This window comes from Odocoileus virginianus, chromosome 1 (genome assembly GCF_023699985.2).
Source record: "Odocoileus virginianus isolate 20LAN1187 ecotype Illinois chromosome 1, Ovbor_1.2, whole genome shotgun sequence".
Taxonomy (NCBI): domain Eukaryota; kingdom Metazoa; phylum Chordata; class Mammalia; order Artiodactyla; family Cervidae; genus Odocoileus; species Odocoileus virginianus.
In genome coordinates this window covers 77,036,604-77,570,228 of record NC_069674.1, presented here as the reverse complement: position 1 = coordinate 77,570,228, position 533,625 = coordinate 77,036,604, and the positions used below count along the sequence as shown (strand labels likewise).

The 533,625-nt window shown below is 35.7% G+C and overlaps 1 protein-coding gene and 1 pseudogene across 5 annotated transcripts; both read left to right on the top strand.

The window, feature by feature from the left end:
* Positions 1 to 160,205: 160,205 nt before the first annotated feature.
* PCLO (piccolo presynaptic cytomatrix protein) lies at positions 160,206 to 531,068 on the top strand. Of its 5 annotated transcripts, none has more exons than XM_070470006.1 (26): positions 160,207 to 160,769; positions 167,021 to 168,704; positions 184,964 to 186,358; positions 352,039 to 352,776; positions 361,772 to 366,851; positions 367,213 to 368,753; positions 390,646 to 392,833; positions 398,736 to 398,872; positions 405,089 to 405,179; positions 422,295 to 422,420; positions 449,031 to 449,139; positions 449,672 to 449,739; positions 450,773 to 450,987; positions 457,077 to 457,127; positions 460,856 to 460,980; positions 463,679 to 463,705; positions 472,652 to 472,745; positions 473,982 to 474,053; positions 475,612 to 475,792; positions 477,393 to 477,587; positions 478,889 to 478,963; positions 493,495 to 493,636; positions 497,713 to 497,786; positions 523,792 to 523,926; positions 524,361 to 524,506; positions 526,399 to 531,068. In XM_070470006.1, exons 1-26 carry the CDS (start codon positions 160,516 to 160,518, stop codon positions 526,537 to 526,539), a joined length of 15,084 nt encoding a protein of 5,027 aa, XP_070326107.1. In that variant the 5' UTR covers positions 160,207 to 160,515; the 3' UTR covers positions 526,540 to 531,068. The 5 variants fall into 5 exon arrangements, with proteins under 5 accessions (XP_070326113.1, XP_070326107.1, XP_070326094.1 ...); XM_070469993.1 differs by having other exon boundaries at positions 367,213 to 369,227; XM_070469997.1 differs by lacking the exon at positions 463,679 to 463,705 and having other exon boundaries at positions 367,213 to 369,227.
* On the top strand, positions 421,584 to 421,656 carry LOC139036660 (U2 spliceosomal RNA; annotated as a pseudogene).
* Positions 531,069 to 533,625: the final 2,557 nt, after the last annotated feature.

Below are 533,625 nucleotides of genomic sequence, written 5' to 3'. Positions count from 1 at the left end.
AGCTCAAGAGTACAAGTACCCTCCTTGTCTGCCTTGGAGCCATAATTGGCTTGTACTGGGAGATGGAAGATTGAAATAGCGGAAAGTAAAACATATCTCTTAATTAAAAAAAAATTCCGATTGCAGCTATTCTTTTATGTCTTAAGATGTTGAAACTTGCATTTTTCAAAGCTGCTTTAAAGACATGTATTCTCCATAAAACTCTCTCAGAATTAGTCTAAATCGTAAGTGTACATTAACATTTAGGGTATGAATAATAAAAATAAATGCTTAATGACATGCCTAAAGCCCACTCATTTTTATTTCATGTTGATGACTCCCCTACCTTCATGAAGGAAGCTCTAATGAAGTCAACATCCTGCAGGTTCAGATCTGCCTCCGTCTATGAACAGATTCTCACAGAAGTAGGAATTTTGTTAGCACTCTCTGTCCCAGTTTCTTAAAACCAGGTCAATTCCCCCATATGGGATCTGTGGCCCAGATGCAGCCTATACACCATGTTGTATGTGTGTGTATGTAAATATTTATGTATATATATTCATTAATTCATATGTAGAGTCCATCAAAATTATAAAATTCACATTTCATAACTCTTACATACATACACATTTTATCCTTAGCAAAGCAGTGGGAATACTGCATCAAAAACTCATGTGTGTTTTTCTTAAAGGAACCAAAGCAAAACTGCTTTCTAAGCATATGTATAAACATATATATGCATGTAATATACAAAGTCAAAATTTTAATATGATTTGAAACTTCTGTCTGTATACACACATTGCTGAGAGGTTTTATCATAAATAAATGTTGAATTTCATCAGATTCTTTTTCTGCATCTATTGAGCTGATCACAGGACTTTTATTCTTCATTTTGTTAGTGTTGTGTATTGCATTGGCTAGTTTGCAAATGTTAGACCTTCCTTGTATTCCCAAAATAAATTCCAGTTGATCATGATCTATGATCCTTTTAAAATGATGATTGAATTCAGGTTTCTCATATTTTGTTGGAAAATTCTTGAATCTATGTTTATCAGAAATTTTTTGGCCTGTGATTTTCTTTTCTTTTGATGTTCTTGTCTAATTTTGTTATTATAGTAATACAGGCCTCTCTGAAAGAGACACGTGCACCCCAATGTTCATCGCAGCACTGTTTATAATAGCCAGGACATGGAAGCAACCTAGATGCCCATCAGCAGACGAATGGATGAGGAAGCTGTGGTACATATACACCATGGAATATTACTCAGCCATTAAAAAGAATTCATTTGAATCAGTTCTAATGAGATGGATGAAACTGGAGCCCATTATACAGAGTGAAGTAAGCCAGAAAGATAAAGACCATTACAGTATACTAACACATATATATGGAATTTAGAAAGATAGTAACGATAACCCTATATGCAAAACAGAAAAAGAGACTCAGATGTATAGAACAGACTTGTGGACTCTGGGAGAAGGCGAGGGTGGGATGTTTCAGGAGAACAGCATTGAAACATGTATATTATCTAGGGTGAAACAGATCACCAGCCCAGGTTGGGTGCATGAGACAAGTGCTCGGGCCTGGTGCACTGGGAAGACCCAGAGGGATCGGGTGGAGAGGGAAGTGGGAGAGGGGACCGGGATGGGGAATACATGTAAATCCATGGCTAATTCATTTCAATGTATGACAAAAACCACTGCAATGATGTAAAGTAATTAGCCTCCAACTAATAAAAATAAATGGAAAAAAAAATACAGGCCTCATAAATTGAATTTGAAAGAGTTCCTACTAATTTTTGGAATAATTTGAGAAAGATTGCTATTAATTCTGTTTGGTAGAATTCAGTAGTGACGTCTTCTGGTCTTGAATTTTGTTGGAATTTTTTTTAAAGTATCATTGATTTACAGTATTGTGCTGATTTCAGGTATACAGCAGAGTGGTTTGGAGATATATATGTGTGTGTGTGTATATATATATATATTCTTCCTTTTGACTCTCTTCCATTATCAGTTATTTCAAGATATTGAATATATCAGTATTTCCCTGTGCTATTCAGTAAATCCTTGTTGTTATGTCTTGTAGATATGGTAGTATGTATCTCTTAATATCATATTCCTAAAATATCCCTCCTCCCTTCCCTGTTGTTTTCTACACCTGTGAGTCTGTTTCTGTTCTGTTAATATGTTCATTTTACTATTTTTTTGAATTCCAAATATAAATGATATCATATAATTTTTATCTTTCTGTGTCCAGCTTCACTTAGTATGATCTCTAGGTCCATCCATGCTACTATAAATGACATTATTTCATTCTTTTATATGACTGAGTAATATTGCATCATGGGCTTTCCTGGTGGCTCAGTGATAAAGAATCCATCTGCATTGCAGGAGATGCAAGAGACATGGGTTTAATCCCTGATTTGGAAAGATCCCCTGGAGTAGGAAAGGCCAACCCCCTCTAGTATTCTTGCCTGGAAGATTCCATAAACAAAGGAGCCTTGCAGGCTACACCGTCCATTGAATTGAAGAGTCAGACATGACTGAGTGTGTATATACACATATCACATCTTATTTATCAATCCACTTTTTGATTACTGATCGAGACTCCTGCTAGTAATCAGCCTGTTCACATTTTCTATTTCATCATGATTCAGTCTTTGTAGGTTATATGTTTCCAGAAACTTACCCATTTTTTCTAGGTTGTCCAATTTGTTGGTGTATACTTATTCATAATAGTGTCTTATGATCTTTTGTATCAGTTGTAATATCATGTGTTTAATTTCTGATTTTATTTATTTTAATCATATCTTTTTCCTGGTGAGTCTAGATTAAGATTTGTCAATTTTCTTCACAGAACTAGCTCTTACTTTATTGATCTTTTCTATAGTCTTTTTAGTTTCTGTTACATTTATTTCTGCTCCAGTTGTTATTCCCTTCCTTCTAATTTGTGCATTGTTCTTTTTCTAGTTCCTTGGGATATAAAGTTTGTTTGAGACCTGTTTCCTGGGGTAGGCATTTATTGCCATGAACTTGTGTTGTAAAACTGCTCTTGCTGTATCCCACAAATTTTGGTGTGTTTCCATTTTTGTTTGTCTCAAGTTTTATTGATTTCTCTTCGGTTTCTTCTTTGACCCATTGGTTGTTCAGTAACATTTTGGTTAATCTCCTTCCATTTCTGAATTTTCCAGTTTCCTTCATATACTTGATTTCTAGTTTCATGCCATTCTGATCAGAAAAGACAGTTGCTATGATTTCAGTTCTCTTAAATTTATTGACTTGTTTTGTGGCCTAAAATAACTTGTCCTGGAAAATGTTCCATGTGCAATTGAAAAGAATTTATTTTCTGTTGCTTTGGGGTGGGATAGTATATACATGTTATGTACATTTGTCTAACGTGTCATTTAAAGTCAGTGATTTTACTTACTGATTTTCTGTCTGGATAATATATCCATTGATATAAGTGGGATAATAAAATCCCCTACTATTATTACATTGCTATCTATTTTTCCCTTTAGGTCTGTTAATATTTGGTTTATATATTTAGGTGCTCCTATATTGGATACCTAAATATTTGCAAATGTTATACCCTCTTGTTGAAATGACCCTTTTATATCTGTGTAACACCCATATTTGTCTTTTATTACAGTCTTGTTTTAAAGTCTGTTTTGTCTGATATAATCCTAGCTACTCTAGCTTTCTTTTGGTTTCCATTTGAATGGAATCCCTTCACTTTCAGTCTGTGTCTCCTTATTTCTAAAGTGAGTCTCTTGTAGGCAGCATAGACATGGGTCTTGTTTTTTTTTAATCTCTTTAGCCATTCTGTGTGTTTTGACTATAGAATTTAGTTTGTTGAGATTTAAAGTAATCACTGATAACTATGTACTTATTACCATTCTATTCATTGTTTACTGGCTATTTTTGTAGCTCCTCTCTTTTGCTCTCTTCTTGTGTGGTTTATTGAGTTTCTTTACTTTTAATAACTTTATTAATTTATTTCTATTTTTGGCTGTGCCATGTCTTCGTTGCTGTGTAGGCTTTTCTCTAGCTGCAGAGTAGAGTCTTTCGCTGTGGTGCATGAGCCTCTTATTGCACGGGCTTCTCTTATGGCAGAGCATGGGCTCCAGGGTGTGTGGGCTTTAGTAGTTGTGGTTCCCCGGCTCGACAGCACAGGCTTAACAGTGATGGTGCATGGGCTTGGTTGTTCTGCAGCACATGGGTTCTAACTGGACCAGAGATCAAACCCATGTCTCCTTCATTGGCAGGCAGATTCTTTACCACTTAGCCATCAGGGAAACCCTGCTGGCTTTCTTTACTGATATACTTCTTTCTTGTCATCTTTTGTTTCTTTACTGTAGATTTTTGGTTTGTAGTTATCATGAGGCTTACATATAATACCTTATTATCTATAATAGTCTATTTTAAGTTAATAGCAAATTTAATTTGATCCCATTTTATATCTTAACATCTTTGATGTTTCATTTTACATGTGTCTCCCTTAACTATTTATTATAATCATAGTTACTTTTATCACTTTTGCCTTTTAATCCTTATACTAGCTTTATGCATACTTAAACTACTACTTTTACTATAGATTTACCTTTCCAGTGAGATTTATTCTTTCATGTTTCCTAGTTAGCCATTAGTGCCCTTTCTTTTTGTTAAAGAAATCCTTTTACATTTCTTGTAAGGCAGATTTAGTGGTGATCAGCTCCTTTAGATTTACTTTTCTGTAAAACTGCCTCTTCGATTCTGGATGATAAGTTTGCCAGGTAAAGTATTATTGGATGGAATTTTTTTAGCATTCTGAATATGTTGTATCATTCTTTTCTGGCCTACAAAGTTTCTGCTGAAAAACCTAATAATCTTACGGGGTTTCCCTTGTACATAACACCTTGTTTCTCTCTCACACTCCCTCCCTTTCTCTCCCCCCCCCCACTCTCTCTCTCTCTCACCATTTCCCCCTCTGAACCTTTTTTACTTTCAGTCATACCAAAAATTCTTTTACTTATGGTAAAGTGCTAGTTTTCTGTATAGCCAGTGTAGAAAAATCGTTCAGAACACTATGGCATAAATTTATATTTGAAAAATACTGAATGTAAGAAAGTTAAAAAGGAATGTTCTACCTCAGGGACAAAGGGATGGCGATTTGTAGCCTTTAGCAAGTGAAGTCAGCCTGAATCAACTGCTCTTAAGAATAATCAGACAAAAATGTTTCTGAAAAATTGTTGTCCTCTGAAAAGGGAAAAGTGATTCCTTTTGTGAGTTAGTAGTCATTGACATAGAGAGAAAGATCTAGGGAATAAGGTCATAGGCAAGAGAAGATTAGAGGACCAGCTCTGGAGTCCAAGGACATAAAAGGGACTCAGAAAATTCTGAGTTCTTCTGGTCCTTTACACCTTGAAGTTTATGTCTTTCTCCAATTCCCTGTGTGTCCATATCCCTGGAATGCTGCTCTACTTCCTATAGCCCAATTTCTGCTCATTTATCATGCCTCATGCTTCAGCTAGTTACTGGAACTTTCTAACCTGGTGTAGGCATCTGAGGTCCATTTTATCCCAGTGTTAGACCCTTTACCCTTTGGCCCTTATAATCTATCAGGGTTTACCCTTTAAAAAAAATTCTTATTATGCTACTGAACACACTGCTTTACTTTTGCAGGGGTGCTTTTTTCTCTTTCTAAAAACCTTTTATTTTGTATTGGGGTACAGCCAATTAGCAATGGTGAACAGTGAAGAGGTGAACAGTGAAGGGACTCAGCCATACCTACAGGTGAGCCATTCTCCCCCAAACTCTGCTCATAACATTGAGCAGAGTTCCCTGTGCTATACAGTAGGTCTTTGTTGGTTATGCATTTTAAAATAGCAACACTGCCTTACTTTTTAATTGGACACCAGTCACAGTGTTGAACTCTCTTATAGCTGTATCCTACTAGTACAGATGATCTGGAGCTTTATGTAACCAGTTGCATTATCTGCCTGCCCTCATGGTGGTAACGTCTTTGCTCCAGTAAGCAGGTCTCCTTTTGGCTTGCTATTCTTTCGTACTGGTTCCATTATGCTAACCCCCTGGGTTATTTCACACCTGTGTAAACCTTACCAAGACTTAAAAACAGATAGAATTTTGAGAGAGAAATGATACAGGAAAAAAGATAGCAAAATGCAAAGGACAAAAAGCAACTGCAAATAACTCATTGTAACTATTGTAGCTAGCGTGGTTTATGGAGAGTTTATTTAGCAAAGCAGGTATGGAGGCAATAGAAACTAAAGTGTTACCTTTTTGGAGGGAAAGTTGCCAGTGCTAGAGACTGCTGATGATCCACTCTTACCATTTTCTTTCTTCCTCTTTATAATACAATCCTTTCTGTTATAACTGGACACATAGCCACTAACCTAAACTCCCTTGCAGCTAGGTAGAGACTTGTGACTACACTAAAACCAAATGAATTGTGTCTGCAATTAGTGGGGAAAATCCCTTACAAAGGAAGTGTTTGTCCTTTCTCTTTTCTTTTTGTGCTGGCAAAAAATAGCGAGCTTTGGATCTGCTACCTTAGAATTCATGTCTAGAAGAGCAGGGGCATCCTGTCAGTCCTGGATCTTTGAGTTTTTATGTAAGTAAGAATAAACTTTTATGTAGGTCTCTGCTTTGAGGTTTTATTTTTATACCTACCCATGTCCTTATTAACAAAAAGCTTTTGAAGACTTCGGAGTGAATTGTGAATTAAAAAAAAAACACTTAATATTGCTATGCCAAAAATAATAGCACCAGTCAAATGAAGGTTATCGTGAAACACAGTCAAGCCCTAACCTACACTGATGCCAGGATGACTCTCCCAGTATTAGTTGCAGTGCTTTTATTGGCCAATGTCATAGGAACATAAATCAGAGATATCTCCTCCTCTCTCTCACTGAAATTGATTGATAGTATCTTAACTGGCTTTGGAATGGTAATGTTGCCTTTCACTGTCCTGTTCCGTGATAGGGCAAGTAGACAGCCATGTTTTTGAAATGATATTTGGCCTGAAACAAAGCAACTCTTTTATATTCCCACCAGAGCAATTTAGCTCTTCTTCTAAGCATTTTAATTCAAACATTGCTAATGTTCGTATGACCTCCAGAAGAGAGAGAAGAGTCTTCTAATATTTTAATCTTTTGTCCAGGTAAGCTGTTTCTTCCAGAGTTGTGAGAAAGTGTCAGAAAATTATACAAAGGAATTCAATTTTCCTAGGAGCTTTGGTAACTGAGATCTTGTTCCCAGCAAAGGAGGTTGCATGAACAGTACTGTCAGAATGAATACACTAAAAATGGACAAAGCCCTGTACAAGCATTCTCTCCTCTTATATTTCCAGCATTCCTAAGAGGAAAGACTCTTTACTACCATTCTACAGATGTGGACTCTGGCGTAGCAAGCTTCAGGGATTTGCCTAGGGTCATGGCAAGTGGTAAAGCTGGTATTCACACCCAGTAAATCTGACTTCATAGCCCTGGTTTAACCTGCCCAGTGCCCCCTTATGGTTCATCTGAGGAGCTGTGTACAACCACCCTTTACCTCTCAGTGTTGCATGTAATCAGTCTTGAAGCCACTGGGTGTTAATCCACCATCTGTGAACAGTTGACTTGGTATGGCCGAGCAATAGTGCAATTTTAGTCAGCGTGCTACTATTCCTGACCCTGGAAAGGCAATGATGAGAAAATACCTGCACAGTATAATCAAAGTTTGATAGATGTTTCTGAAGTTAAATCTATGGGCAGCTTCTAAAAATCCAAGCCTAACCTATCATTTCATTAGTTTTAAACCAGGGTGGTGTTTCTTAATAAAACTCATGCCAAATCTAGTTTTAGGATCATTTTCCTTTCCTTTGAAAATTTACTCTTCTAAAGTTTTCAAATAGAAAGTTTCATACATCACTTCTAAATATATTATGCCACTTTTTTTCCCATTTAGAGATCATAAATTTGAAATAGAAAGAAAACCTGGAATGACCTGAGCACAGGAACAAGAGCAGCCGGCATTTCAATGTGATTTAATCAGTGGGTCTGGCTGTGAATTTTTCTAGTGAGTAGGCTCTGTAATGAGCTGCTTATTTTCCCAGTTATCATAATAGAAAGGGCATGAACCAGAAACTGGTTCCAGAAGAGTGCCTCGTGACTGTCAGACTAGAGGAGGAGTTGCTTTGCAGAACTTGCCTCTGACTCAGCTCTGTGAAATTCACCAACATCCTTCTCCCAGATAAAGACTTGAGTGGCAACATGAGAAACCTGTTAAAGTCTCTTAGTAGAGAAGAACGATTCTGAGAGCTGAACTTGCTACTTTACTGAAGGGATGCTGACTGCTGATCTAGATAAGAATGGGCTGAAGTGCTCTGTTTTTTATGAAACTGAGAGTAACACAATTTTTGGTCCTGTAGACCTATGGGATAAAAAGCTTCCCTGGCTTCACATGTGGCTCCTAGCCTATGTGATCTTTCTTTGAGCTGTAGGAACTGGTTGTGCTTTCTTAATGAGACTAACCATATTATACAATAATATGCCTCAAAATAGGGCTCCTCAGGTGGCACAATGGTTAAGAATGCAGGAGGCACAAGAGACAAGGATTCCATCCTGAGAGGTCAGGAAGATTCCTTGGAGAAGAAATGGCAACCCACTTTAATATTCTTGCCTAGAAAATTGTATGGACAGAAGAGTCTGGTGGGCTACAAGTCCAAGGGGTCACACAGAGTCAGACACAACTGAGCACACATACATATCTCAAAATAATTTTCATGTTCTATATTGAATTCACTTTCTCAGAGTTTTCTGTCATACTTGTTATTTCACTGAGATTAGTGTTCTGCACATAGATGTAAATATACTTATTGAATAATAAGGGAGAATGATTCTTCTCTTTCAGTTATTCTAAAGAATGTTCCCTTTAGTTGTCCAGTGTTATTTTTTTTTTTTGCTTCCTAGTCACAGACTGCTTAATAAAATTAATGAAATTGTATTTAGTAGTTTATGACCTATAAGAGCAACAATAGATATATTGTTCAACTTAAATTTTCCACAATTCAGAATAGTCTTAAATGATTAAATGAAAGTTATATTAATAAACTTAGTGTCATGTGAACTATATATTACATTTAAAATCCCATATTTGAATTTCTGTGATTTGAGCTTCAGAACATAGGGCCCTAGATGTAATTTCTCAGTATTTTGGAGTCTAAACACATAAACTCTCTTTTTCTGTAAGAAATCTTTCTTTTTTCTTATTTATGTTCCACAGTTTATATTCCAACCAGTTCCACTGGTTGCTACCTAGACTTATTTATGTGTTATTCTGTGAAATTTATAAAACATATCTAGCTTGATTTCAAGTTATGATGGTAAGGAAGACTTATTTTACTTTTGGTTAGTAGATTACATAAATATTAAAATCATAACTCTATTGCATTATAAAATATAAAATATTTACCCATGCACTTAACAAGCATTGCCTGAATGTCCAACATGGTGGAAGTGTGGGGGCAGAGAGCAGAGAAAACTGTGAGGCTACAGACAGGATGAGATGCTCTGTATCCTGTCGAGGAATTTATAAAAAGATGAACAACATTCACTGTTCATATACCTTTGTCCCTTATTTTCTGTTTTTATATTATGTATTTGGCTGCGTGGGTTCTTAGTTGCGGCCTGCGGGAGTTTTCTTTGCAGGGCGGCTCTTTGCGACACTCTAGCTGACACACAGGCTCCAGAGTGCACAGGCTCCAGAGTGCGCAGGCTCAGTAGCTGCATTGAGGGTTTAGCTGCCGGGAGGCATATGGGTTCTTAGTTCCTCGACCAGAGAACTGGCGTCCCCTGCATTGGAAGGTGGACCCTTAACCACTGGACTACTGGGAAAGCCCCCGTTATTTCTTGTCATGTAATGAATCATTCTTTAATTAAGCTCCAATTTGTTGGATAAAAGAGCATCCTTTCGTCTTTTATCATAAATTACCCTGTAAGTAATCGTGACATAAACTGTGTGTACATTACTCTAAGACTGAGGTTGCATCATTAGGTCCAAAGTTTTTACTTCTAAGACTAGGCTAAATGAGGGAAATTCTTCAGGAACCAAATGCTGCTTTTAACTATAAGGGACTAGTTCACAGAGAAAAACTAATTAATGCTAACTCTCTCTTACTGCTTCCTCTTCAAAGCTATTAAAGAGCTATGAAATAAAGCTGTGAACATCCCCATTTGAAAGTAATAGAGGTGGAGGGCTCACTACAACAGGCCTGAGATATTTGCATGGCTGGCAGGTGAGCCGGTCAGCAGACAGAAGGAAGTTTATTACAACTGCTGGTGGTGCGGTAGGCTGCTTCTACATGGCTCCCCATGATCCCTGCCTCCTGGAATTGACACCCTTGTGCAATCCCCTCCTTTAGTGACTTGCTTCTAAAGAAGAGAATAGAAAAGTGATGTCACTTCCAAGAGCAGGTTAAAAAACACTGTGGTGTTCCCTCTCAATCTCTCCCCCGCATCCTCTGCTGAAACCAGCGGCTGCAGTGAGCTCCCCTTTGGAGATGAGCAAGTAGTTAGGGACTTGAGGACAGCTTGAAGACTGTAGTCAGTGCACCATCCCACGGGGAGCCATGTGTCTGAGCTTGGGAGTAGATCCTGTTCCAGTTCAGCCTTGAGATGACTGTGACCTGTGATAGACCCTGAGTCAGAGGAACCAGCCAAGCTGCCCTGGATCCTTCACCCAAACCGTGAGTTCACAAATATGGGTTATTTAAAATTACTATGTTTCAGGGTGATTTATTACAAAGTCAGAGACAACTGATATAAACTCCTGTTTACTAGGGTTGTGAAAGTAAAAGTTTTAGCTATGAAGTGAGATGGTGAAGAGAAATAGGAAAGAGAAAGAAAATTAGGATGGCTGAGTCAAAGGAGGGCAGACTAGACTCATGACCATAGGCATCTTTTTTTTTTTTTTCTCAACCAAGCTTTTAAGAGTGAAGGGGGAAAAGTGAGGAAAATAAAAGTAAATAAAGGCTTTATAGCAATTGAATCAGAAAAACTCCAGAGATGAGGTTAATCAGTGAGAAATCCATTTTATTGTGGCATCAACACAGTATGTATGAACGTGATCAATTACAATGGCAATTATAATTAACTTTTTTAGATATTCAAAGACTAATAAAAATTATAAACATAACACAGATACACACACATCTTGGTGACTCTCACTAGATAGGGGGACTTCGGGAAATTATTTTACTCCCCTAAGCCCTCTTACTGTATGTGTAATTAGAGACTATACTACTCACACCCTGCTGCTGCTGCTGCTAAGTCGCTTCAGTTGTGTCCGACTCTGTGTGACCCCATAGACGGCAGCCCACCAGGCTCCTCCGCCCCTGGGATTCTTCAGGCAAGAACACTGGAGTGGGTTGCCATTTCCTTCTCCAAGGCAGGAAAGTGAAAAGTGAAAGTGAAGTCGCTCAGTCGTGTCCGACTCTTAGCAACCCCATGGACTGCAGCCCACCAGGCTCCTCCGTCCATGAGATTTTCCAGGCAAGAGTACTGGAGTGGGGTGCCATTGCCTTCTCCGACTCACACCCTAGGATCATAGAAAGGAGAACATGCACACAGATCATTCAGTGCAGTACCTGGCACAAGAGAGTTGGCTCCTGCTAATTTTCCTCTTCTATACTTGGAGTGTAAGAGTCCCATTCGGTGGTTGTGACTACTCAGTGTTTAACTTGAATAAGTGCTTGCAGAAGTTTTGACAGAGGTTTATGAGAGCTGCAGGTCTGTCTTGAGTACTGAGGCTTTTACCCTCACCCATTCTGTACAGAGAGATTTTCTAATCAAATTAGAGTTCTTATTTGCCTTTCAAGTATGGGATTTGGAGCTCACATTCCAGAAATGAAATCCATTTTAACACCCACTTTTCAACACATATATAGATCTAAGTCTGACATGCTCTCTTGGTTGGATTCTGCTGAATTTCTGTTTGGGGCTGCCTGACACAAGATGGTGTGTCTGTGTGTGTGCGCGTGCTTAGTCATGCCTGACTTTGCGAGTGTGCATGCGTGCACATGCTCAGTCATGTCTGACTCTTTGTGACCCCGTAGACTGTAACCTGCTATGCTCCTCTGTCCATGGGATTTTCCAGGCAAGAATACTGGAATGGGTTGCTGTTTCCTACTCCAGAGGATCTTCCCGACTCAGGGATTGAACCTGTGTCTCCTGCATCGGCAGGCTGATTCTTTACCACTGCAGCTCCTGGGAAACCCTGAAACAGAATTTTTTTTTTTTTTTCCAAATAATCATGGAGGTGCACTTTCCCTCTTTCTTTCCCTCCCTCTCTCCCTCTTTCTTCTAAGATTAGTGTCTGAAATATCAGTTAATAAATATTTTACATTTTTTCCACATTAGTTTTTTCCCCTCTATTCTGGCATCATATTTTGACATAGATTATTCATCTTTCAAAACAGCCATGTGTTTTGTGGCAGCTGATGCCAAGAATCCAAGTAAGGGAGGACAAAGTTATTAGCAAATGAATAACACTTCTTCCTGCAAAAACGGCAGTCCTAGAATTACTAATTATTCTCTACCTGACACATATAAATAAAACAGCTGGAAAGCAACAAAACCCAACTCTGTGTAATTTAAGTTGGAAGAGGATCGATTAGAAGGATATGAAAGCACTTAGGACTGAAGGGAGGTGGGAAAACAAGCTTGAAAGGAACGACACTTTTCACCTAGAGAAGGTCTTCAAAGCAAGAACCACTGGATAGTCTGATTCAGACACCACTCCTTAAATGAGTAAATAAATGAACAGACTTTGAGGGTGGGGGTTGGTTTTCTCTTCCATTTTGTGGCTTTTTACTTAAATTTCAAAGTCCTAAGAGAGAATCTGGTTGGGGGGCACATAGGTCAGCTAGGCACACCTATTTATACAAATAAAGCAAAATAGATGATAATGAAATAGATTCCCAGTCCCCTTAAGCTTCTGAAGGGGAGGGCAGAGAATCCTAAGCCTAACCCACTTTCCTTCTGAGGCTGCGCATGTTGTGAAAGACATAACTTCCCAGGAAAATCTCGGGGTGCTAGTGGGAAGTAGAAATGGATGCTGGATGGCTCAAAAATGTATCACATGTGTGACACAAATTTATCACTTGTGTTTTCTAAACACTCAGCTGACAGAAAGCAACCCACCTGAACTGCATTAAGATCCAGTCTGTAAAACTCTATGGGGTCATCTTCAGGTCAGATGAAAGGCCTTATTTCTTGGTGGTTTGGAACATAGATTCTATAGCCAAACTGAATGGACTAAAAGACCAGTTTGTTAGCCTGGTAACCATCAGACTTTAGCAAATTGTCTAACCTTTCTGTACCTTAATTTCCTTATCTTCAAAAAGGAATAGTAACAATGCCTACCTGAAAAGTATGGCATAATGATTACACTTATGTTATTCTGTACTCAACAGTTATTAACTTTCAGTTAGTGTTATTATTAAAATGAACAAAGTAGGATTAACAATCTAGAGTCATGAGATCCAAGATGAGTCTCAGTGTTTTAAAATATAATTAATATACAAAGATATTGCATATAATTAACATATGCAAATGAGTGAATTTGGACATCGGTGTAAATTTGTATTACTATCACCACAATCCAGGTAATTAACATCTATCACCTTCAAAAACTTCCTTGTGTGTCCTTTTGCTTTTTGTTTCTCTTTTTTCTTTGTGATATAAGGACACTGCATGAGACCTGCTCTCTTAACGAACTTTGAAGTACACAACTCCTTATTGTTAGCTGTAGGCACGTGTTGTACACCAGGTCTTTTTAACTCCTCTCGTGTGAAGGCTTCCCTGGCGGCTCAGCAGAAAAGAACCCATCTGCCGATGCAGGAGACGCAAGAGACGCAGGTTCAGTTCCTGGGTGCGCAAGATCTCCTGGAGAAGGAAATGGTACTAAACAACAACCTTTTGTGTAACTAACTTCATGTGCTTAGTCACTCAGTCATGGCTTACCCTTTGCGACCCCATGGACTATAGCCCGCCAGGCTCCTCTGTCCATGGAATTTTCCAGGCAAGAATACTGGAGTGGGTTGTCATTTCCTTCTCCAAACTGTAACTTCATACCATTGGACAATGTCTCCCCTCACCTCCTTCCCCCCATCATCTGGTGACCATCATTCTACTGTCATTTCTATACTTTTGCCTCTTTTATATTCTTTAAAGTTTAAGTATCTGTAAACACAAAGATACTTTAAATTGGGGGAAAATGAGGTATTTGATAGCATTTCATTTCAAAAGACATAAGATAATTGCATTTTTTGTGTCTATCTGAACAATGGGTAAATATTTTCATGTTTGAATTTATATTTTTTTGAGATATATATAGTTTAGCCCTTGATCTATGTATTACAAAATCCTTACTGTTTTTGTTGTTGGTACTCAAGATTTTCATTTCTTCTGCCTTTTCATGGCCATTGAACAAACCTAATAGATACATTCATATTCTTGGAGGGTATAATTAAGAAAAATATCTGGCAAAAGTTACATCCATTAAGTTGTTTGATTTTTTTATGGTAGAATTTCACTGAAAATACTAATTTTTAGATTAAATTCTTTAAGTGTCACTAGATTATATCAACTAATTAATAGACTGCTTAAATTTTATGGACTGGTACTTAAATGGCAGTACAGATTAGGCATGATTCAGGTACTTGTTGAAGAATATAAAAGGTGATAAGAAAAAAAAATTCTTCATAAATAACTGCCTGAAGAACCTTCAGTGTCTATCTAGATGGTCTGTCATATGCTCCTATATTAATCTAAAGCAGCATAACTTAACTTTTGAGGTTTATCCATTGAACATCATGTTGAACTATAGTAACTGGATTATCTGAGACATCATGGCTTTGACTTATGCTGAGGTCCCATATGAAGATTTGTGTTAGGAAGCACCTTTATAAAATTTCTCATTTTACTCTAAGGGTATTATTTAGGACATATGCTGTTCAACAGGATCCTCCTTGTGAGAACTGACAGAAGAAGTTAGGTTTTATTTTTAGTTTCTGAGGTTGCTGAGCATTTCCTGAATAGTTGATTTATCTTAAGGTTTCCATGAATTATGTAACTGAGAAAACTCCAAATTAAGATGACAATGACCAAGGAAAATTTTCTAAGTGCACAATCCTAGGCCTTTCCCCAGATCTGTTGAGCCAGAATATGGAGGCTACAGGTCCTAAGAATTTGTGGTTTAGTGAAGCTCTCCAGGCGACTGCCTGTGATCAGATGTTGAAAATCATTGAAGTAAATAATCAAGTTTTCCATTTCTCATTGCCAGTTAGAAAACTTGAGGTCAAGTTGTAATCTACACTTAATGAGCCCATGTGATTTCATGTTAAGCAAGTATTTTTTAAATTTGCTTATTTAAAATGTATCCTACTTTGATTTCTCTTTGCCTTAATTTTAGCATTATTTTCTACTTTATATTCTATCTCATTTTCTATCTGTCAATCCAGATATAGTGGAAGATCAGAGTATAACTTTACTACAAGCCCCCCATCCCCAGTTCTGCATCCTGGGATTCAACCAACCTGTGTGTATGTGTGGTGCATAAGTGCTCAGTCATCTCTGACTCTTTGTGACCCCATGGACTATAGCGCACCAGGCTCCTCTGTTCATGGGATTTTCCAGGCAAGAGTACTGGAGTAGGTTGCCATTTCCTTCTCCAGGTATCTTCCTGACCCAGGGATCAAACCCATGTCTCTTCCCTTTCCTGCATTGACAGGTGAATTCTTTACTTCTGTGCCACCTGGGACAACCAACCAACCTGGGATGTTGATAAATACAATTGACCCTTGTGAACATGGGTTTGAATTGTGTGGTCCATTTGTACATAGATTTTCTTTTTTAAGTAAAAACAGTACTATAGAATTGGTAGTTGGCTGAATTCATGGATGAGGAATTGCACATACCAAAGGCCCACTCTGGAACTTGAGCACCCTGAGATTTTGGTATTGACAGCAGGTCCTGGAACCAGTTTGCTGTGGATACTGAGGGATGACTGTAGTTCACTCCTTTTTAAAAGCCAAATAGTAATCTATTTTCAAAAATATATCAAAAGTTTCTTATTCATTTATCTGTTGATGGACATTTGGGTTCTTTCTAGTTTGTGTATTTTGAAGGAATGGTCTTGTAGACATCTTCTCCGACCAGTATTTTGATTTTTCTTAGGTAATATCCTAGGAGAAGAATTATTGGGTCACAGAGTAGCTCTCTATTTAACATTTTTAAAACTGCTTTTGCAAAGTGGTAGTATCATTTTACACCCTCACCTGCACAATATGAAAATTCCATCTGCTCAATGGCCTTGCCAATGATTGAAATTTGTTAGAATTTTACAAATCAGGAGATACAATAATATTTCATTGTGGTTTGAATTTTCATTTCCTCATGTTTTAAGGATGCTGAGAACCTTTTCATGCACTTGGTCATCTGTATGTCCTCCTCAGTAAAGTGTCTTTTCAAGTCTTTGTCAATCTTTATTAGCTTGTTTTTATTTTATTACATTAAATGAGTTTTTTCCTTTAATATATTCTGGATACAAGTCTTTCTTCACATATGCCTTGTAAAGTATTTCTTCCAGCCTATGACTTGACTTTTGATTTTTCAATGTCATTTGATGAGCAGAAGTAACTAATTTTAATGAAGCCCAGTTTTATCTTTTTTTAAAATTTTATTCTTAGTGTTTTTGTGTCCAAAGAAATTTTTTGTGGATTTCATGTCTAAAAATATATTCCCCTATATTTTTCACAGAAGCTTTATGGTTGTAATTTTTACATTTAAGTTTATAATCTATCTCAAGATAATTTTTTCATAGGTGTGGTGTTTTATTTTGAGCTCTACAGATATCCACTTGTTTAAACACCATTGCTGAAAAGATGATCTCTCTCTTATTAAGTTACCTTGACATTTTCATTGAACACTATTAAGTATATATGTTTAGGTCTAGTCATGACCTATTTCCTGTCCCATTGATTGATTTCTTTATTTTATGACAGTTACACAGCAACTCAATGACTGTAGCTGTATAAGGAAGATTAAAGTCAAAGAGAATAAGTAATATTAGCCAATGTAAATATAGTAATCTTTTCAAGATTATTTTAGCTAAATCCTTGATATTTCCACATTGATTTTAGAATTAGACAAATTCTCCTAATAAGGTGTTATTTTGTTGAACCCATAAGCCAAATTGGGGAGAAGTGACATCTCAATAATACTGACTCTTTAAGTCCATGAACAAGGCCTATTTTTCCAATTATTTGGATCAAATATTCTTCTTCAACTATTGGGTTTGTCTTACAGAATTTCCTGTTTAATTTGCTAGTGTGGTAAGTGATAATAATTCTTTTTAAAATGTTGAGCCTAACTTGTATTTTTTTCATTTTTATTGAAGTTATAATGGACATATTAGTTTCAGGTGATGACATAATGATTCAGTATTTGTATATATACAAAATGATCACCATAAAAATCCTGCATTCTTGAGATAAATCCTACTTTCTCATGACGTATTGTCATTTGGTTTATTTTGGATAGACTTTTAAAAATATTTTATTACAGATTTTTCAGTATATTCATGAGTGGTATTTGTAATTTTCCTTTCTTTTTGATGTTATTTACAGGTTTTGCTATGAGATCTACTCTCTATTTTACTATACTCTGCAGATTCTCATTAGTACTCAAAAGAGATAAAAAGCTGAATATCTCCTGTTTCTGTCTTGCCAGGGTATATTAATTCCTAGGCTAATGTAAAAAAAAAAAAAAGCTACAAACTTGAATTTGATGGCTTAAAATAACAATATTTATTCTGTCGCAGTTCTCTAGGTCACACGTCTAAACAAGGCATCAGTGGGGCTGTACTTCCTCCAAAGTCTCTAGGGGAGAATCCTTCCTTGCCTCTTCTGGCTTCTGGTAGATCCAAATGTTCTCAAACTTCTGGCTATGTAACTCCAGTTTCTGCCTCTGTCTTCACATGCCTTTGCATCTGTGTCTATGTCCTGTCTTCTATCTCTTAAAAGGGATTAAATTTAGAGCCCACCCTGATAGTTATGATCTTATTTCAGGATCCTTAATGTAATTATATCTGGAAGAGAAAAAAAAAAGTTCTGCAATAGAAAGCCACAATCACAGGTTCTGGTAATTAGGGTAAACATACCTTTTTTGGGGGACCACCATGGGACCCATCATACATGTGTTTAGAAAGGAATGCTGTTTATGTGTATTCAGTTTTAAGCCCAAAGACTAGAGAATGTGTATATTCTTTACTGGAAGAAATGTAGTTAATACAAAAGATCTCAGTGAGGCAGGGATAAAGTCACTTAATGCATTAGATCAGATCCTCTGAGAAAAGGAAGTTGAGAGAGAATTAAGTGCAAGAGTTTTATTAGGAAAACACCTATGAAGGAAATGGCAAGAGAAACAGAATAGATGAGAAAGTGCTGACCAGTGGAGAAAAAAGATAAGGAAGGAGGAGTGAGTCAGCAGCATCTCAGATTGCAAATAGTTGTCAGAAAGTTTCATTCAAGTTGACTGGAGAATCTTTGAGCCAAAATTACTTCAAAACCAGTTTACATATGAGAGGACTGGGTGTTTCTTAGCATCAGCTGAGAGCAGCCCATTGGAAGTGAGAGGATAGGGAAGACACTCCACTTGGAGTGAAATGTATTTTGGCTTTCCAGAGGTGGGTAGTCAAATACGACTACAGGGAAGGAGGTATCCCATATAAAGCTCCACTGCATTAGAGGGAGAGGAACAGACGGGGATATTTACAATAATGTTCTAATTTTTTAAAAGTCTGTTTTGCATTTCATTTAAAGAATATTTAAATGGCTCAGTGGTATCTCACCTGTAGTGAATTTAGACTCTTTATGAAGTATACATTATGGTGTATGTATGAAGTATTATTAGATGGTACTTCTTGGAATCTTTTTTAAGGTCTCCTTATCTCTCAGTAGTGGCTTTCCAGAATTTTCTCAACATCTCCCCTCCCCTGCCCACCTGCTCAGGAACTTCACTTGACTTACTAGTCTTACTAGCTATTTATTGATTGTTATTCATGCCATTGTGCACATGGAAAGTCAGTAGGCACACTCTTCCCCAAAGACCCAAGGCATTTGGCCCTGACAGATTATGATAGCATATTATAGCAGATACCTATTTCTGACAAGTATTTAAAAATAAATTTACACTTCAGTCAAAGCTCACAGTCATGCTGACAAAATTGTTCATCCTGAGAAGTGAAATGTTTGTCTCTCTCTCTATTGACATATTGATTTAATCTGTACTCAGGACATAGGGAAAACAAAAGGGTGAGGTGGGTGCCTCTTGGGAGAGCTATTTCTAGCACAGACAGCAACTTTGGTATTGAAAATCGAGTATCATAATGGCTAGGACAGCTTTTTGCTCCCTGAGTAACCAGCCCTCTCCAAGTATTCTATAACACTTAGATCTCTTTTGTGCATTTGTACCTCTCTTGCATTGTTGCACTCAAAAAGCTTGTATTTACAGATTGAAAGGAGAGAAAGAAATTAGTCATTGTGTTTTTTCAGTAGATAAGTTATAGTGAATGAAATGTGGAAAATTATTCCAACTTTTTGAACAATAAAATTAATTTATAAAATATGTGCCTTAGAAATCTGTTACCTGGTAAACTTAAACATAGAGAAACAATTAAAGATGTAAAAATGTATTTAGTATTTTAATCATGAAAACTTTATCAATCTAATCAACAAACAGGTCATGCCGAACCATTTGTTGTCTTCTACTATAAGCAAGGGGGTCACCATTTATAGCACAGTCACTTGATACAATATCTCTGTTATGTTTGCTATATGATACTAATTTTTAATTTAAGAAAGACTTGAGTTCTCAAGGTTTTTTTGTGTTGTCACTACCAGGCTATTTGTATAGTTTACCATATATAAAAATATTGCTAAAAAATGAAAATCATACTTGAAGGACCTTGCTTATTCTCTTATCTTGTTTGCCATTATGATGACTTTTTTATGTTCACCATGGATCTTTAATTTAAAAAAATACAGCTGGGCCATGTAAGACTTCAAAGTGGTTATACTTTAAATTTCTCTTTGATAGGGAGAAGAGTTAAGTTGTGCCTACCTTTCTTACCGTCTGCACACTGACACCAGAGAAGGTAATGGCACCCCACTCCAGTACTCTTGCCTGGAAAATCCCATGGATGGAGGAGCCTGGTAGGCTGCAGTCCATGGGGTCACTAAGAGTCAGACATGACTGGGCAACTTCACTTTCAGTTTTCACTTTCATGCATTGGAGAAGGAAATGGCAACCCACTCCAGTGTTCTTGCCTGGAGAATCCCAGGGATGGGGGAGCCTGGTGGGCTGCGTCTATGGGGTCACATAGAGTCAGACATGACTGAAGCGACTTAGCAGCAGCAGCAGCACACTGAACGGAGGCTCCTTTCTCCTTTCTGGCTTCCAGCTGGGTTCAGACAATGGTAAGCAGCAAAAACAGCCAGAGGATTAGAGTTATGGGATTGAGAGCACTTTGCTTCCTTGTGCCCATCTGGCTGTAATATGCTGTCCTGTCCTTTGGTCCTTCTTCCAGAGCTCAGCTCTTCTTGCTCTCATGACACATCAGGCCTAGGAATGATAATGGGTTCTTGCTTCCCAATAGGTCTTTAATCCTCCATACATTTGTGGAAAATAGTCCCTTAAGATCGGGTGGAGAGGGAGGTGGGAGGGGGGACCGGGATGGGGAATACATGTAAATCCATGGCTAATTCATTTCAATGTATGACAAAAACCACTGCAATGATGTAAAGTAATTAGCCTCCAACTAATAAAAATAAATGAAAAAAAAAAAAAGAAAATAGTCCCTTAATTGAATTCAGTCCAGTTAAACAGTTTTGGGTCTTTCACTTTCTAACCATGGTACTGCTTAATATAGTATCAAGAGTGGCCCCAGGAAACAAGCCTCATACTTGAGAATATGATATTGGTTGGATCATATATTTAATGAATCCCCAGAAGAAATATGCATTATCTACAGGATGTCATGAGCATCACAATTAATTAAGGATCAGAGTGCTGAACCACAAGGTACTGTAAGATCAAGAGGTTTCAGCACTTGGCTGCCATGTCAAAGGTGATTGCAAAATTAAGGAAGCTGGATAACTTTTATTATACTGAGAATGTTACAAAAAAAAAAAAGATATGATTAGAAACTTGGCCTTCCAATTCAAAGCGCAGGTAAAAAATCAGAACTCTATGGTGACTAAGAATTGTATAATCTGTATGACTCCAGGACAAACAAGTTTGAAGATCCTGTCCTCAAACCTGATTGTATGGATTACAGAGTTGTAATGCCAGTTAAATATGCAATTTTACCATGTCTCTTGTGCAAAAACAACACTTCTCAAAATTTGGTCTTGGAACTACTGGAGATCCTTAAAATATACAGGGGGACTTTGAGGTCTAAACTATTTTCATAATAAAACAAAGATAGTATTTGCAGTATAATTCCAAGTCTCTAAGTTTTCAGTGGAACCTGGTAAAAGTTACATAAGTGAGATAAAATCACCACTCAAATGGAAAATGTTTTGATATATTGTACTAAGTTGTTTCAGTCATGTTTGACTGTTTGCAAGTCTGTGGACGGTAGCCCACCAGGCTCCTCTATCAATGGGATTCTCTAGGCAAGAATATTAGAGTGGATTGCTATTTCCTTCTTCAGGGAATCTTCCCAACCCAGGGATTGAACTCACGTCTCTTATGTCTCCTGCATTGGCAGGTGTGTTCTTTACCACTGAGCTACCTTAAAGAGCAATTTTGTTTGAATTTGAAATGTTAAATATAAAAAAATGTATTCTATGTACTAAACTGTCATTGGATATACCAATAACTTGTCCAAGAGTAAAGGGACCTTGAGACAAAAAGTTTGAGAACCATTGGCACTAACATGGGCACTTGTTTCCCTTGTGTTAGGCACTAGTTAAGGACTGAGTTCCTGAGGCATGTGATGAGAACATTTAGATGGATTTAGATGCTGCTGGTAATTAAAAGGTTCAAATTTGCTTGAAGCTTCTTTGCCAGTGAAAACTGCCCCTCCCCCAGTATCTGAGGAAACTAAGCTTCCAATGCAAAAATACCTTTTCATTACTATTCAAAGAAGTTACCTGCATAAGTCAAAGACAAATACTGTGTGTTTTCACTTATATGTGGAATCTAAAAAATAGAACAGAACAGAAATAGACTCACAGAGAGAGAGTACAAACTAAGGTTTAACAGAAGGGAGAAGGGTAAGGGGATGGGCAAAATAGGTGAAGGGGTTTAACAGGTACAAACTCCTAGGTACAAAATAAATAATTTACAAGGATATAATGTATAACACAGAAAATATAGTCAATGTTTTTTTTTTTCCCCTTCTCGATACAAATTTATTTATTTTTTATTTTATTTTTTTTTCCATTTATTTTTATTAGTTGGAGGCTAATTACTTTACATCATTACAGTAGTTTTTGTCATACATTGAAATGAATTAGCCATGGATTTACATGTATTCCCCATCCCGGTCCCCCCTCCCACCTCCCTCTCCACCCGATCCCTCTGGGTCTTCCCAGTGCACCAGGCCCAAGCACTCATCTCAGGCACCCAACCTGGGCTGGTGATAGTCAATGTTTTATAACAACTTTGGAGTGTATGCCATAAAAATAATAAATTACTATGTTGTATATCTGAAACAATACTGTTAAGCCAAATATACTTCAATAAAATATAATTAGAAATTTTTAAGAGAAACCAAAACACAAATTGTCTGCAGAGAATGACTCTTCTCAGCAACAGCCTCCCCCTTGCCTGACACACACATATTCAGATACTTCTTATTCTCTTGAGACTTATTCCAAGGGTTGTATTTCAGCATAGTTCAGAAAGGTAAGAATGAGGTTTCTTTCAGGATGAGACAGTGGATACACTAAAGATGCAGCATCTCACCAACATGCATCAGTATAGAGGAATGGGGAGCATGGACAGGATGGTATCCTAAGGATGTAACAGTAAGGAGAATGAAGTATTAGGTGGATCAGGCTAAATTTATCAATATGAATATGTCAATCCAGAATTCAACATTGAACTAAAGGCCACCTAATAGTGACCTTAAATGTCTTTGTACTTTAAACTTGAACATAGTCTTGGCTACAGTAAAATTAGGATGGAACATCCTAGATACAGTAGAAGTAGTATAACCCTCAGAGTGATAGGACTGATGGAGTGGATCCATTGCTATAGCTTGTTCAGCCACACCCTGTTTCCAATGAGAGGACTCAGAACCCTCCCTTTACCAAGGCATTTGAGAGTTCAGATAACGAAAGGTACATCAGCGTCCAGAACAGCTCTCAGTACTACCTGACCTTTGTAACTGGAGATGAAGGACGGGTTGTCACCACCCAGCTGGTCTCCCTGGCATCAAAGAGAATAATGGCCATGGAAGTAGCACTGAAGACCTTGCTTGAGCTGAGTGGCGAAGGACATGCTCCCTCCCCAAGGCTCTTCTGGCCACCACTACTGATTATCCAATTTCCTTTGAGTAAAACTAGTTCTTGGGTCCCTGATAAAGCACATTTCCCAAGTGGCCCACAGCTACCCACTGTCAGGTTGATTACACCATTTTCATCAAATTTAGTGTCACAGAAATTTTTTTGTTGTTTGGTCACTCAGTTGTATCCAACTCTTTGTGACCCCATGGACCTCAACTTATATTTCTTTAAATTACTTTAAATTTAGTAGGGGTATCAGACTATGGAATCTTTACTTTTACCATGAGCTCCATTACCTTAAGACATCTGAGCCAGTGCTCGTGTTTAGTTGCTTCCATTGTGTCCAGCTCTTTGTGACCCTGTGGACCATAGCCTTCTAGGCTCTTCTATCCATGGGATTCTCCAGGCAAGTATATTTGAGTGGGTTGTTATGCTCTCCAGGGCATCTTTCCCAACCAGTGATCAAACCCACGTCTCTTACATCTCCTGCATTGGCAGATGGGTTCTTTATCACCGTCACCACCTGGGAAGCCCATCTGAGCCATAGAACCATGAAATTTCCTACTGGAGTCTCAGTAATGGCCCTAGCCATGGAATATCACCCTGTGAATTATTGATGGTAGGATGTAGTTAAACTGACAGCAAATTATCATGCTTCCCCATTAAAATGAATTCTTGGGTCTGGAAACTAATTAATAGTACCCTTGATATCTTATTGGTTGAGTTTTCCTCTCAAGGAGACAATGAAGACAACAGCAAAATAACAGAGGTTAGAGGGAATGATTTTGGTCCATTATTACTCTTCTTTCTCTCACTGCCTCATGAGGTTTTTGGCACTGGCTGTTGTTCCTATAGGTGTTGTTTAGTTGCTAAGTCATGTCCAACTCTTTTGTGACCCCATGGACTATAGTCTGCCAGGCTCCTCTGTCCATGGGATTTCCCAGCAAGAAGACTGGAGTGGGTTGCCAAGTGCTGATCTTCCAGATCCAGGAACTGAACCTGGATCTCCTGCATTGCAAACAGATTGGTAACTGTCTGAGCCACCATGAAATTAAATCAGGTGGCTCTTGCTTTATAGTTCCAGTTCTCACCGGGCTCTGGCAACTCCATGCTATTTCTTTCCATTTTCCAATAATGGCAACAGCTTCCCCAATTCCTGCCTGCAAGCAGTCCTTGATACTTAACCTTTGTTAGTTTATCTCAGAACTCTGCCTACACCTCTGTAGATAATTCCTGAAATGAATCTTTACTTAGAACCTTCAAGTGCTCCATCTGTTTCCTCCCCTGGCTTTAAGTAATAGAATAAGAAACGATGTTAGGTACACTATGTTTATAGTTTGGAATCACATACATAACCCATCTTGAATGAAATTAAATGTAAAAGAAATAAAGCTTACACATAAAGCTATAATAAAATACTTAAAAGTAACTCTAACAGATACGAGTATTTAGATGTGGCAGAAAGTATTTACACTTTTTAAAACAACAGACTTCAGACATTTGAATAGGACATAGAAATACTGTTCTGATTTACACTTGTGGTGAGTAGGTGTAGGGGTGAGGAATCATCCAGATGGAGCACCTGTGTGAGCAAATGCTTGGAGAAGAGCTAGTGTGATTCAAAGCGTAGTTGAGTTGTCTAGACCACAACTGGGAGATAAAAGATTAGTGTGGAATATATTAGTATTTAAATAGCATGGATTTAACATATGTTAAGGAAAAAAGACTTTTCCAAGATAATGGAAAGAATGATATATGATTTTCTTTCATTTTTATTTTAATTTCAGAAAAGGAGAATGATAATTATCCTTTGGAGTTCATTTTGTGAAACACTGTTAGGAAAAATATGTACAGCTTTCTTTCATCTGTTTGCAAAGCATGTTAGAACCTATCTCCTCAAACAGCACCATTTCAAGTCATGTGTTTTTACTCACAAAAGTGCTAAGGACAATGGAAATAATGTTGGTTTATCCATTCGTATAAAAAATGAGAAAATATTTTCATGGATCTTTTTGTAATCCTTTTTTTATGGTACACTGTGAAAGGTATTTAAGTTCTCTTCCTTTGTAGCTCAAGGCATCATGATATGAAATAGAGAGTTATCATGTAATACATGAAGATGATTTTTTTCCTAAATAAGGAAGAAAAGCATAAAATAGAGAACCATGTTGCCCATAACAATCAAATGGTAAATTATTGTTGCTGGGTGATTTTTTGAGAATTTAATAAGAGAGATAATGAAGAAATTGCCTTGAACTGTGCTTTTAACATTTTCGTGAACTCCTTAGTTGGTAATACAAAGTATTTCTCCCAACTGTTTACTGTCAAAAGATAGCCAGGTCTTTTTGCTCCTAAGGGTCACATATTCTTTATTCAGGGAATGGATTTTGATGCTTCCAGGGCTTGTGTTTGTCTGTGTGGGCCATTTACATCTTCATCTTTCAGAGTCAGCGTGTACTATAATTGTGTTAAGAGGCTCAGGGAGCAAATTACAGTAACCTAAGAATTATTGGAGGAAGGCATGGCAAACCCACTCCAGTATTCTTGCCTGGAGAATCCCATGGACAAAGGTGCATGGGCAGGCTACAGTCCATAGGATCACAAAGAATCGGACATGATTGAAATGACTTAGCACTCACAGATGAACTGTACATGTTTGTAAGACCTAGGGGAGAGATGGGAAGTGTTGATACTTCTGCTTCAGTCTCATTTAGTGCTCACAAAATGAGAGGACCACAGAGGCAAGAGCAGGGCAGTAAAAACAAAGACCTCCTGAGCCTAGATCACCAGTCTCAAGGCTGACAGGAGAGTAAGGGTGGCTGAACCATCTTATGTGTCTGTCTCATACAAATTTCAAATATTCAGCTAGTGGGTTGTGTGTCCCCTTGACCACAGCTTTTTTATCTGGCAATCCAGACAAGTTTTCAACATGAAACACCAAGAATGATGGGAAAGCAAAAGGAGAAAATATTCTCATGTCCACATCAGACATTATACATTTATAATATTTTTCTTAATTATTTAAGAGCTCCATCCTAAGTATTTATCAGAATTATGCTGATTTATAGTTATTCTCAGGCAGTAAGTAATGCATCAAATATTTTTTAAAAACTCAAGTTTTACAAATAATGGAAAAGCCCTGTAACAGTTGAAAAGTAAAACTGTAGAATAACAAATCTAATTCCATGCATGACAGCAAGAAGCAAAAAGGCAATGAACTTTTACAGACTGTATGCATATTACAGCTTCTTAAAGAAGTAAACAAATCTAGAGGAATATGTATGAGTCAGTAGATGAAGCCCCAAACAAAAGATGTCTCCTGTACTTAAAGGAAAATGAGCCAAACAACTTCACTTTCAAGGTTAAATGGTAAAAGATTAAAAAAAAAAAGAAAAACCTCCATTTTGCAACATGTGGTGAATCAAATCTCTAGAGCAGCACTTCTCAAACTTCAGTGTTCCTGTGAATCACCTGGGGATTTTTTAAGATGAGCTTCTGACTCAGCAGTTCTGGAATGGGATCTGAGATTCTGCGTATGTAATAATTTCCTAGATGCTGCCAATGTGATAGTCTATGGAATAACTAGATTCAGTGTCGATTACCTGTGACTGTAACAGGAGCAGGCTATAGTCATACTAGATTTCAAGCACACTGGCATGAGCTAGAGGTGTTCTACTATTGAAAATGTCATCTCGTAAATTTGTAGTCTGCCTTAACTTTTTTGCCCTCAGAAAATGAAGATAAGAATAATGACAGTTAACTTTTATTTAGCTTTTGGTATATGTCATGCTTTACATTTGAATTGAATGCTCTACTTTTATTTCATTTAATCTTTGTAACAACCTTTAACAAGATCCAAAATTTGACTTCTACAGACTACTAATAAACAAGAGAATAGGAAAGTAGCTTAAATAAACACGTTCCCATGTATGTGGAGATGGAGTTCTGCACTAGTATCAGGTCGAAGCAATCTTACTACCAGAAATTCAGGTAAAAAAAGACATGGTCCCAGTAATAAATCAAATATTTACCCTGAGCTTATAGTATGAGTTCCTTGTGAAACCAAAGTGAAACAGCTGTATTACGTGTATTATGGGATGTTAGATATAGCATAGAACAGGAATAGGAAAAATGTAATGTTTATATCAAAGGCATGATGTTTCCACTGTGCTCTGTTCTAGTTAGAACATATTTATTATAATTTATTGTTAAGTCGGACAGCCAAATATTAGAATCATGAACAAAAGAGAGAGAGTAAAGTAAATTTTAAAGTGACTGAAAAACAGAAAAGTCTTAAATGTGTTACAGTCACTCAGCCTTGAGGATAATCCTTTGGCAAAATATTAATAATAAACTGGTTCAAGTTTTGATTCTAGAAAGTGAAGTAAATCCACCAAACTTTCAGAGATTTTGAGTCTTCCTGAGGGGTTTTTTGTTTCCCTGATTATCCCTTACTCCAATTTGCATTTTTTCCTGGTTTATAAGTTCCCATTTCTGATTCTGTTTTATGAGACTCTTACCCTATTTCTGTAATACTTTGCCCGTAACTGGCCGCCATGCCTTCCCTTTAATTTCCTAAAGTACCATGAACACAAGGCTGTTGTATAGAACAACTTCTCATTCTGAGGGACTGAGGATTATTTCACCATTCAAAAATGTATGCTGTGCTCTCCTTCTAGGCATTTTAACATAAGGGGAAAAATAAAATGTATAAATGATTTCAAATTTAATTCATTTTGGTTTTGAATAGATAGACCAAGTGTAGGTACATAATTTAAAGATGGACAAAGATAAAATATGAAGAATAACTCTTCCCACTCCATTTCCCAGATTACAAGCCTGTTGCCCAGATGTGATCCCCATTATCTTTTTCTTGTATATTTTTCCAGAAGTAATATAACTTGAAGATTTTGAAAAATGGCATACTTATTTCTTTAAGATTATGTTCTTTGAATAACTATTTCTTTAAAGATTGCTTTAAGCACATCCTTAGCCTGCCTTTTGATAGTAAGACACTGGTCAGAGCCCAGCCTTGAAACAACCTAGAACTCATGTTTGACCTAACTATTCAAGTCATTTTGCCATTCTAAAGAAGAAATATGTCATTGGGCATTTCTGTCTTTCTCCTTGATATCTGTACCTTCCCTTGGGGTTTTGCTTTTCCAACTCATTCAGAATCCCCTCTTTTCAAGAGAGCCACCCTTCGCTATCAAATCCTTTGTCTCTCAGTCTGCCAGTTTAAATTTCCAAATATGTTATTATACAGAGCAATTTAACTACTCTTGTCTAATATGTTTCTTCCTGTTGGCTCTTCCCAAGGAGGACTGACCTTGCATAAACAAGAACACCACAGTTCTCTTCCTAAGAGGATTGTTTATTGCCTCTTCCGTAACCTCTCAAAAAGCAGCCATCTTTTAAAGTAACCCTCCATTCCCCACCTCTTAGCAACTCTGTTATTTTCCTTTCTTGGTAAAAACTGTAAAGTCACTGGATAGCCTCAGGAACACAAATTCTTTCCCCAGTGACACAAGGGAGGGGAGGACAACATATTTAATAGGAGCCTCAGGACGCTAGGCTTTTAACTAAGGGTTGGGATCTTCCTTAGGCAATAAATGTGCAAGCCCGTGGGCGTGGCCTGTGCTCAGTGCAGTGAGAAGAGAAGGGAGCCCAACATTAGAACAAACTTCTTCCCTATCTCTGGGTCCACACCTCAGCCCTCCTGTTCAAATACTTCAGGACAATAATTAAAGAAAAGGAGTTCTAAGTCAAAGAAAATATCTTGCCGAGCTCGTGTACCAGGAACTGGGCAGCTCTCTTCTGCTCAAAGGTTAATAGCATATGTTTGTTGTCATCGTTCAGTCACCAAGTCATGTCTGACTCCTTATGATCCCATGGACTGTAGCCCGCCAGGCTCCTCTGTCCTTGGGATTTCCCAGGCAAGGATGCTACAGTGGGTTGCCATTTCCTCCTGCAGGGGACATTCCCAACCCAGGGATTGAACCTGCGTCTCTCTTGGGCCTCCTGCATTGACAGGCAGGTTCTCCACCCCTAGCGCCACCTGGAAGCCCCTTTCTCCCAGAGTTTGCTCAAATTGATGTCCTTTGTGTCGGTGAGGCTCTCTATCCATCTCATCTCTGCTGCCCCCGTCTTTTGCCTTCAAAAGGCAAAGGTTTAGATGTAGCACAGGTTAGATGTGGCCAAAGAAGGTGAGTGGATTCCTCACATTTGTCAGCACGTTTCTTCTACCCTTCATCCACTTGCCACCTAAGTGAGGAGAAATCACCAACAGAAATTAAGCTGCCCTCATTCTAAGATACCAGTAAATCAAATCTGACAGGCTATAAAAAATAATTTTAAATGGTAAATAATATTTTATCCCAAAATGAAGATAATGTCTCATTGAATAAATATTAAACAATAAGAATTCTATTAATGTAATATATGACATTAATAGCTTAAAAGAGAAAAACTATATCACCTTAAAGATGACTGAATTAATCAAATTTAGCACTCATTTCTTTTTTAAAATATTTATTTTTAAAATAATAATAAACTCATTAAACAGATTATGTTTATAGAAATAGCTATTTTCCAAAGCAAATAATAGAAGAGTGGGATGCCTTTGTATTTTTGCAAATCTTTTTAAAGCCTGGCTTATGGGATACAATTAAATTGTTTTATCTGCTTCAGCATTCAATCTTTTGCAAGATGTTACTTCAAACAAAATATATGAAAAAAATGTGGCCTCACACAGGTATATAGTTAGAGAAGAAGGGGAGTTATAAGACCCCTGAAAGGGCTTGTGAGTTTGTCACTTTAGTCGTGTCTAACTCTTTGTGACCCTTAGACTGTAGCCCGCCAGGCTCCTCTGTCCTTGGGATTCTCCAGGCAAGAATACTGGAGTTGGTTGCTATGCCCTCCTCCAGAAAAAGGAATTTGTGAGACCCTCACATTCCCCCAAATCTTATTTGAGAATTAATGCCCTAGAGAGTCTGTATTTAAATCTTATTAAAATTAATTTAGCAACATTAATTCTGTATTAAATGAATCAAAAAGTATAGGTCAGGAACTGAAAAAATTTTGCCAGAGTTCTGATGAATAGCAAACTGTTTTTAACCTAAACTTATAGTCAAACTAGTAAGTAAGTGCTATAAAACTTGGAGATGCCTTTAAATAGTTATTAGTAGATAATAAAATAATTTGTGTTAATGAGCTGCTCTAGGCTTTTGGTGCACCAGCTGTAAACTGAAACCTTCTTTATTGATATAATGTATGTATCCATCTGTGTGTGTGTGTGTTTTTTAGATACATTTGAGGCTCTATTTGTGGGAAAATTTCCTATTAAATCTTAATCTCTGTCACTTAATGTTTTTAATTTAAATGATCTCATAGTTTTTCTTTTCATAAAAATGCACGAAGAAGGTTTAGTTAACAGGATAAAGACTTTAAAACAATATAGAATATTGGATTGACTGAAAAGTCTTTTGGGTTTTTCCCTAATATATTACAAACATTTTGGCCAACTGTATATATTGTGTATGTGTCATTGTTGTTCAGTCGCTCAGTCTGACTCTTTGTGACCCCATGGACTGCAGCATACCAGGCTTTTCTGTCCTTCACCATCTCCTGGAGCTTGCTCAAACTCATGTCCATTGAGTCAGTTATGCCATCCAACCATCTCATCTTCTGTCATCCCCTTCTCCTCCTGTCTTCAGTCTTCCCCAGCATCAGGGTCTTTTCCAATGAGTCGATTCTTTGCATCAGGTGGCCAAAGAATTCGAGCTTTAGTTGCAGCATCAGTCCTTCTAATGAATATTCAGGATAATTTCCTTCAGGATTGACTAGTTTGATCTTGCAGTCCAAGGGACTCTCAAGAGTCTTCTCCAGCACCGTAATTCAAATCATCAATTATTCGGTACTCAGTTTTCTTTATGGTCTAACTCTCACATCCATACATGACTACTCAAAAAACCATAACTGACTAGATGGACATTTGTCAGCAAAGTAATGTATCTGCTTTTTAATACACTACCTAGGTTTGTCATAGCTTTTCTTTCAAGGAGCAAGTGTCTTTTAATTTCATGGCTTCAGTCACCATCTGCAGTGATTTTGGAACCCAAGAAAATAAAATCTGTCACTGTTTCCATTGTTTCCCCATCTATTTGCCATGAAGTAATGGGACCAGATGTCATGATCTTAGTTTCTTAAATGCTGAGTTTTAAGGTAGCATTTTCACTCTCTTCTTTCACTTTCATCAAGAGGCTCTTTAGTTCCTCTTCACTTTCTGCCATAAGGGTGGTGTCATCTGCATATCTGAGGTTATTGATATTTCTCCCAGAAATCTTGATTCTAGCTTATGCTTCTTCCAGTCCAGCATTTTTCATGATGTACTCTGCATATAAGTTAAATAAGCAGGGTGACAATATATAGCCTTGATGTACTCCTTTTCCAATTTGGAACCATCCATTGTTCTATGTCCAGTTCTAACTGTTGCTTCTGGAATGCATACAGATTTCTCAGATGACAGGTAAGATGATCTCTTATCCCCATCTCTCGAAGTTTGTTATTCCCGTCTCTTGAAGTCCACAGTTTGTTGTGATCCATACAGTCAAAGGATTTAGCATAGTCAATAATGCAGAAGTAGATGTTTTTCTGGAATTCACTTGCATTTTCCATGATCCAATGGATGCTGGCAATTTAATATCTGGTTCCTCTGCCTTTTTAAATCCAGCTTGAATATCTGGAAGCTCACAGTTCACATACTGTTGAAGCTTGGCTTGGAGAATTTTGAGCGTTACTTTGCTAGCATGTGAAATGAGTTCAGTTGTGCAGTAGTTTGAACATTCTTTGACATTGCTTTTCTTTGGGATTGGAATGAAAGCTGATCTTTTCCAGTCCTGTGGCCACTGCTGAGTTTTCCAGATATGCTGGCGTTTGAGTGCAGCATTTTCACAGCATCATCTTTTATGATTTGAAATAGTTCAGCTGGAATTCTATCACCTTCACTTGCTTTGTTGGTTGTGATGCTTCGTAAGGCCCTCTTGACCTCACACTCTAAGATGTCTGGCTCTAGGTGTGTGATCATACCATTGTGGTTATCTGGGTCGTGATCTTTTTTGTATAGTTCTTCTGTGTATTCTTGCCACCTCTTCTTAATATCTTCTGCTCTTGTTAGGTCCATACCATTTCTGTCCTTTATTTTGCCCATCTTTGCATGTATATGTGTGTATGTAAGTATATAATATATGTGTGTGTGTGTGTGTATAGATAGATAGATAGATATTAAGGGGGCAGTATAAAGTTGAAAAAGTATATTATGATTACTTTTTTAAAATGAATTTACTATATATACCCACTAATGTCAAGAGAAGTCTCCAGTGACTAGGCAGATATTCCTCCACACATGTCTAGCCCATGAGCTGGAAGTTTTCTGGAGCAAGAAGGTGCTCTGGATTTGAAAGGAGGTTGACCATTTGAGACTTTTGTTTATAACAGACCATAAATTCAGAGAGAATAGCAAAAGGTTTGAAAAACTGGATATCCATGGGTCTTGAATCAGATAGAGGGTACATAGAGCACAAGGGATAAAAGCTTGGGCCTTGACTTGTGGGTAGTGAATGACTTAAACAGAGGTGGACTCAGTGGAATTTTCGCAATCGTCTCTTTAAAGAGTATGAAGGATAGGTTCTAATTACAGCTTCCTTGTCAAATTGCAACTTTTCTCTCAAGAAATTTCTAGTGATGAAGCAAGTAATATGGACCAAGGGAGTTGTGCCAGGAGCATTTCGAGGTTCATGGACCCTCACAAGTGGTGAACAAGGTTCAGCTAGCAGAGGGACAGCTATCCTGATGGAGATGGATTTAGAAAAACATGTTCCAGCATAAATGATCAGATTTTTATCATTTCAATAGAAATATATTCAGTTTATTATTTTCTTTCCTCTCTACAATCCACAGTTTCATATTTGAAGATAATGTAAATCTCATTGGAGGCATTAATCATTTGACCTGTTATTATAGTTTCTTCCCACCACATTTACTTTTGTTATCTTATTTTAGGCCTTTTTAATCTTTTTTGTATCATACAGTTCTGCAAACTGCTATCAAGTCAGCAGAGCCTGATTACAACTTGTTGAAATCAAAATTTCAGATTTTCATATATGAGATGAATATTATGACTAATTCTGATTCATTTGAGATGCTTCTGAATTTTAATTTAATGTAAATTAAAATAATTTAAATCAAATCAGCTGTTAGGTTTTAAATTTAATTTAATTTTAAATTCCTTACTTAGATAGTTTTCCATTTCAATTCAGAATTTTGATTTATCACAAGCAAAATTAAATTAATTTTAAAATTTAGATTTCTTTAAGAGTCAGTCTGAGTAAAAAGCATTTATTTTGATCTGTGATTTCAACTCAAAGAGTAGACTAATTAAAATTACTATTTTTTTTTATTATATCTTTCTTTCTCACCCTTCCATGTCTTACCAGATGCTAAAATAGGAGAGTAGTTTGCCTAGGTCCAATAAGGAGGGTATGATTTTGGTTGTAAACCAAAATCAATAATAAACTAAACGTCAGTCTAACTTTTAATGTCACAGTGCACCAGAAATACTTAAAAAATTGATAGACTCTTAAAAAGTGATGTTATTCTTCTCTGATAAAAGCTCTAAACAATAGTATTGGTTTTCCATTTTAATAAGATAAATATAAAAACCCCAAATTAGCATATTTTATTACTCATCTTTTCAAAAACATTTTATATATCAGCTTATTTGGAGAATTGCCAGTTATATGTGATCTCAACAAACACTCATCTAGAGTCTAAGCTTATAATGGTTTAGAACCATTCAAGTTAGCTTTGGTTGTAAATCCTGTCTCCAACCCCAGTTGATAGTGTGTATTCCTAAATGTAAACTCCAAATTTAAAACAAATGATGGGAGTTACTGTAAAAATGAAAAAAAAATTTGAGTCACTTGAGTTAAGCCATTCTATGTGACCACTTGGTTATTTCTTATATATATAATTAAAACAATGAGAGAGAGCACAAGATGCAAGATGTAATATTTTTATTTGGTAAATATCAGTTTCAAAAATGTTTTACTATTTCAATAATAAAATATTTTATTAAATTTGAATAATGTCAAAATTAAAACTGCTTTTTAGAAAGTAAAATTGGAAGATTATTTTTGAACATGTGATGGGTATTTATATTTGCACACTAGACTTTGGGGTATCTCACTTAGGAAGTAGGTCCAGTTTTGAATAAAGTTTAGTAGAACTCTGAAAAATAAATAAATGTAACTACTTTTAAAAATCACTATTCTTTTTAATTATTAAACCATATGGTTATTATTCATCACTATAACAGATAAGTTTTCTCATTTTATTAAAGAAAACTCATTTGTGTAATTAAGAAGTATTAATCTAATACTTTGCTTTCCCTTTTTGTACTGTGATATTATTGTTTGTCTTATTATGGCATTGCTTTATATACACAAATCTATTTCAACAGAAGAAGATTTTTACTACCTGTCTTTTTTCAAGTCATTATTGTATTAATTTTGTGTCGTGATTGTTACTGAAAATAATTTTATTATAAAATGAGGGTTCTAAAAACTGATCTGCTCACCCCCAACCCTCCCACCCCCCACCCAGTGTTAAATACACTAGAAATACCATTTTGTTTATCCATCTCTTTCTCCTTCTTTCCCCAAACCCAGTATGTGAGGATTTGTGTCTACTTTGGTGACTCTCCTGAATCTAGAATATAGCATATCTTGGGTGCTCGGTGATCATTTATTATAGAGTAGCACCATATTATTCTAATTTTCTTGATTAAAAATAGATTATTTTATGAGGATGAAAGAACAATTAAATTCCTGTAATGCTTGTTACGGGTTATAATATTATTTAGGATTCAAATTTACTTAAAATGTAATTTTTACTTAAAATGTAATTATAAGAAAAATCTGTGTTCGCTTTGGAAGCACATGTACTGAAAAGAAAAATCTATAAAATTTTGTTTAAAGAATAGAGTTGCCTGAGTAGAAAAGATTGTAAAGGAAAAGCATTAGGAAAAAGAAATTACTGTTTTACTCTGTAAATTGGGGAGCTATAACAAATTTCTCAAATCTGTGACTATTCATACATTAAAGAAACAGTTGTTGGATTCACACTCTTAAGTTTAAGTTTTGTTGTTGCTGAGTCGAACAAATAGTTGGAGATTTCTCTGTACTCTAAAAACTAAGACCAGCTTTATGACTGCAGTACCATATCCATCACTGGAAATGAATCACATGGACAGAAGCCCCAGATACAAGTACCTTTAACACTGCTTGTACGGTGAACTCCATTTATCTGTATCCTCTACAAGCAAGGACTCGGGAGACAGCAACTTTGATCTGAATAGCATTTCTGCCACTTAGCAGTGTGATCTTGCAAGTTACTTAGCCTCTCATTGTGGGAAAAAAATATTATCCATATTAAGTGGATTAATATATATAAAGTACTCAGAGCACTTTAATATATGTAAAGTGCTTGGAACAACATATAAATGCTTACTATTGTTATTATTTCAACAAGTAAAATCACTAATGTATTGACTCTTTATATTGTCAATTCTTTATTTTAACCCTGTGAAATATGCCTAAGTGGATTGATCATACTAATTTCCTGAAATAGAACACTGAATCTTAGAAAAGTAAATGATTTCCTTCAAGTTGGTGAAACGGAGTTAGAAAAAATATTTTCACTCTTTCCAGTCATTTGTTAAAACCAGTGCATTTGGAGGGTTTGTTTTAATATTTAGAAGCATCTTATGGAGTTCCTCTTTTGCAAAACCATTTATATAACCTGTAGTTGTTAGTATTTTTCTTGTTACAGTCTTGTGACTCATGAGATGGACAAGTACTGCAATAAAATAAAGTGAACTGTTTTGTAACATGGTAATTGTTGAGATGATGATATTCCTAAGAAAATATCAACACTGATTCCAAAAAGATTTGGGCAAGGACAACAGAATATAACGTTTTTAGAAGAATATACCCAAGGCTACCTCCTAGGCACAAAATGACTAATCATCTTTTCTTCTGAGTAATTTCTGTCTTTTTACCAACGATATCTCCATTCCCTCTTCACACTCCCACATTATAAACATAAATAAGACACTGAATTGCTGAATTGTCACCAGCTCTTGATAGCATCCCATCCAAATCAGCCCTTATCCCTTCTTAGAATCATGTAGCACAAGTCTAAACCTTATCGGCGTCACTCTAATGCCTCATTCTTATGATAAGTATCTCATCCTGGCAATAAGTCAATAAACCTTGTTTTTTAAATTTTTTTTTAGAGCTATAGATGTGTTCCCTGTGATCTGTAGTCTGTGGGCCTTAAATTGTACTTTCTCTCAAAGAATATAAAAGGTTATAGCAGAGAATTTTTCACACGTATACACATACACACACACACATACTTTTAATCTCTCAGTTTCTTTCTACTAACTATACTGTGCTCTATAATTGACCATAACCAGTCATTAACTGACTATGAAGCAGGAAAGTTAGAAAAGACAGTATTTTGTCTGTACTAATGTGACTTCAATAGATCATAGTTTGTCTTTAAAAGTGTACTCTGTTAAATGCCTTAGAGAAAGAGAGAGCTTTTACTCTGATTGCGCTGCTCAGCAGCCTATAAATCATCTAGGAGATTAAATAAGAAATAACTTTTCTTTGTTTCTAGATTTATTTTTGCTTTACAAATTACTGCTGTAACAGCAACCATGGAAAAATGATAAACCAAGATTGTAAAATTTGTATATACTCAGTTATTGTTTAAGCAGACTATGAGCATGCATGGTATTATTTAGGAATGCACAGACTCACATTTTATGAAAATAGTTAATTTTAGAATTGATAGTCTGTCACACTAGGGAGGATGTTGCCAGCACCCCTACCTTCCTTCTTTTTCCTTTGTGGTTCTTCTTGACACAAGCATGCACAATGGTCAAGGAAAACTTTGGTTCATCCAAAAAAAAAAAAATTGTATACAAACAGCCTTTGCTGTATAGTTTAAATAATATATCTGATTAAGAGTACCATTTAATGATTCTTTTACTCTATCTTCTATTTCTCTCTTGAATTTCTGGTTTGTTTTGCTTTTATGTTTTATTTGGAATTTCCTCCGAAGTGCTTACATGTTTAAAGTAATCCATAGGCTGAGCTTATCCACATTCTTACTACCCAGTGAAAATCACACAGGTCTATAAAAATTCAAGAATAAAAGAAGTCATTTTGGCCACAACAGATTGAAGAATTCAAAATTGAGATGAATACCCCTAACCCACCACCACTTGTTCCAAACTCTCTCCATTTCCCCCATGTAACACTTTTATTTGCATTTTTGCTGTATTTGATGATTGAGGAGTGGTGTCAGGGTGGCGGGCTCACTACACTGTGAAATAAAACTCCAGAACATGATAATCCCTCCATTAGATAAGCCCTCTGAGGTAACAAGGCTTGTAATTCTATTATGAATACTGATCGGGTTATTACTTAGGTAGATGCACAACTTACTTGAGGTTTATTGAATTTTAATCTGCTTTTGCCCTTCCAGCTGTTAAACAAAGCTGTGCAGTAGGCCTGCATTTCTCTCTGAGAACTGCTATAAAACTAAGAAAAATATCCACTGGCAACAGGAAGAACAAGGACCCATTATTTTTAAGTGTTGGCATTAAAGCTGAACCTGAAAAATCTTCATCACTTTAATAAATCAGAAGCTGAGTGAGCAAGATTTTTGGACCTCAGTGATTTATTATCAGTCTAGATTCTAGAACTAGGACCAGATGACTCAGAAGCAATCACAAAGGATGCCTGGGAGCAGGGGGCTGAGAGAGGAACCCAGCCAACCTGGCATATAACTTTCTCACAGTGTACACAGTTACATAAATTGTAATACTAATTTTACTATTATTGGATCATATTTTAAGTTTTAAATAATGTCCCCTGTAAGCATTACATTTTTTTTTTAAATCAGGCAGACTGTAGTTCATTAAAAAAGGCACATTAGAAACTATTATGCCTTTTCTTTACCAGGGAATATTTGAAGTCTAGGGTTAAAACATAGAGGAATAGAATTCTTTTGAAAGAATAATAATAAAGTGGAGATAGGGCTAAGAGTCAACATGAAAACATAAATTAAAACAGTTCTATGAGAACATTATTTTAAGTAGTTTTAAATTTTAGATTTCAATTTTTCAGCTGAAATAGAGGTCATATTTTAAATTCTCTTTGTTTATTCATTATCTTTCCTTATTTGCAAAAGACTTAGTTGTGATGTGCCATGGAATTGATACTCAGGAATTTATGCAACATATATTAAGTATCTTCTGTGTGCCAGAAAGGGGCTAGAATAGTATCCAGTAGAAATATGTTCCAAATATATATGTGCTCTTGGTTGTGGCAAAACCACATTCTGCAAAGTCAGAATTCTTTTTAATGTTCTAGAGAGCTTCTTATTAATTAATGTGTCACCAACTACTTCAAGCCTCAGCTTAAAATAGCTCCCCCGAGAGGCCTTCTCTGCCTTAGCAACCTTTATGAATCACAACTTCTCTGTTATTAAATATGTCATTTCTCTGCTTCCTTCATGGGTTTTTGTGTTAATTGCTCAGTTGTGTCTGACTCTTAGCGACCCCATGGATTGTAGCCCACCAGGCTCCTCTGTCCATGGAATTCTCCAAGCGAGAATACTGGAGTGAGTTGCCATTCCCTTCTCCAGGGGATCTTCCCAACCCAGGAATCGAACCTGGCTCTCCCTCACTGCGAGCAGATTCTTTACCATTTGAGCCCCCAGGGAAGTGCCACCTGAGAAGCCCTCTTCCTTCATTGATGGTGCCGAGGTCTTGAAGCATTTATTTAGTTTCAATTTTTCATTTTACTTTCTATCTGCTCACTGTAGTGCAAGCTTCCTGAGATCAGGGACCAAATCTGTGTTACTTGACACTGTAACTCTTGCATTTAGACTCTGCCCCAAAGCAAGTTTAGTTCATCTTGACCTAAGGTTTTAACAAAATTTTAGTCTTGATCTTAACGTTATTTTCAATTTGTTAATACCATGATGGAATTTTAAATTTATTTCACTTGTGTTGAGTCATAACTAGAATAGAAAGTAAGGAAGAAAGATATATCTGTAAAATGTTTCTATATACTACTACTCCTCTTAAATAACAAAATTAATAAAACTTATTCATTACCAGAGAAATATTCACCATAGAAAATTCAAAGATCAGAAGTTTCACACTTTTTATTTTGAAATATTTATAGATTCTCAAGAAATTATGAATAGTACATGCTCAGGTACCCTTCACCTATTCTCCCTAATTTCATATTTTATATTAATACCTGTAGTGTAGTATCAAGCTGAGGAAGTGAACACTGGCACAATAAGTGCAAATTGTCCAATAGCACGTTATCACGTGTAGATTAATGTGAATTAACACCACGATCAAAATACAGAACCATTCCGTCACCACAGAGATCTCCTTCAGGTCACCCGTTAATAGTAGTCACATTCACCCTGCTCCCTATTGCAGTTCCTAACCACTGCTGTGTTTTCTGTCCCTATGTCATTTTTATTTTGTACAAATGGAATAATCTAATGCATAGAAATTTCAAGATTGGCTCTTTCACTCATTATAATGGCCTTGAGATGCATCCAGATAGCTGATACATCATTAAATTGTTTCTTTTTATTGCTGTGTAGTATCCACTGCATGGGTATAACATGGTTTGTTGTATCATTTACCTTGGAGGACATATAGATTGTTTCCAGCTTTTAACGTTTACAAACAAAGCTGATATGAACAAGTATGTATAGGCTACTATAATAAACAAAATTTTCATTTCCATTTTATATGAACATAAGTTTTCCTTTTTATCTCATTTTTATTTCTATTCATGAAATAAGTAAACATTATATGCAAGGATACTCACTATAGAAAACTTAAAACTACAAAGCATTTTTAAAGGGAGGAAAAGCAATCACCAATGTTCCTGCAAATGAAAGTCAATCACTATTATGATTCTGGTATTTTCCTCTCTAGTTTTCTTCTAGACACAAGATTTTAATTGCTGTTTACATCGTTATGATTATAATACATAAGTGAAGTTTTGTATCCTGATATTTTCCTTACTATTATAAAATAATTTTTACAAATAAAATATAGGAAAACATGCATATATATATATACATATATATATATATACATATATATATATATATAAAACATGTTTATGTGAAATACAACATAATAGGGGAAGAAATAAGGCTTCTCTCAAACCCACTACCCGGTGTAAGATATAGTATGCACTATTTCCACTGACACTCCCTTACGATCTTTTTGTGTTCTCTCTCTCTCTCTTTTTTTTTTTTGTATAGTAAACACATATTTATTTAGTGTATACCACATACCTGGGACTTTAATTATCATATGAAAGACAAAATTTCTTGTTTTCATAGATCCTCCCTTCTAGAACATCACAGTCCAATAGAACTCTCAGAGGTGGTGGAAATGTTCTCTATCTGCACTGTCTAATAGCCCCTAGCCTACTAGTATAAGTGTGGCCTGTAGCCCAGCAGGCTCTCCAGGCAAGATTCTCCAGGCAAGAATACTGGAGTGGGTTGCCATGCCCTTCTCCAGGGTCTCTTTTTTTTCTAAGGTGTGTTTTAGGACCTCTTGTCAACCATACTGTTGAAAACAAATGCCATATTTTTAAAGCAACACTTTAAATGAGGAGAGGTAAGAGGCCCTTTGATTTTCTTCTTAACTCACGGTGTCTAATAATAGGTCTGCTTTCAGTTCAGTTCAGCCACTCAGTCGTGTCTGACTCTTTCCAACCCCAAGAATCACAGCACACCAGGCCTCCCTGTCTATCACCAACTCCCGGAGTTTACTCAAACCCATGTCCATCGAGTTGGTGTTGCCATCCAACCATCTCATCCTCTGTCATCCCCTTCTCCTCCTGTCCCCAATCCCTCCCAGCATCAGGGCTTTTTCCAATGAGTCAGCTCTTCGCAGGAGGTGGCCAAAGTACTGGAGTTTCAGCTTCAGCATCAGTCCTTCCAGTGAACACCCAAGACTGGTCTCCTTTAGGATGGACTGGTTGGATCTCCTTGTAGTCCAAGAGACTCTCAAGAGTCTTCTCCAACACCACGGTTCAAAAGCATCAATTTTTCGGCACTCAGCTTTCTTTATAGTCCAACTCTCACATCCATACATGACCACTAGAAAAACCATAGCCTTGACCAGACGGACCTTTGTTGGCAAAGTAATGTCTCTGCTTTTTAATATGCTGTCTAGGTTGGTCATAACTTTCCTTCCAAGGAGTAAGCATCTTTTAATTTCATGGCTGCAGTCACCATCTGCAGTGATTTTGGAGCCCCCCAAAATAAAGTCTGACACTGTTTCCACTGTTTCCCCGTCTATTTGCCATGAAGTGATGGGACCAGATGCCATAATCTTAGTTTTCTGAATGTTGAGCTTTAAGCCAACTTTTTCACTCTCCTCTTTCACTTTCATCAAGAGGCTCTTTAGTTCCTCTTCACTTTCTGCCATAAGGGTGGTGTCATCTGCATATCTGAGGTTATTGATATTTCTCCCGGCAGTCTTGATTCCAGCTTGTGCTTCTTCCAGCCCAGAGTTTCTCATGATGTACTCTACATATAAATTAAATAAGCAGGGTGACAGTATATAGCCTTGATGTACTCCTTTTCCTATTTGGAACCAGTCTGTTGGTCTACGTCCAGTTCTAACTGTTGCTTCCTGACCTGCATACAGGTTTCTCAAGAGGCAGGTCAGGTGGTCTGGTATTCCCATCTCTTTCAGAATTTTCCACAGTTTATTGTGCTCCACACAGTTGAAGGCTTTGGCATAGTCAATAAAGCAGAAATAGATGTTATTCTGGAACTCTCTTGCTTTTTCGATGATCCAGCGGGTGTTGGCAATTTGATCTCTGGTTCCTCTGCCTTTTCTAAAACCAGCTTGAATATCTGGAAGTTCATGGTTCACGTATTGCTGAAGCCTGGCTTGGAGAATTTTGAGCATTACTTTACTTCCTCCCAAAAAAATCTCACTGGAAGCATCAAAACTTTGTTCCTTTGAGGTTTCTATAATTTAAATTTCTTCTAAGTAAAGGGCCCGTTAATCCTAGACTATAGTAGATCTTTATAAAACCAGGGAAAATTAAAACGTTATCTGTGAGTATTTTTCATAATTTGTTGTATAGTTAAGACTAGCTGTTCAGTTTTTTTTTTCTACATTATTATTGAGATAATGCTCTTGAGTTGTGAGTATGGATTTTTCTCAATAAGAATTAGTTTTATGCCATGTACTGCACCAGAAAGCTAATCTTTTGATCATAATTATGTATTGTGAGTACATGATGTTTGCTTAGTTCTATGTACTTTATGTTTTAGTCAACATCACAAAAGCTATGTATTTCAAACTTCAGTTATTCCAATTCTTGGGAACTTTGACATTGAGATTTATGCATATCCATCTTTTCTTCTGGGGAAGCCCTGGTGGCTCAGCGGTGAAGAACCCTCCTGCCAGTGCAGGAGATGCTGGTTTGATCCCTGGATCAGGAATATCCCCATGAAGAAGGAAATGGCAACCAATTCTGGTATTCTTGCCTGGAGAATTCCATGGACAGAGGAGCTTGGTAGGCTACAGTCCATGGGGTCTCAAAAGAGTGGGACACAGCTTAGCGACTAAACATTCACCTTTTTTCTTCTAACCCTGGTATCACTCTCAGGTTCTCAGTTACTCCTCAAAAAACCTGCCATCATGCTGTTTATTTAGAGCATAAAATTAAATTTAATAATAAAATATTATTAAGGATTCAAATCACTCTGGAAATAATCAGAAATACCACAAAATTAGTTTTAGGAGACTATATATAAAGATTCTAATGAGCTTTAACCTGTTATTGTCTGCTGGATATTCAGAAAATTTAATATGGGAAGATGCTTCTATGGAGATGTGTGCCAGGCCACAGCAGAAAGGCAGTGGTCTATAGGTAGAAGGGCAAGCTTCCTGACAGTTTTCAGTGAGGCATAGGCATATGTAACAAATTCTGCAGTTTAAGCAGTAATGCTTTCAACTGATCTTTGGCCTGCTGATAAAATATAATCCTTCCTAGAAAAGTGATGCTAAAACAGTGGCATATTGATCAAAGAAATTGATGGCACAACACACAAGAAAAAAATGGCAAAGAAAATGGTCAAGATGCTCCAAGGTGAAAAATCAATCCTCAGATGTAAGCCCCACCAGGGTACCCCAGATGGCCTAACTTTTCATTCTGAGACTTTTAGGTCACATTATAAATATGTATCTGAATATACACATAAATATTTAATATTAATGAATAAATTATGTCAACTTTTGGTGGCTCAGATGATAAAGAATCTGCCTGCAGTGCACAGACCCAGGTTCAGTCCCTGAGTTGAGAAGATTACCTGGAGAAGGAAGTGGCAACCCACTCAAGTATTCTTGCCTGGAAAATTCCATGGACAGAGGAATTTGGCAGGCTGTAGTCCATGGGGTTGCAAAGAGTCAGATGTGACTGAGTGACTGTCACTTCACTTTTAACCCTTACTAGTCTGATTGCTAGAAATTAGTTATTCTCAAAGCACCAGCCTATTGTTGCCAAGAGCTGTGTAAAGGGCTTCTCATATATATTCAGAATCAGTCTGTCAACTGTGATCACTCTGCAATATCCACACCAGCTTCCTTTTGTTTCCCCCATTCTGGGTCTCACTGGTCCTTTCATTTCCTGCACAGTCGCTGGATGATGCCCAGTTACTACTGGCTTTCCATGGCAGATTTCAGATGCTATCCAGACCTCAAGGTAAAGGGTTGTTGTTGTTGTTGTTTTTCCTCCACTCAAAACTACACTTTTGTCTCTAAGTACTGAACCAATTATTTTTAGTTCTAGATTAGTTCACATTTTTCCTGCTAAATCATGACTGCTACTTACCTGTATGTTTTCTAAGACAAAACCATCAAGAAAACAAGAGAACAACAACAACAACAAAACACCCTTTTTCTGGTTCTGCTTTAATTTCTGGACTTTTCTGTAGTAGCCACAGATCCTCAAGTTCAGTTCATGGGACCCAACAGAATAGAAACCAGAGCTATCACTTACTCCATTTGATTGTAAGTGACTCTCCTTCACATAGTCCCAGATATCATATATGCATTTGGTCTATGTGTTAGTTTATACAAGGAATTATACAAGGAATTATTTGGGAAGGAAGACTATGGCTTTATCTACACTCACAGCATCTAGGACCTGGATTAGCAATCTGCTGATTTATCAAGTATTTGTCAGAGCATAAGTGAGTGAGAAAACACATTTAAGAGTTGGAGGTTATGACAGGGGAAGAATATATCTTGGCAGATAACTGATGTAGAAGGTACACCTTATTCACATGAGATACTCAGATCTCAGAGAAAAGATCCTAAAGATAAGACCTTGGAAACAGCTGAAGAATGAACATTTTAAGGAGAGGGCAGAGTGCTCTAGAAGAAAGTCTTGGTGGTCTCAAGAACAGAAAAAAAGCAAGTGTGCTGGAGAAGTTTTACCTGGGTAAGGAGTGAAACCAGATTCAGACAAGAAGGTCAAGCACCAAGTTATGGTTTAAGGGAAAGAAAAAAAATTGAGTAACTGCCATCAATAGGCCTGTTCTTAAATTATTAAGAGAACGCTGACCAGTAGGAGGCAGGGAAAAGATAATGCACAAATTTATGAACATTTTTCTGCATGTGAATTTAAAGATGAAATTCTGAATAATGTACTTATTTTATTTCCATATCAAAATTATTTGTCCCTGCCTCCATTATGATGGGTGGTGATAACAGTTTTCCAAAATAATGAGTACTGATATGTTTGGGATATAAAAAGACACCTCACTTCTAAAAATGCCATTATTATTATTATTTTATTATCATTTTATTGGTCAAATTTGAATATATTTTTATATGCTTCAGCCTATCTAATTTATTTCTAATAGTTTTTGAAAACTGTCACCATAATAGAGGACTTATTTCACAGCTGTGATGTACTATATAAGTCCCTCCCTCTCTGATAATTTTCATATGGAAAATAGAATAAGTACATTATTCAAAATTTCATTTATAAATTCACAGAAGAATTTTCATAAATTTGAGTGCACCTATTAAAAATTGTCAGTGAATCAAAATATGTCAGGAAGAGGGATTATCACAATTTAAGAAATAAGGAATATCAATGAAATTAATTTTATGACAATATTTTTGTACATGTTGTCTTTTACTTATCAACCTTATAATGTGTGCTTGTTCTAGAATTGAATTACAGTTTTAAAATTCATTTAAGTATTGCTTATATTTGGCAGAAGAATGAGTTGATTTTAAAATGACATTTAGGATTCAGAACAGCATATATAACCTTTTGTGCAATAAAGAGGAAAAATACATATGTATGTTGTATTTATGTTTATGTATATAAGTAATAGAAACATGTAAAGGTATCTCTGGAAATATTTTTGAAATGTGTAAGTTGTTTCCTCTAGGAAGGGAAATTTAGTAACAGAGAGTGAGAGGAACATTTTCCCTCTTCCATTTTATACCTTTTTATTATTGACCCATTCAGAAGTAATACTAGAATATAAAAGTTTGGAAAGGAAAAAAGGACCTGAAAAAGAGAAAGGAAGGGAGGAGAGGGGCAGAGGAAAGGAGGGAGGATATGGAAATAATACATACTGATAAATAAGTACTTACTGCTTGTATAGCTCTATTTAAAACCTATGGGTTTTTAACCCATTTTAAGACTCTTCTAAGTTTGATGAACAAGGTATATGAACAAGCACTGGTGACTCTGAGATGTGTCATGTTTATGGGTGATTGATGAAGAAGTATAATGAGCAATATAAGTTAGATAGTAATTTATATTAATAGTAACAGTTTCAAATGTTTGAGTTGGCAATAGCTCTCCTGTTTCTTTTGTGCTCCGTGGTTATCTGCAAGGCCAAAAGACAGATATTTCCTTGCAATCACTCCTCTGGGAGAAAAAGAAAATCCCAGTCTCTTATGGACCACATGGCTCCAAGTTGCAACTGTTTTCCTCAGAGTCACAAAAGTCCCATGTCGTTGGAATTCCCAGTATTCAGGGCATAGACTTTCTCTTTTTTAGCGTCTCCTTTCCTGAACAATGCTATGTGCATACTAGTAGCCTCCAGATTTCTCTTTCCTTTAAGCTTCCTGAGGTTGTCTCTATTGAAAAAGTCTACCTTTCCTAGTATGAACAGCTCCCACCTTATTCACCATCTGGACACCCTCAGATTTTTAACATCAATTATCGGCTCTTTGTGCCATATACTCACACAGTCACAGCTGAGGAGAAACTGCCTACACCCTGGCTTGGGGACCATTGTCTCTTCTCAGACCACATTTTAGTAGCAAAGAAAATTTTTCAGTTATTTTAATATAACAGCTGAAAATGATTTTTTGAAGTAAAAGAGAAGAAAATATGGTTCCTGATCAAATACTCCAGTATATACCATATTAGAATATTATGATTACACACCCACATACTCACACCCACATTAGAATTTCGAAATGCACATTCACATGTTTTCAGCAAAATCCTGAGGTTTTGTAAAAAACAATCTTTAGTTTTTGCCTAACCAAAATGTATTTCACATGTTTGACAGATTAACTTTTTTTTTTTCAGTGTTGAACATTCTGTTAGTGGCCTGTAAAACACACTGGCAGATATTTGAAAAACTCTGACAGAGAATAACAGCATGCTCATAGCTGAGCAATACTTCAGTTTCTCGGATATCAGCCAAGAGGGAATATTAAATTTAAATATGAATATGATATTTACAAAATCTTTTGATGATAAATGCAAGACTCTCCAAAACTAAAAGTTCACTTGAACGTGACAGTTAGGGAGTTATTACTAAGTTAGCCTTAGGGACTTCGTTTGTAGACAGTTGATCAAATTGCATAATTCAGCAGTAAAATCAATCAGATGAAATTCAACTTTTTGTCTTCTTAATATTGGATTATTTCTGTAAAATGATATCTACTTCTTGGTATGAGTCAGAGCAGAGTTAGAAAGAGGTGAGGCAGTAATATTCATAATATGATGTCCTCTCAGCTATGAATTTTTTGCACTTTGGAAGAAAAGGTGGGAGGGAGTGGCTTGTTGAATGCCATTTGGGTGACAGGCAGTGTGTTATACATGGAGATGTCGAGGGGAAGGATGGTAATTGTTGTTCACTAGCAGCTGTCATAGGAGATGAGATCTAAAAGGAGCCTAGTGTTCAAAGCGCTCCTGTAGCAACTGGCATAGAACTATGCCAGTTATGCCTTTATTAGAATGCACATAAGCTCGTCTTTATGGGATTATATTATGAAATGAAATCAGATTTTCTTTGTGAGCATTTTTCTCTTTGGTAGGAGTGTGGGGTGTTATTTGTTTTTATTTCCATTTACAACCAGCTGAATAATAGGTGAATAGCATATGCAACCCATGATCAGAATTTGAGGTGACAAGACGTAAAGGGTAAAGCAGCTGACATTGATATAAAAACAATGGAGATAGTGTTGTGGGTAAGACGTGATACTGGAAAGAGATTGAACTTTTTATGGCATCTTTACCAAATTGCTTGGTAAGTCAGTGATACAATTTTATTTGGCTGTTGTGAGAAAATTGTATTTCTTTCAATATAAAAAACTGTTGGCTATGTTTCATGGATTATGCTGTTAAATAAAAAAGAATTGAGATATTAAGGCATCCTACATCAGGTAGAGTGGAGAGGGAAGAAAAAAAAACCTTGGCATTGGAAACAAAAACAGGAAATAATTTAGCAATATGGTGAATTAACTTGCCCAAGGAACAGGGTAATTTGATAAGCTGTGCTGTCATGGGGCATGCTGAGCATATGACTTCCTGACGACTGGGAGTTTTTAATTAATTAAAACTAGTGAGAGAGTGAAGCAGTGGACATTTTCTGTTGACAACAAGAGAGCATTAGATCAGAAGCTCCCAGGGGTCTGTGGCCAACTTCGGAGATTTAGCTGAATAAGGATGACTGAGTCTCTATGATAAGGCAGGTTAACTAGTTATGTATAAGGTCGAGCAGCAAGTGAAATCTACTTTAGAGGCTATTTCATAATTGCTACTGGGTTGGAATAAACATGATTCTGGAGATTTTCTGCCACTTGAGACACTGGCACACAAAAAAGTCAGGATTAAATATTTTGAGATTATTAATAGTCATCAGTGTAGAATATTTCGCAAAGTATAGGCTCAGGACAAATAACCATCTGGTTCTCATCCTTAACTGAGCTCAACTGTATACTAAGCCCAATCGTAGTATCTTTCAGGCTAGAGCATTTAACAAAGGCCCCATGTATTTGTTATTACGTGAAGTTCGAGAAGTATGTAGACAGAGACTCACATCACTGCATGTTTTCATTTGTTTAAATTTTGCTCCTTATTTTTACATCATGCAGAAAATTGTTTACTCAGTTCATGCAGTTTGACTACTGAAGATTTGTGTTTTGACAAAGGCTTATTGCTCCAGATTCTACCAGTTGTCTACTGAACACTATTTCTAACCACGTTAATTGGTTGTTGGCAGAGGTCACCCCACACCCTTATTAAAAGCTGAAAATGCCAAAGATTTATTCTCTACTTTCAGCCTGATCTGGATAAGGGGAACTGAGAGTTCTAGAGAGTTTCTTCTATAATACAAAGTAAAACTCCTTTTTCTTCCTCCTTTGAATATTTTATGTTAAGTTATGGGGCTTGGTGCTTTGGTCCACATTTTATGGACAGCAGATGAATGTTAAGAGAAGCCAGGGACCTGACCTGACTGAATCATATCTAGGACTATCTACTCTAGATTTCTGTTATGTCATATATTAAACTTCTAATGGCCATTTTTAATCAGAAATGTGGTAATTGCAACTGAAATCATCTTCAATGGTCCAACCTATACTCAGTTTATCTCAGATCACTATGGAGAGATTTAATTTTCCTGGTCGCATTCTGAGTTAACCTTTTTCTCTTCTCTCATGCCACTGTTTCAAATAACAAATAACACGCTCCAAAAAAACATGTATTACTTGAATACATTATTCCTATTTCACAGTGCTAATCAGTTACCATGACCATAGATGTGTAATGCAATTGAAAATAGAATTGTTTTTAAAACCTGCATAGTAGCAGAAAATGTATAAATTGAACTGTTTTGTAATAAAAGATATAAGTATTCCAGAGACTCTTCTGACTTGACAGTAATTCAAACTTAATTCTGACCCAATACAATTAACAGTTCTGTCTCCATTTATCATTTCCCCTGTCATCTTAACATACACTAGCATATTAAAAATGTCTTTAAGGGAAACTAACAGGCAAATATTAACACGCACAGATAAATTATGGTAGAGTTTATTTTTAAAACTAATTTATGATTCAAAAAAGAATTGGCTGTATCAAACTTTCTTACAAATATGAGTCTCATAATTCACATACCTAACTGCATGTTAAAACCTGAGGAGCTTTGGAAAAAAAATTACCACCCACAGAGATTCAGATTTAATTAGCCCAAGGCAGGACCAGTGGATATGTTCTCTAAGTTTCTCCATTTGATTTTAATGAACAGTAAAGGATGAGAATCCTTGTACTGACCCTTCTTCAAGGAAGCTATGAGTAGACTGGTCAGAATGGGTGGATATGTCTCAGAGGAACTTGGGAATGCCCTACTTCTAAGCTAAAGTTTTCAGCCAGGCCTGGGGATTTGGTTCACAGAATGGACACAACTGACTCCATCACAGAGGAAAGCAGTCAGGTTGGAGGAGTTCCAGGTTATTTTGATTATTTTTCTCAGAGAAATCTGGAGGTGAGGGGCAGGTGATATGAGATGTCATCTTGTTGAAGAAAACTCAATAGTCATCAAAGTACCCATGTTTCATATGTATGAGTTAACATGGAAAAGATATATAAGTAAAATTTTGTCAGCATCAGCAAGAGATCTAAAACTGAAGTAATTAATAATATTGCACAACTTGGGTGTATGCAGGATACCATGTATTTTCTTAATTATAATCCAAAGGGATGTGACATGAGCAACCCAAATCGAGCAATATCCATGGTGATGATAACAACACATTTATTTAGGCGAAAATGAAACAGATGCCAGGCAGGATCTTTTAAAATCATCTTGTTATAAAAACATATATATATATATAGAAAGCACTACCAAATAAATACAAAGATTAATAAATTATTATAAAGCAAACATCCTTGTAACTACCAACCAGGTCAAGAAATAAAATTTTTCCAGCAAGCCTGCCCTTGTGGTTCAACAGTCACAAGAAATTCATCTCCACAAAAGAAACAATCTCATTTTATAATAGCCACTTCTTTGCCCTCTTTTACAGTTTTATCACTCCAGTGTGCTTCCCTGGACATTATAGTTTAGTGTTATCTGTGTTGAAAATTTGAAATGCCTCTATAGTTTTTTCAATTTCAGTTCTCCTCTCCATTCCTTTTATTTCCTTACAATATATCTGCTGATGAAACTGAGCCAATTAATCTTAGAATTTCCCACAGACTAGATTTTACAAATTGAAACTCATCATCCAGTTTAACATATTGATGAGTCCTTTGTATTTCCTCATGATTGGCAGCTCGACCCAGAGACATGATTAGACTGAGATTTTGTTGCTTTGACAATGCTACAAGTGGTGTTATATTCTTTAATCAAGAACACAATGTCTGACTCTCTCTTTTCATGATTGCAGATGTTTATACTCAAAGCAAAGATCTGCTAAAAGAGTTAACAACTTGATGACATTCTAATGTTATCATTTCCTTAAAATCTATTAGCTGGGAAACCTCTTTAAAGGACTCCTTCCTTCTTCTCTTCTTAGAGTTCAAACATAGAGATGACATAAATGCTAAGTTTCTCTTTTCTTTACCAGTTTGTAAGATACAAATCTTCCATACGCAACCAGTTATTTTAAGTTATGGTGACCACATGTGTTTAAACTTTTATGCTGCATCCACTTCAGTTATTATTATATTTTTAAAGCTCAACTTGTGTTGTCTTTGTCCGGTGAGGTTTCTTGAAATTTACTAAGTTTTTTTGATGTGACCCTTGAGGTTCAATGGCTCCCTTACTCTTGAGTGTACCAGCATGTCCTGAGATTCAATGTTTTCTACTGCTGAGTAACAAATTACCATATATTTCAAGTCTTAAAATGTCTGTGTTTATTATCAAACACTTGTGTAGTTCCAAAGTCCATCACCGTGTGGTTCTCTGCTCAGAGTCTCACAAGGCTGAAATTAAAATGTTGGAGGAGCTGCATTATCAGGAGATTCCAGGAAAGAATCTGACTTCAGGCTTATTTAGCTTTTCCAAAGATCTGGTTCCTTCAAGCTGTAGGACTGAACTCCCATTTTCTTGCTGGCCTTTGAGTGGTGGTCACTCTTTGCTTCTAGAAGCCTCCTTCAGATCCTTTTACATGATCCTCTCTCCAACTTCAAGCTAGGAATGGCATAACAAATCTGCCTTGTGTTTTGTGGAGTTTTGGTTTGTTTGCTTGCTTTTTTCCACTTTATTGAGGTATTATTGACAAATGAAAGATATTTAAATTGTACAGTGTGATGACTTGGTACACATATCCCTTGTATTTTGATTCTCTGATTTCTTATGCAAGCAACAGAAAACTCTGTGTTTTTAAAGTACTCGTGATTAGGTCAACTACCAAGATGTTTTCCGTGACTTTTGGACTTTAATTACACCTGCAGATCCCTTCACAGGAATATCTAGATTAGTATTTGGTTGAATAGCCAAGATAAGGAATCTGGGGATATATATATACACGTATGTTGGTTCGATCCCTGGATCAGAAAGATCCCCTGGAGAAGGAAATGGCAACCCAATCCAGTATTCTTGCCTGGAGAATCCCATGGACAGAGGAGCCTGGCAGGCTATAGTCAACGGGATAGCAAAGAGTCAGACACTACTGAAGTGACTGAGCATGTACACATATGTGATATATAGTATTAAGGATAGTAAATCTCATGAGTTTATACTGATATTTCTAATTCAAATGAGGGACTCTAGGATTTTTACTTAATTTCATCTTACTTATGTCTCTATCTCCATTCTTTTAATCAGAATTCTGGTTCTGAAAGACACATGATGAGAAGAATTAAGAGTTTCCTATAATCACTCACTGCTTTATATTACACACACAACTATGTCAGCATGTATGTGGCAATGTACATACAACTATACACACAACATAGTACAACTATAGCAGTAACAATATACAACCACCAATAAGCTTATTGAAATGTTAATTTTTAAAAATTTAATAAAATATCTTATATATTTTCAGACCATCAAAAAGTCATATTATGTATATATTTTCAAATCATACGTCAATTGCTACACTCCTCCTCTTTTAGTACCTGTTTCATCTTGATGTTACCAGAAACTGTATGTTCAACACTCACCACCAGGTTTTATGTAGATGACACTCTGGTTCTTTTTACTGAAGATTTTTCTCTAGTAGATTTCTCAGGAGAATTCTTGAAAAAAAAATTTCTTGAGTTCTTGCATAATGATAAAAGTTTACTTGTGCCCTTTATAATCATAAGTCAGTTTTGCTAAGTATTAAGTCCTTTGTCCCCTCTTTCTCTTTCCTTTAGTCCTTCTCTTTCCTTTAGTATCTTCTGGCATAAAGAGTTGCAATTGAAAAGTCTGATGACAAGCTAATTTTATTTCCTTTATGAGTCACTTGCTCTTTTTGCAAGAGCAAAAGGCTCTTTTGACACCGAAAATAATTTTTTTATACCCAGTAATTTTATTGACTATGTCTTGGTGTTGACCAGTTAAATTAATATTCTTAGTTCTCCCTGGTGGCTTAGAGGGTAAAGTGTCTGCATGCGATGGTTCGACCCCTGGATCAGAGAGATCCCCTGGAGAAGGAAATGGCAACCCACTCCAGTATTCTTGCCTAGAAAATCCTATGGGCCGAATAGCCTGGGAGGCTGTTAAATTAATCAGTTAAATTAATATTCTTAAGTATGTAGTGTGTTCTTTCATTAAATAATTTCAAAAAAAACCTTTTTAATTCAGAAATGCTTCTTTGAATTACAGTTTTTAATATTAGCTTGATTTCCTTTGCTCTTATTTTTTACTTTCAAGGACTTCTATGTTTCCTAAGTTGGAATATATATATATGTATACTTATATAATATCTACATAAAATATACACATATATGTATATACCTACACAAAATACACATGTATATGTGTGTAATATATATACATTTATATGTGTGTATATATACCTACACATATATTATATATATATATACCTACAGAAAATACATACATATATATTACTTTTATCTCTTTTAATCTTTTCTTTCTTTTATAAAATAAACTTTTCCATCTCTCTGGAAGCATTATTTCTTGTGTTTGATCACTATTATTTTACTTATAGTTTTAGTTTTAATATTTGAACTTTTAAAATTTCTGTCTTCCCTGCATTTTATCATTTCTGAGCTTTTGAAATTATTTAAAATATTTTCCTCATATTTTTTAATAATTTTCCTAATATCTTCTAGTTCATTTGTTCTGTTTGTGGGCATGTCTTCTGATGTGTGTTTATTAACTGTAGAAATGTTATCCTGTTGTTTAATTCTACTTTTCCTATTATAACTATGTTTAGGATTAGGTATTTATACTTTGTTCTTATTAGTATTCCTAAACTTTTAAAAGGAGATTTGATTCAAGATAGCTTTTCTAACTTCATAGTACTCCTTCTTTTCAAGTATCCACATAGTGTTAAAAATATGACAGCTTGCTTTCTGGACTTCCCTGGTTCTGTTACCCTTCCCTATTTTTTATCTGGACTTTTTCAAACTCAGGTCTGGTGAATTCACAATAGCAAAATGACTCATGCACTTATTCTAAGAACAGGGGGTCTTTGTTCTGTTTAATGTTGTATACACTGCAGTTAACACAGTACCTGTCACATACATACTCAATAAATATCTGTGAAGATAAGAATAAATGAAAGTATACTATTGCATGGGCTTCCCAGGTAGCTCAGTTGGTGAAGAATCCGTCTGCAATGCAGGAGACCCCAGTTGGATTCTGGCATGGCAACCCACTCCAGTATTCTTGCCTGGAGAATCCCCATGGACAGAGGAGCCTGGGCAGGCTACAGTTCATGGGGTCACAGAGTCGGACATGACTGAATGACTAAGCACAGCATAGCATACTATTGCATAAGCTTGCCATCACATCTGCCTTAGTCTGGCATAACAGTTGAATTGAACTGATATTTAATCATCATCACGTAGATGAAGTTTTAGTTTCTCATCAGTGATGTAGCAACTTCAACCTATTATTACTTTTGGCATCTTTCAGAGATGGCATTAGATTAGGCGAGGTTGGCTACTTTAGTATTTACTCATTACTCTGATAGGTGCTGGTATTGAAGAGTAAAATTAGAGCCCTTCCCTTTTTTAAGTGTAATGAGAAATACAGGTGATGTGTGTTTTCCTAGAGTGAGTATACTCTCCTTAAGGATGTACATTAAAAGTATGCTCAAACTATTGATTGATTGATTGAAGGTGGCAAGAAAGTCATTTCTTTTTTTATGCTGATATCTCAATGCAGAACTTGATTTTACATTTCACAGCTGAAGGGAATAAAGAGACACTGAGAGGTGTTCTGGAGGAAAAGTCTTAAAGAAAGCCTTGGAGGTAAGAGACAGTGTGCTAAGTTTAAGGGAAACTAAGAATTTGTCTCGGTTTTTAAATCTCACAGTCTCACGGAATGAATAGATACATTCATTTAGCATGCTTATGACATTTGGTATAATTTAAGTTAGTGTTTTTGCTGTTGTCATGTTGTTTTTAGTGAAAACAGCTTGGTATTGTCTTTGATTGTTCAGACTGCTATAACAAATTGCCATAGAATGAGTGGCTTGTAAACAACATACAATTTATTTCTGACAGAGATGGAGTCCAGAAGTCTGGGATCAGGGTGCCAACACTGTCATGTTCTGGTGAGTACCCTCCTGGAAGGAAGTTGCCTTCTGCCAATTCTTGTGCTCTCTTATGGTGGAGAGCATACCAGAGAAGCAAGTTCTCTCCTGGTAGTGGCACTTCAGTGGGTGTTTTGGGGTCCATGCTTTGCTGTTCTTTAAAAATCACATGATATATGGATATATTAGTACAGAAAGGATTTTTCTGTTGCAAGCCTGTGTAGTTTTTTGTGTTGATTTGATACTTGTTCTTAGAAGCAATGGCTTTGGCAGTAGAGTTCAGTGGCCTAGTTGCAATTCCAGATATAATCTTCACGTTTCTTCTCCCCAGGAGCTAAGGCAGTGCCTTCAGTAATCCTGGGAATTATACCTAGGTCTCATTCTTGTGTCTACATTAGCTGATGCATTAAAATATAAGTTGTTTAAAGAAGAAATTGAGTATCCGTGCTTAACATTTTGAATTTTTATAGAAAATTTGAATGCAAGTAGTGAAACTAAGTACAGATTAAACACAGCTGTCCAGATGTCTGAGTTATCAAAAGACTTCATAAGTAAGCAGTTCTTTATAAAAATGAGCTCTTTTGTTCGATTCCTGTAGCAGAGTCCACATTTATTTGTATAGAAAAATTCCATTCCACAAATAGAGTGGGAGTAGAAATTAAGGAACATTTTAATACATGGATCGCTTTTTTCTGAGTGTAGAAAAAGTAAACAGAGTCCAAGTGACTTATGGAAATGACTGGGGTAGATCTACATTAATGTACATTTCTTTCTTGATGTTAAGGTTGGTTTAGCTGCTAAGTTGTGTCCAACTCTTTGCAACCCCATGGACTGCAGCCCACCTGACTCCTTTGTCCATGGGATTTTCAAGGCAAGAATACTGGAGTGGATTGTCATTTCCTTCTCCATGACGTTAAGGTTATTCAATATTAAATTATCTATTAAAAACCTAAATTCTCTTTTAAAAATCTATATTATTCCTGAAGTTTTCTCTGGTGTCTCTTTCAGAGTTTTAGCCTACTTAAGCATCTTTAGCAAAAATACATTTCTAAAATCATGACATTTGATTATTAGAATGCCAGCAGTTTAATTTACTCAGTCATGGATTTATTCTACTTCATTAGAAAATGGGGGAGAAAAGGAAAAATTCTCTGGTTATTCCAAGCCTTTTTGGTCTACATTTTGAATAAGCTGAAGTCTCTCTTCCTCCTTGAGTCTATTTACTAAACTGAGAGTGGATTTTATTCTTTCTAGTTCTTTGCAGGAGGCCACAGCAAGCTGAAGTCTTATATTAGCATTTGAGAAATTTGTAACTGAGAGAACAAAATTGTTTTACATAATGCATATATTCAACAATATTTAGCCAAAAAAAGTTTTTCATCATTTTAAAAGAAGCTATTTCTCTTCTATAGAATTCAGATATTTTCTGTACTTGTAGAATGTTTTCCAGATAAAAGTGTTAAGTGGGGCAAGGTGCATGATAATAATTAAATTGAAACTTAGTGTTCAAAAGCATATATGTAGGAATTGCCTTTACTCCATAAAGTAATATGTATATTTAGTTGAGAATAATTGTGTACTATTAATCATGTATTGAACATCTGGAAGGTAATTAATAGCTTGCTGATAGACGAGGGCTATTGGAAAAGTATCATCAACTCCACTCTTTCCAGCATAAGGTAATTTTCATTGAGTGTCTAGAAACTTTTACTCTGGGAAAATGCTAAATATGTAGGTCCATCATGGAATCTCTGGCTTTCCTTTGCATTGACCTAACGTAATTTTGAGTACAAACAGGATACCATTTCAAAGAAGTTTCTTAAAATTGACTAATCCAAGAATTTATTGTTTTGTTTTTAGCATGACATTTTCCTAGAAAAATTAGCATTACAGGATAACACCAAGATACCTATATCTGTTCTCACTGGCTGCTGACTTTATAAAACATCTGTCTTTTTGTGTGAATTATGTAGAGCATTAGATTGCAATGTGCAGATGCTCTATTCACTAAAAGAAATTACTTTCTTTGTCACGAGATGGCGCTGCATGCAGTTCTAAATGGGCTATTCTTCCCCCGGAAAGAAGTTTTACAGCATTCAAGAGAAAGCAGCCTAGCCCTTGAACACTCATACTTTGCTTCTGTGGTTCTGAAAAGTAAGATACAATGGCCAGACCGAAGGCAAAACCATTTTTCCAAACTCAAAATTTGTGTCAAAAGAAATAGAACTAAAATTCCTTATTGAGAATAATTTTAATGTAGAATAAACAAGAGAAAATATGTAATAACTATAATAGATTCTGCCCAAATATATCTTTTATTCACTCCACTTCTGGATAGGACAGCAACCATCAGGACAAAACTGAAAGAAAAAGATGAAAAAAAAATAGGTGTATTAAAGTGGCGATTTTGAGTACTGTGTACTGACTTTCAAACAATGTATGGGTGTATTGAAATGGGCAAAAGTTGAATCCCTTCCTCCCCTTTCCTTCCTCACTGAAACTAAGTATAGGCTCAGACCTGACAAGAGAATCAAGTAGCATTACATTATAGATACGCAAAGGTAAGCAGTGGACAGAAACACCCATCTCTGGTTTTCATCACAATTTGAATTTTTGCAGAATAACTATCACTTTTTTGCTTAAAGATCTTCAGTGACTTTCCATTTTCCTCAAAATTAAGTTCAGGCTCCTGGAGTTACTCATAGTACCAGATTATGAACTTTTTTGTTGTCATTTTGCTATGACATAATGTACTTAGGACAGATGGGGGAAAAATCAATCATGTTATTAAAAACACTGTTTATTCACACTGTTTATTGATAAGATAAGCTGACCTTATCTTATCACGACTTTCTCAATGAAGGAAGGAGTGTATTGATTAACTATCGGCCCAGAAGGACCATTTTCCAAGCCCTGCTCAGCCATTTCTTCCTCTTTGCTTTTTCTGACCCTCTTCCTTGCTTCATGTGCTCAATCCATTTCAGCACCTAAAATGAATGAGTCAAGTAATATTTCACCACTAGAGCCTCTGTACATACTGCCTGTATTGCTGACTGCTTCCTCTACATGACTTTTTTCATCCTTCATGTCACAATTCTCATCTCACAGTGGTATTACCAGGCCCCTTAGTCTTTAGTAAGTTAACCTATTTCACAGTCTCTTGTTTTGTTCTTTTTCTGTCTCATCATAAGTTGTAACTATATAATACATGATGTATAGGCTTTATGTTTCAAATAGGTTTGAGAAAGGCATTTAATGGACCTCTCTAGTGAGCCACATTGCATGTTAGGCTGCCTTAGATGATGGGAGGTCCTATTCTAAGAAACTTACAGAGTTTTAGTTAATTCAGAAATTCCTCAAAACACTTTTTAGCATTAATAGTCCAGGAAGCTATATGAAAACCTGTTAGAAAACATTATTCAAATTATCTAAGCTCTTCATTCCATGGAAGAGGAAACATGTTCATGTTAGCGATTGCCCATGCTATAAATTTAGCTAGTAACAGTTCAGGGCTCTTTTTGATAGACACAATCATATTGACAGTGAATTTATTTCCACAGAGTGATTGATCCACTCTTATCATTATTACCTCTGTCTTACTACATCTGGGCTATTTTTACCAATCTTTTTTCCAGTAACTCTCCCAGACTAAATTTTAGCAGAATATACAAAATATTTATTTGGATACAGGCATCTTACCTTTCTCTCCATACCTACCTACAAAAAACCTGTTATTCATTATTGTATTGCATATTTGGCAGGTCTCCATTTCAGCAGGGGTCAAATAGAATAACAAAATTTTATTTACATCTCTCTCCCAGCTTTCTAATTTGAGCTCTTTAAGGGAAGAGCACTGATGTTAGTCCTTTTTATATTTCAAATTTATTCAAGGCCCCCCAAGAAATAAATACTAGAGACTATAAATATGGAAACAATCTCTACGGATGTTTGATGTCTAAAGGGGAAGTTGACAAAAATACAAGCAATTATAGTATGTCAGGCTGTGATGTCTTCTGAGTCAGAGCAAAGTTCATTGTGATGGGGGGTTCTGGGGTCACTTTCCAAAAGTGATCATATTTAAGTTAGATGGAACAGTGTTTCAGCATGTGGAGGAAGAGAACAAAGACAGAGATAACACCATAGCACAGCTGGCTGTTTTTCCCATCTAGAATTCTTTACTCTGGATAAATGCTGCCAACCTTTAGGATTAGCTCTCAGTTCCACAGGGAAGACTTTCTGGGACCCTTATAAACCAAACCAGTGCCCAAAATGAGATCTTCAAACCCATAGTTTACTTCTGTTTCATAAATCCCAACTTAATATTAGGCATTAAATAATATAATAATTTTAATGGAAATATTTCTGCTTTATTGACTATGCCAAAGCCTTTGACTGTGTGGATCACAATAAACTGTGGAAAATTCTGAAAGAGATGGGAATACCAGACCACCTGACCTGCCTCTTGAGAAACCTGTATGCAGGTCAGGAAGCAACAGTTAGAATTGCACATGGAACAACAGACTGGTTACAAATAGGAAAAGGAGTACTTCAAGGCTGTATATTGTCACCCTGCTTATTTAACTTATATGCAGAGTACATCATGAGAAACACTGGGCTGGAAGAAGCACAAGCTGGAATCAAGATTGCTGGGAGAAATATCAGTCACCTCAGATATGCAAATGACACCACCCTTATGGCAGAAAGCGAAGGAGAACTAAAGAACCTCTTGATGAAAGTGAAAGAGGAGAGTGGAAAAGTTGGCTTAAAGCTCAACATTCAGAAAACTAAGATCATGGCATCTGGTCCCATCACTTCATGGGAAATAGATGGGGAGACAGTGGAAACAGTGTCAGACTTTATTTTTGGGGGCTCCAAACTCACTGCACATGGTGATTGCAGCCATGAAATTAAAAGATGCTTACTTGTTCTTGAAAGGAAAGTTACAACCAACCTAGACAGTATATGAAAAAAGCAGAGACATTACTTTCTCAACAAAGGTCCATCTAGTCAAGGCTATGGTTTTTCCAGTAGTCATGTATGGATGTGAGAGTTGGACTATAAAGAAAGCTGAGCACCAAAGAATTGATGGTTTTGCACTGTGGTGTTGGAGAAGACTCTTGAGAGTCCCTTGGACTGCAAGGAGATCCAATCAGTCCATCCTAAAGGAGATCAGTCCTGAATATATATTGGAAGGACTGATGCTGAAGCTGAACCTCCAATACTTTGGCCCTTTGGCCACCTGATGCAAAGAGCTGACTCATTTGAAAAGGCCCTGATGCTGGGAGGGATTGGGGGGCAGGAGGAGAAGGGGATGACAGAGGATGAGATGGCTGGATGTCATCACGGACTCAATGGACATGAGTTTGGGTAAACTCCAGGAGTTGATGATGGACAGGGAGGCCTGGCGTGCTGCAGTTCATGGGGTTGCAGAGTCGGACATGATTGAGCGACTGGACTGAACTGATGGATATTTCTTCCTGACATGTAGTCATTAGCAGAAGAAGACACTACATTTTCATTGGTGTACCTCTCAGGTTCCCAGGTGGTGCGGTGGTGAAGAATCCACTTGTCATGGTGCTGGGAAAACTGGTCAACCACTTGTAAAAGAATGAAACTAGAACTCTCTCTAACACCATACACAAAAATAAATTCAAAATGGATTAAAGATCTAAATGTAAGGCCAGAAACTATAAAACTCCTAGAGGAGAACATAGGCAAAACACTCTCCGGCATAAATCACAGCAAGATCCTCTATGACCCACCTCCCAGAATATTGGAAATAAAAGAAAAACAAATGGGACCTAATGAAACTTGCAAGCTTTTGCACAACAAAGGAAACTATAAGCAAGGTGAAAAGACAGCCCTTAGATTGGGAGAAAATAACAGCAAATGAAGCAACAGACAAAGGATTAATCTCAAAAATATACAAGCAACTCCTGCAGCTCAATTTCAGAAAAATAAATGACCCAATCAAAAAAGGGGCCAAAAATCTAAACAGACATTTCTCCAAAGAAAACATACAGATAGCTAACAAACACTTGAAAAGAGGCTCAGCATCACTCATTATCAGAGAAATGCAAATCAAAACCTCACTGAGGTACCATTACATGCCAGTCAGGATGGCTGCTATCCAAAAGTCTACAAGCAATAAATGCTGGAGAGGGTGTGGAGAAAAGGGAACCCTCTTACACTGTTGGTGGGAATGCAAACTAGTACAGCCGCTATGGAGAACAGTGTGGAGATTTCTTAAAAAACTGGAAATAGAACTGCCATATGACCCAGCAATCCCACTTCTGGGCATACACACCAAGGAAACCAGATCTGAAAGAGACACGTGCACCCCAATGTTCATCGCAGCACTGTTTATAATAGCCAGGACATGGAAGCAACCCAGATGCCCATCAGCAGACGAATGGATAAGGAAGCTATGGTACATATACACAATGGAATAATCCTCAGCCATTAAAAAGAATTCATTTGAATCAGTTCTAATGAGATGGATGAAACTGGAGCCCATTATACCGAGTGAAGTAAGCCAGAAAGATAAAGACCAATAGAGTATACTGATGCATATATATGGAATTTAGAAAGATGGTAACGATAACCCTATATACAAAACAGAAAAGGAGACACAGATGTACAGAACAAACTTTGGGACTCTGTGGGAGAAGGCGAGGGTGGGATGTTCTGAGAGAATAGCACTGAAACAAGTATACTATCAAGGGTGAAACAGATCACCAACCCCCAGGTTGGATGCATGAGACAAGTGCTCAGGGTTGGTGCACTGGGAAGACCGAGAGGGATGGGATGGAGAGGGAGGCAGGAGGGGGGATTGGGGTGGGGAACACATGTAAATCCATGGCTGATTCTTGTCAATGTATGGCAAAAACCACTACAATATTGTAAAGTAATTAGCCTCCAACTAATAAAAATAAATGGAAAAAAAAATGAGGTTGACTTTAAAAAAAAAAGAAAAAAGAATCCACTTTTCAGTGCAGGAGATGCAAGAGATACTTGGTAGAACATGTGAAAAACAGAAGTAGGTGAACTGCTTACTATGAGTTTTAGGAAGTGATAAGAGATGAAAAAATGGGAAAGAAGGAAGATTTTAAATTTATGCTGAAGCATTGAAATTTTATTCTATTGCTTGTAAGAAGTCATTGAAGGTGTCTGAGGAAAGAGTAAATTGACCAAGTAAAGTGTTACAGTTGAGACTTTGCATTAGTTTTCTGACTCCCTAATGAACCATTCCAGTGAAATCCATGAACTTGACAGAATATGCTATATAGAGAGATAAATAGACTGTGTGTGTATCAGTATACACATTCTCATAGTGAGAGTCAAGCTTACAGATATATTTTGTTAACAATATAGTTGTAAAATATAGTTATTAAGATAGTCATTAACAAGTTTCTTTTTAAATCTGAGACATTTTAAACATGATCTTTATTTTTAAGATAGCTTACCCTAGAGAACGCTGGAAAACTAGATCTCATTAATTCTCACATAGTCTAGACTAACCTGCTTATTAGGTTAGTGGTTGATTATTTGCAAGTGTTTAAAAACAGCCTTAGAAGGTAATAATTAATAAAACTATTTAATGTCCTAGAGCTATGTGGTCTGATGTGACAAGCCCTAGCAAGATGTGCCCATTTAAATGAAAATTAATTAAAACTAAATAGAACAATTCCTCACTTACACCACATTTCAGGTGCTCCTTTGATCACTGCCAAAGGTTCTTTTGAACAGTGTTAAAGCCTACAGGGCAATAGTTAAAACAGAAATACAAAACTTGATCATGCTAGCTTCCATTTTCCAGTACTATATGTTTTTCAGAATCCTTTTTTCTAGGAAGTCTTGCTTGACTCTGAAAATGAACTGTTGAGGTAGGGTATACATGAATCATAATTGCTGGGATGAAGGAATAGGGAGAGAGCAACCTATAAGACTCACCAAATTCACGTTGGTAGCAGCACCAAGGCTCAAATTGAATTTTGACTCAACTATGGATTTGTTTCCTGGGTGAGAGATTAAAAAAGAAAGAAACAAACAAAAAACCCACAAAACCTCTTGGTCATAGATTCTGAGAAAACTCCATTCTAAGAGAAAGCCAAATGAAATAAGGAAACTGTGAGATAAATTTTCATCCTTACTGAAATCATCCCTTCTGTGATTCTATGTGAGAATTTCTCAGCTACATACTGTAAAACCACATGACAGGAAAAGATGGTAGGGGAAATATATTCATTTTAATCAACTGCAGGAAATGCAGCTAGGAGAGTGATTGTCAGCAATAATGTGGAGTGAAGAGCTCCAAATCCCCTGAGTCATCCCATGCAGGGCTGTTGATCTGATTGGCCGTGAGGAGTGGCTATTTTATAGTGAGAGCAGCTTCCTAGCAACGTCCTTAGCGCCTAGCATCTCCCAGTCCCTCAGGCATCCAAGCAGCACTGATGGTTCATTGTTCTCTATCTTACTTTTGTTTATATAAAGCAAATGAGGGGAAATAAAATGAGAAGGATATAGTAGCAGCTCTAGTTATGAGAATGTTCTTCATAGTGTAGATTAACATGAGAAATTTGTTTAACAGATAAAAAAGATTGTAAAACCTTTGGCTTAAAATCCAAAGCTGTAAATCACATAAAATCCAAGCACGGAGTACCATGTGCTACTCATAAAATTTCAATTTGTAAGTGTGTGTTGTTCTTGGTCACACATAAAAGCACAAAGCTGCAGTACCATTTCCGTGGAGACTACTTGCACAACATCCATCTTCACTTTACATGTGGCCTATGAAAGTTTCGGTTGAGGTCTTCAGGATGTGCATTTGGGGATGCTAAGGACAGATCTGAGTCATGATACTAAAAGGAAAATCCACTTGCTGCTTACTAAGTTTGGTAAAGCAGGATAAATTTTAATAAAATTCGATAAGATTGCTAGGTGCTTTACAAGTGAATACAAATGCTTGTTGAATGAATAAACTTTTCTGGAGGATGTCTTCTTACTTTTGACTTAATTCTTGCATATTCATTATTTAAAAATTTTTTTTAATTGAAGGATAATTGCTTTACAGAATTCTGCTTTACAGAATTGTGTGGTTTTCTGTCATACGTCAACAAGAATCAGCCATGAGTACACCCCTGTCCCTCCCTCCCAGACCTCCTCCCCTCTCCCTCCTCACCCCACCTTTCAGCCTGTCTGGAGAGTCAAGCAGCAAATTCCCACTGGCTCTCTGTTTTGCACATGGTATTGTAAATTTCTGTGTTCCTATCTCCCTCCATCTCCTCTTCTCCCTCCTCTCCTCCCACCTTGTCCATAGGTCTGTTCTCTATGTCTGTTTCTCCATTGCTGCCCTGAAAATAAATTCATCAGTACCATCTCTTCAGATTCCATATGTATTTGTCAGTATACGATATTTATATTTCTCTTTCTGACTAATTTCACTCTGTATAATGGGCTCTAGTTTCATCTACCTCATTAGAAGATTTAAATGCGTTCCATTTTATGACAAGTAGTATTCATTTATTATTTATTATTAATCACAATAGAAAAAAGGTTTAACGTAATAATACAATCCATTGGATTATAAGCTGTTATTCATCTTTCTCTCCCTCCTTCCCTCAACCCCCTTCCTTCCTTCTCTTCTCCTGTCCTCCTTTCTGAAGTCCTAATCACTGCAATTATATTATTTGTACTATTGACTATTTGTACTATTGTACTGGTTCCAAATAGGAAAAGGAATACATCAAGGCTGTATATTGTCACCCTGCTTATTTAACTTACGTGCAGAGTACATCATGAGAAACAGTGGGCTGGAAGAAGCACAAGCTGGAATCAAGATTGCTTGGAGAAATTTCAGTAACCTCACATATGAAGATGACATCACCCTAATGGCAGAAAGTGAAGAACCAAAAACCTCTTAAAGAAAGTGAGAGAGGAGAATGAAAAAGCTGACTTAAAACTCAACATTCAGAAAGTTAAGATCATGGCATCTGGTCCCATCACTTCATAGCAAATAGATGGGGAAACAGTGGAAACAGTGACAGACTTTACTTTTGGGGGCTCCCAAATCATTGCAGATGGTGACTGAAGCCATGAAATTAAAAGATGCTTGCTCCTTGGAAGAAAATCTGTGATCAACCTAGACAGCATATTAAAAAGCTGAGACATTACTTTGCCAACAAAGGTCAATCTAGTCAAAGCTATGGTTTTTCCAGTAGTCATGTATGAATGTGAGATTTGGACTATAAAGAAAGCTGAGTGTCGAAGAACTGATGCTTTTGAACTGTGATGTTGAAGAAGACTATTGAGTCCCTTGGACTGCAAGGAGATCCAGCCAGTTCATCCTAAAGGAAATCAGTCCTGAATATTCGTTGGAAGGACTGATGCTGAAACTCCAATACTTTGGCCACCTGATGTGAAGAACTGACTCATTTCAAAAGATCCTGAAGCTGAGAGAGAATGAAGGCAGGAGGAGAATGGGATAACAGGGGATGAGATGGTTGGATGGATCACCAACTCAGTGGACATGAGTTTGAATTATCTCCAGGAGTTGGTGATGGACAGGGGGGCCTGGCATGCTGCAGTCCACAAATTTGCAAAGAAGGACACAACTGAGTGACTGAACTGAACTGTACTATTGACATGGTCAAGAACTAGTTGACTATTTTAACTCAGAAAATTTGTACTTTAACATATATTGGGAAAGAATACTTCTCTGGAGAAAAAATTGGAAAATAAAGTTTTTCAATTGCCAGTATACTCCCTAGTTCCATAATCTATTTGCAAACAAGTGGAAGATTACTTTTGCTATATGTATTAACAGAGTACTCATCTTTCCTCTTAGTAGCTATCCTTATATTTATACATGATTACTCATGCCTGTCAGTAAGGTGACCATATAACTTGTCTTCCAAGCCAGAAAATGTTTAAAAGTGAAAGGACAGTATTAATAATTAATAACATGGATGAAAGTATATACAGGAATAGTATCAGGCAAACTGTGATATATGTTTGCCCTACTCCTTGCCATGTAAGGTCATCGTCATCCAAAGCCCAGCATCTATATACTTGCTGACAAATGTAGAATATAATTGCTTGGTAATAAATATCATGGAGTATGAATGATACTTTTTTGCCTGCAGTTTCAAAGTCTTTCTCGATTATCTCTTGGTAAAATGCATCATGTTATTTATTTATAAAATCTGAGGAATGAGCTAGTTAGAAAGCAAATTTCCTTTAATAAATCTCAATAACCTTTGGCAGTGGTTTCTAGTTTGAGATTGTGGGGCTGTCTTCCTAAATGGCCATGGCCAATCCTGAACTGATACCACTTTTTGGTTCTACACCCCAAGTCTAGAAAACTTTAAGCATGGTCCTAGGTGTTTATTTCAAATATTCAACTTTCTCTGCTCAGCAGTACCTGACCTATGTTATTACATGGCTGTCTTTGTGACTCATGTTTTATATTCTCACTGACCAGCAAAAGATAGAAATATAGCATAAATGTTACTATTTGGTGATTTTTTTTTCTGATTCCATCTACAATATCCCTGAACTAGTTGGAAATTATAGAATGAGTTTCATAACTGCGTTTCAAATGAGTTTCAAATAGCACTTTGAGACTAGAACGTCATCAGGCTTAATAGGAAGGTAACATAATCTGACAGGGCATAAATTAAGAAATATTATAGAGGTGTCTTCATTATAATATAGGCATATACTTGAAATAAGGTAAAAAACTGAAGGCATTGGAACACCAGCATTGAGAGAAAACATATATATATATAGAGAGAGAGAGAGAGATAGATATAGATATAAATGTAGATATGGACTCAGAAACCTGGTATATAATCAGTTTGTTTAGAAACAGCTTTGTTTGTCCATAGGTATATAGATGCTGGGCTTTGGATGATGATGACCTTCATGACAAGGAGTAGGGCAAACACATATCACAGTTTGCCTGATACTATTCCTGTATATACTTTCATCTGTGTTATTAATTATTTGTGGTGTAAATGTCCTTTTCCAGGAAAAGTATACAGAGAAATTCAAGAGAATTCTAAATAAATGAATACAAGACCTAGACCAAATTTAATTTTCAGCTTTTCTGTCTACCACCCCCTTCTTCTCCCCCCGCCTCATTTATATCAGTGAGGATACTTCCAATTGATAGAAATAAAAAAAAACACGAACCAAACTTACTGATACATTAAGGGGGATTTTTTGTTGTTTTTATATACCTAAAAGTTCCAAAGGTAGTGTGATGAGCAGTCATGGTTCAAATAGGGCCATGGGGTCAGCTTGCTGTGATTCTCTTGAGATGTGCACCTCCATGTGCCATCTTCAACCACAGCGGGTATTTTTCATGGCAGTAACATGGCTGATTCAGTTCAGATCAGTTCATTCGCTCAGTCGTGTCTGACTCTTTTTGACCCCATGAATCGCAGCATGCCAGGCCTCCCTGTCCATCACCAACTCCCGGAGTTTACTCAAACTCATGTCCATCGAGTCGGTGATGCCATCCAGCCATCTCATCCTCTGTTGTCCCTTTCTCCTCCTGCCCCCAATCCCTCCCAGCATCAGGGTCTTTTCAAATGAGTCAACTCCTCTCATGAGGTGGCCAAAGTACTGGAGTTTAAGCTTCAGCATCAGTCCTTCCAGTGAACACCCAGGACTGATCTCCTTTAGGATGGACTGGTTGGATCTCCTTGCAGTCCAAGGGACTCTCAAGAGTCTTCTCCAACACCACAGTGCAAAACCATCAATTCTTTGGTGCTCAGCTTTCTTCACAGTCCAAATCTCACATCCATACATGACCACTGGAAAAACCATAGCCTTGACTAGACAGACATTTGTTGGCAAAGTAATGTCTCTGCTTTTTAATATGCTGTCTAGGTTGGTCATAACTTTCCTTCCAAGGAGCAAGTGTCTTTTAATTTCATGGCTGCAATCACCATCTGCAGTGATTTTGGAGCCCAAAAACATAAAGTCAGCCACTGTTTCCACTGTCTCCCCATCTATTTCCTATGAAGTGATGGGACCAGATGCCATGATCTTAGTTGTCTGAATGTTGAGCTTTAAGCTAACTTTTTCACTCTCCTCTTTCACTTTCATCAAGAGGCTTTTTAGTTTCTCTTCACTTTCTGCCATAAGGGTGGTGTCATCTGCATATCTGAGGTTATTGATATTTCTCCCGGCAGTCTTAATTCCAGCTTGTGCTCCTTCCAGCCCAGCGTTTCTCATGATGTACTCTGTATATAAGTTAAATAAGCAGGTTGACAATATACAGCCTTGACGTACTCCTTTTCCTATTTGGAACCAGTCTGTTGTTCCATGTCCAGTTCTAACTATTGATTCCTGACCTGCATACAGGTTTCTCAAGAGGCAGGTCAGGTGGTCTGCTATTCCCATCTCTTTCAGAATTTTCCACAGTTTATTGTGATCCACACTGTTTAGATGGAGGCAAACATTAATTATATGGTTTTCCTGGCCAGAGTCTCAAGTTCGTTACTAATTACTTGTGCTTCGGTAACCAAAACAATTTTTTTCAGTAAGTGAAATTTTCCTAGAGTCAAGGGTAAATTTTCCTAGAGTCAAGGGTGAATTCAGTCTTACCTCCAACTGAACGGCTGCCACACCATTAGGCAAATGTGGTGTAAATAACAAATGAGTGTCAGTGTCACTTCCCCAAAGGGGGCCTGGCTCCTAATGAGGAGGGACGAAGGGAGGAACAGACAGGCATGCAATAAATACATATTTAATTCCACCAGATGCCCCTCTTTCATACCTTGTCATCTGTCTTTTACCCATGGACTTCTATGTTCTTGTGTTCATTTTGCCTCAAGAGAGTTTGTTATCATAAAAATTTTACTTCAGTGGTGTGTGAATATATATATTTCAAGAGGGGATTTATATGGTAGACCAGCCCCCCATTATATTTGCTTTCTTTATAACATAGAGATTTGAGATCTTTTTCTGTTCAGCCCCTAACATTTGATCTGGCCTATTTTAGCATTGTACTGTTTTCTCTTCTGCCAGTTGATTTTTTTCCCCATTTATTTTGCAAGTGGATTGAATCCCATTCTTCTCCATACTCTACTTAAAGAGAAATGAAATATAGTTACTTAAAAAAAAAAAAATAAAGTGCAACCAACAAATCCAAACATATTTTCTAAAGTAACATTAGTAGGTTTAAATTTTATAGTCATGTTTTATTCCAACCAGATTAAAAAATGATGGAGGTAAAAATAGAATATTTTAGGTAATTACAAAAAAATACCACTAAAATACCCCAGCTCTTTACTTAGGATGATGTCAGTAGTCAGATATCAGCAGTGAAAAATAAACAGACAAAAATATGGTGCATCCATAAAAAGAAATCTTGTGCAGTTATAAAAATGAAGGAACTCTTTATACTGATACAGAAAGATGTCCACAGAGTTTTAAAGAAACTTAAAAATTCACAGAATATCAAGTATCTTATGTGTATTTTCTTTTTTCCACAACAGCCTAGGGAAGGATACATAAGAAACCAGGAACAGGGGTTCCCCATGTTGAATGTCAGAGGAACTATTCTATTAAGGGATGTTTTATGAAATCCAATTTTAAATTTTAATGTCAGTTTACAAAGAATCATATAAGTCTTTATGCTGTGACAATGCAAAGATGTAATAAACTTGGGAAAGAAGTCAGACTCAAAATAGTACCCTGATTTTGCCAACTATAACATATTTAATATAATGTGGCCTTATTTTTTAGATGTTTCAAAATCGTGAATTGCTTTCTATTTCTGAAGATCATTTCTTATCTTATGAATCTCTAGAACAAGATGTTGGAGGAAACTGTTATTCTTTTTCACAGTCACCTGACTGAATATTTCTTTCTATTCAGATTTCCTTTATTTTTCTCTTTGCTTTACTGAATGGAAATTGCATGAGTTAGGGGTGTTTGTCCATTTCATTCACTGCCATATCACAGCATATAAAACAGTGGTTGTTATTAATATATAGTAGTCAAATCATAAATATTCCTTAAATAATATTTTTAATATAACTCTGATTCTATGAAGGTAATCAGTCACTCATAATTTCAGAAAATTTTCTTTTGTGCCATGTAAAAATGGTCTTTATTAGTTCTTTTTATATTTAATAACTTTTTGTAAGCAAAAGTTTATTTATTTATTACATTTATGAATAATTATTGTAGCCTTTATTGAAGAAGCATTTAAGAAATCAAATCCAGAAAGACACAAACAAACTAGAATTTGGGCAGTGTTCATATTGATAGTGTGATTTACTGAGTAATCTATAGATTATTCTCCCAAAAATAAGCCCTTATTATCAAGACAGTAACTGAGTTGTTATGGATTATAGAACATGGTTTAAGAATGTCACTGATGAAAAAGGGACTATAAAAATATAACTGCTTGGAAACATAAGCTTACCCAATATTTTGAGAACTCTAAATATGAAAAATACATAAAATATCTGCTCTGTCCACATGCTTTAGATTGTTTGAAAATGCACTGAACTAACTAATGAATCTAAGTTTCTCTTGTAAACAAAGACTGTCTTATAATAATATTCTTCTATTAGTGGTTATCTATTTATCTCTTCAGGATCTTACAATGATATTCCAAGTCTTGTTTTACAGACTCCCTAAAGGGTCATGATCAGTCATAAACATCTTTAGTAATTACTATGCAGTAGAAAATTTTCTTGATTTTGGATGGAAAACTTTCAAACCATGCATTTCTGCAATTGGCAATTTGTAGCATCTGCTCAATCTCAAGCCACATGTATTGGTGCTGACAAAATAGACACGAATCATGACACCATGCTACATTGAATAGAAAACGTGATATTTATTTATGGCAAATGTCTTTGACAACCCATTTAAATTTAGCAACATTTTTTCATTGGTATATCTTAAGACCCCTCTTAACATCTATAAATGATGCAGAAAGAAATTCATTTGATCTCACCTAAATTGTTAACCATATTAATTTTATAATGACTTGGAAAAAAATCTGAGCTACTAACCACTTCTTTAATTACTTTCTCTGAGAGCCTGAATATATCACAAGTTGTATTGTATCTTGTATGTTATAGTAAGCTTCAAAGCTTCAATATGAGGCCTATTTAAATATTTCAAACCATGGACTTTCAAAAAGCTAACAGGGAAATAGAGGGGACGAATGTAAAGTTAACAAAAAATACTCTAACCATATGAAAAGCTATTCACCATCACTCATAAAGAAAAGCAAATAAAATTATCTATGAGCTATTTTTGAGCAGTGAACTGGCAAAAGATGAAATATTTAATGGTATAAAATAATGCTAAAGATGCTGGGGAGAGTAATATTTATCCACTGTACACAAAGATTCTGTAGGGCAAAAGCTTTTATTGCATCTTTTATTGTAATAATAAGAGACTATTAATAATTAAAACAATCATCAGTAGGGCACTAAATGTATAATACATGCATCCACTGGAATACTTTGCAGCTATTATGAGTAAGATAGATTTACATGTGATGATATGAAAACATTCCCAATGTTTACCATAAAATGAAAAATTAAAAATGAAGAATTATAAGTACAGTAACCTCTGGGCAGAGGAGCCTGGTGGGCAGTAGTCCATAGGGTCGCAACGAGTCAGACACGACTGAAGCAACTTGGCATGCACACACATACACACACACTCTTAAATAACTCTCAAGTGTTTCTGAAAGAATATATAAGAATATTAACACAGTGGTTTTCTTAAGGGAGTGCACTGAAGCACTGTGATACAAAGGAGAATTTTTTCACTTCATTTTTTCATGCTATTAAAAGTTTAAGCCAGGTGTGCATAATATCTTATTTTCCTCATAAGCAATTTATATTGTTTAAAAGTATAAAATCAGTGTTTTGTGAAGTTTATTACCTATTTCATAGCACACATAAGCCTAGCATCCTTTTTGATTCATCTCTCTGATTCATGGAAAATGAGTTGATGTTAAAAAAGTCTTAGTTGTTACCTTGCTTACAGGATGTTCTTTAAGTGATGGGGTGGGTTGTTAGTGTTTCAGCTTCTCTTTGTTTCAAAGGGAGTCAGAAGGCGAGATGCCTTGTGTGAATGTACAGGGCTGGCTCCCTACCGAACCATCTGGGGCAGGGTGCACAGTCTAATTTACGAAGAGAAGTACCGATGTATTGAGCTGCATATCCAATCCCACATTTTCTGATTGGATTCATTGTGAAAAATGAAAATGTTCATTTGAGTTCCAGTGGAATGGCCTTTATACTTACTTTTTTCTTTTCTTTCTTTTTTAACTTAAAAGGGAAAAGTGTTACTTTTTGCTGCCCATTCAGAAAAATTCCAACTTTTTTTTAACATGATGTAGTCACAGTTTGTCTGGTGATCAATTTGAAGGTCGACCGCTTTGTCCTCTATCATTGGCTCAGATAACCTCAAAGGCATTTTTGCTTTTGGCAACAAAAACTGCTAACCTAAACTGCTGTTTTTCTAATTTTGAGAATAAACTGTATTTGAGGAATCCTGTTTCCTTTTCAGTATTATGTTATTCTTAGTATCATATTTCATGACATATAATTGCATATAGATATTATGTAAAATAGATATTACAGTATATTGTATTTAGTATTGTAGAGCAAAATATGAAAGCTAGGCATATACTTCAGACTTAGTCATGGGAAAAATGCCCCTGATGTGTTGCTGCTGGGCCACTTTTAGAGAGACAAAACTGTTTTTATCTCCACTTTAATCTTTACTACTTCCTTCTTCCTGTTTTCTTTGACTTTGGTTTTCTCCTTTTTTTTTTTTTCTGCTTCCATAACACAGAGTTATTGATTTGAGATCTTTCTTTTCTAAAATAGACATTACTGCTATGTTTCCCTCCGACCACTGCTTTTGTAGCATAAGTTTTGGCATGCTGTGTTTTCTAATTCCTTATGACTACTTCTTTGATACATTAGTTGACTGATCTATGTGATTTTTTTATGTTTGAATTTTCCAGATTTCCTTCTATTATTGATTTTTCATTTCATGTGATTAGAGAAGATGTTTGAATGATTTGAATTTTTAAAAAACTGTATTGAGACTTTTTTGTGACCTGGCATTTGGTCTGTCCTATTCCATATGCACTTTGATGCAATCCAGTCAGTAGTTAAACTGAGTGGAGCTGTATTACTGCTATAGTTAATTTAATTTTACCTTCTGTTTCAAAGTCATTAAAAGCTATGTATCCTGTGTCTGTTGGAGAACCCTTTCTCCAGTAGGAATCTGAAGAATTGGACAAACCTGAGGTCTGTCTCTTCTTCTTAACCAAGACTTTACACTCTGTTGTAGCCGAATTACTTCAAACTCTGCAAGAGTCCCATCCAAGAAAATTAAAATAAGTGTGAAGAGATCTAGCTCTTCAGCTAGGACTCTTACTCAGGAAAATCCTTTACGGTGGCCATGTGGCTGCTAAAAGTTCCTCTGGATTCTCTTTAATCAAGCAGATTTCCTCTGCCTCAGCTGGTGCAATCCTCTACTCACTTGGACACAGTGACAGAATAATCACAGATCTTTACTAGCCCAAGTAGGACTTACCTATCACTAAGATTTAGTTTCTTTCTTTCTTTGTGCCTGGCAGGCCACAGTCCATGGGGTTGCAGAGTCGGATATGACTGAGTGACTGACACTTCCACTTCTTGTGCTTATTGCTCTTTGGTGCTTTTAATAAATACATGAGTTTTTGTTTGTTTACATGTATATTTTTGATTGCTCTGGCTGAAAGATATTTTGTTTAGACTGCTGCTCCTGCTAAGTTGCTTCAGTCGTGTCTGACTCTGTGCAACCACAGGCACGGCAGCCCACCAGGCTCCTCTGTTCCTGGGATTCTCCAGCCAAGAACAGTGGAGTGGATTGCCATTTCCTTCTCCATTGTTTAGACTATGTCATCTCATTTGGAAGTAGAACTTTCCAAAGATTACCTCTAGAATGCTTAATTTATTACTGCATTAATTCATTGTTGGAAATAAATTGAAAAATGCCAAAAATCTCAGGATATCATCTTCATTTTATCAAATTCTATTGAAGTACACAGACATTAAAAATATATAAGACTCTCTAGTGGCATTTTAACTCTTCATTTCTGTTTTTGAAAGGGAAAATTACTAGGACACTATCAAAGATAAAACATTGTGAACATGATATTACCATATGCTAACCTTTAGATCACTAAAGTTATTTTTATTATTTAATATAAAACTTACATAATATAAAGCTTATGCTACTTTTATTTTAGTTTAAGAAGTCACTGAATTTGAGAATTATGTAACTCCAGCATTCTGAAATCTACATATTTATTTTAGAGGCCATTTTCTTTTCCTGCTTTTACTTTCAAAATTTACTACTTATCTAGCTTAGCAAAGACATTTCTTTTTTTCTCTCCCTTTTGTTCTTTTTAAATTGCTTCTTCATGAATCATTCAAATTCGTTCTCTACATGAAAACAGCAGAAAATTTGTTTTGAACAGAATGGCTCAACCTTACCAACAAAATGTGTATTTAGTCCTTACTAAATTTCAAGAAAATTTTACCAACCTCAATTCAAACCATTTCCTGCTCAGTCAGCTTCCTTGTTGAACAATTTTCTTAGTTCTGTTAAGCATGCTGTCAGATCCTTTTCAGCTAATATAATTCAAACCTGGGATAGAAGGAAAAAATCTGTTTTACAATTTAATGTCTGTTGAATTTTCTCTTTGACTAAATTGATGATTCCTCCATCTTTGCCACCTGATAGACTCTTTCTTTACTTTCTGTAAGTTCATATTTGAAGATATTGGTCCCCTTCTTTTATCAGTGAACCTCGGTCAGGCCCATCACAAAATATCAAACAGCCCTAATAACTGATGAACTGCAAAGGGAATGTTTAAGGATCTTTAAGAGGTTCTTTAAACATCTTCCTTAGCCCCTGATAGAAATAGCTATAATTTATTCTGCTGCATGTTTTTCCTTTTAATCTTCAAAATAACCCTATTATGTAGGTACTATTATATCCCTATATTATAAATATGTGAACTGAGGGTCGAAGAATTAAGAAGAATTAAGAAAACTGCCCTGAGTAGTACATGTAGCTGATATTTGGTGGCATCCAAATTCAGGAGCAATCTGACTCCAAAGCTTGTTCTCTTGCTCACTGTACAATCCTACTTCACGCTTGCCCGTGTGCTATCTAAAATCTACTAAGCATATCAAAGAATATTGGCAACAGATGCTCTGTCAATAGGTTAAAAAGTTATTTCCCTTGTTATTGAATTTATATAATAAGGAGCACTTACATCTGATTTTATTACAGATAGAAAATTTCTTTTCCGGTTCTTTGCTTATTCTAGCCAGCAGCAAATAAAAAGGCTGCCAAATTTTAAATGACACACTTTTTTGTTAAAAAATTTACTTTTCCAGGCACCTTGTTATATGTCTCTGATTCTGGATTTCATCATCTGTGCATTCAGGACAGAAAGAGATCATTGAATAGATGAAACTTAAGCCAGAAGCAGTAACTTTATATAGGCAGCTGATTGTTGACAGTAAATACCAAATTACTAAAAATTGATGGATGTTTCCTGTCTTTTAAATTTAACAGATCAAGATATTTTTAAAAGTATTTTAAAAATTGTTTAGTCTAGCTCTGTGTCCTCATCTCTATGCACATGAGGGATTCTTAGTCACAGTGGTTTGGGAATTGTTGATTCTAATGGGGATGGTCTTTTATCTCCTTAGGAATGTCATGTTAGGGGAGATTTCTGACTGACTTAAGCACAGAGAAATTTATTGGAAGAGGTCTAAGGGAACAGACTCAAGATGGCCAGGAATTCAAGGACTCCTAGAAGGAAAGAGGCAGGACATTCTTGTTGCTGCTGCCACCAGGCTCACTATAATCAATAGTCTCAAGCATTCATTCCATCTCTGTGTCACCAGTTCAGCATTTAGAGTCTCAGGAGAGAATATGTGGTTGTCAGACCTTAGTCTTGGGCCTACCAGTGTATGAGAAGAATGGGGATCTGACTTCTATAAAGAGGACCAAGTACATGGAATCTTCCTCATGTCAAGAATAGACAAACCAGAAAAAATTTCCCAAAGACATACAGAGTCACTGGACAAACAAATGACTGCACAAGCTGCCTGGAAAAAAGAGAAAATCTGTTATACTTTAGTACATCACAGTTGTCGCTAATACTCTAGTTTCTGGTGGTCATCTACTTCCATGAAGGCAGGCAATTACACTACATTCTTCCCAGTGCCTAAAACTTGGCAGAAGTAGCGTGCTTAGGGCTTAGTGTTGAGCCTTCTGAGATCCCGTCACCACCCAGAGACCTTGCAAGGGAATTGGGTCAAACTAATCTCTGCTGCTTCCCAAGTGTGGGAAATGCACTTCCTCTCTCTCACCATGACACCCACCTTAACCCAAAAAAGGCACTTCAGTTTCAGCCCTTCCCTTTTAGATTAACTAATGCTGCAATTCTCAAACTTTTTTCCCTTAACTCTCTTAAAAGTCATTGAGGCTGTAAAAAAAAAAAACCTTGTGTGGGTTCTATCCTATTGATACTTACCCTGTGTGTGTGTGTGTGTGTGTGTGTGTGTGTGTATTTGTGTTAGTAGGTCAGTTATGTCCAACTCTTTGTGACCCCATGGACTGTGGCCTGCCAAGCTCCTATGTTCATGGAATTTTCCAGGCAGGAATACTGGAAATGATTGCCATTTCCTTCTCCAGGGGATCTTCCTGACCCAGGAATCAAACCCGGCTCTCCTGCTCTGAAGAGAATCTGCATTAAAGAATCTCTGGCAGATTCTTTACCATCTGAGCTACCAGTGAACTGAGAAAATTTTAGAGCATAACAATATGCAAGCTCACGTTCTAGTAGCTATTAACACGATATCACCTGCCATGTAAGTAGTAATAAGAAAAATTGCTAAAATCTGCAGAACCATACAAGAACCTCAGGGACCCAAGATCCCCAGGTACATATTAAGTACCAGTGAGTTAGTCTTTGAAGCTTTTTTGAGAGATGGAAGCTTTTTATGCAGATAGTGAGTTAAAGCTCTTATAAAAAGTTGTCTTCATAAGATTCTGTTTTCTGACTATCTTCATGGAATAGAGAAAGACAAAAATAAAATGAAACATAAATAATTAACATTTCTTAAATGTTTAAGGCAGTGAACATAGAATACAATTTAGTGTCACAATATCGTGCATTAAACTTCCTCTCCTGATAAAATCTCTGGCAGTGAAAGAAAAAACAAGTATCTGTTTTCAATTCATAGACTGATACTAGATGAGAAGCATTTTGCCTCTTTAGATATTGCTTCATAGCAAAATTTGAAATCATTTAATTACTTATGAATTGTGAACCAAATGTGATAAAGAGCATATTATTAGTTTAACAGTGTTTTAAATATATGAACTATTGTTGCCTCTAAATCTTTAGGAAAATAAGGATGTTGGTTTGATTCTTATTTTAAGAATTGATATACACAGGCAGCTTTTCTGTATGATACTGTTTACTTTGATATTTGAGAAATATATGGTCACACAGATGGTGATTATTACAGGCAAAGAGGAAACTTGTGTCAAAGACTACAAGATAGCTCATGCATATCTGGGAAGGAATACTTAGATATAGATATAAACAACTTGTAGATTTTTAATTAGGAAGAATTCCCTAATAAATTGTGACCCAATTTTGATTCTGGTATTAGAATAAAAAGAGGTAGATAATACAGAAAATATCCTTCTAAGACTTTTGTCAAAGTGTCAATTTGACTCAGAGATAATAGAAGATAATTATTCCTTTGGGGATTCTTTCCTGATCATTTTCATTCTCATAAGAAAGGCTGCAGATTAATTTTGCCATAGCATATACTCCCTAAACACAACAGGGAATTGCAACTTCTTGAGGTATTCATAGTCTGCTTTCCTCTAGGACATTTTTTGAAAAGCTGCTAATAGTGTACTTTCATGTCTATAGTCTCATTGTTTTGATTTATTAAAGGCTTTCTAAGTTCTTTTGAGAAACCATTTGGAAGTTTTAAAAAAAGCAGTGGGACCAGACTTTTATGTCTGAGGATTAACAATGAATGATTCATTAATCATGAAGTAGGGGTCAAGATAACTGCTATATTTTCCTGGGGGTAATGTGTGTGTGTGTGTGTGTATGTGTGTGTGTGTATAAATATATTAGCAAAACAGAATTAGACTTTTTGATAGTGTTTTTTAGTCTCTGTTCTCCTGTGACATAAATGGACACGTTGTTTAGTCATTAAGTTGTGTCCGACTCTTTGTGATTCCATGGACTGCAGCATGGAATCACCCTGTTCCCCCACTATCTCCAGGGTTTCCCCAAGTTCATGTCCATGGACATAGTATTTGGTTTAAAAAAGTCTAATAATAAAATATTAAAAGGTAACATATTTGCTCATGTTTATCTCACTACTTAAGAAAAGAAAAATAACCTGATGCTGCATTTAATGAATGTTGTTTTGGTGGTTTCCGTATGTTCAAATGGATTGTGTAATGCTTTTCATTGATAAAAGCAGAAAGATGTGGGTTAACAAAATTTCTGTGTCTCAATGCTTGAAATATTTTCAGTGGTCAATTTACCCATTACATATATCTTTTTCACTATCAGGATGGATGGATAGAGATACAGATATAGATATCCCCTCTAACCCTATTTTTATTTACATAATTTTTGAGGTTCAGTTCTTTCTCTCTGGCTACCAGCTTTATATTCTCTAGATAGCTTCTATAGATACTTTCCCTGTGTGGTTCTGACTTAGTTTTAATCAACAAATAATTCTTAGTGATTTGTTCTACACCAAGCGCTGTTCTCAGTGGGAAAAGATGAGGGAAGAAATATGATGATTAAAGTAAGTCATTTTATCTTTCCCTGGAAGAATTTATTTCCTTCTTGGAAGACAAACATGCACAGATAACAAATGCAGGAACTAAAATAAAATTGTTTTCTTCATGGGGTTGGTAGGAGCAGGCTTTTGGTAGTTTCCTCATTAGAGCCTACCAGCATAGAAAAGAAGTGTCATTTTCCCCTGGATGCTCATGGTAGATGACATACTCCCCTAGACAAACCAAGATTAGTATTTTCTTACAGATAAACTAGACTATAAGATACATGTGATTCACGCTGTATAATGGGCTCCAGTTTCATCCATCTCATTAGAATTGATTCAAGTGAATTCTTTTTAATGGCTGAGTAATATTCCATGGTGTATATGTACCACAGCTTCCTTATCCATTCGTCTGCTGATGGGCATCTAGGTTGCTTCCATGTCCATTATACAGAGTGAAGTAAGCCAGAAAGATAAAGACCATTACAGTATACTAACACATATATATGGAATTTAGAAAGATGGTAATGATAACCCTATATGCAAAACGGAAAAAGAGACACAGATGTACAGAACAGACTTTTGGACTCTGTGGGAGAAGGCGAGGGTGGGATGTTTCGAGAGATCAGTATTGAAACATGTATATTATCAAGGGTGAAACAGATCACCAGCCCAGGTTGGGTGCATGAGACAAGTGCTCGGGCCTGGTGCACTGGGAAGACCCAGAGGGATCGGGTGGAGAGGGAGGTGGGAGGGGGTATCGGGATGGGGAATACATGTAAATCCATGGCTGATTTATGTCAGTGTATGACAAAAACCACTACAATATTGTAAAGTAATTAGCCTCCAACTAATAAAAATAAATGAAAAAAAAAAGATACATGTGACTCACGGAGGAGCAGATTGGCAGTTCTCAAACTTTTTGGTCTTGGACACCTTTACACTCTAAAATTTATTTAAGGACTTGAAGGACATTTTGCTTGTGTATGTTGTACCCTTTGATATTTACCATATTAGAAATTACAACCTGTAATTTAAAAGCATGTTTGTGAACTTATTTTAAAATCACAATAATAAACTCATTATATGTTAAGTAAAATGACATATTTAGGTGAAAAAAATGTTTAAGAATGATTGTTTACCTGTGTGTAAACTTCTTTTAAGCCGACTTCTTAGAAGATAGTTGGGTGCTAATACCTGCTTCTGCATTCAGTATGTTGTAAAGTGTTGTTTATTTGTAGGATAATAAAGAAAATTCAGCCTCAAGCAGATACAAATTTAGAAAAGGAGAACCCTGGGGCCCTAAGAGTGCTAGGGAGTCACAAGGGTTTTTTAATCATATTTTGAGAGCCACTATTCCAACTCTGCTTCTTTCTTCCCCTCAAAGAAGCATGTAGAAATGTAAGAAAATGAAGGCAATGGTTTTAAAATCAGAGAAGGAAATGGCACCCCACTCCAGTGCTCTTGCCTGGAGAATCCCGTGGACGGAGGAGCCTGGTGGGCTACTGTCCATGGGGTCGCAAAGAGTCGGACACTGCTGATGTGACTTAGCAGCAGCAGCAGTTCTAAAATAGGAATTTTAATTTCTTAAAGTGAAAACTTTACAGTATTCCGTGACATCTTACCTCTGACACCCTTCACATCACGTGTCACTGGCTTGTCAAAATACTTATACTTGGTTGTTAATGTGGAACCCTGTTTAAATCTTTGTTGTAGGTAGAGTTCTGCAGGCCTCATTTGTGTTTTGCTTATTTATTTCTCTAAAGCCAGTCACTCCAACCCTGCCAGAAAAGGCAAGAGATAATTATAGAATTAAGGCTCAGTGCTAATATTTAAATATGGTTCTTTCCCACTTCCTGGTTCTCTTGTTGCTTAAATTATTTATTTCTCATAATCATATGCTACTGGGATAAAGTGAAATTCCAGGCTAAGATTCATCCTTGTATATAATTTACAATGGAGAAGATTCTTCATACAGAATTTCTTATTCAGAAACAAGTTTTTCCACCATCCATCCCTCCCAACTGTGTACCTTTTTCCTTTCTTCAGTCAATAAGTACCCTGGGTCCTTTAAGTTACGCAAGCCCATAACTGCAGCCAAGTATCATTCATGGGTCTGGCTTTATTTAAAGCCAAGATTCCAGGTTCTGAGTGTCTAGTTTGCCATAACCCCTTAAATCAACTATAGAGTTCTATTTTCACCACCTAGAAGTGATATGCTAATACTTTCTATAAAACAATTGCTAGTTTTATAGATTAGTTTACAGAAGTTCATGGAATAATGTTACTTGACCACTTCTCTCAGCATCATGTACTTTTTAACATTACTACCAAAAGAAAATTATCTTCATTACTGCTCAACAATCCTTTCAATTGTCTACTGTTCATTTTCTTTAGCATGCTCTTGAGTGTTTCTTCAAGACACCCTTCAGATTCCTAGCCTTACCTCCACCCTACAAGGTAAAAGTAAATCCACTAAAATCAGAGCCATTAAATGTAACAGCTATGTTTTTATCCATCTCGAAATCATTCTGTACCTTCAATCTCTCTCATATCTTTTATCTCAAGAAAGTCTTCCTGTGATACTGCTGTCTGTTTATGTTACCATCATATGTCTCTCCATTTGTTCATTCAACATGATTTGATGAATCAAGAAAATATTTTAAGCACTTTGAAGGATTCCTAGAGGGACATGTTTTCAAAGGCATATGTTTATTTGTAGAAATTAAAGTGACAAGGTATCCTGTGAATTAAAAATATGTAGTGATTACCGCCATTGGATAGGGGAGGAAAGAAAGAAAGAAGATATTGTGGAATAGGTGGCCTTTTACAGGATTGATAGAACTTGGAAATATTGAGATGGGGGAAAGCACATATATTATTTTGCTAGGGCATTCATAATAAAATAGTGCAGACTGGGTAGCTGAAACAATGAATTTATTTTCTCACTGTTGGAGACTAAAAGTACAAGATCAAGGTGTCAAAAACTAGTTTGGCTTCTCCTGAGGCCTCTGTCCTTGGCGTCCAGGTGACTGCCTTCTTGTGTTGTCACATGCTCTTTCCTCTGTATGAGCACATTCCTGGTGTTTCTTCCTTTTTTTAATAAGGGTAACATTCATACTTGATTAGGTCACCACCCTATTGGCCTTATTTTGCCTAAATTACCTCTTTACAAATCTTATCTTCTAATATAGTTACATTCTGAGTTACCACAGTAAAGACTTCAACATGGATTTTGGGTGCACAAAATGTAGCCTGTAATAGGTAGGTTAGGGCATTCCAGGTAGAAGGGGCAAGGTAAAGAGTTGAAAGAAAATAGAAAAAATCAACAAGGATTGGATATGTTCCTCGTTTATATATTAAAAAAAAATTTTTTTGTATTGCTTTGTGACCTATGCATTCTAGTAAGTGTTTTCTAATACTGATAATGATAAGTATGAATATGAATGAGCTGGAAGGGTTGTCAGTGTCAATAAAATGTTAAATTGTTTTAAAACTATTATGATATATTTTAAAATGATCTTATTCATATTGGCAAAATTAACTTAAATAGTTTTTCTTACCCTATTTTGACCTTCTATCTCTTTAGTCTCCTTCAGATGTTTGTGATGAATGCATCATAAGCAATTAAGAGGCAAAGATACAATGAAATATTATATTTATTGTAATTCAGTTTCCTGTCAAGAGTACAGACTATATATTAATCATAATACTAACCATGTCATCCTTCATTAAAATTTTAATATTAATATTTTTAAAATTTATTAATACAAAGTAATATAATATTTAACATTTTAAGAAAAAGATATGATAAATAATCATTTAGTTAGGAATTTTATAAGATTATACATACAAATTCTCATATGTTCATATGTCATATGTTTATATGTACATACATGTAAGTATAATACACCTCAAAATCAAACATGAACTTACATACTTGGTTGACTATTTTAAATGAATAATAACTTTAATATTTAGATTTATTAAATAGTAATGAATAGATTTGTATTATAGTTGTTTTAAAATTTACTATAAAATATATGTTCTCCTTAAGATAAAGGATTTGAAGTAGTACAAACCACAATTATCTTCCCATATTCCTTTAACTTGATGTAAGAAATCTTTTATAAGACGTGAAAAAGCAACTTATTGAATTAATAATATTTTATAGATAAGTTTTGCTAATTATGGTACAAATATACTTAAGCACCTAGTCAAGCCACTCTAAAGTCTACTAAACAGCTATTAGGTTCAAGTACCTGTTAGTCTCATGACTAGCCAGGGACTCTTTGGAAATATTAATTTGGAAGCAAATTAGATTTATCATCCTGTATTTGTAAAGTCAGTGTTTTAAAAATATTAGTAGAGCTCTCATATTAGCAGAACTACCATAAAATATACACAGTTGACCCTTGAACAATACAGGATTTAGGAGTGTTGACCCTCTGCATAATTGAAAATCCATGTATAATTTACAATCAGTCCTTTCAATCCAGAGTCAATCAACCACAGATCATGCAGTACTGTAGCATATGTATATTGACTAACAAAAAACAAAATGTTTGTAAGTGGACCCACTCTGTTCAAACCTGCATTGTTCACAGGTTTTGTATACATGCTATCAATGAATTATAAACCTTACTTTAAAATGTATGCTTTTCTTTTTTTTGCATCCTCTCCTTATTGTAAGTCCTAGTGGCTGTATTCAAGTATTCATCTTTTAAACAATAAGATTCATTAGAGACCATATTATAATAGATTTAACATGTTTCAGTTCATGTCAGATCTTACAGTTATTCACAAGAAAAATTGGTAAAAGAAAATGCATTTTGCATAATGAAATAAGGCATTCTATTTTCTCCATGGAATCACACCCATACCCTCACCTCACCCTAGAATCTCTTTCCATTAAGCTTTCATGCTATTGCCTTTACTTGGTAAGGAGTTTATGATGGCTGAGCATGAAGTGATACCTGTGATTCAGGGCATGACTTGGACTTGCCTCATTCTTCCAGTTTAAAAGAAAATTAAATTTTTATTTTAGGATTTTTGACTTCTTGGGTAATAAGCTTCAAAAACATTATTCCTTTGGAAAGGAATTCAGAGGAAGATTAAATCAAACCTTACTTAAATCAAAATTAAATCAAAATTACTATTTCAGGCTAGTACTTAGGGGATTAAAAAAAATTTTTTTTAAGTTATTTGAGCAGCTTCTTGCTGTGAACATGTCTTATTTCCTACTCCTACATCTTTTCTACTACAGTTTCACTATATATATGGAGCCATGGCAACTATGCAACAATTGCTGCCAAGCATGATCTTCTTTTCCTATTTTTTGATAACAAAATATATTTTGGAAATAGTGGATAATCATTTCCTGTAATTCGAGCATCACAGTAGAGTAGCAGTTGCCCGGCCAATTAGAATGCCTGATTTTGGTTGTCACAGTTAATAGTTCAGAGATTGGTAAATAAAACAGATCAGAAGAAATACATGGAAGAGTAAACTGAAATTGAGTACTAAAATGGACTATTTAAACATTAAAAATAAGACTATGGTGTGAAGACTGTTTTGTTCAGTTTTTAAAGTGTTTTTTAAATTTACCTTTGTAACCGGTAATAAACAGGCATGCTTCACAGGTGAAATGGTTCTCATGGACTGAATATTGGTTGAAGGTTGAGGGGAAGCATTAGAGAGGGAGACATTAAGGACATAGATACCTTGGAAAATATCCTAAGTGTTTTGCTATAGGCCCTCATGCCTCATGCACAGCTGTATCTAAGTCCCTGTGACCCCATGGAATGTGTTAGAGGGTTTTATAATAAATATTCTGAAGTTGAAGATAGATAGCAGATGCCTAGTAACCATAGATGAGAAGGATAGAAGATAGACCTCCTAGTAATAGTGCAACCAACAAGTTTAAGGCAGAATAGACTGTGTTCTATTGATGATAAAGTACTAATAGAAAGACTCTGTATCTTCATAGTGAGTGAACTGATAAAACCCATTCAATTAGAAATGGACATCAAGGGGTGAAGAGAGCATTTTTGAAATTTTATATATACATACCAGCACTTAAATTATTACTGCTAAATATAGCTTTTTGTTAATTGAGCTTCTCACTTTATCTCACATGTCAAGAATGTTTGCAAGATGATATAATAGAGTTAAGGGCCATTAGATTGAGCTATTAGAAGAAGATATTAATGACAGTTGGACTGTGATGGTTAATTCTAGCAGGATTGAAATTAGCCTGAGATCTACTGAATAAGAATGCATCAGGCACTGATGTATGGTCAAAACATAAATCATACTGGTTAATAGTTTTGCTCTATATCATGAGTCTTGGAAACTTGGTGACACTTTATATTGTTACTGAAAGGAGTTTGTGGGTTCAGCTGCTCGCCGCTCAAAAGCCAGTAAACAGGCCAGGTTTGGGGAAAGGAAAATTTGCATTTGTTCAGATGCCAGCAGCTGTGGGTGCATGGGTGGTGGACATCTGTCCAAAGGCTCATTCCCCATCCTCAACCTCAACAAGCAAGGGGTGAGAGCTTTTATAAACAGAGTTGGGCCAGTGCGGGGGGGAGGACGGTGTCCACGCAGAAACAGCATAGTCATCTCTAACAGTCATCTTCAAATTGATCATCAGTGGTCTGATCAGCATCATCTTGATTGTTTTAGGTACAGTTAATCTTCAGTTCCAGAGACCATTTGTTCACGTTTCTTTGCAGGCAGTTCTCGAAATTGTAGCAGCTCATGTCCTGGGTACAGTCTAGTCATCATGTAGTTAAACTTTTCCACCTGATGTTTGGTGTCTGTGAGACAGCTCACAGGATATGGCTCGGAGTATTATCTACAGCCTTGAGAAAGAACTAAATGTCCTTGACTATGCTTAATGACTGCATTATTCAGTCTCATTTGAATGTTTTCCTTTGTTTCAGCATTTCTCACTTCTCTGATTAAACTTACGTGTTGAACTTTTCCAAGGGCAAAAGGCAGGCAGAGGACATGGCAGGGGGGCAAGGACCATTGGGTCTTGCTCCATTTCAGTGTCAGCCTGTGAGTATTATTACTGATATCAGTGAGAATGGGGATTTGCAGCTTTTCTCAGCAACCTGGAGGGCTCTGTCTTCAAGACTGGCTGTATAATAGGAATATGCCCATGGGATATAAGAAAACCTAACTGAGACTCCGTTTGAGCTTCCTGGTTTTCAGGCGTTTGGTACACATACCAGTGATTCCTGATGTACGAGTGAAAGTGTATCCAGAATGACTTTTGTGAAGGAGGACAGTTGGAGCTTACACTTCTAAATTGGAGCTTGGCCTCTCTGGATTCATTGCTGTGAGACAGCCATTAATTACAATGCATATCCTTATTTTAATGATGTTATTGAATTATATCATTTTCTTGTGATAAACTGTAGACTTGTAAACATCACATCAGATCTTCTTTAGTGGTTGAGTATAGTCTTGTTAGCACGGCTAATTTCAAAAGTGATATTCATAAGACTACTAATTCACTGTTAACTAAAAACAGGATTAAGCTATAATTATTTAGAAATAAAAATGATGATTATGTAAAGGGATGGAAATGAACTATTGATGCTAAAGGTTTTAAAATCAGCTACTTATAATAAAACTTTTCATTAGAACCTGAACATGATAAACATGAACAATAGAAACTATCAAAATGGATTAAGAAAAACTTCAAACTGATAGCAAATTGGCTATCTGATTCCAGTCTATGGTTATTTCTTTCAGCACAATTCAAGGCAGAGGTAAGTTTAAATCTTTTAGTTGAGATTTGCCCTTTCAGGCAGGTGGAGCTCTAACCAAAAAATCTTGATAAGCTGCATTTTATAAATTAACTATGCCTATGAGACTAATTATAAATAAAATGGCAGTTAAAGTGAGGAAAGTTGATAAGAAAAGGGGGTGAAGGCATGAACAAGAGGAGCAATAGAGTGAAGCAATAAATCACCTTGTAGATCATTACAAGCAACTCTCTGATGAGCTCCGAACTGCCTGTGAGTGTTTGAGGGTCTCCTGTGGAGGCATGGATTGACAGTGGCTTGCCACGGGGATGGGGCGCTAGCAACAGCAGTCCTGGGAGGTGGAGGCACATGTTGGTATGAGTCTCTCGGAAGTTGCCAAAAGCCTTACCATACAGCCTTCAGACTCCAGGACTGGGTGGTCTCAAACCATACAACTCACAGGGAGGGAGCACAGCCCCACCCATCAGCATACAGTTGGATTAAAAATTTACTGAGCATGGCCCTGCTCGCCGTAGCAAGACCCAATTTTCCCCACCACCAGTCTCTCCTATCAGGAAGCTTGCACAAGCCTCTTCTCCTCATCCATCAGGGGACAGAGAGAAGAAACAAGAACTACAGTCCCAAGGTCTCCAGTTGAAAACCACAATCACAGAAAGCTAACCAACATGATCACATGGATCACAGTCTTGTGTAATTCAATGAAGCTATAAGCCATGACTTGCAGGGCCACCCAAGACATGGATCAGGGTGGAGAGTTCTGACAAGATGTGATTCCTAGCATAGAGCTTCTAAAACCCTTGGAATTTCCTAAGGGATGAGAACAAGCATTGTGTCTTTTGCTATGTTAATGAGGTGACTTTGGGAATGTTTACCAACGGGTGCTGGTTGCCAGGAACAGTATATAACTGAATGGTTAGGACCTTCAGTCCCACTCACCCTCACTGCAACCTCCAGGGAGAGGAAAGGAGCAGGAGATTGAGTTCAGTCACCAAAGGTTTAATCAAGTCACACTGATGTGATTAAGCCTCCATAAAAACCTGTCCTGGGAGTGTGTAATTTCCTCAATTCTGTCTCACAGCAAAGATTTGAAATGGGATCAGTGTTCCAGCTCCCTTATAGCTCAGTTTTATTTGGCAAGCAAAAGGTGGTACACTCTCAAGGCATGAGGGCAGGCTGACCCAAAAGGAGAGGCCCAATCTTGGCTCGTTTTTGTTTTTTATATGTTTTTCCTCCTCCCGCTGAGCCTGCCCTGTGTAAATTGGGCTAACCAGGAGACCTGTTTGTTTCACTTGAGGTTCTCACTCTGGCTCTCGGATTTTCTTTTGTTCCATTTTCACAGGCTTTTCCCTTTCTTTGTCTTTTAGCCACTGCCATTTTGAACTCCTTTTTCCTGTTCTAACTACCTAACATTCCCCCCCTCAAGAGATGGGAGGCCCAGTTATTTGGGAATAGGGGTGTTGAGGTCTCTCTGGCTACTTCTGCTGAGCTGAGACAGTGAGGGGCATTAGGCCTCCCCCTCTTGCTAGTATAAAGCTTCAGAGTTCTAATAGCAGAGTCCTAATAGTCCTAATCACTCTAAGGGTGAGTGTTATTTTCCATGGTCAGGTGTAGTTTTATATATCCTTGTTTAACTGGCACTGCATGTTGTAGCTTGTTGACCTGGGCAGAGACAAAATGGGTTAGACAATTGATGGAGCAATCATAAACAGCATCAGTATGGTGATAACAGGGATTAGCAGGGGCATTAGCCAACTCTAAATTCCCCTTTGCCAGGAGAAGGATCCCCCAAAGAGAGATAGTAGCCACCCTGAGGACTCTCCAGCTCATTCTTTGAGATCCTGTAGGATCTGAATGTTTTTCTTGAGGGCTGTGAGATTTTCTTTAACTTGGCTGGAGGTATTTACCCAGAAATGACACATCTCATTCAAGATGTCTCAAGTCTCTCCTTGTTCAGGGATCAGGAGATCTATCTCCTGTCTCTTTGGGAGTACAACCTCTGCCAAGCTGTGTTGGCTCTTTAGAGCTCTCCTGAGAAAGCTTATCCACAGAAACTTAATTTTGGGGGTGTTCACTAAAATGGCACACATTTGTAGTTCTGCATAGGTGTCTGAGGTCTCCCAGGGGCTCACAGGTGTGTTGAGTGTCCTCTTCTGTTTTCTTCCATGGCTTGACTCATGAGTAGTGACTCTAGCAGTTGTGTCCTGGAACCTTGACTGCAGTGAGAGTAAAAAGTATTACAGGGTAGGGGCCCTTCCATGTGGACTGGAGTTGAGCGTTTGGGGACCCATCTTTCCAAACTTTAATTAGGACTTGAGTCCCTGGAGCATGTAGTGGTGGCTGTTTAGAATCTTTTGGGTCTTGGTTGACACTCCATAAGCGTATATCTTGTTGGAATTGCCCAATGATCACAGTGTAAGACCAGAGGGTCTGAGAGCCTCTGGATCTAGGAAGGAGTCATTGACATAAATGAAAGGTCTCCCATATAGCATCTCATAAGGACTAAGACCAACCTGTTCCTTAGGGGCAATATGGGTGCAGAGGAGAGCTATTGGTAAAGCCTCCTTCCTTCTGAGAGAGGTCTCCTGGGTTATCTTTTTTTATCACTGATTTTAAGAATTGGTTAGCTCTTCCTACTTTTCCTGAAGACTGAGGCCCCAGGCATAATGAAGGTAATAAGTAATGCCCAATGCTTTAGAGACCCCTTGGGTGACCTTAGAAGTAAATGATGTCCCATTGTTACTTTGTAATGAGCTGGGCAAACCAAATCTTGGAATGATTTCATGGAGCAGTTTATTTCCTACCTCCTCAGCCTTCTCAATCTGGGTGGGAAAGCCTTCAATCCATCTTGTGAATGTATCTATCATGACTAATAGATATTTATACCCTTGAGAAACTGGCATCTGGGTGAAGTCCATCTGCCAGTCCTCTCCTGAGTAGGTCCCATGCCATTGGACAGGCTGGGCCAGCTAGGGTCTTCGAGCTCCTTGGGGTTGTTTAACTGGAAAGTGGGACAAGAGGAGACCACTTACCTTATAGTCATTTGGAGACCTCTTCCTCTGAAGGATCTGTCAAGTCATCTTTGGAGGACCTTTTCCCCTAAATGTGTGGTTGCATGTAAGGAGTTAACCAACTTCCATTGGAGTTCCCAGGCAGAAAAAGGAGTCCCTCCTTTTGGAACCACCCCATATGATCTTCTTGAAAGTCTTCACTCTTAGGTTTAAGAGTCTCACCTTCATTATATGAAGGCATTTCTGGCAATTAGTCTGTGGAACTAAAGTGGAATCCCTGTTAGGTCACAGTTCTGTAATGCTGCTCTCTTAGCTGTCTGATCAGCTGCTTGGATCCCTCGTGCCACTTCCCTGCTCCCTTTTTGGTGTCCTTTACAATGGGAGGCTGAAACCTCAGCAAGCAGATGGACTGCCTCCAAGAGCCTAAAGATTTAATCACCATACTTGATTGGGGACCCTCGGGTGATCAAGTGGCCTCTTTCTTTCCAAATAGCAGCATGTGCATGTAGCACCAGAAAGGCATACTTAGAGTCAGTGTAAATGGCTACTCTTTTTCCTTTTCCCAGCTCTAAAGCTCGAGTCAGAGCTATGAGCTCAGCCAATTGGGCTGAAGTACCTGGCAGCAAAGGCTTAGCCTCTATAGTCTTGAAATTGGAGACTACTGCATGTCTGGCTCTTTCTTTTCCATCTAAGACAAAGCTGCTTCCATCAATGTACCAGATTTTCTCAGGATTGGTCAGAGGATCTTCTAACAATCCTTTTCAGTGTTTTATCTGGTGGTCCAAAGTCTCTAGGCAAGAGTGAAAGGGGAGTGAGCCCTTGGAGGTAAGCAGGAGGGTGACTGTCTTAAGAACCTCACAAGGGGATATAGTCAGGCCTGGATTTTCCATCAGCACTACTTGATATCTGAGGATCCTTTGATAAGACATCCATAAATGGCCTCTCCCATTCAGGAGTTGTTTCACCTGGTGGCTGGTAAAAATAGTTTGCCCCCAAGAGAGAATTTTAAAGCATCTTCTGTCAGGACTGAAATAGCTGCAAGATTTTGAAGGCAGGGAGAGATCTCTTCCCAGTAAGGAAGTAGGACACTCAGGGACCACCAGAAACTGGTGGGAAAATATTCATCCATTTCAGCAACAAAAAAGTGCTCAGGTGAATCCTTCTGTAGTTGTTTTTCCTGTAGCACCCAAAATGGTACATGTTTGGGAGGAGAAGGCTCTGGAGTAGGTCAGGACAGAGTAGGTAGCCCCTGTGTCAACCAAGAAATTCTCGGACCTACCTGCTTGCCGCATCCAGTTGCATCCTTGGCTCCAGCCCTGTATGGTTATCTGTGACAGGCAGGCTAGGTGGAGCAGGCCACTTCAGTCCTGTTGAATGAGGGAAGGCTTGGCACTTCACCTTGAGGCTCTTGGGTCCCGAGGCCAGAGTGATGCCCACTGACCCAATTGATGGCATTTGTAGCAAGCCATTTTAGGCGACTGGTCATGGTTTGGACACTCTTTGGCCCAGTGTCCCGCCTGTCTACAGATTAAGTGTTTACCTCATGCCTTGTCCTTCAAGGACTCTGGGTGTGCCATAGGGCTTCCCTGGAGGGCGGCCAGCATCTGGGCATGCCTTGTCTCTTTCCTTCTCTCCCTTTCCTGAGCCTTGGCCTCGCTTTCCTGTTCTCTGTTATAAAAGGCATTGGTGGCTGTCTGGGCCATCTCAGTTAAAGAGGCAGCAAAGTCCTATTGCTGTAGCTATTTTAACTTTATCCTGATATCTGGTACACATTGGGACAGGAATTTGTCCTTTAAAGTCACCTGTCCCTTGTAAGAGTCTAAGTCCAGATTGGTAAACTTTTGGAGGGCCTCTTTTAGACTTTCCAGAAAGACAACGGTATTCTCATTGGACTCCTGAGTTTAGGGTATTTCCAATAGTGAACATTGCATTGTCATAGGCCCACTTTAGGTAATAATAGAAGTAATGATAAAGTAGTGGGTTATCTGGTCCTGTTAGGGGCTTTAAGAGTATTTTAATAATAAGCGGGGTGGAGTGATGTTGTGTACAAAGGGGCAGGGTCCTAGTTGTGTGAGTTAGTAAGTGGCTTAAGAACAAATTGATAAGAGGCAACAGACCAGATGTTCCATAAAAGTGGAATGGAGGTTTGATCCATGGGTATGTTTGTAACTTTAAGAGAAGAGTGGTAAGGGTTTGGGCCCAAACGGCCTGCAGGGCTAACTCAAAAAATGGCCAACATTACCCCTGGAAGCCCAACTGCCCTTGAAGGGATGCCACCAACAAACAGAGTTCTAACAGGCATGTATGCCTGTGACCCACCTTAGCGGGTTCTCTGAGAGATGTTGTTGCACGTGTTGTAGGAAACATGGAAGATGAAGGCCTGAATATCTAGAGGGATTGGGTATTATACAGTATTTCCCTCCCAAGGGCCAGCTATTTTCTGGTTGTCCCTCCAGAAGATTGTAGAGGCAAGATTGTGGGCCCAGATGGGGCTAAGGAAGAGGATGAAGCAGGAGGGAAGGGGGCAGGGCACAACTTTTGAAAGAGTGCATAGCCCAAGGGCACAGCACAAACTGATCGAAACCAAATGGGTCCAAGATGGCAGACAAGCCAGATCTAACCAAACCTTGATCCTCAATCTACAAGCCAAACAGCACAGTTCCAAGGCACTATCAAAAGACCAAGGAATGGGTGGTTCCCCAATTGTTGGAATGACCCTCCTGCTCATTAACATATGAAATCACCCAGCTCACAAAAACTAACCACACATTTCATGGCCGCCACATTCACCCTCTGTGATGGCACACACTCTGTGGACTGTGCTTCTCTCTGAATCTGAACAAATCTACCTCTTACCTATCTCTGTGTCTCTTGCTGAATTCTTTTTGCAATGAGACATCAAAAACCTGAGCTTCATTAGGTCCTGAAACCAGGCACCAAGTGTTTTGGCAGGGCTCAAGTCCCAGTTGGACACAACTGAGCGACTAAGCATAGAACAGAGTCCCTGCCACGTGGGTGTGAGTCCCAATCTTAGGTAAACAGTTTCAAACACAACTTTAAGAAATGGAAAGCTGATGACCTGCCCAGCCAATCAGTGGCATAGATGAAGAGAGGAGCTGAAGGACAGGAGGAAAAAGCAGTGGGAAAAACGTGTCAAGGAATCCCCTTCATAAGTGGATAGTGGAGCCTTTGGGACACACTGGGGAGTAGCTCCTGCCAGAGTCCCTCAGTTGCACCCACTGCCACTCGCCTGTTTGCAGAGGGTTTGAGGAAACAACAAGCGAGAGATTATAAAGGAATTAAGATTTTTTAGCCATATGTCTGTCCTTCCAGCCATAGGAGCGAGGACCTCCTACCTTAACCAGAGGTCTTCTGGAATCTGAGACTGAGCCTTGTGAGCTTTCTGCTGAGTTTGTTTCTGCTGTCCTGGCTTTTAGCACACTAGGCTTCTTGTCACTTTAGCTGTGCTGGGTTTCCTTCACCTTCAGCTTCCACCACATGAGCTTTCACTAAGTTGGGCTTCTGCAGTGCTTAGTCTCCGCCTCACTGGGGCCAAGCTGAGGCTGTTTCAGCCAGGTTAAATCTGAGACAAGGCGCGAGATATGTCAGGGGAGTGTGTAATTTCCTCAGTTCTGTCTTGCCACAGCAAAGATTTGAAATGGTGGACCAGTGTTACAGCTCTGTTACAGCTCAGTTTTACTTGGCAAACAAAAGATATTACCCTTCGAGGCATGAGGGCGGGCTGACCCAAAAGGAGAGGCCCGATCTTGGCTCCTCTTTTTATATGTTTGCTCCTCCTCCTGAGCCTGCCCTATGTAGATTGGGCTAACCAGAACGGCTGTTTGTTTCGCCTGAGGTTCTCACTTTGGTTCTTGGATTTTCTTTTGTTCCACTTTTGCAGGCTTTTTCTTTTCTTTGTCTTTTAGCCACCACCATTTTGGGCTCCTTTTCCCTAGTCTAACTACCTAACAAACCCAAAAGGGCAGGGTTTGGAGAACATCTGGATTGGTGAACACCTGGAGATTTGGAAAAAGTGGCAAGCTTTGAGAAAGCATTCTCTGTGTATTTTCTCCCTCCTTTGCCCTATGCATCTCTTCCATATCACTGTTCCTGAGTTATGTCCTTGTATAATAAATTGGTCTGGTAAGTAAAATGTTTCTCTGAGTTCTCTGATCTCCTCTAGCAAATTAATCAAACTCAAACCCAAACTTAGGGTCATGGAACCTCTGACCACAGGTGATGGCCTGAACTTACAATTGACACCTGAAGGTGGGGTTAGTGAGGAAAGACTTGTAGGACTAAACCTATGTAATCTGATGTTATCTTCTCATAGATAATGTCAGAATTGAGTTATAGGATAACCAGCTGGTATCAGAGAATTGCTTGATGGTATGGGGAAAAATCTTTACCTACTGAAAATCGGTGGTCGAAATTCTAATGGTCCTGGTTACATTACATTTCATTACAATTATAATGGTCACAGAGATGCTCCCAGTTTACTGGGATGGGTTAAGATAAGAGGGTGTCATTTATATCCAAAGAAGAGCAATTGTCCTGTCTCTCCCTTGTCGTGTAGATGAACATGGATCCTGTCTTCCTGTGAGAAGGCTTGAGAAGGAGAGCAAGGAAGTAAAGTATCCATATATTGCAACAAAGTAGAACCTCAAGCAAAATTATATCGTCCAGATTATCCTTCAGAATTTTGAAAAATAAGGACTCTCAGTGAAAGCCTCAGGCATTATTGTTCAGATAAATTGGTTTGTTTTGCTTTGCTTTTTTTCCCCCCCAAGTGAAGGCAAAAAGATATTGTCTAGCTTCATCAACTGGAATACTAAAGAATGCACTGCGTAAATCAATTACAATAATGAATTTGTTTCCTGTGGGAATGAATGTTAGTAACCTATGAGGGTTAGGGATGACAGAATGTTTAGGGATAATAATGCTGTTTATTGTTCAGAGGTCCTGGAGAGACCTCTATACTCTGTTTTCTCACCAATAAAATGGGAGTGCTTTTGAGGCTAGTATCAAGAATATGGTGCCTTGAGCCCTGTAATCTTCTATTATGGGCTTTATGCCTTGAAGGGTTTCTTTACTCATAGGATGTTGATTAATGCCAGGAATATGTTTTGAGGCATCTATGTGAATTTTAATGGGAGGTGTGCTGTGAATTTTGCCAACATCAGTTGGTGATTTTGCCCATAAGCAATGTGGTGACTGATGCAACAGAGACAAAATGATCACTGTTTTTAGAATCTGTTAGTACTATCCGAGACCAAATAAACATTATATAATATGTCAAAGGTTCATTTAATTCACCTGGTGAGTTACTTTGATGATTACTATCAATTTCTAAAATTATTTCCCCCTTTTGGGAGAAAGAAATTCTGTCATAGTTCTTCTCTAAGAACTCTCAGCTTAATAAATATGTAGGGGCAGAAAAAAATAAGGAGAAAAGAGATAGGGAGCTCTCAAAGGGTCTAAACAGAAGGGAATATATTCAGAGGCAGGAATCTCTTGAAGCTCATTAGAGATTCCCATTATTTGAACTGTTTTAGTACTCTAATACAGGGTAGGGGTGGGGTGTTTTCATAGTGGGGTTGAGAACCAAGAATGTGGCACTAATGCTAATTAGGACTGGAAGAGATTCACCCCCAAGCTGGAAAAATGTTTATCCAAGATGGTTAAAGGGGAAAATTGGGAAGAGCCCTATAGTTACTCAGAGCTCATCTTTAAGAATTGGGAAAATGTTGGAAAGATATGACTGAAAGTGTTGAAATCATTTAAATTTGTAACAATCTCATTTTCAACATCCTGGATATTTTTAATAACAGCAGTAAGTAGGTAGTTTTGGTTTTATTCAGGGATTTCCATTTGCTGGAGCTGAAAGCTAAAAATTTTGTCTGCCTTTCTTAAAGGTCACATCTAGAGTATGGATAACTTATTTGCCAGGTTAACTAAATTTGGAGTGAACAGTTCCTCATTCCATTTTGGTTTTTTCTTTTTCTTTCTTTCTTTCTTTCTTTTTTTTTTTTTTTTTTTTGCTCAATGGGAAAGGTCCTGGTTCAGTCTCTTTTTAAACATAGGGTTAAAAACTACCTAGGTTGACTCAACATCTGAAGCAAGACCAGAATTTTCTTTAAAAACAATCCGAGGTTGATATTCCTGAACAGGTTTGTCAGATTTTTGTGTGCAAGTCTGAATTTTATTTCAATAAGTCTTTAGAAAATCTCTAAGAATTTCGGGATAAAGTCTCATAGTGATTGCCTACACCTGATCATAAAAGTTAGACTGATTTCCTGGTTATAATTCTAGAGATCTTTCAGGACTTTCCCAATTAATGGTTTTTATCCATTGCTGGTTCTGACCTTGACCAACAAGTATATGAATTAGCTGATATAAGTCAGAGGAACTAGGTTATTAAGTTTGAATGTCTATATCGAATTCCTTAGTCAATCTGTGAACATCTTCAGTTACTTTGGAAACATCTTTGACCATTGCTAACAGTTGAGTTTTAATCCAGGGAGTATAAGAAAGTAAGCCTATAGGTTCTCAGAAGATTTAATTAAAAAGACGTAGGTTCTGACAAGCTCAAAAGAAAAGGGAGTGGGGAGAATTTCAGAGAAAAGGAAAAGTTTGGTGAGAGAATTAGTATGGGCGACTTGTGGATATAGAGGAGGAGGCATGGGTAGCATAGAAAAGAAGGAGGAAGATGGCGCAGGTGGTGGCATTGGGCCACAAGGAGCTGAGGGAGAGACAGGATGGCCCTTGAGACAGAGCCTGAGATAAAGAAGCCAAAGAAGAAGAACTTGAGGCTTTGGGGGCATTTTACATTTCTTTAATCATTTGTTTGCCTTAGCCTTAAAATCTTATTTTGCAGAGAGGCAACCTTACACTTCTGATAATGTTGGAAAGCCTCAAAATACCAATGAAAACAAGCTTCCACTCAGTTGTAGAAATTTTTGAGCTATTCTAATTTGACTTTAAGAGAAGGATTTCAAAAGTTTCCCATATTGGCCATTGACAGTCAAAGCTGCCTTTGGTCACGTAGTTGTGGTTCCATTTAGTTAGAAATGCACATAGTGGGGGTTCTCTGGTGACTCACTGGTAAAGAATCCGCCTGCCCATGCAGGAGACATGGGTTCCATCCCTGATCCGGGAAGATCCCACATGAAGTGAAGCACTCAAACCTGTGCAACACAACTACTGAGCCTGTGCTCTGGAGCCCAGAAGCCACAACTGCGAAGCCCTCTTGCCCTAGAGCCTGCGCCCCACAGCAAGAGAAACCACCACAGTGAGAAGCCCACGCACCACTTCTAGAGAGTAGGCCCCACTCACTGCACCTAGAGAAAAGCCCACATAGCAATGAAGACCTAGCACAGCGAAAAATTTTTTAAAAATTAATAAATTTGTAAAAAGTGCACATAGGGAAGGGCTGAAGTATTAAAACACAAAACCAGCCAGAGTCCCTCTGGTGGTCAACTAGGATCACCATTAAGATAGCTAGGATCTCATTTCTTAGAGTAAAAAACAATTTTTCCTCTAAAGAACAATTTTCAAACAGCTTAAACAACCTACAGCACAAATGGCATGATTCAAACAGCTTGCAAGCCTGTATACCAGCCAGTTGAAAGGAAACAGCTTCACCCCAGAAAAGCTGGGTCAAAGGGTTTTGTAGCCAGTTTCTAGAGACCAGCCCTTTCCAAACCAGTAGGCCAATGGCTAGATCAGCACACTTTCATTTGAAGCAGCCCTTCCCCAAAGAAATTGGGTTAAGGGCATTTTCAGCCAGCTTCCATTGAAATAATCTGATCTCAAGATTAGACCAAAGTACCAAATAAGTGTTCATCTACAGTACTTAACTAGAAGATGAAACCTTTAAATAGATCTCAAATAAAATCTGAAATGCAGTGAAGTGAAAGTTTCTCAGTTGTGTTTGACTCTTTGTGACCCCATGGACTATAGAGTCCATGGAATTCTCTAGACCAGAATACTGGAATGGGAAGCCTTTCCCTTCTCCAGGGGATCTTCCCAACCCAGGGGTCGAACCCAGGTCTCCCACATTGCAGGTGGATTCTTTACCAGCTGAGCCACAAGGGAAGATAAAACCTGGAGAGCTTCAAACACAAACAGGGCACAAACTCAGATCCAAGGGAAAGACTTACTTTCAGTCTCTAGGGTCAGCAAGGAAAGCAGTGAGTGACAATAGACTGAATTTGTGAGTTCTGCACATGTTCACTCACCAGCCTTGGAGCTGTAGGGAGTCTCTTCTGGTTCCATTATGGGCCACCAAAGTGTTGACCTGAAGTAAATAGACTGGCAGATATTTCTCCAGCAAAGATGGACATATTCAGGATCAGTAGAGAATAGCAATCGTGGTCTGCCACTTGGGCAAGCCACATGCAAGTCACTGCACAGCATGGGAAGGATATTTCTATAAAAGGGAGAAGGAAATTGGAAGAGCTATAGTGAATAAAGTAAAGAGTCTATGGCTTTTCATTGGCCAAGTCCTTGCCAGAAAAAATAGGCATGAGAGCGCCTCTCTTTGGTCTCTCAATTCCATTTAATTGGGGTTTCTGTTTATTAACTTTTTTGCAATATATTGCAAATGCTTCCATACAGATTAGCCACAATAATTCCTAGGTTCTGAGCTCTCCATTTGGTCTTTCACTATGTTCAGTTCTGTATGCAATTCCTCACCTAGAGATAATGTGTCAGCCTAACTCCAGCCCTTCTGTGCCCTTGCATAATTTCTGTCTGCTGCTTTACTTATCTCAAGGATGTTCCACTCCAAGTTCATTTAATGTCTTCCAATTCTATCATTTTTGAGCACACATTATGCTTTGAAAGCTCTGTATCTGCATGAAGTCCTTAACTACTCACTGGTAGGAACTGCCATTTTCAGAAAGCAAAAATACTGTAAGACTTCTTTCTCTGAAAATAGATTAGATATCTGGAGATAAACTCCTGGTATAGAACATCTAAATATGCTGGATAAATATCAAAAGGATAATTTTAGAAGCATGACTGAGAGAGAAGAAAAGTAAAGCATATAGTGAAAAGTGAGCAATGACAGAGTGCTAAGCCAGAAACTTAAAAGTGAAGAATACACACTGTCTTCTTTGAGAGAATGTGAGCATTCTTAGAGGCCAAGATAATGGATTTTAATGGAGTTGTTCATGAAACACAGGCCTGAAAACAAGGCCTATGCCTATGTTAGACCCACCACAATAAAGCCTTAGAAAAAGTCCTTCATAAAATTCACAAGAGAGAGTTCGAAAGTTGAGACCCATCAAGTCAGAGGGACTTGGACTTTTCACAGATTCAGTTTCAAAAAGTCATAAAACCAAGACTTCTCAAGTTCAAGTGATCCACTGTAAGTGAAATTCCTATTAATATTGCATCGGAGTCTTTACAGTGTGTTATCCACACTATCCAAATTTTTCAATCAGTTATCAGTGGACATATAAGGGAAAGAAGAACCAGTCAATAAAAACCGAATCCAAGATGGCACAGATGTTTGAGTTAGCAGGCAAACTTCAAATTTTCTCATCTCTTTGTCTTGGTGTATCACGTGAGTTTTGGATCCAAATCTCTTTTTTCCTATAAAGCCATTTTATTACTAGAATACCACTTTTATTAAAGGAAAAGTTCTGCACTCTCAAGAAGCAGAAATAAATGTGATTTGTTTGTGAAAGACTAGAGTACAGAGTATATGATCATACTGAGGAATGAGGATTTTGAAAGCCCAGTGGCAAAAAAAACCCCAAAAACATGAAGCAGAGTTTATCCCCCAAATATTTTGTGCACGGAAATAATCGGCTTAAGCAATATCCATTTTGTAAAATTGTTCAAGATGTTAAGTAAGTTTGTTGTTTGTTTAATTTATGAACCAGTCCTAATAGGAAACACGAGATCTATTGATCAGAAAGCATAACATGTACTCATAGAGCATCTTACCAGTGTCACACCCCCAGCTCCCCATACACAGTGCAATGCACATCTGATGGCATTTGTGCCTGCAGTGTGGTTTGCAGCACCTCAAATTTCTGAGACTTGGCCCTTTTGTAAGAAGACAGAGAGGCAGAGTGAGGGAGTAAGGGAGACAGACAGAAAGAGAAAAGGAAACAGGAAAGGAGGAGGGGAAGAGAGAGAGAGTAGAGAAGGTGAGAGAGGATTTTTCTCTCTATAAAGCAGCATCCCCCAACCTTTTAGGCACCAGGGACCAGTTTCACTGAAGACAATTTTTCCATAAATTGGGGGCACAGTGGGGATGGCTCAGGCAGTAATGTGAGTGATGGCAGATGAAGCTTTGCTCCTGACCTGCTGTTTACCTCCTACTATGAGGCCAAGACCAGCACTGGTCTGCGGAGGGAACTGGGGACCCCTGCTCTAAAGGTATAACATGACAAATCCTCTGCAGGGAATAGGAGGCCACAACTGCCCTGGAAGTGAGCAAAAACCTTTGAGGGAGAGGAAAAAGGCGTCTCAATGTAAGCAGACAGCTTTGCGAGATATGCCTTAACATCTTTCCGGAGCAATTCCTTATCTTTAACTTCCAAGACTTGTTTACTATTCAATTATCCTTTCACCCATGCTGTCAGTAGTCTGCTCAGAAAGCCCAGATTGTACAGAATATGGAAATTATTCATGGAGAACTGTTTTCCTAACAAAGACTGGTTGCAAGGGAGTCGACCAATAGGTATCTAGTTAGGAATGTGCTTAACATTTACATTTCTACAATATTATCTAGATACAGATCACTCTAATGGGAATGAAGAGGGTGAAGTAGATATTAGAAGCATATTTTACAGAAAACTTGCAAGACTTGGTTGAATAAATATTAAGGAAAATGCAAATGATGAGTTAAAATTAGTGTGTACTTTTGGATGAATGGTAGGAAAATTAATAGAAAACTTTTTTCAGTAGAGAGAATTAGGAATGGATTTGAATATAAGATGTTTGAAATGTTGGGAATAGAATTAGAGCAGCAAATCAGACTTCACTCTTTCAAGCACTGTTAGACTTAAGGAACTTCTGAAGTGGAACTGTATGGTATACATAGGTGGAGAAAAGGATCTAGAAGGCAGAGACTTGTCAGTGAAATAGAAGGAATAATAAAATGAAATCTGCTGAAACAATATAGGGTCATGTGTTACAAAGAAGAGGCCATCCTGAGAGGCAGATTGCACATGGCACAAATAATGCTGAGACAGATTATAAATAAAAGCTGTTTAACTTAGCAATAGGGAGGCCATCAGCGACTATGTGACAAAAATTTAACTAGAGTGACTAAGTCTGAAGCCAGTTACATGATTAGAGGAAGAGGTGAGTAGAAAAGAAATGAAAAGATAAATGCTTATAATTCCATTAAGCAGGGACCTCTCTCCAATTAGTATAAATGAACTAATTCCTCATGGTTCTGAAATTTTTGGCTTTGCTTCTCCCTTTCTCTCAAGGGAAAGGCTAGTCACTGCAGTATTCTGGCCTGGAGAATTCCATGGACTGCATAGTCCATGGGGTCGCAGAGTCCAGTCGGACACGACTGAGTGACTTTCACTTTCACTTTTCTTTTAGTGACTCTGTTCCTCCCTTCCTCTCAATGACTTTACTCTGTTTCCCCCTGTGGCCCCAAAATACAAGTGCATTCAGCAAATGTCTGTATTAAATCAAAAGACCAGCATTTTCTTTAAATAGACTTACTGTGTTTTAGGATGAGCACTTCTGAGATTGTATCTGGTCTCCAGGACTATTTTTTATTAATTGCATTTATTAAAACAGTTAAAAGGAGCCACACTCCAGGACATGGTAATAGCTCCAGCAAACAAAAAATATACATTTCACATGAATTAGTTTTAAATATAATTTTACCTGCAAAAATATAAATATGAAGATACACACTTTTTATACTTTTCCTGTGATTGTTGCAGGTAAATTTCTTAACTTTAAAATTTCTTAACTTTCACAAAAACCATTTCATGAGAATCTTCTGGTAACTTTTAGACAGGAAAACTGAAGATTATATATGAGTGTAATTATAAAAAATAACCCCTTATGTTGAAGCAGGGAATTACCATTCAGCTTGAAATTAAAAATCTAAACAGTTGATAAGTGGTAGCAGTGCCAGGCTAAAGTATTAAACAGCCATCTGGCCATCTCCTGGGGAGAGATGAACATTAAAGTCTGTCTTGGCTCCACGCTTGGTTCTGTTCTTTACATTAATAAGAACTCTATCTTGATTCCTGAGAAATCTAATGATAAAGATTTCTTGTCAAAAGCATTCAACTCCACTTACAGTTTGAAATTGTATTAAAATAACCAGCAAAACCTTTGTATTTCACTTAGATGCCAAAATAAGTATAATATTTGGGTTTTCTCTGCCAACTAACCCATTCTGTCCAGCAAGTTTTCAGGATGAAGTTCAAAAGTTTCCAGTGTTTCTAGATAGAAGCATGTTTGTCTATGGCTATGTAATGCAGCTAAGTGATTTCCACACAATTTTGCCCAGTTCTTTTGTCAAGACAAAAGAAAGGAGGAAAGGAACTGGCATCCATTATCATTAAAAAAAGAAATGTTTTCTGCTGAACACTGGCATGCGTTTTGTCTTCTAAATAGTGTCAGGCTATTGAAGATATGTTATACTTTAATTTAATTCACTAATATTGTTTCCATGAAGAATTTTGACAGTAAATCATAGATAATCTGAGTTTGTACAGAACACATTTAGCAAGTCACTATGCCATGACTTAGTGAAAGGCAAAAGAAAAAAGGAAAGACATATCCATCTGAATGCAGAGTTCCAAAGAATAGAAAGGAGGCATAAGAAAACTTCCTCAGTGATCAATGCAAAAAAATAGAGGAAAACAATAGAATGGGAAAGACTAGAGATCTCTTCAAGAAAATTAGAGATACCAAGAGAGCATTTCATGCAAAGATGAGCACAACAAAGGACAGAAATGGTATGGACCTAACAAGAGCAGAAGATATTAAGAAGAGGTGGCAAGAATACACAGAACTATACAAAAAAGATCTTAATGACCCAGATAGCCATGATGTTATGATCACTCAACTAGAGCCAGATATGCTGGATTGCAAAGTCAACTGGGCCTTAGGAAGTATCAGGAACAACAAAGCTAGTGGAGGTGATGGAATTCCAGCTAAGCTATTTCAAATCCTAAAAGATGATGCCGTGAAAATGGTGCACTCAATATGCCAGAAAATTTGGAAAACTCAGCAGTGGCCACAGGACTGGAAAACGTCAGTATTCATTCCAATCCCAAAGAAAGGTAATGCCAAAGAATGTTCAAACTACCTCACAATTGCACTCATCTCACATGCTAGTAAATTAATGCTCAAAATTCTCAAAGTGAGACTTCAACACTATGTGAATGGAGAACTTCCAGATGTTCAAGCTGGATTTAGAAAAGGCAGAGGAACCAGAGATCAAATTGCCAACGTCTGTTTGTCACAGAGTAAGCAAGAATTTCCCCTGAAAACATCTACTTCTGCTTCATTGACTATGCTAGATCCTTTGATTGTGTGGATCACAACAAACTGTGGACAATTCTTAAAGAGATGGGAATACCAGACCACCTTACCTGCCTCCTGAGAAACCTGTATGCAAGTCAAGAAGCAACAGTTAGAACCGGACATGGAACAACAGACTGGTTCCAAATTGGGAAAGGAGTATGTCAAGGCTGTATATTGTCACCCTGCTTATTTAACTTATATGCAGATTATATCATGCAAAATGCTAGACTGGATGAAGGACAAGCTGGAATCAAAATTGCTTGGAGAAATATCAATAACCTCAGAAATGAAAATGACACCACCCATATGACAGAAAGTGAAGAGGAACTAAAGAGCTTCTTGGTAAAAGTGAAGGAGAAGAGTGAAAAGCTGGCTTAAAACTCAATATTCAAAAAATGAAGATCATGGCAAACAGATGGAGAAACAATGGAAACAGTGACAGACTTTATTTTCTTGGGGTCCAAAATCACTGCAGATGGTGATTGCAGCCATGAAATTAAAAGACACTTGCTCCTTGGAAGAAAAGCTGCAAGAAGCCTAGACAGCAGTATTAAAAAGCAGAGATTACTTTGCCGACAAAGGCCCATCTAGTCAAAGCTGTGGTTTTTCCAGTAGTCATATATGGATGTGAGAGTGGCCTATAAAGAAAGCCGAGCACCGAAGAATTGATGCTTTTGAACTGTAGTGTTGGAGAAGACTCTTGAGAGTCCCTTGGACTGCAAGGAGATCCAACCAGTCCATCCTAAAGGAGATCACTCCTGAATATTCATTGGAAGGACTGATGCTGAAGCTGAAGCTCCAATACTTTGGCCACTTGATGCAAAGAACTGACGCATTGGGAAAGACCCTGGTGCTGGGAAAGGTTTAACGCAGGAGGATAAGGGGATGACAGAGGATGAGATGGTTGGATGGCATCACTGACTCAATGAACATGAGTTTGCGCAAGCTCTAGGAGCTGGTGATGGACAGGGAAGCCATGCTGCAGTCCATGGGATCTCAGAGTCAGACACAACAGAGCAACTGAAGTGAACTGACTGATGTCACGTTACCACTAAAGTGGAAATCTCCCAATTATACATCTGTATTGCCTGATGTCCCTCAGATGCTGTCAGAATCTTTCACAGTAGATTGTGACAGCAGTCTAATGCCCATGGCTAACCCTGGTTTCTTTTCAGGCTTGGGAGCACTGTCATTCCCTGATTGCTAACTGGTAAGAAGTTAACTGGTATTGAAGGCAGGAGGAGAAGGGGATGACAGAGGATGAGATGGAATGATGGCATCATTGACTCAATGGACATGAGTTTGAGTAAACTCTGGGGATTTGTGATGGACGGGGAGGCCTGAAGTGCTGCAGTCCATGGGGTCACAGAGAGTCAAACATGACTGAGTGACTGAACTGAACTGAAGAAGTACTGATAGTAAGAGCTTGTGCTGAAAAATTTTATTAATCAGGCTGCATTTTGTATGTTTTATACCTATTAATTCAGTTATTCTTAAACATCCTGACCTGTCCTTAACAATTTTTATAGGACAGTTGGGTACTTCTAAAACATGGAGATCATTTGCTCCATCTCCTCAAATCACTATCTCCCTGGGTTTTTCTTTTCTTTCTCATGATCTGGAAGCTCTCTTAAGGCAGTAAGCTAGGGAAGTCCATCCTAGGGATCTGTTTGTTTACCTCTTCTAAATGTTCTCTGTCTTTCACTGTCTAATGTCTAACATTTTGACACCTAGTGATTTGTATATTTTTTTCTGCTTTTTGGTTATTTAAGACAATAGCATCAACCTAGTCCCTATCCCTTCATCTTGGTCAGAAGTAGATTACCTCTTGAATTTTAAAAAATATTGTATTGTAATCTCTATTGTTACAGAATCAAAGACCACCACTCAGTATCTAAACAAACAAGACCACCACTCAATATCTAAAATAAAAATATTGTTTAATTTATTGATTGTTTTTATGAAGGACAAATATACTAGTCGGATGCAGTGTCTCTGATCAGAGCAGATGGTGATCTTATATGCAAAGTTTGGGGGGAAGTGTGGAATTTATAATCAACAAGTTTCAAACCATTTTTGGTGGTTATATGATCCCACTGCTATTGGACAGTCAATTGTTACCTGGGAGAGTGAGAACTTCTGTTTGTCATTGGATACACTTAAGTAGATAGCACTGAAATACAAAACAAAACAAAAAAAATTGAGAGCATGACTAGCTCCTCAGAAACTCCACCTGGTGCTCTCACCCAGTTTCTCTTCCTCTCTTAAAAAAAGCTACTATTCTGACTTCTAGCATTACAGATTAGCTTTGCCCACTTTTGTACTTTACATAAGTGGAATTAGTATATATATTTTCTGGTCTTTTTTTTTTTTTTTTTTTTGCAGAACATTAGGTTTGTCTGGTCCTGTTTCTCCCCACCCCCAGAACATTAGGTTTGTAATATTCATGTACATTTAATCTTAACTGAAATATGTACGAAAGTATAAATGCTTTTGAGTGGGATTGTCGAATCATAGGGTATGCATATATTCCACTTTAGTAGATGTTGCTAAACCTCTCTCTAATGTGGTTGTGTAAATTCATACTCCCATCAGTATTCATGAGAATTTCAGTTGTTTCTCATCCTCACCAACATATGCTATTATCTGATACATATGGTCATATCACATCATAATTTTAATTTTCTTTCCCCTGATGAGTAATGAAATTGAATAGCTTTCTTCTGCTGATCAGTTTACCAACTCTATCCATTTATTGGACCCCAGAGCCTCAGAAGCTAGGTTTTTACCCTCTCAACAGGAGATGTGAGAATTATTCTCAAAGAAGTATAACAGAAAATAGTTAAAGATACTGTTATTGTGGTATTCTCCAATATAATCCAGTTATTTTCTACAATGAAGCCATGTTTGACAAATCTGTCCATGCATACAAAGCTTCCACTCCATATTCTAAAGTACAACTCTTAATTATAAGTAGGCAGCCAAAAGTCATTAAACATTTTAGAAACTTACCTATGTGAATATACACCCAAATAAAAAATAATAATTTAGAAGCAATAACTTGTCAAATAAGAACATTTATTTTCATAATAATATAAATGCTAGATACACATTTAGCCAAAATTATGCTACAATACTTTTGGGAGGATGTGTGTGCTGGTTGTATATTTGCAGTGGGTAAGTGTGTACTGAGTATATGTAGTTCATGCAGGTGTGTGGTGGGTGTGGGGGCATTATGAAAATTATCTAAATTGTAAAAATTGTAAATATGATGAAAATGAAATATATATGTATATATATACTCATGTTTCCCCAGGAAGTTTAACTGTGCACCCAGTATTAAGAACCAAAATGTCAGCTGTGTTAAAAGATCATTTCATAGTGGGAGGTTTTCTTAAAGAAAAATGACTACCTCATAAAATGGATTACAGCAGAACTATAAGATCACCACATGTGCATGTAATACATGCAATATTTTCATATGATATAGTGGAAATAATGTCCCTTGCAGTTGTCAGGCAGGAATACTTAGGACTAGAAATTCAATTTTCTCTTAAAATGCTGCTTGGTTTTTGAAACTTAAAATAGTGAAATTTCAAAATGATCACACCAGATTTTGGCTTAATATGAACATCTCTGGACTAGATTCAGGAATCTGGCCATTTTCAATCATCCTGTTCATATGATGAATGTTGATGTAATATTTGGGGGTTTGTCTCTTTGTGATGTCTCACTGTCTTATCCAGAACATACAGTTCCCTTCCAACTGGTATTTCATTCTCTCCAGAACATTGGCTTTTAAAATGTGTTCTTATCTTGGGTGCTTACTGAGTGTGTGGCTCTTCACCATAATTAACCATATTTTTCACTGTAATTTACTTCATTTTTGTTAAATCTTATTTGTCAGCTGAAATTTGTCAGCTAAATTTCAGATATTTCATAACATAAAGTTGACAGTCCATTTTTTAACTGTTTTTCTGTCAATGATTATTTCTTGGTTTGACAGTTAACTGTTGTGAAAAAATCAAATACATAAAATAATGCAAATGAGTACATAAAACAATGTAAGCAATGCATTGATGCACCAACCTCTAAAATTAAGCTATTACTTTTTTTCAATGTTTTATTTATTATTTTCTTATTTAATTTCTTTTATGGAAGTGAAAGCTTGTTGCTGAACCACGAAAAGATGCTGGGATTCTTGGCCTCCAGAGGAGAAGAATTCAATCCGGGGCCAGAGATGAGGCTTGATTGCTCAGAGCTTTTGTGTAATAAAGTTTTATTAAAGTATAAAGGAGATAGAGAAAGCTTCTGACATAGACATCAGAAGGGGGCAGAAAGAATACCCGCCTGCTAGTTTTTAGCTCATGTTATATAGTTACTAGCAGTCTGTTAATGAAAGAAAGGAATGTCTTCAAACTCAGAGAATGGCACCAGGCCCCTCATCATTAAATGTATTTGGGGATAATCTTGGCATCAGACAAGTCATCCTGGGCCATAAAACAGCTGACTTGAGTCTTGTAGAAAGGCAGATCACCATACAAATAATTTCGTTTACATAAATTAGGGGACTGATGTCTGAGTATAACATACTGGTTTGTCAAGTAGGTTCTGAGCCATTAGGCGGAACCGACTTGAAGCAGAGTCTGGGGTAAATGCATAGTAGTGCATTAACACAGCTTAAGACAAACATTTCTGTAAGAAAAATGCATTGGTTAACTCAAGATTTGAGAAAAAGTTAAGTTCAGGTGGAACCAGGTATCTTTAAGGCAACACAGCATTTTAAGAGACACCTCTTTCTAAATTTGTATAGAAAAGTGAAAGTGAAGTCGCTCAGTCATGTCCAACTCTTTGCGACACCACAGGCTGTAGCCTACCAGGTTCCTCCATCCATGGGATTTTCCAGGCAAGAATACTGGAGTAGGTTGCCATTTCCTTCCCCAGGAGACCTTCCCTACCCAGGGATTGAACCCAGGTCTCCCACATTGTAGGCAGACGCTTTACCGTCTGAGCCACCAGGGAAATATAGAGAAGGGGAAAAAAATATAGCACTAGTTGGTTTCCTCCTGCCACTTAAGAGAGAGATTTAAAAAAAAAAAAAAGTTTGACACTTGCAGCCTATTTTATCCATTTGGAGACCCCTGGCCTTCCTGCCTGTTACCCTCTCAGAAGTAAGACAGTATCAGTCAGTTCAGTTCAGCGGCTCAGTCCTGTCCGACTCTTTGCAACCCCATGAATCGCAGCACGCCAGGCCTCTCTGTCCATCACCAACTCCCGGAGTTTATTCAAACTCATGCCCATCGAGTCGGTGATGCCATCCTATAGATGTAGCTAAAGTCTCTTCTCCCATCATTTTCCCTTTTTGCTTTCCCCAAAGTTTTTTCTATAATTCTAATATATATTTTTATATGCTACCACATGAGTGTAATCGTGCAACAGATATAGGATTTCAAGTAGTATACAAAATTTTGCCACTGGGTTTCCACCATTACCACCAGATATAATGTGTACATGTTGATACATGTAGAACTAGTTCAGTTATTATAATTGCCTTATAATAATCTATTGAATGAATAGTTTTTCCTGTTCTCCTGGAGAACAGTTCATTTTTTAAAGTACTTTTTACAGTTAGAAACAGTGCTTCTGGACTTCCCTGGTTGTCCAGTGATTGGGACTTTTTGTTCCCACTGCAGGGGTCCCAGGTTCCATCCCTGGTCAGGGAAATAGACCCTACATGCTGCAACTAAGAGTTCGCCTGCCACAGTTTAAAAAGATCCTACCTACATGACACAGCAAAGATCAAAGATCCCATGTGTTGCAACTTAGACCTGGCACAGCCCAATAAATAATTAAAAAAAACAAAAACAGTACTTCTATGAACATTGACATAAATGTTTCTATTCTAATTCAGCCACTCTGTTCAATGCTTGGTGGCTTCACACTGTGGCTTAGAGGGCTTCCCAGGTGGCTCAGTGGTGAAAAATCTACCTGCCAAGCAGGATATGTGGGTTCAATCCCTGGGTCAGGAAGATCCCCTGGAGAATGAAATGGCTACCCACTCCAATATTCTTGCCTGGAGAATTCCATGGACAGAGGAGCCTGGCAGGATACAGTCCATGAGTCCTAAAGAGTCAGGCACAACTTAGCAGCAACCAAACAAGAATACGTAGTAGTCTATGTGCTTATTGACCATTCAGAGAATTATCTTTTGTGAAGTGACTATTCATGTCTTTTAACTGTTTATTACTGTTGTTGATGGTAGGTTACTTATTTTCTCATTCATTTGTAGGAATTCTTTAAATCTGAATATGAACCCTTGTCAGGTAGAAGTATTTGGAAGGTCTTCATTCTCTTGATAATGCTTCTGGTAACAAAATTTCTTAATATTTGTGAGGTTCAGTTTATCAATCTTTTTATGGTTTGTGCTTTCTGTCTTCTCCTTGGGACATCTTTCTTTTCCCCCAAATCATGCACATATTCTCTGTTTTTTTCTTGAAATGGTTAATGTCTTTTCCCTCCACATGTAAGCTATGTGATTTATTTGCTTATTTTTTTTTTTTTGTTACTGTGTAAGGTAGGAGTCAAGATTGATTTTTTCCCCCCATTCAGATATCAGTTCCTTTTATTGAAAAGACCATCTTTTCACCAAGTGTTTCAATGGTAATGTTATAGATCAGAAGATAACATATGTATACATTTCTTTCTGAACTCCATTCTGTTTCATTGATGTATTTCTCCTTAGAGAAACTGCATTAAGTGTATACCTTGATCTCAGGTAGTAAAATTCCTTGACTTTGTTCTTACTGATGGCCTTCGATATTTATTCTAGATCCTATGTATTGTCATATAAGTTTATCTGTGTATGTGTATTTGTGTGTTTTCATCTGCTGAAAAATTTGGATCATATATATATAATTATATAACATTATATATAAATATAATTTATAAATAGCATCATAAAATATAAAATTATATAATAGTAAATATTTTATATATATTTATATTTTTAGTAGCTACTTGGAATGAATGCTATTGAAGTAGTTTCCTATTTGTTTGAATTCTGTTTTTCTGTACAGTAACATTTGGTCATCCTATGGGCAAGGGGTTGTGACAGACTTTGCAACTTACATAGTTTCTGGATTCATTTTCTTCTATTTTTATAGAATAGGACATTTTCTTTTAAATGGTGCATTTAATGTTTTTTTCTCTTCTGATTTTTTGGTATTATTTGTTTGAGAACTTTCTTTACATTCAACCTCTTTTTGCCCCTTCACCAATACACTTCCAAGAAATATGGTATCTTCCAAGGTGCTTTCTCTCCCAGAAGTGTCTGGGACTGTCTTCCTGGGACTGTTACATCAGATCTTGTGCACTTTCCAAGACACTTCCCTTAGGTCCTGGTATTCAAGGTATCATCTACCAGGTCTTGTAAATGATTTCAGTATTTTTTCTCATAGTCAGTCTTTTCCTTCTGGTAATAAAGCCTAACTGATATTATGTGTTCCACTGCTGCAGTCATCTGCTATATTTTCCTTCCCTTTGCCTAATCAGAATGCTAGGAGTATACCTTTCATTTTTAAACAGCTCACTCCAAAATAAAGTGACACATAGCATATCTATCTAGATGTCTTGTTTCACAATGACCCACTTCATACTCCTCCACAGAGATCAGCATAGGTTTATCTATTATTCAGGACTCCTATATAAATTAGGTCACTATGTCATTCTTTGGACTGATGGTGTTCATACATCAGAATACATAAGGATTACTCCAGCAGCTTTTAAAATTCCCTATCTGCCTCTAGTTTTTGGTCTGAAAATGGTACACAATAATCCACCTTTTTTAAGAAGCAAGTATTCTGAAACAGTTTGAATAAAAAAACAGTGTTTCTTGACATTTCTTATATACTATATGATGAGATTCTCTAAGCTAGTGTCTCCTCGGTAATAATCAAAACACTTCACATACTTTATAGTCTCTGAAATATCTTCAGGCATTGAAATCAGCCCCTGATTTAAGAGAGGGACATATAAAAATAATTCTTTAGGCTCAAAAAAAATTCAGAATTTCTGCCAGCTAAGTGCTCTCTGATCTCATTCCCAGAAATACTCTATGCTGAGAGTCTATTTTCTAAGGACTGATTTAAAAGAGATAAAGTATGATTCAGCAGGTTGTGCTCCATGTTCTGAATTATCTGATTTTTCAAAGTTAACAATAGCATGGAGTTATATGATAGCTCATTTGTAATTACTACCTGAAAAAAATTGCTCATATCATTTTTAGAAGTCCACCAAGAAGTTATGACTCAAAACAATCAAAAAAGGGCTTATATCTGAATGTCTTAGCTTAAAGATGCGGGTTATGTTATGATCATAAAATGTATCTCTTCCTTTAAAAAAAAAAAAAAGCTATTTTTTTTAAAGTAAACTTTTATTTTTTAACAAAAATTCTCTTAATCAGTTTTATGGTACAAATTTATTTTTGTACTCAAGAATGGAGTAACTTGCTTAAATTAAATACAAGCTTTAAAGGCAATTTGTCATTGATACAGAGTAAGTTTTTTTCATAGAGAAATATGGCTATGTATATGTGCTGTTTTACCTCAAGGGAAAGTGTAGTTGAAATCCAAAGTTAAAAATCTTTAAAAAGGACTTGCCTATGAATTTTGTTCAACTAACTGTATTTTTTCTTAAATTAAATTGAGTCTGTTTATCTTAGGTTGCACTGGATCTTTGTTGTTGCCTTTTTCCAGTTGTGGCAAGCAGGGGCTGCTTCAGTGCGGTGAGCCGGCTTTCTGTTGCGGTGCCTCTCTGGCTGCAGAGCTGGCTCTAGGGCTTGAGCTTCAGTAGTTACCCATGCAGGCTTAGTTGCCCTGAGGCATGTGCTGCTTTCCTGGGGCAGGGATCAACCATGTCCCCTGCATTGGCAGGTGGATTCACAATGACTGCACTGCATCAGGGATGTCCTCAACTAATTTTGAATATTTTGTTCATTTATAAGATGATGCCAGGTATAAGTTAATGCCACATTTTTCTAATTAGACAATCCCCAAAAATGTTATGTTATAAATTCTTGTGGATCTAGATAAAATTATTTTTCACTTTTACAAATACATTTAAAATCCTATTTATATATGTAATACTTTTCAAATGACATTATTTCCATTTCCATTCCTTATGAAACTAAAGTCTTCACACACAGCTTTGACATTGATACCTTTGATAATAACTAGAATCACTTTTGAACTCATCTAACAATTTCTGAAAAACTACTGCCTGTACTTCTGGCTGCCTAAATTGTTTAAACTGAGCACTTTTTCAATCTGCATAGAATTATAATTATTGGAAATTTTATACCAACCCAATTACTTATTCATATAACTTTAGGGTATCTTGGGTTTTGGTTTTAACATTGTTTCCTGTGAGTATGTATTGAAACTTCTAGAACATATTACTTAAGACATGGCTTTAGAAAGGATCTTTAAAAGGACTTTTTAATATCCATCACTTGTAATGTGAGATCATAATGCTTAAAATTACTTGATCTGTGATAAAACCTCTACTTGACTCTCTTTCTCTTAATCCACCAGATGTCCTCAATAAGCATTCAAAATACATCAGCTAAGGTCACTGCAGCTTCCCTGGTAGCTCAGCAGTAAAGAATTCAACTTCAATGTGGGAGACGTAGGTTCGATCCCTGGTTCTGAAAGATCCCCTAAGGAAGGTGACTGCGACCCACTCTGATATTCTTGCCTGGGAAATCCCATAGACAGAGGAGCCTAGCGGGCTACAGTCCGTGAGCACACAAAATAATTGGACATGACTTAGTGACTAAAAACAACAAAAAGTCATTGCAGGCTAATGTATCATTCTCAAGCAGTACTTTAAAGTAATATATATATATGAAAAATTCTTCTACAGTGAGAGGCTGTATAGGGCTTAAATATAAAGCAGTTTCTTTCTCAGAGATGATTTTGGAAATGAAGTTTCCCAGTCATGTAATCTACATATATTATTTGTACCACAATTCATTTCTTCTTAAGACGTTTGTAGTATAGCATCAAATATAGTTCAATATTTTAAGCTTCCTTAAATTAAAAATAAGAGATAATTTAGTGCCTTTCCTTAGTTTAGAAGTTAATATTATGCCTTTTGAGAAGAAATAAGAAGGATTTTATTATTATTATTATCAGCCATTCAATGTAATATGTGAGAGTTGCTTTAGCAATTTCCACTGCTGCTTATCTGGATGTCAGCCTGCAGTGTAGAAGGGGGCTTCTTGATAGCAGCCTGTAGAGGGACCACAAGTCATAAGGGTTAGGAAATCACCCTACTCTGGTTCTTCCTTGATCCATGCTGCCATCCCCAAAAGAAACTGCTTAAATTTTAGATTTTTTTTTTGGTAATACCAGTATCCAACTTGAACATTTGATTGAATATTTGATTGTCTTTTTCTGTTCTTACCTGTAATTTTTTAATAATAAGTGAAACATTTTGTATTTTTTTCCAAGTATTTCCTAGGGAGAATAATGACCATCTTGACCTTTGTTCTTAATCAAAATATCAAATTGAATCAATAAAGTTTTCATTAAGAACAACAAAGTTTTTCTAGTGTTCCTCTTAGGTAATGAAACATGACTTTGCTTTTACATGCATGTAGAGCTGTCTAAATGAAGTTGGCATGAAAACTATGCAGATTAGTATTGAATCCTTCAAAAGCACAGTATAAGAATGTTAGTACATTACCTAAAATTCCATAGAGAAATAAGTGATATGATAATAGTATCAACCCAGAAGCATATCTGTTACATAAAGAAAAGCTTCTCTTTCCATTTATCATTTTTTGACAGTGCCAATGAGTAATAACTTAGCAAGCCACTCTATATAGAGGATGCCATGGATGTAAATATAACCTATTCTAAACACATTTCTTGTTTGTTATTAAGTGTAAAAACACAGAATTTTTCTCTGAATGGCTGACAGCATTTTATGACCATGTGTATTAAGGTAGATAAATAGACCACTTATTTAAAGGCATCATGTTCAGCTCTTGGATGTACAGGCACAGTTAAAGCTTCAGAGTTTAAAGCACAAAAGTAGCCTATTGTAGTGAATTAAGTCCTTCACAGATTTCAATAGTACAATGATTATTTCAAGGATCATTTTAAATGTGTGTATTTAGTAATAATTTAACTACTCAAATCTATTCAACTAATTGAATTTAACTATTCAAGTAGCTAAAATATTACTAAATACACACTTCTACCTCTTTGGTGGGCTTCCCTGGTGGTTCAGATGGTAAAAAAAAAGTCTGTCTGCAATGTGGGAGACCTCAGTTCAATTCCTGGTTTGGGAAGATCCTCTGGAGGAGGGCATGGCAAACCACTCCAATATTCTTGCCTGGAGAATCCCCATGGACAAAGGAGCCTGGTGGGCTACAGTCCATGGGGTTGCAAAGAGCCAGACACGACTGAACAACTAAGTATACATATATATATACCTCTTTGGTATCTGTATTCTAGAAAAGCATGTCTGACTAAAATCCCAGAGAGAAAATGCTCCACTCAGATTTCCCTTTAGTGCAGCTGAGGAAGACTTGTCGTCCTTCCTGCTGTGAGTGTCAACAGGCACCTTTCAACTGTCAGCCCTTCTGGATTCTGGCCGCTGAACACCACGTCTCTCAGTCAGTGAATTGTGAATATGACGGTTCAAAGGGCCAGGCATCTTCCCCGAACTCAGTACATTGGGAGGCCCATTCCAGCAGCAACTCGCCTTCCCTGAGGGATCCACGACGGCTGTAGCCGCTGAGCCCTGCTTCTCTCCCCTTCCTTCAACAGATGTTGATCCCAACGTGACTAGCTGCTCAGTCGTGTCCGACTCTGCAACCCCATGGACTCTAGCCACCAGGCTCCTCTGTTCATGAGATTTCTCAGGCAAGAATACTGGAGTGGGTAGCCGCTCTCTTCTCCAGGGGATCTTCCCAACCCAGAGATCAAACCTGGGTCTCCTGCATTACAACAAATTCTTTACTGTCTGAGCCACCTGTGATAAACACCCAACATGCTCAGTTCTTTCTCAGAATTTGTTTTCTGGTGAACTCAACTTGCAAAAAATAAAAAACGTTGTGAGATGCATGATTATATAATTTATGAGAGAAAAATTCAGAGGAATAACCTACATGACTTATGTAGAGCAGTATAATGATATTTAAATAAATCTAAATTATATAAATGCAAAGACTGTAGCTCACTTATGAGAAATTGTGTTAGTATATATGCATATGTGTGCATGTGTGATGTAGTAGAAATGAATATTGTAGGTCTGTGGCAAAGTAAATTTTAAGAAATATTGTTGCTTCCTCTGTCTTGTTTACTTACTGAAGTATCATTTTGTTCAGATAAACACTATTTCTTATTCCAGGCAAAATACTTATTTTTCTTGCTTGTCTTTACTGTATAACATATTTCAGGTTTATGAGATGGAAGCAGCATCCTGCTCCCTTTCTTGTGAAATGGGAAAATAGGATTGGCGTGTCTCTTTTTATCGTTGTTTGTGCCTGGAGCCCCGATGTGCTATCCGGAGCTCAAGCATTCATCCATTGGCTATGAGGAGAAGGAAAAGAGAGCAAAGTTAGAGAGGCTTAGTATAGTGATCCTTACATCATTGAGTTGCTAAACCAGGCCTTGAATTAAATTTTAATCATAGGATGAATTTCTTGACTCTTAAGGAATATAGGAAAACCATGTTTTGTCATGAAATTTTAAAAATCAATAAATCCCTTTATCTCTGTTTTAATGTATTTAGAATACATTAGATCATGGCATCCGGTCCCATCACTTCATGGCAGATAGATGGCAAAACAGTGGACACAGTGGCTGACTTTATTTTTCTGGGCTCCAAAATCACTACAGATGGTGATTGCAGCCATGAAATGAAAAGACGCTTACTCCTTAGAAGGGAAGTTATGACCAACCTAGACAGCATATGAAAAAGCAGAGACATTACTTTCTCAACAAAGGTCCATCTAGTCAAGGCTATGGTTTTACCAGTAGTCATGTATGGATGTGACAGTTGGACTATAAAGAAAGCTGAGCCCAAATATTGATGCTTTTGAACTGTGGTGTTGGAGAAGACTCTTGAGAGTCCCTTGGACTGCATGGAGATCCAACCAGTCCATCCTAAAGGAGATCAGTCCTGGGTGTTCATTGGAAGGACTTATGCTGAAGCTGAACCTCCAATACTTTGGCCACCTGATGTGAAGAGCTGGCTCATTTGAAAAGACGCTGATGCTGGGAAAGATTGAGGGCAGGAGAAGAAGGGGACGACAGAGGATAAGACGGTTGGATGGCATCACTGACTCAATGGACATGGGTTTGGGTGGACTCCGGGAGTTGGTGATGGACAGGGAGGCCTGGCATGCTGTGGTTCATGGGGTTGCAAAGAGTTTGACATGACTGAGCGACTGAACTGAACTGAAAGCATCAATTTTTACATAAAGGATAAGGAGAGGAAAGTTGGTCTTAAGTTTTGGTGTGATATTGGGATTTAAAAGAGAGAATGAGTAAGGGCAAGGATATCAGAAGTCAAAGCTCCCATCCTTCCTCATCCTCTGCCTCCTATACACCTCCAGTTGGGTGGTGTAGAGGTGACCAAATTTAACTGAGGGAGCACAGTGTTAGGGAGTCATCGGTCCTTAGGAAATATCTACTCTTCACTTCAGCCACATCAAAATGCCCCATCAGTATGGACATGAAAGTGGCAGAAGAAAGTGGGTAACTAGATGAGCCTGAGGCTGTGGCAATTGTTCCTCAAAGCTTATTTGACATATTGAAAAGAATGGAGTTAAATCCTGGGATCCCTTTCTAGCCTTTAGGAATGGAGGCTGGGGATGCTCCTGGCAAAGAAAACAAGCAGGTACCTGGCCTAATCTTCTTGTAAACATACTAATAGTACACCTGCTAGAAAAAAAGCCAGTATTTACCAGGAGTAGAATTTTATCTATTGAATTCTATTAGCAGCTGTTCTTTGGTTTAGGATTGCTTATGGTAAACATATATAGAATCTATGGATTTTTGAAATATGACTTCAAATAGTGTCCTGTAGGCTGTGAAAATATCTGAGTTTAAAATGGAGCTGTTTGATAACCTATGATGCATATAAGGCCCATCATATGAGAGGTAGACATGTGCATCTTATTAAAGACCTCATGTGTTATTCTGGGCCACAGAGCGCAGTTGTGTGACTGATGTGTGATGAAGGCACCTGTGATCTAGTGTGTCCAGACTTCTCCCTTCTTCATCTGGTCTTGATTACTTGTATTCTTGACATTATTAGTAAAACTTGACAGTGGATAAAATATCTGACTCTTGTGTCAGCTGGATTTGACAACCTGGTCTTTGTATTAGCTCACATATACAGGGCCCTACATTGCCTTGGGGGGGGGGGGGGGCTTTCCAGGTGGCTCAGTGGTAAAGAATCTCCCTGCAATGCAGGAGACATGAGTTCAGTCCCTGGGTCAAGAAGATCCCCTGGAGAATGAAACAGCTACCCACTCTAGTATTCTTACATGGGAAGTCCCAAGGACAGAGGATCCTGGCAGGCTGCAGCCCACGGAGTTACAAAGAGTCAGATATGATTCAGTGATTGAGCATGCACACACACAAATTGTCCTTGAGACCTACAAAATGCACAAAAGTGCCGAGGGGGTCAGGAAACTACTAAAGACCTTACAATGGAAAAAAAAAATACTACCGTTCTCAGGGAAGATATGTTTGGTTTAATCCTGGCAAAGTTAGTGTGAACCAATAATTTCAGTAGAATGAAAGCTTTGTAAGAATGGAGAATTCCCACCCACCCCCCAGCTCAATCTATTTCTTATTTGGGCTTCCGTGGTAGCTCAGACAGTAAAGGATCTGCCTGCAGTGCAGGAGACCCGTGTTCCATTGCTGGGTCTAATATACTTACTGAATACACAGTAGGTTCCCAATCCATGTGTTAAATAAATGCATGATAATATATATTTAATAAGTTAAATGAACTTTTCAGGTAATTCATCCTCTACTTGAATTTCCCAGGTGTGTGCTCAGTATTTAAACTGTCCTGTGCTCCTTTCTAGATGATGCCAATGAATATATGGCAGGAGTTTATGTAACCATCTAATGAAGGGGAATGAAGGAGGTTACTGAATTAATGTTGGGGTCTTTTGAATCTACTGAGGTGTCTGCTGCAGTTAAAGTAGGAGCGATCTCAAGTTTCAGTGTCCTAGCATCAGATGTTGAGAGCTATAGTCCTAACTGTTTGCCTCCTTCCATAATGTCCTTAAATAAATTGGCTCCTTTGTTCAAAGTCCATTCAGGCCCATGCTTACCCATTGGTCCTCACAAATTTCTTCAGAGCTCCACGTTGGAACTCCTAGTTTCCTGTACACACCACAGAAGTCCAAAAGCACTGCCTCAATGTAATTATATTTGGCTTTTAAGGACTTTCTTTTGGCGGTTTCTCCCATGCCTTTTTGCACATGGCATGATTACTAAAGCTGAAAATATGCAGGAAGTCAGGGGCTGTGGTGGGGGTTCTGCAGACCTCTGACTCTTCTCTCAAAGAAACAAACCATTAATTATTATAGATGTGTCTAGGTTTTCTTGTGGTTAATTTGATCTCGACTTGAAAATCCCAATCTATAGTTCCTTATTTTTCCTACTCGACTCTTCTTCTTCATGAGCCCATCAAGAGGGAAGGAGGTGTTTTTTTTTTAATTTATTTTAATTTCCTTTATGTGATATCCTGCTAGTGTCCTAGAAGCTAGACCTCCTGGATCAGCCATCACATAAGTCATAGCCATCTTGCAGCACTATGGAATAAAACCCATAATCTGAATTCTCCAGGCTTGAATATAACATTTTTAATATTAAAGTAATTTAGAGACTTGTCTATAAGTATTTTTTTGGCATTGCTAGCCACTACCAAACTAAAGCTGTAGAGAAATTCAGCCTCAGAACTCAAAACTGACCAATGATCTTTTTGTTCTAGGTTGTCCCTATCTGTTCCTTTTTAAATAATACACTATCTGATTAGAACTTGCCTTTGGAAGGTTGAAAGGGAACATGCTTTAAGGGCAAAACAAAATCAGTGTTTTAATACTTGCAAATTATTGCCTCTGTTGCTGAGAATCAAAAAAAGTCCTCCCACCTTCTTTTGTTTCCCTTCTGCTCTTCTCCACAAATCTGCTGCCTACAATACACAGCAGCAGAAAATGGTGCTTGGCTCCCATTATAGATTGGAATTCAAAAAGATATTCAAGATGCAAACGAAGCTGATAGAGAAGCTAAGGAAAGTGGTGAATGAAGACATGGAGAAAAGTTTGTTGGAGGGATGTGAGGTGTATAAGAAATGGCTACTCAAGTAGGATACCCCAGGTTGTAGGTAGGTGATCCAAGGAAACAGATCCTCCATCTAGACCAGAGAACTGTTTACACACTTAACAGACAAGGTCTCTTCCTCCACCTTTGATCAATGGCAGATACTTGATTCATCATCACAGTAAACATAAAAACAAAGAGAGCAGACAGTGAAGGTTGGTAAGTGATCAGAGTTGATTAGTGCTGCTGGGTGAAATCTAACGTTTGAAGGACAAGAAAATCAGTTAGTTCAGAGAAACAGAATGTAGGTAGGCAATGAGTTCAGGAGAGTGGGTACAGACTGGTGAGCAAAGCATTGGGGGGAAATCGAGAAAATAAGAGGAAAAATGTAAGTGTTTATATTCTGATGACTATAAAATGAAGAGAGAGAAGAACATAGTGGGGATTTAATCAAGTAGTTAAGAGCTTTTTGTTTATAGCATTAGAAAGAGAAAGCATGTACAAATGAATTAGTCTTCACTGTACTTACAGATGGAGTCACACAGGAACTGGTTAGGCCTATCCTGGGAAATGTCCAGGGAGAATCTGGTAGGGTTTGTGCTGCACAGAAAGAGCAAAGTCTGAAAGTAACATATTTGAGTTTCGTTAGCCCTCCCACTGAGAAAGATGCTTTTATGTGAGACAGGAAGACTACACAATTGCAGGGGAACCTTTGCTGTCTATCTAATAGTATGTATAGGAAACCAAGGATCAGCACAATTTGGGAAATTAACAGCATGAAATAGAAAGACCAAATATAGACAATCAGAACAAATGACATGGAAGAGAACAGATAATTTAGGGAACAAAGGAAAGAAATTTTGATTAGTGTTCTCAGAGGGATTATAGAGGATGCTGATTCTGAAAACAAGACCAGGCTTCTGAAAAAAGGAACAACCAGAGAAGAAGCAAAAGTTTGGGAAATATTAAAAATAGATCAAAAAGTTTTTTAAAAATTCATTAATGGGCTAGCTATTAGAAGTTAAATGACTATAGACCAATTGAATAATCTGGTAGGTAGAGCCTACCTTTCTAAAGAGAATGAAACCTTTCCACACCTTCCTAAAGAGTTACAAATGGAAACAGAACAAAAGATAAAAGTAGGGAAAAATCAAAGAAATAGGAAAACTTTTCTTTCCTTGAAGAAAAGCATATGTTTTCAGATTGAAAGGATCTCTGAAATGAGCAACATAACTGAGAAAAGACTAGCACTTATATGGGCCCTTGGAAAGTGTTACAACCCCAAGAATATAGAAAGTCATCTACAATTTTTCTTTTTTATGGGGATAAAAGAATAAGTGGACTTTGGACAGTTCATCTTTAACAGTGGGTACAAGGAGAAAAATGAAGTCTGTTTTCAAAATCCTAAAAACAGGTGAGGGAGAAACTAGAATTTATTATCCATGCAAATTGTCATTAATATATGAGGAAAATAAGTATATTTTTAGATGTCTAAGGATGCTGATGTTGTGCCTACCATGTTCAGGTGGTAGTGGTGACGTGGTTTAGTCACTAAGTCATGTCCAACTCTTTGCAGCCCCACATACTATCACCTGCCAGGCTCCTCTGTCCATAGAATTTCCTAGGCAAGAATACCAGAGTGGGTGGCCATTTCCTTCTCCAAGGGATCTTCCCGACCCAGGGACTGAACCTGCATCTCCTACTTGGCTGGTGTTCTTTACCACTGAGCTACCTGGGAAGCCCACCATGTTCAGACCTTCTCAAATCTTAAAAATTTGCTCAAGTGGGTAGTACTGTATGTCAAACAATAAGTCCAACAATGGAGATAACGTAATTGTAAATAATCAGTGATTAGAAAAGAGAGTGATTATTAAGGAAACTTACCCTTTGCTCTGTCTAGAGAGTTTCAGTCAGTTCAGTTCAGTCGCTCAGTCATGTCCGACTCTTTGCGACCCCATGAATCGCAGCATGCCAGGCCTCCCTGTCCATCACAAACTCCCAGAGTTTACTCAAACTCATGTCCGTCGAGTCGGTGATGCCATCCAGCCATCTCATCCTGTCGTCCCCTTCTGCTCCTGCCTCCAATCCCTCCCAGCATCAGGGTCTTTTCAAATGAGTCAACTCTGCATGAGCTGGACAAAGTATTGGAGTTTCAGCTTCAGCATCAGTCCTTCCAATGAACACCGAGGACTGATCTCCTTTAGGATGGACTGCTTGGATCTCCTTGCAGTCCAAGGGACTCTCTCAAGAGCCTTCTCCAACACCACAGTTCAGAAGCATCAATTTTTCAGTGCTCAGCTTTCTTCACAGTCCAACTCTCACATCCATACATGAGTACTGGAAAAACCATAGCCTTGACTAGATGGATCTTTGTTGGCAAAATAATGTCTCTGCTTTTTAATATGCTATCTAGGTTGGTCATAACTTTCCTTCCAAGGAGTTAAGCATCTTTTAATATGGCTGCAGTCACCATCTGCAGTGATTTTGGAGCCCCCCAAAATAAAGTCTATCATTGTTTCCACTGTTTCCCCATCTATTTCCCATGAAGTGATGGGACCAGATGCCATGATCTTAGTTTTCTGAATGTTGAGCTTTAAGCCAACTTTTTCACTCTCCTCTTTCACTTTCATCAAGAGGCTTTTTAGTTCCTCTTCACTTTCTGCCATAAGGGTGGTGTCATCTGCATATCTAAAGAGTTTAGGAAGACACAACTTTCCAAAATGAAAGTGATCATGTTAACTGGGGAGGCTCACCTCTTTCATCTGTGATTATCAGAAAGTTAGATTGCTCAAGACATGAAAGGTAGATGAATTTCAATAGGTTTCCAGGCCTCTGAACAGAGGACATGGTTTGGAGTGTAACAAATGGAGTGGCCACACTTGAAGCAGAGTTGGACAACATTTGGAGATTAGAATGGAAATGTCCGTAAGAATTAGAGGATTCTGGACATTGAAATTAAAATGAACAAATAGTGAACAAATCAAATATTGATTTTATCAACATTGGGAAGTTTAGAAACTTCCTGAACTAAACCACATCACTACCACCACCTGAACATGGTAGGCACAACATCAGTATCCTTAGACATCTAAACATATACTTAGTTTCCTCATATATTAATGATAATTTCCATGGATAATAATGTTGATTTTATTTTGTTACTAAAAGGTGTTAAAATAATCTCAAAATTTTACCAAGTTACCAGTCTTCATGGATTTTGCTTTCTGGTCAGAAAAGAATACAATTACAATTAAGCTAATCAGTACTCTCTATATTAAATGTTTTTGTTCTGACATGCAATTATTTTATCTTTGTGGTGATCTGACTATAGTCTGAAAGTCACTCATACAATTAAGGTAGGTAGATAGTGGAATTTTCTTAATCAAACTAATGAATATCAAACACAAAGAGCAAATATTAAAAGCAGCAAGGGAAAAGCAACAAATAACATACAAGGGGACCCCCCTAAGGATAACAGCTGACCTTTCAATAGAAACTCCTCAGGCCAGAAGGGAATGGCAGGATATACTTAGAGTGATGAAAGAGGAAAACCTACAACCCAGCTTACTATACCCAGCAAGGATCTCATTCAAATATGCAAGAGAAATCAAAAGCTTTGCAGACAAGCAAAAGCTGAGAGAATTCAGCAACACCAAACCAGCTTTTCAACAAATGCTAAAGGATCTTCTCTAGACAGGAAACACAGAAAGGTTGTATAAACACGAACCCAAAACAACAAAGTAAATGGCAACAGGATCATAGTTATCAATAATTACCTTAAATGTGAATGGGTTGAATGCCCCAAGCAAAAGACAAAGATTGGCTGAGTGGATACACAAGTAAGATCCCTATATATGCTTTCTACAAGAGACCCACCTCAAACAAAGGGACACATACAGACTGAAGGCAAAAGGCTGGAAAAAAAAAATATTTCATGCAAATGGAGATAGAAACAAAACAGGAGTAGCAATACTCATATCAGATAAAATAGACTTTGAAATAAAGGCTGTGAAAAGAGACAAAGAAGGACATTACATAATGATCAAAGGGTCAATACAAGAGAAGATATAACAATTATAGATATATATGCACTGAACATAGGAGCACCTCAATATGTAAGGCAAATGCTAACAAGTATGAAAGGGGAAATTAACAACAACACAATAATAGTGGGAGACTTTAATACCCCACTCACACCTATGTACAGATCAACCAAACAGAAAATTAACAAGGAAACACAAACTTTAAAAGATACAATGGGCCAGTTATACCTAGTTTATATCTTTAGGACATTTCACCCCCAAACAATGAATTTCACTTTTTTCTCAAGTGCACACGGAACATTCTCCAGGATACATCCCATCTTGGGCCGTAAATCTAGCCTCGGTAAATTCAAAAAAATTGAAATCATTTCATCTTTTCTGATCACAGTATGATAAGAATAGATGTCAACTACAGGAAAAAGGCTATTAAAACACAAACACATGGAGGCTAAACAACACACTTCTGAATAACCAACGAATCATGCAAGAAATCACAAAGGAAACCAAAATATGCTTAGAAACAAATGAAAATGAAAACACAACAACCCAAAACCTATGGACTTCAGTAAAAACAGTGTTAAGGGGAAAGCTCATAGCAGTACAAGCTTACCTCAAGAAACAAGAGAAAAATCAAATAAATAACCTAATTTTACACCTCAAGCAACTAGAAAAAGAAGAAATGAAGAACCCCAGGGTTAGTAGAAGGAAATAAATCATAAAAATTAGGGCAGAAATAAATGAAAGGGAAACAAATAAGACTCTATAAAAATTCAACAAAACAAAAATCTGGTTCTTTGAGAAGATAAACAAAATAGACAAACATTAGCCAGACTCATCAAGAAAAAAAGGGAGAAGAATCAAATCAAGAACATTAGAAATGAAAATGGAGAAATCACAACAGACAACACAGAAATACAAAGGATCATAAGAGATTACTATCAGAAACTATACACCAATAAAATGGACAACTTGGAAGAAAGAGAGAAATTCTTAGAAAAGTATAACCTTCCAAAACTGAACCTGGAAGAAATAGAAAATCTTAACAGACCCATCACAAGCACAGAAATCAAAACTGTAATAAAAAATCTTCCAACAGGCAAAAGCCCAGGGACCAGATGGCTTCACAAGTTAATTCTACCAAAAATTTAGAGAAGAGCTAACACCTGTCCTACTCAAACTGTTCCAGAAAATTGCAGAGGAAGGGAAACCCCCAAACACATTGTATGAGGCCACCATCACTGTAATACCAAAACCAGAGAAAGATGCCAGAAAAAAAGAAAACTACAGGTCAATATCACTGATGAACATAGATGCAAAAATCCTCAACAAAATCCTAGCAAACAGAATCTGACAACATATTAAAAAGATCATATATCATGACCAAATGGGCTTTATCACAGGGATGCAAGGATTCTTCAATACTCACAAATCAATCAATGTGATACACTACACTAACAAATTGAAACATAAAAACCATATGATTATCTCAATAGATGCAGAGAAAGCCTTTGACAAAATTCAACACCCATTTATGATAAAAACTTCCCAGAAAGCAGGCATAGAAGGAACATACCTCAACATAATAAAAGCCATATATGATAAACTCACAGTAAACATTATCCTCTATGGTGAAAAATTGAAAGCATTTCCCCTAAAGTCAGGAACAAGACAAGGGTGCCCACTATCACTACTATTCAACATAGTTTTGGAAGTTTTAACCACAGTAATCAGAGAAAAAAAGAAAATAAGAGGAGTCCAGATTGGAAAAGAAGAAGTAAAACTCTCACTGTTTGCAGATGTCATGATCCTCTACATAGAAAACCCTAAAGACACCACCAGAAAATCTCTATAGCTAAACAATGACTATAGTAAGGTTGCAGAATATAAAATCAATACACAGAAATCCCTTGCATTCCTATACACTAACAATGAGAAAACAGAAAGAGAAATTAAGGAAACAATTCCATTCACCATTGCAATGAAAAGAATAAAATACTTATGTATAAGTCTACCTAAAGAAACAAAAGACTTATATATAGAAAACTACAAAATACTGATGAAAGAAATCAAAGATGACACAAATAGATGGAGAAATATACCATGTTCATGGATTGGCAGAATCAATATAGTGACTATGAGTATACTACCCAAGCAATCTATAGATTCAATGCAATCCCTATTGAGCTACCAACGGTATTTTTCACAGAACTAGAACAAACGACTGAAGCGACTTAGCAGCAGCAGCAGCAGTGGCAGGAGAACAAATAATTTCACAATTTGTATGGAAATACAAAAAAACCTCGAATAGCCAAAGCAATCTTGAGAAAGAAGAATGGAACTAGAGGAATCAACCTGCCTGGCTTCAGGCTCTACTACAAAGCCACAGTCATCAAGACAGTATGGTACTGGCACAAAGACAGAAATATAGATCATTGGAACAAAATTGAAAATCAAGAGATAAATCCATGCACCTATGGACACCTTATCTTTGACAAAGGAGGCAAAAATATACAATGGAGAAAAGACAATCTCTTTACCAACTGGTGCTGGGAGAACTGGTCTACCGCCTGTAAAAGAATGAAACTAGAACACTTTCTAACACCATTCACAAAAATAAACTCAAAATGAATTAAAGATCTAAACATAAGACCAGAAACTATAAAACTCCTAGAGAAAAACATAGGCAAAACACTCTTCGACATAAATCACAACAATATCCTCTATGACCCACCTCCAAGAATAATGGAAATGAAAGCAAAAATAAACAAATAGGACCGAATTAAACATAAAAGCTTTTGCACAATGAAGGAAACTGTAAGCAAGGTGAAAAGAGAGCCTTCAGAGTGGGAGAAAATAATAGCAAATGAAGCAACTGACAAAGAATTAGTCTCAAACAAAACAGCTCATGCAGCTCAATACTAGAAAAATAAATGACCCAATCAAAAAATGGGTCAAAGAACTAAACAGACATTTCTCCAAAGAAGACATACAGATGGCTAACAAACACTTGAAAAGATGCTCAACATCACTCATTACCAGAGAAATGCAAATCAAAACCACAATGAGGTATCATCTCATGCAGGTCAGAATGGCTGCTATCCAAAAGTCTACAAACAATAAATGCTGGAGAGGGTGTGGAGAAAAGGGAGCCCTGTTACACTGTTGGTGGGAATGCAAACTAGTGCAGCCACTATGGCGAACAGTGTGGAGATTCCTTAAAAAAACTGAAAATAGAATTGCCATAAGACCCAGCAATTCCACTACTGGGCATATATGCTGAGGAAACAAGAATTAAAAGAGACATGTGTACCCCAATGATCATTGCAGCCCTGTTTACAATAGCTGATTTCCCTGGTGGCTTAGAGGGTAAAGTGCCTGCCTGCAATGTGGGAGACTCAGGTTCCCCAGGAAGATCCCCTGGAGAAGGAAATGGCAACCCACTCCAGGACCCTTGCCTGGAAAATCCCATGGACGGAGGAGCCTGGTAGGCTACAGTCCATGGGGTCGCAAAGAGTCGGACATGACCGAGCGACTTCACTTTCACTTTACAATAGCTAGAACATGGAAGCAACCTAGATGTCAATCAGCAGACAAATGGATAAGAAAGCTATGGTGTATATACACAATGGAATATTACTCAGCTGTTAAAAGAATGCATTTGAATCAATTCTAATGAGGTGGATGAAACTGGAGCCTATTATACGGAGTGAAGAAAGTCAGAAAGAAAAATACCAATAGGGTATATTAACACATATATACAGAACTTAGAAAGATAGTAATGATGACCCTATACATGAGACAGCAAAAGAGACAAAGATATAAAGAACAGACTTTTGGACTGTGTGGGAGAATGTGAGGGTGAGATGATTTGAGAGAATAACACTGAAACATGTGTATTACCATATGTGAAATAGATGACCAATCCAAGTTCGATGCACAAAACAGGGCATTCAAAGCCAGTGCACTGGGACAACCCAGTGGAATGGGATGGAGAGGAAGGTGGGAGGGGAGTTTGGAATGGGGAACACATGTACACCCGTAGCTGGTTCATGTCAATGTATGGCAAAAAAACACCACAATATTATAAAGTACTTAGCCTTCAATTAAAATACAGAAATTAATTAATTTAAAAAAATCTTATCACTATGAGTGACATTACAAAGAACACTACAGAAAAGTATTTGCAAGTTTTAAAATCTACAATAAGGAGAATAAAATTTTTATATAAAATTTCCTTGCCAAGTTTTCCTTTTCAGTAGTTGTCTAAAAACTGAAAGAAAGGAAGGAGGGAAGGAGGGTGCAGGGAAGAAACACCTAAAAATTGTTCTTTAATTTATTCATTAAAGTAAAACATTTCTTCAAATTATAGATCTTGCTTGTTATCCTTAAGTGGCAAGGAGTAAAAATAGTTAAAGTAGATATTTATTTTTCTTCAAGGAAAAAACTGGATATTTTCTTTCATTGACCTTACTTTCTTTGTCACCTTTGGGCCTCTGAAAAGCAGATACCAATTTGGGTCTAGATATGCAAATGATTTATGGGAGAAATGAATGTAAAAGATGAAGAGGGGAGGGAGCAATGGAAGACCCCTCAGATGGATGTGTCACTGATGCCTGACACTGGACACTCATGACAGGAGGAAGAGAAGGACGAATTGGGAAGGAGGAGCTTTCTGCTGCGGTGGAGCCTAAGGAAGTATTGGTCGGGCCTGTCTTTGAGCACTGGTTGCCCAGTAGAGAAGTCCTGGGTACAGGTAGAAATGGGCCTGCTCTATACCAGTGTTGTTCCCAGTTAGTGTCCAGGAACCATCCAGTGTACATGTGGCCTTGGCAGTTTGAGCTGATGAAAGTGAGAAAATAGCTGCTGGAGGCTGTCCTGTCAGCAGGTAGCCACCTTGCAGCACATTCTTTTGAAGAGAGTTCTGAGTCATGTGACCATAACTACACATCTTTTTTTCTCACCTGCTCTTTTCATGTCTTTTTTCTCTCTTATACTTATTTTGTATAAGTACCAGTCAATAGGAAATATTTTCTCTTTGTATTTATCTGGCTGAATATTTATAACCTGTGACCTCTTTTGGTTCATTGCTGACAACATAATATACTGTAGCACCCAGCCAAAGGGGGGATTTAATGGAAGTGGTGTTTTAGACTTCTGACTCATTTAACTTTGGCAATTTGGTGGCTATTTTAATGTGAAAAATGTGATTGATTTTCAAACCTTTGTTTCCCATGCCTGGATAGAAATGCTTCTTCTTAATATGGGAATTTATTACCACACATAAGTAGGAAGTAAATGGGGACTGACTGTGGTTGAGTTCCCTTAGCCCCCATAATTACAGAAAAGCTGTTGAAAACAACCTCAGCCATGAAGTTGAAGTAATTCTTTTACCTTGATTAAGCCTTAAATTCTTTGGCTTAATAACACATGGTATAATTTGATAGACGATTGTAATGAGATTTATAATTGACAAACTTTATGAAGGACTATTAAGGAATATCTCTATGGTAGAATTGCTGAAGGTTGTTGTAGGGGTTTTAATTTTGTGTAAAAGAAACTATTCATTATAAAAGGATTTATCACATGCGAGCTCTCAACTAAGGACAATGAAAAATCTTGATGGACCTTAACAGAAAAGCCTATGAATGTTAAAATACTCATTTAAATAACTTGGGATGACTCTATTTTTAATCATGGAGAAAGAATCAACAGCTGTTTTTTGGTCCAATAAGAAGTTAGCTCTGAGATCTGAGAAAAGCTACATAAAAATATTGAAACACACAAATATTTTTACATGTACTTGGAGTATTTTAACTGTTAGACATAAAAATGAATTAGAAGTATAATCATTTCCGGACAAATGATTCAAAAACTTGTGCTATGCACATGTGAAAAGGATATCATCACAGAGGATATCTCTTTGCTTTCTTGGCAAATGGTGTGAATTTTTTGAGAAAAATATGTTCACTCATCTAGTATTTAGGTCTTAGGTCTTCATCAATACTATATCCAACAAGGTGTAGCCCATAATTCTCTCTCTGTTGCCCCGTTTTCCTCCTGCCCTTAATCTTTCCCAGCATCAGGGTCTTTTTCCAAATGATGGTGATAATACTCTAAAATTTGGGGCAGTTGCCATTTTATGGACAAATTAGTCAAAATGTTTACAGTATAACAAAATGCTCTACCCACTGCAGTATTCTTACTTAGAGAATTCCATGGACAGAGGAGCCTGATGGGCTACAGTTCACGGACTCGAAGAGTCAGACACAACTAAATGACTAAGACTTCAACTTTCATAACAAAATGTGCATGCTGATATGGGCAGTACCTTTACCACTAATGGTAATTTCTTAGGTAAACAGTTAACTTATTACTACAAGATCATTTCGAATGGCAGAATTCATGAATCTTATTTGTTAGACCATCATTTTATTTTGAGATAAACAAATTAACTTTGAGATTAACAAAAAAATTCTCTAAATATACCCCTACTACAGACTTCTTTCTTTATTTTGCTTCCTGGTCAGTCAGTCATTTACATGAAACTGTTAGAAGTAATTTTCATTTAGGGGCATGAAGAGATAAAAAGAGAATTGACTCTGCCATCTAACTTACAACAGTTTCCAGTAGGTTTTTCATCTATTTTATAATGTGAGTTAAAATATGATGTCCTTCTTGCTGTCTGGTTCACTAAACTGTAAGTTTTTTGAAGGCAGGGACTAAGTTTTATATTTAATCACAGAATAAACTTACTTAACTGATTTTCTTGGCATATGTATAACCTTAAAGGGTCTGTATTTTAATAATGTCAAACATATGAATTAATATTTATAAATATGAAATAACTAGGTAATTAAAATGGTCTAGGGAAATGTTTGTTTAGATGATTGCAATAGTTCACTAACTCTACTAAATCACAATTTAAAATATCTATTTGGAAAATGACCAAATATTTTTCAAAATGTGAATTAACTCCCTCAACAAGAGAAGTCATATTAATGTAAGCATTTATTTTGTTAGGAATATCATTCTTAAATTTTCTATAATTAAAAAAGAAAGATTTTGGTAAGACTATTTAAATCATTTTGGGTAAACAAATATTTGTCCAGTAGATTTAGGAATTCTTCTATAGCCAGTCCCTATTTTATATATATATATATATATCTTCACCTCCTGTAACCATTTCTGCTAACAGCTTGAAAGTATATCTTCTAAAATCTATTCACATTTAAAGTATTTTTTTAAATCCAACAATAAAAGGAGATGTTGCACAACATATTGCTTTGCAAATTGTTTAAAAAATTTCCTGATACATTGTGTCTTTTCTGACATTATTCATAACTCACTCTCATTCTCAGTTTTGCATGATATTGTGTTTAATGAGTTTTCATGATTTATTTTAATCAAATTCCTATTTAATGATATATTGTTTAAATCTCATTTGGTTGAATGGAACTGACATCTGCATGGGGTTGGTTAAGGTAAAAGAGAATTAATTAGACTGTTCCTGAGATATCACATCTAATCCCAGGAAGACCCGAAAGAGTCAAATCTAGGAAAATGAGAGGAGAGAACTACTAGCTTTGGTCAGGGTTGCAAAGCAGCAGTGTCATTTATAGCACCCAGTCTTCAATGGGCAGTTCTTCCAGAAAAGGGACTCACAAGACACCTAATAGGTGGTTTTTCACAGTATTTCAATTGATTGCAATTCTTTTACTAATCCAAGCAATATAATAATCACAGATGCAATGAATATCAGATCAATACCAGCTACCTAATTTGCATGGCGCAAGCAGAAAACATGAGGCATCTTGTTGAGATGTTAAAAGAATTTCAAGATGGATGGCAAGGAAGCATTGACTAAGCCAGTTTCTAAACACAGAGTCCTCTGTGACAGTACAGATACATGCGCATGAAACTAGCCCTGGATCTGAACTGTCTGCCATAATTACATAAGATATTTTTATAAATCTTATTAAAAATTGAAAGGTAAAGACAATAAGTAAAATTTACATGAGTTAGTATGCATTTATCTGTCCTCTTTCAAAATTATTTTTCTACACAAGCTTGAAACCGTTATACATAGGACACATTTTCTAGCTAGATAAGGCTTCACAATGGAAAGTTAATATGGTAAAATGAAAATATTTTTCTTTTTAAATTTAAAATTTTATTTTTCTCATGCAGGTCAAAGTATATTTCTTGCTAAGAGTAATTATCTCCCCAGTTGAATTCATATGTCTTTATAAATCAATGTTGTCATTTGATAGTAAGTATAGGAGCAATTTTATGGTTGGTTTGGCCGATGAAATATTTAATAGTAAATTATTCAAGGCATGTGGATGTTCTATTGTTAGTAGATAAACACACCTGAGAAAACTAGTTCAATAATCTAGTTACGTTAGCTATTGTGTCTTTAAAAATCAGCCTATTTGTTGATAATCAGAGCTGTTTATTTTACTTGAAAGTCTTATATATCTGTAAATTAAAAGCAAATGTTTATGTTAATCTAGATGTGCTTCTGTTTATTAAAGGCTGTTGTGGTGCCATAACTCAACCAACATCTGGCTTACCACACTCGAAAGAGCAGTAGCACTGACATAGTGGGGAGCTATTAAATAAATGAAGGGCAACAATCTGGAAACTGACTGAAAAAATGATTTCTAGTGAGTGAATAATTATCCTAATTATCTAGATTTGGAGGTATATGTGTGACTTTTTCTAAAGCATGGAAATTTTTTTAATAACTAATTTTTTTTCATAACCAAATTATTTTATTTGAATTTTCTTTAGAAAATCTTTGCCTCTTTGTTTTCTTTCCCATGAATTACTTTCAGGATTCTCACTGAAAGTAACAAGGTACTTGAAAGCAATAAATGAAATACTACTTGCTTAACAAATTATACTTTTAATCAAGTTCAAGGAAATTATATGTAGTATATCTGAATCCTATATGCAATTTAAGTTATGGCAGTCTTATATCATTTTTCAAAGCAGCTCTTGAGAGGCAAGCAAATTAATACAACTTGGAAAAGCTATATTTTCTCTTTGATTAGTGCAGTGTTTTCTAGATATGGCTGCTCTCTATGGAGATTATTCATATGCAAAGAAAATTTAGTATAAGTAACAGCAGTTTTACAAAGAAAGAGTGATTTGGGAAAGTAATGCGAAAATACAGAGAATTCACAAAGCTGCACAACATGGAAACATTGGTGTAAATATCTTAATCAAAGATCTGAAGATCATTCAATTCAGGTATCATTCAGTTCTAGATCTTGGACAACAAAATATCATCTGTTGATTTAAAAATATAATGTCATGAACAATCACTGTTTTTATACATAGAATCAGTTCATTGACACCTGGTTCATTGCTACTCCTTCCTTCCCCAGCTTCCCCTCACCACCTATATATGTGTGAGCTCCTTAGCAATGCATTAAGGACCCAAACCAAGGCTGCCTTGTGTAGTTCTTGGAATATCAAGATGCTAACAGCCTCTTTCTTTAAAGAAAACATTTTATACCTGTTAATATAGAGGTGCAGCAAGGGTTAGGGACTTATCCAAAGGTATGCAAACTATGTCTAACAAATAAATCTAGGATCACTGCCCTCTGTGTCTCACCAAGCTGTCCTCTAGTGTGGAAGTCTTGACAGTTAAACATTTGCCAATATTATATATGAGTCAAGAAGATAGGAGCTCAACAGCACTAGGGGACTACCAGGCTATCAACCACATAAATTCTGCTCTAGAACATTATTGTCAATGTGGATTGGAATCTAAAATTGTTTTTTTTTTTTAATTTGCTAATTTGAATGAATATTTTTTTGAAAACTTAATTGCATGCTAAGTATTCCTTAAGTTTTTTTTCAAAAGTTAAAATTCTTTGTATTACCAAATAGAGTTGATATTTCAAAATTAGTTCACTTACTTTCACATAGTCAAGGTCCTAGAAGGTATCTTCCCTTTCAAGAAGATGTCAGATTTGATTCAGAAATCTGAATTTAATTTAAAAAAAAAGATAATCTCTAAAACTTCATTTTATGATTCCAGACACTATACAGTAGCTACTCTGTCACCAGCTTAGCAAATGTCAACACTTACCTAAATTTATTATGTGAAAGGTTTTTGACATCCTTTGAACCATACTTGAATTTATTATGACAGTAGGCAGAGTGTACAGTATACTCAAACATAGCATCATTTTGTACAAGTGTAAACCGAGGAGAAGAAATGGCAATCCACTCTAGTATTCTTGCCTGGGAAATCCCATGGACAGAGCTGCCTGGAGGGCTACAGTCCATGGGATCACAAAACAACTGGACATGACTTAGTGACAAAACAACAAACTGAGGTTTAAAGGTATAGATTTGTGGTTAAGAGTGTGAGCTCTGGATGTGGATGACCTGAGATTAGTCTCTACTCAACTACTTGAGTGGACATGGAGAAGCAAAGTAACCTCAATTTCCTAATCCATAAAGTAAGTCTCTAGTGAAGTTTAAATGACATAGTGGTTCGAATGCGGGAATCCTACATTAGTGCCCTAGGTTGGTTGGCTATTTCTCCTCCTCAGTGATTTGCACAGGTTACAGAGCAGAACTAGGTTTTGAACCTTTGTGTTGAAGCCTGAGATTGATTGGGCTTCTCTGTTACTTCTATTGCCATCCCCCTTGTCCCAAGATTCCCAACAGAATTATGTATCCCCAGACATTTGAGGAGTGGGTTTCTGAGTACAGAATGAATCCTAGTTTCCTTATTAGAAGAACACAGGATCTTATGGTCACATAAAACTGTGACCCATCTATTTTTATTTTTTCACTTATATATTAACCATTTTTTTTCTTGAAATATATTTATTAACCACATTTTACTGAAGTATAGTTAATTTACAATGTTTGTTAGTTTCAGATATGCATTCTGTTATCCATGTATATACATATTCTTTTTCAGATTCTTTTTCCTTGTAGGTTGTTATGAAATATTAAGTAGAGTTCCTGTGCTATACAGTATATTCTTGTTATTTATTTTATATGTAAGTAGTGTGCATATGTCAATCCCAGACTCCTAATTTATCCCATCGCCCCCTTTCCCCTTTGGTAATCATTAGTTTGTTTTCTATGTCTGTGGGTGTATTTGTTTTGTATGTAGGTTCACTTTTCTTCTTTTAATTGTTTTATCTGCTTGTAAATAAATGTATGACATAAAAATATTGAAAATGCCTATAAATTCTGGGCAAGGGAAACAAGATGCAAATAGCACAGCAGTTACCAAAGTCCAAAAAATAAAGCACAGTCATTTAATCTAGAGCTATATTTAAACTGGTTTGAAATATGACTGTGAACAATCAGAAAATCAGGCTTCTAAATTTGATATTGCAAAATACAGTTCTAAAAAGAATGTATGCTATCTTCTTACAACCCATTAAAAAAAGGCAAGTGATCTGATGACATCCTTGGTCATTTTTCAGTCTACTATAACTACATTTCTATTATATACTTAAGTAAAAGGATAATGAATATTTCTGACATAGCTATGTTTAAGTAACCATATGCTTTTATAAAGAAATACATTTAACAGGTTAATTATACTGTATTGATACTGATTAAATGTGATATGATGGGATATGTATGAACTTTAATTATATGATTATTCATTGAGTGGATTTCTTTACAAATAATAACTGGAAGAGTAATCATGTATTCTAAGTTCATTTTATAAATTGTTGTAGAGAAATTTGATTTTAATAAAACAAACATGTATTTTACATTAAGGATTACTTATTTCACAATCCATATACCGTATTAAGAGAGAGAATGTATTAATTTGTTCCAGGGAGAATGTAGGGAGACTTGCTAGACTAATGTCTGTTTTACCTGCTTATACTGAGCGTATGCCATGAGAAGAATAATTATCCATCCAATCCTCTTTAAAAAGTTTCACTAAGGAAAATAAAACAGTTTTTAATGTGTGAAACCACAGGAATTAATCATATGACATTTTTTCAACTTGTTAAAATATCACATTTAAATAGAAAGACTTTTAAAAGGCAAGATTAGGAATCCCACATACCTAGTATTAAGAGACTTAGTAACTAAATCTTAGGTATAGAAAAATGCTACTGACATCACAAAAGCCTTTTTTAATTATGCTAATGGTTTTTCATGCTCTAAATGTAGGAGGAATTAGTAGGAAGTACAGTAACTTACTGTAAAAACAAGACCAGGAGCTGACTGTGGCTCAGATCATGAACTCCTTATTGCCAAATCAAGACTTAAATTGAAGAAAGTGGGGGAAACCACTAGACCATTCAGGTATGACCTAAGTATTAATCACTTATGATTATACAGTGGAAGTGAGAAATAGATTTAAGGGGCTAGATGTGATAGACAGAGTGCCTGATGAACTATGGACCAAGGTTCCTGACATTGTGCAGGAGACAGAAACAACACCTTCCCCAAGAAAAAGAAATGCAAAAAAGCAAAATGGCTGTCTGAAGAGACCTTACAGATAGCTGTGAAAAGAAGAGAAGAGAGAAGCAAGGGAGAAAAGGGAAAATATACCCATTTGAATGCAGAGTTCCAAAGAATAGCAAGGAGAGATAAGAAAGCCTTCCTCAGAGATCAGTGCAAAGAAATAGAGGAAAACAATAGAATGGGAGAGACTAGAGATCTCTTAAAGAAAATTTGAGATACCGAGGGAACATTTCATGCAAAGATAGGCTCAATAAAGGACAGAAATTGTATGGACCTAACAGAAGCAGAAGATATTAAGAAGAGGTGGCAAAAATACATAGAACTGTACAAAACAGATCTTCACGACCCAGATAATCACGATGCTGTGATCACTCACCTAGAGCCAGACATTCTGGAATGTGAAGTCAAGTGGGCCTTAGGAAGGATCACTACGAACAAAGCTAGTGGAGGTGATGGAATTCCAGTTGAGCTATTTCAAATCCTAAAAGATGATGCTATAAAAGTGCTTCACTCAATATGCCAGCAAATTTGGAAAACTCAGTGGCCACAGGACTGGAAAAGGTCAGTTTTCATTCCAATCCCAAACAATGCTCAACTTCCGCACAATTGCACTCATCTCACATGCTAGCAAAGTAATGCTCAAAATTCTCCAAGCCAGGCTTCAGCAATACATGAACTATGAACTTCCAGATGTTAAAGCTGGTTTTGGAAAAGGCAGAGGAACCAGAGATCAAATTGCCAACATCCCCTGAATCGTCAAAAAAGCAAAAGAGTTCCAGAAAGACATTTAGTTCTGCTTTATTGACTATGCCAAAGCCTTTGACAGTGTGGATCACAACAAACTGTGGAAAATTCTGAAAGAGATGTAAATACCAGACCACCTGACCTACCTCTTGAGAAATCTGTGTGCAAGTCAGGATGCAACAGTTAGAACTGGGCATGGAACAACAGACTGGTTCCAAGTAGGAAAAGGAGTACATCAAGGCTGTATATTGTCACCCTGCTTATTTAACTTATATGCAGAGTACATCATGAGAAATGTTGGGTTGGATGAAGTACAAGCTGGAATCAAGATTTCTGGGAGAAATATCAATAACTTGAGATATGCAGATAACACCACCCTCATGGGAGAAAGCAAAGAAGAACTAAGAGCCTCTTGATGAAAGTGAAAGAGGAGAGTGAAAAAGTTGGCTTAAAGCTCAACATTCAGAAAACTAAGATCATGGCATCCGGTCCCATCACTTCATAGCAAATAGCAGGGAAACAGCAGAAACAGTGGCAGACTTTACTTTTGGGGGGCTCCAAAATCACTCCAGATGGTGATTGCAGCCATGAAATTAAAAGACACTTGCTCCTTGGAGGAAAAGTTATGACCAACCTAGACAGCATATTAAAAAGCAGAGACATTACTTTGCCAAAAAAGGTCCATCTAGTTAAGGCTATGGTTTTTCCAGTGATCATGTATGGATGTGAGAGTTGGACTATAAAGAAAGCTGAGCGCTGAAGAATTGATACTTTTGAACTGTGGTGTTGGAGAAGACTCTTGAGAGACCTTTGGACTGCAAGATCTACCCAGTCCATCCTAAAGGAGATCAGTCCTGAGTGTTCATTGCAAAGACTGATGTTGAAGCTGAGACTCCAATGCTTTGACCACCTGATGCAAAAAGCTGACTCAGGAAAAGACCCTGATGCTGGAAAAGATTGAAGGCAGAAGGAGAAGGGGATGACAGATGATGAGATGGTTCGATGGCATCACCGACTCAATGGACATGTGTTTGGGTAAACTCTGGGTGTCAGTGATAGACAGGGAGGCATGGCGTGCTGAAGTCGATGAGGTCACAAAAACTCAGACACGACTGAGCCACTGAACTGAACTGAAGAGCTATGTGTTCCTAATGTAAAATTTCTACTCATATGTATTCAGAGAATTATAAAGCTTTTGTAATGGTTAGTCAATAATGAAAAAGTTACATTAAAAAATCACAATGAGTTCAAAATTTTCACTGAATCACTAATTTAGTTATTAACCAGTCAGAAAAGTTTTTATTATGGAAATTAAGAGTTGTTTAACTTATTTGTCTATTTTATTTGTTAATATTTGATTTCAGAGATAAATAATATCATATTTTGTTTTTTACTCTTAGCATAACCCTTGATGTTATTTTTAGCAATAAATTCTAACATGAGCAACCGAGCCATTGGCATACATTTTTTAATCAACCTTCAAAAACTGTCCTTTTTTCCTCAAGGTCTTTTCTAGAGTACTCTATGAATGTTGCTGGGCATAAAGAGGGTAAAAAACAGTTTCAATGACACGTGAGAAGGATGAGCAGATAAGCTTCCATTTCCTAAAACTCTTAAGAGTACAATGATTCAGCTGCTCTAAAGGAAGTGGTAGGGGACTATCCTAGAGTGTTACCAAAATCTCTCTATGATGGTTTCACTCACTTTGCTCTCCATAATTCTAATTTATTCTACTGCTCCCTGGATCACCATGTTTTCATGAGTCCTGGACATTCACTCCTCCTTATCCAATTTTTTCTTACATTTTCATCTATTCCTGGTATCTTTCTTCCCTTACAAACTTTATACTTATAATTGATTAATTAAAACTATTAATAACTGCTAATATATTGGGTTGGCCAAAGAATTCATTTGGGTTTTTCAATAAGATCTTTGGCTAACCTCATATAAGCATGCTTCTCCAGCTTAGTTGAGATTTAGACATTTTATTGGTAGCAGTTCACACACACACACACAAACAACTTGTATTAAGATGCAACTGAAATGAAAACTCTTGGGGAATAAAGTTTAGGTAGAAGGGGACCTTGAAAAATGTCCCTCAAATTGTCTGCATACACAGCCCCCTTCTTTCCTGTTGACTAGTAGGACTGGCTATGACTTATATAAAAAAATAGTCATAACGCTTCCCTATAATATAAGAAAAAAAGATGGAGGCAGGGTTCAACTGTAACATTTCATCAGATTTTCTTTAACGTTTAAACTCTGAAAGAATTTTCAAGTAAAAGAAGTCAAAAAGTTCTAAATCTCCCAACAGGGCAGCTTCTAAACCCTCCTAGGAAGGTATTCTTTGGTCCCTTGACTATAATTTTTTGAGGAAGATGACTCTCTAATTTCTCAGGGTAAAGAGTACAAGTCTCACAGCCATTAGTTTGAAAATATGCTTCCTAAAAAATGTTTGAAATTTAGCAATTTTCTAAAAGCTAATTCAAAACAAAAGAGTTGTCCCAGGTGAGGCTCAGGGAAGCAGGATATTTTGATGCAATCATTCCTATATAATCTTTATAAAAGGCAAACTGTACTTCCTGGTCAAAAGTCACTAAATTATTGATTGATTTATATTAAGAAATAAGACAGCAGATGCCCTGCATCCTTATTTCCTTCCCAGTTTCATTCTCATACCAGAGAAATTTGGTTTTCTACTGTGCTTTAAAATCTGAGCCCCATAGGGAAAGGTAAGAATGATGTCATCCTGTGGTTTATATTTTAAATGATGTTTGAGTAACACTATTAGGTACACACAAATCCAGACTGTTGCAGAATGCGCTTGAGAAGGTGAGAATTTCACGACTGCTTAAAGAAGAAATCTGCAGAAGGCATATTCTAGGATGAAAAAGTGAAAGTGTTAGTCACTCAGTCATGTCCGACTCTTCGCAACCCCATGGACTGCTGCCTGCCAGGCTCCTCTGTCATGGAATTCTCCAGGGAAGAATACTGAAGTGAGTAGCCACTGCCTTCGCCAGGGGATCTTCCCAACCCAGGGATCAGGCCCGGGTCTCCTGCATTGCAGGCCAATTCTTTACTGTCTGAACCACCAGGGAGCACATATTTTAGGATGGAGTCAGTAAGAAGAGATTCCAGACTTCCATGCATTTCAGAATTTTTCTATGGGACATGGTAGAAAACTGTTGCAGATTATTGAACACTAACTATTCATGGAAACTGTGTGTAGATACATACACCACTTCTTCCCACTGCTGTTTCCAAACTGGTCCATGCACCACAATGTTTTACCCAGGTTTTTGAACCAGCTTCTAATGGTCTCCCTGCTTCCGTTTTGCTCCCTGGAATTTATACACAGCAGGCAAAGTGATCTCGTTCAAATTTAAGTCAGATAATGTCACTCCTTTGCTCACAATCCTCCACTGGATTTCCATCTTGTCCAGAGTACTCTTCGCAATCCAGCAGCCCCTGTGTGTCTATGGCTCCCATTGATTTTCTCACTGCATCTCTCACTGCCTTTCCCGCCTGCTTCATCTGCCCTAACTGCTGTGGCCTCCGTGCTGCTCTGGAGCAAGCAAGGCAGCCTGCTGACACAGGATTTTTTAATTTGCTTTTCCTGAATCAGATTCTCTTTCTCCAGTTACATGCATGGCTTGCTCCTTGACTTCCTGCAGATCTTTGCTTAAATACCTTCTCCTCGGTGAAGTTCTCCCTGGCTATCCCTATTGGAATCCATCCTTTCCTGTGAAAGTGGGGATCCTTCTTTCATTCATTCATTTATTTAGGAAATGGATTGCTTACTATGTGCAAGAAACTAGGGATAAAGTAGACAAAAATTCCTGCATTCATAGAGCTAATATTCTAAAGCATGGAGATGAAGCGAAATGAAATTAATGAATAGGTATGTGTGTGTGCATTGAGTGTATTGAGTGTATTTCAGTTGAGTTTTAAGAGGAAAAAAAAGTGGGGAGAAAAGAGTGGAGGTAAAGGGTGCAATTTTACATAGTTAGATGTCTTTGAGCTAGACCTCTTATGCCAATATGCATTACTAGCATAATAAAAATAATAAATTATAAAGGTAAACATTTTTTTTTTAACCATTGAGTTAGACCCTGGGGTGGGAGGTTAAAATCTTCCCAAGTTATCATTATGTATCAGTGTATATCTATGTTACCGAGAGGTGGTATATAATAGTTTAAAGGTACATACTTTATAGTCCAGATAACTGGATTGCCATGTCATCTCTTAAACTTGCTAGCCACGTGAACTCAACATACTTTACTTCATTACCTTACCTTCATACCTTCATCCTCATATTTCATCCCTCATTGTGGTGGTATCTACTGGATTTTTTCTTTTCATCTTTTTTATTTTGAAATAATTTTAGACTTACAGATAAGTAAAAAATAGAGAATTCTTATATATTCTTCACTGAGTTTCTGATGTTTGTCTTACAAGACCACCGTATATACTGAAACTAAGATATTAACATTGGTACAATACTATTAAGTAGACTGTAGATTTTATACAGATTTACCAGTTTTTTCCAGTATTGTTCATTTTCTGGTTCAGTATCTAACTAGGATGCCTTGCTGCATTTGATTTTCACATTTCCTGAATTTCTTCCTATCTGTAACAGCTTTTCAGTCTTTCATTATCTTTTTTGACTTTGATACTTTTGAAGATCGTTGGTCAGATACTTTGCAGAATGTCAGTCAATGTGGATTGATATCTGGTGTTTTCTCATAACTGGTTTTGGGTAAGAGTGCCACAAGTGATTGTTCTCATCACTACAACATGTTAGGCAGTGCATGATGTTGATAGGCTATGACATGTTAACTTCGATCATGTAGTATCTGCTGGGTTTCTCCATTGTAAAGTCGCTGTTGTTCCTCCTTGTAGTTAATAAATATTGGGAGGGAAATATATTGAGACTAAGAAAATATCCTGTTTCTTCTCAAACTTTTATCCAAATTTAGCGTCCATTGATAGATCTTGCCTGCATCATTGCTGTAGTACTTAAATGGTAAATTTATAATTGATAGAGTTGTTCAGTGATTTAAATAGGTTAAATAATAAAGGCATAGTAGATTCAAAATAATGTTAACTATTTGTATTTTATCAACTAATATTGATATCACATACTATTTATTGATAGCTTACTCTATGTACTGTCATATATATTTTATAAATATCACCTGCTTAACCACCACAGTAACTATATATGGAAAGCATAGTTGGTATCCAGATTTTATAGAGAAAAAAAAAACTCATTAAGCAAGAAAAACAAAAAAAGTCTTTTAGCCACTAAAATGATAAGATATTTGTTGGGAATTTTCTATGCAGTCTGGATCTCAGAACAAAGGACATTGAAAGAATCACATCATTTCTATTACGTTTTTACCAAAAAATGTATAGCCTAAATGTGCTTATGAGAAAATGTCAAACTAAAATTGAGGAGAGTCTGCAAAATAACTGACCAGCACTCTTGAAAAGACACAGAAAACCATTTTTGCAACCCTACCTCCTGAAGGTTTGATATTTGTTCATGATCACACAAAGTCAACGTAATCAGGAAACCTGATAATGAGAGATATGTTTGCCTTTGAGTTTCCAATAAAAGAAAATCTTAATGCCATTAATAAGCATGCAACTCTATTTACAAATTGAAACTAGTAAAACCAGTTTTGAGAAAGAAGTGAAATCTGAAACATGGTTTATTTAATATAAAAAAGAACTTTGACAATTTGTGCCTTGCTTAAGAATGACCAACCTAGACAGCATATTAAAAAGCAGAGACATTAGTTTGCCAACAAAGGTCCATCTAGTCAAAGCTATGGTTTTTCCAGTAGTCATGTATAGATGTGAGAGTTGGGCCATAAAGAAATCTGTGTGCTGAAGAATTGATGCTTTTGAACTGTAATGTTGGAGAAGACTCTCGAGACTCCCTTGGACTGCAAGGAGATCCAACCAGTCAATCCTAAAGGAAATCACTCCTGAATATTCATTGGAAAGACTGATGCTGACTGAAGCTCCAATACTTTGGCCACCTGATGCAAAGAACTAACTCATTGGAAAAGATCCTGATGCTGGGAAAGATTGAGGGCAGGAGGAGAATGGGACAACAGAGGATGAGATGGTTGGATGGCATCACTGACTCAATGAATATGAGTTTGTGCAAGCTCTGGGAGTTGGTGATGGACAGGGAAGCCATGCTGTAGTCCATGGGATCTCAGAGTCAGACACAACAGAGCAACTGAAATGAACTGACTGATGTCTTGTTACCACTAAAGTGGAAATCTCCCCAATATACATCTATACTGCCTGATGTCCCTCAGATGCTGTCAGAATCTTTCACAGTAGATTGTGACAGCAGTCTAATGCCCATGGCTAACCCTGGTTTCTTTTCAGGCTTGGGAGCACTGTCATTCCCTGATTGCTAACTGGTAAGAAGTTAACTGGTATTGAAGGCAGGAGGAGAGGGGATGACAGAGGAGGAGATGGTTGAATGGCCTCACCAAAGCAATGGATATGAGTTTGAGTAGGCTCCAGGAGTTGATGATGAACAGGGAAGCCTGGCGTGCCGCAGTTCATGGGGTTGTAAAGAGCCGGACATGACTGAGTGACTGAACTGAACTGAACCTCATAAAGTGAATAATATTTCAACTTGGAACATGATATATACCAGATGATTGCTTCAGAAAGTAATACAGTAAGCAGGGTTGCTTTCATGAAGGCTATGCATTTGAGAAGGTCCATGAAATTTGGGTAGGATTTGGATAGACTTGCATGGGAATAAGAACACAAGATCAGGGCATGCCTGAGCATCAGTGAAGAAAAGAGGTAATATGAGACATCTTGGAAGGGAAAGGGTTCATGTAGGAGACAAGGCGAAAATAAATCAGTAAGAGTGTATTTGTTCTAGAGATTTTGCAGTATATAATTTAACAACCTTCAGGAAAGGAAGGTGTCTCAAGTGACTCACATATTTCTTACTTGGGTCAGATTTTTTTCTGAAATAAGTTAAAAATGTGTATGGGATTTAAAGGTTAACTAGAATTTTATTTTAATATCAATTTATGTCCAGGTATATGACATGTTAATTTTTCAAATTATCTATAAGAGATTTAAAATATTGCTAACTTCTCCCAAAGTTAGTAAGTCCTACAGAATTATGAACTCCAGAGACTAGGGTTCATAAAAGAAGACAGTCAGTGTTAAGTTTTCACCTCAAACAGAGTTTTAGAAATAAGATTTACATGGAAAGCAAATTCGTGTCTGACATTTATTATTTTTGGAGGGAAATGTTCTGTGTAGCAAAAGGAAGAGATTCATTACAAAAAAAAAAAAAAATACCTCCAGACACTAAGAGGCTGACATTTCTCTCTTATATTGCCATCACTGCTTTTCTACCTAAATGATCGTTAATTGCAAATCTGACACATGCAGGTATATGGGAAGTTCAATCTGTCACTACTTGTAATTCAAGCACACAAACAAACGTGGTCAAAGAAAAATCAATGGCGGAATCAGTGGAGATGCAAAGGACAAAATGTGGTTGAGGTCTATAATGTAATGCAGGTCTCGTTCCTTGTCTTTTAAAATTGTAGTTCACTTGACAGGTTTAAAATCAATTAGGAATTTCATAAGCCCCAGCTAGTTAACTCTAATTGGTGGAAAGCTGATGTCCTCTCTTGGTAAGAAGTAGAAACTGTGGAAAGGTCAAATACAGAATTTCTCTAAGAGGCAGGCATGGAATATCAACCAACAAGTCAGATGGGAGCAAGTCTAAAGGAGAAACTGCCTGCCCATCACAGTCGATTGTTGCCAAATAAGATTGGGTTCAGTGCTGTCAGTTTCATTTTTACCTGGAAGCAAGAAATCTGAAATTTTAAACAGGAAATCTCTCAATTTAAAAAAATGCATAAAAAATCACTGTGAAGAAGATAAAGCATCTGTGGGCTACACTCAGTCCTCTAGTAACTGGCTTGTCATCATAGCCACTATTGGTAGAGGAAATGGTGTGTGGTCACCATTTTATTCTGACCTATGTGTGGATAAGGCTTCCTGAAGCTTCCCAAAGGTTCTTGCCAAAAACCCAGTTCTCAAGATGAATGTAAGGATTTGTTCACTTCCTATTTTTTGTTTGCTTTCACTTAATTTGTTTTCATACTGGCTTTACCCTGACAGTAAATGTTTTATGAGCAAATTATAATAGTGTTGCCAAAGAAAGAATAGATGGTTTAAAAAAAATTGTGAAAGATTTTAATAGCACATCTTCATGCACAGGGGCTTCCTTGGTGGCGCAGACATTAAAGAATCCGCCTGCGGTGCAGGGGACCCGGGTTTGATCCCCGGACTGGGATAATCCCCTGGAGAAGGGAATGGCAACCCACTTCAGTATTCTTGCCTGGAGAATGCCATGGACAGAGGAGGCTGGCGGGCTACAGTCCATGTCATCACAAACAGTTGGACATGACTGAGTGACTAACACATACTTTATGCTTAACATTAGAGTTTATCAAGATAGTATAAAAGTTTCTGATCTTAAAAACATAGTTAAATTATTTTTTTGTTTTGTCATTTATTTTATGATCACAATCAACTACTGCAAACCATTCTTGGTACAAAGCAACAGAAAATAGGTTTAAAGATCAAGGTACTCCCATAGCAAGGCTGAAGATTTCAGGCTCTGACATCTGGAATTGAGGCTGAAGTCCTGGTTTTTGGATGAATTATGGTGTGCATGGCACAGTCCATGTTTTAAGGTAGATTTGAACAGGTGAATGGCCACTTGGCCCAGGGAGAAATAAAGTGTTTGATTTCATAACTACCAAAATTCCTCCTCAGTGCTAAGTAGGGTTGTACTACTTGTTAAACTCTCTGTGGGTCACAACGTCCTCTCTGCTGTGTTTCCTCAACAGCTGAGTAAAGAAATCTGACATATCTGCCCTTTTGATTATGGTTTTCAATCTTACATGGTTGCCATTGAACAGAGGCTGGCTGACCACAACAGTCTCTTGGGAATCTTTTTCATATTTAGCTTTGCTTGTCATGCCTTGAAGATTCTGTCCAACATTATGCTCAGTAGAATGGTTACTGGTTCTGGGCTCAAGATACTGAATTCCAGTTACACCCCTACTATAATCAAATAGATGTTCTGTCTAAACGCTCACATTCTCTAAGCCAAAGCATTAAGTGCGGGGGGAAAACGAACTTTTGTAATACAACTTCCTTGCCTGGATTAACTTTATGCCACAGGATTTGAAAACATGTTGAAACACCATCTTTCCAAGTGCTTATGTTAAAAACTACATGGGCTCTAAAATCAAAATATGTAGCATCCACATTCCCATCAATTTTCTTCTTTCTCTGATAGAGTTGTCACTTCATTATTTTTAATGTGCATACAAATCACCTAGGGACTTTGTTCAAGTACAGATCCTGATTCAGTAGCTCAGGAGTCAGGTTTGAGAGTCTGTCTTTCCACAGGCTTTTAGATGGTACTGATGTGGAAGGTCCAAGGACAACATGTTGACCAGAAATATCACAGACAGCTGTTACAATCTCTGTCTCAAGGATCAGTTGGGCATCTCTTACTACTCAGGTTTTGTTTTGTTTAGTTATACCCTTTTTAGTTTCCTTTCCCTTTCTTCTCATAAGCTACTCCAGTCTTGAGCTAGATTTCACCAGCTACCCTGAAACAATCTCAGAATCAGACTTCCTCTCTCCCAGGAAGAGTAGAAATTTTTAGAGGTCTAGGGTGAAAATCCCTTCCTCCAGATAAGACATTTATATGCTTTTGCCTTCCACATAATGATCCTTACAGACCATTTTAACAGGCTGAATTTTTCCTATGTAGCTTGGGGAATCAAAAGAGAGAAATGATCCCCTTCTAGTTCACACTTGCCCTAAAGACCTTTGGTGTTCCAGTTTATGATTGGGAGGCTCTTATGTCAGACCCTTCACCATATGTAAACTCTGGGCTTGTATTTCAATCCTCCTCACTGTACAAGGATGCTGAAAGGAAAGTTGAAATTTTTCTGAATCAGCAGATACTCTCAGCCCTAAAGCTGCTTGCAGGTTCCCCTGTCTCTTCAGTTTGAGCCTGGTAATACTTCACCATATTTTCACATCTGTAGTGCATTTTAATATTCTTCTAAATGCATTTTTGACCAACTTATTTTTTTTTAAAGAGGACCTATCTAGATAATCTAGTTTGCCATTTTTGAGAATAAAATAAGCACTCTTATAATCACTTTGAAAAATATCTGTCTCTCCCAACTACATGATACACTCTTTAGGCAGAGGAACTAGGGAACCTGCTTGAATCCTTTTTATCACACTGTATTTCTAGCATCAACACATAGTAGCTTATCAGACTGGTTGCTGAATAAAGGAAGTCTGCCCCACTGAGCAAAGCCAGGAGGTCATAAGGCAGGCAATCGGGACAGAAATGATTCCAAGCTGAACTTCTTGGCCATGTAAAGCGAATTGGTGGGTTGTGAGGGATGACCTTGTTTCTGGTGCCACATCATCTTTTTTCAGAATGCATTTGAGAATGAAATGAAACCTACAAAATGCTTAGAAAGAAACTATACTGTTCTCTTCAGAAGGAGCCTTTCTTTGTGGAAAATCTCTCTAGCGGCTTCTATTTGAGTCTACTATCTATGATTAAAAATAGACACCATTTCCTGCCAAGAATGGCAAAGAAATCAATAAAAGACCATGATTATCTATCTTGGAGTGTCATTTATTAGATTGATACAATTAGCTTTTGTCTTTGAAGAGATCAGATTTTGAATTTGTGATTGGTGTGTCTTTGGTCTTATGAGATGGATGCTGATAATAAAATGTGAAAAATTAAACTTCTCTAGTGGCATGTGTAAATAACTCAAGAGTTAAGCTGGAAACTGGCTCATTGATTCATTTCTGCAGTTTAACCACTTATAAAACAGACCTATGATGCTTATTGCAGTATGTATGGCTGTTAGATTTCAAAAGTTGGAGATCCCTGCAGTGAAGGCCATTAGGAAACATGAACTTACTACTATTACTGGCAGATTATGGACCATCTGCCAAAAGTAGACAGTGATTTTTAAAAATATATATATTAGTATGAAGTCAAATGGAGGAAGACATGGGAAGCCTCAGGCAGAACTGTATAAAATCCTTTCCACCCTCTGCTTGCTCATCAATAATTAACCTGGCCAATCTAGAGCTTGGTTGGAATAAAATTAAATGTTCCCTAAATGGCTCCTGAAATGGTGAACAATAAAGTTCTTACCATTATTTGTGGCAAAGACATCTAGCATTAAATACCAAATAAAACATGATAAATTGATAATGATAAAGACAAATTTTAAAATTAAATTACCCTAGAAAAGCATAATGAGAAAGTTTTATTATTTCTTTTAAATATATTTTTCCCTATCCTTGGCTATGGAATATGAGATATTTCTTTTACAATTAAAATTCTACATGTAATTTTTTAATTATTATACTTTTTGTTAAAGTATATGTATATTTCTAATATACTTAATGCATTAGCCAAGTTCCAAAAGTGGCCACAAGACACACCATATCATATAGACTCTTTAGCAGTGACTGGCTTTTCCGCGTAGAAATGGATGATATTTTAATTTAAGTGAAACAGTAGTTATAAGATTCAGATTGAGTTAGGTTTGAATTTTCTCGTTATTTATTGGTTAATTGACCTTAAGAAATTTAAATAACTTTCTTGAATTTCTAGTTTTCACTTATAAAATGGACAAAACTGTAGTTAAATGACAAGATTATGAAAAGAATGAACTGAGATAAAAATAGATAAAATACCTAAGAGAGTACCTCGGTAATATACTAAATATATTATTTATGGGTTAAAAACTGTACCATTACAGATGAGGATACCTTTATCTCAATGAAAGCATTTATTTACCCCCTGCCTTGTAGATATCCTCTGCAAAATAACCTATTGCAGTTTTTGAATTATTCACGTTTTTAACCTGAAGACTCCTTGCTAAGTAATGTATTTAATGTCTGTTGGTTTGAGCATTCACTGTGTGCACTTTACTGATAGGATTGTAAAAGAAACAAAAACATTGTTGCATCATTTGAAGACCTCAGTTCTGAAACAGTTAACCAAATAAAGGAAGAACTTATGCAAATAAATGTCAAACAGACAATAAGATTTTCAAATAATAATTGAGAACAATAGCAGCTTCACAATAGGAAAAGACCTTATCATGATAAATGACCCTTGAGCTTGGCCTTGAGAAATGCATTCATGTACAGAGGTGGGAGGACAATTTTGCCAGATTGAAAAAGAACAAAAACTGGAGAAGAGGCGAGCAGAGCGTTTTCCGGGGTCAGTGAGGCACCCAGATTTACCCGTCCTGCTGTTTCAAAAGAAAAATGGAACCATGATCGCTGATGTGGAATGGATAAGAGGGGGGTGTATTTTATTAATGTTAGTTTCTCCTGTATAGAATTACATCTTGCTATCGTGGTTTAGTTAAGATAATGCTGACTACTTTAAGACCCAAAATGAAAAATGTACTATGGCTTAAATATAATATATATATTGTCCCCTCATTTACAAAACTGTCCAAGGAAAGTGTAGTTAGTAGTGGAAGGCAAAATGCCACACATGGTCATCAGGAAACCCTTCTGGAGCCTACCTGATGGCTCCTTAATCTTCAACCCAAGAACCTGCTAGAGTAGACCTGTTGTCTCCATCCCCGCCAACCACAGGAGGGAGAAGCCCAGAATTGCTTTGGGCTAGGCCTGGGAGGAGCACATTTCATTAGGTGCAGCTGCAAGAGACTCTGGGAACTGTGGCTTAGCTACTCGCCCCAAAGGGGAAAAAACATGCATCATCCTAATTTGAGATGTAAATAAAACCCATAAATAAATTATATCCTGTTTTTTTTTTCCCCCCTTAAGCATGACTTTGCTGTGTATACAAGAAGCCTCTTAGTTTACCAGATTTTGGTGAATATTTCAAATTCGTATTCTTCAGTAAGAAGCTTCACTCTTACTAGATTCTCCCACTCAGACTTGTAGATTGAAGTGATTAATATTGCTTTTCCTTTAATTTGCTGTACCTTTCTAACTCTACTATGCATTTTGAAAAATGCAGTGGCCAGAACTGTATATCGCATCTATATTCCAGATGCAGATACTTTTTTGAACAGAGTAAAGCTGTGTCTTTTACCTTTTTCTTCAAAATTTATTTCTAACAATGGCAACTATGCTGTGGATGCCTTTGGCTGCAGCTTCAAAGGAAAGTCTACGTTGATCCCCAAGTGCCTCTTTCTTATCTTCAGTCTTGTAATTCTGATACTAAAACCTATTATCCTCTCAAAGCAGTAGTTCTCAACTCAGGTTGTATACTACAATCATCTGGGGAGCTTTAAGAAGTATGAATGCCACCCCCTTCCTCAACGTTCTGCTTTAATTTGTTTAAGATGAGGTCTAGCTATTGATCTTTCTCAAAATGTCTATGTAAGATCCTTTCAGGGCTGTGAACCAGTGTTGTAAAAGTAATTCTTCCAGTTAGACTTTACATATTGCTATTGAAATTTCCCTCTTCTTTTTCTGCTTGTATACCGACAAGGGCAAAACTTTCCAGTTTTCTTCCGTTAGTTTGGAATGATCACATGGGAAAATTATGGGACTCTACAAACCATCATAAACCTTGCACTTCAGCATGTATGATAATACTGACTGAAACACAGATATCAGATGTCCTTTGTCCTTCAACTCCTATGAATGCAAATGATATCTTATTGCAGATATATGTGTGTGTGTGTATATGTGTATATAGTTACAGACAGTAATGTTTTATTTAGAAGTTTTGGACAGTTTAGCAAAGCTTCACCAGAGTTGCATTACTCAGGTTTTACAAATGTATCCAAATCAGTAATGAATAATGTCCTTAAGTATGTAATAAAGAATATTCAACTTCCTTATTCTTGTTATATTTAGGCTAGGAGTTATTCCTGGAAAAATAATGAACCTTAGCGTGTGTACTAAATTGATTCACCTATTTATGTATCATATTCCACTAACTGAAAGACATTTCTAAATAAAAATGTCAAGTCACTCTACATGGATTTGAAAAAAATTACACAATAGCTGTGGTATAGTGCCTAAATTTTAGTGTTTATCAGCTTGGATATAAAGCTTTGCATCTTTTTCTGTGCCATCTCTCACCTCTCAAAGAATCCATGTGCAAATGCCTTAGAAACATGGACTTTTCTGGAATTGCACGTGAGAAACAAAGCTAGTACAGTGAGAACATTTCCATTTCTCCTTTCCATAAAATAAGTGGCATCAAGTCCCCTCCTTCCCTTACATGTTTCTCTACTTTTGTCTTCTAATCCATGCTCCTCAACCAATTCAAATTGCTCTCTCTTTATTCTGCAGAGTAATTCACATAAGACCTAGCTTGTCTTCCAAAATGTCTGAACTCTAGTAGGCTAGATAAAAAGAAGTATCCTCTAGTTGATGTGATCCCGACTCCTCTAGAAGTTAATGTGAATGTTAACAGGTCTTCCTGGATATATATTAAAGGTACAATTATATAATGGATAGTTTATGTATTATATTAACTCTATAAAATCCTAAAAATAACTCTGAACCTCTGATCCCAAGTGTTTAATTCAAGAATCTGGACTTCTGTAATCTAGCCACCATCCTGAATGGGACCTTGAGTGTCCTCCACTCCTGGCAATTTCTCAAATAAATACATTGACGTTCTTCCAGATATTCTCATGAATAGGTTTTCCATCTTTTCATATAACTTTACATTAAGGTAGCATTACCTAGTTAAAAAATCATCTTCCCACATATTTTCTTGCTTGAGCGTCTCACATTGCAAGCATGCAGGGCTGTTTTAGGGTTCATCAGGTGGCTCAGACAGTAAAGAATCTGCCTGCAGTGTGGGAGACCTGGGTTCGATCTCTGGGTTGGGACGCTCCCCTGGAGGAGGGCATGACAACCCACTCCAGTATTCTTGCCTGGAGAATCCCCATGGAACAGAGGAGCCTGGCAGGCTACAGTCCATGGGATTGCAAAGAGTTGGACATGACTGAGTGACTAAGTGCAGCATACAGCAGGGCTGTTTTATAGTTTAGAAGGGTGGAGTTTGGAAATTTTTAACAAACAACTCAAGTTCACTTGGACAGTTAAATGGCCTAACAGTCAGTAGCATTTAAAGACTGTAAAGGAAACTGAGACATTATACATAATGCTAATGTATAAAAACTAGATGATCAATTAAGTAGTTTAACTACAATCCCCAAAATTTAATGACTTAAGATAATAATGATTATAATAACTATCATTTTGTCTCATGATGCTTAGATTGATTGGGCAGTTCTTCCAGTTTCACTTGGTTCAACGGGGTGACTCTTGCTGGCAAAGTGCTCCTGAGGACTCCTAAAACTTTAGTTTAGATGGCTGGAGGCCTGAGCAGCTGGGCTTCTCCCTATTATGGAGTCTATACCTTCTGGGCCTATTCCAAGCATGGAGGTCTCCTGGTTATGATAAGGGCCAGACTGGAAGGCTAGTCTGGGAAGTTACATGCCACTCCTACTGCATTCTTTTCGTAAAATAAGGCAGGGGTTCATTTCTACTTAAGGGGTGAGGAAACACACCCTGCCTTTGATAGGACGTATGACAATCCCACTGTAAAGCTCTGTGGACACATGGAGATGTGATTGATTGAGGACTATATTCAGATGACACCACCCTTATGGCAGAAAGTGAAGATGAACTGAAAAGCCTCTTGATGAAAGTGAAAGAGGAGAGTGAAAAAGTTGGCTTAAAGCTCAACATTCAGAAAACTAAAATCATGGCATCTGGTCCTGTCACTTCATGGGAAATACATGGTGAGACAGTGGAAACAGTGACAGACTTTATTTTGGGGGGCTCCAAAATCACTGCAGATGGTGACTGCAGCCATGAAATTAAGAGACACTTACTCCTTGGAAGGAAAGTTATGACCAACCTAGAGAGCATATTAAAAAGCAGAGACATTACTTTGCCAACAAAGATCTGTCTAGTCAAGGCTATGGTTTTTCCTGTGGTCATGTATGGATGTGAGAGTTGGACTGTGAAGAAAGCTGAGTGCCAAAGAATTGATGCTTTTGAACTGTGGTGTTGGAGAAGACTCTCGAGAGTCCCTTGGACTGCAAGGAGATCCAACCAGTCCATCCTAAAGGAGATCAGTCCTGGGTGTTCATTGGAAGGACTGATGCTGAAGCTGAAACTCCAGTACTTTGGCCACCTCCTGGGAAGAGTTGACTCATTGAAAAAGACCCTGATGCTGGGAGGGATTGGGGGTGGGAGGAGAAGGGGATGACAGGGGATGAGATGGCTGGATGGCATCACTGACCTGATGAACATGAGTTTGAGTAAACTCCGGGAGTTGGTGATGGACAGGGAGGCCTGGTGTGCTGTAATTTATGGGGTTGCAAAGAGTCGGACACAACTAAGCGACTGAACTGAACTGAACTGAGCGTTGTAACAATCTACAATGGTTGTGCTAATGTGTTTCTTCATTTACAAGTGCATTCACGTCTTTTCTCATATCTCTTTTCACAAAGACCCTGAGAGGTAGAATATTATCTTCTCTATTTTTACAGTTGATGAGCCTCAAGCTCTGGAAAAAGTCAATGATTTACTAACCCCAAAGTAAGTGTAAGATAGCAGAACAAGGATTTAAAGTCATACATGGCTAATCCAAAAATCATAAAGTAAAGACATGTATACTCATCTGGATCTTTCAAAGAGTATGTTCTGAATTTCAAAGCATGTTTATTAAATTAGTGAATAAGTAATACTGAATAATCTGTTATAACCTCATGACTTATTACTAATTTTCAGTTTACAAAGTAATACTGTAAGGTGACATAGAAACTAATTTTATTCTTAGTATTTTACACGTTCTGTAAGAACATTTTTTTCAGAAAGATTTATTTTAAAAAATTTTTATTGGAATATAGTTAATTTATAATTTTGAGTTAGTTTAGGGTATCCAGCAAAGTGAATCTGTTATACAAATACATATATTCACTTTTTTAAAGATTGTTTTCCCATATGTCAGAGTATTGAGTAGAGTTCCCTGAACTATACATTCAGGCCTTATTAGTTATCTATTTTATATATAGCTGTGTGTATTTGTATATATATTTCCATTTTATATACAAGTTGTATATATTTCCAAATTGTATTTATTTGGAGATGTATATATTTCCAAATTGTATTTGTCAATACAGTTCCAATTTATTCTTCCTCTCCCATATACCACTCTGTAACCATAAGCTTGTTTTCTACATCTGAGGTCTATTTCCGTTTCATAGATAAGTTCATTTGTAGCCTTTTTTCAGATTCCACATATAAGCAATATCATATATTTGTCTTTCTCTTTCTGACTTATTTCACTCAGTATGACAATCTCTAGTCCATTCATGTTGCAATAAATGGCATTATTTCATTCTTTTTTATGGCTGAATAATATTCTATTTGTATATATATACCACATCTTCTTCATCCATTCCTCTGTTGATGGACATATAAGCTACTTCCATGTCTTGGCTTTTTGTAAGCAGTGCTTCAGTGAACACAGGTGCATATATCCTTTCAGATTATGGTTTTCTCTGGATATATGCCCAGGGATGGGATTGCTGGATCACATATTAGTTCTGTTTTGAGTTTTTAAGGAATTCCCATACTGGTTTCCATAGTGGTTACAACAATTTACATTTCCACCAACAGTGTTAGAGGATTCCCTTTCCCCCAAACCTACAGGAACATATATTAAATACAAGCAACCTTCTCATCTAAATTATGGATTTACTTTGGAAAGAAGTATAAAGGGAAGAAAACTGCCTGATATTCCAGATGTCAGAATTCAAAAATATATTTATCAAAATTTTCTCTAAAAGACTTCTCATTTTTTTTTCTCTCAAAATTGGGAAACCAAGTCATAATCAACTGTAATCTCACTTGAATTTCTATCACTCTAGCTACAAATCTGATTTTAAAGCAGAGCTCACAAAAATGACTGAGCACAGCAGTTGAGAAAGAACTCAACCATAACAAAAAATAAGGTGGTACCTTAAGCCAATACATGTTCCTCCTCCACTAAATTAACACAATCCTCTCTTGCCTTCTATTATAGAGGGAACATTAACATATGTGTGTGTGTGTGTGTGTGTGTGTGTATATAAAAATATGTCATATTTTCTATACTTACACAAACATAAATACATACATCCACACATACACTAGGAAGGCATAGACTTTAAAATACAGAAAGTAACAGAATTGAGTTTTAGTACTCATCATGTCACATGAAATCACAGTTAGGATTTATACCATATCATTTTTTTTCAGCTTCTTTGAGGCATTTGTTACAAAAGACATTCATATTTTGGTTCCCTAACTTAACAGGTTGTGCTATTTTTGTTTTAAAAAAGTGATTAGTAATAATTACCAGTGCTCTTATACCATAAAAACCCTATACATTCACTTTGGAAAATCTGGAAAATATAGAAAATTCTAAAGAAAAAGTAAGATTACCTGTGGTCTTGCCATTAAATGTATATGGGTTGTGTTCACTGGCTTGTTTCCTATTATTTCTATGCATTTTAATGGTTTCATTTTTTGCACATTTGAGTATGTAGCTTTATTAAAATTTAACCCATGTATACTTTGAGAAATTTTCCATGTTATACTGAGCTATTTAAAAGCATTATTTTAAGTAAATATCTTCATAAAATACTATCATCTAGCTGTACCAGACTTTACTTCTCTGTTTTTCTATATCAAGGAGTAATGACTGGTTTACTTTTCATTGTTGTTCAGTTGCTCAGTTGTGTCTGACTCTGCAACCCTATTGACTGCAGCATGCCAGGCTTCTCTGTCCTTCACTATTTCCCAGAATTTACTCAAACTCATGTCCATTGAATCGATGATGCCATTCAACCATCTCATCCTCTGTCACTTCCTTCTCCTCTCCAGTATTTCCCAGCATCAGGGTCTTTTCCATTGAGTCAGCTCTTCCTACACGTGGCCAGAGTATTGGAACTTCAGCTTCAGCATCAGTCCTTCCAATGAATATTCAGGGTTGACTTCCTTTAGGACTGATTGGTTTAATCTCCTTGCTGTCCAAGGGATTCTTCAAGAGTCTTCTCCAGCACCACAGTTTGAAGGCATCAGTTCTTTGACACTCAGCCTTCTTTATGTTCCAACTCTCACATCCATACATGACTACTGGAAAAAACATAGCTTTGACTATGCAGACCTTTGTTGGCAAAGTGATGTCTCTGCTTTTTACCTTATTGCTAGTGTAAATAATACTACAGTGAACCTTTTTTCACAAAATCATATTTATAATTCAAATGATCCCTTTAGGACTGGTTTCCAAAAGTGTATTACAGATTAAGAATCTTTTTTAAGGTTCTTGATAAGTACTGCCAAATTATTTTCCAGAAAGGTTGAATCTATTTTTACACTCAAATTTAGCTTACAAAACACTCACTAGCATTATTATAAAGGTCTTAGTAGGGAAATAATGGGCATATAATATATAATCCAATACTCAGATTATGCTTGCTAGAATTTAATAAACATGCACTTTTAAAATAGGTTTTGTTAAAATTATATGACTTAATTGTATAAGTTTTTATAAACTAGTGAGACTACATGTTCTACTATATTTGATGAAGATTATTCTAACTTCAATTCTTGAGTCTCTCAACTTATTTGAGTATTGCACATATAGATACAATGTAGATCTATTTTATTTCATCCCTGTTGAATGATATCTATAAGGACTTGGGTAGACTGGGCCACTCCGTTCCAAGGAATCATGACCTACTTATGTTCAGTTGTTAACTCCCACATGTAGATTGATTTTAATCTATTGAAATAGAAACTACCTGGGAAACTGAGACAAAAAATTAAAAAATATCTCACTTTCTGGAGCTGAGAAATCATTTTAGAAAGATATTATGGTGGTATATAACAATGGAAGTTTTCAGAAACTGATTCATTTCATGACCTACCTATCAGGTTGAGTAAATGGGTGCTGAACTATCACTTGTTAAGGTAAATTGAGATTTGAATAAATGATCATTAGAGTAACTCTATAATCAGTAGGATGCAATAAGCATTAGAGTAACCATATAATCAACAGGATGCAATAATCAACAGGAAGCTCCTCTGTGGACAGAGGAGCCTGGGGGGCTAGAGTTCATGGAATCACAAGAGTTGGACACAACTTAGCAACTACATGGCCAACCACCATTAGTTAGTTTGCAGAATGAAAGTAATTATGATAGTTTTCTGAGTCAACAAAGAGAAACTCCATAAAGTTACCCAACAGCCTTTTTTTTACTTGTCATCCTCACCCCCTTAGAATTCTGAGGATTCACACAACAGGAATGCATCTGGATTCTGCTCTAGCATTTCTCTTTAAATCAGAAACACCTCTCAAGTATTGATACAATCAACTCAGTCCAAATAAAAGACTGAAAAAAGAAATGTTATTTGAAACTCAACAGTTATAAAGGTTCCAAATGCAAAATCATTTGAAAAAGTCAATGGCCAAAAAGTTTCCCAGTGTCACCATCATATCTCTTATTTTCATAGTCCATTTACTGGTCTCACCATATGTTCCATTTTCACATTTTCTGATGATATTTGCTCCTGGGAGACAGAAGGGAAAGAGAAAATCAATGCATATATTTGCTCAATGGGTTATAACATTCCCATCTTACAAATTACTGCCTATCAACATTACCTTGTATATTGATTATCAATTTTGATTTATTACTTTATAAATTACATTTCATCTAAGTTGGCAGATAACATGAAGTTAACAATACATTTCCTTAGTTTAGATATTATTCTGAGGCTTCCCAGGTGGCTCAGTGGTAAAGAATCTGCCTGCCAATGCATAAGACACAGAAGACGCAGGTTACATCCCTGGGTCGGGAAGATCCCCTGGGGTAGGAATGAGAACCCACTCTAGTATTCTTGCCTACAAAATCCCATGGACAGAGGAGCCTGTAGTCCATGGGGTCAAAAAGAGTTGGTCACAACTGAGCATGCAGAGTTTGAAGGGGTATTTATCTTACCAGTTTAAGCCTGTGGTTTGTGAGTCTGAATACATTTTATTCACACAAAACTTGAGCATATTATGAGAAAATAGTCAGCATGTGAATCATCTCCTTCCTGACCTCCATCTAGAGTGTTACTGATTTCTAGGGCAGCCTGGGCTGTGAAGCAGTTACTCGGTTTGTCAAAGGAGGCATTAGGATTCAGTATTGTATACTTAATTATCTCCTTTATTGAAGCAAACTCCTTCCCAGGAGGTATGATAGGGTGTATTTGCCCCCAAATGTAGCCACTAGAATGTCAGGTTGGCTCAGCTTGATTTGTGAGCATTCTCTTCTTTACTTAAATGAATTATACTCTCTGAAGTTTTGACTTTAGAAGTCACTTCTTAGTATGTTAAGTTTTGGTAGGAACTCAACCAATAATATCTAATCTGATGACTAGTCATCTTTCAAAGCAGTACATTTAGTACAAGCAGTTACAACCGTGCCATTATTTAGTTTTAATATAAGTGGAATGAACAATAACAAACTATTATGATTATTACAAAACCTTGGAAACTCTCTGAGCAGCTTATTTGCTTGTTTGTACATTTATTTCCAGTTGTTATCTTTTGACTTTATTCTCAGCAACTGGGAAATTAAGTCCACTTTGTTAGGAAAGGTGGGTAGCAAAATTGGGGCTGCAGATCCAGGGCTGAACTCAAACAGTCCTGTCTAAAGAATGTATTAATAATAGCAAGAAAAAAAGAGTATGTTGGGGGTGGGTCTGAAAGAGTGTTAGTTATACCTCTGCTGCTGACCAGCTGTGTGACTTTATACAAATTATTTTTTCTATCTGGGCCTACAGTTATAGAAAAAAGGGACTAAACTCATGTCCCCAAAATTCACACTACTGTAACATTTTGATATTCGACAATGTGGTTCTTAACTACAGTATCCTAACCACAATTTCCCCAAATCTTTACTTCTGTGTAGTCCCTTTAGGTAACAACACAGTATTCTCAAAAACATTACCTTCTTACTAACACTGTATCTAAAATTCTAAAATAATTGTTCTGGGAAAGTTCTAAATGAAAAGGGCCAGTTTTAGCTCCATTGGGGAAATTTGCCCCAAAGGTATCAGAGGTTTCTCTAGTTAATCTCCAGCTACCTGAAAACATTTCTCCAGTTAATCTCCAGCTACCTGAAAACATTTCTAGGATCTTTTAAAACCTCGCTTAAAACACACACACACACACACACACACACACACACAAAACCCAAAACTACAAATCCCATGAGTCAAAGACGGATTAGAAATGGACACCTCCCCTCCAAACCCTTCCCGGTTCCCTAGAATGTAGTCTGCTAAAACTCAGGTTGAGGCATCCTGAAATATGCCTGAGAGAAACGCCTGCTGTTTCATCCCGGTTTTTAATCTGTGCTCTAGCTTGGCTCCTTTAAATCGGTGCTGAGAATGAGGAAGGAAAAGGAGCTACGTAGGGCGGGATGGGCGCGGGTGTGAGCATCACCTGTTCTGGAAGGGGCATGCGCACTGTGAGGGCGCGGACGAGGGGGCGGGGCGCGGTGGGAGGGGCCGACGGCGCCTGGCTGGCACCACTCAGATCTGCTTCTACCCGGCTTGGGGCGCTGAGGCGGCGTCGGGAGTTGCCTTCTGCAAAGGTTGCCTGGCGTTGTCCAACATGGAGGAGGCACTGGCCTCGGGCATCACCTGCAAGAGGGACTAATCTCCACCTGGCGTTCAGGGCAGCGGTGCCGGAGTTCCCGAGCCCAGGGACTCCGCCTGCACGCCCTGAGCCAGACGCTGCTCTGGTTGCTCCTCGGGCGGCGGGTTTCCCGGCGGGGACGCAGCGCAAGGAGGGAGCGCGGCGACTCCGGGTTTCCTTAAGCCATGGGCAACGAGGCGAGCTTGGAAGGGGAAGGGCTCCCCGAAGGGCTGGCGGCGGCGGCGGCGGCAGCAGCCGGAGGAGGGGCTGGCGGGGCGGGGAGCCCCTTGCACACCGTGATCCCGGCCGGCATGGAAGCGGATCTGAGCCAACTGAGCGAAGAGGAGAGGAGACAGATCGCTGCTGTCATGTCAAGGGCGCAGGGGCTGCCCAAAGGAAGCGTTACCCCGGCCGCTGCGGAGCCGCCTTCCATGCACAGGCACGCACAGCATGATGTATATGTTCGGGCATATATGTACAGCTTCTCGTGCACATATGTGCCAGCCCATATGTGCCATCACGGCAGTACATATATGTCGCTTCCGTTCATTTTATTCTTCCTAATGGGGTGGCTGTAAAGAGAACGTAAGCCTTCTGTTGGGTAGAATAAAAATGTTGCATTACAGAGTTTCTAGTGGGATAGTCAAGGGTTGCATTCTTGGAACTGTGATTTTAGGTTGTGATTTCTGGCCTTTTGGAACCTTTTCCCTCTAGGGTGGCGTGGAGAGACGCCCTCCAGTGTTTTACTAATCTGGAAGTCTTCCATTAATACAGAACGGACGTGTTAGGAAATGGATAGAGCTGGGTGTTTACCTGTCTCTGTTTAAACCTCCTCAGTCATTTTGGGGTCTTTTTCTCTTTGAATAATATTTAAATATCATTTTTGTAGTAATACCTTTAATTCCCTTAGAGGTGATTTGTCTTTCCTTCACACCCCACCCCCAGAGGAGAAGAGGAGCTGTTTAGGTAGAAGGCAGAGAATGAATACACCTTTTATATTCAGTGAGGAACCCTAAATTATGTTGTGGCGTTAAACAGATGATTTGGTCACAACAGTGCAGGTGCTGTACATGTATTTATGAATTGGCATATGCTATTTTCTAAACCACTGCTATTTTATGTGGAAAAGGATATTACAGTTTATAGGAGAATGTGTGAATTTGTGTTATCTTAAAATTAGTTTCCAGTACGTACTTTTAAACACAGAGCAAATAACATCTTGCATAGGAAATTAAGAGCTGATTTGTAATATTAATGTATGCATTTCCCCCACTAGCTCTCTATTTTCCTACATCCCAATAAACTGGTTGTTTTCTAATTAGAGTACTTAGAGGGTATAATCATTGTGCCTGCCCTGCCTTTATTCTGTAAACAAACCCTTTAACTTCACACCCTTCCCTACAGAACAGTTCTCTGACCGTGGTCCTGAAACCACTCCGGCTTTATGGTAACCTAACAATTTTCACTAAAGATACTGGAAATATAAAAAATCTTGATGTAGGTGTAGGCTCTTATCCTCTACTTCATAAAATAAATGCACTTTAACTTAGGAGCTATAAGTATATACATATAATTTTGTCAAGTAACTATATTTAATTTAGGATAACGGTCAAAGGTTTTATGGATGATAATATTTTTCACATAAAATCTTAAATGCATAAACTATATCAGGCAAAAACCCTATTTTCCTGAAGGGAAACCCAATACTACTGGTAAAAACTGGCTTTTTCTTATTGAATATGTTTTTCTGTGTTTTTTAAATTAGTGATATATTGGGCTATTCCTTTGGCATAAAGTCTTTCTTATACGTTCCCTTAAGAATACAGTTTATGATATGTACTGTTTTTCTCTACTAATTAAAACTTGACTTAGAAAAAAGTTTGAATGTTCATATAGTAGATTTTTTTTAGGAGAATAATGAGGTGCAGTACTTTTATTAACCTTTTAAAAAATGTATGCCAGCTCTGCTTCAATTTTTTCCTAAGAGCCACAAGCAACAGGTTTAGCATGCTGGTTACAGATACCAGGGAAAGTGAGAACTTTGATTTCTAAATTCCTTACTTCTATTTAGAGGGTGGCTAAAAAATAATATTTCAGCCTATGAAAGTGTAGTGTTTTATGTATTATTTGTATCAGGTAGCATAATTTTAAAGCTCTCTACTGATAGTTTTGTTATCATAGAATTCTTAGCAATTGATTTCTGTAGTCTAAACAGTTAATGACAAAAGCTTCATTCAAATATATAGACAATATGTGCATGATTTTGGCAAACTGTCTACATTTTACTGAAAGATTTCTATAAAAATATATAATTTTGGAAAGTTATTATTCCCATATGTGACTACCAAATAAATACTTGGCTTATGATTTTGATTTTTAGAAACATATTAATTCAAGTATATATAAGAAATTGTATCCAAATCATTTCACATTTTAGGTTACATGATTTGAATTAGACATGGTGGATTTTTACCTTTTTTTTTTTTTTTTTTAAGAAATAAAGATTGACAGCCCAAAGACCTTCTCTTGTTATTTTTAACTGACTCATAGCAAATTATATATGCTTCTCAGTCATATATGCCTAAGTTTCCTTGCCTCTAAATAAGATGATAATACTTATCTATCTTGTAGAGCCATTGTAAGGGTCAGTTAAAAATTGACAGGACCATTTCTGCTTGGATTTTAATTTGAAGTAACCCTATACATATAAAAAGTAGTAATATTGCTATCAGCAGTGAAAGGCACTGGCAGTGATGGCTGCAGACAAGTTGTTGGTTAAATTATTCATTGTTATGAGTTATTTTGATATATCTATAATATATCTATATTCTTTTACATACAGAGAAGTCAGTGCAGCGTGCTGGAAATCCTGTCCCCCATCCTAACCACTGGGACTTAGGACTCCAGATTTCTGTAACTAACTAGTTTTATAACCTTGAATTAATATCTTTGCCTCTTAAATCTGACTATTCTCTATCATGTAAAAATGAATAGAGATTCCTAAAGTAGCTTATATTTATATTATTATAAAATTTTATGACTCAACACTATCAAGTGTCATTGCTTTTTGTGTTACATTTCAACATCTTTTAGTATTTCAACTGCTTTTATAGTCTGACTCTTGAATGCATTTTTTTCTTATTTGTAGCTGAAACTTTTTTCTGTTAATATGTGAAAGAAAAATTCTAATATGAGGATGGCAATAGTAAAATGAAAAAGAGAGGTTGTATAAAACTTGAAAAGTTAAAAGCTAGAAGTTAGAGCTTACAAATGAAATAGTCCTGGATTTTTTAATTCATTGTTGATCCAGGGAAATGCAATTTTATTACTTCTTCTACTCATTCTATTTATACCTACAGATGTGTCACATAGACAAACTTTCCTGAAAAATACTTCCAATTAGTAGAACAGTGACAATTCTGACTGAATTGATTATTTTCCTTAGCATTCCTTGAGCCTCCCCTATTGGGTAGACACCTCCACAACTGTTTGTCTTCATGGAGCAGCAAACTAAAATGAAAATGGAATGTTTCCATTTTTATTTCAGAAGACCAGTAGAAAAATTTAAAGTGAAAAGGATTCAAGAAACAGTAATCAACAGGGAAACAAAAACCTGATATGTTCATTCATTTGTTCTTTCACTGTTATTCATTCATTGATTCATCAAACATTAATACTCATTGACTAGTTATGAGCTTTGGTTCTAGCGATGCAAAGATGAGTAAAACACTTTCTCTCCCTTGGAGCTCATGATCTAGTACACAAGAAACAGATTGCATTTTAATCATTCTTGTTTTTATTTTATTTTATTTTATTCTTGTTTTTAACATGACTATTATACCCAACAAAAATTCATCAAAAGACCATAGTTAGCTAAGACATCTTTTTTTTTTTGCTCAGTATTAAGCCTATATCTTCTCTTAATTATTATCTGTTTCTCACTTTCAGACATCCATGTTTTATATTTATTTATATTATTATAGCAACTAAAACTAAATTTAGTTTGTCTACCTATATAGATATCCTCTTACAGGGGGCTTCTATAACATAATACAACTTAATATTTATAGGACACACATGCAGTTATAATTTCTAATGCAGGCAGCTTGCTTTAACTTTTGGTGTTTATTGTTATCACAGATATTTGGTACTCAACAACATTTATATTTTGTTTTGTATAAATCAACTAAGTGAAGAAATATCACAGAAACAATGATTATGTTTAATAGTATTTTCAGGGCTTCCCTCATGGCTCAGATTGTAAAGTGTCTGCCTACAATGCGGGAGGCCTGCATTCGAACCCTTGGTTGGGAAGATCCCCTGGAGTAGGAAATGGCAACCCACTCTGCATAGTATAGTTAAGAATAGATTTTTAAGTACTCTGTTTAACTATGGATTTCTTCAATAAAAAGCCTAAATAATTCTTTATAGGATAATCTCTTAAGTTTGTGCCCTACAAGGGAGTGATAAACTTTATTAATTGAATAAGTCACTTTTCTAGAATAATGTGAAAGTATAAACTGTGGAACTTTTAAAATATAATCTATTTTGGATTGTTTACCATGGCTCTTCAGCCAAACCCACTCCACTGTTCTTGCCTGGAGAATCCCATGGACAGAGGAACCTGGCAGGCTACGGTCCATGGGGTCACAAGGAGTTGGACACAACTGAGAAGTTAGCACTCTGCCTTCATATGGAATGGAGCAAATGGATAATTTTAGTTCCTTTTTTAAGTACAGGCTTCAGAGACAAGTTTTTATAACTTTTTTCCCTGGAGGAAATTTCCAGAACTGAGAGTTCTGTTTATTAATCTTTTATTAGAAAATAACTTTGTGGCATACATTGCCATTTATAGTTTATTTTCTTCTGACTCGTTGCTATCTAGAAGTAATATGTCTGTGTTGCTTCCTACTGTGCCTTGCATTTTTGTTTTTGAACAGAGAAATTTTTATTACAGGGTCATGCAAAGAGATGGGTGGCTCATGCCTTAAGGACCCCAAAGTTACTAAAAGCTTTCTACAAAGCCCTTTTATAAGAAAGGTAGGGAAGGACATGGTTAGTTGCTGCAGACTTCTTGGTGTCAAATCCTTTGTTCTTGAAGTCATGATCAGTCAATGATGTTCCTATAAGTCACTACCAAATGAATGTTATTCTCTGTCATCCTGGTCGTAGCTAACAGGAGGCAGATCTCAGTTGTATGTCTTACATCTTGATCTATCATCAGATTTCTGTGCCATTAGGGGAAATTAAAAAATGTAATTCATATTAAGTACCAGATGACCTGAAATGAAAAAGTTATAGTCTGGTCTATTGGCAGGTAAATTTTTGACAAAACAAGTTAAAACCTATACAATATTGTGATCATCTCATATTTTAAGTGCTACTGAATCAGTCTGTTTATCTCATTTTCTTTTAATTAAAAAGAAATCTTTTTGAAAATTAGCAGTTTACATCTATCAAAATACAGCTTGATGTATCCCATAATTCTGATGCAGCATGTTCTTATTACTTGCAACTTTATCAGTAAATAGCTTATTTAGAGACTAATATACTTGATAAAAGTGTATATGAGAAACAAGTGTTTTAATTATTTAACCAGTCATTTAGAACTGATGTGTCCAAATTAAAAAAAAAAATCCATCTTGTATATTTGTCTATTAGTTAAAAGAATTTTTACAAATTACTTGTTAGTTTTTAAGTCATTGTCAATAATAGTACCTAAGAGTGGTAATAGTAAACGTTATAGAAGACATTAAGTAAAGAGATCTTTATTTCTTTTCTTCCTCTGAGTAAAGTAACAGTACTTTTCAAAAGTGGGATAACAACCAGCTTGTTGCTCTTTGTATATCAAGCTGTGTCTCAGGATGCTTTAAACATCTTATTGTTACATTAAGGGATCTCAGATTTAGAATGCTATTGGAAAAGTAATTGAGTGATGTCACGCTATTTTTCCACAAGAATTGTTTCTCAAAATTTTCTAATTAAAGTGGGAATACTTATTCTACAAGTTTAATATGGATAATATTTGATGGCTATTACATTTTTTACAAAATAGGGTAAAATTGAGTGGATGATCAAGTTTCCAAGAGCACCTAAAAACCTCCTTTACCAGATCCCTTGATGTCATATTGTATGTCTTATGTAGCTAATGTAAATTCTAATATTAAATGAAGAAAACAGTTGTTTTTAAAAATGAATGTTTTCACTTCTTGGTATGCTAGTGTTTGGGAGACTAACATTTTTTGACCATAACCTTTGCTTAAAAAGGTATCCTGTGAACATGAATGTGTGAATGTACTGGAACATGTCTTTGCATTGTTCTGTTGAGTTAATATATTAAACAGACTTTAAATATGACCAGATTCTATTCTTAACTATTAAGTGTAAATGTGAATTGTTTTTTGTTATAAGTAGTTTCTAACTAGATATTTTAATAGTTCCATCACTTATAGTGGCAAGTATTGGATCTTTCCCCCTTCGCTTCACCTCCATGTTGAAAATCTGAACCCATGTAAAGAAAATAACAGACATTAAAAATCTTATGTTACTTACAGGATGATGTAAAAATGGATTTTAGTTATATTTATATGATCAAAATTTTGAAGATGTAAGAAAGTAACAGCTTTTTCATATAATTTTGAGTTGGTCTAATTTCCACTATTTTTACTTCTGTTTGTTTCATTCTTCTAGGAAACAAGAGTTGGATAGTAGTCAACCTCCAAAGCAACCAGGAAAACCGCCAGACCCTGGGCGTCCAATTCAGCCTGGTCTCAGTAAGAGTAGAACTACAGACACTCTAAGGTCAGAGCAGAAATTGCCTGGAAGGAGTCCTTCCACTATTAGCTTGAAAGAATCGAAATCCAGAACTGATTTTAAGGACGAGCACAAGTCTAGTATGATGCCTGGCTTCCTCTCAGAGGTTAATCCTTTAAGTGCTGTCTCCTCTGTTGTAAATAAATTCAATCCTTTTGATTTGATATCAGACCCTGATGCCTCCCAGGAAGAAGCCTCCAAGAAACAAAAAATAGCTCAGAAGGAACAAGGAAGACCCGAGGGAGTCACAAAGCCTCCATCACAACAACAGTCTCCCAAGACAGTTCCTAAGCAGCCAGGACCTGTGAGGGCTCCACTTCAGCAGGAAGGTTCTCCAAAATCCGGATCCTCTCAGCCCCCAGAAAAAAGTAAATCACAACCTCCAGAAACAGGAAAGCCAGCTCAGGGCTTCCCCCAGCCTCCGCAGACAGACCAGGTAAAATTGCCACTTCAGAGAGATGCATCCAGGCCTCAGACTAAACAGACAGACCCAGGAAGGGGTGAGTCGGCTAAACCCTCACTGCAAAGCCCCTCTAAGCCACCTATTCAGCAAGGAAGTCCTGGAAAATCTCCAGCCCAGCAGCCTGGAGCTGAAAAACGTACCATACCACCGCCTGGGCCTGCAAAGCCCCTAGCTCAACAACTGGGAACAGCAAAGCCCCTGGCCCAAGCTCCAGGGCCCACAAAGCCTGGAGCTCAGCCTCCTGGGCCAGCAAAGCCCCTAGCCCAGCAGCCAGGGACAACAAAATCCCTGGCTCACCAACCCGGGCCACAGGCTCCAGCTCAGCCGCCTGGGCCAGCAAAGGCTCCAGCTCAGCAGGTTGGGACAACAAAGCCTCAGGTCCAGTCGTCCGGGCCAGGCAAGACTCCGCCTCAACAGGCTGGCCCAGCGAAGCCCCCTCCTCAACAGCCGGGCCCAGTGAAGCCCCCTCCTCAACAGCCAGGCCCAGTGAAGCCCTCTCCTCAACAGCCGGGCCCAGCAAAGCCCTCTCCTCAACAGCCTGGTCCAGCGAAGCCCCCTCCTCAACAGCCAGGCCCAACGAAGCCCCCTCCTCAACAGCCTGGTCCAGCGAAGCCCCCTCCTCAACAGCCAGGCCCAACGAAGCCCCCTCCTCAACAGCCAGGCCCAACGAAGCCCCCTCCTCAACAGCCGGGCCCAGCAAAGCCCCTTCCTCAACAGCCGGGCCCAGCGAAGCCCCCTCCTCAACAGCCAGGCCCAGCGAAGCCCCCTCCTCAACAGCCCGGCCCAGCGAAGCCCCCTCCTCAACAGCCAGGCCCAGCGAAGCCCCCTCCTCCACAGGCAGGACCTGCAAAGCCCTCAGCTCAGCAGTCTACAAAACCAGTAAGCCAAACAGGAGCTGGGAAACCTCAGCAGCCCCAAACGTTTCCATCTGCAGCACAGACTCCAGCACACGGCCTCCCTAAAACCATCTGCCCTCTTTGCAATACCACCGAACTTCTGTTGCATGTTCCAGAAAAGGCCAATTTTAACATGTGCACCGAGTGTCAGACCACGGTCTGTAGCCTCTGTGGTTTTAATCCCAATCCTCATTTAACTGAGGTAAGTTCAGTTTCTTCAAGACGTTCATGCTCTTAAAACATCACCGTCTTCCACAAACAGTGGTTAGTTTATCACTGTTATGATAGGATGGCATTGTTTTTCTATGTTTCTTTTCTTCTTTTGCTCCTGCTTTCCTCTTTTTCGTCTCTGCCAAATGTAAATTAGAGTTCTTTCAATGTTTCCTCCAGTAATAATATTTCTCTAAAACATTACTATAATTTCTGATAAATTTGACACATAAAGGAAGTATGAATTCATTGAAAAATGCAGAGTGTTTACTCATTGCATTCTGGGTGTAAAGTCCACACTATTATTATATTACATTAATATACTACATTAACTTTTAAATTCATGCTCCTACCAACCTATCATATAATACGCTTGATATGATATTTTTATACGGGATCCTGTTTGTGCTGGGGAAAAAAGCAGACAAGGTTTTCAGATTCTAAATACAATTTTAATATAAAACAATACATTTTTTCAAACTACACATCCCTTTTCCTGCCAGTGATTTTGCCATAATCAATGAGAACATGCTTCCTTCTTTAGTTAGAGTCATTCATAAACGTATAAATCACTTCATAAAATGAAGTCATTAAAGCAGCTTCAACACTGATGGGTATTTACATAGAAAGATCACAGTTTGTAATTCCAGGTCTTTTGGTAAGCTTTCCTGACAGACTGAGTCATGAATGGGCCAATTGTGACACAAATGAGTTTAAGATTGTTTAATCTGATTCAGGTTAGAAAAGTTATTCTCAGCAAGCCAGTTAATGTTAACTTAGCACTTAAAGGCCCTGGATAAAGTAGCATTTTAATAGGTAGAGATTTGGGGACCTTTTCGGGGAAGGGACAAAGAACGTAAAACTGCAGAAGAACTTGGAAATTCTCTGGAGTTAAGAAATAATACAGTGAAGATGATATAATAATATAAACTAAGTAAGAATAAGAGGGGTTAGGATCCCAAAGAAGATGTTTTAAAAGAAATGAAATAGTCCCTACCCAATGAGGAGGCACAGAAACCATTTAGTCCATCTAGAGAACAGCTGTTAGTGGGCTGTGTGTGCGTGATGTCTGCGAACAGCCCAAGAAGGGATGGAGGCAGCAGTCATTGAAGGATGGTGTGATTCAAATATCTCCAAGAGTGGAGACTCATGTACCCTCATTCTAACTGAAATCCCTTTTCTGCTAAAAACAACAGTGATGATTATTGGTAGCTGTTAAGTTCATTTGGATACTTACTGTGATGAAAGATGATAATGATGTCCATTTAAAGTATGTCAACCTGTGATTTTTTGCCAATGTATTTTTACTCTTTTTACCAGAAGTCATATTGAGTACTTTAACATTTTAGATAAGGGATTCTTTAATGGTAAAATTGGAAATAACAAGAACATTTATGTTGTGGAGGAGATCAGATTATAAATAGTTTGTTTAATATATTTGTAGCTTTTTTTCAAACCTTAAACTTTTCTGCATTCTTTTCTTATTTTTAAAAAATTTTATTAAAGTATAGCTGATGCATAAAATTGTTACAAGTGTACAGCATATTGATTTACAAGTTTAAAGGTTATATTCCATTTTTAATTATAAAATGTTTGCTGTATTCTCCATGTTGTACAATATATTCATATGGCTGATTTCATATATAATAGTTTTATACCTCTTAATCCTTTACCCCCAAGCTGCCCCTACCCCTTTTCTTTTGCCCACTAGTAACCCCTGTTTGTTCTCTATATCTGTGTGTCTGCTTCTTTTTTGTTATAATCACTAGTTGTATTTCTTAGATTCTGTGTATAAGTGATATCATACAGTATTTGTCTTTCTCTATCAGACTTATTTCATTTAATGTTCTCCAAGTCCATCCAGATTGCTGCAAATGGAAAAATTTAGTCTTTCTTCTAGCTGAGTAGTATTCCATTGTATATATGTGTGTGTGTATATAATATTTATAAATTTTGATAAAGATGTGTTTCTGCCCATAGTATACCATCTTCTTAGGAATGTGTAGTAATAATGACTTCAAACAGTAGATGATCATTTTATAACATGTTAGTCATGACTTTGTGGTAATTTGTAAGACAGAAACACATAGTTGGTCCTTCAAGCTAAATAATTATTTGAGTACCTACAAAGTGGAAGGTATTTTACTATATGTGTGATAGGATATAAAGATAAGTAAAACATAATATTGATCTCTACATGATTCAGGTTCACTAGGTTAGATAATACATGCACAAGGAAATATGACATGTGGTCAAATAATGAAAGCTGTGAAACACATGAGCAAACATTATGGACTGTAGGGTAGGAAGTGTCATTTCCAGTGGGTGAGATTAAGGAGAGATTCGTGTAGAAAATGGCCTTTGTGCTAGGTATGTAAAGATGGGTAGTATTTCAACAGATAAAGGACGTGAAAGGGAGTGATGATTTGGTCTAAGACCTAGAGCCAGAATAATGCAAAGTGTATTTAGAAAATTGGCATAACTCTAGGTTGGCTGAAGTGATGGGGAGGAAATGAGCAATGAGATTGGAGAGAAGTTGAATGCAGATTTTGGCATTCCACATCAGTAGCAGTGAGCATTCTGCTTTTTGCAACTTACCTTAATTAATGTCATATATCCAATCCTTCATTAATTTTACAAATGTGTATCAAATGCCTAGTTGTGAAACACTGACAAGTACTTTGGTAGAATCAAGTATTTGTTAGATATGGTATTTTCCTTCAACCAGGAAATAGAGGAAATAAAAGTTGTAGATAAGAAAGGGGAAAAACAAATATATAAGAAAACTAAATGTCGGGCTTTACAGTTCACATAGTTCTTTCCTATTTGTTTTATCAAAATTAAATTTCCAAGTAATTCTGTGGTCATATATTCTGTTTTCTCTGTTTTATTTTCTTAATTATAGAGGAAATTGGTGTTCAAGTGGTTTTTATGGTTACTTTACTTGTTAGGATCAACCTGATAGTAAATAACTAGAACCCAAACTAAATGTTCTGATTCCAAATCCATTTAGTCATGGTAATAAGAAAGAAAGGGCTTTGAGATCAAATGAAGTAACCATGACTGTCTGTAACAGTATCACAGCTCTCTTCATGGGAATACAAGTATTTGACCTGGGAATGTGAAGAATGATAACTTGGACATACTTGACAGGAGCTTGGAGTGTAGGGGCAGGTAGAAGATCTCAGTGGCTTAAAAAAAAAGCATTCCCATTGTTAATGAGATGAGTGTGGGCAAATCATTTACACTTTCTTTATCAGTAATACCATATAAACAATGGAAACAATATGTTCTCTGCTGAACACAGTGAATTGTTAGGATTAACTGAACATTTGTATGAGAAGGTATTTTTTCAATATATGAAGTTCTTTTGAAGTTTTAATATTATCTGCCATGGATAATCTGATATTTTAAACAGAGTTGGCTTTGAAAGTTTACCCTCAAATCATTTCCTACAGATACAGTGTCATGAATTGTTGTATTCTATGATAACAATCAAGAGCCATTTGATCTATAGTGTTAAAACATTTCATTTTAACTTTAATATTCAAAAGGAAATGAAAAGAAATAGCACTCCTCTCCTACCGCAGAGTGATATAAAGGAGAAAACAAATAAAACATTTCTCAACCAGGAGTCAAATGCACTAAATCTATTACCCTCCTAGTAAAGCTGTCCTTAATTTGGACACTGACCCTCTGCCATCCTATTTTCTCTTATTCAATGGAGAAGCAGAACAGAAATAAATACAGAAAAAACTCTGCTGATTACCCATTCTGAATGATGGAGACATTCATTGTAAATGAGTGGTTTGGAGGGATTCACTTGACATTTTAGCAATACAACCACATGAAGGATATAGAGGAACTAGTGAAAAACAAAACAAAACACCTGACCTCAAAGGAGAGCATCTACTCAGAAAATAAAAAGAACTTGTAAAATTCGTATGATTCGTATTTCATCAGTAATTAGTATACTCCAATTTCAGTGTGCTGACTTGAAGATAAAAATGGGCCCAGTTGATGTTTTGGAAATGAGACCCCCAGAATTTTCCCATCAAATTATCTAGCTACTTAATTGAGGACCTACTATGTTTCAGGCACTTTCTGGACTGTCTTAGATGTAAGAGTGAACAAAATAGCCAAAAAGTGTGTATTGGTCAGAGTGGCAAATAAAACGTATAGTGGGACAGATGGTAGTAAGTGTTATGGAGAAAAATGAAGTAGGAGAAGGTTATAGCACAAACCAAGGGAAGGGGTTGGTGATATAGTGGTGAGGTCTCTTCATTCCCTGTCATTCGGGGATTAGCATGTGGGAGTTGATGGATGAATCAGGAATCTGGAATTTTTAGTGGTGACTAAAGGTCTAATTTATGTGTATAGCTCTAACTGAGGCTGAGGGTTTGAAGGGGCCTAAATAAGGAAAGGGTGGGAATGTACCCAGGAATGTTTATAGTTCTGAGATCCCCCTCTTTACTCTTCCCTGTGGTGTTGTGGAGGCTGGGAGTAAGCCTTTTATCTCCAGTATAGGGAGCTCTTTCTAAGCGCCTGCCCATAGAATTGTAGACATTTTGAGGAGGTGGTTATCTGAAATTCTGAGGTTCCCTTGGGATTCTGAGAGCTCTGGGGCTTTAAGAAAAATATTTTAAAATTATGGAAATTATATCTAAGAGCTTATTATTTCTAAGAGTTCCAGCTTATTATTTCTAAGAAATTATATCTAAGAGTTTCAGAAGGAAAGAATCAAGGCTATGGAGTCAAGCTCTAGAAAAAAGGAAGTCTTCAGATTGTGATCCACCAGTAGTCAAGCATGACTAACAAAATGCCTGATAAATATATCCTGGTAAAATGATGTGATTTCCAAGGATAAGGAGAACATTTGAAAGACTTCTACAGAGAAAAAAGTATCATCTACAAAAAGATGAAAAATCAAGCATCTGTATAATGGTCATTATCAACACAGAAGACAGCAGAGAGGGAAGAATTTCTTTACATTTCTAGAGATTGTGATAAGACGAATTTTCTAAGTAAGCAATCAAGAGGGAGTGTGTGAGCAGCTTAAGAATTTTTTCATATTTAAGAGTCCATAAAAATCATTAGCAGTTTATATATGTATACTTTCCTCATAGCTCAGTTGGTAAATCATCTACCTGCAATACAGGAGACCCGGGTTCAAACCGTGGGTTGGGAAGATCCCCTGGAGAAGGAAATGGCAACTCACTCCAGTGTTCTTGCCTGGAGAATCCCATAGACAGAGGAGCCTGGCAGGCTACAGTCCATGGAATCGCAAGAGTCAGACACAACTTAACGACTAAACCACCATACATGTGTACACAGGTGCACATATGTATATATCACAATCACTGGAGTTCTTCTATTAAAATGGAAAATGAAGAGAGTGGGATGGAGTAGTTGACCCCAGAAATGAAGAAAACTAGAAAGACATTATCATTTTTTCCAAAATGTAATTGTGTAATAGTAGTGGAATGTGAGATGATATTAGATGCGTATTCAAATCACAGTAAAAAGTTATGCATTATTTAACTGTGTTAAAATATTTAGTTAATATATCAATTATATTTTTTTGGATGTTGCTTAGTGAAGTGAAAGTCGCTTAGCTGTGTCTGACTCTTTGCGACCCTAAGGACTATACAGTCCATGGAATTCTCCAGGCCAGAATACTGGAGTGGGTAGCCTTTCCCTTCTCCAGGGGATCTTCCCAACCCAGGGATCGAACTCAGGTCTCCCACACTGCAGGCGGATTCTTTACCATCTGAGCCAACAGGGAAGCCCAAGAATACTGGAGTGGGCAGCCTATCCCTTCTCCAGGGGATCTTCCTGACCCAGGAATCGAACCTGTGTCTCCTGCTTTGCAGGCAAATTCTTTACCAACTGAGCTATCAGGGAAGCCCTGTCATTGCTAAAGACAGTCCTAAAATAGGTGATAATATAAATAAGGTTGTTTTTTGAAAAAATGTAGCTTTTAAAGGAGAAAATATGCATCTTAAATTTGTAAAGCACAACTTATTATTTGATATTATAATGTCAGCCACAAGAAAACATCAAAGCAAAAGCTGACACTGATTAATTCTGAAGAGTAAGACTTGGTGGCCAAGAGACAGGCTTTTACTTTTAATCTCATATCTTTTTGTGCTATTTTTTAGCCTTATAAATCCATCATATAATTAACACTTCAGTAATTTAAAATTTTCTCATTTATCACATGATTGGTTAAATAGTTTATATGAGGTGAAGGAAAGGGTAAATTAGATTCTCAATTTTCACATCTTTAACCTTGGCATCTACTTGGTGAACTGACAAGAATTTTTAGTTCTAAATAACAGTGATGATTTGAAATGCTTTATTCCTGTCATGCCAAATTTGGTCCGTTTTTTTCATTTGTTCTTTGCTTGTCACAGCCATGACAAGCAAAAACTGGCACCATTTTTATTTGAACCCAATAAAGATAAATACAAGTCCCTTGACTCTAAGCATAAAATTTTTGTTTAATAGAAGATAAAGAATATTTTGTTTTTTTTTGCTACTCTCTAATAATGCTTATTTTTTATCTTTCATAGTATTTAATACAAAAATATCCTGACTATAACAAACTTCTCTATCTAAATTAATTTTCTCATGAATTTAGAGGAATAGAAATAATAATTTAAAAATCTATATTACTTAAATGTGTTCACAAATGCCATGTTTGTTTAGCTCTCATTTTCCGTGAGGTCCAGTGTACAGCATTTTCCTCATGACTTGGGTGTTCCTCATTAAAATAAATATGTATTCCTCATGCTCTACCTGTAAGTTTAATCTTTAGCACAAAGCCTTTTTTTCACTTGGCGCTTTTAAATTGCGAGATGTTTCAGTGTCTTTCTGCATGTCCAGCTTTTATATCTACTAAGTCAATTGCTACATATCACAACTAGTATGATGATCCGTATAGCTTAGTAAGAACAGATGTTCTGCCATGAAAGCGGATACCCACAACTAACAGAATCGTTTATTGGCTTAGTAAACTTAATATAGTGATGGGTTAACTTGTTCATTGTTCAGATCCCTTGAGAAATCACACATACCTAACACTCTCTCTCCCCTATTACCGTATCTTAATTAACTTAGATAAAAACGGACCCTTACACACATTTAAAAAGTACTGTATTGAAGGCAAAGATGTAAATAATCTATTAGAGGTTTATAATGTTCTTCCTTGAAGTAATGCCAATATCAAAAATATCAGTAAAGCATCAATAGATCTGTGTTGTAGTCCTAGCTCTGCCCTTTACACATCTGTACTCTTGCTGATATTAGTATGAGTTGAGTTAATAGTAGTCCTAGTTACCTATGGTAAAGAAGCCTTTTTCTTACTTTATTGTTACTGTTATTCAGTCAGGTCATTGTAATTTTTCTGAGTGTTTGGTTTCCTTATTTATAGGGCTTGTCATATACTAAAAATCACATTTGGCCATATAAGTGGAAGTGCTTTGAAACTGAAATGAATAAATTATTTGTATTTATTATTATTACTATTGCTATTATTGTTTATAAAAAGTCTAATAAGTATGGATAGTACCATCATTGTTAACTTTGCTTCTCACTAGAAACTGAGGTTAAGAATTTAAGTGACTTGCAAGGTCACAGAGTTACTTGGCAATGATCTCATACAAGAAACTAGATCTGAATTTAGTGTCTTTTTTAAATAGGAGAGCACATTCTTTTTAAATAGATTTCTAGATTACAGAAGGAGTGTGTGTGTGTGTGTGTGTGTGTGTGTGTGTGTGTGTGTGCACGCAAACACATGAATGGAGTGGGGGAGTGAGAGAGAGAGGGGGAATTTTACATATTCTTAAAGTAAAAAAAAAAGTCAACCTTGTTGAGACTGACAGACACAGAGAACAAACTTACGGTTACCAGAAGGGAAAGTGGGATAGAGGTATAAATTGAGGATTTGAGATTAACAGATATATATAAAATAGAAAAACAACGAGGAGCTACTGTATAGCACTGTATACAGGGAACTATATTCAATATCTATAATAATCTATAATGAAAGAATCTTTGAAAAGAATATATATGTGTCTATATCTATATATATGAATCACTTTGCTGTACATCTGAAACTAACACAATATGGTAAATCAACTATACTTCAGTAAATAAAAAAAACTGTAAATAAAAAGTACATAAAAAAACAGTAAATAAAAAAAACTGGCAGCAGTTATTTTTGAAATTTAGTGTAAAAAAATTGAGGTCCTTATTTTATACCTTTTTGCTCAGCCTCATTCAAACCAGAGCTTTATATTGCTGAGTTTTTGTTCTTCTGAGCCAGCCACTCTGTTTGGTCTTGAAAATAGAGATAAAGTTGATAACTTTGCTCACTGTTAAGAATAGAACTCAGCTTATAAGGAGAGTCAGTAATTTGGAAAATTCAGATTGAATCTTGTTTGTAAAATAGAATATGATAAAGAACATATAGATGAGGTCTGTTCTCACTTGAATATAGAACAATAACACCACCTTTTCATTCTTCCTGTCTAATCAAATATTTTTAAATCATTTGCAAAACAAATATGACATTTCTGTCATTTGTTCAGAGAAGTAAGACCAGTTGAATTCATAAAATAAGCATTAGGAATAGATTTCTACTTACATAAAACAATTTGAAGAAGTCAGTGACAGGCTTCCTCATGTGAACATATAGCTAGAAATTCTATAGTTGTGTTTGTTGGGAAAAATTTTAATACATTGGCTTATGTGTTTTTTAACTTGAAAGAGGAAGGATTGAAATAGTCAGGAAGAAATAAATGTAATGAGAAATGTGTAAAGGACCTATGAAAAAAAAGATGAAGATAAAGCTGATGAGGTGTAATTTTATAGTCATGTTCTCCTTAAATGCATTCTTGAAAATGCACATATACATACAATTATATAAAATTTAAATAAATTAAAAGGGACTTCCATTCACAGAAAGCTGAAAGAGGCTAAAATCCCTTATGAAACTTTGTATTTTTACACATTTTAATATATTTTTATATTTCATATATGTATTTTTAAAAGTACTTCTTTCCTTTCCAAGTTAACATATGAGTGATTTTCTTAATTCCAATTACCATCTGTGTGAATTAAAGATATGTAACTTTCAGCATACATATGAGTTCACAAAGTTTACAAGACCTTTGATTTTTTTCACTAATGTAACTTTTTTTCATTTTTAAGTGAAATAATGGGGTTATCAGTAAGCTATTTAAATAATTGCACAAATTTTGCCTACTTGGAATTCTTGGATCACAGGCTGCAAAACAGTGTGATAGCTCAAGTTATGTTAATCACTTGAGATATAAAAGTTTGAGTTCACCATGTGAGTGGCAGTCAGAAGTGTTAATATATAATATATGTAGTTCAGTTTACTGATTCAGGATCCTCTTCTCTTTGTGTCACTGAGTATAGTACAAATGTATTCTCATGTCTGTGCTCTGTAATTATTTTGTAAATTGTATTTTGGTTAAAGTGACAATTATTTTTGTTTGTTTTGGAGTGCACTGACATATATATTCAGATATACTTTTATCATTTTATCCTGTTTTGTGAAGATTTGCAATGTCATTGCTAGCTTTTGGTGAACATTATTAGCCTTTATGAAGAAAACAGGGCATGTTAGGTTATATTTCACAAGGTGTGATAATGGTTTCTGCATTATGCTGCAGAAATTGTTATCTACACAGTTTCAGAAGGTATCCATTCAAGTTCTGGATGGATTGTCTTAAATAAAACTGTTTCTCCAAGTTGCCGAGCATGTTATCAAGGAATGCTAGTATCTAGTTTTTAATCAAAGTATATTGTTCATGAATATGCACAACTAAAGAAGTCAACCACAGTCTATAGTCTATAGCCATCTATAGTCAAACTGCTGTCAGGAGGTAGCTGCCTCCATTGAGGGGATCATGTGGGTTGGTCATTGCTTGAATAGCAGAAACATCATCTGTTATCCAACTTCAGCTTGGGTTGCTCTTTATCATATTACACATTATTATCTAATAATTATATTATTTAATTATTCTATGGCATTCAAAGTCATATGAATAAGATATTTTAAACAATTTGAGAGGTAGGAAACATTTATAATACTTCATTATTAAATAATATCTAACCTTTACTTGCTATCTAATACAAAGGTAAAAGTCATCATAACAAGTGGTTACTTTTTTTAAGAGTGCGTGAGGATAGGAGAAAAGAAGAATTAATTGGAAAAGAAAAGCAATATGTGAGTCTCAATGCTGTGGTTCAAATTATAGTTGGGATAGTTGAGAAGGGGCAGACCTCATAATGGAGAATGGAATACTAAGTTATGAGGCAGAGACGTCATCGTGGACCATAAAGGTTAGGAAGCATTTAGGTGAGTGGAGGAGGAGAACAAATTTTGAATCATAACTCAGGTAAGAGAGAATGAGAACACTGCCTTGATGGAGTAAATGGTACATTTAGATCTTACGGTTTGCAAAAAAGTTTAGTTGTGATGCATCAAGAAGTAAGGACCTAACAGATTTTAGTAGAAGGGCAGGATGAATGAATGAGTGAAGAAAATATATTCATGATGTGAATAGTATGCAAACACTAGCAAATATAAATTCCTAACATTGTGTTCATCTTTTTGTTTTTTAGCTGGCTTTAGAAAAACTCTAAAGTTTTACTTATTTTTAAAAAATATTTATTGGATTATAGTTGCTTTGCAATGTTGTGTTACTTTCTGCTGTACATCAAAGTGAATCAGCTGTATATATACATAATATTCCCTCTTTTTTGGATCTCCTTCCCACTTAGGTTACCACAGAGCATTGAGTGAAGTTTGCTGTACTGTAGAGAAGATATGTATTTTATACATACTATCAATAGTGTATATAAAAACTATAGTATATATCTCCCAATCTCCCAATTTATGCCACCTCCCCTCTCCCACTTGGTGCCCATACTTCTGTTTTCTACATCTGCGTCTATTTCTGCTTTGTAAATAAGATCATCTATACCACAATTTTCAGATTCTATGTACTATGTTGTTGAGCAGAGATTTCATTATAAACTTTGTGTAGATTTTGTATTTAAAATTTCCAGTTCGGGGCACATTGAAAGGTGGATGTTAGTCACTATGCCTTCTGGACACTTTTTTTTTCTCTTTTGAGAAACTTTCATTCTCTTTTGAAGCTAAATAGATTAATAATTGTTCCAAGTAGGAATATGCTTTAATTCTGGAACCCTAACATTTGCCAATTTACCTTATTTATTAGATGTATTGTGTTAACTGTCTTGAATTATTATTAAAGACATACCCTTAAAAATCAGAATCAATTTTCAGCACTTTTTTGATAGTGGCACCAATAATTGAAGGTTTATGTGAAATTCACAGTTAAACTTTCAAGTGGTACCTCTTGAAACATTTAATAATATTTTTATGATTATCCAGCAAAAGCCTTAGTCAGTGAAGTTGTATTACTGTATTTCACATGACTCAGCTCTGATACATAACTCACCAAAAGACTCAGAAAAAGGGAACCCTGGGAGATTGGATTTAACAGGGAGGTGTGTTAATAATTATCAGCATTCACATTAGAATACACAGTGACCTCAGCAGAAATCCTGGTTGGGTCCTTTCGTACCCCTATGTATGTAGCATATTAAGTCAGAAGACTGAACAATTTTATGCCTTTTTTGTTCCTTTCCATAGAGCTAATTGAATTAGAGTAGTTCATTAAACAGTTGTGTCTCCAGTTCTTGAATTCCATTTATTCACTTGCTGTAAGCAATGTGGGGAAAGGAAGAAATGACTATTTTTTATAATTTGTCATATGAAATCTAGAAATTAGGAATAAAGCATGGCATACTTATCTAATACAAATACTTTCATTTTAGTGCCTGTATATTGAAGGTTAGCTCAAATGTTAACATTGCAAAGAGACTTAAAAATTTACTGATAAAACCAGTGCATCCAAAGAAATTGGTTGAGGGCAGGTTGAGGGGGATCTTGCAGAAAGAAAAAGAAAAAAAAGGATTCATGAAAGGCCAGATCAGAGACAGTGGCTTTGGAAATACTGATACAGTAGAAGGCTCCCCTGATGTTATTTATTGCCTTTCTCCCATTTGTTGAATGGATGTGGGTGATTAGAGAGAGTAAGTACTACGCGTGTCAGGCAACTGGGAAGTCATTATGAAATGTTGGTGAAAGGCTTCTTCTCATTTAGGCTTGTCCTTGCATATTGTCTGACTTCTTTAGCATGTGGAAGAGGGATAAGGACTAAAGTCTTGTAAGATCCACATTCATGGTTGCAGTGGAATGAAGACCCAATGATGCAGAACTCGGGGAACTAGCTGTATTATAGATACAGGTACCAAGTGGAATGGGCATCAGAGGTTTGAGGCAACAATGGTAGTAAATTCAGGTTCGTCTCTGCTCATAGTTACAGATAAAAATGTAATTTTAGAAGTTAAACAAGACAGTAATTATCTCCAAGCCCTGAAGATTTGTATGGTTAGCAGGTAAGTTAGTTATGGGGGGGTTCCTTTAGTTTGAATCAAAATGGGAATATATGGTCCATGGCAAAGGTGTAGCATAGGGAGAATGGCATGCCACCAGAAAATGAAGACAGAAGCTTGTCATTCAGGCTAGACTGAGAGTGGGTATTAACAGAGTAAACACAGAAATACTGTAGCTTGAAGAGCATGGAGACCTTTATTTATTTAATTCTGACAAGCTTAAAAAATATTTGTGAACATCTATGATGATTAAAAGGTCAGACCATACACGTAGTGTTTATAATTGTTGCTGACAGTCTTTGGGGAGACATAGAACTGGAGGTATCAGAATTAGTTAAGTGCTAACATAAGAACAGTAACAAAACTATAGATTTTAATTAAAAAATTAACTATTCACAGCTATTGGAGAGTATTGAGTTTTGATGGGAGATAGAGTCAACCTCTTCTGTGGTGGTTTGTTTCAAACAGGTTAAATTTGGTGGAGGTACAAAATATTTTGGAAATGACAAGGGCCAAATGAGGGACAGTGGCTTTGGAAATATGAACAAGTGGGAAATTAACTTTCACAAGCAACACAGACCTTGAAGAGTAACTGAGTATGCAATAAAGATATTACAGGATTTTTAACTCAGATGACTGAGAGGGCAAAGGTGCTATTACTACTTGTAACTCTCCCTTGGTGCATTGTGGAATGTTAGATGGTGATTCGTGATGTTAATGTTGGGGTGTGTTGTGGACTTTGTCATTTTCTCAGTGTAATAAGAAAGATTTTTGTTGTTGTTGTTTTCAGCTGAATCAGGCAATTGGAAACACTGCTGTGTTCAGTAGTAGATTAGGTTCTGAGATAAAACTCATTTCTATTTTCAACAGATTTGGCCAGTAGAATTAAAAAGAGGCTCTTTCTGAAAAACCCTAAGAGGATAAAAAGCTTTTCACATTGTGAAAGCTATAGACAATGATTTTAGCCTGTATTTTCACAGTGAGGAGGAACATTGGGGGATCAGATGTCTTCTTTTATGTGTTGTTTATCAAAGTGAAGAAAATGAGGTCATGAAAAGGATAAAAGTTGGACCAGTGCAGTCTGTTCAAAAACACAGTGTGTTCAGAGAAAAGCAGAATTATGTCCCTATGATAAAGCAATGACCTGAGTTTTCCACCCCTCTTTACCTAAGCCCCTCCTTGTCTACATATTTAGAGACGGTCACATATGTTTATAAACTACAAGGAAACATTTGCTTTTGGAATGAGGACAGTACAGAAGGTGTGCCCCAGTGGTGATATAAATCATACATTAGATATGCCATGTTAGGGTTCTAATTTCGCAGTGGTTCAGAGATGGAATGAAAGCCTACGGGCCAGCTGTGCATAAAGCTCCAGTGTTCACATGGCAAACAGACTCCAAATTCTACTGATAAAACCAAACGCATCCAAAGAAATTGGAAGGATGAGGGTTGAGAGAGAACTTGCAGAGGAAAGGAAAAGAGGACTTATGACAGTGTCATCATCAGATACTTATTTCATAAGTAAAGAATTATCATTTTAATTGCATTTTCTTCTTTCATCTTGTCTGACTGCATGATTATAAGGTGACATAGTATCATTTAAGATTGAGAACAAATGAGAAAAAGTAAATAGTAGAACAGCAGAATCTGACATTGGCATTAGGAGAGATGGTTGAGTGGATAGATGCATGTTTATGGAGAAATTTCCTTCCATCAAGAAGGGGACATAATGGAGTGGATTTCCTTACATTCAAGCTAACCCTTTAGTCACACAACTTACATTAGTAACAGTGGGTTGACTATGTTTTGGGATTCAAATATCTGTATGTTTAAAAAGTTATTTATCTTGTGAAATGCCTCAAACATAGAAAAGGGTAAACATAAGTACTTAATACTCATATTGAAAATGAATGTAATAAAAACCCAAGTGCCTCTCACCTGTAGGGAACAAATGTTTTAATTTTGCTTTTTGATTCAAATTTTTAAACAAATGTAACTTGTCAGTTAGAGTTGAAAATCTCCTTCTACCTTCTCCAAACAAAAGTTTGCTTTCCATGAGATTATAAAATGAGCCCTGTTACACTGGTACCTTGGGCTTCCCACGTGGTGGTAGTGGTAAAGAACTCACCTGCAGATGCAGGAGACATAAGAGATTCAGGTTCAACGCCTGGGTCAGGAAGATCGCCTAGAGGAGGGCACGGCAACCCACTCCAGTATTCTTGCCTGGAGAATCCCATGGACACAGGAGCCTGGCAGGCTGTGGTCCATAGGGTCACAAAGAGTCGGACAAGACTGAAGCAACTTAGCACACATGCATACTGGTACCTGAGTTTAAATAATTTCAAATCCTTTCTTTAAATTTTAAATTCATTTTAATGATTAAGAAAAAGACACAGGAGTTTTTTTTTTAATTAAATGTTAACAATGTAAACTGTCAAGTGGAAAAAAATAGTTTTTAAAAGTTAGTAGTGCTTAGTTCAGTTTTTTTTACAAAAAGGAATTGTTTCAAGTAAGAGTAGGTTGTTTGCCCACCTAATACTTTACAATTTTGTATTCTAGAGAACTTTTTTGGTACTTATGCACCATATATTTAGTTTTCCATCGTGTAGAATTTTGAACAAAGAACTTCAGTGCTAAATTGGTAACATTGATTACTTTGGGAGTTAAGATTAGTTCGTAGAGAATTTACCCTTCTAAATTACTTTGGTAATATTTAAAATTTTGTATAATGAGCATATATTATTTTAGAATAAAATAGATAAATGTTGAATATACATTTTAAAAATTATCTTCTAAAATATATTAGTACCAATTTCACCTTCTCCTTTTAACAATAAATGTGATGGAAAAGAAGAAATGCATTTATACCTATACATGATATGTATATACACACACATAAATATATACATATATATACATACACAATGTGTGCCTCACATATATATATATATCTCACCAGTCAGATAAGTATTATTGTATACATATATTGCTCTTTCCATTTATAAAAATTATAAGAAAGTAACTTTTCTCTTTTTGATCATGCTATATCTATAATAATTTCAGGGGGTGCTATTATTTTTTACTTTCTTAAGAGAGAATGTTTTCTTTCTAATCCACAGTGGTTAATAGTTATGATTTTCTCACATTTGATTGTGTTGCCTTGGAGGGGAGAAGTGATTCTCTTGCTAAGTTAAGAAATTAGCAATGTGTTAATAATTTTGACAAGCATACTCTGAGTTATATAACTGAAACCTGTTTATGAGCCATCAACAGAGAAAATATCCAACATAACTGATTTTGGAATCTAATATGTTATATTAATAATCATTTTCTTTTATCATACATGGTTTTCTATTTCTGGGAGTAATCAAACTTTGAGTAAATCAAAGGCGAAGAATAAAGATAATGTTAGAAGAAAATTTTCTGTGTTGATTTATAATTTTATATTGCTTAAAATATAGTGCTTACATCTCTGAGGTTCATTAGTTATATTTTAGTATACTTAACTATGTATAAATATATAATATATAAATAACATATAAATATATAATATATAAATAGTATAAAATGTATAATATATAAATATGTAAATTAAAATAACTTGATCTGGATTTTATGTTTTACATGATGAGAGACATAATTTCAAAAGCTACCAATGCAGTTTTAAAAATGCTTTTGTTTCTACCTTGTTATTGCCTCACTGACTGTTATTTTATGTTACTTCTAGATGAAAGAGTGGCTCTGTTTAAACTGTCAGATGCAGAGAGCTCTAGGAGGTAACCTGGCTCCAGTTCCATCATCACCCCAGCCCAAAGCGAAGACTGCCCCTGTTCCTGCATCAGCAGTGAGCCAGCCGCCCTCGCCATCACAGCAGGTTTCTCCAAAGAAAGATACTGCACCCAAACAGGATGTCTCCAAGGCAGCTGAGTCCAAAAGGCCCCCACCACTAGTGAGACAGCCGACCCTTCACAGTCCCCACCCAGTCACATCCCAGCAGCCTCCTGAGGCAGAGTCCTCACCCAAGCCAGCCCCTCCCAAAGAGCCTTCCGTCCCGTCTGAACCGGCCAGAGCCTCCATGGCTGATGATAAACCAGAGCAGCCCCAGACAGGAAAGCCCGGCACAGACATTGTGTCTTCATCAACAGCAACAAGACCGGATATTCCAGGCTCCAAAATACCATCACAAGATCAAGAGAAAACAACTCCTCCTCTAAAACCAGACTCTGCCAAACCTTCTCAGAGTTTTCCACCAACAGGAGAAAAAGTTACCCCAGTAGATTCTAAAGTCATACCTCGACCTGCATCAGATACAAAAATTATTTCACATCCCGGACCTACTCCAGAGGGCAAAGATCAAAAACAGGTTGATCCAATTCAGAAAAAGGACGAACCCAAGAGAGCACAAACCAAAATGAGTCCTAAGCCAGACACCAAGCCGATGCCAAAAGGGTCACCGACACCCCAGGGTCCACGACCCCCCACTGGACAAACAGCCCCTCTATCTCCACAGCCCCCAAAGCCTCAGGAGCAGTCGAGACGTTTTAGCCTAAATCTGGGAAGTATTACTGATGCCCCTAAATCACAGCCCACAACTCCTCAAGAAACAGTAACTGGGAAACTCTTTGGGTTTGGAGCATCCATCTTTAGTCAGGCATCAAGTCTGATCTCCACAGCAGGCCAGCCTGGGTCTCATTCACAGGGTGGGCCAGCGGCCCCAACAAAACAAGTTCCTCCTCCTTCACAACAACCTACTTCTCAAGGGCCACTCAAATCCACAGCACCGCCAGCACCTGCAAAGGTTCTACCTGTGAAAAAGGAAACCAAAGCTCCAGTAGTTGAAAAACTAGAGCCCAAAGCTGAACAAGTTTCAACAGTAAAAAGAACAGAAACTGAAAAGAAGTCTTTGCCTACTAAGGAGAGCAAACCTTCCACGGCTGAACCTCAAAAGGTTGTTCTTCCCCCCAAACTGGAAGAAACCCCCAAACCAGACTCAGCCTGTCCTCTCTGCAAAACTGAACTCAACATAGGTTCTAAGGATCCTGCTAACTTCAACACTTGCACTGCATGCAAGAAACAAGTGTGTAATCTCTGTGGATTTAATCCTACGCCACACTTGACTGAGGTAAGCAATAGTGGTGTCACATATGGATGTGAGTATATGCTGTTAATTCAGAAGTGTTTTGTAGTCAGTTTCCCTAGCAAAAAATACATTTCTGAGTAAATAAAAACTGATATTGTTATCTTTGACGGAGCTTTAATTTCTTATTAGGCTTGTGCTTTCTTATTAAACATTCATGTAATTTATACTTTTCTGGCTTAATGTACCAAAAAGTAAGAAGATGAAATGAGCTGATAACTTAAAATAATGATTATCCCATTCTTTTATTAATTAACATCCTATGGTTTTCACCTGAAAACACAGAATAAGAATTGTAATTTACTGTTCCCACTCTCTCTCATCCTTCCAGTTTCTTTCATACGTTAAAAAGAGAAGCTTGATTGATTGCAAATCCATAAGCTACATGAGATCTGTTATTTTACAAAAGTTAAGAGCTTAATGTAAATTAATAATATTGTCTGCTAGAAAATATTGGTTCAAATATATAGTACTTAGACTTTTTATAATCCTGTTTAAGCTGTTATCTGGCATAAATATAATAGAGCACTTTATTAGGAACTGTGGAAAGAAAAAGGAGTTATATGGATTTCAGTGACTAATGTCAAGAATTTTTTTTTTTAATGGGTAGACCAAAACACTTCTTCCACAGTGTAAAAAGCAGATAACAATTTTCTACCTAATATAGTTACAGAAAAATCAATAAGCATTAAGACTGTGTTAAGGCTGAGTATTTGGATTTTAGGAGATTGAGGGGTTGAATGATTGCTGCTTAGGTAAGTAACAGTGATATTTTAGTAAACATTTTGGGATTAAACTTAAATCAATGTTCATTATTTATGTGCAAATCAGTAATACTTAAGGATTATTTTATTTCCCCTCCTTGATTTTGTAATTCGTTGACATGCAAAAAAAAAATTGTTTAGTTGGATTTAACAACTGTACAAAAGAAACTTTAGAGATTATTTTTGAGTTAAATTTTTTAAAAGAATAAAACTTTTTTTTTTTACTTTTGAAAGTATTTGGTTGCTTTGACATGTTTAACACCATATGAAAGGATTGTCCCTATACACTTAAGCTGATTTTTATCCTCTTTAACTGTGATGAATAATGTTAACCAGGATCTGTTTTAAAGGTTAAAAAAAAAAATATGGTTTCTCTCAGCACTTCTTGAGTGGTCACAAGTGTAATTATTACTTACAGTATTTGGAATTCGGTGCAAGAGCAAAACAACTTTAAATTTCTTCCATATTTTTAGAAGAATTGTTTTTCATTGTGTATTTATGAAGAGGGGAATTTCAGTTTTTCCAGGACAATTGTATTAATTTCATACATTTGAGAAATTGTACCTTTGAATGAAGAGCTTTATGATATTGGTATTTAAATAGTTATAAAACAAACTGCAACAGTAAAAACTAAAATACCCGGAGAAAGTGTATTTTGTACACACAGAAGAAAGGGCTATAACGTGTATGTGCGTGTAAACACCTATATGTATGTATGCATTTAGGTCATAGTGATTATTAGAATTCTGTTAAGTGTTTGGAGGTATGAAGTGAGAGTTCTTGAGAAGAGGGACAATAAATCTCTCAGGAAAATCTTTGATTTTCTGTGTTGGCAAATTACATTTCAGAAGTGGTAATTTTGAAAGGAGATTTCTTGAATCAAGCAGAGAATTATTATCTAGGATGTGTGTGGAATTTTACTAGTTTGAAAATATAAGTGGTTTTAAGTTTTCAAATGGTGCATGAGAACTCCCATTTTAAATACATCAGTGGAATTTAGATAATCTGTCATTGTTCAGATTGTTTCTTTCTTTGGCCATTTCTTTGAATGTGGAAGATCATATTTCAGAGGAGAGAAAAATATGATGTAACAAAAGCAGTTGACTCATGTTCTTGGCTCCACTTGACCGTGTTAATCTGAGGGAAGTTTTTAGCTGGTCTGAGACCTTAATGCTGTCTGATCTTTAGGTAAACTCCATTAGCTCCCCTGACATCAAGGGAGTGAATGAAGGTTACTGGAGTTAATCCATGTTGTAGCTCCTGCTTTTTTACCTAGAAGACTTCAGAGGACTGACAGAAGAAACTGGTTGAAAAAGACACCCTGTGTTTGCATGTGTGTGTGTGTATGTATAAATGTACTTGTATATTCAGGAAATTGTAAATTCAATGTATACGCTTTGTTTGTTGTGCTGTCCCAGTGTCTCTATTATTAACTAATCTCTCCTCATTGTGAGTGGTTAGAAATATCTCATCTTTAATCCTTGCTTACTTGCTTTGTTTCTAGGATTTCTTTGTTCTGCTTGTGATAATTTTCTTGTGATCCAATATTTTCTGCTGGGCTGGTACTGTACTTTGATTCTACTTTGAGAGAGCACATACTGAAAATACTCAGACTTTAAGCCTACAATGCAGAGAAATGGTACTCCTCAAGAAACAATTCAACTACATATTTCCATTTATTTTTCTAACAAAGCACATGTAACACTATGAAGCCTCTGCTTCTCCTCCTCTCTTCTCTATGAGACAGGATGTCTTGTCCTCCTGATGCCTCTCTGCCCTCCTCTGTTTCTGTTCTGTTCTAGTGGTGAGAAGAGCTGGTCCTGGTTCTTCATGGGTTGGGAGCTATGAACACTGTCTGCCCTCCCCATCCATTCATCAGACACACCTGTCTCGAAGGCTGTGTCCTGTATGGCCTACTCGGCATCTCCCGCAGCACCCGAAGAGTGCCAAGGCTGCCTGCACGGCCCTGGGCTGTTGCCAGGCTTCAGCCTAAGCCTTATGCTTTAACTGTTTTGTGCCCAATAGGTACACATAGTACTATCATCCATTAACCTCTGATAGTAAGGAATGGTTTTTTAGGCTTTAATTTCTGCCAAATCAGCAAATATTTTGTCTTTGAAGGAGTTTTATGAGGCAGCAAGGCTTTCTGAAAGAGCTAGTCCTATAGAATGTGGAAGCATGTTGAGAAAAACAGTGTAAATTGGCAATAAATTTACCTAGTGAATTTTAATTATTCCGGGTCAATTTAAGTGCAGAAAGAAGTCAAAGTTACTCATACTGGGTATTTTATTGTTTGTATTGCGCTTTTGGAAAGGAAATTCTTACTATGAAAATGCAACTTAAATTTGTTTCCACATGCTTCAACAAGTCCTAGAGTCATATTTCTGCTTCCTTAGTAAGAATTATGCATGGCTTGAATGATGTTGAAATAGCCAGCATATATTTGTTACCAGGCAACAGATGGGCCTTTTGAGCCGATTAAGATCCAGTAGTGTAACTGAATTCTCTTCAGATCATTGCTCTTTAGCCAAGGTGACTTCTGCATTCTCTCTCAGACCCTCTCTTGGACCCTTCTCTCTCAGAAGGTCTGGTGGGGGGTTGCTTCAGTTCTTAGTTTAGTAAACAGGTAATATCTTGGTTTAACTTTAAACACCGTTGCTTAAATTTTAAAAAATATATCTATTACTAAAACATTATGATTTTATAATAATATCTATTACTAAAATAGATATATACACACATACACATACATACATATATGAACAGTTAAAAACTAAAAGAATGATCAGAACTCAATAAGGGGAAAATAATTCTACCAATAATCAGTTTTTAAAGAATTCTACGACAGAGATAAATACACATTCTGTGTAAAAATTTCTGGCATCCCAAGAAAAGAGGGACATCTGTTGCACTTTTTGACTAACATGAGAGAACTGATAAGTTTGTAGAAATAAAATTTTTACTTAATAATCTTTGGAAGGAATTTGATATTACCTTTTTATTAAGTGATATTTAATTGAAGAAAAATCCAAAACTGGGTTTAAAATAGAGATATTTTGTTTAAAGAAGTTGAAACAAAAAAGTAGATTCTTCATTAGTCTTTTTCTCTATGCAGTTTTAAGTATTTAGCATTCTGCTCTATGTGGTAGTTCTATATCCTGATATTAAGATAGTCCATTTTTAATGTGATTAAACACTTCTAAAATATTACATAAATGGTTACATATTGTTCAATTCTATGGTTCTTTGGTTGTTTTTTTTTTCATACACATTTTTTTCTTATACACATTTCATACACATTTTTTTCATACACATTCTCCTAAGTCCTAAGTAATAAGGACTTCGGTTGTTTTCATTTTTTATTATAAATAAAATGAATGTTTTGGGATATAAATATTTGCATTTTTACTGTTTCTCAGAGAAAACTTAGTGGTACTAAGGTTACTAAATCAAAGAATAAGAACCCTAAAGTTATCAATTTTTTTTTGGAGATATGCTAGCAGTTGACATTACCACTAGCATCTGTGATGCCTTTCTTAATGCAGCCTCTCCAAATTTGAATACTATCATTTATAATAAAATTGGTTAATTTGGAAGTTTAAAAGTGCTATCATATGATTCCTTTGATTTGTATTTCGTGGATTACCAGAACTTTTATTTAGATATTAAACGTATGTAAATGGTTCTAATTACAATTCAGACATAACATTGTGCAAACATTGTAGGAAAAGTAAACTGGTATTGACTAAGTCTATGTGACACCCTTCCCTGTTGGCACAGTGGTAAAGAATCCTCCTGCCAATGCAGGAGATGCAGGTTCGACCCCTTGGTTGGGAAGAGCCCATGGAGAAGGAAATGGCAACCCACTCTAGTAGTCTTGCCTAGAAAATCCCATGGACAGAGGAGCCTGATGGGCTATAGTCCATGGATCACAAAGAGTCAGATGTGACTTGGTGACTAAACAGCAACAATATGTGAAACACGTTGTATCAGGCATTTTTTTACAACAACCCTGTGGAGTAGATTTTAGAGCTGCTTTGGAGATCAGGAGAATGAGGATCAGAGAGGTAGTTACCAAGCCACAGAGGTACCTTTCAGAGGCTGAACAAATGCTCGATCCCCTAGACCATGTTTAAGTAACATGGGAGGGAGATGGTGGTGGTTTAGTTGCTAAGTCATGTCCGACTCTTACGACCTCATGGACTGTAGCCTGCCAGGCTCCTCTGTGCCGGGGGAACTGGATAACAAATGTCATTTCTTCTGTGCTTGTGTTGTGTCAGTTGGTAATTACTAAGACTTTGATATCAACAAATTTGCTAAAATGTGCATCAAACCATGTAACATTTGGGGCCCACAGAATAATGGTGGTTGTGTTATATATGGCTGAATTTAGAAGTATATGCAGATTGAGAGCTTCAGAAGCATAGAGGCTAGCATCATCCTTTTCTTTCTGGATAAGCCTTTCAACTGGTCAGCTTTTATTTAGGTGAAAGCATATGACTGAATGATGAAATGATGTCCCTGCTTTCATGTATAGCACACATGAGGGCAGAAAACATAGTTGCTCCAACTGTAAGAAATACTGTCACTATTATATTCCTATCAATGCATGCAGAGACTTTACTCCATGAAAATAATATAAGTGTTCCATTGTTGATAGTGGTGGTGGTTAATCTTTGCTTCTACCAACATTTTTGTATAGCCTCCTTTGTTCCATTCCCAGGAGTGGGATTGCTGGACCATGGGTTTTATATATATATACATGTGTTAGTCACTTAATCGTGTCCGATTGTTTGCAACCCCACGGACTATAGCCCTCCAGGCTCCTCTGTCCATGGAATTCTCCAGGCAAGACTCCTGGAGTGGATTGCCATTGCTATGTTTATATATCTTAAACTGGTTCTCCACCATAGTTTTATCCATTTTTAGTTTGATTAACTTTGCATACATGCTACTGTTGTTCTAAAGATGCATTGCCTGATAAGATAGTCACTGGACAAACATGGCTAATGAGCACCATGGGTCAAATTAAGATTATTGAAAGTGCAAAAACCACATTAGATTTTGAAACTTAAGTATGGAAACTGTAAAATATCTCACTGATAATTTTAATTTGGTTACTATTGTGTAAGACTTATCCTTAAATATTGCTGCTATGGCTGCCTTTTCACATGTCACTTTGCAGTTATGTATGCCTGCACTACAGTATACTTCTGTGTAGGATATATGTTTTTCTTTTTATACAAGAAAAACACTATTACTATATTTATTGCTTCCAGAGCTTATTTTCTCTTCCAGAGCTTAATTTCCTCATATTATACAGCATATCTGGTTCTCTTTCTGTGCTCTACTGAGCAAATAGTTCTTGGGCTTCTTACCATCAGGAGATAAACTACTGATATCTAGCCTGGCCCAGCCCAGCCTGATGATCACTGTTCTAGGCCCTGCTAATCATCAGTATGAGATATCAGTACTATTGATAAGTGTACTGTGGTCCTACCAACCTTTAGGTCAAGATATCTCTTCTACTGACTCTTCTGGTTTCCTCTATTTTTCCAAATATTTCCTCTATTCTTTTTTTTTTTTTCCAGAACTCTTGGGCCTGTTTATATTCTTCTTGTGGCTTTGGGTGAAAAATCATACATTTTGAGGTCAATTGCTTCTAGAAGACTCAGCAATATATTATGTTAGAATTTGAATGTTCTGTTTTTTTCTTCCTTCCATTTCTTCATGGCCATTCATTCTCTTTTAAAACTCTATTCCAATAATTTGTATTATAAAAGTGTTATTCCTTATAACAATCCACAGAGTACTAAAGTATCTGAATAAGCATGAAAAGCTTCCTCTTCCCCTTGTATGTCATGTTAACACTTTAGTATCTCTTTAGCATTTTTTTTTTTTTGCTTTTTGTTTATTTATATAATGGTTATACAAACAGTGAAATGTAGACAGATTTCAGATCTTTGAAAAAAGTTTTATGAGCTTGTGTTTTCAGAAATAATGTATTTATTTTGAAATGAACATGTGTTCTTACTATACTTATTTTCATTGAGTTTCTTTTTCACAAAATTTTGTACATTTAAGTGAACTCTCATTGACTTGCCTAATTCTATTTATGAGGGAAATAACTCTGGAGAATCTCAATATTGGTGCACATTCTCCTCATGAAAACTGAGAAATTGAAGATGTTTTGAGTTTCTATTAATGTGCAAACAAGGCTACAGTAAAATATCTACACATACATTTTTCCGTTATATCTTGATATAGTAGATAAATTCCTTGATACGGGTGGGCAAAGTTAAGACAAGTGATGTTTGACAGAGTTTCCATATTACCTTGTTTAAAAGAGTAGTAATCATAGTCTTGCCAACAAACTATTAGTGTCTCTAGTTTCCACACTGTCTCTAGCTTCCACTACTATAGACTAGTAGTTCTACAATTATTGGTTTCAAAAGTCAGAAACTAAGCAGTATTGTTGTATAATGTTAAATTTCATGCCTATTTTGAGAGTAAACATTGTAAATGTGAACATCATGAGCTTATCAACTACTTGTATTTTTCCTTTTTGAAGTTGCTCATTTATACTCATTGGTCATAGTTTCATGTGTCTCTGTCTGTGTATTTCTTAAAATAGTTTAGATTATTGAATTCTTTGTCATCTTATCTTGAAATGATTTTCCATGTTGATCACTTGGTTTTTTTATGCAAAAGAAATTTATGAAATTTTCTTCTGTACATGAAATTTTTTTAAAAAAACTTTTATGCAATCAAATCTTTTAATTTTTCCTTGATTGCTTATTTTGCTAAAGAAGGCCTTTTCACATTTTTATTATAAAAATAGCCTTCTACATTTATTCCTAAACATCTGTAGTTTTATTTTTTACTTCTGATCACATATTTATCTGTAATTCATTTCTTTTGGTACCATATGAGGTGAAGTGCCTAACTTTATATGTTCAAAATGTATAGCCACTTGCCTCCATGTTATTTATTAAGCAGCAATTCATCATTTTCACTCTGGTCTTTAGTGTCATGTTTCATGTAATAAATTTCCATTAAGACACAGTTTGCTTTTCTAGATTCTTTCATTTGTACTGTTAGTTATATATCTAATTTAGAATACTAGTACTTTATTATTTTTATTAGTATAGTTTTAATATTTAAAAATATGCAATATGCAATATTGAATATGAAAACCTCAGCTAGAGTCTAGTAATATGGCATTGTCCTGGCCAGGATTTGACTTTACTACTTACAAAATACTACTATTCTACTTATAAGCTAATAAATTAACTTGTTACAGTTTCATAGGTGCCAGTAGTAGACATGACACTCCTAGGTCAGAGACAGAGAATGTTAATACTCATACCACAGGAGGCAGCATGAATGTCAGCATATTTGCATCAATTCCTCTTGCCCCCCACTCTTGGGGGATCACATGAGATAAGGACCTAGACTGACATTACACATGCAGGTGTGAATCACAGGTGAGGAGCACTGAGCTTGTGGAATCCACCTCTTTTATAACAAGCAGTAAGCCAGTTTGCTCTTTGTCCTGTGGAGTTTTTACCTCATCCCTAACGTTGCCTGTTGCACACAGAAGTTGAAGAATGGCCAAGGTGAAGAGCAGCCGGGGTCTTGTATTGTTGGCAAAGCCTATAATGGATGAAGTTGTAGGAGAGTCCCATTGAGGATTGTCTTTCCCAAAGGGATTAATAAACCAATGGTTTTAAAGCTTAAAATATTGTGAACTCCTCCTTCAAATAACATTAAATGTAGAAACCATGCAATGCAGGAGACCCGGGTTCGATCCATGAGTCAGGAAAATCCTCTGTAGAAGGAAATGGCAACCCACTTCAGTATTCTTGCCTGGAGAAATTCATGGACAGAGAAGCCTGGCAGACTACAGTCCATGGGGTCACAAACAGTCTAATGTGACTGAGCAACTAACACACACACACACACACACACACACACACACACACACATAGAGACCATGTGTAGAAGAAAAGTGGAAGTATAGATAAAAGTGGAAGTATGCTGGTTGAGGCCAGCTTCATCTGCTCAACTGGGGGCTGGAAGCTGCTCATTTGGCTGCCTGTCTTATTCTTGGACCTGCCTCTGATCCAGCTCCATGAAGCTCTCATGAAAAAAAGCTCTTTCTCAAACCTAATACTTTAAAAATGAAGCAAATTAGACTCAGGTAACTGAAGTTTTATGCTTACAGTTGGGATCACATAGTAGTGCTTGTAGTACTAAATAAAAATACCCTTTTCATTGTTTGTCTTCTGCATTACCTTTTAAAACTTCTTTCCTTTTCTTAAACTTTGTGAACAAAAGAAATGGGAAAACTTCCTAAAACAACTCAATTTTATATTCAAACAAGAATTGTTCTGGAAGAAAATACACACTCCATTATTTAATTTATATTAACATTTTCTTGCCATATTATATGTAGGTTACATAACCCCCATATTAATACTAGTGTTATTATGATTTAAAAATAAATTCAATGGCATTTCTACTACACAGAGTTGTGAACCTGACTGAGAATACTGTTTGATTAAATTATAAAAATCAACCTAATCAGATTAAAAATAATTCTAGTATGACAGTTTGTACTACTGATAATGTAATTTATCTGGTCATTTTATAGAGCTTACTGTAGGTCCACCTTACTCTATGAGAAAAATTAATTATAGGTATTCATTCAAATAATTGAAACTTTGTTTTAATGTTAATATTGGAAGATGTGTGTATATATATACACATATGTTATTTTTAGTTGCTAAGTCATGTTTGACTCTTCTGTGACCCCATAGACTGTAGCCCACCAGGCTCCTTTGTTGTGGGATTTTCCAGGCAAGAATGTTGAAGTGGATTGCCATTTCCTTCTCCAGGGAATCTTCCAGATCCAGGGGTTGAACCCCTCAGTGATCAAATCCACATCTTCTGCATTGCAGGTGGATTTCCTTACCACTGAGCCACCAACAAAGCCTTTATACATATGCATGTGTATATATTTTAGATCTAAAATTAGAAATTTCCCTGGGAAGAAATTAGGACTTAAAATACCATGGGGTTTAATTTTGGGAGATCACATACATGAAGTGTTGTGTATTAACATGTAGAACTGTGCATTACACCTACCAAGTTTAAAAATGTATAATGTCAGGTAGAGGTATAATCAGAAGAAATAAAAAATATGCCTTGCACATAGAATTAACCATTGGAATAGAAATAACCTCATATATCTGTGTGTGCAATGCCTAAAGTTAGATTTAAATACTTTTTGCTTCTCTTTTGTATTTTTTAAAATTCCATGAGAAAAAAATGAACAATCAGCTGTTGGAAGATATGCCATTTTAACATCAATTTGGTAAGCCACAGAAAGAAGGGATACTCATTTAAAGCATTTTCAGTTTCTTTTTAATATGACCATGAGAAGGGTTTTATAACAGCTATTAAAGATCACAGGAAAGATGGTTATTAGTTTATCTTAATTGTTTTTAAATATTTAAATTAGATTTGTATTTACTTAGATTACCATTTAAACTTGTCACAATAATTAAATTATTGCATTTCACCCAGTTTATCTTACTATTCCATAACTTATTAAATAATTTTTTTTCAACATACCACAAATTGTCACTGCTTTCATCAGCTCAGAATACCATCACAGGCAGTTTTATTTTGCATCTGCTAAAAATAGAACCTCTCTACCTGAGCCACAGTTCTGAAGCAAAGCTAATTAAAGCACTCAGTAAACAATATACCTTTTCATTGAATAAATGGTATGCAGGAATGTCTGTCAATTTCTTTTGCTATTTACTCAGTTTTCTGGAAACTGTGGACTTCTGGCATCTATTAAATGTCATGTATTTATTCTTACATTCTTGCTTAATTTATTGACATACTGCAATACATGAGTAACCAATGGAAAAGTAAATACTCTCCACTTTAAAAAGAAAAACTGGTATTCATACAGAATTATTATGTAAGTATTATCTAAGTATATGAAAATCTTAATAATAGACTTAGAGTCTTAAATAGAAGTGAAGTGTCAGCTGAACCTTAAAAACAAAAGATTGAATGTTTTGTGACTTTCATAAAAAGAATCATCCTCTATTTAAAAACCTCGCTCATTTATGAAGTTCAAGATGACCTAGTGTCAGTGTTCTCAAGGCATTGTAATATAATGTAAAGATGTAAACTAAATGATGCACCTGACACATTCAGTAATACACCTGTTTAAATGATCTTTGATGAGTTTTTTTCCTTTCGCAAAAATGCATTTTATGTGAGTCCCATAAGATGCTACACTAAAAACATATCCCTCAAGAAAATTTGCAAATGCTTCATATTTAATCTCTTTTAAAGATATGAATATCATATATTGCTTCTATGACAAGCCTTTTTAAATAAAGAATCTTGTTTAACCAAGTATTTAAAAAAATTGCCACATAGTCTTTTTACTTTTTGGGCAGAACTAGTATTCTAAATGACACACATTGCTCAAGAAATAGTATTTTAAATAGAGTTTAATTAATACCTTCATTTTCATATTCCTAGAATTCTTTCTTTTGCTTCCAGAGACATAAATGACTCTGTCTAGGGAAATTTTCTAACAAGGTGTGTGACACTCCCTTCACATTCAACATGCCCCATGTTGGAGTCATCGTTTTTTACCCCGTGTTCTTAGATGGGGAAACAGTGTCTGACTTTATTTTTCTGGGCTCCAAAATCACTGTAGATGGTGATTGCAGCCATGAAATTAAAAGACGCTTACTTCTTGGGAGGAAAGTTATGACCAACCTAGACAGCATGTTAAAAAGCAGAGACATTACTTTGCCAACAAAGGTCCATCTAGTCAAGGCTATGGTTTTTCTAGTAGTCATGTATGGATGTGAGAGTTGGACTACAAAGAAAGCTGAGCACCAAAGAATTGATGCTTTTGAACTGTGGTATTGGAGAAGACTCTTGAGAGTCTCTTGGACTGCAAGGAGATCCAACCATTCCATCCTAAAGGAGATCAGTCCTGGGTGTTCATTGGAAGGATTTATGCTGAAGCTGAACCTCCAATACTTTGGCCACCTGATGCAAGGAGCTGACTCATTTGAAAAGACCCTGATGCTGGGAAAGATTGAGGGCAGGAGGAGAAGGGGACGACAGTGGACGAGATGGTTGGATGGCATCACCGACTCAATGGGCATGGGTTTGGATGGACTCTGGGAGTTGGTGATGGACAGGGAGGCCTGGCATGCTGGGGTTCATGGGGTCACAAAGAGTCAGACACGACTGAGCGACTTAATTGAACTTCTTCATGTGTTCTCTGTCAGACTGAAAGGCATCACAAATCCAGAGAGTCATTTCAGACTTTTCCTTGTCTATCACTTGCCCAAAATGGTAGCTTTCAACTATTGTAAGTTTTATTAATACTTGCTAAAAGGATCACTGTTCTCTTATCTTCTTCTTAGCCTCACCATGAGAGGTTTGTTTGAGCTCATTTGTCATCTCTGCTAATGCAATAGGCCCTGAATATTTTATTTGGGGAAACTCAGTTTTTTGAATTTCATTCTCCTACAATTTTCTGTATGTTTGTGCAGTTTCCTTTTCTACCATGTTCTGCTGAATCTCTTAGACTTCTCTCATGTAGGACTAAATGCCACAAACAAAGTGTATACTTGGAATCCTCTTTGTGCCTCAGTACTATGCATATGCCCTTTGCATGTGCCCCTGTATTCTCCACTTTCCCACATCTTTCTCACCTATCTGTTCTTTGAGACTCATCTCAGATATCTTTTCCTCTTGATTCCTACTTCCTGTTATAATACTCCAATCAGCCCTCTTCAGTAGTTTGCAGTTGTCTGTTCCTGTCATCCCACAGGATTGTGACCCCTGGAGCACCATCAGTGCTATCAAAATACCAGGAGGTGGTAGGTAATCAATACATGCTTGTTCAGTGAAGGAAACACAGAATTTAGGGAAAGGACACACAGAGTAAAAGGCATGCTTTGTGTTAATAGCCTCATAATTATAGTTACAAATAGTGTGAAATTTTGTTATTTAGTTCTATATTGGCTGCAAGTATTTTTAAAGCTCTCTTAAAAAATCTTACATACTAATATACATATATATATCTTTGCATATGTTCTTAAAGTACAGAAGTATTAGAAGATGAGCTTTTTTCTGCATGAAAAAATAAGAAATTTCTATCTTAAAATTATTTAAGTTAACCTAGAAGTTAACCTAGACCACTCTATTTAATACTGTAACCTGCCTCGCATCTCCCATAATGCAAAAATTCCTTGCCCTACTCTTTCTTCTGTCCATAGTACTTCCTACCTTGTTACATAATAGTTCATTTACTAATTTATTATGTTTTTTGAAAATTCTCTCTTTGCCTTACTAAGTACAAGTTCTGTGAGTGTCAGGTCTTTGGCATACAGCAGACTCACAAATCCAGGTGACTGGCATATAGTAGACTCTCATTAAATCTTTATACAATGAATGTGTTAGTCCTATGTATATGGTTACTACAGATGCATTATCTGATACAATATTCAATACTTGGGTATTGGTTCACAATGCTGAGATCTAGTCAACCTCATATCTGGTTAGGTGCAAATATTTTTAGTGACTTTCTTACCTCATGTTTTCCCACTATGCCTCATTTCAAAACGTGAAAAGAAGACAGATATACCACATATTTGGAAAACTTTCTTCATATAAAGTCTCATTATCAAATTAAGTTCATAAGGGATAGTGTATCTTCTGTTATGGCTGAAGATAAGTGAATAAAACTGAGCTTCATGGAAAAGATAATGAATTTGGTGATCCATAGAGAGGCAGCATAGCCGGGCTGTCAAGATGGCACTTAGCCGCTTCCTAGTGACTTGCTTTCCTCACCTCTAAAATGGCAATGATGATGACAGGAACTACCTCATGGGGCTGTTGTGAAGAGTAGAGGAGTGGACGTCTGTTAAGCTCTAGGAACAGTTCATGATGCTGCACTTGGTAAAGCTCAATAAATAATAGTTTTCTTCCCACAGTTGGCCAATGTTGAAGGACTGTTACATCAAGATATCCTTTTTGCTGAATAGACAAGATAAAAATGATTCCTTTTAAATGAAACTTCACTTCTAAGAAGAGTTAAGCTGCTTAATGAAATGTGTTTTTATGCTAAATAGAATTTGTGGGCCTTTACTGCAAGCTTGAAAGATTATTTCAAGTTATTTATATTACTTGGTAAAAAATAATGGACCCTGACTAAAAGGAAACACATGCATTGCTGTGTTCTTTTATTTGTGGTCAACAGTGCTTTTATTTTTACTTTTTTACTTATTTAGTGAGAATTACCTGTGATTGTGGTGTATTAATATGAATTCATTCTTTACTTATGAAAAGAAGTGAAGTATCTCTAAGATTTTTAAAAATATTTTCATTTGGAGAAGCTGTAGCATGAATTTTCTTAAAATGAGTATATTTGTAAAGCCTTAGAAAATTGCTGATAAGTATATTACCAACAAGAATATCTTAACATGAGAAATGCTTACTGAAAATTATGGCTAAATGGCTTAATCCATGTCAACTGTGGCTGAGATTTATTTTCTTTCCTGATATTTAAGTGAGTTCACATTTTTGTATTTATAAAGAATTTGAATTAAATGAAGGCTTTATATCAGATTATTTTTTACTAAATTAAGCCCAGGATCCATAATTGTTATAATGATTTATCTTAGTTGATAAAAAACAAGTGTGTATTTCCTGAATAAAACACTCTGTCACCCTCAGGGAAATTATAAATATACTTTATGACAGATAGAATGTTATTTAAGTTACACAGAAATAAGCAATCATATCATTTGTAGTTATAAAATGATGTTATATACTCTATTTTTTAAAAAATTATGTAACATTGAAAAAAATCTAAATATAGAGTTGATTTAAAGGTGACATTAGTCTAAAGTCAAGCAGTAAAGACTGTTTTGTTTTTTTCCTGCATGAGTTTTATTTATTTTTCCATTTATTTTTATTAGTTGTAGGCTAATTACAATATTGTAGTGGTTTTTGCCATACATTGACATGAATCAGCCATGGACTTACATGTGTTCTCCATCCCAATCCCCTCTCCCACCTCCCTCCCCATCCCATCGCTCTGGGTCTTCCCAGCTCACCAGCCCTGAGCACTTGTCTCATACATCCAACCTGGGCTGGTGATCTGTTTCACCCTTGATAGTATACTTGTTTCAATGCTATTATCTCAGAACATCCCACCCTCGCCTTCTCCCACAGAGTCCCAAAGTCTGTTCCGTACATCTGTGTCTCTTTTGCTGTCTTGCATATAGGGTTATCATTACCATCTTTTAAAATTCCATATCTATGTATCAGTATACTGTATTGGTCTTTATCTTTCTGGCTTACTTCACTCTGTATAATGGGCTCCAGTTTCATCCATCTCATTAGAACTGATTCAAATGAATTCTTTGTAATGGCTGAGTAATATTCCTTGGTGTATATGTACCACAGCTTCCTTATCCATTCATCTGCTGATGGGCATCTAAGTTGCTTCCATGTCCTGGCTATTATAAACAGTGCTGCGATGAACATTAGGGTGCATGTGTCTCTTTCAGATCTAGTTTCCTCAGTGTGTATGCCCAGGAGTGGGATTACTAGGTCATATGGCAGTTCTATTTCCAGTTTTTTAAGGAATCTTCACACTGTTCTCCATAGTGGCTGTACTAGTTCGCATGCCCACAAAGAGTGTAGAAGGGTTAACTTTTCTCCACACCCTCTCCAACATTTATTGCTTGTAGACTTTTGGATAGCAGCCATCCTGACTGGCATGTAATGGTATCTCATTGTGGTTTTGATTTGCATTTCTCTGATAATGAGTGATGTTGAGCATCTTTTCATGTGTTTGTTAGCCATCTGTATGTCTTCTTTGGAGAAATGTCTGTTTAGTTCTTTGGTCCATTTTTTGATTGGGTCATTTATTTTTCTGGAATTGAGCTGCAGGAGTTGCTTGTATATTTTTGAGATTAATCCTTTGTCTGTTGCTTCATTTGCTATTATTTTCTCCCAATCTGAGGGCTGTCTTTTCACCTTGCTTATAGTTTCCTTTGTTGTGCAAAAGCTTTTAAGTTTCATTAGGTTCCATTTGTTTATTTTTGCTTTTATTTCCAATATTCTGGGAGGTGGGTCATAGAGGATCCTGCTGTGATTTATGTCAGAGAGTGTTTTGCCTATGTTCTCCTCTAGGAGTTCTATAGTCTCTGGTCTTCCATTTAGATCTTTAATCCATTTTGAGTTTATTTTTGTGTATGTTGTTAGAAAGTGTTCTAGTTTCATTCTTTTCCAAGTGGTTGACCAGTTTTCCCAGCACCACTTGTTAAAGAGGTTGTCTTTTTTCCATTGTATATCCTTGCCTCCTTTGTCAAAGATAAGGTGTCCGTAGGAACATGGATTTATCTCTGGGCTTTCTTTTCTGTTCCATTGATGTATATTTCTGTCTTTGTGCCAGTACCATACTGTCTTGATGACTGTGGCTTTATAGTAGGGCCTGAAGTCAGTCAGGTTGATTCCTCCAGTTCCATTCTTCTTTCTCAAGATTGCTTTGGCTATTCGAGGTTTTTTGTATTTCCATACAAATTGTGAAATTATTTGTTCTAGTTCTGTGAAAAATACCGTTGATAGCTTGATAGGGATTGCATTGAATCTATAGATTGCTTTGGGTAGTATAGCCATTTTGACAATATTGATTCTTCCAATCCATGAACATGGTATATTTCTCCATCTGTTTGTGTTCTCTTTGATTTCTTTCATCAGTGTTTTATAGTTTTCTACATATAGGTCTTTCATTTCTTTAGGTAGATATACTCCTAAGTATTTTATTCTTTTTGTTGCAATGGTGAATGGTAGTGTTTCCTTAGTTTCTCTTTCTGTTTTCTCATTGTTATGTATAGGAATGCAAGGGATTTCTGTGCATGGGTTTTAGTTTTCTATTGCTTTGTAAGAAGTTGCCACAAACTTTGCAGCTTAAAACAATACTCATGGGTTAGCTTACAGTTTTGTAGCTCAGAAGTTTGGTATGGCATAGTTGGCTTCTCAGAGCAGATCTTAAAAGACTAAATTAAGATGTTGGAAGGCCTCTGTTCTTATGTGGGGCTCTGCCAGAGAACCTGCTTCGAAATTTATTTGGTTGGTTGCAGAATTCAGTTCTTTGTGGTTGCAGGACGATGTCTCTGTTTCCCTATCAGCTATCCTCTGGGGCCGCTGTTAGTTCTTGCAGGTTGATGGCCTTTCTAGTCTCAGAGCTTCTCCACCTTCAAAGCCAGTAACAAAGAATTTTACTCATGTGGAATTCATCTCATACTTTGTTTTTGGCTTGAAGAAGGACCCAGGCTTTCCCAAAAGATCATGTAGTTTAATTGAGATTGACTGGGTATCATCTCATTAGATTTACCCAAAAGTCAACTGATTAGTAACCTAATCATTGAGAGATGCTCCATCATATGTACCATTTCCACCTATACTAAAGGGGAGGGGATTAAATAAGATGTGCAACCAGAGAGCAGAAACCTTAAGAGATCCATCTTAGAATTCTGTGTAGCAAAGCAACTGGGTTATTGGACTTATTAGAGGTAGAATGTTTTGTTAAGAACACACCTATTTGATCTTTGTCATGGAGCATGGATACTTTATTGTACATGGGTACTTAAGTGACACCTGAATGTAAAGCAGAATTGTGTTTATTGTTGTTGTTGTTCAGTCACCAAGTCATGTGCAACTCACTGTGACCCCATGGACTGTAGCCCACCAGGCTCCCCTGTCCATGGGATTCTCCAGTCAAGAGTGCTGGCGTGGGTTGTCATTTACTTTTCCAGGGGATCTTCCCAGACCAGGGATTAAACCCATGTCTCTTGCATTGGCAGGTGGATTATTTACCTCTGAATCACCAGGGAAGCCCTAAAGCAGAATTAATTTATCTCAAATCCCATTGAAGGAAGGAGAGTGAATTAGAGTAATTTCAGAAGTAATTTTTATGGTGTCAGCTCTCCTTTAAAGTCTTCCCCCATGAAATTAGTGGGGCTTCCCTGGTGGCTCAGATGGTAAAGAATTCACCTACAATGCGGGAGACCTGAGTTTGATCCCTTGGTTGGAAAGATCCCCTGGAGGAGAGCATAGCAACCCACTCCACTATTTTGCCTAGAGAATCCTATGGGCAGAGGAGCCTGGAGACTACAGTCCATGGGGTTGCAAAGAGTTGGACATGACTGAGCGACTAAGCTTGCATGCATGAAAATAGTAATGCATCGGACTTTTTCATGGCAGTCCAGTGGTTCAGACTCTGCACTTCCACTGCAGGAAGCACAGGTCTTATTGCTGGTCAGAAACTAAGTGCTGTGTGGTGCATGCTATGTGGTGTTGCCAAAAAAAAAAAAAAGTAGAAATGCATTATTCTATTTGGGATAGTAATGAGAGGTTTTTATTAATTTACAGTTTAATGCTTGACCTTATTTTGTAATCTTATCATTAATTTATTAAGTGAACCAGATTACATAGAAAATAAGACTATAGAATTGCTTCTAGGGAGGGAGATGGACTACAGGGCTTAGCACCTAGCTGGCTGTGTGGAAGTAGAAGGTAACCATGACTCTATGGTTTTCATTCTGGGATGTTGAGGCAGTGATTGTAAAATCAAGTAAATATGTAATGTTCAATTACCAGAATGCTGATTTCAGAAGGTAGTTAGATTAGTCAATTTTAGATCTCAGAAGACATTTAAGAGGTAGTTACCTTGTACCAGATATCATCAGAAGAGGTATAATGTCAAATTCATGAAATTGTTTTGTAATGTTGAAGAAAAGAACACAGAAAGGAAGACATAGAGGGCTGAGTGCTAGGAAAGGCCAAATTTTGTGGCGAAGGAGGAAAGGAGGCAAATTAGTTCCAAATTAGGAAACCTGAATTCACCTGCAAGACTATCTTTCAAAATTGATGGAATGCTGTCAAACCATTGACATAATAACTGAGTGCTATTTGGAGAAATCATGTATTTATGATATTAATAAAAATATGCTTTTACTGTTTTATTATAATCATTTATAAGACTGTAAAGACCATTCTTATGTGAAAATAGGTGAATTAGAATGGTAGATTTACCAGGAATAAAAGTACCATATGACCTAGCAATCCCAGAACTGGGCATGTACCCTGAGAAAACCACAATTGTAAAAGACATAGGTGCCCCAGTGTTCACTGCAGCACTATTTACAATAGCCAGGACATGGAATGAACCTAGATGTCCATTGATAGATGAATGAATAAAGAAGTTGTGGTACATATATACAATAGAGTATTATTCAGCCATAAAAAGGAACAAATCTGAGTCAGTTCTAGTGAGGTGGGTGAACCTAAAGCCTGTTATCCAGAGTGAAGTAAGTCAGAAAGAGAAAAACAAATATCATGTATTAACACATATATATGGAATCTAGAAAAATGCTATTGATGGACCTATTTGTAGGGCAGCAACAGAGATGCAGTCATAGATAACAGTTGTGGACACAGTAGAGGAAGGAGAGGGTGGGATGAATTAAGAGAGTAGTATGGAAACAAATAGATTACCATATGTAAAATAGTGGCAATTTGCTGTATGATGCAGGGAGCTCAACACAGAGCTTTGTGTTGAGGGGTGGGAAGTGGGAGGGAGGTTCTAGATGGAGGGGGCATACGTATGTGTGTATGCATGCTAAGTTACTTCAGTCATGTCCAACCCTGCAACCCTATGGGCTGTAGCTCACCAGGCTCTTCTGTCCCTGGTGATTCTCTAGGCAAGAATTCTGGAGTGAATTGTCATGCCCTCCTCCAGGGGCTCTTCTCAATCCAGGAGTCAAACTCTCTTTGCTTATGACTCCTGCATTGACAGGCGAGTTCTTTACCATTGTGCTACCTGGGAAGCCCAGACATATGTATACCTATGGTAGATTTATCTTCATTTTTTCTTTAAATTTTTTTTCTTTACTCTTTTAAAAGTATATGGAAAGAGAGTCTGTATAGTCTCATGTGACAAAATCATCACTTAAAACAGACATTCAAGCTGATATAATTTATTTATTATGAATCCAGACAGCTAGAAAGATAAATTATATTAATATCAAGACCACAGAAAATAGAGATGAAAAGGAGCTGTAAGTTAGGGTTAGAGCTACTGAGAAGATGTTGAAGGCCTATGGAAATTAGATTCATCCATTGGCAAGATAACTGAATAATCAGTTCAGTTCAGTTGCTCAGTTGTGTCCGACATTTTGCGACCCCGTGGACTGCAGCACACCAGGGTTCCCTGTCCATTACTGACTCCCAGAGTTTACTCAAACTCATGTCCATTGAATCAGTGATGCCATCCAACCATCTCATCCTCTGTCACCCCCTTTTCCACCCACCTTCAATCTTTCCCAGCATCAGGGTCTTTTTCAGTGAGTCAGTTCTTCACATCAGGTGTCCAAAGTATTGGAGTTTCAGCTTCAACATCAGTCCTTCCAATGAATGCTCAGGACTGATCTCCTTTAGGATGGAATGGTTGGATCTCCTTGCAGTCCAAGGGACTCTCAAGAGTCTTCTCCAACACCACAGTTCAAAAGCATCAATTCTTCGGTGCTCAGCTTTCTTTATACTCCAACTCTCACATCCATACAGGACTACTGAATAATAAAAAGTTTCAAAAGATGAGAGTAGTTTGTTAGGGAGTGAATAGTGGTTCGAAAGTAGCGATGGAGAGTACAAAATATACAACTTGGGACTTCCCTATAACTTAGATAGCAAAGAATCTGCCTGCAGTGCAGGAGACCTGGGTTTGATTCCTCGGTCGAGAAAATCCCCTGGAAAAGGAAATGGCAGTCCACTCCAGTATTCTTGCTTGGAGAATTCCTTGGACAGAGGAGCCTGATGGGCTACAGTACATGGGGTCACACAGAGGGGGACATGACTAAGCAACTAACACACGCGCACACACACACACCCCTGACACCATCACACTCCCATGGGGATATTTTTGGGAATCTAAGAAAAATGTATAATTATGGAAACGCTGGCAATTAAAAAGAAAAATAGAGGGAAAAGTTATAGGATTAAAACATGGTTTACTTGGGGGCAAATTTAAAGTCTGTGAGAACTGCAGACACCTGTTTAGTCAATTGGGTGAGGTATAAGGTTAAGGTCTTTGTATAGATGTGAATATGTGAGTTTGAGAGTTGTGGCAGGTAGTGAGATCTATGATTATTATTTACAAACACAAAGAAGTGGGGGGATGAAAAGAAGTTCTGAGTACTAAGAACAAATTTTCACAGTAGTTACAATAATTATAATAGAGCCATTTCAAGTAACCACAGTTGTTCTGGGTACAATACACTTAGCCGATACAACCCTGATTCAGGAAAGAGTTAATGAAGGAGGTTGGCTAATAACAGTGGTCATATATAATAATCAATTCTCCCCATGTAAAAAACTGAAGAAGAAGAATATATTTTGCAAAATAAAAACAGTATAACTCTACCTAAAAAGTATTGAACATTTATCCCTTTCTTCCTTTATTTATTAAAGGACTATGGATGAGTAGAGTCTGTTTCAGAATTATGTACTTGAGTAAGTATTCATAAAATATTTTACATATAATTTGGGTAGAATTTTTAAAAGGTAAAATTCAGGTATGAAATTGTATTTGATTTTTTACAGCACATATAGTGGTAAATGAAACTTTTAAAATGATAGTTTCATGTTAAACTTTCCTATGAAGGTATTTCTATTTCTCTGATAAATGTGTTATGATGGATAGAATGATAGATAGATTAAAAGGTAGAAAGATAGTGTGTAGGCTAGGTTATCATATGTGATGTGGAAAATGATCAAATAGTTATGGCTGCTGCTGCTGAGTCGCTTCAGTCGTGTCCGACTCTGTGTGAGCCCTATGGACGGCCGCCCACCAGGCTCCCCCGTCCCTGGGATTCTCCAGGCAAGAACACTGGAATGGGTTGCCATTTCCTTCTCCAATGCATGAAAGTGAAAAGTGAAAGTGAAGTCGCTCAGTCGTGTCCAACTTTTCATGACCCCATGGACGGCAGCCCACCAGGCTCCCCCGTCCATGGAATTTTCCAGGCAAGAGTGCTGGAGTGGGTTGCCATTGCCTTCTCCAAAATAGTTATGGACTTAGGTTCTAATGTACAAAGAAGAGCAAAGGAAACTAAAATTCACAACTTTCTCTACTAATAGTGATTTTTGCTTCTTCTTTAGAGTTAGTGACTGTTTTTTTAGAAATGAGTTTTTTCTCTCACTCTTACTATACATACCTACATGCACACATACTATTTTACATAAATTATATTACTTTTAATTTATCCAAGAATATCTGAAATCTATTATAATTTGAAACTTTAGTTATTTCTGTGTATATATATGTATAATACATATAATTTAATATATATAATACACATAATATATATAATTTATGGATCATTTTATTAATTTGCAAGTTATTTTTGTCTTCCAATGAATAACATTTCTAATGAATTTAACTGGATATATCCATATACTTGAAAAACTCAAAACTGAAAGTTATTAATTTTAAAGGTGATTAGGATTGACTTTTTAATAGATAATTTAGTTAGAGTTAATTTTAATTTAAGTTAATTAAATCTCACTTAAGGCCTAAATAAAGGGAGCAGTATTGTATTTTGTGTATTTGACAAATGACAGAATAGTAGACTTGGGTGAAATGAATTCATGTTAGTCTTGACTGAATATTAAATTTTGTGCTTCATAACACTAACCTCCAGTACGTGCTAAATGAAACTCGTCCAGGCATGACTGTGGCAATGTGAAACTACTTATGTCTAGCTGTGTTTTCTTCCTGTTCCCTTGGTCACTGACATAAGTCATAGGTGCGTAATTGCCTGGCTGATGATAGTACAGCTTCTTTAGTAATTCCAGCAAACATCAACATACACTTGCAATTGATAGATAGCAAATTTCTTTCTTTTAAATATTGCTTGTACTATTTCTTTTCTTCAAAGTGGGATGGCTTTTGGCAAGAAATACATTTAACTGAATTTCAGTGTCATCAGTTCAGTTCAGTCACTCAGTCGTGTCCGACTCTTTGCAACCCCATGAACTGCAGCAGGTCAGACTTCCCTGTCCATCACCAACTCCCGGAGCTTTCTCAAACTCATGTCCATTGATACCATCCAACCATCTCATCCTCTGTCTCCCCCTTCTCCTCCCGCCTTCAGTCTTTCCCAGCATCAGAGTCTTTTCCAAGGAGTCATTTGTTTGCATTAGATGGCCAAAGTATTGGAGTTTCAGCTTCTGCATCAGTCCTTCCAATGAATATTCAGAACTGATTTCCTTTAGGATGGACTGGTTGGATCTCCTTGCAGTCCGAGGCACTCTCAAGAGTCTTCTCTAACACCACAGTTCAAAAGCATCAATTCTTTGGCACTCAGCTTTCTTTATACTCCAACTCTCACATCCAAACATGACTACTGGAAAAACCATAGCTTTGACTATGGTTTTTAGATAGACCTTTGTTGGCAAAGTGATGTCTCTGCGTTTTAACATGCTGTCTAGGTTGGTCATAGCTTTTCTTCCAAGGAACAAGTATCTTTTAATTTCATGGCTGCAGTCACCATTTGCAGTGATTTTGGAGCCCCCCAAAATAAAGTCTGACACTGTTTCCATTGTTTCCCCATCTATTTGCCATGAAGTGATGGGATCAGATGCCATAATTTTAGTTTTCCAAATATTGAGTTTTAAACCAACTTTTTCACTCCCCTCTTTCACTTTCATCAAGAGGCTTTTTAGTTCTTCTTCACTTTCTGCCATAAGGGTGATGTCATCTGCATATTTGAGGTTGTTTATATTTTTCCCAGCAATCTTGATTCCAGCTTGTGTTTCATCCAGCCCAGCGTTTCTGCCTGATGTACTCTGCATATAAGTTAAATAAGCAGGGTGACAATATACATCCTTGACATACTCCTTTCGCAGTTTGGAACCAGTCTGTTGTTCTGTGTCCAGTTCTAACAGTTGCTTCTTGACCTGCTTACAGATTTCTCAGGAGGCAGGTAAGGTAGAACTGTATTCAGTGTCATGAATATATACAAATGATAAAATGATGATAAAATAAGTTATTGAAATTTTTTGAAAAAGTATGGACTTCTAAAGAGAGTAATGACTAAGAATTTGATCTGTGAACTTTTAGTTCCTCATAACTTTTAGTACTCGGTAACTTCTATTTGTTTTAATTACTGGCTAATATAGGTATAGCAGGTAATATTCACTCAGGATGGAATCTACATGCCCAAAGAAGAATTTTAAATATTGACTTAGATTGAAAGAATAAAACTAGGCTCCAGTTGATATTAGATTGTTGTTTCTTCACCTAGTTATAGGTAGAATTCCACAGTACTGCAGCAAATGACTGTATACATTAATATGATCTGTGAGAGTTAACAGAAAGAAAAAAATCACTTTGAACACTTAAATCAGTGTATATACATACTGACCACTCCTTTTGTCTTTTAAAATGCAGTGTGTCTGATGCATGCCATCAGAGTATTTAGGTATATTTACTCACATTTGTTTAGTTCATCAGGTATAAGAGAGGCTGGTAAAAATCCTCAGGCTAACAGATGATTTTTAACTGATTCTAAAAAGCTAGGTAAAGTCATAAATCACACTAATAATAGTACATATGTGTAATAGATTAGATCATCTTGGTTAAAACAAAGTTAAATATTATCCTTACAATAGAGAATACTCAGAATTTTTAATGTGATAGGGTAATACCATAAAGGGATGTTAATGCTTTTCTCATACTTTCTTGACTATGTCTGGGGATTTCTGCATGTTATTTGAGACATACTTTTGGAAAAATATTGACCTAGTTAAGTTTATGATAGTATATTAAAATTGAATAACATTGCAAATTAAACATCTATATTTTCCTTTCTACTTGGATATTTTACTATTTCATATAAAATGAGGTTGAAATTTTAAATGCTTTGGAAGATTTTAGAAAAAAAAAGTAGGACATAGCATCTAGCCTCACAAATAATTCAGTGAAATTGGAAAACCTACATAAAAGACCCTTGAAATAGCTACAGTAGAAGTATGAAGAAAAAAGAGGGGTTGTAAAAAATGTGGAACAGTGGCGGTTTTGATGAGCAGAAAAGCATTGTCTTTGCCAGAGTGGAATTTGAGCTGTCTTTGAAACTGGGCAATATTTTTGTGATGATATTTGCTGTGTTATTTTGGTTTGCCATAATCTGAACTTCCTTTCAGTTCAAGATCATGCTTTTTGGTTAATTTGGTGGGAAATGTTGCCTTGATGTTGGTGGGAAATGTTGCTAAGATGAGGAAGGCCAGATTATCCTTCTTCCTACTCCATGCAAGCTAAGGCTTATCTATTGGACTCTCTCCAGTGACTTGGCACCTGGAGGAATGCTAAGATGTGCCAATGTAGAATTCACACTTGGCTTTAGGGGTGGAGGTCAGTCATTACAGGGGTAGAGTTATGGTTGGTGGCAATGCCAGTGTGGCGTTCTTACCTGGCTGCTTCTGCATCTTGACTTTGAGTCTGGCTTCTGTTGCCGCATCTCCTCATTTTGTGATTTTAGACTGTTTCTCCAGTGTCCTGCTGATTTTGTAAACTGAAACATATTATTCCACATAAAATCTTTTTTTTTTTTCCTGTTTATCAGATGTTTGTTACTTACAAATCCCTACTAATTCAACTTTAAAAGTTGAATTTGCAAGAAAAGTTTTATATTGTATTCTGTGGTACAAGTTCTGCAAAGACAAAGACACAAATGCTCTATGTACGTAGGGCTTTGTGGAACCAGGGAGGCAGGTAGATGGCAGGAAATCATTAGTGTAAACAGAGAATTCCAAACTGTCTTGGTTCATGGTATCTTTAATTCTCAGTAATTTTTTTCACAGGACCCCTAGGCCAAACAAAGTATCTAACAGTTTCTTTTGTTCAGAAATTATTTTCAAAGAAAATAATAAGAAGTTCATGTGGTGTAAGATGACTGTTGCTGTGATTCTCATGAAAGTTTAATATACTTTTATTGCCCTTTGACTTCATCATAGCTTGCCAGAGTGCCTTAACACACATTTGGGAAACACGGGTCTAAAAGATTCTTGATATTTCGCTTTTTTTCTAATGCATGTTTCTCACTTTACTCTTAAAATATTCCTAAGGGATTTGCAGGTAGAAAAACTGAGGTTCACTAAAGTTAATTCATTTGACTAAAAGTGAAAGTCATTCAGTTGTGCTCAACTCTTTGGGACCCCAGGGACTGTTAGTCCATGGAATTCTCCAGGCCAGAATACTGGAGTGGGTAGCCTTTCCCTTCTCCAGGGGATCTTCCGAATGCAGGGATCGAACCCAGGTCTCCCACATTGCAGGCAGATTCTTAACCAGCTGAGCCACAAGGGAAGCCCAGGAATACTGGAGTGGGTAGTCTATCCCTTCTCCAGCGGATCTTACCAACCCAGGAATTGAACTGGAGTCTCCTGCATTACCAACTGAACTATCAGGGAAGCCCCTTAATTAATTTGACTAAGGATGTATAAATCGCTAAGAGACAGGGAATTGAACCCAAATCCTTATGTCCTTAAGTTATACTGACCATAACCCCTAAACTAGGAAGTGTGTATTTTTATAACCAAGACTATGAAAATGGAAGGTCTTCTGATAAAAATTGTTCAGAGGTGGTAATTTTCAGGATAAGGAGTTTGTACATTCCATACATATTGATACGTTTTTTGTAATTGATCTTTTGCTTTCAAATAGTTATAGGCCGTGGATTCCCTAAATGTAAGGACTACATTCTTATCTTCATCATACTTCATACCACAGAACCTATCCTTTACATGGTGTATGTTTGCTTACTTTAAACTTCTATTTGAGTTGAAAATTGATATATAAAGGTGATGGTTTACACTGATAAGATTTGTGCTATAATAGGAGCTACTGAAGACTGGTCTTGAATTTTGTTTCTTGACATTTCATTTGCTCATTCACTTATTCAGCTGACAGGTATTTATTGAGTACCTTTCAAAATTTTTCATATTACTGAGAAGGTTATATGCAGTGCCCAAGACTTAGAAGCCTTTATCCAGGTCTGTGTTTTGACCTGTGCTATTAGTTATGTTATTCTTTTCTTGATATTAAAACAATAAAAATGTATAGCTTAATAAAATATTAAGAAGTTGATAAATAATCTGGAAGTCATAAGAATTTTTACTGTTTTGCTGTGAACTCTAGGATATTCAACTCTAAATTCAGAAAAGAAGTGGATGTATTTTCAGGATAAAGTCAGCATCTTTTGATTGCTTATGAAAATATTAATAATTAGGGTTATGTAACTTCTGTAGTCAGGTGAAAAAAATTTTCAGCCATGGTATGATTTTGTTTGGGTGCTTCATTATAGTGTTATGACTATAAATGAAAGCTATCTTAGGTAAAACTAGGTGGAGCTTGTGTGATATTATATCTTAGTGAAGAATCTGGTTCATGGATTCATGTAAGAGAAAACAAACAGCAGGTGAAATATATGTATATATTGTTAACTTTGCCAAAATAATTTTTTTTCTTTTGATTATTCCTCCTGAAGATATTTTCCTTTAAAACACAATTAGGTATAAGGCCAAATAAGCCTTTTGAAGTTACTTATGTATTCAAGTATACACACACACATTTCTGTAGTGTATATATAATATGATTAAAACTAATTCTTATTCTTTCTTGTCTCCTTTTATCTTCCTATAGCTAACATTTAACAAGATATTTCCAGATAAATGGAAACTAAAATGTGTGGTTTCTTTTTCAGATTTCCTGTGCTGTTACCGAATTTTCTTAGACTGTGTGTTTGAGTGAACAAAAGGCTTTGAAATTGAGACTCTAAATGTGCCACTCAGTGTAGTAAATGATAACTAACTTCAAAAAAAATATATTCTTGGCTCAAAGGGCACAATCCCTTAGATGAGTTTCTGGCATCCATCAGTACTTAAATATATTGATAATCTTGAGGCTGTAATTTTATTTTTACTAAATATAGGCAAATCTCCTTATTTGGAGAAAATGAGATTCTCTTTGGGATGACCCATGAAGAATTAGCTTAATACAATGAACTGTTTTGTGACTTTATGATAAATAATGATGGTGAGGAAGAATTTCTTGCATTTGGTGTTGCCTCATATCTTGTGGTTTTAGTCTTTACTTGACTTTTGTATGACAGCATAATTAATATTATTTTGAAACTTTAGGATCATCCTTTATTTTTTCTGTTACAGTTTGACAAGAAAGAACACAAAAATGAAATATTTGCTATGGTTTGGCAGAGTCAGAAACTGACTTGCATTTAGTTGGGATTCCAATGTTGAAAAAAAATTTCCAGGCTTTCTGTTCTATGGTATTAAGACAAATCTCATTAAAACATTAAGAATACCTAATGATTTGTGCATAAATAGCTTTATTTTTTCCTTAAAAAAAATAGAAGTGGCTACTAGAGGGAGCCAGGAGATGATCTTTGAAGGTCTTTCTAGTGAAAATTTTATATTGTGCTTCTTATATTCTGGGCATTGTTATAAGCACTTTATCTACTCATTAAGTATTACTGGCTCTGTAAGTCATAAAAATAAAGATTTGTAGTAACATAATTAAATTACTAATGTTTTACAATAGGACTTCCCACCACTCTAGGTTTTGTAATTACTTGTGAGGCAATACAAAATTAATACATTTGGAAATATGAGTTTCAAATGTAATCAGCCATCAGCTTCTAACTCTAGTGAGTAAAGTAGGCAAACACCATGTTGCTGTGGCAGTTCCAGTCTATGAGAAATATGGATACAAGTGAATAAATGAACACTCCTAAAACAGAGTGGTTCCCTGAAGGTTTTTTTGAGGTTGGATTGTTTTAGCTGAGACCGGTAAAGTGAAACTTGTCAAGGGAATGGGGTAGGGGCATGCAGGGCAATTCAAGCAGAGGAGATGGCACCTGTAAAGGCCTGGATGTTAGAAGTGCTAGATAGTGATGTTGAACAGACAGAACCAGAAGGAAGTGTCATGAGATGGCATAGCCCTCCAGATCATAGAGGGCTAATATTTGTAGATAACTTTCATGAATAAGTAAATTAATGTAAATTAAAGTTTCCCCTAGATTAACCTCCTTAAATGTTTTCTGATATACTCCTTTTGTGAGTAAAAATAAAGATAGGGTTATTAACTAGAATAGCAGAAGTTACATTAACTTTGTTCCCTCTCATTTCTAGTAAGCAAAGGGTGATTTCTTTCCCGTTCATGTTTGTGGCAATTGTGAATTACTGTAATTCTTTTTTTTTTTTTAAACACAGTAGTTTCTATAGTGTCCATGGAAGCACGAATATGAATATCACATGAATGTGAATATCACTTCTCACACGTTTTCAGGTAGAAATACATTAAGAACTTATTTTTTGATGGGATTGTGATTCTTAAATCTCCTATCCTGAGCTCCTCAGACATCTCAATACAAAATAGATATTCCTTCACATTGCAATGCTTGCTTGTGCTAAATCTATCATAGTCCTTGAATTGAATGATTTTAAAACAATTTTCAAATTAGATAATATTTCAATTAAAAAGAGAAATACCTAATGAACACCCATCCAATCTTGTCTAATCTTAATGTGCAGCCTTATTTGCTATACACAACGCATCCCGTGTACTTCTCTTTGATTCCATTATGAACCCTCACTTCTCAGAGAAAACTATGATCCTGTGTTTGCCTTTTTTTTTTTTTTTACCTCAAATAGGATTTTATGTTTTCATTGTATATATATGTGATCTTCAGCAATATAAAGTATTTTTTTGCACTTTATTCTATGGGGATACCTGTAACTCTGGTTCATTCATCTTAACTGTGGGCTGGCTTATATTGTATGGATGTTTTTGGAATGTTTCATACAATTTATGCATTCTCTTCATGATGAAAACATTTACCTTGTTTCCAAGTTGAATTTTCTCTTAACCTCTATCTTTCTCCATTGGTTTATTTTCCTCTTACTTCATTATTTCTTCTCTCCAAGATTTTAAAGTCTCTTCTTTTTAAAAAATTATTTTTGTGATGATAACTTAACCTTGTAGGCAAACAAAAATATCTCTTAATTTTATTTTGAATTCATTTCTATTTTATTTTTTTTAATATTTATTATTTATTTATTTATTTTTCCTTCTTTTTTTTTCATTTATTATTATTAGTTGAAGGCTAATTACTTTACAATATTGTAGTGGCTTTTGCCATACACTGACATGAATCAGCCATGGATTTACATGTGTTCCCCATCCCGATGCCCCCTCCCACCTCCCTCCCCATCCCACCCCTCTGGGTCTCCCCAGTGCACCAGCCCCGAGCACTTGTCTCATACATCCATCCTGGGCTGGTGATCTGTTTCACCCTCGATAGTATACTTGTTTCAGTGCTATTCTCTCAGAACATCCCTCCCTCGCCTTCTCCTACAGAGTCCCAAAGTCTGTTCTGTACATCTGTGTCTCTTTTTCTGTTTTGCATATAGGGTTATCGTTACCATCTTTTAAAATTCCATATATATGTATCAGTATACTGTATTGGTCTTTATCTTTCTGGCTTACTTCACTCTGTATAATGGGCTCCAGTTTCATCCATCTCATTAGAACTGATTCAAATGAATTCTTTGTAATGGCTGAGTAGTATTCCATAGTGTATATGTACCACAGCTTTCTTATCCATTCATCTGCTGATGGGCATCTAGGTTGCTTCCATGTCCTGGCTATTATAAACAGTGCTGCGATGAACATTAGGGTGCACGTGTCTCTTTGAGATCTAGTTTCCTCAGTGTGTATGCCCAGGAGCGGGATTACTAGGTCATATGGCAGTTCTATTTCCAGTTTTTTAAGGAATCTTCACACTGTTCTCCATAGTGGCTGTACTAGTTTGCATTCCCACCAACAGTGTAAGAGGGTTTCCTTTTCTCCACACCCTCTCCAGCATTTATTGCTTGTAGACTTTTGGATAGCAGCCATCCTGATTGTCATGTAATGATACCTCGTTGTGGTTTTGATTTGCATTTCTCTGAAATGAGTGACATTGAACATCTTTTCATGTGTTTGTTAGCCATCTGTATGTCTTCTTTGGAGAAGTGTCTGTTTAGTTCTTTGGCCCATTTTTTTGATTGGGTTATTTATTTTTCTGCAATTGAGCTGCAGGAGTTGCTTGTATATTTTTGAGATTAAACCTTTGTCTGTTGCTTCATTTGCTATTATTTTCTCCCATTCTGAGGGCTGTCTTTTCACCTTGCTTATAGTTTCCTTTGTTGTGCAAAAGCTTGTAAGTTTCATTAGGTCCCATTTGTTTATTTTTGCTTTTATTTCGAATATTCTGGGAGGTGGGTCATAGAGGATCTTGCTGTGATTTGTCGGAGAGTGTTTTGCCTATATTCTCCTCTCGGAGTTTTATAGTTTCTGGTCTTCCATTTAGATCTTTGATTCATTTTGAGTTTATTCTTGTGTATGGTGTTAGAAGATGTTCTAGTTTCATTCTTTTCCAAGTGGTTGACCAGTTTTCCCAGCACCACTTGTTAAAGAGGTTGTCTTTTTTCCATTGTATATCCTTGCCTCCTTTGTCAAAGATAAGGTGTCCATAGGTTTGTGGATTTATCTCTGGGCTTTCTATTCTGTTCCATTGATCTGTATTTCTGTCTTTGTGCCAGTACCATACTGTCTTGATGACTGTGGCTTTGTAGTAGAGCCTGAAGTCAGGCAGGTTGATTCCTCCAGTTCCATTCTTCTTTCTCAAGATTGCTTTGGCTATTCGAGGTTTTTTGTATTTCCATACAAATTGTGAAATTATTTGTTCTAGTTCTGTGAAAAATACCGTTGGTAGCTTGATAGGGATTGCATTGAATCTATAGATTGCTTTGGATGGTATACTCATTTTCACAATATTGATTCTTCCAATCCATGAACACTGTATATTTCTCCATCTGTTTGTGTTCTCTTTGATTTCTTTCATCAGTGTTTTATAGTTTTCTACATATAGGTCTTTCATTTCTTTAGGTAGATATACTCCTAAGTATTTTATTCTTTTTGTTGCAATGGTGAATGGTATTGTTTCCTTAATTTCTCTTTCTGTTTTCTCATTGTTAGTGTATAGGAATGCAAGGGATTTCTGTGTGTTAGTTTTATATCCTGCAACATTACTGTATTCATTGATTAGCTGTAGTAATTTTCTGGTAGAGTCTTTAGGGTTTTCTATGTAGAGGATCATGTCGTCTGCAAACTGTGAGTTTTACTTCTTTTCCTGTCTGGATTACTTTTATTTCTTTTTCTGCTCTGATTACTGTGGCCAACACTTCCAAAACTATGTTGAATAGTAGTGGTGAGAGTGAACACCTTTGTCTTGTTCCTGACTTTAAGGGAAATGCTTTCAATTTTTCACCATTGAGGATAATGTTTGCTGTGGGTTTGTCATATATAGCTTTTATTATGTTGTGGTATGTTCTTTCTATTCCTGCTTTCTGGAGAGTTTTTATTATAAATGGATGTTGAATTTTGTCAAAGACTTTTTCTGCATCTATTGAGATAATCATATGATTTTTATTTTTCAATTTGTTAATGTGGTGTATTACATTGATTGATTTGTGGATATTAAAGAATCCTTGCATTCCTGGGATAAAGCCCACTTGGTCATGGTGTATGATTTTTTTAATATGTTGTTGGATTCTGTTTGCTAGAATTTTGTTAAGGATTTTTGCATCTATGTTCATCAGTGATATTGGCCTGTAGTTTTCTTTTTTGTGGCATCTTTGTCTGGTTTTGGAATTAGGGTGATGGTAGCCTCATAGAATGAGTTTGTAAGTTTACTTTCTTCTGCAATTTTCTGGAAGAGTTTGAGTAAGATAGGTGTTAGCTCTTCTCTAAATTTTTGGTAGAATTCAGCTGTGAAGCCATCTGGTCCTGGGCTTTTGTTTGCTGGAAGATTTCTGATTACAGTTTCAATTTCCTTGCTTGTGATGGGTCTGTTAAGATCTTCTATTTCTTCCTGGTTCAGTTTTGGAAAGTTATACTTTTCTAAGAATTTGTCCATTTCTTCCAAGTTGTCCATTTTATTGGCATAGAGCTGCTGGTAGTAGTCTCTTATGATCCTTTGTATTTCAGTGTTGTCTGTTGTGATCTCTCCATTTTCATTTCTAATTTTGTTAATTTGGTTCTTTTCCCTATGTTTCTTGATGAGTCTGGCTAAAGGTTTGTCAATTTTTATTTAGCTTTTCAAAAAACCAAATTTTAGCTTTGTTGATTTTTGCTAAGGTCTCTTTGGTTTCTTTTTCATTTATTTCTGCCCTAATTTTTAAGATTTCTTTCCTTCTACTAACCCTGGGGTTCTTCATTTCTTCCTTCTCTAGTTGCTTTAGGTGTAGAGTTAGGTTATTTATTTGACTTTTTTCTTGTTTCTTGAGGTAAGCCTGTATTGCTATGATCCTTCCCCTTAGCACTGCTTTTACAGTGTCCCATAGGTTTTGAGTGGTTGTGTTTTCATTTTCATTCATTTCTATGCATATTTTTATTTCTTTTTTGATTTCTTCTATGATTTGTTGGTTATTCAGAAGCGTGTTATTTAGCCTCCATGTGTTGGAATTTGTAATAGTTTTTTTCATGTAATTGAGATCTAATCTTACTGCTTTGTGGTCAGAAAAGATGACTGGAATGATTTCATTTTTTTTTTAACTTACCAAGGCTAGATTTATGGCCTAGGGTGTGATCTATTCTGGAGAAGGTTTCGTGTGCACTTGAGAAAAAGGTGAAATTGATTGTTTTGGGGTGAAATGTCCTATAGATATCAATTAGGTCTAGCTGGACCATTGTGTCATTTAAAGTTTGTCTTTCCTTGTTAATTTTCTGTTTAGTTGATCTGTCCATAGGTGTGAGTGGGGTATTAAAGTCTCCCACTATTATTGTGTTACTGTTAATTTCCTCTTTCATACTCGTTAGCGTTTGCCTTACATATTGCGGTGAGCCTATGTTGGGTGCATATATATTTATAATTGTTATATCTTCTTCTTGGATTGATCCTTTGATCATTATGTAGTGTCCTTCTTTGTCTCTTTTCACAGCCTTTATTTTAAAGTCTGTTTTATCTGATATAAGTATTGCGACTCCTGCTTTCTTTTGGTCTCCATTTGCGTGAAATATTTTTTTCCAGCCCTTCACTTTCAGTCTATATGTGTCCCTTGCTTTGAGGTGGGTCTCTTGTAGACAGCATATATAGGGTTCTTGCTTTTGTATCCATTCAGTCAGTCTTTGTCTTTTGGTTGGGGCATTCAACCCATTTACATTTAAGGTAATTATTGATAGGAACCATCCTGTTGCCATTTGGTTTGTTGTTTTGGGTTGACGTTCATACAACCTTTCTGTGTTTCCTGTCTAGAGAAGATCATTTAGCATTTGTTGAAGAGCTGGTTTGGTGGTGCTGAATTCTCTCAGCTTTTGCTTGTCTGTAAAGCTTTTGAATTCCCCTTCATATCTGAATGAGATCCTTGCTCGGTACAGTAATCTGGGTTGCAGGTTATTCTCTTTCATTACTTGAAGTATTTCTTGCCATTCCCTTCTGGCCTGATGGGTTTCTATTGATAGATCAGCTGTTATTCTTATGGGAATCCCCTTGTGTGTCATTTGTTGTTTCTCCCTTGCTGCTTTTAATATTTGTTCTTTGTGTTTGATCTTTGTTCATTTGATTAGTATGTGTCTTGGGGTGTTTCGCCTTGGGTTTATCCTGTTTGGGACTCTCTGGGTTTCTTGGACCTGTAACTGTTTCCTTCCCCATTTTAGGGAAGTTTACAGCTATTATCTCCTCGAGTATCTTCTCATGGCCTTTCTTTTTGTCTTCTTCTTCTGGGACTCCTATGATTCGAATGTTGGGGCGTTTCACATTGTCCCAGAGGTCCCTGAAGTTGTCTTCATTTCTTGTAATTCTTTTTTCTTTTTTCCTCTCTGCTTCATTTATTTCCACCATTTTATCTTCTACCTCACTTATCCTATCTTATATCTCTGTTATTCTACTGTTGATTCCCTCCAGAGTGTTTTTGATCTTATTTATTGCATTATTCATTTTTAATTGACTTTTTTTTATTTCTTCTAGGTCCTTGTTAAACATTTCTTGCATCTTCTCAATCCTTGCCTCCAGGTTCTTTATCTGTAACTCCATTTTGTTTTCAAGATTTTGGATCATTTTTATTATCATTATTCTAAATTCTTTTTCAGGTAGATTCCCTATCTCCTCCTCTTTTGTTTGACTTGGTGGGCATTTTTCATGTTCCTTTACCTTCTGGGTATTTCTCTGCCTTTTCATCTTATTTAGATTGCTGGGTTTGGGGTGGCCTTTTGTATTCTGGTGGTCTGTGGTTCCTTTTTATTGTGGAGGTTTCTCCCAGTGGGTGGGGCTGGATGTTTGGCTTGTCGAGGTTTGCTGTTTAGAGAAGCTTGTGTCGGTGTTCTGGTGGGTGGAGCTGTATTTCTTCTCTCTGGAGTACAGTGGAGTGTCCAGTAGTGAGTTTTGCGATGAGTCTATGTGTTAGGTGTGACTTTGGGCAGCCTGTATATTGACTGTCAGGGCTATGTTCCTGTGTTGCTGGAGAATTTGCATGGTATGTCTTGCTCTGGAACTTATTGGCTCTTGGCTGGTGGTTGGTTTCAGTGTAGGTATGGAGGCTTTTGGGTGAATTCTGATTAATTAATGTTCCATGTCATCAGGAGTTCTCTGGTGTTCTCAGGTTTTGGGCTTAAGCCTCTTGCCTCTGGATTTCTGTCTTATTCTTCCAGTAGCCTCAAGACTTCTCCCTCCACACAGCACTAATAATAAAACTTTTAGGTTAATGGTGAAAGGATTCTCCACAGTGAGGGACACCCAGAGAGGTTCACAGAGTTACATGAACAAGAGGAGAGGGAGGAAGGAGATAGAGGTGAGCAGGAGGAGAAAAAGGGGAATTCAAGAGGAGAGAGACAGATCTAGGTTGTACTCTGTTCCCTAAGTGTTCTCTGCAGCCCAGAACACCGACAGAGATTCACAGAATTGTATTGAGAAGAGAAGGGGGAGGGAGGAGATAGAGTTGATCTGGGGGAGAAAAAGGAGAGTCAAAAGGGGGAAGAGTGATCCAACCAGTAATTACACTCTTGAGAAAAAATGGGTACTGAAGGTTGGATTCTTAAATGTCCAAAATTGATATCAAATAGTGTGAAACAAAGATTAAAAAAGAGTAGAGGTTAGACTCTTAAAAATACAATATTAAAAAACCAAAAAAACACAAAAAAATTTAAGAAATATATATGAAGTTCGCTTTAAAAATAGGGTCTTTTTTTTTTTTTTTTGCCAGGTTATAGTGGGTTATAAAAATGAAAATTTGGGAGTAATAGAGGAGTAATAGAGGACTCCTTTTGAAGACAATGGGCTGCTTTTCTGGGTGTCTGTTGTCCTCTGCTAGTGATCAAAAGTTGTTTTGTGGAGTTTGCTCAGCGTTCAAATGATCTTTCGATGAATTTGTGGGGGAGAAAGTGGTCTCCCCGTCCTATTCCTCTGCCATCTTAGTTCCCACCTCCTCATTTTTATTTTATTATTAAAATTGACTATACTAGATTATACATAGTATATCGTCTCAAAATCAATAATTCTTTTTATAACGATAGTAAGAAAAAGAATACCTGAATTGTCTAGTGGTTTTCCCTACTTTCTTCAATTTAAGTCTGAAGTCTGAATTTGGCAATAAGGAGTTCATGATCTGAGCCACAGTCAGCTCCCGGTCTTGTTTTTGCTGACTGTATAGAGCTTCTCCATCTTTGGCTGCAAAGAATATAATCAGTCTGATTTTGGTATTGACCATCTGTTGATATCCATGTATAGAGTCTTCTTTTTTGCTGTTGGAAGAAGGTGTTTGCTATGACCAGTGTGTACTCTTGGTAAAACTCTAACAGTAGCAGAAGATATTAAGAATAGGTGGCAGGAATATACAGAAGAACTATACAAAAAATATCTTCATGACCCAGATAATCACCATGGTATGATCACTCACCTAGAGCCAGACATCCTGGAATGTGAAGTCAAGCGGGCCTTAGGAATCATCACTATGAACAAAGCTAGTGGAGGTGATGGAATTCCAGTTGAGCTATTTCAAATCCTAAAAGATGGTGCTGTGAAAGTGCTGCACTCAATATGCCAGCAAATTTGGAAAACTTAGTGGTGGCCATAGGACTTGAAAGGTCAGTTTTCATTCCAATCTTGAAGAAAGGCAATGCCAAAGAATGCTCAAACTACTGCACAGTTGCACTCATCTCACACACTAGTAAAGTAATACTCAAAATTCTCCAAGCCAGGCTTCAGCAATACGTGAACCATGAACTTCCAGATGTTCAAGCTGGTTTTAGAAAAGGCAGAGGAACCAGAGATCAAATTGCCATCATCCTCTGGATCATCGAAAAAGCAAGAGAGTTCCAGAAAAACATCTATTTCTGCTTTATTGACTATGCCTAAGGCTTTCACTGTGTGGATCACAACAAACTGTGGAAAATTCTGAAAGAGATGCAGATACCAGACCACCTTACCTGCCTCCTAAGAAATCTGTATGCAGGTCAGGAAGCAACAGTTAGAACTGGACATGGAACAACAGACTGATTCCAAACAGGGAACGGAGTATGTTAAGGCTGTATAATGTCACCCTGCTTATTTAACTTACATGCAGAGTAAATCGTGAGAAATGCTGGGCTGGATGAAGCACAAGCTGGAATCAAGACTGCCGGGAGAAATATCAATAACTCAGATATGCAGATGACACCACACTTATGCCAGTAAGTGAAGAAAAACTAAATAGCCTCTTGATGAAAGTGAAAGAGGAGAGTGAAAAAGTTGGCTTAAAGCTCAACATTCAGAAAACTAAGATCATGGCTTCCGGTCCCATCTGTTCATGGGAAATAGATGGGGAAACAATGGAAACAGTGTCAGACTTTATTTTTGGGGGCTCCAAAATCACTGCAAATGGTGACTGCAGCTATGGAATTAAAAGATGTTTGCTCCTTGGAAGAAAAGTTATGACCAGCCTGGACAGCATATTAAAAAGCAAAGACATTACTTTGCCAACAAAGATCCATCTAATCAAAGCTATGGTTTTTCCAGTAGTCATGTATGGACGTTAGAGATGGAGTATAAAGAAAACTGAGTGCCAAGGAATTGATGCTTTTGAACTGTGGTGTTGGAAAAGGCTCTTGAGAGTCCCTTGGACCACAAGGAGACATAACCAGTCCATCTCAAAGGAAACAGTTCTGAATATTCATTCGAATGACTGATGCTGAAACTGAAACTCCAATACTTTGGCCACCTGATGCGAAGAACTGACTCATTTGAAAAAACCCTGATGCTGGGAAAGATTTAAGGTGGGAGAAGAAGGGAGTGACAGAGGATGAGATGGTTGGATGACATCACTGACTCAATGGACATGAGTTTGAGTAAGCTCCAGGAGTTGGTGATGGACAGGTAAGCCTGGCATGCTGCAGTCCATGGGGTCACAAACAGTCGGATACAACTGAGCAACTGAACTGAACTGAAGAAAGAGAATAACTGTGTTTTATAAACCTCTAATTTTTACAAAGACAATGGTGGTGTGTTTTTCTGAGGCTAGCCAATCAATATTCCTAATTATCACCTTTAAAAATTTTCAGTATAATAAAGATTTCAGATGCTATATTTTAATAAGCATATTCAATTTACAAATACTATATGATTATATTTATAAGGTATTTAGTTGCTTAATAAAATGGAAAATGCCTTTTTGATATGTCAATTAATAAAATATATGAGTTTTATTGAAATAGTAGTTTGTATCTTTTCTTCTATGAGAAGCACCACACTCATCACTTAGATGGATTAAGAAGCTGCTATACAGTGCACAATCAGAAGTAAATAATTATTCCATGTGCTTAGAAAAATCATAATAAACTATGTGAGGCAGAATTTACAAAACACATAAGAATACTTCATTTCTAACAAAACCTTCCCCCTCCAGTTCTTAAAGTACCAAATGCACTTCTTAGAACTGTTTCAGGTCTACTCATTTACTTGATTAAAGTCATTGTTCTTTTAGTTCTGAGTCACAAAAGCTGGTGACATTATCTTTTCAGAAAATGAAGTGTGGGTTCATTTGAGTTTTATCTTTTATCAGTGAAGCACTTAAATGTCTGCTAAGAAATGTAAGATTTCAGGATAGTTCTGGGAAGGATGATCCCTAAATAAATAAACTTGAAATTTTTTGAATATGAGGTAGGATTGCCTCGTGATTGGCAAAGTTAATTTTAGAAGATTTATTCTTAGAAGCAACAGATTTCAGCCATTGCTGCATTGAAATGTCACAGTTTCTTGTGCCAAAAGTAAGCCATGTATCATTCAAATTATCCTTTACTTCCACATGTATTAGATAACTAACATCCATCAACAGTGTGCCAATTAGTAGTCTTTGTGTTGATAATTATGTTTTCAATTTAAAGTTATATTTGCATACAGATATATTCTGTCTTGTGATTCAGAGTTCTAAAGGAAATTTAAGTAGGGTATTTAGCTTAACATTACATAACACTCATGAACAATTTACCATTTTATGTGGAGCAAGATAAGAATCATCATCAAGGAAATAAACTATTAAGATGAGGAAAGATTTGTCAGTGGATGTAATTTAAACTGAACCAAATCTGTCAAAAGAGAGCTGAAAAGTATGAAATTATTTAAATTTATGAAAGCAAAAGTAATATTTAGCTAGAGATTAAAAATCTTCTGAGTTTTATAAGTAATAAATCTATATAAGTTTCAGTAAGAGATGTATTCAATGTATGTTGATTATGTGCTGCTTACTTTAGAACAATTACCTTAGGTGTAGTTTAAAATATGATTATGAGTATTGCTGTTTCCATTGTAGAATGTCAAAGATTTTTAAATAACTTGCTTGATATCACAAAGTGGTAAAAAAGTGAATTCAAACCCGGATCTTCCTAATTCCAGAGTCTTACACTGTTTCCTTTAAGTGCTCAGTTTGTGCGTTTGCAGGGTGGGGCAAAGGGGCAGGGGATTGACTGGAGCCAAATCATTGAGTGTAATTTACATTGAGTGGGTGGTCGGCTCGAGTTTGGAATATTGAAAAGTTTTCATACAATTATGATTTTTTCAGTTATGTAGATATTGATAAATATATGCCTCCTTTTAGTGAAGTCTCTCAGTCGTGTCTGACTCTTTGCGACCCCATGGACTGTAGCCCACCAGGCTCCTCCATCCATGGGATTTTCCAAGCAAGAGTACTGGAGTGGTTGCCATTTCCTTCTCCAGAGGATCTTCCCGACTCAGGAATTGAACCCACATTGTAGGCAGACGGTTTACCATCTGAGCCACCATGGAAGTCGTAGATTTTGATAAACATATGCCTCCTTTTAGTTCAAAGTAAAATATGTAAATAATTCCAGTGGTTGACAAGTCCTATCCTAAAAGCATTTTGGGATCTGTAATCATCATAGCTAAGAGCTATATCTGTTTCATAGGTAATATCTGCTAAATAGGTTTATTTACTTATTTATTACATTTATTTATTGCTATTGTATGTTTTTCTGCTTCATTTCATGCTGAAATCAGTTGAGCTTTAGCTTACATAAAATATGTTCTTTTACTGTCTGATTTATATTTCACAGTTCAAAGAAGTAAGAATGAAAAGTGTCATTTGTTGTTTTACAGATCCGATATACTAGCAAGATGATTATAGTTTTTTTTTTTTTTCTGAGACCTTAAAAAGGAGCTACTAAGTTCACATTCTGCTGCTGCTGCTGCTAAGTCACTTCAGTCGTGGCCAACTCTGTGTGACCCTATGGACAGAGGAGCCCACCAGGCTCCTCTGTCCATAGGATTCTCTAGGCAAGAATACTGGAGTGGGTTGCCATTTCCTTCTCCAAAGTTCACATTCTATGGTACTTTAATTCATAAGATTATATTTCAGTCCTGTGTGAATTTCATGTATAGATTTTAGATAGACTATTTCACGTAAAAGTCAAGACATCAGTAATAGATACATACATATTGCTACATAAAACTAGCCTTTATTTCTTGAGTGCTAAGCAAAGTAGAATGTGAGTTTGGTATGTATTTATCTGGCAAAATTTTTTAAAGAAAATTCATTCTTAACTCTAGAGCAAATTATTGAACATTATGATGTCCCAAAAGTGGACTCATTGTGTGTGTATATATGTGTGTGTGTGTGTGTGTGTGTGTGTATCATTGTCAATAGGAGCATAAATTTATAACCTTGTATTAAGAAAAAAATAATGCTAATGGTCTTGTGTGGTAACAGAATTTACCATGAGGCTAATGCCAGAGTTGAGACAGATGACTTTCAGGTTCCTTTTTGAAAGTGACATCTGGACCAGCCCAGATATGAGCTTTTCTCTCTTCTGAGCTCTCAGAAAGTGCTGTCTTTGCCACATCAAAGACTTGGTTACATTTTCAAGATTGGTTCTTTAGTATTTACTTCAGAAGCATATCTAAATCACTTGAAGGTCTCAATCCTTCCTTGACAACATACACAAATTTAATCTCTGAGGTACCCTCACACCTTATATATTCCCTCTGTTGTAGAATTCTGCTCAATTCTAGAACATAGATTCATTCAGTTCAGAAACAGAACAATGATGGTTTCTGAATAAAAACAAATTTTTTGGTCCAGATGGGAATTTTGCTTATCACTGATTTTTGAAAAGAGTCTGACACTTTCTATGGAACTTTATGATTTTCATAGCAATGTTCAGGAGGCTGTTAATTCCCTCAGACACTGACAGTTACATAAAAGAGGGAAAAACACATCTTCCTCCTACTTTTCTTGGCTGCACAACCAAGCACAAATCACAGTACTCTAAGAAAGATAGTTTATTACTTAAAATAAATGGTAATAGAATGTTAAACATGATACTGTGTGTGCCTTTCATGTGGAGTAGAAGAGAGAAGGATTTCTCAAATCACTTCTGGATCTAGCATTAAAGTCTAAATATAACTTCATCATCACCTTACTGTATGTCTGTAACCACACCTGCCTGACATTTTTGTCTTCTAAATACTGCTTCAGTGACATTCTTACATGCTGCCATACAATAGCCCTCTCCCCTACCAGAATATAAATTCAGTAGGGAGAAGAGCCTTAATATCCTTTCCTTTTTTTTAATCCCGGGCAGTACAAGAGTAGACCTCTTTTTTGAAGAATAGACACTGTTCCTGTTGTTGAAATAAACCAAAGTGAAATCTGTGTATGTCACCAAAGTTTAGAAGACAACCCTAGGGCTTTGTTGAGCCACAGCTGTTGTGTTTGGCCCTGTGGTGTCAGTATGTATGAACACAACTCCTCTGTCCTCATCCCTCACCTTCTGCGTTCAGTTGCATTGAACTTCAGGGACCTGCTTTGGATGCCCAGTACTATAAACACTGGTCAAATATTCTTCAGCCTCCATGCCACAGAAAATATGTGTGTGTGATGTATAGGACAGTCAAGTAGAAAAAAAGGAAGAGGTGGAGGGATAAATTAGAGTAAAAACTGGAGTTTCCCCTCATTTTTGGCACAAGAACTTCTTAATTAATGTAATTGTGTTAATTTTAGTTATGTAGTCAAAGAAAAATGTCTCAGAATAATCTAGTCACTGTTAAAAAACTTCCAACTATTTGCTATTTCTTATCAACTGTTCAGAGTTAAGATAGTTATTAATTGTTGGATAGTGAAATGTCAACATAGTTGTTACTGAGTGATCTTGGTCATAAAAACCCTAATGTCAAGAAATAGAGGGACATAGATCGACTGATCCATCCATTTAATATTTCCTTCTGTTATTGTGCTCCTTGCTTCTTCAGAGTGGAAATCTGAAGAGTGTAGGGGGTCAGAAATGAAGAAGGTCCTACCTTTATCTCATGATTATCTTAACTGAGCTCAAACTTTGATACCTATTTAATGATCTGCCTGTGTTTCTTTGATTACCTATACTGACCCCATATGACCCTCCTCTCTAGACATCCAAGTGAGAGGGACATCCTTCTCGGGTTCTCTTTGAATCCTATAAAATTCAGGGAACTATTTCTGATGGTTATGGTAAGACTTCTGTATAATTTATCCTGCCTTCTACCCTTGTAGAAGGGTTTGTTCTGATAAATGATGAGCTAAATCCCATGGACGGAGGAGCCTGGTAGGCTGCAGTCCATGGGGTCGCTAAGAGTCAGGCACGACTGAGCAACTTCACTTTCACTTTTCACTTTCATGCATTGGAGAAGGAAATGGCAACCCACTCCAGTGTTCTTGCCTGGAGAATCCCAGACAGAGGGGCCTGGTAGGCTGCTGTCTATGGTTTTGCACAGAGTCGGACACGACTGAAGCGACTTAGCAGCAGCAGCAGCAAACCTCAAAGCTAGGGTTACAAAGGCATGCGGCATGCCCAAGTCAGTGTTAAATATAGTACAAAGGGAAAAACTCATAGCATAACGTCTGTGGTCTTAGGAGATATACTAGTAGAAAGAATACATGCTCTCTTTATGTTCAGGATCCAGTTGTCACATTCTTCCATGGCTGTTCTATTTTATACCACTTCCTGTTATATCAGGAAAAAAAAATACCAGAATCTTCCAGCCTTTGTCTCAATAACTGAAGAGAGTCTTGGCCTCAGTCCTTCCTTGAGGCATAAAAACAGATAATAGTAATTTTAAAGCTATGCCCCCAAAAATGAAGTCCAAGAAAAGTAATTTTAGCAAAATAGAGCCAGTTTTGTGAAAATAATTTTTATTCTATTATCATATTCTATCTAGTTTTGTTCTTTCTTTTTCCATTAACAGTGAGTATCCAACTAAGTAGAATTACTGACTAGGTAAATCACTGACAATGAAAGGAATAACCAAGAAATAAAAAGAGGTATTACATAAATTAATTTTAGTAACTGGAAAAATCTATTTTTATTGTTTAATAAAGTAAAAAAAAAAAAAGCTATAAAGCAATGCTAAAATGCCTGCTTGTTGATGCCCCTACAAATGACAAAATATTATCTTCAAAAAGTTACCCAGACATTTTACTTTTAGTTAAGAGAATTCAAAACTATTATAAAATGTGGTCAGTAAAATTTATATATTTTTATATATATGTGTTTTCTTGTTGTTTTAGACTAGTTTTAATATTTAAAATGTATGAGGCAACTAAAATATATAGTCAGTTGATATAAAGGTTATATTATATATGAGAAATTCATAGTTTCTTAATACCATGTATTTATATATGTGTGTGTCTGTGTGTATACATGCATGTGTGTGTGCATGCAGTCACTTCAGTCATGTCCGACTCTTTGCATACCTATGTACTGTAGCCCATCAGGCTCCTCTGTCCATGGGGTTCTCAGGGCAAGAATCCTAGAGTGGGTTGCCACATCTTCCTCCAGGGGATCTTCCCGACCCAGGGATCAAACCTGCATCTCTTGCAGCTCCTGCATTACAGGTGGATCCTTACTGCTGAGTCACCAGGGAAGCCTGTATGTATGTGTGTATATATATGTGTAAAACCATAAAATAAACAATTGTATTTAATATAGTAAGTGTAGTAGATTTTAGTCTACTGTGTGTTGTATGTGAATGTGAATGTTAAAGTCACTCAGTCATGTCTGACTTTTTGTGACCCCATGGACTGTGGGGTGTACTTCATTGGCCTTCATATGTGTCTTGTGCTTTCCCACCTGTTGGCCTTTGTTCACACTCCTTTTGATGTCTTAAATTCTTCTCTATATCCTTCAAGACCCAGCTTGAATCCCTCTTCTGTGCAATAATTGCTGACTAGTACAGCTCATCATTGCCTTTTCCTGTGATGGTCTCCTAAAATCCATGTCGCCTAAGAGACATTGCATTATATCAAGTCAGCAACAAAGTAAGGTGACATGTTTACTGGAACCTGGGAGAATGTTTTCTCCAGAGAATGAATGACAACTTTGTTGGGATGTCTCATTAGGAGAATGTGGAAAGATGATCATGGGAAGAACATAGAACATACTGATGCTTTTATGGACACATGCTAAGGCAAATCATAGGAACAATTGCTTGGGACTGTTTTTTATTTCCCTTATGCCATCCAAAGTTCTAATATTCAAAATGTACGACTGATTCATAAAATTTAGGATTCACGGTTATGACCTGTGGTTGTCACTTTTGTTGGACTATAAACTTGGAGGGCAAGAATTTAGCTTTCACTTGCTGTCCAGCAAAAGGCTTTGTGTGTAGCACATGCTTAACTAATTTCTATTTTAGTGATTTGATTATGAACAGCACAATTTATATGGCTGTATGTGATGCACTTGAAAGAGGGTACCTTTTATGCTCACTCTGCAATATTTATCAAAAAGGATGTTATTTCTTCCCCAAATTAGAAATCTACTTGTAAATAAATTACTTTCAAGGGTAGATATGAATTATCTTTATTCTGATTATTTTAATTATTAAATTAGTAAACATCCAGAGAAACTTTGATTCTCCAAACAATTTAGGTCATGACATGTTCCTAACCCCCTTGAAATTAGAAGGATTGTATTTACATTCATATGCAATACGTGGAGAGACATTTCCCTTAGCTCAATAAACCTAATCTGTCTAGCTTGCATTTACTTTTACAAATACCTTCATTCATTTCTTTAATAACAATGTGGAAATATGAGGCAATCTAAATAAGCTCTTTTTAGTATTTATTTGTTTTTTTGTATTATTTTATCAGCAAACTATTAATCTGTGTCATTTATTACAAATACTGAGTGTGGGGGTAAACATACTTATCAAGCACCAAATAGTCAGAGCCTTGGAGAAATTTTTGTTTGTTAAATAATAACTTTTCTACATCTCATGTATGTATAGTAAACATGCTGAATTTTTTATGTTATACTAGACCAGTTTTCAAAACATCATCATGCTCTTGAACTTCTGTTGTTTGTTGAAGTCACGGACTCCTTATTACCAAATTCAGACTTAAATTGAAGGAAGTAGAGAAAATCGCTAGACCATTCAGATATGACCTAAATCAAATCCCTTATGATTATACAGTGGAAGTTACAAATAGATTCAAGGGATTCAATCTGACAGAAAGAGTGCCTGAAGAACTATGGATGGAGGTTCATGACATTATACAGGAGGCAGTGATCAAGACCCTCCCCAAGAAAAAAAATGCGAAAAAGCAAAATGGTTGTCTGAGGAGGCCTTACAAATAGCTGTGAAAAGAACAGAAATGAAAGTCAAAAGAGAAAAGGAAAGATATACCTATTTGAATGCAGAGTTCCAAAGAATAGCAAGGAGAGATAAGAAAGTCTTCCTCAGTGATCAGTGCAAAGAGAGGAAAACATTAGAATGGGGAAAATGACAGATACCAAAGGAACATTTCATGCAAAGTTGGGCACAATAAAAAACAGAAATGGTATGTACCTAACAGAAGCAGAAGATATCAAGAAGAGGTGGCAAGAATACACAGAAGGACTATACAAAAAAGGTCTTCATAACCCAGATAAACACCTAGAACCAGACATCCTGGAATGTGAAGTCAAGTGGGCCTTAGGAAGCATCATTACGAACAAAGCTAGTGGAAGTGATGGAATTCAGTTGAGCTAGTTCAAATCCTAAAAGATGGTGCTGTGAAAGTGCTGCATTCAATATGCCAGCAAACTTGGAAAACTTATCTGTGGCCACAGGACTGGAAAAGGTCAGTTTTCATTCCAATCCCTAAGAAACGCAATGGCAAAGAATGCTCAAATTACCACACAATTGCACTCATCTCACACGCTAGCAAAGTAATGTTCAAAATTCTACAAGCCAGGCTTCAACAATATGTGAAATATGAACTTCCAGATGTCCAAGCTGGTTTTAGAAAAAGCAGAGGAACCAGAGATCAAATTGCCAACATCCATTGGATCATCAAAAAAGCAAGAGAGTTCCAGAAAAGCATCTACTTCTGTTTTACTGACTACACCAAAGCCTTTGACTGTGTGGATCACAATAAACTGTGGAAAATTCTGAAAGATATGGGGAATACTAAACCACCTGACCTGCCTCTTGAGAAATCTGTATGCAGGTCAGGAAGCAACAGTGAGAACTGGACATGGAAAAAACTGGTTCCAAATCGGGAAAGGAGTATGTCAAGGCTGTATATTGTCACCCAGCCTATTTAATTTATATGCAGAGTGCATCATGAGAAACGCTGGGCTGGATGAAGCACAAGCTGGAATCAAAACTTCCGGGAGAAATATCAATAACCTGACATATGCAGATGACACCACATTTACGGCAGAAAGTGAAGAAGAGCTAAAGAGCTTCTTGATGAAAGAGGAGAGTGATAAAGTTGGCTTAAAACTCAGCATTCAGAAAGATAAGATCATGGCATCCAGTCTCATCACTTGATGGCAAATAGATGGGGAAACAATGGAAATAGTGGCAGACTTTGTTTTAGGGGGCTCCAAAATCACTGCAGATGGTGCCTACAGCCATGAAATTAAAAGACACTTGCTCCTTGGAAGAAAAGTTATGACCAACCTAGACAGCGTATTAAAAAGAAGAGTCGTTACTTTGCCAACAAAATACCATCTAGTCAAAGCTGTGGTTTTTCCAGTAGCCGTGTATGGATGTGAGAGTTGGAATATAAAAAAGGCTGAGCACCGAAGAATGTATTGTTTTGAACTATGAAGTTAGAGGAAACTCTTGAGAGTCCCTTGGACTGCAAGGAGATCCAAGCCGTTCATCCTAAAGGAAATCAGTCCTGAATATTCATTGGAAGGACTGATGCTGAAGCTGAAACTCCAATACTTTGGCCACTGATGCAAAGAACTAACTCATTTGAAAAGACCCTGATTCTGGAAAAGATTGAAGGCAGGAGGAGAAGGGGATGACAGTGAATGAGATGGTTGGATGGCATCACCGGCTCTATGGACATGAGTCTGAATAAGTTCTGGGAGTTGGTTATGGACAGGGAGGCCTGGCATGCTGCAGTCCATGGGGTTGCAAAGAGTCGGACACGACTGTGCGACTGAACTGAAGCATATTTGTTTAATAAGAACAAACTGCTATGTTCCATAGTTTTCTAAAGCAGTTTAAGGAGTTTGCAGTGTTGAAATATGAAATGTATTATTTAGACCCAAGTCCATTTAGCCGTGTTATTCTGGGTCACAGTTTATAAAGCACAGAGGGATAAGCACTTTAGACTATGGAAAAAAAATTTTTTTAATACCAAAGCTAACCAGGCCTTTGAATTTACCTTTTTAAGTTTATTTATCTTGCTCTTTTACTTTTGTTACCTTTGACAATGTAAGTCAAATTCGAGGATATTTACCTGCTGAATTTCATTGACGGTTTTCCCTTTTTTTCCCCATCATAGGCAATATGCAATCATAGCCAGCACACATAGCACATATATCCTGTCCCAGGCCCTGATATACAAACTCGCCACTAGTATTAACTCTTTCAAAACTTACAGAACCCTTTGAGGTACATATTGCCATCATTCCCATTTTAAAGATAAGGAAACTGATTTAAAGGATTAGCTAACTAGTCCGAGTCACTCAACTAGTACTTATCAGAGTCAGAGTTCATATCCAACCTCTCTCCTATACTAACTCAGAGAGTTAGTATACAACTACTCTGAACCTGCGATTCTGAACCTGCGATTGCCTATATTGGTTTTGCATTAGTTGCATCAGCTTAATCATCAGCAAAAAAAAAGGTGTCAGTCATATCCAGCAAACATTCCAGAGAGATGGTGTGAGGATCGTGTTAATTACTATATAGGAAAGCACTCTACAGCTTGTAAAGTGTGTCAGTCTTTTCACAGACTAATAATGTATAAAGTTGGAGAGGATAGAGTTAGAAATTTAAGATATATTCAATACCATTAATTTTTTTTAAACAAATGTATCGGGGAGGGAAGTGATGTAGGGCCCCTGCCATTTAAGGGTGTGCATTGTTGATGGAGATCAGATTTATTTGGGGATTTTATTACCAGAATCTGATAAATTCTGTTCAGCAACATCAGAATCTACTTTTTTTTCAAGAGATGATAAAACATATTCTGAAATATGTCATATCATGGGTCATAAAACAAATGTCAACAAATTCAGGAAAAATAAATAATACAGAGTGTGTTCTCCAACCATATGAAAACAAACTAACAATTAGTATCAAAATGATAACAGAAAAATCACCAAACATTTTGAAATTAAACAATGCACATATAAGTAATTCGTGTGTCAAAGTGGAAGCCTCAAGGGAAATTTTTAAAAACACATAGTATTGAATGAATATGAAAATATAGCATATCAGTGTTTGTGGAACTGTTGTAACACTGAATGCATACATTAGGGGGAAAAGTCAGAGTAGATCTTAGATCAGATCAGATCAATAACCTAAGCTTGCACCTCAAGAATCAAGAATAATAGAGCAAAATAAACCCAAAACAAGAAAGAAAAAAAAAAAGAACAGAAATCCATGAGACTGAAAATAGAGCAAATGAAACCAAGACTTGTTACTTTTAAAGTAACTTCGTCAAGATTGACAAAACTTTAGCAAGATTGACAAAAGACAGAAGACACATATCACTGATAAAAGAAATGAAACAGAGGATATCGATACAAATCATGCAGATATCAAAAAAGACAATAAAGGATTGATACAACTTCACGCATATAAATTTGATTACACTGACAGAATATATGAATTCATTGACAAATACAACCTACCATAACTCATTCAATAAAATAGATAATTTGAATAGCTGTGTAACTATTAAGGAAAATGAATTTTGCAATATTGAAAGTTTCAGAAAGGAAATTTCCAAGTCCAGATGGTTTCTCTGAGAACTTGAACAAGAATTAACACCAGTTCTACACAGTCTTTTTCAGAAAATATTAAATAAGGGAGTGCTTGCCAATTCATTTTGTGAAGTTAGTTTTACCCTACATCAAAACAAAATACAAGAAAATAAAATGACAGACCAATGTACCTCATCAGCGTCCCCAGTGTAGACACTGAAATCCTTAAAAATATATTAGCAAAAATAATTTAGCAACACATAAATAGAAATTATACTATCTGGAAAAAGTTTGACAGTTTCTTAAAATAAGTAAACATGTAATTACTGTTTAAGACAATAGTTGCACTCTTGGGCCCTTAGTACAGAAAAATGAAAACTTATACTCATACAACTATCTGTATACAAATATTTATAGCATTTTTTCATAATCCCAAATGGGAAACAACCCAGATGTCCTTCAGTGGATAAATGGCTCAACAAACTCATACCATTGAATATTCAGAAAACATGAATACCAAAATCCCAAACTTGGTACAAACAGCCTGAATACATCACCAGAGAATTATGCAAAACAACTCAAAATGTTCCATACTATACAATTCCATTCATATAACATTCTTGAAATGCCAGATTACAGAAATGGATAGCAGATCCTCTTTTGCTCGGATTTGAATGTCCTGAACATTAGCCTGAGAATGTGCCCTGGGCTCTGTTTAAATGCTGTCAGTAGATTTGGGAATTAAATTTGGAGGCTGACCCCAGGCTACGTGGTGAAATAGATAAATTCTATGTTTGATGCCACTCCACCTCCCTTTTCCTGAGCTTCTCCTTGTCCTGGTTCCTGTTGTCTCTTTTTTCCCCAACCCTGTGGATCTTGGCTCTCAAGTGGTTGCCAACTCTGAGATCTATATGAATTAGAGATAATGGCTTATGGTGTTTTATCTTCCAGTATGTTCAAGTTTGGTTGAGAACTCAAGACTGAAAAGCTTTAGGATTCTAATGGCAGATAATGAAGCAGGCATTTTGTTTAGGAGGCCTTCATGGTGACTCAAAAATTATCTTAGAGGTGCAGCTGCCAACTCTGGGGTATCCTAAATTATTCCTGACCTAGTACCTTTCACATGTTGCATCAGAGCTTTCTAAGTTAATTTTTTTTTAATAAATGCATTGCTTTATTTCCACATTCAAAGGTAATCTTCAATAATCATATTAAATTCAGGTGGGGAGCAGAAACAGTTTTAACAAGCAAATAAGAAAAGAAAATTGAAAGTGCTGACTTACATATTACTACAATTCAAGTGATAACTTCAGAGTGATTTTTTATTATAGCATGTAGAAACTCCTGTCAATTTAAGTACATTTTCTGAAGTTTTCTTCATTGAACCAAAAGCATTTGTTTTACTATGGCACATGGTTAAAATCTTCCAGATGTTTTTACAGGACTTGATAGTACAACTGAATGGCTTTCCTTTTTATATTATTGAAACACATTTTTTCTTCACGCTCTGGCCTTGTTTTTTTAAAATGCAAAATCAGTTGAATATTTGTTATAAGCAAATCCAGATCTATATTAGTTGCTGAGGAGCAAAAATGAAGAGAAGAAATTTTGGAGCAATTTCTTCCCAAGCAAAACTCACACAAATTGGCAGCTGATTAGAGGTTTTAGGTCTTGCAATCACTTCAGTCCTTACTTGTGAGATTGTACCATTCTTATTCCATAATTCTCAAAATCAGAGTTTTATTTCTCCTAAGCCCTCATAATAATGGCAAAGTACTAGGGGGAAAAGTCCATTTTCTTCAATTGGCTAGAGAGAATGATTCAATTTTCCATTGCTATTTTTGTCTCATCATTCTTTTGATACTTTGAAATGAGTGTTGTTTTCCATTCAGATATTCAACTGGCAAATTATTTTCTAGCTTTCAGACATGAATTGGCATTAAAAAGAACTTTTTTTCTTTTTAAAATCTCTTCATTCTTCATTGTTTAGTGGTGAGGATTACATGTATATACGTGTATATTTGAACTCTTTTCAGAGTCAAGATTCTGTATTTTTAAAAATTATATTTTCTGGGGAACTAAAACTGAATTACTTGAATCAGCCTATTTCATTGCTCATTAAACACCATTTAAGCAAGTGACTTACATTATATACAGATTGTTTCTCTAATTGGTTACAAAAACATACTGTGTGCATAAATTTATTTCTCAGAAACTAAAATCTAACTGTCTGTGACTCCATTCCTGTGAAAGACAGGTGACAATGATAGGAGGGTAACATATTTTGCATGTAGTATAGGGTTAATACAACTATTACTTATTTATTTGGATAAAAAAGCTATTTTCCTGAAAGCATAACTAAATGTTCCAGTTCCAAGTTTATCAGAAAATGTGCAAGTTTTTAAAATAGCTTTCAAGATATTTTAGTCTTAAAATGAAAATAATTGTCTGTTTGTAGGCTGTCTTGGTTCCTCCGGAAATGCATGTCTTTCCTTTGTACCCATCACAGGCCTCTATGTGTTATTAAATTATGAGATTTTATATCTGGAAAAGAACCTTAATGAAAAGCAAGTTCCTTTAATATTGAGGAAGCCGAGACTCACAAGAGTTTAAATAGCATGCCTGGTTCACACAGATTATTCAGAACTCCTGATTTGAAGTTGATGATATTTTATGTGAATGCAGAATGTTTATTGTTGGTGGAAGACTTTTTGGAATGTAGTCTTGATAGTGGTTTCTAATTGATGAACTGTTTCAGGGGAATTAAATTTATATTGTTTGGGGGGAGGGGTGACAGATCAGTTCAGTTTAGTTCAGTTGCTCAGGCTGTCTGACTCTTTGCAAACCCATGGACTACATACAGCACGCTAGGCTTCCCTGTCCATCACCAACTCCCAGAGCTTACTCAAACTCATGTCCATGGAGTCGGTGATGCCTCTGTCATCCCCTTCTCCTCCCACCTCCAATCTTTCCCAGCATCAGGGTCTTTTCCAATGAGTCAGTTCTTTGCATCAGGTATTGGAATTTCAGCTTCAGCATCAGTCCTTCCAATGAATATTCAGGACTGATTTCCATTAGGATGGACTGGTTAGATCTCCTTGCAGTCCAAGGGATTCACAAGAGTATTCTCCAACATCACAGTTCAAAAGCATCAAATAAATGACACCTTTTAACTTTTTCTGCTTCCTGGATTTTCTAACTATATGGATTTAAAAATCTTTATGTCTTCAGCACATACCAACCAATAAATCTACATTATTTTGCATAGTAGTGTCTATGGTTTTACTTTCTCTGTTAATTTGGGTAAGTTTTCTCTGTTAATTTGGGTAGGTTAGTTGCATGGTTTACATGAACACAAACTACTGAATATTCATGAGCTGAAAGAACTACTGAATTCAGAGTTAAGTCCCGATACTCTGATCCTGACAAAGCAAGGCTAGGTGATTTAGATGGCTAGGGGGCATTGAGGCAAGTCAGGGTAGATGACTGATGTGCAGTGGGACCCTGGCACACCAGGTTCAGCCTCAGTGACCTCAGGAGAGTACTCTTTAAGGAGAGTCATATAGCAGATTGGTTCGTGTAAATTGTTGAACTGGGGCGTGCATGAACTGTACATCATTATTAGTGTATAATTTTAGGATCTTTAAGCCAACTGTGGTAAGCATGCAAGGGAGACAAATGAGTTTTCTTTCCTCTTCTTGGGCCAATTTATTCTAGACAATTTCCCCAGTATGTTATAAAAAAAAGTTGTAATGAATCAATTTCCAGGCAGAATGTCTGCTTTGGTCTCCCAAATCCTTTTATTGTGCTTTATTGTTGTGGTTTTGATAGGTAAATAGGTATATCTCCATGTGTTGTCAACCCAAGTGAAATTACACACAGGTTAAGGCCAGCCCAAACCTTATTCCTGGTGTTAATTGGAGGAGATGTGCCAGTATGTGCAAAATTGGTTAAGAGGAACACGTGAGTAAATACCTTAAAATCTCCTCAGTTATCTTTAAAGTGATGTATGTGAGAGAGAAAATATTCTGGAAAACAAGAATAAACACAAATGTAACTATAAGTCAGGGGTTGCGTTGAAATTGACAGTATTTTCTTGTCATAGTTAACAACATAACAGCATTTATGGGGCTTCTGGTCTTTGAAAAAATATAGTTTAATTCTGGGATGCTATAGAATGTAGACTTTAATTATTATTTGATATTAATTTGGTACCAGCATACCTTAACCATAATATATGCAGAATGAGACATGGTACTTTTAAGTTGGGTTGTGAATTAAAAGTAATAAAAAGTAAGGCAGTTGTGAGTTTTAATGAACTGTTTCATTAGTATGTATTTGGAAAGATTCTCCCATTTTTCTGCTACAGGCCCTCAAAGACTGTCTGAACAATGGAGTTTTAAAACAGGTATTTCATAATACTAATTTTATATAGTGAATATATTATAATGTACATAATATAATATTATAGCTATTCTTCTGGTCTTCTTCTAGGGTGCTTTCACACTACCTCCAATTCAGGCTCCCAAATTCATGAGTATATTTGATACCAAACTTATAAAATTCACATTGTGCTATGCTTAGTTGTGTCCAACTCTTTGTGACCCCATGAACTGTAGCTGGCCAGGCTCCTCTGTCCATGGGGATTCTCCAGGCAAAAATATTGGAGTGGGTTGCCATGCCCTCCTCTAGGGGATCTTCCCACCCCAGGGATTGAACCCAGGTCTCCTGCATTGCAGGTGGGTTCTTTACTGTCTGAGCTACAGGGAAGCCCAGGAATACTGGAGTAGGTAGCCTATCTCTTCACTCCGTGAGTGTGCCCTAACCCAGGAATTTAACTGGGGTCTCCTGCATTACAGGTGGATTATCTACCAGCTGAGCTACCACAGAAACCCCAAATTCACCCTAGTAGCAAGAATATCATTATGCATGGATTCCTGTCATTCAAAGTTTGGTGCCATGCCTTTTCAGGATCTGCAGTTCACAAAGTTGAATATTTGGAAGAGAGTATCTTAATTATTCTAATCTCTTCCTCCAGCCTTCATCTTGCCCCTTAACCAGGCTGCTCTGACTTCTGTTCTTCCCATAGAGGAGGTTCTCATGTTAACCCTGCCCTACTCCTCTTTACAACTTGTTCTCAGGAAGAATTTGAAAATTATTTTCACTGGGAAGGAGGAGCCTGGTAGGCTGCTGTCTATGTGGTCGCACAGAGTCAGACATGACTAAAGCAATTTAGCAGCAGCAGCAGCATTCATATTCTTACAAGTGACTGATGAAAGTTAAATGTGCTCCTTACTTCTACAGATCTTTTCTTTTTTAAAGGGAAGAGATTTGTAATCAAAGAAGCACATCTCTATTGGTGGAATTTAAAGAATCTGTTCCAGTTGCTGGAAATACTTTTGAGGAGGTAGGAACATCACTCGCACTGTGTGAAATCGTGACATGGAACTGAATTTCTGCCTTCTCTACATGTAGACTTAGAGCACATACTTTTTCTTTTTATCATTTACTTTAACCTATTCACAAGTAAGAAGCAGATGGAATGATTTTCCATCTGCTTAAAATGGTAGGATCCAGCTGTCACAAAGGTGATTATAATTTATCCATGCAAATTTCTGTCAGCCTGGGAATAATCAGAGAACATACAGAAGTACAGGTTAACAAAGAGCTAGGGAAAACAGATTGTCCAGATTAATTTTGTATATGCTCTGTGGTATAGAAGACCTCATAATATTTAATTCTTTTTGCTCGATGTAAAGAGAAACACTCAAAACACAAAAACACTAACATTTCATATCCACAGATGATTAACATTTTTGTTGAACTTTGCTCACTTTCTATACATATTGTTTAGTGAAATTGAGATTATATTTGATTTTGTGTGTTGCTTTTAAAACATTCAGGTATTTCTATGTTAATAAAGTTTTTAAGCATGATAGTTATTTGTCATATTATTTAGTTGTAGCATACTTCACATTATAATAAATATACGATTTTTATTTATTTAAACTGCTTCTAATATAAGATAAACATATTTCTCAATAAAAAATTGTTGTTTCTAAGATTTTTAACATTGACTACATTAATTATATGATTTATTTGTATATAGAATATAAAATGAAATTATAGTGGCTTTTTAAAATAGTTGATTGCATCTGTATTCATTTTAAAATAGCATTTTTTTTACCCAAATGATTTATGAAAATCCTTTATCATACTTGAAAATACATCAGACTTCTTGATTTTTTTCTCAATATTCTATTTTGTTCTTTTTGATACGTTTGACTCTATTATTCATGTTTAGTATAGGTTTTAGGAAACAATAAATTAAATTAAAAATTAATATATTAACTAAACTATGACTAGTTCAAATATTTAGATACTCACAAAGATCTGTCTTGTCAAAGCTGTGGTTTATCCAGTAGTCATGTATGGATGTGAGAGTTGGACTATAAAGAAAGCTGAGTGCCAAAGAATTGAGCTGTGGTGTTGGAGAAGACTTGAGAGTCCCTTGGACAGCAAGGAGATCAAACCAGTCCATCCTAAAGGAAATCAGCCCTGAATATTCATTGGAAGGACTGATGCTGAAGCTGAAAACTCTAGTACTTTGGCCACCTGATGCGAAGACCTGATTCCTTTTATTTATTTATTTATTTTTTGAACTGATTCCTTTTAAAAGACCCTGATGCTGGAAAATACTGAAGGCAGAAGAAGGGGACAACAGAGGATGAGATGGTTGGATGGCATCACCGACTCTATGGACATGAGTTTGAGCAAGCTCCAGGAGTTGGTGATGGACAGGGAATCCTGGCATGCTGTAGTCTATGGGGGTCGCAAAAAGTTGGACACGATTGAGTGACTGAACTGAACTGAACCCTTTAGTAGCTCTAAATGATCTGTAATTGTAAGCCTATCACAATATCACAGGAAAAATTGTAAATCTAAGTTAATGTATTTTCCCTGTCACTTCATAGCAACAGATAGGAAAAAGTGGAAGCAGTGACAGATTTTATTTTCTTGGGCTCCAAAATCACTATGGATGGTGTCTGAAGCCATGAAATTATAAGACGCTTGCTCCTTGGAAGGAAAGCTGTGACCAAGCTAGACATCATATTAAAAAGCAAGACATCAAAAAAAAAAAAAAAAGCAAGACATCACTTTGCTGACAAAGGTCCATATAATCAAAGCTATTGTTTTTCCAGTAGTCATGTATGGATGTGAGAGTTGGACCATGAAGAAGGCTGAGTGCCGAAGATTTGATGCTGTTGAACTGTGGTGTTAGAGAAGACTCCTGAGAATCCCTTGGACTGCAAGGAGATCCAACCTGTCAATCCTGAAGGAATCAGTCCTGAATTTTCACTGGAAGGACTGATGCTGAAGCTGAAAGTCCAATACTTTGGCTACCTGATGTGAAGAGCCAACTCATCGGATAAGACCTTGATGCTGGGAAAGATTGAGGCAGAAGGAGAAGAGCGCGGCAGAGAATGAGATGGTCAAATAGCATCACCAACTTAGTGGACATGGAATCTAAGCCAACTCCAGGAGATAGTGAGATAGTGAAGGATAGGGAAGCCTGGTGTGCTCCAGTCCATGGAGTTGCAAAGAGTCGGAGATGACTTAGCGACTGAACAGCAACAACATAGTATATAAAGTATAGAATATATATACTCTGAATAGAATACTTTTGGATTTGTTTAACAAAATTTTGCATAGTACGTGAATTTAAAGGTATCAATTTAAATTTTTTCATATTTTTATATTATTCATTTTCAAATATTTGAATATAGGTCTTGCTATTTTCCATTTTCATTCAAACGATATGACACCACCGTGATATGATTCTCAGGCTTTTTAGGATCTACTGTGTAGATTGTCTAAGCTCACTCAGTCATTACATTCATCTTTACATTGCCAAGTACATTGTTAAATTCCTATGTGGAATACACATACCAAATAATTTGCCTCTCACTAATTATAAAATACACATTTGTCCATCAAAGTAGTTTGAAAACATTGATTTATTATGGGTCCTGGGTTTGTAGTCCAAAGCTTATTTGTGTGTCTATGTATGGTTTTTGTTGAAAGAAGAGAATACAACATTGCAAAATGTGGAAATTTATCAGTTTTCTCTTTTGTCAAATTTGCTCTTTAAATCCGCAAAGCAAAAATCAAAATAATGCAATATTTTAAGTCTGCATATATTTCTAAGGATATCCAGAAAAGCATTTAAAAATATGTTAACTAATACTTAATGTTATCCTTATTAAAAATATAACTGGTACAGAGGTAAGAATGAATATAAGATATAAGGATGAATTAAGAAACTAGCACTCATGATATTAGGGAGATCATTCAAATTACTTAGCAAAATAGATTTCTAAATTAGCTTTTATGACTAACAGTTTTGAGTTCATCTGTAGGTATATTACTATATTTTGAGGAAAAATTAAGCACTGCATTAGTCATCACATGTAAAAAACTTGTTAAATCCTCTCCCAGTCATATAGTTTTATTTAGCCTGAGTATGTACTAAAGAGGATATTATATACAGTGAGAAAACAGCTGCAGCCACTAACAAAAAAATGTGTGTAAGCATGTGTAAGACCTCCAGAGATTAGCTAGTTATTTTACCTTCATACTCAACCATGTTAGAAAAACTTGAAAACTGGGGAGAAGTGCTGAAAGAGAAGTTTGTTTTTGTTCTTCTTCTTCTTCATCAATGGGTCTATCGGAGTTATTTCTGTCTTCTGAATAGCAGCATGGTAAGATGGGAGCTGATTATTCATCACCAGTCCTATTTTTATTTCAGTTGACCTGGTTTAGAGATAAGAATAAAAATAATTTCTGGCTTATTATTATGAGCCATTCTGCAGTTTCCATGTTAGGTTTAAGTTAGCACTGGTTAACAATTTTGATGAATATATTGCTGTACCTTTTGTCAGTATTTTTATGATGTTGCTTCATTGAAATTCAGAAATACGTTTTTATTGTTTCCCTAATTATTGTGCTATTTTCCTGTATATAGGGCTATATTAGCAGCAGTATATCAAATGGCAATGCAAAATAATAATATTTGGCATTTAGTGTGGTTTATATCTGTATATTAACTTTGCCTCTGCTATTTGGCTTGAATTTAGAGAATTCTGATGAAAATCTTTCAAAAATTTGCTTTTTCTGATCATCTTCTATGTATTGTTTTAACAGCAGTCATGGTTTTATGTCAGCCTTATTAGTAAGATTTTATCTTTTACTTTGCTGGTACTAACTTATAAATGCCAACTTCTACTAAATAGGTTTGCATTAACAATGAATGCTAACAACATATGGAGTATTGTTTGACAATTATTTGGACAGACAGAATGGTTTTACACAAACTGCATGATAAAGTCTACTTTCTCGTGTCATTGAATGAAGTTCTCTTTTCGGGTGAGCATCTTCACAATTTCTATTTTAAAAAATAGGGCAGTAAAGGTTAACTTAGGCTATTTTGGGAATATATAAGAATTGGCTCAGAGGTACCAACCTACAATTCTATTTGACAATAACTCCTTGAAAGTAAAGGCTTGAGTGCTTTTTGTATCTTGCAAATCTCTTAGCTAAATGTCATCATTTTGATGTTTTAATAATGTATGTTTGTTGATTATAGGATAACAATGATAGGTTCAGTGTCCACTTATCTGATTATATTTGAGAAATTAAAGATTTATTTCTCTTTGTCTCCATTATTAGGAGGCATGTGAGATTCGAGAGCTCAGAGGGCAGGGCAGAGCTTTCCCTGATTCTGAGTGCTCGGAATGGCTGTAAAATCCATTACCCATCTTGACCTCTGACTGCCCTGTCCTCCTTTTCTGTCAATGGCTGAGGTAATTTGGATCTCTTCTGCTAAGTTTTGAAATCTGTTGTGCTTTTTGGTTTACCTGCTCTACCTCAAACATTTCCACCTGATGGATCTCATGAGCTGTGTTATCATCTCCTTCAGATAAATCTTTTTATCAGATGTTGGCTTCATATGAAAACTTAGTAATCCATTTGGAAGACAGATTGATCAAAGTGCAGTTTAATTCCTTGTGAACTGGAATCTACCATAATCAGAACAAAAACGAAAAATTTTTCCTGGTGCTAACAAATAAGTGATTTTATCTGGTTGAAACTTTGTCTAGGCTTGGTTGTCTTTTTTGATTAAAAAATGCATCTATTCCTTATGCATTTTTTCATGGGCAGTGCTAATGAGTATTTGTTTTTTTTTTAATGTATTTATTTTAATTGGAGGCTAATTACTTTACAATATTGTAGTGATTTTTGCCATACATTGACATGAATCAGCCATGGGTGTACGTGTGTTCCCCATCCTCTTTTTTAAATTTTCATGAAGTATAATTGATTTACAGTGTTTGTTGATTTTCTGCTGTATAATAAAGTGATTCTGTTTCTGCTATATAACAAAGTGATTCTTCTTCATATTCTTTTTCATTGTGGTTTATTGCAGCATGTCAAATAGAGTTCCCTGTGCAATACAGGAGGATCTTGTTGTTTATACATTCTCTATATAATAGTTTTCATCTGCTAATCCCAAACTCCCAGTACTCTCCCCCAACCTTCATCCTTAAGCATTTTTATCTGTAACTAGAGTTATCTGTTGTTTTTGTGTTTTATAACTTGACATTGAGTCTGATAGGACCTGGTTCCAGCATCTACATTTCTATTTTTTTGATGGTGCAGACACTCAAAACGCCCAACAATAACAGCTAGAAGTCAAAAATAAGATCAGGGAAAGAGATCACTGATTCTAAGAGGAAGAGTTAGGGAACATTTATGAATTTATGCTGGCCCCTTTGAAATTAAATGCTGTTGTACATGACTAAAAGATAATCTTTTCCTATTCTGTCACTGATCCTCTGCAGTCACACAAGCTGGACAAGAGAAATTATAACAATAGAGTAGCACAATTGGGGAGAGGTTGCATCTGTTATTAAAAGGTAACAGGACTCTATAATGTAAAAATAAATGCCACTTCCTTGTTATATTCTATATATGAGATTCTGTAAAGTGGTCTCCTGTGTGCAGAATATAATCATATTTTAGCCCAAAGGGAGGAATATTAGATATTTTAAACTGTTAGTTATATGACACACACATACATGTATGCACACCAATTGGTATACTTTTAATTTTTTTTTCCATTTATTTTTATTAGTTGGAGGCTAATTACTTTACAATATTGTAGTGGTTTTTGCCATACACTGACATGAATAAACCATGGATTTACATGTATTCCCCATCCTGAACCCCCATCCCACCTCCCTCACCACCCGATCCATCTGGGTCTTCCCAGTGCACCAGCCCCGAACACTTGTCTCATGCATCCAACCTGGGCTAGTGATTTGTTTCACCCTTGATGATGTACATGTTTCAATGCTGTTCTCTCTAAACATCCCACCCTTGTCTTCTGCCACAGAGTCCAAAAGTCTGTTCTGTACATCTGTGTCTCTTTTTCTGTTTTGCATATAGGGTTATCATTACCATCTTTCTAAATTCCATATATATGTGTTAGTATACTCTATTGGTCTTTATCTTTCTGGTTTACTTCACTCTGTATAATGGGCTCCAGTTTCATCCATCTCATTAGAACTAATTCAAATGAATTCTTTTTAATGGCTGAGTAATATTCCATAGTGTATATGTACCACAGCTTCTTTATCCATTCGTCTGCTGATGGGCATCTAAGTTACTTCCATGTCCTGGCTATTATAAACAGTGCTGCAATGAACATTGGGGTGCATGTGTCTCTTTCAGGTCTGGTTTCCTCGGTGTGTATGCCCAGAAGTGGGATTGCTGGGTCATATGGCAGTTCTATTTCCAGTTTTTTAAGAAATCTCCACACTGTTCTCCATAGCGACTGTACTAGTTTGCATTCCCACCAACAGTGTAAGAGGGTTCCCTTTTCTCCACACCCTCTCCAGCATTTATTGCTTGTAGACTTTTGGATAGCAGCCATCCTGACTGGCATGTAATGGTATCTCATTGTGGTTTTGATTTGCATTTCTCTGATAATGAGTGATATTGAGCATCTTTTCATGTGTTTGTTAGCCATCTATATGTCTTCTTTGGAGAAATGTCTGTTTAGTTCTTTGGCCCCTTTTTTGATTGGGTCATTTATTTTTCTGGAATTGAGCTGCAGGAGTTGCTTGTATATTTTTGAGATTAATCCTTTGTCTGTTGCTTCGTTTGCTATTATTTTCTCCCAATCTGAGGGCTATCTTTTCACCTTGCTTATAGTTTCCTTTGTTGTGCAAAAGCTTTTAAGTTTCATTAGGTCCCATTTGTTTATTTTTTTCTTTTATTTCCAATATTCTGGGAGGTGGGTCACAGAGGATCCTGCTGTGATTTATGTCAGAGAGTGTTTTGCCTATGTTCTCCTCTAGGATTTTATTATACTTTTAAGTTGTTTAAAGTATATATCATGTTCTAGATATAGAAACAGTACAGAAAAATACCTTGAGAGTAACTGCTCTTTACTATATTTTATCTAGACTAGATGCAGATTCAAGAGCTGATTATGAAATAGCTCATTAGCAATAAGAAGTTGATGGATTCCCCAGTTTTATTCATTGATGAACAGAGGAGTGAAATATTAGAGAGTTTTTTTGTTTTGTTTTGTTTTTACTTTTTTGTGTATTTGGCTTTGTTTTATTTTCTGGCCAGAGGAAAATAACATTGAATAGGACACAAATATTTTACATGAAGTTTCTATAAAATTAATTTCTCAACCATTTACTTTTGAAGGATTAGTCCTTGGATAAACCAATTGCATGGCAGGGGTAAATTGGAAGGGTATAAGGATCTGTAGATATTTCAGTATTAACTTGTATAAGAGACTCATGAAAATTATGAGTTTTATAAAAGTCTGAAAAAATCTAGTTTAGACATGTTTTGCAGAGTCACAGTGAAATAATGCAATCTTAGTGATATCTTATGCTAGATATTAATTTTTAAATTGAGATTCTATAGATATTTTAATGTTTATAGCAAAACTATGGTATGATACATTCAAAATTATATCTGAGATTTAAAAATAGTTTTCTATTCAGAAAATTGCAACCAACTTTTCCTATCTGTTTTTCACTTCTAACTCTTATTTCCCTGTGAACTATAAAAGACACATCAAAAAACAACCCCTTGGATATATCATATGTGTTTATTTACAGGGCATACATTAGACTTGTGTTAACATTTATAATCATTACAGTTTTCTGATTTAATAGGAGTTTATATATGTATATATACATACATACATATGCATTAGAATAATTTCCCAATACTCTCTTGATAGACCAGATTTTAACTTACAGAGAGAAAATTATGATGACTTACTATTTTGACATGCAGGGTTTAAAAATGTGTTAAAATCTAACGATTATTTCAAAGTAATATACCACTTGGATTCTATCAACTCTTAATATCTTTTAATTTACTCCTGATGGAAACAGCATTTGTTATGTTTTAGAATCTTCTTTTTTATTTTGCTGTTTATTATATTTTCTGCAGTCATTTTATATTAAAAATGTGTGGAATGTACTTTAGAGCTGAGGTTTCTTTGGTGGAACAAAAGGTTAGGTCAACTAGGTGGAACCTGTTATAATTGAAGGGAGAACTGGTATCAAGGCTCACGAATGGACCAACAGCCTAGGAAACCGACTGACTTCTCTTCCAAACCAATGAAGTTAATAACTGACAGACAGCAAGAAGCGTAGGCATTAAAAGTCTGGCTCTTAGTCCAGAAAAGCCCTTGATACTATTTCACATTCACTCTTGGGGATATCTTTCCATTTTTACTTGTCTTTCTGAAGTATTTTTTAGTTTTAATGGAAAAATGAATGTTATATTGATTTTTTTAATAATCTCTTTTCTAAGTAAGTATGTTTTGTTAAATACCTGTAATTATGGTAAGGATCTCTGATGGGTTCAAAATACCAACTTGGTGACATGAGCAGTGAGCCGTGTCAGATGCAGCCTGTTCAGCTGTTTATTGGATTGATTCTATCTTTCTGCTTGGGAGCACTTAGATTTTTGTCTTTCTTCAGGGAATATTCTGTGATCACCACCTTATTAAAGTAGCTCACTAGATATCTGGTTATATTTAAGGCTGTAAAATATGAAAGTATTATTCTTTCATTACATGTGCATGTTCCTTGTCTTTTTCCTGTGAATACACTAGTAGCAGATGTCAAAATGAGAGGAAATGTGTGTTTCAGGCAGTAGATTAATCAAGAAGTCTTTTTTTTCCCCTTAGGTGGTGCTGCTTCTTTCAGAAGCATCATCTTTTGTTAGTTCTGTGATTTTGTTAGTTCTGTGATTAGTTCATCTAATTTTTTCCACAGTGGCCTATACCATTAAGCACTTAAACAACAAGAAATTGGTAAATTATTGCTCCATAAAGTTTCCCCACGGTAAAGTCTCTTATAGAATTTTTTAATTGCTATGTGACTCAGATCAGTGGTCACTGTGTTGTGTTCTTTGATCATCATTCTAGGTCTTGGAGCCCAGCATCTTTTGTGGGCCTATTTGCATGTAATCCATCCCTATTCTTACAAGATTTCTATCAGAGGTAATTTCATCTCACTAAAGTTAGTTCAATAATAATGCATCTGATGGGTGTCTATCTGATCACTCCTTGGTTCATAAAACTTCTTTCCACATATGATTCTAGGATGTCCTAAATTTTATGTGTACAGAAGGTTAGTTTTATTTGTGAAGTCTCTAGAAATGTTGACAATTCTTGGTGTTAAACTACCTACTAGAGATATTTCACACTTTCTCTCCCTCCCTCCCTCTCGCCTCCTCTGAATGAACTCTAAAATAAAAGTAATGAATGTGTTGGATGTAGTCATAGAATACATCCATGTATTCATAGAAATGTTATATGGATATAATAGGAACATTATAAAACTAATGAATTAACTTGAAATTCCATCTAGTTTTCTTGAAATTTTAAAGAACTAACCTAGACATTTATCTCTTTATAATTGCAAGAAAACTAGACATATTGAGGAAACATCGGTCATTTATCCAGAATTATGTGTTTCATTTTTATGTGTTTCATTTGTATTTAATAATATTCTAGATTTAATTCTCTATATCTAGTGCTTCCAGGATTGTATTGAGATTTAATAGTGGAAAGTTTAGAAACAAATATCTAAATGGGATTTAAGTACTAATTAAGTTCCTTTTATTTGTGATCTCCACATATAGTTTGAGTTCATGATCATAATTTCAATAAATATTTGAAATTGAATTATTTTTAAAGACTATAATTTATTTAACAGTAAAACTCAATTTCAGCTTTCAAAGTTACAATATCACAGTATCTGTAGTTGCATTCCAGTGTTACCGTGTGCTTCTTGAGTATTTTAGAATTAATATGTTTCATTAAATTCTTGCAGCAAAGTAACAGGATAAATACAGGGTGGCTACTTTGTTGGCATTAAAAATGTTCTTCCTTGGTAGTTGAATGGAGGAAGAGCTAAATGCAAGGCATAAAGTGTATTTCTTCTCCAATATGGGCTTTTGTTCTGTTTATATTGTAATTTATTTTTGTTTACAGTTCTGTCTGCTCTGTACCAAGTAGTGAATTCTCCAATGCAGAAAATAGTAATCTCAATTTACTTAATATCTAGCATAATGTCTGCTACATGAAATATGCTCAACAAATTCTTATTGGAGCGAGACATGACTCAGGGCTGGGAAAATATTTGCTTTGTGTCATTTTGTGATGACTTTTAATATACTTCTGTGATACTTTTAATAAAACATTTAAAACAGTTTGTGAGATATTCAAAAGTTTGGGTTGATGGAAACCATCTTTAATTCTAAAATATTGCCCCATATACCATGGGGCTCAGAAGTTAGAATGACAGTGTTCCTGCTTCCCAGTGATATTTCCAGTCTGTCACTGGGTGGTGTGAACTCTATAGGCAGGGAAATTAAGTTGGAACCTTAGTAGTTGTCTAGGTGAGTAGCAATAAAAATCAGAAATAGTGTGATGCAAATGGAAAGATACTAGACTGAAAAGAGATAGAGATGAAAATCTCAAAGTGAATTTTGCAACTCATTTAATGTTGAAGAAGAAGGGAAGGTTAAGACAAAAATTCTGGATTTCCAAGTCTGGGTAGTGGAAATATTGGTGTCCTTACCGGGGGAAACAATGAATGGCTGTGTAGGCAGACACTTCTCATTAGTTTAAGGGAATTTGAATTTGAAGCAACAGCAAGTAGAAAAATGTACAGAACGGGAGAAATACCAGAAAATTTGCAACTAAAGAGATGTGGTAAGATTTGGATGTCAGATTTGACAGTTATAAAATGTTGTAGCTGAACAAGAACTGGAACAAAGCTTAATTTGGTAGCTGAAGAAAATGAATCTAAGGAGAATGAAGTAATGTGGCCAAGGTCCCAGAGATACTGTCAAAGTGAAGACTGTAATCCTCATCTCTTTTCTCAATACATTGTCTCCCTTTCTTACCTGTAAATTGAAAATATGTGTAGGACCAAATACCACATTTTTGGTGAGAAGTACAGTGAAAAGAGAGTCCAGAAGGCTATTTTAGGTGTGAAAAAGAGAAAAGGGACTACTAGAAATGTGGGATGATGTTATTTTAAAAATTAGGAAAGAAGGGGGCTTTAATCCTAACTTATTAGGCAGTTTTATGAAATCGACTTTCAAGTGACTATGAAATATGTATTCTTCATAAAGTGTTGAAGTGCTTACATAATTGAAATTTTCTAATGGATTTGAATTTTCTCATACGTTTCTCATAATAAGCCATTTTGATGAAAACCATAACAAAAAAATCACAACATAACCTTTATAGTAGAATTATATGAGTCTAGAGAACCATGGTAAGTTATTGATTGTTTTCTTTTTGAGAAAGGTTGTCCTCAACTTGCATGTTAAGCTGTTATTTTAATTCACAAAAATTGACAAAATTAAAGAATTTAAAATAATTTTTAAAAAATCACAAATGGATAATTCTCCATGTAAAAAATGTACAGTATTTAATAGGTTTCCTCTTATGTTCCAGTAGGTCTTGGCAACCAATTGCAGGATTGTATTCTAAATGCAGGTGTATGCAATTATTGTGAATAATCTTTTAGAGTGTTTTCTTTACTCATTCCTTTTCCAGTAACAAACAACTGTTATAGCCTTCAAGTATTTCTTTGGAAATTAAAGTGGACAAAATATATATAGCTGTAACTTTTATTCTTTCTCACTCTCACCCGTGGGAAGCAATAGATTCCTGATGTATTAATTAGTGATATCTCTTGATTGTTATTCAATTAAGAAATTTTTGTCCCATACAACCCTCCAAAGAGAGAGAGAGAGACAGAGAGAGAGAGACAGAGGGGAATGAGAGAAGGAAAGAATAATTGATTGAGATTAAAATAATTATTTCAGTCTGGGAAATGTGCCATTTTTTTTATTACTCGAAGAGTGATCAACTTAGAAACAGTTGCCAAATCTTCCTTTCCTGAAGTTGATGTATGGTTTCAGGTGCAAGAATACTTCTTTTTTAAATGTTCAAAAAGTCTCTAGATTTAACTGTCCTTAAAGAAAATAATACCAAGCACAAAAAGATGTATCTATTGTCACATTTTAGAAATATTTTTAAATGATTTAAGAAGTTTTATGTAAAATCCAGTTAAAATATAGATATTACCAACAGTGATACTTGCCTTTGTACAGTTGAATAATCCAAGAGATGGGTAGGATGATAACAGACGTTATTAGAATTTAATAGGAAGCTGGAGTTGAGTAATTCATGAGTAAGGAACCAGGAAGCTATGCTCCATGATGAAATGGCTAACACAACTCCTGAATACCTCTTTTCTGATCTGATTCTATCATCATTTCCTTGAATCAGTTTCTTTCATTATTTAAGATGTATATTATCTATTTCTCCATAATTTTTAAATTTACAGCTGAAAACAACAAGTATATATTTCACATAGTTGCTGAGAGTCAAGAATATAGGAATGAGGTGGTTCTTGCTCAAGACCTCTAATGAGATGCTTTCAAGCTATTGACAGGGCTTGAAGTTCCAGGCTCACTTACGTTACTACCAGCAGGAGACTTCAATTCCTTACTCTTAGGGTCCTCCCTGGGGCTTCTCCTAATATGGCTTTCCCTAAAAAGAGGGATCAAAGAGAGAGCAACAGAAAGCACACCCGAGATGGAAGCCATGCTGTTTTCATGATCTAATCTTAGAAGTGACTTCCCTTTACTCCTGCTGTATCCTGTTTTTATTTTTTTTTATTTTATTTTTATTTATTTTTTTTATCCTGTTTTTAGAGTGAATCACTAAATGCAGCCCACACTCAGGGGGATGGGAATTAAGCCTCACCTCTTGGGTCAGTGAGTATGGTATATCAACAAATATACCACATATCAGTAGACAGACTTCAAAACCACCACAGTGCTTGAGAATATACTTCTCCATTCCCTCTTCTTTAGGTATCTTTTTCCTTCACTGGTTGTTTCATATCTTCTGTCTGTATGTGTATGCATGTGTGTGTGTGTATTAAAATCTTTACAGTACTTGGTGAGTAACTAAGGATATAAGTAATGGTGACAGTGATGATGGTGACCATGAATATTTATATATTCATTAAAAGCTTTCTGTCATAGTCACTGAACTAAGCACTTAAGAACTAAGCATTTTCTTAATTTCCCAACAATCCTATAAAATAGATATTAGTACTCTTATTAGTACTCTTATACACTAAAGCCCAGAAGTTAAGTGACTTGTTTTAAGTTGAATAAATTGTAAGTGGCAGTTTTAGAATCCAAACTCATTCTATGTGATTTAAAAATATATATGTATATAGGTAAATATATAAATTTTACAGAGTTAATACTGATTTTACAAAGTTAGTACTGATTTTAAATTTGTAATTCTTAAGTAATACATATTCCAATTTTAAAAAGCTGATTTTCTTCACTTACCCTTTAACTGTGATCAAACTGTGATAGTTTGAGATACGGCAGGCTCTCTTCAGTATCTTTCCTTTCTTGCTAACTTGTTATCTACAGCTCTTGGATGTCAGGCCATTTTCTTCATCTCAAAGGGCCTAGTTTTAGGAAGAAATTCTTACTTGGTTGAATGTGGATAGTATCTGGAAAATTAGCTGAATTTTAGTTTTAACTGAAAAAAATCTACAGTCATATATTATCTAACATTGCTGCAAGAGAATTCTTAGTAGCTTTTATATAAATATCTCTTTAGAATATTATCTCTTACTATATTACCTGTTAAACTTAGCAAAAGTAAACAAAAATTAATTTCATTAAAACATGGAGGGGAAATGCTCCTTAGTTTCAGATATGCACACAGAGTCTGTAAGATGTTCCCCAGAAGGGTTCCTTATAAATCTTGCATATCGGTTCCTTTGACCTTTCCTCGCACAGGAGGGATTTGTCGTATGAATCTTTAATCTCAATGTGGTAGACGAACTTCCTACTGGATCGTCTTAGAGCTGAAGGAAAGATACAAAGATGGCACATCTTACTTGGAGAACAAAACAATATAACAAACCATGTCAAACAAGGGAAGGTACAGATCTTCAGTAACCAACACAAAGTTGGTGGCTCCATGGATGGGTGCTGTGGAGTCAGGCCTCTGGACCTGACAATGCTCAGCTGATCAGGAGGGAGCCTCCCTGCTGTGAGAGATTCTCTCTGGCTTAAACTAGGGGATTCAGATTAAAACAAATCCTCTTGCTCCTCTCCTGTTTCTCTATATTTCAATAGCTACTTTACAATGTGAGCCTGTGGACACACACAGGTTGTCTGTCCAACTGTCCACATTGTAGACAGACATAAGAAAAATGAAAACAAAAACTCCTGCTGAAAAAGAAAAAAATAAATAACTCCCTGCTTTAAAATTTATTTTGAGAATGTCTCAAGCAACCAATTGCTTCAGAGAAAGTTTCTAAAATCTGAATACAATTAAGGGTGAGAATCCAAGGGAAAGAAGCTCCAACTAAGAAAGACTTTCAGTTATCTTGTCACAAGTAATCTCATTAATCTTACATCAACTCAAAGAAGTGTTTAATGGCATTGTTATTTTGCATATTAGAAAGCTGAAGTACAGAATATTTGTTTAGCCCATATATGAAGAGCAGTGATTCAAACCAAATTTCATAGTTAAGGTCCAGAATATCTCCATTTTCCCTGCTCCCTCATCAAACATGCCTCAGAGCTGAGTTTAGTGTAGCATTTGAGAGAACACATGTTGTATAACTGAAAAGGTAGGGAGATATATTTGGTTATTTATCAAGCATAATCCAAGTTCAAGGAACTCAACAGATATTTCAATCATGTAAATCCACTAGAAATCTAAGATTCTAAAATTCAAGTATTGATATGTTAAAAGAGGATAAAGATAATCTTAAATTAACTGTTTGGAAATATAAATAAAATGGAATGTGAAAACACAAATGAACAAGGGTCTAGTGTCTTTGGTACTGAGACTTTTTATTCAACTTGTGTTTCAAATTTGTGTGTGTTCATACATGTCCATATGAGAGTATAATCATTTCTTCAATGAGCAAGTGTTTACCTTCTATTAGGAGTTGGAAAAATGAAATAACCTTAAAAATGGAGAAACTGTATGGTAGACATAGCAGATAAAATGTAGACATGAGGGCTAGAATGCAATATAATCAATATAAGAATCATAAAGTTTGACAAATCAGACTAATATTAATAAAGTTTGAGTTGTGACTCTTGAAAAGTTTTAAAAGTTTCGGCAATTTATTCTTTCATCTATAGAGCTAGAAGTCATTGGGTTAGCAACAACTTTTCATAGAAGAGAAGTTGTACCAACTAGAACCTTGTATTTATTCCCAAGAAGTGAAACTAATGCAGGAGACAAAAATCTTCAGTAGAAAATATAAGTGCAAAAGCAACATTCTCCTGATTAGTTCTGTCTCAGAAACATGAGTAAGGCAGGCTGGATATGTTTAAAGAAATAGAACCTTCATCATAGTGTTCCTACTTTTATTTTTCTCTCTGTTGTATAATAGAAATAATTACAACTATTGTATAATAATTACAATCAAATAACAATTATTTACTTCTAGCTAAATTTATCTCTGTCTTCATTTTATCTTCATATTTATCTAAAAATAATATACTTTCACAGTAAAATATAGTTGATAATAAAATGGTATTGCATGGGACAGGAGTTCTCTTTTTTGATTCCCCAGTGTACAGTTGAAGTCTGGGGAATAGTCACCATTTTTGCTTATTTTTAGCTACATTTCAGAAAAATCTTTTCTTAAGAACCCTTGAACTAAGTGGAAACAAACATCTTCAACAGCAAAATAACTTAAGGATTAATAGCCTTACTTCTTTGCTCTCTTTTGAGTAAAATAAAGTTTAAAAGAACTTCACAAATTGTATATTCGAATATCAGGACGTTTTAAGAAAATTTTGATTTTGTTAATTATTTAGAGAACAAACCATAAGAATATATTAATAGCGGGAGAATAGCTATAGCAAGAGAACTACAATAGAAAATAATTTAAGTACAGCTAAGTACAAAAATTAAGTACAATACAGAAGAGAGTGAGTAGTGAGATGATTGTTGCTACAGGAAGCTTTGTTGGCCAGGAATGAGAAGGCAGTCAACAAGTCTTCATGTGCTTAAGTGTTGGCCTCTGGGAAATGGGAGGCCAAATGGCTCACAATGGTTGGTTTCCACCTAGTTTCTTTCTAGGAGCCAAGCAATTGTAAAGATGATTGGCTGGAAGTAATTGAGGTAAAATGATTCTAGTGAAGGAAATGAAATGCCGAATTCTGGAAAGGGCAAGGCAATTGTATTCTGTGTTACCAAAAGGATCCATTTCCCACCTTCTGAAGTTTGGGGGGAGAGGGGAAGAGAGTGAGTTTAAAAGGAAATTCTATTAATCATTTTGATTCTTTTTCCTTTTAACATCTCTCTGAGAGATCATGAATATCCATGGCATTCAAGGAAAGACAAATCAGCTTATGCTTTTCTAACTGCTCCTACAAATGTTTATGGAATGCTTCTGGCCTCAGAGCTTCTCTCTCCTTTCAGGGACACATCAGATGACAGTTTGCTCTCATTGATTCCTTTTGTCCGCATCCTATGGAGTCTTGGCAGATTTTTCTGTATCAAGCAAAACTCTGACAGTGAACAATGACAAGGCATCCCTTGGTGGACACCTGTGATTTTGCAGGCCCCACACTAGGTGTTTTACAAACACGATCTACTTTAATCATTAGCAGCAACTCTGTGTGACAGTGTGCTGTGCTCATTATGAGCTGGTGCTGAAAACCAGGCAGCAGTTCCAAGAAAATCCAGAATCCATAACATGTCATTCAGGGCGTTTCCTGTTTTGTTCCATTTATTGTTTTATTAATTTCCACTCTTTCATTTCCTTTTGTATTTTTGTCAGATAAGTCTATTTCCTCATCCCTGGTAGCTCAGTCAGTAATGAATCTTCCTGCATTGCAGGAGACCTGGGTTCAATCCCTTCCTCGGGAAGATCCCCTGGAGTAAGAAATGGCAAACCACTCCAGTATCCTTGCCTGGAAAATCCCATGGACAGAGGAGCCTGGTGGGCTGCAGTTCATAGCATCACAAAGAAGTTGGGCATGACTGAGCAGCTAACACTAACAACAAAGTGTATAAACTGTACTTCCCTACTCATATTTGTTCTATCTGTGATATGACATATCACCCAAAATATCATGATTTGACTGAGCCTTTCCTGAGTCTCTCTTATGGTACCTGCCAGTATCTCTCTTGCTGTGGTTATTATGTATGCAAATATGCAACAAATAATAATGTGTTTATTCCATAAATTTGACTAGAAATTACTTCATAGCAAGGACGTTCTTTCACGGAACATGTTATTTACTTTTGTGTACTTTGCCATTCCCATTGTACGTGCTTGCTCATGGAAACCTCTTAATAAGTTTTCACTGAATGGGGTACCCGCTATCTGCAAAGCACTTTCCTAATGTATTATTCTATATATTATGAAGGCAAGAGAGAGTATAAGGCAGAATCCGTATCCCTAAATACATTATGTTCTCTCAGAAAGTCAGATGTCATAAACTACAACCAAATAAGTTGAATATCTCCAAAAGACATTTTATAAGTGCAAAAATAGATGTTCAAGAAATTCGAAGGAGAGGATATATCACAATACACTGGGTGGTCTGAAATGACCTCACTGAAAGCACTGCACTTGAGATCAGTTTAAAAAAGTAAATCACATCTGAATAGATGGGGAAAGATGGTGTTCCAAATGACAGTAAAAGTCAGTGGTAGGAGTGACTTTTGTATTTGTATTAAGGGATTAAAGAGAGCAGATTTGAGTTCTAGATTAAAGTCTTCACACAGCATTCATACTTAGCTTCTTGAGCACTGGGCATCAGTCCAAGTTATTAATTTACATAGGAAGGCAATAGGGGATGATTATAAGTAGCTTTGGAATCAGATACTTAAGTCCGCCTTAGGAGATTTCCTTGGTATTTCTTTTATTAAGGGTCTTTTTCTGCAAAACGGAGATAAAAAGAGTTCAAATATATTGTTGCAAGGTTGAAGTTATAAAATGCATATAAAGTTATTAGAAGAAAATCTGACAAATAGCTCTCCAATATGCAGAGAACATTAGCTTCCATTAGGTGTTTGGGAGTATTAGCCTAGCAGTTTTATATGTTCCAGTTTGGAAAGAGTAGTGATATTAGGCAGGGAATCTAGTTCAGTGTGAGAAAGCTAATGTAATCATACAGGATTGTGTATGAAAACTAAAGGTAAACAAATACCACCATTAAGGGAGAATGAAAATTGAGGGATTTGTATGGTGAGTATTATAGTAAAACTGTCAACAAGTTTGGTATGGTGAACAGGGGTGACCTGAGGTATCAAGGAAAATACAAAGTTTTGAGCTTGAACAAGAAAACCCGGGATCGTAGCACTGGTTGAAACAGAGAGAAATGGAAGTTGAATTTAAGATAGTTGATGCCATGTAGTATGGTATTAAATCTGATGTAGCCTCACACTCACAGGACTCTCAATGATTGTCTGCTGTTGATGGGCAGGACTAGTGGGGTGTTCCATCTTCCCCTGGGTATTGGTGGAACTGTTTTTGCTTTTATTAAATAAGGATGATGCTGATCACACGCAATTGTTTTTTATACCCAATTTAGAGATTCTATCATGAAAGAAAATGAAAGAAATGTAAATAAACTGATTATTTTCTCACTTTAGCACTTCCCTTCAACCCAGACTATTTGTTCAGTTTCTAATGACTATCATCTATCCCTTTAATGTGAGCTTAAATAGAATTTGCCTTGTACCCAGAGAGACACTGAGTGTTATATTTCACAGTGTTTTTATTTCACCCATGATGTAGCATATTGGTAAAGACAAATTATATTTTTTATCAGGAACATTAGTTCTCCATAATTCTAAAATGGCCCCAGTTCTCTGAGAACTTTAGAATCAGATCCAGTTGCAGGTAGACCAACTGTTTGTGTTTTATAAGGGTGTCATTAAGACAGTCTTCAAGATGGCCTGTGATGAATTGCATGTGAAATCATATATATATTTGACATATTCAAACACATCCTTCTTAAAGCTTGCGCACATTTCTTTGCTAACCATAGACCTTATGCCATTTGGTACTTAGTCACCAAATGTCATATAGATTTTGATAACTTGAGTAAGGTCATGGCAAAGTCCTCTGCCTTCTCTTCACTGTCAAATTAAAATTTCCAAATGTTTAAAGTATATGACCTTGATGCCAGAATAGCCTCAAGTTCTCAAGAGTAGGATTGGATTAAGTCATTTTGTAGATATTCAAAGTCGACCTAGAGTCAGTTGACAGGGCATGTGGGGTGATACAATTCACAGACTAGCTGTGGAGGTAGAAAGGGTCTTATTTTCAGCAGGGAAATAAAAACGTACACCTAACTTCCAGAAAAACTGGAAGTTGTGTGTTTGGTCAGCATGTGTAGTTAGAATGCCAATTCACCTGTGGTAGGAAGAGTTTTCAGATGGTCCCTAAAATCTCTACCCCCGGGGCACATGCCTTATATAATCTTGTTCCCTTGAGTGCAGGCTGGACTTGTGAATAAGATGGGTTCCCACTCCCTTGATTGTATTATGCTATATGGCCCATATTATTCTCATTTTATCAATAATTTATATTCTCATTTAATCCAAAATTAGTAAATCAGAAAAAACTTTGGGGAAATAAATGAAAACTCTCCAAAATTGAACTTTAGACATATTCAGATATAATATACTGTGGATCAGGAGTTTGTGGTTGGCAGCAATAACTGTATTGCTCATTAAAAAAATAAATTTAAAAAGGGCTTCCTTGGTGGCTCAGATGGTAAAGAATCTGCCTACAATGCAGGAAACCCAGGTTCGATCCCTAGGTTGGGAAGGTCCCCTGGAGAAGGGAATGGCAACCCACTCCAGTGTTCTTGCGTGGAGAATTCCATGCACAGAGGAGCCTGGTGAGGTCTATGGGGTCACAAAGAGTAGGACACAGCTGAGCGACTAACACTTTCACTTTCATAAAAAAAAAAAACTTTATGGTGATAGCATCATTGTGGAGCTGGACTCAGCAACCTTGACCAAAGGAACAAAAAAATAGTGATTCAATCTACCCTGTACCCACGATCCTACCATAGATGACTTTTGTGCACCTAGGAGAAGCACTGACCTTGGAAAATTGGAAGAATTGTGTGACTCTATCCACCTCATTCCCCAGACGGGCCGTCCAAGAAGTCGAACTTAGAGGACTGGGTGAGTTGAGATCAGAAAAGAGAGAATGTTGTGTTGGAGGGTAGAATGGTGATGTCATCAGGATGAGGGAAGGGCTGAGCTGTGGCAGGCAGGAGCGGGGCCGGCTGTGAGCAGCAGTCTGGGGCATGTTTCCAGCCCTTAACTGCTGGAAGCTGTAGGAGCGAGCATGCAGTAATGAGCAGCAGGTCAGGTGGCATTTCTGGCAGAGCAACTGGCAATTGCTTGGAGCACAGTCACAAACAGCAGCTTCAGCACCAGCCAGAGCCAAGCAGGAGCAGCATCCTGATTTTATTTCTAGGAGCATGTGGGGCACTTCTTCATGGGTAGGGCCACAGCTTGTGTGTTGGGGTTATGGAGAGAGTAGCTTTAAAGGGGACTGAGGTCCAACTGGTTCACCAGTGAAGGCTATCCAAGTTGGGTTTGGATTTTTAAGGTAGTGTTTGTAAACCTGCTCTCTTTGCAGTATAGAGGCACTGGATTGTACTAGTTACAAGGTAATTTTATCAGGACACTTTATTCAGATGTTTTTTGTTTCCATGCAGTTCTTTTCTTGCCATAGTGAAGAGGATTTAAATCATAGTGCAGATGGTTTAAGCCACAGAAAACAAATTTTAATTGCAACTTTCTAGAAGCTGTAGAAATCACTGGTTCACTTTTACTTCTATTCATATTATCCCAAAGCCAAGAGAACAATGCTGCTATCATTTTCTGAACCTCCCCTCTCATACTACTTTAGACTCAGCACATTTCTAAAGGTCCACATATTCCTTTATTTTATGTTATTACATAGATTTTTGTATCTCTTAGTATTCTGCTGCCTTTTCTACTTTCCATTTAATGGTGGAAACTTGATTGCTGTTTCCTTCACTGACTTCTCTGACTTCTTTTCAAGATTTCCATATTGATATTCCTTTCAGATGGTTCTTCACTTCCTAACTATTGATTTGAATCAATCCCATGATTCAGTGCTTATCTCAGATCCATCTCTTTTTCCCAGTGCGTGCATGCACTAAGTCACTTAAGTCTGACTCTTTGCGACCCTGTGGACCATAGCCCTCCTGGCTCCTCCGCTCGTGGTATTTTCCAGGCAAGAAAACTGGCGTGGATTGCCATGACCTCCTGCAGGGTACCTTCCTGACCCAGGGACTGAGCCCAGCTGTCTGGGTCTCCTGCGGTGGCGGGCGGGTTCTGTGCTGCTGGTGTCACTGGGAAACCCAGGGTGTGTGAGTCACTCAATCGTGTCTGACTCTTTGTGACCCCGTGGACTGTAGCCCGCCAGGCTCCTCTGTCCATGGAATTGTCCAGGCAAGAATACTGGAGTGGGTAGCCATTTCCTTCTCCAGGGCATTTTCCTGACTCAGGAATTGAACCCGGGTCTCCCACTTTGCAGGCAGACTCTTTACCGACTGAGCCATCAGGGGAAGCCCTGGGAAGCCCAATTGCTTATCAAACATGCATAAAAGATTGATTAGATGTATTTCTGTCAAGAATGTATTTTAGGCCTTTCATTTTTTTAATTTAAAAAAGTCAATCAATAGTTCCTCTTGTTAATGCTAGCATGAAAGTTTCTCGTGTTTTTTTATTTTTGTGATCTATTCATTTCTGCCTTTTAAAGCTGGAATTCCATGCAGATCAATATATGTTAACCAAACCAGTCCTTTATTGATTGATCCCTTCTTATTTTAAAATTATAATATTATATTTAAAATATTAATTAAACATATAATTACTTAAATTATATATCCTTTACTACATACTTACTATATCTATCCACATATATACATACTCATATTTTCATTATTTAAAAGATGCTCTAGCTTATAAAACTATTGATATTTATGCTTATAATGGAATGGAAGTAATTTTTAGATCTTTCTAACCAGAGGTTATTTATAGTTTACATCCTTTTAGAGACAGGAAGAAGGCTATTTCTTAAGGTGAAAATGGTAATTTTGCTTATATGAGTATTGTCATTGTTCATGTTTGATCATGTTTGTTTTATAAATGCTAACATTTCATTATTCCTATCATATAATAGCCAGGTAAACCCCTCACTGCCTACACAAATGTGACATTTGGAGAGTTGTTAAGAGGGCAGGCTTATCTTGAAGTCAAGTTTTGACTCCATCCCTTGCTGATGATACAAATCGGGGCATATAACATAACTCTCCCCATCTCTCATTTCTTTACTTGTAAATAGAAACTGATAGTAAAACACTCATGAGGCTTAAATGAATTATTTCATATAATGTTCTTAGAATAGCTCCTGACACATATTAAGTGTTTGATAATTTTAGCATATATATAATTGACACATATTCATATACTTTATGAATTTCACACTTCCCATAGAGAATATAAACCACAAAATAAACAATAGAGTTTTAGTTTTATCTGTAGTTTAATGCTATGCTGATGATAGACTGTCTATAAGGGAAGTGCCTCAGATTCTGTTACGGTTTTTATCTTCCAAAAGGATTAATACTGTTTGAAAAATTGTCAAATCTAAGTCATGTGATCGTGGTTCAGAATGTACTGCACTTTGAATTTGCATTGCAAAGACTACTATTTCCTTGGAGGTTACCTTAGGCAAATCACCGAAAAATGACAAACAGTAGATTTAAATCCTCAGTAGAACATAAGAGGCAGACTGTTCTGATTTCAAACAATTTTGATTGTGAGAAAGTTCTTCCAAGTAATGAATGCAAGTCTGTATTCTTGGTGCTTCATTCAGAGTTCTAAATTCTAGAGCTGTGTGAAATAGACCTGAACCTTAAATATATGAGAAGAATTTTACCAAGCTCCACCATTCATTTCACTAAAGTGAACTTCTCTAGTTAAGCCTCAGAAGCTTAACTGCTTGCTTTCTGTTTCCTCAAGAGAGTAATTCACTCTATTTGAAAATGGCAATAGATTCAGGATCCAGATTTTTGGTTTCTCATATTTTTATAAAATCAAATTAGCTAATAATATTTTATTCAAAAAATTTAGAATAACACTATCTGTATTCTTTTCAGTGTAAGATAATTTTCAAGTCTTTCCTGTTTCAGCAATTTGTACATCATACTTTGAGTTTAATTATGTGAAATCATAAAACATGCAAGTTGTAACTTTCTATTACAATCCTCAGTAATTTCCAGATCTAATTTTGTCTTTCAGGTAGAATATGTTGATTGAAGTTGTATAGGTGTGGGATTCCAAGAAAAAATTTTAAAACCTTAATGATTAAGGTTGTATGGCTTAATGATATAAACATTGATGAGGTGTTGATGCACATAACATCTCTGTTTCTATCATCAGTTTATGGGATAAACAGTTTGGAATGCATGTTAAAAGAATATTCATAGTAGCCCAAAGAAGCAGTTAAAAGGTGTTGAAAGAGAACTTTTATTATTTAAGAAATTATAGGATAGCACTGTAAGAAAGTTGTATGATCTGGAGAGCAGTAAAAAGCAATGGATAGTATCAAAATTTCTGGCTTTTTACTCACCCTTATGTTAACATTTTTGCTGAGCTTTGTACAATGAGGTGACTGGACTAGTGAGTCCTAAGCTTTCTTTCAGTCTTAATCTCTGTAGTTCTGAAGGCTTCACCTCCATTTAGCTTGAGTTTGTATAGTTTGGGGATTATAATGCTGTTTTAAGGCTGAGAACAGCCTCAGAATATGTATAAAAATGTAGGTAGGAGCTGGTTTCTCTGGTTAAGTCCAAAGGTAGTAGTAGGCATATAGTTATTTCTAAGCACTCAGGACTGAACAGCTCTATAAGGATAGGTTCTTTTCTCATTCTCATTCTATGAAGATAATTATTGACTAATCTGAATACTTAATACTTGGCAGCACAATTCTATATAAAAATATGGATTTTTTTTCTAAAAGCATTTGAGTACAACTTAAACCCAAATTTTGAGAATTCTGATTTCATATTCTGTCCTTCAGTATAGAAATAAGAGATCTTTTTTTCCTTGTGAAATGTGGAGGAAGGCTTTCATGGAGCACACACTGTTTTAATGCAGTCGCTCTCAGATTTTCATTTTAATAAAGATCTCAGTGTTAGATTGTGAAATGCAAGAGTAATAAAATTATAACTATCTAATCATTCAAAATGATTCTGAGATTCAATCTGGAGTGTAAGGCTCAGAAAACTGCATTTTTGTATTCTTTCTTTTTGAATTAAAATATAGTTGATTTGCAATATTTTGTTAATTTCAGGCATACCAAAAAGTGATTTAGTTATTTATATATGTACATATACTTCTGATTCTTTTCCATTATAAATTATTATAAGATTACTAAATATAGTTCCTTGTTTTATTCATTAAATCCTTGTTATTTATCTACTTTATGTTATATGTATCTGTTGATTCCATACTTTATTTCCTTTTCCCTTTGGCATGTGTAAGTTTGTTTTTTATGTCTGTAAGTCTGTTGCTGTTTTAGAAAAAAGTTCATTTGTAATATTTCATAAGTGATATCATATAATATTTGTACTTCTCTATCTGGCTTCACTCATTATGATAATTTCTAGGTCCATCCGTGTGCCTGTAAATGGCAGTATTTCATTCCTATTATGGCCAAGTAATATTCCTGTGTGTTTGTGTGTATGTATGTGTGTGTGATTATGTACATCTTCTTTATCCAGTCATCTGTTGATGTACACTTAGGTTGCTTCTGTGTCTTAGCTATTGTAAATAGTGCTGCTATGAACAGTGGGTGCAATATTTTTTTTATTAGAATTTTCTTCAGATATATATATCCAGGATCATAGCGTAGCTCTATTTCTGGTTTTTAAGAAATGTCCATATTATTTTCCATAGTGGTTGCACCAGTTTACATTTCCACCAACAATGTAGAAGTGGTCTCTCTTCTCCATACTCTATCCAGAATTTATTATTTGTAGATTTTTTGATTATGACCAGTGTAAAGTGATACCTCATTGTAGTTTTGATTTGCATTTCTCTAATAATTGGCGCTGAAGAAGCTGAAGTTGAACTATGAAGACCTGCAAGACCTTTTAGAATTAACACCCAAAAAAAGACATCCTTTTCATTATAGGGGACTGGAATGCAAAAGTAGGAAGTCTAGAAACACCTGGAGTAACAGACAAATTTGGCCTTGGAATACAGAATGAAGCAGGGCAAAGGCTAATAGAGTTTTGCCAAGAGAACACACTGGTCATAGCAAACACCCTCTTCCAACAACACAAGAGAAGACTCTACACATGAACATCACCAGATGGTCAACACCAAAATCAGATTATTATATTCTTTGCAGCCAAAGATGGATAAGCTCTATACAGTCAGCAAAAACAAGACCAGGAGCTGACTGTGGCTCAGATCATGAACTCCTTATTGCCAAATTCAGACTTAAATTGAAGAAAGTAGGGAAAATTACTAGACCATTCAGGTATGACCTAAATCTAATCCCTTATGACTATAAAGTGAAAGTGAGAAATAGATTTAAGTGACTAGATCTGATAGACTGAGTGCCTGATGAACTATGGACGGAGGTTCGTGACACTGTACAGGAGACAGGGATCAAGACCATCCCCATGGAAAAGAAATGCAAAAAGGCAAAATGGTTGTCTGAGGAGGACTTACAAATAGCTGTGAAAAGAAGAGAAGTGAAAAGCAAAGGAGGAAAGGAAAGTTATTCCCATTTGAATGCAGAGTTCCAAAGAATAGCAAGGAGCGACAAGAAAGCCTTTCTCAGCGATCAATGCAAAGAAACAGAGGAAAACAACAGATGGGAAAGACTAGAGATCTCTTCAAGAAAATTAGAACTACCAAGGGAACATTTCATGCAAAGATGGGCTCAATAAAGGACAGAAATGGTATGGACCTAACAGAAGCAGAAGAGGTGGCAAGAATACACAGAAGAACTGTACAAAAAAGATCTTCACAACCCAGGTAACCACGATAGTGTGATCACTCACCTAGAGCCAGACATCCTGGAATGTGAAGTCAGGTGGGCCTTAGAAGGCATCGCTATGAACAAAGGTAGTGGAGGTAATGGAATTCCAGTTAAAATCCTGAAAGATGATGCTGTGAAAGTGCTGCACTCAATATGCCAGAAAATTTGGAAAACTTAGCAGTGGCCAAAGGACTGGAAATGGTCAGTTTTCATTCCAATCCCAATGAAAGGCAATCCCAAAGAATACTCAAACTTTTTACCACACAATTGCACTCATCTCACACACTAGTAAAGTAATGCTCAAAATTCGCCAAGCCAGCCTTCAGCAATACATGAACTGTGAACTTCCAGATGTTCAAGCTGGTTTTAGAAAAGGCAGAGGAACCAGAGATCAAATTTGGCAATATCCGCTGGGTCATCGAAAAAGCAAGAGAGTTCCAGAAAAACATCTATTTCTGCTTTATTGACTATGCCAAAGCCTTTGACTGTGTGGATCACAATAAACTGTGGAAAATTCTGAAAGAGATGGGAGTACCAGACCACCTGACCCACCTCTTTAGAAACCTATATGTAGGTCAGGAAGCAACAGTTAGAACTGGACATGGACCAACAGACTGGTTCCAAATAGGAAAAGGAGTACATCAAGGCTATATATTGTCACCCTGCTTATTTAATTTATATGCAGAGTACATCATGAGAAACGCTGGGCTGGAGGAAGCACAAGCTGGAATCAAGATTGCTGGAAGAAATACCAATAACCTCAGATATGCAGATGACACCACCCTTATGGCAAAAAGTGTAGAGGAACTAAAAAGCCTCTTGATGAAAGTGAAAGAGGAGAGTGAAAAAGTTGGTTTAAAGCTCAACATTCAGAAAACTAAGATCATGGCATCTGGTCCCATCATTTCATGGGAAATAGATGGGGAAACATTGGAAGCAGTGTCAGACTTTATTTTGGGGGGCTCCAGAGTCACTGCAGATGGTGATTGCAGCCATGAAATTAAAAGACTCTTACTCCTTGGAAGGAAAGTTATCACCAACCTAGATAGCATATTAAAAAGCAGAGACATTACTTTGCCAACAAAGGTCCATCTAGTCAAGGCTATGGTATTTCCAGTGGTCATGTATGGATGTGAGAGTTGGACTGTGAAGAAACCTGAGCACCGAAAAATTGATGCTTTTGAATTATGGTGTTGGAGAAGACTCTTGAGAGTCCCTTGGACTGCAAGGAGATCCAATCAGTCCATCCTAAAGGAGATCAGTCCTGGCTGTTCGTTGGAAGGACTGATGCTGAGGCTGAAACTCCAATACTTTGGCCACCTCTTGCAAGGAGTTGACTCATTGGAAAAGACCTGATACTGGGAGGGATTGGGGGCAGGAGGAGAAGGGGACGACAGAGGATGAGATGGCTGGATGGCATTACCGACTCGATGGACATGAGTTTGAGTCAACTCTGGGAGTTGGTGATGGACAGCGAGGCCTGGCGTGCTGCGATTTATGGGGTCGCAGTCAGACACAACTGAGCGACTGAACTGAATAATTGGCAATAATGAATGTCTTTTCATGTGCCTATTAGTCATGTGTTTTTCTTCTTTGGAGAAATGTCTGTTTAGGTCTTCTGCCCATTTATTGATTGAAAGTTGCATTTTTAATTAACAATCTAAGTGATTCTGATTTAGAAGCCCCATACTCTGAAAAAATACTGTTAAACTGCCCTAGATGAAGAATACAAATTTAGATTGCTCCCTGGTTTCAAATTCACTGCCTATAAACTATTATATTACAATATATGTATGCCAATTGCAACACCTACCCAAGAGAAACTACGTGTTTTCTCACACATGACTTGAAGCATTTCAGTGACTCGACTTGTACAAACATATAGTAGCATTTGTATGTGTGCATGTTAGTCACTCAGTTGTGTCCGACTTTTTGCCATTCAGTGGACTGTGTCCCGCCAGGCTCCTCTGTCCATGGAATTCTCAAGGCAAGAATGAATACTGGAGTGGGTACCCATTCCCTTCTCCAGGGGATTTTCCCAGTCCAAGAATCAAACCCACATCTCCTACCTTGCAGACAGTTTCTTTACCATCTGAGCTACCAGGGAATCCTGAATGCACTGGGAAGACCCAGAGGGATGGGATGGAGAGGGAGGTGGGGGGGGGGTGGATCAGGATGGGGAACACATGTAAATCCATGGCTGATTCATGTCAATGTATGGCAAAAACCACTACAGTATTGTAAAGTAATTAGCCTCCAACTAATAAAAATAAATGGAAAAAAAAAAGTAATTCTTCGGATGGTTCAAAACTTTATTCACTTTGAGTTATCTTTATGTGTTACCATTAATTTTTCCTTGTTGTATAGAATCAAAGCTAAGTAAAACAAAATATGTTACAGAGTACTTCTAAACCCCACTTTTCTTTTAAATATCCAACAATCCTGTTGTTGTTTTCCAGAAAATTCACAAATTTATAAAAGCATTTATACCTGCTGACAGCCTTTTTCACCCTTCATGCCTTCAAATAATTGACTTTGACAGCTTTGCAAATGCCTGCCTTTCAAAAACAAACCCAACAGTGTCTATCTGATGGAGGTAATCATAAAAAGTCCAGATACACAATGGAAATACCATGTTGGGAGAAATATATCAACTAAATAATTTTATGCTCATGAATTAAGATTACAATAAGAATTTTCAGAGGCTCCCTTAGTTCCCCCAAATAAAAGACTTACATTTTTAAAAATGTTTTCAGAAAGGCTATAGTGAGTCTCCTCAACTGAAATCAATAAGTAATTATGACAGAATGTCACAGACCACTAAGGATCTCATTCTAAAATTCTTCTCTAAGCCCTTTCTTCTCCACATTCCCTGACTACCCAATGGGTAGGAAGTCGTCCTATTTATTCCAAATTTTTGTGGCCCTCTTTAGGGTTTGAATGTATTTGGGGATTATTTGTCTTATTTGGGGGAAATAGTGTTCAAAAAAAGGTCAACATTTTTATTAGCCAAGAAACACTCTTTACTGTGTTTATGAAACTATGATGATCATGCAATAAATGCTGAAATCTTCAGATTTTTAGGTTTGGGGGTATTGCATTTACAGCTATGATAGTTGTAGGTGGCTTTTTCAGCAAATAAAAATAGGGGACTGTGTTTAAAAAATCAAATGTGAAAGTGCTGCTGCTGCTGCTGCTGCTAAGTCACTCTAGTCGTGTCCGACTCTGTGCGACCCCACAGACGGCAGCCCACCAGGCTCCCCCGTCCCTGGGATTCTCCAGGCAAGAACACTGGAGTGGGGTGCCATTGCCTTCTCTGAGTGGAAGTGCAGTTGGAAACAATTAAAAATGTTCAGATTTGTCAATTTGCACTTTCATTACTGTGCTTTGGCTGCAACAGTTAAATTCCCTTTGAGGTAATGTACGTACTTATGAAGCTGATCGACTGTTTCAACAAGATTTAATTCCCAAGCATGAAATCCCTCCTCACTGGCGATTCTTCTGTGTTAGTGCACACTTGCCTGCCAATTATTTGTATGAGAACTGTACTCAGTTTTGAGCCAATTGACCTTTGATTTTATGTGGATGAGCCATTATGTAAATTTTAACCTTGATGTTGCTTCCTGGCCACAAGGGAGAGTGTTTTGCTCAGCCATTTGGTTATTTTGTATCTGGTTTAATGCTTGAGTTGATTCCTTGAGTCCTACCTTAGAACTAATATCATTTTTATTATAAAAAATGATAATTTTTAAAATATATTTTTTAAAATGATTTTATAAAAATAAAATTATATTTTTATTATAAAAATGATATTAGTTCTAAGGTAGGGCTCAAGGAATCAACTCAAGCATTAAATAATGTCTGTCAAATTCACTAAACATTTCAAAGAATGCTGTAATATTGAAGAAAAATACTTGTGAAAGATTTGATTATTTTGGGGCCTATATGTCTTATGTCATTCCTTTAAAAGGAAAACTTGAGGGGTGGGGAGGAAACTTTTATCTTCAGGAGCTTGGTTGGATTTGCAATATTAGTATGAACTCCAAGACTTGGCTTTGCAGCTTTCCTTTTTGCATAGATCTCCTAAAAATGGATCTTACCTATGGTAAGAAGTTTTCTTTAGTCACTCAGTCATGTCTGACTCTTTGTTCCCACATGGACTGTAGCCTACTGGGCTCCTCTCTCCATGAAATTCTCCAGGCAAGAATACTAGAGTGGGTTACCATTCCCTTCTCCAGGGGATCTTCCCAACCCAGGAACTGAACCCAGGTCTCCTGCATTGCAGGCAGATTGTCTACCATCTGAGCCACCTGGGAAGGTCTTCTCTTGTCTCAGTAGCTTAGAATAATTTGTTATCCCTGAACTTGCAAATATTTTTATAGACATTCTGAATCATGTAAAATGTCATGTTTCCCTCTTGATAGTAACAATTGAAAATTCTAGAGCCAAAATTGAGATTATCCTGTGATCCTCTAATGATATTCGCAGACCTGCTGGGTTACAAGCAATGGCTTAATGTTTCTCTTCCTTTTAGGATGCATAGTGAATGGGTCCATGAAAGTTGTGTTCATTTTATATCTACCTATGTACTCTTGCCTGGCAAATCCCATGGATGGAGGAGCCTTGTAGGCTGCAGTCCATGGGGTCGCTAAGATCGGACACGACTGAGCGATTTCATTTTCACTTTTCACTTTCATGCATTGGAGAAGGCAATGTCAAGCCACCCCAGTGTTCTTGCCTGGAGAATCCCAGGGACGGGGGAGCCTGGTGGGCTGCCGTCTATGGGGTCGCACAGAGTCAGACATGACTGAAGCGACTTAGCAACTGCAGCAGTGTAGATTCTATACTGCATGTTTTTCACATTTTACCATTTCTGAAATGGAGATGTATTTTATAATTTGGTTAGAATTTATTTGACAGTTCCTTTTCTTTCTCTGAGATATATTAAGTTGTTATTCGTTTAGTTACTAAGTCATGTCTAACTCTTCGCGACTCTGTGGACTACAGCCCACTAGGCTCCTCTGTCCATGGAATTTTTCAGACAAGAATACTGGAGTGACTTGCCATTTCCTTCTCCAGGAGATCTTTCCAGACCAGGGATCAAACACACGTTTCCTGCATTCGCAGGCGGATTCTCTACCACTGAGCCACCAGGGAAGCCCTATACGTGAAGTAGTATAGTTTTAATATAGATGCCATCTTAGATTCAGTGAAATAAAACATTACAGTGATATTACAGTTTAGGGAATGCTTATTATATTGAAAAGAACAGAGTTACTGTAAACTCAAAATGGCTGGGCAGGTTTAAAAGGAATTCCCAAACTTAAATACATATTCAGAAAACTCTAAAACTTAGCTCAATTTCTTATTTTCTATGAAACTCACTAATCTCTTATTTTCTCCTTGTGTAAATGATCTTACCAGAATAATATCAGCCATAATTCATCTTCTATTTCTTCTTCCTTTCATCGCTTCTTACTACCCTCTTACCTTCCATCCTTCTCTTCATTCATTCATTTCTCCATTCTTTGTCAATATTCACAAATATTTTGCATTCTAATGACTTGCTACTGGTTAAGATATAATTTTGAGCTCAGTATAATCCTTGATGTCAAGATGCTTATATTGATTTTTCAAGACAGATAGAAAAATGTCATGTAATATTTTACAGGAGTGTTATATAGAGGAAGGTATATTATTTGTCAGAGTAGGGTGAGAAGGGAAATGATTTGATGAAGATTAATCAGGATCTGAAAGGATAAGAAAAAAAGTTAGGGAAAAAAAAAAGATGCAGTGTGCCATAGGAAGAGGAAATGGCATCGAAGAATAGGGAATGTACAGAAAACTAAGCAGGGTTAGAGGACTGAATATTGAATGTAAATTAGTAATGCTGGCAACAGAGGCCAAAGAGGTAATAAGACCATATCATGAAGGGCCCTATACATTTTCCTGGGGAAAGTGCCATCCAGAACTTTTTCTGTATAGCAGCGTGCATCCAATTTGAGCATTATTTCTAGGACATTATTTGCCTTTGAAAAAATGGCTCAGGCAGCAGCAGGGAGAAATAATAAGAAGTATAAGGGTTAAACTGAAGTCTGAGACTCCAACCTGGAGGATGATATAATAGATTAGATGACATATGATTAATACAGAAAAGTAAATAGAGAAGAGGAGGGTTAACTGTAAAGCTAATTACATGATACAGTTGAAAAGATCTGATGACCACTGACCTATGTGGAGTCCAGTTGAGAGGAAGGAGTCAAGACCATTCCTGTTTGAGGCTGGTATAATTGTACTCAAGGCTGTCTAACATTCAACAGGATAGAGGCACCAGAGGCAGAGCAATTGAACTCAGTGAAATGATTTTACATTCGTTTGGAGTCATGGTAACTTTTTAATCCCTCTGGGACATCCAGTAAGTATCTTGCAAATATGAGTTAGAGACAATGTACCAAACATGTAGCATGTATAGTATCATTTAAATATCAATATTATTCTAAGTCAGACTGTCAGTCAGTTCAGTTCAGTTCACTCTCTCAGTCATGTCCGACTCTTTGTGACCCCATGAATCGCAGCACGCCAGGCCTCCCTGTCCATCACAAACTCCCGGAGTTTACTTACTCATGTCCATCGAGACGGTGATGCCATCCAGCCATCTCATCCTCTGTCGTCCTCTTCTCCTCCTGCCCCCAATCCCTCACAGCATCAGGGTCTTTTCCAACGAGTCAACCCTTCACATGAGGTGGCCAAAGTATTGGAGTTTCAGCCTCAGCATCAGTCCTTCCAATGAACACCCAGGACTTATCGGTGTTCCCTTATTTTACAGACACATTGGTAGTCTTAGAGAGGTTAAATAATACCTGAGTTCAGTTTTCTAGAAAGTAGTGGACATAGTATTGAATTTCAAAGTTTCTAACTCTAGAGCCTCTGTGTTTTTTGATTATTTGTTGTTTTGTTTTTTGAGATTTTCTTTTTATAGAAGATTTTAAGGTCCACAGAAAATTTGAGAAGGTACTGAGATTTTCCTTATATTCTCTGGCCTAATCCATGCACAGCATCCCCCATTTTGAGTATTCCCCACCAGAGAGCTACATTTGTTACAATCAAATCTACCTTGACACAAAATATTATAGTTACTTAAAGCCCTTTGTTTGAAGTACAGTTTATTCTTGGTATTGTATTTTCTGTGGGTTTGAAAAATGGGCTTCCCTTGTGGCTCAGATGGTAAAGAATCTGCCTGCAATGCAGGAAATCTTGGTTTGATCCCTGGGGTGGGAAGATCCCCTGGAGAAGGGAATGGCAACCCACTCCAGTATTCATGCCTGAAGAATTCCATGCACAGAGGAGCCTGGTGGGGCTAGGGTTCATGGGGTCTCATAGAGTCTGACAAGACTGAGCAATCAGCACTTCCATAATGACATGTATCAGTTACTGTGGTGTCATAAAGAGAATTTCCATTACCGTAAAACTCTTCTGAGCTCTACTCATTTACCCTTCATAAAACCACCTCCAGGCAGCCACTTACCATTTTACTGTCCCCATCAGTTTGGTTCAGTTCAGTTCAGCCACTCAGTCGTGTCTGACTCTGCAACCCCATGGACTGAAGCACGCCAGGATTCCCTGTCCATCACCAACTCCTGGAGCTTGCTCAAACTCATGTCCATCAAGTCGGTGATGCCATTTCATTCTCTGTTGTCCCCTTCTCCTCATGCCTTCAATCTTTCCCAGCATCAGGGTCTTTTCAAATGAGTCGGTTCTTCACATCAGGTGGCCAAAGTATTGGAGGTTCAGCTTCAGCATCAGTCCTTCCAATAAATATTCAGGACTGATTTCCTTTAGGATGGACTGGTTGGATCTCCTTGCAGTCCAAGGGGCTCTCAAGAGTCTTCTCCAACACCACAGTTCAAAAGTATCAGTTCTTTGGTACTCAGCTTTCTTTATAGCCCACCTCTCACATCTGTACATGACAACTGGAAAAACCATAACTTTGACTAGATGGACCTTTGTCGGCAAAGTAATGTCTCTGTGTTTTAATATGCTGTCTAGGTTGGTCATAACTTTTCTTCCAAGGAGCAAGTGTCTTTTAATTTCATGGCTGCAGTCACCATCTGCAGTGATTTTGGAGCCCAAGAATTACTGTGTCCATAGTTTTGTATTTTCCAGTTGGAATTGTATAGTTGGAATTACATTGGAATTATATAATTGTAGCCTTTTCGCATTGACTTCTTTCACTTAGCAATATAGATTTAAGGTTTCTCCATGTCTTTTCATGATTTGATGGATAACTTCTCTGTATATTTCATGTGTGGCTATGCCACTGTTTATTTATCCATTCATCTACTGAATGATATCTTGGTTGCTTCCAAGTTTGGGCAGTTATGAATAAAGCTGCTATAAATGTCTGTGTGCAGGTTTTTGTGTGGACATAAGTTTTCAGCTCCTTTGGGTAAATACCAAGGAGTGCAGTTGCTGGATTATATAGTAAGAGTATTTTTAGTTTTGTAAGAAAACACGAAAATGTCTTCCAAAGTGGCTGTATCATTCTGCATTCCCACTAACAATAAAAATTCCTATTGCTTTACATCCTCACTAGCATTTGGTCTTGTCATTGTTTTGAATTTTGTTGTTTTTTAAGTAAATAGATGTTATTTTTAGAGCAGTTTTAGATTTTAAAAAATTATCTGAAAGTACATAGAGTTCCCATATTCCCTATCTCAGTTTCCCTACCTTGCCTGTGCCCCAGGTTTCCCCTATCAATGTCTTACATTATTGTGGTATATTTGTTACAATTGATATATCAATGCAGATACATTGTTTTTCTTTCCTGAATCTTATTCTGGGTATTGTATCTAAAAGATGATCTCCAAATTAAAGATTACCTTATTATTTCCTGTGTTATTATCTAGGAGTTTTATCATTTTGGGTTTTACATTTAGGTCTTTGATCCCAGTCAGTTCAGTCAGTCGTGTCCGACTCTGTGACCCCATGGACTGCAGCAGGCCAGGCTTCCCTATCCATCACCAACTCCCAGAGCTTGCTTAAACTCACATCCACTAATTCAGTGATGTCATCCACCCATCTCATCCTCTTTGTTCCCTTCTCCTCCTGCCCTCAATCTCTTCCAGCATCAGGGTCTTCTCTAATGAGTCAGTTCTTTGCATCAAATGGCCAAACTATTGGAGGTTCTGCTTCAGCATCAGTTCTTCCAATGAACTACTTTAAGTTAATTTTTGTGAAAGCTATAAGGTCAGGATCTAGGTTCATTTCTTACATGCAGATATTCACCTGCTTTAGCACAAGTTATTGAAAAGACTTCTTTCTCTATTGAATTAATATAACACTTCTTGCATCATATTATCAGACCCTAAAATGCCTTTGTATTGCATTCTGTGAGGTCAGGATTTTTCTTTTATACATTTCATCATTCATGTTGTCACTGCCAGATTCCATCAAATATTGTAGAGTGACAGAGAAAACTAGAAGTTTCTCAATTTTTCCTGTTCCTAAAGATGTGAACTTGATGACTCCAAGTGATATTAAGATAGTGAGAAGTCAGCAGCAGGTAGCTAAGTCAGCTTCATCAAAATACTGAAGGGTACTTTCTTGTTATTTGGGAGGACAATCAACCATGACTGTGCCACCTGTTCTAAGAGCTTCCATATGCAAAATACTGAAGTTCCTCAACTGTGTTAAAGTTTAAGGTCAGAAATGTGTTATGATTAAAATGTTAGTGAAGTACATGTTAGATAGTCAACTAAGTGAATTACAGTCATTTCAGAATGGTATTCTCAGCTGTCATTGGAAAAAGCAGACAGAAATATGTCAAGTTCTGCAATACTGTGTTCTTTAAGCCATAAGTAGGGTGAGAATGAAGAATATAGAGAATGTAAAGCTATCATAAACAAAGGAGATTGTAAGAATCTCAGAATGTTTTACAAGCTCATAATTGTACATCTAAGAATACTCTGCGATTCAACTACTTCACTGTCTTCTTTGGAAATACTGCTTTGCTATTAAATAAATTTGCCAGACTGCCTGCAGTTATAGTGTGAAATGGGGGAGGGGGAAGATGAAAATATTTTGGTTATCTCATAGTTCCAGAAATGGTTTGATTTCTGGGTGACCTGGGGGCGGATGAAAACCCCAACTAAACTTGGAAGTACCTGACATTGTTTTGGAGCAGAAGATCCTTTAAAGAAAGGATCTAATTCAACAATAGATTCCTCTTTCTATTCCAGGTAGCAAGATAACTTATTCTGGGGAATTGAAACTGATCTTTCCTTGTAGGTACTATCTGCTCTATGGATCAACAACTCAAGCAAACCAGCAGCATATTAAGGAACAAGTTATCTACAGTTTTCTTTTATGAATCTTATGGACAGACGGCATGGATATAGTGTTATAACAATGCTAAATACCACATTGCTTATAATCCTAAAGCAATCTAAAATTTAGATTTGAAATAAAGGTAGGAACACAATATAGATACACATAAAACATCAAAGTAATAAGGCAATGTGTGATTCAGTGCTAAAATATGTGGTTTAGATCATAAAAAACTATCAATATTCAGAAAAGGAAGACATCCTGTGGAACATGATGTGGACCCTGGACTGAACGATATTTGGTTGGGTGGTCTGGTCTTCTCATAAAATATGTTGCTTCAGTTCTTGTTATTACCTAAAAGAATTCAATTTAATTCTTGCCACAGTTCTTTTGTGTGTGTGTTCACTGAGGGGTGTATGTGCATGTGTGTGTTTTGGGGAGATGAATGGAAGTCAGGCAAACTTGGGTTAATATGAAGCAGCTAGTTTTTCATATGTGATATTGAGAAATTAAGTTCTCTAACTCTCATTTTCTCCTATAAGGAGTGAAAGATTTCTTCAAAGTATTTTTTTATTAGGTATGGTGATGTTTAAGTATTTAACATAGTACCTAGAAAATAGTAAATCCCTAATAAATGGGAATTGCTAGTATTTGTGCTAAAAAAGTTCAAGATAGTGATTGTTTATATGTGTTATGGATTCTTCATTAGTGATCTCTCTATCAAAACTAATATAAATACCAAGGCTAATGGATTTTGAACTCAATTTGCAAGTCAAGTTGACTCTTTATAATGTAAAATATTTTCGGCATAAATATTTTCAAAATCAGCAAATATTAACTGGACCTTATAAAAGATAAAGCAGCTCATTAATATCTTAATTTCTAATAGTGTGTTATATTTAACTTAAGGTGGGAGCACTGTATATAGTGCTCCTTTGGAAATTTAATCATATATATTTTGTGATGTTCACAAATGTCATTTCTATACATATGCATTCTTTTTTTGTAGATAATAAGCAATTCTTTCATAATCTCTTTCATGTTGAAAATACAATCACATAGCTCATTATCATTCTTTCTGAAGATTATCATCATGTTATCTGACAAAAAAAGTAAACAAATGTGGTTTATGTAATAGGAAGTTTCTTTGTCCTGCTTTTCTGATTTGGTTTATGTATTTTATATATAAACCCTATATTTAGAGTTTGAACCATTTCCTATTTTTGCTTTTGCTTAGTACTCAGAGTGAAGTTTTGGTAGCTCCCAAGATGAGAGCTTGGGCTCCCCTGATAGTTCAGTTGGTAGAGAATCAGCCTGCAATGAAGGAGACCTGGGTTTGATTCCTGGGTCGGGAAGATCTCCTGGAGAAGACATAGGCTACCCACTCCAGTATGCTTGGTCTTCCCTTTTGGCTCAGCTGGTAAAGAATCTGCCCACAACACAAGAGACCAGGGTTCAATCCCTGGAGAAGGGAAAGGCTAACCCCTCCAGCATTCTGGCCTGGAGAATTCCATGGACTAGATAGTCCATGGGTTCACACAAGAGTCAGATATGACTGAGCGACTTTCACTTTCAAGTTGAGAAAGCATGTACCTGGCTGGAGCAGCTTTTAAGTAAATAACTAGTTATTTTTATTGCTTTAGTGCTGCTTGGACAAGTTTATTGTCTCGCATTGATTTTTATTTTTATTTTTAAAATAATTGCTCCTGAGAAAAATAGAGCCATCCTCTTGCTGTTCCATATTTGTCAACATGTTAAAGCATCAGTTCAGTTCAGTCACTCAGTCGCTCAGTCTGACTCTTTGTGACCCCATGAACGGTAGCACGCTAGGCCTCCCTGTCCATCGCCAACTCCCGGAGTTTACTCAAACCCATGTCCGTTGAGTCAGTGATGCCATCTAAGCATTTTATCCTCTGTCATCCCCTTCTCCTCCTGCCTTCAGTCTTTCCCAGCATCAGGGTCTTTGCAAATGAGTCAGCTCTTAGCATCAGGGGGCCAAAGTATTGGAGTTTCAGCTTCAGCATCAGTCCTTCCAATGAACATTCAGGACTGATTGCCTTTAGGATGAACTGGTTGGATCTCCTTGCATAGAGATCCAACTCTATGATTTTACTCTGTGTTAAAGCATAGAGTGTAACAAATGCCAAAGGTGGCCAATGCACTCATGCTTAAAAATTGATGTCTCAGCCACAGAATCAAAAACCTAAGTTATAAACACACGCTTATGTCTGACGCCGTGTATATTCCTTTCTGAAAAGGAGTATTTTTAGACAGAATTAATAAGAATGAAATAAGAAATCAGGAAATGTGGATGTGCCTTCATAGTCTGTGATTTATATTTCAAATCTGGACATATTCAATATTAATATATAAAAACAAAAATTTTTCAAGAATTTTAAAAGTTATTTAGATAATAGTGTTTATGAAATGCTTTTAGACTCTCCTATTTGGAAAAGTTTTTGAGAACTAGAATTATTATCATTCCTTGGAAGATGCTGTTTCTTACTTAAAAATTAGCATTCCTTTACCTATTTATATAATGCAAAGCAGCATAGTAAGTATACAGAGAACATACAAGGTATGCATCTGTATTAATTTATGGAGTTTAATGTGGGAAATATTAAGAAGGTAACAATGGTATACTTAGAAATTTAGAAATTCAGATAGGCACTATCTTGACTGAATTGTGCCCCCTGCTACCCTCAAATTCATATGTTGAAATCCAAGCCTCGAGTACCCTAGAGGGTGACTGTATTAAGAGATAAGACTTTTCAAAGATAATTAGGTTAGAATGGGGTCAAATGACTGGTGTCCTTATAAGAAGATGTTAGGAAAACACAAACTGAGGAGGGGCTGAGTGAGGACACAGCAAGAAGGCAGCATCAGCAGATCAAAGAGGGAGGCCTCAGAAGAAACCAGCCTGTCATTCCTTTGGTCTTGAACTTCTAGCCTCCATAACTGCAACCAAATAAGCTTCTGTTGTTTAAGCCACCAAGTCTAGGTTATTTTGTTACAGCAGCCCTAGGAACCTAATACAGATAGATATCTATGTATCATAGTGTTAGTATTTTGGCTCTTAGAATCCCCACTTGGTAGTATTCCTCCTGAGAAAGGTCTGCCTCTATTGGAATATTGGACAGTTATAATAAACCATCATTTCCGTGAAAGAGAACGTATTTCTTGAGGCCATCATCTCTCTAGACTTCTAGGAGATTCATTGCCCATGAACTCGGTGGAAGAAAAAATATATTAAACTGTAATTTACTGAATTATTTTTGTGTCTGATAGTCTGGAGGATATAATGATAGTCAGTGATGTACCTAAAGAACATACAAGCTAGTGGTGGTGATAAACTGTAAAGACAAATAGCTACAATATAATAAACCTGTACTCCATTCAGTAATTAAAGGTCCATGCAGATATAGAAAGTTCTGAGGAAAAGAAGACCCTTAGTCATTTGTATTATCTGTTCCAGAGGGCAGATTAAAGAAGTCTCCTCCTTGGAGCCATGGGCATTTTAGCTGAATTGTAGAGGAGGAGTAGAGTTTTTGACAGAGGGTTTTTAAGAGTAAATCACATTTTGTGCATTAACGTTGCATAAGCAACTCATTTATGCACTGAAATTAATTCATGGAAAAAACAGTCTCACTTTTCTCTCTATCCCTAATGTAACAGCATAACCCTTTTACTGTTATTTCCCTTTTCTTACGTACTGACTTTTCTCTACTAAAGGATATAGGTTGGACTTGAGAAGAAAGTAGATGGTTTAGCCATCTAAGAGCTATTGCGCTAGTATATTAGCTCAACAGGAGGCTAAATGATGCAATTACAGTTGAATTGCATCACGCATAGCTTTGCTTCAGAATCATCAGGCCCTACTCGTGTTAAATAACTGCTTTGCTGTTAGATTTGAAAGCTATCATCAGTTATAAGAAAGTGAATCCTACGAGTATATGTGGTTTTACAAATATTTTTGTTGTGCACTGTGGTTAGGAAGATTTTTTTTTTTTTCCATCATTGTTGCTTTTAGCTGGAGCCATGTTAAGTGACAAAAGAAACATTTGCCAAAACTTTGAGTTTCAATCACCCTCTCCAACGAAACCCCACCATTTTAGGCAAGAAATTAGAGTCCATACAATGTTGTGAAGCTTCTTATTTTTTAGACACTGAAGCAATATCAATATTTGACCACTTCTTATTGTTTTCATACATGTAACCTGTGCAATTTTATGTTCCCAATTATCAATCAGTAAAACAGTTTTTATACTTTTCCCATTTTATAGAGACTGGTCTTTATTTGTTTTTCTTTATTATATAACCATACAGCAGGTTCATGTCATACATTATACAAAAAAAATGTTTAGGGGTTATTTTAATTTTGGTGGTAAGATATACATTTCTAATTTACTTTGGCTTAATAATTCTTGTTAAATTATTAAGCATTCAAACAATCAGTTAATACTGTACTGATCATCTGCTGTATAAAAAGTATTAGGTATTTAACTACTTAGTTTTCTATTTTATAGTTATCAAAACTCTTCAATTTGAAATAACTATGTTACTTACTCAAAATACTTATACTTGCACACTTTAGGTATATTCATGATATAAAGATACAAGGTTAGAAGATGAAATAATAAAGTTGACTTAAGGCTATCTTTCTGCTTCATGTGAGGAAAATCAAGGTTTCAGTTTCTCTTCTGGAATTGGAAATAAAACCTTTAGCTAAAAATGGATTTGTATGCAGTGAGGCTTTGCAGCTGTTTTTGCTGTGCCAGGCTTCTGTTCACACCAGTCACAGCCTGAATCTTTAAGTTGCTGTTAGAAGCTTTGGGGGCTCCATAGATGCGGGTAGTCTGATGTGTGGGATGTAAATGAAAATTGAGGGCAGTTCAAATGGTGCATGAGAGAGACACAAGTCCCACTTCCATTCTCTGTTAATTTCTCATTTCCAAAACTTATATAAGAAGTTGCCATATGACTTTTAAATGTAATCTTTTGGCAATTTTTATGCCTTTTTAGAATGCAGTAGGGCACACAGAATCAAATATTCAGTACATTTTTCCTGCTGACAATTTTGAAATAATGTCATTTCATACCAGCTTGTTTATTGTGTGTCTCTTCAGGATGCAAGAGCTATAAAGGAACAAAACTCAATCAAGTATAATTCTGGATTCAAGGAGCATATATATATATACTGAAGGTCAAAAAAAAATGGGAAGGACTGGAAATCAGATTGCATATGTGTATGTTTTAACTTCCTTGACTTCTGTGACTCTCTTAAGGTTTTCTCCAGAACTTCACCTTCATTAATTTTAAGGAAGTTGGTGTAAGTTGGGGCAGAATTTGCTCCACCATCCCCAGGGGCTATTTGACACTGTCTGGAGACATTTTTGATTGTCACAACTGGGTAAGAGATGCTACTGAACCTAGTGAGTAGAGGCCAGGGATAGCACTCAACATCCTACAGTGCAGAGAACAGCACCTCTACAACAATCCTGCAGCCCAAAATATCAACAGGTTTGAGTTTACGTGTTTTAAGGAAATAAGTAACTTGAAAGGACAGAGTACGACATAGACAATTATTTCCTGTTCTGTCATCTGTTCTGCTTTGAGTGCTCAGTCATCTTAAACAAGTCATTTCCCTTCTCTTGCCTAGTTCCCCTATTGATGAAGTGAATATTTTGATTATATTATATATCAAGAGCCCTAAGTCTTTAAATCTTGCAAAATTCATCTCTACTTTTCTCATATTTTGAGAGGGAAAGACATGGGGGTTATTTTAAAACCTCATTTAAGTTATTCAATTTATAATCACTTTAAAGTTATAGTTGTGCCTAATATACATTCATCAATGCAGAGATACCAATGTGATTCACATCAGTCACATTTCCATACACTAGCAGTGAACTATTTGAAAAAAGACATTAAGAAAATAATCTCATATCCAATAGCAACAAAAGGATAAAATGTTTAGAATAAATTAAATCAAAGAGGTGAAAGATCTATAAACTGAAAACTACAAAACATTGATGAATGTAATCAAAGAAGACACAAGTAAATATCTTATATCCTGTTCTCACAGATTAGAAGAATTAGTATTGTTAAAATGTTCATTCTACCCCAAAAAATCTACAGCTTCAATTGCAATCTCTATCAAAATCCCAAGGACATTTTTTACAGAAATAGAAAAAAGAAACCCTGAAATTTGCATGAAACCACCAAGACCCCCAAATAGCTAAAGCAATCTTTAGCATAAAGAATGATGCTGGTCCATGGTGCCAATAATACCAATAATTAACGTAAGACAGTTTATGGGTTAAAAATATTTATATTTTAATATAGATAGTGAACTATAAGTTGGGTAGCTTTTATTTATTTTGGGGGATTTTAAAAAATATTGGAGTATATAGTTGATTTACAATGTTGTGTTAGTTTCAGGGGTACAAATTCAGTTATACATATATCGATATTCTTTTTCAGATTCTTTCCCCATATTGGTTATTACAGAATATTGAGTATTTCCTTTGCTATACAGTACTTTTTTCTTAGTTATCATTTTATATATAGTAGTGTATGTGTGTTAATCCCATGCTCCTAACTTGTCCCTACCACCCACATTTCCCTTTTGGTTACCATAAGTTTGTTTTAACTGTAAGTTTGTTACTTTTTCCTAAATAAGTTCACTTATGTCACTTTAAAAATTAGATTCCATATATCAGTGATATTTTATATCAGTGATATTCTATATTTGACTTTCTCTGTCTGACTTTTCACTTAGTCTGATAATCTCCGTGTCCCCCCATGTTGCTGCAAATGGCATTATTTCATTCTTTTCTATGGCTGCATAATATTCCGTCGTATATATGTACCACATCTTCTTTATCCATCCCTCTGTTGATGGACATTTAGGTTGCTTCCGTGTCTTGGCTATTGTAAATACTACTGCAGTGAACGTTGGGATACATGCATCTTTTCAAATTATGGTTCTCTCTGGGTATATGCACAAGAGTGGAAGTACTGGTTCATATGGTGGTTCTAAGGTAGTTTTTAAATAGAAATAAAGAGTGTGACATCATTTTGATAGGTGTGACTCACTTTAGATTTTTCTGGATGATTCATTTTGAGAGAATATCATGAAAGAAGTCAGAGGAAACTGGGGCCCCAGGATATGCTTTTTCGTTTTTCTTTGCCATGACACAAGTCAGAACTGACATCCTATTTATAAAAGTTAAAACATCCTATTTATGAATTAGAAGTATGATTTTAAAAGTAACTGCTTCTTTCCCTTTGGTCTATTCCTGACCAAAGCCTCTTGTTAATCCTTCTTGCTAGCCATCAGAAACAAGTAGAGAGCTACTTCTGATGACCATTAAGCTTGGTTCTCTAGCTCACAAAATCTAAAAGAAAATTATATTTCAGTAAGAATCTGTCCAACCTTTCAAACCAACTTCTATCTAAATATATCAACACTTAACAGCATCACATACTTTGATCTTATGATATGGTAATAGGTTGGATAGATATTGGAAAATCTTCTAATAAGAAAATGATATGTAAAAAAAGCTGTTTTAAAGGGATATTTCCAAGCCAGGCTGCTGTCAATAACATGCATTATTGACATAGGCTTCATGTGGCCTGGCAACCTGTTGTAGTTTGATCACAGACAGGCTTGCTGAATTGTCAAAAAAAAATTTGATTTGTCAATAAATAATCAATATTTTTTCACTTTTGTGTTTCTTTTTTTTTTTTTAAGAAATTTTTTTTTCCATTTAGTTTTCTTCAACCCTCGTGGAATAGCACCAGAGTTGAATCTCAAATCTGTTACTCTTCATTTCTTATTACTGTTTAACCAATATTGCATTGACCCCATGAATCATCAGTGCCAGACTAGGAGGTAACTTTGGAAAAAGGACACCGTGCCCATAAAGTTATCTGGCCATGAAAAAGCAGCCTTGGAGCTAGGAAGCAGTAGGGGACAGGTTGGAAGCAATTACAGTAGTAATGACAGTAGGAACAATGTAATTAGCAGCTGTTTCAAGGGTAGTAATTTGCAGGCATATGACAATGGAAAGTTGGTATCTCAGAGAACTTCATATACCCTCACCCCCCACCAAAATGTTAACTGTCCTATATTCATATTAAGGCAGCCATGACAAATAGGGCTGTGCACTGGAGCCTTTAGGAGAATCAGTCACTATGTTTCAAGTCATCCTCCTGATGCATTTCAGATTGTCACATATTGTAACAGTGCTGCTAGTGAGAACTAGTGCTATGTAGTAGCAAAAGGAGGTAGGGGGGAGGTGAAACCCATCCAGGAAGCGCAGGTGGACAATACAAGTATCATGGTCAAGAAATAGACGATTGTCTAGCCCAGATTACTTGGCAGTCATGCTTCAGGGGATTTAGCAACATATGCAAAGACAGTGGTTTTCTAAGTGTGGCCTCCACACAGGGCTTGTCAGCATTTCTTGGGAACTTTTTAGAATTGTAAATCCCCTCCTCTGGAGACATACTGAATCAGAAATTTGTGGGATAGCACTCAGTAATTTGTATTTTATCAAGTCTTCCAGGCCATTCTGATGAATAGTAAAGTTGGTGAATCACTGTACTAAGAGGTTTTGTAAGATTTGTGATATCCACCTCACAGATTGGATATTAAACATAGTTTTGGAAGCAGTGGGATATGACAGCAGTTGGAAGTGAGTCTCAGAAGGAAAGAAGTTAGGACTGAACCTCAGTCCCCCCCCCCCCAAAAAAAACAGCATATTGGGTAGGAAGGCATGCATTTCAAAAAATACATAGTTATAAATTCAGTATACAGAGTGAAATTAACATGTTCAGACTTCAGATAGAGAGATATAACCTTTAACAAGCTAGACTCCTTATGCATCACTTTTGTCATCTCAAAATCAGGTTAATAATAATAGTGATAGCCTTGTAGAGTTGCTATGAATATTAACTGAGTTAGAGACCAAACCCAGAATGTCTGTCACATAGTAAGAGTAGAATCGATGTTGACTCACATCATGATTTTTCTATTATTAAAACTGTGATGTAAGAATTGAAAGTGAAGTTGCTCAGTCGCATCAACGACCCCATGGACGGTAGCCTGCCAGGTTCCTCTGTCAGTGGAATTCTCCAGGCCAGAATACTGGAGTGGGTAGCCATTCCTTTTTCAGGGGATTTTCCCAACCCAGGGGTTTGGGATTCCTAAATTATAATTTTCTAAAGGCTAAAAACATGGCTCTTGTGTAATATAAAATAAACATGTGCCAAAGATTTTTTTTAAATTCATTAATGAAGTAACGGGTAAAATGTCAAAATTGAGTTCAAAAGAGGTTTTGAAGGATACAGTTTATATAATCTGTCAAGAATACTGAAATGTTTCTAATAGATTTAAAACTGGATGATATCCTACAGAGCAATATATTGTAATGTTTGGAGTTATCATTTTTGACACTCTAAAACCAATTGCATCTCTCCTGGACAATATTTATTTACATTCTTATAGACCTGAATCATTTGCATTACTCTCACAAAAGGATCATTTGAATTGATAGCAATTTTCTGCAAGATAACCTCTAGACCTACAAAATTACGAAAGGGTCTATCAGTAGAGAGTCTTTGATATACAAAGATGTACCTCCGCACTACTCGGAAAGAACATGCAGTAATTGATTTTACCTATTTTCCAATTCTGGAATAATTTTTATTGATGGATGTCTCACAGAAAGAGTGCAAAAGCCAAGCTATTGGAATTGATTTACAGGAATGAGGCAGAAGCAGGAGCAAAAGTGATGTGGCAGTACCTCTAAATCCTGGGTCCACAGATGTGGTCAAACAACAATAACAAAACTCTGAATGTTACAGACTCTTGTGGCCAGAGAGTCTGAGTGAACATTACAGCCTCTAAAAATATATACATTATGAAGAGAAATACACCCTTAATTTGAAAAAATATTTTCATTACAACTAGTCAAGAAACCAGCTGGAACATTATCCTCAGGTGTATGAAACATTTACTTATTCCAAGTAAAACTGTAACCAAAGATATAAGATAAATAAGGATATTATGGTGGTATAGCATTCAGTGCATTTTTCTACAAATAGAATGAGCAATTTGAGACAAAAACCTCAGCAAGAGTCTTTAAATTCTTATCCTGTATTACCTAGAAATACTTGTGGATGCTACTTAAGTATGGTAGTCCATTTATATAATTAAGTACCAGTATATATAGTTTACTTTGAACAATGATTTTACGACAGCATATACACAAAGATTAGACAGATAAATGTGGTATGTGAGAGACTTAGCTAAGGAGAAACACTACTTAAATTAGGGGATGAGTGGCAGTTTGCTTGTATAAATGTTCTGCATCATTATGGGAAAGTTATATCTGATTTTTCTCTTTTCTCGAAAGTGTTTTGGAGACAAAAATCATGGCTCTTTGGGAAAAAATATAAGAAAATATATTTTATTTTAAATGTTTTCTGATTTTCTGTCATGGAATGAAACAAGTGAAACTAAGATATCCTTTTGACTTTTTTCTTAGCTCTCTTGGACTCAGTTTCAATTTACAAGTGTTCAGATTGAACTTATTTAACAAATGTTTATTGAGCAACTTGAATAAGACTGTGCTATGCAATGAAAACAAGAAAATATAAACATGATACTGTTTTTTCAAGGAATTTATCATTTTATCTGAGAATGAACCAAGTGTTACTTTAAATAAAGGGGAAAAGAATGTGATAAAATAAGAAAAAAATAGTCCAGGTGAACAATGGCATTACAGCAGGAATATTTTGAGGAATTTGAAAATATAGTGGAAAGAGAGATGCCTATGAACAGAGGAAACAAAAATTGAAAAATAAAGGGTAAAAAGTGGCTAAAGTGAAGTGCAAAAAGTGGTGTATTTTCAAAACAAGAAAGATTGTACTAATATGGAATGGTAGTTCATCAACAAAAGCTTCATGAAGGAAGGACTGTTTAAGTTGGGCATTGAGTGATACATAGACTCTAAGTGGTAGGTGATGGAGGGCATTCAAGGTGTAAGAAGGAACCAGTGCCTCTATACATAGATAGGAACATTTAGATAATGCTTGAATAGGTTACATATACAGAAAAGGCATAATAATAATGATATCATTTGTTTAGTGGTGTCGTATTGTATCCAACTTTCCAAATGCTATTTTGTTTCATCTTCAGCTATTAGGTAAAACCTTAACTGTCATCTTTGGATAAGTAAGCAGTGGAGCCAAAATCAGATAGCTTGTGGGGAGTTGGACTGGTATTCTTAGAGTCATTCTGATTGGCTTTAACCTCGTGCTTCATCCTCACTAAGCTGCATCCAAGGTATTTGTAGTGTTACAGATGTTAAAATTTCATGATTTGACTCTAGATTATTGGATATAGGTCTTAAAACTAACAAAAAAAATGTAGTCTAAATAGATGCCGTTGTTTCATGCCTGGGTGATATGGAAAATGGTAGCACTGTTAATGAAAGATTTTTCCTATGGGCATGGTCAAAAGTTACTAGTAGACATGCAAGAAGTTATATCAGATTAGAAAAGGTTTTGTCTCTGGTGTTAAGGAGAGGTCTGAGCTCAAGATAGAGAGGGAAAAAGTAATAAGAGAACAAAATCCTGGAGAACATTAATGTTAAAAATAGAAGAGACGCCAATAGAGAGTGAAGAGAAGAGGGCCTGGGGAGCCTTGGGGTTTTTTTTCAATAGAAAGAGAGGAAAAGAGAGTTTGAAGAAGGAGTAATGGGGAAATGTCCAGTACTTGGAAGATAAATGAATTTGTTGGTTGAGATACTGACAAAGACTCAAGACACTAGTTAGAGCTGTGAGCAAAAATAAAAGCATATTGAAAGAGGAATAGGAGTGAATGGCTGGAAGACAAGTGGATGCAAGGGGCATGAGTGAAGAAGGTAAAACAGTTATAGTGCATGTCTTAAGTTGATGCTTTGATTTTAGTAGGTAAGAAAAATCCAGGTAAAGACCTCATACTGTTTAAACAACCACATAATAAACCCTGCCACTGAAATGAAGCAAGTAGCTAACTAAATAAGAAAACACCTGGTAGTACAGCAGAGAAGAGTGACATATCAGGTGTAGCCCTGTAAAGGATGTAAGTAAAGGAGGAATGCTTGAGAGTTTGTATAAATGTGATAAAAAGCCTACTTAATGTTGGTGATTATCTTTAAGGGGACCTACTTTTTCTAGTGGATCTGACATAGGAGCCAGCATTTGTGTTTGTGCCTGTGACAAAGAAAGAGGTTGTCTCAAAATCTCATTCCGTGGTATAGTTTTTTTATCCCTTATATAGCTGTTAGGTGATTCTTAAAAAAAAAAAAAAAGGACTACAGGAGTGTTTAGAATGTGATTCTGATGACTGTTCAGAATGCCTTTGCATTTGTTCAAAGATTCCATCTTAAATTTACCATTTCCTTTCTCGTAATTTGGTATGCTGTTAGTGGGGCTGTGACATGGTGCCCACATGGTATCTGGGATGTTAGACGCTAACAAAGGAGGATACCTGGAACAAAATTTAAAATGGTAGCTTTTGCGCTGAAGTTTAAAAGTTTCTAAGATCTTTGATCTAACTGCTTAGAGATTCTTAGGTAAAAGGCCCTTAGATCCTTTCAGTCTAGTGGTAAAACACCCTTGTCATGCTCCGAGCCCCAGACTGCTGAGGGAAGATTATAATTGCCTGTTTCTAATTGTGTGATATGAAATAGATGTTTGCAACATGCATGTGATATATGTCAATTTCAGGTGATCAGACGTTGCTAAATTCATAATGGTATGAGCTGTAAATTTGATTTACAAAGCCCTTTCACAGTACCTTCCTCACTGCAGCTCTATCATCAGAGCAGTTGCCCTTGTCTCTGTTTGAGTCAGCATGAACCCTGCAACTGGGGGAACTCAGCTCAGTCAGAGCAGGGCTGGGGATGGATTCTTGCAGGGCAGTGTCTTCTGGAGCCATATGGAAGCCTGAGGGAGGGAAAAAAAATTGTGCTCCTGTACATTCCTTGGGGTTGCAAAAAGTTGGACATGACCAAGAGACTAATATTTTCACTTCACATACACTTATTTAAATGTCTTCTCACTTTTTTTGAACAAAGTGTAAAAAAATAAAAACTAAACCAAAAAAAAAATTTAAAAAGTGAGTGTCTATGTAAAGCCCGGCACTGCCCATTGGGTTTGCATACCATCATGTTTTCATAAACCCATCCTTTGTGAGGTCAGAAGTAGACCTGAGTGGCCTGTTGCAGACCTGGATCCCTTGAGCTGATTGGAACCACCCCCACTCCCATTGGACAATAATGCAAGGTCATAAACAAGATAGGTCATAAACAACAAGGTCTTTAATGTTTTTATATTTTATTCATCATAGAATTTTTTGCACTACTTTTGATTTGTAAAAGTATCACATGAGTTTTGGGCTTTTCCAGGCCCCTCTAACCTCCAGTGTATTCTGCACTTACCTCACTCTAATCGCAGCCCTGCAGCAGTGTTCTTTCCTTTCAGCTTCTTTGCTGAAAGAAGTGTAAATGGCATGAAAGCAAAAGGTCCAAAGAAACAGAGGCAGAATAAATCAAGGGCGAAAGACGGATACACGGTTGTTTGAGGAGATAGCTGACATTTCAGAGACTGTTCCACGTGGTCTCACGCGTCCATGCCTGTGCTGTTCAGTGGCTCAGTCGTGTCTGACGCTTTGCACCCCATGGACTGCAGCACACCAGGCTTCACTGCCGCTGCTGCTGCTGCTGCCGAGTCGCCTCAGTCATGTCCAACTCTGTGTGACCCCACAGACGGCAGCCCACCAGGCTCCCCCGTCCCTGGGATTCTCCAGGCAAGAACACTGGAGTGGGTTGCCATTTCCTTCTCCAATGCATGGAAGTAAAAAGTGAAAGTGAAGTCGCTCAGTCGTGTCCAACTCTTCGCTACCCCATGGACTGCAGCCCACCAGGATCCTCCATCCATGGGATTTTCCAGGCAAGAGTACCGGATTGGGCTGCCATTGCCTTCTCCTCCAGGCTTCCCTTCCATCAGCAACTCTGGGAGCTTGCTCAAACTCATGTCCATCGAGTGGGTGATGCCATCCAACCATCTCATCCTCTGTCATCCCCTCTTCTCCTGCCTTCAGTCTTTCCCAGCATCAAGGTCTTTTCCAGTGAGTCAGCTTTACCCATCAGGTGGCAAAGTATTGGGAGTTTCAGCTTTAGAATCAGTCCTTCCAATGAATACTCAGGGTTGATTTCCTTTAGGATTGACTGGTTTCATCACATTGCTGTCCACGGGACTCTCAAGTCTTCTTCAGTACCACAGTTTGAAAGCATCAATGCCTTTGCTAGTGACATTTTATATAACTGCCATAGCTTTTTCCCTCTCACTTTGATGAAATCCTAGCATTTTTTTCAAGTCCCAGATCAAAGGTACATCCTCTGTAGAGCTTTTTTCATAATCAGACAAGATTAATTATTTGTAACTCTCTGCTATATACACAGATCCCTGTACAGATCCCAACTGTTGGGCTTATCAGACAGAAGTAGAGTTTTTAATATCAGTCTCCCACCATCAGTTGTGAGGCTCTTAAAGCTGAACTGAGCCTTTTTATCATTAATACTCACATGATGACTGGCCCACCGCTAGTGAGCAATAATGATCATGGAGTGGCAGAATGGTTATGGATTACTCCACAGGCAACTTCTCTGTCCCTTTAGTTTGATGTGCATTCCAGAAAATACAGTTTCCAGGAATGCTTACTGAATTGTTAAGATTGGTAAACCATAATATTCTTAGGCACCATTGATTCTTTATCAGTGGTGTGGAGAAGTTAGAGAGTTATTCATTGCACTCCATACCTGTCCCACTCTGGCACAAGTTATGCTAACTTGTTAAAAACTTGGTCACAAACAGTAGGGTTTCAGGTGGGAAGGTGTATCAAGCAAACCAATAGAATATGTAATAGAATTCTAAATATGTTTCAACCACCTTGCCTTCTTGTTCATTTCAAATTGCTTCTGGATTATCATGGTGCCAGTCATAATGCCATAAATAGCTCTATAATATTTTAATTTTAAGAATAATAATGTTTTAATTTTGCTATTACATTAATTTTTACATTATAATCTGCAAAATCAATACATGAATAGATTTCGAAATTATAAGTTAACTTGGCCATTTACTAACATCAGCTTTTTATATGCAATCAATGATTCATGTTTAAAAATTGACATGGTTTATGATAGTAAATTTTATAGGTCAAAATAGCTAGCAGTTACAGTTTCAGAGAAGACAATGGCAACCCACTCCAGTACTCTTGCCTGGAAAGTCCAATAGATGGAGGAGCCTGGTAGGCTGTAGTCCATGGGGTTGCGAAGAGTCAGACACGACTGAGCGACTTCACTTTCACTTTTCACTTTCATGAATTGGAGAAGGAAATGGCAACCCACTCCAGTGTTCTTGCCTGGAGAACCCAGGGACGGACGGTAGGCTGCCATCTATGGGGTTGCACAGAGTCAGACACGACTGAAGCAACTTAGCAGCAGCAGCAGTTTTAGAAGTGATTTTGTGACTTGGTATATAAATGGGATATTTACTTCAAACCAAATAACAAAAATAGGGCCACATGTCAAATTAGCCTTCTAGCTTTCAACATTTATTCATAAAAGTTTGAGGAAACAAATAAGAAATGCTTTTCTTAAAAATACCTTTATCTTACAAATAAGATACAAGATATATAGCCATATATTCAAGTTTTTCAGTTCATTCATGCCAGTGGCACTTAGGAGCTAGTGTGTGTTTCTTACATAAGGCAAATAAATGTGCTATTTAAAAAAAATAATAAGATACTGCATCTTTCTGCTATTTAAGTGTTTTTACTGATGCATCAGTCTTTTCCCAATATGAATGATTTTCTAGCTATGATATATTGTATAGAAATAGTGATTTGGGATATATGTAAGGAAAAAAAAAACACCCGGCTTCTTAGAGGTAGAGAGTAATAAGGGCCACATGGTACCTAGTGTAAGGGCTTCCTTAGTGGCTCAGACGGTAAAGAATCTGCCTACAATGCAGGAGACCTGGTTCAATCCTTGGTCAGGAAGATCCCCTGGAGAAAGGCATGGCAACCCACTCCAGTATTCTGCTGGAGAATCTCATAAACGGAGGAGCCTGGCAGGCTATAGTCCATGGGTTGGACACAACTGAAGTGATTTAGCATACACAGTGCCTAGTGTTTAGAAATTATTTTTATACAGCAAAAATGTGACATTGGCTCTCCCACATGATAGCTTTCTATATGTCTATAGTTCATCAGTTTTTTTTTTTAATTTCTTTTTTCCATTTATTTTTAATAGTTGGAGGCTAATTACTTTACAATATTGTAGTGGTTTTTGCCATACATTGACATGAATCAGCCATGGATTTACATGTGTTCCCCATCCCGGTCCCCCCTCCCACCTCCCTCTCCACCCGATCCCTCTGGGTCTTCCCAGTGCACCAGGCCCGAGCACTTGTCTCATGCATCCAACCTGGGCTGGTGATCTGTTTCACCCTTGATAATATACATGTTTTGATGCTGTTCTCTCAAAACACCCCACCCTCGCCTCCTCCCAAGAGACACAGACATCTGTGTCTCTTTTTCTGTTTTGCATATAGGGTTATCGCTACCATCTTTCTAAATTCCATATATATGAATTAGTATACTGCATTGGTCTTTATCTTTCTGGCTTACTTCACTCTGTATAATGGGCTCCAGTTTCATCCATCTCATTAGAACTGATTCAAATGAATTCTTTTTAATGGCTGAGTAATATTCCTTGGTGTATATGTACCACAGTTTCCTCATCCATTCGTCTGCTGATGGGCATCTAGGTTGCTTCCATGTCCTGGCTATTGTAAACAGTGCTGCGATTAACATTGGGGTGCACGTGTCTCTTTCAGATCTGGTTTCCTCGGTGTGTATGCCCAGAAGTGGGATTGCTGGGTCATATGGCAGTTCTATTTCCAGTTTTTTAAGAAATCTCCACACTGTTCTCCATAGTGACTGTACTAGTTTGCATTCCCACCAACAGTGTAAGAGGGTTCCTTTTTCTCCACACCCTCTCCAGCATTTATTGCTTGTAGACTTTTGGATAGCAGCCATCCTGACTGGCATGTAATGGTACCTCATTGTGGTTTTGATTTGCATTTCTCTGAAATGAGTGATGTTGAGCATCTTTTCATGTGTTTGTTAGCCATCTGTATGTCTTCTTTGGAGAAATGTCTGTTTAGTTCTTTGGCCCCTTTTTTGATTGGGTCATTTATTTTTCTGGAATTGAGCTGCAGGAGTTGCTTGTATATTTTTGAGATTAATCCTTTGTCTGTTGTTTCATTTGCTATTATTTTCTCCCAATCTGAGGGCTGTCTTTTCACCTTGCTTATAGTTTCCTTTGTTGTGCAAAAGCTTGTAAGTTTCATTAGGCCCCATTTATTTTTGCTTTTATTTCCAATATTCTGGGAGGTGGGTCATAGAGGATCCTGCTGTGATTTATGTTGGAGAGTGTTTTGCCTATGTTCTCTTCTAGGAGTTTTATAGTTTCTGGTCTTACATTTAGATCTTTAATCCATTTTGAGTTTATTTTTATGTATGGTGTTAGAAAGTGTTCTAGTTTCATTCTTTTACAAGTGGTTGACAAATTTTCCCAGCACCACTTGTTAAAGAGGTTGTCTTTTTTCCATTGTATATCCTTGCCTCCTTTGTTGAAGATAAGGTGTCCATAGGTTTGTGGGTTTATCTCTAGGCTTTCTATTCTGTTCCATTGATCTATATTTCTGTCTTTGTGCCAGTACCATACTGTCTTGATGACTGTGGCTTTGTAGTAGAGCCTGAAGTCAGGCAGGTTGATTCCTCCAATTCCATTCTTCTTTCTCAAGATTACTTTGGCTATTTGAGGTTTTTCTGTGTTTCCATACAAATTGTGAAGTTATTTGTTCTAGTTCTGTGAAAAAATACCGTTGGTAGCTTGATAGGGATTGCATTAAATCTATAGATTGCTTTGGGTAGTATAGCCATTTTGACAATATTGATTCTTCCAATCCATGAACATGGCATATATCTCCATCTGTTTGTCTCCTATTTGATTTCTTTCATCAGTGTTTTATAGTTTTCTACATATAGGTCTTTTGTTTCTTTAGGTAGATATACTCCTAAGTGTTTTATTCTTTTTGTTGCAATGGTGAATGGTATTGTTTCCTTAATATCTCTTTCTGTTTTCTCATTGTTAGTGTATAGGAATGCAAGGGATTTCTGTGTGTTGATTTTATATCCTGCAACTTTACTATATTCATTGATTAGCTCTAGTAATTTTCTGGTAGAGTCTTTACAGTTTTCTATGTAGAGGATCATGTCATCTGCAAACAGTGAGAGTTTCACGTCTTCTTTTCCTATCTGGATTACTTTTATTTCTTTTTCTGCTCTGATTGCTGTGGCCAAAACTTCCAAAACTATGTTGAATGGTAGTGGTGAGAGTGGGCACCCTTGTCTTGTTCCTTTATCAGGTTTTTATATGTTTTTTTCTGTTCACTTCAAAGAGTAATTAACAAGGAACACTTGTCCTTTGAGCTCTTCTGGGAAAATAAATGTGCTTACCAAGAATGTGCCAACCACTGATATTCCGTGTATGCACACATGCTCAGTCAGGTCTGACTTTTTGCAGACCATAGACTATAGCCTACCAGGCTTCTCTGTCTGTGGGATTTTTCAGGCAAGAATACTGGAGTACGTTGTCATTTTCTATTCCAGGGCGTCTTCCAAACCCAGGAATCCAACCTGCATCTCTTGTGTCTCTTGCATTAGCGGGCAAAATCTTTACCACTGAGCCACCTGGGAAGCCTGATATTCCATGTATAGCTTTACATTAATTTGTATTTCTCTTACAATTAAGTCATGATATTAAATACTCATGATTTAAAGACAGCTGATTACAACAGATTAAATGTAATGTATTAGATTATAATATGTAGAATTTACTTACTTTTTCCTAAATAGGTTTAAAATCAAAACAAAAGAACTTAGTTCTTTATTTCTGCTCCACTTCCTGTCTCACTCTACCCTAAAAGATTTAAAATTCATGTAGTCTACTTAAGCTAAAATAGCTATACTGTTTATAAGCAAAGCAGTACAACACATATGTTGAGGTAAGTAAAAACTTACGGTTTTTTTAACAATTTACATAGATACTTTGGTTCATTTATTTATTTGTATATTCATTCACATATAAATAATTGATTCCAGGAACATTTATTGGAATTATATTCCAGGCAAGAATACTGGAGTGGGTTGGCATTTCCTTCTCCAGGGGTTCTTTCTGACCAGGGTTCAAACCCAAGTCTCCTGCGTTGGCAGGCAGATTCTTTACTGCTGAGCCACCAGGGAAATCCCATTTTCCATTGTAGGTGTTGTCAAACAAGAGTCAGCAGGAGCTTTCACCTCCCTTACTGTGTGCCAGCCCTTTTCATTCTTTCCATCTCCTTTATTTCACCTTCCAAAGTTGTATTTTCTTCCTAACTCAAACTTTCAAAAAGGAGCTTCCCTCTAATATGCATTCTAATAGAATTCTGAAGAAAGTAATGTTTAAAATGTAGAATATTTTCAATGTTGCCATCAATTGTTTGAAGTTGTAGAATACTTCACTAAGTACACTCAAGTTATCCCCTGTGTATAGACTTCCAACCTGAGTTTCTAAAATGAAAGGGAAATTAGTACTATTCTTAAAATACCCATTAATATTTAATATGTATATACTTGCAGGATGATTCTTAGACCCCTACTTAAAATAGGGTTTTTAATATTCTTTATATGTACCATATTAGGCACATTCTAAACTGGGTAATTCTGTCACATATATTACAGCTCAAATGCCAAAATACACAAACTCTTTTAACATATTATCACAGTTTAACATTTTTTTATGCTTACTATTTTTTTCTGGTTAAAATAGAAAATTTTAGAAAATTTAGAAAATACATAAAATTATCTAATGGAACAAAATCAGACAGTATATCATAACTGTTTCCCCTGATAATGAAACTAGTCTTAACATTACTTATTTTCTTTATTCCTCACAGTTATTCTGACATTCTGTACAGATTTAGTCTCTACACATTTACAACTTTTACATTTTATCTTTTTCACTTACTAGAGTTGTATGGTAAACATTTTCTATGGTACCAAAAATACTTTGTAAAAGTTTTGTGCATAAATTTTATATTAATATGTGACAGTTCATGGAGACCTCGGCTTGCTTCCAACTTAGCATTTTTATAAATAATACTGCTGTAAATTTTATGCATTTTGAGGTGTTTCATTAGAAAAGATTCTTGTAAATAGAGAGTAAATTCATTTCTAATACAACATCCCCATTTGAGAGTGCTATTTTGGATTTATTTCTTAGCCTTCTGAAATAGGTTGTCAAGTATTTTTTCCCATGAAAGTCTAATAGTTAACACTAGATCATAATTCTTAATATATTGCATAGTGTATTTCCATGTCATCATGTAAGAATTATAACTGAGTCGTTTATAGTTTGCTTTTGTAATGTCTCTTTTCTTTGAAAATGTAAGTTTTTTAAATTTAGTGATGCAAAAGAGTAATCTGATTTTGTGCTGTAAATGTAATATGTGCTTTATTAATGCCTCAAGGAAATTATACTATAATAATAATTAAAAAATAAGAAATCTAGGTATACCTCTTTGCACTGATTTTTCTTGAAATTTAGTGAACCCATATTCATAATCTAGTCCTTTTTCTGCTCTGGAAACATATTGACAAATGTGTCAAGTTGTTATTTGGTTTTATTCTCTAGAGAACTTCCAATTCTTTCATGTCTTTTCATTGTCTGTCTTCATTTTTCTTTCTTTCTCCTATCCCATTACTTTCAAGTAAAGTTCTCCACATTTTTCTTGATGTTTATAGTCTTCTTTTCTAATAGCAAAAGAGAGTTTAATTTTATGAGTATATTATATATCTTTAATTCTTCGCTTACCCATTCCCACAACCTTATAGAAGATACACTTTTATTTCTAAATCCCCCCTCTTACTTATAAAAGGCATTTTAACATTGTATTAAAATGGCTAAATTGTTTTCTAATTATTTTTTCTGAGTCTTTGTAAATTCTTTTTAGATACCTATTTTTCTTCCAAGTCATCAGAATGATTTTCACCTTTCTTATTCTCCTCTTCACAGAGTCAAAAGTTCTTCCTAAAGGGACTAGAGTATGTGTTGCACTTTATTTCTACTTTAAGCCCACCTTCAGAGAGTACTATTTATTCCTAACATGGTGTGAGCCAACAAGTAAAGCACTTGAATTGCTCTGGCCTCTGCTCTCTACCCTGGGATTGCTGGTTAAATCCTTCCCGCAGCCTGAAAGGAAAGTTGATCTGATTTCTCCCAGCCTTCCAGTATCTAAAGTAGCTTTCAGCTAAGCTACTGTCCAGCTGAATTCTTCTCATTCTGTCTACCCTGTGTAACACTTAGATGCGTTTTCTTTATGTCATGCTTTACATTTTTCTGCTCAGAATCCTGCAGTGATTCCTGTCTTGTTTATGGATGACTTCATGCACCTGGCATGCAGGACCCTCCATAACACACCTATTTCTCCAACAGCAACTTAATTCAACATTACTACCCTCTCTCAATTCCATGGATTGTCCAAAAAATAACTTTTCTTGGAAGCCAGCATCAGAAGACCCATTCTGTATTTCCTTCTTAGCATTCCTAAACAGAAATAAAAATTAAACCATCATTTAAAACTATCTAAAAATAAGCAGCCTCCTTTATTCCTTCTTTTAAAACGTCTACGCATGAACTGAGTTTTTAGAGCAATTGAAATCACGTTTTTAATCTTGCTTCCTTCAACATTGATTCTAATTTCAGGTTCCCATTTTCACACATATTTTTTTCTCTTTTTCCTCAACCTATGTGTTTTATTTTATTTTATTGTGACATTTCCAGATTTTGGCAGCAGTGCTAATTCTTAGTCAGTCCATCTGTTGTTGGGCCTCTGTTAGTGGGTGTCCAACCTTGTGTCATGTCCTTTCTACAGGAGGAACTCGCTGAGCTGGTGGGAAGAGCATCCCCCTCCTCCCCATGTTGGATTTTTCACCCAGGCTGTGCACCTTCATGAAAACAAAGCAGGAGCTGGTGCTTGGGTACTGCCAATTTGCTTCATTTTTTTAAGGAAATAGGCATAAGAACGTGTGACATTTAAAAAATTAAGAAGCGTCTGTGGTGAACAATTGTGTGAAGGAAAGGTTTCTTAACCTTGGCTTTTGGCCATGCACAAAAGCATATGTTCTTTAGGATAAAATAAAAGAGTTATATTCTAGAATCATTTCTGAATACCTGCACTGTTGTGAGATGAAAACAATCTTTAAAAAAAGGAACTGATTCATAATGTGGCAGAAAATTATAATATATTTCAGTGCTAAGGAAATGGAAAGATAATAACTATGCATCATTTAATTACTTAAAAATGATGCATTTATGGGTAACACTATTTTTATCTTTCCTGATTTTCACAATAAAAAATTAAGATGATAATTTGTTTTAGACCATTGCCTATACCATCTGTTTATATCAGGAAGCAGTATCTTATTTACAAATCTCACTATTGTTAATACTGAATCTGTTTATTTCTAAAATATAGTCTTGTTTCAGAGATACAAAGTGTTATGTTTTATGTATATTTTATATAGAAATAGATGAGAATGTGTGGCTCTTTGGAGAGTATTTGTACAGATGAATATGAGAAAGAAACTTCTGTTGAGGTCAGTTTTCATGAGGAAGAAGTTAACTGCCCACCCAAGAGTGTGATTTTTTCATTTAGATTGGTAGCCCAGAAATTTAATATTCGTGGGGTTTAGAACTGGTAGGGGATTTAGAGATACTGATGTATGCCCACCAAACTCACAGAAATTACAATGTCAATTAATAAGATCCTATGAGAAGCAGTGTAGTATAGTACTTAAGAAAGATCAAAGACTGAAGGAGTCAGTTTGCCTGGCTCTGAATCTTGTCTCTGTGGCTTACTGACTGTGTAATATCAAGCAATAATCATTACCCCTCTGTGCCTCAGTTTCCTCTTCTGCAAAATGAGGATAGTATCTGGGCATAGTTCATAGGATTCTTGTGATGTTTAAAGAGTTAATTCAGGTAAAACATTTAAGATAGTGTCTGACACATAGTAATTGCTTAAAATATGTTCTCTACTGTAATCATTTACTGTGAGAAATGCAACTAAAAAGTACAGTTGCATCCTTTTTCTGGCATTTTTCCCTTACTTTCATGTGGGAAGCTACCAGAAAAGCTGTAAGGCAATCCAGCCTTTGCTGTTTTAAGCAAGAGATTAGGACAAAGATGTTAGTTGCAGAATCTGCATTTAGTAGGAAGAGGTAATCTAGTATATCCCCTAGAGAAGGAAATGGCAACCCACTGCAGTATTCCTGCCTGGGAAATCCCATGGAGAGAGGAGCCTGGTGGGCTACAGTGCATGGGGTCAGGAAGAGTCAGACACAACTTAGTGACTAAACAACAATAAGCCTGATATACTCACCTTCACAAAGGGTGTGGTTTTGCCTCAGGGAACCAGAGTTGGTCAGTCTATGGGTCAGGACTCTTCCCAGCTGGTGCTGAGATGAGTACTGTTAATTTTGAGCCCTAGCTGTTCTCCTTTCTCTGTTTCCAGTACTCAACAATTCCCTCCCCTTCCCTGTGACTCACACATCCTTTTTATATTTATGATACTTCCAGGAAATTTTGCTCTAAGGGCTTCACAAAGAAAGAATTGTATTCATTAATTCATTGTGTACTGATTTCATAGTTAAACCTTAGCAGGTGGGAACTGTACCTATTTCCAAGTTCTTTTTTTATTTGAAGTATAGTTGATGTGCAGTATTATATAAGTTACAGGTATACTGCTGCTGCTGTCGCTTCAGTCATGTCTGTGCGACCCCATAGACGGCCGCCCACCGGGCTCCTCCGTCCCTGGGATTCTCCAGGCAAGAGTACTGGAGTGGGTTGCCTTTGCTTTGTCTGATACATGAAAGTGAAAAGTGAAAGTGAAGTCGCTCAGTCGTGTCTGACTCTTAGCAACCCCATGGACCGCAGCCCACCAGGCTCCTCCATCCATGGGATTCTCCAGGCAAGAGTACTGGAGTGGGGTGCTGTTGCCTTCTCCATACAGGTGTACAACACAGTGATTCACAGTATTTTTGAAGATTACAGTCCATTTATAGTTATTATAGAATATTGGCTATATTCCCTGTGTTGTACAATATATCCGTTTTGTTTGTTTTGTATGACAGTTTGTGTCTCTTCATCTCCTGCCCCTCTGTTGCCCCTCCTCTCTTCTCTCTGCCAACTGGTAACCACTAGTTTGTTCTCTAAATCCGTGAATATATTTCTTGTTATATTCACTAGTTCATTGTATTTTTAAGATTCCACATATAGGTGACAAGTCTTTCTCTGACTTATTTCACTTAGCTTAATGCCCTCCAAGTCCATCTGTGTTGTTGCAAATGGGAAAATTTTCTTCTCTTTGCAGCTGAGTAATATTCCATTGAATATATAGATTCCACATCTTCTTTATCCATCTGTCTGTTAATTGACACTTAGACTGCTTCCATATCAACTCCCAAGTTCTTGAGGAGAGGTTATTTTTATCATCCCACATTCTCTATTCAGTCCAATATAAGTGCATAGTTAATCATTTTTGTAAATTCCTGGCAACTCATAATTACTTCTGTTGAATTTTATAGTAAACCAAGTTAGACTTTTAATTGAAGACCTTTCCAGGCATGACTTGACTTCTCATTATATAACCCATTCTGGCATTTTTTTCTTTTTTTTATTGTTCATTTGTTTTGTTTTCTATCTCATATGTATCTCTTCCTTTCTAGGAAGATAGTAAATTTCTTGAGACTGTTTAATACTAATGCCTTTCTTTACAGTGCCAGGCATAAACCTAGACACAGGATCAGTGTTTAATAAGTATTTGATTGTCCTCCATGAAACCGTGGATTGTCTCCTCCTGCTCTGCAGGTACTAGGGGTATGGTATGTCAAAGCTGACATAAGAATTGCTATACTACAAAGGATACAAGAACAAACAGCAACAAAACTTATAACATGTTATGCTTAATATCATACTATGAATATCTAATATATATTTCAAAAGAATTCTTTTATAGTACTTATTACCCTGATGTTTTCCAAAAGCATTAATTGAATTGTGAATTTGTTTATTGTTACCAGTGTTCCATTTTAAATCCATTATAAGGCTCTAGAAATATAGTCTCCGAAGTTTCATTTCCATCTATTGTTCTTCATGTAGAAAGTTTGAAAACTTTTTTTTTTTAATTTGGATTGGTTAGAACCCAGAAAAAATATCAGGGTCCCCACTGTAAAATCTTCTGAAGCAAGGATGTACCTTACTGAGTATATGGTCAGGCCACTCAAGATGACTATTCTCTTATTCTCTGTACATCCCCTGACCCACCAGGGCCTGCTTCACCTGTGGATCTTGACTGACCTTCCTACATACTTGCCCCAGGCCTCAGCTCATGATTGTTCCTACTAAAGAGGGCAGTGAGGGGTGTGCCCCTTTATCTGTTTCTCTGGTAACTAGTGAGCTCACCTTGTATCAGTTCACCTATAACTGGTGATCTCTCCCCCACGGCACCCCTTACCTCCAGGAGCAAAGACTGCCATTATGTCCTTCATGTGTCCGTTGCACACAATGGGATGTCACTTAGGAAACTTGCTTCAGACATGTAAGCCCCCACATCAATTAAACCATTGATGTGTCTGTTGCTGACTCTGGGTTCTTTCTACTATCCTTAAAGCTGGACAAGTACAGGCACTGTAGGTCTGTGGGGTTCAGCTCAACACTGAAATTGATGTCTCTGGCATCAGGGTTCCAGCTTCTGATTTGAAAAGCTTCCATAAAGGTTATTTACCTAGTAGTAAACAGATACACCGGAGAAGGCAATGGCACCCCACTCCAGTACTCTTGCCTGGAAAATCCCATGGACGGAGGAGCCTGGTAGGCTGCAGTCCATGGGGTAGCAAAGAGTCAGACATGACTGAGCGACTTCACTTTCACTTTTATGCATTGGAGAAGGAAATGGCAACCCACTCCAGTATTCTTGCCTGGAGAATCCCAGGGATGGGGTTGCACAGAGTCGGACACGACTGAAGTGACTTAGCAGCAACAGCAAACAGATACATCCCATGTCACATACGATTGTGAGAACTGGACCGTAATGAAGGCGGAGCACTGAAGAATTGATGCCTTCGAACTGTAGTGCTGGAGAAGACTCCTGAAAGTCCCCTGGACTACAAGGAGATCAAACCACTCAATCTTAAATGGAAATCAACCCTGAATACTCATTGGAAGGACTGATGCTGAAGCCAGTACTTTGGCCTACAGATACAAAGAGCTGACTCACTGGAAAAGACCCTGATGCTGAGAAAGATTGAGGGCAGAAGGAAAAGAGGGCATCAGAGGATGAGATGGCTGGTTGGCATCAATGATACAATGGACATGAACTTGGGCAAACTTCGGGAGATGGTGAGGAACAGAGAGGCCTGGCATGCTGCAGTCCATTGGGGTTGCAAAGAGTCGGACACGACTGGGCAACTGAACAACAACAGATACATCTTGTGGTATACACTGTGCTAGGCTTCTGTGCATGTGCTTTTAATTTATCCTCTTGACAACCACAAGACAGCCATAGTCTCATCACTTTGAAGAGCCTCGGGCATATAACAGTTAAAAGATTAAACTGCTCATGATCACATAGAGGGTGTTTGCTATGACCAGTACGTTCTCTTGGCAAAACTTGACTAGCCTTTGCCCTGCTTCATTCTGTACTCCAGACCAAATTTGGCATTTACTCCAGGTATTTGACTTCCTACTTTTGCATTCCAGTCCCCTGTAATGAAAAGGACATCTTTTTGAGGTGTTAGTTCTAGAAGGTCTTGTAGATCTTCATAGAACTGTTAAATTTCAGCTTCTTCAGCATTACTGGTTGGGGCATAGTCTTGAATTACTGTAATACTGAATGGTTTGCCTTGGAAATAAGCAGAGATCATTTTGTCGTTTTTGAGATTGCATCCAAGTACTGCATTTCGGACTCTTCTGTTGGCTCTGTGATGACTATTGCATTTCTCCCAATGTATTCTTGCCCACAGTAGTAAATATAATGGTCATCTGAGTTAAATTCACCCATTCAAGTCCATTTTAGTTTGCTGATTCCTAAAATGTCACTGTTCACTCTTGCCATCTCCTATTTGACCACTTCCAATTTACCTTGATTCATGGACCTAACATTTCAGGTTCCTATGCAATATTTCTCTTTACAGCATTGGATCATGGCATCTGGTCCCATCACTTCATGGAAAATACATGGAGAAACAATGGAAAAAGTGATAAACTTTATTTTTGAGGGCTCCAAAATCACTGCAGATGGTGATTGCAGCCATGAAATTAAAAGATGCTTGCTCCTTGGAAGAAAAGTTATGACCAACATAGACAGCATATTAAAAAGCAGAGGCATTATTTTGTAAAACAAAGGTCCATCTGGTCAAAGCTATGGTTTTTCCAATAGTCATGTATGGATGTGAGTTGAACTATAAAGAAAGCTGAGCACTGAAGAACTGATGCTTTTGAACTGTGGTGTTGGAGAAGACTTTTGAGAGTCCCTTGGACTGCAAGGAGATCCAACCAGTCCATCCTAAAGGAAATAAGTCCTGAATATTCATGGAGAGGACTGATGCTGAAGCTGAAACTCCAATACTTTGGCCAACTGATGTGAAGAACTGACTCATTGGAAAAGACCTTGATGCTGGGAAATATTGAAGGCAGGAGGAGAAGGGGTCAACAGAGGATGAGATGGTTGGATGTCATCACCAACTCCATGGACATGAGTTTGAGTAAACTCTGGGAGTTGGTGATGGACAGGGAGGCCTGGCGTGCTGCAGTCCATGGGGTCGCAAAGAGTTGGACATGACTGAGTGACTGAACTGAACTGAACTGATCACATAGAGAATACATTCCATAGCAAATATTCTAACCTGATTTTTGTTATTGTTTTATTTCAGTGCTGAAGTTTATCTTTGCCATTTTTCCTATCTACTGGAATTAAATTTTTAGATATCTGATTTATTCACTTCTACTTCATCTATTTAAAAGCATAAAATATATACATTAATTAGTGAAGACTGATTCCATCTCTTGTTAGAAATTCCATTACTTTTAAATTCTTTCTGAGATCATGAATTTTCACTGAATGAAGAACTTGAAGTTATATAACTAAAATTTTATTCTCAAGCTGGTCACTCCACCGAGTTGAGAATGTGCTTGAAGTAATGTCAGACACTGGTTTTTCAGTGTTAATATTTGTTTAGGTCTAGTGTTTGGACTAATTCTGAAATAAGCAAATGTTCCTTAATATTATAAGGAAAAGTCGCGAAGACTGTATTTTAGTAGAATCCAACTAGTTCATCCTCTGAGTTATCTTCACCTTTGCTTGCCTTTGATTGGGCTATTTTATATCTTCACAGAGCTATAAGTTAAGTTGTTGAAACCTGATAGTAATATAAATAACTCCTAATTCCTGTCCATAGAAAAAAATTGTTTCCTCTCAGTTGTTTATCTCAATGTAGATAATGATCAGTTTTGTATCCATTAGTAAACTCATTTCAGCATATTCTTTCTGACTATAAATATATGGTACTCTGAGTTCTCTTTTGAACCAGTTTTAACATCTGTTAATTAAGTCATTCATTAACAAGCTAATTAAAATCTTTGATAAGTGTTCACTTTACATCTCTATGAGAATGATTTTAGCAGCTTTTATTTTGAAAATTTTAAAACTATCTTTTTCTACTGCATTTTGTTTCTGCCTCTGGTTCACCTTTAAGTGTCTGATGTAGTGTGTGTGTGTATGTGTGTGGAAGCGTGCACATGTATACTCAGTTTTGTCCTACTCTTTGCAACTGCATAGACTGTAGCTCACTGGGCTTCTCTGTCCATTGAATTTTCCAGGCAGGAATACTGGAGTGGGTGGCCATTTCCTGCTCCAGGTGATCTTCCCAACCTAGTGATCAAACCCTTTTCTCTTGTGTCTGCTGCATTGGCAGGCAGATTCTTTACCACTGCACTACCTCTTATCAACCCAGTTATGTCTCCCAACACTGCACTGAATTTCACATCTTTTCGTGATTTATAACTGTTAAGAGGCTAGTAAGCAGAAAGAAAAATCCAGGAATATGAGGAGCTATTCAAGCGATGAGGACTTGTATGTTACCAAAATTCCTTATCTCTACTATATTCACATTTTAATAAAAGATGGGGATTCCCTGGTGGCTCAGATGGTAAAGAATATGTCGGCAATGAAGGAGACCTGGTTTCTCTCCCTGGGTCAGGAAGATCACCTGGAGAAAGGAATGGCCATCCGCTCCTGTATTCTTGCCTGGAGAATTCCATGGATAGAGGCACCTAGCAGGCTACAGTCCATGGGGTCACAAAGAGTCAGACACAATTGAGCGGCTAACACTTTCACTTTCACACTAGTATAAGATACATATACATGCACACACACACACATACATATATAATATTTGTACTTGAGAAATGATATTTTAAATGGTATGAGAGTTTTCCCCCCAGGCTGGTTTATTGTAAAGAGACGAGATGCTGAGTGAACATTATCAAGGAGGAAGAGAAAACTGTTTCTAAATTATTTACCTCAAAACCATAATGTATTAGAAGGCATATTGATTTCATGAGGCATCATACCACTACATACTATATATAGTTTAGCAAGGAGAATGTATTGTTGCATCCTGAAATACTTCTTTTGTATACATACTGTCAAGTGGTGAGATAAACAGATTACTTGTGTGTTTTAAGTTCTCAACTTATATCAGACCCCTTCAGAAAATGTACTCTCCTATCATCATAGAATATTTCACATGTGACTAAATTTTTATTCTCATAAATGGCATGTTCATGTTTATTTGTACTTCCTATCTGGAAAATATATACAAACTGAAGACAGAGCTATAAGAAGACTGATCAGCAAGCTACAATACTAAGAGGAGGAAGCATGGGGTAAAGGATAAGCATTGAATTCATAGCTAATTTGAAACCCTTGAACCTTTCTCTAGTAGTGGGACAGCATAGAAAAATGACTTTCCTTCTGTGGCTTGGCTAAACTCCAATATGATCTTGTAATCATAAAACTCATTTTGGTGGGATGTTGAAAGGAAATATCCATAAGTGAATAGATTATATTTTATATAAAGCTAGAGTTTAACCTCGAGGTGGGATCTAGTGGCCAATCGACCAGAGCCAGTCAATAGGGTGTTGTTTTGCTTTATTTTTCTCGAATTGTACTATATTGGTCCCTACAGTGTGTATTTGTTTTTAGAGTGGCTGTAATTATGAATATTTGGACTGCAAAGAGTTTCATATAGAAATCAGGATGTCTGGATTCTCTTTACAGTGTGTTTCAGGCAGCTCTGGGCTATTTCCTTAAGGTAACAGTTGGTAAGCTCTCAGCAGTTATTTCCCTCCTTATTAAGAACCCATATTTTCTAGTTCACAAGAGCCATACCACTTCCTGTTATATCCCTAAACATATCCATAAAACTTCATTATGCTGACGTGTTGTTTTCTGTGCCTGATTTGCTTTACTTGTTTATGTTTTCTGCCTGGACACTTTGATTCTTTGAATTTGCAAACCATAACTTGTTAAGTGTGAGTTTTTGAATATTGTGACTGATATGCTTTTCTCTGATTCTCGGTGCCTGGCAGAGTCTGTAACTCAAGAGATTCTCAATGTTTGTTGAGTGAATGCATTAATGAACTCCTATTGTAATTTTCAATGCTATCCTCTAATCTAGGGATAGAGAAACTAATCTAGGGATCTTTAAAGTGATATCAACCACTTTCGATTTGTGGTTGTTTGGTTTTTTAATCTGGTTTAAAATGAGACAAAAATTTAGTCATGTTTGGGTTTTAAGAAGTCAGGTTTAGAAGAGGTGAATCAGTAGTTTAAAACTAAATTTGAAAGATGTATCTTAAATTCTCTTGAACTTTGTTTTTTCAACTTTAATATTGTGTCATACTTTTACATTGTTCAGTGAATTTTTTTGTCTTGTTCTCTGTTATTTAGTAAGTTCCTCAAAATAAAAACATAAAATAAGATTGGTAGAGAATAAAAATACTCTGTAATCTATTCCCAGTATAGAATTTATCCAAGTGTCTAAAAAATGCCAGATTAAACAAATAATATAATGACAAAAATGTTATACAAAAAGTCATATGTCATATAGAAACAGGAATATAAGAGCTATAGATATTTAGGAAAATAATATAAAATTTAGCTAATATACATCTGCATGTAAAACATATCGAGTTAATTTTTATAAGTTAAAGATGTTTCTTTTTAAATTGGATACATTTTACATGGTGATATGGGAAAGATAAGATGAATAAAAGATAAACATAAAAGTGATAAAGCAAATTAGGCTATTAGGAGGAAGATATTAATGACAGAAAATTAAAGATAAAAAAACAACAATATAGTCAAAAATATAAATTGAGATATAGCAGGAAAGATTTAAGATTTAAAGATTTAAACTTTGTTGTAGATTTAAAGAGAAGATATGGTTTACTTTTCTTATTTAAAGTATTTAAATATATGGACATACTAATCGTTATATTTTTATTCTTATATTTTTATATTCTGAAGCCAGAGTATGTTAGGTCCTGTCCTAGGAGCTGAGAAATAAGACCTAATGGTAAATTCTTCATTGAATAAATTCTTCAAGGATAAAATTCCTCATCCCTGAAAAAGCAAATAGAATATACCATAACAGCAGTTTTACAAGACAAGTGTTAGAATTATGCTCAAGATATTTATGATCAAAAGGGATCACAATTCACTATGTGGAGGTAAGGTGAGCATCAGGGATAGTTTCAAAGATCGTGTTTATGTTGAGGCTCCCAGATGCATAGGCTGAGGGTATTAAGCCCGAAAGAAGAGTGTGTAGAGCTGAAACTGTAAAGAGAGAATATAATATGTTTGAAGTATGGCAAGTATTTGTGTAGGTCTAAAGTGGAGTGTGAAGTGAGAGAGGGTGGTAAGCGAGAAGGTTGGATAAGATGTAGGGCAAATAATTGAAGGATTTATTGGACCAAATATTGGGGGATTTATTCTTTACATGGTAGAAGCATGTTCATGCACTGTGGGAGGAGAGTAACATGATAATATTATTGCTTTGAAAATATCACTGAGGTACTGTATGAAGGGTAGGTGGTTTGAGCTGCAGATGAGTGACTAACTGGATGTGGGGAGACAAGTAAAGAAGTAAGAAAGAATGGTGGTGGGGGTACAACTAAATCAACATTTAGGAAGCAGAATTATCATTTTAGATGGACAAAATATTAATGTTTGTTTAGCCACTAAATCATGTCTGACTCTACAACCCCGTGGATTGTAGCCCGCCAGGCTCCTCTGTCCATAGAATTTCCCAAGCAAGAATATTGCAGTGGGTTGCCATTTCCTTCTCCCAAATAGTATTGGTACTTAATAAATGATATTTTCCATTTTTCTATAATTGCATGTCAATCAGCTCTTACATAAATTTTTAATGTAATCTGAATTTTTACTTTAGAAATTAACATTTGTTTTCAGTCTATATTATTTCAACTCCAGGTAGTTGCTTATACTGAGAAACCATTTGATTTGATAGAAACTTTATATTCTTTTTACATTATCAAATGCTGTAGTAATCTCTCAAAATAGTATAAAGTTGGAAAAGGATTTTATAATGTGCTTTCAGGTTATAGAATGAAAAATGTCTTTGAAAAGAAAGCTATTACCTCTTTTCTATTACACTTAAACCATTTATCTAAGGTTTATAGAATTTATAATTAAATAGAAATTGGAATTCAGAAATAAAGTAATTAAATAGAAATTGGAAATTTTTGTCACAGATGGGATAAATAACCTACCCACAGATTACAGAGAAAACATGCCGACTTTGAGCTGTTGTCCTTCTCTAGTGTTAATTTCACAGTACTAAAATGACTTGTTCAAATTATTATTTTCTATCTTTATATCAAACATTGTGCCATTGAATTTATTTGCTGCTAGTGAAATTATTTATCTCTGAAAATGTTCAGATATTACATAATATTCTAAGTCTGTGGTTGATCCATTAGTTGCTAGTCCAGGAGCTAAGAATGGAGGCAAGAAGGAACCAGTAGACATTATATTTATAAATTTTAAAATATCTTTTACAGTACCCACTGAAAATGCTATTTTAAGATAAGTTAAAATGATTGTATAAAGGTGACTTTTTTTCTGTATATTTCTGGATATAGAAATTGTTATAGATATGAATTTTTGTCTTAGCCTTTGTATAAATATCTTAAGAAATTGTAGTCTGGACTCCCCCAAAATCAGTTTTTGAAATATAAAAATCTTAAGAATTTAAAATGCTACCTAATGCTTTCACTTAATGTAGGAACCTGTTTTATATAACAGATGAGTAGCCACCTAGGTTCTGATGAATAGTTCCAAGTGACAAGCTATTTTTTAAGGTCATGTTCTACATTTATATTAATCATTGCATATATACTTTTAGGGGGTCGTTTTTCTTACCTCCTTTTAAAAGAATTAGATCGTTTTTTATTTCTTTCCTTCCCCTCTCTTTTAATATATAAAATGATAGTATCCTCTAGTAAAAGTTTCAAATTTATATAATGTAAGGAACACTACTAAAATTAAATATTAGAATTTTGCTATACCTTCAAATATGAGTCACACATAGAATAAAATGTTACATATCTATTGAGGTAAATCCTATGTATATGTGTGTGTGTATGTATGTCTGTTATAAATTACTTATATATGGACTCATGAGTTTTATTAATGTTGGATTTTATTGTATTGTGGACAAATGACATCATTTGCATGATGTTGGTTGCTTGCTGTTTACTGATATTTGCCTTGTATCTTGACAGCTAGTCACTTTTTAAAAATAACCAATCTGCTTTTAAAAATTATTAATTTTCTTATTTTTGACTATGGATCATGCATCTCATCATCAGATCACTCTTGTTCAGTTTTACTAATTTTTTGGTCAGCTTGAGCAATCAGCAGCTAAGAAGATAGTTAAAATTTCTACCCCATGACTGTGAATTTTCCCATCTTTTCTCCTTTTTTTATTGTAAGCCAATATACCATTGACTTACAACATTATCTTAGTTCAGGCATGCATAGCAGTAATTTCAATATTTTTATATATTCTCCATTGAAAGTTATTACAAAATAATAGCTATTAATATGATAATCATCTGTACTGCACAATATATCCTTGTTGCTTATCTATTTTTATACATGGTGATTTGTTATCTCTTAATCCCATTGCCCTATCTTGCTCTTCCCTCCTTTCCCCACCCTGTAACCACTAGTTTGTTTGCTATATCTGTGACTCTACTTCTGTTTTGCTATATACATGTTTTACTTTTTGATTTCACATAAAAGTGATAAACAGTATTTGTCTCTCTCTGACTAACTTATTTAACTCAGCATAATATTCTCTAGGTCCATTGATGTTGCTGAAAATGGTAGAATCTCATTCCTTTTATGACTGAGTAATATTCCATTGTACATATATACCACATCTTTGTCCGTTTGTCTGTTGATGGATACTTGGCTTGTTTCTGTACCTTGGCCATTGTAAACGGAGCTGCTATGAACATTGTGATACATATACTTTTTCGAATTGTTTTTTTCATTTGTCTTCAGATATATACCCAGGAATGGAATTGCTGAATTGTAATGGTGATTCTATTTTTAGTTTTTTGAAGAACCACCGTAGTGTTTCCATAGTGTTTGCACCAATTTACATTCCCGCCAATACCATCTAAGAATTCCCTTTTCTCCATATCCTTACCAGCAGTTGTAAATTTTTTGATGATCGATATTCTGAAAGATGTGAGATGATATCTCATTAGTAAATGATTGGTAAATCATTGTTTTTATTTTCATTTCTCTTTTAAATAACAATCTTGAGCATCATTTCACGTGCCTTAATATTTTAAGGTTTTGCTGTGTGTGTTTTGAGTCTCTGTTATTTGTTGCATGTAAATTCAAAATTGTTATTTCTTCATGAAAAGCTTTCTCTTGGCACTGGTATATAATGAGATTATTGTTAAGGTCTCTATTGTTATAGCATCACAGGCGTTTGTTCATTTGATGCTTGATGCAGATTTTTTTCTGTCCCATTCTTTCCATGCATTTTATTTTGAGTGTGCATCTTATCGAGAGATAAACAGGCTTGATCTTATTTGTTTTTAAATCAGACACACCTATCTTCATTTAGTTTTTTTTTTTTTCCATTTGTTTTTATTAGTTGGAGGCTAATTACTTTACAATATTGTAGTGGTTTTTGCCATATATTGACATGAATCAGCCATGGATTTACATGTATTTCCCATCCCGATCCCCCCTCCCACCTCCCTCCCCACCCAATCCCTCTGGGTCTTCCCAGTGCACCAGGCCCGAGCACTTGTCTCATGCATCCAACCTGGGCTGGTGATCTGTTTTACTCTTGATAATATACATGTTTTGATGCTGTTCTCTCGAAACATCCCACCCTCCCCGTCTCCCACAGAGTCCAAAAGTCTATTCTTTACATCTGTGTCTCTTTTTCTGTTTTGCATATGGGGTTATTGTTACCATCTTTCTAAATTCCATATATATGCATTAGTATACTGCATTGGTCTTTATCTTTCTGGCTTACTTCACTCTGTATAATGGGCTCCAGTTTCATCCATCTCATTAGAACTGATTCAAATGAATTCTTTTTAATGGCTGAGTAATATTCCATGGTGTATATGTACCACAGCTTCCTTATCTATTCGTCTGCTGATGGGCATCTAGGTTGCTTCCATGTCCTGGCTATTATAAACAGTGCTGTGATGAACATTTGGGTGCACGTGTCTCTTTCAGATCTGGATTCCTTGGTGTGTATGCCCAGAAGTGGGATTGCTGGGTCATATGGCAGTTCTATTTCCAGTTTTTTAAGGAATCTCCACACTGTTCTCCATAGCGGCTGTACTAGTTTGCATTCCCACCAACAGTATAAGAGGGTTCCCTTTTCTCCACACCCTCTCCAGCATTTATTGCTTGTAGACTTTTGGATAGCAGCCATCCTGACTGGCGTGTAATGGTACCTCGTTGTGGTTTTGATTTGCATTTCTCTGATAATGAGTGACACTGAGTATCTTTTCATGTGTTTGTTAGCCATCTGTATGTCTTCCTTGGAGAAATGTCTGTTTAGTTCTTTGGCCCATTTTTTGATTGGGTCATTTATTTTTCTGGAGTTGAGCTGCAGGAGCTGCTTGTATATTTTTGAGATTAATCCTTTGTCTGTTGCTTCGTTTGCTATTACTTTCTCCCAATCTGAGGACTGTCTTTTCACCTTGCTTATAGTTTCCTTTGTTGTGCAAAAGCTTTTAAGTTTCATTAGGTCCCATTTGTTTATTTTTGCTTTTATTTCCAATATTCTGGGAGGTGGGTCATAGAGGATCTTGCTGTGATTTATGTCAGAGAGTGTTTTGCCTATGCTCTCCTCTAGGAGTTTTATAGTTTCTGGTCTTACATTTAGATCTTTAATCCATTTTGAGTTTATTTTTGTGTATGGTGTTAGAAGGTGTTCTAGTTTCATTCTTTTACAAGTGTTTGACCAGTTTTCCCAGCACCACTTGTTAAAGAGGCTGTCTTTTTTCCATTGTATATCCTTGCCTCCTTTGTTGAAGATAAGGTGTCCATAGGTTCGTGGATTTATCTCTGGGCTTTCTATTCTGTTCCATTGATCTATATTTCTGTCTTTGTGCCAGTACCATACTGTCTTGATGACTGTGGCTTTGTAGTATAGTCTGAAGTCAGGCAGGTTGATTCCTCCAGTCCCATTCTTCTTTCTCAAGATTACTTTGGCTATTCAAGGTTTTTTGTATTTCCATACAAATTGTGAAATTATTTGATCTAGTTCTGTGAAAAATACCGTTGGTAGCTTGATAGGGATTGCATTGACTCTATAGATTGCTTTGGGTAGTATAGCCATTTTGACAATATTGATTCTTCCAATCCATGAACATGGTATATTTCTCCATCTGTTTGTGTCCTCTTTGATTTCTTTCATCAGTGTGGTATTGTTTCCTTAATTTCTGTTTCTGTTTTCTCATTGTTAGTGTATAGGAATGCAAGGGATTTCTGTGTGTTGATTTTATATCCTGCAACTTTACTATATTCATTGATTAGCTCTAGTAATTTTCTGGTAGAGTCTTTAGGGTTTTCTTTGTAGAGGATCATGTCATCTGCAAACAGAGAGAGTTTCACTTCTTCTTTTCCTATCTGGATTCCTTTTATTTCTTTTTCTGCTCTGATTGCTGTGGCCAAAACTTCCAAAACTATGTTGAATAGTAGTGGTGAGAGTGGACACCCTTGTCTTGTTCCTGACTTTAGGGGAAATGCTTTCAATTTTTGACCATTGAGGGTAATTCTTGCTGTGGGTTTGTCATATATAGCTTTTATTAATTTGAGGTATGTTTCTTCTATTCCTGCTTTCTGGAGAGTTTTTATTATAAATGGATGTTGAATTTTGTCAAAGGCTTTTTCTGCATCTATTGAGATAATCATATGGTTTTTATCTTGCAATTTGTTAATGTGGTGTATTACATTGATTGATTTGCAGATATTAAAGAATGCTTGCATTCCTGGGATAAAGCCCTCTTGGACATGATATATGATTTTCTTAATATGTTGTTGGATTCTGTTTGTTAGAATTTTGTTAAGGATTTTTGCATCTATGTTCATCAGTGATATTGGCCTGTAGTTTTCTTTTTTTGTGGCATCTTTGTCTGGTTTTGGAATTAGGGTGATGGTGGCCTCATAGAATGAGTTTGGAAGTTTGCCTTCTTCTGCAATTTTCTGGAAGAGTTTGAGTAAGATGGGTGTTAGCTCTTCTCTAAATTTTTGGTAGAATTCAGCTGTGAAGCCATCTGGTCCTGGGCTTTTGTTTGCTGGAAGATTTCTGATTACAGTTTCAATTTCCTTGCTTGTGATGGGTCTGTTAAGATCTTCTATTTCTTCCTGGTTCAGTTTTGGAAAGTTATACTTTTCTAAGAATTTGTCCATTTCTTCCAAGTTGTCCATTTTATTGGCATAGAGCTGTTGGTAGTAGTATCTTATGATCCTTTGTATTTCAGTGTTGTCTGTTGTGATCTCTCCATTTTCATTTCTAATTTTGTTAATTTGGTTCTTCTCCCTTTGTTCCTTAATGAGTCTTGCTAATGGTTTGTCAATTTTGTTTATTTTTTCAAAAAACCAGCTTTTAGCTTTGTTGATTTTTGCCATGGTCTCTTTAGTTTCTCTTGCATTTATTTCTGCCCTAATTTTTAAGATTTCTTTCCTTCTACTAACCCTGGGGTTCTTCATTTCTTCCTTCTCTAGTTGCTTTAGGTGTAGAGTTAGGTTATTTACTTGACTTTTTTCTTGTTTCTTGAGGTAAGCCTGTAATGCTATGAACCTTCCCCTTAGCACTGCTTTTACAGTGTCCCATAAGTTTTGGGTTGTTGTGTTTTCATTTTCATTCATTTCTATGCATATTTTGATTTCTTTTTTATTTCTTCTATGATTTGTTGGTTTTTCAGAAGTGTGTTATTTAGCCTCCATATGTTTGAATTTTTAATAATTTTTTTCCTGTAATTGAGATCTAATCTTACTGCACTGTGATCAGAAAATATGACTGGAATGATTTCAATTTTTTTTAATTTCCCGAGGCTAGAATTATGGCCCAGGATGTGATCTATTCTGGAGAAGGTTCCGTGTGCACTTGAGAAAAAGGTGAAGTTGATTGTTTTGGGGTGAAATGTCCTATAGATATCAATTAGGTCTAGCTGGTCCATTGTGTCATTTAAAGTTTGTGTTTCCTTGTTAATTTTCTGTTTAGTTGATCTATCCATAGTTGTGAGTGGGGTATTAAAGTCTCCCACTATTATTGTGTTACTATTAATTTCCTCTTTCATACTCGTTAGCGTTTGCCTTACATATTGCGGTGCTCCTTTGTTGGGTGCATATATATTTATAATTGTTATATCTTCTTCTTGGATTGATCCTTTGATCATTATGTAGTGTCCTTCTTTGTCTCTTTTCACAGCCTTTATTTGAAAGTCTATTTTATCTTATATAATTATTGCAACTCCTGCTTTCTTTTGGTCTGTGTTTGCATGAAATATTTTTTTCCAGGACTTCACTTTCAGTCTGTATGTGTCCCTTGCTTTGAGGTGGGTCTCTTGTAGACAGCATATATAGGGGTCTTGTTTTTGTATCCATTCAGCCAGTCTTTGTCTTTTGGTTGGGGCATTCAACCCATTTACATTTAAGGTAATTATTGATAGGAACCGTCCTGTTGCCATTTGGTTTGTTGTTTTGGGTTGACATTCATACAACCTTTCTGTGTTTCCTGTCTAGAGAAGATCTTTAGCATTTGTTGAAGAGCTGGTTTGGTGGTGCTGAATTCTCTCAGCATTTGCTTGTCTGAAAAGCTTTTGAATTCTCCTCCATATCTGAATGAGATCCTTGCTGGATACAGTAATCTAGGTTGTAGGTTATTCTCTTTCATTACTTGAAGTATGTCCTGCCATTCCCTTCTGGCCTGAAGGGTTTCTATTGACAGATCAGCTGTTATCCTTATGGGAATCCCCTTGTGTGTTATTTGTTGTTTCTCCCTTGCTGCTTTTAATATTTGTTCTTTGTGTTTGATCTTTGTTCATTTGATTAATATATGTCTTGGGGTGTTTCGCCTTGGGGATTTATCCTGTTTGGGACTCTCTGGGTTTCTTGGACCTGTGTAACTATTTCCTTCCCCATTTTAGGGAAGTTTTCAGCTATTATCTCCTTGAGTATTTTCTCATGGCCTTTCTTTTTGTCTTCTTCTTCTGGGACTCCTATGATTCGAATGTTGGGGCATTTCACATTGTCCCAGAATTCCCTGAGGTTGTCCTCATTTCTTTTGATTCTTTTTTCTTTTTTCCTCTCTGCTTCATTTATTTTCACCATTTTATCTTCTACCTCACTTATCCTATCTTCTGTCTCTGTTATTCTACTGTTGATTCCCTCCAGAGTGTTTTTCATCTCATTTATTGCATTATTCATTTTTAATTGACTCTTTTTAATTTCTTCTAGGTCCTTATTAAACATTTCTTGCATCTTCTCAATGTTTGTCTCCAGGCTATTTATCTGTAACTCCCATTTTGCTTTCAAGATTTTGGATCATTTTTATTATCATTATTCTAAATTCTTTTTCAGGTAGATTCCCTATCTCCTCCTCTTTTGTTTGACTTTGTGGGCATTTTTCATGTTCCTTTACCTGTTGGGTATTTCTGTGCCTTTTCATCTTGTTTAGATTGCTGTATCTGGAGTGGGCCTTATGTATTCTGGTGGTCTGTGGTTCCTTTTTATTGTGGAGGTTTCACCCAGTGGGTGGGGTTGGACAATCGGCTTGTCAAGGTTTCCTGGTTAAGGAAACTTGCGTTGGTGTTCTGGTGTGTGTAACTGGATTTCTTCTCTCTGGAGTGCAATGGAGTGCCCAGTGATGAGTTTTGAGATGGGTTTATGTGTTAGGTGTGACTTTGGGCAGCCTGTATATTGACACTCATGGCTATGTTCCTGCTTTGCTGGAGGTTTGCATGGTATGTCTTGCTCTGGAACTTATTGGCTCTTGGGTGGTGGCTGGTTTCAGTGTAGGTGTGGAGACTTTTGGATGGTCTCTTATTACTTAATGTTCCATGTAGTCAGGAGTTTTCTGGTGTTCTCAGGTTTTGAGCTTAAGTCTCCTGCCTCTGGATTTCAGTTTTATTCTTCCAATAGTCTCAAGACTTCTCCAACTATACAGCACTGATAATAAAACTTCTAGGTTAATGGTTAAAAGATTCTCCACCGTGAGGGACACCCAGAGAGGTTCACAGAGTTACATGAAGAAAAGGAGTGGGAGGAGGGAGATAGAGATGAGCAGGAGAAAAAGGGGGACTCAAGAGAGAGACAGATCTACGCAGTTGTCTGTTCCCAAAGTGTTCTCCATAGCCCAGATACCCACAGAGATTCACAGAATTGGATTGGGAAGAGAAGGGGGAGGGAGGAAATAGAGGTGTTCTGAGGTAGAAAATGGAGAGTCAAAAGTGGGAGAGAGTAATCAACACTCTCCTGAGTAAAAATGGGTACTAAATATTGGATTCTTAAATGTCCAAAATTTATATCAAATACTGAAAAACAAAGATTAAAAATCTTGAGTAAAGGTTAGACTCTTAAAAATACAATATTAGAAACAAAAACACAAAAAATTTTAGAAATATATATGAAGTTCGGTTTAAAAATAGGGCCTCTTCTTTTTTTTTTTTTTTTTTTTGGCTAGGTTAGAGTAAAATGAAAATTAAGGAGTAATACAGGAGTAATAGAGGACTTTAAAAGAAAATAAGAGAAAAAAATAAAGAAAAAAATTTTTTTCTAATTAAAAAAATAGTAAAAATATATGAAAATGAAAGTTAAGGAGTAATGGAGGAGTAATAGGAAATTTTAAAAGAAAATAAAAGAGAAGAAATTTTAAAAAAAAAGAAAAAAATTTTTAATTAAAAGAAAAAAATTAAAATATATCTAGGAATTTCTTTGGAGCTGTTGCGGGCAGTGTGGGTTCAGTTCAGTTTCAGATAGCTCCTCATTCCAGCTTACAGTTCTCGATATCTATAGGCCCCTTCTGGTGTAGTCGGAGTTACCTATAGGGATTTTAATCTGTTGCACTGGTCAGTTCTGAAGCGGTTCCCTTTGTTTATTTGGCTTCTGGTTGCCGGTCTCTTCAGCGTCTAATTTCCGCCCTGACACAGGCAGGCGAAGGTGGTCTCTTGTTCAGGTTCACTTGTTCAGTCACGCTGCGGGGAGGGCGGGGCGCTGCAGACAAATGTCACTGGCCTGTGTGGGGAGCACTCGCAGTGTTCCGGCCACACTGGGTTTGCCCCCACTCACGGGTGTGTGCTTTCCCTGTCTACAGTGCTCAGGCTCCCGGCTGCCCTATATGGAGCGGGCCCTGCCTTGCATACGGTTCCAGTTTTCGGGTATTCCACAAAAGCACGGACTCGGTTGGGCCTGCGTTTTGTGCCTTCCCCAGCCTGAGCAGCTCAGGCTGCCAGAAGCTTGACGGGCGCACTCTCCTCAGCTGCGGTGCACCTTATCACCTCTGTGGTCCCAGCCTGTTTCCACGCGCGCCAGTCGGGTGCATGCGTCTTGTGTCTGTTCTCAGGAGCTGGCCTCTAGCCGCAACTCTCCTGGCAAATGTCGACCATCCAGAATCTCAGGAAGTCTTTGGTTAGAAGCTGGGAGCCTGTTTGCAGTTTGGTAGGGGTGCCGTCTCTGGGGCCGAATTTGCCCCTTTTCCCTCCCCCCTGCCTCCTGCCTCCAGCGGGGGATGGGCCGGTCTGCCGCCGGCTAGCTCTTCTCTGGACTTGCTCAGTCCTTCCTTTGTTCTGCGAAGGGCCAGCAGTGTGTTCGGGCCAGTTAATTTTCTCTCTCTCTCTCTCTCTTGCTATCCCACAGTTTACATTGCTATCTCACGTTAGCTCCCTCCGATAGCCCTCAGGGCACTCAGGTCGGGTCCTTACCCTAAGCAATGCCGCCCACTCCTCTCCGTTCCACACCCACTTGCTGGTGGCGGATGCGGGCGTCTGGGGTACTTTTCTGCTGGGAGTTGCTTTTAGGCATGTAATCTGTGGGTTTTATTTATTTTTCCTCCCAGTTAGGTTGCCCTCCGAGATTCAAAAACATCCCCCAGACCCGCCAGTGTGAGGGTTTCCTGGTGTTTGGAAACTTCCTCTATTAAGACTCCCTTCCCGGGAAGGGTCTCCGTCCCTAGCTCTTTTGTCTCTCTTTTTATCTTTTATATTTTGTCCTACCTCCTTTCGAAGACGACGGGCTGCTTTTCTGGGCGCCTGATGTCTTCTGCTAGCGGTCAGAAGTTGTTTTGTGAAGTTTGCTCAGCGTTCAAATGTTCTTTCAATGAATTTGTAGGGGAGAAAGTGGTTTCCCCGTCCTATTCCTCCGCCATCTTGGCTCCTCCCTTTGCATTTAGTTATATAACACAGAGTATGTTTAGTCATGATGAATTTTATGTGTATGCTAGTGATTATTTTTTCATTATAATATGCATAGATATTCCTTCCAATAATTGGTATTCTTTACCATGGCAGGAATATCTGCTGCTGCAGCTAAGTCACTTCAGTCATGTCCAACTCTGTGCAACCCCATAGACGGCAGCCCACCAGGCTCCCCCGTCCCTGGGATTCTCCAGGCAAGAACACTGGAGTGGGTTGCCATTTTCTTCTCCAATGCATGAAAGTGAAAAGTGAAAGTGAAGTCGCTCAGTCGTATCCAACTCTCCGTGACCCCATGGACTACAGCCTACCAGGCTCCTCCATCCGTGGGATTGTCCAGGCAAGAGTACTGGAGTGGGGTGCCATTGCCTTCTGATTATTTCACTTTGTGCAATCACACATCTCAGAATCTTCTTACCTAAAACTCCACTAATGTACCGTAGGACCATGGTTTCCAGGCTTGTAAAATCACAAAATATTAAAATTAAGAAGATAGTGTGTCTGAAGTAACTCTATCAGTTTTTTTTATTTTGTCACCTACAGTCATAGAAAAAAGGAAAAGAAAAAACCTTACTAAATGCTATCATTATTTTAAAAGGTATGAATATTGTTAACATCAAAAATGTAGGAAGGATATAATCTCAAAATAGTATCCTCTAGTTGAAAAGTTTGGCTTTATGAAAAATTAGCAGCTGTAAAATTTTGTTTTCATTATTCCGGAAACAGGTTAAAAATGGGTAATGAGTTGACAATAAGCCATGGACTAGTGAATTGATAGCTCTTCAACACTGTTTTGTTGGTTTGATCCTTCTGTTTCCTTTGTTTTTCCTTATTTTTCTCCTGCTTATTAAAAGCATTATTACTTGGCTGGTTTTCTCTTATAACTAATAGAACATCAAGACAAGTTATGTGTTTGCCCAACTGCTTCAGAGGTAAAACCTCCCTGTTATTCTGTTAACTATCATCACCATCATTATCAAATCAGAATTGCTGTTGTTAAAACAACTTGTATTTATTGTTATAGATCTATATTAAGAGCCTGATGATCACTATTTTTACTCCTACAACAATTCCATAAATTAGGTATTATGTTCCATTTTACAGATGAAGAAACTGAGGTTTAGGGAAGTTAACAAGTTGCTTACACTCACTTAGAATGTGGTAGAGCCTGAATTTGAAATCAAGAGCTGTCTGAATCCAGTAACTGTGTCCTTACCAAATTTGCTCTACGTCTCTTCTACTGAATGCAGATACATTCCACTGAATACGTGTATGTGTGTGCGAATCACTCATCTGAGAAATTAACCTATTTAATCCTGCCTCATTATATTGGTGAATGGTTTGCACCTGCTTTTGGAAATATAGTAAAATGATATTTTATAGCGTGGGACACTAGAAGTTCTATGGGCTTTACAATCATATTAACCATATGTGATGGTTAATTTTATATGTTAGCTTGACTAAGCCACAGTAGCGAGACACTTCATTTTTCACTATCCTGGATGTTAATATGAAAGTGTTTTTAGATGAGATTAACATTAATAGCAGACTTCCCTGGTGGCTCAGCAGTAAAGAATATACCTGCCTGTGCAGGAGAGAGAGGTTCAATCCTTGGGTCAGGAAAGATCCCCTGGAGAGGAAATGGCAACCCAGTGTCCTTGCCTGGGAATTCCCATGGACAGAGGAGCTTGGCAGATTACAAGCCCATGAGGTCTCAAAGAGTCAGACAAGACTTAGCAAATGAACAGCAGTAACATTAATAGCAGTAGACTCTGAGGAAACCAGCTTAGTCTGTATAATGTTAGTAGTCCTCATCCAATCAGAAAAGACTAAAGTCTCCTAAGGAAGAGCATATTCTGCCTTTAGGCTACTTTGGAACTCAAGCAACATCACCTCTTCCCTGAGACTCCAGTTTGCCGGCTTGCCCGGCAGATTTCAGGCCTGCCATCTTCTTTAATAGTGTGAACCAATTCTTTAAGGTAAATCAATCTCTCTCTCTCTCTCTCCGTCTCCCTCCCCTTCTCCTGCCTCTCCTCATTCTTCCTTTCCCTTCCTCTCCCTCTTGCTCTCTAATATCTAATACACACACACTCACACACATACACACACACTCACACACACAGAGTTATATTCTGTTGGTTCTCATTGGCTGTTTTCTTGAAGACCTCTATGTGACTGAGAGTATGGTCTTTTGAGCCAATCATTCAAATTCTTTGAACCTTAACTTCCTCATATGCAAAAAGGAATTATTTATGATTATTGAATAATTTAATACATGTGAATTATTTACACTAAATGTGATTACAGTATTTCATACATATCAGCTAATTTTTTTGTTTGTTTTCTTCCTAGTACTTTAACAAGCCATTTTCTCTGCCTTGACTTCTAGAAATCTCAGCAAATGATTTAAGCTTAACCCCTGTGACTCCACTCAATTTGAGTTTATTGTTTTCCTTTCCTCTCCCCTCGCCTTTCACTGTTTCATTTTTTTTTTTTTGTCCTGTGTTGATTATACTGTTTTTTTTTTCATGTTGTGCTTTGGTGTTGTTCTGAATCATATTAAGTTCTGGCAAATTCTCAGAGGTCCTGTATTCCTACACAAAGAATCCATCAACTCTGGGTCTTGCGCTCAACTCCCACAGCTTCTCTGAGGAAGGATTTCTTCATGACTACCTATTTAGGCATTTTCCTAGAAAGCATAACTTGGGGCCCTTCTCTCCCCATCTCCTTTCACTATTCTTCATAAAATTCTTTTAAACTTTCTTATCACCTGATGCTAAGAAATCTTTTCATAGTCACAAAGAAATTCTTTATTCTTAAGTTTTCCTATCTGATGTACTCCCTATACGATGCTGCACACACCAAACATATTCTCCTTTATAGGTTGAAGTTTAGGGAAACACCAATCCAGAGACTACTAGGAAACTAATTTTCTTGAACATGTCCTACCTCTTCCCCATGGCACTCAGTACATGATTAAACCATCTGATGGAAATAAAAGGGGAAATTCCATGAGAAAGAAGGTATTTCAAAAATAACAGCATTTTATCTACAGAAAATATATATCTGGTCATTTTTATAAATGTTTTACCTTAACATGTTGGCATTAGTGGATTTAAGATTGGCTTAAGAAACTATATTTAAATTTTGTTTAAAATTATATGTAAAATGTATAGATCACAGTTAAAAAGCATTAGTTTTTTCTTCTTTTATTAAGAATGCTATATTGTGATTTGAATAAATGATATCCTCATAAGGATCTAGTAGTATATGCAAATAATTTTAAGTTCTCTAACATATTTTGAAATAAATTTGATTTCAGTATATTATTTGTGTGCCATTAAATAAAATGGTAGAAGCTTTGAATAGAGGTAATTGATCAGGAAATCCAAGCATTCTCTTTTGAGTTTCTGTACCTCATTGGTTTGCTTTTTTGCCTTAAAAGTTTTTGCCTTTCTACAAAGAAGAAAAAACTACTCCTTCCCCAGATAGCATCTAACAGTAATCCTGTTTTTTATTTTTTTCATTTAGGAGGATCTATATGTAATTTAGAAATTCAGCCCCTTGAGAAGTACCTTCTCTAATAAGAAAACCCTAACTCATCCCACTCAGTATTACACATGGATTTGTGATGACCCTAAAAACACAATTTAAGAGCTTCCTTAGTGAAACCTGGAAATATTTTCAGTATATAATAATTGAAAATGGTTATGTTTATTTTCATAATAAAATACTATATTGCTATATTTAATGATGTAAGCAAAGATATTAATAGCCTTGTGTATGCTTATATTATGAGGTTAAATGAAAGTAATAGGAAAAACTATGCAGCAAGTGAATATATAACTCCTTATACATAGTTGATTGCTAGATACAGATAAAGTAAATGAGTAATGTATGAGGTCAACTGTATTAAAGCAGAAAATATTGGAATAAAACAGAAAAAATGATTGAAATAAAAATAGAAAAATATATTGGAATGAAATATAACAAATTACAAGTTCATTTGATTTTTTAATCTTCCTTCTAAATTTTTGATAAACCTTGTTTACTGTCTTTAAAATATCAACAGACATTTGTGCTAGTTCTTTAGTCTTCTGTCAGAATTGTTAATAATTAAGATAAACCATCAAACTTCTCAGAAACAAAGGTGTAGTAAGATAAGAGACCAGGATAAACTAAATGTTGTATAAATTATTTAGTAAAAAGAAAAAACTGTATAAATAATGTGTGTGTGTGTGTGTGTGTGTGTGTAACCATTCATTTTTGCATAGATATATTACCTACTAAATTTAATTTTCAAGTAATTGATAATGTACTATCTCCGAGTTTTTTAAAACTATTGCATGTCATCTACCATTAGCACATAACATGTGAGTGAGTTTGCTCTCATTTTATTTTTCTCCTTTTAACACCCGCCTTTCATATCAAAGAAGAATAACTGTCTGTGAGTGGGAAGAAAAGCCATGGGGAGGAATAGGCAGGTTAATATTCTCTTTTTAAATTTCATTTTTAAATATTAAAAACATATAAATGTATACAACAGTGCTGCTTATTGGTTGAAACTAATAGATTTCAATATACTGGATGTGAAACACAATTCTGCAACCTTCTTTGTATTAGGATTCTTTTCCCTATGAAATTCTAGCATATTCTAGCCTACGTCAGCATTATTTAAAATTGTACTTCATTTGCTACTACCTGATAAAGTATAACCTGACTAGGTAGAGTTCTGTTCAATACTTAACATTTAATAATAGACTTAATAATATAAGGCAAATGTTTCAACCCTAAGTTTTTGCTCTTTTTTTTCTACACACACCAATATGTCTGGCGTGTTATTGCCAGTTGTTTTGGAAAAGACTATATGTGTATTACCTCTTTTAACCACAAAGACTCGTATGATAGGCACTGTTATTTCTACTTCAAAAATGAAGAAACTGAGTTGACTATTTCTCCAAAATCAAGTCAGTAGTATTGTAAAAAAACAAAAATCTTACTTTGTGTAATCTCTCTCCTAGATTATTGGCCACTTTATAATTCTATCTGTAAATCCCGGTCAAAATTCCTCAAAATTCTCATCTACTAAAGTTGATTGATATTTTAAACTGGGCCACAAATTACTGTGTATTATGCATCATCAGTTTTAGGCTATGTTTAATTTAAATGGAGTACACTTTTCTGGGGTTTTTTGTATGCCTACCTCTTTTGGTATTATATATGCATATAGATAGCTCATATATATTATATAAAAGTAAGAATATTTTTACTATTGACCTCTTGCTCTGCCCTTGCAAATTTCCATTTGCTTCTATGGAACATCACAGGCTTATTTAAGGGAATAAATTTCTAGAACTAAGTGATCACAAATGATAATTGCAATAATTTGATGGAATATGCCCCATATTAGTTTCTTTAAATCATGTGTTATTGTTCAGTCACCCAGTCGTGTCTGACTCTGTGACCCCCATGGCCTACAGCACGCCAGGCCTCCCTGTCTCTCACCATTTCCTGGAGTCTGCCCAAGTTCATGTTCATTTATACTCATGAACTGTATGAAAGGCCAAAATCATTTGTTAGTAGAGGTTTATTCAAATTTTAATTTGAAAAGTAACACATAGTTTTTCACCAACCTGGTCCCACTTTACATGTATGAAAATTGAACTTTAAGTTAAATGTACTTTAAATTTTGGTTCTAAAATAATTTATTTGAATGGATTTTATTCAGCATTTTGTGTTATACATTTGTTTAAAGAACAACACCTGGTTTAGATCTACATTTTAATACTAATAGTAAAATGGAAAATCAGATAAATTAGAATAGGAATTTTATATTAGTAATTAAAATACAGTAGAGTTAAAAGAATCATTCCTCTGTGTGCCAGTGAAGCTCTGTTCACTCAAATATTGTGCAATATATGAGAGGAAAAAAGTTGCTTTTTATTTTAGAGCAATTATATTTGGACTTAGAAAGTAGTGCCATATCTTGTTAATTGTGCCAGAGCATATTCCTAATTATTTTCATATATTTAAATACATATTTGAGAAGAAAGCTATTACAAATCACATATGAATGAATCCATTTGCAGAGAGTGCATACAGAAATCTTTGTAAGTTATTATGGAATTTGATGACAGATTTAAAAGCAAAAACAACCTATAATCTATTTTTCTGATTCCAGTAATCCTCTCACTTGTGGAGTTCTTTTTTTTCTCCTTCATCCTTCTCAACTATAGTCATAACATAATGTGTGACTTTATTAAGTAACTGTAAGAAAAATGTAGTCTCATCAAAATGACTTGCCCTGAATTTATGGTGTATTGGTAATCAGGGTATGAAAAGTAAGTGAGTAATAAGAAGACATTGGTTAAGTATTTGATACTGTTTCTTTCAAAGATAACACAAAATGAATACTCTTTTCTAACCTTAATAGACTTTATACAGACATACAAAAATGTAAAAAGTACACTGGAAAATAGATAGACAACAATATTACTATCTCTAGTTTTTAAGCACCTGGTTAAAATGCAGAATGATTGTTTAAGTAACTGTACTGGGCATATTCTATATTTAATAAGTAAAAATCACCAACTTGCTTCTATCATCCATTCTTAAAATGAAGGATAGTTTTATTTCTCCTGTATTTTGTTTACAATATTTTTATTATAGTTCTTGATAATATGTGCACTTTGGGGTTCATGTTAGTTTATTGCCACATACATTGACAATTTTAATCAAATATTTGCTTAAGATGTTTTATGAATCTGTGATAGTGAAGACTACAGAAAGCAAGTCCAAAGAGACAGACAGCCCTGTCTGCTGAACATATGCCCTTATTCAGCTAATTAGCAGTCACAAGATAATGGTACATCACACAGAACCCCGGTTTGGCCAAATACTAAAACACACTTCTCCCCAACAGCTGAGCATATTAAATAACTACCCTGCAGGGGCTTAACACAGTATAATCCTGTGTTAGCCTCAGGTCAGATTTTTCTAAAACTTTTCCAAAATAAATAGCATTGAAGTTGCTTAAAGAAATGTCAATCTAATACTCTTCCTGCTCCTCTTAAATAGACTCTAGGACTGAAACAACGTCAGAAAGTCATCTCCCTGGATAGTATAATATTGCCTTTCTACCTCCAGGCAGTTGTCATCATAACAATTATAATTGTTTTTCCTAAACTGAACTTTTGTCACTATACCATCAGCATTTATTGAGGACAGTTTTGGACATATGGTTATGTAATGGGTCAGTGCATGCTCATTGTGAGGATCCATTTCTGGTTTTCTGCAATATTAGCTGGACTTAAATAGTTTCAGTCAGTTATCATAGGGAGAAGCTCCAGGTTTAGGGAAGGAGAGGTAGTAACAGTTAATCATTGTAATATTCTTGTAACTTTACCAGTAAAAAGTATTTTCAGCTTCATACTTGATTTTATATAACATGCTAAGATGATATCAATATGATACATGTTGTGTGCTCAAGCATGTTTTTCAAATTAAATATAATTAAATGTATCATTTAAAATAACACCTGTTCCAGAACAGCTTCAAAGGTAGCAAGAGGCATGCACAGACTTTACAGTTTTTTCAGGGATGAAGGGTCCAAAAATACGTTCTGCTCATAAAGAGAAAAAATATATGTGCTTAAATGTAGCTAAGTGAGCAGGAACTTTGGTAGCAGGTTGGGAAAACACAATAAACAATCATGTTTAAGTTCATAGGAGAGGTCTTACTATTCAGTCTAGGGTCTTCCCTGGTAGTTCAGATGGTAAAGAATTTACCTGCAATCCAGGAAACCTGAGTTTAATCCCAGAGTCAGGAAGATCCCCTGGAGAAAGGAATATCTACCCACCACAGTATTCTTACCTGGAGAATTCCATGGACAGATGAACCTGGCGGTCTACAGTCTATGGGGTCACAAAGTGTCAGGCACAACTGAACAACTAACACCTTTTCATTCAGTCTAGGAGGATAAAATCATTAGTTGTTTTATAACTGATGTGGTAAAATTACCTTGACTTTTATGCAGAAACAAACACAACTTATCACCCAAGTGCATTTGGAAAAATGCTTCTTCTGAGATAAGAATTGATTGCATCTTTAGCAGTACTGTTTCCTTCATTTCACTCTTTTGCCCAAGACCTCATTCATACCTGCAATGTGATGATACATTTTATTAACTTTAATTGTGTTAAATAATTATATATATGTATGCTAATATAAACATATATATTTAAAAGTTTGGTACTGTGTACTGAAATTTAGCTTTCAGTTAGATCTATAGTATTTATGCCATGCTATATTAACATATTGTTTAGAAAAATATTAATATATAGTATTTATTTTTCCTAATTTCTAATAAATCAAATAGGGAATCAAAAGAATGTGAAGTAAGCATTTTAATAAGCTAAATATGAAGTAGAATATTATTGATATGAAGTATATTTAACTCAGTAAAACCAGAGAGAATATATAGAGATATCTTTTTTAAATTGTATACTTTTGTTGATTGTTATACAAAGATATTTTTAAAACCTAGATCAACTCCTAATAATATATATATATGTGTGTGTGTGTGTGTGTGTGTATTTAGATGTGTATGTGTGTCTGCGTGTGTGTTAAGCCAAGAAAATCAGAGTAGTTTTAGGATTTCCTTGAAACTTCACAGTATAAAATGAGTATAACATTACATTATGATTAACAAATATAATATTTTCTTTATTAAAGTCAAGAGATTCTCTGAGACTGATGTGAATAGAGAATATATATAATTCCATTAAGAGCATATTTTTTAAATAACTGCAAGAGTAATTTTAGGACAATTAAAAGTTTATAGACAGCTTACAGATTACCAAGTAACTTTTTTTTTTTCCCATTTGGGTATACATTTCTTGTTTCACTGGGGATTTTCTATTGCAAGGAAACCTGGCCACTGCCTCAGGCACATTACCAAGTAACTTTTACCTCACTATTTTCAAGGGTAAATCAGGAAATTATTGGTAAATAGCATAGGTATGAGTATGATTGTTTTGCAGAAAGAAAATTAAAATATATAAAGATTAGGTTTTAAAAATCTCATATGTCATAAAGGTACATTTTAAATTTTATTATTTTGTTAAAATTTTTATTTCAATCTCCTATGTATCACTATAAATGGCAGTGTGAAGGCTAGAGGTCAGTTGTGGATCCTGAACTTGTAACAGTTCAGTCAATTAAATATTTTGAAATTCTGTTTTAAATGCATGGATTTTATCAGAAATTAGTGGTCAAATACAACCAAAATGTTGCATGCCTTAATTTATGAGAAGCTATATATTGGTTAATATTAATTCTATAAATTGGAGAAGGAAATGGCAACCACACCAGTATTCTTGTCTGGAGAATCCTGAGGACAGAGGAGCCTGGTGGGCTGCTGTCCATGGGGTCGCACAGAGTCGGACACAGCTGAAGCGACTTAGCAGCAGCAATTCTATAAATACATGTCTCAATGCTAAATAGCCAGTCTACTTTTATAATATATACATTTTAAGCTAAATATCAAGTTTATGTTTTGCTTTTCTTTTTAAAATCAATGATGCTTTAATATCTGATGTTTGAAATACTTTTTCAGCTTGATCTCCAGAGTAAAGGAAGTATTTTAGGACACATATAATATGGGTATAAGACAACTTATGGAAATGCAGGAGAGCAAAATTTCCATTTATTGATTATTTTCTATATTTTAGTCACTCTATTTTTCATGTCATATCCCTTTGGGCATGACTCCCTATCCAACTTGCACCTTGCCTAGCATGCTCTCCTTTGTCTGATTAACACTAGTTCTTCACAGTCCTGCCAGTTGTCACTTCTGAGAAACTTTCCCTGACTCTTGTTGTCTTCTCTTTACATTAGTTGCATTTTATGTGCTTCTAGAGCACTTTCTACTAACTGTTATCATAAGGATAGTAAGACTATGCTTTTCTTTTTTTTCCTAGATCTGGGGCTTGTCAGAATAAGAACTGTGTGTTTAATCTCTGTCTTAACCAAGTCTAACAGTGTATGGTAAAAATATGTTGAATGAGAAATTAATTGAATGAATGAGTGAATTATAAATTATGAGAAGAAAATTATACAGTATGATATCTCAGTAGCTTTCCTAGAAATAAAGCTTATTATAGTATTTTTTTCCATTTATTTTTATTAGTTGGAGGCTCATTACTTTACAATATTGTAGTGGCTTTTGTAGTACTTTTTAATATATGCATTAATATTAAAAGCATATAGAATATTCTCATATTTACATATTAACTGATTTTTCCACTTTAAAAACTGAGAGAGAAGAAAGGATGAAGTATTTAATTTTATTCTATGGGAAGTAGTTCACATCAAGTCTAATTATTTAATACTCTATAAGGAAAAAATGATACCCACAAATAAATTTATACTTCACAATCTAATGTTCAAAGAAATATTCAAACACAGAATTTGAATTTAATTCTAGGGGTTTGTTCATTTGTGTTTTTAAAGTCTTGTGCTTATCACATAAACATGAAACAATGTAGTATATATCATAACTCTTGTTTTCATAGAAGTATATATTTAATCACTGGTGAAACAATTGTTCACAGTTAGTTATGCAGACCACTTTAGAAAAATCAAAACAATTATTGCAAAAATGAGAGGAACACAGCAAACAAGAAGGATATATAGAGAGTACTTGGTTCAATTATAAAAAAAGAAAAAGATAAAAAACATGTCTGTGAGCCTTTTGCAACCTATGTTATTTAACCTCAGTGCAATATTTGCCAGTGTTACCTATCACTTCCTGGAAGTTCTTACCTTTCTTCCCTTGAGTTTAATAAAACTGCAACTTTCACATATGATGCTTTTTAGTGTGCTTTGCTGGTTTTTGTTCCAGTCTCAATGGAGCTCTTCAAGAATCTGCCCTCTGTTTACTTCTTCTCCATATCATCCCTAGGAAATAGCACCTCTAACTCTGGTTTGGTGGTGGTTTAGTCACTAAGTTGTATCCAACTCTTGTGACCCCTTGGATGACAGCCCACCAGGCTCTTCTTTCTATGGGATTTCCCAGGCAAGAAAATACTGGAGTGCCATTTGGCAGTGACACAAATAGCAATACTGGTTGCCATTTCCTTCTCCAAGGGATCTTCCCTACCCAGGGATTGAACCCAGGTCTCCCACATTGCAGAGATATTTTCTACCATCGGAGCCACCAGGGAAGCCCGGTAATTATTGTTTAAGTATTCTTTATATTCTAAAGACCTAAATCTATAGCTGAGATTTAGATCTGAGATCTGCCACTTCTAACTTTAGATACTGAGCACCATGTTTCTTCTTAGTTTCTATATGTACATATTGTATATAGTTTCTATATACCTGTATAATGAACATAATTATAGATAGCTCAGATGGTAAAGAATTTGCCTACAATGCAGGAGACCTGGGTAGGGAAGATCCCCTGGAGAAGGGAATGGCAACCCACCCCAATATTCTTCCCTTGGGAATCCCACGGACAGACAATAGGGTTGCAAAGAGTCAGACATGACTGATCAACTAATAGTGCACAAGAGTTACAGGGATTAAATGAAATATGTGTATTCACTTTCTCCCCGAACCTGTCTTCCCTGCATTTTTAAAACATGAGTATACTTGTGGATTAGTTTTTCTTAACTACATCAATTCTCTCATCCAGTTTCTTCCGTCGCCACCCTAGTCATCTCTGCAGGCTTGTAACCTCTGCATTGCGCTGTAATCCCTGCAGGGCTACTTGTCCTCTTCAAATAAATACAAGTAGCCTAGAGGGGAAGTTACATGCTAAATGGAAATCAGTTATCTGTTAAAAATGGCAATTCTGTATTATAGTTCTGTTTTTTAGCCGAAGTGCACTATACACACTTAAAAACACAGAAAGCAGTTGTTTTTTTTCAGCGTAGATTTTTAGATTCTTTGCAAGATGACATATTCAATCATGCCACTTTTGACTCAGAAATATTCATTTGATTCAGCTGAGCATGTTAGGCAGTGAGGCTTATGGCTAACTTCCCCGTATAGCAGTTCTGCCTCTGCTGTGTTCAAAAGGCTTTAGAATACCTTGTGATCCTGGCATCACTACTGCAACGTTGATCCTGGCAACAATATGAGCAGGTGTGAAAACTAAACATCGCATGTGTATCTGGCCAGACTTTTTCCATTTTTCTTTCTCTGTTCCTCCCTTCACCTCGGCTCACCCCTAGTGTCACATTCTTACTGCCTGAGAAACACTGAACAGACTTGATGAGATGAACATGAGATTCTAGGCAACAGGGACTGACTGAGGTGTCATGGGCTTCTCAAGGTGGCTAAGGTATAAGACTAGGGAGGTCCCCAGTGGGTCATTGGTCTTTCTAGTCAATGCTGCTCGTGAGGCTGCAACCTGGAATCTTGTAGGGTCCATTAGTAAATTCTCTTGTTCTTTAGCAGTGTTAAAAAAAAAAAAAAAAACAATTGTATTTATAATCTTTATTTAAAAGCTGGTATTCACTTTCTGTTCTTATATATCCATTAAATTCTAGTGTAGTTCTACAATTACTGTGTTTGCATTGCATCAATGAACAGGATAATGGTAATGTTTTTGATGCCTAATATTCAATAATATTGATATCTTTGCCAATCTGACTTTACATACTATCTAGTATCCCAATCTCAATCCCTCACCACCACATATCATCCTTACTAGCTCTAGTACCAGAGACAAGCATATGTGAAAGTTAAACATACCTGAAACATCTTTTCTTCCCTAGGTCCCTTGAGTAACTATAATGAGTCTTCAGATGTAGATGAGCCCATCTGCCTGTTTGCTGGCAGCAAGATAACACTGAGCAAGACTGAACTATGAATGTCTGAACATATAATACACATTATTGGCATATTATTGAGTACATGATCCTGAAGCAGATGAGTAATATTTTGCAAAATGAATTAGAGAAACTAAACCACTCTCTGCTTCCTTCCATTGACATTCTGATTTATATTTGCATTGCTGTATTTAAAATATTTTTCTAGTAGAGGGATCATTAAATAAAATACATCCTTAAAAATATTCAATAAAATCAGGAGGAGAGCAAGATGGCAGACGAGTAGGTGGATGTGGAGTACGTCTCTCTCCACGGATACATGAGGAGTACACCTTCAGACACAGAAGTGCATGCAGAACACCAGCTGAGAGCAGACAGGAGGACCTTACCAGTGGAAAAGAATATATAGAACCACGCAAAACTCGGTAGGACAAAGGAACCAGGGGGAAAAACAGGAGTGTTAGTAGGACTGGACCTGCCCTTGGCTGGAGGGGGAATTGAAGCAGGGGTCCAATCCCTACATCAGGGCAATTGTCTGAGTCAGAGGAGAAACATTTATGGCTGAGAATGAAACAGCTGTTCTGTGGCAGCCTAAATGCAAAGAGAATCAGACAGTCCTTGCTGCAGCCATACATACTCCGGACAGGGGTGCAAGTCCCCTGCAAGGTGCAACAGCTGGGAGCTGGAGTTTAGGGATTGTGGAGCAATCCCAGGGCAACGACTGCTGTTGACTGCAGAGAGATGGGTTGAGGGGATGTTAGGGAGGAGTTTGTGGTGGTAAATGCCTGTGGACGAAAGTCAGGCAGCCATGGAAGCAAGGTGATACTGCTGAGTCACGCCTAGGGGGTGGAGCCATCACCATAGCCTCTCTTTCTCCACACGCCTGCATCAGCCTCTGAGCAATAGAGAGCTGAGTGGGCCCACCAAACACCTGAAGCACTGAACTACAGAGTAGGATCCCGGCCAGGGGGGGCCCTCTATGTGCCTGATGTGCTGAACAACTGAGAAGGGCCCCAGGCAAGGGAGCCCTTTAAGTGCATGAACAGGCAGAGCTATGGAGAAAGATAGGCCAAAGAGGCCTTCTGATCCCCAGCTACAAAATGCTCGAGAAAAGACTCTCATAGGTCCGTAACTCCTATGGCAGAGGCTAACACTTGGTGCTAACAGCGTCCCTGCAAGCCAAGCAGCTGCACCACCTTCACTCTTAACTCTCACTGGGGCAAAAAAATATCGACACAGGCAAAAAAAAGTCTTGCGGCTATGCACGCGGGGTCGTTTCGGCAGTGTCCAACTCTTTGCGACCCTGTAGACTGTGGCCTGCCAGGCTTCTCTGTCCAGGACGGGGGTTTTCCAGGCAAGAATACCGGAGCTTATGGGCCAATACTGGTTGCCAGACCTTTCTACACCACCTGACCTGCCTCCTGAGAAATCTGCACACGGGTCAGGAAGCAAAAGTTAGAACGGGACATGGAGCAACAGACTGGTTCAAAATAGGGAAAGGAGTACTTCAAGGCTGTATATTGTCACCCTGCTTATTTAACTTATATGCAGAGTACATCATGAGAAATGCTGGGCTGGAGGAAGCACAAACTGGAATCAAGATTGCCGGGAGAAATATCAATAACCTCAGATATACAGATGACACCACATTTATGGCAGAAAGCGAAGAAGAACTCAAGAGCCTCTTGATGAAAGTAAAAGAGGAGAGTGGAAAAGTTGGCTTAAAGCTCACCATTCAGAAAACCAAGATCATGGCATCCAGTCCCATCACTTCACGGCAAATAGATGGGGAAACAATGGAAATAAATTCACAATTGAAACCCAGGGGCAGTGTGGCTAAGGAAGAAGACTGAAAACCTTCCCACCAGCTGTAAAAGCTATAGATTAAATCCACATGATCGACTAGGCAGACACTGTGTCTATGGAATATATAAAAGATCATTTGAGAGCTCCCACAAAAGAAAATGCACTAGTTCTGATTGTTGTGGACATTGGAGGCAAAAGCAGACAGGAGAAGGACCAGATTATAATCTGAGCTGCTCCCACAGCAGGTCCAGAGATCAGCATAGTATTGGTGACTCCCAGCGAGGGAAAGGACTCTGACAGCAATAACCCAAGAAAAACATTTTTTTGTGTGTTTTGACTTGTTCTGTAGATTCTTTTGGATTTTTTTCTTTTTTTTCCCCCCTCTACCACCCCACCCTCCCCCCTGCCCTAGTCTATTGTAGTTAATTTTGTTGACACAATGAAATCTAATTTAGCTTTTGAGCTTTTTTTTTTCCAGTCACATTTTTTATAGTTGTTATAAGCCTCTGCCTCTGTGTTGGGCTTTTGCAGTTCTGTGGAGTTTTTCTCTTTTAAATTTAAATTTTTAATTTTTTAAACTTACTATTTCTTCTACATTTATTCCTTTGTTTGCTTTCCCTACTTTTCTTTTCCCCTTGCAGTTCATCTTTAATGTATATAAATCTTCTTTATCTATCTCTATTAAACTTTGCATATCTATTCTTTCTTTCTTTTCTTTCTTTCCTTTCCTCTTAACACATTTCTTAGTTTTATTTTCATTGCTTTATTCCCCAGTTGGCACCTTGCTTTAATTTTGTTTTCCTATTTGTGCTTTAGTTAGTTTTGTTCTGATAGATATAATTTTTGGTTTCCTTTGTTCACAGAGTCAAGGTCAATCTTTTGTACTTTATTTTTGTTGGATTGTTTTGATTTTGCTTATGGGTGTATATGTATATGTGTATATTCAGTCACAGTTTTTATTGTTATAAACCTCTGCCTCTACGTGGGGCTTTTGCAGTTCTGTTGCATTTCCTTTTTTTTTTTTCTTTTTTCTTCTTCCTTTTTTTATAATTTTAATTGTTAAAAACTATTATATTTTTTCTTCATTTTTCCTTTGTTTGCATTTCCTACTGTTCTTTTCCCCTTGCAGTTAATCTTTAATGTATATAAATCTTCTTTATCTATCTCTATTTTAACTTTGCATATCTATTCTTTCTTTCTTTCCTTTCCTTTCAACATATTTGTTAGTTTTATTTTCATTGCTTTATTCCCCACTTGGCATCTTGCTATAGTTTTGTTTTCCAGTTTGTGCTTTAGTTAGTTTTGTTCTTAACTGGTAAATATAGTTTTTGATTTCCTTTGTTTGCCAGGTCAATGTACTGTATTATTTTTGTTGGACTGTTTTGACTTTGCTCATGGGTATACATGTATATGTGCATATTCCATTATTGTAATTATTATTTCCCTGATTTTGTAACTGCCATTTGTCTGGGTTCATCTTTGGTTTCTTGCTTTTGGATATGTGTTTTAATCTCACTTAATGCCATAAAAAACCACTTGAGGAATCTTCAGACCACAGATCAAGCCCTGAGCCTTTGGAGTGGGAGCACTGATTCCGAAACCCTAGACACCAGAGGACTAGCCTAGTGAGTCGCTCAGTCGTGTCCGACTCTTTGTGACCCCATGGACTGTAGCCTACCAGGCTTCTCTATATTAAATAGTGAGAACTCACACAAAGGAAACCACTTAAATACAAGACCCAGCATCACCCAACCACCAGTAGCACCTTGTGCAGGACACCTCATCTAAACAACAATACAAAACAAAAATACATACCAAATCATCAGCAGACAGGATTGCCACCTCACTCAGCCTTGCCCATCAGAAGAAAAGCAAACAATACACACATCAAAAACAAACCAACAAACAAAAACCAAAAACAAACAAACAAACCTAAACTCAGCACAAATCTCACCCTACACAAACCACCTGACCAACCTTAAGAGGGCCAAAAACCAAAAGGAAGAAAGAAGGCAACCTTGAAGCCTGGGAAAATGATATCTCAAACACAATAACTTAAAAAAATAATGAAAGGCAGATAAATACTAAAGCAAATGAAGGGAGACACTGAAAACACAGAAGTCCAAGTAAATGAAGAGGAAATAGGCAAACTACCTGAAAAAGAATTCACAGTAATGATAGTAAAGGTGATCAAAAACCTTGAAAACTCAATGGAGAAAATGCAATAATGAATTAACAAAGACCTAGAAGAATTAGAGAATAAACATACAAAACACAATTTTTAAAATTAAAAATACTCTAGAAGGAATCAGTAGCAGAATGTCTGAAGCAGAAAATGAATCAGTGAGCTGAAGATAAAATGGTGGAAATAACTTCTGAAGAGCAGAATAAAGTAAAAAGAATGAAAAGAACTGAGGATAGTCTCGGAGCCCTCTGGGACAAGATCAAATGCACCAACATTTGAATTATAGGGGTCCCAGAAGAAGAAAAAGAAAGGGTATGAGAAAAGTTTTGAAGAGATTATAATTGAAAATTCCCCAACATGGAAAAGGAAATAGTCAATCAAGTCCAAGAAGAACAAAGAGTCCCATACAGGTTAAACTCAAAGAAGAACATGCTAAGACACATGCTAATCAAACTAACAAAGGTTGAACACAAGGAAAGAATATTAAAAGCAGCATGGGAGGAGCAACAAGTAACATACAAGGGAAACCCCATACACTTAATGACTGATCTTTCAGCAGAAACTCTGCAGGCCAGAGAGGAATGGCAGGATGTACTTCAAGTACTGAAAGGGAAAAATCTACAACCAAGATTTCTGTACCAGGCAAGGATCTCTTTCAAAACTGATTGAGAAATCAAAAGCTTTTCAGATAAGCAAAAGTTAAGAGAATTCAGTACCACTAAACTAGCTTTACAACAAATGTTAAAGGGGCTTATATAGTCAAGAAATACAAGAAAAGAAAAATTATCTACAAAATCAACCCCAAACAACTAAGAAAATGGCAATAGGAACATATATATCAATAATTACTTTAAATGTAAATGGACTAAATACTCCAACCCAAAGACACAGAGTGGGTGAATGCATACAAAAACAAGACCCATATATATGCTGTCTACAAGAAACCCACATCAGGCCTAAAGATACATATATACTGAAAGTGTGAGGATGGAAAAATATATTCCATGCAAATGGGAAGCAAAAGAAAGCTGGAGTAGCAGTCCTCATATCAGACAAAACAGACCTTAAAATAAAGGAAGGAAGGACATTACATAATGATCAAGGGATCAATCCAGGAGGAAGGCATAACAATTGTAAATGTCTATGCACCTAACATAGGAGCACCTCAATACATAAGACAGACACTAGCAGACATAAAAGGAGAAGTTGACAGTAACACAATAATAGTAGGAGACTTTAACACCCCACTCACACCAATGGACAGATCATCAAAGTAGATAATTAGTAAGGAAACACAAGTCTTAAATGATACATTAGATGAGATGGATCTCATTTCTCAGGACATTCCATCCAAATGCAGAAGAATACACCTTCTTCTCAAGAGCACATGGAACATTCTCCAGGTTAGACCACATCTTGGGTCACAAATCAAACCTCAGTAAATTTAAGAAAATTGAAATTATATCAAGTGTCTTCTCCAACCACAATGCTATGAGATTAGATATCAATTACAAGAAAAAGAAACTGTAAGAAACACACACACATGGAGATTAAACAACACATTTCTAAATAACCAACAGGTTACTGAAGAAATCAAAAAGGAAATCAACAAATTTCTAGAAACAAATGACAATGAGAACACAACAATTCAAAACCTATGCAATGCAGAAAAACCAGTTCTAAGATGGAAGTTTATAGCAATAGAGTCACACCTCAAGAAACAAGAAAAACATCAAATAGACAACCTAACTTTACAGCTAAAACAACTGCAAAAAGAAGAACAAGAAACCCCCCCAAAATTAGTAGAAGGAAAGAAATCATAAAGATCTGAGGAGAAATAAATGAAAAAGAAATGAAAGAAACAATAGTAAAGATTACTAAAACTAAAAGCTGGTTCTTTGAGAAGATAAACAAAATTAACAAACCTTTAGCCAGACTCATCAAGGAAAAAAAAAAAAGAGAAGAATAAAATAAACAAAATTAGAAATGAAAAAGGAGAGGTTACAATAGACAATGCAGAAATACAAAAGATTAAAGAGACTATGATGAACAACTATATGGCAATAAAATGGATAATCTGGAAGAAACGGACAGATTCTTAGAAAAGTTCAATCTACCAAGACTGAACAGAGAAAAAATAGAAATTATGAACAACCCAATTACAAGCACTGAAATTGAAGCAGTGATCCAAAATCTCCCAAAAAGCAAAAGCCCAGAACCAGATGGCTTCACAGGAGAATTCTGTCAAACACTAAAGAGCTAATGCCTATCCTTCTAAAACTCTTTCAAAAAATTTCAGAGGAAGGACCACTTCCAAACTCATTCCATGAGGCCACCATCACCCTGATACCAAAACCAGACAAAGACAACACAAAAAAGAAAACTACAGGCCAGTATCACTGATGAACATAGATGCAAAAATCCTCAACAAAATTTTAGCAAACAGAATTCAGCAACATATCAAAAAGCTCATCCACCATGATCAAGTTGGGTTTATTCCAGGGATGCAAGTATTCTTCAATATACACAAATCAATCAGTGTGATACACTGTGTTAACAAGTTGAAAGATAAAAGTCATGTGATAATCTCAATAGATGCAGAAAAAAGCCTTTGACAAAATTCGGCACCCATTTATGATTAAAACTCTTAGAAAATGAGTACAGGGGAAACCTTCCTCAACATAGTAAAGGCCATATATGATAAACCTACAGCAAACATTATTCTCAATGGTGAAAAACTGAAAGCATTCCCTCTAAGAGCAGAAACAAGACAAAGGTGTCCACTGTCACCACTGTTATTCAACATAGTTTTGGAAGTCCTAGCTACAGCAGTCAGAGAGGAAAAGAAATAAAAGGAATCCAGATCAGAAAAGAAGAAGTAAAGCTCTCACTATTTGCAGATGACATGATACGGTACATAGAAAGGGATAAAGATAGTACCAGAAAATTACGAGAGCTAATCAGTGAATTTAGCAAAGTTGCAGGATAAAAAAATGAATACATCAAAATCACTTGCATTTCTACATACTAACAATGAAAACAAGAAAGAGCAATTAAGGAATCAATCCTATTCACCACTGCAACAAAAAGTATTAAATATCTTGGAATAAACTTACCTAAGGAGATGAAAGAACTGTACACAGAAAATTATAAGACACTAGGGTTTTTCCAGTGGTCATGTATGGATGTGAGAGTTGGACTGTGAAGAAAGTTGAGTGCTGAAAAATTGATGCTTTTGAACTATGGTGTTGGAGAAGACTCTTGAGAGTCCCTTGGACGACAAGGAGATCCAACCAGTCCATCCTGAAGATCAGTCCTGGTGTTCATTGGAAGGACTGATGCTGAAGCTGAAACTCCAATACTTTGGCCACCTCATGCAAAGAGTTGACTCGATGGAAAAGACCCTGATGCTGGGAGGGATTGGGGGCAGGAGGAGAAGGGGACAACAGAGGATGAGATAGCTGGATGGCATCACCTACTCAATGGACATGAGTTTGAGTAAACTCCGGGAGTTTGTGATGGACAGGGAGACCTGGCGTGCTGTGATTCATGGGGTCACAAAGAGTCAGACAGGACTGAATGACTGAACTAACTGACTGAATGAAAGAAATCAAAGATGACATAAACAAATGAAGGGATATTCCATGTTCCTGGGTAGGAAGAATCAATATTGTGAAAAAGACTATACCACCAAATGCAATCTACAGATTCAGTGCAATCCCTATCAAATGACCAATGGCATATTTCATAGAACTGGATCAAAAAATTTCACAATTCATATGGAAACACAAAAGACCCTGAATACCCAAGCAGTCTTGAGAGCGAAGAATGGAGCTGGAGGAATCAAGCTTCGTGACTTCAGGTTATACTACAAAGCTACAGTCATCAAGACAGTATGGTACTGGCACAAAAACAGAAATATAGACCAATGAAACAAGATCCAAAGCCCAGAAATAAACCCATACACATATGGGTACCTTATTTTTTACAAAGGAGGCAAGAATATGCAATGGGGCAAAGACAGCCTCTTCAATATATGGTGCTGGAAAAATTGGACAGCTACATGAGAAAGAATGAAATTAGAACACTTCCTAACACCATGCACAATGATAAAATCAAAATGAATTAAAGACCTAAATGTAAGACCAGAAGCTATAAAACTATTAGAGGAAAACACAGACAGAACACTTGATGACATAAATCCAAGCAAGATCCTCTATGACCCACCTCCTAGAGTAATGGAAATAAAAACAGAAGTAAACAAGTTGGACCTGATAATGCTTAAAAGCTTTTGCACAAACAAAGGAAGCTGTTAGCAAAGTGAAAAGACAACTCTCAGAATGGGAGAAAACAATAGCAAATGAAACAACTGACAAAGGATTAATTTCCAAAATATACAAGCAGCTCATACAATTCAGTGCCAGAAAAACAAACAACCCAAGGAAAAAATGGGGAAAAGACCTAAACAGACATTTCTCCAAAAAAGACATACAGATGGCCAACAAACACATGAAAAGATCCTCAACATCACTCATTATTAGAGAAATGCAAATCAAAACTACAATGAGATATCACCTCACACTGGTCAGAATGGCCATCATCAAAAAGTCTACAAACAATAAATGCTGGAGAGGGTGTGGAGAAAGAGAAAGGGGAATGCTCTTGCACTGTTGGTGGGAATGTAAATTGATACAGCCACTATGGAAGATGGTATGCAGATTCCTTAAAAAACTAGAAATAAAACCAACATATGACCCAGCAATTCCACTCCTAGGCATACACCCTGAGGAAACCGAAATTGAAAGACACACATGTATCCCATTATTTATTGCAGCACTGTTTACAATAGCTAGAACATGGAAGCAACCTAGATGTCCATCAACAGGTGAATGGATAAAGAAGTTGTGGTACATATACATAATGGAATATTACTCAGCCATAAAAAGGAACGCATTTGAGTCAGTTCTGATGAGGTGGATGAACCAAGAACCTATTATACAGAGTGAAGTGAGTCACAAAGAGAAAGATAAATACTGTATTCTAACATGTATATGCAAAATCTAGAAGAAAGATACTGAAGAATTTATTTACAGGTCAGCAGTGGAGAAACAGACATAGGGAATAGACTTATGGGCATGGGGAGAGGGGAGGAGAGGGTGAGATGTATGGAAAGAGTAACATGGAAACATACATTATCATATGTAAAATAGATAGCTAACAGGAATTTGCTGTATGGCTCAGGAAACTCACACATGGGCTCGGTATCAACATAGAGGGATGAGATGGGGAAGGGGATGGGAGGGAGTTTCAAAAGGGAGGGTATATACGTATACCTATGACTGATTCATGTTGAGGTTTGACAGAAAACAAAAAAATTCTATGAAGTAATTATCCTTCAATAAAAAATTAAAAATAATAAAATAAGAATATTTAATAATCAATGATTGTTTCAAACCATTCAAAAATTTCTCATGGACAGGAAGGCATTCCTATATAAAAGAAAGTGATGTATATGTATATATTTATATGTATTTTTTTTTAATATAAATGGATTTCAGGTTCAACATTTAGACTTCAGTCTTAAAGTCTATGAGTGGCTATGTGGCAAACAACAACTTAAATGACTTGCTTTAAAACAGGTGCTTCGGGTCACTGCCATATTGAGGAACCAAGTCCTTCTTAAATGTTTGCTTGATTTTGATGTTTTTTATTTGTGCCTACTAATTTCAGCCTACATGGTAACAGATAATTATCATCCAGGTGTGAATTGTGTTTGTACTGTCCTTAAAGATTTGATCCATTTGATCCATTTTCCATATCTACCTGGCCTGTCATAGGTCATGATAAATTCTACTCCGTTTAGGTTGCTACCTTCCTAATCCTCATTTTATCATCTTACCTTAATTACATCACTTGACTGAATTAGGAGTTATATTTGAATTTATATTATTATATACTTAAGGGAAGAGAATCCTGGGAAGCACAGTTCAGCTTAGAAAAGTTGGCATCTTGCAGAATCAACACACTGATTCTTCCCTGCGCAAAGGACTTCCAGTACTGCACCATGTTCTACTGCATTGTATTGAATGAGGGTTTCACACCCATCACCTTGTATTCATTCTGTTATCCCCTGGTACAAGTCCTACCTATTCCTGTCCATTTCAGGCTCCCTAGTCTGTGTGATTATTCTGTCTTTGAATATTATATTCACAATGATGCTTATGTTTAAAATTGGGATGGATTTTTTATTTATCCTGTAAAATGTTTGAAAATTTTATTCAGCTGTGCTAAGTCACTGTCATATCCGGCTTCCTGCGACCCCATAGACTGCAGCCCACCAGGCTCCTCCCTTTGTTCAGCTATCATTTGCTTTAAATAACCTGTCTTCCAATGTGTGTAACTTTGTAATTTTAACAGACATAAAATGACTGTATTGAGGTGTATTAAAAGTCTTCAAAATAAATCTTATTTTGAAATTCAGTCACACATTTCCTGAAGGGCTGACTAGTGACTAAGTTAGACTAAAAAGGAATTTTTTCCTTGATGTAATTATTCACACATACAAAGTAAATAAACACCTCTTGTAATAGGAAATAATAAAATAAACTATAAAAGCAGAGGGATAAGAACTGATTAAAAACCTAAATTTGGTATCCATATAAATGATAAATATTTAAACTATTGCTTATTTTCTATGTTAAACATATAAATATCAACCTAAAATATAGTACACTAGAACGACTAATCACAAATAGAAATACCATGAATCTGCAGGTAAGTCTTACCTTTGAGACTTCCATTTTTTTCTAGAGCTGAATTAGCTAAAATCAACATAAATATGTATAATTACTCTTAACTTCAGTTTATTATTGGTTACCAGTGAGAAATCAGCTGTGTCCTTAGAGTTGTCTTTTATACACTTTTATTAGGATACTTGATCACTCTGGAAGGTGATCAGGTATACTAATGTTTCTGATTGAACCCAAATTAGGTAACTTACTTAGTCAAAAACAGTTTTAGTTAGGTCACTCTCTCTCTCTGTCTGTCTCTCTCTCAGTTAGAAAAAAAGAGAGGAAGAAAGGGAGGGAGGTAGAAAAGGATAGAAAAGAAAAAGAAGAAAGGAAGGAAAACATTGTAAGGAAATTAACCCTGTTTAGTTCTTTTATATTTAGTATAAAATACATATTTATTTTCATATATTTCTGAAAGGAAACTAAGCCCCTGATTTCCCTCAACAAGTTCTGTCAACATTGTATTACTGTAATTATTCGGTAGTATTTTAATGAATGCTTGTGCATTTATATATTATTTATGTAATGGTATTTAAAATGAACACTCAGAGGTTACTTTCTTAGTTTAGGAAAATACTTATTAATTGTAGTGAGAAGGTGACTAGAAAAATGATCCTGCTTTATTCAAAGAAAAATGGACACAGAAAAATGTCAATCAAAGTGTGCAATTATAATCCCAATAATTTTGTTTTATAATTTTAAACCCTGGTATAGTATACATGATTTTAGTTGGCATCTTGCTATTTATGGAAATGTTTGTTAATATAGTTTTACATTATACAAAAATGTACATTATATAGAAATTTACAGCAAAAGAGTAAAATTGACTTCATGTGTTTAGATATGGGATTGGGGGACAGATCTTACAGATGTAAACATAAAAGAAGAGATAGATAAGGACATGACCACTGATCAATTTAGACCTAAGAATGGTAACCCTTATATAGGTTCCTAATAGTACAAATATTCTACTAGGTTTCATTATTGATTTTCTGCCTTACATATCAGTAATTCCATTGAAAATTGATATTTAAATCACCTACTTGGTTTTTTCTTAGTTTTCATGTCAATATTAATGTTCTAATATATTCTGAGAAAATTCTTATATCTACATATAAATTAAGTGCGGAAGAGCCTCAGCCAGTCAGTTATATATATTGGCTATGAGTTACTCTTATTTCAATGATTATAAAAGGAACAAAAGTAATCCCATTCAGTTTTTGGAGGGACAATTTAATAGAAATATAACAAATACATTATTGCACACACTTGCAAATGTAGTCTTTTTTTTTTTTGCAAATGTAGGCTTATAAATGATTACAAGGTTTTAATATCCTGACTTCGTAGTCTGAACAATTTATTGTGTAAGCTGAAGGAAAAAAAGTGAATCCACCATGAACTCAATCATTTTCCCTTTTAAAAGTAACAAAAGCAACTAAATTAGAGATTTAATAAGCGAAAAATCTGATTTTTAGAATGTCAAGTTGAAGAGTGTGTGGGCCTTGGATAAATAAAACACTCTAATGCCAAGACTAGGGGGCATAGAAAAAGTGACAAGTTGCAGGTGACATTGTTCACCAATTTGTCGATTTATCAGTAAGTAAAATAGTGACTTCTAAACAAATTATCAGTGTAATTATTTCTTGGCTTTAAAAAAGAATAACATTCTGGATGACAAGCAGATAAGCAGACCGGCAAAAATATGTGTAAATTTTTTGTTGTTGACTCAGAAGCTTCATGGTAGCTAGGAAACGCAATGGCATCATAGTAGCAATCCCCTTGATTACTTGGTTTTCCTTTACAGAATTTTAAGTGGGGTCACCCAGGATCTACTTAAACACTTCTACTGACAAAAAGTTTATAAGTTTCTGAATCAATCTAGTTGATTCTTTAATGAAAAATTCATATTAAGATAATATTAAGATTTCTCTGACACAAATATGATTGCTCACATAGATTTTGGGACCATCACTTCTCTACCATTTAAAGTCTAACATCAGACTTTCAACCTGCTGCAGGTCTTATTATCATGCTTCAGAAAAAATACTTAGAAAAATAAATAGGCAAGCCTGAAGTTCTGATATTTTCCTTAATGGTATTGTTGCTATAGTTACAGCTGAAATGTTATATAAAGCAAATTGCTTATTGATAGAAAAATGCTGAGTAGCACAGCAGCATCCCTTTTTTGAGTAAAACTGCCTTCATTTCCTACTGTCCTCTTAAGATTAAATCGTTTTTTAGAGTGTTGTTTTGAAGCCCTGATGATTTGATGTTAAAATAAATGTATTTTATTAACATGTACTAGTTGGCAAATGGATATATTTTAATAGATTGTGATCAACATGGAGCTATTTTTTATATACTTATATCAGAATTCTTCCTATTTGGATGTGAATTTTGATATCCTGGATATTAACATTAAGGCACTAAAAAAATGTGATTGGTTTCATAGTATAAATATATATAAATGATATATATATAAATACATTCTTCTGATCTAATACATTTAATAATATAGATGAAATATAAACTTTCATTATATTTATGCCATTAGAAGTTACTTACAGTATACTGGAAATAAAATATATTTTTAAAACACAGGACTCCAAATGGAAATGGTCTGAGAGCATTCATAACAATGACTAGTATATTTTTAAAAAGCCTCCATAGGATCTATTTGTTCTATTTGCCTATTTAATAAACTCAGTCATATAATAGAAAATGCCTTCAATTTATACACATATATAATATACAATACATAATATTATATATAGTATACATTTCCTGATTGTCTCACTGTCTTTATAAGGAAATAACTCAGAGATAAAACCGTAACATTTGTTATTTCACCTTAAGGCAAAATATGATTAGTCATGTGTGTCACAACTGTAACTGTTATAGAAAGAGTTAATTCTATGTCTGGCAAAATCTTTTCAGCTATTAAAAGTCGTATGTGGCAGTGATATATTATAAATTTTAATATAATTTTAGAAATCTTGCTTAATTCTTCAGATTGCTATTGAACTAGAAACATGAGTATTAAATAATGTTGTGTCTAATAATGTGTGGCTATTGAGAAACTAAGATTGTAGGTACGTATTTTTGAACCCAGAAAATTAATACTTCTTAATTAGGTTCCTGAATACAGTGATTTTAAAAAAGTCTTTGGGATTATTTGTGATTTAAAAAAAGCAAACAAATAATAATTGTGAAAAACAGATTTTTACATTTTCTTATGTGGTTGTATTTTTCCAAATTTTTTATAGAAAAGTTTTCTAGTAATTGTGTTTATATTTGATGATGATGTGAATAATGATGACCTGTATTGTCCTAAATGAATTTTCTTGTGAAAATTAGTTTTTACTCATTTTCTTTGTCAGAATTTGATCACTTTTGCTTTTCTCATTTCTAGTTTGGATTTTACCCTAATCTCTGCCTTTTCCTATCTTTTCTTTTAATAAAGTTTAAATTTACATGTTTAAAGAAATATATAATTTTTGATGCAACTAATAGTGTTTTTTTTTTTCTTTTCAATCCTTTATTGAATTTATAACTTCCTCTGCTTGCTGAATTTTTTGGTATTCTAATTTGGGTTCTAAGGGCTTCCCTGGTGGCTCAGAGGTAAAGAATCCTCCTGCCACTGCAGGAGACACGGGTTCAATCCCCAGGTTGGGAAGACCCCAACCTGGAAAAGGAAATCGCAACTCACTCCAGTATTCGTGCCTGGGAAATCCCATGGATAGAGGAGCCTGGTGAGCTATAGTCCATGGGGTCACAAAGAGTGACACAACTTAGCAACTAAACAACAATCTGAGTTCTAGGGCTGCAAAAAGAAGAGACACACATGTGAGACCACTAGTTCAACATTTCTAATTGGTGAAAAATTACTCTGTGTGATTTATAATTTATCAAATTCCTTATGTTGTAAATGAATTCATCAGATAATCCTTTTAAACCATAGTATCCTCTCCATCTTCCTTAGTTTTTTTCCCCTGCATATTATAGTTATATTTAACCCATATCTTCTTTCTTCTACTTGAGTGTGAGTTCATGATTGAATAATGCTTGCACATATAATTCCCCCAGGGTATGTGTACTCCACAGATAAAAATAGACTGGATATCTACAGAATAGATATGTAAGTGAATGCTGTTGTCATAATTATTTGACATAATACTAGCATCAGTTTCCGAATTGATTTTGGTGACAAAGTGTAAGTTAAAAAAACATGAGCTTGGCCTTATGATATTCTTCAAAATGCAAATCAATCATGTAACCAAGAGACCAAGTGTAGCAATATCATGTTAAAATTAATTACAGACAGTAACAATTAAAGATACTGGGTTTAGGGAATTCCCTTACAGTCCAGTGGTTAGCATTCAGTGCTTTCACTGCAGAAGGCCCAAGTTCAAGTCTTGGTCAGAGAACAGACCTCACAAGCTGCATGAACAGGCCAAAAAACAAAAAAGATACTAGTTTTAACTGAATTGGGATGAGAATTTGAGCAAAACAGAGATTTAAACCAACCAATGAGGCTCTCGACAAAGGTCATTTTTCCCTTAGACTAGTACTACTGCCTTCTCTTTGCCTTTGATTTTAGTAGGGGTGGGTTATCACTACTTTTAGGTTTATCAAACATTTTAAATCAGGAAAACTTTATGTGACATAGTAGATTAAATAGCTGAAACCCTTTATCCTCTTACCTAAATTTTCAGATGTATGAAAATAATGAATATACTACCTTGAAATAATCACTCTATTTTCTCAACAGATTTTCCTTTTGAGAGCTGTGTACAATTTTGGTATCACATGCTATTAATATAACTGCTAAGAGCTGTCAACTTTGTAAGAATAATTTGTCCCTAAAACTTAGATAAAGTTATCATGCTTTTATAATATTGATAAGAATTTCCAAACATTTATTTCTGGAATGTTAAAAACTTCCTAATTTATTTACATTTGGACCTGCCCTGATAAGAATGCATAGCACACGCCTGCATTTGGCTTTTAGAATCCATATGACAAAACAGCACAATGGCACAGCTATTTGTGTCTATTTTTGTTTTTTAAAATGTCAGTTTCTGAATGAAAATATTGTAAGATATGACCGCACCAAGGAGTGGTTTTTAAAACCACAACACTGATTAAGATTGATTTTCTGTTGACGTTAAGGAAGTACCCCCTCTAGGGACTCTTCGAGACAAGAGCTGGAACTTTTAGAATTGGACATAAGGATCAAATCAGTTTCTTTCCTGAGACTTTGTATAAAGTTACTATATAGAGAAGCCACAACTCACTTTATTGCTGCTTAGACTTGAAATTAAGAAAGGAATTGGTACTGGATGATCATAACGCACAAAGTGACCCATAATACATACTAATGTCCTATAGACAGCATTTTATCTGAAATTAAATAACTGACTCAGGTCCTTACTGTTTTAGATAATCAAGTAAGAATTATGACAGCATACAAGTTGCAAAACAGTCATTATTATTAAGCAACATTTTTGTTTCTTTAAAGAAATTGAAAACTGAAGAAATGAATCTTAGTGGTCTAACAATATTCTAGGACAATAAGTGATTTTTGTCTCTAAGTAATTGAAGTTATGCTACTGGAAAGAATGATCCAATATGAAGAGCAATTTGAAATTACCTCTCAGAAAACAGTACAACAAACAATTACAATATTGTTTGCATGACTCTCCAACTGTGTACTTTAAAGGACAGGCATTCATTAAATGGTAACAGTTAGAAGCTACATGTATAACCTTAATTTCTTACCTTTTAATAGGTATAATGTAAGAAAAAGCACACCATACATCAATAAGGAGGAAATTCTGCAACATTATTGGTCTAACAATCTCTCTCCCATGTGATCATTTATGTGTGCTATTAGAGGATAGTTCTCAGTCTTTAATTTGCAAAAGAATTCACCAAGAGGTTATTTAAAAGGCAGATTCTCCGTCTCCTATCCGAGGTTTCTGCTAAAATTATACTGGTATAGTAACTAAAATTTGTATGAGTAAGGACTTCTTCAGGAGATTTGGCTCAGGTGGCCCATGGATTCCACTTAGGAACAGAAGTAGTGTAAAGAACTATATTAGTCAGCAGTTGAGAAAACTGGGGGAAAAGATATCAAACCGTTTTAATTTGTGAATGCTTCTTGACACAGTTGCATAACAGATGTGATTATTATTTAAAAAATAACATTATTTTTTAATCTTAACTCAGATGGAGAATTATATACAAGGGATCTGTGAAACTTCTACATGTGCCTTGTCATCTTCTGCTCTGGTAGATAGAGTTACATTTGATCCAAAACAAAAGATAGGTGATTAGAAGCTAAGTCTTTAAAAACTTACTATTAATTGGCTGTGAAAAGAAAACTACTGTAATTTAATAGTTTTTTTAATAAATTTATGATAGGAACACTAATTTTGAAGGTATGAGCCTTAAAAATATTTGTATTTAGAACAAATGCAGATTTTTTTTTAAACCAAAAAATTGACATTTCCCAATCTGTCTTTGATGTGGGCTTCCCTGGCTCAGTGGTAAAGAATCAGCCTGCAATGCAAGAGACCTGGGTTTGACCCCTGGGGTATTTGATCCCTGGGTTGGGAAGATCCCCTGGCGAAGGAAATGGCACTCCACTCCAGTATTCTTGCCTGGGAAATCCCATGGAGCCTAGAAGGCTACAGTCCATGGGCTTGCAAAAGAGTCAGTTAGGACTTAGCAACTAAACATCTTTGATACATTTTTTATTTTCTTTTTATGATGAGGCCAATTAGATGCTAATCCCTAAGGATTCCTCCTATTTAGATTTCAGGCAGTCTTTTTGCAGTGTTCTTTTAAAAAGTCAGTTCTATTGATCCAGAAAACAATGACCTACCTTCTCCGTATATAAAAAAGCAGCCATAAATTGTCAAGTGCTCATCTTGGTAAATGTACCAAAACAGATGTATTATCATATAGTTAATCTTTTAATTTTACTTTATTTACAGATTCAAGAATGGCTTTGTTTAAATTGCCAAACCCAGAGAGCAATATCAGGACAGCTGGGAGACATGGGCAAAATGCCACCAACACAGGCAGGACCAAAAGCCTCTGCTATGCCTGTCCCTACAGATCAGCCATTTCAGGAGACAGGAGTGCCTGCCCCAGTAAAGGTGAAAAAGAAGGAACAGGAAGAAAAACCTGACGCTGAAAAATCCATTTCAGAAAAGGTAAAAGAAACACCTTCAGGTGAAAAAATTCCCCCTAAGGAAACCATAGCTCAAATCCGAGAGGAGAGGAAAGGAGAGAAAGACAAAACTTCAGCCCCTCAAGAAAAAAAGTCACCCCCTGAAGGCAAAAAGCCACCTTCTGAAGACAAAAGGCCACTCCCTGAAGAAAAAAAGCCACCTCTCGAAGAAAAACAACCAACCCTTAAAGAGAAAAAGCCGGCTCTTGAAGACAAAAAGTTAGCCCCAGGAGCAAAATCATTGGTTCTAGAGGAAGAACAGAAACAGGACTTACTTAAAACTCAAGTACAAATTGCTGAAGTAAAACCTGAAGGCAGAGTGCCTCCAGAGGCAAGGGAAGAAAAGAAGCAACCGCCAATGGGGACGGAAGATTTACCAGCCGGCGCACCTCGGCGTTTGCCTAAAGAAGATGATGGGATGACTCAAAAAATAAAAGTACAGCCACAGGCACCATGCATGGCAAAGCCTGATCAGACGGAATCTGGAAAGGAAAAAACAGTAAGTTATGTTTCTTACCTCATTTTGTAGTTTTACACCTGTAATTTACTAATGTCTACCTAAATGTATACCAAATGCTTAATGGTAATTTTGTAAGTAAAAGCTTTCAATTAGTAGCATTTTCAAAAAGAGTCAGTACTATTCAGAAAAAAATACTAACATGAAATCAGTATCCCCCTTTCACACGAAATAATGTCTGTCTTGAAATTTTTATTTACTTAGCCACTTGGTTAAGCAAGACTCAACAAATTTCTTCTCACTTGAAAATCTTTTAAGATGTGTTCAACCATAAAATGATTAAATAATTGTGATTTTTTTTTAAAGTACAGCCAAATACAGAAGAAACTTTTTGAAGTTATTTTAGTATTGTGTGAATGCAATATAATGTATTTTGTTCAGAGTTTTATTCAGTTTGTTTAATATTGAAGGTTTATTTATAATCCAAGCATAATCTGGAATATGTATTATTCTTTATATATTCTTTTTTGTTTTCTTTAATGGAAACTTTTAAAGGTTAATAGTCCATCCTAACCCAGTTTAGTTGTTGTTTTGTTTATAGTTTTAACACATGGTTACTCATTCATCTCTGGTATATGACATCACTCATAAAATAAATCCTGGTCTTCCTTTATTATTAATTCCTAAGTTTATCAGAGATAGAGAAAACAGATGCCTGTGTATTCTCATTCTAGATCTAACTCCCCCCACCCCCACCCACTGTTCTCCTAGCTAACTACTTTGCAGAAATAGATTCTTTTTACTATTTCTTATTTTGTGAAGCTGTCCTTGGCTTTCCTGACTCTTCCCTTTTTGTTCTCTTTTTGTCTTTCTGATCACGCTTTATGAGTTCTACTTTGACTATATCTCTGACTTTCTCTTTTCCCATCTCTATGTGATGAGGTTTTTCTTTGAATTCTGTCTTTCCTCTCAGGGGAGCCACATGAACATTTATTTCCTATCCCCTAAATCTTGTTGTGTACCATCTGTCTCTCTTGAGTGTTGGACCTGCATTTTCAAGTACTGAGTAGATCATTTCACTTCAGAAACTCATTGTGAAGTGAACTCAGTGTGTTCAAATCACATCCAACTCTCTGTAGAAGCAGTTTCTGTTTCTGATAATGGCTTCATCATTCATCATGTCTTTAGTCTCCCAGTCGCGAATCTTTAGGGTAGTCTGAGGTTTCTTCTTACACACTGGGCTCTCCACATCACACTTCTGTCTCTTAGCTCCTATTCCTAAGGACAATATCCTACTTATGGCCTTCATAATCTTATATCAGTGATTTGAGGAATATAATTACTAGTCAATAAGCCTTCTATTTTTCCTTTCTCTAGTATATAATTATCAAATAATTATTTTCCAGAGTTCAGACAGTATAACTCTGTCACTCAGACATTTCTAATGATTCTCTATTCAGTTTTAATTTAAATAAGAATTATCCAAATATTTTGTGGATGCTACTTTTTATTTTACAAATTTATCACTTTTAATCATCTCTACTTTTCTTTAACAACCTCAGTTTGTGTATACTTATTCCTAAATTAAACCTGTGCACTATATTTTCAATATAGATATTCACAAAAATATAAAAAATCAGTGAAATAAGCTAAATCACCATTTTTTATTATGTTTATTTAAATATAGATACACTTGATCATAGTGAAGTATAATTAAAATAATATTTTAGAGAATGTTGACTGTGCTTTGATCTTTGAAAATCTTGTAAAATGTTTTAATAAGAGTTCTTTGAAATTCAGCTTCTAAGTTGTTTATTTTGATATTTTGACATTTAGTCTTAATGACTTTCTAAAATAAAAAATATAGTCCACAGAATATATCAGAAATGAAAGAAATGTATTAAAGACAGTACTTTCCAAATCTTGCTACCTGTTTTCTAGGTTTGGAATTGAAAACTACTTTTTAAAGTTGTGGAATTTCTATAAATAAATGTTAACCTAACTTGATACCAGTCATTTATTCCTGTTATCACAAAATGTGGTGTTTTAAAATGTTTTTTTTTTTAGCAAACAGGTTGAAAACCCACTGGTGTTCTTTATCTACAAAGTTTATAAACAGATTAAATTATTCTGTCTAAAGTTTGTTTGAAAAGGCAAACATGACAACTTTTTAAAATGATATGTCATTTTATCTAGCATAATCACATGATGTTTTTCCAGTTATCTATCTTCAAAGGATTGTGTACACATCATAATTCTCTTGAAGAGACAGCTTGTGTTTATTTTTCCCCATATACTTTCTAGTTATCATACTGATAATCAGAGTTTACTTTCTTCCTAAATATATATAATGTATAATATGTAGCATATTACTAATCACCATTTGTCATCACCAAAACGTTCAACCACTAGGGGGTTCTTCTACTTTTGTAAAAAAAAAATTAAATCTTCACAAACTTTTTAAATTAATTTCTCATGAGGTAATCAGCAAACCTCTATGGATAGAATAAATTCTTAGTTATTCTTTACCTAAGTACAAAATATTAAAGATATTCAAAAGATAAAGGTCTCATTACAATATGTCCACATCTGTAAAATCCTGAGGTATTCTGCAATACTGTCTTACTTGTAAAAGATGCAGTAAATGAATTTTGTATGTACTGCTATCTCTGTAGCCTTATCCTTTTTTTTTGTAAATTAATTAATTTATTTTAATTGGAGGCTAATTACTTTACAGTATTATAGTGGTTTTTGCCATACATTCACATGAATCAGCCATGGGTGTATATGTGTCCCCTATCCTGAACTTAAAAAATAATTCTAGAGTAGCATTGAAACATACATTACTATATGTAAAATAGATAACCAGTGGAAATTTGCTATGTGACACAGGTAGCTCAACCCAGTTCTCTGTGACAACCTAGAGGGCTGGGATGGAGCAGGAGGTGAGAGGGAGGTCAAGATAGAGAGGACACGTGTGTAGCTATGGCTGACTCATGTTGATTTATGGCAGAAACCAACACAGTGTTGTAAAGCAATTATCCTCCCCTTAAAATAAATTAATTAATAATAATAATTCCAATGAAAAGAACCACTCCTCAGAATTTGACATACAGTTTTTTTCATTAATATAGATACACCTTTTAAAACAAATCACTCAGTATTGAACCACTTAGTAGCTTACAGTAGTAATATTTTACTATTGAAACAAAAATAATGAATATTATAAACTGAGCATGTTAGAAACATCTGCACTTTGATTTTATTGCCAAACCTTTTGATATTTACTTTGTCCTAATGATTTTCCCCAAACCTTCCACACACAGTTATTTCTTTCTTCTTTGCAATGATACTGGTTAACAAAGAAATGCAGTTTGATTTGTCACCATATTATTTTCTACGTATTACTTCAGCCATATTTCCATGGCAGAAAAACCAAGTTTTCCCAAGTGTTACATGATTTTTTTGTCTTTTCCTATTCAATAAGACAGCAGCTCAAAAGGAGATCTTAAGTGTTTATTTCAACTTGTTTAGTATTTGTTAAGTACTGGAATGTTTATCTGCCAAAAATATTAGAAGTCTGTGATAGTGTTATAGGATCACTTGCTATAATTAGCCAGCACATGATATGTTGAAGCAAGGTTTGTTAATAGCAATAACATATGCAATATAGATATCAAATAATTTTCCTAGTTATGGCACATTTTTTACTAACTGTGTGTCAGATCTAATTTAACTTGATCATCACAGCTTTTACCTTGACATGTTGCTGATGAAAAACTGATAACATTATGAAGAGTGTCAGCTTCTTCATAAATATGCTTGTGTGTTTCTAATGTTATTAACATTATCTTTAACACATGATTTTTTGTGAGAATATCTTGTCTACCACTTACGTATTACAGGAACATTGGTTTGCTTGAAATTAGGTAATAGAAACCACAACTGAGCCATAAGCTTCAATTTAAAGGTGAGCAAATAAAGTAACTGCCTTGCTATGAATTTTTACAGTATAACTCCCAGTTTTCTCCCAGGATTCTTCAGAGAACATATGAGAAATCAAAGAATGCTGGTGTCAATCTATTTATTAAAATTTGTAAAATGTGATTTCTATTTGGGATTTAAAAAGACACTAAAAATTCTACATATTTATTTCCTAAAAGTATTTACATTTTGCATACCTGGCCTCAACTGAGAACTTCTCCCTAAATACTTAAGTTGGCTTTCCCAGCCCTCTGGACTATGGCTTCACAATAACTTGCAAGCAACCTAGTATTTCCCCATCAATGAGAGGCAGAAAACCAGCCAAGAATGCCTTTGTGTGAATCCCAAAGTGGCTTGTGCCATCTTCCTTCTGAACCTGGACTCAGTTTATCTCTGTGCACTAGTGCTGTTTTCCTGTCAGAAAAATCCCACTCGGACCTCTCCCTTATGGCAGTCGCTTCTACTGTTCAAATACTCTATAATGATTACTTTTAAATTGCTTTTTATTTTAAATCATAATAATAGTTTATCTCTCACTATGTTCTGAGCACTGTGTTAGGTGCCTTATCACTTAGAGCACATAACTATTGATAAGTTAAATATTTTATCTGTTTTAAAGAGGAGGAAACTTAATTTGTTATGCCCAAGATCACAAGGCTGAGAAGCAGCAAAGCTAAGATTATAGTCCACTTCTGCTTATAAAGGCTGGGCTCCTAAATACTATACATAATGCTGCCTCCCCATGACACTTCTAGCACACTACCTTTTCATTAATATAATTATTCAACTTCCTTAGCAATTCCCACTCTAATCCCAGGCACTTTGTATATTTTGTTACTTTGTTTATATGTTGACATTATTTTATTTATTCATTTGTCATGTGCATCATTCATATTGTTACAGTATGTTGTTTGCATTTCTTTATTGCCACATCATTTTGTCTCTCCACTCATTCCTGTCTTTCAAAATGTGTTAGTCAAATGGAATTAAAATGTATCCTGAAATATAATAAATACTTTTATAGGTGTATTCTTCTTTTTTTTTTTAGTTTAATATTTAAAAATTATATGTTACACTGAAACAGAATACTGCTTGTCTGCATTTGATATATTACATTGAAAACATAGCTCTCTTGATTTAAAAAAAGACAAAATTTGAACATCCTTTAGCATAAACTTTTATTTCTAGTTAAAATGATCCAGTAGTTAGTATTTATGTATAGCCATGATATATAAATTCAGCATCATTGTATAGGAGGGAAAATGATGAGGTTTTCTGCAGTGAAGAGGATTCCCATGTATGTGGGACTATCCAATTTTCTCTCCAAGTCCAGTAAATTTGTGGATTTAATCTGTTTACACTGTTCAGAATATTCAGACTAGCAATCTTTTGACCAAACATTGTATAACTGATTAAAGGTTATTCATCTGTTGTTTTCCTTTGGCCTGTTAAACTTAAATAACTTGGAGGACATTAAGCAAAAACCTAATATTGCTACCTTTCTTTGTACAGTCTTATATTTAACCAAGAATTCAGTTCATAACTCCAGTAAGTTTTTTTAAAAAAAAAAAAAAAACCTTCCATTTGCCTTCAACATGGAAGCCTAAGAGTTTAACATCTCTGAAAAAGGCAGGACTAAGTTTGGCAGTACAAAAATGTCTTGATAATAGAGAAGGCCTCAAGATAGGATGGCATGAGAAGGTTTCAAGTGATTCTTAATTCATCACTGCCTCTCTCTGACCAGTCTTCAAGTCAATAAAGGGCAATGGAATATTGAAAGGAAAAGTATTCTGCACTTTCTGCTTTGAGTTAGTAAGAAAATATGAATCTTCATTTCTTAAAATTTTGAATAGTTGTTTCATATACAAAGACTACAAAGTACAGAATTCTATACATGGAGAAAAAGTGCAACATATACAAAAAAATAAAAGTCAGTGAAATAAAGTCTAATGCTAAATGTACTTAGAAAAATACAGTGAAAATGTGTTCCTCAGGGAACTGAAAAATAACATTGCACTTTTCTTTTAACAAGTGTGCTTAAATTATGAATACTTAACTTCCCACTCACTTCCTCAATCTAAGATTGAGGACTTTAAAGGGACTATACCTGGAATTTTATTCTTATGTAATAATTTTAGAGGTCATTCTGGACTGTATTTGCATTGCATGTAATAAATTAAATGCATAATTCTAACTCCTATCAATTCAAATGACAAAAATAATGAGTAAATAAGAGAACTCAGGGATATTTAAACACATATGTACATATGTGTTATATATGTAATTTATGCATATACTTTAGAATCATTTGAATCTATTCATTTTATTAAATCTTAATATGTTACTAAATAGCTTAATGTTCTCAGTAGAAAATATACAGCCACACATTTTTGAAGCAACTAAAGGAAAACTCCCAATTTTTTAGTCCTAGGGAATTAGAACTTTGAAAGAAAATAAGCCTCCATTGCATGACTCCTTTCATCACAGTCTTCTGGAGTTACAGTACTTCAAATATTAATTTAAAGTTTGAATAATTGGAGAAAATCAGACCAAACTTACATACTATGCTGTATATTCTTCTCTTAGTACTGGATACTCTTTCTTTTTTGATCAAATTATTCCCTCCTTAAGAAATGTACTCATAAAGCAAGAGTTTGTGGTGTTAAATCTGTAATTGACCAGTTAACCTGCATGGATACAAATTGCACTAGAACTTTAACCCAGATATCTCACAAACAAGAGTGAATAGCCACAGAAAGGATAAGTGGATAGAGAGATAAGCACCTCATTATGCTGACCTCTATATGTGAAGAACAACTTTCTTATTGTTTTAGTAGCAGCAGATGAAAAGAGGAATGTACAGGTTTCTTAAAGAGGCGAAGGGGTTAGTTGGTGTGTGATCTGATAGTACGCTAATAGTGATGGAGCAGAAGGCCACTCACCTCTGCCAGGGAGTTCACACTTACGCTAGTTGTATGAGAGAAATTGACACTGTGAGTTTTTTCAGTGATCATGGTATAAGTACATGACCAATTGTTCCTGCTAAACAATTCAGCCAAATGCCCTTTGATCAGTTAACTTGATTTACTTATTAAACACTCCAGACACTTTATCTTAGACCCACAGTCCTGTAGAACAACATCTTTGCAGACCTGTTCCACCTTATAATATGGAGAGGAAGTCATTTAGGTGAAAAATCATCATAGCATCATCATAGGTAAATGATGATTGAATCTCATGAGGAGTATAGAGGAAAGAAACCAGGAGGGAGAAGTCGGTAGAACATAACACTGAGAAAAGAAGGAAAGCATAAACACATCCAGAAGAGCATATAAGGGGGATTGTAGGGTAGGGATTTTGATATTAATGCATTTGAGTCTTCTGTCTGTGTATCTTAATTTCCTTTGTTATGTTGTGTATGTCTGATCCAAATCTTATTTTTGTAAAATGCCAATAGAGCCTTCAGAATTCATTGTATAAAATTAAAATTTATTCTTTATTATACTCAATAAATTGTTATATATAACCATAGTTGCATTTCCTCCTTATATGTATACTTTTATTACATTGTTATGTATTGTAATATGTGTAGACTCACAATAAAGAACACAAATTACACCATCAAAATTTTATTATGAAGGATCATTTTCTTGACCTGTTTTCTACAAGGAGCTTAGGTCCCCACCCCTGTGGTTATGGTATTTAGTGAAAGGTGGAAATATAGGAAAGTAAAGATGTAGAAAGCATACTGGACTCAAAATGTTGTGCTCTGGTATTGTGTGAGATGTGAGCAGTCACAGTGGAGATCCCTAGAAAAACCATCTAGAAAGTTTATGAGAACACTGTTTCACCTGTGATTACCTCTTCAATTTATAGCTCTTAAGAGAAATGAACCAGGTAGTTGGGTGCTTGTCAACCCAACTACTATGATCTCTCAATGGCAGATAAGTATTCCTTTTTTAGAAAGACATCAAGAATGGTCCAGGAAAGTTAATTTGTAGTAATCCAAAGGGCAGGCATTGTTTTTTGCTTACATGTTGTGAAGAATGTATCAGACTCTTTTTTAATGATCATGTTTTAAATTCTGCAAAAATATTTTACCCTATAATGTGCTCAAGATATATCTTTATCCATAAAGACAGATATTGAAATGGAAATGAATGTAAAATGAGTAATGTGAATGAAGGTAAAATTTCAAGTATTTTCAAGTCTGTAGACATTTATAAGTGATATTTATTAAATTTCTTTGAGATGGGATGCTGAAGACGTGATCTAATAACTCTAGAAAAATAACAGATATTTCTCTTTAGCTGAAGCTTTCAGCCAGACCAATGATCACATAGCTTTTTCAAATTTTACAATTTCTAAACATTCATTTCAAGTGATACAGAGCTTAACAATTGTGATATAGGGATTAGCAATAGTGATATAGAGATTAACAATCATACTAAGTGAAATATAGCATTTTACATCTTTCAGAGTGTCTTTAAAAGGCAATGCCTTGTTTGACCTCTCTCTCTCTCAAAAAAAAAAAAAAGAATCCTTTGCAGTAGGTGAGATGAATATTATTATGGTCATGTTACCTGCTTATTTCTGTTAAGTAAATATATCCCATACAGTTTATAGCCAAGTACAAAGGCCATTCTCTGATTCTTTGTTTGCCTATCCTAATAATCCAAAAGTATTAATTAGTTAAGAGAAACTTACTAAAGATTTTCTTTGGCCATTCGACTTCTTACCCAAAGTAAATGTACTGAGAAAGATAATCATGTTTTTGAAGGAAAATGGTTTTGAGATATAAAATGATACTTCAATGAAATAAAATCAGTTGTGCTTGAGAACTGACATTTGATTAAACTTAATTAAATGAAAACTAATCTTAATATGTATCAACTATTTTTATTTTTTGTGCTGATAGATTTTTAAAAATACTATTATATAGTTGAAAAATTCCTATAATTTCTCCTTAGTAATAGTTATTTGACAGTAATGGGGAGGCTGTGTTATCAGTTTACCCATGTTAAGTTTTCCTGTATCTTTTCCTCCCTGCTAGGAAAAGGAAGATGACAAATCAGACACTTCAAGTTCTCAGCAACCGAAAAGCCCACAAGGTCTTAGTGACACAGGATATTCTTCTGATGGAATATCAAGTTCACTTGGTGAAATTCCAAGTCTTATTCCCGGTGATGAAAAGGATTTGCTCAAGGGACTCAAAAAGGATTCCTTTTCACAAGAAAGCAGCCCTTCCAGCCCCTCAGATTTGGCTAAGTTAGAAAGTACAGTCCTATCTATTTTAGAAGCTCAGGCAAGTACACTTGTTGAAGAAAAGTCAGAAAAGAAAACACAGCCCCATGAGGTTTCTCCTGAGCAGCCTAAGGACCAGCAGAAAACTCAGAGTTTAGAGGAAAAACTGGAATCTACAGTTCCAGAAGAGGAGCTCAAAGAGAGTCGAGAAGAAGGAGACAGTTTTAAAAAAGAGAGCCAACAAGACCTTCCTTCCAGAAAGGACCAAGAAAAGCCTGAATTTGTTGACGAGTTGGCTACAAGGAGACAGCCTTATGATTCAATTGAAGACAGTAGTGAAAGCGAAAACTCACCTGTTCCACAGAGAAAAGGGAGGCCTAGTGTTGGTTCATCAAGCAGTGATGAGTATAAACAGGAAGACAGCCAAGGATCAGGTGAAGAGGAGGACTTCATTCGAAAGCAAATCATAGAAATGAGTGCTGATGAAGATGCTTCAGATTCTGAAGACGATGAGTTCATTAGGAACCAGCTCAAAGAGATCAGCAGTAGTATAGAAAGCCAGAAGAAGGAAGAAGCCAGAGGGAAGGGGAAAGGACCAGGAGGGAAACACAGGCGACTGACGCGAAAAAGTAGTGCAAGCTTTGATGACGATGCAGGAAGACGCCATTCCTGGCATGATGAAGATGATGAGACCTTTGATGAAAGTCCTGAGCTTAAATACAGAGAAACTAAAAGTCAGGAGAGTGAAGAACTTGTAGTTGCCGGAGGAGGAGGACTCCGTCGATTTAAAACAATTGAACTCAACAGCACGATAGCAGATAAATATTCTACAGAGCCATCACAGAAAAAAACAGCTTTGTATTTTGATGACGAGCCAGAATTAGAAATGGAAAGCCTGACAGACTCTCCGGAAGATCGATCAAGGGGGGAAGGGTCTTCTAGTCTTCATGCTTCCAGCTTCACTCCTGGCACATCCCCTACATCCGTTTCTTCTCTGGACGAAGACAGTGATAGTAGTCCAAGTCACAAAAAAGGAGAAAGCAAACAGCAACGCAAAGCCCGACATAGATCACACGGCCCTCTTTTACCTACCATTGAAGATTCTTCAGAGGAAGAAGAATTGAGAGAAGAAGAAGAATTATTAAAGGAGCAAGAAAAGCAACGGGAATTAGAACAGCAGCAAAGAAAGAGTTCTAGTAAGAAATCAAAGAAAGACAAAGATGAACTTCGAGCTCAGAGAAGGAGGGAAAGACCAAAGACACCACCCAGTAACCTCTCTCCCATCGAAGACGCATCTCCAACAGAAGAATTACGCCAGGCTGCAGAAATGGAGGAGCTCCATCGATCTTCGTGTTCTGAATATTCACCTAGCATAGAGTCAGACCCAGAAGGCTTTGAAATAAGCCCAGAAAAAATAATCGAAGTACAAAAAGTTTATAAATTGCCCACAGCTGTGTCTTTATACTCACCGACAGATGAGCAATCTCTTATGCAGAAAGAAGGTGGCCAAAAGGCATTAAAAAGTGCTGAGGAGATGTATGAAGAAATGATGCATAAAACCCAGAAATATAAAGCTTTTCCAGCTGCAAATGAACGAGACGAAATGTTTGAAAAAGAGCCTTTGTATGGGGGGATGCTAATAGAAGATTATATTTATGAATCTTTAGTAGAAGACACATACAATGGTTCAGTTGACAGCAGTCTGCTCACCAGGCAAGAAGAAGAAAATGGATTTTTGCAGCAGAGAGGGAGAGAGCAAAAAATGAGACTTCCAGAACAGATTTATGAAGATCCCATGCAGAAAATTACAGACCTCCAGAAAGAGTTTTATGAGTTAGAAAATTTACATGCTGTTTTGCCTCAAGAAGACATCGTTTCAAGTTCTTTTATCATCCCAGAAAGCCATGAGATTGTTGATCTGGGTAGTATGGTAACTTCAACCAGTGAGGAAAAAAAATTATTAGATGCTGATGCTGCCTATGAAGAACTCATCAAAAGGCAACAGATGCAGTTAACACCTGGATCTAGTCCAACCCAGCCCCTCATCAGAGACGATATGACAGAGTCCACTGTGGACTTTGATAGGGTGCCTGATGCATCTTTGACATCAAGTGTTCTCTCGGGAGCATCTCTTACAGATTCAACCAGCAGCACAACACTCTCCATCCCAGATGTTAAAATAACCCAACATTTTTCAACAGACGAAATTGAGGATGAATATGTGACTGATTATACAAGAGAAATTCAAGAGATAATTGCTCATGAATCACTGATTTTGACCTATTCTGAACCTTCAGAAAGTGCTACATCAGTCCCACCCTCTGACACACCCTCTCTCACATCATCTGTTTCTTCAGTTTGTACCACAGATAGCTCCTCACCCATTACTACCCTGGATAGCATGACCACAGTTTATACGGAGCCAGTGGACATTGTAGCTAAATTTGAAGATGCTGAGGAAATTTCTTCATCAACATATTTCCCAGGCAGCATTATAGACTATCCAGAAGACATAAGTATACCTTTAGATCAGACAACCATACAGGATGGTAGAACTAGTACAGATCACATTGTGATTTCCTTATCTGATATAAAACCTTCTCTCATAGAATCTGTAGGAACTAAACTTGAGGGGCTAATTGCTGACACTGTTTCTACTGACTTATCTATATCTGAAAAAGATGCAGCAAAGAAGGCCAGAAAGGAAACAGGGGATGGACTTATTCTGGAAGTTTTGGAAGCTTATAGAGATACTAGGAAGGAGTCTGAGGCTGAACTGACAGAAATTAGCTTACCTGACACTGTGTTTGATCAGACACCTTCTTCCGTAAAAACCCTTCCAATAAAGGAGCAGGTTTCAACAACATGCTTTTTACCTGAAGAGGTTTTGGGTCAAGCAAAACCCACATCTCAGCTACCATCTGGCACTCCTCCCGTTTTCTCTCTTCCAACTAAAACTCGTCCATTCCTTCGAAGTTCTTCTTTGGACACATCAGCCCAGCCCCCGCCCCCACCCCCTCCCCCTCCCCCACCTCCTCCCCCTCCCCCTCCTCCCCCTCCACCACCTCTTCCTCCTCCTACCTCACCTAAACCAACTATTCATCCTAAAAAAAAGTTAGCGGTTACAGCTCCAGTGACTGCAGCTACATCTCTAGTAGATTCTGTTCCCACAGTGGAGACCACATCTGCTCCCAGAAGTAATGGGTTACCTATGACAAAAATATATACCACTGCACCTCCTCCTGTTCCTCCTAAGCCATCCTTAATTCCATCTGGACTTGTATTTACACATAGACCCGAGCCAAGCAAACCTCCACTTGCTCCTAAACCAGCAGTTCCTCAACCTCCAGTCACTACCCCAAAACCAACAGATACATACCCCAAACCAACAGGTCTACCTTTAACTACAAGTATGACATTAAATTTAGTGACATCAGCAGACTATAAATTGCCTTCCCCTACCTCTCCACTTTCCCCTCAATCTAACAAGTCCTCGCCAAGATTTTCCAAGTCTCTTATGGAAACTTATGTGGTTATCACATTGCCATCTGAACCTGGCACTCCAACAGATGCTTCACCTAGTCAAGCTATTACCAGTTGGCCGTTGGGATCACCCCCCAAAGATCTGATTTCCATCGAACCAGTATTTTCTGTAGTTCCTCCTATGACAGCTGCAGAAATATCAACTTCTTCACAACAGAGCCTGTACATCTCCAGAGCTTTGGAGACATTTGCTGCTATCCCAGTCACAACACTGTCTTCATTTCAAGCAACTTCAGCTTCAGTTACACAGTTTCACCCAACTGAAGTTTCCAAGGCTGAAGTTCCAACAGCAAGAAGTACAGTCCCTAGTGTTGGTCTCAGCAGTGTCTCTATATCCTTTCCTCCAGAGCCTCTTGCTCTAGATCACCTCCGTTTAGAGAAGCAGCAGCATAAAGAAGATGTCCAGTTGCAACTTGTTGGTGATGCCATTGATCTGCGTACAGTACCCAAAGTAGATGTTAAAGTAACTGAAAAATGTATGGATCTTTCTGCCTCTGCAGTGGATGTGAAGAGGCAGACCACAACAAGTGAAATGTATGGGAGACAAATTAGTGCTGTCCAGCCCTCAATTATAAATCTCAGTGCAACTTCATCAGGAGTGAGTCCTACACCCCTGGTCACCGAGACAGTGACTGTTGTCACATGCACAGCTACTGCAAGTTACACTACAGGCACAGAAAGCCTAGTGGGTCCAGAACTTGCAGCAGCAGCACCACTCCAGCTTACTACATCAAAGCATGTGGAGCCACCACACAGAGTGCCAAGTGGCCAGATCTTTCCTACAATTAGGGAGGAAGCACCAATAAATTTATCTTTAAGTACTTCTGCACATGCCGTGACATCAGCTCCTACAAAACCTGTTACTGCACCTCCTGTTGGTGTCACAAATGGATGGACTGATAGCTCCACATCCCAGAGCATCACTGATGGGGAAGTGGTGGATCTCAGTACCTCCAAAGCTCATAAAACTGTTGTAACAATGGATGAAGCTTCTTCAAATGTGGTGACTAAAATAATAGAAGATGATGAAAAACCTGTTGATCTGACTGCCGGAAGAAGAGCCGTGTGCTGTGATGTGGTTTATAAGTTACCCTTTGGAAGAAGCTGCACGGCACAGCAGCCTGCAACCACTCTTCCTGAGGATCGTTTTGGTTATAGGGATGATCACTATCAATATGATCGATCAGGGCCATATGGTTATAGAGGGATTGGGGGAATGAAACCTTCCATGTCTGACACTAATTTAGCAGAAGCTGGACATTTTTTCTATAAAAGTAAGAACGCTTTTGATTATTCTGGAGGAACTGATGCAGCAGTAGATCTTACTTCAGGGAGAATTACTACAGGTCAGTATGATGTAGCAACAGACCTTTCCTTGAAATATCATGGTGTTCCTCATCTCATTTCAGGATGACAATGTGGTCTTATTTTCAGTTTTGTTATTTTTTTACCTTTCTTTGGATGTTTTGGCAATATATTTTGGAGTACATGTGCACTTTTGTTTCTCCATTTTTTAAAAAAATTTGTTCCACCCAAAGTCGCCTGCATGTGCCTGCATGTTCAACATTGCTTTTATTCTGCACCTGAGTAGGTTGATAACCTGCATGCAGTCCTGTTCATTATGTTCTTCAAGACTGAGAGGGCTTTCCAACCCCAAAAGCATCATTCGTTCTAGGAACTGGACTATAACTCTCCCCTGTATTTCAGGTGAGGTAATGGATTATTCAAGCAAGACTACAGGTCCATATCCAGAAACTCGACAAGTCATTTCAGGAGTTGGGATTAGTACCCCGCAGTATTCCACAGCAAGAATGACTCCACCTCCAGGACCCCAGTATGGTGTGGGGAGCGTTTTGAGGTCATCTAATGGGGTTGTCTATTCTTCAGTAGCAACTCCAATTCCTTCCACGTTTGCTATCACCACACAGCCTGGTTCCATTTTCAGCACCACCATGAGGGATTTGTCTGGTGTGCACACAAATGACGCCGTGACTTCCTTATCCGCCCTGCACCAAAGTCAGCCCATGCCTAGATCCTATTTCCTAACAACTGGTGCATCCGAAACAGACATTGAAGTCACTGGTATTGATATCAGTGCCAGTTTGCAGACTATCACTATGGAGACTCTCACGGCTGAGACAATGGACTCGGTTCCCACCCTGACCACAGCGTCTGAAGTATTTCCCGAGGTGGTGGGAGAGGAAAGTGCGCTTTTAATCATCCCCGAGGAAGATAAGCAACAACAGCAGCTAGATTTGGAGCGTGAGCTCTTGGAACTGGAAAAGATCAAGCAACAGCGTTTTGCTGAGGAGTTGGAGTGGGAACGGCAGGAGATTCAAAGGTTCCGAGAACAGGAAAAGATCATGGTTCAGAAGAAGCTGGAGGAGCTGCAGTCAATGAAGCAGCACCTCCTCTACCAGCAGGAGGAGGAGCGGCAAGCCCAGTTCATGATGAGGCAGGAGACACTAGCGCAACAACAGTTGCAGCTGGAACAGATCCAGCAGCTGCAGCAACAGCTTCACCAGCAGCTGGAGGAGCAGAAGATCCGCCAGGTCTACCAGTATAACTACGACCCTTCCGGAACTGCCTCTCCACAGACTACTGCAGAGCAGGCCATTCTGGAAGGTCAGTATGTTGCCCCAGAAGGTGGTCAGTTCTGGGCAACCGAAGATGCAACCACCACGGCCTCAGCTGTGGTGGCGATTGAAATACCACAGAGCCAGGGATGGTACACGGTTCAGTCTGACGGGGTGACTCAGTACATTGCCCCACCTGGCATTCTGAGTACTGTTTCAGAAATACCTCTGACAGATGTAATCGTCAAAGAGGAGAAACAACCCAAGAAGAGAAGTTCTGGAGCTAAAGTCCGCGGCCAGTACGACGAGATGGGGGATAATCTGGCAGATGACTCCCGCTGCTTTAAAAAGATAGTGGACAGTGGGGTACAGACTGACGATGAAGATTCAGCAGATCGGAGTTACGTGAGTAGGAGAAGGAGAACTAAAAAGAGTGTCGATACAAGTGTCCAAACGGATGACGAAGATCAGGATGAATGGGACATGCCTGCTAGATCTAGGAGGAAAGCTCGAGTAGGGAAATACGGCGACAGCCCTGCAGAGGCGGACAAGGCCAAACCCCCTTCCAAAGTCTCCAGCATAGCCGTACAAACAGTAGCAGAGATATCTGTGCAAACTGAACCAGTCGGAACCATAAGAACACCTTCGATACGGGCACGCGTGGATGCCAAGGTAGAAATAATTAAACACATTTCAGCACCTGAAAAGACTTACAAAGGGGGCAGTTTAGGATGTCAAACAGAAGCAGATTCAGACACACAGAGTCCTCAATATCTGAGTGCCACCTCTCCACCCAAAGACAAGAAACGCCCAACACCTTTAGAAATTGGTTATTCATCTCACCTCCGGGCAGATTCCACACTACAGCTGGCTCCTTCCCCACCCAAATCTCCAAAAGTCCTTTATTCTCCCATCTCACCACTTTCACCAGGCAAAGCCTTAGAATCAGCCTTTGTACCTTATGAGAAACCCCTCCCTGATGATATAAGTCCACAGAAAGTACTGCATCCAGATATGGCTAAAGTTCCCCCAGCAAGTCCTAAGACAGCCAAGATGATGCAGCGCTCCATGTCTGACCCCAAGCCTCTGAGTCCAACAGCAGACGAAAGTTCCAGGGCTCCTTTTCAGTATACCGAGGGCTACACGGTAAGAGTGCTTCTTTTCAGTTAGAAGACAATGGCTGAGTTGATGTTAACTGTGTGTTTGCAGACTTTAGGAGGCCATTGACACTCCTGGTGCCTAATTCTAAATTTCAGTGAGGACTATTTCATTCAAAAATTTGGCCGGGGTGGGGGTGGGGGGTGGTGAAGAGGTGGGGAAGCAGAAAAGTGTGCATCCATGTAGAAATACAAAGAAAAAAAAAAGACAAAATAAGAAAAGTGTAGGCTGATTTCAGTGAATATAACTAATACTCACATATGGTAGAATAAGTATTGAACATAAATAGATAAGACAAAGGATGACCAAAAATTTAAACCCATGGATACTGGAATTCTTAGTGGGAGGATCCTTGAAGATCATTTAATCAATCTATTCTTCCTCTGCCAGAATGTTAATCTTTGCTGCTCAAAATAAAGCATTTCTAGGGCATAAAGTATAATTTAATCTTCATAGTTCATCCATGCTTATTTTGTTTCTGGCAATTTCCTGAATCTAATGTCAAGTAAGCCTTAATCTTAGTGCCTACAGAAGAAAAATTAATGTTTTTATGTTTCTTCAAATAGGTTTAATTGATAATTATTTTAAGTTTAATAATTTGAGTTTATTTAAAATATACTTCAAAGTGAAAGGTGCATATATAGGAATGTTAGACATATTTATGAAGATCTCTATACCGGGGAATAAGGAATGTTAATAATCAGGTAAAAAAGCAGGTTATCTACTTCAAGAAAACCTAATATATATCATTAGAAGGTTATTGATAAATTAATAGTTCTATTTAAAACAAGATTTATGTTTATATTAAAAGTTCCCCTAATTACACTGATTTCTGAACTGTAGATCTTAAAACCCTGAAGCTTTTAAATAGGTTTTTCTGAGAAATTACTCTATTGAAACTGACCCAAATGTGTTAAACACTGGCTGTGGGCTGAAAAACGTGCCATTGTATGTAAATGTAAGCCAATTTTTAGGTATATAGGCATATTAATAGTCATACTAATAAATTAAAATCCTTATTTAAGTGTTCCAGTTTCGTAGGGGCATTTTGTTATTATGTACTTTCTCAAAAAGGGTGTATAAACTGTCTTCACATGGGGGATAGAGGGCATAACTTTTTTTTTTTTAATTTATTTATCATAACTTGTAAGTCAGGGAAACACTGCTACATTTAGATTTCATTCAGTTTTTGTGTATGGCTTTGTTTCTAGAATTATATATATTGTTAGAAATATTTTTAACTTAGTTGTAATGTATAGGTATTTATTTTTACTGCAGCGACCTGTGAATTCACCTAAAGAGTTATCTAGAAATATTTGAAAATACATTTTTTAGCAGTATTTTAAAGTTGAACTCAAGACTTCTGTCACAGAGAGAACAGCCTTCCCCACGTGGTGTATTGACCACTAATTTAACATTTCACCTTATACTCTTAATTCAAATGAACTCAGGTATAGAAGAGATTCAAGGTGTCAATATTTTTCCTCACAGAATTCTCTTGGGTTTTAGAAGTATGAAATGAAAGATACAGTGGGTTGTATGTATTGTGTTATTGATTGTAATGGTGATATTGTTTAACTATTTAATCCTAGAAGAAGTTGGATAGAATTACTAAATAATAGTCTGAGCCTGAAAAATCCTAAATGTATTGAGCTTTGGAACACAATCAGGTAGCTCCTTTTTCTAAGTGGTCACACTCAGTGCAGGCTTTAATATGGAATAATTGTATACAAACTCAAAAACACTGTTTTATTGTATTCATAAGGTAGACAATTTTATATACAGGAAATGTTCTTAGCACTTTAGATACTCTGATTTAAGATGGGAATTTTATAATTTATTTCTTGGAAAATTTCTAAACATTCCTTGTGTTCATTTTAAACTAAAACCAGTCTCTCAATTATAAACATGAATTACTAAATATTAGTTGTACTGAAAAGAATAATCTAAGTGATATTCATGGTGATGCAAGTTTATTTAGCTCAGTAATTTCCATATTGTTAATTTTCTCAAACCAATAAAATTGAAAAAAAAATTACACCATCCAATCAACATTGAGATGACATAGTAACACATATAATTCAGCATGAAAGATCAGTTTTATACTGCATGAAATTCTGTAGTAAGTTCTCTTCCTGGAAGTACCAGGAAAGGTTTCAAGGGAGGAAGTTCTCAAACAGGAAGGTGAGATCTCTGTTGGACCATGAAGAGCAAACTGGAAGTCATTCTAGAGGATACAGATATACAAGGGTTCAGACTGATGAACAGACAGAAAACAAAGAGGAGGAGAAAAGGATTTACTATAAATGAAAGATAAGGAAGGGATAGGTCCCAGAGGATCTAATTTGCTCAGTTCAGGTTTGGCTTTACTTCCCTTGCCTGTGGGAAGCCTTACCCAAGCCACCATCATCTTTTATTTACATTATGCCCTAGGCCCTGGACTCCTCCACTCTTGCCTTCCTTACAGTCTATTCTCTAAACTGCACCTCTAAACTGATTTTCTAAAGTGTACATAAGATTATGTCACACGCTCTCCAGTAGATTCTCAGAAATCCGTTAGGGTATATTAGAGATTTCTTAGCAAGGACCCTTGTGATCTGGTCTTTGCCTGTCTCACAGCCTCATCAGTCACTCTCCACATTTACCCCTCCTTCTCACTCTGCTCCAACCACTGACCTTGCTGGTCTTTGGGTGTGCCTCATCCCCACCCAGGGAGCCTGTTCAGAGCTCTCTTTCCCCAGATGGTTGTCTGACTCACTCCTGTGTACAGATTTCGGGTTAAATTTCACTTCCACAGAGAAGTTCTCCTTACTTCAGTCTCTAAATAAACCTATCACCTTGAATTCCTGCACCCTCCAAACATGTATATTAATGTGTTAGTACATATTTAATCAAATATCATCTACTTTACCCTGTAGAATATAACCTCTACAAAAGCAGGAACTTTCGCTATAATCCAAGAGCCTAGAACAGCACCTGACACAAAGCAGGCCTTCAATATTTACTGAATAAATGTATTAGAGGAAGGATTGCATGGAAGCAGTGGGTTAAGACATGCATTAAAAGACTCCAGCTGATTACCTTTTCATTGCCACAGTCTAGACCCATTCTATTAAGTCCTTTTGATAATCTGTACTGATACTTCCTATACTTAAAGTGTTAGTTCCACTTTGTTTTTATATAGCTATTTGCACCACTGAGCACAGGTTAAACAATATTTAGCTATTAGACAGTCCAGATGCCTTACAAATGAGCAACAAGCCCAGGGTAGGCTCGTGCCTGTATCATGATTCCTTAATGAACCTGTAACCTGGCCAGTTAGAATGCTAAACTTGGCACTTCACAGTTATTCTCTGTTTGTCTCTTCTGAGGCTTATGGAACATTTTCTGATTTGGGTGTTTTTGTTTTTTGTTTTTTTTTTTGCTAATTCAGTACCATGCTTTGTGTCTGTCTTTTTTTCTTGTCATTTCCTCTGTTTTCCCCCAAATTCTAATTTAATCCCGTCAATGAGGTTTATTCATTTTTTTAACTTGCTTGCATTCTCTCATTATCACATTCATCCATCCATTGGTTTTTTTTTAAACACTGTGGTAAACTCTATAAACATACAGGATAAGGCAGAGTTCATGCTTGACCTCCCATCACTGTGATCGTTTTGTTCTTGCCCCACTCTTGTATTCATTTGCTAGGGCTCTCGTAACAAAGTACCACAAACTCGGCAAGCTAAGCCACAAAAATGTACTGACACAGTTCTAGAGACTAAAGGTCCAAAATCATGGTGTGAGCAGGGTTTGTTCTTTCTGTTGCAGGCCTCTCTCCTAGCTTCTACTAGCCTCCAGCAGTCCTTGTCTTTCAGAAGATGGTCTCCCTGTGTCTCTTTACCTTGTCTTCCCTCTCTGTATGGCTGTCTCTACGTCCAAATTTCCCCTCTTTATCAGACACTGGTCTTATTGATTAGGTCAGCACTAAAGATCTGTTTTAACTTGATTACCTGTAAATATCTTGTGTCTGAGTGGTTTCACATTCTGAGGTACTAAGGATCAGCACTCCAACAAAGCTTGGTTTTTTTGTTTTGTTTTTTTAACCAATAAGACACATCAAAGCACTATATGGCCCTTTTTGTTTGTTCATAGGCAAATGTGGTCTGTTTTGTGGTTTGTCTGCTTTTGGTCCTCTTTCCATATGCAGTTATTTTTTCTTAGCAGCTATCTCACAAGCTTATGGGAGAGCTTTCATTATTACAAAATTCTTCCATATGAATAAAATCTCTTTTCCTGGAGTTTCCAAACATTTGTCTTAATTCTGAAATTTGGAACATCATAGATTTAAATTTATTCCTTTCCCACTCTGTAGGAATCCAACCATCTGAGATCCTTTAACTGATAGAGTTTTCCATCATGGAATTGTAGTTACACTTTTGACACAGAAATTCCACGCCAGGAGCCTGTGTCATCTGGTTAGTGTTTCACTGGCACTTTGAGTTCACACTTAACCCTGAGGTATCTTATACATTTAATTGTTTAGATTAGCAATAATTAACATAAAATCATAAAATAGTACACAGTGGGCCTAACTGGTGCAGGGAGTTATCTGACATCTTTTTATTGTTATGTAATATTCCCTTATGTCTGCAAGAGCTGAACTATATCTCTTTTCCAGACTTTGTCATTTTGATGTCAAAGTCACAGCCCCCAAGCTAAATTCTATTTTTGGCAACTTTATATAACCAAACACTTTTATCATGTAGTCTTCTTCCTTTTACAAATATACAATTTTAACTTTGTGTAAAGATGAAAAAAAAAAATTGCCACCTTTTTCCTTGAATTTTTCTGTTTGCTCCCCGGAAAAATTCCCAAAAGATACAACTAAAATATTCAGAAATGTACTCCTTCTCATGGGGTTGAGCTTGCTATTTAGATACCACTTGAAAATAATGTATTTTCATTCTGATTTAGAAAAAGCACAAAAAGAAATAAGCTTTTTGATGAAAGATAGTATGCACACAGATTTATTTCTAATTTTTATCAGTGGAATTCTTCAATTAAAATGTTTCATGGGAGTCAAACAGTTAAAAATGAGTGGACACTAGTATAGAGTGATCAAATCATCTATAATGATTGAAAGTAACACAACCTTCCATCCTATCTGGCAATTGCAGATATCCAGTAACCTTGATTCCCTTTCCTCACGGAGGTACATTCGGCTATTTCTCTATTACCTCAACAAAAACTTACTAAAGACGTTTACTTTATGGGATAGTAGGAAAAAAATTCTCAAATCTCGTAGTAACTGTTTGTCTTTCCTAGTCTATGGCGTATATAATGGTGCTACTCTAGGAATTTTAGATTCCTGTTCTTTATAACCATTTTAAATTTATTCCTTTTGGGTGTTGAGGCCATTCTTGACTGACTAGTTGAAAACCACCTACCTTTCTAACAGTCTGATCCTCATGCATTTTGTGATTTTTCACCATATCACATATTGTCAAAAAGTACAGTGTCTTTTCCTTTATTGTTTCATTTATTGTCTTTGCTTCCCCAACCAGAATTTATGGGTGGAGATTTTTGTTTTACATGATCGCATTTGTATGTTTATTACGTACACAGAAAAATGCCTGGCTCACATAGGTTCTCCATAGCAGTAAATTAAATGATGAATCAATGAATGAACAGGCCGCTTTTTCCATCAAACTGCTTTTAATTTAGGTGAATTCACCAATTCCTCACTCCCACTTAAAATAACACCAAAAAAAAAAGCAAAACAAATAGATGAGATTTGATTCATTCTTTCACTGTAGCTTTTGTGGAGTTGAGGTTTTTCTTCTGCTTTCTCCTTCTACATTTTTCTTCTTTTGATAAAAGGATGACAGTATACTTTCTAAAATATAGGTCAATCCAGCATTTGTGTGTGTGTGGGGGGGGGTTATCTCTAGCATCACATCTATGAAATTTTCATAAACCAGAGCACCAAAATGTGTTCTTCATGCCCTTTTTCTTTTATACAGCTCAGTTCAGTCGCTCAGTCGTGTCTGACACTTTATGACCCCATGGACTGCAGCACACAAGGCTTTCCTGTTCATCACTCACCCCAAAGCTTGCTCAGACACATATCCTTCAAGTCACTGATGCCATCCAACCATCTTATCCTCTGTCATCCCCTTCTCCTCCTGCCTTCAATCTTTCCCAGCATCAGGGTTTTTTCAAATGAAACAGTTCTTCACATCGGGTGGCCAAAGTATTGCAGTATCAGCTTCAGCATCAGTCCTTCCAATGAATATTCAGGACTGATTTCCTTAAGGATGGACTGGTTAGATCTCCTTGCTGTCCAAAGGAATCTCAAGAGTCTTCTCCAATACCACAGTTCAAAAGCATCAATTCTTTGGCACTCAGCTTTCTTTATAGTCCAACTCTCACATCCATACATGACTACTGGAAAAACCATAGCTTTGACCAGATGGACCTTTGTTGGCAAAGTAATGTCTCTGCTTTTTAATATGCTGTCTAGGTTGGACATAGCTTTTCTTCCAAGGAGCAAGCGTCTTTTATTTTCATGGCTGCAGTCATCATTTGCAGTGATTTTGGAGCCCAAGAAAATAGTCTGTCACTGTTTCCATTGTTTCCCCATCAGTTTGCCATAAAGTGATGGGACCAGATGCCATGATCTTAGTTTTCTGAATGTCCGGTTTCAACCCAGCTTTTCCACTCTCCTCTTTCACTTTTATCAAGAAGCTCTTTAGTTCTTCTTCTGCCATAAGGGTGGTGTCACTGAGTATGAGGTTATTGATATTTTTCTCCCAGCACTCTTGATTCCAGCTTGTGCTTCATCCACCCTGGCATTTCACATAATGTACTCTGCTTCCCTTGTGGCTCAACTGGTAGGGAATCCGCCTGCAATGCAGGAGACCTGGGTTCAATCCCTACCCCACTCCAGTATTCTGGCCTGGAGAATTCTATGGACTGTATGTCCATGGGGTCGCAAAGAATTGGACATGACTGAGCAACTTTTCCTTTCACTTTCACACAGGGTGACAGTATACAACCTTGACTACTCCTTTCCCTATTTGGAACCAGTCTGTTGTTCCTTGTTCAGTTCTAACTGTTGCTTCTTGACCTGCATACAGATTTCTCAGGAGGCAGGTAAGATAGTCTGGTATTCCCATCTCTCTAAGAATTTTCTACAGTTTGTTCTGATCTACGCAGTCAATGGCTTTGGCATAGTTCTTTTACACAGTGAGACTTTTTATATCATGACCCCAAATGATCAAGAACATCAAAAAAGAAAATGTAGAACATTCTCTACAAAATCAGGAGAGAAAGTAACAGCCATTGAAAGAACTAGCAGTGTACATTCAAAGAATTTTTTCAGAGCTAGACATACCCTTTACAATTTATCTGTCTTTAAAAAAAAGATTTTTCTATCAAAAAAGAAATACATTTCAGAAATAGCACATGTTTTATCAATAGTGATACATGCAACTTTTTGCACTAAAATAAGCTACATTTAAAATGTTATCACCTCTGTCGGGTCTTAAAAATACATAAACTGCCAAGTGTTACAGCTGATTTTTCCTACCCTTATACTTGTTGAACAATTTTGGAACTTTTTTGGTAATAGACAGATTCCTTATTAAAATATTTTTGTTCCAGAGTTTAAGCCAGGATCCTATTGCAAGGCAGATGGTATTCATGAGCTGATTTTTACAAGAATATGTTTTGCTTCACTGATTGCTGTTTTGATAGCTATTTTTAAGATTTTTGGAACCCTTTAATGTCTATTTCTGAGAGTAATTTCCATAACCTAAATTGAGAAATTTTATTTCTGTCAATTTTATTTCTGTCAGAATGTACAGATTTAAGAAATAATGACTGTGATGGCCAAATGTGATTTGAAGAATAATACTTTTTGGGGTTGTTTTTCGTTATTCTCTTTGGAAAGCAACATAAGAAATAAGTCTATTAAAACTGAGTTTGATGAAATAAACTATTTTATAATGATACTATTTACATACATGAGAAAAAAAGTACTCATTTATTAAAGACAGGCTTTCTAAATAGTAGTTCAATTCAGTTCAGTCACTCAGTCGTGTCCGACTCTTTGCAGCCTCATGGACTGCCGCACACCAGGCTTCCTTCCACACTTCCCTGTCCATCACCAACTCCCAGACAGAGCTTACGCAAACTCATGTCCATTGAGTCTGTGATGCCATCCAACCATCTCATCCTCTCTCGTCCCCTTCTCCTCCCACCTTCAATCTTTTCCGGCATCAGGGTTTTTTCAAATGAAACAGTTCTTCGCATCAGGAGGCCAAACTTTGGAGCTTCAGCTTCATCATCAGTCCTTCCAATGAATATTCAGGACTGATTTCCTTTAGGATAGACTGGTTGGATCTCCTTGCAGTCCAAGGGACTCTCAAGAGTCTTCTCCAACACCATAGGTCAAAAGCATCAATTCTTTGGTGCTCAGCTTTCTTTATAGTCCAACTCTCACATCCATACATGACTACTGGAAAAACCATAGCTTTGACCAGATGGACCTTTGTTGGCAAAGTAATGTCTCTGCTTTTTAAAATACTGTCTAGATTAGTCATAGCTTTTCTTCCAAGGAGCAAGCATCTTTTAATTTCATGGCTGCAGTCACCATCTGCAGTGATTTTGGAGCCCAAGAAAATAAAGCCTGTCACTGTTTCCATTGTTTCCCAATCAATTTGCAGCGAAGTGATGGGACCAGATGCCGTGATCTTAGTTTCCTGAATGTTCAGTTTCAAGCCAGCTTTTCCACTCTCCTCTTTCACTTTCATCAAGAGACTCTTTAGTTCTTCTTTGCTTTCAACAATAAGGGTGGTGTCATCTGCATATCTGAGTTTATTGATATTTCTCCCAGCAATCTTGATTCCAGCTTGTGCTTCATCCAGTCCAGCACTTGTCATGATGTAATCTGCATAAATTAAATAAGCAGGGTGACAATATACAGCCTTGATGTACTCCTTTCCCTATTTGGAACCGGTCTGTTGTTCCATGTCCAGTTCTAATTGTTGCTTTTTGACCTGCATACAGATTTCTCAGGAGGCAAGTAAGGTGGTCTGGTATTTCCATCTCTTTAAGAATTTTCCACAGTTTGTTGTGATCCACACAGTCAAGGCTTTGGCGTAATCAATAAAGCAGAAGTATATTTTTCTGGAACTGTCTCCCTTTTTCAGTGATGTATCAAATGTTGGCAATTTGATCTCTGGTCCTCTACCTTTCTAAAGCCAGCTTGAACATCTGGAAGCTTGTGGTCTATGTACTGTTAAAGCCTGTCTTGGAGAATATTGAGCATTTCTTTGCCAGCGTGTGAGATGAGTGCAGTTGTGTGGTAGTTTGAGCATTCTTTGGCATTGCCTTTCTATGGGATTGGAATGAACAATGACCTTTTCCAGTCCTATGGCTGCTGCTGAGTTTTCCAAATTTGCTGGCATATTGAGTGCAGCACTTTCACAGCATCATCTTGTAGGATTTGAACTAGTTCAACCAAAATTCCATCACCTCCACTAGCACTGTTTATAGTGATGCTTCCTAAGGCCCACTTGACTTCACATTCCAGGACATCTGACTCTACGTGAATGATCACACCATTGTGATTATATGGTATGAAGGTCTTTTTTGCATAGTTTTTCTGTGTATTCTTGCCACTTCTTCTTAATATCTTCTGCTTATGTTAGGACCATAGCATTTCTGCCTATCTTTCCATGAAATATTCCCTTGGTATCTGTCATTTTCTTGAAGAAATCTTTAATCATTCCCATTCTATTGTTTTCCTCTATTTCTTTACATTAATCACTGAGGAAGGATTGCTTATCTCTCCTTGCTATTCTTTGGAACTCTGCATTCAAATGGGTATATCTTTCCTTTTTTCCTTTGCCTTTCATTTCTCTTCTTTTCACAGCTATTTGTAAAGCCTCTTCAGACAACCATTTTGCCTTTTTGCAATGCTTTTTCTTGGGGAAGGTCTTGATCACTGCCTCCTGTCAATGTCATGAACCTCCATGCATAGTTCTTCAGGCACTCTTATCTATCAGATCTAATCCCTTGAAGCTGCTTGTCACTTTCCCTGTGTAATTGTAAGGGATTTGATTTAGGTCATACCTGAATGGTCTAGTGGTTTTCCTTACTTTCTTCAATTTAAGTCTGAATTTGGCAATAAGTAGTTCATGATATGAGCTACAGTCAGCTCCTGGTCTTGTTTTTGCTGACTGTATAGAGCTTCTCCATCTTTGGCTGCAAAGAATATAATCAATCTGATTTCATTGTTGACCATCTGGAGATGTCCATGTGTAGAATCTTCTCTTGTGTTGGAAGAGGGTGTTTGCTATGACCAGTGTGTTCTCTTGGCAAAGCTTGTTAGCCTTTGCCCTGCTTCATTCTGTAGCCCAAGGCCAAATCTGCCTGTTACTCCAGGTGTTTCTTGACTTCCTACTTTTGCATTCCAGTCCCCTATAATGAAAAGGACATCTTTTTTGGGTGTTAGTTCTAGAAGGTCTTGTAGGTCTTCATAGAACCATTCAACTTCAGCTTCTTCAGCATTACTGGTCGGGGCATAGACTTGGATTACTGTGATATTGAATGGCTTGCCTTGGAAACAAGCCAAGATCATTCTGTCATTTTTGAGATTGCATTTCAGACTCTTTTGTTAACTGTGATGGCTACTGCATTTCTTCTAAGGGATTCTTGCCCTACAGAAGCAGATATAATGGTCATCTGAATTAAATTCTAGATAATAGAGGCCTCATTTTTCTCTATAGCTCTTACCACTTCCTTGCTAGTATACTTTTCTTGTCATAGTGGTTCTCTATGATTAAAATCTTGAATTATTATTATATGTTATTTTATTATTATAAAATAGGAAATAATATTAAAGTATTTTTCAAAAAATAGCAGTAAGATAATATAATATTTAATTAGTGTTTGGTAAAAATCAAAATGACTTCAGACATGTAGACAAATGTCTGTGAAAACCAGAAATTTTTTTAATTGATCTCATCAATTTGGTGTTTAGTAGTTTACCTTTGCTATTTCACTGTGATTAATATATTAGGATTAACTTCAAAACAAATCTTTTCAGACTGAAGGGTGAAAAAAATCATATTATTTGTGTTATAGTTTCTTAATATCTACACTTCAAAATATGTAAACAAGTATGATTATTAGATACATATATATGTTCTTAATGTTCAGTAAAAGACGTTGGCTGAAAATTAGCCCTAAATATTAGGATATATTGGTTTAATACTGGGAAGTTCTGAATTAATAGAACATTGATTATTACTGACCCAGTTTAAGATCGCAGAGCATCATTTAACAGTTATTAACTTCCTAAGATTTTATGATAATATTCTTAATTCAGTAGACTACTTATTTGGATAGTTGTGCAGTTTATAACTGACTACATAAAGCTACATGCATATTCTCAAAAATATATCCCCTCCCAGTGAACAGGTATGCACTTTTGCATATTTGTTTATGTTTTTTAAAATTGCTACTTATTTAGGATCATTTAATCTGCTACACATGTGCTGTTACTGAAATAAAAAACAAGGAACTAAAGTATAATATAAAAATTTGGAAAAGTTTTGAGGTATAATGTACATAGTGACATCAAAATGTATTGTAATAGTTACTTTACTTTTTCTTAGCATTATATTCAACATAAAATACATGTTCATAATAGAAATATATGCCTATATACATATACATATATGCATAAATTAGTTAATACTTTTAGACCCTTGTATAACTATCAAAATATTTTCACATGCAGTTGCCTGGCACAAATTCAAACCATTTATTTCTATAGATTTTATGTTTATTTTATTCCATATTTTAAAAATTATAAATCTGAAGTTAGGTCAATATTCTTTGAACCTGCCCATATCCACACAACATTAATTTCATTTGTAGCAAATGAATTTTCTTCTATTTAACAGGTTTTCTTTTTGATCCTCTATCTTGAATGGTGTATAGAGTTTGAATTAAGAAAGCAGCAGACCCAGGAGAGTGAGGTAAATTGAGACTTAAATGAACTGTTTAGTTAACTGAGGTAGCTTAGTCTAAAGCTATAAACAATGAAAGGAATTTTTATGTGTTTTATTTTCTCCTTAAGAACAGTTTGCTGGAGTTTCAAATTAAAACAGTCAAGAAAAGTTATAGTTGAACGAAATGTAAGAAACACTAGAGCTAACTTATAGAACTGCTGTTTCTATTTTTTTGGTTGAAAAAATTTTATGAGATGGCAAATAAAACCTTAACTTCCTAAAGAACAGTAAATACCCTTATGAGGGAGTAGTCAGTGACGGTAGAAGAGTTGAAGTTAAAAGGGATTATGCTCATCATTCTCCTCTTTCCTCAAGTGAAAGGAAAAAAAAAGACTAAAATAAGTCACTCTTAATAAGTTGGACTGAATTTTAATTTATAATCTAGTAAGTGGTGTATTTTGACATGACAGGGAGAAGGCAAGTCCCCACTGTTTTGTTTTTTTTTTTTTAATAAAAGTCAGCACTAATCACATAACTTAGTCTCCAGGCATAGAGGCTACTTTTAAAGGGTTAGTCATTAATTTACTTTTTAGAAGGTCAAACTAAAGTCAAGATTTAAAGTACTTATATATCTAATTGTAGAGAGTTTCATGATAATTCATAAAAGACCCACATCACAACATTAGTTTTCCTTTTGACAAAATAAATGTGCATTAATTTATTCAGTGTGAAATAAATTAAAATGATAGTAATGTTTCTAATAAAATAATATTGTGTTTAGAAAAAGTTTATTTGCTTTGCTTTCAACCAGTTCTCCCATTTATGGCATGAGCTGATGCCTTAAATGCTCACTCAAATGCACATCAGTAACCTCAGGTTTTCTTAATAATGCATTTGGAAAATCACCTAATCACCATCAAAGTATGCCTCTATTATCAAATAATTTATAGAATTGAAAAGTCAACCTCATAAAATTATAACATTTAGTAAAAATATTGTATTTATGAAAGTCCATTCATGAGATTTATCATCGTAGATGACTGTATGTTTCTTGACACTTAATTCAATTGCCATCCTTTATCAGTTAGTTCTTAATAGCATTTTCTAAAGAACCAAACACTTCTACAGTTTATACAGAAGGACCATGGTCCTACTTTCCAAGGAAATTTTGTTAATTTCATTTAATTTGAAGTAAGCTATTTATGTGACATAGCTTTATGAAGAAGATCTGTTTTTATTTACTGTGAGTATGTTTAGATAAAAGCAACTCTGAACTGTTTTAATATCATGTTCCAAGGTTTTCTAGGCCAAGGATAATCAATCAATGAGAGAGGAATAAAAAACAATAATAGTGATTTCTGTGATTTTGTGGTTAGGTATTTCAAGAGTCTAAACATAAAATATCTTTATTATCTCAAAATAATTTAGTAAAGACTGTGCCACTATTAAAAGGATCATTATATTTCACATGGCTTTAGATAAGTAGTTATTGAATCATTCCTCAAATTGCTAGTGATCTGAAGCTCTGGAAAACATATAGTAGTAATCAATCTTCATTTTAATACTCCATGTACAGAATGTAGTGTAATTAGAGATTTACATTATAAAGCATTTGAAATGCAGTTAATTTTGTTATGATGAGAGGTTGCCAATGAGAGAGTCAAATGAGGAGGTATTTTATAGAAGTGTTGGAATCACTCCAGTCCCTCTTTGTGGATCAACAATTTGTTCTCAAAATGAAATAATTCTTGGGCAGACAATATTATAATATTTAGCATCTGAATGAAGGGAGGAAGGGATGTGTCTTACTTTTTAATATGTATTTATTAATGTGTTTTAGGATAAGTTTCCATGTTAATTCTTGGAAATTTGTATTGATTATTCTACTTCGGATTGCTCACATAAACTATTAACACATTTTCTGGTAAAGGGATGTAGTCATTATCTCTCGATAGCATATTAGAACTGTAAGTGATTCTGCCCTTGAAGAAGTAATCGATGTTAGTTTTTCATAGCATTCCATATCCTAGTCCAGCAGGACATACAGAAGTTAAATAGTATTAAGAGGTATCTGTGTTTATTTTCCAGTGATCTGATCAGATTTTAATTCTTACGCTATCACGTTTTCATAACCTTTAGGTTAAACAAATACTGTTAAACTACTTCTTTATTTCTCTTTATGCTCACTGTTTACCACACCTTCTTTCTGCTTAGCTAAGAACATATAGGCAAAATATGTTTTGCCACCCCAATACATTTTTGAAGTAGTAACTACAAGAAGAGAGATTTTAAGCCTAGTATTGACTGAATGTTGAGAGATTAAAAGGAAAAAGAAAGGAGGTCATTAGTACCTTTAAGCCTTTTCTTTCTCCTGGGAAAATGATCAAGAAAATACAATTTTGAATGAAGCAAAAAAACTAGCTTAGAAATATATCTGTAGCACACAGCAGTGTGTTTTTCCAATGAAAATGTAAAATCTAGAAATGACAAAGATAGATAAATGGGAGGCATAGAGGGTGGAAATGAGGAGGGAGAAATACTTGTACATACATATGTCTAAAAAATGATCACCTTAAAAACTGCTAAGAGCGCTTTCTAGAACACTTTATACAGATTTTAGGAGAAAAGAAATTAATCTGTTTGGGACATTCCAGAAAATAGAAACAATACATGTTGCACAGACTGACATCTCTAATGCTTCTGTCCAGTGAGGTAGAAACTAGTTTTCTGCTTGGCTGCCCAGCCCAAGAGCAATGACTTTCAGCAAGAAAACAAGACAAACTGGGACAAGAGGTGCATTAAGGCAAAGCAGAAGATGTCTCATGATGTATTGAGTGCCCCTTTCACAGTATTAATTGGAGAACATTTTTGTCTCCACTACTAGACTTTAAGAAATAACTTGTGTGTGACTTTTAAATATATGCATTTACTTTGTTTTTATTTTCTGACTGTTAAGTTCTTGTGATTTAGTTTCTTGCTTTTTTGATGCTACTAGAATATTACAACAATTAAGGAAGAAGTACTTTTAAAAAACAATTTCAAGTGTACTCACAAATGGTAAATTCTCTCCCATGGCCATAGAGAGTCAAGACTGTTTATTGTTAAAGGTGTCTATATTCTTTTCAATCACTCAGTGATATTTTCATAGCAATGATGATACTGCTCATTTAGAGTTTGATTCATAGAAATAGTTATTAAATTGTTCCACACTACTTTAGTTGAAGAAATTTGATGGCTTTGTTTTATGTGCCAAGCATTGTGCCATATTGCAATGACTAGTGGATTTTAGATGTTTTATCAGTGTTTAAAGTATTTTTCCAGAATGGTATCATTTAGAATTTCATTTTTCACAGGCCACTCCGTGTTATTTTTAATTTTTCTTGTATATTTTAAAGCAGTAGAAATAACTGAGCCCTTGCACTCAACATTTAAAATCTATTTTAGCTCTGTGTAGGGGTGGGGGTGGAATGTTAAAAATGAGTCTATTTTTGGAATACATTATTAATGATATAATGCATTGAATAGAATGCTGAATATTTTATATTCAACTGCTATTTTGTCCCCAAACTGGAAACTATAGATAGTGGGGTGGAGAGGCCCTTTAACGGTGAATTAATACTTTCATTGACATTTCAGAGGGTGAAACTCTCCTTCTAGTCCATTTACATGGATATTCATATATTTTAAAGAACTATCTTGTCTGAAGGGACAAATATCCTAGACATTTCATCTACCTTCCTAATACTTAAAAGGCATAGACATTTGTAGAAAGATATTTATACCCTAATGAGAAGGAATGACCAGGTACAGAGCAGAAGTAAAAATACCAAAGAACTTATAATATATATAAGTAGTGTTCTTCTTCCAAAGACAAAGACTTCTCTTGTAATCAAGTAAATACAGGCCCTGAGTGAGAATTCCAATAAGGTGAGACAGATGACTCTGAGAGCAATTTCTCTCTTCCGGTTCTGTATATTATACTGCACAGTTGAAGGGCAGTCTTACTCAGAATCTCAGGCAGTACTGTGAACAATAAACATGCCCTTAGTTTTCTGCACGCAGCCATCAGATATGTGTTTCTGGTTTTTGTTGTTGCTGTTTTGATTCTTGTTTTCTTAAATTATTTTTAAGATGGAAAGGATTTCTCGATTTTAAAGTTGAGGTTAGTTATCCAGTTGATTTCCCTTAGTGATTCTGGTAATTAATTTCTCAAACTAGATAACTGTTGTTTCCTCTAAAGTTTGTAATCCCTTTTTAATTATACCATTGATCTTCTTTTGAACTCAGAGTAGCAAGCAACTTTTAACAAAGATCTAGCATTTACATAATTTTTCATTCAGACTAGGAATTCCTTATCCTCTGATTTTTCCTTAGTTATTGCACCTGTGGAAAATTTCCCAAGATTTTTATGGGGTTAAGTTAGAAAAATTAATCTTCTGCACTGAAAGAGACATTCTCATATTTTTATTAAGAGTTATAAGCATCTATTTTTTTCTCCCTGTTCTCTAATAAAACTGTGTTTTTTAAATCTTTGTTGAATATCTTCTGAGTATTTATTCATGTTAATCCAAAAGGTGTGAATCATCTTATCTAATAAAGGGATTGATTTTAGGATCATAATTGATAACAAGGCAAAATCTAATTTGTTCCTCTCCTTATTAATTTGCTTAGATTGTTACCATAGCCTAGAATATCTCTTTTTCTTTCACCCTTTATCCCAGGAGCTCTCTTTTTCAAGGTGTCATCCAAGTTTCTGCTTTTTCCATTCAGACAGAGACACTAAAACATACAAATACCAGCATTCTCTATAAGCTAATTAACAATAGATTAGCGATCTCGTTCTGAAGATACCATCTTGTATGTCCTGTGACATCTATGATTTTTCAACCAGTGACCGTCTTGCCTCTGTGTTCCCCTAGAGATATTTGACATTGTATAGTGGCATTTTTGATTGACAGGACTGGAATAGGATGTGATGAGTGGGTAGAAGCCAGAGTTTCCACTAAACATTCTATAGTTCACAAAACAGTCCTCACACTCCCAATATAGAATCATCTAGAAAGAAATGTCAGTAGTGCCAAGGTTAAGAAAGATTGATTACTTACATTGATGCTGGACCATGAGTAGTCATAGTCTGCATGCAGATCCCTAACAGATTGCATGACCAATTTTTATTGTTACATCCAAAAGTTGGCAACTATGTCAAAGGACAATGTAAAATGCTTTGCTGAAGTCCTGTGAGATTGTTTCTTCTGTTTCTATGTTATCTATGGACTGCCACATTATGACTGCAGGAAATTAAATTGGGCTGTTACAGTTTTCTCTTTAGCAGAGCTATGGTGCTTGCCGCCCAGTACACTGCATTGCAAGTCATCAACAGTGATTGCCCATTTAAAGGTTGATGATTTGTCCTGGTAGTTAACATATTAGAGTTAATTTGACCAGTGTGTAGTAACCAGGGTTGACTTTTCCACCTGTAAGAAAAAAGGAAATGGATGAGTGGAGACTTTAATATAGGTAAATTTTCGAGGGTTTTATATATTATATATATACACACATATAAAATACATATATATAGCATTTATATTATGTATTACCTATGAATTATATTCTCTCTCATTATATATATATGTATACATGGGCTTCCCTGATGGCTCAGATGGTAAAGAATCTGCCTGTAATGCAGAAGACATGGGGTTGATCCCTGGGTTGGGAAGATCCCCTGGAGAAGGGAATGGCTAACCACTCCAGTATTCTGGCCTGGAGAATCCCATGGACAGTAGAGCCTGGCAGGCTACAGTCCACGGGGTCTCAAAGAGTCGGACACAGCTGAGTGACTCGCTTTCATTTGTGTATATATATACATATATTACTTGCTTCTCCATTTTTCCTCTTTCTGTTATTCAACCACTCTCTGTATGTATTTCCATCTCACAGAAACTAATGCATCACCAGGCTGAAGTGCATTTTGTCTATCATACAAGATGCATGGTATCAATGGACTCCTCCAAGAACTGTTGTTTAAAATATCTTCAGACAGCAAAAGTTATGCTGGAGTTTGTTTGCTTCCTATCACTATTGCGATTGAAATTAACTTTTCTTCAAGTCTTTTTCAACCTCCATTCTATTCTTAGGACTTCCTTTCCTTTCCCTTGGTCTATTATTTGCACAAGTATTTTTAAATATTTGTTTTTAGTACAATTATTTTTCAGATTAAAGGCACCAGATATGTTTGAAAACTTTGACCAGGCTAGTCATCAAGGAAAGAAAATCTTATTAAACACCAAGCTTTTTCTAGATTGTTATCATGTCTGTAATCATGACTTCCAACTGCATCATCATTAATCATGATAAACTTCTAAAATAACCAAAGACTGAACTTGACTAAGCTTACTCTGTCAAGTGAGAACTATAAACTGTTAAACATAAATTAAGATAAATTATATACATGTATGAGCAATCAACAGTAAGAACTAATATCAGTTTCTAGTTTAGTTCATTATAACCATTACTCTTAACATAGTTGTCTTTTTTTGCAATTACTCATACTTTTATCTTTCTGGTGATTTCATACACTCATCCCACACAGTGAATTCTGGGAAATTCATTTCTTGATTCAGAGTTTTAAAAGTAATTAAACAGGTTCTTGTTTTATCTTTTCATTTATTTATTCTTTCATTTAATGTTTGTGTGTGTATATATATATGCACCCATTTAATGGGTGTCTTCAGAAGTTTTAAAAATTAATTTTCAAAGTGTGTATGTTCACCTCAGAAATTTCTTTCATTCTCTCTGTTTGTTCCATTGCATTGTTACCTTCTCTGTCTGTGTACTTTCTCTCTGCCAGGATCAGCTTTTCATGTTACATTAATTGGTGGATATTTTTAACCTCCTTTGGTGAAAAATCCTTACTTCGAAATGTCTTTATCTTTTGCTATGCTATTACAGTTTCAGAGTAACACAGTGAAACATTCTTTTTCAAACCATTTCACAACCATAATCATGTAGTACAGATGAACATTTTAAACTTGAAAATTCTTATCCATATACCAAATCTACTAAATGCAACTCAAGGAAAAGAAATGGTCATTAATTTCAGTCTCCTATTGAACTCCATGATATTCAAAGAACCAGAAAGGTTATTGTGAAAAAACCTTTTTTAAAAGATAGAAAGCATATATATGTTAGTATTTGGAAAATTATTAAATAATTATTTATTTATTTACTATTATGGTCAGCACACTCATTTTTTTTGCAAAGAAACAGTTTTTTTAAATATTTAGAATATGAATTTATTAAAAAATCCATAGTCTTCTGTAGAAACGAGAGGATTTTGCAAGGAAATGATATGAAATGGATGCCTATAGTATGTCCAGAATTGCACGTGGCTCAGTGGTAAGGAGTCTGCCTGCCGATGCATTTGATCCCTAGGTTGGGATGATCCCCTGGAGTAGGAAATGGCAATCCACTCCAGTTTTTTTGCAGGAAAAATTCCATGGACAGGGGAGCCTGGTGGGCTACAGTCCATGGGAGTCACAAAAGAGTTGGTCATGACTTGGCACTATAGAACAACTACAGTATGTAACAAACATTTTGCACAGAGGTCTCATTTACTGTTCATGACAGCTCTATGACTTGACTGTAATAAGTAAAATTAAAAGAAATAAGGATGAGAGAGACTGAATAACATACCAAACAGCTGCTTTTGAGGTTCCAGTGCCCCATATTCCTCAAGATCTCTGTGAGAAATAAGCTACAGTTTCAAAAACCATACTTAAAAGACTTATGATGTTTATTAATTGTGAATTTCATTCAAATATTTAAAATTTCAGAAATACATTTAAACCTTAATTGACCTTTATGGTATTGCTTCTGAATATTATTTCTGTTAAACAAAGAGGGTAGATAAGTGGAGAAGAAAAAAATGACAACAGAGAACAGATTTTAAAACACTTAAGGAAATAAATTTGGAAATAGTAAAAAGACAATGGAAGTACAGGTCTTGAATGAATATGTATTTTTTTGGTTTTTAATACTTGGTGATTGGGTGAAAGGGAAGAATTAAGGTCTTTGGATTATTAGTAAGAAAAAGGAAAAAAAGAAGAATTTTGTAAAGAATATGCAACTAGAAGGCAGAAACCTGAGATCTAGTTAGGGAATATGTTACTAAATGTTTGGGTAGCTTTGAGTGTATCAGTTTATTTTAATTATGGTCAAAATGGTCTCATGTCTTCCGATACTCTGAAATTAAATGATTCTCAAGACCAGTGATTCTTAGAATGCAAGTTATAACAAATTAACCAAATAAAATGGAATATATCTGACAGTTTACCTATAGGCTTTCTCTGATATTTTTTAAAGATTTCAGTGTTTTTTTTTAATAATTTTATTTATTTATTTATCGGCTATGCTGGATCTTTGTTGCTGCTCAGACTTTTCTCTAGTTGTCGTGTGCAATCTTCTCCTTTAGGCAGTTTCTCTTATTGTAGAGAACAAGCTCTAGGACGCAAGGGCTCAGTAGTTGCCGTCCCGGGTTCAGAACACAGTCTCAGTAGTTGTAGCACATGGGCTTAGTTACTCTGTGGCATGTGGGGTCTTCCCAGACCAGGGATTGAACCCGTGTCTCCTGCATTGGCAGGCATATTCTTTACCATTGAGCCACCCAGAAAACCCTCAATGAATTTTTGAACTGTTTATGGTCACTTCCTTTTGCTTCATGTGGTAGTTACTAAAGCATATTAATAAGAAGCTAAAATCACCAAAGAATAGCAACATTAAAAAAAAATAGATTCACATTGTTACAAAAATATTGAAAGAATAAATAGAAAATTAGTTCAGGTAACTCTTTTGAGGGGGAAGATAGTAGCGAATGAGGGGATTTCATTTCAAAACATTTCATGATTGGTGAGTGGTTTAGGACTGACAGACACTTCGGGGGGTGAAAGAGGAGTGGTGAGACAGAAGTAAACAATTCTCTTGACAATGAGTATCTTCAACTAATATAACTTAAATTTTAGATAATTAACACAAATACTCTGGGCATACCTTCAGTAAGTAATAATATGTATATTAAATATGATGAAAAATTAGTTTTTAGAGTTCTTCCAAGAGTCTAACTAAAATATAAGCCTGCCTAGCAATGCACTTTATGCCAGATTTCAAGACTCATTTCTAAAGTTACATAAGTTGTAATAATATGTAACAGTGTACTAAAAAGGGGAAAATTATTTCTCAGTTAACTGTGACTGATACTTGAAATTATAGGCACAATTTTATTACATGCTCATAGCTAAAACATATATGAAATCATCTTTATTTAAATGTAAATTATGGGGTTTTTTACCTTTAACTTTTTTTCCTTGACAGTAAAGTATTGTATTTTATTCACTTAATTTTAGGCCAAAGGTTCTCAAACCGCAACAACCTCTGGCACTCAGAAAAAAGTGAAGAGAACTCTGCCAAACCCACCACCTGAGGAGACCTCCACAGGAACCCCGTCAGCCTACAGCGCAGTGGGCACAGTCTCCAGGAGAAGGATCTGCAGAACCAACACGATGGCCCGAGCCAAGATTCTCCAGGATATCGACAGAGAGCTTGATCTTGTGGAGAGGGAATCTGCCAAGCTCAGGAAGAAACAAGCAGAACTTGATGAGGAAGAAAAGGAGATTGATGCTAAGTTACGGTACCTAGAAATGGGGATTAACAGGAGGAAAGAGGCCTTGTTAAAGGAGCGAGAAAAGAGAGAGAGAGCCTATCTCCAGGGAGTAGCTGAGGATCGTGATTACATGTCTGACAGTGAGGTCAGCAGCACCAGACCAACCCGAATTGAAAGTCAGCATGGCATCGAGCGACCAAGAACTGCTCCCCAAACTGAATTCAATCAGTTTATTCCACCACAAACCCAAACAGAATCTCAGCTAGTCCCTCCTACGAGTCCTTATACCCAGTACCAATACTCTTCCCCTGCCCTTCCTACTCAAGCACCCACCCCATACACCCAACAGTCCCACTTTCAGCAACAGACTCTGTACCATCAGGAAGTTTCACCTTATCAGACTCAGCCAACCTTCCAAGCTGTGGCAACGATGTCCTTCACACCTCAGGCTCAACCTACACCAACCCCACAACCTTCTTATCAGTTGCCATCACAGATGATGGTGATACAACAAAAGCCACGGCAAACTGCATTATATTTGGAGCCCAAGATAACGTCCAACTATGAGGTGATTCGCAACCAACCCCTGATGATAGCACCTGTTTCTACTGATAATACATATGCTGTTTCCCATCTTGGTAGTAAGTACAACAGCTTAGATTTGAGAATAGGATTGGAGGAAAGAAGTAGCATGGCAAGCAGTCCAATATCAAGCATATCTGCAGATTCTTTCTATGCAGATATTGACCATCATACTTCGCGAAATTATGTCTTAATTGATGACATTGGTGAGATTACCAAAGGAACAGCAGCTTTAAGCACTGCATTTAGCCTTCACGAAAAAGATCTGTCAAAAACAGATCGTCTCCTCCGAACCACTGAGACACGTAGGTCTCAAGAAGTGACAGATTTCCTAGCACCTCTGCAGACTTCGTCCAGATTGCATAGTTATGTGAAAGCAGAGGAGGACCCAATGGAGGATCCTTATGAGTTAAAGCTTCTGAAACAACAGATTAAACAAGAATTCCGTAGAGGAGCAGAGAGCTTAGATCACCTTGCTGGTCTTTCTCATTACTACCATGCTGATACTAGTTACAGACATTTTCCAAAATCTGAGAAGTACAGCATTAGTAGACTCACACTTGAGAAACAAGCAGCAAAACAACTACCAGCTGCCATACTTTATCAAAAGCAGTCAAAGCATAAGAAGTCACTAATTGACCCTAAAATGTCAAAATTCTCACCTATTCAAGAAAGTAGAGACCTTGAACCTGATTATTCTAGCTATATGACTTCAAGCACTTCATCTATTGGTGGCATTTCTTCCAGAGCAAGGCTTCTTCAAGATGATATTACTTTTGGCCTCAGAAAAAATATTACAGACCAACAAAAATTTATGGGATCATCTCTTGGCACAGGACTGGGCACCTTAGGAAATACCATACGGTCAGCTCTGCAGGATGAAGCGGATAAGCCATATAGCAGTGGCAGCAGGTCCAGACCTTCTTCCAGACCTTCCTCTGTCTATGGGCTCGATTTATCAATTAAAAGAGATTCTTCCAGTTCTTCTCTAAGACTGAAAGCTCAAGAGGCTGAAGCTCTAGATGTTTCCTTTAGTCATGCATCACCTTCTGGAAGAACTAAGCCTACCAGTTTGCCTATTAGCCAGAGTAGAGGAAGGATACCAATTGTGGCCCAGAATTCTGAAGAGGAAAGTCCACTCAGTCCTGTTGGACAGCCAATGGGAATGGCCAGGGCTGCTGCTGGACCCCTACCACCAATATCTGCAGACACCAGGGACCAGTTTGGATCCAGTCACTCTTTGCCTGAAGTTCAGCAACACATGAGAGAAGAATCACGGACTCGAGGCTACGATCGTGACATAGCATTCATCATGGATGACTTCCAACATGCCATGTCAGACAGTGAAGGTAAATTGGGCCTCAAACTACCTTGCTACTCTCAAAACTCAAACTCTTATTTTTCTGCATGTTTAATTTTCCTTCTCCAAGGATGTGTGCTGTTTTTCTTGGTGTGTCTTTTGCATGTTTACTTCAGTTTTATTTCTTGTAAATGGAAATTCTATCTTGTGTATAGACTTCATAGCATGTTCTTTATTTCTTTTTAGTTTATCCTTTTATCGTTGTTTCTTGATTGTTTGATTTGTGTGGTGTCTACTTTTCCAAAACCATTATCAAATAATTGTGTCAATAAAATATGGTCATCCTTTAAATCTATAGTTGGAAAGTTTTTTCTTGTATGTTTCTTTTGTTTTCAAAAGTCATTTTTAAAGTTATTAGTTTCTTTCAGTTTGTTAAATGATTAAGGTTTTGAGCCATTGACTATTCTGCTAGACTTTGTAGTAGAAAATTATTTGTCATTTGTGAGATCAGTGTTTGTTAATTCAGAGAATGTTCTTGAGAACGTTCAGGTGAGTCCCTAATGTTAGCATAATGTACAGTTTTATAATTCTACTTATTTAAAAGGCTTGTATTTTAATTTCTCTCTCATTGTGAACACCATAGTTGACAAGCATTGTACATTGTACATTTTGTATTACATACTAAAAACTTAGTACTTAATATGATATTGACAGTAAACAACAGTATTATCCATATGCTGGTCAATATGTATGAAGCACTGTTTAGATCTTAAAACTCGAAATTTGTACGTTGCTTTTGTGAATTTAGGTATTTGAGCTGAAGCTTTCTTTGTGTGTTCAGTTAGCCTTTTCCATGGGTTTCCTTTTTGTGTTGTTTCATTTTTTTTTTTTTTTGCACTAAATTGTTTTACTAGTTTTTCATATAGAACAAGTGATTTATGGCAAGTACATACTTAACTAAAAACTTTATGGTGATTTTTTATTAAATCATATAGAACCATAAGGATTTCAGAAAATGACCTGACCAAGTCTTACTTAGAGGACAAGGTTGAAGAGGTACAGATATGTGACATTTTGCCCATGCCCAGAGGACTTATTACTCTTGGTTCTTTTTTTTGTTTCTTCTCCCTCTGTGGTTTACATTTGAATATAAGGGTAGCTTGAGTCCTAAAAATAAAATATTTCTCATCCAATAAAAGTGTATTAATTCATAACTTTGGAGATGGAAAAGCTCTAAGCTAACATGAACATCTCCTCTTTTAAATCTAACATTTTCCCTGGGGGCTTGCAGGAAAGTGTATTTTCACAAGAAGGATTTTCTTTCTTCTGTATCTCGACACCAAGATGATATTAGAAGTTTAAGTGTAGGTTAGATCAGGACAAAAGTAATCACTGAATCTGAAGGAGAAGAGACTGCTTTTCCTAGTGAAATTCCAATAGACCAGTTACTTTCTGATTCGTTTTTTTTCCCTATAAGCTGTTGGATTGACCATTTTTTATTGATAATTAGCCAGTTAAATAAAACACTATTTTTTTTACTTTAGCCAGTTGTTTGAATCAACCATCAAGTTACATGGAAATTCTTCTTTTTTTCTTTTTTTCACAGTCCACATTTAACACACACTATATATGTATATGAATATATATATATATATATGTAATGACTTCTACAGAATAGAAAGGCTCATCAATAGTAACATCTGTAAAATAGCAAAATAAAACAAAAATTAAAAGGTCAATCATATAACTAACACCAAAGGCTTTGTGTGCATGATATACATTTATCTGGAGGTAATTTGACAAATTCATTTATTCATCATAGATTTTGCCACCATGGTGCCAAACATACATATGTTTCTAGATATTCTGAAATATGGCAGTTATTTACATACAACCATGTAAAAATAACCAAATTTTTCTCATTTATATGTTTTGACGATATGTACTCATAGTCACCAAAGACTATGAGAAAATTGTTTTGATAAAATATCAAAACACATAAAAAAATACTTATCAAAAACAATTTGTTAAGTATTTGGAAAGATCAGATTAAAAAATGCATGTTAATCTCCAGCAAATTATTTAAACTAATTTGGATGAGACATCATGCAGCACCCAAAATTAAGAAATGTGAAAGATGACCCCAGAGAAGGAAACAAAATGAAATTTACATGAAATTAAATTGAGTTAAAAATGTTATTTTTAAATTAAGCAGATAAGAAATGTAGTCATAAAAATCATGTTGGTATAAAATTATACAAAGAAAAACTATAACAAATTGAATTATATATGTAATATTATCTGAGTGAATTGTAGTGATGTGTTTTTAAATGTTCTGTATTTTCTTTGTGTTTGTATCTCATAAACATATTACTTTTTCTTCTGGTGAACAGTGATCTGCTTTTATTTCTTAATGTTGGATTACGTGAGTAATTAAGAAGAAAAGTAAAAAATATTTTTCCCAGTCACACAACTTATGACATTATAAATTCATGAAGTATTAGAGACTTTTTAAATAAAAGTTTGTCACATATATACTATATCTATGTTTGAGTAATACTAAAACAACTTTGAAATATATAACATTCCAACAGGCTACTTAGTATCATGTAAACAAAGAAAATTTAACTGATTTCAGATTTATTCCAATTTATTGTGTGCTTTCTTTGAATTCAGTTAAACTCTGGGTTATAGACAACCAGATGTATTTCAGATGTATTCTATATGACTCCAGGTAATTTTGAAATACCTCATTTGAGGTAAAATCTAGGTAGATATAATTTTTTTTCTTCTTAATTCATCTGTACTTGTTACAGCTTTTAAAGCAGAATGATTTGAGGTAGGCACAATTTATGTTGCTTAATAGTTATGACCATCAGCCTAAACTCTACAACTTAATATTCATTCCTGGTTAAGAACAGAACAGGAAAACTAGATTGGAGAAAAACTAAACTTGAAACAATCAAGTTGTATTTCTGCAACCACAAATAATTTGTTGAAAACATTCTTTTAAAATATACTCATGTTAAACAAAAATGCATCAGTACATACAGTCTTAAAAAAATTCCAATGAATATTTTATACAGAATAGAATTGGACCCCAAAACAGCTTACTTGCATTTTATATTTAAGAGAAGAAAATATAAATAGCCTAAAACAAGGAGATGCTAATCTTCAGTGAATGATTTAATTTGGAAATTGTTATTATTGTAAAATTTCATTTTTAAAGTTGGGATCTCCCGTGGCTGATCAAACAGTTGCAATTACAAACATTTAGCATTTATGTCCAACTTGCTGTTGGGCTTCCCAGGTGACCCTAGTGGTTAAGAACTCATCTGTCAATTCAGGAGATGGAAGAGACTTGGGTTCAATCCCTGGGATGGGAAAGTCCCCTGGAGAGGGACATGGAACCCCACTCCAGTATTCGTGCCTGGATAGTCCCGTGGACAGAGGAGCCTGGCAGGCTACTATCCACAGGGTTGCAAAGAGTCAGACACGACTGAAGCAACCTAGCATACACCAACTTGCTGTAAACGGTGAATATAGAATTCGATTTAAGAGAAGACTTATTTAACCTTGTTTTTCTTGATTGATAAATTCCTATACAAAGCATGATAGCTATCCTAACTTATTTACATGCAGAGTTATTATAAACATAACAAAGTATGTCATCAAAATTGGAAATAAATTGACAAAATGTATATCCAGTTGAAATTCTGCCTTATTTGTATAGACACAGCCAAGGAAACATTTTAAAAGATTCTTATTTTAAGTGCAGTTAGCAAAGTATATATTCAAGTGATAGGTACAGTTTCCAAGGTAGTCATTTATTAAAATCAGTATAGACTATTTTTATGAGAAATGTTATTAAAATTTATAAAAAGTAATATAAAATATTAGTGTGTTTGGTGATAATCTAATACATTTTAGAGACTAGTGATTAAATAATGGATTTGTTTTGTTTACTTATCAAATTTATATTAAATATTTCTTTCATAAATTTAGCCACTTGGTGTCAAGTGAAAACTATGAAAAACCATAGTAAATACTGAATAGATTGTGAGAAAAGACTGTGTAACTGTTAATGAGGTTCATTTGACAAGTATTTATTTTAAAATGCGCTTATCATAATTAGGATATTTAACTTTCTTTAGTTGATGACTAATTTTCCTATGTCTCATTCATTTCCCAAATACTTTATGAATATTTTGGCATTTGCAAGGCATTGTTTTTAGTATTGAGGGAGAACAAAAAAAACAGAAGACATGAGGCTTACCTTCAAGCAGCTTAGAGTCTTAATAGGGGCGATCAGACAAGTACATATACAACCACAAACCAGGTATGTACCATTGTATTGCCTCAAATCTAAGACTGTCTAAATTATGACACATTGTCTGTCATTCTGTGTTTATTGAGAGGAAATTCTGTGGTTAATCAGTGGCATTGATCAAGATCACAGGAGGTGTAGAGGTGAGTAATGCTGTATATGTTGTGGTTTTGCCAGCCCTGCCAGTAAACAACTAATGGAAATTGCTTGGGAAAAAGTCTTCAGAGAAAGTAGTGGAAGAGAAGTCAGTGATGCAGACAGAAAGAGAACTGTAATGAGATAGAGAGGAATACTCAGGAGTATGGCATTGTTGAAACCGGAGTTTCGAAAAGGCGTAGACTGATATCATCTACAGATCTTTCAGGATAATACTTTCGAAGAGGCGCTCCATCTGCCATTTAGGAAGTAACAGTGTACTTCCAGAGACTATTAATTAGGGATCCTTTTACAATGCATAAAACTTTCTATGAAGTCAAATTCTGTGTAATAGGTAAATAATGATTTGGGATCACTAGATAAGAACTTTAAAATGTCTTCGAAAGTACTAAAAATTTAATGGGATGAAAAATTTTAAATAATAGTTATATACTCAAATATAGTTATATCTTCAAAAAAGTATTTTAAGATGTTAAGCTTTGACACATTGTAAGTACAGAAAGCAGCCTACCAACTCTTTAATTCCTAGATCTGTGATCCCACGGAAAATAACTTTAATTTTTAACAGATCACCAGCCCAGGCTGGATGCATGAGACAAGTGCTCGGGCCTGGTGCACTGGGAAGACCCAGAGGAATCGGGTGGATAGGGAGGTGGGAGGGGGGATCGGGATGGGGAATACATGTAAATCCATGGCTGATTCATGTCAATGTATGACAAAAACCACTATAATATTGTAAAGTAATTAGCCTCCAACTAATAAAAATAAATGAAAAAAAAAATGACAGGACTAAAATAAATAAATAAATAAATAAATAAAACCATATTGTGAGGTCAGGAAAAAAAAAAAAAAATTAGGCTACCAGATGATTATGGCACACATGTTCCTAGCACTGATACCTAGGATCCTCCTAAAAATAAATGTTTTCATTTAGTTATGAATGTCATAGATGTGTCATGTTTTCAAAAGATGCTCAATTGATGTCCAAATCTAGCAGCCACATATTGGTACTGGGTTGATATGATACTGGAAAAATAATTGAATCTTCTGTATTCAAGAAATGTGTTTTTCTTAGATTTTAGTGACATATAGGTGGGGAGAAGTGAGGAGGTGGAACTGATGGACTGAGGTTGAATAGAATGACTTTTGAGAAATATTCATTTGTTCCTTAATTTATTCAATCACTATCTAAATTTATTTTTTCACCTGATTAAAATGTTAATTTTGTCTTACTTTGCTCTGAAAAGTTGACAGGTGGCACATGTTTTTTTCTTCCTACGTTATTCCCTCATACAGAATTTTTAACATAATGCAGGAAATAATATTTCTGATCCCACTGGGAATTGTGTTTGAAATGCATGATCGGTTAATAAGCCTAAAAGCATGTTGGTACTGCAGATCATCTACTGCCCTCTGTCATCTGTATTAGTTGGAGTTGCAATGTTTGATATTTGCTTGGTCTCCAAAGCCTATCACCTCCGTCGTGAAGAAACAGATTGGTTTGACAAACCCAGGGAGTCTCGTTTGGACAATGGACATGGTCTAGATCGAAAACTACCCGAAAGATTGGTCCACTCTAGACCACTAAGTCAACACCAAGAGCAAGTAAGTGCTATATTGAGCAATATCTTTTAGATTTCTCAAAAAAAAGACTCATTTCACCCTAGAATGGTCTCAGATATCCCGAAATGCACAGGACTTTGATCAATCAAGTTCACAAATGATTTTTTTTTCAGTATCTTAAGGTGGTAATTCCCTTACTTCATCAGCCATGACTGATTGACATTGAAGCATAGCTGTGATGCTTCTTACCAGGCAATTTAAGTGATTTTTTTGCTTCTAACCAACATTTAAGCCGTACAGCATACCCAACACTGCCATGCAAAGAAAATACATGAATCTCCTAAAGGGCTTACAGAATATAGGGTAAAATAGACTTGTGTAATTTCAGGGCCTTCCATTAGAATATGCCCAGTTGTCAAGAAATAGCAAATAAGAAGATGACCAAACCAAGCAGCTGGGAACAGAGAAAGCTTCACCTGGGAGTAAGGGAACTGATGTTATATGGAAGTCTTTTATGTTCATTATTGGATTTTATATTCAGAACAACTTTCATAAAGTAGATTATATTAGTTAATATCTATAGGTTAAAAAAAACTTAGGGATACTATTAACTATTACATAAATATAATACCATAACTCATGATCTTATTCACTTTAGAACAAAAGAAATGATGTTTAAATTGAACTTCGATAGATACTTGGGAGATTAACAGTTGGATAACCTAAGGGAGGTTCCTCTGGTAGGTCACATGGCCTTAAATCAGTTGCCTTAACGGATCAGGTATTTGATTCATTATGATCATTAAGATACTCACAAAAGAGATAGTTACTTATACCATGTACATTAACTCCTTTATCACCTGTCTGATTAATGATTCATTGATAAACTGACAACTATATTTCAAACAACAAAAAAGAACCATATGAATTTACTATAATTCAGTACTTGTCATGTTAAGGTATAAAAGAAAAAAAGACTTTTGCATGTAAAAATGCTGTCTAAAAGATAGGATCTATGGTCTTAGATTTGATTTTTTCCTAAGCAATTTCAGTTTTCATAGACAAGTTTCTAACTGATAAAATATTTTCTCAATTTTATTTTGCTCTTCTAGACATTCTCACACTTTATTGAAATCTATTATCCTCTGTTTATTGTAAATATTCTAGATCTAGAATAGATCGAGAGAAGAAATGAGGAAATTTAAAAATTAGAATCTTTCTGAATGTGTTTAAAAATATTAGTTTATCTCTTATTTGCAATTATAGTCAATTTATCAACTGAAAATAACTTCCTTGAATTATTTTTTTATTATAGAAATCTCTCTGTAATGACTTACTTGTTGTGCCTTACTCATCTTGTTTGTTTCTCTGAAGTTTAGTATTTCCCACAAACCAAGATCAAGATAATGAAAATACAGATCCTTTCAAGGAATCCTGATAAGATGAAATATAAAAACTGAATAGCTAAAAACATAATAACTTTCATACAGTTATTTCCCAACACTTCTGAGTATCCAATCAGAGTAGTCTTGTCCACCTAATTAATCCAACTAATATTCTACAGGATATATTTTAAAATAATCAGTGTCCATCCCCCAAAATTATATTCTAGAATACTGTCTTACTGTATGTAAATGAAACATAAATATTCCTAATGAGTTTTTTGTTCATAATTATCTGTTACTAACATCTACAGAATTTATGATTTGATTCACTGAAAACATAACACATTATATTTGAATTTATAAGTATAGAGCAATATAATGCCAAAATTAAGCAGAGAGGCTATATTTGAGAATGATTTAATGAATTTCTCTTTGTTTAATAACATAGGAAATGTAAGACTCCTTGTAAATTTAATACTGTGTATCTCATTGCTGAAAATTATTTTCACATTTGTATTTTGTTATCTAAGCTGTGAAGTGAAAGTTGCTCAGTCGTGTCCAACTCTTTGCGACCCAATGGACTATATATTCCATGGAATTCTCCAGGCGGGAATACTGGAGTGGGTAACCTTTCCTTTCTCCAGGGATCTTTCCAACCCAGCAATCAAACCCAGGTCTCCCACATTGCAGGCAGATTCTTTACTAGAAAGCCACAAGGGAAGCCCAGGAATACTGGAATGGATAGCCTATCCCTTCTACAGGGGATCTTCCAAACCCAGGAATTGAAACAGGGTCTCCTGCATTGCAGGAGCATTCTCTACCAACTGAGCTATCAGGGAAGCCCTTTTAACATATAAACAAAAAACTATGCAATACTCAAAACTTAAAAACATGTAGAATTATAAATTAGTTATAAGACAAACAGTCATATAATCACCACACAAAGAAAGGGAGTGTTTTCTTCCCCTTGAAATCTATAAGTGCTCTTTCCAAATTGTAATTTTCAACCTCTCTCAAACAAGTAGTGAGTATACTGACTTTTGTGTCAGTAATTTCTTTATTTTTCTTTATAAATTTCTCTGTGTGAAAGCTACATAGGAGATGATATGTTTTGATTACATTTAAATGAAGTTCATGCTTTTTTGTGTTAATATTTATCTTCAAATACTCTCTTCGTATCAAAATTATATTTTGGTATAGAAACAATGCAAAGTATCATTCTTGTTTTAGTCATTTATTTAGGATAAGTGTTGTTTCTGCCAGACAAAAATAGGGACAAGGCCAGAGGGTAGGACTGATGTCAATTAATCGCCCTGTTCCTCTCCCCAAGAGCAAGGTTTCTGACATCATAGTGTTTGGCTAATTCTCCATTGACAGAACTATCACTTGTATGCTGTCCAGAAAAAGGATTCTTCTGTGTTTACAAATATTTCACAAGAAATTATGAATGCTCCCTTTCTTTCTTTGTGTGGTGGTTATGTGGCTGTTTATTGGTTTATAATTCTGCATATTTTTAAGTTTTGAGTATTGCATAGTTTTTTTTTGCTTACATGTCAGATAAAACATATAAACACTAATGTATCTGCTGTAAAAATTATTTAATGTAAAACATACATTAGAGAGCAGAATATATCAGACTTTAGACTCAAAATCATATGAATTATAAAGCCAAATCTGCCAATGTCTATGTTTTTTCTTTTGTATGTTTAACCTTCACACTATTCAGTAGAAATTCAACTCTGCTTTATGAATTGAAGAGATCACCTGACCTCTTTCTTTTCTTTCCTCAATCACTTCATCAATAAATAGAACTAGTACCATTCACAGCATTGTTGCAAAGGTCAAAATTTCTCTACTAGTACAAAATGCGTTCATTCTGCACTAATGCCCGAGCCTTGTGCACTGCCCATGTGACCGCTATACTGAGGTACATTGGGCACCTTTGAAAGAGTTGCTCTGTCTTTATTCTGGGCTTTGAATGTCTTGTTTCCTCTTCCTGAACATTCTTCCTCCTCTCTTCTCTTGACTTAGTGCCATTCATCACTCAGGGCTCCATGTGCATACCTCATCTTGCGAAAAGCCTTCTCTGACATTACCACCACCATCTCCCCACGAATGTTCTTACTTTGTGCTACAGCAGCACTCCAAGCATTGTGTCTTGGGCTGTGAACTTTTAGAGAGCAAGCGCTCCCCATGCCATCCACCATGGTGTCTATTCTGTGCCTAACACAGGGCTTGATACTCTGTCTGCTACATCTAGCATACAAGGTATTTAGATAAGGGAAAGGATGAATGTCTGTATGAATAAAAGATATGTTAACACAAGAGTTACTCTTTCATAAATATAAAGGGCCAGTTCATGAACATAATTTCTTTTGAAATACTTGTAAGTTGGGTACATCTTTCCCTTTCTCCTTTGCCTTTCACTTCTCATTTCTCAGCTATAAGTCCTCTTCAGACAACCTCTTTGCCTTCTTGCATTTCTTTTTCTTGGGGATGGATTTGGTCACCACCTCCTGTACTGTGTTATGAACCTCCATCCATAATTCTTCAGGCACTCTGTCTACCAGATCTGATCCTTTGAATCTCTTTGTCACCTCTACTGTATGATCATAAGGGATTTGATTTAGGTCATATCTGAATGGTCTAGTGGCTTTCCCTAATTTCTTCAATTTCAGTCTGAATTTTTCAATAAGCAGCTCATGATCTGAGCTACAGTTAGCTCCAGGTCTTATTTTTGCTGACTGTATAGAACTTCTCCATCTTTGGCTGCAAAGAGCATAATCATTCTGATTTCGGTATTGACCATCTGGTGATGTCCATGTGGAGTCGTCTCTTGTATTGTTGGAAGAGGATGTTTGCTATGACCAGTGCGTTCTCTTAGCAAAACTCTGTTAGCCTTTGCCCTGCTTCATTTTTGTACTCCAAGGCCAAACTTGCCTGCTACTCCAGGTATCTCTCGACTTCCTGCTTTTGCATTCCAATCCCCTATGATGAAAAGGACATCTTTTTTGGGTGTTAGTTATAGAAATTCTTATAGGTCTTCACAGAACCATTTGACTTCAGCTTCTTCAGCATTAGTGGTTGGGGCATAGACTTGGATTACTGAGATGCTGAATGGTTTGCCTTGGAAACAAACCAAGATCATTCTATTGATTTTGAGATTGCACCATAATATATGTAATGTAAATGTATTGTCTACAGTAACAAAGCAAACTTGAGTTGTATCTGATAGTTTTAAGATTTTCAGTTCACGTAGTTTAAAATGAAATCTTTAATGCAGATAGAAGAGGAAGGAAGGAGAGGATGAGGGACAGCAGAAGAAGGAGAAAAGATGAAGGGAGGGAAAGTAAGGAGTCCAGGAGAGAAAGTAAAAGAGAGTGAGAAAAGTAAAAGAGAGTGAGACAGAAGAGGGGAGAGTAAGGAAGAAAAAAGGAAAATGCACTTTTTTGTCATGAACATATACAAGATTCACAATGGTTTACAAAGCTATTATTAATAGTATGAATTATCTAGATCGATTATATGGACCATGATATTTTTATAATCATGCAAATGATATTTTAGTTTTACTTTGCAGAATTCATATAAGATTTTTGGACTTGACAGGATTATGCTGTTGTCTGGGGAGAATATTTTGTTCATCAGAGGCCTGATTAAGCTTATTCTTCCCTAAAGAGAATAAAACCTAAAGGCTGGCATTGTTTGAATTTTCAGTGCATTTTTCTTTTAAAATCCAGAATTCTAGCCACTTTAAAGATGAATTTTCAGAGGCATATTAAAATAACATGAATATTCCAGGGAATTTTTCTTCACAAAAGAAACACCCTTTTAATTGTAAATTCTAGTTAATATTTTATCTTAGTAACCCCAAACACTACCTAAACACATTCTGAAGTGGGTAGTATTAAATGTCTCTTTACTAAACCTTTTTTTATCTAATTCCAGGCAAACATTCTCCAGAAGTGATGGATACAAGATTTCATACTATTAAAATCCTATTAATATAGTTTTATAAAGATTTTAGTATTTCTGTCTTTCATTATTTCACAAATCTCTTTTGAAAACCAAATTCCATAAAATATACAGCAGAAGTTTGCATTTGCTAATTTCATTTCAGAAATCTCACTTTGTCAGATGGAAACACCGATAACACAGCCTATAGCATTCTCATGTTCAAGTCTCAGTAATGAGAATTGAAATCACGGACTTGTAACAAAGGCATTGAATGTTGTTTCTTCTGATTGAAGGAGTATCAGAATTAAATGAGAAATAATGCCTTTGCACACAAAGAATGCTTCAGAAAATATTAAAATGAGCAAAGATTTTATTTATTTATGCAGAATTAGTCTTGGCATCAGGAGTATCCTAAAACTTCTGACAAATGTGCTCAGCAGAAGCAAAATTCCACAATGATACCAACATAACATAACATATGCATTCCTGGTAAAGTGATAGAGATGCAGAGTAGGAGGATCTTTGTCTTTTCTCCCTTTAAGCTTGATGGCTGAAAATTAAAAGTGCCTCTCTATTTCTAGGCTGTCCAAAAACAAAATCAGCAGAGGTCAATTTTCCATATACAGTCTCTGTGTATTACCATAGTAATACATATCCTTTATGTGTTAGCATATGCTTATTGATTTTCCAAACCCAGCAAATAAGTTTGCAAGAGAAACTGACTGTAAATGTGAAGACTATAATAAACTCAGAAAACAATAATATCATTATGTAGTATTAAATGCTTAAAAGTGTCATTTGAGAATCTTCTGTTTTCATTGGTTGAATCACTGTAGTTTGAAAAAAGATAATTATATATATTGCCCTTTAAATGTCTTTGACATTGATTTTTCACCGTATCTTATGTATGTCTTAGATTATACAGATGGATGGGAAAACTGTGCACTACATCTTTCCACATGCAAGGATAAAAATAACAAGAGACTCTAAGGATCACACGGTTTCAGGTAAAAGAAATCAAATATTCTAGTTCTTTTTACTTTAATGTCAGGTTGAGATATGTATTTGAATTTGTTTAGGTGACATTAAATTTAAGAAAATGCATTTTTCTGTCAAAAACTATTGGAAAATTTCAAAAAATAATCAGGCTATGTATTTAAATATAAAAAAATAATGCTGTAATTGTTAATATGATGCATTACTAAATGGTTTATATTTAGATCATTCTATATCTTCATTTTTGATGTGCATAATAGTAAATGCTACATAATTATTGCACTGTTGAGTAATATGGTCATAGGACCATAAAACATTCTTACACAGAAACTAACAAATTTTACTAAGGAATAAATTCCCCTATACCTTATAAATTTGAACATTATCAGTTTTGATCAGTTTTGTTTGTTTGTGTTCTTCTTTAAATTAACCATATGACAGAAAATTTAAACTTGTTATTTTGAGAAAACTTTGGATTCTCAGAAAATAGAATGATCAGTTCTTTTGCCCACTCTTTACCCAGTTTCACTAATGTTAGCATCTAACCACAAAAAGTGATTAAAACCAGAAATCAGCATTAATATGATGGTATTAAAATATCTACAAGCCTTATCCAAATTTTGAGTTTCCCCACTGACCCACTAATTTTTTTTCTGAGGATCTAATCCAAACCTTAGATTGCATTTAGATTATTAAAATTTCTCTTGTTTATATCTGTGAGGTAGAAGTATAAATTTTATCAAAGTTAATAAATTTTCAAAGTATGAATATTACCTGTATTCTCACTCAAGTACATTTTCTGTGTTAAGTAGATAATGTATATCAACAGAAGCTATTCATCAATACATATAAATATTTGTCAGTGGTATATCTAACATAGCATATATGTTAGGTGTTTATTTTTCTTTAAGGACTGATACAACAGAGGACAAAAAGTGGTATTTCTTCAGTGTACTTGCTCTTGTTCTTTGCAGATTTTAGACCCTATGGTTTTGGAACAGGTTTTGATTTGAGCAATTTTTTTCCTTTTATTTTCATAGAGAATGAATTGATTAGGAATGTAATGTTTTCCTTTTAAGATAGGATCATTTTTCTTCTGCCAGAGATAGATATTTCAAACTTTCATAGTTTTATTACATGCAAACTTTATTTTAAGCACTGATGAACATTCCAGGGGTGAGTCTTAAAATCCAGGGACTCTTTGTAGAAATAATTACTTGCTGCAAACTATTTCAATTCCCTCCAGCTCATAAAGCAAAACAACATAATACTTTCTAGCAATGCCAAAGTTATTTTTTTCAGCAAAAATCTTCAAACCATTTTTACTAAATCACCAGGACTCTATATCAATATGTTTTCTATTTGTATTAATATACTGTGTCAAAGTAATTATCCCTTCAACCTTATCATTTTTCTTTTGCAACTTATTTTAATGTTTTCTTTTGCTACAATTAGGGAAGAAGTTTGTTTTCTTTTACTGCAATTAGGAAAAAATTATAATTTTTATTTTAAAATATAAGAATAATAGAAATCAGAGCTATTGACTTGTTATAATTATTCTAGTCTGAAAATTTGGTTTCCTCTATATATAGATTTTGCAAAATAAGAAAAGAGGATTATAGTTTTGAATTATATACTAGGAATATATTATATTATCTCTATGCATGATCCTTTTTATTTTAATATTTGTCTAAAATAATAATAAAAATACTTGTTATGTTTATCCTGCATTACTATGGAATGTATTTTCTTTGTATACCATAGTAGCCTGATCTCATTCTAAACTAAATATTTTACAACAATTTGTATTGTCTTCAAATAAGTCTTAAGTACCTCAGAGGGATTTAAATGCATGTATATTGGGCTGCCCTGGTAGCTCACATGGTAAAGAATCTGCCTAAAATGTAGGGGACCCAGGATGTAGGGGACCCAGGTTCAATCCCTAGGTCAGGAAGATTTCCTGAAGAAGGGAATTGCTACCCACTCCAGTATTCTTGCCTAGAGAATTCAATGGACAGAGGTTCCTGGTGGGCTATAGTCCTTGGGGTCGCAGAGTCTGACATGACTGAGCCACTAACAGTTTCACACACAAAAAAATTTATATGAAAGACTAGAGTAAGAAATGGCAATTTTTGCCAAACAGTATCTAGCAGTTTGAAGTTAGTGGCAGACAAACCCTGGCATAGAGCATTTACACTCCTGGCTAATCTCTGTTATTTGCTGGTCTACCAAAAGCTTAGTTTGAGTGACTAAATATTTGATGATCCTAAGATTTTACTGGTTTTCTAGCTATCATGTCATTTTTATGTTAATATTTTCATGAAAAAATTGAGTAGATCTTTTAGAGATGCATACTCAAATATTTACAGATGAATCAATGTCTTGTGTAGAGTTTGCTTCACAATTAGCTGTGCAGAAAGTGGTGAAGAAATAGATGGAACAGAATTGACATAGTTTGATTAATTTGGAGCTGCAAGATTAACTACACTGGGTTTTATTACAACCTTGTCACTACTTTTTTATATGTATGAAACTTTGGGTAATAGAAAATAGTTATGTTAAGTAGTTAGAACAGGAAAAAGGAGTCCAGAATGGTGGTGGCTAAAAGACAAGGAAAGGAAAAGTTCGTGAAAATAGAACAAAGGAAGATTCAAGGGCCAGAGTGAGGACCTCAGGTAAAACAAACTGCACTCCTGACTAGCCCAGTTTACATAGGGCAGGCCCAGGGCGAGGAGAGAAAAACATATTAAAAAGAGGAGCCAAAATTGGGCTGGAGGCCTCTCTTCTTTTCGTGTCTTTTGGGTTGGTATACCTTCATGCCTCAAGGATGTATTTCCTTTACTTTCTAGATAAAACTGAGCTGTAACATGGAGCTGTACACTGATCCTTCTGAGGGCTGTTGGGGGAGTTTGTAATTTCCTCTGTTCTGCCTTGTCACAACAAAAATTTGAAGTGACGGATGGACCAGTGTTATAGCCCTCGGATGGACCAGTGTTACAGCTCAGTTTTATTTAGAAAGCAAAGGAAAATACATACTCGAGGCGTGAGGGCGTGGCAACCCAAAAGACAGGAAAAGAAGAGAGGCCTCTTCTTTAATAGGAGAGGGCCTCGTGCTTTAATAGGAGAATCTGAAATGTGAATAATTACCATAGTAAAACTTAAGGAACAACTGAGACAAAGTCAGGGAATTTACAAAACTTTTTTGTTCATAGACATCTGTATATATGTATAGGTGTGTGCACACATACACATCTGTACCATTATTTATACTATTTTATGATGTATGTAGAGGGAAATACATGCATACTGTCTTTTGTTAAGTGGTCAATAACTTTAAGCAAATAGATCATTTAATTTTGACTATAAGCTTCAAAGATATAGGTGCTGATCAACAACTGTACAGTGGTTTTGAAAACCTTTAGTCACCCAAGCACAAAGCAGTGAAATGGAGAAAATAGGACATGAGTTTTAGAATCAGAAAGTCCTGAACTGGAGTTCAGCTCTATCACTTCTTTAAATTTTGAGAATGAGTATACTCATCCTTAAAATAAGATCAGTTCTCTATATCTCACATAATGGCAAATGAACCTGACACAAAATCTTTTCCTTAGTGTAAATCAAAAGAATTATTTTCTCTTAGAAATTATCAGAAAAAAAGATAAAATGTAATACTCAAGAAGTGAGTCTCTTTCTTTTTTATTTAGAGCTCCATCTTAACATCTTCAGAAACACAGCTGTTCAAAACAAGTCAGAGAAATTTTTCTGAATTTAAAAAAGATATCTGCTTATGTTAAAGTTCCATACTGGACTGGCTCTATCTGCAAGGTTAGAAGTACAGATTAGAAAGTGTAATAATGAAGAACATTAAGAACGGTTAGTTTCAAAAGATAGCAGTGTCTTCGCTGGACATAGTGGCTCATTTTCTGTACCTCTTTAGTCCACCATCTTCATGAACTTTTAGAAACAAGAGACAAATGTAACAGATCTCACTGGATCTGAGTTGGTAGGAATACCAAAGGTGGATAGCCCTTTTAAAATTATTATTTTAACAACTTTATTGTGGTGTAACTTATATCATGAATGTGCATGTTATAAATGACTTTATAAATTTGTGGAGTTGTGTGACTATCATGACAATCTTGTTTTGGAACATTTCAAACACTACAAAAAGTTCCCTTGAGTCTGATAGCAATAGCCACTTCCAGCATTCCTCTCCCAATCACAGGCAGGAAGTTTACTTTCTGTCTCTGATACTACCCTTTTTGGGTTCTTCATATAAATTAAATTGTACGGTTTCAGTTTTGATGTCTGACTCCTTTCAATTACCAGTACTTTTTAAGTTTATCTATGTTGTAGCATGTATCAGATGTTTGTTCTATTTATTGTTAAGAAGTACTTCATTGTTTGAATTCTCTATACTTATTTATCCATTGGATTTTTCGTGGTTTCACTTAAAATTTGCACACAAATTTTACTTTGGACATATATTTTTGTATGATGTCCTAGAAATGGAGTTTCTCAGTTACATGGTGAGTTTCTTTTTAACTATTTAACAGTTGCCAGATAGGTTTTCCAAAGTGAAGTTACCATATTCCATTCTTACCAGCAATGTCTAAGGATTCTACTTGCTCCACGAGTTTGCCAGCACTTCGTAATGTCTGTCTTTTGGGGAGAGTGTGGATGATAGTGTGTTGTTTTAACTTTAATTTTCCTAATGACTTGTGATGACAGTGAAAGTGACAGTTGCTCAGTTGTGTCCAACTCTTCGTGACCCGGTGGACTATACAGTCCAGGGAATTCTCCAACCAGAATACTGGAGTGGGCAGCCTTTCGCTTCTCCAGGAGATCTTCCCAACCAGGAATCAAACCAGGCTCTCCTGCATTGCAGGTGGATTCTTTACCAACTGAACTATGAACATATTTTTAGGTGGTTAAAGTCAAAGCATACATATTCTTTGGTAAAATACTTATTAAGAATTTTTTTCCATTATTCAAGTTCTTTGTCTTAATACAGAGTTGTGAGAGTTCTTTATATATTTTGAATGGGTCTCTTAGAAGTTACATGGAGTGCATCTATTTCCTTCTAGTTTTTTGTCTTGTCTTTTTATTTCTTAAAGGTGTATTTTAAAGAAAAACTTTACATTTTAATAGAATTCAATTTATTATTATTTTTAGTTTGTGAACCATGCTGCTAATAGTGTATTAAGAACTATTCTGAGGTCAAAAAGATTTTCTCCGAGAGGTTTTATACCAGAAAATTTCTCTTATGTTTATATACTTTAAACATTCAGGTCAGTTACCTATTTTGTACCTATTTGTGTATATGGTATGATGCTGACATCCAAGCTCATTTTTTTGAACCACTAATGAATATTTAATTGTACAAGGACCTTTTGTTAAAGAAACAAATCTCGCATTGAATTGCCTTGGTATCTTTATCAAAAATCAATCTATCATTAATTCAAGAATTTATTTCTGGAATCTCAATTCTGTTCTGTTTGATTATATGCCTAACTGTTACACTTTTTTGCTTACTCTGTAGCTTCATATCAGGTTTTGAAATCTGATAATGTAATTGCTCCAACTTTTTTTTTCATTGTTTTGGCTACTCTATATTCTTTTAATTTCCATATTTTTTAGTATCTACTTACTGGGATTATGATAGGGGTCACATTGAAACTATAGATCAATTTGAAAAGAATTGCTATCTTACCAACATTGACTCTTATAATTCATGTATGTGTAATATCTCTTCCTTTACTGAGCTGTCCTTTAATTTTTCAGTACAGTTTTATAGTTTCCAGTGCAAAACTAGAATTTCTATGTTTAATGTCATCCTAATTATTCTGTTCTTCTTGGAAGAAGAATTGAGAATGGAATTTTTTTAACAGCTTTATTAGATATAATTTCTATCTTATCAGTTTCACTCATGGTGAGTGTAAGATTCATTGATTTTTTTGTTTGCCTTTTTTTAAGCTTTTTATTTTATATTGTCGTATAGCCAATTAACAATGTAGTGATAGTTTCAGGTGGACAGCAAAAAGGCTCAGCCATACATACACAGGTATCCAAGAATGGAATTGCTTTCTTAATTCCAATTTGGGATTATTCACTCCCATTTTATAAAAATGCATTTGATTTTTGTACACTGACCTTTTAGTTTATAGTCTTACTAGTGTTTTTAGTTCTAATAGGTTTTTTGTGGAGTCCTTAGGGTTTTCTACAAGCAAGATTATGTTGTCTACAAATAAAGACAGCTTTACTTCTTCCATTCCAATGGGGATAAGTTTGTATAAATTTCCTGTCCTTTTTGCACTTTCTAAAACTTGTGGTACAATACTGAGCAGAGTAGTGAGAGGAGACATCCTTGCTTTGTTCCTGAAGAACATCAGTGACTAGTTGTGACAGTAATGCAGGGATTCTACCCTAAGCCTATTATAAAATCCCTTTATCTCTTCCCCTCTAAAACTCATTGGAAAGATTTTTATTGGCCTAAAATTTTAGAAAAGTGAGCAGAAGTATTTAAGAACAGCTTTCAAACAAACAGTATCTGATCAGACTTTGCACTTTCTTCTCTTCACCAATGGAACTCTCAAATCCTGGCAATATGAAGAGGTATTGAATTAATTATGTTTTCATATTTGAAAGAGGATAAAGAGTTTACATGCATGCATACATATATACGTACTCAGCAAATAAACCCTCATATTCACTCTGGTTTATATTTCAATAATTTTTTATGGAAATGGTTACATTTGTGACAATGACCTTATTTACATAGGTTAGGGTTAGGGTCATTATATTGTACCAATATGCAACCAAAGAAATTATGCATGTAAAATTCTAAGAATGAAAATTAAAATCTCAAATAAGTTTGAAAGGTATGAACATAGTTATATGTTGCTGTACAGTTATTCACTGTACACTTGATTCTTTTTCCTTTGCTTCTAAAATAATTTGAAAGTATAACCAATTCCACCAAATACAGATACCATTCTTCTTTTTCTTTCTTACTAATGAGTGTTTACAATGAAAACCCACAAATTTAAAGTAGAGGTTATTTAGATAGATAGTTACATTCAGACTCTAGATGGAACCTTCTAGATGGTAATTATAGTTTTATAAATATCTTGTTTAGTATTTCTTGAAGATATCATATTATAATCAGCAGATTAGTTTAGAAAAATGCCCCCATGTTCCATGGAATATATTCCATAGTCAGTAAAAATACTGGAACAAAAATTTAGCTACCTTTTATAACTGTTAAATTTGCTTGAAAATTTTTCCAAATAATATAGGATTACATAAAGTAGAATCAAAATAAACAAATCTTTCACTTTCCCACTGTAAAAGTAAATAGTTCATGTTGAATGTAAACTGAACTTCAACCTAGATATGAGGCAGACATGCAAAAAGCCTGTGGTAACAATTCTACTTCCAAGAATTTGCAAGATATTTGAAGAAGTAGAGCTAATCCACAGCAAACATTGAATACATGAGATTGTCTACTGAAAGTTAAAATAAGTCACAAACCATGGGTACGTGTATATACACATACAATTTTTGTACTGCATATCTTCGTTTGTTCAAAGAATTTATTAATGGGAGATAGAGAATATATCTTTCACCACTTTTTCATGAAGATTTTCATTTCTCTTTCCTCTTAGAAATCTAAAAAAGCAAACCTCCCATCTAGTCTTCTAAATACATGTATCATTTTCAGCTCTCTTCTTTGTATGTGTATGTGAAATGAGTATGTGTGTGTCATGTATATATAGATAGCTGGCTGGCTGGCTAGATGAATAGATAGATAGATCCTCAGTAAATTATGGTAGTAGTGAAAACTATAAGATAAAAATGAAAACTGTCATAATCTGACAATTTATACTCTCTTTCTTTCCTTTCTTCTTTATACCCAGGTACACACCCAGTAAATGTTAGGAGTATATTCTAAAGTAGTTTACATACATATTTTGTATACAGGGATAAATTACCTAACAAAAACATTTTCCTGTTACATCAAAAGTTCTTCATAAGCATAAGTTTAATTAATTTTATTATATTTGTAGATATTTAATCATCTATATCCACCATTCCTCAGTTGCTAAACAGTATTTACTCTTGGTACGAGTTCCTCATTCACATCATCACTTTTTCTGACATCTGTCAAGATAAATATTGCTTGTAGAAATGTGTTCCTGCCATTAAGTGACATTATAGGCTGTGCTTTTAACTGGGGATGGATGAACACATTTTTCTGTTTTTCTTAGTAAATTAAAATTAAAAGAATTAATGATTGATTCTGTAAGGAAAGGGTAAAGACATTCAAGATGTTTAACCTACAGGTTAAGGAGGGTAATTTGGTGATGTTAATATTAAATATATGGATATATTTAGATATATATAGTATTTGATTTTGTCTTGGAAAATGGATAATAAGAAATGAGATTCAATTAAAAGAGAAAAGACTTCTAGAATATTTTCTAAAATTATCTTCTAGAATATTTTTTTGACAATTAGAGTGATGAGCAAAGAACAAGAATGTGGGACTCAGGAAGAAAAGTGGACTCTAATCTTGGTTGTTTTACTTGCTAGCCAATGTAGCCAAGTTTCTAACCTCCCATAGTCTCAGCTGCTTTGTCCTAAAATGAGATGGACAATGCCTAACATGAAAAGTTATAGAGATAATTTAAAAATGCAAAGTAGGAGAAACTCTAGAAATGTTACTTTTTTTCCCTTCTATCCCTGAAGATGTTACCAGAGAGATTGAAAACAAGGAATATAATACATATAATATTGGTACAAAGTAGAAACACCAAATAGAATTCATTAGTTCAAAGTCATGTATTTTGAAACATACAACTAAAAGTTTCATAAATCTTATGCAGTAGAAAACTAGATGAAAATAAGTAAAAGAAGCTCACTTTTTGTTTAAAGCACAATTTCAGAGGAATGTTTATTCTTAGTCTGGCCACCTAATAACATATAATATTTATTCTTAATTTCAGATAGTATTATAGTAACAGTTTTTAAAAATAGAGTAATGAATATAACCAAAGTAATTATATTAAATAACTCTTTGTGAAAAATATTCCCTAACATATACTGGATAGTTGAATCTGTTGAACTGTGTTGAATACCTCTTTTACTAGAGCAAATTGATTTTGATGAGCCCAGGTTTAGCCGGTAGCACAAAAATAATCTGGACACCTGGATTTTTTTTATAGTATCCCTACAGTGACTCAGCAAATTTAGAACTTTTTCTCCAAATCAGTTTTTCAGCTACTCCCCCAAGTAGTGGTGATTATAATATTATTATGTTATCAGGCCTGTGTATACTTCATTCTCTATAGATTTGCATACTAAGATATATAAGTATTAATATTACATATTCATTTAACAGATATATATGACATAGTAACAAACGCTAAAATACAAAAATGATAAAATCTTTAATACTGAAAAGGTAACAATTTCATCTTTGTAGTGGCTGATAAAGTTATAAGTGATAAGACATTTATGCATCAGTAGAAAAATGGCAATGGCACCCCACTCCAGTCCTCTTGCCTGGAGAGTCCCATGGACGGAGGAGCCTGGTGGGCTGCAGTCCATGGGGTTGCGAAGAGTCAGACACGACTGAGCGACTTCACTTTCACTTTTCACCTTCATACACTGGAGAAGGAAACGGCAACCCACTCCAGTGTTCTTGCCTGGAGAATCCCAGGGACGTCGGAGCCTGGTGGGCTGCCGTCTATGGGGTCACACTGAGTCAGACACGACTGAAGCGACTTAGCAGCAGCAGCAGCAGTGGAAAAATGGAAACTACAGTGACAAAACAAGTAGAGTCTTTCCCAAGTGATCACTTACAGCTTCAGATTAAATGCTATTTAAAACATATGCATTACCATATGTAGATGATCTAGTGGGAAGTTGCTGAATAACACAGGGAGTTCAACCCCATATTCTGTGACAACCTGTAGGGGTGGGATGGGAGGTGGTGGGAAGGTTCAAGAGGGAAGGGGTATATGTATACTTACAGCTAATTCACAGTGTTGTATGGCAGAAATGAACACAACATTGTAAAACAGTTACCCTCCAATTAAAAATAAATTTAAAAACATTAAATGCTGCTGTTTAATCCACAAGCGGCCTAAACCCAAAATGTTTCCTCTCCTTAGTATTGACTGAGAGATACTGACTCCCCAGTATTTTTTGCATCCTGGTAGTTTCTCCTTTTAATGGCCTAATTGCAATGTCTCTCATCACTCTCCCCTCTGCAACTGAAAGAGAAAGGGAAGGGCTATGTATGCAGCTCCCCAACCCATCCTTTCTCATCCTATACCATGTTCCTTGGCTCTAGCCTAACAGGAGACTCATCTCTAACCCATTCATTTGGAGTGTGGGCTCCACTCTAGCATTACTGTATATTAGGTGTTGTCTTGAGCAGTTAACCTCACAAAACCTTATTTTATTCATGTAGAATGGAGGGTTTCATTTTTGTTATTTTTAATTTTAAGATTCATTGTGTTAATATAATTTTACAGACATTTTCCAAGAACAGAGTACAATACAAATCTATTATTTTTAACATCACTGTAACTGATGCATTAGCCCTCTATTTAGTTCAGTCACTCAGTCGTGTCCGACTTTTTGCGACACCATGGACCACGGCATACTGAGCGTTAGCCCTATGCAGAGAAAATTAGACACTTCAAAGTTTCAAAACTGAAAATTAGACGTCATTTTTTCATCCATTCATGATTTACATTTACAAATTTAGTGTAGCCTAAATGCCATGTACTTGCTACACACCTTATACTAGAACCCCAGCGATGCGGAACTGATACACAGAACTCTTCCTCTTCATTTATGAAGGGCAACAGGTTTTCTGCTCATAGCCTATTTTCCCTTTATCTCCTACCCTCTATCGCTGCTCAATCACATGGTTAAGTACTATAAACACAGCTATCCCACTGGTTTTGCTACCAAGATAATATCCCTGTATATTGTGTACACAGAAAACTCAGAATGCAGCTTTCATCTTGGTATTAATTTTTTGTTGATGAGTAACAAGTTACCACAAATTTAGTGCCTTAAAACAACACACATTTAGTATCTCAATGTTTTTGTAGTTCAAGAATCTCAAGCATGGCTTAACTAGGTCCCCTGATCAGGAACTCACATAGCTGCAATTTGTGTGTTGTCTGGGAAGGCAGTCATCATGATAATTCTATTTAACATTCATTACCAAACATAGTTACAAAAGTTTTTTCTTGTGATAAAAACTTTTAAGATCTACTCTCAGCAACTATCAAACATGTAAGCTAAAATAAAGATGATGTGGAAGCCCTAAAATTTTCTTGGTGAAAATTATTTCTGAAGCATTTCAGAAAGAGGAAATCCTATGCCCTCTTAGTAAAAATACTTTATCAGTTCATATATCATCTGACATTTGAAAGATGTTGCTTAACAAACTCAGAACACCAGTGTCTTTTGATGTATTATTGTTATTTAATCGCTCAGTCATGTCCAACTCTTTGCAACCCCATGAACTATATATAGCCTGCAAAGCTCCTCTGTCCATGGGGTTTCCCAGGCAAGAATACCGGAGTGCGTTGCCATTTCCTTCTGCAGGAGATCTTCCCAATCCAGGTATCAAACCCATGTCTCTATAAAGTGCATTCTATACCACTGTGCCGCTTTTGACTTATATCCATGACTTATCTTCCTTATTTCCCATGCCAGTGGCCATTTCAGTCCTATGGCAGGCCAGCTTGGACCTATCTCATCCAGGATGGTCTAAGGGTGAATAGCATTTTATACATGCTTTGAAGCCCATGCAACATTTTTACCTTAGTATTATGCAAATTACATTAGAAAAAGACAAGTGGTGAACTTTTGTTCATAGAAATGTGAAATACAATATTCACTTCAAATTCTTTATGAATGTTTACATATTTAAAAGTAGGAAAGAAGATTTTATACAGTAATTGGCTGGATTAAAAAAAGCTAATGGTTGAAAAGCTGAGTTTGTATGTCCAGACTTACAGTTGGATTATATTTGGCATGAATATGGTGTTTCCATTTTGATGTTTCTGGAAACAGTCAAGTATGGATTGCTTATAATGCAATTGATGAACTTTGTCATGTTTGTAGAAATGTTTTCTTATAATGAACAAAAGTAAGCAAAGTTAGAGAACAAATAGTGAAATATTCTTTGTCTTTGTTTTCAAATATTAATGAATTTATATAGCATTTGATAAGATGCAAAGGAAATCACTATGGATTTTTAATGTAGTTTGATTTTTCTAAATATTTTCTTGGATAATTTATAACAATAGGTACAAGAGATAAAAATAAACTTTTACAGTCTTATGTAAGAGTATAATTAAGATGAACTACAAAAATACATTTAATTGAACTATCCTTTGTGTATTTTTCATTATCCTTAGTACATCATTAGCATTGATATTTATTGTCTTTGTTGTTCAATCGCTAAGTCATGTCCAACTCTTTGTAACCCTGTGAACTGCAGCACACCAGCTTTCTCTGTCCGTTATTATCTTTCTGAGTTTCATCAAACTCATGTCCATGGAGTCAGTGATGCCATCCAACCATCTCATCCTCTGTCACCCACTTCTCTTTTTGCCCTCAATTTTTCCTGGCATCAGGGTATTTTCCAATGAGTCAGATCTTCACACCAGGTGCCGAAAGTATAGGAGCTTCAGTTTCAGCATCAGTCCTTCCAATGAATATATTCATATTAATGTAGACAATATATTTATATAGACAACCTTTCTTCTTCTTCAGCCCAACTAATTATATGACTAAACTAAGCAGTATATCTCTGTTCTATAATAACTTTATTATGAATAATAAATTATTGATTTAAAGACTGCTGTTCATAAGATAGTATGTTCATTGATGAAGTTTCCTTTTCCTTGAGGCTTAGATGTAGCACATGAGAGTGTTGAAATGAAACAAGTATTGGGTTCAATGCATGAGACAGGGTGCTTGGGGCTGGTGCACTGGCTTGGGGAGGGAGGTGGGTGGAGGGTTTAGGATGGGGAACAAATGTACACCCGTGGTGGATCCATGTCAATGTATGGCAAAACCACTACAATATTGTAAAGTAATTAGCCTCCAATTAAAATAAATAAATTTATATTAAAAAATTTTAAAAAGAAAGAAACAAGTATTGTAATTTTGCCCACATTTAGTGCTCTAATTATAACATCATGATATTTTCATGTTATTTAATAATGGAAATAAAAACATTTTTGTAATACCTTAAATATCAGAGCATGTAATGTAACATAAACATATAAGAGTAAAGTAGATTTTAACTGCAAATTTAAATTCAAATGTGAGGATGTTTCCATAGTATGCTTATGTTTATTTTATGTACAGCTTACTTTTTTATTTTTTCATTTCAATTCATTGAGGTATAATGGCCTTACAAAATTATAAGATATTTAAGGTGTACATCATGGTGGTTTATGAATGCTTTGTGTTGTAGTTGCTTATAGATTTCCCTTTAAGACTTCCTTAACCACATTTATGCTTATATGTTATAAAATTACTGTAACTTTTGATTATCTCTTTTACTAAAGCTCCTATGTTCTTTACAGTAATTGTTGGCCTCTCTTCTCTGCCATACTGTGAGCTGAAGAGCAAAACCAGTGTACTTTCATGATTTCAGAGGAAACATTTTAGCAATGTTTCTAGATGGAATAGAAACAGGGAGGAAAATAAGTTTTTGTTGTTAAAAATTTGTAAAAGTTAAAACCAATAGTATCACTTATCAAGGACCACTTAGATTTAAGCATTTCAGTTAAAAACTAATTTTGCCTCTTAGGTTTATCAAATTTTTTATTGACATTCTGCTTTTTAGATTTGAGCTGATGTGTTTTATTTATATAGAAGTGTTTTTGTTTGTTCTGTCTATAATCAATACATAAAATATCAAAGTACAACTATATAAATGGTAAATTAAAGTGTCTAGATTTAAATTCTTAGAAAGTATATAAATTAAATTCATACTTATGGCATCCAAATTAGTATATAAGCAACTACTGTAAAATAAAAGATGTTTCCTTCCTAGGTCTTTTTATTTTCTAACTTGCTTTTCTTTCACAAACTTTAAATATTTCTATGTTACTTTATTGTATACATGAAAATCAGTAGCAATTAACACAGCAGGATTAACAAGAAGAAAAATAGCTTTCGAAAATTTGCTATGTATTAGAAGTGGTTTCTATATACATTGACCCTTGAACAATATGTGTTTGAACTGCATGGTTTCATTTAAATGGAGATTTTTTTCAAAAGTAGATATATAATGCTACACAATCCACAGTTGGTTGAATCCAGGGATATAGGACTGGGTACATAGAGAAATCTTGTATACAAAGGGCTGAGTATAAGTTATATGAGGATTTTCACCTGCACAGAGGGTCAGCACCTCAACCCCCAGGTTGTGGAAGAGTCAACTGTCTATCAAATCTCATTTTTCACAGTATTTTCATGGCTATGTATTACTCCTATTTTACCAAAGACACTGATTTGTAAAGTATATTAAGAAAGTGTTGAATTCATTAGCATGAAACTGTATTTTACAAAATTAAATAATTATTGTGGGTATAGTCATAAATTCCTGTTACAGATCCTTTACTACAAGATTTGAGAATGTACTCAGTCACTAAAAATCAAATGGCACTAAGAACCCAACTACTTATCTTCAAGACAAAGTCATTTTGCAAAATGAAAACGCAATTAGTTTTTTTAAGTAGTCACATGTTAATTAATAGATTCAGAAATTCTACTTTTTAAGCTACACCTTTACAAGGTATAGCAATTTTATTTGTAGTTTCTAAGTATATGGCTACACCATATTTTGTATAGTATAGAATTATTCTTATGAACTGTATTTATATGGTAATTTTTTTCCATTTTTTAATTTAAATATATTTTTAAAAGTTTTACAGTGTTGTGTCAGTTTCTGCCATACAACAGTTTTTAAGCTTAAAAAGAAATAAGAGCAGTGCCATGAGCACTTTACTATATACCCTACTATGTTCTGCTATTATCTAGCATAAATGTTGATACAAAACTTGGTCTTGAAAAATATGCCTTTACCCTAAAGAAATCTCATCAATCATCTTTTGGGATCCCAGGTTGACCATGTCTTAAAATTGACATGGATATATTGACCACATTAGAAATTCAGTATATGTATCTGTTTTATGAAATATTTAATAAGTGATGAATTGCAGCTTGTGAGTGATTCAACCATGAAAAATAAAGCCAAATCTTAAGAATCTATTTTTATTTTTTCTGGAAAAATTCCATGGGAAAATCCTTTAAATATGACCAGCTATTTTTAAATTCTCATTTTGTAATTTCTAAAATGGCTTAACACTATATATATATACACACATATATATAAAATAACTGAATAAATAGTGGCTGATAACTTTTCTTCATCTTTTACTCTTTATTAGTATCTATCTAATGTCTTATTTTAGAATCAGTCCTGGTGAATCTTTAAATGCTAATGTCTAAGAAATCAACTTTAGTTGAGACTGAAAGTCATATATAATACATGCTCTATGTCATAAAGTAAATCCTAGCCTTCACTGATCCAGTTATGTTCAGTTTGGATCATCAATTAATCTCTAAGAACAGGAACACTGAGCTAAGAAACTTGTGACAGAAAAGCTTCACAAGTGGGGCCACAGAGAGCTAGTATCTTATTTAACTCTGACCCTTGGCAACCCTTTGTAAAAACATGCAGTTAATTTGCTTTGTTTTTGTTTTGAGGCTAAATCTTCAGAACACTTGCTCTGGTGTAAAAGCAGGTCTCAGGATGAGAGTAGGGAGTGGGGGTACTGGGGAAAAGAGGGAGAATAGAGGGGGGAGACAAGGAAGGAAGGATGAAAGGGAGGAAGGAGGAAGGAAGAAAAGGAAAGAGTAAATTCATTTGGAAGTATCATGTCACCTGAAAATAGCCAGTATTTTACCAAAATACGCCCCTACTAGATAAATGAAGAAGCAGCCCATAATTCAGCTACTGCTTGTGGAATGTTTGAATTGTGTTGATGATAACTAGAGGGATTCTTTTTGAGGAGTTAAGTAGGAAAGGAACAGGATTTGGAAGAGACCCGGCTTTTAATTTTAGAGATTTTGAAAGAGTTGGAAATGGTACTTCAGTCACTGAATGAGATGTTTAATTAATTGTGTCTTCAGTAGACGATAATTCTGCTTTCATTTAGTGCTTTCATTTTAAAATCTTCTTGACATTTGTAGCAAAAATATATATGGAGCTGTATACACTAGCTGTTTTTTAGCTTACTCTTTTAAAAAGATAAAATGTCAACAGTGTATGTGATTCAATTAGATCTCTCATAATAATCATCGCTTCTCGGCCTTTTGGCTAAGATCAAGTATAGTATGTAGATTTCTCATAATAATCATTCTCCATCTTTCATCTGCATGGCTAATTATAAAATCTGTTCTGTGGAATAAGGAACAGTTTACCAAGTTGCTCATCAGTAAAGAATGCTTTTATTACCCCTGTATTAAGTGCCGTATTAATGCACAAACAGTATTAGTTTATGAATTAAGGCTGAAATGTGAATAATAATTCATAAGTTATGATCATGTTTTCACTTTATCAGTTGCAGTCATTTATGTCTTCTCAATTTATGATAGCCATTACTTCCTTTTTGTAAGTTAAATGCTCGTCAATTTCATAAATGAATTTTTTGCTCTGAAATTATTTATACTGGGAACATCTTCATATAAAATTCTTGCAACATATATGATCAAAACATATATGGACAAAACTTTATTATATTATTGAATATGGCTGAAATAAAAAATAAAAATGATTTGTTAATGTCAGATTAATCATTATATATCCTACCAAGATCTCAGATACTTCTCTTCCCTATCAACTACTATGAAATTGTAATATTGTTCTTTTGTTATCAGTGTCCAGTTCCAGTATTCATTTGGGGTTAACTTCTACATATCAGAACCCATTTTTCTTGCACCTTATCACTTGTGATAACTGTTGTCCTTTCTTAACTTATTGCTAATAATTTGCTAACTTTTTAATACAGGTAATGGATTAGGAATTAGAATTGTGGGTGGTAAAGAAATCCCTGGACATAGCGGAGAAATTGGAGCCTATATTGCCAAGATTCTTCCTGGGGGAAGTGCCGAACAGACAGGGAAACTTGTGGAAGGTAAGAATAAGAATTTCAGAGTAAATTAAAATGAATGTGCTCATATTAAACATATCTTAATTTGATCTGAAAATTTTCTCTTCTTTTACTATCTAGGAAAACCTCTCCTTGTGGTTAAAAGTGACGTTGTGGTATAGTAAAGGAAGATATGTCCGCCATTGTATTCATTTTATTTTCAATTGCATTGTCCTTTTGGCATTTGCATTGCTGAGGGAGCATCTTGTTTAAGAAACAGTAATTAGTCAAGATTTTTTTACTGACTGAGGCAATATTATACTTTTAAAAAGTACTTCGATTAAAGGGACTAGTGATTCATAAACACCAAGAAAAATCATATTGAAATCAGTGCCATAAAAACATCAGATGATTTGATAGCTGCTAAAGTCAGGTCAACAAACTGTGGATGACCCACAGGCCAAATCCATCTGCTGCTTGTTTCTGTAAGAATTGTTTTATTGGAACATGGCCAGGATTGTTAATTTACATATTGAACATGAGTATTTCCCACTGCACAAACAGTACTGCATTCACAACAAGCTATATGATTTGCAAAGCCTAAATATATTCTCTCTGATCCTTTAGAGAAAAAATAATTGTCAAATCCTATGATAGGTACTATTCTATTCAACTTATTACATCAAAAGTATTAAAATAATGAACTTTACAAGAATATAGTGGGCCATTCAATTTCAGTAAAATGTTACCTTGCTTCTCAAGATGATGTGGTCATTTACATTTTCAAAAAGCCAACATAGAGAGAGCTTATAAGATTTCAGTGATATTATTTGTCATGAATATTTTTATCAAAAAGCAAGTTTTATTGTAAATCATGTTTTTGTTTTTATCCTAAATTAGATGCTTATTTAGGAAGTGTTTTGCTGTCACTTCATAGTTTAATGTTGCCTGCTATTGTTTAAAGCTTAATCATGTTAAAATTATTCACTGCCATGGTCTTAAATATATTGGAACCTACCAAAAAGTCCCTGGATATTTTGACAGACTTGAGTCAGTATTTATTTATCACAGTGTTCTGCTGAAACCAGCTTGACTAACTCACTGTGAGAAGCTTTGCACATCTCTTCCTAGCTTCACTTTGAGTGTCATCATTTTGATAGCTTAAATAGGCCATGGTGAGATTATTTAAAAATGAAAATAGACAAAAATGCTATAAATCAGACCTTTTTGTTCATTTAGTTGCTTGTTGATTTTCAGAAAACTAGTTTACCAGGATATTGCCAAATATATAGCTGAAAGCATATTATTAAAAATATTCTAATTATATTCATACAACAGGAAAAATTGGGAGGGCTAGCTAAATGAAAGAGAAGACTATATGAATCAAAACATAACCATTGTGAACAAACACTGGATCTGTATGAATTTTCAATGACTATAATCCTATCATGCCTAATACTACTCTCTTGGTATTACAGTCTAGGTAAGATACAAAGATTGAGGCCCATTTGTAAGTATGGGCATTATATGTTTACTTTCAGATAGCATACTTCAGAAAGAAATGAATGTGCTGTTTGTCTTTTAGAATAAAATTTGCAACTTAGTAACTTTGCCTAATATAGTTTAACAAAAATACTTGAATAATTTAAAAATAAAATTTCATAACCTTCTCTATCTTTACAACATGAAAATCACCAAATGCTACAAGTCAGGATGATTTTTTTAAGTACAGTTTCAATGAAGCACTCTGTGATGAAGTGATTCTCTTTGTATTTGGTAGCTTATGTGGGTATTTTTAAATTCATGCACCTAAATTAAAAATAGATGTAATGCAAACTCATTCAAGAAAGAAAACTGAAATGAACCTAAAATTACATTTGTGATTTTACAACTCAGAGACTGCCATTAAAGTCCTCATCTTTTTTTGGAACTGCGTGTTTTGCAGTTTGTTTCATTGGTTTAAGTGGGAACTCATTAAAAGCTATATGCATATGACTTGGGATTCCCTGCTGCTGCTGCTGCTGCTGCTGCTGAGTCGCCTCAGTCGTGTCCGACTCTGTGCGACCCCATAGATGGCAGCCCACCAGGCTCCACTGTCCCTGGGATTCTCCAGACAAGAACACTGGAGTGGGTTGCCATTTCCTTCTCCAATGCATGAAAGGAAAAGTGAAAGTGAAGTCGCTCAGTCATGTCTGACTCTTCGCCACCCCGTGGACTGCAGCCCACCAGGCTCCTCCATCCATGGGATTTTCCAGGCAAGAGTACTGCAGTGGGCTGCCATCGCCTTCTCTGTGGGATTCCCTCGTGGCTCAGAAAAGAATCTGCCTGCAAGGCAAGAGACCTGGGTTTGATTCCTGGGTCAGGAAGATCCCCTGTCACTTAAGATTTTACTTTTATTAATTGTATTATTTGTTAATTCTCCCAAAGTTTTGCCAAAGTGCCAAGCCAGGCCTTTCTGAGTATAACTCCTCTGACTAGAGTTCAGTTTTTGCATAACTCATAGCCATAATTTGCTACTTATGACTTCCAAATTTACTTTATTTTCTCATAAAACATAAATCTTTAATACAGTTCTTGGTAGTATTTCTGTTAGATTCATGATGATATTGGATTGGCCAAAAAGTTTGTTTTTCCATTAAATGTTATGGGAAAACAAATGAACTTTCTGGCCAACCTAATATCTTAACTGTCAAAATAGATCCTCTATTTGAAACATGAAATATTTTGAGGAGTGATTTTGACATGTGAAGGGCTTCCCTGGTGGCTCAGATGGTGAAGAATCTGCCTGCAATGCAGGAGAGCTGGCTTCAGTCCCTGGGTTGGGAAGATCCCCTGGAGAAGGGAACGGCTACCCACTCCAGTTATTCTTAGCTGGAGAATTCCATGGAAAGAGGAGCCTAGTGGGCTATAGTCTATGGGGTCACAAAGAGTCTGACATGACTGAATAACTAGCACTTTCACTTCTGACATAGGATAAATCATTTACTTTCTCCTATCCATAAAGCTATACCTATGTTCTATGCTACCAGGCTAAAATGATAAAGATTCATTATTTTTTTTTTAGTCTACAAATGAACTGACTAGATGGCTATCAGTCCAAGTTAGTATCTACAGACTTACTTTGTTGAGACCAGTATGTTTTCTGACTTTATTATGTGTGCAGGTACTCAGTCCTGTCTGATTCTTTATGACCCCATGGACTGCAGCCCACCAGCCTCCTCTGTTCATGAAACTTTCCAGGCAAGAATACTAGAGTGGGTTGGCATTTCTGTCTCCAAGGAATCTTTCCAATCCAGGGATTGAACCTGCATCTCGTGCATCTTCTGAATTGGCAGGCAAATTCTTTACTACCAGCGCCACCTGGGATGCCTCTATATTTTGTTTTGTCTACAATTATGTTTCATTCATATGTGATATCCTTAGGGAACTGAGCCTCAAGCTGGAATAGATGATCAAAATATTTCAGAGCAGTAGATTCATTGAAACAGTACTCTGATTTTTATGCCTGATGTGAAATATTATAATAATACCAATTCTCTATCACTGGAGTTTTGGATTTTTTTTAATTTTTAAAATTGTGTTCATGAATGTTAATTTTTAAAAATTTATTCATTGAAGAGATTGAATTTGGCTAATTTGCCACAGTATGAAGTTAATTCTTTCCTAAGGAATATTATATGTGTATATGTGTGTGTGTGTGTGTGTGTGTGTGTGTGCATAAATAGATGGATGAAATGTGTTTTTGTGTTTATGTAATTTAGTTTCTCCATTTTTATAATGAATTCCAGGTAGACACAGGAATTGATTTAATCTCTTCCTGATATGTCTTTTTTTCTACATTCTGTATCAGAAGTATATAGACAGTCTTTATGACCCAAAATTGTCTTCCAGTTGATTTAAAATGTGAATGACAATTGATTGACTATAGAATTTTTAGACTGTATTTTTTACCACTCCAAAATATGAAGCTACTGTTCACAGTTTAACCGTCTACTGTTTTTTCTAAATTTGGTCATTTTTCTATCATAAGTTTTTCAGACTTTTCATGGTTTGACATGTTAACAACACTCCGTGGCATGGACTCTGTGTTGATTTTTCAAATCTCCTCTACTTTATTCTCTGAACTTACACATTTAAAACATACTGATCAATGATGTAGATTTCTTGATGTTCATATTTCTGAAAGTACCCACTTATATAACTAAATTATTAAATGGAAGAGAAAAAAATGACCCCAGTATATTTCCTGAATCAATGCAATAGAAAATATTCCTTTAATTTAAATTTCCTGAACCAATATTTTAGTCTACAGTGGTTTTCTGAAAGAACTCAGGCAATCAGGTACTTCACAGATCCTAATCATTCAAAATCTTAAAATTTATCTCCCAGAAACATTTAGTAAACATTCTTAAACAACTAATAGACAAAGAATGATCTGCTGCTGCCTATTATCCTGTTTTTTCACACATAAGTTCAGTCTTTGTTAAGAAAATGAAGACAAAATATCTAGCAGATTAAGTCACAAATCTAAGTTTCTAGAGTGCCAGGTTTTGCTATTTGCTTTAAGATTAAAATGCTAACAGTTTTAGATCAACAATGTTGGAGCCATGAAATGCTCACCAGTATTGGGGTTTTGAAAGTGAAAGTGAAGTCGCTCAGTCATGTCCTACTCTTTGCGGCCCCTTGGACTGTAGCCTACCAGGCTCCTCTGTCCATGGGATTCTCCAGGCAAGAGTACTGGAGTGGCTTACCATTTCCTTCTCCAGGGGATCTTCCCAACCCAGGGATCGAATCCGGGTCTCCCACACTGTAGGCAGACGCTTTACCATCTGAGCCACCAGGGAAGTCTGATTTTGGTCTTTTTTTTTTTAATTGGAGGATAAATATGCTGGTTTCTGCAGTAAAGCAGTGAGGATGAGTCATAATTCAGGCACACACAGGCGCGCGCGCACACACACACACACACACATCCCCCACCCTATTGAGCTGTCCTCCCTGGTCCTTCCTACCTGTCTCTCCCTCCTTTCCCACCCCTCCAAGGCATCACAAGACACTAGGCTGGGCTCCACATGTTACATAGCAGCTTCCCACTAGTTACCTGTTTTACGTACAATAGAATAGATATGTCAGTGCCACTTTCTCTGTCCTGCCCTCTCCTTTACCTGGGCTTCCCTTGTGGCTCAGCTGGTAAAGAATCCACCTGCAATGCTGGAGACCTGGGTTCAATCCCTGAATTGGGAAGATCCCCTGGAGAAGGGAAAGGCTGCCTGCTGTGTCTACAAGTTCATTCTCTTCATCTGCATCTCCATTCCTTCCCTGCATATAGATTCATGATATTGTTTCTTTTTTAATTAATTTGAGCACTTAAAAGTATACTAAATATATGGACTTTGAAAGTATATTTATAACTTGCCACTTCCATTTTAAATCTCTGTCCTTAGGCAAATGATTATAAACCTTATGTATATTAAATAACTATACAAAGTTCTGTATAATCAACACTACGATTAACAGGCTCAAAGAATTAGAGATTTCTTCAGTAATAAGCTTACTTTTCTGTAGGCTATTTTACCTATTGAAACCTATATATCACTGCAATTTTAGGAAGTTTTGAACTCATGGCATGTTTTAAAAATAACATTTTCTTTAAAAATAACTCTTAGAGAATAGCAAGGAGAAATAAGAAAGCCTTCTTAAGTGAACAATGCAAAAAGTAGAGGGAAACGATAGACTGGGAAAGACTAGAGCTCTCTTCAAGAAAATTGGATATTCCAAGGGAACATTTCATGCAAAGATGAGCACAATAAAGGACAGACATGGCAAGGACCTAACAGAAACAGAAGAGATTAAGAGAGGTAGCAAGAATACACAGAACTATACCCAAAAGTTCTTAATGACCCAGATAACTGTGATGGTGTGGTCACCTAGAGCCAGACATCTGGAGTGTGAAGTCAAGTGGGCCTTAGGAAGCATTGCTATGAATAAAGCTAGCAGATGTGATGGAATTCCAGTTGAGCTAATTCATATCCTAAAAGATGATGCTGTTAATGTGCTACACTCAATGTGCCAGTAAATTTGGAAAACTCAGCAATAGCCACAGGACTTTAAAAGTTCAGTTTTCATTCCAATCCCAAGGAAAGACAATGCCAAAGAATGTTCAAACTACCTTGCAATTGGACTTATTTCATATGCTAGCAAAGTAATGCTCAAACTCTTTCAAGCTAGGCTTTGCTTCAATAGTACATGAACTAAGAACTTCCAGATGTACAAGCTGGATTTAGAAAAGGCAGAGGAACCAGAGATCAATTTGCAATCATCTGCTGGATCATAGAAAAGCGAGAAAATTCCAAAAAATGTCTACTTCTGCTATATTAACTATGCTAAAGCCTTTGACTGTGTAGGTAACAACAAACTGTGGAAAATTCTAAAAGAGATGGGAATACCAGACCACCTTACTTGCCCTCTTAAGAAACCTGTATGCAGGTCAGGCAACAGTTAGAACCAGACATGGAACATGGACTGGTTCCACATTGGGAAAGGAGTATGTCAAGGCTGTATATTTGCACCCTGCTTGTTTGACTTCTGTGCAGAATGCAAGACTCACAAGCTGGAATGAAGCTTGGGAGAAATACCATCAACCTCAGATAATCAGATGACACTACTCTAATGACAGAAAGCAAAGAGGAACTAAAGAGCCTCTTGATGAGGGTGAAAGAGGAGAGTGAAAAAGCTGGCTTAAAACTCAGTGTTAAAAAAACTAAGATCATGGTTCCCATAACATCATGGCAAATAGATGGGGAAACATTGGAAACAGTGACAGATTTAATTTTCTTGGGCTCCAGAATTCCTACAGATTGTGACTATAGCCACTAAATTAAAAGACGCTTGCTCCTTGGTCAAAAAAGCTATAACAAACATAGCATATTAAAAAAGCAGAGGCATCACTTTGCTGACAAAGGTCCATATAGTCAAAGCTATGGTTTTTCCAGTAGTTGTGTACGGATGTGAGAGTTGGAGGTGGAGCACCGAAGAATTAATGCTTTCTAACTGTGGTGCTGGAGAAGACTATTGATAGTCCCTTGGACAGCGAGGAAATCAAGCCAATCATAAAGGAAATCACCCGTGAATATTCATTGGGTGGAATGATGCTGAAGCTGAAGCCCTAATACTTTGGCCTTCTTATGTGAAATGCCAACTGATTGGAAAAGAACCTGATGCTGGGAAAGATTGAGGGCAAAAGAAGAACGGGTGACAGAGGATGAGATGGTTGAATAGCATCACCAACTCAATGGACGTGAGTTGGAGCAAACTCCAGGAGACGGTGAAGGACAGGGAAACCTGATGTGCTGCTGGTCATAGGGTCACAAAGAATTGGACATGAATTAGCAACTGAACAATAAAAACAACTTTATGTATTCTTCACAGGTCAAAGTTCCAACCATCTCCAAATTTGAGGCGTCTATAACACAATTGTCAGTATTTTATGAACAGGCACAGACTTTGTTCATTTTTTATCTGATAAAGACCAAGTTCAGTTCTTTGGGTTCAATACCATTTGTGCCTCTTATCTCTTTTGTCTTTTGACATGGAGTTCTTTTTTCTCCATACCCAGTGCTCAACACAGGTGCCTCATAAAATATTTCAAGCAATATATGTAGAAATGAGTAATGAAGAATTCCTTTTTAATTACAAAATTTGGTACTCACTAATATATCATTCCATACAAGGTTATGTGAAGCAAAAAAAAAAAAAATGATATTGAGTTGGCCAAAATGTTCATCCAGGTTTTTCTGTAAGATGTTACAGAAAATGAACATTTTGACTAACCCAGTATGTGTACTCACATTCTTACTACTGGTAAAGAATCATGTACATTTAAAACAGCATCTATATTTGTAAACACAACTTTTGATTATCTTTTAAGAAAGGAAGTTCAAAATAGTTTCTTCTGGGCACATGTTCTTATAACTGTGGACTTAGGTGCTCATAAATTTATATATGTTTGCTCTCTCTTTTTTCTTTTCTCTTAGTTTTTCTTTGCCCTGAATTTAAATTCAGGTGTCTGGAGTGGGAGTGGGTAATTGGATGGTTCCTGATAGAGAAAAAACTCTCCTAATCTGGAAAGTGCAGCACCCTTCCCCTCTGGTGGGTTCTTCTCCAGTCCAAAATCTCCCAATTATCATATTGGCCCTGTGATGGAGAGCGGGTGAAGGGCACAAAACAGATGAGCCTTAAATTCAAAGTTAAAATATTAACTCAAAATAACAAGTCCTACGTGGAAGTGTTTGCTGCCTGACACATCTCTTTCTGACTTATTTGCACTTAAGTGGTGCGTGCACTTAAATGGTGAGCTTTCAATCCTGGAAAATTTTACTGAAGCAACTCAGTGGTTGCATTTCTCTGTTACATGATGAAAACAGAAAGTCAGAGTTTGATGTTTACTAATTCATTGAAAATGGATGTGATTTTCCTTAGTCTGAGCCTTCTCCACAATCAGGAAAATTGCTTTAATAGATTTGCCTTTTAAGATTCCTCATGTAGTGGGGTACACAGCTCAACGTGCCACATCTTTTGTTCTGCCCTCCCTCATGGGAATGGGGTAGGGGTGCTTCTTCACATTCTGGTTTGATGTATGCAATATAACACTTAATTGGGTACCAACGTGCAATTTTTGTTGCAAGTGTTTGAGCATACAAAAAAGCTATAGAGAGTAGTATGGTAAACATGCATGTATTCATCAGACTGTTTTAAGGCTCAGTGTTTTGCCTATTTGCTTCATATTTTTAGGAGAAATAAGTATCTATAAATCAACGAAAGTCTCCTATAGTCACCTCTCCTCATCCAAACCTCTTACTAACCCAAAATATATCACCAGACAGTATGAGAATATCCTTCACTTGCTTTAATTTATGTTTATGTATGCATTCATAAAGTTTATAAGGATTCATTTTGCTTGTTTATAAAATTTTATAGAAATGATAGCTTACTGTACATGCATTTTTGCCACATTTTTTAGTCCCAACATTTATGAGATTTATCTAAAGTGGTACATGTAGCTGTAGTTGTTTAACTGCAGGGCAGAATTTTTTTAAGGAAAGAAAACTTCATTTTTATTATTTTTAAAAAACTTTCTTGGGTGTAGTTAATTCACAATGTTGTGTTCATTTCAGGTGTACAGCAAAGTGAATCTCTTATACATTTTCTACTCTTTTTTAGATTCTTTTCATATAAAGGCCATTTCAGAGTAGTGAGTAGAGTTCCCTGTGCTACACAGTGGGTCCTTATTAGTTACATATTTTATATATATAGTGGTATGTATGTGTCAGTCCCAATCTTCCTCTGATAGCCATAAGTTTATTACCTACATCAGTAACTTTCTGTTTTGTAGATACATTCACTTGTAGTACGGGGCAGAATTCTATTACCATATGGCTCAACAACATTTAAATATTTCTGGTTATTTATATTACATATGAGGTTTTTGGTTTTTTGTATATATTTCAAACAATGCTGTAATTCATTTTCTGAAATGCTTTCCTTTTCCTTTTGCGCATATGCAGAAGTTTCTTCTACGGGTTCATTTTCTGGGTGATAATAACTCATATTGTTAAATAATGTAAGAGAATATTATGTGGTTTCTTCAACTGTAGTTGATTTTTCCAAATTGCTCTCCAAAGTGTTATACCATTTTTACATTCATCTGTAGTAAATTAGTGTTCTTATTCCTTTATATTCTTGTTCCTTTTACTCTGAATTTTCTTTTTCAAATATAATGTAAAATGATAGCCCACTGTGTTCTTCATTTGTCTGCCTTCAGTAATATTGAATGTGATAGTATTTTATCAATCTTATTAGCTTTTGGGTTTTCCTCATCTGTGATTTGCTTGTTTCTTTGGCTTATTCTTTATTGAATTGTTTGTGTATTTTTAATTGAAGGTCAGAATCTTTATATATTCTGGTTATAAGCATTTGTCAAGTAGGTAGCCGAGTATGTGGCTTGTTTCTTTTGTTTCTTTAGTGTCTGTCTTTTTTTTAAGTTGAAATTGAAACATAGTCAGCTTATCATTTTGTTTCTCTTTAGTAGTATAAATGTTCTATGTTATTTGGGAAATTGTCCTTGTTCTGAAACCCTCAAATATTAGCCTGTATTTTTTTCTAAAACTTTTAAAATCTCACTTTTTATATAATGCCCTTATTGATGTAGAATTCAGTTGTTTTGAATCCATCTGTGGTCTGAGAAATTTTAGTTTTCTCCCCCATCAGTAAGGATAATCAGTTGCAAGTGCACAATTTATTGACTAATGTAGCATTGCTCCACTGATCTACAATACCCCATCTGTCATATATTGATTTTTTTATACATGGTGGATCTTTTATAAGATCTTTGTTCTATGAGATATTGATCTATTTGTCTATCCCTACATCAGTGTCACACTTTTAATTATGATGCCTTTATTTTAAGTTCTGACATATGATAGGTAATCTACCATACTGCTATTCAAAATCAACTTGGGACAGTTCTTGAACTTTGATCATCTTGCATATACATTCTAGAACTGGCTTGTTAGTTTCCAGGAAGATCTCTGTTGAAATTTGACAGTAATTTTATTGAAGGTATAAATTAATGTAGAAACAAATGTTATATTGAGTCTTATGTATTTGAGTCTTCCATGGGTTCTCAATGCGGGACCTTTGCTCTTCTTAGAGATTTAATCATTGTGTTTTGAATCAATACAATAAACTAAGTTAGGACATTTAAAGAAATTAATACATAGCAATTGTTAAACTTATTGAAAAGTTGTATCATTTTATATTAACCTATTACAATATTGTGTCTCCAGAAAAAGAGTAAAAAATACAAATTAAAATTTGTTTAGGAAGTATAATGGGACAGACCTAACCCTTTATATGCATGTTGTTGGTCCTAAGTTTTATTTAATCACTGGACTTCTGATCTTATTCTCCAACTGATTTTTCCCATAGTATTGTGTATCATAACATCATAATTTTGAAATACATTACCTGTGTAATACTTTTCATATTTCAACAGTTTTCATAAGAGAATAGTAAATCTATAAGAACTAAACATCTTTTAGCCATTGAATCAAAAGCAGTTATTTGTTTATATTGATAGATTGTCCAACTAAAAATTAATTGAAATATTTTGAAGATAAATTATATCTTTATTATTGATAATAAAATCATATTTGTTTGGAGAATGCTGTTTGAAGCTAAGATAGGAATATATGTTAAGTAGGAAGATAGTGTTAAGTTCTAAATGTAGCTTCAAGAAACTTCTTAATGAATCAGTAGAGATATAGACTAGGAGAAAAAAATTTAAAACCAATTATATTCAGTGTTTGCTTATGGATTTAGCCAGAGATATATGGAAAATTAGCTTCTGCAGGCCGCTAGGCCTATAAAGAAATGAGTTTATCTCAGATTGTTCATATGCTATTCTGTGAGGAAATTTACCTGTGGCATAAATTGTAATTCATGGATATTTCCAAATTCTCAGTTTCTAGTTGTCTCAGTGAAGGGGATTTGATTCATCTAGCTAGATCCTTTTAAAGGTGAATCAGCATGGTTTCTGGCAAAAAAAAAAAAAAATGTGTTGGGTGTATGATTGAGAATTAGTAACTGGAGTGGAGATGATGCTAGCTATTTTTGAGTGTATGATTGAGAATTAGTAACTGGAGTGGAGATGATGCTAGCTGTTATTAGGTATATGATTGAGAATTAGTAACTGGAGTGGAGATGATGCTAGCTGTTGTTGAGTGTATGATTGAGAATTAGTAACTGGAGTGGAGATGATGCTAGCTGTTGTTAGGTATATGATTGAGAATTAGTAACTGGAGTGGAGATGATGCTAGCTGTTTTTGAGTGTATGATTGAGAATTAGTCATTGGAGTGGAGATGATGCTAGCTGTTGTTGGGTGTATGCTTGAGGATTAGTAACTGGAGTGGAGATGATGCTAGCTGTCTTTGGCAGGTGGTTTTGATTTTATAAGTCGGCCTCCGGAATTCCTGTGCTGAAGAAGTCTGTGGTAGAAGAACTAGTTTCAGTAGAGGACACACTCCTGTGTGACTGAAAGGAGAATGTTCCGAGGCAAGAAAGTCTCTACTTCTGCTTATGCTTTTTTGGCATATGTTACAGGTGGCATGGCAGTGATCAAGGTTGGAGAACAAGAAACACACCACACAGATGAGTGAGCTTCCTTGTACTTGTTCCAGGGGGATTCCCAAGTACGGATTGGTTGTTAGCGTGAGACTTCTCAGAATTCCTACAAGATAGTGTGTCAGGTACACACGGCACAAGATCACATTGCTTGTTGATTCAAAGGTTTTTTTAAAAAAAATTAAAAATTAGGAAACTATCTCCTGGGAAGAAAAAACATAAATTGTGGATACCTGGATGGGTAGGTTATAATATACTATTTTTAAGAGGTAGTGATCATACTTATATAATAATGATTAGATGTATTGACTAGATAAAGAAAGGCATTTCTCTATCCATTTATTTGGAAATTAATCAGAAGCAATTGTGTTTGAGTCAATATTTCTGATACGGACACCAAGAAAATGAAATAATTGCCCCTTTTCACATTTTGTGGTGTGTACAATACTCCATATCCTAATTTGATTGGTTTATCAATAAGAGTGGTATGCCTTGAAATACATATATATGTTCAAGTGACACTGTTTAACCATGAACAGTTGTCTCTGTTCTTAAATTTCTGGATTTGTCTAATCAGTAATCATAACTGATTACATTTTCTGTGTGTTTGAATTTGGAGTGGTTATCTTAGAAGTAAGCTGAACTCTGCTTAATACCTATACCACACCTTCAGACAGCCAATGCTTTAGCATCTTCATTACATAAAGAGAATATTTTTAGAGTCAGAGACATCAGGATTTAGATTGAGCTCTAGTACTTACTGCCTGGAAAATTTGTTTAACTTTTAGTACCTTGGTATTCTCAGTTGGGAAATTGGCATAATAATAGTGTCTGCCAAATTGTTATCAGCAAAAATAATATGTCAGAAACATTCAGCATAAATGTTTGTCACAGTGTTTCACAGAAGTAGTGGTACTTACTTTGAAAATCTTTGATGGTAAGAGGAGCCTATGCTATTAAACTTAAACTCTATCCCCTCTATCTGTATGTGCATAGATAATTGACCATGTTCAGGTCTGAGCTCTGAACTGCAAGGATTTAGAATACTGCTAATAGACAAAGCACAGACTTGAAGTCAGAAGACTGAATTAACACCATCCTCATGTTGCTAGGCAAATTGCTTATGTTCTTCGAATCTCCTTTTATCTCATCTGTATAGGTTGATATTTCAACCAGGAGGCTTCATGACCTATCTCACCAGATTAACTGAAAGTATAAAAGGGGCTGATATGTTTTTTGTGCTTAAGCGAGTGCTTTGTTAACTATAAATAACTAGACTAGCTGAAGAAGCTATTTTGTTGAAGGTAGACAAAAATCTTTTCATAGATGACAGTTAATCATACAAAGTTCAGGCTTCCTGAGGGAACATTGGTCTGCTAGAGGTATCTGCTATAATGGAAACTCATTTTAGGTATCCAGTCTGAATAATTTTTTAAAAATTTAATGCCTGAAGTGATTAACTCATGTCTCATGTAAATATCAGAGAAGGCAATGGCAACCCACTCTAGTTCTCTTGCCTGGAAAATCCCATGGATGGAGGAGCCTGGTGGGCTGCAGTCCATGGGGTCGTGAAGAGTCAGACACGACTAAGCGACTTCACTTTTGCTTTTCACTTTCATGCATTGGAGAAAGAAATGGCAACCCACTCCAGTGTTCTTGCCTGGAGAATCCCAGGGACAGCGGAGTCTGGTGGGCTGCTATCTATGGGGTCGCATTGAGTCGGACACATCTGAAGCGACTTCGCAGCAGCAGCAGCATGTAAATATGTGAATTTTACCTCCTAACTATAAAACAATAGTTTTGGCTAGTCTTTTAAAAAAGCTTCTAAGTTTTTCTTCTTATCAACAATGCATTAATCTCATGTCTGATTAAAGTCAATGGACATACATACAATGAATATCTATTTATGTATTGCTCATGGTCTGTTAATCACGAAAAACATGTCTTTTGTTAGTGAATAGAATCATGGTGTGTTAGATGTCAGGTGTCTGGCTCCCAGTGTGTGCACCGATCTTTCTCATCAGCTGCTTTTGTGTATGACTATTGATAAGTCACAGAAACTCACTGGGTCTATAGCATTAAGTGTAAAGAGATCCTCCACATGACCCTTCTCTAGTGCATACTTTTGAGACACTTTTCTTTTGAAGAGATGTGGGAAAGATATTGAAGCTTGAGAAGAATCATATAGTCCAAGCTACAGAAAGAGGAAGCAAAACAGTAGTATGTGTGCCATGGTGAGTTGTATATGTTACATAAAATGGAAATGTGAGCACTAGAATTAAGAGTGTGAGACTAGTTAAATAGGATAAACGAAGGAAAGTGAGATCAGAATTGACAAATCATGATACTTAAGTCTCAGAGCTCCTTCTTCACATGTACAGGCCCTTTGCAAGTCTCCTTGACGTTAAAAAACATGTGTGATGTTTGTGGCATTTTTCAGCTTTTAAACACTTGTAATTTGATGTGATTTCTTTTGTTCTTTTAACAAATGTTCACTTATTTCAATTTTGTATTCATAATTTTCTTTTTTTTCCCTTAAATTGCATAAGCTTCAGACCTGATAATAATGTGAATTCATCCCTGCATGAGATGTTATTTCTTCTTTTTTTTTTTTTGAGATGTTATTTCTTATTGGCTAAGAACACTGAGGTACTTACTGCAGAATTGTAAGAACCTACTTGTATGCAGTAATATATACTGACAAGGTAGATGGAGGTGATAAAAAGGAGTTTAGAAAGAAAGTTGTTATGAAGGAGTAGAGGTGAGACTATTAGGAATATAGGAAATACTTAATAAAGTGGATCAAAATATTTATTCTTTACTCTACCGGTATATCCTAAAATGATGTAGAATGATAGAATTCCATCTTGCTTTCAAGAAGCTTACAGTCTAGAAAGGCAGTGAATAGAGTATCCTCATTGTGGAGGAAAAGTTTGGTCAGGGTCTGAATGAGCAACAAATATAAAATAACTGAAGAACTAAGAGAAAGATGCCTTTATGGAAAGAAAACCCATTATTTACTGACTTTTTTGACAATTTGTATTTTCTTTTCTTCTAGTTTCAATGAGAGAAATATAGAAATGCAAAATACATTGGTTAATTCTGCATACTTCTATCAAAACAAGTACCATAACTAAGTGTAACTTACAGATATGCCTCCTCCCATCCCAAGGAATTCCAAGTAACTTACAGGGAATGTCTAAGAACAGACCGTAAGCTCTTGAGGGCAACTAACTGTCCAGGAACTGAAATAGATCTTTTTAAGCTTTTGTCACTTTCATTGTTTAATTTTTTAAGTAGTTCACATTTTATCTATTTGCTGTGATGGAGTACTGCTATGTTCCAAATATAGTGATGAATTGGAGCAGAAAGAATATTCTGTGGGAATGCAGGTTTTCATCTCAGACTAAAGATTTTATATATATATATATATATATATATATATATATATATATATACACCACACACACACATACACATACTGAGTTATAGTGAGAATGGTGGAAGAAAATTGAATTGCTTTTACTTTCTCTTAGACTGTTTTTGTTTGCTTTTACTCTCTGGTTTTTACTGGATCCCATTACTGTCAGATATGGTGCTTGAGTTTTCTAAGTTCTAGCATCTCTGTATATGTGTGTATAAATTTAATATATAATTACATGTGTGTGTTTAAATATATGCTCTGTAGAGCAACCTCCCTTGGCCCTGTGAGATGTAAGTGAAGAAAATATAGACCATACATTTTAGTCGGTGAGACTGAAAGCAGCAAGCCTATTCATAAGTATCACATAATAAGTGGTAATAAGTGCTGAGAAGAAAAAGATAACCAGGAGGGTGCATACACCCTAGGGTGGGGTTGCAATTTCAGATGGAATGGTCAGGGAAGGGCTCACCAAAAAGTCAAAAACTGAGGAAAGCCCCCGCAGAGAGGAAGGAGGCAGCTTCCAGTTATTGGTCTCACAGGCAGAGGAAAGAAAAGGGCAGAGGCTCAGAGCAAGAGCTTACCTGGCATGTGCCAGGGACAGGAAGACCACATTGAGGTCAGCGTGGCTGGCACTGGGAGGGGAGGATGAGAGGATGTGAAGGAGAGAGCAGGAGCTGTGGGCAGAGAAGTTTGGCAGTAACAGAGTGTCAGAAGTGGCAGAAGCAGAACCTTACAGGTCAGCGTAAGGACCTCAGCTTCTATTAATGTCACACGAGAAGGCGCTGCGCCGACACAGGCTGAATGGCGTTTAAATCAAGTCATTCTGACTGCTATAAGGATAATAGTCTGAAGGAGTAAAGACTAGGAAAGAGAGCCGTTAGGAAGCTCCAGAAATAATCCAGGCATGAAATGTGGCTGTTCAGACCAAGATGGGAGCAGAGGACTTGGGGATAAATGATGCTATATCATGTATCTATAAATACTAATACACCATGTATATTAAATTTCAGCTCAGTGAAAATGACCTCAATATGTTTATTCATTTGTTCCCATACATAGTATTCAAATTTTACAAGCCAAAAGGTACTATAAGCCAAGGTTTTTTTAAAAGTGAAGTTTTTTTAAAAAAAGTTAAATCCCTACATAATGTAAGAAATCTACAGAGCATTTAACATTCAAGTCTTAATCTTATTTTAATTAATACAATAAGTATACATTCTTTAATAGACATCATACAACTTAAAATGTATATTTGTGTAGTTCTACAGATGGCATTTCTAATGTTTTTTATTCCTATCACTTTCAAATTGTATCTCACTAACAGCCACAGTTTTTAATGTTTATGATGAAAAATCATTCTGTAATCCATTTTTATATATGAAAATTATGTGTCTGTCAATATCTACTTAAGTGTTGGAGAGGAACAAAAATGAATAAAATCTCTCAGTCTTTTATTGAACTTAAATAGTTTATATTAATGAATTGTGAAAAATGGATTTAAATACTATACTTGAATAACTGATTCTCAGCAATTCCATGTTTTCCTCATGAAAGTATTTTCTGATGATTATATTAAATGTAAAAATGTATAATCCTGTCTTATGCTGCAGTTTTCAATTCTTATCTTCTTCGGCACTTTCCCAATTTCCAGTCTGTCTCTGCCTTCATTCATTCATTCATTCACTCAGTAAACATATGTACAGATGTAGAAATTCACAGGACAGCAGTGGAGACAATTACACAAATGCATAATGTAAAATAAAGTGTTTTGAGTATAACAAGAGAAATATATACTAGAGAAAACATGAAAGAGACTGACATTAACATCCAAATTGCAGACAGTTATTGAAAAGAGAATTCGATTATGACAAATTTTTCTTATGTCTTCTATTAGCCTGAGTTTAGTGTAACCTACCAGGCCTTTCATAACTTATGCCAATCCATTATAATTTATTCTTATACATCACCTCTCTCATTTCTCAGCTTAAGACTGGAGCTGTAATCTTGTTTACTTTTATGAGCATGTGTTCATGATGCCCCTACTTCTAAATAGGAGAAATCATGTTAGAAATCATGGTTAATGATATTACCTAGCATCTGTCTAGTCCTGTCTTTGACACATACAGTACTTTTATCATAAATAAGAGCATTTATTCATATTGATTATGCACATAAATCTATAGTTATAGCTATAAAAATAGCCAAAATGTTATAAGTAGATATTCTGTATGTTTTAAACAAAAATGCTAGTAATATTCTTGGGCTCAGATGAAGAATCAGGAGTCTTGCCTTTTTGAACTACCACTCAATGTAATTTCTAAAACGGATCTTAAATCTGTAAAAATAGGGATAGTTACATTTATCCTACATATTTTACTGAATAGCTGTAAAGAATAAATGAGGATAGGTGGTCAAAATAACTTTAAAAAAAAAAAATTCCGTGTTGGTGTGATTAACTTAAGTGAAATAAGTCTAATTTTATTCCTTTTAATCAAAAAAGACTTCTTTATTCCTTTTAAACAAAAAAGTTTTGTTTAATTTATCTAAAATATATTGCCATTATATTTATCTAAAATATATTACCATTATCATGTTTGCTTCTGAATTAGGGGAAGTAATTTCTCTATGTGAATTTTAAAGAACTGAAGGGAAATAATTGAGTTTTGTTCTCTATCACTTGGCAGATATTGCTGTTAAAGTGTCGTCTTCTTAGACAACTTTGGTTCATTAGTGGAAAAATCAATTATTGTAATATATTTTATATATTAATTGTATATATTAAAATTGCATTCTGTTTACTAAAAGTTACTGAGAACTTTTTGAATAGAATTCTACCATTGAATGTTATGTATTGAACATCCATCAAGCCAAAGTGAATTATTTGCTAATTCTTCTTCATGATATAAATAATAAAATATTGGCATTTCTTATGAAGTAACACATAATTCATTTTCTTTTTTTAAAGTTTCTCTCAGGATGATAAAATGGTTATTATTGTTTGAAATGACTCCTCTGTTTTATTTCTATCCTTTAACTCTTTAAATGATGAAAGAACTTACGTAATTTAAAGTTCACTTTTTAGGTTTTGATTATCCCAGTCATAATAATTATGTAGTATCTTTGGCTCAAAATAAGAAAAATATGAAATCAACATTTATATGCACAAAAATCTATCATGTGATAATATTTCTAGTGATGAGTACTTAGGTTATGATTTTTTAAAATTCCTTGTGAAAAAAAAACTATTTTTTTATACTCTATAGTAAGTATATTGGAATCTCTTTTGCTCTTAAATTTTGATTAGGGGATTTCATTTTCTAACTTTAATTTTCAAAATATAATTTTCTTTCTGTCTGATTTTGCACATGATTTAAAGTTATAACTTAGAAATCAAATTTCTGCATATTTTATCTATCAAATAATGTTATGAAATAGAGTTTGTATCTAATATATGTATTCTTGGTAGAGATGATTTTTTTGCCACTGGTTTAAATATTTCTTGTGTTTATTAGGAAACACTTTTCCAAATATAAATTGATGATATTTTGTGTTAAACTCCATTCTGAGTAGTTGGATATATTTAAATAACTTTATAAATGGAATAATGCAGAATACATGAATACCAAAAGAGAATAAGAACATAAAGTTAAAATCCTTGATGTTTCACCACTGCTGCTAAGTCACTTCAGTCGTGTCCGACTCTGTGCGACCCCATAGACGGCAGCCCACCAGGCTCCCCCGTCCCTGGAATTCTCCAGGCTAGAACACTGGAGTGGGTTACCATTTCCTTCTCCAATGTGTGAAAGTGAAAAGTGAAAGTGAAGTCGCCCAGTCATGTCCGACTCTTAGCGACCCCATGGACTGCAGCCCACCAGGCTCCTCCATCCATGGGATTTTCCAGGCAGTAGTACTGGAGTGGGCTGCCATTTCCTTCTCCATGATGTTTCACTAGGGATACTTAAAACAGAGGAGGCACCAGTTAAGACAAGCATCTCTCATGCACAATTGTGTGATTTAACCTAGTTTTCTATATCCATTTAACCCAACTCTGTGTCTCTATATAATCACGCATGCATTTTGGATTAATCTGTTACCGTTAGCTGGTCATGGTATTTGATGATATTAATCTGTTCATGCCATTTAATTAGAAAGTAAATAGAAAACATCTACTCTGAGTATTTTGACAAAATAAATTGGGAAATTAAACGGATAAAAGTTTTTAACTTTATGAACTGCAACCTGATTTAAATGAGATGTTAGCATCATGTAACTATCATTGGATCTCTCCATATGTTATATTATTTTGGAGGGGACATATCAAATTTCAGTACCCATAAACTGTTTTCTGCCTTATTCAGCCACATTCTATTTCAGTTTATTTGAAGTGACATATCTAATTCTAAACACCTTAAACTGTAGGCACAGAGTAACTTTGACATCCATACCAATCCTTCCAGGAAATACTGAGCTGGAAAAATAGATTATGTTGACAGTCATAGTGATTAGAAACAGAATCCTATAATGATAACCTTCTTCAAGGTGAACCCACAAATCATGACTAAATACATTTCCCTTTTTACCTTATTTCTGTCTAAAAAGCATGAATTTGCAACACCATTCTGGTGTATAATAAGCACATTACAATTTCTGTAAATCAAATGTAATCAATTCCAATCTTTCTTTCATCTGCTGTTGAAAAATTGAGTCACACTTATTATTTGATGTCTCTCTCCCCATGAGCACTGGAGAAATTCCCAGTGAGGGTCTTAAACATTCTAGAAAAATGAAGGTTGGGTCCCTGTAAGTTGACCTGCACCACAGAGAGAGTGTTGATCTAGCCAGCCCACTTCCTTGAGTGGGTGATGCCCTTATACTATGACCAAATTTTCATGAGAGTAATTCTGTCTAATCTGAGCCACCAAATCTAAGGTCAGCTTTTCTAAAGGCACCGCATAGAAATTTCTCTTTGAAGTAATGCCATCTTCCCTGGATGATATAAGCAAATAGGATGCTGCTCCCCACTGCCTTTGCAACCTTCAACCACCACTGTTAGGGGAGATCTTCTCCCTAGAACTCTTTACTTCCCATTCTTCTTATTCATCCTGCCTTCTTTTTTTCCCCTTTTTAAAATTGCACTCACTACTTTTAACAGGAGGCCTAACCTCTTCATGGTTTTTAACATAACATTTAGATAACAGTACAGTGTTGATATCTAAAGGCACAATGTTATTTATCAGATATCTAAAGCTTATTTGTCTTGCAAAACAGCTTTCATACAAGTTAATTAGAAATTCCCCATTTCCATTCTGTTCTTTGTTCCTATAAGTTTGACTGTTTTAGATGCATCATCCAGATGGAATCATGCAGTATTTGTCCTCCTGTGACTGGGTTTAATTCATTTAACATAATATTGTCAAGGTTTATCCATGCCTCATTATTACAAATTTCCTGAATTCAGGAGCAATAAAGGCCAAATAATATTCTTTAGTATTTGTAAACTGTGTTTTTCTTTATCAATTTATCTGCTAATGGATATTTGGATTATTTCCACATTTGAGCTATTGTGTATAGCATTGCAGAAAATGTGGGAATGCTGATATCTCTTTAGGATCACCATTTCAATTCTTTTGAATAAATCCCCAGCAGTAGGATTGCTAAATAATGTGGTAATTCTATTTTTAACTTTTAGGAAACTTCTTACTGTTTTCCATAAATATTGGTTCCTTTTCTGGGAGTGGAGTTGAGAAAAAAGATAATAAAGCCAGTCAGCTTTTTTTCCCTCCTAACGGTCATCATTTACCCACCATAAAATGATATGTCCCACAATTTGTTTGTTCAGTGAGATCGTCAATTTTTGCATGTCCAAACCTTCTAATAATACTGTCATGTAGATAAACAATTTCTGTTTACATTATCTGATACATTATCTTTATTGTGATTAAAAAAAATTATAGATAATATATGTGTCCTTTGTGCACAGTTTTACATATTTGAACATTGTTTATATTCAGGTGGGCTATGACATAGTTTTAGTTAGCATAATTTGAATGAGTTTTCTTATTTACTGATACTAGCATTGGCCTGAGAGAGATTTAAACAGAGTTCCTATTTCTGCATTACCATTAACTAAATATGTGGTGTTAGAAAAGTCGTCACTTCATGTTTTACTTCTCTTTTGTACAAAAAACTAAAACTACTATATCTAACAGGATCTTGCTTGCTTTATAATGAGTCTATGAAATAGTTGTGACATGTTTTTACAAGACATTTTATTCATGCAATCCTCTTTTAGTGACCCTAGTCAATAATAAATTGACCAGTAATACTGCAAAGGAGGTGATAATCTGTTTTCTTTAAAAATGTTGTATAAATGGAGCTAAATCTGTTTTACACATATAAGTGTAGAAGTCATTAATTCAGAATACTTTCAGTAGACTCAGAAATAGGAAAAAAAAATAATGTGAGTAAAATAACACTAGTCTTTGATATTTCTTAAATAACTTTTCACATTCAAAATGTGACAATTTTGTAACATATAAGTTAAGTTCATTTGAGAACTTTCGTATGACAGCCATACTTTGCTGATTTTTTGTGTTCAAGTGTACAGTATTGAACATCTTGTCATAGATTAGGGCATCTCCTTTGGCCTGTATATTCAGGAAACTATATTCAATTTTTTTTTTTTTATGTTTACCTCCCTTCATTCTTTCTTCCCTTTCCTCTTTTTTCCCTTTTTCCACCTTTCTTTCATTCTTTATGTTAACATATGTTTTGTCGTAAGTCGTGTCCAACTCTTTTGCAGCTCAATGGACTTTAGCCAATGTTAATATATAAATAGGATAAAAATGTTAACTGTAGTTTTGAAAGTAATAAAATACATCTATCTATGCATTTCACTTATATTAACAAGGCCTAACTTGAAAATGCTTAAGTAACTAGTGTAACTGATGGGGATAACTTACTGGACTCCTGAAACTCACTTGCGTGGTTTCTTTGCTATTTAGAAAGCCAAGACAAATAACCAGTTCAACTGAGTTTCTCCTGCTGCCACTAGTTTATCGAGAATTCATGAGCACAGATGTCCAAATTTAGGAAACTGATCTAGAGTCATAGTTAATAATATCAGTGGAAAAGGGGAATAATATCTACAAATTTTGAATTAATGAAGCTTGGGGTTTTTTTCTATTTTTTTGTTTTACTCAGCTATATTGAATTCTTATTTCATAGCACATCAACCCCAACCCCACTGGTTCTCATTAGGTCCCCACTGACCATGTTTGCGTGTAGTGGGGGTGTTTGTTTGTTTATTCATTTATTAAATCTTTTGTTTAATCTCATTTTCTTTACCTATCTGTTCTTACCTCCATGAGCAACCATTATAATTTATGTAATGTCTGTTTTTTATTTGTATAATGTATAGTGTTAGTTTGTGTGGAATATCATTTTAATGAATGTAAATGTCATTGCCCTTAGATCAGGTCCTGTTTCTCACATGTTTTTACTCGTCAGATGCTTTTAAGATGAATCCATCTTTTGGGACAACTGGTATGATTTCTTTCTTAAGACTGCTAAGTGTTTCCATTGTAAATATTTAGTGCATTCTCTTTGTCCATTTTTCCTGATGCTACCACCTCCCCATAAATAGAGACTCAAGAAGTTTTTTGGGTCCTGGGGTGTACATGTGCTTTATTTAACAACATTCTGCCACATTGTACCGTAGAGTGGTTGCATTTATCTGCATTCCCAATAAAATAATTACATGCTTGTAAATTGTAAACAAGCAGTTGTATTTTTCATCCAGAAATAGTCATAGTATTCTCACATTCATACAGTGGTGATAAAGCTAAACAACCAATACTATGTCATGATCCCCTAATCCCATATTCTGGTCAACACGCTGTATTCTCTGGCTTTCAAACATTTTTCAGTATAGTGAGAGTCAAGTAATACATCACTATTGCTTTCATTTATACTTTCTAATCTCTCATGAGTCTTTCTTTATGTACTTAAAATACTTTTGAATTTCCTTCTCTGTGACTCATCTTCATCTTGCTAATTGCCAAGATATTTCTGTTTTTTTCTACTAGAGTATCATTTTTATTAATTTTTATAACAGCATAAAACAGTAGATACTAAGGTGATAAATTGTGTAGTGCCTACCACTTAAATATTTGTGGAATAGATAAATAAAAATCATGAGCTTTTGTGTGATATATATTTTGATATACCTTAATCTATCAAATTTTGATAGGTAATATAATAATTTTAATCCAGAATATGTTTTTGAAGTAGTGATAAATATTGATATAAATAGCAGATAGAAATAGTGATAAATATTGAGTATTTTATGGTGACTGATTTTTTTAATTCAAAAATTTCTTATTATATTTTGGGGGTTTTAATTACCAAAGTGTAAGATTTTAAGAAGTTAATTTTCACATTACTCATACAAATCAAAAATCAGATTATCCTAGCATTCCTATTAGAAGTTATTAGAATAGGCACTTTCAGTGGATATAATTGAAGTACCATCTGTACAATCTCAAACTTGAATAACTAGTTTGCATACATGTCGATGTAATTTAAAGAAAATGTGTTTGCTCACAATGCTAAACAGTGGATAAAACCATTCTTGTGTTCACTATCTTCTAGGAATTATTTCTAAACCAAAGTCAGAGTAAAAATTTCCTTAACATTGAGTATGCCAACATTCAAATCAATTGTGATAAAATACTATTTTAGTGAACTTCTGTGTAGTATGATCAAATAATTTTTGCATGCATTTTAAAATAGTTTCTAGGACCTTACAATTAAAGTATTTTCAAGAGGCTTTTCAGGTGTCCAGCAGTTAAGACTTCACACTTCCATTGTAGGAGATGCAGGTTCGATCCCTGGTCAGAGAACTAGGATCCTCCATGCTGGGTTGCACAGCCAAAAAAAATAATTTTCAAAGCTATTATGTATTTGAAGACACATACTTAACTATACTTAATTCTTACAACTACTAAAATCATCTTATGAATTTAAAAGGAGTGATTTGTATACTCATTTATTTTACTGTGATTCTTATAGTATTTGTAGGAAGTTGGAGAAACAGAGGAAAGGTAAGTTGTTATTAAGTAACTACATTCAAGTAGTCACATTCCCTATAGATTTCATACTCACCATGAAACCAAAAATAAAAGAATTGGCAAAATCTTTTGAACTGCAGTACTGCACCGGTGCCAGTGGGAAACTATTGGGGGAAAGAAGGTTCAACTGGTATATCTTGAGACAGAAAATCATGTAGTTCATGACCTCGGGTATATATCTAGGCTAGTTATCTCTGTATTTTTTCATCAGTTTTATTAATGAATCTAAACAGATTTTCTTTTTTACAGCTAGAAGCATTTTTCATTTCACTGAATAATTACATTGAATAAATTTTCCCCTTTAAAATGTGAAAAACTAACAGGTAAATTCAAAACAGGAAGCAAGAAGGTTGTGCAGCTATTTCCTTTAATAGAATTTGTTCCTGCAGAAAAGTGGCAATGCAATTTCTGGATTATGACACCATTAATTTGTTTCAGTTCAGAATCATCTGGTTATAAATGTACTCTTCCTTGTGACTAAAAGGAGTGTTTGTCAGTGTGCTTTACCTCTTTCAATGCTGAATTTTTCTTTAGAGGTATTATCACACTCTTTTATGTAATTTTTCTCATTTTATGTGTACAACAGCCTGGGATTGTTGAAATAACCTAAGGCCCATCTGAAGATAAAGTTTCCTTGGAGTAAGTTATAGAAAACACTCTTGTTTGTGTTATTGTAGGCATTTTTATGGACTTCTTTTACCATTTCTCAATGGTAAAAGAACTTCCCTTACTTGTTATCAATGTATATCAAAATCATTAAAATTTTAAAGACTCAATCATGCCATGTTTAGAATTTCCCATGGAAGCCAATAGTGAACAATGGGGACTTTCACATTGGCATCTATGAAGCTCATTGAAAACCTAATTGTTCAACAAGTATTTCTTTTTAAATGATGTTCTAGCCATGGCAGGTATTTTTCCTCAGGTAAAGCTGGTAGCGTTCACAAATATCTGGCACTATAACTTGGGTGGTTTCATCGAATTTATATCTAGCTCACATAGCTATGTAATATGACCATGTGATTTATGCCAAATACTCACCCTAAATTATTTGACAGCTCATATGAAAGGGACCAAAAAACCTAAATGTAAAATATTGAAATACTAATTATGTCGCTACTTTTTTCTGTGAAAATTATCTTTCTAGAAAAAGAGGAAACACAAAATGCTCTGTAACCAGTCCAGCAACATAATTTACGGGACCCAGAGCAAAATGAAAATGTAGGGTTCTTTGTTCAAACTGTTAAGACTTTCAAAATGGCAGCAGCAAAGATTAAACAGAGTATGGGGCCCTTCTTAGCATAGAGCATACACACACCCATGATGCTGCCCTCTACATAACATCTGTTTCTTCTACTTAGGGCTGTCTTGCATGTAGTGAAGTAAAAGACACTTAATGGAAACCTTTTTTATCTGAGCAGAGTTGAGGCTATAACAATTTCTTAAAGGAAGCTTCACAACAAAATAATAACGATTTTTTCTACCACTCCCATGCCATAATATAATGGGAGTGTACACTTTTCTAGTTGCTTGCTGCACATAGAAAACAATATATTGGTATTTACAATTATTTCTTCCCCATAAAAAAATTGGTTTAATTGTAGTCAAGAATGTTTTCTTCATAACAGTGTGAACAAAATGCATGGGTTTGATAATATTTAATAGTTTTTCAAGAGCAACATTTTGCATGTTGTATGAGATACATGTTATACGTTCAGGTAAGTTGATGAAATCAGACTACATATGGTTTTGCTATTTATGTTCCAGAGAACTCTGAACTGATGTTCTCTGAAATGGTGTGCTCAGTTGAATGGCTGCTGAAGTGGTTTTTAAATGCATAGCAACGTCTTCTGTGCCCTTTGGACCCAGATGAGACATAGCATACCTTTTTTTTAATTTTATACTTGAATTTTTCTTTTTAGGCATGCAAGTATTGGAGTGGAATGGAATTCCTTTAACTTCTAAAACATATGAAGAAGTGCAGAGTATCATTAGTCAGCAAAATGGGGAAGCAGAAATATGTGTAAGACTGTGAGTTTTTCCCCATCTTTTTGTTTCCATTTTTTTGGCTATTCATGGCTTTTTAATTTAAAATTGTTAAGGTGGAACCTTTGCCAGTTAGCAAGATATCTTGTAATTAGAAAATAAAGTGAATGCAAGTTTATAGATGTCTTGTGTTCAGAATCAAAGTCTAATGCACAGAAAGAATTCAGCTAATTTTGTTTCTGATTATGTCCCCTTTCATGATTTTCTTGAAACATGCATTATATAAATGAAAGCCTAAACCCATTTAGATTTCATGGATTTGTACAGTATTTCAAAATGAACTTATATTTAATCCATAAAGATTTCACCTTAAATAATCATTTTTATCAGCTGACTTTTAACAGCATTGCAAATATATATTTGGTTAGAAGGGTGAGCATGCTTTGAAATTGCTTTATATCATTAACCACTTCTCATTTACCTACTGAAAAAAATACTCAGCGTAGTTGGGAAAAGGGGCCTTTTGTTTCAGACTTCCTCAATTGCTTTCTTAATTTTTTTTTGTTTTAATTTTTAGGGACCTCAATATGCTGTCAGATTCTGAAAATCCCCAGCACCTAGAGCTCCATGAACCACCAAAAGCTGGTAGGTGAAAGCAGTCTGCTTCCAAGTGTGGTGAAGATGGAGATGGAGAAGCGGTTGTAGAGGCAGATGGAGCTATAGATGAAGATGTAGACACAAACACAGATATAGGCAAAAATAAATGCATAGATTTATGGATGTTTATATATTTATGTAATAGTAAGAAAAGCGGAAGCATTGTAGTTTCATTTTAGTATTCTAGGGAAGCACACATATACATGTTAGAGCCATTAAAGAAATTCACATGAAATTCTTGCTGTGTGAATTCACATTTTGAATTCTTTAAAATTAAATTCATCACATGAAAGTAATCCATGGAGTCATTTATTTTGGGTCCTATATAATTTTTGGATGGTTCTTTTTAGCATAGCTGAGTTCTGGAACACTACTAAAATTCTTGATTGCCTTTTATAATAAACAAAAATCAATATAATATATAAGTACACAGTGAAGTAGATTTAACTATTTCTTAGATAGAAGTTATAGTCTATAAATTTAGCTCATTTATAAGATTAAATATATTGTTGTTCCATGTTCAATAAATATTTACCAAGCACTTCCTATGCTATAGCCAATATCTCTAAGAGTCTGGGTTAGGGCACTAAACAGAGAAGATCAAAACCTGTAGAAATTTTCATACAACTGTAAATGTAAATATATTCTTTGAAATTTCCCCTTAGAAAAATAGATATATAAGATTTCAGGGAATAAAAACAACCGATCATAGAAATTAAATTCCAGTGAAGAAAATATTTTGTCATGCATTCAGTTCTCTGTATAAAACATTTACAAGCATTTTTCTGATGATATAATAGGAACCTCAAATTTCCTCTCTAATTCAGTAGTCTTTAATTTTTCTCTGAACCTTCTAGACTTCCTTAGAAATAGATTTATAAAGTACACTTGCATGTATTTTCTTTTTAATTTAAATTGTTTTATGTAACATTTTGACTTTGTCATCTAGAACTCAGATGAGCTCCATGGTCTTAAGTACTATGAAACTGAGAATATGTGAAGCCATTTGGTTTTGTTGCAGTGGATAAAGCGAAGTCCCCAGGGGTTGATCCCAAGCAGTTGGCAGCAGAACTCCAGAAGGTCTCACTCCAGCAGTCGCCACTGGTTCTGTCATCTGTTGTTGAAAAGGGGTCTCACGTTCATTCAGGCCCTACGTCGGCAGGGTCCAGTTCCGTTCCCAGTCCTGGGCAGCCAGGGTCACCCTCGGTGAGCAAAAAGAAGCACAGTAGCAGCAAGGTGAGACGCGCCAAGGCCACCTCGAGATTGCTTACTTTCTAGCTCCTTATTTAAATTAGGAGACGGGAAATACAGTGTCATTTCCTAAAGGTGTTTCTCCTGTAATTTCTCCTTTCCTATTGATCTGCTGAAACAGACAAAAAAGGTTTCCATATCTCAGTATAAAACTGAACAAGATGTATCAAAACGATGTGTTTCTTTCTTAAAATCTTGTGGCAATTATTATGAGGGACTTGAAAAAAATGTATCTGATGCTTCCTGTTCTTTTTCTTTGTTGTTGTTATATAAATCTGAACCTTTTTGTGTATCAAATATAGTCATTGTATCTTTTTAGAAACACAAGATATACATTACATTATATTTTGTAATTTAAATAAATAGTAAAAAAGACCATGAAATGAGGATAATTTAGGACAACAAGAAACAAGAAAGCCAGTAATACAATATTGCTATTTTGAAATGTATCCCTAATTCCATACTAATAAATTTTCTCTTCATGCAGCTCTTCAATTAGAATAAATGTTTCTAACAGTATTATTTTAGAGTTACTGGGGAATTAAAAGAAAACATAAATTAATTTTAACTTAATAGAATCAGGTGATAATATAGACAATTTGTCATTTTCCCCCCATAGATTGATTATTAATAGAAAAACTCTTCATGATTGATAAATACATTTAAAAGGGTTTGTTTGTTTGTTTAAACATAAAGCTTTTTCTTTATGTGGTGAGATATATATAGGAAGGATATGGTTGGATAAGTTGTCTGGACTTCAGAAAATAAAGTTTTTATGGTTTCATGAGGAATAAGTTCAAAGATAGACTCAATTTCAAAATAAATTGTAACACAACTGTATTCTACCACATGCAATTATGTATTAATTTTGATGAATTACCTCATGGAGGTACCCTGTCTCCAAAGTCACAGGCTGATACCATTTCAGATTTCTCAGTATCTCCACACAGATGACCTAAAGACATGACAAGCTCTGCTAACAAAGTTTTCATACCAAACACAATAAATTCTATAAGTCTGTCATCCAGATGTTTTTCTTATTTCAGCATTTGACATCACCATCCTCGCAGAAAATTAAGTCAAAGTATAAAAGCACCATTGTCTCATCTTTTCTTTTACTCATTGAATCCTAGTGCTGTTAACTCTAGTTTTTTGATAATTCTCTAATAATTTTCCATCTTTTCTGAACTTGCCAATTTCGTTTAGTAAAGCATTATTCTTTTTTACCTGCAGTATTGCACTTACTACTAGTCACTCCACTCACCAGTTTCTCTTCCTTCCTCTTAATCTACCCTCCAACTATGGATCTGTGACAGTGATAGGATTAGGTCCCTATCCTGTTTAAAATGCATCCCTGCTACCTGGAATGTTAGCTTCCCTGCCTCTACCTGGGTAAGGGAGATGTTCCTTGAAAGATTATCACAGTAAGCTTAATGTTGTCAGATGTTTACAGTAGCCTCGCTACTAAGTACTCTATTTATTATGGTTATCAAACTCATTTTACTCCCATCCCCCCACCTCACCCCCCAAAAAAAGAGGCTCAACTCATTCTACTTTCCAAAGATATTTCTAGATGCCACCTTCAGTACCATGAGTCATAATTTTTATGCAAGATACAAAGATGGATAAAATCCATCCCTCTATACTATGTAGACCAGTGGTTCTTAAAGCCTGCTCAGTCCAGTAGCACCAGCATCAGGCAGGTGCTTATTAAAAATGCAAATTCTTGATCGTACCCTTACGCCTTCTGAATCAGAAGCTCCAGGGATAAGACCAAGCAACCTGAGTTTTAATAAGTTCTCCAAGTGAGTGTGATACCCCTTGAAGTTTAAGAAGTGCTGATCTAAGTATAGGTGAGTAATGATATATAAACAAATTCAGTAAAGCTATAATGTTGGTGGTCATTAAAAACAGCAGAGGGCACTAGGACAGTGGGGTTAGGAAAGCTGGCATTTGGCTAATGAACCAGTTTGGTAAAGGGGAAAAAGGAACCAACATTAAAGGAGAGAATGCATCACAAAAAAAAAAAAAAATGAGAAACAGAAAATTGTATGCTTAAGTCATGGCATACAAAAGATATAGGGATAATAAATAGAGGAGAAGCCTAGATAATTGTAAATTGAAAGACATTATATGCCATGCCTTGCTTTTACTCTACGATCTGCAGAAAATGAAGAGCCAATGAAAAACAAAAATAACATAAACCCTTCCTCTGCTAAGCCTTTCCATATTCTAATCCTTCCTTAAAGTTAGAGTTACCCTTCTCTCCTCCTTCCCTCCCACCAAAGTGCCAGATGCTTTATATATCTATTAAAACAATTTGTATCTTGATTGTGGTTACTTGTTTGCTTATTTTATCCTCCTAAGTGGGCTGCACACTCATTAAAAATCAAAAGCCATTTCTTATTTTCTTTATAGCTCCCTAAGCACGTAGTAGAGTAGCTTGCATAGACCATAACAAAATAAATTAAAATTAAATTAAAACATCAGTGGCACCTCTGAGTCTTTATAATATTATGGGAGTAAAAAATATAGTTTTTTTGTTATGTGAGCTTTTTTGGCAGTGATTGCAAGATGCACACAGGTATCATAGGACAAACATCAAGGAAATGATACTGACACATTTTATGATATGTGGTAATTCTTTTCTACGCCAAGAATGTGACCTGTGTAGTTTTACAGAGGTTTTGCTGAAACAGCTATAGAGCTTCACTGTCCATGACACTGGCTGCTAGTCACCTGTGGCAATTGAACACTTCAAATGTGCTAGTCATAATTGAGATATGCTGTATATGTGAATTATACAACAGATTTTAAAGACTTAGTAGAAAAAAAAACATGTAAAATAGCTCATTACATTTTTTATATTGATTTCGTGATGAAATGATGTTATTTTTAATAAATTGCATCAAATAAAATATGTCAACAGAAATTAATTGCACAAGACTTTCCTGATGGTCCAGTGGCTAAAGCTTCATGCTCCCAATGCAGGGGGCCCAGATTTGACCCCTTGTCAGGGAACTAGACACCACATGCCACAACTAAAGATCCAACATACCCAACTAAAACATCCGCATGCTACCAGTGGGGTGCAGCTAAGATCTGGTGCAGCCAAATAAACAAAATATATTTTTAAAAATTAATTTTACCATTTACTTTTACATTTTTAAGGTGACTAATAAGAGTATTTGAATTAAGTTATGTGGCTCACATTATAGTCTACTTGACAGTGATGGTATGTAGATTGCTTTTTAATTCTTATTAGTAGTAATAACAATAATCAAATCTGGTTATTAGTGAGATTTTATATATACTTATAGAAATATATAGTGAATAGATATTAACACTCTTGAAGAAAGAGACTATTACTGAGGGACTATTCATCTTTTGGAGGGTTTATCAACAACTTTTAGCTGGTACCAAGCTTCTTAATATAAATAAACTTAATGATATTTATAGTATGCATAAAAGGCAATACTTATTTTTATTTGTTCTACAACTCCTACAATGTTAAAATATTGACATTGAGAGATTAGAGAAATACTGAGCAATGGTCTGAAGCTTACATGTTTCTGAGTCAGGTAATATGTTCAAATATAGCATATGTTCTTCAGTTAATTTAGAAAATTATAATTTTAGCATCCTTTTGTTTTTATTAGTTATGAGGCTAACCATATATTAAATTATAAAACATTAATATTATGAAGTACATTAAAACAAAAATATTTAAACCATAGCATAATTATACATTAATTATATATATTTAGAACACCATCTATTAAATGTTTTGAGTGATTTCATAATTAATTATTAATCTATTAATAATGTTCCAGTTTAAGTGATTGCTTCTGAGTTAAATATAAGTAAAAGGTGAATCTAAATTATTTAGATGTAGGTTCAAATTATGTTATATATATATACATATGACCATTTTAAATTATTTTGTTTACTAATTCAATATGAACTTTTGCCTCCAAAATTTTTATTTTACTGCCTCAATCTGTTTTATTTCTGAAATCTAAATCAGATTTTCTTCATATTATCTTTAATATCTGAATAATTTCTCCCAAGTCATAGTATAAATAAATGTCAACTAAAATGCTTACTAATTTTAAGTGTTCTAATGAAATAGGTCCTTGCTCTCCCAGACTTTTCTATCACAGCACACAACAGTCAGTGATTTTTTTCATACTGCCCTTATACCAAAAGAAATACCTAAAATAATTAACATTTATTATGTAGTTAGGTCCCAACAGTTTAACTAGTATTTATGTCCTAACATCTTAGTAACCATTGGAAAAATAATACATAAAATGAAATAAAATAATGTATCTATTTCATAGTTATACACTAAAATTATTTATCAGTGGGATATGTGTGCCTGACAGGCACTGCACAGCTATTCAGATAGTAGAATTGGTTTGGACACTGACACTCTCATTTCCTCTTCCACACTGATCACACTAATTTCTTTTAATACGTTTTTTTTATCACTACAGTCATCAAAAACCAGCTTCACAAAGGCATGACATCACTGAAAAGAAATACTTGTCTCTAATCTTAAACCATAGCTACCTGGAGCTGGTAGGTTGCCCACTGTACACAGATATTGTTGTATCCTTGTGTGCCTTTATGAGTTCATTGCCCCACCCCAGAACATTTAAAATTTGTCCATAAGTTTATTCTCTGCATTGAATCTAGTTATGTTTGCATGATCATATTTCAAATGAGTTACAACCATCAAAATGAAATCAAAACAAAATACATTATCAATCATTACTTGGGATTTTTTAATATTATTTTTGACTTTTTATCTCTCGTTATCCCTCAGTCTTGCTCATTCAGATTCATGGATATCTAGTTTTAGGAACCTTCCCATCTTTAATTGAGATAGAGTTTCAGGAAATTGTGTAGTCCTTATTTTTCTTGACTCCTTTGCTTTCCTTAAAACTTAAACAGTAAAAGAATTAAGTAAACATAATTGTTCAATAACTAGCAGTTTATCCTTTGCAACCAGAGCACAGTTTCAGTGTTACTAAATGGCCATTCATGTAAATGAACTTTACTAATAAAGGATATATGGCTTAGAAAATTTAACCCCTTCTCTATCACTTTACCAATGATTACACATTATTTTAAATATTGCACAGAACAAGACCTGGAAGATAGCTGTCTTCTTTGATTGCTCTCATTTCTAGCATAAATTAATTTAAAAAAAAAGTAGCAGAAACACACCTAAATATTATGATTTTCCTTTTCCAGTTAATTCTTAATATAAGGCCAATATGATGTGTATATAGGGAGACAGGGCCTTTTTTGTCAGCAGTAAGCTTGCCTCCATCTTAGTAAATGTCTCCCTACAGTGATGCCACATTACCTGAAATTCTGTTACAGATCTAGAGTCAGGGACATCATTCCTTCTTTGGTACAAATTTGTACATTCTACTGAAATGTAACAGATCAGTAATCAGTCATTTAATCAGCAGAATGAATCACTTTATCAGATCACATTCTGAATGGTTTTTAAGGCTTTCCTGACATAAGAAAATTATTAAGGAACTGTGAACTTAGATAGAATGTTATGGACTTTTAATTAAAGGGGTATGAAATGCTAAGAATTGGTTACCTGGGTGTCCCACTCTAGAAAAGAGTAGGACTGGACTGAGAACCCAGCAAAGGAATATAAGGTGGACTTTTATAACTTTGGCCTCCTAGGCAGCCAAGTAAAAACAATATCTTTTTCATTTTCTTACAGACATCTAAAATCCATTAATATTTAAATTGAATACTTTCAACCAAAAGTGTTTCATTTCTTAAGTAATTGAATGTACATTACTTCAGGTATAAAATTATAGCTTCAAAACAGGTTTCACACAATGAAAAAGAGATTTATGTATCTATAAAATTAAACATGTATTGAGAAGTGTAAGGAGACACCATAATCTAAAGCAACCAAATGGACAAAATGTACTTTCCAGGCAGTGTGCTCTGACCAAACAGAAATTAACTCAGAGGGAAGTTTAAATGGTTTATGAAAGGTTTATCCATTAATCTAATATGTCTTAATATTGCAGCCGCCCGATGCAGCAAAGGTTGTCTCTCATCCAATTACGGGGGAAATTCAGGTATGAATTCTTCTGAAAGATCATTATTACACCATCTTCTGTGGCTCTTTTTCCCGTTGGTCTATTGAGATTGTAAGCACTATTAGAACCTTACCTGTTATATGACTTATATAGGTATAAGTATTTTAATACAATATATGTTTTATTAAATCTAATTATACCTCTGGAATTCTGTACTTTGAAATCTACCTAATACCTTAACGGTATCAATGTATTAAGTCACATTTACTTTATAGTTGTTGAATGTGTTTCAAACATGACAGATTCTCCTGGAAATTTGAAGTGATCATTGAGAGTTTCATGAGTCTAATGCTGTCCTCTTTTCTTCCTCTGGTCAACAATTGCTAAATAATTGCTGAACAGTTCTTCTAGAGCAGTGTTTTTCATACTGGAGTTATAACCAATCTGTAATTTACCAAATTAATAGAGACGATCTTGACCAGGAAGATAGAAGAAAATAGTTTAAATCATTATTTTTTTTTAGTTCTGTGTGCATGTTTCTGTGTTTATATATTGCATCATAAATGGGCAGATCAGAAAAGTTAGAAAAATGATACATTAGATGATACCAAAAAGTAATTTAAGGTAGATAAGAAATGTCATGTGAAGAGAATTAACAAAATAGAAAATAATAGCTATTTAGAGATAGTACATTTTTGATAAGGGGAAAGAACAGTGTGTCTTAGTTGCACTACAGTATATTTTCACAAAGAGTAACAGAGATTTGAAGTAATTTGAGGATAAGCATAGAAAAAGAAGAAGTGTTTTCCTGGAAGAAGAAATGGTACAAGGAACAATTCTGCTGCCAGAGGGTAATGAAGGCAGATCTGTTCTGCTGCAGGAAAATGTTCCTGTAGAGATAAGTTAAGACTAAATTAAAAGAACCTTGAACAGAAGCCAAAGGATGTTAGCCACAACATAATAGAGTGATCAGGAAATATTTTAGAGTGAGGGTGAGGCTAACTGAAACAAATATGTCATAGAAATTCATAGAGCCACAGCCTCTAAGAAGTATTATAGAGAGTAGGACACAAAGACAAAGAAACCAGTTGTCATCTGGGCATACTCTGATTGAAGCAGAGTGGAGAGTGAGAGTGGAAATGGAGAAAAAGCACAGAACATGGGCACCTTAATAAGAAGGACCTGGCAGGATGGAACTGAAATCACCAATGTGTTCTCAATCTTGCTGTCTCACTGCTATTTCTTACTTCTAGAAAGCTAAAGGTGATCACTTTACATTTCACATGCAGCAAAGAAAATGCTAGATATTCTGATTCATAATACGTCTTTCTTTGTCTCATTTTTTTCACTTCTTGCTCAAGGGCCAACATGTGCTGTGTTTCTTTTTGGCTTCTTATAATTTGTTTTTTACTGAAAGGCTTATTTTCTAAAACCTTTTTATTTTGAATTGGGGTGTGGCTGATTAACAAACAATATTGTGATAGTTTCAGGTGAAGAGCAAAGGCACTCAGCCATATATATATATGCATACATACATGCATATATATCCATTCTCCCCCTAACTCCCCTCCCATCCAGGCTGCCACATGACATTGGGCAGAGTTCCATGTGTTGTACAAGTGTGTCGTGGTTGGTTACCCATTTTAAATATAGCAGTGTGTACATGTCCATCACAGATTCCCTAACTACCCCTTCGCCTTCATCCTCCCCCCCCCCCGCCCCCCACCAACAACTATAAGTTCATTGTCTGTCTGTGAGTCTGTTTCTGTTTTGTGAGTAAATTCCTTTGCTTTGTTCTTATTTTATTTTCACTTCAATGGTAATATTTAATTTTATAGTAGAGATTTGCTCTAATATTTTCAACTCCCAGGATATTTGCTTTGCTTTGCTTTCCTTTTTCTTTTTTTTTAAGGGGGAGTGGCGAGAGGAGATACTTTCTTATGACAGTGATTTAATTTTTTTTATATTTTATCTTCTGTCTTTTTAGCAAAGCCTCATTCCAGATGAAACCTTGTGTAAACACCCAAATAGTGAATTGCCAGAATGTAATAGGTCTGGTTAAGGGTTATTGGGGGCTTCTCATTTTCTCTCACATGTAACATCTGAGCAACTCTAAGTGTTCTCTAAGGCACCAAATTTACGGAGTACACTTTGAAAAGCACTCTCTTAGGGTATCCTACAAATTTCTATTTCGAAAAGAAATGATTTTGCTGCCTCACCAGTTAAAAGTAGACTTTTAGACTAGCAGAGAAAGGAAAAAAAATGGGGGAAATTTTCTCCTTAAAGATTTGGAAGCTGTTCTAAACCTCAGTGAAATTAATTGCAGAATAATTCCTGTATTTTAGTACTCCATTAAAACACAGTTACTGCAGTCTTAGACTTCTTATTTCTCCTGTTCCTTCATGACTCTTTCTTTCATGTTTCATATTGCTTTCATAGTGGTCAGTGAGACTCTGGAGCTTTCTGTACTGAGAAAAGTGAACAAAGATTCCTTTTCTGCCACAAAACATAACCAGATCAAAATTATGCTGAAATCAGTAAATCGTTTTAATATTAAATTTTAAATGAAGGCTGACTCATCTAAGTTATTCCATTTTCAACATAAATATAGCATATCTGTTTTGCATGATTATAAAAAGTACATTCATTTTTTCTTTATGGTTTTTCCTTTTCAAAGTATAGATTTCTTCCTTTCTGTTAGGGCTCCCTTGGTGGCTCAGGCAAAAAGAATCGACCTGCAATGCAGGAGGCCTGGGCTCGAGCCCTGGGTCGGCTAGATCCCTGGAGAAGGGAATGGCTACCCTCTCCAGTATTCTTTCCTGGGAAATCCCAGGGACAGAGGAGCCTGGCGGACCACAGTCCATAGGCTCTGCACAGTCCATGGGGTCACACAGTCGGATATGACTGAGCTACTAACACTTTCACTTTCCTTTCTGTTATTTGATAATTTGAAGCAGCATCAAACAGAATTGTCCTAATCTAGATGATGCCAAAGGAATTTTTCATTTTTGAAGGAGAAAAATTGGTTAATTCAATTATTTTGAATCATTCTGGCTTCTTAAAATTTAGTTTGAATGGTAAGTCTTTTACTATTCAATGACAACTTTACAACAGCCGTTAGACATCTATGAGACAATGCCTCTTTTCTCTTCAGTTTCTGAGATTAAAGAACAGTTGTATTTTATTATCTTAACCTCACTCTGTTAAGAAAGCAGGCACAAAAAGAAAAGCTACAGGTCTATCAGCTGGTGTACTATAGAAAGAGATCAAATTGAACATTCTTAAATATCCTGACAATTCAGTACTAACATTTGTGTTTAAATAATGATTCTACCCACTATTAACTATTTGATGAAATGCAAAAGAGATTTTCTAATACATTTATCAGTTAGTTAATTTATTTTCAAAATTCCTGCAATTGTATTTATGAACATTAACATTTCTGATTTTGCTAACAGTGGAAATTTTGTTTAAAAATGTAACTAGCATTCACTGTGTTATTTTCCTTCTAAATGAATTTTAGACAGGCCAGAACTTTCACAGTGGAAAGAATGAACAGCACATTTACTTGTAATTAATGTGTGCCTGGGAGCTCCCAATTAAATTAGACATTAAACTGGTCTGTTCAGTTTCAAATAAAATGAAAGTGACAGTTAATGCTTCTTATGAGAATTTTTTTTAATACTGGCAAAATATTGAACAGTAATGTATTATATGCTTTTTAAAAAACAAAATAATATTCATGGAATATTTGCTGTTCCTTTAAGCTTCAAATCAACTATGACCTTGGAAACCTCATAATACATATTCTCCAAGCAAGAAACCTAGTCCCTCGAGACAACAATGGTTATTCAGACCCCTTTGTTAAAGTGTACCTTCTTCCAGGGAGAGGGTAAGTAAAGAAGTGATGTCTTCAAAGTATCACAAGTATTGCCATATGATTTTTTTTTAAAAATAGTGATAATGTCTTCTGATCTCTAAAGAGCTTAATATCTTTTTCTTAGTTTTATCTATAATACATGTCATACTTTTTTATTCCCAATTAGTAAGCAAGGTGGAATTAAAAATTTATAATTAAGCCTTAATGGATTTTTAGAGATTCATGATCATAACAAAAGCTGCTTGAATAAAAACGTATTAGTATTTCAGTTCTAGAAACTTCTTGTGCTATGACCAATCAAGTAGACTTGAAATCATTTCAGGAATTGTTTGTGGCAGATTTAAAGAATTAGTTTACCTTTCAAAATGTATTTGTGAAACCAATGTTCAAGGACTCATCAGTTACTCTTTTATCTTATAGGACATGTGTATTATTCAATACATTAAATGCTCATTAAATGACTTGATGCATCATTATTTACATGCATATTTTCAAATCACTGTTCTAAAATTATAAAATAAAAAATAATAATATTTGAAACGTCAACTTTGGTAGATAAATGTTAAGATCTCTTTAAATCTCTTGTGTAATATAGAAACTTTGTATAAAGCAAGTACTCTTTAGAGATGTTTAATTTTCACATAATAAATGCAAATTGCTGTAGTCTTATATATAAATCATAGTTCAGGGATGGCTTCAAACCAGTAGTTTGGACCCAACAGATCATTTCCTTTTATGAAGAATTTATACTAGCCAAATTAGTATGATGGAACCATAAGTAATCAACAATTGGAGGTATAGTTGAAAAAAATTAGAGGACAGTTACTGAAGACTCTGGTTTCATTTTTGCTGTGTTTTCATTTAATTTGAAGAGCAACATTTTAATATAACTTTTTACTGGGAAATTTTCAGTCATTGGAAGTATATAGAAAGAATAGTATAATGATCCATCTTGCACCCATTACTCAGCTTCAACAATTACCACTTTCTAGCCAATCATGTTTCACTTTTACCCTTGTACATTCCCTCCATGCAGATTATTTTAAAATAGATCTCAACTATTGTAACTTAATAGTATATATTTCTAAAAAAAAATTTTTTAATAATTATAATACCACACATAGCCATAATAATTTTTAATTTTTAAATCTCTTATTTCCCCCAATTGCCTCCTAATATTTTCCTAGTCAGTTTGATGACCTAGTTGATATATATAAAATATTCTGCCCATCAACAGCAGAATATGTGTGTGTGTGTATATGTATATATATATATATACTTTTCAAGTGCACATGGAACATTAACCAACATAAACTATGTTGTGGGCCATAAAACAAAGCTCAACAAATTTATAAACACTAAAATCATACAAAGTATGTTCTATAACTATAGTTGGTTTGTTTGAACAGGATCTAAATTAGAGTTATACAGTGCACTTGAATGCTGCTTGCCAGTTGTCACAACTGTCAAATCATCAATTCTTAGAGATTCACTTTCCTTGTTGATATTGAAAGAGCCACGGTAGAGACAGCCATAATTTTCAGTTGCTCAGGAAAATCAGATTAGATAATACTCAGAAAATAATTTGAAAATTGCCAAGTGATATATCTAATTCAGTATACAGCCTTTAATTTCATCCTACCCAACAATTTTGTTTAGAAACTTAGAATTGCTGGTATTGTTACTCTAGTTTTAATTCATAGACATTTCCAACTAGCCCTAAAGAACAAGAAAGGGGAGTTTCTATGTTAGTTTATATCTTTATGTAGTAGTATAACTGCAATGTTTCTACTCTTCTGAAATATAGTTGATTTACAATGTTGCATTTGTTTCTGGTATACAGCAAACTGATTCAGTTCAAGATACTGAATATAGTTTCTGTGCTATACAGTAGAATTTGCTGTGTATCTGTTTCATATGTAGTAATCTGTAACTGCTAATCTCAAACTTCTAATTTATCCCTCCTCCTCGAGTACTTTATTTTTTTAGCATGAATATAAATACAAACTGATAACTGCATTCTGCCTTTTATTTGGGTCATTTGACCGTTAGTGTTATTTAATGACAGTAAAAGAGGAAATCACTGCCAAGGATATATCTCTAATCAGCATTTGCTAATGAGTGAAAATAAACACTTTCTTTTAATTTTCTATCTTCTTTAATACCCTAGAGCGTCACTTTTTATACTATAAGAGCGTGGTCATCTTTTATTTGTTACAGGATATGTTTTAATCCTATTGCAATCCTATTGCAAACTTGAATAACCAGAAAGATCAGACAGATGTCATGAATATGGCAGTCCATTCCAGAGTGGGTAACAGAAAGAAGGGTGGGAACTAGAATGAAATGAAGAGTGAGGTTCCTACCTAAAGCTATCCTCATGCAATTTGTCAAACAAAATATGCCTTCTAGATGGGATTTGACCAAAAAGCATGCTAGTATGCCATTCCTATTCAATTCCTAGCCCTTTCTTTAAATTACTCCTAGTTACTATAGTGACCAAGACCTTGGAATGTATTATACTTGTGAAGCATTATTTTCACCTTAGTTCAAAGATTATTTTCTCCCTCATGTTGTTTGTGTATTATGGTATAGCTCCTTTAGTCTTTATTCTCACATTTTCTTCCTTACTTCTGTTCCTAACTCTTTTCTTCCTGTCTTTCCTACTTTCCTGCTGTATCCTTCATTCTCGATCTTGGAATCAATGCAGTCAAGTCATGGTTGTCCAGAATGCAAGGTAGAGTTGGTTCTCTTTCAATGTCAAACTTTGCTGAAATGTCTAGAGTTTTGTTGTTGTTGTTGTTTGTTGTTGTTGTTTTGCCTTTTGTGTACATTTACCTGCAGTTCAACTTGGGCTATAATTTTTATTTTTCTGCATATTGGTATCAATTGAATTAGGCTAATAGCAGACTGTTCTGATCACAACATTATTAAATATGTTTAGCAGATACCTGCAGAAGAGGATAGAAAAGTAGAAAATAGCAAAAACATAGAAAAGTATAATGAAGAAATATCACTCTGAAATTAGATATACCTAAAGTTCTTGTTTATAATATGTCTGCTAAAATTCATTTAGCTTCTCATGCAGTAATCCTGGCTTGGGTCCTTCTCAGTCTTCTATGACAAATTAAAAAAATATAGAGTCATTTTTCAGAAGAAATTAATTGGCCTTCTGGTCGACCAGTACTACATATATATCCTATCTTAAACATGAGAGTTGTCTCTTCTTTTACCCTCACTTAGACCTAATGTTGAAACACTTCCATGCCTTTAGACCTTATATACCGCAAAATTATTGCTGTGCAATTTAGGATGCCATAATCTGCCTGTTCCAGCACGAGAACAACCTCCTTTGTCTATTTTCTGCTAGAGGGTATTAAATCAGTATATTGTCAGTTAAGGGTTTTTCTTAATATATAGCCAAAAGCACTTTTTGCACACCTCATTGCATATAAATGGAGTGTGTCATTTAATTGGGGATGTGAATCTTGTACCATCTGTAGCAATACAGTGATGGGAATTTTAATCCCACCCAGAATATTAATGGTACAGGATTTTTATCTTTGATAATAAAATTCAACATCTTTACTAAACCTGACAAACTGTTGAGCAAAACAGGCAGTTTCTGATTTGTAAGAGTTTAAATATTTAAATATTTCAAAGAATAGTATTAGCCACTACAACCTTTCTGGTGCCCAGAAACTGTTTCCTTGCAGTCACATAATTTTGGCTACCAGAAAATTTGAAACTGAGAAAGGTCACTTGTTATGACTGGCTTTCTCTTCTCAGGCATCATCCAGACCTCTCAGACTGATAGGCAAAATGAATTTGTTTCAAAGGGATCATGTCACTTCAGAACAGACATTATCAGTCCCTTTATTCAGAAGCTTTCTCTCTTTTATCAGGAGAAACTAGGGGGAAATTGTCAGAATGACAGTGCTTGTCTATATTTAATTTAGAAGAGAACATGTTTTTTGTAAATGTAAATAATAGTCAATCTGAGATGTGCTGGATTACATTACAGAAGATCTAGAAGTCACTTAGTCATGTCTTTCATATTGAAGTTATTTTCATCATGTCTTCTAGAACTGTCAGTGTGAAAAGGAATTATGCTGATAAAGTATTGACTTTGTAAGTTAGACTGAAGAGGCCAATGAGTAAAGTCCTTAAGAGCTTGAGTTTGAATTTCAGCCCTACCACTTAGAAGTTGCGAGGTTTCTCTAAACTATGTCCTCTTCTACCTAGGAATCTTAGTAGCCCCCTCCCAGGACTTTTGTGAAACACATGAAGAATACACCAAAAATGATAAGCATAAGTCAGGCACATAATAAGCTCTCAATAAATGGCAGTTGCTATTATTTACAGAGATATGTATAATAAATTTCATGTTGCTGGTGGTCACTTAACTCTGCAACAGAAAAGAGATATAGAATGCTTTGGCTACTGAATTATACTAAATTATTTAACAACACTATATAGAAAATCAAGCAACTTTTCTTCAGTAATAAGTATAATACATCCTAAATGCTTTAAAAATTTTTAATTTAATTTCACTGGTCTGGTTTTCTTGTCCCCTTTTATTTCCTCTTCCCATCCTTTGATCAAGATGTTCATAAGCTCTCATAGCCCAGATATCAGCCAAGATGAGGTGAAAGAAAGACAATAGACTAAAGAGTCCATTAACTCAATACTTGTCCCTAGATAATTAAGAAATGAAAATGAGCATATCTGAAGGATTTCATTCTGCTTTTCTTTCCTTACACTGCTAGACAAAGTGCAGAAATTTTTTTCCCACTAATGAGATTTTGCTATAATTGAAGCTTATTTTCTCTATTCTGGTACCTGGAAGCCCAGTTCCTGGCTGGACTTTCTCTAAACACCCTTGTTAGCACCTCAAACTATTTCCTCTGTAACGAATGTAACACAGGTATACATGTTGTATATATTTACAATTTGAAGGCCAAAACTTAATGTATTTCAGTAGATTTTAAAGAAAAAAAGAAGTACAAACATGTTTTAAGGATCCATTTAATAAACATTTATTTAGCAGAAACTATTCCAAACTCTTTGCTGGGGTTGGAATTGAGAATACAGCCATAGTCTCAGACCTCAAGGAGCACAATCAAGTGACAAGCCATATATGCATTCTTTCACACAGAGAAACAAAGCTTATAAAATGGGACATGCTCTGTGCTTCTTTCTAAATTAAAGGCAATATCCTCAGAGGAATAATTTTGAAGAAAACTTGGCTGGTAAAGAATCTGCCTGCAATGCAGGAGATCCCGGTTCAATTCCTGGGTCAGAAAGATCTGCTGGAGAAGGGATAGGCTATCTACTCCAGTATTCTTGGGCTTCCCTTGTGGCTCAGCTGGTAAAGAATATGCCTGCAATGCGGGAGACCTGAGTTGAGAAGATCCCCTGGAGAAGGGAAAGGGTACCCACTCCAGTATTCTGGCCTGGAGAATTTCATGGACTCTATAGTCCAAGGCGGAGAAGGCAATGGCACCCCACTCCAGTACTCTTGCCTGGAAAATCCCATGGACGGAGGAGCCTGGTGGGCTGCAGTCCATGGGGTCGCAAAGAGTCAGACACGACTGAGCGACTTCACTTTCACTTTTCACTCTCATGCATTGGAGAAGGAAATGGCAACCCCCTCCAGTGTTCTTGCCTGGAGAATCCAAGGGATGGCGGAGCCTGCTGGGCTGCCATCTTTGGGGTCGCACAGAGTCAGACACACCCGAAGCGTCTTAGCAAGAGCAGCACCATAGTCCATGGGGTAAAGAGTCGGACACCACTGAGCAAGTTTCACTTCACTATATGTGTGTGTGTGTGTGTGTGTGTGTGTGTATTTATGTATGTATATGTGTATATTTATGTATGTATATGTATATATATGAGTCATTATATTTTTTCAATAAAGAAATATGTATTTTTCCAATTGAGAGAAAGCAAATAAATGAAGACCTTCAATATTTTATATAATTCTATGAGGGTTAAATATAAATAAGCCATTATATTCCATTCTTCTTTCTCAATTTTTTTTTTAATTAAAGAGAAACTCAGAGAACTGTTTTATTCTGCTGGTTTTGGAGAAAATAACTGAATTTTAAGTATCTTTCCTGTCAGCCTTAAAATCATATCTACTTATGAAAAAGTGACCATAACAATAAAAGTCAAAGAAAAAAGAAATCAGTCAAAACTTCAAGGAAATAAAGGTTTAGCTTTTTTGATAAGCACCATGTCCCATCTTGATTAATTGGCTTTTTATTTTCACTTATTTTTAAAAGTCTCTGATTATTAGATATAACTTACTTATCCTAAGATAATATTATTTCAGCCTTCCCATGAGAGACTGCAGTGTGTTTATTAGACAAGGTAGGAAAGCAAAATGAGCTCCACTTTTTCTCCACTTGGATTTCTGCTCACATTCAAGAATTCTGCTTACCTGGCCACCTTCAACTTGTAAATCCACAGATTTTGATATAGTGCTGAGAAATGTGGAGTTTCCAATTGTGTAAATTCAGAACATAGTCCATTGGCATCTTGCCCAATATAGTCAGTACATGGTGGCCATAAGACAAGGGTAAATGAAGGCAAAGCTTCGTGGCCTTTGTGGCCTTCTCTGCACGTCAGGAAATTCAAGTGTGAAAAGATTGCAAAGGATTTCATTTGCATTTACACAAGTCAACCTGGGCTGGTAGAGGCAAGGTCAGGAGTAAGGTGTGTTTACCTTCATTAACCCTAAAGGCAAAGGATACAGACTGGAGAGTCGAACTTATATTATCTAGTAAATTAAACATCTAATTTTTTCCCAACTAATTGGGGTTATATCTGATTGTATCTGAACAGAAGTTAGTACTTATACTAATTATCCTTAGTTCCACAACACTTTTCTTACAACACACCATTCATTATTTTCCTAAGCAACTCTAAAACTGTCCTGATTTTCAGTATGTGTGTGTATATATATATATATATACATGCTGTAAATAATTTATGTTGTATATGTATAAATATATATTTAATTGAGGTATATAATTTTATATTTTAAAATAAGACAAACTAGACACTTCAGCTAATGAAAAATTAAGAAAAGTGATAGATTAGTCACATTTTATGGTGGGCCTAATTAACTGAGTTCATATTATCCATGTTCAAGAGCAAGAAATCAGTATTCTTGTGTTTGAAGCTTTGTCCTATGAATTAATAACTGCAGCCTTACCTGCTTGCCTTAATTCCTCTGAGCTTCAGTTCTTATAAAGTGCTTCTCATGACATAATGGTGTGTCAATACAATTAAAAGTTTTGCAGCTGTACATTTTTATAGAGCATAGTTCCTGACACAAAGTTGGCACTCAATAATTTTGCTAGATATAGGTGAAAGAATGACTAAAATATACATGTGAAATGTTATTACAATTGTTAATATTTATAAATAAAGGGAAAATGGTGACTAATACATCTTTTGAAGACATTTCAATAGTTTTGGCTATTTAAATATATATTGGCATATCTAGAATTTTAGTAAAAATACATGAGTTTGCATTTGACATTAATTTCCATCTTCAATCTTATTTTAAAATTGTATGCTTTCAGTTTATCAGGATTTGAAAAAAATAACATTTTTACCACTATTCACTGCATTATGAATCTTATCCCTAGTATATTTTCTCCCATGATCTCACACTTTGATAATTAAGTCCAAAACAGAAACTTTAAAACTTATACTACAATGTGCTTTTTTAAATTCTACTAGAGAAATAGCCATGCATTCTAAAGTAGCAACCAAAGCTGACTATTAACTTAAAAGTGATCATACTCATTCTTATATCATCATCAATTTAAAAAGGAAAATCATAAAATATAAAAGGATGTAATTTGCTAAAATAATTTTTAATTTTTGTTATAAAATATTTTAAACCTACTGAATATTATAGAAAATACTGTCACAAGTACTTATTTTCTTGATATCCAATTTTATCAAATCTCAATATTTTGCTATACTGGCTTCAGTTGTTTGTTTTTTTTTTTTTAATAAAAAGTATGTTATAGCTACCCCTGAAGCCCTCTGAAACCATTCCCCTGTTTATCTGAGATAACCACTAAATAGAGTATAACATCTATAAATCCCACACTGTCTTATGGTATTAACATGTTTGTCATACATATATACAAGTAGACGTAAGTAATTTACACTATTATTTCATGTGATTTCAATTTATATCTCGATAACCTACTCTAGGTTTTCTTCTGAAAATTATTTGCTAAAGATTTTTTTTAGTATTTATCCACCTTGATATATAAGGTGTTTTCATTCAAAAGTCATGTCTGACTCTTGCAACCCCGTGGACTGTAGCCTGCCAGGCTCCTCTGTCCACGGGATTCTCCAGGCAAGAATACTGAAGTGGGTTGCCATTTCCTTCTCCAGGGGATCTTCCCAACCTGGGAATCGAACCCAGGTCTCCTGCATTGTAGGCAGATTCTTTACCAACTGACCTACAAGGGAAGCCCCAATTTCATTGAATGAATATATTATAATGCCTGTATTTCTTATCTTATCCACATGCTATTAGAAACAATATTGCAGTGAATGTTCTTGAAGAATTCTTTAGATACATGTGAGAGAGTTCTCTAGAGTAAAATTGGAATAAGTCAAAGTGGAACTTTCTGAGTACTTGGGTATGTAAACTTCACTAGACAGATTTACCTAAAACATATACATAAAAATATATACTTTCTGTCCACAGTCTATGAAAGTTCTTTTATCTTGGAATCATTGCCTATTCATTTCCCCAGAATTCTTTGCACTTTATGCTGAATGACAAAATTGTCACATCGTGTTCTTATTTTTGTACATTCAAATAGGTTGGTTAAAAATGAGAACAGTGCTGCTTCATTTCTTAAAGTGAATTCAGTTCACAGTGGCTGAAATGTGAAGTCTTTGGAGACATTAACTAGTCGGTTCTCAATCTTGACAACACTTTAGATTTACTCATGTCATTTTAAAAATTCTGATGCTCAAGCCTTACCCCAGGACTATTAAATAAGACTCTCATAAGGAGTAAAGGGAAGGGAGATGTGGACATACTGTTTGCACCATCCCCCACAGTTGGAACACAGATCCCGGAGTGATTCTAACAGGCAACCAGTGATTATTGCCCTTTTATATGCAATAAGAAAGAGAATAAAGCCAGAGGGAGAAAAAAGATATTTGTCTGTAGATGTATCTCTAAAAGTGAGTGGTGAAATGGAACTTGACTCTCAATATTTTTATCTAGAATGAATAAACTAGTGTCTGGGGGACAATAGTAGGTATTCCAGAATTTAGCAAGGCTTGAGGCCATTAATATAACAAGAGTTAGTCTGTTGTCCATTGTTGGGAATAGAACTGTAGATCTAGGGTGAAGATCCACTACTTTCAGGGAAAGGCAATTTATGAATTCCAGGCACAGGAGAGGACCCCAGACAAGTATTAGGTTGGTGCAAAAGTAATTGCAGTTTTTGTATTGTTGAAATTTGCTTTCTGATGTTGGAATACATTCTAAATAAATGTGATTGTTATACATCATTGTAATGCACATTTCTCACTTATTGTTTTTTGCTAATGACTTATTACTTGCTGTCTATATTCATTTTAGACCATGGAAATGATGTTAGACAAAAAGCAAATTCAAGAAATTTTCTTATTTGAGTTCAAAATGGGTCATAAAGTAGCAAAGACAACTCACGAAATCACCAATGCATTTGGCCCAGGAACTGCTAGTGAACATATGGTACAGTGGTGGTTCAAGAAGTTTTGCAAGGAGACGAAAGCCTTGAAGATAAGCATAGTGGCCAGCCATCAGAAGTTGACATTGACCAATTGAGAGCATCATCAAAGCTAATCTTCTTACTACTACACAGGAAATTGCCAAAGATCTCAGGGTCAACCATTCTATGGTCATTCAGTATTTGAAGCAAAATGGAAAGATGAAAAAGCTTGATAAGTGGGTCCCTCATGAGCTGGCCAGAAATTTTAAAAATCACCATTTTGAAGTGTCATCTTCTCTTGTGCTCATTTCAGGAGCACATATATTATAAATAGAAATGTTATCTTCTCTTATTCTATACAATGAACCATTTCTTGATTGGATTGTGGTGTGCAACAAAAAGTGGATTGTATATGACAGTCGTCAATGACCAGCTTAGTGACTGGACCAAGAAGCTCTAAAACACTTCCCAAAGTCAAATTTGCACCAAACAAAGGTCATGGTCACTGTTTGGTGGACTGCTGCTGATCAACTGCTCCTTTCTGAACCCCAATAAAACCAATACATCTGAGAAGTATGCTCAGCAAATCCATAAGGTGCACCAAAAGCTGCAATGCCTGCAGCCAACATTGGTCAACAGAAAGGGCCCAATTCTCTGCAACGATGCCCAACAGCATGTTGCACAACCAACATTTCAAAAATTGAACAAATTGAGCTACAAAGTTTTGCCTCATATTCCATATTCCCCCGACCTCTCACCAGCTGACTACCACTTCTCAAGCATCTTGACAAGTTTTTGCAGGGGAAATGCTTCCACAACCATCAGGAGGGAGAAAATGTTTCACAAGAGTTCATCAAATCCCGAAGCATGGATTTTTATGCTACAGGAATAAACAAACTTCTCAGTGGCAAAAGTGTGTTGATTGTAATGGTTCCTATTTTGATTAATAAAGAAGTGTTTGAGCCTACTAATAATTATTTAGAATTCACAGTCCAAAGCCATAATTACATTTGCACCAACCTAGTAGGTTTGTTTTCCAGGCAAAAAATTAGGGAAAAGCCAGTGAATGTTAGAGAAAGGTTTGGTCTGTGTGGGTGCCATTGGCTCATAGCAAATAGCAGTAATTCCAACTCCACTGATTGATGCTCAGTATAGATGTTTTATCAAACTTAATTAAAATAAGTTTTAAAAATACTCATGCTTAAACATGTAAAATATAAGCTTCTAACAGTTGACCAGAGGGCATGGAAGAGTCAAGGACAAACTCAAATGGCCCAAGTTATAATGAATAAAGAAAAGTTTTGATTTGGTTTATCATTTATGACAAGGTATTGACAGAAACCAAGAATTTATATTTAATTAGGATTGTTTCATAACTATATTACTGTTTTACTAAAAGTGTCAGAATATACTATAAATATAAGATAACAAATATTCATGAGATCTCAGCTATAATAACAGCCATTTTTCATCCTTTCCTCAGTCAATACAGTTATTATAGTATTTTATGGAAAAAAATTGAAAAACCATTTGGCTTTGCTGACATGATCAGTTGCGAAACTATTGGAAAGTTAAATACCAAATTATTATTTATGGGATAAGAATATATTGACATTACTGTATAGTTCATGTAATTATCTCACACATTCAGGAGAGATTAAGATTTCTAAAATTGTATTACAGTTAAAACACCAAAAGCTTTTCTTTAAAAAAAAAATAGCTTAGGGAAAATAAAACTAAAGTATTCCAAGATATTTTTAAATTGTTATTGTGCATTCAACTTAAGATATGGTTTAAGACATCAGTATGATGAGATGATTACATAGTGATTCAAAACAAAGTACCTTTAAAAGTCTGCATGCCCTTCAGGTTGACTATGAAGTCACCAGTCAGGGTGAATAATCAATATAACTTTTTCTTTTCTTGTAATTCAGTGCTGAGTACAAGAGAAGGACTAAATACGTTCAGAAAAGTCTTAATCCTGAGTGGAATCAAACAGTGATTTATAAAAGTATCTCCATGGAGCAGGTATGCAAGCTATTATTTTCTATATGACAGATTTAGGCTAATATAAAAACAGTGATGATAAAATTATTGAAAGATTGTGATTTATATCAATTTTACTATATAAACAAAACAAACAAAAAAACAGGTAAAGTACATTTCTAGAAATGTAGCCATAAAAGGAACTGGGTGCAGTTCAAAGACATGGTGAAAGAAAATGTGCAAATTTTGGCAAAACAGCTAAAAAATAAACACAATAAATAAGATTGGTAGAACATTTTCCATTGATTATTTCAAAATGAAATATTTAAGTAGACTGGGCTCTATTATATTTTGAAGGAAAATATTTCCGCTAGGCATATCATGACATTTATAAACAGTATAGAGATACAAAAGAATTGGATACGCTGAAATGAATTATCCCATCAGGCAACATTTTAGGGATCATCTTTTCTCTAAATTGAGACGTAATAAGGATCTGGCATTGTGGAACTGAATTGTACAGAAGAAAGCATGAAGAAAACTAATGTAAAGGGTTACCACCAGAAACAGAATGACTCTAGGCAAAACTGCATCAATATATTTGTGAAAATCTTCATAACAATGCATGATTTACAGAAAATAACTGATGGTTTATAAGGATGAATTAAGAGAGAAGAGAATACAAATAAAATAGAAAGAAGACATCCATGGAAGCAATTTACAAATGAGTTGTCTTTCAAAGTGAGATTTCTAATTTATCCTCTGGAAGATTTCTAATTTGACCATGAAATTGAAGCCAGATATAAATTATAATCTGGGTTCTTGAGTTGAAAATAAGTTAAATTCACCTGCAAAATTAAGATAATGCTACAAATGTGTTTTGGCAATTTACTGAGACAACAAACTAAAATCCAAATACTTTATCTAAATAACCTAGACATTTTTTGTGACCTATGAATTTCATGTATTAAAGAGTATATATAGATTCTGCTTTGTACTTTTAATAATGGGAGGGGGCAGAATAACAGGAAATAAGTAAAAATCACCCTTTTGTTTGCAAAACAGTGAGGTACCTTATGATCAAACACTCAGTTGGACCACAAAATGATTGACAGTTTACATAATATTTAATGTAAGTGTACAGTTTTAGATAAAATTAAAACTATTTTTACATAAATGGACAGAGTACAAGAAATAAAAATAAAAGGCTCTGTTATATGAGTATAATAAAAATTTATGATGAGAATGAGGTTAATAACATTTTGATTTGAACTGTAGCTCAAGAAGAAAACACTGGAGGTGACAGTCTGGGATTATGATAGATTTTCTTCCAATGACTTTCTTGGTGAGGTGAGCCCATGGTTTCTTTTATGTTTCATTTGCTTCATTATAAGCCTTTATTTAAAGCTTGATGGAAAGGAAATTTCTTAAATGTATAAAATAACTATTTTTGGATAAAATTCTTTGGTCAATAGAATTTATTTTCAAACTGACTCTGAATAGATGAATATTTGGAGAAATTTTTCACTTTATCACTTAATGTACTTTATAATTAATTTTCAAGGTGAAATATTAATTGTTTGATAGAAAGTTATATAATCTTGTTGTGAATCCAAATGACTATGTTAAAGATTTGAGATAAATTTATTATAAAATGAGCTGAATTTTTTCAAATGCATTTTCAGGTTATTTAACTGCTGTTCCTCATTCCATGTATAAAAGACTTGATGTGACATTTTATATTCTTATTTTTTTTAAGTGTCTCACAGAAAAATCTCAAAATATTTTAAGAAGCAAAACTAGAAGTAAAAGAAAACAATAAAAACAAATTTTTTGTAAATCACAAGGAATGTAACCTAATTATGAAATCTGGCAGGGTGGTCAGATCTTGTGATTTTTTTTTTTCATCTATAATGTTTGAAAATAAAAATACATATTTTTGTTTAGTGATTTTTGCTTAAAGCAGAAGTTATGAATTATCATTGAAAAATAAATCCTCTCCAAAAATATATAATACCTAGAAAATATGATATCCTTTTGATAGAAACAATAGAAAACAGTTGCATAGTCTTAAGTGACACAAAGTCTTGTTTTGTTCCTACATCTGTACCTCTTTCCCATTTGAATTTCACCTGCAGGCTCCACGAGAAATAGCCACTTGGACTAATCTTGGTTTTAGATAGGACTACTCTAGAGTGTACTGTTATATCAGATTTATGATCCTATTTCAAAAAGCTGATTTACTGAAGTCCTGATAATTTATTGTTCACATAAACCTAAGGCATATATCCATTGTGCTGGTTTTCATTTTTTTATATTGATCAAATTTAAGATGCCAACTACTGTAAAATGCACCATTGTTGATGTGCCACTAAGAAAAAGAAAACATTGCCAATTAAACCATGATGCAGTGCTTTCTTTTCATAAATTGTTGGTCATATCCCTGTTCCAAATGTGAACTGATAGATTTTAAAATAGATGGAATAAGTTAATAATTTAAAATTAGCCATTCTTTTCATTTTGTCCCTCTGGTAACTAAAATTCAACAATCTTCAAAAAATTGCCAGCCAAGTCTAGGACTAGAACGTGTCCATTTAACAAAAGAAAACTTTATTTCATAAAGAAATTGACTTGTAATCTCTCTTTTTGCATCATCTCCAAATAATTTAATTAATAGTCAGAGATGTAATACAGTTCAATTTAACCAAACATTTATGAAGAATTTAATATGCACAAGACATTGTTCCCAATATTATGGATGAAGAAAAATGAGGAAGACAGCCTTATCATCCTAAAAGACACTATATCCTTTTATGTCCTTGAATAAATTTCAGATCACAGAAAAAAATTAACAAATGAATTATAGATTAATCCATAAATTTCATTCAGTTACTGCATTTTTTTTCAGGTACTGATTGATTTATCTAGCACGTCTCACCTTGATAACACGCCTAGGTGGTATCCGCTCAAAGAACAGACTGAAAGCATTGATCATGGCAAGTCCCATTCCAGTCAGAGCAGCCAGCAGTCCCCAAAGCCATCTGTCATCAAAAGCAGAAGCCATGGTATCTTCCCTGACCCATCCAAGGGTAGGAAATATTTCAAGTAGCAAAACTTTTGTCTATTTGCTCACTCAGGATCTTTCTGAATATAAGTGTCTGTATATTTAATATTTTTTGAAAAGTTGGGTTCTACTGGGAAATATTTAATACAATATCATGCAAAGAGTGATGGATATGGAATCTGGAGAAATGGACTTTAGTCTCAGATCAGCCCATAATTAAGTCGATGCCTTTGTGATCTTCACCACTCTGGTTCTCTGTTTTTGAATCTGTAAAATGGAGAAGGTTGCATTATATGAGCTATTGAGTCTTTTCCAGCTCTCAAGATCCAAGATAATATGATTTTATAAAATGTATTGGGATATTTCATAAAGAAAACATGAAAATCCTCAACAGTACATTGACTAGATGTAATCATCATTATAATTCTTAAATATTTCTTCTAATTGCTTATATCCCTATTTTTCATACATACATTCTTATTAATTATAAATGTAATATATGGACACATACAACTTTGCATTTTGCATTTTAATTATATCAAAAATGTTTTCCTTAGGTTATCAAAACAATTGGTATGCTGAAAAATACTTAAATCTTTCCTAAATAGTGGATTCAAACTAATTCTATAATTTTTTTAACTATTATTTTTTAAATTGCAGCATTATACACTGGGTTTGGCAGTATGCACAGTTTTCTCATTTGAAAGAACTTTTCCATTGGGAGGCTCAGTAACCAGTTATCCTACAACACAGCATTAATCCTCATCATAAACTGATTTACTGCCTGTATGAGATAACCATGGAGTATCTTTCCAGGATATGCTGAGCTATTTATAAATATTAAATAAAAAGTTTTATATTGGATCTGAGTATTCCTTCCTTTTTTGCCTCTTTCAGGAAGTACAGCATAATTGAAAAGTGGTTTTTTGCAATTTGGGTCAGAAATACAAATATTCTACAAGATAGAAAACTGAGATTATGTCCAAAGGCCACTGAGTTAATATGATAAACCACTGATTACAATATGTGCTATAGATTACTTATGAATTTTATATATCATTTCTGGATTCCATGTAGCCAGATTAACTCTGCCCTGATTGCCATTCTGAAAGATGATCAGTATAAAGACCTCTCTCTCTGTATAGCTGCCATAGTAAATGTGTGATCTTATATGTACATTCTTTAAAATCACCTGAGATGATGATAATACCATCTCCACTTCCAAGTATCCCAGTGACTCACACCCCTTCCTCCAGGAATTAACTATCTTTTTTACTTAAAACTCCTCCTGTGGCAGTGTCAGCCTGTCGTTTCTCCCCTGGTCTCCACTAGAATTAGCAGAGTTCCTTGGTAAAATTATGTCAATATATTCATTTACATGATTACTTCAAATGCATTCCTCTTCTCAATCCTCTCTTCTCAAGATTATCGTCCTCTTGTCTTTCTTCCCAAAAACTGTCTCCCAAATGGTGAATCACATTGCTATATGGTGAGAAGTTGCACAAATGAGCCAAAAACCAAACAGAATTATCATCAGTCTTAGACGGTTTCAAATTGTGTGAGCCAAGCTTGACAAGAGGAACGCTGGAGCAACTTTAACTCGTGTTTTACCTTTTTGTAACCAGACATGCAGGTTCCCACCATTGAGAAATCCCATAGTAGTCCCGGTAGCTCGAAATCCTCATCCGAAGGCCATCTCCGCTCTCATGGACCATCTCGCAGTCAAAGCAAAACCAGCGTCACTCAGACCCACCTGGAAGATGCAGGGGCTGCTATAGCCGCTGCCGAAGCTGCTGTGCAACAGCTCCGCCTTCAACCAAGTAAAAGACGCAAATAAATTCCTCAGCATGGCAGCTTAATGTTCATCTGTTGCCTTTCCTTCCTGCTGTCTTCCCGCATTTGCTTTCTGTTTGGCTTTCCCTACTCCCTCTGTTCTCTGTCCCCTTGTCTGTGTAGGAACAGTATCAATACATAAATATGCTCTTTCTTATTTAGTTTTTTTTTTTTCTTTTTAGTTTACATAGACCAAAAATAAAACTGGCTGTTTCTCCTTTGTCTCTACCATCCGTCCAACCTGGCTCATTGTATTTGGGAGCTGTGTCTGTGATGTTTGCAGGCAAAGCCATGTTGTGTATCCTTTTTGTGTGTGCCTAAATAGCCTTTAGAATACAGAAATTATAAGCACAAGTGGCTGCCAATTTTCCAGGCATTACACCAAAAACAAACAAAAAAAAAGCACACACACACAACTGTTTGGAGCAGACTAGCAATGAGATTCTCGCCTCTGAAAAACACTAAACAATTTTAGACAGAAGAGTAATGTGACCAACAGTCAACTTCTAGAACCTAGGAGAAATGGAAAAGACATATCAATCTTAAAAAGTTTAATAAATTGTGCATGTGAAATGATGAAGATTTCTGTGTGAGAAACTTTCTAGACTTTTGAAAAAAAAGCTGTGAAGAAAATCATGTTTCTTATATTCTCAAAAGTACATAGTATTAATATATGTACAAGCATATGTGATGAGACTATGTCGTCGCCTCATTAGGTAGCACAGTTGGGCCCATTCAGTTGGGTCACACTTTGTTTATGATTCCAGAAAATTTATAGGGTTATTCTTTCTTTAACCATTGGAAATCCTTTGAAGTCAAGATATCAACTAAAGCATAACAAATCACCCATTTTAACTGCTGTAATTTCAGTTGATAACAGTGATACAAGAACTTAGTAAGTACAGAGACTTTGAAAATGCTGGGGCACAGTTACTTGCAAAAGGCATCAGCCGAACAACGGAGATAAATGAATGTTCCCATCTCCCAAAATCATCATTTCCAAAGAAACAGCCAGTTTTAACCCCCTTTAGTGCTGCGCATGTGATGTCATTTCAGCATTTGAAAACACAACTTAATTTCAGTAGAGCAAAACATCACTTATGTTTGCATGAATGACATTCAAGCTGGTTCCATCTGAGGATACATACTCTGGGTTTCCATCTCACCCACACTGCCACAGCAGCACATAAAAGCGGTCAGTCTAATCATGCCAGGAAGCAGCACAGACACAGCATAGCAGGAGTCTTCCCCATTCAAAGAACTCAGTCTGATAATCTGCCTCCACCAGCCAATGGCAACCAAGACCAAAGCCAGCTAGCCCTCAGGAAGGTGATGTCTGATGGACCAGTCAAGCCAGAAGGAGGTGAGCAGAAAGGCGCTGTTCAAAGTACACAGCGAGAACATCCCCCAAATTTAAGGCCCTCATCTTTTAATTTTTAGAAATTGTCTGATAAAGTATGTTTATCCACTTTTTAATGTGCTTTTGTGGGCATGGCATTTCAGGACTTCATCATCACCGTGTAAGTCCCAAGATCAGTTTCATAATATATTGATTATAGTGATTTGTATTTTTCTATGCACTGAGCATCTTTTGACTTTTGTTGGGAAATAGATTAACAGTATTCATATTGCAGAATGGAATGCATGCTACTAACCTAATCTGTTCAAGCATGACTACAAATATGTTGCATTGTGATAAAAGTTTAAACCACTCACAATTTGAATTAGCATACCAGTTGGAATGTAGATAAGTTTTTGTTGAATATTATTTTAAGTGTAACTTTTTTTAAAAATTCAGTGAATTTTGGAAATTCCTAGAGGAAAGTAAAGGAAAAATGTTAATGCACTCATTCACCTTTACGTGATAAAAGTTCTCTCTTGATCCTGCAAACACATTTTCCATTTGTTTCCATAGTTGTTAAGTGTATCAGTTGTGTTGGGCATGTGAATATACAAGTGCCTGTGTAATAAATAAAGTATATTTATTTCATTCATAACCTGCTGGGTTCTGAGCGATTGTTATATGATACAGTTTAAAATGAGTGTGTCAGTTTTTGCTTTCTTATTTGATTCCTTGCAATAGAGAATTCAGAGTTTCTGCTTCATTGCTAGTGAGAGCTATAATGATAGTATATTGGGTTGCAGGACAAAGTTTCATGTCAGAAACATTATAAGATAGATGGGGAATTGTTACCAAATAAACATACCAGAGCTTACATAAACATGTAAATAAATGATGGGGTTGGGCTATTCTAGTCAATGCTTCCACTTTTCCTTTCTCCCACGTCTGATTAACTTCACAATCTGCTCAGCTTTCTGGATAGAGGAAGACAAATCTGATAAGCCTTGGTTTGGGCAGGCACCTGGACTTGATTCCATGGCTCTGTTAGGAAGGAAAACAAGTTAATATCAATCCCTAACTTGACCTCAATATTTGTAAGATTTTCCCCAAGAAAGAATGCCACTCACTGACAGTGATAGGGATCAAACCAGGGTGATTATTAAATGATCATTGTAATTCAAATTTAAATTTAATTGTAATTCAAAAACATATATCAAAGAAAGTTTAAAAAAAAATAAGTCAGCTGTCCTTAAGTCCCTTCCAGCCCTAAAACACTTGATTTTGTTATTCTGTACCTTCCACAAAACTAAAATTAGGCCTCATACTTTTCTTTCTGCATTTCTTTTTATTCTCAGAAAACTTAAAAATTGTATATGCTTTTGTCCCAACTAATCAGATATTTAGGAGCAGTGGAAGATTTGTGAGGCAATACAAAAGACATGAACTGTGATTTTCTTGAATTAGCAGGGAATTAAGGAAACAGCTTAAATATTAAAAGATAATTCTAAATATACATTTATTCAAGCCAGTTTATAGATTATCACCAAAGGACAATTTTCCTTTTCTAGTTAGCCTTACTAGTACCTTCCAAGAGTACTTATAATTCCACTTCTCGCCTTTTCTTCATCAAATAAATAAGTTCAATTGATTTCTTACTTCATTTTCTTACTGCAAATATTCCATAATTACAAATGTCACCGTAGTCAAATGCTTCCCTTATTTCACTCTGTTTTTAATTATCTTGATGTAAGTATTTCTATATGGTATTTTGTCTGAGTTTTTTTTTAGATATTGGTTTTAAAATTTTTAGCAAAACATGTTTAATTCTCTTTCTTTGAATCATGCGCAAATGAATATTCTCATACATTTGCAGTAGTTCTTCATGTAAAAAGTGCTTCATCACCCATTTTCTCATTTTATCACGCCTAGTGGATGAGGGATTCATTGCAGATATTCTCATTTCTGTTTTCTGAGTGAGCCGTTGGAGAGTCAGGGGGTGGCATAACTGATAAAGAACACTTGGCTGGGAATTGTCAGAATCGGCAATCTAACCCTGGTCTTATAACAGTGCCTAAGCTTTTGTTTTTTAAATACATTGGCTCCTTTGAAATCCAGCTCTCCTTGATTTCACTAAAAACCATGGTCATGTGCTTATTTGCTGTTTACACTCAAGTCCTTACCAGTGATTAGAGGTTGCTAGAAATGATGGCGGAATACAATTTAGACTTGCTTACCTACTTGATCCTCTTTTCTGAAGGCTGATAATTAAGCTGCCACCAACTAAGGAAATAAAACCTTCTCACTGCACAAGTCGAGTGCAGCAGTAAGCAGTCTCTGCAGAGGAGGCTGTGTGCACATCTGTAGTCATTTCTATCAAGGGTGGTGAAATTGTCCCTAAAGAGCTTTTCATGTATTTTTTGCGAGCTTCTCAGCAGATTTCTGCTTGAAGTAGCATAAAATATGGGTCAAGTATGAACTACAGAGTGAGCCAGAAGGAACTTTTTCTCTCCCTCCGGGGTTTACTTGCATGCTAGGAAACCTGAAAGGAAGGACTAGACAGATTGTGCCAGCTCATCCTGATACCTAAACAACTCTCTGTTTGTATTTAGAAATCCCTGGAGATGTTTTTTTTCCAAGCCAGTTGGTTTGGTTGAATACAGGCCTGGCCGTTTTAGACGGTAACACCAGCCTGGGAAGAGAGTTTTAAAAATAGGTTGTTTTTTAAAACCATACCAAAACTAAAACAAAAATTCTTAAAACCTTGAAAATTAACTTTAGTTGCTATTGAATATATTGCATTTTAGGGACATTGCTAATTCCTGAGCTATTTTTGTTTGATGCTGCGATTTTTAAGTGAGCTTGAAGTTTAGAAACACTGATAAAGGATGGGTAGAAATATCCCTCCACCCTGGGCAGTAAGAACTGTTGGGGCAGCTTGGAGAGGCTAGCTGAGAAGGGAAATGATTGAGTTGTGTGAGGGAACTGTGATTGAGGGTCCCTTGCTGTGGCTGAATTCAGGAGAAAAGCCTGAAGCTACTTCCATAGACGGCTGCTGGAAACCCCACTTTCCGTAAGACTCCTTTGCAGTACCTGTCAAAGAAGAGTTTCCTGTCCTTGTTGCCACGGTGAACTCTGACTAAGCCATCTCTTTTTGAGACCTGCTGTCTTGGGCGAGTGGTAGTGGGTGGCTGGGTTGGGAAACAGGGAGGGCACTGGGAGTGGAGGGAAGTGGTGGTTACAGGGCAGCAGCCGATCAGTGGTCCATTTGGGTCCGGCCAGAAGTAGATGGTCACTTTGGTCAGAAGGAATTTGGCATTCTCTGTTTCTGGAAAGGAAAGGGTCCAAAAGGAAAGTGAAGATCAGAAAAGAAATCAGAATGAGATCATTGGGAGGTGAAATCATCTGGAATGTATGCAAGAGGTTAATAAAAAAAGTCTTTATATTCTTCAGTTTACTGTGTTTGTGAAAGAAAGGCAGACGAGAAAAGCTTTAAAAATAAAACTTGGGATAGTTTAAATGAAAACAAACTGTACTGATATGAACACAGCAAGTGAGTAGCCAATAGAAATCTAAGAGAATTAAATTGGATTTCAGCTTTCAAAATTTTCGGCCTATTTCTCTTGGGGCAAGGGTTTTCTTTTGTTATTGTTTATAAAAATCAAAATGTTCTTCTAAAGCTTTGTGTTTTTTAAGAGTTTTCCATATTTTCTTAGAATGATTGATTATGCATTTTCAAAAATCTGTAATCATTTAACATTTATTGCCAGAAGTATCTCTGCTGTACGTGCAGAGTCACAGACTAAGTATATAGCTCTGATCACATGACGCTGCCTCTTGTGGATGGAACTTCCTTCCCAAAGGTGAATTCACTGACCTGTCATCATCGGATACTCTTGCTTTTTTCTGGTAACAGCCATGAGTTCATCAAGCCATCCATGTAAAGAATTCCTGGTTCATACTGAGGACTTACATGTTCATTTCATCTGACGTGAATAGTAAGACCAACTGGCCTAAGTATCAAACTTGGCTTCAGCATTGTTGTGCCTTTGTCACATGATCTAGCTATGGGCCTGTTTGATTGAGCAGGACTAGTAACATGTGATCCAAGAAGAGAAAGGCCTAATTCTTAACATGCCAAAGTCCCGTAAATGCTATTTATGACATGTCTTTTAACAAAGTTAACCTCAGTTTTTAAAATGCAAATTATTTTACTTTAGGTTTGAGCAAATATATTTTCAAAAAGGTAATTTATCAAATTACCAGCAGAGAGCAGGACCCTGAGGAAATGAGACAGGCAAGTAAATGCTGATGGAGGCAAGAAATGAGAAGCGTGGAGCATGAGAAGGCTAATGGGAACACAATGCACCCTCCTGAACAGAGGGTCCAATCTGAGCTTGGGGCTGGGAACGTTGTCACCCGGGCAGGTAGGAGGGGTCGTGGAACCAGGGGAGACGCAGAGGAATGCCAAAGGCACTAGGTAGCTACTTACCAATATTGCCTAATTCCAGATATCTATCCATGAATTACTTGATTTTTTTTCCACTTTTCATCTTAGTATGTTATATTATATAAAACATGATATTCCACCCATTCTTGCTGTGCAAGATAATCTTTGGGGAGAAGGGGGGGACATGAGGATGGGATAGGGTGAAGGAATCTTTACATATGAGTCAGACTGTGAACAGTAGCCTTTTTTATTTTCTTATTTTGTTGAATGTGTAAATATACATTTCAGTTATTGAGGTACCAAATAAACATTTTGGATATTAAATGAAAACATATCAGCAATATTTGATTGGGGTATTGAGGTTTTTATATGCTTGATTAGGAATAATGTAGATATAACCATAGCTTTATACCTCAATGCATTTTAAAATACTGAAAAATAAAAGTTAATTGATAATTTGAACAGAAACAAATCAAAATAATATTACGAATCAACCAAGAACAGATAGACTTTTAAGAAAATTCTTGATAAAGTTAGGAGGTAGGTGTCTATTTTTAAACGTGAGAAAGACAGTAGAATAAATTTTGCTTTATTCTCAACACAGAAGCAAAGTCAACTTTTTCTCATTGAGACACTTCAAACTAAAAACTGCATTTTTTTAAGTTCTTGCAGGTCACATAATTTTTTTTTCAGAGTTCTTATAACCTTTATTTTTATTAAAAAAATTTTGAAGGATAATTAATTTACAATGTTATATTAGTTTCTGGTGTACAGCAAAGTTATTCAGTTACACACACAGGTCATATCTGACTATGTGAAATGAGCTTGGAATCTAAAGAGAGAGAGAAAGTGTATTTTTTAATACTGAACAAGTCAAATTTCTTTCTGTATGGCAATATATATATTCTTTCTATACTTTTCAATTGTTGTGAAGCATTGTCATTGCTATTGATGTCTCTTAAATAGCTACTTTGGCTCCATCCAACTATTAATGTACAAGAAAACTGAAGTGACTTTATGTAGAGAAAATCCATCTGGGGAAGAATTTGCATTATTTTATGCCTGCCAAATTTCATTATTTACTCTGGGTTTCTGTGTAACATAAAGTAGGTATTTGTTTTTTTTTTTAAAAAAAGCAAAACTAGTAGAGACAAGCAAATTTTTATGACACACATAATATTTAACTCAGACCTTACTCCTCTAAAGCTGTGAAGTTCTGGGTGAACAAATTCTACAAAAGTTTAGAGAAATGAAAAGGATGATACAACTTTTCAAATAAGGTGATACAACTTGATCATTTTTAGTATAGAAAATAAAATTAAAAGTCACCATAGAATGATTGTCATGTGGATACTGGTTTAAGATGATTGTCGAAAAAGGCTGGTGCTAACTGCTGTGTTTCTTTCATTTTCACAGTTCATACTTCACGTGCATCACTGTAGAGCTAGACCAGTGATTCTCAAAGTGTGTCCATAGATCACTAGGCATTCCAGAGATCTTTTCAGGACTCTACAAGATCAAAAATTCTTAAGACTATTATGATGTTATTTGCCTTTTTCACTCTCATTCTTTTGTAGTATGCATGAACTTTTCCTACATTTCCATGACATGGCACAATATCACTGCTTTGATGGCTAATGGAAAATGTATTTCTCAACTGTTCATGTTGAATTTTTCTTAATTTTGAATATGATAAATATTGGTAGATGTAACTCACATAAAACAGAGTTCTTTGAGGAATTCAGTAATGTTTAAGAATATAAAAGTGATCTTGAGACCAAAATGTTTAGGAGCCACTGCTCTACACATGGGCATAATCATAATTTTTCCAATGGTCAAGAAAGTTGGATAATTAGATGTTTCTCACAAGATATAATTATCATATTTGTCTCTTAAGTTTTCTATGCCTTATATCTCTTGTAATGCATTTCAGAACCCTTACTTTCTTGCTAATTAATGGTAATTAATAATTTAAGATTGACTATTTTTATTTTATCTTAATTAACTTACTGAGCATGATTTAGATTAAATTATGATTATATGCCCATATAATTTTGAAGTTTGACTGATAAGTTGTCTGTCAACTTTAATCAAGTTGTTTCTAGCCTAAGGTAGAGTGAAAGCATTATAAAGGTAAATACATTTTATTTTGTGTCATTATTTTGATAAACTTATTGGAAAAAAAATCATTTATAAGTTGTTTCTTTTATCTTCTATTGTATCATCTATACCAGTAGCCCTACATATTGAAAATTAATTTTTGGCATTAAATGACAATAAAAACATTGAAGATCATCACTTTGATTCAAATTTAAGTAAAACTTGAGTTTTTCAAACCTTACCTAATCTTTAATCCTTAAGGATATAATTCAGTATTTTTTAAAGTAATTAAATCTAAAAAGGGAATTCTAAAAATATATATTTATCATTTATAGAAAATATTATCTGGGTTACTCAGATTAGTTGCTAGTTACTCAGATTAGTTGCTCATCATTTATTCACATTCATACACACATTTTTTAAATGAATAGCATGTTTCAGAAACTCTTCGAAGTGTTAGTGATTTTGCAGTGAACACAATAGACAAAAATCACTGTCCCATGAATCTCTCATTGGAGTACTATTTATTGAATAACCAATTAAAGATATGTGGGAGAATTTTAAGGATGACAAAAGCTTGAGTTTTCTCTATCTTAAACTGAAATTGAAGAACAACGCAGTTAGTAGATTTAAGTTTATTTGTAACCAGACAACAGTATGTGTAGAAACAAATATCTGAAAGTAGAACATTGTTTTGTTCTGGTCTGGCTCTCTCTCATGATCTTTACATTTTACTGGGTTCCCAGGTGGCACTAGTGGTAAAGAACCCATCTGCCAATGCAGGAGACATAAGAGACACAGGTTTGATCCCTGGGTCAGGAAGATCCCCTGGAGGAGGAAATGGCAACCTACTCCAGTATTCTTGCCTGGAGAATCCCATGGACAGAGGAGCCTGGCAGGCTATAGTCCATAGGGTCACAAAAAGTCAGGCATGACTGAAGCAACTTAACACACAACCAACTATAGGAGGAGAGGAAATAATCTATTTGGAGAAGGTAGGAATATTAATGAAGTTAATTAGAGACTTTAGATTCCATGGGACTGGACATGTATTTATCAGATAATTGTCCAGATTCCTCTTTATGGCCACTGACTATATTTGAATGATAATGAAAAATAATGCTGAGTGTTTGTTGTAGCATTAGCCATATAAATCAGTATGCTATTATTAATTTCTATTTTTTTGTACTGGAAATGCCTCCTTTGGGCAGGATTTTTATATAAATCAAAATATTTGGATTCCATTTAAGAATAACATCCTTATTATCCAAGTATTCATGATCTTAGTAATCAGTTTCAGGATTATGAAGAACATTTTTCAAAAGTGACTATATAATTACTTTTACAAGCAAACTGCAAGAGAGAGGATATTTAAGTTTCAAAAGAGAATATTGTAAAATAGAATTGCCCTTGAAAAATTGATGCCCTTGAATATTTTTTCTTTCAAATAGGATTCTCCTTACTATGAATCTTTTAAAGATTTTTTGTGTGTGTGTCATTTAAGGTTAAAGATCTTAATTGTGTTAGCATTTTTTAGCACAAAAACTTGGTCCCTGATAAATTCTTTGTTCATTTTATTTGTTTGGACATAGCTGGAATTAGAAACTAAATTTATTTAAGATAAAATGAATTAACTTTAATGATGTTTTATTCAAACATTTATCCATTATTTAATCTGAAATTTTGATTCACATTTAATCTTTAAGTAGTTTCTTCCAAAACATGTTCTTAACCAAAAACACCTTTAGAAAGTAAGACTCACTAAAAGGCAACATTGTAGCACAAATACAGAACAATAGTACACTGAACCTTATGGAGAGGGAAGAGTGCAAGCAGGTTTAAAAGCTTTAGTATCTTTCTGAAGACAGAACTTTGAGGCATCACATCATCTCCCTGTCTCAAAGAAGCTACTATGTGAATAAAACGGAATATTTTAAGGGACGTATTTTGATTTTTGTAAGTTTGTTATAACTTTCTGATATATGCATACATATATATTTCTGACGGACCAAGCCCAGTGTTAGTGTTAATTTTGTCTTCGGCAACCCCGGGAGAGAAGTAATAAAATCACCAATAATTTTTCATTTAGAAAATATTGTAGTGACATCCTTCCACTGCCCTAACCAAGAGTTTACAAATGACCAATTAGAGGTGTCTATTTTAAATACTTTTATTTGTGAAGACATAATTTGGAGGTAACAAATGTAAATAATTACAATCTGGAGGTTACAAATACAGATAATTATATTGAAGACACCTAGACCATTTTTCTAGTGTCTTCCTTTAAATTTTTCCTAATTGGATACTGAATATATTGAAGTAAATCAGAAAAAAAGTATATAAATTTCTAAAGTCCTTATAAGATGCAATATCTCTTCTTAATACTCTTGGATGGTAGTAGAAAACCTAAAAATGTTACCAGACATAATTCAAGGAAAAACCTACCAATAATTCTGGTAACAGTGGAAATTAAAATCTGACATTTGCTCTCCATCCAAATCCAATCAGCAAATGAGATAAAGCTGCAAGATCTCTTTGGTAAAATAACACAAAAGCAACAATGATAATAGATAGAAAATAGAGTGAAGGGTAAAGTAGAAAAGGTCACTAATGTAAATATAATACTAGCTAAAGAACAACAATGAAAATGCATGCTATAATTTCAGCAATAGGCAGTTATTTCAGTTCCATCATTATACTATTGAAATAAAAGAGTTATTGATTGATTTATCTTAATTCCAAACAATTGATTGTAAAGTCCTATACACTGTATCTATGAAGATAATATTAATACTGCATATAGGAATATTATATAATAGGAAATTATAGGCTTACCTACATAATAAATTACTCCTGAAATATTTGGAAACACCTTTGAGCTAGACCAGAGACATAAAACCAGTGAAAGAATAGCACAGGCTTCATACATTCCAAGCACTGAATTCTATAATAGACAACACTTAATTTGAGACAATTCAATATTATAGAAAACTGGATGAGCACTTCCATTAATTTTGATTAGTCTTGATTCTCTTTCATTAATGAATGTGTGACCTGGAAAAAGTCACTTAAACTTTAAACTTAAAAAAAACAAAGGAGAGGGGCTTAGTTTTTCTATAAACAAGATGATAGTTCTGGAACTAGTTAATTTTAGAGTCCATGATTGTGCAGTTAGTCATCCACAATTTCGATCTGGCACTTTGAACACTGTGCTGCCATCATGTGGTAGGTACAGTAATAGTTCTGCATTTTTTAAAGATGTATGTATAGTACAGGGGAAAATCAACAGAGCAAGCTAATTGAAGACAGATGGGCAGTCAAAGAGACACTACCCTATTTAATAAAGGTTAGCCACAGAGGAGTAATCAAAGAAAATGATGTCTAACCATCTAGCAGCCTCAGAAAATGAAGAGGTCAGAGAATAATTCAAAACAGATTGAATTGCCTCACAGAAGATAAAATTAATTTACCTGAAATGCCCCTTCAATAAATGAGTCCCAAAATGATTCAGCATGCTAGTATTTGTTCTTCTAGTGTATATAGGAACCCTCTCTCTAGAAGTAGACTTATACCATCACATATTTATTTGATACATTCTTTTTTCTAGTTGGTTCTTGAAAATACAAGTAAAAGTTCAAAAAGAAAATAGGCTTCCCAAAATGTAATTCATTAAGAAAATGGCTCCAAAAATGTTTTTCATTATTTAAAAAGTCACAAACCTAATGTAAAATAAATATTTTCATATGTAATACACAGGTACATAGTACATGATTTCTGAAATTCTATTAAAGATTTGGAAGAATGAAGAGATTTTTTTTAAGTGTTAATTTTGAAATCATAAGATTATGAAAAGTCATATTTAGTTTCACTGTTTTCAAGTATTATTTTCTACAAGAAATGTAGAGAGACATTTTACTGAAATATAAGCCAGAGCTTACCTCCTATCTGTACACCAAGAGTTACAGTCAGCGGAAGTGCTAATATCTGTGTTAGCACCCTCTAGTACCTCCCATGGAATGTTACCATATGTATTATTCTGTCACTCCACTGTAGAAATATATATGTGTGTGTATATATATAATATTCATGGTCTGCTATGAATTCACAAGGCTATGCTCTCCCCTGTTTTGTGTGTTATCATTAAATATTTCTTTCAGTCAAACCAGTTTGGGGTATTTGGTATGACAAAACATCTGGTCAAGTGATCATATTTTTCTATGCAGTATGACAGATTAAAGTTGAATCTCTGATTTTAAATGTTAACCAGAAAAACTAGATCACCCGAAGTTTCATTGACAAAGAACATGCGGTTAAAAAAAAAAACAACTGTGGTGTTTCTGATGAGATATTTTTGATTTGTATCAACACAGAGTGAAGTGAACTCACTCAGACTCTGCGACCCCATGGACTGTAGCCTACCAGGCTTCTCCATCCATGGGATTGACTGGATTTTTAAAAATTGAAAAATCTTCTATATCACTCAGATATTTTAAGCTGTTTGGTTAAAGGAAAGAATTTTATCATTATTATAATGTTTACTATCAGTTTATTAAATATTGCTTCAGCATAGTTCCAGGATTAAGCTTTTAAGAAGGCTACCAGGGAACAAACATAGGTAGGTTCTGCTTCCAATAACCACATGACTCTAACAACTGCAAATAAATATAGAAAGTGATTATTGCTGTAAAAGGTGTACAAGTTATGTGCTGTGAGAGTCTAGATACAGGAGAGTTCACTTCTGATTGTGAAGATAAGGGAGATGTATGAAACAGGTTCTCTCTGAACTGAGCCTTTCCAAATGAGTATCATTTAGACAGAGAAAACGACAGGGTCAGAGGAAGGTATAACAAAATTGGAAAGAGACTTGGCTAGAGCTCAGGAGAAGAAAAACCAAATCATAGAGATTCAAAGTGAGTGGTCTGAATGAGCTTCAGTGAAGAGTATACAAAGGAAAATTATAAGAAGTACATGTGGAAAACAACAGATGATAAGGTAAATGAAACAGATTTGATAAAGCAAACAAGAATTTGACTGAAATCATGAGAGGTCTTGAAATTACAATCTGGCCTCTAATAGAAAGTCCTTAAAGCACTTTATTCATTGCTTTTAGAACTTACTGTTGGAGGTTTGCAGAAATACAGATTTAGTTGAATATAATCGATGGTTTTTTATGTGGGAGCTGATTCAATTAAAGAAAATTAGTAAATAGATGTGTTGTTTCAAGTAACTGAAAAGGAACTATTAAAATATTTGGACTCTTAGCACCAGCTCATCAAAACTGCATTTCTATATTTTTAACTTCATTTTATGCAACATAAGATATAGCCCTGTACAGGGAAGATATATTCTGCATTATAATTGAATTCATTTTCAGAAACTAAATGTCAGGCTGTCTCTATATTTACGTCAGGTTACGAAAAAAATGCAGTCATGCACAGACTTTTATTAAAATAATACCAAACATATAGATTCATTTGAGTTATTCAGCTAAATACCCAAAATTTCTTTAGATTTTGTAATTTCATTTTACAAAGGTGGACTTACTTATTTTTCTGAAATCTGTTCTGAAATTTATTCTGAAATTTGTATATGTTCCCTATATTTCATTTTCTTTGTTTAAATATTACTGGCTTGCATTTAAAATATTGGCAACACTTTAATAGTTTTTACACATGAAATTTCCATTCACCTAGGCAATATGAAAAAACTGTTTCCTTACATTTATTTCTAGCCTTTTTCCTTTCCTATGATTATTTTGTTTCATATTCTGTTCACATTTCTCAAATATCCCAGAAGAGGACTAGAGTTAGAAACTGCATCAGGTAAAAATCAAAGTTTGCCAAAGAAAAGATTAGATATTTTGAAATGTAAATAATAAGACATCATTGGATATTTTGATGTATTGTGAGATTTGTGAGATTGCTAGGGATTTAAAAAAATAAAGTTTTAAGTTAGTAAACTGAATTTAAAAACAATGTCTATTAATTAAGGTTTGTCTTTGAAAATAATATATTGGGATTTTCAGTTGATGAAATCACTTTCTTACATTCAGTATCATACTAAAAATATTAACAATATAGTTAGTTGAATTATCTATTGACAATCAAAAAGTGTGATAGCTTTTCCTTGTTTACAATCCGTTGACTTGTCTGACTCACTATGCAGTTGACTATACAGTTTAATCTACTTAAGTGTGTTCATAATTTTATATGTCCTATTACCCTTGCATTTCATAACTTTATCTTTTAAAAAGTCTTTAACACATCAGCCAGGTTTCTTCTACATAAGTCGAAGAGAATGTTAAACAAGCATTATGATTATTATTCTTTTTCTGGAAATCTAGTCCTATACGTTACTCTTAATTCACTGGTGACTGGTTACTTAAGAAGATTCAGGCACTTTTCTAACTAGCTATTCCCAATTTAATACACATCTGACATATAATTGACTAATTATCAAATATCTCTTCCTTCTATATTCTGGAAAAAGAATCCTACTATCACTGAAATAGATGGTATGAAAATTTCTGGTGGCTTTAGAGAAACTGCTTTTTCAGAAACGGAAGGGAAGAAGTGAGAAAAAAACTTAAAACCTTTGAAAGACTTGATCCTAGCTAATCTGATAGAGTTTCCTGCCCTCAAATGATTTCCTTCACAGTATCTATGTTTTCTATTTTATTTGGGTATACTGCTTAAAGCACCGCCAGATTGCCATTGTGCTTTTATACATTTCCTTAAGAAAAATGTTTATAATATAAGATCATTAAAAGATTATCAACTCTTTACCAAGTGCTGTGGATCCATCCAACTGCTTAAGAAACCCCTAACTAAACAGTAGAAGAGTATTTATGGAGGAGAGAGAATTGAAGTAGTTTTGCAGCTTAGAGTATATCTAAAACTAGAAGAGAATCAAGGTGGATTCACTGTCAGGGACCAGATACTCTCAAAGACTGGGAAACAACCATCAATGATAAAGCCCTGAAGAAGAGGTCTAGCAAAGAAAATATAGCAAAGAAAATCAAAATACAAAGAAGTGTGGGTTACTGTATTCCAGCTTTATCTCCCTCCTCATTATCATCATTTTATGAGGGAGGCTTTATTGACTCCATTATTGTCAAATGAGGAAACAGACTTCCTAGAGTTACTTCAGCAGGATTGGGGATTCAAAACTATATTCTGTGAGATCAAAGCTCACACTTTTAAAACTCTGACCACACAGCAAAAGAAAAATGATAGTTTCAAAAATCTGCCTAGAGCATCTCCCCAACCCCCACAAAAAATAGGAAACTCTTTGTTCCTCTTCATTTCTTTGGCATCAAAATTTCCTCCCAAATCTCTAATCTAGAACTCTGCTAACATTACCATTCACTTATTGCATAATTTATAATACAAATTCATAATTCTTCTATGGGAATATGAATTCTTATGTTCAAAAATCAAACTCATGGGTTATTTAAAACAACTCCCACTCATAAACTAGGATATGACTAAGGGGAAATAACTATCTTCAAATTTTCAAACCTGCTGGAGGCAGTTGGTAGAGCTGCATACAAACAAGTCCAGAATTATAATCATTTCCTGAAATTATCTATTTTGCACCTTGACTTCTTAAATTACTGGTTATTAATATGGAAAATATTGAAGCAATTTTCACATATTCTGTCACTTCTATCTACCCAAGTCTTCCTAAAGCCTTTTCTCTATGAAATAGCCACAATTCTTATTTGCTTGCCATATTATTACTGTAATACAGTAAAAATAAATCACAACAGATAATAATAATATTTAACTCAGTCTAAAAATCTGATGATTTATCCCTAGAAGTGATTTTGCTTCTCTCTTTTGTCCAACAAAAACAATCGAGGGCTTTACTGTTGCCACTGAAAGTTATTGGTGCAGAGCTGTTTCTTTATAATGTAAATGAAGAAAGACGTTTAAGTTGCATTTGGAGGTCAGTTGGAGTTTCATTGATTGACTGTGGCGTTGACTCTTCCCACACCATGCAGCCAAGCCCACCAATCAGCGGCCTGCAGAAAGCTCCGTGTCCACTGGCTCCTCGGGCAGCAGCTTTGGCAGTGGGTATAGCGTGGACAGTGAAGGAAGCGGCAGCACTGCAGGGGAGACTAATCTATTTCCTATTCCAAGGATGTAAGTGGCTCTCTTTTTTTTCCACTACGAAGTTAACAGCATCATGAGTAAGCTTTTCTTACCAATGGAAAGGAAATAACTAGATAATTATCCAGGTTTGAGTCAGTGTCTCTGAAGCACTTCCACTCTTTGCGTCAATAGAAAAATAGACTATTCAGGAAAGATTGGATTAATTTAGTGAAGTCTAAGGATGAATGCTGGTCACTACCAGGACTACTTAATCAGTACATTCAGTATTGAATATTATCAATATTCAACATTTAATAACATTCAATAATAGCTGCTAAAATAATAACTTAGATGTCCACAGGGTGGCAAAGAATTGGACACAACTGAGCGACTGAACTGGACTGAACTGATGCTGAAGGAAGTTCAGCAGCAGTAGTATGTGGATGCTTTAATCATATAGTGTATAGATTAATTTATTTTGAATCAGGAGACATTTAAATATATATAAAGAGCTCATATATCATATTTGAAATAGAAAACACATGGACTACTAATAACTTTTCAACTATAAATTCTTCTACCATTAAAATGGAATATTTTGAAGTGGAACCATATTTTCTAGAACAAGTAATAAGCTATATATAGGTTCCCAAATAGATACTCTTGGAATAAAGTTCATTTATAATATGTTAAGCCTCAAGAAAATCATATTGCAAATAAAATGCAAAACTAAGGCAGATTGTGTTTAGAATGTGTTAGAATGGTTTTAGTCATATTGGTGGCAAAATTTAGTAGCATCCAAGATAAATCCAAGATAAATATGTTATCTATGTTCCAATATAAAAATCTAAACTTCCTGACTTTCTCCAGTAACTAGTTGTTAAGTTTTCAAAAATGCCATTGGGCCACAGCCCCAGGATCTAGGCCAGGGTGAATCCAGCCCACTGCCTGGTTTTGTAAAGTCTGGGAAAAACTAAAAATGGCTTTTGCATTTTTAAATGTTTCCCAAAAGCCCAGAAGAATAGCATTCTGTGATACATGATAATTGTGTGAATTGGAAATTTGTGTCCATATGTTAAGTTTTACTGGAATACGGCCCCACCAGCTTGCTCATGTGTTACCTAATATTGTGTGTGCTCTAGGGGCAGAATTGTGTGATTGCAGCAGAGACCATTCAAATCCTTCATTGTCGGGCCTTTTACAGAGTGAGTTTGTGAACCACTGGCCTGGGCCCTTGTTAGAGGGTCTTTTTCATTTTCTTTTGTTGAGTGAAATCTTCCCTGGGAGTGGAACTTTTACTTCTCTTTGTTTTAATGTCAAGGTTTTTTTTCAAATCTTTCCTTTTGATCCCCAGAAGAGCTCTAATATTTAGATGATGGCTCAAGTTTATAAAAGCAAAATAATGGGGTAAAATAGATTTGTACAGTGAAAAATATGTTTATTTTGTGATTTTCAGGATATGTTTTTCCTACTTGACTCAGTATTGGATTATCTCTCCATCTACTTTTTTAAGATATAGGTTGTGGATTCTATGGACTTACTTGTATTTAATCAGGTCATTTTTATTGGCAATGATTTCTAAAAGGCATACGATCTCGTAGGTCCACACATTGATGATCCAATTTAACAGAAGAGAATTTCCACAAAGTCATTGCATTCCTGTCTCCAAGCTGTAAATATCGTATGTCAGTAAAGGTTTTGCACCACACATCACTTCCAATTTACCTGTACCTTCCAGTTTATCTGTACCTTTCAAGATATATAATTTAACACTGATGACAAATTATAACTTCCATAGCATAAAGTATATTATTTCCTCATTATCTGAATGTCTAAAGTGGATTTTTTTTAAATCTACAGACCACATTTCAATTTTGTTTTTTTCCCATTTTCTTGTTTCTTTTGTAAATCAAAAGCTTTTCAAACTGCCTAGGAAGCTATTGTTTTGCCACATGAGCCCAAAGAAAGTTCTCTTTTCTAAAGCATTACAGGAGATATGTAAGAAGCAGTATTTGGTGGTTCTTTTATCTCCCTTTGTATCTAACGCAATTATTGCTTGGGCTAGCATAAATGTTCAATAACTACTTGGTGATTGTTTAACAAATAAACATTATCATTTGTGCAGTCAGAATGTTCTGAGCTGAAGGTTATTTATTGGGAATTCAAAAAAAATTGCATCCTTTATATGACCCACAGTTATATTTCCTTTGTACTTCATTTAGCTTTCACAGTGCTGCAAGTTTTCTGTATAATCTTAGAAATGCACCTAATATACATTTTGTCTAAATACCAAATGTTAAAATCAGTTTTCAATAGAAGCAAGTACTGCAGCTGAATAGCATCATTAAAATATTAAATCTAAACCTCAAGACCAAATAAAAAATTATCCAAAAAATTCTTGTTACAATTACTAAAAATTATATTTATTTTGTTAAAGTCTGGCACAGAATAGAATAGTAATTTTTTAGCACTCTGATCTACTAGATAAGCACTGCTAAAATGTTTCTCACTTTCAACTGAGTATGGCTCCATAACAGGTTGTGTTTTGGCTAGCTCTACTAATATAGGGTACTGCTAAAGGTAAGATTGCTACTATTAGGCTTTCTCCCTGTGTAATAGTAGCAGATACAGCAAAGTTAATTTTTTTAACTTATCAACTCTTTGTCGTGAATCTCACTGAAGTAATTACATAAGTTGAAGTTTTATGCATTGCTTAATCAAGACTTTTTTGTACATATTCAGATGCAGACTATATATATATATTTCTAACATTTCTAACTTTGTCCTTCACAATATCAATAAATAAAAATATGTGCTTAAAACTTTGACCTAGGATTGTTATATTGGAACAATGTAATGGCTTTCAAAGTAAAATAATTTTTGAATTTACATCAGTTCCTATTTCATTATGTGCAGAACCATTTCAGTAAAATGATAAGAGGATCTTTAGAGCCGTTTTCAAGTAAGATATAATTGGATTCTTAAGATATAAGTATGGTTACATTTTTGCTCGTTAGGCAAATTAAATATTTTTGTGAGAATAAAAATGAATTGTTAGTAAATACTGCTGTGTTAGAATTACTGTCTGGAAAGTATAATATCAAGACATTTCTTTGATCAAGCACCTTTTTAAAAAACCCTTAAACCTTTTTAGTCCATCTTTTTAGAACATCTTATATAACTACATATAAGGGCAACTTCAGAATCTTTTGTATGCCATGTAACTTTTTCTCTGAAGAAATAAGAAGTGCCTATAATCTTTTGGCTGTTACATTATCAATATTCTGAACTCACAGGGCTTAAAGAATCCTGAGTTCTTCATCTGTTTGTCCTTCAAAAAGAAGTTGAAGGCCAAACCTAAAAATGGTTTGCAGCCTTTGGCTGAATTCTAAAGCCATTATGTATGCAAGTACCTATCAGACCTTTATATATATTGAATATTATGCTGTTTCAGTCACTGTGCTAAGCACTTATATACATGTTCCATGTGATTTTCTCATAACCAAACTGTAACTCATGTTACTATCCTTAAATTACAAAAGAAGAAATAGTCTTCACCAGAAGTAGATTTACTTTAAATGACAGCATAAAGTAATAGAGTCAGAAGTAGAGACCAAGCAGGATGACTTCAAAAGCCAATAAGCTACGCACAGGAAGGATCTGAAAGAAATAAACATCCATATTATTTCAATATTATTTTAAGTTATGCAATTCAAAATTTCCCTTCTCACCAAAAGATCTATACAACTCATCATAACAAAGTGTAGATCCAAAAAATACCCTCCTCCTTCTTGAGTTAAAAATGATAAAAAAAAAAAAAAAAAAAAATCCCCATTCCAAAATGAAATTAGAAGATTTCATGATGGTCTGGTCTTTGACAAATGAGTCCATGAATAGAGCACTGAATTTTGAGGTACAATGTTTAGCCTAAATAAGAATAATGAACAAATATCTACTTTAAAGTTAACATGATAGTAATCAATTTATTATGTTTATATATGCCATTCAAGTAATTTGTTGCAGGTTTGAATATATAATGTCACATTCTATTTTTTCAAACTTAGACTTCACATTTGCATTTAAGATCATAATTGAAGTATATAAACTTTTATTTCCTTTCTAAACAGAGGAAAGATGGGACAGAATGGGCAAGAGCCTATAAAACAGACAGGAGTAGGCATAGGACTAGCAGAAACTGAAGGTAAGTTAAAATTTACTATCCTGGATTTTGGTTGAATCTGTATGCTATACAGATTTGTTTGTTTGTATGTTTTTGTTTTAATATTAATGTTGACTTCTAAGTACTACTTATTAAACAAGTCAACTTATTATGAGTTCTGATTTTTTAAAAATCTGTTTTCCTCTTAGTCATTTTTTTCTAATAATGTTTCATCTTCTGTACAGCATGGACTCATAAATTTTAATCCTAGCAGGAGATTAATTCAGTGTCAGAATATAAGATCAATCAAAGGTTCTGAAATTCTCATCTAAGTTGTAGTGGAAAATAGTAATTTTTGTGAAATATATCTGCTATGAATGATTGAATGCCCATAGTTTAAGTAAGTGCACAATGTAAAGAGCAAATAAGCACCATGTATGGCACATGATTAATATTCTTTAAATTGTAGCTATTATTAAATTAGAAGTGGATATAAGACAAAGACATTTAGATCCAATCCAAAAGAGTGATATACATCAAGATAAAATATGCACTTCTTGGGAGAGCTTATGCAAGACCACTTTAAAGATTTAGATCAAATCAATTAGACTTTCCAATTGTACTGGTATTTTCCCAGTTTACCTTGAAAACTTCTAATACACTCAAAATAGACAATTTGGCCCTTTGCACATTTCTTAAATTTCTAATTATGTTATTCTTTGCTGGTGGGTATCCATGTACATTACATATAATGACTGACATGACCCATTTATTCTCCTAAACCAGATGTTCACAAGCTTTAGCAGGAGGTGTTAGGATTTCAACTCTGTTTGAGGCTTCCTTTGCCTGGCTGTGTGCATTTAAAGAACAAATAACTCTAATAAATCACTTATTCTCTTAAGTATCTTTGGAAGCCTGAATTTGATCACTCAATTTTCCTTTTCAATGGGCCAGAACAAATAAACTTCTACCATTTTAGTAGTATGCTAAATTCTACTCGCAAGTACTTTCAGATAATTAAGTATGTGAAAGCACATCACCTAAGGATGTCAACCTAAGGATGTGGTTGGTAGGGGGAGGGCAGGGGTTTAGGAAGGAGAACAAGATTTGACTTAATATTGGAAATTTTATTAAGCATAAGGGTTTATATAGAAATAATGCAAATCTCATTTTAACTGGTATCTCATCTATTCTATATAGGTATCTCTTTCTATACATGTAACTGTAACAGTGATTAATATGAGTCCTTCTTAAGTGTATGAACATATTTTGCAAAGTCTATGAGGCAAATGTAGAACAGAAATGACTTCCTGACCAAGACAAAAATCTAGGTCTCAGGACTGGAGTCCTCTGTCCTGTCTTGTTTTCATAAACACACCAAAAAAGTGTTTTGTTTTGTTTGTTTAATTTTCTCCAAATATTTTCTCTAATAGGAAAAATAAAATGGAGTAAATGATAGTTATCTCTCTAGGGGTTTGTAGATTAGAATATACAAGTGCTCTATGTAAAATTTTCATGTAATTTAAGTTCCTTGTCCAACTGGGTTGTTTAAAAATTAGCTTGGAGAGACAAAAATACAAAACCATTCTGAAAGACCCCCAACTAGAACAGAGTAGCAGACGTTGTTAGGACATCCAAGGAGCCCCTCCGCAAATGCTGCTGTTAATGGCCCCAGGGTAAGCACCGGGGGTGAAGCTGAGATTGTAGCACAATCCCTGGGTGTTCAATCCATGGGTGTGAGTAACACAAATGTGAACAAAGGGTTGTGCCCAAGCCCTTTAAAATGGAAATTTAAATACCTGACTTTTATTCCTAAACTTACATTCCAAAATATGTGAGGTCAAGTTCATAATTTTATTTATTTCTTCTTTAATCATTTGCTTGAATATTCTTTTTCCACATGGAGGATACTAGGTACATAATTATTTCTGTTTTCTTCTAGCTTTTTTGTGGTGTGAAAGGTAATATTGAATTAAGTAAATTTTTTTATTCAAGGTGATAAGGTAATAAGCTTTCCTCTCCTAACTAGTATGAAATACTGTATCAATCATATTCAGAGTTTTCAAGAATATTCATGTCTGGTAATGGCCTTAATGGAACATTTTGTTGACCTTTCATTCTATTTGTATCTGTCAGTGCCTGTCTCATTGTTATTCTTGTTTTATTTTTGGTTTTTCTAAATTAGACTGCTTTTAGCCATTTTTCAATTTTTTTAAAAAACTCTTTGTTGAGAAGCAAAGGAGGTTCCACATGAATATTTGTTGAAATTATACTACAATGCTAATATAGTTTTGAGGAAATTGACACCTTGACATGTAATATTTTCTTACTCATGGACATGGTATATATTTTTAAATGTCAATGTGAATGTAACTATTTTTATATGTATGGTATTAGACAATTTACTCAAATTTTCCAAGTCTCTGGTTCCTAGTCTACAAAAGTCAGAATAACAATAGTATCTACCATGAGTGGGTGTTGCAAGGAGTGATGGAAATAGTGTAAGGTACTTGGTACTGTGACTGGCTCATACTCAGTATATGCTAGCTACCACTGTCCCTGGGGCTTCTCTGGCAGCTCAGCTGGTAAAGAGTCCGCCTACAGAGCTCCCTGTCATCGCCTGTATCATGTAAGTGATTACTCCTGGCCTGCTTTTTCCCAAGACTTTTAAACTCATGTTTTCTCAAATGGCTTCTCTTTTTTTCCCTTTGGCATTCCAACAGAAAAGATGTTTTCAGGGTCCTACATCTTCCAGTTTGTTCTGAAAAGATTATATATATATTTATTACAGTGTTTCAAACCACATTTCTTCCCAGAATAATTCTCATGTGACCCCTTGTATAGTAATGCCTCCTCTCCATGAAGGATGGCTTTCCTAGACCTTATTATGCTTTCCTAAATCGCCTGAGTTTAAAATTCAGTGGTAATGATTTCTAGTCCTCAAGTACTCACTGGGAATTTAACATAGAAAGCATATTCTAAAAACAGTCTATTATTGAAATAAAAAATAATTCAGGGTCTTTACCTGAGACAGATTCATCACTGGAGGTTATTAACTGACCACTAGAAATGAATTAAATTTCTTTAATATATTTTGACCATTTCTTAGCCATAAGCACAAATTAAAGGATTGGAAATTGCTAAATGTAAGCCCAGAACATTTTAGACTTTCTGAAATTAATATCTGGAATGGCAGTTTTTAATATTTTCTGGAAATGTCTTCATTGCCTAGAAGTCCCTTAACTACTTGCATTGGGAGTTAGCGCTCTGATTTATTTATGAGAGAGAGGCATTCGAATCAAAATAAGGACTTTAAAACATAGTACAGGGTAGTGAATGAATATAAACCAAGAATACTCTCTTAGCATAGATGTGGAAAATTAACAAAAAAGACATATAAATACTACAGATACATAGTTTTACTTTATTCTAAATGCCTTTAAAACATGAATGCATTTTCTGATTCATTTTCATGAAACAGTGGGGGATGTAAGTCTAGAATAATGATTTCCACTTTAAAGTTATAGAAACAGAGGCCCAGAACAATGAAACCATTCACCCAGAGTCAACTAATTAAATGGCAAAAGTTAAAATCTACTGATATATAATCTAGTATCTCCTGACTTTTGCCCATTGTATTTTCCATCCTTTTTTAATATTAATGGTTAGAGCTCTTTTGCATGAAAAATATTTTAAATTTATAAAACTGTCTGCAATTATTGGAAAGGAAAATAATCAACATTGTTGCTGATTATGCCTGTTAGCTAAGATTAATATCAATTACATTATAGGCATTATGCAGCTTATAAAACAACTTTAAATCTTGTTCTATCTGATTTTAAAAATTTCCACAAAGTTACTATACTTGAAACAGCAGGAGATACAAAGAAGATTCCAAATGTTTCTATAAACAACTAGTTTATAGTTGTTTAAAATACATTACATAATACATTAAAATATATAATTATATATTTTACATAGTTAAAATATATTACATACAAAAGAGGAAGGATAAGAATTCATATAGTGTCTCAACAGCAGTAATAGACACTTAAAAGAGAGTCATGGGTAATGCCCTTGAAATTCCAAGTGGAAGAGAATATAAACTAAAATTCTATCCACAAACTACCCATTAAGTATATGGGTTGAATAAAATCAGTTTGGGATGTCTAGTTCTCAAAAAATTTTAGGTCTCCATTCTACCTATCTGGAAGTTACTTGAGGATATGTTCCACCAGCATAGAGAATAAACCACACTCACGCATATGCTGACCACCCTACATGCACAAATATATACAGTTTGGGAACCAAGAGACAAGAAGGGTAGAGAAAAGAATGGTCGGATATCAATGATGAAATGAGCAGACTCTAAAGACAGTAGTTATGCAGTGGGCAGAGAGAATATGTGGAAAAAGCTGGTCAAATACTGAGAGCTCTAACTACAGGTGGATGATGAGTGAGGCAGGGGAAGTTAGTGGATGTTAGTGTGGAAGGGGAAGAAAGGAATTGACCGGAGTTAGTATCTAGCTAAGTGAAAAATGGCCTTCAAAGGGTTTAATACACGTGGAAATTTTGGGAACACTTAGGTATAGGTACATAGAAAGCTAAGCAAATTGTAAAAGTAATTAATAATTTTAGCGGGAAAAATTCTTTAAGAACTCCATGAAATACGCACTGGTCTCAGAAGTGAGCAATATTAGTCACATTAATGTGCATGCCAAATATTAGTTTAATCATGATTGTGGCATAACTATATTGCAAGGATAAGGAAGACTAAATCTTGACATACCAAAATTTAAATATAAATAAATTATAAAGGCAACACAAAATTACTTTGAGAAATAAGAATGTAAAAGAACCAAAGAAACAGATATAAAGACTTGACAGTAGATTCTTCTCTGTAACTTTATTAAGGGTTGTGTTAGTTGCTCAGTCATGTCTGATTCTTTGCCATCCCATGGACTGTAGCCTGCCCAGGCTTTCTCTGTCCATAGAATTCTCCAAGCAAGAATACTGGAGTGGGTTGCCATTTCCTTCTCCAGGGTTATTAAGGGTTAGGGGAAATGAGAAGTTGGGTCAAAGTAAAAAGAGTTGGGCCATGGGAGAATTGATTTTTTATGAAGAAGTCATAAAATTATGTAAAATGATTCAATCTTTTGATATATGAGGAAATAAAAATTAGGGATGGTGATCAAACCATATTTATAAGTATGAGGGGGAAAATGGCATTGTTTACAATAAATAACTTCCTGAAGTGATTTGAAGTGTTAGATGCTCAGTCATGTCTCACTCTTTGTGACCTCAGAGATCCAACCCAAGTTTCTTGCATTGCAGACAGATTTTTTGCCGTCTGTACCACCAGGGAATCCCCAAATAGCTTCCTTCTATTAGGGCTTCCCAGGCACTAGTGTTAAAGAACCCGAATGCCAATATAGGAGATATAAGAGATAAGGGTTCAGTCGCTGGGTTGGGAAAATCACCTGGAGAAGGAAATGGCAGCCCACTCAAGTATTCTTGACTGCAAAATCCCATCGACAGATGAGCTTGGTGGGCTGCAGTCCATGGGGTGGGCTAGAGTCCATGGAGTGGACTACAGTCTATGGGATCACAAAGAATCAGACATGACTAAAGCAACCTAGCACAAACTACCCTAAATAGTAATGAATATCCATTTCTCCTAAAAGTTATGAGTAATAGTAACTTCCTACTATTAGCCTAAATAGTAATGAATATCAATTCTCTTGAAAGCTTTTAGTAATATTTACTACAATTAAGTATTTTACATACTCACTAAATATATTCTCATAGCACCAATGCTATATAGAGCAAGCTTTTTCACGTTTAAAACACCTAACTTTAACTGATACCAATAAAATACAAAATCTCTGTAGACAAAACTGCTGCAGAATTCAAACTACCAAGTAGTTTTAGCATTTTATTCATTTAGCCAGCAAAAAGAAAATTTCAGAGTTTTGGAAAATGCAAAATTCATTGATGATAATTCATTTTTCCACTATTTAGATTATTAGTTACTTTCTCTAACTGAAACATTCTGATTTATTTGATCCAGAGAGTCATTTGAATATTTATGTAACTTTCTACAGAAAAAAAAAACCTATATTTGAGTTAAAAAAAATAGTAGAACTGACCCAAAAAAAGACCGACATATCACATAAGTAGCCCTTGCTCAACCAAGTGGCACTTTCCCAAAATAAACCAATTTTAAAGATAAACAAATAACACAGGAGATAATATGTTCTGAGGAAAGTGCACACTGCTTCCTTACTGTTTGACTGTTAGTCTCTAAAAACATCACATATTCTATTATTTGCTTGGCAACAGTACAATTATAGGGAAGAAGCATTTGCTTGTTTAAATCTTTTATTAAAAAAAATGCTTTGCTATCTACCCAAGTCATCTTCTGCATTTGAGTATTTTCCTGTATCAAGCAAATGAAATTTTAGACCGTTATCATCAAAAGCAGATGCTTTCTTATCCACTAAATAATACACCATTGTGATTTCTGTAATTTGCTTTGCTCTCTAAAGCCCAGACAACTGTCATTGGTGTATGAAATACTAACTGGCAGTAACAAAGTAACATGGCTTTACCTTACACATTTTATTATGACATCCTTGCTATTGAATTATATATATATATATCCATTCTATTTGATGACTTATCCTCAAAAACCCCAGCACATTCTCCGTAACAGCAATAACCAGAGCAACATTACAACTGACATTTATTTGCTAAAGGTTTTGCTGGGATCTTTAAAAATCTGGTGGCCCTATTTTCATAATAACCCTCTAAAATAAATCTTATAATATTTGTGATATTGCCAATGTCTAGCACAGAGACTTATACAAAATACCTACAAAATAAATATTTTTGAGTCAAGACATTAAAACTCTGAGAGACTGAAGGATAAATCAAACCTAGTAATACACTTATTAAATTGAAGTTGATATTTATACAAAATATCTTAAAACTTAAGATTCTTTTAATATACCTGCTATACCCAAATGTCTTAAAAAGTATTGTTAGCCCTGTATGTTGATGGACAAGTTTTGAAGGAGTTTACTACCCTGGAACCAAAAAAATGATATTGCTTCAATTAAAAATTAGATTATCTACTTGAAAGTATAGTAACTCCTCATTTTTATTGGTTGTGCTTTTTTTCACAAAGCCCCATTGACTCTACAGAAGATGATTAGTGCTGAGTCTCCCCTAGAAAGAACCAATGCCCTGCTTCATGTACAACTGGGATGAGTTATGACAGGTAGATGTATGTCAATATTGTCACTCTGCTTTAGGTTGGATAAGGAAAGCCTCCCTGGCAGGGAATACTTTTTTTTTTTTTTTTTTTTTTAGATTCTTCTTGAAATAAAAGTAGAGAGTAATCTAATGGGAGGAGGGCTAGCAAGGTTTTTAATAAGAGGGAACTTGCAGTTCAAACCTCTGTAACATGAGAGAATGTGAATTCTTGGTGAACCTGTGGGAACTTCTGTGTGACTATAGCAGAGCTATGTGTTGGAGAGACAAGGCTTGAAAGGTAATCACAGCTCACATAATTTGACAAGTTTCAGACACTGTCAGGAGGGATTTAGACTCTATGCTGCAGACAGGCAATTGGAAGCAAAGGAAAATTCCATGATCAGATTTGCTGCTCTGAAGGATGGATTCCAAGGGATCATGTCTGCAGTCAGGGGACCAGTTAGGAGGCAATTCAGTGGTCCAAGTAAGAAAGGATAAGGACTAGAATCCAGGCAAAGTCAGCAGTAGGAAAAAATGGGGATAGACAACTCTGAGATCTCTCTAAAAAGACAAATAGAAATGGATGGCTTTGTTCAAAAAATGATTCAAACTCAAAGTGCAAATAAAACATCTCTGGGCACTAGCATCTTACAGCTAAAATGATACAGTGATGATCACTGTAAGTGATCAGTAGTTAAACATAATTATGATTTAAAATGAAGAAGCTGAGAAAGTGTTAACAGAGGACAGTGTAAAAAGTGATGAAGGGAAATAATAAAATGCAAACCTACATTCCACACAATTTTAAAGGAAGGAATTGGCTATGCTTTAAAGGGCCATCTGGTAAGCACTTCAGAGTACATTTTAAAGATGAATTAAAGAGTAAAATGGAGTTTGAATGAAGGAGAACACAAATTTTACTCAATTAACTTTGTCTATATATAGTGACATTGGTCTCTTGTTCCAAATGTAGAAAGCTTGATGAATCAGATCCTTCTGCATCCTGATGAGTATGTGAGTGTGTGTGCAGAGCATACACTAAGGAGGAAAGTAATTATCAGTTCAGTTAAGTCGCTCAGTCATGTCCGACTCTTTGCGACCCCATGGACTGCAGCATGCCAGGCCTCCCTGTCCATTACCAACTCCCCGAGTTTACTTAAACTCATGTCCATTGAGTTGGTGATGCCATCCAACCATCTCATCCTCTGTCGTTCCCTTCTCCTCCTGCCTTCAATCTTTCCCAGGATCAGGGTCTTTTTAAATGAGTCAGTTCTTCGCATGAGGTGGCCGAAGTATGGGAGTTTCAGCTTCAGCATCAGTCCTTCCAATGAATACTCAGGACTGATTTCCTTTAGGATGGACTGGTTGGATCTCCTTGCAGTCCAAGGGACTCTCACGAGTCTTCTCCTACACCACAGTTCAAAAGCATCAACTCTTCAGTACTCAGGTTTCTTTATAGTCCAACTCTAACATCTGTACAAGACTACTAGAGAAACCATAGCTTTGACTAGATGGACATTAGTCAGCAAAGTAATGTCTCTGCTTTTTAATATGCTGTCTAGGTTGGTCATATTTTTTCTTCTAAAGAGCAATGGCATCAGTCACCATCTGCAGTGATTTTAGAGCCCCCCCAAAATAAAGTCTGTCACTGTTTCCATTGTTTCCCCATCTATCTGCCATGAAGTGATGGGACCAGATGCCATGATCTTAGTTTTCTGAATGTTGAGTTTTAAATCAGCTTTTTCACTCTCCTCTTTCAGTTTTTTCAAGCGGCTCTTTAGTTCTTTTTCACTTTCTTCCATAAGGGTGGTATCATCTGCATATCTGAAGTTAGGGATATTTCTCCTGGCAATCTTGATTCCAGCTTATGCTTCATCCAGCCTGGCATTTTGCATGATGTACTCTGCATAGAAGTTAAATAAGCAAGATGACAATATACAGCCTTGATGTACTCCTTTCCCAATTTGCAAACAGTCTTAGGTTCCACGTCCAGTTCTAACTGTTGCTTCTTGACCTGCATACAGATTTCTCAGGAGGTAGGTAAGGTGATCTGGTATTCCCACCTCTTGAAGAATTTTCCGCAGTTTATTGTGATCCACAGAGTCAAAGGCTTTGGCGTAGTCAATAAAGCAGAAGTTGATGTTTTTCTGGACCTCTCTTGCTTTTTCAATGATCCAACAAATGTTGGCACTTTGGTTCCTCTGGCTTTTCTGAAACTAGCTTGAACATCTGGAATTTCACGGTTCATGTACTGTTGAAGCCTGGCTTGGAGAATTTTGAGCGTTACTTTGCTAGAATGTGAGATGAGTGCAACTGTGCAGTAGTTTGAACATTTTTTGGCATTGCCTTTCTTTGGGATTGGAATGAAAACAGCTTTTCCAGTCCTGTGGCCACTGTTGACTTTTCCAAATTTGCTGGCATATTGAGTGCAGCACTTTCACAGCATCATCTTTTATGATTTGAATAGTTCAGCTGGAATTCCATCACCTCTACTAGCTTTGTTGGCAGTGATGGTTCATAAGGCCCACTTGACTTCACAGTCCACGATGTCTGCCTCTAGGTGAGTGATCACACCATCATGGTTATCTGGGTCATGAAGATATTTTTTGTATAGTTCTTCTGGGTATTGTTGCCACCTCTTATTAATATCTTCTGCTTCTGTTAGGTCCATACCACTTCTGTCCTTTATTGTGTTTCCTATATTGTATATTTTAAATTTGGTCACTTTATTCTTCCAGTTGCTGTCTCATTTCCTCATTTGGGCAATTGCCAAATTCTTGAAGATTTTACCTCTTAATTATTTTTAAAATGTCTTCCATTTTTCCATTCCAGTGACTGCCCAATTTTAGGTTTTCATCACATCTCACCCAAAGAGCTTTCCAGTCTCCTAACTGTTCTCCTCACCTACAGTATCATCATCTTCAAAATCATCTTTGATAGCACTAATATGGCTTTTTCACTCTCCACTGTAAAGAGTTTCTGTGGACCCCTCTTGTCTACCCTGACTCTCATTGCTCATGTCTGCTCAGTTGTGTCCAACTCTTTTCACCTCTATGAACTGCACCCCACGAGGAGATCTTCCCAAACCAAGGAAGGATCAAACCTGTGTTTCCTGCATTGGCCGGTGGATTCTTTACCACAGAGCCATCTGACTCTAGAAAGAGTCTATTAATAACACAACAAAATAATAATACAACGAGCTCCTCCTACAACTTCTCCAGTTTATCTCCTGGCATGTTCTAGTGTTTGATTGGATATATTACATCCTTTGTATTTACATCCTGTTATACCTGTATTTTGGCTTCCCATGTAGCACGAGTGGTAAAGAACCTGCCTGCCAATGCAGGAAGCATAAGAGAGGCAGGCTCAACCCCTTGGTCAGGAAGATCCCGTGGAGGAATGCACAGCAATCCACTCCAATATCCTTGCCTGGAGAATCCCATGGACAGAGGAGACTGGTGGCTACAGTCCATGGCATTGCAAAGAGTCAGACATGACTGAGGTGACTTAGCACGCACACATACCATATTTATATCCTGTAATACCAAAATTGCTTTCATTTGCTCATGCTGTTTACTTAGTATGATCACCCCTTCTCAAATGGCTTTATCTTGGAAAACATATATTCATCCTTTGAGGCTCACTCTTCACCTTGACTTTTCTAAGAAGCTATCCATGAAGCAAACTCCACTTGACTCTGTTAGGGAAGTCTTCTTTTTGTTCCATCAGCACCCCTAAAAGCTTTTTCCTCTGACTCTGTGAACTACCCCCAAGCCCTTAGGACAAGGGCTATTCTCTCCCTTTCTCTTTTTTGCTTAAGTGAAGACCTAGAAATTATCATACTAAGTGAAGTAATTCAGACAAAGACAAATATGTATCACTTAAATGTGTAATCTAAAAAATAATACAAATGAATCTATATACAGAGCAGAAATAAAATCAGGCATAGAAAACAATTTATGGTTATCAAAGGAGAAAGGCAAGTGGGAGAAGGAAAAATTAAGAGGTTGGGATTAACATATGCACACTATTATATAAAATAGATCAGCAGAAGGGATTTACTGTACAATAGAGAACTATATCCAGTATCTTGTAATAACCTATAATGGAAAGTAATCTGAAAACTATGTTTATATGTGTAACTGAATCACAATATTGATTTTGAATTTTATACAACACTGTGAATTAGGTGATGAAGTTCACAAGGGTTCTTGGGCAAAGCAAGGTAAGACTGATGAAAAGGGGAACGGGAGCAGCAAATATATACACATACAGTACAAGTAGGCTGAGAATTCAAAGTTGAGGTAGAATTATCATATATTCTTTTACTTAGCATGCCAGTTAAGGTCAAGGGAGACAAAGTGCTTATTGCAAAAACTGAATGAGAAATGGTTTTATAGAAAGGAACATTAGTTAAATAAAATAAAGTGGGGAATTAGTTGAAACTGACAGGAGGATAAAAATTACTGTGTGTTAATAGTGACAGAATTAATCTAAGCACAAAGAAAGCAAAATGATATAAATAACCTAGTGGGCCAACGTAAGCATATGACTCTCATAATCAGCTGTCATTTAGGTGGTTTTCTCAGGTTTTTGCAGAGGTTACTTGACTGCCTGATCACCATCCATTCCTGTGAGAAGCTGGAGATTATTCTACAATGGGATAGCAGCTTCACTCTTACCAAGACAAACCGTTTTTCTCATAGGAGCTTCTAGTGTCCCTAACATTATGCTATTATGTGATTTTATTTTCTAAAATCATTACATGATGATGTTAAGATTTTTCTGTAAATAGAGAATATACCCACTTCTCCTAAGTGGGTAGTCTTCCTGGTTTTAGATCAAAGGTCAAGAGAAGTTTAGATGGGAAGTCTAAACAATGCCTGTCTTCTTACACTTGATGCATCTCTAGAAAAGAACATTTAGTTCAATTCAGTTGCTCAGTTGTGTCCAACTCTTTGTGACCCTATGGACTGCAGTACGCCAGGCTTTCCTGCCCATCATCAACTCCTGGAACTTGCTCAAACTCATGTCCATCGAGTCCAGGATGCCATCCAACCATCTTATCCTCTGTTGTCCCCTTCTCCTCCTGCCTTGAATCTTTCCCAGCATCAGGGTCTTTTCCAGTGAGTAAAGAACATTGGAGAAGGAAATGGCAACTCACTCCAGTATTTTTGCCTGGAGAATCCCATGGACAGAGGAGCCTGGTGGGCTATAGTTCATGGTGTTGCAAAGAGTCAGACACAACTGAGCAACTAACACTAATCATACCAGCTCTCCTATTTCACTCCTCTTAGGATTTGTTTTCCTGATGCATTTGAGAGGTGTTTTATAACTGCAAATATTTAAAATGTAATGTCCTTTTAGATTTTCAATTTCTATTCTCTACCAGCTACTGTTTTTTGTTGTTGTTTTAGTTTGGCTTGTTTTTTTTTGGTCTTATACAAGATAATGGATGGGAGGTTTTAATCAAAAGTTATTTTGTTTTTTTCAAAGAACTCTGGTTATTTTCAGTCACAGTAAAATGGATGCTAAGGAGCATGTACCACAGGGACAAAAAAAAAAAATGCCAAAACACTGGAGATCAATCAGAAGAATCTATGTTTTTCTTTCTAAAATGATGTTCTTTCTGGCTTTGTCTCAGAAAGAAAGGCTTTCTTTATGTAAGAAGACGAAAAGAATGTGCAGTCCTGTCCTACTTTCACAAAACTCTTAAATCACATTAGGCCCAAATGCCTGCCTTGTTGTATAAAATATCTCCTTGAATCTGGGTTATTTCAAATAAAGCCCTTAATGAAAGCTTACAGAACTCTTATGCTCTGAAGAAAACATTTAATGAAAGCATAACAAAATGCCTCTTTCAGCTGCACTCAGCCTTGAGACATGACTATCTACTAGGATGTCTCTCCATGACTTTGAGTAACAAAGGCTTATATATGCATATAAACAGAGAATGCAGTTAATACATTAACAAAAAGCATTTATTTGAGGAGAAACCATAAGTTTGAAAAAAAAATCCCAGAAGAATCTCCAAATCTATGACCTCAGCTTAATTTAATGGGAAGAACATGAGTTTTACCTCAAGCCTGTTAAGTCACTTTCCAAAGAGCTAAATGAAAATGATACATGTTTTGTAGGTTTGCTGTAAAGATTAGAAAATTTTTACAGATTCATCCATTAAACATCCACTATATTCTAGGTGTCTTTTCTAGGCTAAAAAGACAAGGGTAAATAAGGCACAGTCTACACTCTTTAAAGGTGGCAGTAGTCTACAGATTTAATATGCCTGAAATAGGAGAGTTGTTTAATAAATTGAATACATTGTTGATACCATTCAAGTAAATTGTAAATTCCTACATGTAACAAATTGAGAAGTATATGAGTCACAAATTAATACTTTGGAAAGGAAATGGGTGAGCAAATGCTCATCCTGTCTGTACCTGGTCTTTCTAGTACAACTTCCCCACAAATCTTGAGCCACCCCCCACCAAAAAAAATCCAAACTTTCCTCCCCTCAACATATACATAGTCACAAATATACATGTGAATTAGGCACATCATCACTCACATAATAGATAATCAGGATTTTGGCAGTAACCTGGGGGTGTCTTGTTGGAAACATCTTTTTTAGCTATGTGAGTTTTGCAAATTAGTCAACCTCAACTTTACAGTCTCCTTTCTTTAAAGTGAAGTTAGTGATGCCTCTGTCTACTTCAAATGGTTTAAGACAAATGAGATAATGTGACTGAATTTTACATACATCACTTTAAAATTATTCATTTTATATTGTCATCTAAAATATCATAGTAGTATTTATTCACTTGGTTATAAATGAGTCTATACTTAAACTGTGACAGAGTAGAAAATTATATTTCTTAAAATATATTTAGGATGAGAATTCATTTTGTTTGGAAAACCAAATATATTGGATTTCTTTATAAACAAATTATTTATATCTTTTCATGAAGCATTTACAAATCCTGTCTTGGAAATTCTCCAACATTTTATTAATGGTATGTTTTTGTAAAAAGTACTGGAATCAAGAATTTAGGGTCATCTGTTATTATACAGAGGTAGAAAAGGAGTCAGATAATGGAGCTGCTATGTAGTGTCATTTTCATTGTATTAGCAAGCTGATTTATGGATAGTCAGCTTCATGAGGGTACTTGAAATAGAATTTAATGTACTACAGAAGGAAGAAATTAGTTCCATTTTGCTTCTTCCCCCTTTCAAACATTAAATTGCTAGAATAAGCCTTTAAAACTATAATTCTTCACTCCTTCTGTTCAGTCCTACATATAAAATGTTCTATGCCTTTGTCCAGAAAACATGTTTCTGAGAACTAAGTTTAAAACATATGAATGGCTTGAATACAGCTTCTAGAAAATAGTAATTTACTAGGAGATAAAATTCATTACAGATAAGATTACCAGACTTGTTAAAAGATCTGTAGCTTTTCCCTGCTACTCAAGGCAAAGGTGTAAAGAAAAAGGAAGTGCCAATTTTAGATAATTATTGGGTACCACCGTTAAATTAGTGAGTACCATTTGAACTTTTGGAAGAGAGAGGTATAATTTCAGCATCGAAGGTAAAATTTATTATAGACTCTAGGGTAGGGTTGATATACATGGTTGGAAATTATAGAGGACTATTGAATAGAACAAATTATAGTTAGCTTACTTCCTCTCTCTAACAGGCTCAGTGAAGTAGAAGTCCTTTTTTTAAAGAAATTTCCTTTTACAAAGTATTGATTTATATGACTATGTCAAGACACATTTGTTTTGTTTTGTTTTGTTTTTTTGCTTGCTTTGAATAGATTGCGCAGTTGGCCTAGTGATATAGATAACACATGCTAGGTCTAAACTGTCAATTACTTCTAGAACTGGTCTTCCTTTGCATTAAATGTTGAGAAATAAGAATTAATGCTTATTGAATAATTACCATTTTAGGTATTATACTAACTTACTTTTGTTGTGGTAACATTTTTAGCTCATCATTTAGATTTGAAATTGATAGGGTAAAAATAAGTGAAATGCAAAACAATGTAATTATATATGAGTTAATATGCACCACTACTTTGGTTATTGACAGGTATTAGCACATTATCAAGACTTTCTGTAATGAGTAGGTTTAGAATCTCTGAGTAAACAGACAAACATCTAGGATGGAAGATGTTTAGAAGAGGGCTGCTCCTGCTGCTGCTGCTAAGTCTCTTCAGTCGTGTCCGACTCTATGCTACCCCATAGACGCCAGCCCACCAGGCTCCCGTCCCTGGGATTCTCCAGGTAGAAGAGGGCTAGGACTAAGTAATCTTTAGATGACATCAGAAAATGTCTAAAATATATTATTCTATAAAGTGCAAAGTGATATTATAAATAGTCTGTAAGTAAGATTATTATATACTTCTACTTTACAATATGAAGAAATACAAAGCAGAGATATTTGATAACTGGCCTGCCATCTCATGGGGTTAGAAGCCAGAATTCCTAGTATTTAAAATCCATCTTAATTCCATATTAAACTTTTATACAAGCAACTCCTCCAGCTCAACTCCAGAAAAATAAATGACCCAATCAAAAAATGGGCCAAAGAACTAAACAGACATTTCTCCAAGGAAGACATACAGATGGCTAACAAACACATGAAAAGATGCTCAACATCACTCATTATCAGAGAAATGCAAATCAAAACCACAATGAGGTACCATTATACGCCAGTCAGGATGGCTGCTATCCAAAAGTCTACAAGCAATAAATGCTGGAGAGGGTGTGGAGAAAAGGGAACCCTCTTACACTGTTGGTGGGAATGCAAATTAGTACAGCCACTATGGAAAACAGTGTGGAGATTTCTTAAAAAGCTGGAAATAGAACTGCCATATGACCCAGCAATCCCACTTCTGGGCATACACACCAAGGAAACCAGATCTGAAAGAGCCACATGCACCCCAATGTTCATCGCAGCACTGTTTATAATAGCCAGGACATGGAAGCAACCCAGATGCCCATCAGCAGACGAATGGATGAGGAAGCTGTGGTACATATACACCATGGAATACTACTCAGCCATTAAAAAGAATTCATTTGAATCACTTCTAATGAGATGGATGAAACTGGAGCCCATTATACAGAGCGAAGTAAGCCAGAAAGATAAAGACCATTACAGTATACTAACACATATATATGGACTTTAGAAAGATGGTAACGATAACCCTATATGCAAAACAGAAAAAGAGACTCAGATGTATGGAACAGACTTGTGGACTCTGGGAGAAGGCAAGGGTGGGATGTTTCAGGAGAACAGCATTGAAACATGTGTATTATCTAGGGTGAAGCGGATAACCAGCCCAGGTTGGGTGCATGAGACGGGTGCTCTGGCCTGGTGCACTGGGAAGACCCAGAGGGATCGGGTGGAGAGGGAGGTGGGAGGGGGGACTGGGATGGGGAATACATGTAAATCCATGGCTAATTCATATCAATGTATAACAAAAACTACTGTAATGATGTAAAGTAATTAGCCTCCAACTAATAAAAATTTAAAAAAAAAAAAAAAAAAATTTTCTTAATGAATTTACTTATTCTAAATTACTTTGTAATTTTAAGCCAGTTACATATAGAATCTCATATAACTAATGAATATTGCTGGAAGTATTTACTGCTGCTTTGTCCTTTCATATCAATAATCTAGTGTGTAAAGGTAGACTATAGCTTCCAGCTATTGTTTAACTAACTAAATTAATTGTTTGCTATGCCTCTTTTCTTTCTAAAGTCCTATGTCCAGGTAAGATAAAATAGCCAAAGAACTCCTGAAAATTCTTTCATTCTGATAATATCTTTTAAAATAGTTTATATGAATATTTCCATAAATGAGCCAATGTTTTTAAAAGTATTATTCATAAGAAAGCATAAGGTGTTCATGAGAGAATAGAGACCTGTGCTTAAAACCAGAAGTTTAAAGTTCTGCCTAGCACTTTAAATTTGGCAAGTTACTTAAAACCCTCAAGTCACTGTTTTCTCATCTATAAAATGGGGATTACATCAACCTTATTTCTTGTTGTGAAATGATGATTGTATTTTGTTAATTGCAATGTTTTCTTAAAATATACTTTACTAAAAATACAAATTAGTTGGAAATCTAGATATAAGTATGTATATAAATGTTCCATACAGATGCAAAAACACTGCTTTTCAAAAATAAAATATATATAAACTCTTTTTTAAGAAAACAGAAAAGTTGAAAGAACACTGCATATCTTAAAGGAGAATAAAGCACAAGAGAGTATGAAAAAGAAGAAAGCTGTGGAAGATAAAAATAAATCAATTTTACAGTTACACTTACTTGGAGCACTTCAGTTAACTAAAGAGATAAAGGGACACACACAATTTTGTTAACATGGAATTAAATTATTCCTGTTCTTTGTCAAAAATGATTATATAATAAAAGTAATATAGTAAAAACAAGACTAGCTTAATTTCAATAAGTATTTTAGTCATATAAAGTGTTTCAATAAATATTTTAGACATAGTCTATAAACAGTCTCACTAAGTTTAATAAGCAAAGTTGAAAATATTAAGAGAGAAAGTAATTATGTATTTTAATACTACATTTCAGATTTTAATTGTAGTAACTCTCTGCATAAAGGAGATCAATACTCTTATACTCTCTTCCACTTTCCTTTTCCATTATTTATTGGTCTCCTGGATTTCACCTTCAAATTTTCCATTCATTCCCTTTCTTCATCTCTCTTTCATCTCTTTTTCTTTCACTCATTATTACAGGTTCTATATCCTTTACACAGTCTGAAATATTTTAGGAAAGCAGCCTGTTTCTTTTTGGGGGGAACTTAGTTTTTCCCCTGGATTTTTAAAGAACACTTTCTGTATACTTGAAGTAGCTTAAGTTGGATATATCAGGATATGAACTTATGATCTCCAGGAATACACAATAGTCTTTTGACCCAGATGTTCACTCTTGTGTTGTTTTAGGTAAATACATTTATATTTTAAATAGATCTTTTTGTCTGTTCTCTTGAGTTTAGTTTTTACTTTTTTCTGGAGCAATTAATTATAACAGATAACATTTTTTGGTTCTAAGATATCTATCATTATTATGAAGCTTCTTTACTCTTTATTTTTCTCTGTATCATCCTAAGCCTTTCTTCACTGTTTGTCACTAGGATTGATTTTTTTCTTATTTCGTTTCTAGAATGTGTCTAATGTGTTAATAGCTTTTAAATGGGATTATTTGCATTTTACCTCAAGATGTCTCCTGCTTGGCAGGCAGATTCTTTACCACTGAGTTACCCGGGAAGCCCTTATGTTTTATTACAGGTTATTGAGTATAGTTCCTTAAGCTATACGGTAGGACCTTGTTTATTCTTTCATATATAATAGGGTGCATCTGCTAATCCCAATCCATCCCCCTCCCATCCCCCTCCCCTTAGGTGACCACAAGTCATTTCTCTATGTCTACGAGTCTGTTTCTGTTTTGTAAATAAGCTCATTTGTGTCATATTTTAAGTTCTGCAAATAAGTGATATCATATGGTAGTTGCCTTTCTCATTCTGACTTTATTTCATATAATAATCTCTAGGACCATTGTGTTGCTGCAAAGGGCATTATTTCATTCTTTTTAGGACTGAGTAATAGTCCATTATATATATATTGATCACATCTTCTTTGTCTGTTCATCTGTCCATGGACATTTAAGTTGTTTCCATGTCTTTTGAATATTGTAAATACTGCTGATGTGAACATTGGGTTATATGTATCTTTTTGAATTGTAGTTTTGTCCACAAATATGCCCAGGAATGGGATTACCATATCATACAGTAACTCTATTTTTAGTTTTAGGAGGAACCTCTGTACTGCTTTCTTAGTGGCTGTACCAGTTTACATTCATACCAACAATGTAGAAGGGTTTTCTTTTCTTTGCACTTTCTCCAGTATTTGTTATTTGTTGACATTTTAATAGTGGCTTCTCTGTTCAGTGTACTTTTGATTTGCATTTCTTGAATAATTGGCAAGCAGTGTTGAGCATCTTTTCCTGTGTCTATTCAGTTAAGTTCAATCGCTCAGTCCTGTCCTACTCTTCCCTGTCCATCACCAATTCCCAGAGCTACACCACAGTTCAAAAGCATCAATTCTTCAGCACTCAGCTTTCTTTATCATCCAACTCTCACATCCATACATGACTACTGGAAAAACCATAGCTTTGACTAGATGGACCTTTGTTGGCAGAGTAATATCTCTGCTTTTTAATATGCTGTCTAGGTTGGCCATAGCTTTTCTTCCAAGGAGCAAACGTCTTTTAATTTCATGCTTCGGTCACCATCTGCAGTGATTTTGGAGGCCCTCAAAAATAAAGTCTATCACTGTTTCCATTGTTTCCCCATCTATCTGCCATGAAGTGATGGGACCAGATGCCATGATCTTAGTTTTCTGAATGTTGAGCCTTAAGCCAACTTTTTCACTCTCCTCTTTCACTTTCATCAAGAGGCTCTTTAGTTCTTCTTCACTTTCTGCCATAAGGGAGGTGTCATCAGCATATCCGAAGGTATTGATATTTCTCCCAGTAATCTTTATTCCAGCTTGTGCTTCATCCAGCCTGGCATTTTGCATGATGTACTCTGCATAGAAGTTAAATAAGCAAGGTGACAATAAACAGCCTTGATGTACTCCTTTCCCGATTTGGAAACAGTCTGAGGTTCCATGTCCAGTTCTAACTGTATCTTCTTGACCTACATACAGATTTCTTAGGAGGTAGGTAAGGTAATCTGGTATTCCCATCTCTTGAAGAATTTTCCACAGTTTGTTGTGATCCACACAGTCAAAGGCTATGGCGTAGTCAATAAAGCAGAAGTTGATGTTTTTCTCTTGCTTTTTCAGTGATCCAACAGATGTTGAAAATCTGATCTCTGGTTCCTCTGGCTTTTCTGAAACCAGCTTGAACAGTTCACATACTGTTGAAGCCTGTCTTGGAGAATTTTGAGCATTACTTTGCAAGCATGTGAGATGAGTGCAACTGTGCAGTAGTTTGAACATTTTTTGGCTTTGCCTTTTTGGGATTAGAATGAAAACTGACCTTTTCCAGTCCTGTGGCCACTGTTGACTTTTCCAAATTGGCTGGCATACTGAGTGCAGCACTTTCATAGCATCATCTTTTAGGATTTGAAATAGCTCAACTGGAATTCCATCACCTCCACTAGCTTTGTTCGTAGGGATGCTTCCTAAGGCCCACTTGACTTCACATTCCAAGATGTCTGGCTCTAGGTGAGTGATCACAGCATCATGGTTATCTGGGTCATGAAGATCTTTTTTGTACAGTTCTTCTGTGTATTGTTGCCACTTCTTAGGATCTTCCGCTTCTGTTAGGTCCATACCATTTCTGTCCTTTAGCAAACCCATCTTTGCATGAAATGTTCCTTCAGTATCTCTAATTTTCTTGAAATGATCTCTAGTCTTTCCTATTCTATTATTTTCCTCTCTTTCTTTGCATTGATCACTGAGGAAGGATTGCTTATCTCTCCTTGCTATTCTTTGGAACTCTGCATTTAAATGGGAATATCTTTCCTTTTCTCCTTTGCTTTTCACTTCTCTTTTCTCAGCTATTTGTAAGGCCTCCTCAAGCAACCATTTTGCCTTTTTGCCTTTCTTTTTCCTGGGTATGGTCTTGATCACTGCCTCCTGTACAATGTCATGAAAATCCATCCATAGTTCTTCAGGCACTCTATCTATCAGATCTAACTCCTTAAATTTATTTGTCACTTATACTATATAATTGTAAGGGATTTGATTTAGGTCATACCTGAATGGTCTAGTGGTTTTCCCTAGTTTCTTCAATTTAAGTCTGAATTTGCAATAAGGAGTTCATGATCTGAGCCACAGTCAGCTCCTGGTCTTGTTTTTGCTGACTGTATAGAGCTTATCCATCTTTGGCTGCAAAGAATATAATCAGTCTGATTTTGGTATTGACCATCTGGTGATGTCCAGGTATAGAGTCGTCTCTTGTGTTGTTGGAAGAGGGTGTTTGCTATGGCCAGTGTGTTCTCTTGGCAAAACTCTGTTAGCCTTTTCCCTGCTTCATTTTGTACTCCAAGGCCAAACTTGCAGGTTACTCCAGGTATCTCTTGACTTCCTACTTTTGCATTCCAGTCCCCTATAATGAAAAGGACATCTTTTTTGGTTGTTAGTTCTAGAAGGTCTTGTAGCTCCTCATAAAACTGTTCACCTTCAGCTTCTTTAGCATTACTTGTTGGGGCATAGACTTGCATTACTGTGATATTGAATGGTTTGCCTTGAAAACGAGCAGAGATCATTCTGTTGTTTTTGAGATTGCACCCAAGTACTGCATTTCAGACTCTAGTTGACTATGAGGGCTACTCCATTTCTTCTAAGGGATTCTTATCCATAGTAGTAGATATAGTGGTCATCTAAGTTAAATTTACCCAATCCAGTCCATTTTAGTTGACTGATTCCTAAAATGTTGATGTTCACTCTTGCCATCTCCTGTTTGACCACTTCCAATTTGCCTTGATTCATGGACCTAATATTTCAGATTCCTATGCAATATTGTTCTTTATAGCATTGGACTTACTTCCATCACCAGTCACATCCACAGCTGGGTGTTGTTTTTACTTTGGCAAATGTGTCTGTTGGCCATCTGTATGTCTTCTTTGGAGAAATGTCTACTTATGTCTTCTACTCACTTTTTTATTGGGCTGTTTTGGGCTTTTGTTGTTGTTGTTGTTATTGAGATGTATGAGCTATTTGTATATTTTGGAAATTAAGCCTTTGTTAGTTGCATCATTTGCAAATATTTTCTCCCAGTCCAAGATTGTCTTTTAATTTTGTTTATGGTTTCATTTGCTGTGCAAAAGCTTGTAATTGTGATTAGGTCTCATTTGCTTATCTTTACTTTTATTTCTATTGCCTTGGGACACTGTCCTAAGTAAACATTAGCATTATTTATGTCAGAAAATGTTTTGCCTGTGTTCTTTTGTAGGAGTTGTATGGTGTATTTTGAGTTTATTTTTGTGTATGATGTGAGGGTATGTTCCAACCTCATCAGTTTACATGTGGCTGTCCAGCTTTCCCACAAGCACTCCACACAAAAACTCTTAGAACTGATAAATGACTTCAGCAAGATAGCAAGATACAAGATTAACATACAGAAATCTGTTGCATTTGTTTATACTAGCAATGAATATCAGAAAGAGAAAGTTTAAAAAAAATCCCTTTAAAGTAGAATAAAACTGTTCAAGGTGATTAAAGGCTTATATGCTAAGAACTATAAAACAGTAATAAAGGAAATTAGAGATAATTCAAAGAAACAGAAAATATTCCATGCTCTTGGACTGGATGAATTAATATTGTTAAAATGATAATGCTGCCCAAAGCAATCACCTGATTTAATGTGATCTCTATCAAATTACCCATGACATTTTTCACAGAGCTAGAGCAAATAATCCCAAATTTACATGGAACCATAAAACACTCAGATTGCCAAAGCAGTCCTGAGGAAAAAGAACAAAGCTAGAGGCACCCTCCTAGAATTCAGACAATACAACAAAGCTACAGTAGTCAAAAAAGCATAGCATTGGTACCAAAACAGATATTCAGATAAATAGAACAAATAGAGAGTCCCAAAATAAACCCACACACCTACAGTCAGTTAATCTTCAACAATGGAGCCAAGAATATACAGTGGAGAAAAGACAGTGTTCTTTCTACTCTTAATCAGAGCTATGTGCCATGTTGTAGGATAAATTTCTTCTCTAGAGTAGGATTAATTTTTATTCTATTAATACAGCTAAAATGTAAGTTTTGGGATACTAAGAGACCTGGAGGCTGGTCAAAGCAATTTTTACTGCTACTTTGCTCTCTATTCCAAACAATATTACAAAACACCCTCACGTGTCCTCTATGTGTGTGTTGTCTTCTTTGGTTCAAAGGCTCAAGATGATCTGGTGTTACTGTCCCTCCCATCCACCAATCTCCCCCAGCTTGTGGAGACAGAGGACACAGAGGTTTTTGTCACCATCCATGCATTTCATTTCAATGACAAAGGCATTTTGTAACTATAAAAGGATAAGCATGATTGATAGTGATAACTCATAATTAATGCATGCACCCTTTGAGACCACCTCAGTAGACATATCTCTTTTTACTTTTAGTAGAAACAGTAAAGAACAAGCTGGAATAGTCTTTGAGTAGGAAAAACTTAACAAGAGCTTCACAAGTATCATACTGTGAAGCATGTGAATTTAACCTTCCAAGAAAAAAATAGGCAATGTGATGATTTGAGAACTTTAGTTAACAAGTTTTTAATTTCACCTTTCTTCGGAAGTGAGAAAGTGAAAACAACAACAACAAATTTTATATGCCTGGCAAGTTGGAATTTCTGAACCTACAAAAGAGGAATACAACCTATAACTGTGAATTTTTTCCAGAAAAATTCTTTTTTTTCCCTTTCATCCTGCTAATTGATGTGATCAATTCTGACTTCAACTCCTATAAGCTTCAAATAGTTGGGGTGTTTTCCTTGACTCCCTCCCTATCACTTAGAATACTCTTTTTTCCCCTCCATCTCAGTTATAGTTTGAGGAGTGGAGCAGTATTAGTTCTGTCTGATTTCTTATGGGTTTGGAGGAAAAGAAATATAACTGTTTTACAGATAAAGTTGCTGAATGATGAGGTTTTGCTCTCTGTCTTAAGGTTTGAATGAAAAAAAATTTTTTTGGCAGCATTCACTTAACAAAGTCCATGGTACATTCAGCAGCCATTTTCTAAAAATTTAACAAAGTGAGTTTTTCACTTTAAGAAAACAATGACAGTAGTTATTGTCAATGACAAAAATCAACTTTTAAGTAAAAATGAAATTTTCTAAAACTTTTATCTGCCTCCCTGAGCTTGACAGCTTCTCATAATTCAGACTTTTTTAATGTTATGGGTGGTGATATTAACAAAAATGTTTTTAATATTGTGTGAATTGTGTCAAAGTTTTGAAGACCTACATAATTCAGTAGACCATTATTTTACAAAATAAATAGTATATGATGTTACAATTCAGGTAAAGTTAAATGATCCATTCAAGGTGCAAGATAGTCTATGGTATTTTAAAGTAAAGGTACAAAAACAGTTCGTTGATTTGGGTTCAGATTCTACATTTCCATTAATCTTTAAAAAAAAGAAACACTACTTTTCATGTTTTGGTAGTATGAAAGATTGTCCACAGTTATCTGAAAAGGATACTAAAATACTCCTTCCTTTTCCAACTATCTATATATGTAAGACTGTCATATATTTCAACTAACACAACATACTGAACTGGGTTTAATGTAGAAACAAGTATGAGAATTCAACCATCTGCTATTAAACCAAGTACTGATGAAATTTGAAAAAAAATATAAAATGGTATGCCTCACTGTTTTAATATGGTTATTTTTCATTAAAATCCCTACTTACAGGTATATTCTTGTTATATTAATGGAACCAATGAATAAATATTTGTAAATATATACTTTTACTTTTTAATTAGAAACTTTAATGTTCTTTGAGGACTAGTGTTTTCTTTTTGTAGTATAAAGAAATCCTGAGATTGAAACCTATGAGAATGAATGATCTACATCCATGTTAAAGACCTTCACCAGATTTCAATTGTTCTAAAGATAAAATGCAAATTCTAAACATAGTACCACTTAACAGTATATTATAATCCCATGAATATTTATTTAGTTCCTTGGTCCAGTGGTGCTGCCTTTTGTGGACACACTGTTCCTTCTCTTTAGGATGTCCTCCATCTATATCACCTAGTTAATTCTTTCTTATTCTTCTGGTTTCAGCTCATGAAGTCCTTTCCTAGACTTTCTTGTAACCATGCTTTTATACATCAGAACATCTTTTCTCTTTCTAATTGTATGTTTACTGATGAATTTCACTGAAGTATTTCTTCCCAATAGACTGAAAAACCATAAAACCAGTAAGCATGTGTATGTTGGCTTACCACTGTATCCATTCTTCCTAACAGTGCTTATCATAAAGTAGAGTGGGAAGCAAAATATTTGTTGGTGAATGAGTAAGTGAATAAATGTGTGAATCAATAGAGGAGGGAAAATCCATTGAAATCAACATAGAATTTGACCCAGCATGAATTGCTTCTTCAGTAATGTAAAGATCCAAGATAAATACTAGAAAAAGAATATTTTGAACTCATTTAAATCACTCGTATTTTTCCCTAGTGCAATTTTATTACTATATATTCTTGTCGGCCACTTCTATTACACAGAAAATAGAATGGAAGCAGATATAATATACAACAACATTTAGTTGTGTTAGCAAGTATTCCTTTGTAAGCTTTGTAGGTAGTGAGCAACTGTTGGCAGACAGCTTCTTGTATTTCACTTGACTTAATGTTTGCTATAAATTAGAATTCTATTATTTGTATGTATGACTGTCTTTCTTCAGTCTCCTATTGTCTCATCTATTACCTCTTTTGGCCTAAAAATCTACAGTTGAGTGACACCTACTTGCATTTCCTCCATATCTCTCGTTACTAGCTTATCATTATACTTAACAAACCTCATTTTAAGTTTATAATTTATTAGTTTTCCCGTGAGACTTTCCACTCCTTAAGAGCTTAGACGGTATTCTGTTCATCTGTGTATCCATAGGATATGATAAGGTGTTTAGCTCTTGATAAACACTCAATAAATGAATGTACAAAAAAATTATTGAATGAACCAGTTAATAAATGACATGATATATTCCTTAACTTTTTAATTAAATCATTCCAGTTAAAACTCAGGTAATGGGAGAAATCAAGATTGCATTGAAGAAAGAAATGAAGACAGATGGGGAACAACTAATAGTTGAAATCCTACAGTGTAGAAATATTACCTACAAATTTAAATCTCCTGATCACTTACCAGGTATCTAATTTTATGATAATAAGCAATATAATGTAGCTAAGAACTCGTTAGGAGAATGAACTAAATGCCTTAGAAAATGCTAACTAAAATTTGGACTGTGTATCAAATATATCTGAAAAAAATATGAAATAAGAATTAATTTATCTTATATAGAGCAAATTGATATTTCACTGGTTAAAATCTAGATTTTTTTTCCAACACAAACTTAAAGTGATATATTTATTATACAACAAGTAAACATTTAAACTGCTAAGAAAATTGGTGTGTTTTAATTAGGTATATTTTAATTGCTCTATGTTGTCTGAAACAAGTTGTTCACAGTCTACTGGCTTTATGTAAAATGTAGGGAAGCTCTCAGTATACAATTATAATGCTAATTGTATTGAAAAACATATTGTTAATGGACACTTAACAAGCTGAATTCTTATTTTCAGATTTATATGTGAAACTATATGTGATGAACATATCTACCCAAAAAAAGGTGATCAAGAAAAAAACAAGAGTATGTAGACATGATCGAGAGCCTTCATTCAATGAAACTTTTAGATTCAGTCTAAGTCCTGCTGGACATTCTCTTCAGGTATGGTTCCTATTTTTAAATTTGCACCTATACCGTACTTATTTCCTATTTAATTATTCAATATTTATGTCCCAATCATATAGTATGTGACGTTTTACAAGTTAATTTTTAGAAGTAACTTTCCAGGGGCCCTTGAAAATTCCACAACCAACTCACCCCATCCAATTAGCCTCTATCCTACCTATTACATTTCATTTATACAGATTTTTTTTCACACTCACTGCCACTAATCCTCTTTGGGTCTTCATCTTTATTATGCAAATCATTTCAGCAGTATACCTGGCCTACTTGCCATCACTATCATGCTTTTAATTCATTTTATCACACTATTGGCAGAGATATCTTTTAAAAACACTGACTAGGTTACCCTCCAATGATTCACTGTTATCCTGACCCATTCAGAATCCTCTAAAGTGAGTTATATTTATTTAATTTAATTATATTCCATTTAATTTCATCTCTTTGTATACTTTTCCACTCACTCTTTACTTCAGTCACACCAGAATCTTCAAATTCTTGGATTGTTTGCTTGGATTTTTCCTCCCCTTCAGTACTGCCTTCTTCTTTTCTCTCCATCTCTTACAATATTCCACATCTTTCAATGTAGAATCATCTCTTTACTGATGACCATGGTATAATTCATCACATCTTATTCACATGTTTTGCTTATCTTATTAGGCCATTACTCCCAGTTTTGTGCAACCATTTATGTACTTAACCTGCCACTGTTTCTGTAGTGTCCACTTCGCTGGTGCAAGGCTTGATTTTCATTGCTGTCTGTTCTGCAGCCTAGCACAATGCTTATACATAGTATGCCTTTGGTAGATGTAGAGACAAGGAATGAGAAAGGAGAAAGAGGAGGGAGGGTAATGATGAAAGCATGGGAAGAGAAGACCATGGTTCTGGTACTTAAATAAAGGCCTGTGCTGGAGACTAATGTAAGAGATATTACAAAGCAAAAACTGCCTTGAGAGGATTAACTGAAATTAGAGATAAAGGGAATAATAAGATTAAAAAGACACTCTGAAGTCTGTGTGAACAGATGTGTCAGGCACAGAGGCTGAGTAGTTAAAGAAGGGATGGAAGGAGAAAAAAATCATGAGTTTGTCTGAAATGTGATGAATTTGATAAGGGCAGGTCCAAATGAAATACATATTTAGGCAATTTGAAATCACAAAATCAAGGGCTTGAAAAGATAGAAGAGTCGATTTTGAAGTCAGAAACATAAAAGTAAATTTTGGCAGGAATAAAGATGAATTATATGAAGATTCCAAAAAGAAACAGAGAGCATAAGAGAATTGTCGAGGATTAATGGCTGTCTCCACCTTGTCTCTCTACCTTTCTTTCAACTGATCCCTAAAAAAGAAAAAAAAAAAAATTCTTGAATTTGAGATCCCATGGAATTTCAACTAATGTAAATTCTACATATGACAAGAAACCACTTTAGAAGAGCTTACTATAGTAAAATCCCCAGTAAAATTAAATGGTATTTAAAATCAGTGTTATGTTCTGTCTATCTCTTACTTATTTACTTACCACTCAAATAATTCTGTATTTGAGTTGGTTTTTCATAAACTAGAAAAGTTCTTTTCTGAAACTTTCTATCATTTTAAGCATAAACTGAGTTAGAATTAGCTGATAATACATATCTTATCTAGAATTCTGTCCTTCAGGGTAGGTCTCTGCCTTTGGGAAATGTTGATGTGAATTAATTTAATACTATGCAGATCTTTTGAGGTCATTTAGTTATTAGTTCTCCCACAGGGATGTCTGGTACTTCCTCTCACCCTCACCCTTTCTTGTCTGTGTCACTTCTTTGATGTTCAAATGTCCATAAAAGACGTTGAAAATGTACACACAAATAGATATATAATTTTGACTATTTTTTCTAGATTTTACTTTTTTCCAATGGAGGGAAGTTTATGAAAAAGACCTTGATTGGCGAAGCCTGTATCTGGCTTGACAAAGTGGATCTCAGAAAAAGAATAGTCAACTGGCACAAACTTTTGGTCAGTCCTACTCAAACCCACTGAAGAAATGTCTGCTCAGGGTATAGAAAGTGCTTTAAATAATCTTAATTGCAACTATAGTTGAATAATATTGGTTCTAAGCTATGTTTTCAGGGGTAATCGTGAGAAGAGGAACAAAAAGCAAAAGCATACTCAAACCTTTGCAAATGTATGGTTGTGGAACATAGAAAAAAACTCAAAAGAAAAAGTCCATATATTGAAGACAAGGAAAAAAAAAAAAAAAGGAGTTCAGAAACCTTGGATTTCTTGTGGCTGTCATGAAAAACTGAGAGAAATTTTTGATTACTTAATGCAAAACATTTTTGAATAGAGTTGAGCTATAGCTAACTGAAGGCTGAGACTTAAAGATTAATATGGTTTCTAACACAAGCAAAAGTAATCCTTTATGTAGAAGAGCTTGGTTGAAAGGAAGGAAGTGATGTAACAAATCTCAGTTTTCAAAAGCCTCTCTTCTTCATCTTCTCAGATAACTGTTTTGAGATGCTGACATAGGATATACCTACAGTGTGTGTCCAGACTAGAAGTAAGGAGGTTGTGTTTTTAAGGAAAGGGGAACCAGAGATTTAGAAATTATAGCTTTTAGATTATGTTGTACAAGTTTTCTCTGTGTCTAAATGTTACAAGGGTGAACAACACCAATTTTGGAATTCATGTTGTAAAAGCACATTTGTATAATTTGAAATAATGTATATTGAAAATAATACTAAGTAGAAATGGAATTACATGTATCGAGAAGTAAAAGCCATGACTGGCTAACGGAAAAGAATATTGTCCCATAAACTGTTGGAACCTTGGTTGAAAACATCAAAATCCCCATAAATAACCCTTAATCCAAGACATTTTCAATCTACATACCAAAGGACCTAGATTAAATTGATATATTCTAGGGAGCATGATAACTTGTGCTTTGTGAAGTTGCAAATCAATGTACGATCCCACATATTTTCTTTCTCTGAAGTAATAAATGCACAGAGAGAAAGTTCTTCCTCTGGCAAACAAATCATACTAATCTGTGACATTGATTAAATTGGTGTCATTTCCTGCTCTTCCACAGTTTCTTTTTCCCTTACTATGTTAATTGATTGTAAAATGAAAACCCTGACACCAAATTCAAGTTCTCTCTAGTGCTCTATTTTCCTACTTTAGTGACAGTATCACAGTGTTGGGAAAATATGTGAAAAATCAATGTTATATTAAGGTGAAAGTGTTCTTGGAGCTACTTTAATAATATAGAATAAAAGGACCAATGTCTAAGTCATTAAAATGAAACATCCTCTTCCCCATCAACCAACAACATGAACAAGGAAGTTACATGGCCTTGGAGGAGTGGAACTCAGCTGGGATTCAAAGCCTGGCCTCTGGCCTTGGTTCTGCCACTAACTGTCTCTGTGCACATGTCACTTAAACTCAATTTTCCTCAGTTTTCTTATTTGTGGGAAAATATAATTACATATTCCTAACCTTCCTAATGGGATGTTGGGATGATCAAACTAAGTGATCTATGAGAAAAGATGAAAGCACATTTCCAAATATAGTTTTATACACATAAGAAAGGAATAGGCATTATGCAGTTTTTTCCCCAATTTTGTATGCGAAAAAGCATCTTCAAAACCAATGGCAAGCAAAGACATGGATAAAAGCAGTATATTAACTCCAAAACCAATTTTTTCTTAAAATATGAACTTCTATAAATTTTGATTTAGCCAAAAGAGGTTTAAAAATTTTTAAAGTTAAAAACTTAATAAAAATGATTTACAAATTGGGTTATCATAAATTAAATAAATTATACTGATCTTATCCTATTCCCAAACCCACAAAAATAAATTGATTCTCTGTGAATTCTGAGTTTAAAAGCTGCTTCTTATTCAAGGGTGAGGTTTTAGTGGAATTAGAGAAATTTTCTACAAACATATTGGTCAGACATTGAATTTTCTCATTTTTAAAGAAAAACATACTTGAAATCTGAGAGAAACTGATTAAATTTGAGACATTAAAAATTAAATAATTTATAACAAACCCCATGTTACATATCTTTATTATATTCATGGAGATATATAAATGTACTCCTTTCCAGTCTAGAAAAGGTAACAGTCACTTTTCTTCCCTCTACTTTGTAATCTCCCTCCCCTGACAATGCAGTTTTATCATTGATTATTGCTGTGAAATGAGCATGCGGTGAGAGGATCGCAAAGTTGCTAGAATTTTATTTTTAGAGACAAGTAGATCTGCTGATGGTTGCCATGGATATTTCCAGCAGAATTTAGCACTTTAGGGAGCTTATAATCATCACGTAATTGGGGAATGACAGGGTTCAGGAAGATCTCCTTCTGACATGAAAAGGCTCTATTGTGTGTCCTTCAAAGGAGACTCTCGCGTCCGTGGGTCCTCTCCTGCAGCCACTCAACCCAGAAGTGTGCATGAGAGCTTCATGACCAGTTGGCTCACGTCATTACAGTTGCCATTTCTGTTGAAATACACAAAAGGAGGTGCCACCAAAACAAAGATCATACCTTGGTAGCTATTTGACAGGAGAGAGTAGGAGTCACCATGACAGGTGCCCCTCTATTCCAGAACGGGTGATGTGGCCAGGCCAATCAGGAGAGTTCATGACAGGGCTTCTTTTTGTGCACCAGCATCCCTCTTCAGAGAGTGTAAGATCCTGCCACGTGTGCCAAGTTTGCAGCTGACCGAACACCTACATTGTACTGGAATTATTCTATGCAACACTGAACCTTATACAAATGCATTTCTTCTGATATTGATTACCCTTCTTACAACAAAACTGTTTCTTTTTTAATTGCAAATAGGGCTCGGTGTTTTTTACTTTTTTGTATATATCACAGCACATGATTTTCCACTTTTTATTTCATTTATTTTATTGGGATTAGCTTTTTTTATCTTAATAGAGACAAAGTTTGTAATCTCTAAATAACATGTGATCAGTCCAGTTACAGCACTTATACCTTGAAGAGCATCTTAATTTTTCCCACAATTTCATTAAGTCATCAGACACAAGTTGCTTCTTGGTTTAAAATTTGGTCCCCAAGAAACCTTTAGCTGTGAAGCAAAAGCACAGAGTGAATTTTTACACAAGACAGGGATGTCTAGAATGGTCATTACAGACGTAGATAATACTAAGTTTGTGTTTCCCTGTTTTACTCAAGGTTAAGGAGATTTTTGGTGACTCTGAACTCTTTATTTATCATTTCAGTTTAAAAGAAGAGTATCCAAGACTAAGGGGAAGTGATTGTCTTTGCTCCTTAATGTTGCCTATATTGTAATTAATCACATTAATAAATGCATATTTTCAGCATATCAGTGGATTTAATTTTGTGGATCGCACACATTAAAATAGTCATACTGTGGGAATATTATAGCTGGTAACCAGCTGATACTGATTCTTATTATAGGAATGGTTGTGATGATCATGGTGATAGAGGTAGTGAACTAGGTTGGTGGTGATGTAAAGTAAAATGAAATTATATACTATATTGTGCCCAATTTATTAGAAATGATTTGATCAGTGTTTCATTTCATTAAGATATCATAAAGATGTTTATAGTATTTTTTTACTTTATTATTTAAATCATAACTAACAATATTTTTAAAAACTTATTTTCATTGCTACAATGTCTAATATTCCAAAAGCAGCCAACTACAGCTATGTATGTGTTTATAACTCTATGTGTGACAGAGTGATTTTCCCTCTTTTTGAGCTTGAGCTGGAAGTAAAAGAAAGCTCAATGAATAATTATGAGCTGTCTCTTTAATAATAACTTGCCTTTGACGTGACACAAGAATGAATGAGTGAAACAGATATTCTCATTGAATATGACACATTGATGTTTTCTGTATGTTCCATGTTGTTGTTATTATTAAAGACTCCCTTTAAATAAAAATCATTTAATCAAATGATTCCTTCTCTGATAGGTAGATTGAGAGCATTTTCTTAATTCGTTACCCTGTACATAACTATCCATTTGGTATACTAGACGAAGTTGAAATATTAATTCCCTGTGGCATTCAGCATGTGAATATGATTCTCGTTTGATTGTGTATGTATATTTGTTGGTGATGTGCTCAGGTGCTCCCACTACCAATGAATGTGTGTGCTGATATCCTAACAAAAACACATCTGATGTTAAAGGAAATAAGTTTCTTGTCTGAAAAGATAAAAACCTAATAAAATTGGTTTCAAAATAAAAAATAGAGTACTTGGAGATACGTCTTGTTTCTAACTACATGTTGCATGCCGTGTTGGTGATTTGCTAATGTGTTCTTTTTTCTCTTCTACCCAATCTCTCAAAAATCTAATGAACCAACAAAAATTCTTGGGCTAAAGGTTATATAAGCTGAACTGAAATACATGAGAATTGTATAGAAATGCTTGTAAATCTGTCTTGAGTTTTACTTTATGTAAAAATATGTCTTGGTTTTGTGATTGTATACAAGATGTATCTTGATAACTTATGCAAACTGTGCTGTATAAAGGCTGTGGCCTCAGCCTTGCTAATAAATATTGAAAATATCAACTTTGGCTGCCTGTGTTTATCAACTTGATAAAATGATACATAACATAGAAGTAGAACTTTCTGGAATATTTTTTCTGAAAATTATATGATGAATACATTCACTCAGTTTAAAAAGTAAGTTTTAAACAGCACAAATACAGGAACAGAATTAAACATATAACTTAATAAATTACTATATCAGACACTCTTAAAACAACTACCCAGATCAAGAAATTGAATTTTTAACATATTTGATACATTTTAATTCATTGAACTTGTTACTCTAAATATTAAGCTTTAAATTTGCCCTTTTGAGCCAGTGGGTCCCTCTTTGAGTGGACTTACATATTTGATAACTTTCTTTCTATGGCAAGGACATTTTACATCATTTCTTTAACCTTAAAACATTATAGGAAATCAACTGAACTTGAATTTTTACTTTTATTTTTCTTCCTATTTATCGCTATAAAAATAATTAAATTTTGGAACACATCAAGTTGATTGATCAACTTTAATGTGATATCTTTCTCAACCTTTCACTAAATCAAGAGTAGTATATAATATGTTTATGGTAAACTTGAGTATTCTTGGATGAAATATATCTTGGAACATTTTTTGAAAATAATTTCAAATCTAAAAGATTATAATTAGATAAATGGTTAATGAGTTTGACTTTTTGACTATTCACTATCTATGCTCTTAAGAGCTGAAAATCTATAGTCTACAAATTTTGTAGAAAATGCAGCTAAAATAGTTCACTATTAAAAGTAACAGTAGAATTATAATTGGAAAATGTTGAAATTTTTATATCTGTTCAACTAACTCCAAATACACTTTTATTCTAATTTTATTTTAAATTTTATTTAATATTATATCTTATTTGTAAAAATTAAGGAATATTTACATTAATTGTACAGTAAAAAATGACTTCCCAACAATTTGATGCTTTGAAAATATCAATAAAATTAACAAGCCTATGGCAATTAAAAGAGATGTAAAAAAAGAAAAAGATGTAAAGCCAAATTGCCATTTTCAGGTACAAGAAATTAACATAAATGCCAATCAGTTCAGTTCAGTTGCTCAGTCCTGTCCCACTCTTTGCGACCCCATGGCCTGCAGCACGCCAGGCCTCCCTGTCCATCACCAACTCCTGAAACTTACTCAAACTCATCCATCGAGTTAGTGATGTCATCCAACCATCTCATCCTCTGTTGTCCCCTTCTCCTCCCGCCTTCAATCTTTCCCAACATCAGGGTCTTTTCTAATGAGTCAGTTCTTCACATCAGGTGGCCAAATATTGGAGTTTCAGCGTCAGCATCAGTCCTTCCAATGAATACTCAGGACTATATCCTTTAGGATGGACTGGTTGGCTCTCCTTGCAGTCTAAGGGACTCTCAAGAGTCTTCTCCAATACCACAGTTCAAAAGCATCAATTCTTCAGCACTCACCTCTCTTTCTAGTCCAACTCTCACATCCATACATGACCACTGGAAAAACCATAGCTTTGACTAGGTGGACCTTTGTTGGCAAAGTAATGTCTCTTCTTTTTAATATACTGTCTAGGATGGTCATAGCTTTTCTTCCAAGGAGCAAGCGTCTTTCAATTTCATGGCTGCAGTCACCATCTGCAGTGATTTTGGAGCCCCCCAAAATAAAGTCTGTCACTATTTCCATTGTTTCCCCATCTATTTGCCATGAAGTGATGGGACCAGATGCCATGATCTTCATTTTCTGAATGTTGAGTTTTAAGCCAACTTTTTTACTCATGTCTCACTTTCATTAAGAGGCTGTTTCAATATCAAAAGTCAAAATTTAACAAACCCAGTCTAGCAATGTATAAACGTGATAGACTTATGACCTTGTTCAATTATCCCGGTTATGCAAGATTATTTCATATTGGAAAATGAGTTACATTAGCGTAAAAATCATAAGATGGTAGAAAACATTTGATAGAATCCAACATGTGTATTTACAAATTCAACAACTGAACATAATACTGAGACAAGGCTACTCATGCAGGAATGGACACTTCATATCTAACAGAGTAGGCAAAGCAGAGCTGTAAACAACAAAGCCTGAACTTCCCAAGCATGTGTCAATTAAATAGCCACCTGGAAAATGTGTTTGCAAAACAAGGCTAATTACAACATGTGTAGGCCATTTGAGTGGAATGATGGGGCAGAACCAGTTGTTTGCTTTCTTGCTTGTTTGTTTATGTATGGCTGTCCTGGATCTTTATGGCTGTGCATGGGCTTTCTCTAGCTGATGCGAGCAGGAGCTCCTTTCTGTTGTGCTTTGCAGGCTTCTCATTTCAGTGGCTTCTCCCATTGCAGAATGCGGGCTCTAGGAGCGCAGGCTTCAGTAGTTGCAGCTCTCATGGACAGACTCTAGAGCACGTGCTCACTAGGGCACAGGTTGTAGTGACTGGGCTTAGTGGCTCTGTAACTCGTGGAATCTTCCCAAACCAGGGATTGAACCTGTGTCCCCTGCACTGGCAAGCAAATTCTTAACCCCTGGACCACCAGAGAAGTCCTGCATCAGGTGGTGTGTGTGTGTGTGTGTGTGTGTGTTTCTTTTT

What these genes read in the sequence shown, in the direction of transcription:
- PCLO (XM_070469993.1), top strand. Translation starts at nt 160,516, where the DNA reads ATGGGCAACGAGGCGAGCTTGGAAGGGGAAGGGCTCCCCGAAGGGCTG. An exon ending in GACAGGGAAACTTGTGGAAG is followed by an intron (nt 422,421 to 449,030) that starts GTAAGAATAAGA and finishes TTTTCTTTTTAG; the next exon opens with GCATGCAAGTATTGGAGTGG. An exon ending in GCAGAAATATGTGTAAGACT is followed by an intron (nt 449,140 to 449,671) that starts GTGAGTTTTTCC and finishes TTTAATTTTTAG; the next exon opens with GGACCTCAATATGCTGTCAG.